At 40.1% G+C, this 576,716-nt stretch overlaps 6 protein-coding genes and 1 pseudogene across 9 annotated transcripts; 2 read left to right on the forward strand and 5 right to left on the reverse strand.

The window, feature by feature from the left end:
- LOC102181098 (disintegrin and metalloproteinase domain-containing protein 5-like) lies at positions 1,942-129,232 on the reverse strand. Its single transcript, XM_018041763.1, has 24 exons — positions 129,156-129,232; positions 126,728-126,969; positions 125,935-126,014; positions 114,608-114,663; positions 111,215-111,293; positions 110,865-110,941; positions 109,371-109,545; positions 107,725-107,790; positions 94,138-94,209; positions 93,495-93,658; positions 92,564-92,645; positions 77,888-78,024; positions 73,024-73,207; positions 64,865-64,960; positions 49,874-50,069; positions 45,511-45,601; positions 44,676-44,895; positions 31,217-31,303; positions 30,445-30,556; positions 17,220-17,270; positions 9,028-9,086; positions 5,731-5,895; positions 3,620-3,713; positions 1,942-2,324 (listed from the first exon to the last, which is right to left on the reverse strand). Exons 1-24 carry the CDS (start codon positions 129,230-129,232, stop codon positions 1,942-1,944), a joined length of 3,045 nt encoding a protein of 1,014 aa, XP_017897252.1.
- LOC102191489 (disintegrin and metalloproteinase domain-containing protein 32) lies at positions 134,573-348,995 on the reverse strand. The gene is made up of 22 exons (XM_005698845.2): positions 348,719-348,995; positions 335,585-335,664; positions 311,404-311,465; positions 305,573-305,648; positions 299,725-299,801; positions 298,215-298,392; positions 279,347-279,418; positions 264,030-264,101; positions 263,653-263,819; positions 253,567-253,648; positions 233,816-233,952; positions 223,898-224,075; positions 208,684-208,776; positions 206,926-207,124; positions 195,953-196,058; positions 194,506-194,686; positions 187,894-187,977; positions 151,479-151,569; positions 150,213-150,372; positions 141,376-141,414; positions 139,472-139,510; positions 134,573-134,691 (listed from the first exon to the last, which is right to left on the reverse strand). Exons 1-22 carry the CDS (start codon positions 348,774-348,776, stop codon positions 134,685-134,687), a joined length of 2,238 nt encoding a protein of 745 aa, XP_005698902.2. The 5' UTR covers positions 348,777-348,995; the 3' UTR covers positions 134,573-134,684.
- Positions 228,962-229,599, forward strand: LOC102191206 (annotated as a pseudogene).
- On the reverse strand, positions 352,482-448,875 carry ADAM9 (ADAM metallopeptidase domain 9). Its single transcript, XM_005698844.3, has 22 exons — positions 448,582-448,875; positions 437,062-437,159; positions 434,213-434,271; positions 425,272-425,350; positions 419,336-419,412; positions 418,156-418,351; positions 416,016-416,081; positions 414,992-415,063; positions 410,911-411,080; positions 408,044-408,125; positions 407,409-407,542; positions 398,835-399,006; positions 391,937-392,029; positions 390,520-390,715; positions 387,232-387,337; positions 380,191-380,374; positions 371,521-371,601; positions 371,162-371,267; positions 365,562-365,703; positions 363,825-363,912; positions 355,534-355,601; positions 352,482-353,965 (listed from the first exon to the last, which is right to left on the reverse strand). Exons 1-22 carry the CDS (start codon positions 448,676-448,678, stop codon positions 353,866-353,868), a joined length of 2,466 nt encoding a protein of 821 aa, XP_005698901.1. The 5' UTR covers positions 448,679-448,875; the 3' UTR covers positions 352,482-353,865.
- Positions 449,062-457,638, forward strand: TM2D2 (TM2 domain containing 2). The gene is made up of 4 exons (XM_005698843.3): positions 449,062-449,506; positions 450,311-450,398; positions 453,551-453,666; positions 455,131-457,638. The coding sequence occupies exons 1-4, from the start codon at positions 449,280-449,282 to the stop codon at positions 455,342-455,344; spliced, it is 645 nt and encodes a 214-aa protein (XP_005698900.1). The 5' UTR covers positions 449,062-449,279; the 3' UTR covers positions 455,345-457,638.
- On the reverse strand, positions 457,836-469,900 carry HTRA4 (HtrA serine peptidase 4). The gene is given in 10 exon segments (XM_018042082.1): positions 457,836-458,034; positions 461,649-461,744; positions 462,293-462,350; positions 464,007-464,121; positions 465,469-465,501; positions 466,140-466,334; positions 467,528-467,732; positions 468,632-468,731; positions 469,362-469,694; positions 469,697-469,900. Coding segments are annotated over 10 exon segments (1,446 nt in total). The 5' UTR covers positions 469,842-469,900; the 3' UTR covers positions 457,836-457,868.
- Positions 470,180-534,781, reverse strand: PLEKHA2 (pleckstrin homology domain containing A2). 4 transcript variants are annotated; one of them, XM_018041994.1, is made up of 12 exons: positions 534,533-534,779; positions 520,993-521,156; positions 502,141-502,197; positions 495,283-495,331; positions 493,823-493,920; positions 486,536-486,676; positions 485,873-486,019; positions 485,473-485,541; positions 485,026-485,096; positions 480,804-480,867; positions 474,473-474,550; positions 470,180-474,035 (listed from the first exon to the last, which is right to left on the reverse strand). In XM_018041994.1, exons 2-12 carry the CDS (start codon positions 521,131-521,133, stop codon positions 473,673-473,675), a joined length of 1,278 nt encoding a protein of 425 aa, XP_017897483.1. In that variant the 5' UTR covers positions 521,134-521,156; positions 534,533-534,779; the 3' UTR covers positions 470,180-473,672. The 4 variants fall into 4 exon arrangements, with proteins under 4 accessions (XP_017897483.1, XP_017897485.1, XP_017897484.1 ...); XM_018041996.1 differs by lacking the exon at positions 534,533-534,779 and adding an exon at positions 534,174-534,272; XM_018041995.1 differs by lacking the exon at positions 534,533-534,779 and adding an exon at positions 534,146-534,267.

Here is a 576,716-nt window from a genome sequence, read left to right on the forward strand (position 1 = left end):
CCTTCCAAGGAGCAAGCGTCTTTTAATTTCATGGCTGTGATCACCATTTGCAGTGATTTTGTAGCCCAGAAAAATAAAGTCAGCCACTGTTTCCACTGTTTCCCCATCTATTTCCCATGAAGTGATGGGACCAGATGCCATGATCTTTGTTTTCTGAATGTTGAGCTTTAAGCCAACTCTTTCACTCTCCTTTTTCACTCTCATCAAGAAGCTCTTTAGCTCCTCTTCACTTTCTGCCATAAGGGTGGTGTCATCCATGTATTCGAGGCTATTGATATTTCTCCCAGCAATCTTGATTTGAGCTTCTGCTTCCTCCAGCCCAGCGTTTCTCATGATGTACTCTGCATATAAGATAAATAAGCAGGGTGACAATATACAGCCTTGACGTACTCCTTTTCCTATTTGGAATCAGTCTGTTGTTCCATGTCCAATTCTAACTGTTGCTTCCTGACCTGCATACAAGTTTCTCAAGAGGCAGGTCAGGTGGTCTGGTATTCCCATCTCTTGCAGAATTTACCACAATTTATTGTGATCCACACAGTCAAAGGCTTTGGCAGAGTCAATAAAACAGAAATAGATGTTTTTCTGGAACTCTCTTGCTTTTTCAATGATTCAGCGGATGTTGGCAATTTGGTCTCTGGTTCCTCTGCCTTTTCTAAATCCAGCTTGAACATCTGGAAGTTCATGGTTCACATATTGCTGAAGCCTGGCTTGGAGAATTTTGAGCATTACTTTACTAGTGTGTGAAATGAGTGCAATTGTGCAGTTGTTTGAGCATTCTTTGGCATTACCTTTCTTTGGGATTGGAATGAATACTGACCTTTTCCAGTCCTGTGGCCACTGCTAAGTTTTCCAAATTTGCTGGCGTATTGAGTGCAGCACTCTCACAGCATCATCTTCATACTAGCTCCTAATTGATTTAGCAAATCTCTCCAGAGAAGAGGGTCAGAGTATTCTGCCATATACAAAAAGAAGTGAGTAATAATAATAGACCTGATTCTGCAGGCAAGGGGAGATGTAAATTGCCTTACCATTGGCCGTCTCTCAGCTACCAATACAGTGCAGTTAGGGTTGGAGAGAGGCCCAGACAGCCAAGCCAGAACAGAGCAAGAGGCTCCAGTGTTAACAAGAATTAATTTCTGCTTCCCGCCATGTCGTGAGTGACCCACAGCTCCTCTGGAGTCATGAGAATGGATCAAGTGGGATGTGGACCTGGAGAGGCACTTGGGCCCCATCAGATGATGTGCAGGAATCTCTCATAGGAGAGATCTGAAAGGAGCTAGAAGGACATCCCTCCTTCCAGTGTCCTCCCTTTCAACAAAAGACAGGCTGCTTTGGGCCCAGACAGCTTCCATTGAGTCAGCCTTCTTGATCCTCCAGGGTCCCCTTGAGTTCATGGGAGAATCAATACAGTCAAACGCGCTTTTTTTTTAAATTAGTCTCATATCCTTTTTGGCCTCTTCTGTGAAGTATTGCTTATTATTGACCTTGAAGTCCTCCTCTACCAAGGTTGACAATGGGGTTCAGGGCCCAGCCTCAAGCTTTTATAATGTTTTCCAGATGTCAGAATGGCCTGGGAGATAAAATGCATGGCCAATAGGAACCTCCCTTCTGCCGACTCAGGGTCTGGGTGAGTGTCCTTCTTGAAGTCCCTGTCACCTGGCTCAGGAAGACAGCTGGGCTTTCATCTTTCTCCTGTGTAATCTCTCAGACCTTATCATAATTTAAAGGCTTTGCTATACGCCTTTTCATGGTTTCCGACAGACAAGTAGCATAATGTCTCCTCCCAGCCTGTCTACATTGTCTTCAGAGTCCTAGCATGGGTCATGTCCGGGGTTCATCCCCACCTGCCTGATAAGTTTGGTGGTGCTGGCTGGCAGCTAGCAGGCTATCTGAGGGCCTCCTGGCATTTCTCAGTGTCTGCTCCTTTTCATCAGGGGTTCAATAGGGGGCCAGAGTAACCACGATGTCCTGCCAGGTGAGAGAGAATGTCAACCCCAGCCTGGTCAGTTCATCCTTAAACTTGTCAGGGTTCTTTAAGAAGGGGACAAGCCCTTGAGTCATCACTCGACTCCCAGCAGAATTAAAAGGCCTTGTGGGGCGGAGGTGGGGGCTGTCTTTGAGCTCGATTGGAGCCTTCCTGGGGAAAGCTCTGGAGGCTCCAGTTTGGGAGGGTTCTGATTTGACAAGGTAAGACAGAAGTCGAGGGGCTGAAGGCAGTGATGAAAGGGAAAAAATGGGGGCCTGAAAAGGGGCTTTGGGGGGCCATTGGCTTGTCGCTGGTTGAAAGACCGGGGTCCCTGAGAAGGTCTGGCTCCGAGTCTCTTGGGGGCAGCACAGGAACAGAAGGTCCTCACTCAACAACAGGAACCTCTCTGCCGGGAGCCAGTGTGGGGATCTCATTCTTGGCAAAGGTCATGAGGAAGGAGGCTCAGCATTACACAAAGGTGAGATCGAGCCTCAGGAGACCCCCTGTTCCTGAGCGTCTACCCCCAAAACCAGAGTGCCTACTTTACTGTTTTATGCTTTCACCTATACCTCTGACTTTACGGGGGGCTGTTCCCCCACCACCTCTCTCGGAGAAGGAGTTAACTTGCAGCTCCAGTTAATAAAAATTCCTGGGCATGACAAGAGTGTTTCAACTTACAAACTGCTATGAAGGTTCTCTAGCCTGCCTGAGCAGGTTCATCCGGCCACATGTGATTGTTTACAGCCTCCCGACTGTGAGAGGCATGAGATGTTTTAAACTTTCTATATACAGACTCTTTTGAGAAGTTAGAAAATTATTAGTATAGTATAGTGGGTTGATTAGAAATTATACTGGTAAAGGGTTTTTCATTTGTTGAGCCAATATTTGCTGCTAAATCTCCATATTTCCTGCCCTTATAATGAATATAACTAGCATATAGGAAAAATAAGTATTAACCTTTAAGATTAATCATGTTAAACCTTAGGCTAAGTAAATTCCTCTCTTGATTGCAACCCACTACACCCTCACCCTATAGGAATGCAACTTTATTTGGAGGGTGGTGCCTGGTTTAAGAAAAAATCACCCCTGGAAAAAATAAGTTTTCTGGTTAACTGACCGTTATCAGAAAGGACCATAAAATGTCAGCAGGCCTCATGGCCAGAAGATGATGTAAAACCCCTAAGGCCTTTGTATAATTTTATATGAAGCACCTGATTTTGACAAGGGTCAGGTCTGCTGACCCCGCGTGACTCTGTATTCATCCCTATGTATAACAAAAAGTATATAAGCAAACCTGAAAATAAAGAAACGGATCAGTTTCTGGAAAGACTGATTCCCCCGTGTCGTTCTTTCTTTCCCCTTCTGGCTGAATTCCTATCTGGAGCATGGGTACTCGATTGGTATTCCACGTAAACCAAGTTATTCGACCTCCTTTTCTCCACTAACATTTCCTACTACACTATCCTTTTCTAATCTCTCTTTATATCTGTAATTAAATAAGTTTTTTTCCTAGGACGCTGATTCCGTCTCCCCTTTGAATTACCCTGGATCCACCAGGGCTGGACCCCAGCACCCCTCAGTCAGGACTCTCAATAAAGTCTCATAAAGAGGGCACATACTCGACCTCCCTCCAATTTTGAGACTTCTTACCAAATTGGTCCAACTGCAAACTGGTGTCCAAGTTTAAAGGATCCCCCATGCTGGGGCCACTTCTCCTGGTCACCTGAGGCATGTTGGTGTCAGGCTGCATTGCAAAAGAAAATCAGGATTTTTTTTTTTTAAACTATCTCCACAATCTTCTACTGTTGAGAATGAAGCCCTGAGAAGAATCTGACCAGGGAGGGATTCCCTGGGCATTTTCTATGTTTCCATATAAGCCTGGAGGCTAACAATGAGAGACCCTGGGAACTCGAGGCCTGGTATAACCACCAAGGGGATCACAGAATTCCCTCCTCAGAGTCAGACACACAGACAAGGGGTTTCCAGGATGAAGGGGATGGGAGTGTAGGCATGAGGTCCAAGGGAGAGGAAAAGAGGGATAAAAACGACTGAAAAGGGGAAAGAGACAGAGAGATGGCCTTTTCCACTCACCCGCTACAGATGTCTATTCAAGCACCCACCCTGGGGCTTCCAGAAAGGGCCAGCGGAGGAGGGAGCACCCCGTCCACTGCCTGCCAGGTCCTCGAGCCCAGAATCCAGCCAGTTGTACCGTTGTGAAAGTGAAAGCGTTAGTCGCTCAGAAGTGTCCCATTCTTTGCGACCCCCATGGACTGCAGTCCGCCAGGCTCCTCTATCCATGGAATCCTCCAGGCAAGAATACTGGAGTGGGTTTGCCATTTCCTTCTCCAGGGGATATTCCCCACCCAGGGACCAAACTCTGGTCTCACGCATCGCAGGCAGATTCTTTATCAACTGAGCCTCCAGGGAAGCTTGTACGTTGTGTGTGGGACTCACGCCTACGCGTACAACACAGAAATCTGCCACTTCAGCCCTTTCTCTCGGAGCTTTTCTCTCCAGCAGGAAAATAAAGATGAGGATATTGGGACGATCGGACTTCTGGCCACGACAGGATACGAAGTCTGATTCCCCTATCACCCTCGCAAATCTCTGGTCAGGAAGAGACCGCAAGGCAGGGAGCTGCGTGCTGTGAGGCAAGCCCCTCCCACCTCTGCTGGTCACCATCTAGATGACCCGCTGCCGGCCAGAGGGAGCTGGTCCCGCAAGCTGAGAGGAGTGATGCAGTAGCCGCCCACGGTCTGACCTCTTGGAAGGACAGGACAAAAGGAGAGGATGGAGAGGGGATAGTAGCAGCTGTCAGGAGAAGGAAGGGGCAAAGGGGAGAAGGAAGTGTTGTCTGAATGAGGGTCCTGAAGCCCCCAGGGGCCAGGAAGGCAGACTTACCAAATGTGAGGGCAGTTAGGATTTTGGTCCTTTTGTGTCTTGTTCATAATTTGCTCCAACTGGGCATGCACTCAATTATTTTTAGTCCATGCTCCATTACTCTGGGAGAAAATTTAACTACCACTGTTTACGTTGATGATACTTTTAGAGTAGCTCATGATTTTGGAATGTTGTGGAAGCAACCTGGTTTCCTTACTTCTAACAGAAATACAATTTTAAACAGCCCCTATATTCACCACGGAGAAGGCAATGGCACCCCAGTCCAGTACTCTTGCCTGGAAAATCCCATGGACGGAGGAGATTTGTGGGCTACAGTCCATGGGATCGCTGAGAGTTGGACACAACTCAGTGACTTCACTTTCAGTTTTCACTTTCATGCATTGGAGAAGGAAATGGCAACCCACTCCAGTGTTCTTGCCTGGAGAATCCCAGGGACGGCGGAGCCTGGTGGGCTGCCGTCTATGGGGTCGCACAGAGTCGGACACGACTGAAGTGACTCAGCAGCAGCTATATTCACCAATTATTAGGTGCAATACTTTAAGCCTGCCACTTCAGCTATTATGGAGACTCTGGGGAATCCTAAACTTGACTCTCTGGGAGTGAAGGGAAATAACTTTGCTGGCATTTCTGCAAGGAATTAAAGGGCAACAGCTGCCAAACTTGTGTCATGGTGCAAAGAGATATTTCTCCAAACGAAAACAGAAAGACTGGCTAGAGAAGCTCAACAATTGGCCTGAAAAGAAAAAATAAAAAAGGAAAATGGAGGTTAAAAGGTAAACAATTGTTCTTGCGATAAACAGAAAAATCCCTGGTGTAGACCAGTTTATTCCTTCTCAGATCCAGATTTCCAGTTTCACTACCTGCTCTGCAATAATGGATTGAACGCTATTTTCTCCGTTAGTGAAGGCAGTGGTAGGTCTAGCCAGCAGAGGGCACCAGAGGTACATTGAAGGAAGAACAGGCTCCACCCGCGTGTAGTGTTTGGCTTTCTCTTTCCTGCTGCACAGGGCGTGAGCAGCGGCGGCCTAAGAAGACATCCAATGATGCTTTATCCCAGGTGCTCACCCTCCCAGAGTATGTCTCCCTTAGGTGATCTCGCTGGCCTCCCTGGGTCCAGTAACCACATTCTTGGATCCTACTGATACCACATCATGGACTTCAGGTCTTGCTCCTGCAGCACCACCTCCACAGACTGCACAACCCCTGCAACAGTTGCGGTTTACCCACACCCACCCCGATTCAGACACTGTACACTCCAGCTCGCACATGAGGTGGCACTGGTTCTCTCAGCAGCACCAGCTGGAGTTATGTTTTCTGCTTTTCCCCATGTCTGTGGACCACTTCTGGCCCAAACCATCAACTAGGCAGAAATGACACCTTCTCCAATGAGGTCTGAACCTCAGCCTTGGGAGGGTGGCCACTCTTCCAAGTGTATCCTTCCTTGGGTAGTTTCCCTCAGACCTAAGATACCTGTTGAGTTCTCAGGATATCTTTAAATAATGGCTCTCCAATGGAGTATATTATTAAAATACCTATTTAAATTACTGTGTAATCCCTGTTCTCCTGATTGGACCCGGACAAATATAAGGCCACAGGCACAAGCTAAAGGAGGAACACCGCTGCTACTGTGCTGAATGACACAGGTGTCTGACTTTACAACTTGGCAAACCACAATGAGCAGTTCAAATGGATGGACACCTGATGTCCCATGGTAAAATACTCCATCTCTACTAGATACCAGTAACACACCATTTCTCAAAAGATACATAAAAATTAGGTTCATAACATTGAAAAGAACCTTTGCAAGTAAGTGGCTCTTATGTTTTTGCTTCCTTGAAAGTATTACTCGCTCAGTTGTGTCTGACTTTTTGCAATCCCGTGGATTGTAGCCCGCCAGGCTCCTCTGTCCATGGGATTCTCCAGGCAAGAATACTGGAGTGGGTTGCCGCACCCTCCTCCAGAGGATCTTCCCGACCAGGGATTAAACCCCAGTCTCCTATATTGCAGGCAGATTCTTTACTGTCTAAGCCACCAGGGAAGCCCTTAGCTTCATGGTACACCTCCTCTTGGTAAACAGGAATCTGAACACACTAAAGCAGGTATACAGCTTTCAAAGAGGAGAATTGTTAACAAGGGAAAGACTGGATTCAAAAACTCCTGAGTAAACGCCACTAGGACAAGTCATAGGCTAGCTGAAGTCTATGAAGGAGGAAGGAGGAAAGTGGGGGAGAGGTTCAGGTCAACTGAAAGAGCAGAAAGGAAAAGGGATACTCTCTCTGCTGGGGTCTTGAGACACAACTGGCAGGCTCTCAGGGCTTTATGGGTCTTTGACTGCTTTTAGCTGACTGAGAGTCTTTTTCAAGTTAGATACAGAGAAACTGAAAATAGAGAAAACACCAGACATAATTAGGATGATTCAGGTGCAGATGATTTATTATTTCATGATTTAAACCCTCAGCAGTGACAACAGAGGGGACATAGAAATATGCTTGTTGTTTTGTTTTTTTTTTTTTCCTTCTTGGTTTAGGCCAGTTTCTGGTGACTTATTTGGTACTATCCTCTCTATAGGGCAAGACCGTCAGTGACTGTTGCTATAAGGGAAAACAAGATAAAGCACAAAATGAAATAACAGTGTTACTATTTTTTTGAGTCCACATATTTCTAATACAAGCAATTTATTTAAAAGGCATGGCAATTGAGAGAGGATCAGGTAAATAATAATCAATTCTAGAAAAAAAAATCATTTGTTAACTCAGCTGCAAATAGTCTTAGTCTTGTGTCTTCCTAAAATATCCTATGTGCTTATTTATCAATTTTTGGTAACTATTTAGGTCAATAAAGCAAAGTGCCTTTAAAATTCCATTCTAAGTATATAAACTGATTTTAGTTTAGAACAAAAAAGAAAGAGATACAATATTTCTAAGTACACATTCTATAAAGGATAAAAACACAAATATACTTGCACACACCTGTCTATACATCTATATATTGAAATAATTTAACAATGATCATCCTGGATGCTAATATCAATGGTTAGTTTTTATTGTTTCGAATAGTTTTAAAGGAATAGTTAGATTTTCATGAAAGGACACACTAAAAAATACCCCACCAATAGTCTTCAACGACAAGGACATCAAAAACAAAAAGGCTAAAAACTAATCAGAGCCAAAAGGAGCCAAAGGAAACATTAAACAAAAAATAATGATGTCTCATGAATGGACTCTGGACCAGAAGAAGGACATCTATTAAAAGCTAAGAAAATATGAATACAGTATGGACCTTAGTTAATAATAATATATTAAATTGCTTTATCAATTGTAACTTATCAACTAATATTAAATGGTAATAATAGAGAAGACTGAGTGTAAAATATATGGAAAATTGTACTCTTTTCTCAATTTTTCTGTAAACTGAAAATGTTTCAATGCAATAAAGCCTCTTTGGAATAAAAAAAATTCATGAATGTTTATTACTTGTTACTACTATAATAAGCAGAATGATTCGCATACTCACAAGCATATAGAATTTACTGAATAAATCAAGAGAGGGGAGTAATGGCAAGATACAGGCATTGCAAGCTCTCTGGACAGAAAAGGATCTTACTCTCATTATAAGGTAATCCTTCAGAATTATGATTAATAGAAATGGTTAAGCATAAAATAAAGTCAAAATGTTTGTTGTAAAACAGAACAAAACTGAAAATGATAAAATATTTTTGGAGCCAAGAAAATAATGTTTAAAAAACAAGAATTAATTAACAGTAGCTTAGATCTAAAATTCAAACTTAACAGAAAAATCAGTGGAGAGAATTAAGAGAAGGTAAAAATACACTCAGCATTTCATAAAATAAATGGAGTCTCAAAAGTGCCTCTAATCCGTTATTACTAATATTATATTACATATTTGTCTTTCTATGCATACTCATTAAAGAGCTCATTACAGAGAACAAGATGGCAGAGAAGTAGGTGGACCATGGAGGACATCTCTCTCCACGGATACATCAGGAATACACCTTCAGACACAGAAGTGCATGCAGGACACCAGCTGCTGAGAGCGGACAGGAGTCCCTGACCAGCAGAAAAGAATAGAACCACGCAAAACTCGGTAGGACAAGGAACTAGGGGGAAAAACAGGAGTGTTAGTAGGACTGGACCTGCCCTCAGTGGGTGGGGGAACTGAACCAGGGGTCCACTCCCCACATCATCGCGGCAACTGTCTGAGTCAGAAGAAAAACATTTAAGGCTGAGAGTAAAACAGCCAATCTGTGGCAGCCTAAATGGAATGAGACTCAGACAGTCCTTGCCGCAGCCATACATACCCTGGACAGGGACACAGGTCCCCCGGAAAGGGCAGCGGCTCGGAGCTGGAGTTTAGGGATTGTGAAGAAGTCCCAGGGCGAGGGCTGCTGCTGACTGCAGAGACGGATCCAGAGGATGTGAGGGAGGAGATTGTGGCGGGAAAAGCCTGTGGAGGACAGCCAGGCAGCCATGGAAGCCAGGCAATACAGCTGAGTCACGTGTAGGGGGTGAAGCCACCACCACAGCCTCTCTCTCCCCACATGCCTGCATCAGCAGCTGAACAATAGAGAGGCTGATCCATCAGACACACTGAACTACAGAGGAGGACCCCAAACAGGTTGCCCCTTTAAGTGACTGATGTACAAGACTACACAGTAGGACCCCAGCCAAAGGGGGCCCTCTGTGTGCCTGACACACGAACAACAGGGAAGGATCCCAAGGAAGAGAGCCTTCTAAATGCCTGAATGGGAGGAGATATGGAGAAAAACTGGCCAAAGAGGCCTTCTGATCCCCAGCTACAAGAGGCTCAAAAAAGACTCTGAGAGGGCCATAACTCCTGCGGCGGAGGCAGTCCATGTCCCTGCAAACTTGGCACCACCAGGGTCCCTGCAAGCCAAGCAGCTGTGCCAACCCTCACTGGGGCAGAGCTGACACAGGCAAAAATGTCCTGCCTTTATGCACCCAGGGTCGCTTTGGTCTGTCCAACTCTTTGCAACCCTGTAGACAGGCCTGTCAGGCTTCCAGGCAAGGACACTAGAGTATTTTGGCCAATACTGGTTGCCATACCCTTCTAGAGCACTATATTTCCTGCTGCCCTAGCTGCCAACTCTCCTGAGTACCTGGTGCTGCCAGAGTCCCTGCAACCCAAGCAGCTGTACCACTTCCACACCTGGCCCTCACTGGGGCAGACCCAAGTCCTCCAGCACAGCCTCAGGAGCAAAGCCCAGTGGACGACCCACATGCAGAGGTGGAAATAAAACCACAGTTGAAACCCAGGGGCAGAGTGACTAAGGAAGAAGACCCGAACCCCTCCCACCAGCTGTACAAGCTGCACATTAAATCCGCATGATCAATTAGGCAGACTCTGTGTCTAGGGAACATATATAAAAGGGCACTGAGAGCTCCCACAAAAAAAAAAAAAAAAACACACTAGTTCTGAGAGCTGTGGACATCGGAGGCAAGAACACACAGGAGTAGGAGCAGATTAGGATCTGAGCTGCCGCCACAGCAGGTCCAGAGACCAGCACAGTGTTGGAGGGCATCCTAGGGAGGTGAGGTGGACTGTGACTCCCAATGAGAAAGGATGCTGACAGCAATGACGCAAGAAAAACATTTATTATTCTCGTGTTCTGACTTGTTCTGTAGACTCTTTTGGATTTTTTTTTTTCATTTTTTTATTTTTCCATTTTTTCCCTTCCCACCACCTCCCCCCATTGTAGTTGTTGATTTTATTGGCACTATGAAATCTAATTAAGCTTTTGAGTTTTATTTTTTCCTTTCTCAGTCACATTTTTTATTGTTCCTATAAACTTCTGCTTCTACACTGGACTTTCGGAAATCTGTGGAGATTTTCTTTTTTCCACATTTATTCCTTTCTTTGTTTTTCCTACTGTTCTTCTCCCCTTGCAGTTAATCTTTAATGTATATAAATCTTCTTTTTCTAGCTCTATTTAACTTTGCATATCTATTCTTTCTTTTATTTCTTTCCATTACTCTCAAAATATTTGTTACTTTTGTTTTCATTGCTTTATTCCCCACTTGGCACCTTGCTTTAGTTTTGTTTTCCAGTTTGTGCTTTAGTCAGTTTCATTTTTAACTGGTAGATACAATTTTTCATTTCCTTTGTTCACTGGGTCAATCTACTGTCTGTTATTTTCGTTGGACTGCTTTGATTTTGCTTATGGGTCTATGTATATGTGTATATGCAGTCACACTTTTTATTGTTATTATAAACCACTGCCTCTATTTTGGATTTTGCAGTTCTGTGGAGTTTTCCTTTTTTTCTTTTTTTTCCTGCTTCTTCCTTTGTTCTCTCTCCTTTTCTTTTATTAAACCGATTATATTTTTCTCCATTTATTCCTTTCTTTGCTTTTCCTACTGTTCTCTTCCCCTTGCAGTTAATCTTTAATGTATATAAATCTTCTTTATCTGCCTCTATTTAACTTTGCATGTCTATTCTTTCTTTCCTTTCCTCTCAGCATGTTTATTAGTTTTGTTTTCATTGCTCTATTCCCCACTTTGTCACCTTGCTTTAGTTTTGTTTCACAGTTTGTGCTTTAGTTAGTTTTATTCTTAACTGGCAGATGTAATTTTGGGGTTTTTTTGTTCGCTGGGTCAATCTACTATACTTTATTTTTGTTGGACTGTCTTGATTTTATGAATGAGTGTATATGTATAGGTATATATTTCATTATCTTAATTATTATTTGCTTGATTTTGTAACTGACATTTGTCTGAGGTTCATCTTTGGTTTCTCATTATGGGTATTTGTTTTAGTCTCACTTAATGCCATAACAAACCACTTGTGGAATCTTTGTTCCTGACCAGAGATCAAGCCCTGAGCCGCTGGAGTGGGAGCACTGACTTCAAGATCCTAGACGACCAGAGCACTAACCATCAGTTCAGTTCAGTCGCTCAGTTGTGTCTGACTCTTTGCGACCCCATGGACTGCAGCACACTAGGCCTCCCTATCCATCACCAACTTCCAGAATTTACTCAAACTCATGTCCATTGACTTGGTGATGCCATTCAACCACCTCATCCTCTGTTGTCCCCTTCTCCCGCCTTTAATCTTTCCCAGCATCAGGGTCTTTTCAAATGAGTCAGTTCTTCACATAATGTGGCCAAAGTGTTGGAGTTTCATTTTCAGCATCAGTCCTTCCAATGAATATTCAGGATTGATTTCCTTTAGGATGGACTGGTTGGATCTCCTTGCATTCCAAGAGACTTTCAAGAGTCTTCTCCAACACCACAGTTCAAAAGCATCAATTCTTCAGTGCTCAGCTTTCTTTATAGTCTAACCCTCACATCCATACATGACTACTGGAAAAACCATAGCTTTGACTAGATGGACCTTTGTTGGCAAAGTAATGTCTCTGCTTTTTAATATGCTGTCTAGGTGGGTCATAACTTTCCTTCCAAGGAACAAGCATCTTCTAATTTCATGGCTGCCATCACCATCTACAGTGACTTTGGAGCACCCCCCCAAAAAAGTCTCACTGTTTTCGCTGTTGGAGCAGTGGCTGCATGGCATCGGGGCGATGCTGAGGAGGTAAACCCAGTCAAAGGGCAAAGGAGAAGAGCCAGCAAGATGGTAGGAGGGGAAAATTATGTTTAGAATCAAACCCAATACCCACCAGAGACGCTCAAGGGCTCAAACAAACCTTGGGTGCATCAGGACCCAGAGACCCCACAGAAACTGAGACAGAACCGTGTTAGAGCATCTCCTGTGGAGGGATGGGTCAGCAGTAGACTGCCAGCAGCACAGGGGCTCTGGCTCCAGCAGACCTGGGTATGGAATAAGCCCTCTTGGAGGAGGTTGCCATTAACCCTACCATAGAGCCACCAGAGCTTACACAAGACTGGGAAAACAGACCCTGGAGGGCACAAACAGAACCTTGTGTGCACCAGGACACAGGCGAAAGGAGCAGAGACCCCACAAGAGACTGACCCAGACTTGTCCATGAGTGTCCAGGAGTCTCCAGCAGAGATGTGGGTTGGTGGTGGTCTGCTGCAGGGTTGGGGGCACTGAGTGTAGCAGCGTGTGCGTGGGACCTTTTGAAGGAGGTCACCATTATCTTCATTACCTCCACCATAGTTTGGGCCAGGTAAATAACAGGGAGGAAACACAGCCCCACCCATCAACAGAAAATTGGATTAAAGATTTACTAAGCATGGCCCCGCCCATCAGAACAAGACCCAGTCTCCCCTTCAGTAGTCTCTCCCATCAGGAAGCTTCCATAAGCCTCTTATGCTTCTCCATAACAGGGCAGACAGAAAATCACAATCACAGAAAACTAGCCAATCTGGTCACATGGACCACAGCCTTGTCTAACTCAATGAAACTATGAGCAATGCCGTGTAGGGCCATCCAAGACAGACAGGTCATGGTGGAGAGTTCTGACAAAACGTGGTCCACTGGAGAAGCGAATGGCAAACTACTTCAGTATTCTTACTTTTAGACCCTGTGAACAGTATGAAAAGGCAAAAAGATGCACTGAAAGATGAACTCCCTAGGTCGGTAGGTGCCTAATATGCTACTGGAGATCAGTGGAGAAATAACTCCAGAAAGAACGAAGAGACGGAGCCAAAGCAAAAACAACACCCAGTTGTGGATGTGACTGCTGCTGGAAGTAAAGTTCGATGCTGTAAAGAGCAACATTGCATAGGAACCTGGAATGTTAGGTTCATGAATCAAGGCAAATTGGAAGTGGTCAAAAAGAAGATGGGAAAAGTGAACATCAACATTTTACGAATCAGTGAACTAAAATGGATGGGAATGAGTGAATTTAACTCATCCATGACTGTTATATCTATGGCTGTGGGCAAGACTCCCTTAGAAGAAATGAAGTAGCCCTCATAGTCAACAAAAGAGTCCAAAGTGCAGTACTTGGGTGCAATCTCAAAAACAACAGAATAATATCTGTTCATTTTCAAGGCAAACCATTCAATATCAGAGTAATCCAAGTCTATGCCCCGACCAGTAATGCTGAAGAAGCTGAAGTTGAACAGTTCTAAGAAGACCTACAAGACCTTCTAGAACTAACACACAAAAAAGATGTCCTTTTCATTATAGAGGACTGGATGCAAAAGTAGGAAGTCAAGAGTTACGTGGAGTAACAGGCAAATTTGGCCTCAGAGTACAGAATGAAGCAGGGTAAAGGCTAATAGAGTTTTGCCAAGAGAACACACTGGTCATAGCAAATACCCTCTTCCAACAACACAAGAGAAAACTCTACACATGGACATCACCAGATGGTCAATACTGAAAACATATTGATTATATTCTTTGCAGCCAAAGATGGAGAAACTCTATATAGTCACCAAAAATAAGACCTGGAGTTGACTATGGCTCAGATCATGACCTCCTTATTGCCAAATTAAGACCTAAATTGAAGAAAATAGGGAAAACCACTAGACCATTCAGGTATGACTTAAATCAAATCCCTTATGATTATACAGTGGAAGTGAGAAATAGATTCAAGGGATTAGATCTGATAGATAGACTGCCTGAAGAACTATGGACAGAGGTTCCTGACATAGTAGAGGAGGCAGGGATCAAGACCAATCTCAAGAAAAAGAAATACAAAAAGGCAAAATGACTGTCTGAGGAGGCCTTATAAATAGCTGTTAAAAGAAGAGGAGTAAAAGGCAAAGGAGAAAAGGAAAGATATACCCATTTGAATGTAGAGTTCCAAAGAATTGCAGGACAGAGGAGAAAGTCTTCCTCAGTGATCAGTGCAAAGAAACAGAGGAAAACAATAGAATGGGAAAGACTAGAGATCTTTTCAAGAAAATTGGAGATACCGGGGAAACATTTCATGCAAAGATGGGCATAATAAAGGACAGAAATGGTCTGGACCTAACAGAAGCATAAGAGATTAAGAAGAGATGGCAACAATACACAGAAGAACTGTACAAAAAAGATCTTCATGACCAAGATAATCACAATGGTGTGATCACTCACCTAGAGCCAGACATCCTGGAATGTGAAGTCAAATGGGCCTTAGAAAGCATCACTACGAACAAAGCTAGTGGAGGTGATGGAATTCCAGCTGAGCTATTTCAAATCCTAAAAGATGATGCTGTGAAGTGCTGCACTAAATATGCCAGCAAATTTGGAAAACTCAGCAGTGGCCACAGGACTGGAAAAGGTCAGTTTTCATTCCAATCTCAAAGAAAAGCAATACTAAAGAATGCTCAAACGACTGCACAATTGCACTCATCTCACACACTAGCAAAGTAATGCTCAAACTTCTCGAAACCAGGCTTCAACAGTACATGAACCATGAACTTCCAGATGTTCAAGCTGGATTTAGAAAGGCAGAGGAACAAGAGATCAAATTGCCATCATCCACTAGATCATAGTAAAAGCAAGAGAGTTCCAGAAAAACATCTATTTCTGCTTTCTTGACTATGCCAAAGCCTTTGACTGTGTGGATCACAACAAACTGTGGGAAATTCTGAAAGAGATGGGAACACCAGACCACCTGACCTGCCTCTTGAGAAAACTGTATGCAGGTCAGGAAGTAACAGTTAGAAATGGACATGGAACAACAGACTGGTTTCAAATCGGGAAAGGATTATGTTAAGGCTATTATTGTCACCCTTCTTATTGAACTTATATGCAGAGTACATCATGAGAAATACTGGGCTGGAAGAAGCACAAGTTGCAATCAAGATTGGCAGGAGAAATCTCAATAACCTCAGATATGCAGATGACACCACCCTTAGGGTAAAAAGCAAAGAACTAAAAAGCCTCTTGATGAAAGTGAAAGAGGAGATGGAAAAAATTGGCTTAAAACTCAACATTCAGAAAACTAAGATCATGGCTTCTGGTCCCATCACTTCATGGCAAATAGAAGGGGAAACAATGGAAACAGCGAGTATAAATTAGCAGTGAGTTTCTCATATATATGGCTTTTACTCTGTTGTACATTCCTTCTGTTCTTAATTGGTTGAAAGGATATATCACAAAAATGTTTTTAATTTGTCAAATCTTTTTCCTATATCTACTGAGACAATCTTGTCGTTTTCATTCTTCATCTGGTTAATGTGGTGGGTGTTATCACATTGATTAATTTTCATATGTTGAACCATCCTTGTACTCCCGTGATATCACTTTGCCATGGTGCATAATCCTTTCCATGTGCAGTTGAATTTGGTTTTGCTAGTATCTGTTGAGAATTTTTGCATTTATATTCATCACAGATACTAACTTGTAGTTTCCTTTTTCTGTGGAGTCCTTACCAATTTTGGTATCAGAGTAATGCTGGCCTCATAAAAAGAGTTTGTGTTTTCACCTTTATACTTTTTGGAACAGTTTTAGAATACTGACTTTAATTCCTATTTAAAAGTTTGGCAGAATTCACTAGTAAAACTAATCTGTCCTGGGCTTTTCTTCGTTGTGAAGCTTTTAATTACTGGCTTACTTTCCTTGCTAGGTTTTAATCTGCTCACTTTCTATTTCTTCATGATTTAATCTTGGCATGTTACATGTTTCCAGGAATGTGTTTATTTCTTTTTGGTTTGTTCAGTTTTTTAGCATACAAGTGTTCATAGTAATCTTTAAGGAACTATAAACTATAAAAAGATTAATTCTGTAGTATTTGTAATGATACTATTTCTGGTTTTATTATATCAGTCTTCTCCCTTTTTGTGCTAGTTAGCCTAGCTAAAGTTTTGTTAATTTCTTTCTTTTTTCAGAAAAACATGCTTACTTCTATTGATTTTTAAAATTGCTTTTCTAGTCTTCCTTTTCTTCATATCTGCTCTAACCTTTATTATTTCCTTCCTCCCACTTAATTTGGGTTTAGTTTATTTTCTTCATTCCTTGATGGTTGTCAAGTTCAGTGGTTACTGGAGATCTTAAGACAGTTAAAATGAATGAAAACTCCAAGACTCTATCTTATTAATAATTTTTTTCTGACATAAAAATATAACTATAAGCACATTTGACATCTTTACAGTATCAGTCTTCATTTCATGTGGCAGTAAAACATCATCAAGTAATTAACCTCCAATTAAAATAAATAAATTTATATTTAAAAAAAAACATCATCAAGATATAAGCTCTCCTTACCAAACTTCAAAATAAAACAAAAATTATGTGGTCATAAATGCTAGTGTGAAATCTCTCCTTTGGTGCAGGTCAGGGAGGGTTGAGACATCATGAAACCAAGTTTTATTATTCAGTACTATAAAATCATCTACAATGGGGACCATATAAGAATATTGTGAACAAACGCTTGGTTTGAAATTAATGATTTTAAGTGTTCCTTGTACAATGATTGAAAGGTACAATGCAGAATGGTTAATCCTGCTATACTCACCTGGCACTGGGGAATGACTTGCTGTTAGTGCTGCTTTCTTCTGACACAGATCTGTAACAGCGATAATGTTTATTTTTAAAAAGTGAGAAAATTTTTAAATCTTAATCAAGTGACTATTTGAATGAAGAATGTTCTTCAGAGCAATAGAGTGATTCACTAAATAAAATGTCTCCTTCTAGGGAAATAAGAGCAATAAAATAACTACCATCTCAATATTAGGAGAAACGCCACCAGCCGTCTCACTATGTCGACCTAATCTTCTCATTCTCATTTCACATTTACTCAAATATTTATGGTATAAGCCCACATAGTTGCGGGCAGGCCCCTTGATTCCTTGGTAATCCTAACTCTCACCCAAATTAAGCCAAAACCATAAAGCAGCAGTCCAAAATTTCAGCTTAGTTTCTGTACATTTCTATAGATTCCTTTCATTCTCTCATAACACATACTCATCTTCTCTTTATATCGATTCCAAGAAGGTAAAACTAGAGATAAATACCTCTGTGGGAAAATATAGTAAATTATGAATAAGGGGTTCAATAATGATGCTTAAATTTTTATGTAATGGATTACAGATAATATGATAATGTCATTTATTAATTCAGTGTACCTAAGAGTTTATGATAAATTGGAAAGCTATTATCTCACCTTTTACACAGTTACAGAGAATAATTTTAAGAACATAAAGATTAAACCCCTTGCTCAAGATATCATAGTTATCAAGATATGCAATATTTAGAAGTTAAAGCCAGGTTTTCTGAGACTAAATATAGTTTTCGCCCCATTTCATGATGCTTCCTCCTGTCTAACCTGATTAACATGAACTACACATGTAATTTCTAGCTGAGAAATGACTTGCCCAATCAGCAATATAAAGAATTAGGAAAATAAATATTATGCAGGCATATTCATAGATCTTATCTCTAGTGGAGTGGGGTATTTTAATGAAGTTATTTACCATTGGTCTGAGGCTCTGTATGTTAAAATTTTATTTTTAAATGCAGTGTTATTATTTATTCTCATGAAGAGAAGTCTCGCGTGTACAATATGACTTGGATTAAGAGCTTGCCCAGTGGCTCAGATGGTAAAGAATCCACCTGCAATGCAGAAGATGCGGGTGAGGAAGACGCCCTGGAGAAGGAAATGATAACCCCATCCAGTCTTCTTGCCTGGAGAATTCCGTGGACAGAGGAGCCTGTGGTCTACAGTCCATGGGGTCGCAGAGTCAGAAACAACTGAGCAGAAACTATCATATTGGATTAAGAGGCTGAATTAATCTCCACCATACCCTTGACACCCATCCTCCTCAAGTAATACTGCTGGTAAAATGTAGTAAAACCAGAAAAAATACGAAGGACACCAAGCCAGTTTGAAGTGTATCTGTGTGCCTCTCCTCATATCGCTTTACCTATATAGTCTTAGCATATTCTAGATGAACCATGAGTACTTTTTTCTTGACTTATTTATTTGATAAGAATAAAACATATATACCTTTCACTTTCAAGTTCTCCTTTGTAGCACAGCTCTCTTATTTTATCCTGCTTTATTATAAGAGCAGCAGCAATGATGAACACAGGTATAGAAATGTAGAAAACGAGTTGAAGTCTGTGTTTTGGATGACCAAGAGATCTTCCCTTCAAAAAACTTTTACCTCGAATGGAAAATATCATTTCAAACTGTGTCAGAGATTTTATTAATCAAATGAGATGGTGCAAAGCTATCATTATCAGCCATATTCCCAAACACTAAACAATTCATTCATATAGACTGTGAATATGATAAAATCCAAAAACCTAAACTAATATATTAAATGAGCTTTACAGATGTTACTGTGTTTTCAAACGTCTACCATATGGTGATTTCCTTGATTGAAGGCATCGTTCCTTCATGGACCACATATTTAACGCCTGCAAGTATTTCTTCAATTCTGTTAAGATACAGGGTTTCTGAGGCTCAAACATATATATCACAACGAGTATTGGGATTTTACTTGTATGTGAGAATTAAATCTGGGGTGTGTGGCATTTCGGCTTCTCTGGTGGCTCAGATGGTAAAGAATTTGCCTGCAATGCAGGAGACTCAGGTTCAACCCTGGGTCAGGAAGATGCTCTGGAGAAAGAAATGACTACCAACTCCAGTATTCTTGCCTAGAGAATTCCACGGATGGAGAAGCCTGGGGAGCTACACTCCATGGGGTCACAAAGAGTTGGACACAACTGAGCACCTAAATTTTTCACACTCTATGCGGCATTTTTCTTATATTACTAGAATTTTTTCTAAAAATTAAAAGTACTCTAAATAACTCATTTAACTAAGTTATTTAATCAAATATGTGGCAACAGGAAATTGTTAAAATGACTCTAGATTTTATAGAATGCATGGCTAAATCTGCCTCAGACCCATTTCTGATTGACTAGTGCTAATATTTACATTTTCCTCATCTGTTCTTATAGATTCTCAGCTGACATCTGTATTCGCCTTCCTGGAGTCCTTACGTATTGAGTCCTGCTTCCTTCATAATTTGTTGGCTTGCTTCCTTTTATTTGATATGAACTCTTTGGCAATGTGGGAGTCCTGGGTTCAATCCCTGCTCAGGAAGATCCCCTAGAGAAGGGAACGGCTATGCACTCCAGTATTCTGGCCTGGAGAATTCCATGGCCTATAGTCCATGGGGTCACAAAGAGTCGGACAAAACTAAGTGACTTTCACTTCACTTCATTCTTGCTCTATCACTTCTTAGCCACATGGGGGAGCTGACAGGCAGAAGAGCAACTCGCCAGCTACAGTGTGGATGATCACAGAGGCTCAAAATTCTCCTCTTAGGCTAGCCTCAATTCTTCTCCTTTTTTCCCATGGTTTTTAAAGAGAGTTCAAGGTATGAGCAGCATTTTATTTTTCAGTCAGCTCTGTGTCTGTGCCTGGGGTTCCTGGTATCTTCAAGATAAAAATTACATGATATTTGTAATTAGACAAAGAATCAGATGAAGAGATCAGCATCTCTAGTTATATCCAGCAGACTGATTCTCAACCTCATGTGTAGTCTTCTGGGTAATCGAGATCACGTGGTTACTTTGAAAATGAATAAGATATGGAAGTGGCCTTGAAAGTCTAAGCAAGATTTCCCAGACCAAAAAAAAAAAAAAGGTCTTTCTTTCCCTTTTACTATCTAGTTTTAATGAGCACTGTGTACTGATACCTGCCAACAAAGACTATTTTCTATAAATTCTTCTTTCAGTTTGAGATCTTCATTTAATTAATTACTCTGAGTCTCCAGTCCCCATAGGTTAAACTAGTCCCCAACAATCTGCCTCAAGGATTCTACCTCCTTTCAAAGATACCTCAGGGCATCCAGTCATTTAACTATTCAGTTCAGTTCAGTCGCTCAGTCCTGTCTGACTCTGCAACCCCCTGCAACACATCAGGCCTCCCTGACCATCACCAACTCCCGGAGTTCACTCAAACTCATGTCCATTGAGTCAGTGATGCCATCCAACCATCTCATCCTCTGTCGTCCCCTTCTCCTCTTGCCTTCAATCTTTCCGAGCATCAGGGTCTTTTCAAATGAGTTCTTCACATCAGGTGGCCAAAGTATTGGAGTTTCAGCTTCAACATCAGTCATTCCAATGAACACTCAGGACTGATCTCCTGTAGGATGGACTGGTTGGATCTCCTTGCAGTCCAAGAGTCTCTCAAGAGTCTTCTCCAACACCACAATTCAAAAGCGTCAATTCTTCAGCACTCAGCTTTCTTTATAGTCCAACTTTCACATCCACACATGACTACTGGAAAAACCATAGCCTTGACTAGATGGACCTTTTTTGGCAAAGTAATGTTCTGCTTTTTAATATGCTGTCTAGGTTGATCATAACTTTTCTTCCAAGAAGTAAACGTTTTTTTATTTCATGGCTGCACGATAAAGTTTGCCACTGTTTCTACTGTTTCTCCATCTATTTGCCATGAAATGATGGGACTGGATGCCATGATCTTTGTTTTCTGAACGCTGAGCTTTAAGCCAACTTTTTCAATCTCCTCTTTCGCTTTAATCAAGAGGCTCTTTAGTTTTTCTTCAATTTCTGCCATAAGGGTGGTATCATCTGCATATCTGAAGTTATTGATATTTCTCCCAGCAATCTTGATTCCAGCTTGTGCTTCATCCAGCCCAGCATTTCTCATGATGTACTCTGCATATAAGTTAAATAAGCACGGTGACAATATACAGCCTTGACTTACTCCTTTTCCTATTTGGAACCAGTCTGTTGTTCCATGTCCAGTTCTAACTGTTGCTTCCTGACCTGCATACAGGTTTTTAAGAGACAGGTCAGGTGGTCTGGTATTCCCATCTCTTTCAGAATTTCCCACAGTTTGTTGTGATCCATACAGTCAAAGGCTTTGGCATAGTCAATAAAGCAGAAATAGATGTTTTTTGGAAACTCTCTTGCCTTTTTTTTTTTCACTGTTTAGTTTTTTATTACAGTACTGGGATGATCCATCAGATGTTGGCAATTTGATCTCTGGTTCCTCTGCCTTTTCTAAAACCAGCTTGAACATCTGGAAGTTCACAGTTCACATATTGTTGAAGCCTGGCTTGGAGAATTTTGAGCATACTAATTCACTGCTTTTCACCTCCTCCCTTTCATTTCCCCCAAATGTCTCAGCCTTTATGACTCAAGGGTTTAATTGTCATATCAAACTCCCCAAAACACAGATGTGACCAGAGAAAACTTCATGGGTAAATATCAGGCATAAAGGGGCCAGCATCCAGCAGCAGCAACTCCCAAAACTTTTCCCCCTTCTCCTCCAACTCCACACTACATTCAGATGGGTGACAGAAAAACAAGATGAGAAGTTCTGTGTAGACACAAGATTGCTCACAAACAGTCATTTCACTTTTGCACTGTTAACTACACAGTTACATGATTGCCTAGTTTCTCCAGGCAACTATTCTACCATGAATAAATTCCAGGTTTAACTTAGAATAATCGATGTATGCTAAAGAGTGTGTGTGCTCTGCCTTTTGCAAGCCTGCCAGGCTCTCCTGTCCATGGAATTCTCCAAGCAAGAATACTGGAGTGGGTTGCCATGCCCTCCTCCAGAGGATCTTCCCATCCCAAGGATTGAATCTACTTCACTGGGCCACAGTGAGCTCAGATCTTGCTCAAGTAATATTCTAGGTGTTTCTGTGGGGTGTTTTCAAATGAAATTAATATTTAAATCAGTATGTGTGTTAGTTTCTCATTTGTTCCAATTCTTTCTGACCCCATGGACTGTAGCCCACCAGGCCCCTTTATCCATGGGATTTCCCAAGCAAGAATATTGGAGTAAGCTCCCATTCCCTTCTCTAGGGGATCTTCCCTACCCAGGGATTGAACCCAGGTCTCCTGCATTGCAGATAGAGTCTTTACCATCTGAGCTACCCAGGAAGCCCAACATTTAGATCAGCAGACTGAGTAATGTAGTAGCTTTCTTTAACGCAGGTGGGCCTCAATCCTGGAGGTCTTAGTTAAACAAAAACACTGATCCTCCAGTGAAGATTCTTCCTGCTTGAGGTGCCCAAACTGAGACATCAACTTTGCCTGACCTTTAAGGCTGCTGCCCTTCATGCAAAAACTGCACCATCAGCTCTCCTAGAGCTGAGTTTACTGCCTCTGTAGATCTTGGAATCTGTCAGCCTCCAGAATCACATGGACCAATCAATTCCTTCTAAAGCTTCTCCTCCTGTGCTATCAATGGTCCCATTTCTCAGGAGAATTCTGACTAATACAGATTTTGTTTCCAAGAAACAAGATGTTGTTATAAAAAATACCTAAATATGTGGAAATGGCTTAGGAACTCATAATAGATACTATCTAGAGGAATTTTGAGGCACATTGTGGAAAACACCTAGATTAATCTGAAGAGAAGGCAGGAAGACAAGGGGACGACAGAGGATGAGATGGTTGGATGGCATCACCGACTCAATGGACACGAGTGTGAGCAAGCTACAGGAGTTGATGATGGACAGGGAAGCCTGGCATGCTGCAGTCCATGGGGTTGCAAAGAGTCAGACAAGACTGAGACTGACCTGAACTGACTGAATCTGAAGAGGTTGTTGGTGGAAATCTGGACGGTAAAGGCAACTCTGGTGAGGATTCAGAGGCAAAAGAGGAAAGGAGAGAAAGCCCGCATCTTTTTTAGATGATACAAAGATAATCATGAATGGAATGCTGGTAGAAATATTTACATGAAAGTTGTTTCTGGTGAGATTTTAGACAGAAAAGAACAATGGGTAAGAAAAGTGACCAAAACTTGGCTAAATTGTAATCTTGTGTTTTATGGAAGATAGAATTTGTGAGTCATGAAACTGGATAATTAGTTGAGAATATTTCTAAGAAAAATGTCAAAGATGTAGCCTGGACACCCCTGACTTATTAGAGTAAAATGTGAGCAGAGGAGACAAAGTGAAGGAGTTAGCGCTGAGCAGAGAGGTGCCAGAATTTAAAGATTTGGAGAATTCTCAGTCTATGAATTTTGCAAAAAAAAAAAAAGAGGGGGGATATGTTCCAAAATGTGGACAGAAAAATCATCTGATAAATAGACTGTGCACGTGAACCATCTCAGGAGACGGCGGGAATAAGGATGAGATGATATCAGCAGAAGCACTGCCAGGTCAGACCAAAGAGAACAGCACAGAGCCACAGAACAGGCTGGCTGCCAACACGCTTTATCCTCCAAGAAAAGAGAAGGATGCAGAGGGTAACTCAGAGATCATCCAGGCTTCCTCTCCCATCACGGGCCAGCAGCTGTCTCTTCCTCACTTTGACCAGCCAAGCTCTGTTGCCCAGTGGCTCAGGGGCAGTTTACTCCAAAGAGCTGTATGGATGGAGCCTCTGTCCAGAGCTGAAGAGGTAGGGTAGAAGCTACTGCAACTGGGTTATGCTCCCACCCCAAAGGCTCTGGAGGACAGAACCTCAAAACTAAGAAGGTTATTCTCCAGCCTGAACATCAAATGTAATTTGCCTTGCTAAGTTTTATTTGTATTTTCTGAGACCTGTCACCCTTTTCTCCTTTCCAATTTCTCCCTTTAGGAACAAGAATGTCTATTGTATGCCTGTCTTTTTTTTTCTTTTTTTTTTCTTGATGGTCCAACTGTCACACCTGTATATGACTACTAGAAAAACCATAGCTTTGACTAGATGGACCTCTGTCAGCAAAGCGATGTCTCTGTTTTGTAATACACTGTCTAGGTTTGTCATAGCTTTCCTCCCAAGGAACAAACATCTTTTAATCTCATGACTGCAGTTACCATCTGCAGTGATTCTGGAGCCAAAATATAAAATCTGTCACTGGTAACACTTTTTTCCCTTTTATTTGCCATGAATTGACTGGACTGAATGCCATGATCTTAGTTTTTTGAATGCTGAGTTTCAAGCCAGCATTGTCACTCTCCTCCTTCACTCTCATCAAGAGGCGCTTTAGTTTCCCTTCACTTTCTCTGATCAGACTGGTATCATCTGCATATCTGAGGTGGCTGATATTTCTCTTGGCAACCTTGATTCCAGCTTGTGATTCATTCTACCCAGGATTTCACATTATATACTCTGCATAGAAGTTAACTAAGCAGGGTGATAATATACATACAGCCTTGTTGTATGCCGTTCACGGTTTTGAACCAATCGGTTGTTTCATGTCTGGTTCTAACACACATACAGGTTTCTCAGGAGGCAGGTAAGTTGGTTTGGTATTTCCATCTCTTTAAGAATTTTCCACAGTTTGTTGTGATCCACACAGTCAAAGGCTTTAGTGTAGTCAATGAAGCAGAAGTAGATGTATTCCTGGCATTGTGCTTTCTCCATGATCCAACGAATCTTGACAATTTGATCTCTGGTTCTTCTGCCTCTTAGAAACCCAGCTTGCACATCTGGAATTTTCTCAATTCACATATGGCTGAAGCCTAGCTTGAAGGATTTTGAGCATAACCTTACTACTTACTACCACTTGAAATGAGCATGATGGTATGATGAGTTTAGGCTCTTATGAGGTCATTGCTTTTTCACTGGGACCTGTTGTGCACAAGAATCTGTGTGTGCCCTCTAGAGTGGAGGTTCTGTTTCCCCCAGCCCTATGGAATTACTGCAATCAAACCCCACTGGCCTTTAAAGCCAGATGTTCAGGGAGTTCCTCCTCCTGATGACAGACCCCTAAGCTGGGGACCCCCATGTAGGTGCTCATAACTTTCACTTCTGTGTAATAAGTTCTGTGATATAATTATTTTCCAGGTTATGGGTCACCCACCCAGTGGGTATGGGATTTTATTTTATCGCTATTGCACCCCTCCAACTGTCTCATTGTGGCTTTTGCTTTGTACTTGGATGTAGGGTATCTATTTGTATGTTCCAAAATTTGTTTTCAATGGCTGTTCAGCAGTTAGTTGTGATTTTGGTGTTTTTGCAAGAGCTTATGACTTTCTACCAAGTCATCTTGTCTCTGCCTCCTGTTTCTTTTTCCTGTGTGCTTAATCTTATTTCACTTGCTCATACAGTGCTGAGGGCAGAGGTCTTACACCCTACACTTCAGACCTAGTGTGAAATTGCTTTGCTGACATCTCTGCTGAGTGTGTAGAAGTATTGAATAACACAGCATTGCTTATTTAAAGGTTGCTAACAGAGCATACCTTAAAAGTTCCCCATACAAGAAAAAAAAAAATCTCTAAGTATGCTGACAGGTGTTAGCTAGACCTACTGTAGTGACAACCTACATTGTTTTACAATGTATAAAATATCAAATCATTATGTTGTACCCCCTGAAACTAATATAATGCTACACATCACTTATATCTTAATAAAAAATATTTTGAATTGGTTATGGTGGAGAAGGAGCTGAAAAAACACAAATGGAGAGGAAATCTCAAATGTCCGAGGTGAGACAAGCAAGTATCTAAATCAATTACACATTTTTGTTTCCTAAATTAAAAAAATATTTGTTTTCCCTAAAGATGGCAGTGTTCAGATAAAAATAACTACTGCTGGATTAGTTCTGGGCCCACTACAAGAACAAACATGTTTTATCTATTCATTCAATTTCTTTTTTTCTTTGTGTTTTTCTTTTTTATTTTTTATATATATTTAATTTTTTAATATAAATTTCTTGATTGCTCTACAAAACTATGAAGTTACATTTCCAGATTCATAGATTGTAACTAAAATGACTAGTGGGAGAAAAAAGTGGAAATTTTGATAACACCTGTTGATCCCTTACAGTGAAGCAATGACTCTGTCACGTTTTAGAAAGTAACTGTGGTAGCACACATTGCCCCAGCTCTTAGGTAATTTAGTTTCCAGAAGAGAATTTCAAATAAGCTTCTGAGTTTCTATGAAAATTTTAATAAAACCATACAAAATAAAGAGATTGTTGCTATCCTGATCAAACACAAACTAGTCTTTGCTCATCTACATGCGTATTTACCAAACAGAGCAAATGTAACTCTTTGCAAGTTCCATTCAGTCTATAAATTTCTTACTGAAGAAAAGAAAAAGATCTCACTTGCCAAATGTGCTGTCCACCTGGTACGCAACACTGAAAGGGGTGTGATTTGTTTTCCTGTGATATGAAGGTTTTCATAATGAAAATTTCAATCACTTTTAGTTTCCTCAAAATGTGCAGAAGCATTTAACAAGAGATTTTTTGTTTGTTTTTTAACTTCACACTGTGGAAAGACATTGCTTCCTTAAACAAGTGTACAAGATGGTTGTACACTTTGCTGGCCATAGAAGATATGTTGAAATATTTGCAGTGCAGTGGGTGTGTGTTCAGTCATGGCTGACTCTTTGCAACCCCATGGATGGTAGCCCACCAGGCTTCTCTGGCCACGTAATTCCTCAAGTGAGAATATTGAAGTGGGTCGCCATTTCCTCCTCCAGGGTATCTTCTTGACCTAGGGGTCAAATCAGGGTCTCCTGCATTGGCAAGCAGATTCTTTTACCGAACCACCTGGGAAGCCCAGTTCAGTTCAGTTCAGTTCAATTCAGTCGCTCAGTCGTGTCTGACTCTTTGCAACCTAATGAATCACATCATGCAGGCCTCCCTGTCCATCACCAACTCCCGGAGTTCACTTAGACTCAAGTCCATCGAGTCCATGATGCCATCCAGCCATCTCATCCTCAGTCGTCCCCTTCTCCTCCTGCCTCCAATCCCTCCCAGCATCAGGGTCTTTTCCAATGAGTCAACTCTTTGCATGAGGTGGCCAAAGTACTGGAGCTTCAGCTTTAGCATCATTCCTTCCAAAGAAATCCCAGGGCTGATCTCCTTCAGAATGGACTGGGTGGATCTCCTTGCAGTCCAAGGGACTCTCAAGAGTCTTCTCCAACACGACAGTTCAAAACCATCAATTCTTCAGCGCTCAGCTTGCTTCACAGTCCAACTCTCACATCCATACATGACCACTGGAAAAACCATAGCCTTGACTAGACGGACCTTAGTTGGCAAAGTAATGTCTCTGCTTTTCAATATGCTCTCTAGGTTGGTCATAACTTTCCTTTCAAGGAGTAAGCATCTTTTAATTTCATGGCTGTAGTCACCATCTTCAGTGCTTTTGGAGCCCCAAAAAATTAAGTCTGACACTGTTTCCACTGTTTCCCCACCTATTTCCCATGAAGTGATGGAACCAGATGCCATGATCTTCGTTTTCTGAATGTTGGGCTTTAAGCCAACTTTTTCACTCTCCTCTTTAGCTTTCATCAAGAGGCTTTTTAGATTCTCTTCACTTTCTGCCATAAGGGTGGTGTCATCTGCATATCTGAGGCTATTGATATTTCTCCCGACAATCTTGATTCCAGCCTGTGTTTCTACCAGTCCAGCGTTTCTCATGATGTACTCTGCATATAAGTTAAATAAGCAGGGTGACAATATACAGCCTTGACATACTCCTTTTCCTATTTGGAACCAGTCTGTTGTTCCATGTCCAGTTCTAACTGTTGCTTCCTGACCTGCATACAGATTTCTCAAGAGGCAGGTCAGGTGGTCTGGTAATCCCATCTCTTTCAGAATTTTCCACAGTTGATTGTGATCCATACAGTCAAAGGCTTTGGCATAGCCACGCTAAAATATTTACCTGATGTAAAATCTTATTTTTTTAAATGCTGGACAAGAAGAAAATACTTCCCTAATGTTGAAATTCATGGAGGATGAGAATAGAGAAAAAAAAGTTCTCAATGAAATGGAAATTTATATGCTGCTTTTCCAAAGCAATCTGATGATCTGTGAAGAGGCCTTCAGAATTCCAGAACAGGATGTATTGACTACACCTTGGTAGTTCTATGATTTGCACAGGTTGTGACAACAATTCATACACTTGAAAAAACGACTCATACCTTTGGAAATAAAGACTGCTTCAGAACTCAAAAAATGCAACCAGCAATGGGGAAGCAAGGAAGGACTTCCTCAGTTCCTTTATTAAAATAGTAATTTATATGGAATTCAAATTAGATTTCACCAACTAAGATTACTTCTATGCTTTAAGCCATGTTCCCTGAAAAAGAAATATTTCACATCCAGTGTGCTTCAGAGTGCATAAAAATAATGGGCATTTGAGACATGGATAGCCTATCTGATGAATTTAAATATGCAAAAGAACTGACTGACAGAGAGGTGGCCTATCATACCAAGCCTGTAGCAACAAAGTGATTGAACATTTTTGGAGAGCTGCAAAATATGAATAGTTTTTCCAAGCCTGAAAACCTGCTTTATCTAGTAAAGAAAACCCTTAGTATCCTATGCTCAACTGCTTTTGTCAAGATACTTAGCATAATGCCATTACAATGAACTCATATCGCAATTCAGTAAACGTGGGGTTGTTAAAACAAAGCTTCAAGTCAAAATGAATTTTACATTTGATTCTACTCCACTTTGCTACCACTTAAAAGAAGGACACCTTAAAGGCTGCAAGCAGTTCAGAAAGGTATAACTAGAGAATAAAACAAAAAATATGTCTGACTCTATTATGGCACTGAAAGAAGCATGACAATGTTATTTTCATTAAATATGAGGGTATCGTTAATTATTCCTATTATATTTTTATTCTTCCTCCTTTCTAAAAATCGTACATTTATGTATTTTGAGAAAAAAGAAGATAGCCATGCAAAACTTAAATATCTAGTACAGGGTTCTTAAAAAGAGGTAAAGTAAATTGCTGTATTATAGAATACATTATACTCATTATAAACTAGTGTTCTTGTTCATATATTGTTACTTTTAATTGGTTTTTCTATAAACTACTATTGATCAGCACTGTTAATTAGTTCTATTGCTGTTTCACTTAAATAATAGCAATTTACGTAACAACCTGGAGAAGGAAATGGCAATCCACCCCGGTACTCTTGCCTGGAAAATCCCATGGTTGGAGAAGCCTGATAAGCTACAGTCCACGGGGTTGCAAAGAGTCAGACACAACTGAGCAGCTTCACTTCACTTATTTAACAAAAGTACACAATATAGAATAATATCAAATTTGAAATAAATACCCATTTTTTCTACATATTTATGTGAAAATAATAATATATATAGTTTCTTGTTACATGTTAAATGATTATATTTCCTTTTTTTAGGTCTACACACAGTCTGATATATCTGTATTTTAATTGTCTAAGAAGGTACTCCCCTATGTATGCCTCCTCTTGTATGTATGTATTCAAGCTGCATATAAGCCTGCCCAGGAGCTCATCATTTATTTGACCCAAAGGAAAAGGGGTAAAGGGGGACAGACATCCTCTTCTGAAATCAGGGCTATTCTCCAGTTGTTCCCAGTCTCATCCAGACCCACTTGATCTCAAAACAATCCTCAGGAACCCTAGGTGTGGGGATATTCTCAAGGTAAAATTTTAAACTTTAGGTCGGAACCCCTACAAAGCAAAAGAAAGGAGTGGCCTGAAAGACGACAATGATGACTTAACATCATTTTAAACCAAGCATATGTGAGACAATCCAAAGTGAACAATCGAAATTAACTGGTCAAATTAGGTACACTGTAATTTCTACTTTTCAAATTTCCTACTACTAGGTACAATTTTTGTTAGTAAACAATATCAACGTTGATACAGGAATACAAACTTAAAACTGTCTTAGTTTTTTAAAATTTTATAAGTAAAATAAAACTCATATTTGTTGACATGAGTTGCTTTGCAATGTGGCTTGGAACCTAAATTTCATTTTCTTACATATTACCTTAGATTAACAAAGTTTTAAAGACACTAACCGGCTTTGTGCTCGTGTCCATCATCGACACTTCCAAACCCTCCTAGAAGGGGCTTGCAGTTAGGAGGCCCAAACCCTTTCAAACAATGGCAATGATTTAAATTGTTGCATACCTAGAATAATTAGAAAATAGAACAATTTTTATGTACAAAGTTGGTTTTCCATAGAGACCAATGAATATTCTATACTTATTGAACAGAGAATTTAACTTAAATAGACAAATTCAACAAATTGTCACAAATTTTACCTTGAAAATTTCCTATACTGTATAAAGTATATCTGGCTTCTGTTGCCATATCATTTTTAAAAATTATTTCAACTTGCCCCATAACCAGACCAAGATATTATCAATCAACAATAACATGCCACTAATTATCATTTACTTCCTAACTTCACAGAAAAGTCTGGACACTAAATTAATGAACAAGACACTTCTAATGACCTCATTTACCAGTTCCTGCCTTTCTCTGTTAAAATAAGATCATTTTGATTAAATGGTAAATACAGTGCCTATAGCATATCCAGCCCACATATTTACCAATCATTTTATATGTCCAGAATCATCTTAAATGTTTCTACATCTTCTCTAATATTAAACAGTTTGGCAAGATTTCTCAAGAAAGTAAGATTGAAGCTGTAAGTTATAGACTGTTAAATCACACCAAGCAGCATGAAGATGATAAAAAATTACTCAGAAGATTTCTTTAAATCTCCAAACTGTTGACTGAATTGTTCAAAGCATGTTACTTAAAATGAAAACTGAAATTACTTACTCCTTTTGAATTACAATCAACATCATTACTGCATTGTGTAGTATTTATTTGGAATCTAACCTCTCTACAGGAAAAGTTCAAACAATACTAAAACAAAGCAAAGAAATTGAAAAACAAATTCAGTCAAACCAACAAATTAGACTGCGCATATAGATAATACATGAGAAAAAATTCAAGGTTTCATATTACCAAGAATTGGCATAAAAACTCAAAACATAAAGTTATAATTGTGACAGCATTGAAATAAATATGAAATAAACTATGTGCCTTCATACTGTAAAAGTATAGTCATGTAAGAAGTTGAAAATTTTATTTTCTTGCCATCTAGCACCAGCAGTCCTCTTAGAAAGAAAAATATCCAGAAAAATAATTTGGTTAGTCCTTTGAGTTCAATCATTATGTGAGGAGCATTTAAAAAATATCCAGGCCTGGGCTGTACCCGACACCATTATATCAAGATATCTGTGGGCAGAGTTTAGATGATTACCAGGATCAGTTAGGGCTGAGAAATATCACATGGGAGGTTGAGATAATAAAATCACGTGTATGAGGAGCAAATGAGGCACGTTACTATTGCATGTGGGGAAAAAAATGAGGAGAAAAGCAAGGATAACAGGAAATTATATGAGGTAATACAATGATGAGAGACTCTCATGAGAGAGATGGCTAAATGGCCTTCTAAGAAAAGGAATGTTTAATGTGTACATTTATATTGCCCTAATTTATGGCGTTAAATTATGTGACCTTTTCCAATTACTCAAAATTTTTCAATAAAGTCAATACTTTACAAAAGATTTTTGTTTTTGGCTGAGTTTTGCTTTTTGATCATAATAACAACAGAGGAGACAGAAAGAGGGGGATCAGAACTCAGAAACAGAGATTGGAGCCAATGTCATTTAGATATCAAGGGGAGAGAGACCTCAGATCTTGTACGTATCTGTATGTTTTCAAATAAGCAAGATGTGACAGATACTATGATATTATCAAAAAGTATTAGGTGAGGGTGGGATGATTTGGGAAAATGGCACTGAAACATGTATAATATCATATAAGAAATGAATCGCCAGTCTAGGTTCGATGCAAGATACAGGATGCTTGGGGCTGGTGCACTGGGATGACCCAGAGGGATGCTTTGGGAAAGAGGTGGGAGGGGGGATCAGGATTGGGGACACGTGTACACCCGAGGCGGATTCATGTTGATGTATGGCAAAACCAATACAATATTGTAAAGTACAAAATAAATAAATAAACAATAATTTTTAAAAAGTAAATTTGAATTTACTAGAGACTAGAGACTCTCTTTCAAAAATATGTACATTAATTTTCTAGTGTAGCTCTTAGAATTAATCATTTCTAAGATAAATCAGAACATTAACTGTTGGATATATTGTTTATAGAATATTAGAACTTTCTGAAAACATTCTATAATTATAGAAGTATATTATTGTTATTATATCTATATATATTATTATATATTATATTATATATCTAAACAATTATATTATTGTTAATGCTGTTTGCTTATTCTTATGTACAACATACATGATAACTATATGTATTGTATTATAGCAGAATATAATATTGAACTAATATTATTCAATTAAAACATTCATCTACCAATCAGAAAAAAAATTGAGTTGATCATAATAAGTTAAAAATCAATATAAATTTATATATTCTACAGAAACAATCGACACAATTTAAGAAAGTTTTTCCAAAAACGATCCATCAGTTCAGTTCAGTTCAGTTCAGTCACTCAGTCATGTCTGACTCTTTGCGACCCCATGAATTGCAGCACGCCAGGCCTCCCTGTCCATCAACAACTCCCAGACTTTACCCAAACTCATGTCCATCGAGTGGGTGATGCCATCCAGCCATCTCAACCTCTGTTGTCACCTTCCCCTCTTGCTCCCAATCCCTCCAGGCATCAGGGTTTTTTTCCAATGAGTCAACTCTTCGCATGAGGTGGCCAAAGTACTGGAATTTCACCTTTAGCATCATTCCTTCAAAAGAACACCCAGGACTGATTTCCTTCAGAATGGACTGGTTGGATCTTCTTGCAATCCAAGGGACTCTCAAAGAGTTCTCAAACACCACAGTTCAAGGGCATCAATTCTTCAGTGCTCAGCTTTCTTCATAGTCCAACTCTCACATCCATACATGACAACTGGAAAAATCATAGCCTTGACTAGATGGACCTTTGTTGGCAAAGTAATGTCTCTGCTTTTGAATATGCTATCTAGGTTGGTCATAACTTTTCTTCCAAGGAGTAAGTGTCTTTTAATTTCATGGCAGCAGTCACCATCTGCAGTGATTCTGGAGCCCAAAAAAATAAAGTCTGACACTGTTTCCACTGATTCCCCACCTATTTCCCATGAAGTGATGGGACCAGATGCCATGATCTTAGTTTTCTGAATGGTGAGCTTTAAGCCAACTTTTTCACTCTCCACTTTCACTTTCATCAAGAGGCTTTTGAGATTCTCTTCACTTTCTGCCAAAAGGGTGGTGTCATCTGCATATCTGAGGTTATTGGCATTTCTCCCAGCAATCTTGATTCCAGCCCAGCACTTCTCATGATGTACTCTGCATATAAGTTAAATAAGCAGGGTGACAGTATACAGCCTTGACATACTCTTTTTCCTATTTGGAAGCAGTCGGTTGTTCCATGTCCAATTCTAACTGTTGCTTCCTGACCTACATATAGGTTTCTCAAGAGGCAGGTCAGGTGGTCTGGTATTCCCATCTCTTTCAGAATTTTCCACAGTTGATTGTGATCCACACAGTCAAAGGCTTTGGCATAGTCAATAAAGCAGAAATAGATGTTTTTCTGGAACTCTCTTGCTTTTTCCATGATCCAGTGGATATTGGCAATTTGATCTCTGGTTCGTCTGCCTTGGAATCCCTTAGAAGAAATGGAGTAGCCATCATGGTCAACAAGAGTCCAAAATGCAGGACTTGGATGCAATCTCAAAAACGACAGAATGATCTGTTTGTCTCCAAGACAAACCATTCAATATCACAGTAATCCAAGTCTATGCCCCAACCAGTAACGCTGAAGAAGCTGAAGTTAAACGATCCTATGAAGACCTACAAGACCTTTTAGAACTAGCACCAAAAAAAGATGTCCTTTTCATTATAGAGGACTGGAATGTAAAAGTAGGAAGTCAGGAAACACCTGGAGTAACAGACAAATTTGGCCTTGGAATACGGAATGAAGCAGGGCAAAAGCTAATAGAGTTTTGCCAAGAGAACGCACTGGTCATAGCAAACACCCTCTTCCAACAACACAAGAGAGGACTCTACACATGGACATCACCAGATGGTCAACACCGAAATCAGACTGATTATATTCTTTGCAGCCAAAGATAGAGAAGCTCTATACAGTCAGCAAAAACAAGACCGGGAGCTGACTGTGGCTCAGATCATGACCTCCTTATTGCCAAATTCAGACTTAAACTGAAGAAAGTAGGAAAAACCACTAGACCATTCAGGCATGACCTAAATCAAATCTCTTATGATTATACAGTGGAAGTAGAAATAGATTTAAGGGTCTAGATCTGATAGATGGAGTGCCTGAAGAACTATGGACAGAGGTTCGTGATATTGTACAGGAGACAGGGATCAAGACCATCCCCATGGAAAAGAAATGCAAAAAAGCAAAATGGCTGTCTGGGGAGGCCTTACAAATAGCTGTGAAAAGAAGAGGAGTGAAAAGCAAAGGAGAAAAGGAAAGATATAAGCATCTGAATGCAGAGTTCCAAAGAATAGCAAGGAGAGATAAGAAAGCCTTCTTCAGCAATCAATGCAAAGAAATAGAGGAAAAGAACAGAATGGGAAAGACTAGAGATCTCTTCAAGAAAATTAGAGATACCAAGGGAACACTTCATGCAAAGATGGGCATAATAAAGGACAGAAATGGTATGGACCCAACAGAAGCATAAGACATTAAGAACAGATGGCAAGAACACACAGAAGAACTGTACAAAAATGATCTTCACAACCCAGATAATAATGATGGTATGTTCACTCACCTAGAGACAGACATCCTGGAATGTGAAGTCAAGTGGGCCTTAGAAAGCATCACTAAAAAAGCATCACAACAAAGCTAGTTGAGGTGATGGAATTCCAGCTGAGTTATTTCAAATACTGGAAGATGATGCTGTGAAAGTGCTGCACTCAATATGCCAACAAATTTGGAAAACTCAGCAGTGATCACAGGACTGGAAAATGTCAGTTTTCATTCCAATCCCAAAGAAAGGCAATGCCAAAGAATGCTCAAACTACTGCACAATCGCACTCATCTCACACGCTAGATAAGTAATGCTCAAAATTCTCCAAGCCAGGCTTCAGCAATACGTGAACAGTGAATTTCCAGATGTTCAAGCTGGTTTTAGAAAAGGCAGAGGAACCAGAGATCAAACAATCCATAGGACAGTAATTTTGATCAAATAATATGTTACTCAATCCAAACTAGTATTTACATGAGATCTTCAAATGCTATTTAAATATTTACTCCCTACAGTGCTTACAAAAACACTTGCTTATACATTGCACAACATAAAAAAATGATCTGTATAAAATTTACTTAAAAGTAATGTTGCTGTTTAAAAGAGGTATGGAGATCATTAAAAACTAATATTGGTGCAATATTGCTTAATAAACCTGTGAAAATTGTCCACAATTTGTAAATAGAGACAATGGGAGAACTACACTCACCCCAATATCATTTTTGAACATTCATTAAAGGAAACACAAAGATTATTTAATTATTTAAGGGAATGCATTTTCCATAACTTGCTAGTCACTACTGAGAAGAGCCTAGATCTTGTTAAGTTACATGATAACAGATTTTGTCTGGCAAATATATTAATGAGTTTTGTCTGACTGAAAAGATAACCCCCAAATTATGGTTTTACTGCTCTATAGGACATTAGCAGATTTTACTTTAAACCTAGCAGTTGTATTTCAACATTCTTTTGCCTAATGGCTCTAAATACGTAGTCCTTTAAACACTCTTTGAACTAGCTTTCACAGTTTGTTCCTTCATTACTGTGTTTGATGGGTGCTCAAATTTATATTTGTATAAAAGCTATGTGTTTACATTTCTGAAAGTCTTCAAGCCCCAAATGAAGTACCTAAGTGGACCTATTTGCCACACTCAAATTTCTTTGCCCAACAAAAGTTCCCTTTAAGCTATTTAAGTATGGACATGTATTTTCTTATATGCACATGCCTTGTAGGGTAATTTACAAGTGGCATCAAAGATTTACTTTGGCTCACTCTCCATTTCTCTTGAGTTTTCTTTTCCTTCTCAGTTTTGTTTTGAGTTGTTTTGATATCATTTCTGATTCTTAACCGGTCAGTAAGTCTGCCCATGATATATGCTGTGCTGTGCTTAGTTGCTCAGTCCCGTCTGACGCTTTGTGATCCCATGGACTGTAGCCCTCCAAGCTCCTCTGTCCATGGGGATTCTCCAGGCAAGAATACTGGAGTGCATTGCCATGCCCTCCTCCAGGGGACCTTCCCATCCCAGGGATCGAACCCAGGTCTCCTGCATTGCAGGCAGATTTTTTACCATCTTAGCCACCAGGGAAGCCAGTGAATACTGGAGTGGGCAGCCTATCCCTCCTCCAGGGGATCTTCCCGACCCAGGAATCAAATCGGGGTCTCCTGCATTGCAGGCGAATTCTTTACCAGCTGAGCTACCAGGGAAGCCCACCCATGATATATACATGTATATATATACTTGTGAATATATAAATATTTGAATATTTGTGAATATATAAATATATGTGAATGTTTGCATATATGCATATACATGTGTATATACATGTGCATACACATACAATTTTGCTTGTTTTACATATTATAGAATGGCTATACCTTTGGGTTGTGTAAATTGTTCATTTTTGCCACTTTAAAAAGAAAATGAGTGTGACTTTAAGGAACCATATAATGTGTGTATAAGTTTTTAGGCTGCTAACTAGCTTCTGTATGAGAGGTAGTAATTAATTATCTACCTCTCATTTCTTTCTGAAATATACCTTAACTGCGTTAAAATTATAATTATACAGTTGGGACATATTAGTATCAATAATGGCAGAAGACAACCATCTCAGGGTAATGGGTTGTGTAATTGCTTTTCAAAAGACAAACTAGCTTTATACTGATGTTATATCTGATTATTTCAGAATATAAAAGAAGACAGTCAAAGTCAAGGTTTAAATGAATACAGAATATTATATTTTGTGCAAAGTAACCTTTATTTTGTTTATAGTATCTGTAATTAAAAAAATAATGAGTCTGAAAAATTTTAGTAATAACTGTTCAGTTTTGGTGAGATCAATCATAAGATAATTTTAGAATGTGCCTGTGAATAATGTAGAGCCTGACAGAGAATGAGATGGTTGGATGGCATCACCAACTCAATCGACATGGGTTTGAGTAGACTCCGGCAGCTGGTGATAGACAGGGAGGCCTGGCGTGCTGCGGTTCATGGGGTCACAAAGACTCGGACACGACTGAGTGACTGAACTGAACTGAACTGAATACTGTATTGATGTAAAATTATAATTTGGATTTTTAAGAATTGTATACCTAGAAGTTGGTTGTGAAGTATTTAATTTGCTCTTAATAGAGGTCATCGTCATCGTGAAGTCACTCAGTCGTGTCCAACTCTCTGTGACCCCGTGGACTGGAGCCCACCAGGCTCCTCCATCCATGGAATTTTCTAGGAATAGAGGTAGTACAAAGCTTTTCTTTACTTTCTATAATTCACCTAGATGAGAGAGATTCAGTAGTTCACCAAAATAATTTTCTGGCTTTGTATCATGTAAATGGTTATTTTTAAAACTTCTCCATAGTTTTGAAAGAGCTAAAGTTCTGTATAATTTTACTACATTCACCTATTAATATGGAAGCTCTTGCATTGTCACTTTGGTTAACAGGGAGCTAAGCAAATTTTACTATATACCAATAATCCTTTTTAATTAAGTGACCATACCACCTTGGGCAACTGTGGTGATTTTTATCTTACCAGTTCTGAGTCTAAAGTCAAAAAAATTGGGGGGTCATTTTTTTAATACCTAAAACTATTTTTAAATTTCTGAGATTGCAAACAGAAAGTAACGGATTTGACCTCTTATCTCATAAATAAAAGAATGCTAAAAATAATTAAATTTGTCTGATATTCTCCATAATTTATTCATTTTTGGAAGATATTAAATTTTTAATGAAAATGCATCACACTGTAAGGGCTTTTTACAAAACAACAAAAACTATTGTTCCTAACTGCAATTGAGAAGAATTTTATATCTTTACTTTTTAATTCATTTTAAAATTTAAGTATAGCTAATTTACAATGTTGCCTTAGCTTCAGGTATACAACAAAGTAATTCAGATGTGTATATATATATATATATATATATATTCTTTTTCCTCTGGTGTAGGAAATGACAACCCACTTCAGTATTCTTGCCTGGAAAATCCCATGAACAGAGGAGCCTGGTGGGATGCAGTCCATGGGGACACAAAGAGTCGAACAAGATTGAGCACACACACAATGATGGTTCTTCTTCAGATTCTTTTCTATTATATGTTATTGCAACACACTGAATATAGACCCCTGCGCTATACAGTAGATTGTTGTCATATACCTATTTTATACATAGTAGTGTATATCTTTGGAGAAGGCAGTGGCACCCAACTCCAGTACTCTTGCCTGGAAAATCCCATGGAAGGAGGAGCCTGGTGGTCGGCAGTCCATGGGGTTGCTAAGAGTTGGACACGATTCAATGACTTCACTTTCACTTTTCACTTTCATGCATTGGAGAAGGAAATGGCAACCCACTCCAATGTTCTTGCCTGGAGAATCCCAGAGATGACGGAGCCTGGTGAGCTGCCGTCTATGGGGCCGCACAGAGTTGGACACGACTGAAGCGACTTAGCAGCAGCAGTGTATATCTTAACTCCAAACTCCTAATTTATGATAGTTTCCATTACTTCTCAGTTAAATAGCAATGTAGGAGCTGCATAGGATGACAGTATGGAGATTCCTTAAAAACTAGGAATAAAATCGCCATATGACCCAACAATCCCACTCCTAGGTATATACCCTGAGGAAACCAAAATTGAAAGAGACACATGTATCCCATTGTTCTTTGCAGCACTATTTACAACCAGCCAGAATATGGAAGCAACCTAGATGTCCATCAACAGATGAATGGATAAAGTAGTTGTGGTATATATATACAATGGAATATTACTCAGCCATAAAAAGGAACACATTTGAGTCAGTTCTAATGAGGTGGATGAACCTAGAACCTATTATACAGAGTGAAGTGAGTCAGAAAGAGAAAAACAAATACCATATTCTAACACATATATGTGGAATCTAGGAAAATGGTACTGAAGAATTTATTTACAGGGCAACAATGAAGAAACAGACATAGAGAATAGACTTATGGTCATGGCAAGAGGGAAGGAGAGGGTGAGATGTACAGAAAGAGTAACATGGAATCTTACATTACCATATGTAAAACAGATAGCCAATGGGAATTTGCTGTATTGCTCATGAAACTCAAACAGGGGCTCTGTATCAACGGAGAGGGGTGGGGTGGGGAGGAAGGTTCATAAGGGAAGATATATATTTAAACCTATGGCTGATTCATATTGAGGTTTGACAGAAAACAGCACAATTCTGTAAAGCAATTATCCTTCAATAAAAAATAAATAAAATTTTAAAAAAGAGGTGCATAGGATGAACTGTCAAAGAAATTCAGCCAGCCTTCCCTAGGTTAATTTTAAATGTTATTAATATAAGCAAAACTATTGGTCTCAGCATATATTGTAAATGTTACAAGAATGAATTGAAAGCTCATAGAAAATCAAGTTCATTTCTTTCCATAATATTCTCTTATCCTCAAGAGAAACTTTGATCAAACTCTTTTTTCCTTGTTTAATTTTATTTTATTATTATATTTATATTAATATTATTATATTAATTTTATTTTATCATTTTTTTTACTTTACAATATTGTATTGGTTTTGTTATCACACCCCTGCACTCCAATAAGAGATTTTGTTTTTCTCCATTTTCATACTATTGGTGACTCTAATAAATTAACCATTCAAACTTTATAAGCTTTTGATCAACTGGTAGTTTGTACTTTCAGATACAGGATAGAACCTAAATCTTCACTGACATGTAGAAAGGATCCTATAAGGTATTCTAAACTATTTGAATTTAAGAATTAGACTCACAGGTATAGGATATGGAACTTATGCTGACACTGATTAGACAATTTCACTATGGTGTGAATTAGATATATCATATGGCTGAATCAGGATTTACTGGAATATATTGGAATATATCCAAAAATAAAATGCCATACAAAAGTAAACTGCTAACTCAAGATCCAGGGAAGTAAAAATTAATTATTCAGGGATAAATTAAACGAGAAAAATTAATTGTGGTTATGCTTTTCTGATGATAAATGAGAAAGCTTTTTTTTTCAGTTTAGTTCAGTTCAGTCACTCAGTCATGTCCGACTCATTGCGACCCCATGAATTGCAGCACGCCAGGCTTCCCTGTCCAACACCAACTCCCGGAGTTCACTCAAACTCACATCCATCAAGTCGGTGAGGCCATCCAGCCATCTCATCCTCTGTCGTCCCCTTCTCCTCCTGTCCCCAATCTCTCCCAGCATCAGAGTCTTTTCCAATTGAGTCAACTCTTTGCATGAGGTGGCCAAAGTACTGGAGTTTCAGCTTTAGCATCATTCCTTCCAAAGAACACCCAGGGCTGATCTCCTTTAGAATGGACTGGCTGGATCTCCTCGCAATCCAAGGGACTCTCAAGAGTCTTCTCCAATACCACAGTTCAAGGGCATCAATTCTTCGGCACTCAGCTTTCTTCACAGTCCAACTCTCACACGCATACGTGACTAATGGAAAAACCATAGCCTTGATGCATTTCTAATCTTCACTTCATTAGCTATATGCTTTTATAAACTGAAATGAAACATTTTAAACTAGTAGCTGGTTCCACATGTCTCCTCAAATTCAAAAATAAAACTTTCACTGTCTCTTCACTTTTAATGGCAATGTAATTATTTATACTCTTGATAATAGTCCAAACTTACAGTCCTGCAATCTTCTCAGGTGGCTCAATGGTTAAAAAAAAAAAAATCCACCTGCCAAGGCAGAAGACACAGGAGATGCAGACTCTATCCCTGAGTGGGGAAGCTCTCCTGAGGGAGGAAATAGAGACCCACTCCAGTATTCTTATCTGGAATACTAACCCATGGACAGAGGAGTCTGTGGGTCGCAAAAGTGCTGGATACAATTGACTGAGTACACACACAATAAATAACTAGAAAACTAGACTTAAGTGTGCTCCTGCAGAAGAACAGAGAAATAGCTGTAGAAAGAATGAAGAGACTGGGTCAAAGTGGGCATGATGGTCAGTTATGAATGTGTCTGGGCATGAAAGTAAACCCTGATGCTGTAAACAGCAATATCACATGGGAACATGGAATATTAGGTCCACGAATCAAGGTAAATTGGATATGGTCAAGCAGGAAATGACAAGAGTACACATCAACACTTTAGAAATCAGTGAACTAAAGCAGATGGGAAAGTGCAAATTTCATTGAGATGATCATTATATCTACTATTGTGGGCAAAAATCCCTTAGAAGAAACGGAGGAGCCCTCATGGTCAACAAAAGAGTCTGAAATGCAGTACTTGAGTGCAATCCCCAAAACAACAGAATGATCTGTTTGTTTCCTAGGAAAAACATTGAACTTCACAGTAATACAAGTCTATGTCCAGCCAATAATGCCAAAGGAAGTTGAACAGTTCTATGAAGATGTACAAGAAGTCTAGAACTAACAGCAAAAAAAAAAAAAAGATGTCCTTTCATTATAGCAGACTGGAATGCAAAAGGAGGAATCAAGAGATACCTTCAGTAACAGGCAAGTTTTGGCCTTGGAGTACAAACCAAAGCCTGGCAAAGGCCAACTCACTGGTCACGGCAAATATCCTCTTCCTACTAGATGAGACAAGTCTACACATGAACATCACTAAATGGTCAATACCAAAATCGGATTAATTATATTCTTTGCAGCCAAAGAGGAGAAGCTCTATACAATCAGGAAAAACAAGACATGGAGCTGATTGTGGCTTGGATCATGACCTCCTTAGTGCAAAATTTAGGCTGAAATTGAAGAAAGAAGGGAAACCTACTAGGCCACTCAGGCATGACCTAAATCAAATCCATTATGATTATACAGTGGAGGTGATAAAACAGATTCAAGGGATTAGGTCTGGTAGATAGAATGCCCGAAGAACTGTGGATGGAGGTTCATAACACTGAATAGGAGGCAGTGACAAAGAACACCCCCAAGAGAAAGAATGCAAGAAGTCAAAGTGGTTGTCTGAGGAGGCCCTACAAATAGCTGAGAAAAGAAAAGAAGCAAAAAGCAAAGAAGAAAAGGAGAGATATACTCAACTGAATGTAGACTTCCAGAGAATAACAAGGAGAGAAAAGAAAGGCTTCTTAAGGGAACAATGCAAAGAAATAGAGGAAAACAGTAGAATGGGAAAGACTAAAGATTCCTTCAAGAACATTGAAAGATATGAAAGAAACATCTCATGCAAAGATCCATGCAATAAAGGACAGAAACAGCAAGGAACTAACAGAAGCAGAAGAAATTATGAAGAAATAGCAAGAATACATAGAAGAACTATACAAAAAAGGTCACAGTAAACTGGACAACCATGATGGTGTGTTCACTCACCTAGAGCCAGACATCCAGGAGCGTGAAGTCAAGTAGGCATTAAGAAGCATTACTACAAACAAAGCTAGTGGAGGTGATGGAATTCCACCTGAGCTATTTCAAATCCTAAAAGATGGTGCTTTTAAAGTGCTGTATTCAATATGCCAGCAAATGTGGACAACTCAGCAGTGGCCACAGGTTTGGAAAAGGTCAATTTTCATTCCAATCCCAAAGGAGGGCAATACTAACGAATGTTCCAACTACCATAAAATTCTTCTCATTTCACATGCTAGCAAGGTAATGCTCAAAATCCTTCAAGCTAGGCTTCAACAGTACGTGAAATGACAACTTTAAGATGTACAAGCTGAATTTAGGAAAGGCAGAAGAACCAGAGATCAAGTTACCAACATCCACTGGATCATAGGAAAAGCAAGAGAGTTCCCAAAAAACATCTAGTTCTTTATTGACCATGCCAAAGCCTTTGACTTGTGGATCATAACAAACTGTGGAAAATTCTTAAAGAAACAGTAATAACAGACATCCTTACCTGCCTCCTGAGAAATCTGTATGCAGGTCAGGAAGCAATAGTTAGAACTGGACATGGAACAACAGACTGGTTCCAAATTGGGAAAGGAGTACATCAAGGCTGTATATTGTCACCCTGCTTATTTAACTTATATGCAGAGTACATCATGTGAAATGCCCGACTGGATGAAGCAGAAGCTGGAACCAAGATTGCTGGGAGAAATATCAGTAACCACAGATATGCAGATGACACCACTGTTATGGCAGAAGGTAAAGAAAAACTAAAGAGCCTCTTGATTAAAGTGGAAGAGGAGAGGGGAAAAGCTGGCTTAAAACTCAACATTCAGCAAACTAGGATCATGGCATCTGGTCCAATCATTTCATGGCAAATAGATGGGGAAACAGTGAAAACAGTGACAGACTTGATTCTTGGCAGCTCCAAAATCACTGCAGATCGTGACTGTAGCCATGAAATTAAAAGACTCTTGCTCCTTGTAAGAAAAGTTATGACCAACCTAGACAGCATATTGAAAAGCAGAGACATTACTTTGCTGACAAAGGTCCGTCTAAGTCAAAGCTATGGTTTTCCCAGTAGTCATGCATGGATGTAGAGTTGAACTATAAAGAAAGCTGAGCACCAAAGAATTTACGCTTTTGAACTGTGTGTTGGAGGAGATTCTTGAGTCCCTTGTACTGCAAGGAGATCCAACCAATCCATCCTAAAGGAAATCAGTCTTGAATACTCATTGGAAGGACTGATCCTGCAGCTGAAGCTACAATCCTTTGGCCACCTGATGCAAAGAACTGACTCACTGGAAAAGACCCTGATGCTGGGAAAGATTGAAGATGGGAGGAGAAGGGGATGACAGAGAATGAAATGGTTGAATGGCATCACTGACTCGATGGACATGAGTAAGCTCTGGGAGTTGGTGATGGACAGGGAAGCTTGGCATGCTGCAGTCTATAGGATCACCAAGAGTGGGACAAGACTGAGTGTCTGAACTGAATGAACTGTGCACTTACAATAAAAAAATTTTATGATAAATGACACCTCTATAAGGCTATTTTAAAATGCATTGGTTGGTATATTATCAAAATCAGCATAAGTATAAAATATAATTGTTAAAACACTTAAAATTTTTACTTCTAATTACCATTCCAGGGCCACATATAGTGCCATCTTCTACAAATGTTTTATCTCTGTCTTCAGGTTTTTCAACTGTGGTAAATGTATCTCTAGGTAACCTCTCAGCATTCAGAAATACTGATGCGCATATTTCATCTCGTACATGCGTATAGATCACAGATAAATTTGCTTGTGATACTAAAGTTTTATGTGGCCAGGCACAAACTAATTTTCCACACAATGTGTGACTAAAAGCATAAAGAAGAAAAAAAAACTATTATTTACAGAAATAAAGTAGATTGCTGATACAGCTAACTTTAAAAAGTATTTTGATAATTTAAATCCAAATTTCAAAAGTTTTCTGTAAGTAAATTTTAGGAGCATATTGATTCATGTATGATGTGGCTCTCTGTGTTTCGTGAGGAAATGTAGCAAGGGAAAAATAAACCATTTTTGAAATCTGACAGCCCTGATCTGTTCTATATTAGCTTCTGAAATTTGAGCAAGTGATTATTGGTGTTCCATTTTTTTTATTAGTAAAATGGGATAAATGATTCTAACTACAAACATTTGATATATATAAATATACATTTAAATACACAGTATAAATATAAGTATATATAAAGGACTTCACACAATGACTACCTCATCCCATCAATAGACATGATTTTATGGTCATTGATATAACATTATAGCTATTGAACACATGTTATCTGTAGGAAGTAGGTAATATTGTTCAGCTCAGATCATAAAACAGAGAAAACCTGTTATAAAATGGCATTTTAGTTTGTACATGTATTCCAGAATCTTAGCAATATACAAGCTATATTCCAAACAAAATTATAATTTCTCTAAATACATACCTAAACGCACAAAAATTTCTGCCACAGTTTCCATATCTATCTCCTCTTGCATTTATTTCATCAAAACAACTATAAGGAGCACCTCTAGCCCCTAAAAGAAAAAAGAAATTGTACAGAAAAGGTTGACTAAATTATTATGACACGAATAACCACGTTGGTATGATCACTCACTTAGAGCCAGATATCCTGTTGTGTGAATTCAAGTGGGCCTTAGGAGGCATTACCACAAACAAAGCTAATGGAGGTGATGGAATTCCAGCTGAACTATTTTAAATCCCAAAAAGATGCTGTGAAAGTGCTACACTCAATATGCCAGCAAATTTAGAAAACTCAGCAGTGGCCACAGGACTGGAAAAGGTCAGTTTTCATTCCAATCCCAAAGAAAGGCAATGCCAAAGAATGTTCAAACTACCACACAATTGTTCTCATTTCACACACCAGCAAGGTAACACTCAAAATCCTTCAAACTAGGATTCAACAGTATGTGAACCGGGAACTTTCAGATGTACAAGCTGAATTTAAAAAAGGCAGAGGAACCAGAGATCAAATCACCAACATCCACTGGATCATAGAAAAAGCAAGAGAATTCCAGAAAAACATCTAGTTCTGCTTCATTGACTATGTTAAAGCCTTTCACTGTGTGGATCACAGCAAACTGTGGAAATTCTTAAAGAGATAGGAATACCAGACCAACTTACCTGCCTCCTGCAAAACCTGTATACAGGTCAAGAAACAATAGTTAGAACTGGACATGGAACAACAGACTGGTTCCAAATTGGGAGAGGAGTACATCCAGGCTATATACTGTCACCCTGCTTATTTTAACTTATATGCAGAGTACATCATGCAAAATGCCAGACTGGATGAAGCAGAAGCTGGAATCAAGATTGAAGGGAGAAACATCAATAACCTCAGATATGCAGATGACACCACTCTAACAGTAGAAAGCAAAGAAGAACTAAAGAGCCTCTTGATGAAGATGAAAGAGGAGAGTGAAAAAGCTGGCTTAAAATTCAACATTCAAGAATCTAAGATTTTGGCATCCAATCCCATCACTTCATGGTAAACAGATGGGGGGAAATTGGCAACAGTGACAGACTATTTTCTTGGGCTCCAAAATCACTGTGGAGAGTGACTGCACTCATGATATTAAAAGACACTTGATCCTTGGAAGAAAAGCTATGACAACTCTATACAACATATTTAAATAAAACAGAGACATCACATTGCCAACAAAGGTCCATATGGTCAAAGCTTTGGTTCTTCTAGTAGTCATGTATGGATGTGAGAGCTGGACCATAAAGAAGGTTGAGCACTGAAGAACTGATGCTTTTGAACTGTTGTGCTGGAGAAGAGTCTTGAGAGTCCCTTGGACAGCTAGATTAAGCCAGTCAATCCTAAAGGAAATCAACCCTGAATATTCATTGGAAGGGCTGATGCTGAAGTTGAAGCTCCAATAGTTTGACCACCTGATGCGATGAGCCGACTCGCTGGAAAAGACTCTGGTGCTGGGAAAGACTAAGGGCAAGAGGAGAAGGGGGCACAGAGTATGAAATGCATCCCTGACTCTATGGACATGAGTTTAAGCTAACTCCGTAATGGGAAACCTGGTGTGCTGCAGTCCATGGGGTTGCAAAGTGTCGGACACGACTGAGCTACGAAGAATAACAAAAACACATACAAGGCAAATCTGAAGGAATTTTCAAGGTAGACGATGGGTGCCCATGGGAGTTTTTAGTACAGTTTACACACCAACCTGAAGAGGGTGAGCTAGGATGAAGAATACATTAAAAAGAGTTGTCATAGGACCACACTATGAATTATCCCATGTAAGGAAGCATTGCTAGCCCATTAGTTTCCTGGGGCTGATGTAACAAAGCATCAAAAACTAGGTGGCATAAAATAACAGAAATTTGTTTTCTCACAGTTCTTGAGACTAAAGTCAGAAGCCAGGATGTGGTCAGGGCTGTCCTCTCTCTGAAGTATCTAGAGGAGAATCCTTCCTTGTCTTTCCTAGCTTCTGGTGTTTACTAGCAATCCCTGGAATTCCTTGGCTTATTGATGTATCACTCCAGTCACCTGGCCATCTTCTCACTTTGTTTTTAGATTGCTTTCCCTCTTGAATGCCCAAATCACCCCTTTTATAAGGGCACCAGTCATACTTTAGTAGCACCCACTCTAATGACCTCACTTTCACTGGATATTCTCTGTACAGACTCCATTTACAAATAAACCCATATTTGAGCTACTGGGGATATTAGGACTTATTGAAATAAATTTCTAGGCCCAAGATGGAGCCATTCCTGGTGGGATGCCAGGTCAGCAAACCAAGACGTAGATAACTTTCATGGTCCTATAATACTCCCCTTGACCAGTATGTCTAGCCAGCCAAACCCAACCGCCAAGAAGCTGTAATGATTTCTTTGTTCTAAATAAGGTCTGATATGCAATTCCAGTCAATTGGTGGAAGCCAAATACTTTTCCCTTATTCCCTGATTGCCTTCTTTTATACAAGCTCACAGTCCTGTTTCCTTGTTTCATAGTTCCCTGGACTCCTGAGAGGGGAGATTGTCTGCTTCATGAAGCAAAAAAGTAAAACTTGCTTAGATCAGTTAAATGGTACTCTTTGAATATTTTAACAGACTTAACATATCATTTTGAGGGGGACACATTTCAACCCATAACAGGAAGATTCTCATCAATCTTATTCCATGTACTTTAAGGTTTCATAGAGTTCATTCCGATATTGTCATCATTTTGTTTACCTCTTTTTTCATTTTATACATTTTGCCTTTTACAGAATTTTCATGACTTGGAAGAGTCATCCTGGAGTTGGTGTCCAGAGATCATTTTGAACCATGTTGTTGCTCTGCTCTCTTGAATGTATTAATATAGTGCATGGTGATTTGGCAGTTTCTCTTCACATTTTTAGGAAAATGTTTAGAGGAAAAATTGAAATCAGCTAAAGTAGAAGTCAAACAATTAGCTGATGAGGTGGATCATAAGCTCAAACTTCTACATAAATCCTACATTCCATGTATCTCCTAGGGGTTCTGCTTCTCTGATCAAACCATGACTGATGCAGTTGACAGAGGAAACAGCAGTTCAAGCTCTGAAAATCATCATGAATTTTTTGTTTTTAGAACCAACCCATCAACAAACTGAATCATGTATGATTCTGAAGGATAATTTGATATATCACAGAAAATAGATAAAGCATCAGAAATGATATGATCCAAAGCTGTGTTCCAGCCAGCTTTTGCTGGGTAGCTGTTTCTCTTCTGTATCTGACTTAACAGTCGATGATCTGCTTCAAATGAGCCATTTGTCATTGACTATAAACCTGTTCTGCTTTTGTTGCAGACACCACATAACAAAATAATGATTAATAAATATCCAAGTAGACAGAAGGACTGAAGAGACATTTTCCCAAAAGGGAAATGTGAATGGCCATCAAATGCTGAAAAGATGTCAAAGAGAGAAATGCAAATAAAACAACAATATCACCTGGCCAGAATGGCTATCATCAAAAAGAACATGAATAACACATACTGGAGAGAATGTGAGTAAAGGAATCCTCATGCACTGTTAGCAGCAATGTAAACTGGTGGAGCCACTCTAGAAAACTGTGAGTGTGTAAGTTGCTTCAGTTATATCCGACTCTGTGACCCCATAGACTGTAGCTCACCATGCTCCTCTGTCCATGGGATTCCCTGGCAAGAATACTGGAGTGGGTTGCCATCTCCTGCTCCAGGGGATCTGAAGATTTTTCTCAGAATCAAGAAAATTTTACTTCCTTTAACACTAATATACACTGGGCCTATACGTAGTATGGGCTTCCCAGGTGGCACTGGTGGTAAAGAACCTGCCTGCCAGTGCATTTAGACATAACAGACATGGGTTCAATCCCTGGGTTGGGAAGATCCCATGGAAGAGGGCACGACAACCCACTGCAGTATTCTTGCCTGGAGAATCCCATGCAAAGAAGAGCCTGGTGGGTTATGGTCTATCAGTTCAGTTCAGTTCAGTTGCTCAGTCAAGCCCGACTCTTTGTGACCCCATGAACTACAGCACGCCAGGCCTCCCTGTCCATCACCAACTCCCAGAGTTTACCCAAACTCATGTCCATTGAGTTGGCGATGCCATCTAACCATCTCATCCTCTGTCGTCCCCTTCTCCTCCTGCCTTCAATCCATATGGTCCATAGGGTCACAAGAAGAGTCAGACTCGACTGAAGCAACTTAGCACATACATACATAGTATACACTTATTTTAAAATCACACTTACATTTTTTATAGCATTAAATAACACCGCTTGGGATAATCAGAATTTAGAAACTACAAGGAAAATTGTGGTCATTACCTTCTCCAATTAATCTGCTACAGTGTTTGTTAATAGACCTACACCGTCCGTTATAACAGTAGGCGTCACCCGACTCACAAGTCTCTCCATTACGTGCGTAAGTGTCAGGCACACAGATTGATTGATTCCCATTACAAAATTCTTCAAAGTCACATTCATCAACTGCTTTCCTACAAGGTGTATTAACTGGTTTTATCTGGAGGAAAAAAGAAACATAAGAAAAAATTATACATCAATGATACCCAAGTTTTCTTTCTCTTCAGGCTTGAAATTTCCACCCATTTTTCCCCCAGTAGCTAAGAGCAACGAGCCAACTGTCTTCCTGTTAACTATGTAAGTGCTGCACAGACATTTAGGTGATTGAATTTACTGTGCATAAAGGAGTGGGTGTTGATGGTGTGAGATACAAGAAACTGAATGGTAAGGAGACTATCATAATTATTAAAAAGTAAGAAAGTAGAGATAAGGAACAATTATAAAAATTGCTTTCAACTCACTAAGAATATACTCAACATGTGCAACCTCCAGCTTCTCCATACGCCATCCATAAGCAGAAAATAAGCAATCATTCACAAAACAATAAATATGCTTCATAAACATTTAGAAAAAAGTTTGAAGGACACACAAGAGAAGGTTTGTTTTACATACCACATTGAAAACAACTATAAAAAATGACTTCCCCAATTATATATCTCTAATCTCTTCAGTGCTTACTATTAGCTCATAGATTCAGGGTGCCCTTTATGTATATCTACTTTTGCAAACAAATATCTAACTATCACCACTGCAAAGCCTTTCACTCAGCCCAAGCCCCAATACCTCATGGCTATCATCAGTATCTTACACAAACTAAGCCAAAATTTTTCCAGCTTCAAGGTTCTAGTTGTTGTTCAGTCACTCAGTCGTGTCCAATTCTTTGGGACTCCATCCATGGACTGAAGACCCAGCTTATATAACATTTACTGCCACACCTCACAAAAATAGTTTCTGGATACTTCTCTTATTGTCAGCGAGTATCCACTACCTGCGGCAAATCTGACACAAGTTCTTCAAGCAATGGGTGGGAAGACACAACACAGTATTTGTGTTGCCTAAGCTTATATAGTTAACATTCAAATCAAAGCCAATAATTAAAATAGTTTCTAAAAGAAAACACATATAAATGTAATGAGAAGGTATTCTATTTGCTTTTTCAGAGTGCAGACTTTTTTCTTTACAAATGTGTATAATTGGCAATCTTCCTTTTATTCTAATTTCTTTTTTTAATCATTAAAACTTTATTGCATAGCTGTTTAAGGATCATGGAAAATATGAGGAGAAAGTACAGAGATTTTCCTTATAACCCCTGCTGCATACAACCAAGCACATGATGCGTTTGTTGCAGTTGACAACCTTACATTGACACATCATAATCACTCAAACTCCATGTATATTAGAGCTCTTTCCTGCTGTTTTACATTTTAGGTGGAGATAAGTGAGCACTTGCAGTGCCCTAAGATGACACCACCCTTATGGCAGAAAGTGAAGAGGAACTAAAAAGCCTCTTGATGAAAGTGAAAGTGGAGAGTGAAAAAGTTGGCTTAAAGCTTAACATTCAGAAAATGAAGATCATGACATCTGGTCCCATCACTTCATGGGAAATAGATGGGGAAACAGTGGAAACAGTGTCACACTTTATTTTGGGGAGGCTCCAAAATCACTGCAGATGGTGACTGCAGCCATGAAATTTAAAGACACTTACTCCTTGGAAGAAAAGTTATGACCAACCTAGATAGCATATTGAAAAGCAGAGACATTACTTTGCCAACAAAGGTCTGTCTAGTCAAGGCTATGGTTTTTCCAGTGGTCATGTATGGATGTGAGAGTTGGACTGTGAAGAAAGCTGAGCACTGAAGAACTGATGCTTTTGAACTGCGGTGCTGGAGAAGACTCCTGAGAGTCCCTAGGACTGCAAGGAGATCCAGCCAGTCCATTCTGAAGGAGATCAGCCCTGGGTGTTCTTTGGAAGGAATGATGCTAAAGCTGAAGCTCCAGTACTTTGGCTACCTCATGTGAAGAATTAATTGACTCATTGGAAAAGACTCTGATGCTGGGAGGGATTGGGGGCAGGAGGAGAAGGGGACGACAGAGGATGAGATGGCTGGATGGCATCACTGACTCGATAGACGTGAGTCTGAGTGAACTCTGGGAGTTGGTGATGGACAGGGAGGTCTGGCGTGCTGCGATTCATGGGGTCGCAAAGAGTTGGACACGACTGAACTAACTGATTCACTGACTGAACGTCCTTCACGCTCTTCCTATTCATCTTCTCCTCCGTGCCTGACAACTACTGATCTTCTCACTGTCTCTAGAATTTTCCTTTTCCAGAATGTCATATAGTTGGAATCATACAGTACATAGCTTTATTAGAGGGGCTTATTTCACCCAACTTTTTCTTCAGTATTTAAATACCCAGTTCCTCAAAAGTTATTTGAATCAAGCTTTATCGTTGTACTTGCTTCCTTCATTATAGTGGGTTTATTTTTCTTTCCATGGCTCTCTTAATTCCCAAATAACCTTAATTTTTTAAACCTTCTGACTCCTTGTTTCACATCATTTTCTCCTAAAATATTTTTGTTTTTTTGTCGTTCTACATATATTTTTATTCTTGCCAAGACTGTCAGTCTGTATATAAAATGTATAATCTGGGTACAGAAGTGTGTCACTTTATACAACTGAACTATGGATGAGTGGGTTAAATTTATTGTTTCTGACAATTACACCAGCCTTAATTGCATAGTAAAAAAAATTACTGTATCAGAAAAATTATAGCCTGGGCTATATCCCTTTCCATAATTGGGCTCAGAGACTAATTAGAATCATAAACACTGCCCCAGTCTCACCAGCAGTTATTCAGGTATCCCTGTGGGCATGTGAATTTGGTTTCTGAGGCAGAAAATGTATTCCCTTCTGGGCACAGTAATGACTCTACATCACTATACTAGCTGTTTTCGACAACTTGATTAATTTTTCAAGTTACCATTAATATGAATAATTAATACTATACTATGATCAATAATGGAAAAGAAGAGGAGAGAGGTATCAGCAGAATGGGAAAATAGGTGATTTTCAGACTGTATATACCATGAATAAGAACACCTTTGTGGGAGCCATAGAATCCCGCCCCCCCAAAAAAAATTTCCAGTCCCCTGGAGAGTAAAAATATCTGCGAGTTGATGCACTGAAGTGGGTAAGAAGAACAGTTGCACTTCACCCACATCACCTCTCACCCAAGGTGGCCTGTGATTTCTCCTGCGGAGGAAAGTGAAAGTGATATGAGAGCCGGGTTTCCCCAGCCTCCTGAGACACTGGCCACGAAGCCCACTTTCATCCTACCCGACCCAGAACACTGAGGGAACTGGCACCAGTTGAATAGTCTGGAGACACCTTATTTCCTGGGTTTCTTGATTTCCCAGGCAAGAATACTGGAGTGAGCTGCCATTTCCTTCTCCAGGGGATCCTCCCAACCCAGGGATCAGAAGCCAGGTCTCCTGTATTAGCATGCAGATTCTTTACCACTGAGCTACCAGGGAAGACCCTGGAGACACTGAGGAATCGGGAAAAGGGATGGGAGCTTACAGCAATAGTGTGTGGAGCACAACAACCAGCATCCTAAGAACTGGCTCACAGGCTCTTGCCAATAGGATGCCTCGCCTGAGGACACACAGCTCAGGCGTTCCACACATCCCATCTACAACCAGAACCCACACTCTCCGGCAGATGGTGCACATGAATCCCCAACAACTTGGTGCACATGGATGTCAGCAGCTGGCTGGAACCTCCTAACTCAGAGAAGGTGCGCAACTTTGAACACTTCAAGGCACTACCTTGGGGAAAATAAATGGGAGGCTTTCCACATTCGTACTGGCTTTGCAAGACTGAGAGAAAGCATATAATCCTAATCTTTCCCACTGTGAGGGAGTGAGACGAATGGAGTAAACACACCCACAGGAAAGGTCTGAGAGACGCTCTGAACTCTAGCTGGGCTAACTTCTTTGTCTCCCAAGGCCAGCTGGTTAACACAGGAGGAGATGGCGACTTCTTCAGATGCAAAGACAGCAATGCCAAGACTCAAGGAACATAGAGAATCAAGGAAACAAGATACCACCAAAGAAACAAAATAAATCTCTGTGGAAGACACCCCAAAATGCAGATGTACAAACTGCCTGACAGAAAAATTAATCATCGTAAGTTCAATGAACTATAGGAGAGAACAGATAGACAAATAAATAAAATCTGGAAAATAATACATGGGCAAAATGAGACATCGAACAAAGAGTTTTGGGTTTGTTTTTTTTTTAAAGGAACAAGATAAATTCTGGATCTTAAGAATAAAGTGAACTGACAATTTTCACACAAAAGCTGCAAGGGCACAGTTGATCAAGCAGAAGAAACAATGAACTCATAGACAATTACTTGAAATTATACAGTTGGAAGAACAAAGAAGAAAAAATACAGAAACTCTATGGTATTTATGGAACGTCATCAAAATAAACACTGTATGCATATGTTAGTCCCAAAAGGAGCAAAGAGAAAGGGCAGGAAACTGACAGAAGAGGAAACAGATGTACCACAAGGGAAGCCACATAAGACTGTAAGACTACTGAACAGAAGCCTTGTAGCACGAAGCGTGGGAGGGTAATCCCAAAGAAAAGCATTTGCCAGCTTAGAAAACTATATCTAGCAAAGCTGTCCTTTACAAACGAAGAAGAGATAAAACTTTACCAGGAAAACAAATGTTGAGGAAGTTCATTGCCACTAGACCTCTCTCTCTCTCTCTCACACACACACACACACACACACACACAATGCCCTCTGAAGAGAGTTCTTTAAGTCAACATGAAAAGATGCCAGTTAGCTTCATGAAACCATATACGAGTATAAAAACCATTGGCAAAAGTAAGTATTCAGTAAAGTACAGATACTCCAATACTATACATAATAGGCACGCATGCTCAGTTGCTTCAGTGTGTCCAACTCTTCATGACCTCATGGACTGTAGCCTGCAAGGCTCCTCTGTCCATGGGATTTTCCAAGCAAGAATGCTGGAATGGGTTGCCATGCTCTCCTCCAGGGGATCCTCCTGACCCAGGGATCGAACCTATGTTTCCTGCACCTCCTGTGTTGAAAGCAGATTCTTTATCCACTGAGATATCTGGGAAGCCCTGTATACATAATGTGGTGCTATGTTAATCACTTATAACTCTGGTATAAAAGTTAAAAAATAAAAGCATTAAAAATAACTAGAACTGCAACAATTTGTTCAAGGATGCACTCTATTAAAAATGTTATAATGGCATTAATAGCATGAGATGTGAGGGGAAAGAAGTAAAAGTGTAGAATTTTATATGAAATTGAAGCTGTTATCCAATAGCCTGTTATCACCATAAAATGTTTTTATAAGTCTTGTGATAATCACAAAGAAAATACTTTTAGTCAAAACACAAAATATAAAGAGAAAAGAAACAAGGCATACCATCACACACAAAAAAAATCATCACAAAGTAAGACAGTAAAAGAGGAAAAATGGGACAAAAGAACTACAAAATGTACAGAAAGCAACACTATGGCAATAGCAAATCCTTCCTAGTCAAACATTACTTTTTTTTTAATGGGCAAGTGTTTCTTTTAATTATTTTTAATATTAATTTATTTATTTTAATTGGAGGCTAATTACTTTACAATATTGTAATGGTTTTGCCATACACTGACATGAATCTGCCATGGATATACATGTGTTCCCCATCCAGAACCCCCTTCCCACCTCCCTCCCCATCTCATCCCTCTGGGTCATCACAGAGCACCAGCCCCAAGCACCCTGTCTCATGCATTGAACCTGGACTGGCAATTCATTTCACATATGATAATATACATGTTTCAATGCCATTCTCCCAAATCATCCCACCCTCGCCCTCTCCCACAGAGTCCAAAAGACTGTTCTATACATCTGTGTCTCTTTTGCTGTTTGAAAGTAACTAAATTATATTCAACAATCAAAAGACACAGTAGGCAGATGGACTAAAAACAAGACAACTATATGCTGCCTACAAGAAACTCATTTAAGCCTTCAGGATACAAATACACAAAAAGCAAAAGGATGGAAATAAGTAGTCCATGAAAATGGCAAAGTGAGCAGGGGGCACACCTCAGTTCAGTTCAGTTGCTCAGTTGTGTCCAACTCTCTGCAACCCCATGAACCGCAGAACGCCAGGCCTCCCTGTCCATCACCAGCTCCTGGAGTTCACCCAAATTCATGTCCATTGAGTCAGTGATGCACACTAATATCTGATAAACTATCAGATAAAATCAGATAAAAATATCGGAGGGCACACTAATATCAGATAAAATAGACTTTAAGTCAAAAACTCTCACAAGAGACACAGAAAGTTATTATATAATGATAAAGAGATAAATTCATCAAGAGGATATAACAATTACAAATACATATGCACCCAACCTTAGAATACCTAAATATGCAAAGCAAATATTAACAGAACTAAAGACAGAAAGTCACAAACAGTAATAATAGGTGACTTCATTACCACACTTTCAATATTGGCTAGATCATCCAAAACAGAAAAATCCATAGCAAAACACTAGATTTGAACAACATTACATATCTAATGGGCCTAAGAAATATACAGAGAACGTTCCATCCAGTAGCACCAGAATACACATTCTCTTCAAGTACATGTAGAACATTCTCCAGGATAGAGCATAGGCCAAAGGCAAGTCTGAAAACATTTAAAAAGACACCTTTAAATAAATAAATAAATAAAATAAATAAAATAAAATAAATAAAAAATAAAAAGACTGAAATCAGATCAAGTATCCTTCCAACTTGAAGAAACAACCAAGCTCAGAGTTAGCAGAAGGGAGGTAATAATATATATTAGAGCAGAAATAAGTAAAATAGAGATTTGAAAAACGATTTAAAAAATACATCAAAGAAAACTAAGAGCTGGTCTTTTTGAGAAGATAGAATTGGCAAACTTTTAGCTAGGCTAACAGAGGGGAAAAAAGACAACTCATGAAATTATAAATGAAAGAGGAGGCATTACAACAGATATCACAGACATACAGGCGCTGATAAGAGACTATAATTATATACCAACAAATTTTATAAACTAAGAGAAACCTAGAAATAACCTTCCAAGATTGAATCATGAAAAATTTGGAAATCTGAACAAACCTATAATGGGCAAAGACACTGAATTAGTTATCAAAGACCTCCCAAGAAAGAAAAGCCTGGGATGATCTGACAGCTTCACGGTTGAATTCTATCAAACAGTTAAAGAAAAATTAAGGCCAATCCTCCCTAATCTCTTAAAAAAAATTGAACACTAGAAAACATTTTCAAACTCATTTTGCAAGACCAGAATTACCCTCAGAACAAAGTCAGGCAAAGACATCTCAAGGAAAAAAAACTTCATGCCAATGAAAACAGATGCAAAAATTCTCAACAAAATACTAGCAAACCAAATTCAATGGCACATTAAAATGTTCATATGCCATCATCAAATGAGATTTAGCCCTGGGATCCAAGTTTGCTTGAACATACATGAATCAATAAATGCAATATACTACATGAACAGAATGAAGGATTTAAATAACGTGATCATCTCAATAGACATAGAAAAAATTAATATAAATTTGTTAATAACTCTGACAAAAGTTAATATATTTTCATAATAATAAAACTATCAACTTAGCTATAGGAAGGAATGCACCTCAACATAATAAAGGCCACATAGGATAATCCCACAGCTAACAAGCCAAGGACTCCCTCTCTCACTACTCCTATTCCACTTAGTACTGAAAGTCCTAGCCAGAGCAGTGAGTCAAGAAAAAGAAATAAATTACATTCAAACAATTTCTGTTTGCAGATGACAACATCCTATATATAGAAAAACATTAAAAAAAAAAGACTTCACCAAAAAACTGTTGAATAAAAATGAATTGTGTAAAGTTGCAAGATACAAAACCAACATACAAAAATCAGTTGTTTCTTTACAGTAAAAATGAACTATCTACAAAAGAAATTAAGAAAAAAATCCTACTTATAATAGCATCAAAAATAATAAAATGCTTAGGAATAATGCTAATTAAGGATATATAAGATCTGCACGCTGAAAATTAGAAGACATTGAAGAAGGAAATCCATGATGAAAAACTGATTTTTCTTTGTGTCTTTTGTAATAAATAAATAATAAAACAATAGTCACAAGTATGCTATATGCTGAGTCCTTTGAGTTCTCTACTGATTCATTAAACCTAGAGACAGTACTGGGGACCTCTAAGAAAGGACAGAATTGTCATCATAACAATTCTGAGTCTTCCAATCCATTCACATGGAGTATTCCGTCACTCACTTAGATTTTTTTTTCTTTCTCTCACAAATGTTTTAAGTGTATTTCTTTTGCATTTCTTTTGTTAAGAGCATTCCTGGGACTTCCCTGGCAGTCCAGTGGTTAAGAATGTGCCCTGAAATGCAGGGGATGAGGGTTCCATCCCTGGTAAGGAAACTAAGATCCCCATGCCAAAGAGTATCTAGAAAGTCTGAGTGCCTTAACAGAAGAGCGAAGATCCTGTGTGCTGCAACTAGAACCCATCACAGCCAAATAAATAAATAAAATGTTTAAAAAGACTCTGCTTTTAAAAAAAAAAAAGGAATATTCCTAAGTATTTTAATGCTGCTGTGAATGGGATTTTAATTTCATTTTCAGATTGTTCATTGCAATTACATAGAAACTCAATTCATTTTTGTACTGTGACTATGTATCTTATGATTTTTTATAAACTCATTTAATTGTTTTAAAGGGTATTTTTGGTGGATTCCTTAGGATTATTATATATATGCCGGAGAAGGCAATGGCACCCCACTCCAGTACTCTTGCCTGGAAAATCCCATGGACAGAGGAGCCTGGTAGGCTGCAGTCCATGGGGTGGCGAACAGTCAGATACGACTGAACGACTTCACTTTCACTTTTCACTTTCATGCATTGGATAAGGAACTGGCAACCCACTCCAGTGTTCTTGCCTGGAGAATCCCAGGGACGGGGGAGCCTAGTGGGCTGCCGTCCATGGGGTCACACAGAGTCGGACATGACTGAAGCGACTTAGCAGCAGCAGCAGCATTATATATATGCAAGATCATGTTATCTGCAAAGAAAGAAAGAGAGTTGCACTTCTTCCCTTCCAAATTGAATGTCTTTTATTTCTTTTTCCTTACCTGACTGTACTGTCTGAAGTCTCTAGTACAGTGTTTAATAGAGGTAATGGAAATCTGTATTCTCGCTTTGTGTTTGATTTTAGGGGGAAAGGACTCAGAATTTTGATATTAGTATGATGTTAGCTGTAGGTATTTCATAGATGCTCTGTGTCAGATTAAGTTCCTTCCTATTTATAACTTGAAGACAATTTTATAAATGAGTGGTTATTACATTTTCTACTTTTAATTAATTTTTATTGGACTATAGTTGTTTTACAATGTTGCATCTTGTTTCTACTGTACAGCATAATGAATCAGCCATATGTATTTGTTGTCATTGTTCAGTCGCTTGGTCATGTCTGTCTCTGCAACCCCATGGACTGCAGCACGCTGGGCTTCCTTGTTCTTCAACATCTCCCAGGGCTTGCTCAAACTCATGTCTGTCAAGTCAGTGATGACATCCAACCATCTCATCCTCTGTCATCCCCTTCTCCTCCTGCCTTCAGTCTTTCCCAGCATCAGGGTCTTCTCTAATGAGTCAGCTCTTTGTATCAGGTGGCCAAATATTGGAGCTTCATCATCAGTCCTTCCAGTGAATATTCAGGATTGATTTCCTTTAGGGACTGACTGGTTTGATCTCCTTGCAGTCCAAGGGACTCTCAAGAGCCAGACATATCTCCTCTCCCTTTCAGAATTCCTTCCCATTCAGGTCGCTACAGTGCATTTAGTACAGTTCCCTGTCCTATACACAGTATGTTCCATTAGTTATATTGCTACATCATTTTTCTGCATATTGTGAAATGATCATGTATTTTATTTTCCTTTATTTAAATAATATGGTGTACTACATTAATTAAATCAATGTGCACTACTGAAATAAATCCCTCTTGGCCATGGTGGCATTCTTTTCATATGTTCCTGGATTCTGTTTGTAATTTTAAAAGGATTTTTGCATCAGTATTTATGAGAAATATTAATCTGTAGTTTTCTTGTGAGGCATTGGTATTAAGGTAACACTGTCATCTAGAATGAGTAGTTTTAAAGTATTCCTCTCTCTTACATATTCCTGGAGAGATTGTGGTGTGTTGTATACTACACAATACACAATACACCATACACCAATACACAATGTTATCAAACATTATTATTTCTTCTTTAAATGTTTGACAATTTTCACCAGTGAAGATATCCGGATCTGGGCTTTACTTTGTGGAAAGATTTTAAGTTCCTAACTCAATTTTACACTTGCCTATTCAGAATTTCTATCTCTTCTTAACTCAGTTTTGGTAATTTGCATCTTATGAATTTTTCCATTTCACATAAATTGTCTAATTTGCTTGAATATACTAGTTTAGTATATTTTCTTATAATTATTTTAAATCATGTAAGATCCGTATGGATTCTCCTCTTTCATTTCTAATTTTGGTGATATGTTACCTCTCTTTTTTTCATGGTCTAGGTAAAAGTTTGTCCATTTTTGCTGATTCCTTTTGAAAGAAGCAACTTTGGTTTCACTGATTTCCTCTCAACCATCATTATTTCTTTCATGATGCTGACTCTGGATTTAATTCTCTCTTTTTTGTACATTTATAAAGTACAACCTTATAGAATAGTTTATTTAAATATTTAGATATTTCAATATATTTAAGTATTTAAAGCTAAAATTTTCCCTCTAAGTACTGCTTTAGCTGTACACCTCTTGATATGTTGCTTTTTATTCAGTTCAAAATGCCTAATGTTTTAATATTATTTTTTCTTTGACACAGTGATTATTGAGAAGTGTGTTTTTTAATTTCTAGTATTTGTGGATTTATTAAATTCCCTTCATTTGTTGATTTCTAATTTAATTTTGCTGTCATCAAAGGGCAATCTTTGTATGATTCCAGCCTTTTGAAGTATACTGAGACTGGTTTTACAGCCTAGCATGTCCATCCTCAAAGATATGTATTATTATAAATAATACATATTCTGCTGTTGCTGGGTGGAGTGTTAAGTAGGTGTCAATTTGGTCCAGTTGCTTGATAGTGTGGTAAATGTTTTCTATATCTTTTCTATTTTCAGCATAGTTGTGGGAGACCCTAAGCCAGCCCTAGCAAAGCTTAATCCAGATTCCTGACCCATAGAAACTGTGAGGATAATTTAAGTTTGGGGATAACTTGTTAAGCAATAATAGATACGTAACATACCATGACCTTATAAAACTTGGCCCTCGTCTACATCTCTGACCCCTTCTGTCTTAGTAGGAGCCCTCCACAAAACAGGATTTGAGGCAAAACTTATAAGCTAATGCTTCATTAAGGTTTGGGAGACTAGATAGACAAAAGCAAAACAAATAAATATAATTGGTACATGACCAAAGCTTAATCAAAAATTGTATGTACTTTTTCTTTCAGGGAGGTTTTCCCTGGAAATAATACATGAAACATGGCATCTGAAGTCAATCTGTCACTAGAACTGAGCAGAAAACCATAGCCAAGCATATTGAGATTATCCCATAGACTCAGTCCAGTGTACCATCTCCTACCACATTGCTATAGCAAATCGAGTGATAAAATAGTCATATTTCAATGAATTCTTACAGAGTTTTATTTCATTGCCTATAAAACAAGAGATAGTTTACAAAATGTCTGACTTGTCAACCACATTTTAGAAACATGTATAACAGTCTTCTTAAATAATCATTATTTGAATCAGCGTTTCCAACAAAAAATCCATATTTTGGAAATCAATATGAATTAGACATTTGTTTTTTAATCAGAAGCACTGAAAAACATGGCTTAACAATTCTGGAGAAGCACATAAACAAGGGCCAATACACTCTTTCCTTATCCATCATTAAACTTGAAGAGCATACCACTTTTATTCCTTTATTGAATTCCCAGTTCAAGATCTTTCTATTGCTTCTTTTTCTTGAATCTTTTACGCAAATTCTTCTCTTTGTCATTTATGTATTAACTCAAATGTCACTCCCTAGAGTGACATTTTCTGTTTAGCTTGGCTAAAATACACTCTCAGTCACTCTATTATATTAGCTTACTTTATTTTTAAATCATTTATCATTATACAAAGCTGTATCTTTAATGTTTGTTTGTTTGAAGATTTATTCTCTGCAATATCCACCAAAAGACCATGTGGAGTAAACTATTTTCTAAATTAGTGAATGAATGAACAATTTCAAGCTGCAAACACACTGTAAATGCGTATCAGCTCATAGCACCACTCTTCTATTTCATCCAAAGTTCACTGACCTTTGATCTGTATATTTTTGTTGTTATTTTTTCTGTTCTTCACTGCTATACATTACTTTTAGGGATATGAGTAAAGTAGAGTGATGTTCAGCTGTCACATTTAACTGGAACCAATTTTTCTTTGATATTGGTTAAGAAATCACTGTGTTTTCAGTCCTATTTATTTTTCTCCACTTTTCCTTCTGCTCTAATCCTTGCATTTAACTCTACCTTCTCTTTTATAAGGCATTTTAAAATTAATTAATTTATCTATTTTCAGCTGCACTGGGTCTTTGTTGTTGTGCATGGGCTTTCTCTAGTTATGGCAAGCAGGGGCTACACTCCAGTTGAGGTGCATTGGCTTCTCATTGTGGTGGCTTCTCTTATTGTAGCACATGAGCTCTAGAGCATGGGGGCTTCCGTAGTTGCAGCGTGAGAGCTCTCGAGTTGCGGCACACAGGCTTAGCTGCCCTGCAGCATGTGAGATCTTAGTTCCCAGACCAGGGATCAAACCCGTGTCCCCTGCATCGGCAGGTGGATTCTTAATCACCAGAGCACCAGAAAAATCCTATCAACTGGTGGGCTACAGTTCGCAGAGCTACAGAGTCAGACACAAATGAAGTAACTTAACACACACACACACACACACACACACACATATCTGTTAAGGGGTTAATATCCAAAATATATAACAGGCTCATATGACTAAATATTTTAAAAAAAAACAAGCAAGGAAGCAAACAACTTGATTTTAAAATGGACAGAGAGCCTGAATAGGCATATTTTCAAAGAAGATATATGGATGGCCAACAGGCACATGTAAAAATGCTCAGCATCACTAATCAGGGAAATGCAAATAAAATTTCACAATAAGGTATCACCTCACACCTGTCAAAATGGCTATCATCAAAAAGACAATAAATTGCAAGTGTTTACAAGGATGTTGGAGAAGGAAATGGCAACCCACTCCAGTGTTCTTGCCTGGAGAATCTCAGGGACGGTGGAGCCTGGTGGGCTGCCATCTATGGGGTCGCACAGAGTCAGACACGACTGAAGCTACGAGGATGTGGAGAAAAGGGAACCCTGGCACCCTGTTGGTGGGAATATAAATTGTTACAGTCACTATGAGAAACTGTATGGAGGTTTCTCAAAAAGTAAAAATAGAACTGCTTTGATCCAGGTTATATATTTGAAGGATACAATACCAGTGTCTTGAAGACATAGGTATACCCCCATATTCACTGCAGCATTACTCACCATAGCCAAGATAAGGCGATGACCTAAGTGTTGAGCAACAGATGAATGTATTCAAAGAAATGGAGTGGAATAATATTCAGCCATAAAAAAGTAAGGAAATCTTGCCATTTGCAGCAACAAGTAGGGACCTTGAGGGCATTATGCTAAGTGAAATAAGTCAGACAAGAGAAAGACAAAGATTGTATGACCTCACATGTGAAAAGTTAAAAAGCCAAACTCCTCATATTGGTGGTTGCCAGAGGATGTGGGATAAAGAAAGTGGGAAGATGTAAGTTAAGGATACAAAATATCAACTATAAAATGGAAACAAAAGAAAAACCGTCTAGGGATCTAATGCACTGCATGGCGACTATAGTTAACAATAATGTTCTTATCTACTTGAAAGTTGCTAAAACTGTAAATCCTAAGTGTTCTCAGTATGTGAAGCGGAGGATGTGTTAACTAACCTTATTGTGCTCATCATTTCACAAATCAAACTTACAGCAATTTGTTACACTGTATACCTTAAATAATGTTACATATAGATTATATCAATAAACATGGGGCAAAAAATCATGTTCCTCCTCCAATCTTAAGAATGCATGCCATTTACCCTGTTCAAGAGTATATTTCTTACTCCTTGGGATGCCAGTAGATTGTTCTGGGTGCTGGGCAATTTTCAGGGATTCATTAAATGCTTTTTTTTTTTATTTTAAAATCTTTAATTCTTACATGCGTTCCCAAACATGAACCCCCCTCCCACCTCCCTCCCCACAACATCTCTCTGGGTCATCCCCATGCACCAGCCCCAAGCAAGCTGCACCCTACGTCAGACATGGTTGTAACAGTATCTGAATGAATTCTGAAGGAACAGGGGTTTTTACCAGAATACAGTAAAGAGAAGTCAGCCAACAAAAAAAAACTAATCTAACCTCCTGCACTCATGTGAAGTAGAGTGATAGAAAACAAGAACTTAATAAGGTTGTCCAAGATGTATGTTGATCACAGAGAAACCCCAATGAGTACAAGAAGGATTTGTAACAAGGTAAACAAATGGAAAGTCAAATCAGGAAAGAAAAAAGTCAGGCATTATGTACAGGAGAGTCCTGGATATGATAGGTTACAAAGTAGATTGAAGGGTGACAGGGCTCCAGTGCTGCTTGGACAAAATATTATAGGAAGGACTAAATATAGTATTGAGATGTTTTCCATCTCCTTGAAACAAGTATCTCAAGAAATTTAATACTTAGATATTATAAAATACAGTTTGCCTCCTACCTTGCAACTCGATGAACAGCATTCCCCCGAACCACATACTGCACCATTTTTCTTTATACATAATTGAGCATCACAGCAGCCTGGATGAGTACACGTCTGTAAACAAATGCTTTGTTACTCAATCATGTATGACTAGGTACACTCCTACAAAAGTGCAATACAAAATTTATTTACAAAGTCTAAGCATGTCCTAAAATCCACAGCTTGAGTAATTCCTTTCTTTATCTGAGACTTACTGAAATCAACATCTCATTCAGTAGTTTGTAAAAGAAATGTGTCATTTCACTATATTCAATATAATTGGAACAATATTAATACACTACTGAGGGGCCAAAACCTTACAGGAAATAGTTATTCTGTATCTTGTTAACTATCATTTTCTTATATTATCACTTTCATAATAAATGTTTACATATGGAATGTCTCTGATGTGAAGCTGTCAAACAAAACCTCAAACCTCTGTCCCCTCAAAAGTGGTCCAGAAGCCAGGCTGGTCTATCCAGACCTCTGATTTCACTGGGAGCTGGCCCCATATGCATTTGCATTTTATATGATTCAGTGTCTTAGATAAATTTTCCCAGTTATTTCAATAACAAGTTTGTTCTAAACTCTGCAATTTACTAACATTAGAAGTTTGAGTTTCCTGCTGAGTTTCCTGTCTTTTTCCTTACTGGTATTTTAGTTGGTATTTTCAATAAACAGCTTTACCACAGGCAGCAATACTATATTTTAAAAAGGTTATTTATTTCATATATTGACTCATGTAATCCTGTACTGACAGTTTAAATATACCTTTCTTAGCTTTATTTTCCCCTTACTGTCTCTTTGAATCAAAAGTTTGGTTATTCTTAGTTTGGGGGGTTTGTCTTCTTCAACACAACTGTATTTGCAAGGGCAGACTTTCTTTTTTAAATTAATTTATTTATTTTAATTGTAGGCTAATTACTTTACAATATTCTAGTGTGTTTTGCCATACATTGACATGAATCAGCCATGGGTGTACATGTGTCCCCCATCCTGAACCTACCTCCCTCCCTATCCTATCCCTCAGGGTTGTCCCAGGGCACCAGCCCTGAGCACCCTGTCTCATGCATCAAACCTGGACTGGCGATCTATCACATATGGTAATATACATGTTTCAATGCTATTCTCTCAAATCATCCCACCTTCTCCTTCTCCCACAGAGCAAAAGTCTGTTCTTTATCTCTGTGTCTCTTTTGCTATCTTGCATATAGGGTCATCATTACCATCTTTCTAAATTCTATATATATGCATTAATATACTATATTGGTGTTTTCCTTTCTGACTTACTTCACTCTGTATAATAGGCTCCAGTTTCATCAACCTCATTAGAACTGATTCAAATGCCTTCTTTTTAACACCTGAGTAATATTCCATTGTATATATGTACCACAGCTTTCTTATCCATCCGTCTGCCAATGGACATGTAGGTTGCTTCCATGTCCTAACTATTGAAAACAGTGCTGCAATGAACATTGGGGTACACGTGTCTCTTTCAATTCTGGTTTCATTGGTGTATATGTCCAGCAGTGGGATTGCTGGGTCATATGGCAGTTCTATTTCCAGTGTTTCAAGGAATCTCCACACTGTTCTCCATAGTGGCTGTACTAGTTTGCATTCCCACCAACAGTGTAAGAGGGTTTCCTCTTCTCTGCACCCTCTCCAGCATTTATTGTTTGTAGACTTTTTGATAGCAGTCATTCTGACCAGCGTGAGATGGTACCTCATTGTGGTTTTGATTTGCATTTCTCTGATAATGAATGATGTTGAGCATCGTTTCATGTGTTTGTTAGCCATCTGTATGTCTTCTTTGGAGAAATGTCTGTTTAGTTCTTTGGCCCATTTTTTTTATTGGATCATTTATTTTTCTGGTATGGAGCTGCATGAGCTGCTTGTATATTTTTTAGGTTAATTCTTTGTCAGTTGCTTCATCTGCTATTATTTTCTCCCATTCTGAAGGCTGTCTTTTCACCTTGCTTCATTTGGCAAAAGCTTTTAAGTTTAATTAGGTCCCATTTGTTTATTTTTGCTTTTATTTCCAATATTCTGGGAGGTGGGTCATAGAGGATCCTGCTGTAATTTATGTCAGAGAGTGTTCTGCCTATTTCTTCTCTAGGAGGTTTATAGTTTCTGGTCTTACATTTAGATCTTTAATCCATTTGAGTTTGCTTTTGTGTATGATGTTATAAAGTGTTCTAGTTTCATTCTTTTACAAGTGGTTGACCAGTTTTCCCAGCACCACTTGTTAAAAGATTATCTTTTCTCCACTGTATATTCTTGCCTCCTTTGTTGAACATAAGGTGCCCATAGGTGCGTGGATTTATCTCTGGGCTTTCTATTTTGTTCCACTGATCTATATTTCTGTCTTTGTGCCAGTACCATACTGTCTTGATGAGTGCAGCTTTGTAGTATAGCCTGAAGTCAGGCAGGTTGATTCCTCCAATTCCATTCTTCTTTTTCCAGATTGCTTTGGCTATTTGAGAGTTTTTGCATTTCCATACAAATTGTGAAGTTATTTGTTCTAGTTCTCTGAAAAATACTGTTGGTAGCTTAATAGGGATTGCATTGAATCTGTAGATTGCTTTGGATAGTATACTCATTTTCACTATATTGATTCTTCCAATCCATGAGCATGGTATATTTCTCCATCTATTTGTGTCATCTTTGATTTCTTTCACCAGTGTTTTACAGTTTTCTATATATAGGTATTTTGTTTCTTTAGGTAGATTTATTCCTAAGTATTGTATCCTTTTCATTGCAATGGTGAATGGAATTGCTTCCTTAACTTCTCTTTCCCTTTCTTAAGCAGAGAATGCTCTGGCTATTTCAAAATGCTTCCTTTTCCTCTCCTTCTGCCAGAAACATAAGACTTTTCTCCAGTATTCACTGTGACAACCAGTTCAAGTTTCTGCAGGTAAAGTGTGAGGGCCTTCCTATGACTCTGTTCCCAAGGAGTTTTAAACTATGAGTTCACATTAAGCCTCCAGAAATTTGTCAATTACAGTTCAGGTTTTCCTATCCAGATGTTGGTTCCCAAAAGGTTTTAGCTTGTGGGTTACTACTCCAGTAGTTGTGATTCTCTGCATTCACCTGTTGGTTTTTCCAGTTTGGGGGGCAGTTGTTTACTCTGTGACCTCATTTCTCTGATGGATGTGAGAGCTTTTTACTTGTTGCAAAGACTAAGAAGTGACTTCTAAGCTTCTCACATGTCAGACTAGAAATCATAATTCTTATCTTTTGATGTAATTGAATAAGAGTCCTTTAATTGGCTTTTGATATACACAGATATATATAGTGTATATATATGTTTGAACATATATGAATTATAAATGTTTTCTTCTATTTCAGACTCTAGCATTTTATTTTTCTTAAAAGAGCCTGAAAGAAAAAGTTTCTTCCAATAAACTTGATGAAGTACAAATTACATTGTTTTTCTTTAAAATCTCATTCTTATTTGCCTTCTCTAAGAATTTTTTGCCTATCACGAAGTCAGAAAGACTGTCTCCTATGTTTTATTCTAAAAGCTTTAGGATTTTTGCTTTTTTATATTTAAAGTATTTGATCCATTTCAGTTAGTTTTTCTGTATGATGAGATATCAACGTTTATTTTATGTACATTGATTTCTAGTTCATGTGTTACTTTTGTTGGAAAGATTTTCACCCATTGAACTGCCTCAATATACTGCAGAAAATCAATTAACCATGTAAATGTTTTATATATGGATTCTCTGTATGGTTTCATTAAGGGATATATTTATGCTTTGGCCAATACCATACTGTTTTACTACAACTTTATAAACAGTTTGGAAATATTCAGAAAATTAGTGTATATGCTCCATTTTTGTTCTTTTGCTTTGAATGTTTTAGGCTCTGCATTTCCAGATACATGTAGTATTAGCTTGTAAATTTCCACAGAAAGATGGTGGAGTTTGGATTGGGATTATGATACAGAGCTGACATCTTAACAATACTGTATCTCCCACTCCATGAAAGTGGGATATGTCTCCATTTCCATCTTTCATTTATCTGAGCAATGAAAGATTTTACTGCACAGCTCTTGAATGTATTCTGTTAAATTTATCTCTGTTTAATGTTTTTAAGACAATGTATATGGAATTGCATGTTTTAGTTTATTTTCCATTTGTTGATAGAAATCTATGGAATTTGGTTCATTTGCATTCATTAATTAGCTTTAGAAGCCTTTGGGAGTAGATTATTTAGGAATCTCTACTCATGTGGCCCAGTATAATTTGACTAAAGACAATTTTAATCTTTCTTTTCATTCATGTGAGTTTCTTTGTCTTGCCTTACTGCAATGGCAGAAGCACCCACTGCAGTGTTAAAAGGAAACAGGAAGAATGAATCTTTTTATCTTGCTCCATATATTAAGGAGAAATAATGAATCTTTCACCAGAAAGTGTGATAATAGTTGCAAGTTTTTAAGAGATGTACTTCATTCGAGTGAGGAGGTTCTCTTCTATTGGTGGAGTGCTGAGAGAGTTTATAATGAATTGCTGCTAAATTTTCTCATTTTTTTTTCTTCATCTATTCTGTGATTGTGGCAAATCGCATTGAATGCCTTTCAATTATCTTGATGAATATCGCAAGTGCACTTAAAAAGAATGTCTAAATCTAGCTGTCTAATACATTGGCCTATGTTAAGTCGCTTTAGTCGTGTCTGACTCTGCAACCCGATGGATTACAGCTTGCCAGGATCTTCTGTCCCAGGGATTCTCCAGGCAAGAATACTGGAATGGAGTTGCCATTTCCTCCTCCTTATATTTATTGGGCTATAAATATCAGTTATATTAAGGTGGTGGATAGTACTGTTCAGGTCTTATACACCCTTACTGATTTTTTTTATCTAGTTCTATAAATTACTGACAGATATGAAATAAGCCTCCAAATATGATCATCTATTTGTCACTGTATCCCTTTAGTTCTATCAGTAATTGCTTCAAGATATCCAAAGATTTAATATATGTGTAAATTATGATATGTTTTTCACATATTTTAAACATATATATATACACGACCATATACACTTATTATTGTTATGTCTTCCTTATATACTTTTTATCTTTTTGAAGCAGTTGTCGATGTTGATGTCACTGTCATTGTTCAGTCACTAAAAGTCATATCCAGCTCTTTGCAACCCCATGGACTGCAGCATGCCAGGCTCCTCTGTCCTACACTATCTCCTGGAGTTTGCTCACATTCATGTCCATTGACTCAGTGATACTATCTAACCATCTCATCCTCTGCTACCCCCTTTTCCTTTTGCCTTCAGTCTTTCCCAGCATCGGGGTCTTTTCCAATGAGTCAGCTCTTCACATCAGTTGGCCAAAGGATTGGAGCTTCAGCTTCAGCATCAGTCCTTCCAGGACTGAATATTCAAGGTTGGTTTTTTTTTTAGGATTTGCTGGTTTGATCTCCTTTCAGTTGAAGGGGCTTTCAAGAGTCTTCTCCAGCACCACAATTCGAAAGCATCAATTCTTCTGCACTCAGACTATTTTATGGTTCAATTTTCAGATCCACACATGACTACTGGAAAAACCATAGCTTTGACTATACAGACATTTGTCAGCAAAGTGATGCCTCTACTTTTTTAGTATGCTGTCTAGGCATTATTATATATTTTTTCATTTTTGTATTTTGTATTTAAAAACTAAATCTATTTGGCTGTCTTATATTTACTGTTTTCCTGTTATATTCTTTTCTGCTATTTTACTTTCTACCTTAGAAGGCATTTGGGCTTAAAATACAATCCTTACAGATAGCATGTAATTTGTTCTTGATTGTTATTTAGCCAGACAGTTTCTGCTTTTATTCAGATTTGGGCCTATTTATGTTAATTATTAATAAGTCTGTATGTCAGTCTGTCATTTTGCTGCTTATTTCTTATTTGTCTCATCTTGGTTTTACTCCATGATTTGCTTTATTTTGTGTTCATGAACTATTAGTATTTTATTTTAATTCTTCTATTGGCTTTTTTATATAAGTTTGCATAATGTTAAAATATTTGCTCTAGGATTTACAGTAAGTATCTTTAAAATACTATAATCCATATAGAGTTAATACTGATTTCTTTCAGATAAATTATAGAAACCTTGAACCAGTTTATTTCAACTCTTCCATCTTTAGTGCTATCATGGTTATTATATAGATGAACATACGTAGAGATCCGTACAGACACATATATATTCACATATATGCAGATACATAAATGTGCATCAGTCAGTTCAGTTCAGTTCAGTTGTTCAGTCATGTCCGACTCTCTGCGACCCCATGAACCACAGCACACCAGGCCTCCCTGTCCATCACCAACTCCCAGAGCTTACTCACACTCATGTCCATTGAGTCGGTGATGCCATCCAGTCATCTCATCCTCTGTCATCCCCTTCTCCTCCTGCCCCTAATCCCTCCCAGCATCAGGGTCTTTTCCAATAAGTCAACTCTTCACATGAGGTGGCCAAAGTATCGGAGTTTCAGCTTTAGCATCATTCCTTCAAAAGAAATCCCAGGTTGATCTCCTTCAGAATGGACTGGTTGGATCTCCTTGCAGTCCAAGGGACTTTCAAGAGTCTTCTCCAACACCACAGTTCAAGGGCATCAATTCTTCAGCGCTCAGCTTTCTTCATAGTCCAACTCTCACATCCATACATGACCACTGGAAAAACCATATCCTTGACTAGACGGACCCTTGTTGGCAAAGTAATGTCTCTGCTTTTGAATATGCTATCTAGGTTGGTCATAACCTTCCTTCCAAGGAGTCAGTTCAGTTCAGTCGCTCAGTCATGTCCAACTCTTTGTGACCCCATGAACTGCAGCATGCCAAGCCTCCCTGTCCATCATCAACTCCCAGAATTCACTCAAACTCACATCCATCGAGTTGGTGATGCCATCCAGCCATCTCATCCTCTGTCGTCCCCTTCTCCTCCTGCCCCCAATCCCTCCCAGCATCAGAGTCTTTTTCAATGAGTCAACTTTTTGCATGAGGTAGCCAAAATATTGGAGTATCAGCTTTAGCATCAGTCCCTCCAAAGAACACCCAGAACTGATCTCCTTTACAATGGACTAGTTGGATCTCCTTGCAGTCCTAGGGACTCTCAAGAGTCTTCTCCAACACCACAGTTCAAAAGCATCAATTCTTCGGCACTCGGCTTTCTTCACAGTCCAACTCTCATATCCATACATGACTACTGGAAAAACCATAGCCTTGACTAGATGGACCTTAGTCGGCAAAGTAATGTCTCTGCTTTTGAATATGCTATCTAGGTTGGTCATAACTTTCCTTCCAAGGAGTAAGTGTCTTTTAATTTCATGGCTGAAGTCACCATCTGCAGTGATTTTGGAGCCCCAAAAATAAAGTCTGACACTGTTTCCACTGTTTCCCCATCTATTTGCCATGAAGTGATGGGACCAGATGCCATGATCTTTGTTTTCTGAATGTTGAGCTTTAAGCCAACTTTTTCACTCTCCTCTTTCACTTTCATCAAGAGGCTTTTTAGTTCCTCTTCACTTTCTGCCATGAGGGTAACATATATATACATAAATACATCCATACCCATATATAGCATGTATATATGTACATAATATAGTGTCAAAAGAACTCTTTTGTTATCTATCTATTGCTCTTCTATCACCTTTCATCTTTGCTTTGGTTTGATCTTAATTCTATGTTTATGTCTTCTACAAGTAATAGATTTCATTTTAAAATATTTTTAATTGGGATAACCTGTCAATACAAACATTTTTCTCCCTATAATAGCAAATAATATATTTTTTATTCCAGTGGTAACAGTCTCATCTTTAGATGTTCTTGACTGGTTTTGCTACTGCTTGTTGTTAAAGGCATATTTATTCACCTCCTTATACACTCTTTGTGGTCACTAATTATAGGATTAGAGCTGATGCACATACCAAAGAATATAAGAGGGCAATATTTGAAGACAAATATTAACTAAAAGATGTTTGCTCTCCACTTCAAAAATGGAAAAATGAGAAAATTTAAAGGCTCCCATCTTCCTCAAAGACTTTTTAAAAATATTCTTCTAAAAACTAAGATATTCTTTACCTTCTTTTCCACCTCTCATTCACAAGTATGGGAAATAAAATTTGAAAAAGTTTCCACTAACCCGTTCATTGCCACAATCACATTGTTCACCCGCTTCCAATATTCCATTGCCACACACCCTCCTCTGTTTGTAAACTGGCTCATCAGGAAGGATTTTATGAAGACATTCAATGCCAGAATATGCAGCAAAATATTTAAAGTCATCCAAGCTACAGGTGCTAAAATCCTTTACACCCCCAGATTGTCTAAAATATAAAAACATCAATATGACAAAAATTATTGCTATATATACACATTTCTCCCAATATATGATGCTTTGAAGAGAGATTTAGAAAGCAATATTCTCATGGAAAATAATAATCACATATAAAATAATATAAAAGCATTTTTAAATTGCTAAGATATCTAACACAGTTTTAAAATTTCGCCAAGAAAATTCTTATAATAAAAAAAAGTCTTTGGCCATTCATCCTGTTTTAAAGAATAACAATTATTTACCTGTCCAATGATCCTTATCAAACATTTAAACACAGAAATCAATATTCTTTATTTAACTTCTAGTGTCAAACAACTGCAGTTAAAATTTTTGGCCTCAATATACTTTATTTATTTATCATTTTTGTATTTTTTATGTAAATGCCAGTATGGACATGTCTGTATTACCTTCAAGAGCATATTCTTTGAGGGCTCTCGCTCTCTGTAATCAAGCATTTTTCAAATAAGAATCTGTTGCTTAATTTATGCCATGGGGGGGACAGTAGGGATATGTCCTGACACAGTGAGAAAGTTGTTACAAGTAGTTTGCTAATATCTTCGCATCCAACTAAAACCAGAAAGAATGTGGTTTAAAAGTAAAGACTATGCCCTAGACAAGTATTTGACAAACGTTTCTGTGAAAGGCCACATAGTAAATATAGGCTTATGTGACATATGCTCTGTTGCAGCTACTCAACCTGCCACTGCAATGCAAAAGCAGCCATAAACAACATGTGAAACAAGAAGCCTAAAAAATTTATTTACAAAACAGTCAGGCAGCAAAATGTGGCCTATGATTCGTTGTTGGTTAACCTCGGCCCTATGCTAAAATCTACTCTCCATCAATTCTAACAGTTAGAGCCTAAACTCAAGCCTTGACAAGATCTCCAGACAAAACAAGTTTGAAAGTTCAGCTCTGACATTTTAGAGGGATTTGGGAATACCTTGAGTTATCTATAGACTCATGTAAATGAGTCATAAAATCAAGTACATAAGAGTTAAAATGGTTACCCAATAATTGAATTGCTTAGTAGGTAAAGAATCAATGGTTTTCCAGAGGAAGGTATGACAACCTAGGCTTTCTATTGTACTATCAACAATATCCAATACGCTATTACTAATAATAATCATACAAAGAAATAAGAAAATGTAATACATAGTCAATTTTTAAAAAGCAGTCAATAATAAGCAACACTGAGATGGCCCAGGTGTTAGATCTGACACAGAAATACTAGAAAGGAGCCATTACAAATATATTCAAATAATTAAAAGAAAAAAATGTTTACATAATTGAGAGTAATTTTAACTTTATAGCGTGAACACTCAAAAGAGAGTACACATCATGCAATTTACATAATATTCTAGAGCCAGTAAAGCTAACTGCATTGATAGAAATCAGATCAGCAGTTGCCTGGAGGAGGGTAGAAGGTAAAAGGACAGCCAAGGTGGCTCAGATGGTAAAGAAGTTGCCTGCAATGTGAGAGACTGGAGTTTGATCCCTCGGTTGGGAAGATCCCCTGGAGGAGGACATGGCACCCACTCCAGTACTCTTTCCTGGAGAATCCCCATAGACAGAGGAGCCTGGTGGGCTACAGTCCATGGGGTCGCAAAGATCGGACACAACTGAGCAACTAAGCACAGCAAAGTTCACAAAATAAATTTCCATGCAGATGGAAATGTGGCATAGCCTGATTAACACTGTGATTCAGAGATTTATTTATTTATATTCACCAAAAGTCATAATTATTATGCCATGTACCTGAAACTAACATAATGTGATAAATAATCTATATTTCAAATTTTAAAAATCTCAAAAGTTTTCATAAGAATTGGAAATCTGACCAAAAAATGTTTAAGAAAATGCAAAGGACCACAATTCTGGAAAGACAAAAAACTTGGGGACTTAAGCTACCTGATTTTAAAAATTGAATATAAAGCTACAGTAATAAACATAGAAAGTTTTTCTATAAGGATAACCATACAGATTAATGACATAAAATAGAGAGTCCAATAAAAATTCACACATTTAAGGTAAATTGGTTTTTTACAAAGTCACCAAGGCAATTAAGTGGACGAAAGGAAGGTCTTTTCAACAAGTGCTACTGGAATGACTGGAAATCGATAGAGCAAAAATTAAAGTAAAGTTAAACACATACACAATAATCAACTTGAAATGTATTACAAAACTGAATAAAAAATTATAAAACCACAATGCATAAAGAAAAAATTGACTAACTGTATTTCACCAAAATTAAAAACTTTATCTTAAAAATGGTACCCTAAGAATAATAGCAAATGAAGCAACTGACAAACAACTAATATCAAAAATATACAAGCAACTCCTACAGCTCAATTCCAAAAAAATAAACTACCCAATCAAAAAATAGGCCAAATAACTAGACAGACATTTCTCCAAAGAAGACATACAGATGGCTAACAAACACATGAAAAGATGCTCAACATCACTCATTATCAGAGAAATGCAAATCAAAACCACAATGAGGTACCATCTCATGCCAGTCAGAATGGCTGCAATCCAAAAGTCTACAAGCAATAAATGCTGGAGAGGGTGTGGAGAAAAGGGAACCCTCTTACACTGTTAGTGGGAATGCAAACTAGTACAGCCACTAGGGAGAAGAGTGTGGAGATTCCTTAAAAAACTGGAAATAGAACTGCCTTATGACCCAGCATTCCCACTGCTAGGCATACACACCAAGGAAACCAGAATTGAAAGAGACACATGTACCCCAATGTTCATCGCAGCACTGTTTATAATAGCCAGGACATGGAAGCAACCTAGATGTCCATCAGCAGATGAATGGATAAGAAAGCTGTGGTACATATACACAATGGAGTATTACTCAGCCGTTAAAAAGAATTCATTTGAATCAGTTCTGATGAGATGGATGAAACTGGAGCCAATTATACAGAGTGAAGTAAGCCAGAAAGAAAAACACCAATACAGTATACTAACACATATATATGGAATTTAGAAAGATGGCAATGACGACCCTGTATGCAAGACAGCAAAAAAGACACAGATGTGTATAACGGACTTTTGGACTCAGAGGGAGAGGGAGAGGGTGGGATGATTTGGGAGAATGGCATTCTAACATGTATACTATCATGTAAGAATTGAATCGCCAGTCTATGTCTGACGCAGGATACAGCATGCTTGGGGCTGGTGCATGGGCATAACCCAGAGAGATGTTATGGGGAGGGAGGTGGGAGGGGGGTTCATGTTTGGGAACGCATGTAAGAATTAAAGATTTTAAAATTTAAAAAATAAAAATATAAAAATTTTAAAAAAAATACATTTGAATCAGTTCTAATGAGGTGGATGTAACTGGAGCCGATTATACAGAGTGAAGTAAGCCAGAAAGAAAAACACCAATACAGTATACTAACGCATATATATGGAATTTTAAAAGATGGTAATGATAACCCTGTATGTGAGAGAACAAAAGAGATACAGATGTATAGAACAGTCTTTTGGACTCTGTGGGAGAGGGAGAGGGTGGGATGATTTGGGAGAATGGCACTGAAACATGTATAATATCATATAAGAAATGAATCGCCAGTCCAGGTTCAATACAGGATACAGGATGCTTAGGGCTGGTGCACTGGGATGAAGCAGAGGGATAGTATGGGGAGGGATGTGAGAGGGGGGTTCAGGATGGGGAACATGTGTACACCCGTGGCAGATTCATGTTGATATATGGCAAAACCAATGCAATATTGTAATTAGCCTCCAATTAAAATAAAATTTAAAAAATTTTTAAATGGTACCCTAAGGATAAAATACTAAAAAATCATTTATCTGGCAAAGAACTAATAGCTAGAACATAGAAAATCTAATTTTTTTAATGGACAGATATTGAAATAGGCTCTTCAAATAAGATATAAAGCAAAAAGCTATAAAGCATGAAAATATGTTCAACATCATTAGCTTCCTCGAAAATTCAGATTAAAATTACTATGAGGTAACTTTACAACCCCAAAATAATTCATATTAAACAAACTGAGCATAACAAGTCTTGGCAGTGATGTGGCTCAACCAGGAGTGGCTACATGATTTGCAGGAACCAATGCAAAATGGAAATGCAGGACCCTTTAAATGATACTCATTTTTTTTAAAAAAAAAAAAAAGCTTTTTTAAAATATAAATTTATTTATTTTAATTGGAGGTTATTTTGGTTTCCCTTTTTCGGCAGTCTCTCTCAGTGGGGCATAGTTATTTATTTGCAACTTAATGTCTTTCTAAAATTAAAAAATAAATTGTTCACATGAATTGCACTATCCGTCCTTACATTGTATAATGCAAATATTAAAGCATTTGATTTCACACAGAATCACTGAAATCACACAATTCACACGTCGTGCCCCAGAGGGTACCTTCAATCTAGCCAGCAGATGAAAACTGAAGTCAGATTCTGGAAGACAGGAAGGAGGAAGAGAAATGTCCTGAGGCATAGAGAGGTGTGGGGATTTGGGACTATTTTGGTGTATGTTCCATCTGAACTTGAAAAGGATGTGTATCCTAAAGTTGGGTATAGTTCTCTATGACTATCAATTAACTCAGTTTGATTAATAGAAACATAAAGTTCCTAACCACCACCCCCCACAAAAATTTAAGTACAGTGTGTATTTAATAAAGAAAATTGTCTTACAAAGCTTCTGGTGACATTGTGCAAACATCCCCTGAACAATGGCAGATCTCAGTATTATCATAATTCACTCCCACATTAAGGCCAAGCAGCTGCACGATACTGACAGCATATGACTCCAACGATAAACCCTCTACATACTAAATATAAGGGAAATAAAAGAAAATTAGTTAGCTAAGGATCATATTCAGTTATAAAAAATTATATACTTAATCAAAAATTAGTATATAAAAAACATTCATAAAATGCAGCCAAGATACTTATGCCGGTACATCTGTAGTAGAGTTATACAAGTATTATTAAACATGAATGGATGAGTAACACAACACTTTAATTTCAAGATACTATTAACTGACAATACCGCCTGTCTTAGCAAATAAAATAGGGCTTAATCATCATAAGGCATTACTTCTTTGAATTATTTTAAACAAAACGCTTTTATAATCTTTTAACAATCAATCCTACATTCTCTTTATAGTAAACAGTCTCTAAAATAGGTCCCAATGATATTTATGTCCCTGTGTATTCCCATTCCAGTGACTGTGGGCTGGACTTCCTGACGATTCTAATTAATTTGATATAGCAGAAGTGACAGGTCATCATTTTCAGTCATTCAGTCAGTCAGTTCAGTCGCTCAGTCGTGTCCAACTCTTTGCGACCCCACGGACTGCAGCACGCCAGGCCTCCCTATCCATCACCAACTCCCGGAGCTTACTCAAACTCATGTCCATTGAGTCAGTGGTGTCATCCAACCATCTCATCTTCTGTCACCCCCTTCTCCTCCTGTCTTCAATCTTTCCCAGCATCAGGGTCTTTACCAATGAGTCAGTTCTTCGCATCAGGTGACCAAAGTATTGGGGTTTCAGCTTCAACATCAGTCCTTCCAGTGAATATTCAGGACTGATTTCCTTTAGGATGGATTGGTTGGATCTCCTTGCAACCCAAGGGACTCTCAAGAGTCTTCTCCAACACTACAGTTCAAAAGCATCAATTCTTTGGTGCTCAGCTTTCTTTGCAGTCCAACTCTCATATCCATACACGACTACTCAAAAAAAACCATAGCTTTGACTAGACATACCTTTGTTGGCAAAGTAATATCTTTTTAATATCTTGTCTAGGTTGGTCATAGCTTTTCTTCCAAGGAGCAAGCATCTTTTAATTTCATGGCTGTAGTCACCATCTGCAGTGATTTTGGAGCTCAAGGAAACAAAGTCTGTCACTGTTTCCATTGTTTCCCCATATCTTTCCTCATGAAGTGATGGGACCAGATGCCATAATTTTAGTTTTCTGAATGTTGAGCTTTAAGGCAACTTTTTCACTCTCCTTTTCCACTTTCATCAAGAGGCTTTTTAGTTCCTCTTCACTTTCTGCCATAAGGGTGGTGTCATCTGCATATCTGAGGTTACTGATATTCCTCCCAGCAATCTTGATTCCAGCTTGTGCTTCATCCAGCCTGGCATTTCACATGATGTAGTCTGCATATAAGTTAAATAAGCAGGGTGACAATATACAGCCTTGATGTACTCCTTTCCCTATTTCAAACCAGTCTGTTATTCCATGTCCAGTCCTAACTGTTGCTTCTTGACCTGCATACATATTTCTCAGGAGATAGGTAAGGTGGTCTGGTATTCCCGTCACTTTCAGAATTTTCCACAGTTTATTGTGATCCACACAGTCAAAGGCTTTGGCATAGTCAATAAAGCAGAAGTCATAAGTAGTCAACAAATCATTTCCAAGAAAAGTAATATAAAAAAAGTGACTTCTTGGATCATATGTCTTTTTCGCTCATTCATCCTGGGGGAAGACAGCTATTATATCATGAAGCAGGCCTGTAGAGAGGCCCTCAGAAGCGAGCTGGGAAATATTTTCTGAGGTCTTCCAACAGCCACATGATAGCAAATTCCCTCTGTGTTGAACCTTAGAGTATCACAACTAGCATCTTAATTTCACCCACTAAACTATTTCTAGATTCCTGATCCACAGAACAGTGTTGTTTCCATGTGATACAGTTTGGTACAACCAGTTACATAATAATAGGAATAGATAACTAATTAGTAATCTATAGTGACAGATAACTAAAACATCCTCAGTAGGCATGGTTGTTTTCTTTAGGGCCATTCCCAATATCTGTATAGATGTTTGCAGCAGCTTTATTCATAACTTCCAAGACTTGTAAGCATTCCTGATGTCCTTTAGTAAGTGAATAGATAAACTGGGGCGTGTTTCAGACAATGGAATATTATTCAGCCCTAAAAAGAAATGAGTTGCAAGGTCATGAAAAGACAAGGAAGAAATTTAAGTGCATAATCCTAAATGAAAAAAGCCAACCTGCAAAGACATATACTGTATGATTCCAACTATATGACATTCTGGGGGGAAAAATAAAAGATGAAAGCTAGTGGAGGTGATGGCATTCCAGTCGAGCCATTTCAAATCCTGAAAGATGATGCTGTCAAAGTGCTGCACTCAATACACCAGCAAATTTGGAAAACTCAGCAGTGGCCGCAGGACTGGAAAAGGTCAGTTTTCATTCCAATCCCAAAGAAAGGCAATGCCAAAGAATGCTCAGACTACCACAAAATTGCACTCATCACACATGCTAGTAAAGTAATGCTCAAAATTCTCCAAGCCAGGCTTCAGCAATACGTGAACCGTCAACTTCCTGATGTTCAAGCTGGTTTTAGAAAAGGCAGAGGAACAAGAGATCAAATTGCCAACATCCGCTGAATCATGGAAAAAGCAAGAGAGTTCCAGAAAAACATCTATTTCTGCTTTCTTGACTATGCCAAAGCCTTTGACTGTGTGGATCACAATCAACTGTGGAAGATTCTGAGAGAGATGGGAATACCAGACCACCTGACCTGTCTCTTCAGAAATCTGTATGCAGGTCAGGAAGCAACAGTTAGAACTGGACATGGAACAACAGACTGGTTCCAAATAGGAAAAGGAGTACGTCAAGGCTGCATGTGACAACCCTGCTTATTTAACTTATTTGCAGAGTACATCATGAGAAACGCTGGGCTGGAAGAAGCACAAGCTGGAATCAAGATTGCTGGGAGAAATATCAATAACCTCAGATATGCAGATGACACCACCCTTATGGCAGAAAGTGAAGAGGAGCTAAAAAGCCTCTTGCTGAAAGTGAAAGAGGAGATTGAAGAAGTTGGCTTAAAGCTCAACATTCAGAAAACGAAGATCATGGCATCTGGTCCCATCACTTCATGGCAAATAGATGGGGAAACAGTGGAAACAGTGTCAGACTTTATTTTGGGGGGGCTCCAAAATCACTGCAGATGGTGACTGCAGCCATGAAATTAACAGAATACTCCTTGGAAGGAAAGTTATGACCAACCTCGATAGCATATTCAAAAGCAGAGACATTACTTTGCTGACTATGGTCCGTCTAGTCAAGGCTATGGTTTTTCCAGTAGTCATGTATCGATGTGAGAGTTGGACTGTGAAGAAGGCTGAGCACCAAAGAATTGATGCTTTTGAACTGTGGTGTTGGAGAAGACTCTTGAGAGTCCCTTGGACTGCAAGGAGATCCAGCCAGTCCATTCTGAAGGAGATCAGCCCCGGGATTTCTTTGGAAGGACTGATGCTAAAGCTGAAACTCCAATACTTTGGCCACCTCATGCGAAGAGTTGACTCATTGGAAAAGACTTTGATGCTGGGAGGGATTGGGGGCAGGAGGAGAAGGGAACGACCGAGGATGAGATGGCTGGGTGGCATCACTGACTCGGTTGATGTGAATCCGAGTGAACTCCGGGAGTTGGTGATGGACAGGGAGGCCTGGCGTGCTGCGATTCGTGGGGTCACAAAGAGTTGGACATGACTGAATGACTGAACTGAACTGATGGTCGCATGTGAGGAGGGGAGAAATTAACTGGCAGAGCATAGAGGATTTTTAAGGCAGTGAAAATACTGTGCATGATACCACAATGATGGATACATGTCATTATTTGACCAAATCCATAGAATGTAGAACGGGATTGAACCCCAAGGCAGAAAAACAAATATATATATATGGCTGATTTTAATGGGTCAGTGTATGTTTACCAATTGTGAGAAGTATACCACCCTGGTGAGTGATGCTGATACCAAAGAAGGCTGTGCATGTGCAGGTGAAAGGAATACATGGACTTCCATCTCAACGGTGCTGTGAACCTAAAACTGCTCTAAAAATAGTATTTGGGTTCTTGATGCATCAAGAGCAAGGTGACATTGTGAGGGAATGGCAAGAACAGTTTAGAGGAAAAGATGTACATGTCCATCCCAAACTCCCTAACTATCCCTTCCTCTCACCCTTCCCCCCAACTCTGTTACCAAAAATTCATTCTCTAAGCCTGTGAGTCTTTTTCTGTTTCGTAAATAAGTTCACTTGTTCATTTCTTTTTAGATTCTCCGTATAAGGGATGCCATGGGATATTTCTCTTTCTCTTATTTCACTCAGTATGACACTCTCGAGGTCCCCAGGTTTTTTGTTTTGTTTTGTTTTTTTGGCTCCCAGGTTTTGATCAAGAGCAGTTCTTAGGACAAAACAGAAGCCCTTGACAGGACACATTTTATTCTTCCTAGTTACAGACATCATTAATGGTAAGAAAAGGGAAAAAAAAAATACTAACTAAGGAACAGACTTTATTTCTCAGAAGACATAATGCTGATCTCTTGGAAAAGGCATTCTACTAAACTTTCATGTCTGCATAGGGTCCAGATCAGTAGTTTAATTGAGAGACATAATGGTTTCTTCAAACAATTCTTTTTCAAACTGTGGTCCAACAAATTAACCCCTAAATGCGTATCTATATTGCTCAAGCTCTTAATCTCTCTTAATTCAAGGATCCTTGTCTGACTCACACCACACAAACTTTAAAACATTTTTCCATTTCCCGTCTCTGTGTTTAAAGGGGGTTATGTCTCGTCTTCATGTATATAAAGACTCACTGGTAAGTCCCTTTAATTATGTCTCCCCTACTGCTGGAAATTTTTTATCGTGCCCCAACCCATAAGGGTTTGAGACCAGATTCAGATACATATTCTTCTGAGTTCTATTAACCACAGATTTCCTCATGGTCTAAGCAGTTGCTAATCTGATATGAGATCCATTTGAGGCTAAAGTTTCATTACCACAAAAACAAACAAATGAAAAACAAAAGCCTCTCAAGTGCAGCTATACAACATTCTGTTGACTGTTCGTCTCATTACTGTTGGTCTCAATATTTTGGAGGCCCAAATCTTTCAAGTAAGCCATTTTTCCAACCAGACATGGCAAATGCTGAGGCCCACATGCCTTCAAGTTTGGCTAATACAAACCTTACAAACCAAAGACTTCGCCAGCTGGCCTCTCATCAATCAAACCAACAACTGAGGAAAAAGGCCCATCCTGACTGGCCAAATTAGGGTGCCTGCCTTCAGCATGATTATGGAGCCCTAAACACAGGTATAAATATTTCAAATGGCAAAGAACCTGACTTTCTCTTAACAACATAAACCAAAATCAGGTCCTATAATTTAAAACGTATTTATAACAGAACTCTTGCCATCATCTAATAGGGCAAAACCTCAGACTGTTGAACACTTTTAGATCAAGCCACACATAACAGGCTGTGCCAGTCAGGCTCTGCAGAGATGCCAACGTCACTTTTGCTTGCTGTATATCCACAAGCCCCTTGAGTTAGCAGATATCTATAAGTCAGAGTCACAGGCCCAACGTTGCCTTCAAATGACACAAGGCCTTTAGCATCATTTTAATACCACAGAGCCACGAAAATAAAACGTGCATTAACTCAAGTCAGTATCACCTTTAAAAGGATATCCTAGTTCTATACCCCCAAACAACACTGGCTGGTCCAGGATCTCACTGCTAGAGATGGTGTCACCTCAAATAATATCACTCCAGCCTAAGACCTGCCTGTTGGAGATGATTCTGCAACCTGCACGGAGACCACTTCTCCTCAAACACTAAAATTACCACCCCAGGCATGCCCAGGGACTGCAGCTCCCAAGGTAAAAATGGCACACAGGTCATGTAATGGTTTTCTTACTTTGATATTAGGGACTCTATTGCATTTCCTGAACTTGCTCTCTTTATAGCCCATGACAAGGGTATACTTATCTGTTTTCTATCAAAGTATATATCCCTACACTCCATGTCTAAATGAAAATCTGTGCTGTTCTAAACACTGGTGGAGGTTATTGCTTTCCCTAGTGAACGCCCTTGACCCTAGGAAGAGGGCCACTCACTCCCCAGTGCCTTCTCCTACTGCTTTCTATAGTTTTCCACCACTGTACAACCTCCCACCCTACATCCCTGATCATGACCACCACCACCACCACTTCCCTTTGAATACATACAAAACCCATGAATCTTCAAATGTGCTTTACCAAACCAATCTACTGACGCTTTCCGACAACATAAATTGCCTGACTGACTTGCCACCTTTACTCCCCAAATACAGCAAGATATTATTGTCCAAAAAACACATATAATTTTTAATACAATTTATAACTGCACAAACACTGCTACAGCCTCTAGAAATTTCAGATATATTTCTTTTGCTAACATCATACAAATGGGAAATTTAGTTACAGGTTGGCTTATAAGAAATCCTTATACTTTTACTTGGGTTTCTCCTTTTAACTCTCAGGGTAAAATGTTTCCTATACTGATGAGCAAAACTTATGCCCTAAGCTCTAAAAGTCTCTTCTTCTGTTATGTCAAAAGTTTGATAATATTTCAAAGCACAAAAGGACTAGGTTTATTAGTATCACATTTTCTGTATTCTGATGCTTTCATATTACCAACTTGGAGGTCTGCCACTCTTAAGAGCTCTCCAATTGCTTCACAGAGTAGACAGTTCGATTCAGCTCAGTTCAGTCGCTCAGTCATGTCCAACTCTTTGCAACCCTATGAATAGAAGCACACCAGGCCTCCCCGTCCATCACCAACTCCCGGATTTCACTCAGACTCACGTCCATAGAGTCAGTAATAACATACAGCGATCTCATCCTCTGTCGTCCCCTTCTCCTTCTATGTCCAATCCCTCCCAGCATCAGAGTCTTTTCCAATGAGTCAACTCTTCGCATGAGGTGGCCAAAGTATTGGAGTTTCAGCTTTAGCATCATTCCTTCAAAGAAATCCCAGGGCTGATCTCCTTCAGAATGGACTGGCTGGATCTCCTTGCAGTCCAAGGGACTCTCAAGAGTTTTCTCCAACACCAAAGTTCTTCGGCGCTCAGCCTTCTTCACAGTTCAGCTCTCACATCCATACATCACCACAGGAAAAACCATAGCCTTGACTAGACGGACCTTAGTCGGCAAAGTAATGTCTGCTTTTGAATATGCTAACTAGGTTGGTCATAACTTTTCTTCCAAGGAGTCAGCGTCCTTTAATTTCATGGCAGCAGTCACCATCTGCAGTGATTTGGGAGCCCAAAAAAATAAAGTCTGACACTGTTTCCACTGTTTCCCCGTCTATTTCCAATGAAGTGATGGGACCGCATGCCATGATCTTCGTTTTCTGAATGTTGAGCTTTAAGTCAACTATTTCACTCTCCTCTTTCACTTTCATCAAGAGGCTTCTTAGATTCTCTTCACTTTCTGCCATAAGGGTGGTGTCATCTGCATATCTGAGGTTATTGATATTTCTCCAGGCAATCTTCATTCCAGCTTGTGCTTCTCGAGCCCAGCGTTTCTCATGATGTACTCTGCATATAGGTTAAATAAGCAGGATGACAACATACAACCTTGACGTACTCCTTTTCCTATTTGGAACCAGTCTGTTGTTCCATGTCCAGTTCTAACTGTTGCTTCCTGACCTGCACACAGATTTCTCAAGAGACAGGTCAGGTCGTCTGGTATTCCCATCTCTCTCAGAATCTTCCACAGTTGATTGTGATCCACACAGTCAAAAGCTTTGGCATAGTCAATAAAGCAGAAATAGATGTTTTTCTGGAACTCTCTTGATTTTTCCATGATCCAGAAGATGTTGCCAATTTGATCTCTGGTTCCTCTGCCTTTTCTAAAACCAGCTTGAACATCTGGAAGTTCACGGTTCATGTATTGCTGAAGCCTGGCTTGGAGAATTTTGAGCATTACTTTACTAGCATGTGAGATGAGTGCAATTGTGCGGTAGTCTGAGCATTCTTTGGCATTGCCTTTCTTTGGGATTGGAATGAAAACTGACCTTTTCCAGTCCTGTGGCCACTGCTGAGTTTTCCAAATTTGCTGGCATATTGAGTGCAGCACTTTCACAGCATCATCTTTCAGGATTTGAAATAACTCAACTGGAATTTCATCATCTCCACTAGCTTTGTTCGTAGTGATGTTTTCTAAGGCCCACTTGACTTCACATTCCAAGATGTCTGGCTCTAGGTGAGTGACCACATCATCGTGATTATCTGGGTCTTGAAGATATTTTTTGTATAGTTCTTCTGCGTATTCTTGCCACCTCTTCTTGATATCTTCTGCTTCTGTTAGGTCCATACCATTTCTGTCTTTTATGGAGCCCATTTTTGCATGAAATGTTCCCCTGGTATCTCCAATTTTCTTGAAGAGATCTCTAGTCTTTCCCATTCTGTTGTTTTCCTCTATTTCTTTGCATTGATTGCTGAAGAAGGCTTTCTTATCTCTTCTTGCTATTCTTTGGAACTCGGCATTCAGATGCTTGTATCTTTCCTTTTCTCCTTTGCTTTTCACCTCTCTTCTTTTCACAGCTATTTGTAAGGCCTCCCCAGATAGCCATTTTGCTTTTTTGCATTTCTTTTCCATAGGGATGGTCTTGATCCTTGTCTCCTGTACACTGTCATGAACCTCATTCCATAGTTCATCAGGCACTCTATCCATCAGATCTAGGCCCTTAAATCTATTTCTCACTTCCACTGTATAATCATAAGGGATTTGATTTAGGTCATGCCTGAATGGTCTAGCGGTTTTCCCTGCTTTCTTCAATTTGAGTCTGAATTTGGTAATAAGGAGTTCATGATCTGAGCCATAGTCAGCTCCTGGTCTTGTTTTTGTTGACTGTATTGAGCTTCTCCATCTTTGGCTGCAAAGAATATAATCAATCTGATTTTGCTGTTGACTATCAGGTGATGTCCATGTGTAGAGTCTTCTCTTGTGTTGTTGGAAGAGGGTGTTTGCTATGACCAGTGCATTTTCTTGGCAAAACTCTATTAGTCTTTGCCCTGCTTCATTCGTATTCCAAGGCCAAATTTGCCTGTTACTCCAGGTGTTTCTTGACTTCCTACTTTTGCATTCCAGTCCCCTGTATTGAAAAGGACATGTTTCTTAGGTGTTAGTTCTAAAACGTCTTGTAAGTCTTCATAGAACCGTTCAACTTCAGCTTCTTCAGCGTTACTGGTTGGGGCATAGATCTGGATTACCGTGATATTGACTGGTTTGCCTTGGAGACGAACAGAGATCATTCTGTCGTTTTTGAGATTGCATCCAAGTACTGCGTTTCGGACTCTTTTGTTAACCATGATGGCTACTCCATTTCTTCTAAGGGATTCCTGCCCACAATAGTAAATGTAATGGTCATCTGAGTTAAATTCACCCATTCCTGTCCATTTTAGTTTGCTGATTCTTAGAATGTCGACATTCACTCTTGCCATGTCTTGTTTGACCACTTCCAATTTGACTTGATTCATGGACCTGACATTCCAAGTTCCTATGCCATATTGATCTTTACAGCATCGGGCCTTGCTTCTATCACCAGTCACATCCACAGCTGGGTATTGTTTTTGCTTTGGCTCCATCCCGTCATTCTTTCTGGAGTTATTTCTCCACTGATCTCCAGTAGCATATTGGGCACCTACTGACCTGGGGAGTTCCTCTTTCAGTATCTTATCATTTTGCCTTTTCATACTGTTCATGGGGTTCTCAAGGCAAGAATACTGAAGTGGTTTGCCATTCCCTTCTCCAGTGGACCATATTCTGTCAGACCTCTCCACCTTGACCCACCAGTCTTGGGTTGCCCTGCGGGCATGGCTTAGTTTCATTGAGTTAGACAAGGCTGTGGTCCTAGTGTGATTAGACTGACTAGTTTCTGTGAGTATGGTTTCAGTGTGTCTGCCCTCTGATGCCCTCTTGCAACACCTACCATCTTACTCGGGTTTCTCTTACCTTGGGTGTGGGGTATCTCTTCACGGCTGCTCCAGCAAAGCACAGCCAACTCACCTACAAATGTACCTTTCACACGCAAACCAGTCAATCCAGAGCCCATATACCTTACCATCCACTTTATCAGACTCACATACACCAGGCTGTTATCCACCTGCCAAGGTCACTCCAGGGCTAGGTACCAGACAACTAAGGACAGCTTCTATGCCTCATGGCCTGTTGAAACTAGCCAACTGGAGACCTGTTTAACCTCTCCCGTTTCTTCCCAACAAAATTGTAAGAGGCTCTTGACCACATTTCCCTCTGCCTCCTATGCTTCTTGATCAAACCTGGTGTTTTTTTATGTGGCCTCTGAATGCTGTAGCATATTTCTTGTTTCTAGGGAACTGTAAGTACAGTAAACTTCTGGATGACAGTCATTCTCATATCTACATGTATTTCCATACCTAATGAAAACATATCCCAGGTAAGCCTGCAAATTTTTCAAAGTAGATTAGCTTGTTCTTTAGTTAAGTTAGTTTAGTGTAGTTAATTCAAACTCCAGTACAATAAAAGTACTTGTAAATGTATATATTATAAATTCTAGGGCGTCTGCTTAAATTTTTTAATTCAATTACTATTCTAGAAAGGAGAGAAAATGAAACAATATAAAATGTGCAGTTAAAACCACAGAAAGCAAAAAGAAAAAAAGGAAAATGGAAGATTTTAAAAACAGTGAACAAGGATAATAAATAGAAAATAGACAAAAGTCAACATCCATTTATGATTTTTAAGAACTCTCAACTAAGTGGGTATGAAGGTAACATATAGCAATAAAGGCCACATCCAACCCCACACCTAACATCACATTCACTGTTAAAAAGATGAAAAGTTTTTTCTCAAAGAACAAGAATAAGCCAAAAATGCCCACTATCACCACTTTCATACAGCATAGTATGGAAGCCCTACCCAAGGCAATGAGACAAGGAAAAAAAAGACATTCAAAATGGGAAAACAACAAGTAAAACTGTCACTATTGCCAAATTACAAGATATTATACAAATAAAATCCTAAAACTACACATACACACACACACACACACACACACACACACACACACACAAATCCTGTTAGAACTAATACATTTAGTAGAGTTTCTAGACACACAGTCAAAATAAGAAAGTCTGTTGTGTTTCTAGACATTAATAATACATTATCAGTAAAATAAATTAAGTAAACACTCCCATTTACAACCGTATTAAAAAGAACAGAATATAATCAAGGATATGGATTATACACTGAAAACTGTTAGACACTGAGGAAAGAAACTGCTGCTGTTGCTGCTGCTGCTAAGTCACTTCAGCCGTGTCCAACTCTGTGCAACCCCATAGACGGCAGCCTACTAGGCTCCCCTGTCCCTGGGATTCTCCAGGCAAGAACACTGGAGTGGGTTGCCGTTTCCTTCTCCAAAGCATGAAAGTGAAAAGTGAAAGTGAAGTTGCTCAGTCCTGTCTGACTCTTAGTGACCCCATGGACTGCAGCCTACTAGGCTCCTTCATCCATGAGACTTCCCAGGCAAGGGTACTGGAGTGGGTTGCCATTGCCTTCTCCAGAAAAAAACTGAGAAAGACACAAATAAATGAAAAGATATTCCATGTTCATGGAATTAATATTGTTAAGAATTATTGTTAAGAATTAATATTGTTAAAATGTCCGTTTTACCCAAGGCCATCTATAGGTTCAGTGCAACCTCTATCAAAATTCTAACAATTTTCACCAAAATAAAACAATCCTAAAATTTGAATGGTAGACAAATGACCCCAAATAGTTGAAGAAATCTTAAGAACAACGAATAAAGTTGGAGGTATCATGTTTCCTGATTTCAAACTATATTACAAAGCTGTAGTGATCAAAACAGTATTAAATTCTGTAAATATTTGTGATGATAGATGTTAACTAGATTCTTGTGGTTATCATTTTGCAATATATACAAATAACAAATCACTATGTTTTACACCCAAAACTAATATTAATGTATGTCAGTTAAGCCTGAATAAGAAATTTATACAATATGGTACGCCCAGTTCAGTTCAGTCGCTCAGTCGTGTCGCTCTTTGCAACCCCATAAATTGCAGCACGCCAGGCATCCCTGTCCATCACCAACTCCCGGAGTTCACCCAAACTTATGTCCATCAAGTCAGTGATGCCATCCAGCCATCTCATCCTCTGTCGTCCCTTTTCCTCCTGCCTCCAATCCCTCCCAGCATCAGAGTCTTTTCCAATGAGTCAACTCTTCACATGAGGTGACCAAAGTATTGGAGCTTCAGCTTTAGCATCATTCCTTCCAAAGAACACCCAGGACTGATGTCCTTTAGAATGGACTGGTTGGATCTCCTTGCAGTCCAAGGGACTCTCAAGAGTCTACTCCAACACCACAGTTCAAAAGCATCAATTCTTCGGCGCTCAGCTTTCTTCACAGTCCAACTTTCACATCCATACATGACCACTGGAAAAACCATAGCCTTGACTAGACAGACCTTTGTTGGCAAAGTAGTGTCTCTGCTTTTCAATATGCTATCTAGGTTGGTCATAACTTTCCTTCCAAGGAGTAAGCATCTTTTAATTTCATGGCTGCAATCACCATCTGCAGTGATTTTGGAGCCCCAAAAAATAAAGTCCGACACTGTCTCCACTGTTTCCCCATCTATTTCCCATGAAGTGATGGGACAAGATGCCATGATCTTCATTTTCTGAATGTTGAGCTTTAAGCCAACTTCTTCACTCTCCTCTTTCACTTTCATCAAGAGGCTTTTTAGTTCCTCTTCACTTTCTGCCATAAGGGTGGTCCAAAGATCAATGGAACAAAGTAAAGAGTCCCTTAGACTGCAAGGAGATCAAATCAGTCAATCTTAAAGGAAATCAATCCTGAATATTCATTGGAAGGACTGATGCTGAAGCTGAAACTCCAATACTCTGGCCACCTGATGCGAAGAGCCAACTCATTAGAAAAGACCTGATGCTGGGCAAGATTGAAGGGAGGAGGAGAAGGGGACAACAGAGGATGAGATGGTTGGATGGATGGCATCACCAAGTCAATGGACATGAGTTTGAGCAAGCTCCAGGAGATGGTGAAGGACAGGGAAGCCTGGCATGTTGCAGTCCATAAGGTCACAAAGAGTTGGACATAACTCAGCCACTGACAACAACAACCACTGCATCAAAAATAATAAAATACTTAGCAATAAATCCACCTAAAGAGACAAAAGACCTGTACTCAGAAAACTAAAAATGCTGAGAAAAGAAATCAAAGATGACATAAACAGATGAAAAGATATAACATGCTGTTAGATTGGAATACTCAATATTGTCAAATGATTATAATACCCAAGGCAGTCTACAGATTTGATACAATTGTTATCAAATTACCAACAGCATTTTCCACAGAACTATAATAATAAATTATACAATTTCCATGGAAGTACATAAGACCCTGAATAGCAATCTTGAGAAAGAAAAAGTGGAGTTGCAGGAATCAGGCTCCCTGACTTCATACTATAGAAAAAAAAAGAAAGCTATAGTAGTCAAAATAGTGAGGCACTGGCACAAAAACAGAAATATTGGCCTTTCCTCAGGCTTTGGGTGAAAGGGGACCAAGAGCAAGGACTGAGAATAAAAACAAACTCCTAGGAAATACCTGATTCTTCTTTAGCTATGGTAATAAATAAGCTCCAGAACTGGCTTTAGATTTATCTAATCAATCAATATGTCTTTTATAATTGTGGTAGCAAGTACCTACCAGTACAGATTTTAAATCTGTTTTGTGGATGGCAGTTTGAATCACTGTACATGCTACTAAAAGTCAACTAAATATATAAGTATAAAAATCACAGTGTAGCCTTACTTTTCTGGAGCAATGTAATTAGCTCCTTTTGCTACTTTTTATATAGCTTGCTGTAAAAGGGATAAAACTCAACAGAAAACAGCAGATTATGAATATCTGATGACTGTTCCCTCCAGCAACAGCCTGCTTCCTCTAAACACATAACAAAGAATTGAATACAGTAATAAAAGTTACCGTGAAATAGAAAAATAATCAATGTCACTTAATTTTAAAAAGCACATGAATGTATACAAAATATTTATTTTGAAGAAAATTATTTCATTTGATATTTTGATATTTATTTTATATTTTTTCTTATTGATATTTCTGGTCATTAATTTTGAGGAAAATATGTTTAATAACATTAAAATAGCATTGATTCTATAATAAATATTGATGCAAGCATATCACTACTCAAAACAAACAGACTTACAAAGGCCAAATGCTTTTTAAAACAATAAATTATAATCTGTTCAGTTTGTAAATATTCTTATTTTTAAGGAAATTATATACAGTTTAATTTTAATTATTTTAATAATTTAATTGTAATTATTTAATTATAATTATTATCCTAATTAGTAATAATAATACTATTAAAGGATGAACAAACTTAGCAGTATATATACTCATGCATTGAAATATTTAGGAAATTTTGGAACATGAGAATAATCAGAGCCAACTTGTTAGTAATTACATACCAGAGCAACTCCTCCAACAGCGAGCTTACCACATATTTCTCCAGGAACTGTGACTCCTATAAAAGTAGGATTTTTCTTGAAGCTAAAAAATAACAATTTTCTTTATAACTACCTTTCAATAGTATTATTAATAATTTTTACAGCATTATTTAACAAATATGATATCCTAAGTACCACACTACACTGAATTTTACTATTTGAATATATTTGTCTTGAACTTTCAATGATAAGAATGTTTCAATACATATCTGCAATCCCTCAATCTGATAACTATCCAGAATAATAAGAAGTATGAAGCATGATAATTTATGCAAAACACCATTGACTAATGCTTATAATTTTATGCAGTTTCCCTCTACATTTATGACCCTAAAAATGCAATTTTCTGTAACTTCTTCGTTTATCTTTTCACTAAACATATTACTAAGTATATTACTATTACTAAGTATAAATAAGTTTTCTCTGCATTAGAATCTAGATATTATGTGATTAGAAAATAAAATCACAAAAATTAATCAGATGAGAGGAAAGAATGTAGAGATAACAGGTAGTAAAAGTTTATAAGCCAAGAGAAGTAAAAAAAAAAAATTATGTCACTCATAATTAACCTCCTTTAGTTATTTCAATACTTTTATGTAACTTTACTTTTTTCAGGTAATTTTATGTTGGATGATACAAGTTTTTAAGTATTATTTCATATTAGCTACTTGAGGACAAAGATTTTAACCTACATTTTCCCCTCATCCTATGAAAGAAAGTGAAGTCGCTCAGTCATGTCCGACTCTTTGCGACCCATGGACTGTAGCCTATGGTGTCTACCAAATTTACAGAACTCAGTATACATTAAGTAAATGTTTATTTTTCATAATTAATATGTAAAATCATTTGAGGTTATTTCTTTTTTTATGGAAATATGAGATACTATACTCACGCAAATAAGTATGCAGTATGATGAGTTTGGGAGGTAAATTCATACTTCCAGTTTAAAAATTGATGTAAAACATTATGAGGAGGTCCTTCAGTAGAAATTTTATTTTTATCTGACCAAATCTCTATGGAAGATATTCTAATAGTAAGTTTTAACTGGATAAACATCTAAATGGAGAAAATAAATGAAAAATTTTATATAAATTTGAACATTGTATTGAATTTTTGTAAAGGTATATTTAAGACATTTAATTCAGTATTTTGAATGTGGAAACTCTTCAAAAGTATGGCAAAATATTACATGCTGCTGCTAAGTGGCTTCAGTCATGTCTAACTCTGTGCCACCCTGTAGACAGCAGCCCACCAGGCTCCCCCGTCCCTGGGATTCTCCAGGCAAGAACTCTGGAGTGGGTTGCCATTTCCTTCTCCAACGTATGAAAGTGAAAAGTGAAAGTCAAGTCGCTCAGTAGTGTCTGACGCTTCACGCCCCCATGGACTGCAGCCTACCAGGCTCCTCCGCCCATGGGATTTTCCAGGCAAGAATACTGGAGCAGGGTGTCATTGCCTTCTCTGAAATATTACATACATCAATTCACATTATCTATATTTTTACAAAATAATATTTAAAAAAAGTTTAAATAACTTACGGCATTAACAAGGCCAATGATCTGAATAATCTTCTGTGTTACAGTGTTTATATCAGAGCCCATGTAATCAAACTGAAAAAGATACATTATCATTTAAAAATAATGGATACTATTAATATACCACACATGTACAATATGCTACATGCTAAAGTAGCCAGGGACTTCCCGAGTGGCTCAGACGGTGAAGCGTCTGTCTACAAGGTGGGAGACCTGGGCTGGATCCCTGGGTCGGGAAGATTCCCTGGAGAAGGAAACGGGAACCCACTCCCGTACTCTTGCCTAGAAAATCCCATGGATGGAGGAGCTTGGTGCAGGCTACTGTCCATGGGGCCGCAGAGCCGGGCAGGACTGAGCGACTTCACTTCAAAGTAGCCGGAAGGTTACATTCCAACTAAAATCCATGAACTACCTATTTACATTTATATATGTAAATGAACCATACTTTGCATATGCATGAACAATACTTTGAATAAATTACTTAAATCTATGTTATTTACAAAATAGATAACTAAAAATATATAATAAAATGATTTTTTAAATTTTAATTGGAGGCTAATTACTTTACAATATTGTAGTGGTTTTTGCCATACATTGACATGAATCAGCCATGGGTTACATGTGTTCCCATGTAAATAATGTTTTAATAATGTTTAAATAATAAGAAATAATGTTTAAAAAATAATAAATAATGTTTAAATAATGTCTAAATAATAATAATAAATAATGTTATTTAACATTATTAATAAATAATGTTATTTAACATTATTAATAAATAATGTTAAAGCGCTTAACTTGTGACATTATTTATTGTTCATGAAAATTGAATCATAAAATTTATTTCATAAAATAATACATATAATCATGAACTAAAAAATGTATGCATAAAGAGGGAAAATCTTTAATAAAAGGTTTACTATTAAAGTGATCATGGACACTATGTTAAGATACATCCTCTGACATCACCATGTAACTTGTATTTTTAATGCTTCTTTATTCCAATCAGCTCTTTCTATGTCTAACTGCTTTAAAATGCCAGGAAAATGTTAAAAAAACAATGGTGAATATCAGAAATGTGAGCTTTGCTCATAATTTTTCACTGGAAATCCTCAAATATTTCATCATTAAATAGTGTCCAGTTTAAGATGGATATTTTAGATTATGTTGAGAAACACTTATAAATATTCTCATTTATAAAACTTATTAAAAATAAAGTTGAATTTTTATAGAAAGCGTTTCTCAAGCATACCAAAATAATAATCATTTTTATCTTCTGACGTATTGATGCTATACACTTCATTATTACTTAATATTAAGCCATTATTATATTCCTTAAATAAAACATTACATTTTGTTAATATACTATCAAAATTAATCAAATATTTTGTTTAGAAGTTTGTAGCTTTCAGAAATATGGCCTTATGGGTCATGTGTGTATGCATGCATACTTTATCAGAATTGAGCAAATAAATGTTGCTTACTATATATTAAAGCACTACCTAAAATTAAGTTGCTTGTTGTTTCTACACTCTAAATTATAATAGCTTATGAATTATATTTTCCTAAAATATTTTTTTAAAACTGTCCTTTAAAATTATCTATATTTAACACTGGAAATTGATCCATTCAAATTCTTTATATTTTCAGTTACTTGAAATATAATTGATATATACATGCATGCGTGATAAGTTGCTTCAGTCATGCCTGACTCTTTGCAGCCCTATGGACTGCAGCCCTCCAGCCTCCTCAGTCCATGGGATTCTTCAAGCAAGGAAACTGGAGTGGGTTGGCAGTGCCCTCCTCTAGATCTTCCCAACCGAGGGGTCAAACATGCATCTCTGATGTCTCTTATATTGGCAGATGGGTTCTTTACCCCTAGTACCACCTGGGTTTGATTGTGTTAAGATGTACAATGAAAATGAAGTGAAAGGGAAAATCGAGTCCAACTCTGCAACTGAGAGTCAATACCAGCCTGATTGATAAGAAGTCTGGGGTGCCTGAAGAGGAGATGGGGTCTGGAATTCTCAAGGAGGAGGAAAGGACAAACGTCTTTTTTATTCTAAATTCCATAGTCTTAGTCACATAAAATATTTTTTTCTTTAAGTCTGATGATTACACAACAAACAACTCAGTTTAAACTTTGTACTAAGGATTATCAGTTCAGTTCAGTCACTCAGTCGTGTCCGACTCTTTGAGATCCCATAAATCGCAGCACGCCAGGCCTCCCTGTCCATCACCACTCCCAGAGTTCACTCAGACTCACGTCCATCGAGTCAGTGATGCCATCCAGCCATCTCATCCTCTGTCGTCCCCTTCTCCTCCTGCCTCCAATCCCTCCCAGCATCAGGGTCTTTTCAAATGAGTCAACTCATCGCATGAGGTAGCCAAAGTACTGGAGCTTCAGCTTTAGCATCATTCCTTCCAAAGAACACCCAGGGCTGATCTCCTTCAGAATAGACTGGCTGGATCTCCTTGCAGTCCAAGGGACTCTCAAGAGTCTTCTCCAACACCACAGTTCAAAAGCATCAATACTTCGGCGCTCAGCCTTCTTCACAGTCCAACTCTCACATCCATACATGACTACTGGAAAAACCATAGCCTGGACTAGACGGACCTTTGTTGGCAAAGTAATGTCTCTGCTTTGAATATGCTGTCTAGGTTGGTCATAACTTTCCTTCCAAGGAGTCAGCATCTTTTAACTTCATGGCTGCAGTCACCTTCTGCAGTGATTTTGGAGCCCCCCAAAATTAAGTCTGACACTGTTTCCACTGTTTCCCCATCTATTTCCCATGAAGTGATGGGACCAGAGGCCATGATCTTCATTTTCTGAATGTTGAGCTTTAAGCCAACTTCTTCAATCTCCTCTGTCACTTTCATCAAGAGTGAAGGCCTTTTAGCTCTTCTTCACTTTCTGCCGTAAGGGTGGTGTCATCTGCATATCTGAGGTTATTGATATTTCTCCAGGCAATCTTGATTCCAGCTTGTGTTCCTTCCAGTCCAGCGTTTCTCATGATGTGCTCTGCATAGAAGTTAAATAAGCAGGGTGACAATATACAGCCTTGACGTACTCCTTTTCCTATTTGGAACCAGTCTATTGTTCCATGTCCAGTTCTAACTGTTGCTTCCTGACCTGCATACAGATTTCTCAAGAGGCAGGTTAGGTGGTCTGGTATTCCCATCTCTCTCAGAATCTTCAACAGTCGATTGTGATCCACACAGTCAAAGGCTTTGGCATAGTTAATAAAGCAGAAATAGATGTTTTTCTGGAACTCTCTTGCTTTTTCCATGATCTAGTGGATGTTGGCAATTTGATCTCTGGTTCCTCTGCCTTTTCTAAAACCAGCTTGAACATCAGGAAGTTCATGGCTCACGAATTGCTGAAGCCTGGCTTGGAGAATTTTGAACATTTCTTTACTAGCATGTGAGATGAGTGCAATTGTGCAGCAGTTTGAGCATTCTTTGGCATTGCCTTCCTTGGGATTGGAATGAAAACTGACCTTTTCCAGTCCTGTGGCCACTGCTGAGTTTTCCAAATTTGCTGGCATATTGAGTGCAGCACTTTCACAGCATCATCTTTCAGGATTTGAAATAGCTCTACTGGAATTCCATCACCTCCACTAGCTTTGTTAGTAATAATGCTTTCTAAGGCCCACTTGACTTCACATTCCAAGATGTCTGGCTCTAGGTGAGTGATCACACCATCATGATTATCCAGGTGGTGAAGATCTTTTTTGTACAGTTCTTCTGTGTATTCTTGCCACCTCTTCTTAATATCTTCTGCTTCTGTTAGGTCCATGCCATTTTGTCCTTTATTGAGCCCATCTTTGCATGAAATGTTCCCTTGGTATCTCTGATTTTCTTGAAGAGATCTCTAGTCTTTCCCATTCTGTTCTTTTCCTCTATTTCTTTGCACTGATTGCTGAAGAAGGCTTTCTTATCTCTCCTTGCTATTCTTTGGAACTCGGCATTCAGATGCTTATATCTTTTCTTTTATCCATTGCTTTTTGCTTCTCTTCTTTTTACAGCTATTTGTAAGGCCTCCCCAGATAGCCATTTTGCTTTTTTGCATTTCTTTTCCATAGGGATGGTCTTGATCCCTGTCTCCTGTACAATGTCCCGAACCTCATTCCATAGTTCATCAGGCATTCTATCTATCAGATCTAGGCCCTTAAATTTATTTCTCACTTCCACTGTATAATCATAAGGGATTTGATTTAGGTCACACCTGAATGGTCTAGTGGTTTTCCCTACTTTCTTCAATTTGAGTCTGAATTTGGTAATAAGGAGTTCATGATCTGAGCCACAATCAGCTCCTGGTCTTGTTTTTGTTGACTGTATTGAGCTTCTGCACCTTTGGCTGCAAAGAATATAATCAATCTGATTTTGGTGTTGACCATCTGGTGAGGTCCATGTGTAGAGTCTTCTCTTGTGTTGTTGGAAGAGGGTGTTTGCTATGACCAGTGCATTTTCTTGGCAATACTCTACTAGTCTTTGCCCTGCTTCATTCTGCATTCCAAGGCCAAATTTACCTGTTACTCCAGGTGTTTCTTGACTTCCTACTTTTGCATTCCAGTCCCCTATAATGAAAAGGACACCTTTTTTGGGTGTTAGTTTTAAGAGGTCTTATAGGTCTTCATAGAACCGTTCAACTTCAGCTTCTTCAGCGTTACTGGTTGGGGCATAGACTTGGATTACCGTGGTATTGAATGGTTTGTCTTGGAGACAAACAGAGATCATTCTGTCGTTTTTGAGATTGCACCCAAGTACTGCATTTCGGACTCTTTTGTTGACCATGATGGCTACTCCATTTCTTCGGAGGGATTCCTGCCCACAGTAGTAGATATAATGGTCATCTGAGTTAAATTCATCCATTCCAGTCCATTTTAGTTCACTGATTCCTAGAATGTTGACATTCACCCTTGCCATCTCTTGTTTGACCACTTCCAATTTGCCTTGATTCATGGACCTGACATTCAAGTTCCTATGCAATATTGATCTTTACAGCATTGGACCTTGCTTCTATCACCAGTCACATCCACAGCTGGGTATTGTTTTTGCTTTGGCTCCATCCTGTCATTCTTTCTGGAGTTATTTCTCCACTGATCTCCAGTAGCATATTGGGCACCTACTGACCTGGGGAGTTCCTCTTTCAGTATCCTATCATTTTGCCTTATCATACTGTTCATGGGGTTCTCAAAGCAAGAATACTGATGTGGTTTGCCATTCCCTTCTCCAGTGGACCACATTCTGTCAGACCTCTCCACCATGACCAGCCCATCTTGGGTTGCCCCGCGGGCATGGCTTAATTTTATTGAGTTAGACAAGGCTGTGGTCCCAGTGTGATTAGATTGACTAGTTTTCTGTGAGTATGGTTTCAGTGTGTCTGCCCTCTGATGCCCTCTTGCAACACCTACCATCTTACTTGGGTTCTCTTACTTTTGCCGTGGGGTGTCTCTTCACAGCTGCTACAGCAAAGCGCAGCTGCTGCTCCTTACCTTGGATGAGGAGTGTCTCCTCACCGTCGCCCTTCTTGACCTTCAACGTGGGATGGCTCCTCTAGGCCCTCTTGCGCCCAAGCAGCCACCGCTCCTTGGACGTGGAGTTGCTCCTCCCAGCCACCGCCCCTGAACTCAGATGCGGGGTGGCTCCTCTCCGCCTCCCTTAGTGCACCAGCTGGTCGCAGCCACCTGCACTTAGTGCGCCAGCTGGTCTCCCATACTGCAGGCAGATGTTTTACCCTCTGAGCCACCAGGGTTAAAAGCATACTAAGGATTATATAACAACAATGTATCCAGCTTGAGGACAGCTTCTCCTTTCTGAAAACCTTCTGACTAATCCTGTTATCTTAAAATGTAAATTGTGGGAGTGGGTCTAGTAAAATTTTTACAACTTTGAGACATTCTTCTGATTTATTGCAATAACTAATTTTAAAAGTATAGAACTCCCTTGCTTAGACTAAGCAAGGGGGGCACTCTCCGTCATCCTTCTGATGTCTGTGTCAGAAGCTTTCTCTGTCCCTTTCTCACTTTAATAAAACTCTGCTAGGCAAAAGCTCTTGAGTGATCAAGCCTGGTCCCTGGTCCTGAAGGTAAATCTTCTTTGGACATCACAAATCCAACATCATTCATCATAAGCTATCACAACCCCATGGACTATACAGTCCATGGAATTCTCCAGGCCAGAATACTGGAGTGGGTAGTCTTTCCCTTCTCCAGAGGATCTTTCCAATCCAGGGATTGAACCCATGTCTCCCACATTGCAGGTCGGTTCTTTATCAGCTGAGCCACAAGGGAAGCCCAAGAATACGGAGCAGGTAGCCTATCCCTTCTCTAGTGGGTCAACCTGGCCCAAGAATTGAAAAGGGGTCTCCTGCATTGCAGGTGGATTCTTTACCATCTGAACTATCAGGATGTACAATATGAAGATTTGAATTCTTATCTCCATTGGAGAATTTGTGAATTTTGCATTTGTTTTTTTTAATATCCCCCAAGGCCACATCTCAGTCCTTTTTAATGCCATAACATGTTTTCTGTCTTTTCGCTTAATTACACTTTCTGCCTATTTATCTTTTCAACAACTTCAAACACCTTTAAAACTTCAAATTGAAAGCTTCATTCAAATTTTTTCATTCTTATGTTTTTAATAGAAACTATTTAAGAATATGAATTTCCTCACTGTTTAGCTTTGATGCTATCTTCTGCAACAGGCATTATCCCTGTTTACCAATAATCAGTTCTCTTTTAACTCAAGCTGTTGTTCAGTCTCCCAGTCATGTCCACCTCTTTGCAACCTCATGGATTGCAGCACACCAGGCTTACCTGTCCCTCATCATCTTCCAAAGTTTGTCCAATTTCATGTTCATTTTGGCTAAGATCAAGTGTAGTATCTAATTCAAGAACCCTTCTTTTAAAGACAAGCACGGCCAGCTGATTCACTTTGGCCAAGACAATGAAGGCAAAAGGGATGCATGTCATTTAAGAGAAGCATTTCCTTAATGTAGCTCACATCTCTCTAATCGGCACTTCTATGGGTTTGTTAGGTAGATAGAATAGGGAAAAGGAGTCCAAAATGGCGGTGGTTAAAAGACAAGGAAGGGAAAAGCCCGTGAAAATAGAACAAAAGAAGGTCAAAGAAAGGTCCGAGGACCGGAGTGAGGACTTCAGATACAACAGCACTCCTTGCTGAGCCCAATTTGCATAGGGCAGGCCCAGGGGGAAGAAAACATATAAAAGGAGGAGCCAAGTGCGTGCTCTCTCTCTCTCTCTCTCTCTCTCTCTCTCTCTCTCTCTCCCTCCGCCCCCTGTGTGCGTACGCTCTCTCTCCCACTTGCCTACACTCTCTCTCTCTCTCTCTCTATCCCCCCACCACCACCACGTACACTGATGCGCTCCTCTTCTTCGAGGATGGATTCTCCTGCTGTCTTTTTTTAAATATAAATTTATTTATATTATTTAATTATAAAATAGAGCTATAACACTGATTTGTCTAAGAGCTATGACACGGTTTGTTAAAGACCTGAGGATGGATTCTCCTGCTATCTTCTAAATAAAATAGAGCTGTAACACTGATTTGTCTAAGAGCTATGAGACAGTTTGTTCTTAGACCTGAGACCTGTGATGCACTGAGGGCTTTAATATCCATTGCTCAAAATCATTGTTGTGATGAGATAAAGAACCAAGGAGCATACACTTGCCTGACAGGTTAGTCAATTGGAAAAGAAACAATCAATCTAGAAATGCCAAAATATCTAAGCATTCTCTAGTTGAGCCAACAGATGGAAAACTGCTTCCCTGGAGAGTCAGCCAGAAGAATGGTTGACACGGATTGAATGAATGAAAATTAAACTATGGTTAGCCATTAAGGTTTGGAGGATATTTTTTACCATAGCACAACTTAGCCTCTTTTGATTAATACATAACCTCCAAATTTTTAAAATACTATATGTATTAAGTTGCTTCAGTCGTGTCCAACTCTGAGACCCCATGGACTGTAGTCTACCAGGTTCATCTGTCCATAAGATTCTGCAGGCAAGAATACTGTAGTGGGTTGCCATTCCTTCTCCAGGAGACAGTCCCAACCTAGGATCAAACTGGCACTAAGCGCCAGCAGCCGTGGCCGGCACACTAAGCGCGACTGAGCAGAGTTACCCCACGTCCAAGGTCAGGGGCAGTGGCCTAGAGTGCCAGGCTGCGATGGCACAGGAACGGCCGAGAGGAGCCACCCTGCGTCCGAGGCCAGGGTCGGTGCCCGAGGCCAGAGGGGGCAGCAGGGAGGAGCAACCCCACATCTGAGGCCAGAGGCGGCGGCCGGGAGGACCAACCCCATGTCAAAGGAGCAGTGGCTGTGTGTGTGCAAGAGGGCCAAGAGGAGCCATCCCATGCTGAAGGTCAGGAAGGGCAGCAGTGAGGAGATACTCCTCATCCAAGGTAAGGAGCAGCGGCTGTGCTTTGCTGGAGCAGCCGTGAAGATGACACCCCACGCCCAAGGTAAGAAACCCAAGTAAGATGGTAGGTGTTGCAAGAGGGCATCAGAGGGCAGACACACTGAAACCACACTCACAGAAAACTAGTCAATCTAATCACACTAGGACCACAGCCTTGTCTAACTCAATAAAATTAAGCCATGCCCGCGGGGCAACCCAAGACGGGTGGGTCATGGTGGAGAAGTCTCACAGAATGTGGTCCACTGGAGAAGGGAATGGCAAACCACTTCAGTATTCTTGCTTGGAGAACCCCATGAACAGTATGATAAGGCAAAATGATAGGATACTGAAAGAGGAACTCCCCAAGTCAGTAGGTGCCCAATTTGCTACTGGAGATCAGTGGAGAAATAACTCCAGAAAGAATGAGGGGATGGAGCCAAAGCAAAAACAATACCCAGCTGTGGATGTGACTGGTGATAGAAGCAAGGTCCAATGCTGTAAAGATCAATATTGCATAGGAACCTGGAATATCAGGTCCATCAGTCAAGGCATTTTGGAAGTGGTCAAACAAGAGATGGCAAGGGTGAATGTCAACATTCTAGGAATCAGTGAACTAAAATGGACTGGAATGGATGAATTTAACTCAGATGACCATTATATCTACTACTGTGGGCAGGAATCCCTCCGAAGAAATGGAGTAGCCATTATGGTCAGCAAAAGAGTCCGAAATGCAGTACTTGGACGCAATCTCAGAAACGACAGAATGATCTCTGTTTGTCTCCAAGACAAACCATTCAATACCACGGTAATCCAAGTCTATGCCCCAACCAGTAATGCTGAAGAAGCTGAAGTTGAACGGTTCTATGAAGACCTACAAGACCTTTTAGAACTAACGCCTAAAAGAGATGTCCTTTTCATTACAGAGGACTGGAATGCAAAAGTAGGAAATCAAGAAACACCTGGAGTAACAGGCAAATTTGGCCTTGGAATACAAATGAAGCAGGGCAAAGACTAATAGAGTTTTGCCAAGAAAATGCACTGGTCATAGCAAACACCCTCTTCCAACAACACAAGAGAAGACTCTACACATGGACCTCACCAGATGGTCAACACCAAAATCAGATTGATTATATTCTTTGCAGCCAAAGGTGAAGAAGCTCAATACAGTCAACAAAAACAAGACCAGGAGCTGATTGTGGCTCAGATCATGAACTCCTTATTATCAAATTCAGACTCAAATTAAAGAAAGTAGGGAAAACCACTAGGCCATTCAGGTATGACCTAAATCAAATCCCTTATGATTATACAGTGGAAGTGAGAAATAGATTTAAGGGCCTAGATCTGATAGATAGAGTGCCTGATGAACGATGGAATGAGGTTCATGACATTGTACAGGAGACAGGGATCAAGACCATCCCTATGGAAAAGAAATGCAAAAAAGCAAAATGGCTATCTGGGGAGGCCTTACAAATAGCTGTAAAAAGAAGAGAAGCAAGAAGCCAAGGAGAAAAGGAAGGATGCAAGCATCTGAATGCCGAGTTCCAAAGAATAGCAAGAAGAAATAAGAAAGCCTTCTTCAGCAATCAGTGCAAAGAAATAGAGGAAAACAACAGAATGGGAAAGACTAGAGATCTCTTCAAGAAAATTGGAGATACCAGGGGAACATTTCATGCAAAGATGGGTTCCATAAAGAAAAGAAATTATATGGACCTAACAGAAGCAGAAGATATTAAGAAGAGGTGGCAAGAATACGCAGAAGAACTATACAAAAAATATCTTCAAGACCCAGATAATCACGATGATGTGGTCACTCACCTAGAGCCAGACATCTTGGAATGTGAAGTCAAGCGGGCCTTAGAAAGCATCACTACGAACAAAGCTAGTGGAGGTGATGGAATTCCAGTAGAGCTATTTCAAATCCTGAATAATGATGCTGTGAAAGTGCTGCACTCAATATGCCAGCAAATTTGGAAAACTCAGCAGTGGCCACAGGACTGGAAAAGGTCAGTTTTCATTCCAATCCCAAAGAAAAGGCAATGCCAAAGAATGCTCAAACTACCGCACAATTGCACTCATCTCACATGCTAGTAAAGTAGTGCTCAAAATTCTCCAAGCCAGACTTCTGCAATACGTGAACCATCAACTTCCTGATGTTCAAGCTGGTTTTAGAAAAGGCAGAGGAACCAGAGATCAAATTGGCAACATCTTCTGGATCATGGAAAAAGCAAGAGAGTTCCAGAAAAACATCTATTTCTGCTTTATTGACTATGCCAAAGCCTTTGACTGTGTGGATCACAATCAACTGTGGAAGATTATGAGAGATGGGAATACCAGACCACCTGACCTGCCTCTTGAGAAATCTGTATGCAGGTCAGGAAGCAACAGTTAGAACTGGACATGGAACAACAGACTGGTTCCAAATAGGAAAAGGAGTATGTCAAGGTTGTATATTGTCACCGTGATTATTTAACTTCTATGCAGAGCACATCATGAGAAACGCTGGACTGGAAGAAGCACAAGCTGGAATCAAGATTGCCTGGAGAAATATCAATACACTCAGATATGCAGATGACACCACCCTTATGGCAGAAAGTGAAGAGAATCTAAAAAGCCTCTTGCTGAAAGTGAAAGAGGAGAGCGAAAAAGTTGGCTTAAAGCTCAACATTCAGAAAACGAAGATCATGGCATCCAGTCCCATCACTTCATGGGAAATGGATGGGGAAACAGTGGAAACAGTGTCAGACTTTATTTTGGGGGGCTCCAAAATAACTGCAGATGGTGACTGCAGCCATGAAATTAAAAGACACTGACTCCTTGGAAGAAAAGTTATGACCAACCTAGATAGCATATTCAAAAGCAGAGACATAACCTTGCCGACTAAGGTCCATCTAGTCAAGGCTATGGTTTTTCCTGTGGTCATGTATGGATGTGACAGTTGGACTGTGAAGAAGGCTGAGTGCCGAAGAATTGATGCTTTTGAACTGTGGTGTTGGAGAAGACTCTTGAGAGTCCCTTGGACTGCAAGAAGATCCAACCAGTCCATTCTGAAGGAGATCAGCCCTGGGTGTTCTTTGGAAGGAATGATGCTAAAGCTGAAACTCCAGTACTTTGGACACCTCAGGCGAAGAGTTGACATATTGGAAAAGACTCTGATGCTGGGAGGGATTGGGGGCAGGAGGAGAAAGGGACGACAGAGGATGAGATGGCTGGATGGCATCACTGACTCGATGGACATGAGTCTGAGTGAACTCCGGGAGATGGTGATGTACAGGGAGGACTGACGTGCTGCGATTCATGGGGTCGCAAAGAGTCAGACACGACTGAGTGACTGAACTGGACTGAGGGATCAAACTTGGGTCTCCTGCTTTATAGGCAGATTTTTTACTGTCTGAACCACCAGAGAAGCCCACAACATTAAATAGCTAATAACTATAGTTTTTCTTTTCTGCCTTGAAAAATTACTCAAAATTGTACTTAATTTTAAGCTGTATTAATTTTCTCTTACCTCTTTTATTCCCTATTGTTTTAATATATTATGATAGAGTTTTTGCAAATTGATTTTTACTTTTACAAAACTATTGGTATTTTCCTTGTGACCAAGAGATGACTACATTTGCATGTATTTTCTATATAATCTATAGACATTTCAGTGTATGTTTTTGGTATCCATTACTTCCCAGGTAGTGCTAGTGGTAAAGAACCTGCCTGTCAATGCAGGAGATGCAAGAGATGCAGGTTTGATCCCCGGGTCGGAAAGATCCCCTGGAGGAGGGCATGGCAGCCCACTCCAGTATTCTTGCCAGGAGAATCCCACAGACAAAGGAACTTGGTGGGCTACAATCCAGGGGTTGTAGCTCCTGCAGCTCAATTCCAGAAAAATAAACTACCCAATCAAAAAAATGGGCCAGAGAACTAAATAGACATTTCTCCAAAAAAGACATACAGATGGCTAACAAACACGAAAAGATGCTCAACATCACTCATTATCAGAGAAATGCAAATCGAAACCACAATGAGGTACCATTTCACACCAGTCAGAATGGCTGTGATCCAAAAGTCTACAAGCAATAAATGCTGGAGAGGGTGTGGAGAAAAGGGAACCCTCTTACACTGTTGGTGGGAATGCAACTAGTACAGCCACTATGGAGAACAGTGTGGAGATTCCTTTAAAAACTGCAAATAGAACTGCCTAATGACCCAGCAATCCCACTGCTGGGCATACACACTGAGGAAACCAGAAGTGAAAGAGACACATGTACCCCAGTGTTCATCACAGCATTGTTTATAATAGCCAGGACAGGGAAGCAACCTAGATGTCCATCAGCAGAAGAATGGATAAGAAAGCTGTGGTACATATACACAAAGGAGTATTATTCAGCCATTAAAAAGAATACATTTGAATCAGTTCTAATGAGGTGGATGAAACTGGAGCCTATTATACAGACTGAAGTCAGCCAGAAAGAAAAACACCAATACAGTATGCTGCTGCTAAGTCACCTCAGTCGTGTCCAACTCTGTGTGACCCCATAGAACACAGCCCATCAGGCTCCACCGTCCCTGGGATTTCCAGGCAAGAACACTGGAGTGTGTTGCCATTTCCTTCTCCAGTGTATGAAACTAAAAAGTGAAAGTGAAGTCACTCAGTCATGTCTGACTCTTAGCGACCCCATGGACTACAGCCTACCAGACTCCTCTGTCTATGGGATTTTCCAGGCAAGAGTACTGGAGTGGGGTGCCATTGCCTTCTCAACCAATACAGTATACTAATGCATATATATGGAATTTAGAAATATGGTAACGATAACCCTGTATGCAAGACAGCAAAAGAGACACAGATGTATAGAACAGTCTTTTGGACTCTGTGGGAGAGGGCAAGGGTGGGATGATTTGGGAGAATGGCATTGAAACAGTATAATGTTATATGTGAAACGAATCGCCAGTCCAGGTTCGATGCATGATGCAGGATGCTCAGGGATGGTGCACTGGGATGACCCAGAGGGATGGTATGTGGAGGGAAATGGGAGAGGGGTTCAGGATGGGGAACACGTGTACACCTGTGGCAGATTCATGTTGATGTATGGCAAAACCAATACAACATTGTAAAGCAATTTGCTTCCCATTAAAATAAGTAAATTTATACTAAAAAAAAAAAAAAAGAAAAAACTTACCAGATTTTTATCGACAACAATATACATATCAATGTATCGGGAGAATAATTTGGTATGGCCAGATCTCTGAAAAACACATAACATGAGTCCTGAGAAATTTCCCAAAGTGTACGTTCTATTGAAATTATGTTCAGAGATAAACTGAGAGACATGTTGCTACTGATTATATATTAAGGTGATTTTTAAATACAAATTTTAGGTACTATTCAGAAAATTTCAGTCCAAAATATGCCTGTGGTTAATAAGAATTTTCAGTGAGAGTCAGTGCTATATATAATACTCAGGCATAATTTGATTTTTACAGTAACTGATATTAGAAATATTAAGTTTGCTGCTAAGTCACTTCAGCCGTGTCCGACTCTGTGCGACCCCATAGACGGCAGCCCAAAAGACTCCCCCGTCCCTGGGATTCTCCAGGCAAGAACACGAGTGGGTTGCCATTTCCTTCTCCAATACATGAAAGTGAAAAGTGAAAGTGAAGTCGCTCAGTCGTGTCCGACCCTCAGCGATAAGTTTATATCATACAATTTTCCTTTCCTTGTGTGCTCATTCAGTATTGTCCAACTCTTTGTGACCTCATGGACTATAGCTTGTCAGACTCCTCTGTCCATAGGATTATCCAAAGAGGAATACTGTAGTGGGTTGCCAATCCTTCTCCAGGGGATCTTCCCAACCCATGGATCAAACCCATGTCTCCTTTGTCTCCTACATTGGCAGGCAGATTCTTTACCACTGGGCCACCAGGGAAGCCTTCCTTCCCTTAGCCTTGTGATCATTTTCATAGTAATCTTTCATGTGGACAGATTTTTTGCTATCAATTATTAGAAACTACTTTTGACAAATCATGGTTTAGAAAAATATTACCTAAGTTTACAATCACTGACTGTTCACTGGAGCCAGGAATGTTATTTATGGCAGCTTACAGGTCGGAATGACGCTAAAGCTGAAACTCCAGTACTTTGGCCACCTCATGTGAAGAGTTGACTCACTGGAAAAGACTCTGATGCTGGGAGGGATTGGGGGCAGGAGGAGAAGGAGACAACAGAGGATGAGATGGCTGGATGGCATCACTGACTCGATGGATGTGAATCTGAGTGAACTCCGGGAGTTGGTGATGGACAGAGAGGCCTGGCGTGCTGCGATTCATGGGGTTGCAAAGAGTCAGACACGACTGAACTGAACTGAACTGAACAGGTTTTTGTGGAGGAAGAATTCATCAGTTTGCTGTACATGTATGTTATGCAAGCCACTAACTATTATTATTCATTCCTGAATTCTCACATAACAAAGACTCATTTAGAAATTCAGATCACATATTCACTCAAACTACCAGAATAATTCAGGAAAAGGAAGAATTTACATTAATTATCCAAATGTCCACATATGAAAATTAGCTTTTTGGTTTATTTAATCTTATATTCACATACCTGTTTCCAAAATCAATTACCTAAGTTTTTGCTAAACTTTCATCTAACAAGAAGCATAACAAAAAATTTCATTCAGCATCCATCTGAAAAGTCATGAAATGCCATCATGAAAAAGTAAAATAAACTTAAAATTTACAAGTCACAAAATTTTGCTCTGAAAGTATTTTTCATTTTATAAAATTACACAGAATATATATATAATAAGGAGTCCACACTTACTTCTGAACTTTTTCTGACTTTATACTGTGATCTCTCATAGCTGTAAGTGTCATTTTCCAGTAACAGAGGGATAGCACTTACATCATTTTTTTCTTCATAAATCATGTGCACAAATCCTGATATAGACTCAACTGGTTCAAGTGCATATGAGATGTTTTTAAACTGCAGTGTTCCCCTGAATGGTAAAATAATCAAAACAAATGTGAAATTATTCTACTGGAACTGTAATTCTAATAGAAATGTTGGCCAAAAAACATTTTTTTTTTTTTACATTTAAAGTCACCTTGGTTTTTCTATTTCTCTCTTTATTCTTTGAGGTATTGTTCTAGAACTGGACAGTAATAACACAGTATATGTCTGGCTTTTATTACAAATATTCCAATAGAAATATTTTTATTATCTTAAAGAAACCAGTTTTAGTGGCATGCATCTGTCAACTTAAAAAAATGCACGAGAGAGCTGCAAGGTAAGTTTTATTTGGGAGTAAAACAAGGACTGCAGCCTGGATGATAGTATTTCAGATAGTTCTAACTGTTCCACAGAGGTAGCAGGGAAGAAGAGTTTATATGTGATTTTTGTGAAGGTGGTGTACATGCAATCAAGCATGTATTTTTTGTAGAAAGTTTCTGCTAGTCTCATGAAGCTTCTGGTAGTCACAGGAAATAGTCATTACCATAAAGGATTTTATTACTTTTCTAGCTATGAAGAAATACAAAAATTGGGCTCATAAAATCAGCTACTGAGAATATCTAACTACCTGAAGACCTGTTCTGCCGGTCTTCACAGAGCACAGAGTGCCGCATTTCTGCTCTCAACCCTAAACTCCACTCCTTCAGGGGATGCAAATTCAGCAGGAGCATGCGATTTAACCCTTGTTGAGGTTGATGGCAAGTGCCCATATGCAGGCACATCTACACGCATCTATGACACACGTGTATGTGCTTGAACAGGTTAACACTTCTACCTAGGGTGTTGATGTCCTAACCAGGACTGTAGCCACAGGCACTCTTTTCCTTAGTTTAGGTTCCTTTCTTCTCTCTGAAATCCCTATATCTCCCCTGACACTTCATGTTCTAAATCATTTGTGTGGCTGAGTTAAAGGTACTATTTGCCTGAGAATGACTGTGAGCAGAGCCAAAGTATCGGTCAGACTCAGGCATTCTGCACTGACAATCATTCTAGAAAATTAAGACACCTGTAAAAACATGAAGAATTTGAGAAAACTAGTATGGAGAGACCCAATCAACACTACTTATACTCAAGATTGCTCAAAGCCTCAAGCAGCATAGCCTGTTAGAATCAACATGCAGGCTCCCATCTGGAATGGACACTGCCAGGGTGACTAACTTTATTTTATCAGTAATTCTGGTTCACTCCATAGGAAATCGAAATAATAAAGGTGACTGTAGAACTAGAAAAAGTACCGGAGGATAAATATTACAGTTTAGCAAGATCTAAAACTGGCAAAAGGAGTATCTCTAAATAGGCTACAACCTGAGTCCTGAACAAATGTTGAGTGATACAAGAGAATTTGGAAAACCTGCAACATATCCATGATAATTGCAATCCATCTGAGGAAAAAAAAAAAAACAGGAAGAAAAATGGTTAACTTCTTTTTTAAACAGACATTCCAGATACCTTATTTGCATTTTTTATTTTCACTACCTTAGTACTTTAATATGAATGGCCATGACCCAGTGAGTTGTGCCAGGCAGAAGTAAGAACTAATCCAGGTTATTTAATTTCACTGAATGTGTGTAATAACATTCTAGTAATTTCATAATATTTATATTTTAAGGAAAATTCAGAATAAGAAATCTATAACAAAGAAACCTAAGTCTTACCTGAGATGACAAAGGCTGATGATGTTGGATGTCATTTTTGTCATAAAAATAAACAACAGAAGCTGAAGATAAAAATGACCTAGGCAGAAATCACAAAAACATGGTCAAGTTGTAAACAGAAAACATAGAAAAATTATTCTTCATAATACAAATTTTCTTTTTAAAGGAGGAATTTAAAGTAGTGCCAATTATCTTGGCATATCCTATTGCCCACATACTGGTCATTTAAGTAAGTTTGGGGCAGAGGGAGGTATTTTAACTACAGTGACATAGTACAAAAATGCATGATAATGAACAACCCAAACTGCTAGAAATATCAAACAGTGAAATAAGACAGGTCTCAATTTTCAGCGTAGAACTTTCAAATCCCTGTCATTATTGCTCATTAATTCTAGATTTTAAACTTGAATCTCAAAATTAAAATGTTGGGTTAGGCTAAAATTTTGAAAGATTTTCTTAGCATCACTATAAAATTCACATTCACTAACCTTCAGTTCAGTTCAGTTCAGTTCAGTCGCTCAGTCATGTCCGACTCTTTGCGACCCCATGAATTGCAGCATTCCAGGCCTCCCTGTCCATCACCAACTCCCAGAGTTCACCCAGACTCACGTCCATCGAGTCAGTGATGCCATCCAGCCGTCTCATCCTCTGTCGTCCCCTTCTCCTCCTACTCCCAATCCCTCCCAGCATCAGTTACAGCATCGGACCTTGCTTCTATCACCAGTCACATCCACAACTGGGTATTGCTTTTGCTTTGGCTCCATCCCATCATTCTTTCTGGAGTTATTTCTCCACTGATCTCCAGTAGCATGTTGGGCACCTACTGACCTGGGGGAGTTCTTCCTTCAGTATTCTATCATTTTGCCTTTTCATACTGTTCATGGGGTTCTCAAGGCAAGAATACTGATGTGGTTTGCCATTCCCTTCTCCAGTGGATCACATTCTGTCAGACCTCTCCACCATGACCCACCTGTCTTGGGTGGCCCCATGGGCATGGCTTAGTTTCATTGAGTTAGACAAGGCTGTGGTCCTAGTGTGATTAGATTGACTAGTTTTCTGTGATTATGGTTTCAGTGTGCCTGCTCTCTGATGCCCTTTTGCAACACCTACCATCTTACTGGGGTTTCTCTTACCTTGGACGTGGGAAATCTCTTCACGGCTGCTCCAGCAAAGTGCAGCCGCTGCTCCTTGCCTTGGAAGAGGGGTATCTCCTCACGTCTGCCCCTCATGACCTTGAATGTAGAATAGCTCCTCTAGGCCCTCCTGCGCCCTCACAGCCACAGCTCCTAACCTTAACTAAACTTAACTGTGGTGTTGGAGAAGATTCTTGAGAGTCCCCTGGACTTCAAGGAGATTAAACCAGTCAGTTCTAAAGGAAATCAGTCCTGACATTGGAAGGACTGATGCTGAAGCTGCACTCCAATACTTTGGTCACCTGATGTGAAGAACTGACTCATTGGAAAAGACCCTGATGCTGGGAAAGACTGAAGGCAGGAGGACAAGGGGATGACAGAGGATGACATGGTTGGATGGCATCACCGACTTGATGGATATGAGTTTGAGCAAGCTCCAGGAGTTGGTGATGGACAGGGAAGGCTGGCATGCTGCAGTCCAGAGGGTCACAGAGTCGGACATGACTGAGCAACTGAACTGAACTGAACTGAACCTTAACTGAGTACCAAGTTCTGAGCAACTGAACTGAACTGAACTGAACCTTAACTGAGTACCAAGTTCTTCTCAATAACCCTGGTCAGAATTTTCTTTCATTCTCCTCAGTAATTATACAAAAACTTGGCATCATTCCTGTCAATCATCTCGGTAACTTCCATGTCACCTCACTGTCAGATCCCCTGTACCCATCCTCACTCCTTATCTTTGAGAATGATTGCTTCTTTTGTTCAAAGCAAACCCTCACACCTATACTATGCATCTTATTCTGTGCCATGTATTGAAGATACGTCACTTTATTAGTACTGTAACTTCAAGCTCTTCCTCGCTACTGTTTTTATCTTAATACTATTGAAAAGTTTACTGTCAAGTCATTGTCGTCCTGAATAACTGTCCCTCAGCCCTGTGTCTTTCTCTCACTATTCCCTACATATTTTCAATTCTCAATAGATTTTATCAAAACAGTAGTCTACACACAGTTTCTTCACTTTGTCAATTGTTACTCACCCTTAACTCCTCTAGAAAAGATCCATAACCACCAGAATGTCAAATCCAAAAGACAATTTTAAAGTAATCATTGCACTGGACTTCTGGTATCATTTTTAAAAATGTGGCCACTTGGTCTATTCACTTAATTTACATCACACATCACTCATGCTTCTCTTCGTACCTCCTTGACTGTTCTAGCTTGATCTCTTTTGGCAGAACCAAAAATAGAAACACTGGTCTTTCCCAAGATTCCATCTTTAGCCACCTGTATATTTGTGAGCACTCTGTAAGTTCTCATTTTTTTTAATTACTGCTAAATTTGTATTGCCAATCTCTCCTTAGAGATTCAAATTCCTATATTTGTATACCTAATGGAAAAAAAGCCGCTTGAATATCTTACAAGCAATGCAAACCAAAGTCACCCCTCAGATAAATATCTCCTTCATTAATACCCCTCATTTTATTACACTATAACCCACCAATTTTCTTAAGCAACAACTAAATTATCCAAAATTCCTCCCTGTTTGCCAATCATCCTACCAAATCTGTCAAGATCTACTGAATTTTTCTTTCCAGTGCAATGACCATTCTTCAAGCTACTATCATCATGCACTTAAACTATTATATAATTAGACATTCCAATTCCATTTTTATCCCCTCAAAAACAGCCTATGAGACTCAATGGACCTATATAAGTATGTGCTTAAAAATATTTATGGCTTTTAATATCCTTACCATGGTATTATAGATCTTCTACAATCTGGCTCCTGCCCACTTTTCCAAAATCTTTTACTTTTATCCTCAAAAAAATATGTCATTCAATCATTCTCACACTGAATTTCTGCACACCACAAAATCTACTCTGTATCAACCTGTAGATGATTTCTTCAAAACAGAATACCCCCAAAAACTACCCCACTTCTTTTAGAACTAAGTATCTTTCTTCAAGACATCTCTTTGCAAAAAGCCTTCCCTGATTTCCAAAGAATACTATCTACACATTTATCACAATATTGCATTATAAAACACTTCTTCACTGACAAATTATTTAATTAAGACTACTTGTTTCATTGCCTTTTGTGTGCTTAGGACTTTACCCAAAAACTGACACACAATAGGTATCGAATGTATACACATATCCAATAAACATTTGAATTAAAATGATTCTATGCATAATTATTTTTTTAATCAATACACCAAAAAATTAAAATTTTAAAAGATAAAATAATTACTTACTGCTTTGTGAGATGGACAAAATATGGATTTCCTCCTATTGTAATGATGTAAGCCACCTGTACATGAGCATCCAAAAAAATCAATAATAACACTCACAAAACTTATGCTAAATAATGTTTTTTCTAAGTTATCCTTTTGAGATTGACAAAATTAATAATAATGCATAATTATTATATGTGCTTCCATTGCCATGTGGATATTAAAGTCTTCAGAATTCTGAATTGAGAACTAGGTGGCAGCATTCCCACATGCCTGCTATTCACCATCACTCACACATCTGAGGAATAGACTTGCTGATAATCATCTCTAGTCTAAGACACACACCACCAACTCACCATGCCCAAGGTCAATGCCAAGATGCCCACCTCACTTGAGAGAAACCATTTCTTGCTCACTCCCAGCCCTCCTAGAAAGTAAATTTTCCTGTTCATTGGAAGAGACAGTTCTAAAAGACAGAACTACAAGAAATGTACCACACCCTTGGCAAGATGACACAATAAGCACCACCGCACTTTGCTTACCGAATGCAAGCAATGAAATTCCTCTGGAAGAGTGCCGGGGTCCAGCCCCGGTGGATCCAGGGAACTCGAAGGGTGGACGGCGTTGGCGTGGAAAGACTTGTTTGTTTATTAATGTAAGATTAGATTAAGAAACTATAGTGTAGTAAGAAGGTTAAGTGGAGGAAGAGGGCTGAATAGCTTGGTTTAAGCGGAAGGCCAATAAAATTCCAGACAAGGAATTTGCACCATCTACGTTGGGCCACCGGCGCCCGCTTGAATATCTAAGGGTGCCTCGCCTTAAGCTCCCTTTCGTGCGGGTCTTAACAGCCGGGGCAAGTAAGTAGACCTGGCGAGCCTCCGCGCCCCAGATGGAGATTCAGCCTGAAGTTAAAGTAAAGAGCAGAGAGGAAGGGGAGAGAAGAAGAGAAAGAGAGAGAGAGAGAGACATGGGGGGAGCCAGAGTCCCAAGAAACCAGGTCGAGAGACCAGTTCGAGAAACTGGTCCGAGAAACTGGCCCCCGGCCCCTGGCCCCCCTCCTTTATTGTTCAGAAGGCCTTTTATACTTTTTATAAAACACGGAGATCAATGGGTAACACAGAATTATGTAGCGTTCGCAGCCCAGACTCTTTCTATACATCATTTTGTATACAAAAGGTCTCAGGTGATTTACATTATCTTTTGGCCAAGAGGCTTGTTAACACTTTTTGGCTCTCTTCCTTAATGAATGTTAATTTTGTTTCCCCTGAAGCGTTTTTTTTTAATCTGCATCTCCTTAAAGCATTAAAGTTACATCTCTATAGAACAAAGGTGCAGTGGGATATAACAAAGAAGGTACTTAACTCAAAGATCTAATGTTGCTAATACCAGGTCTACTACTTGTTTTTCTATATACCAACTATATCTAAAAATAAAGGATATGAAAATTTGGCAGCAAGCATTGACTCAACAAATGAAACCTTTAATCAGTCGTATTCTAAAGATTTTGACTCTTCGGAAGCTCCTACATTCCTAGGATGTTTTAAGCTTCCTGTGCCTCCTGCGGTCAGGAGGCCTCAAACAATCACACGCGCAGAGTCCTGCAGGCAGGCTAGAAAGCCATCAGAGGGGTTTTTGGATTGAAACACTCTTTCAAATGCAGAAGACTAAAGCCCTGAATTGACTTTTTCCAGAAAATGTCAGAAGAGTGGAAAAGCAGAGCACAAAAGCCGGCAGATTTTTGTTGGGGTACATGCTTAGGAATTTCCAGAGGGGTCCCTGAAGTCTGAGCACGCCTTGCGTATGTCAGCTTCCTGCCTCATGACCTTGTCACGGGCGGGATTCCTCACACTGGCTCCCGGCAGAAGAGAATGTAGGAGAGAACAGAGGGAGATCACAGACATGTCTATTTATTAAATAAATATGATGAAAATAAAGGGGAAAAACAACAACAAAATTAGGATGCAATTAACAAGAAATCTACAAAAGGGACAGGAAGAAAAAATTCCAAAAAGACATCATCCAGAGCTTCTACAAACTTTCACACACAAATTCAACTGTTTGGGTTCAGTTGTTTTCTCCCTCCATCCAAATTTACATGTGAATTCCTAACTTTAGAATGTGACCTTATTCAGAGACAAGGCCTTTACAGAGGTAATCAAGTTAAGGAGAGGCCATTAGTGTGGCCCTAAAAGAAGAGAAGCGAAAAGCAGCTAGGAAAAGGAAAGATATAAGCACCTGAATGCAGAGTTCTAAAGTATAGCAAGAAGAGATAAGAAAGCCTTCTTCAGCAATCAGTGCAAAGAAATAGAGGAAAAGAACAGAATGGGAAAGACTAGAGATCGCTTCAAGAAAATCAGAGATACCAAGGGAACATTTCATGCAAAGATGGGCTTGATAAAGGACAGAAATGGCATGGACCTAACAGAAGCAGAAAATATTAAGAAGAGGTGGCAAGAATACACAGAAGAACTGTACAAAAAGGATCTTCATGACCCAGATAATCACAATAGTGTGATCACTCATCTAGAGCCAGACATCCTGGAATGTGAAGTCAAGTGGGCCTTAGAAAGCATCGCTACAAACAAAGCTAGTGGAGGTGATGGCATTCCAGTTGAGCTATTTCAAATCCTGAAAGATGATGCTGTCAAAGTGCTGCACTCAATACGCCAACAAATTTGGAAAACTCAACAGTGGCCACAGGACTGGAAAAGGTCAGTTTTCATTCAAATCCCAAAGAAAGGCAATGCCAAAGAATGCTCAAACTACTGCACAATTGCACTCATCTCACATGCTAGTAAAGTAATGCTCAAAATTCTCCAAGCCAGGCTTCAGCAATACGTGAACCGTCAACTTCCTGATGTTCAAGCTGGATTTAGAAAAGGCAGAGGAACCAGAGATCAAATTGCCAACATCCGCTGGATCATGGAAAAAGCAAGAGAGTTCCAGAAAAACATCTATTTCTGCTTTATTGACTATGCCAAAGCCTTTGACTGTGTGGATCACAATCAACTGTGGAAAACTCTGAAAGAGATAGGAATACCAGACCACCTGACCTGCCTCTTAGGAAATCTGTATGCAGGTCAGGAAGCAACAGTTAGAACTGGACATGGAACAACAGACTGGTTCCAAATAGGAAAAGGAGTATGTCAAGGCTGTATATTGTCACCGTGATTATTTAACTTCTATGCAGAGTACATCATGAGAAACGCTGGACTGGAAGAAACATAAGCTGGAATCAAGATTGCTGGGAGAAATATCAATAACCTCAGATATGCAGATGACACCACCCTTATGGCAGAAAGTGAAGAGAATCTAAAAAGCCTCTTGATGAAAGTGAAAGAGGAGAGTGAAATAGTTGGCTTAAAGCTCAACATTCAGAAAATGAAGATCATGGCATCCAGTCCCATCACTTCTTGGGAAAAAGATGGGGAAACAGTGGAAACAGTGTCAGACTTTATTTTTGGGGGGCTCCAAAATCACTGCAGATGGTGACTGCAGCCATGAAATTAAAGGACGCTTGCTCCTTGGAAGGAAAGTTATGACCAACCTAGATAGCATATTCAAAAGCAGAGACGTTACTTTGCCGCCTAAGGTCCGTCTAGTCAAGGCTATGGTTTTTCCAGTAGTCATATATGGATGTGACAGTTGGACTGTGAAGAAGGCTGAGTGCCGAAGAACTGATGCTTTTGAACTGTGGTGTTGGAGAAAACTCTTGAGAGTCCCTTGGACTGCAAGGAGATACAACCAGTCCATTCTGAAGGAGATCAGCCCTGGGATTTCTTTGGAAAGAATGATGCTAAAGATGAAACTCCAGTACTTTGGCCACCTCATGTGAAGAGTTGACTCATTGGAAAAGACTCTGATACTGGGAGGGATTGGGGGCAGGAGGAGAAGGGGACGACAGAGGATGAGATCGCTGGATGGCATCACGGACTCGATGGACGTGTGTCTGAGTGAACTCTGGGAGATGGTGATGGACAGGGAGGCCTGGTGTGCTGCGATTCATGGGGTTGCAAAGAGTCAGAGACGACTGAGCGACTGAACTGAACTGAACTAATCCAATGTAAGTGGTATGCTTATAAAAAAGGGAAATTTAGACACACCTACACAATGGGAAAATCTCTGGTCTCTATAAGCTAATGGCAGAGGCTGGGAACAGATCTGTCACTCATAGTACTCAAAAAGAACCAATGCTGCCAACATCTTGATCTTGGACTTTTAGCCTCCAAAACTATGAGACAATAAGTTTCTGTCACTTAAGACACATTGTTTGTGTTTCTTTGTTATAGGGGCCTTAGCAAACAAATGCACCAACTTTCCCTTAAAAAAAAAAAAGATAACAAATGCTAAAGAGCATGATCAAATTTAAAATAAATAAATAAAAAATAGAGAATAACAACAAGCCCACAAGTAATACCAGTTAAGTAACTTTGATTAAAATGAGAACACAGAGAATTTCAATAGAAGTGTAGAATCTGTCATAAAGAAACAAATTAAAATTGTACAGCAGAAAAAAACCAATTCTGTATCTGTTACTAAAAATTCAATGAAAGGGTATAAAAGAAGATTAGACTTAGCAGGGGTTAAGATTGGTGACAGGAATACAGGTCAGTTAACAATGTCCATGTTGAAACACAGAGAGAAAAATGCAAAGAAGAAAACAAGAGAAATGTGACCAATTAAAAATGTCTAACGCTCATGTACTTCCCTCGTGGCTCAGACTGTAAAGCGTCTGCCTACAATGAGGGAGACCTGGGTTCGATCCCTGGGTCAGGAAGACCCCCTGGAGAAGAAAACAGCAACCTACTCCAGTACTTTTGCCTGGAAAATCCCATGGATGGAGAAGCCTGGTAGGCTACAGTGCATAGGGTCGCCAAGATTCAGACACGACTGAGGGACTTCAATTCACTTCACTTCAATCCAACACTCATGTAATTATAATCCAAAAAATAAGGAGAAAGGTAAGACTAAGAAATAACATTTGAAAGTGTCACAGTCGACACTTTCAAAGCTTATGAAAGATAACAACTCACAGTGTCAAATTATTATATAATTCCAAAGCAGTATGAACATAAAGAAAGCAAACCTGGGCATGTCATACGCAAAAATTTAAAACAAAAGAAAAAGAGAAAACACTCAAAATCAATAAGAGAAAAATGACACATTATGTTCAGAACAATTCTTAATAAATTGTGTGACTGACAAAAGGCAATGGAATGACCTCTTCAAAGTGTTGAAAGAAAAGTATGAGTACCAGTACTAACCTATATTAAAACTTGTAATAAAGCTACATTAATTAAGGCAGTGGAATATAGGACAATATGAATAACAGTCCAACAGCCCAGATGATAAAGGGATCAAGGCAACAAGTTGATATAATAATTGTAAATATATATGCACCCAACATAGGAGTACCTAAATACATAAAGCAAATATTAACAAACAAAAAAGGAGGAATTGAGAGTAATACAACAACAGTAGGGTTTTTAACCCTTCACTTACATTAATGGACAGATAATAGAGACAGAAAATTAAAATTAATAAGGAAACACTGGCCTTAAATGTCACACTATCAAATAAACTTGAGAGATTCTTACAGAAAATTCCATCCAAAAGAAGAATACATTCTTTTCAAGGGCACTGGAAGCATTTTCAGAATAGACCACATACTATGCCAAAAACAAGTCTCAGTAAAATTGAGAAAACTGAAATCAAATCACTCATTTTTTCAGACCACAGAGGTCTGAGACTAGAAATCAGAACAACAACAACAAAAAAAAACTTCAAAAAAAACTAGCATGTGGAATCTGAACAATATGCTACTAAACAACTGATGTAATACTGCAGAAATCAAAGAGCAAATCAAAAAGTACCTGGAGACAAATGAAAATGGAAACAAACTGATCCAAAATATATGGGATGCGGCAAAAGCAGTTCTAAGAGGGACATTTTTAGTAATACGTCTTATCTCAGGAAACAAGAAAAATCTCAAATAAATAATCTAACCTTACACCAAACGAACTATATAAAAAGAAGAACAAACAATACCCAAATTTAGTAGAAGGCAAGCTATCAAAAAGATCAGAACAGAAATAAATGACATAGAAATTTTAAAATGAATCAATGAAACTAAGAGCTGGTTCTTTGAAAAGATAAATAAAAATCACAAAACTTTTAGTAAGACTCATCAAGAAAAACAAGAACCAAAATAAAATCAGAAATAAAAAAGAAGTTCTAACAAAAGTCCCAGAGCTACAAAAAATCATCAGAGTACTGAGAACAATTATACACCAGTAAAACGGACAGTTCAGAAGAAATGGATAAATTACTAGAAATGTACAATCTCTCAAGACTAAATCTAACAAACACCCCAGAACTACAAAATATCATGAGAGTACTGAGAACAATTATACACCAGTAAAATGGACAATTCAGAAGAAATGGATAAATTACTAGAAATGTACAATCTCTCAAGACTAAATCAATAAGAAATACAAAATATGAATAGATTGTAATGAACTGAATCAGTAATTTAAATAAACTCCAAACAAACAAAAATCCAGGGACCAGATGGCTTTATAGGTGAAGCCTACAAAACATTAAAAGAAGAGTTAACACCTATCCTTCCCAAAGCACTCCCAAATATTAAAGAGAAAGGAACACTCTCTTATTCAATGAGGTATCAGCCTGATACCAAAACCAGACAAAGACACCACAAAAAAGGAAACTATAGAACAATATCACTGATGAACATAGATGCAAAAATCCTCAACAAAATATTATCAAAACAAATTAAACAATATATTTTTTAAAATCCATACACCAAGATAAAGTAGGATTTATTCCAAAGGTGCAAGGATATCTCAATATCTGTAAGTCAAATATTGTGATATATCATAATAACAAATTCAAGAGTTTAAAAATTGTGAAATACAAAAAAAAACTTTTGACATCACTATGACACCTCAACATAATAAAGTCCATGTCTGACAAGCCCATAGCTAAAATACTCAATCATGAAAATCTGAAAGCTTTTCCTCCAAGATCAGGAAGAAAACAAGGATCCTCACTTTCATCACTTTTATTTGACATAGTATTGGAAGTCCTAGTGAAATTGATCAGATGAAAAATTAGTAAAAGGAAATAAAAATGGCAAAAGTACAACTGTCACTGTTGCATGTAACATGATATTACATATAGACTATCCTAAAGAGGCGACTTAGCAGCAGCAGCAGCAAAGAGGCTACCAAAAAACTATTAGAAGTAATAAATGAACTCAGCAAAGTTGCAAGAAAAAAAACTACTATGCAGAAATCTGTTGCATTTCTATACACTGACAAACTATCAGAAATAAAAACTAAGAAAACAATCCAATTTACAACTGCATCAAAAAGAATAAAATACCAAGAAATAAATCTAACCAACCTGGTAATACAACCTCTACTCAGAAAACTATAAGACACTGATGAGAGAAACTAAAGATGATACAAACAGATGGAAAGATGATATAAAAAGATGGAAAGAAACTGTGTACATAGATTATAGGAATTAATAGTTAAAATGACCATATTACCCAAAGCAATCTACAGATTTAATGCAATCCCTTATCAAAATACCAACGGCATTTTCCACAGAACTAAAATAAATAATTCTAAAATGTTCATGTTTGGGAACGCATGTAAGAATTAAAGATTTTAAAATTTAAAAAATAAAAAACTTAAAAAAAATAAATAAATAAAATAAAATAGAATGTTTATGAAACCTCAAAAGAACTGAATAGCCAACAATCTTGGGAAAGAAAAACAAGACAGGTGATATCACACTCCCTGATTTCAAACTATACCACACAACAGTAACCAAAACAGTATGTTACTAGCACAGATACAGACACAGAGATCAAAGAAACAGAACAGCGAGCTTAGTAATAAACCCACACGTACATGGTCAAGTAATGTATGACAAAGAAGGCAGGAATATACAATAGGAAAAAGACAGCCTCTTCAATAAATTGTGGGAAAACTGGACAACCACATGGAAAAGAATCAAACTGGACCTCTTTCTCACGCCATATACAAAAATAAATTGAAAAATCAATTAAAGACTTAAATGTAAGACCTAAAGCCATAAAACTGCCAGAAGAAAACAGAGGCAGTATGCTCACTGACAGTGGTCTTAGCAATATTTTTTAAAATATCTCCTCAGGAAACCAGGGGGGGGACAAAATGAACAAACAGGACTATATCAAACTAAAAAGCTTTTCACGGTGCAGGAAACTACTACTAACACAATGAAAAAGCCTACTGAACAGGAGAAAATATTCACAAAAAATATATATGATAAAGGACCAAGATTCAAAGTAAACAAAGGACTTCTACAATTCAATATCTGAAAAGCAAGCAACACATTTAAAAAATGGGCAGAATATATGAATAGATATTTCTTCAAAGAAGACATACAGATGGCCAACAGGCACATGAAAAAATCCTCAACATTACTAATCATCAGGAAATGCTCATCAAAACCATGAGCTATCACCTCACACTTATGATAAAAAAAGACAAGAGATAACAGTGTGAGAGGATGTGGAGAGAAGAGAACCCTCATACAATGTTGGTTGGAATGTAAACTGGTGTAGCCACTATGTAAAATACTATAGAGGGTCCTCAAAAAATTAAAGACAGAACTACAAGAGGGTCTAGAAATTTCACTTCTGAGTTTTTTCCTGAAGAAAACAAAAACTCTAATTCAAAAAGATACATGCACCCCATGTTCATTGCAATTATTTACAATTGCCAAGATATGGAAGCAATCTAAGTGCCCATCAGTAGATGAATAGATGAAGATATGGTTTTTACACAAAATAGTATTACTCAAAAAGTGAAAACTTGCCATTTACAACACGGATGGACCTACAACACAGTACTAAGCTCTTATACGTGGAATATAAAAAAACAAAACAAATGAACCAACTGATGCTAAAGCTGAAACTGCAATACTTTGGCTACCTCATGCGAAGAGTTGACTCATTGGAAAAGACTCTGATACTGGGAGGGATTGGGGGCAGGAGGAGAAGGGGACGACAGAGGATGAGATGGCCAAATGGCATCACCGACTCGATGGACATGAGTTTGAGTGAACTCCGGGTGTTGGTGATGGACAGGGAGGCCTGGCGTGCTGCGATTCATGGGGTCGCAAAGAGTCAGACACAACTGAGAGACTGGACTGAACTGAACTGAAGCTGAGAGACCCACAGATACAGAGAACAGGTAGCTGCCATAGGGAAGAGGGTTTAGGGGGATGAATGAAATAGGTGACGGAGATAAACAGATACAAACTTTCAGTTACAAAATAAGTGAGTTACTAGGATGAAATAAGGATTATCATTTGGCCAAAATCTCAAGTTGTGTAACTACCATTAGAGATAATTTTTATCACCATGTACAATCAGAAAAATCAGCCAATTAAAAACAGCCACACTCCAATAACTAGCTTCTGAAAGTTTGCAAATCAACGACAACCGCAAGTTTCTAAAAGTAGTGAATTAGTGACAGCCACAGCTTCTAGACAGGAGTCAGTAAGTGCTTCAATCCACTGATGAGGATTCCAAAAGTGAGAAGACCAACAAGTAGTCTACCTCAACTAACTACACCAACACAACTGAAAGCCTGTCTATACCTAAACACTCTCCTTTCTGAAAGCCCATGGGTCCCTGAACACTAGGCTTCCCAAAACCTTATATAAGATTAGCTGGCTCTCTTCAGAAAGACTGGGTTTACAACTGGCCCTTACAAGCAAATTGTAAGGTCCTCATTTGTTTTGAGTAACATATCAAGTTCAGTTTATAGTTTGTTCACAAGTTCACAATCTTTTCAACAGTTCATCTCTTTTATGATTAGTTATGAGTTTAGACTTCTGACGGTTTCACTGACACAGCTGCAAGATTTTCAATTCAATATTTTCAATTCTTTAAATGTTTTTAAACGATTATCTACATTTTTATTTGCATATATTTAAATCCCAAAATGCCAAAACACAAGTGTAAATCTTGTAATGAATATTTTGAACAGTAGAAATTTCTCAACTGAGGAAAAGTTCCTTTTTGAAGTTCTTTGTGTGGTTTGCAATTGTTCACTAAACATGGTGAAAAGTTCACTAAACTTGGTGGAAAGTCAAATATAAACCTGCATATACTAACGGCTAAGCAAAAGAAATAAATGATTTCTTCATACAATACCAGAGAAGGTGATATAACAAATTTGGGGGATTAAGAAAAACTCAGAGGAAGAAGATATAAGAAATTGTAGCAGGCACCATAATAGTTTTTCACACTGTGTATCATCAGTCTTTCTGCCCAAATGACTAAATGCACAACTACCATAAGTTTTTATTTCAAAATTGTAAGCAAATTTTCAAGTGCCAGGTTAAAATCCACTGCAACAATTAAAGAATGAAACAGCTCCCTTTGCAATTACAGAAACATGAAAGATGGGCTTGTGTCACCCTGTTGGAGCACAGCCATTGGTGCAAGTAATCACTATGCAGAAAACAAAATGTTCCCTTTGTTTTTGCATAGTATTTTTCTAGTGAAACAAAAAAGAGCCTTGCTCACAAGGTTTCGCAAGTAAAATCCCTTCCAGATGAGACTTAGACAACAGGAAACTTTTGCAGAGATTCTCTTACTGAGTTAAATTAATAAGTAAAATACGTGGCTTTGGGTGGAGAGAATAGTGATGACATGTTTAAGATCATTTAACAATCAAAGTGCAATAACTATGGTTCAGGCATCCCAAATGGAGTCAGGTGTCCACCAGTGGATGGGGTTTCAGACAAATTCTTGCATCACTGAGAACTGGAATTTTCTGAACTGTATCAAACTCAAGGACACCACCAAACATTTTCAAAACTGTATCTGCTAGCAGCTGCTGGATGCAACCCTGTAGTTTCATAGGCCCCCTCTCTTTTTCCCAGCTATGTAATCATTTCAAACTCTAACCCCAATTCTTGCTTAATGGACACCCTTACTTCTTGCCAGCTCCAATCCTAATTCTTAACAATTTATGGAACCCAGTAGCTTTCTTCCACCATTTTGTAGTCTGGTGGAACATATTTCAAGTGGTTCTTGGATCTGTGTTTCCCAGGCTGCAATCCTAACAAACCCCAAATAAATGTTGTTTTTTTTTTTTTTTGCCTCAACAGTTCTCATCAAAATGTTCCTCCTTGTGAACCTGGTCTGAGCACTCAGCTCCGCCTCCGAGAACTGAATTACTGCCCAACATCAGCAGCTATGGTCTTGATATTAAAAGCAATTTCACACAATTTAAGAAATACAAATATTATTTCCCAATTACATTATTTTCTGGGTCTTTGATTGCCTCAGACGTTGAAATCCTTTCAGGAATTGTGGTCTGCACAAACTTTTTATGAAGATCTAAAAAAAAAACAAGCAAAGTTATTCTGATACTTGTAATCTTACGTTTTCATTTCTAAATCCAATTCTTCATGTGTTTTTCTACATTACCAACTTTTTGGTGTGTAATATATGCATCTGCTTTCCCTTTCTGCTGTCTTTTGGTCCTTCTTACACATACATTTCTTAACTCTTGGTCCTTCTTACACATACATTTCTTAACTCTTTATAATCTTAAGGTTTCATTCTCTCTGTTTTCCTGTTCGCAGGCAGGCAGTTTGACTAAGTAACAGTAACAAATTACACTGAGGTAAGAGATAAGGAAATTTAAAAAGTGGAATGCATCAAGAAACTGGGACCATTTGCAAAGGAAAAAAAGATACAGAATGCTGAAGACAAAGGTGATCTGCAATTTTCCAAGGAGAAGGTGGAAGACTGCAGTTACCAAGGAGGAACTCATTGATAAATGCCTTCTTCCTGGCAGTGCAATTATTTCTAGAAGAGCAGAATTCTGAATGTCAAAAAGACCACATCTTTCATTTTTGTCCGTTTTACAGACAAGGAAATAAATCACCCGGAGAAATGAAAAGATTTTCTGCGCTGACACTGCCTCTGCCTCCTCGGCTGCAGACCTCGAGGCCGAGGGTCAGACGGGGGTGGGAGGGAGGTCTGGGGCCGACTCTGGACGGAAAAGGGCAGCCCTTCAACCGGAAAAGACAAGGTTCTGGACTTACTGGGGCCTCCGTGCAGTCCCCTGAGAACGGTGAGAAAGACCAGAAGAAGGAACATGGCTCCGCTGACCTGGAGCCACACTGGCCCAACAGTGACGGTTGAGGCGTTGCGGTGAACAGCGCGGGTGGGCGACGCCGGCAGCGCGCGAGGAGAAGGCTGGGGGTGGCTGCCTCCCGGAGGGCCAGTGGGCGCGCCTAGCCTGCAGCTGGTGGGCAGCTGCGGCTGAGGAGAGAGCATTCGGTTTCTTGGGAAGGAAGGAAAAGCTGCGCAAATTACAGTTCTCAGATGAGGCTGGTTGGCGGTGCTTGGTTTTGGTTGTATCTTCGACTTGGATTGACGGTTTTTGAAGTAGTTTCCAATTACAGTGAGGAGAAGGTGCAAAGGTAATCTATCATAATGCCATTTACTAAAAATGGCTTTTCCTTACATTACCTGCTGCTGCTGCTGCTAAGTCCCTTCAGTCATGTCCGACTCTGAGCGACCCCATAGATGGCAGCCCACCAGGCTCCACCCTCCCTGGGATTCTCCAGGCAAGAACACTGGAGTGGGTTGCCATTTCCTTCTCCAATGCATGAAAGTGAAAAGTGAAAGTGAAGTCGCTCAGTCCTGTCGGACTCTTCGCGACCCCATGGACTGCAGCCTACCAGGCTCCTCCGTCCATGGGATTTTTCAGGCAAGAGTACTGGAGGGGGTTGCCATTGCCTTCTCTGTTGCATTACCTGGTGACTAATAAATATCGGATAACCTCAGATATGCAGATATCACCACCCTTATGGAAGAAAGTGAAAAAGAACTAAAGAGCCTCTTGATGAAAGTGAAAACCTCTTGATGAGAGTGAAAAAGTTGGCTTACAGCTCAACATTCAGAAAACTAAGATCCTGGCATCCGATCCCATCACTTCATGGCAAATAGATGGGGAAATAGTGGAAAAAGTGTCAGAATTTATTTTGGGGGTCTCCAAAATCACTGCAGATGGTGACTGTAGCCATGAAATTAAAAGACGCTTACTTCTTGGAAGGAAAGTTATGATCAACCTAGACAGCATATTAAAAAGCAGAGACATTACTTTGTCAACAAAGATCCATCTAATCAAGGCTACGATTTTTCCAGTAGTCATGTATGGATGTGAGAGTTGGACTATAAAGAAAGCTGAGCACTGAAGAACTGATGCTTCAGTGCTGTGGTGTTGGAGAAGACTCTTGAGAGTCCCTTGAACGGCAGAAGATCCAACCAGTCCATTCTAAAGGAGATCAGTCCTGGTTGTTCTTTGGAAGGACTGATGCTAAAGCTGAAACTCCAGTACTTTGGCCACTTCATGCGAAAAGTTGACTCATTGGAAAAGACTCTGATGCTGGGGGGGGATTGGGAGCCGGAGGAGAAGGGGACGACAGAGGATGAGATGGTTAGATAGCATTACTGACTCGATGGACATAAGTTTGGGTAAACTCCGGGAGTTGGTGACAGTCAGGGAGGCCTGGCGTGCTGCGGTTCATGGGATCGCAGTGAAACACAACTCACTGACTGAACTGAACTGAATAAATATCAGCACACTTTTTAAATGCTCAGTTCAGTCCCGCAGGCATGTCAGACTCTTTGCGACCCCATGGACTGCAGCACACCAGGCCTCCCTGTCCATCGCCAGCTCCTGGAGTTTACTCAAACTGATGTCCATCAAGTCGGTGATGCCATCTAACCATCTCATCATCATCTGTCGTCCCCTTCTCCTCCTGCTTTCAACCTTTCCCAGCATCAGGGTCTTTTCTAATGAGTCGGCTCTTCGCATCAGGTGGCCAAAGTACCAGAGCATCAGCTTCAGCATCAGTCCTTCCAATGAATTTTCAGGACTGATCTCCTTTATTTTCTTTTAGTTTTGTTTTATATTTTTTAAATTTTTTAATATAAATTTAATAGGAGGTTAATTACTTTACAATATTGTTGATGGACTGGTTGGATCTCCTTGCAGTCCAAGGGACTCTCAAGAGTCTTCTCCAACACCACAGTTCAAAAGCATCAATACTTCAGCGCTCAGCTTTCTTCACAGTCCAACTCTCACATCCATACATGACCACTGGAAAAATTGTAGCCTTGACTAGACGGACCTTTGTTGGCAAAGTAATGTCTCTGCTTTTTCAATATGCTGTCTAGGTTGGTCATAGCCCTTCTTCAAGGAGCAAGCATCCTTTAATTTCATGACTGCAGTCACCATCTGCAGTGATTTGGGAGCCCCCCCAAAAATTAAGTCTGTCACTGTTTCCATTGTTTCCCCATCTCTTTGCCATGAAGTGACTGGACCAGATGCCATGATCTTAGTTTTTTGAATGTTGAATTTTAAGCCAGCTTTTTCACTCTTCTCTTCCACTTTCACCAAGAGGCTTTTCAAATGCTCAAGTTGAGAGCAAGCAAAAGTTTCCTCCTAGTAACAATACTTACCCATCAGCAGGCAAATGTATTTGCAAACACTGGTGCAAACACTGTGACTCTGGTAAATCTCGTGGTTGGATAGCCATTGTGGGTACGTGTGTGTGCTCAGTCTCAGTCCTACAGGACTCTTCGCAACCCCATGGACTGTAGCCGGCCAGGCTCCTCTGTCCATGGAAATTTTTCAGGCAAGAATACTGCAGGGGGTTGCCTTCTACTAGACAGCTATCAATGGCAGAAGTCTCCTCCCCTCCACCCATACAATCTTTGTTTGAATACTTTTCAAAAAATCTTCTTTAATATCACAAGTTATTATTGCCACACTGTGTAATCCTGTAGCCCCTAGTTTTTACTTTGTTAGCCCCTTTTACAGTTCATTCTGCCTCTATTAGGAGCAAGAAGAGTTTGATCTCTTGAGGTCTATAGGCATCCTTCCTTTCGCAGATCCTTTCCCACATCATACTAAATACACTGAAATATAGGCATACTCAATATTGACTATACATTTCCTTTAACAAATGTCAAAATCATGTTTATAAATTCACTTTGAAATTGCTTGGTTTTCCTGAAAAACAAAGAGAAGTTATTAGCAGAATATAACACTTTTGAGGTCCTTTAATGGACCAGAACCTGGTAGTCCAGAGTAGACCAGTAAGAAAGTAAAGGAGAGAGAAAGAGGCTGATATTCCTTGGTTTACGCAGAAAGCCAAAAAAGCCCCTGACACAAGGCTTGCTCTGTTCACAGCGGCCTCAGGCAACCTCTCGATGGGGTGAAGGTGCAGAGTGCCTTCTCGAGAGGGTCTTAGAAGCCCGGGCAAGAAAGTGAACTCAGAGAGCCTCTGCGCTCCAGGGGATCAGCCTGAAAAAGAGAGAGGGAGAGAGAGAGAGAGAGAAAGAAAGACACAGGGACCAAAGCTCTGATGGAGCAAAGGTGTTTTAATCAACATGGTATAGGCATATATACTGTAGTTATTCTCAGCAAAGATAAAGATTAAAATTCCAGACTTACAAAACATAGGTGATCCATATTAAAGGGAGAGAGAGTTGTAATCACTTTTACTGTATGGTTCACAAGAAGGAAGTGGGCACTTATCACCATATAGAAAAACTAACGAAGGAAATGCCTGGATTCCCCAGTCCCCGAGAGAGGCTTGCCTCTCCTCTTAATTCCTGAATATTCAGGAATTAATAAGAAATAGAATTCCTGACAGATCCAAAACAGCACACAGGAAGCCTCCTGTTAAATGCTTCCTGACATAACACTAACAAATATTTCTCTAAAATAACCAAGTGACAAGAAATAAAATCACAAGTGTTAGTATAAGTAGTAGCATAAACACTTATTGCTCCAATTGACAAACTCTCCCAGGAAAGAACAAGAAAGGATTAAAAAAATATAGAAAAGACAAAACTAAAATTAAGAGATAAGGAGTAGAGAAGTGTTAATAATAGTATTTTCCAGAAGGAGAAAAATTAAAATAATTAGAAGGAAATACTTAAAAGGGATAATGGGAAGACTCTTTCTCTTAATTTGAAAAATAAGAGAGTGGCTTTAGAAAGGACACAAGTATTAAAAAGTTAAGAGAAAAGTGAAAGACAAGGAGAGGACATTTGCAAAGTTTAATACCAACCAGGAATTACTATCTAGGATATCCAACATACCTGAGCATACCCCTACACACACACACACACACACACACACACACAAAGGTATGGGAGGAGACAGAAGGAGACAAAAAAAATCCAGTAGCAATATAGGAAAATGTTATACTTTTTTTTCATAAAGCATGATAAGTAAATGCCTAAAAGGATATAAAGAGATCTTTAGCTTAAATAGTAATCACAAATGAACAAATTAAAACAACAATGATGTATCACTTTCTATCCAATAAATTAGCAAAAATTAGGGTGGTGAATTGAAGAAGGCAATGGCACCCCATTCCAGTACTCTTGCCTGGAAAATCCCATGGATGGAGGAGCCTGGTGGGCTGCAGTCCATGGGATTGCTTAGAGTAGGACACAACTGAGCGACTTCACTTTCACTTTTCACTTCCAGGCATTGGAGAAGGCAATGGCAACCCACTCCATTGTCCTTGCCTGGAGAATCCCAGGGATGGGGAGCCTGGTGGGCTGCTGTCTATGGGGTCACACAGAGTCAGACATGACTGAAGCGACTTAGCAGCTTAGCACAGTGGTGAATAGCATTTAGTGCAGGTAAGAATGAAGAGAAACATAAGACTTGGTTTGTAGGCATGTAAGCAGTAATAACCATTCCAGAGAACAATCTGGCAGTTTTCCAAGAAAATTTTTTTTTAATATATTCTGTGATTTGCCAAGTCCACCCCTGGGGATGACTTCTGGTAAAGATTACACTAATATGTAGTCTGATTCTTCACACAGAAAACAATTATAAATGCCTGGCAAAATACCTTTAAAAACCCAAAGGACCTGGAAAATGACCAAAGGCAGACACAAACTTGAATAGAGTTTACTCTTGGAAGATTACCTTTACATCTAGTAAGAACTAAGAGTTTGTGTGGCTTTCTTGCCTGGTCATATTCCACAAGTACAACAGCTCAGGCAGGGAAAAACTGCATGCAGCCTCAATGGGAGCAGATCACACAGCATACAAGAAAATATTAATCTAAAGCAGAAGATGCTGGTTATGGATTCCATCTTGTTAAATTTAAGACTTGTTTTCTGGCCTGTTTGGGGAATGTTCTATATGTAATCAGAATGTGCATTCTTCTGCTTTGGGTGAAAAGTTCTGTACAGGCCTGTTGGGTCCACATGTCTGTAGTGCTGTTCAAGTCTGCTGTTTATTGATTTTCTGTGCATTACCTATTATTTAAAATGGGGTTTCACTGAAATCTCCTACTATTATTGCATTGCTGTCAATTTCTTCTTTCAGATTTGTCAATCCTTGTTTTATACACTAAGGTGCTCTGATTTGGGGTGCATGTATATTTACAATTATTATATCTTTCTATTGAATTTACCCTTTTATCATTGTGTCATGATCTTTTTTTTTTTTTTTTTTTTTGGCTCTAGAGGCAGTTTTTGATGTGAAGTCTGTTTCATCTGATTTAAATATAACCACTCCTTTGTTTTGGTTATCATTTGTGTGAAATATCTTTTTCTTCCTCTTGCTTTCAGCCTATGTATACCTTCAATCTAAAGTGAGTTTCCTATAGATAGCATACAGTGGGAGTTTGCTTTCATTTTTAATCATTCAGACACTGTATCTTTTTATTGAGAAGTTTAACCCACTTTCATTTAAAGTAATTATTGATGGGGAAGGATTTATTATTGCCGTTTTATTAACAGTTTTGCATTTGTCTTGTAGTTCTTTTGTCACTCTCTTCTCTCGTTATAGCAAACTAAAAAGCTCTTCACAGCAAAGGATACAGTTAACAAGTGAAAAAGCAACCTACGGAATGGGAAAAATACTTGCAAATCATATATTTGAGAAGGAGTTAATAACCAAAGTATATTTGGAATTCATGTAACTCAATAGCAAAAAAAAAAAAAATCACAAATATTCCACTTACAAAATGGGCAAAATGACCTGAATAGACATTTTTCTGGAGAAGACATATAATTACCAACAGATACATGAAAAAGTGTTGAACATCACTAATTATCAGGGAAATACGAATAAAAACCACAACAAGACAAAGTCTTACAACTTTTAGAATGGATATTACCCAAAAGATGAAAAGGACAAGTATTATCAAATGTGTGTGTGGAGAAACTGGAACTGCGGTATGCTGTGGAAGAGAGAATATAAACTGGTACAGCCATTAGGGAAAGCAGTATGGCAGTTCCGCAAAAATTAAAAATAGAATACCATATGATCCAGCAGTCTTACCTCTGGGCATATATCAGGAGTAAATGAAGTCAGTATCTCAAAGAAATATATGCATACCTATGTTCTTTGCAGCATAATTCACAATAGCCAAGATATGGAAATAATCTGTGTCCATAACAGACAAATGGATAAAGAAAACAGGATACATTTATTCAGCTGTGAAAAAGGAGGAAATCTCACCCTACTCACTCCTGCCCTTTCTCAATCCTGCCATTGTGACAACATGGACAAACACAAAGGACATTTGCTAAGTTAGTTAAGACACAGAAAGATAAATACTGTATAATCTCATTTATATATGAGATTTCAAAAAGAATGTTAATAAGCTTTACTTGACATTTACATATTTGACAACTACAAAACGTACATTTTTAGTGCACATGGAACATTCACCAAAATAGACCAGAGTGGATCATAGCAAAACAACAGTTTCAGAGTATGAGAATTATGCAACTATGGTCTCTGACCATGACTAAATTAAGAAAGATGAAACTGAAAATATCCAAATATTTAGAAATGAAACAACATACTTCTAAGAAATCCATAATTCTGAGATCAAACTAACACATCAGAACTTGTGAGATGTAGCTAAAGAGACTCATAGAGCAAATATATATCTTTAAATGAATTAGAAAAGATTTAAAAACAATGAGCTAAACTTTCATCTCAAGAATATAGGAAATGAGCAAATTTTAAGACATAAATCAATGAAACAGAAAACAAAGATGCATATAGTATCGCTATAGTTAGGAATGAAAGAAGGGACATAACTTTAGCTCCTATAGACACTGTAAGGGATATTATGAACAACTTTATGTCAAAAGATTGACCATTAAATGAAATGAATAAGCTGCTTTAAAATTACCACTTCTGAAAAAAAATCACAATAAATGGAAAGTCTAAACAGTTCTCTGTTAAAGATATTGAATCCATAATTTAAAATCTTCCCACAAAGAAAGTTCCAGTTTCATTGATGAATTTTGCCAAATATTTATTGAAAAACTGAACAATACATAGTTTCAGAAAAAGGAAAATAAAAGATATTTTTCCTAACTCAATTTATTAATCTTCGTATCAAACTCTGATAAGGTATTAATCTTTGCTCCTGAGACCAAAGCCCAAGCTCTCTGGGTCCTTCTGTCTTCTGGGATTCATCCTGTGAGTGACTCAACCAAGGGGCACAGAAAGGTGGCAAGCCGAATGTGAGGCCTGAGCAAGCACAGTTTCCCTTAGCCCTGATTCTGCAGTTGTGGGGAGGGAGAGGCGGCAAATAGCTGTATTAACTGAGATCTGCATGCAGTCAGCCAAGTCCAGTGAGAAGGACCAGGAGGAGGAACACAGTCTACACACCGATCCTTCCCTGAGTAACAGCAGTTGATGCAGATCCCCAGCCGCTAGGGGCCTAGGCAACAAACCCAAGTGGGTGGTGGGGAGAGCTGTGGAGAAGAGCTCAGGGAGTCAGTGGGAGTTCAGGTTGACTGTCTTCACTCAAGGGCCCTGACATGGCAAAACTGTGCCTCGGAGTGGGAGAGGAAATAAAAACAGACGCTCCTGCAAATTGGTCCATCTTGGTTTATTGTTTTCCATCAGCTGTGACCAGGGGAGAAAAGGTCGAATTTTCATTTCTCAGCGAGACCCCGAGTGATATCCATTGCCTTCTGAAGGAACTGTTAGTTACTGTGGAAGAGAACAAAGACACATGTGCTTCAGTTCAGTCAGTCAGTTCAGTCGCTCAGTTGTGTCCAACTCTTTGTGACCCCATGAATCGCAGCACATCAGCCCTCCCTGTCCATCACCAGCTCCCGGAGTTCACCCAAACTCATGTGCATCGAGTCAGTGATGCCATCCAGCCATCTCATCCTCTGTCATCCCCTTCTCCTGCCCCCAATCCCTCCCAGCATCAGGGTCTTTTCCAATGAATCAACTCTTCGCATGAGTTGGCCAAAGTATTGGAGTTTCAGCCTCCGCATCAGTCCTTCCAATGAACACCCAGGACTGGTCTCCTTTAGGATGGACTGGTTGGATCTCCTCGCAGTTCAAGGGACTCGCAAGAGTCTTCTCTGCTTAGGTATTGATAAACAAGTAAACTACCTTCCACTGAAAAACATGCAGTTGGCATACTGCTAAGTGAAAAATTCATATGGCAAAAAAAAAAAGAACTCTAGGAAGAAATTTTATAATTTTGCTTATGAAATTACTTAACTGTGAGTAGAGAAGGAAATGGCAACCCATTCCAGTGTTCTTACCTGGAGAATCCCAGGGATGGGGAAGCCTGGTGGGCTGCCGTCTATGGGGTCGCACAGAGTCGGACACGACTGAAGTGACTTAGCAGCAGCAGCAGCAGCAGCTTTTTAACTAGCAATTGTGATTTCTGGAGAACCATTGTATTTAATGAGAAGTACTTGCAAATGAGAAAATCTAACATTTTTTCCACATGCATGTTCTTGAATATAACAAGTTAAATCTTTGCATTGTTTTTAGAAATTTAAATACATATCAATTTTACTTTTTCCATATCTTGGAGCCAATCATTTTTTATTTTTTCATATTGTAAACAGTGTTTTGGTTTTGGCACTTGTAAACTCACAGGCCTTAGCATTTTGCCTATAGTACCTAATGGATAAAGTGAGTGGCTTAATCATGAATTCATTTTATAAACTAATTTACATATCATGTATCTTATTAGCTGCTAAGCTGCTAAGTCACTTCAGTCGTGTCCGACTCTGTGTGACCCCATAGACGGCAGCTCACCAGGCTCCCCTGTTCCTGGGATTCTCCAGGCAAGATCCACAAGAGCAAGTTCCCAACAAACTTATAAGAACTTTATTAAACTGAAGAAAAAAGACTAAAAGTCCTTTAAAAATGATTTAAATACTCAGTAATCAAGGTTAGTAAAAATTAATGCGTTATTTTTGGTGAAGTACTTTACCAATTCACCAATAAATATTAAGGAATTAGTTGTGGATTATTAGCTTCATTTTAATTTAAAGCATATTTATTTTAAGAGATAGTTCCTAATATATTTGCCTACTATTAAGTGTTTCACTGCTTTTCTGTGATTTGGGTCTAAATAAATTTAAGCTTGAGACAATACACTCTGAAAAAAATGGATTTTTACGGCAGTTTCTTCTTGTTTCCCTTCAAAATTGTAGTAGAAAAGGAAATATCTGCTACATTTTTTATACTCATTATTATCAAAAGTCAAAACCAAACTCTTGAGCCTCTTTTCTACTTTTACATCCACAGATTTCTTATTTCTGATCCCCCAACCAAAACAATGAAAGAGTAAAAAAATAAGTTGAAAATAAATTAACTGAGTTGAATTAACAGAGAACATAAAATAGGCAGTAAGATTAGCGAGGGATCAGTGATAAGAGTGGCATAAGTTTACCCTTCCTATCCTTTCCTACATCTGCTGCTTTACATCTTCAAAACTTAAAGGAGGTTTTTCTTACTACTCTGACCACGAAACTCCCCTATTTAACAAAGTAGAAAGTGAAGTGTTAGTCATTCATTCATGTCTGACTCTGCGACCCCGTGGACTTACTCCTCCAGGCTCCTCTGTCCATGGGATTCTCCAGGCAAAAAGACTGGAGTAGGTTAATACAGTTAGTTCTCCCTCAAATCAATAAAAGAATTTGTATATCTGGATTTGTCAGACTACTTTATATTTAACCCATCTGATTTCTGGCTTAAAATTTTTTTTTGTCCTGGTAGTGTTTACCTGAGAAGTTGGTTCTATCAACATCTCCCATTGGTTTTCAAACTTTTTAAAATAGTGAAGAAAGGAAAACATGGGTGCTATAACACTGAGGCAGAGCAAATGTGTCTGCTAGCTTATTAAATTTAACAGAAAGAACAACCCAAGAATGCTTTTTGGTTTATGCTAAACACAGGTCTGGATGAAGCACAAGCTGGAATCAAGATTGCTGGGAGAAATACCAATAACCTCAGATATACAGATGATACCACACTTATGGCAGAAAGAGAAGAACTAAAGAGTCTCTTGAAAGAGGAAAGTGAAAAAGTTGGCTTAAAACTCAACATTCAGAAAACCAAGATCATGGCATCTACTCCTATCACTTCATGTCTAATAGATGGGCAAACGATGGAAACAGTGAAACTTTATTTTGGGGGCTCCAGAATCACTGCAGATGGTGACTGCAGCCATGAAATTAAAAGATGTTTGCTCCTTGGAAGAAAAGTCATGACCAACCTAGACAGCATATTGAAAAGCAGAGACATTACTTGGCCAACAAAGGTCCGTCTAGTCAAAGCTATGGTTTTTCCAGTGGTCATATATGGATGTGAGAGTTGGACTACAGAGAAAGCTGAGCGCCGAAGAATTGATGCTTTTGAACTGTGGTGTTGGAGAAGACTCTTGAGAGTCCCTTGGACTGCAAGGAGATCCAACCAGTCAATCCTAAAGGAAATCAGTCCTGAATATTCATTGGAAGGGCTGATGCTGAAGCTGAAACTCCAATACTTTGGCCACCTGATGTGAAGAACTGACTCTCCTGAAAAGACCCTGATGCTGGGAAAGATTGAAGGTGGGAGAAGAAGGGAACGACAGAGGATGAGATGGCTGGATGACCAACTCAATGAACATGAGTTTGAGTAAGCTCTGGGATTTGGTGACAGACAGGGAGGCCTGGCATGTTGCAGTCCATGGGATCACAAAGAGTCAGACATGACTGAGCAACTGAACTGAAACACAAGCTAGACTAATGGGTTAACTCTCCAGACCACACACTTCAAATGTGATATACATTGTCCTAGGATGGTGATTATCCCTCAGTCTTGAATACTACTTCCAGTAGAAGATGACTATGCAAATGACATATTCTATCATGAGAGATAATGTGAGTGGACAGTTGGAGTAGTTATAACGTCGATCATGTGTGTATGTAAAGTTCAAGATGTATGTGATATTCATCCACTACGCAAGTATTTTAGTGAGCATTTACTCTGCTAGGTGCTAACCACAAGTTGGTTAACAAAGTACACACAGTCATTATATTCAAGCAATTTCAGAGCTTATTGGCAAAGTAATGCACTAGAGGAGCATCAGTTTGGAAGTATTAGTGTTTGAGCTGCTGCTGCTGCTACTGCTGCTAAGTTGCTTCAGTCGTGTCCAACTCTGTGCGACTCCATAGATGGCAGCCCACCAGGCTCCACCCTCCGTGGGATTCTCCAGGCAACAACACTAGAGTGGATTGCCATTTCCTTCTCTAATGCATGAAAGTGAAAAGTGAAAGTGAAGTCACTCAGTCATGTCCGACTCGTTGCAACCCCATGGACTGCAGCCTAGCAACCTCCTCCATTCATGGGATTTTCCAGGCAAGAGTACTGGAGTGCGTTGCCATTGCCTTCTTCAAGAAAGTGAAAGTGAAGTCACTCCATCATGCCCGACTCTTTGCAACGCCGTGGGCTATAGCCCACCAGGCTCCTCTGTCCATGGGATTCTCTAGGCAAGAATACTGGAGTGGGTTGCCAGTTTCTTCTCCAGGGAGTGTTTGAGCACTATATTACAAATCCGTTGGTAATGGTGAGAGTAGAGGCAATAAAGAACATCTGCCTTTTTCTTCACACTTAGTTTGTACGAAGCAATGTCTATAAAAGAGTAACTATGTTAGGAGACATTATGAAAAAAAAAAAAAAAGAACAAAATAAAGGAAATAGAAATGTCAACAGCTTCCTGAATGGAGGGAGTGACGTCATCAGGGAGGATAGAAACTATCTAATGTAGTGGTGCAGCCTGAAAACCAACTGTGGATATAAAGTAGATTTTGGAATATCAGTGGATTGAATGTAACTAAAAGAAGACACTTTAAGGGAAATGCCAAGCAGTACAAGTAAATAAAAACTCTATAAGGGAGAAAAGAAGATTAGCAGATCAGTAAATATTCGATGACTTTGGAAGGATCACAAGGCCACATAGGAAACTGAAAACTCATGAGAACTCTGTATTAACACAATTGTGGGCTGTTGGATTGGGGTGGGGAGTATGAAACATGTAGAATTTCAGTTTATAATAACTGTCTCTTAGATAAACTCCTCTTAAGAGTGGTAATAATTTACTCAGTTGTTCATATTGAGTTTGTGGGTATAAATGTGATCTAAAAAAAAAGAAATATTTATCTTTGTGTATTTCATCACAAAACATGCACAAAAAAATGCTCTGATTATGTTAATTTCATAAAATAATTATAAATATCTTGCCTCTCATTAGACTTAACTAGTTTTTCCCTATGTATTAAGAGTAGGCAACCAATAAAAATTTAGTAAACTGAAGAAAAGACTAAGTTCATTAATACTCATTCCCAAAATGGAAAATATTAGTAAGTTGTTTTTACTGCAGTACTTCATCGATTGTAGCTGCTCAAAAATATTAAGCAATTATTTGTTCATTCTCAACTTTGACTTACTTATAAGAAACATTTCCTAAGTCACTTACCTGCTGTGATTTGTTTGGGCACTACTTTCTGACCTCGATCTAAATAAAAATAAAAATGTCTAAAAGTTAATACGAATAAACATGCCTACCTTAAGAATGACAATCAAGCCATTTTATACCCGAACTACTCTAGTTGAAATGTACATATTCCAGTGGGTTATGCTATCATCCCTCACTCAGTGTAGGTGAATTAATATCCTAGAAGAGATGAATTATGTTGACAAGGTTCCAGGATGAGAGATGCTATGAGAGGGAGAAATGGAGGCAGTTAAAGAGTTATATATACATACGTGTGTGTGTGTCTGCGTATTTGTCTTTATACTTTTGTGTTTGTGGATTTTTTTTTTTTTTGGTCTGGCTGCCTGTGTGCATGTCTGTGGAAAAGATTAATTAATTAATTCCTTTATTCAACAAACGTTTATTGAGCACTTACCATAAACCAAGAACTCTGCTACATGCTGGCTATGCAGTGTGGAGCAAGATATATATGGCCTTTATCCTTTATGGTAACAGTGTAATAGGACATACATCCAATGTGAGGAAAAGGTAACTATGTTTAAGGATCATATGACGACTCCCTGACACTCAGAGGATATACTAATGAAAATCAGTTTTTATTTTTAGCTTAATGAGAGTAACTCATGACTCTATAAGTGTCACTGAAAGGAAAAGATCATAATAATGAAAGAGAGATAAAGGATAAAAAAGAATGCATTATAATGGTAGAGGAAGACCTATTCGGAATAAATGAAATTAAATGGCCCTGTTGTACAGCCTAGACATCCTACTCTGTACATTTGGGTGTGTCTGGGACAGCAGTATACTTTGGAGGAAGCTAGGTGGAATCACGGGGGCACAGGAGCGCACTCCAGCATTCTGGCCGGGAGAGTCCCACGGACAGAGGAGCCTGGCAGGCTACAGTCCATAGGGGTGTAACGAGTTGGACACCACTGAAGCAACTGAGCGTACATACACACACACACACACAGGTGGAATAACACCATCCCAAACTGTTGGATGTGGAAAACTAAACAATTATTGTATTATTACTCAGACATATCCACCTTTCAGGAAATGGAGGGAGACTTAATTAAAACTACTTTGTAACTGTATGTATGGCTGAGTCCCTTTGCTGTTCACTTGAAACTGTCACAACTAATTTTTGGTTAATTAGTTATACCCCAATACAAAATAAAAAAGATTTTAAAAAACTACTTTGTAATTCTGAAAGGCTATGTAACACACAGAATTATTATTCCCTTTAAACCTTTTTCTTCAGCAAATTTTTCTCAAGTGACCAGGGTAAGCACTCATTCAGTTGTTAAAGAGCATACATATTGGGTTTCTAGAGTCTCCAAATAAAGAAGTGAACTTCTCCATTTATGAGTTAGCACCATAAACATTTCACCAATCATTTACTCCTTTGCGTCCCCAGAATAAACTCCCAAAATACATTAACAAACTGAAGAAAGCATTTATTTATTTAGACACTCACTCACTGTTATTAGTTAGAAAATACTAAAAGGAATTTGTGTGTGTGTGTGTGCTGTGCTAAGTCGCTTCAGTTGTGTCCAACTCTGCAACCCTATGGACTGTAGCCTCCCAGGCTCCTCTGTCCAAGGAATTCTCCAGGCAAGAATACTGTAGTGGATTGCCATGCTCTCCTCCAGGGGGTCTTCCTGACCCAGGGATCAAATCTGTGTCTTTTATGTCTCTTGCACTGGCAGGCAGGTTCTTTGCTCACTACTAAAAATATTAAGGGGAAAGAGAACCAACCATCTCTTTTAGAAGCTATATGTGTAGTATACCTTATCAATTGTTGCTGTGCAATTAATACTTACCAATGACTTGTTGAATATCAATTTGTTCATCTTATTTTAAGAAATCCTTTCTAATTCACTTACCTTACAGTATCTGATTGGCTGCTACTTTCTGATGTGGACCTAAACGCAAGTGAAAAATAATGCTTCAAAGTTAATACTTTAAAAAAAGTGTGCCTCTGTAACCAATGAATGTCAGGTCATTTTGTAACCTACATTAATTCTTTTATACTACTAATCACCGCTAATGAATCATTTCAAAAGATTACTAAGTTACAGTCTGCAAATTATAGCATTGCTTTTTATCCATATACCATGTCCATAGAGAACATAAATTTCAAATTCCCAAATAGAGGAGCAAGAAAACTGATTTGTTACTTCTCAGTAAAGAATATACGCTTGATTCTGAATACCTGATTCTGGCCTCTAGGTTCTACCCTGATGTGTTACCCACTAGTAAACAAATTACTGCAGGTGGTGATTTAACACCCTCACTGACTTCTAAACAATTAGGCAGATTGTATTGAGAGGGTAATCTCCACCTCCTATTTGACGCATAGAGAAATGGTGTAAAAATAACACAAAATCCTAATGAAAATTTCAGGGAAGGAAGTGATATTTCTAATGATAGTTTGAAAAAGTGGAAATAGAAAGCATAAAAGGTAAATTTGAAAATATTGGGTCAAGTTCCTGATTTTTTACAAAAAATCTCTACCAGAATACATTATAACAAAATAACAACTCTGAGGCCAATGTATAAATGTCGAGGTTGTGATAGGCAGAATTCTAACATGGCCCCCTAAGGTTCCCATTCCTTGGTTATTGAAATACTCTTCAAAGTACTGCTCTGAAAAAATTTTGCAAATGTAATTAAAGCTCCAAATCTGTTGGCCTTAAAATACAGAGATCATTTTGGTGGGGCTGACCCAGTCAGGTCAGCCCTTTACAAGGAGAGTTTTCTCTTGCTGGTAGAAGGGAGAAGTTAAGAGACAGTCAAAGCCTTAGGAAGACTTCTATGCCCTTATTTTTTTAAAGGTGAAGGGAGGTACCTGAGTAGCAATGCAGGTGGCCTCTGAAAGAGAGAGAAGGGCCCCAAGCAGACAGGCAACACAGAAAGATATACCTCAGACCTAAAGCTGCAAGAAACTGGATTTTTCTTACAACTTTTTCCCAGCCTGGCCTTCAGGTCAGCCTTGTGACAACCCAGTCAAATCCACCTGGATTTCCTACTTACAGAACTTCCACACAGAAAATGAATGTGGTTTAAGTTACTAAGTGTGTGGTAAATTGTTACACAGCAACAGAAATACAAAAACTAGGTAAAATTCATATTAGTCTTAAAGGAATAAATGAATCAACACACTAACAAAAGATTTATCATCATCAGTAATAAATGCCACACTATACTTACATACCTTTAAATAGTGGAAACAAAATAACTCTCAACATAGAAGTTCATACTAAGAAACCAACACAACAAGCAATTATCCTCTAATTAAAAATTTAAAAAAATAAAACCCAGATGTCAGCACACACACACAAGAAGTCCATACTACCTAAACTCACATTTGAGAATGAAATAAGCACAATTTTAGGTGGATAAGATAAACAGTTTGCTACACAAAGACTCACTGATGGAAATGTTCAGCAATGTACTTCACCAAAAGGGAGATTGAACATCAAAATATGGAATTAAATTCTAAAAAGGCTGTATAAGGCACTGAACTGTAAAATTAAAAAAATTTCTTTCCTTTTTATAAAAAAATGAGTAAATAAAGTGACAAAATATAGTGAAATCTTAGTATGTTTTGATTAAATATAATAATGATTAAACATAATAATAATGATAACACTGACTTATTTGTATCAGGTTAAAATTTCCGAAGCAACAAAAAACCAAATGACAATACTATGAAAGAGTGAATAAAAGAGTGTAAGGTTTACTGGGCTAATATCCATAAATTGTTAGAAGAAGATTATAAGTACTTTTGTATCTAAAATTATAACTTTATATTTAAATAATTTAATAAAACACAATATAATAACATAATAATTAAAGAATATCACTAAAAGAATACAATTAGAACACATAATGACCAAATTGATAGAAGGAAAGAAAAAAACATTGAAAGCACAATCAGTGTAATGGAACACAAGAAAGAAAAGAAAATATTGAAAAAGCATGAGAAATAGAAAAAACAAAACAAAATGGCAGAATTGATTCTAAACATACCAGCAAACATTATAAGTATATAGACATACTAAATTCAACTACTGAGACACTTGAGGCTACAGATTTTAAAATATCTTTGGCAGGCTATTTTCAAGAGACCAAATTAAATAAAAGGTTGAAAGTAATGCGACTGAAAAGTTATAACAGATAAACTGAAATGTTGGTATGCTGCTTCTGCTCAGTCGTCTCAGTCATGTCTGACTCTGTACAATCCTATGGACCGCAGCCTGCCAGGCTCCTCTGTCCATGGGATTCTCTAGGCAAGAGCACTAGAGTCGGTTGCCATGGCCTCTGCCAGGGGTCTTCCTGACCCAAGGATCGAACCTGCATTGCAGACAGATTCTTTACCGCTGAGCCACCAGGGAAACCCTGGATGTTGGGTTGGTTCAGTTCAGTTGAGTTCAGTCGCTCAGTCGTGTCCAACTCTTTGCATCCCCACGAAGAGCAGCACGCCAGGCCTCCCTGTCCATCACCAACTCCCGGAGTTCACTCAGACACACGTCCATCTAGTCAGTGATGCCATCCAGCCATCTCATCCTCTGTCATCCCCTTCTCCTCCTGCCCCCAATCCCTCCCAGCATCAGGGTCTTTTCCAATGAGTCAACTCTTCACATGAGGTGGCCAAAGTTTTGGAGTTTCAGCTTTAGCATCATTCCTTCCAAAGAACACCCAGGGCTGGATTCCATCCTTTAGAATGGACTGGCTGGATCTCCTTGCAGTCAAAGGGACTCTCAAGAGTCTTCTCCAACACCACAGTTCAAAAACATCAATTCTTCAGCACTCAGCTTTCTTCACAGTCCAACTCTCACATCCATACCTGACTACTGGAAAAACCATAGCCTTGACTAGACGGACCTTTGTTGGCAAAGTAATGTCTCTGCTTTTGAATATGCTATCTAGGTTGGTCATAACTTTCCTTCCAAGGAGTAGGCATCTTTTAATTTCATGTCTGCAATCACCATCTGCAGTGATTTTGGAGCCCCAAAAAATAAATTCTGACACTGTTTCCACTGTTTCCCCATCTATTTCCCATGTTGGTGGACCAGTTATAAATCAGTAAGGACTGAATTTGTTATTTAATAAATATTAATGGGGACAATACACTATCCATCACTGATTTTTAAAAAAAACAACACAGGAAGTAGATATAATTAGTTCTTACCAATCCATAACTACCATAGAAATTTATACATGAGTTCAGTCATGTACAGTCTATCAAATATCAAGCATTTGCTTGCTTATTTACCCAAGCTGTACATGAATATAACCCAAGCTGTGGTTTCTTTGGTAGCTCAGTCAGTAAAGAATCTGCCTGCAACTCAGGAGATCTGGGTTCAATCCCTGGGACAGGAAGATCCCCTGGAGAAGGAAATGGCAACCCACTCCAGTGTTCTTGCCTGGAAAATCTCATGGACAGAGGAGCCTGGAGGGCTAGAGTCAATGATGTTGCAAGGGTCAGACACAACTGACTAAACCCCATGTACATCCTTTTTTCTTTACTAATTATATATATTCTAAATTTTATTAGAGTCAGCCATTTTATTCCTTGTTTCCTCAGAAAAAAAAATAGCATTTATTTAAATGAATAGAAGACTAATTTACTAGAAACCAGATTACTATATATTAGTAGCCTGGTTTTCAGAGGATTACTTTACCAACTGTAGCTAGACATTGTGAATTACTAATTCATTGTTAATTTTCAACATGTGTCTTAAGATGCCTAACAGCTTACCTACCTGGTAACATTTCTGTGAGTGTCACCTTCTGACCTAGACATAAAACAAATGGAAAATAGTGTCCAAAATTAGTCGTAAGAGAGCTTGTCAACTGCGTAAATAAAAATCAGGCCATTTCATAAGCTGTATTATCTGTTTTACAAGATTAGTTACCAAAAAAGAAAACAATGTGCAAGGTCACTAAACAGAGATGCAAATATGTAAACATTCTTATTTACCTGCGTACCTCATCCATAAAAAGCATATTTCAAACCTGCACTGAGGAAATTGTCAAGAAGGCACAGATTTGATTTTCCTTTATCACTTCTGAACACAGAACAGTTTGATCCTGGATGCCTGATTCTGACCTTTATACCCCAACTTTTAACTTTTTATTCATTGATAAAGAAATGTTACATTTTATAAGATAAAATCCATACAGACTTCTAGACAATCTGATATACTGAACTGGTGGGAAAATTTCCCTTTCCATTCCTCATAGAGGAGGTCTGAATAAAACAGCAAGAACAGTTAACATATAACTGAGGTTAACAAGAAAAGAATTCTCTTTAGTAAAAATGAAGAAACAGAGAGTTCAAAGGGTAAATAGGAGCTAAAAGTGAATGACTGCAGGGGTGTCTAAACCAATGATACAACTTTGGGACTAGAGATTCAATAGTCATTCCTTAGAAGGATATAAGTTATGAGGACTTTGCATGTAGGGAAACTAAGTGAGCTCCTTAACTGGAGCCACTTAACCTGGGAGCCATGAATGGTCATACCACCCATTCAATAGGGCTAGTAAAAATCCTGACCAGTGGCCTTTGGAATGCAGCAGGGAAAATGGGGATATGCAACATGCATGGATAGATGGGGGAAAGTGCATCACTGAGGAGTCCCAAGCCTCCAAAAAATGCACTTTCAGGATGCCAGTTCACACTCCTACAAAGGCTTGAACACCATGCAGAGCATTTGCTTTAAATATTTTTGCTTTAAAAGAAGCAAAAAGGAAACCACCCACATGTGTGAGTCTTCAACACAAGGCATGCTGAATTCTCATGGGAAAATCATAGATATTGAAGAGAAAAGAGTCTCTGATTACAAAGCCCTGTAGTTAACATCAGCAGCCATAGCCAAACAGTGAGCTCACACACCAAGAAATACAAATGATTAAAAAAACACTCTGAGAATACTTAGAATCTCCATAGAGATTTTTGCAAGAATAGAATCCATAAGTCTAGAACAGGACTGAGAAGGAAGAAATGGTGATATGAGAGAATGATCTGAGAAAATCAAACAGAATATGAGATGGAGAGATACCTATGAAAGTGCAGTTACAAACCACAAAGATACAGTTCCAATACTGATCAAAATGGAGTAACAGACAGGCTTCACTCTTCTGCCTGAAACAACTGAAAATCTGGACAAAACATGTTAAACACTGGTTTTCAGATACTGAATATTAGACAAGATAGTGATCTATGAGAGAAGGAAATAAAGACCCATGATTGCCCCTTCTTACTGCAGGGAAGACTTTCCATGCTGTAACACAGCAATGGGAAGCCAGGCAGAAAAAGAAGTCTCCCCAAATTGAGGTGATACCATCTGGGGAGACCAAGGCAGCTACAATTCTCTGCTAGCCTTTGCCCTGCTTCATTTTGTACTGCAAGACCAAACTTGCCTACTACTGCTGGTATCTCTTGACTTCCTATTTTTGTATTCCAGTCCTCTGTGATGAAAAGGACACCTTTTTTGGTGTTAGTTCCAGAAGGTCTTTTAGGTATTCATAAAATCAGTCAATTTCAGCTTCTTCAGCATTAGTGGTTGGGGCATAGACTTGTATTACTGTGAAGGTGAATGGTTTGCCTTGGAAACGAACCAAGATCATACTGTCATTTTTGAGATGGCACCCAAGTAGTGCATTTCAGACTCATTCATTGACTACATGAGGGCTACTCCAATTCTTCTAAGGGATTCTGGCCCACAATAGTAGATACAATGGTCATCTGAATTAAATTTGCCCATTAACACCCATTTTGGTTCACTCATTCCTAAGATGTCAATGTTCAACCTTGCCATCTTCTGCTCGACCATGTCCAATTTACCTTGATTCAGGGACCTAACATTCTAGGTTTCTAGGCAATATTGTTCTTTACACCATTGAACTTTACTTTTACCACCAGACACATCCACACTGAGCAACATTTCCATTTTGACCCAGCCACTCCATTCTTTCTGGAGCTATTAATAATTGCCCTCTGCTCTTCCCCAGTGGCATATTGGACACCTTCTGACCAGAGGGGCTCATCTTCCAGTGTCATATATTTTTGCTTTTTCATATTGTTCACAGGGTTCTCGCACTGAGAACACTGAAGTGGGTTGCATTTCCTCCCCCAGTGGACCATAATTTAACAGAACTCTACACTATGACCTATCTGTCTTGTGTGGGCTTGAACAGCATTTCATTGAGTTATACAAGCCCCTTCACTGCAAGGCTGTGATCCATGAGGGAAAAAAATGTATATATACACACACATACATACTCAACAAATAAGTGAGTCTCTCAGTTATGTCTGACTGTTTGTGACCACCCCATGGACTATATATACGTCTGTAAACACTGGTGAATATGAATAAGGTCTATCAGTTCAGTTCAGTTCAGTCGCTCAGTCATGTCTGACTCTTTGCGACCCCATGAACTGCAGCATGCCAGGCTTCCCTGTCCATCACCAAATCCCGGAGCTTACTCAAACTCATGCCCATCGAGTCAGTGATGCCATCCAACCATATCATCCTCTGTCGTCCCCTTCTTCTTCCGCCTTCAATCTTTCCCAGAATCAGGGTCTTTTCCAATGAGTCAGTTCTTCACATCAGGTGGCCAAAGTACTGGAGTTTCAGCTTCAGCATCAGTCCTTCCACTGAATATTCAGGACTGGTTTCCTTTAGGATGGACTGGTTGGATCTCCTTGCAATCCAAGAGACTCTCAAGTCTTCCCCAATACCACAATTCAAAAGCATCAATTCTTTGGCACTCAGTTTTTTTATAGTCCAACTCTCACATCCATACATGACCACAGGAAAACCATAGCCTTGACTAGATGGACCTTTGTTGGCAAAGTAATGTCTCTGCTTTTCAATATGCTATCTAGGTTGGTCATAACTTTCCTTCCAAGAAGTAAGCATCTTTTAATTTCATGGCTGCAATCACCACCTGCAGTGATTTTGGAGCCCAGGAAAATAAAGCCAGCCACTGTTTCCACTGTTTCCCCATCTATTTGCCATGAAGTGATGGGACCAGATGCCATAATCTTAGTTTTCTGAATGCTGAGCTTTAAGGTCTATAGTTTAACTGATAAAACTATACCAATGCCAGTCCCCTAGCTGTGAAAATTCGCTGTTAATGTAAGATGCCATCATTGATAAAACCTAAGTGATAGAGCCAAGAAACTCTATGCCATTTTTGCAACTTTTTATATTTCTTGGTGGTGGTTTAGTCACTAAGTTGTGTCCAACTCTTGTGACCCCATGAACTGTAGCCTGCCAAGCTCCTCTGACAATGGGATTCTCCAGGCAAGAATGTTAGAGTGAGTTGCCATTTCCTTCTCCAGGGGATCTTCCCAACCCAGGGATAGAAGCAGGGTCTCCTGCATTGCAGGCAGATTCTTTACCAACTGAGCTACAAGGGAAGCCTTTTATATTTCTTAAATTATCTCAGAACTAAATTTAAAAGAAAGGAATGGTAAAGCAAAGAATCTGGAAAATGTAACAGGAAATTCTAATAAATGTTAACTAAATATAATAATGATAATTTTTAAAAAACACAAAATTTACTTGGAGGAAACTGAAAAACCAAATGATACACAGATTGAAAAAGATAGATTAGTGTTACAAGGCTAAGATCCTTGTCTTATTCAGAAGACATATAATGATTAAATTAAGACATTGTATATACAACATTTGCTACAAATACAAGTTAACAAAAATCATTAAAACAATCAAAACAGAATTAAAAATGTACAAAATAGTAAAAGAAAACAGAAAAATCATAATAAAAAAATGGAATTGGGGAAAAGGAAATAATGCCAAAAAAGAGGCTAGTAAATAGGAAGAAAATTAGATGGTAAATTTCAACATGAATATCTACGATCATACATTAAGCATATAAATATGAAAACTCTACTACTATATTTTTCATATAAAGCTGATTATAGGATATCAACTAAAATCTAAGAAAGATTGAAAATAAGGGATGAAAAATATGTAACAGGTAAATCTAACTTGCAGAAAGCAAGCTGGGATACAACAATATAAAAGAGTAAAAATAGAATTTAAGATACAATTGTTAATGATGAAAAGAAAATACACCAAGAATATATAACTACACTGAATGTTATATATTTAGTCACTGTCTGGTGGCTCAAATAGTAAAGACTCTGCCTGCAATGTGCAGCAAGACCCAGGTTCGATCCCTGGGTCAAGACTCCCTGGAGAAGGGAATAGCAACCCACTCCAGTATTCCTGCCTGGAGAATCCCATGGACAGAGCAACCTGGCAGGCTACAGTCCACAGGATTGCAAAGAGTAGGACATGACTAAACGACCAACACTTTTCACTTTCAGAGTATATAAAGCAGAAATTTCAACAAAGAGAAAGCCATGATATATCGGAAAAGTTTAGCTTGTATATAGTAGAAATGAGAATCACTGGGCATGTGAAAGCAACAGATGTGGATGCATTTCCATTCTTCCTGTCTCAATTACTGAGGCAATAACATTGGCAAGTTATTAAACCAGATTCTGAAATTTTTGAAACTTTAAAATAAGGATATCCAAAACTATTTCAAACAATTAAATGAGATATTGATGTAGCATTCAAAATTCCTATAAAATGTGAAGTATTGTTGCTGTTCATAATATTGCCTTACCTCTGACTAGATTTAAATGGTTTAACTTGAGAACACAAATTTAATTTACCCACTACTTCGGGATTCCTCTTTCTTGCTAAACCACTTTTTCGAAAGCTTCCATGAAGCAGCTATTATGGTTGCTACAACAAGAACAGGTAAAGCAATGTAGATAGCCAAAAGCCACTGCTTCTTCCCACCCTTCTCAGAAGTTCTTTCCATGGGTAAATCTAAAAATAAAAATACATTAAAAATCAGAGAAAAAAATTAAGCTGTGTACTTTTAAGTTACAGCAAACATCACAATGTTCTTAATTTTCATCATAATTCAAGTATCAATGAAAAATAATAATAGAATCATAATACTTAAGGCTATCTCTATAAACTCTCATTCTAAAAGAACAGACACTAAGTTCCAGGAAGTTCTAATGTATTCTACCTTATACAGCAGCTACAGCAAAATCTTACAGTATAAGTAGAACCCCATAACTTCAGAGACATATAACCAACAAACGTGCGTTATTACAAGGTGCATTATCTCAGAATTCTACTGTATCTGTGCATATCTTGTTTATCTTTATTAGAGTGCTGGCTCTCCAACATTAGGGATCTGTTTTTACCTATGCAGTCACTGCAGTGTTACTAAGATGGCACAGGCATAAAAAAATAGGACACATGATCCCTAACTCTAATTCTGCAACTAATTAGCACTGGGTGTTCTTTAAGTTCCATGAGGAGTGAGGCTTTGTTTTACTGTCTGTACATGCCTAGTGCCATATGATAAGCATCTGGCGTATATATTAGGAATTCAAGAAATATTTGCTTAATCAGTGGATAAATGATAAAAATTAAAGTCATGATAAACAGCATACTGTTTTAGCATCCTTCTGTCATCTCTTTAACAGCAATTAATAGATTTTTATCATTTAAACTGAAAACTCCTTTACACTAAAGGTTTATCTTCTACTTCCCTTATTTCTTCTATAACAGACACATATTAGTGCTAGACACAGGGTGTGTTGCTGATACAGAGCTCAGATCACAGGATCAACCATAAAAGTGGGAAAGGGTTGAAGGATAATTTAAAGGACAAAGTCAGACACAAGTAAATAAAAATTTTAAAAGATACTCAGCTTCAGTCATATTGAAAAGCTAATATTAGGGGGGGAAAAGCAAGATTAAGAAAGCATATTGGTTTCTATTTCTTTTGGAAGCTATTTGTTTACCTTTGAATTACAAATATTGGTTTCTTTCTAAGTGGAAAAAACCTAACTATGTTTTTGTGAAAGCAAGCTTGACAATTCTATTAACTGGATATATAAGAGAAAGATACTTGCCCTGTTCCTCAGGCGATATTCTGGATTTCACCCTGCAATCTGGAGGGCTGTAGCCACCAGTACAATTGCATATCATCTTGGAGGTGCACACCTAGAATCATTTTTTTAATTCAGATAGTCATTTAAAAATATTTTCTCATAGAAAGCAAAATTATCTGATGGATCATCAGGCTTACTCTGGTATTTTCATCTAGTGTAATTTTGTTTCTTTGATTTATTTACAGAGATAATTCTACAAATCAAATACTTGGTTTCTTGGCCTAAAGTATGCACAGATGCACACACATGCTAAAAGGAGCTACAAAGTGAGGCTCACAATATTTGAAATATCTGGAAAACTTAACGCCTTCAAATGTTCACCTGAAAACTTGGTGTGCAATTCCAGAACCATCTACTTAAATTCTATTGAAAATGACACCATTCCAGCAGTGTGTTAGAGCCAGCCAGTATCAGCTCGCAAGGAGGACTGTGTACACTTCTTCCCATCTCCATTTTCAGTAACATCATGTGGTGGTCTGCAGTATCTGTATACATAGATGAGGACTTTACACTTCCTCAAGCTACTTGGTAAGCATTTAACAGCATAGCACTGCCCTTGACCAGGATCGTTTATTCACTTCATTAGTTTTTGTTTGTTTGATTTTTAAGCAAAAGTTTTTTGTATTCCATGAGGGTATCAGATAATTTTTGTAATTAACTAATTAATGATAGAAACAGCTTTATGGTGCTTGCAATGTGTGAGTCTCCATTCTGAGCACTTTACATTGATTTACTCATTAAATCCTCACAACAGGCCTGTAAGGTTGGGACAATTATCATTCCCACTCTAAAGATGAATAACCTGGAGGCATAGATATTTAACTTGCCAAAAGTCACATGGCTAGTAAGTGGTGGAGACAGAATTTAAACCAAAGAAATCTGGCTTCAGTCTCTGCCCTTGACCACTAGGCTATGCTACTCCTCAAAATGATATAAAACACCTCTCAATTTCTAATATCTCAATTTAAGAATGTGATTCTAATTCCTGTATTCCATGGCTCAGATGTACATGGAAAAAAGTGTTCTGTTTGCAGTTTCCACTGCCCTAGCTTCTGTCATATCACTTTCATGTTGTAATGTGTGTGTGTGCGTGTGGCTGTGTGTGTTTACTCTGAAATATTGGGTTGGCCAAAAAGTCCATTCATGCTTTTCTAGAACATCTTACAGAAAAACTAGAATGAACTTTAGGGCCAACCCAATATCTCATTGAAATAATACTGCCTTTCTCAGGAGACACATGTTGTCAGTTCAGTTCAGTCACTCAGTCATGTCTGACTCTGTGTGACCCCGTAGACTGCAGCACGCCAAGCTTCCCTGTCCATTACCAACTCTCAGAGCTTACTCAAACTCATGCCCATCGAGTCGGTGATGCCATCCAATCACCTCATCCTCTGTCGTCCCCTTCCCCTCCCACCTTCAATCTTTCCCAGCATCAGGGTCTTTTCCAATGAGTCAGTTCTTCACATCAGGTGGCCAAAGTATTGGAGTTTCAGCTTTAGCATCAGTCCTTCCAATGAATATTCAGGACTGGTTTCCTTCAGGATGGGCTGGTTGGATCTCCTTGCAGTCCAAGAGATTCTCAAGAGTCTTCCCCAACACAATTCAAAAGCATCAATTCTTCAGCGCTCAGCTTTCTCTATAGTTCAACTCTCACATCCGTACATGACTACTGGAAAAACCATAGCTTTGACTAGGCAGACCTTTGTTGGCAAAGTAACGTCTCTGCTTTTTAATATGCTATCTAGGTTGGTCATAACTTTTGTTCCAAGGAGCAAACATATTTTAATTCCATGGCTGCAGTCACCATCTGCAGTGATTTTGGAACCCTCCCCCTCAAAAATGAAGTCTCTCACTGTTTCCATGGCTTCACCATCTATTTGCCAAAAGTGATGGGACTGGATGCCATGATCTTAGTTTCCTGAATGCTAAGTTTTAAGCCAGGTTTTTCCCTCTCCTCTTTCACTTTCATCGAGGCTCTTTAGTTCTTCTCTTTCTGTCATAAAGGCGGTGTCATCTGCATATCTGATGTTATTGATATTTCTCCTGGCAATCTTGATTCCAATTTGTGTTTCATCCAGCCTGGTATTTCACATGATATATTCTGCATATAAGTTAAATAAGCAGGGTGACAATATACAGCCTGGACATACTCCTTTCCTGATTTGGAACTAGTCTGTTGTTCCATGTCCAGTTCTAACTGTTACTTCCTGACCTGCATACAGATTTCTTAGGAGGCAGGTCAGGTGGTCTGGTATTCCCATCTCTTTAAGAATTTTCAACAGTTTGTTGTGATCCACACAGTCATAGGCTTGGGCATAGTCAATAAAGCAGAAGTACATGTTTTTCTGGAACTCTCTTGCTTTCTCTAGGATCCAACAAATGTTGGCAATTTGATCTCTGGTTCCTCTGCCTTTTCTAAATCCACTTTGAACATCTGGAAGTTCACTGTTCACAAACTGATGAAGCCTGGCTTGGAGGATTTTGAGCATTATTTTGCTAGCTAAACATGTTGTTAGTTTGTCCTAATATTGTGTTGTTACATTTGGATCACTTCGTTTACATGATGTCTTCCAAGTTTTTTCCACTGTAAGTTACTATGCTTCCATTGGAGGAGATAACTTGTGTATGTAATATGGACATATGTAAGTATCTGGATCCTCATAAGAGTTTGACCCACTAGTTTTAGCATCTGTTGATAATGATTTAACTCCATTATTTCTTCTATATTGTTTATACTATTAAAGAGTTTTCCCATATCCACCTTTTTAGAGCACTATATTTCCTGGTACCCTAGCTGCCAACTCTCCTGAGTACCTGGTGCTGCCAGAACCCCTGCAACCCAAGCAGCTGCACCACTTCCACACCTGGCCCTCACTGGGGCAGACCCAAGTCCTCCAGGGCAGCCTCAGGAGCAAACCCCAGTGGACGACCGATATGCAGAGGTAGAAATAAAACCGCAGTTGAAACCCAGGGGCAGTGTGACTGAGGAAGAAGACCCAAAACCCTCCCAACCCGCTGTACAAGCTGCACATTAAATCCGCATGATCAACTAGGCAGACTCTGTGTCTAGGGAACATATATAAAAGGGCATTGAGAGCTCCCACAAAAGAAAACACACTAGTTGTGATAGCTGTGGACACTGGAGGCAAGAACACACAGGAGTAGGAGCAGATTAGGATCTGAGCTGCCGCCACAGCAGGTCCAGAGACCAGCACAGCGTTGGAGGGCATCCTAGGGAGGTGAGGTGGACTGTGACTCCCAGTGAGGGAAAGGATTCTGACAGCAGTGATGCAAGAAAAACATTTATTATTCTTATGTTTTGACTTGTTCTATAGATTATTTTTGGATTTTTCCTCTTTTTTTCCCTCCCCCTGCCTTGTAGTTGTTGATTTTATTGGCACTTGAAATCTAACTGAGCTTTTGAGCTTTATTTTTTTTCCTCTCATTCACATTTTTATTGTTGTTATAAACCTCTGCCTCCTTGTTGGGCTTTTGCAGTACTGGGCAGCTTTTTTCTTTCTTTTCTCTTTTTAATTTTAATTTTTTAAACCTATTATTATTTTTTCTAAATTTATTCCTTTGTTTGCTTTTCCTACTGTTCTTTTCCCCTTGCAGTTAATTTCAATATATATAAATATTCTTTATCTACCTCTATTTAACTCTGCATATCTACTCTTTCTTTCTTTTCTTTCTTTCCTTTAGTCTCAACATATTTGTTAGTTTTATTTTCATTGCTTTATACCCCAGTTGGCACCTTGATTTAGTTTTGTTTTCCAGTTTGTGCTTTAGTTACTTTTGTTCTGGTAGAAATAATTTTTGGTTCCCTTTGTTTGCCAGGTCAAACTCTTGCCCTCTACTTTTGTTGGACTGTTTTTATCTTGCTTATGGGTGTATATATATATTGTATATTCAGCCACACTTTTTACTGTTGTTATTAACCTCTCCCCCTACATCGGGCCTTTGCAGTTCTATGGAGTTTTCCTTTTATTCCATTTTTCTTTCTTCTCCCTTTTTTCCCCTCTTTTTTTTTTATAATTTTAACTTTTAATTTTTTTAACCTATTATATTCTTTCTGCATTTATTCCTTTGTTTGCCTTTTGTACTGCTCTTTTCCCCTTGCAGTTAATCTTTTATACAAATCTTCTTCATCTACCTCTATTTAACTTTGCATTCTATTCTTTCTCTCTTTTCTTTCTTTCCTTTCCTCTCAACACATTTGTTGGTTTTTCTTTTAATTCCTATATTCCCCGCTTGGCGCTTTGCTTTAGTTTTGTTTTCCAGTTTGTGCTTTAGTTAGTTTTGTTCTTAATTAGTAAATATGATTTTTTATTTCTGTTGTTCACCGAGTCAATCTATTGTACTTTATTGTTGTTGGAATGTTTTGACTTTGCTCATGGGTGTATATGTGAATATTCCATTATTTCAATTATTATTTGTCTGATTTTGTAACTGCCATTTGTCTGGGGTCCATCTTTGGTTTCTCATTTTTGGATATTTGTTTTAATCTCACTTAATGCCATAACAAACCACTTGTGGAAACTTTGTTCCTGAGATCAAGACCTGAGCCTTTTGAGTAGGAGCACTGACTCCAAGATGCTAGACTACCAGAGAACTAACCCTAAGGGCTATCAAATAGTGAGAATTCACACAAAGGAAACCACTGGAATACAAGACCCAGCATCACCAAACCACCAATAACACCCTGTGCCGGACTCCTCATCTAAACAACAAACAAAACAAAAATACTAACAAAATCATCAGAAGACAGGATTACAACCTCTCTCAGCCTTTCCCATCAGAGGAAAAACAACAAACAAAAATTCAGCACAAATCTCACCCTATAAGAAGTTTACACAAACCACTGGATCAATCTTACAGGGCAGACACCAAAAGGAAGAATTCAACCTTGAAGCCTAGAAAAGGAGACCTCGAACACAACACGTTAAAAAATGAAAAGGCAGAGAACTACTACACAAATGAAGAAACAAACTAAAAACACAGAAGTCCAAATAAATGAAGAGGAAACAGGCAAGCTACCTGAAAAAGAATTCAGATAACTGATAATAAACCTTGAAAGCAAAATGGAGAAAATTCAAGAATCAATTAACAAAGACCTAAAAGAATTAAAGAATGAGCATGCAGAGACACACAATGACTGAAATTAAAAATGATCTAGAAGGAATCAACAGCAGAATATCTGAAGCAGAAGAATGAATCCGTGAGCTGGAAGATAAAATGCTGGAAGTAACTTCTGAAGAGAAGAATAAAGTAAAAAGAAAGAAAAGAACTGAGGATAGTCTCAGAGACCTGTGGGGCAACATCAAATGCACCAACATTAGAATTATAGGGGTCCCAAAAGAAGAAGAGAAAAAGAAAGTGTATGAGAAAATTTTTGAAGAGATGAAATTTTCCCAAACATGGAAAGGGAAACAGTCAAGTCCAAGAGGCACAAAGAGTCCTATCCAGGATAAACCCAGGGAGAAACATGCCAAGACACATACTAATCAAACTTACAAAGACTAAACACAAAGAAAGAATATTAAAAGCAGCAAGGGAAAAGCAACAAGTAACATACAAGGGAAACCCCACCCGCTTAACAGCTGATCTTTCAGCAGAAACTCTGCAGGCCAGAAGGGAATGGCAGGATATATTTAAAGTACTGAATGGGAAAAATCTACAACCAAGATTACTGTACCCAGCAAGGATCTCTCATTCAAAACTGATGGAGAAATAAAAAGCTTTTCAGACAAGCAAAAGTTAAGAGAATTCAGTGCAACCACACCAGCCTTACAACAAACACTAAGCAGACTCTATAGTCAAGAAATACAAGAGAAGAAAAAAGATCTATAAAATCAACCCCAAGCAATTAAGAAAAGGGCAATAGGAATATATATATCAATAATTACTTTAAATGTAAATGGATTAAATGCTCCAACCAAAAGACACAGACTGGTTGAATGGATACAAAAACAAGACCCATATATAAGCTGTGTACAAGAAAACCACTTCAGACCTCAAGACTTCAGACATATAGACTGAAAGTGAGAGGATAGAAAAATATATTCCACACAAATGTGAAGCAAAAGAAAACAAGAGTAGCAATTCTCACATCAGACAAAACAAACCTCAAAATAAAGATTACAAGAGATAAGGAAGGACACTACATAATGCACCCAACACAGGAGCACATCAATACATAAGACAAACACTGACAGACATAAAAGGAGAAATTGACAGTAACACAGTAACAGTAGGAGACTTTAACACCCCATTCACACCAATGGACAGATCATCAATACAGAAAATTAATAAGGAAACACAAGTATTAAATGATATATTAGATGAGATGGATCTTGTTGACATCTTCAGGACACAGCATCCTAATACAGAAGAATACACATTCTTCTCAAGTGCACATGGAACATTCTCCAAGATAGACATCTTGGGTCACAAATCAAACCTCAGTAAATTTAAGAAAATTGAAATCATATCAAGCATCTTCTCCAACCACAACACTCTGCGACTAGACATTAATTACAAGAAAAAAAACTTTAAGAAACACAAACACATGGAGATGAAACAACACATTTCTAAATAACCAACAGGTTACTGAAGAAATCAAAAGGGAAATTAAAAAAATTCTAGAAACAAATGACAATGAAAAAATGACAACTCAAAACCTATAGGATGCAACAAAAGCAGTCCTAAGAGGGAAGTTTATAGCAACACAATCCTACCTCAAGAAACAAGAAAAACATTGAATAGACAGCCTAACTTTACATCTGAAACAACTGGAAAAAGAAGAACAAAAAGACCCCAAAATTAGTAAAAGAAAAGAAATCACAAAGATCCAAGCACAAATAAATGAAAAAGAAATGAAAGAAACAATATTAAAGACTAATAAAACTAAAAGCTGCTTCTTTGAGAAGATAAAATTGACAAACCTTTAGCCAGACTCATCAAGGAAAAAAGAGAAGAATCAAATCAACAAAATGAAAAATGAAAAAGGAGAGGTTACAACAGACAATGCAGAAATACAAAGGTTTATAAGAGACTATTATGAACAACTATATGGCAATAAAGTGGATAACCTGGAAGAAATTGACAGGTTCTTAGAAAAGTTCGATCTTCCAAGACTGAGCCAGGAAGAAATAAAAATTATGAACAACCCAATAACAAGTGCTAAAATTGAAGCTGTGATCAAAAGTCCCCCAAAAAACAAAATCCCAGGACCAGATGCCTTCACAGGAGCACTCTATCAAACATTTAGAGAAGAGCTAATGCCTATGCTTCTAAAACTCTTTCCAAAAATTGCAGAGGAAGGAACACTTCCAAACTCATTCTATGAGGCCACCATCTCCTTTATACCAAAACCAGACAAAGACAACACAGAAAAAGAAACTACAGGCCAATATCACTAATGAACATAGATGCAAAAATCCTCAACAAAATTTTAACAAACAGAATTCAGCAACACATCAGAAAGCTCATACACCATGATCAAGTTGGGTTTATTCCAGGAATGTAAGGATTCTTCAATATATGCAAATCAATCAATCTGATACACCATGGTAACAAACTGAAAGATAAAACCATATGATTATCTCAATAGATGTAGAAAAAGCCTTTGACAAAATTCAGGACCCGTTTATGATCAAAACTCTTCAAAAAATGGGCATAGAAGGAACCTACCTCAACATAGTAAAGGCCATATATGATAAGCCTACAGCAAACATTATTCTCAATGGTGAAAAATGGAAAGCATTCCCACTAAGATCAGGAATAAGACAAGGATGTCCACTTTTGCCACTATCATTCAACATAGTTCTAGAAGTCCTAGCTACAGCAATCAGAGAAGAAAAAGAAATGAAAGGAATCCATATCGGAAAAGAAGTAAAGCTCTCACTGTTTGCAGATGACATGATACTGTACATAGAAAACCCTAAAGATAGCATCAGAAAATTACTAGGGCTAATCAGTGAATTTAGCAAAGTTAACAAAATCAATACACAGAAATCACTTGCATTTCTATATATCAATGAAAAATCAGAAAGAGAAATTAAGAAATCAACCCCATTCACCATTTCAACAAAAAGAGTTAAATATCTAGGAATAAACTCACCTAAGGAGACAAAAGAACTGTACACAGAAAAGCACTGTTTCAAAGCACTAAGTAAAAATATCCTTAATCTTAAATTAACTGAAGTATAGGACTATTACTTCACCCAAAATAAACCTTTCAAGGACCTTCAGTTTTCTCAAATTCCCTTAATATTTTTGTTCTAGATCATGGTCATTTGTTCAACTACTAGGACAGTCACTCCAGAAGGAATGATAGGAATAAAATGCTTTTCACAGGTAACAGATGAGAAGTTCCGTGTGATAAAAAGTCAATCATTCAGTGCATTTATATGCGTTTCCTGAGATTCTATAAATATTTCAAAAGAAAAGATTTTTTAAGTAAATCATTACAGGCAGGGACATAAATGTTAGTAGGCTCAGGCAACTGTTATGCTAAGAGCTAAACCATATGCAACTCAACCGAAATTTCTTTCTTACAACTCAGAAACAAACATCACAGAGAAAAAGAAATACCTCAGAAAAGATAACTACAAATGAGCAGGCACATATCTAAAGAGCTCTCACACTGAAACCTGTTAAGGTCAGGACTAATTTCCAGCCAGGACTGAAGCTATGGATTTTTTTTTTTTACCAAGATTGTTAGCCAAGAATGAAAATCCAAAAAAGGAATATAAGGCACATCCTTTCCTCCATACATTTTCAACCACAATTCTTGTTTTGGAAAAGAAAGCAAAATTAATCATTTATCTTTTAAAGGCTTTCACAACTACAACACACCAAAAATAACTTCTACACATAAGAGCTATCATTCTGTTACTGACTTCTTGGTTTTAAAATCCAAAGATCCACTTTCTGAGTGCCTTAGGAGTTCGAAACATCATGAGAAATGCACATATTGTTGTTATGTCATTCAAAAACAAATATACACTAGTTGTATGAAAACCCTCCTTCCCATATTTTTTTAACACTCCTTTATCACTAGTCTTGGCTTATTTGTATTCTTTTTCCTGTTCATACCCTGCATAGATATTCCCCAAATTCCTTTTATTCTTTAGTCTTTAATTAGTAGCCCTTTCTCATGGGAATCGAAAGACCAAGTTTCCCATGTCACTGTAAAGGATGTGCATCCACATTATTTGTACTACAAAGCTTCAGCCTCAGCACTTTTGACATTTGGGGCCAGAAAATTCTTTGCTGTGGGTGTTTTTCTGGCCAGACCAGGGTGGTGAGGACCTCTACCCTCTCTATCCAGAAGCTCCACTGGTGTGACAACTAGAAAATATCCTCCAGATGCCTTCTAGGGAGCAAAATCAACCTCCCCCCACAAAAAAAAAAAAAAAAAAAAAAAAAAGAACCCACTGGTAGAATGGCAACCCACTCCAGCATTCTTGCCTGGAGAATCCCAGGGACAGAGGACCCTGGTGGGTTGCTGTCGATGGGGTCACACAGAGTCAGACACGACTGAAGCGACTTAGCAGCAGCAGCAGCAAAGCATGATTTTTCTGGGATCTCTAGTGAATATACCAGGTTTTCAAAGAAATAGCTTCACTCTGATTGACTATAACTCAAATAACTCCAGCCTTCTGTAAACACTGATAATTGCTCAGCGTATGGTTTTGTCATTCTTTGCCTGGCCTTGTATGGCTTGATATTCATCAATAAGCCCATAAGCACCTCTATGCAAACTTCTGAAGCTGTTTCTGCATACCAGTGCCTCTTCCCTGGAACTCTGCCTCCAAAAGTCTACCCACTTTAATCTCTTAACTCCAGTCTCTGTCTCTTCAACCTACTGAGCCCGTGTCTACCGAGGCACAGCAGTCCAAAATCTGACAACAGGAAGAGAACCAGGGAAATCCCATCTCATTTGTTCCCCTTCTCTCATGGAACAAAGCCCTATCCTGCCTACTACCTAGTATCTGAAAACTGCTGTTTCATACATTTCTTCCCAGCTTTCTAGTTGTTTATGGCAAAAGTGTGATTAAAGATCCATGTATTCTTTCATACCATCCAAAATCCATGAGCCTCTGAGAAAAGGATAATTCTGCTTTTAAAAAACAGGAGATTATAGCCTCAGTGTATCTCTAGTATGTCTTAAGTCCTTACATGAAAAAATAAAGTGCGTACTCTTAGGAATCTAATTATGGTCTTGAATATCATTCCCTTTTCAAAAGTACCAAAGCTTTTCAAAACCTCCAATTAAAATAGATAAATTTATATATATTTTTTAAGTGACTGATTACATAAGTGGTACTGAATAACTCAAGGTGTATCTGAGACACACTGTGTCAGAGGGCAAGGATGACTTCCAAGGTACATAGAAAATAACCACTATGATTTTAATTTTTCCTTTAAGATCCCATCAATATAATAAAGCAACATATATAACTAAAAGTACAGCTACTAGAAATAAAAGGGTAATTTTATCGCTATTTTCAAGAGATAATTGTCTACCAGAAACTTCAATAATGTTCTGTAGTTTAGTAAGTTGACTGAATAAAAACGAATAGGCAAATATTCTTAACTTTCCTACATAGTAACTGTAATGAAAAAGACCTCTGATCACACCAGTAACAAAACTATGTGATACAAGTAAATAATTAAAACAAGGAGTGTGTAACATCATGTAAAGAAGACATAAAACTATCCTGAAAATAACAAAGGATTTTGAATAAATAATGGAATTTTTGAATAATGGATTTCGAATTTAAAATGGAATAATTAGAAAATTTGACACATATCAATATAAATCTTTGATTTTTACCAATAGCTATAAAATGTAAAACAATATTATAATGGGATGAGAATAGCTGGATCAATAAAATAAAATAGCCATTATATATATTTTTAAAAAATGAATAATATACATGACACCACAGCTTATATACCACATGGAATTAGAAACCCAATGGGTAAAAGGCAGAAACAGATAATTCTATGATAAACACACAATATTAAACACATGAATATATGTTCAATCTCAGCAACAGACAAAGGAGACTTAATTAAAACCATAATGAAGGGGGATGGAAAAAGATAGTTCATGCAAAAGGAAATCAACAGAAAGCTGGAGTAGCAATCCTCATATCAGACACAATATATTTTAAAATAAAGGCTACTACAAGAGACAAAGAACAGTACATAATGATCAAGGGATCAAAACAAGAAGACATAACAATTATAAATATTTATGTACCCAACAGAGGAGTAACTCAATACAGAGGGCAAATGCTAACAGATGTAAAAGAGGAAGTTGACATTAACAAAATAATAGTGGGGGAGTTTAACATCCCACTTATACCAGATCATCCAGACAGAACATTAATAAGGAAACACAAGCCTTAAATGACACATTAGACCAGATGGACCTAATTGATATTTAGAGAACGTGCATAAGTCATGTTCTACTCTTTGTGACCCTATGGACTGTAGCCCACCAGGCTCCTCTGTCCATGGGGTTCTCCATGTAAGAATACTGGAGTGGCTTGCCCTGCCTTCCTCCAGGGGATCTTCCTGACCCAGGGATCAAACCTGTGTCTTACATCCTCTGCACTGGCAGAAGGGTTCTTAACCACTAGTGCCACCTGGGAAGGACATTCTACCCAAAAACATCAGAATGCACTATTTTCTCAAGTGCACATGGAACTTTCTCCAGGATAGATCACATGCATCACATCATCAGTAAATTTAAGAATACTGAAATTGTATCAAGTATCTTTTTTGACCAAAATGCTAGGAGATTAGATAACAATTATAGGAAATAAACTGTAAAAAACACAAACACTGAGATTAAACAATACAATTCTAAACAACAAAGTGATCATTGATATCAATGAGGAAATTTAAAAATACCCAGAAATGACAACAAAAAACACAATTATCCAAAACCTATGGGATAAAACAAAAGCAGTTCTAAGAGAGTTTTTTAGCAATACAATCCTACCTCAAGAAATGAGATAAACATCAAATAAACAACCTAACCATACACCTAAAAAAAACTAGAAAAAGAACAAAGAACTCCCAAAATTAGTAGAAGAAAATAAATCATAAAGATCAGAGCAGAAATGAAGGGAAAAAATAGCAAAGATCAGTACAACTGAAAGCTGGTTCTTTGAGAAGATAAACAAAACTGACAAACTATTAGCCAGACTCATCAAGCAAAAAGGGAAGACTCAAAACAATAAAATTAGAAATGAAAAAGAAGTTACAATAGAAATGCAGAAATACAAAAAAACAAAACAAAACAAAAACATCATATGTGACTTTGATGAGCAACTATATGCCAATAAAATAGATAACCCCAAAGAAATGGACAAATTTTTAGACCAGTACAACCTCCCAAGACTGAACAAGGGGAAAATAGAATATATGAGCAGACCAATCACAAACTGTGAAATTGTGATCAAAATCTTCCAACAAACAAAAGCTCAGGGCCAGATGGTCTCACAGGTGAATTGTACCAAGCATTTAGAAATGCTCAAACTACCCAAAAAATTGCAGAGGGAAGAACACTTCCAACCTCATTCTATGAGGCCACAATCACCCTTACACCAAAAGCAGAAAAAGATATTGCAAAAAAGGAGAATTGTGGGCAGACCAATATCACAGATAAACATTCTCAAGAAAATACTAGAAAACTGAATCCAACAATACACTATGCTATGCACTATGGATCATACACTATGGATCATCCACTATGGATCATTCACTATGGATCATTCACTATGGATCATATACTATGGATCATTCACTATGGATCATACACTATGGATCATTCACTATGGATCATACACTATGATAAAGGGAGGTTTATCCCAAGGATTCAAGAAATCTTCAATATATGCAAATTGATCAATGATACATCATATTAACAGATTGAAAGATAAAAACCATATGACAATCTCAATACATGCAGTGAAAGGTTTTGACAAAATTCAACACCCGTTTATGATAAAAACTCCAGAAAGTGGGCAAAGAGGGAACCTACCTCAACATAATAGAAGCAATGTAAAACAAACCCACAGCAAACATTATTCTCAATGGTAAAACCCTGAAAGCACTTCTTCTAAGATCAGGAATAAGAGAAGGGTGCCCAGGAAAAGAGGAAAGATGGCGGAGGAAGAGGACGGGAAGACAACTTTCTCCCTCACGAATTCCTCAAAAGAACATTTCAACGCCGAGCAAATTCCACAAAACAACTTCTGTAGGCTGGCAGAGGACATCAGGCAACCAGAAAAGCAGACCATTGTCTTCAAAAACAGGTAGGAAAAAATATAAAAGACGAAAAAGGAGACAAAGGAGGTGGGGAGGGAGCTCCGTCCGGGGAAGGGAAGCCCATCCCGGGAAGGGAATTTTAAGAAGAGAGGTTTCCAAACACCAGGAAACACTCTCCCTGCCGAGTCTGTGGCGAGCCTTGGAAACACAGAGAGCAACATAACAGGAAGGAAAAATAAAGGAATAATTAAAACCAAGAGATTACAAGCCCAACAGTAACTCCCCCAACGGAAAAGCAGCACGGACGCCTGCATCCGCCACTGGGAAGTGGGGGCAGGGCAGGGACGCGCGGGAGGCGCGGGCTGCAGAGCTTTGTAAGAATCGGGCAGGAACGCCCCACGCGCAACCAGAACGATCAAACTTGGGCTAGCAAACCAGACTGTGGGATAGCTACCACGCGAAAAGCTCGAACATAACACACCACCAGGACCGAGCACAGAACAAAGGACGGAACGGGAAAAGCCGGCTGCAGACCATCCCCCGCCGGGGACAGGCAGCCAGAGCCGTAAGGACTGGAAAGGGGCAATTGCAGACCCGGAGAGACTTCACTTACCTAACTACAAGCAGGCTTCTTTGCTAAGACTTCTGGGGGTGCTGGACAGTCACAGTCTGCCTCACGGGGGGCGCCAGCGGTCCACCCAGAAAGCTGAGCAGCAGTGGCAGAAAAGGTGACAAGCCGCGGCGATCACGCTCGCCAAACTCCTGAGCTACTCGGACCTGGGAAGGGCACAAAGCACAGTCCCAGCCGAATCTGTGCCTCTGAGGGCTGCCTGAGCGCCGAACCTGAGCGGCTTGAACTGGGGAAGTGCACACAGCCTAGGGCCGGCCCCAGACGGTTCCCGGCTGAGCATCGTAGAGCCGGAGCGGTTTGTAAGCCGCGAGAAGCGACAGGTCAAGTGGGCTGAGGCACTGTGTGACACGACAGTGCTATTTGTTTGCAGCATCCCCCCTCCCCACAGCGCGACTGAACTAGTGAGCCTAAAAAACCAGCAAACAGAAGTTAAACAGAGGGAACCACCTTGGAAGTGATCCCACACGGCCCACAACATCAGAGAAGAGCTAGAAATATTTTTACTATTTTTAAAATCATTCCCTTTTCTGTTTTGTTTTCTTTTTTCTTTTTCTAACTTTTTTTTAATTGTTAAGTCTTCTATTCCTCCTCTAATTTTTATTTCTATAACCTACTATTACTATTTAAAAAAAATAGTATGCTATTTTTTATTATTTTTTTATTATTTTTTTATTAATTTATTAATTTTATTAAAGCTTTGTTTTTAAAGCAAACACCATATATAGTCTTTGGATGGTTGTTGGTGGGTTTTTTTTGTCTTTTTTTTTTTTAATAATTCTTGTTTTTTTTTCTTTCTTCCTTTTTCCTTCTGCTTCTTTTCTTTAATATTGTATTTTTGAAAATCCAACCTCTACTCTAGATTTTTAATCTTTGCTCTTAGGTTTTTGTTGTCAATTTTGTACATTTAAAAACCCAAACTTCACTACCCAAGTTTACCTGAGAGCGAGATTTCTGGCTTGACCACTCTCTCCTCCTTTCGACTCTCCTTTTTCTCCACCAGGTGGCCTCTGTCTCTTTTCTCCCCCATTTCTTCTCTATCCAACTCTGTGAATCTCTGTGTGTTCCAGATGGTGGAGAACACCTAAGGAACTGGTTACTGGCAGGATTTGTCTCTCTCCTTCTCATTCCTCTCTCTTATCCTCCTGGTCACCTCTGTCTACTTCCTCCCTCTCCTCTTCCCCGTATAACTCCGTAAATACCTCTGAGCGGTCCAGACTATAGAGCGCACATAAGGAAGTGACTACTGGCTAGCTTGCTTTCTCCTCTTTTGATCTCACCGCATCTCATTCCAGTTACCTCTAACTACCCCCTCCATCTTCTCTTCTCCTTGTAACTCAGTGAACTTCTCTGAGTGTTCCTCAATGTGGAGAAACTTTTCATCTTTAACCTAGATGTTTTATCATCGGTCCTGTATAGATGGAGAAGTCTAGAGGCTACTGTAAAAACAAAACTGAAAACCAGAAGCAGGAGGCTTAAATCCAAAGCCTGAAAACATTAGAGAACTCTTGAATTCAGGGAACATCAAGCAATAGGAGCTCATCAAATGCCTCATACCTACACTGAAACCAAGCTCCACCCAAGGGCCAACAAGTTCCAAAACAAGACATACCACTCAAATTCTCCAGCAACACAGGAACACTCCCCTGAGCTTCAATATACAAGCAGCTCAAAATTATTCCAAAACCTTTGATGTCTCATAACCCATTACTGGTCACTCCACTGCACTCCAGAGAGAAGAAACCCAGCTCCACCCACCAGAACTCCAACACAAGCCTCCCTAACCAGGAAACCTTGACAAGCCACTGATAGAACCCCACCCAAAGTGAGGAAGCTCCATAATAAAGAGAACTCCACAAATTACCAGAATATAAAAAGGCCACCCCAAACGCAGCAATATAACCAAGATGAAGAGACAGAGGAATACTCAGCAAGTAAAGGAACAGGAGAAATTCCCACCAAACCAAACAAAAGAGGAAGAGATAGGGAATCTACCTGAGAAGGAATTCCGAATATTGATAGTGAAAATGATCCAAAATCTTGAAATCAAAATGGAATCACAGATAAATAGCCTAGAGACAAGGATTGAGAAGATGCAAGAAAGATTTAACAAGGACCTAGAAGAAAAAAAAAAGAGTCAAAATATAATGAATAACGCAATAAATGAGATCAGAAACACTCTGGAGGCAACAAACAGTAGAATAACGGAGGCAGAAGATAGGATTAGTGAAATAGAAGATAGAATGGTAGAAATAAATGAATCAGAGAGGAAACAAGAAAAACGAATTAAAAGAAACAAGGACAATCTCAGAGACCTCCAGGATGATATGAAACGCTCCAACATTCGAATTATAGGAGTCCCAGAAGAAGAAGACAGAAAGAAAGATCATGAGAAAATCCTTGAGGAGATAATAGTTGAAAACTTCCCTAAAATGGGGAAGGAAATAATCACCCAAGTCCAAGAAACACAGAGAGTTCCAAATAGGATAAACCCAAGGCGAAACACCCCAAGACACATATTAATCAAATTAACAAAGACCAAACACAAAGAACAAATATTAAAAGCAGCAAGGGAAAAACAACAAATAACACACAAGGGGATTCCCATAAGGATAACAGCTGATCTTTCAATAGAAACTCTTCAGGCCAGGAGGGAATGGCAAGACATACTTAAAGTGATGAAAGACAATAACCTACAGCCCAGATTACTGTACCCAGCAACGTTTCTCATTCAAATACGAAGGAGAAATCAAAAGCTTTACAGACAATCAAAAGCTGAGAGAATTCAGCACCACCAAACCAGCTCTCCAACAAATTCTAAAGGATATTCTCTAGACAGGAAACACGAAAAGGGTGTATAAACCCGAACCCAAAACAATAAAGTAAATGGTAACGGGATCATACTTATCAATAATTACCTTAAACGTAAATGGGTTGAACGCCCCAACCAAAAGACAAAGACTGGCTGAATGGATACAAAAACAAGACCCCTCTATATGCTGCCTACAAGAGACCCACCTCAAAACAAGGGACACATACAGACTGAAAGTGAAGGGCTGGAAAAAGATATACCACGCAAATAGAGACCAAAAGAAAGCAGGAGTGGCAATACTCATATCCGATAAAAAAGACTTTAAAACAAAGGCTGTGAAAAGAGACAAAGAAGGCCACTACATAATGATCAAAGGATCAATCCAAGAAGAAGATATAACAATTATAAATATATATGCACCCAATATAGGAGCACCACAATATGTAAGACAAATGCTAACAAGTATGAAAGGGGAAATCAACAATAACACAATAATAGTGGGAGACTTTAATACCCCACTCACACCTATGGACAGATCAACTAAACAGAAAATTAACAAAGAAACGCAAACTTTAAATGATACATTAGATCAGTTAGACCTAATTGATATCTATAGGACATTTCACCCCAAAACAATGAATTTCACCTTTTTTTCAAGTGCTCATGGAACATTCTCCAGGATAGATCACATCCTGGGCCATAAATCTAAACTTGATTAATTCAAAAAAATCGAAATCATTCCAAGCATCTTTTCTGACCATAATGCATTAAGATTAGATCCCAATTACAGGAGAAAAACTATTAAAAATTCCAACATATGGAGGTTGAACAACACGCTTCTGAATAATCAACAAATCACAGAAGAAATCAAAATATGCATAGAAACTAATGAAAATGAAAACACAACAACCCAAAACCTGTGGGACACTCTAAAAGCAGTGCTAAGAGGTTAAGTTCATAGCAATACAGGCATACCTCAAGAAACAAGAAAAAAGTCAAATAAATAACCTAACTCTACAACTAAAGCAACTAGAAAAGGAAGAATTGGAGAACCCCAGAGTTAGTAGAAGGAAAGAAATCTTAAAAATTAGGGCAGAAATAAATGCAAAAGAAACAAAAGAGACCATAGCAAAAATCAACAAAGCCAAAAGCTGGTTCTTTGAAAGGATAAATAAAATTGACAAACCATTAGCCAGACTCATCAAGAAACAAAGAGAGAAAAATCAAATCAATAAAATTAGAAATGAAAATGGAGAGATCACAACAGACAACATAGAAATACAAAGGATCATTAGAGACTACTATCAGCAGTTGTATGCCAATAAAATGGACAATGTGGAAGAAATGGACAAATTCTTAGAAAAGTACAATTTTCCAAAACTGAGCCAGGAAGAAATAGAAAATCTTAACAGACCCATCACAAGCACGGAAATTGAAACTGTAATCAGAAATCTTCCAGCAAACAAAAGCCCAGGTCCGGACAGCTTCACAGCTGAATTCTACCAAAAATTTCGAGAAGAGCTAACACCTATCCTACTCAAACTCTTCCAGAAAATTGCAGAGGAAGGTAAACTTCCAAACTCATTCTATGAGGCCACCATCACCCTAATACCAAAACCTGACAAAGATGTCACAAAAAAAGAAAACTACAGGCCAATATCACTGATGAACATAGATGCAAAAATCCTCAACAAAATTCTAGCAATCAGAATCCAACAACACATTAAAAAGATCATACACCATGACCAAGTGCCTTTATCCCAGGGATGCAAGGATTCTTCAATATCCGCAAATCAATCAATGTAATTCACCACATTAACAAATAGAAAAATAAAAACCATATGATTATCTCAATAGATGCAGAGAAGGCCTTTGACAAAATTCAACATCCATTTATGATAAAAACTCTCCAGAAAGCAGGAATAGAAGGAACATACCTCAACATAATAAAAGCTATATATGACAAACCCACAGCAAACATTATCCTCAGTGGTGAAAAATTGAAAGCATTTCCCCTAAAGTCAGGAACAAGACAAGGGTGTCCACTTTCACAGCTACTATTCAACATAGTTCTGGAAGTTTTGGCCACCGCAATCAGAACAGAAAAAGAAATAGAAAGAATCCAAATTGGAAAAGAAGAAGTAAAACTCTCACTGTTTGCAGATGACATGATCCTCTACATGGAAAACCCTAAAGACTCCACCAGAAAATTACTAGAGCTCATCAATGAATATAGGAAAGTTGCAGGATATAAAATCAACACACAGAAATCCCTTGCATTCCTATACACTAATAATGAGAAAGTAGAAAAAGAAATTAAGGAAACAATTCCATTCACCATTGCAACGAAAAGAATAAAATACTTAGGAATATATCTACCTAAAGAAACTAAAGACCTATATATAGAAAACTATACAACACTGATGAAAGAAATCAAAGAACACAAAGAGATGGAGAGATATACTATGTTTTTGCATTAGAAAAATCAATATTGTGACAATGACTATACTACCAAAGAAATCAAAAATTCAATGTGATTCCTATCAAATTACCAAAGTAATTTTTCAGAGAACTAGAACAAAAAATATTTACAATTTGTATAGAAACACAAAAGACCCTGAATAGTCAAGGCAATTCTGAGAAAGGAAAATGGAGTTGGGGGAATCAATCTTCCTGACTTCAAAGACTATATTACAAAGCTACAGTAATCAAGACAGTATGGCACTGGCATAAAAACAGAAATATAAATCAATGGAATAAGATAGAAAGAAAGCCCAGCAATAAACCCACATACCTATGGGCACCTTATCTTTGAAAAAGGAGGCAATAATATACAATGGGGAAAGGATGATGGCCTCTTCAAAAGGTGGTGCTGGGAAAACTGGACAGCATGTAAAAGAAAGGAATTCGAATGCCTCCAAACACCATACACAAAAATAAACTCAAAATGGATTAAAAACCTAATTGTAAGACCAGACACTATAAAACTCGTAGAGGAAAACATAGAGAACTCTTTGATAAAAATCTCAGCAAGATCCTCTTTGACCCACCTCCTAGAGTAATGGAAATAAAAACAAAATAAACCAATGAGATCTAATAAACTTAGAAGCTTTTATACAGCAAAAGAAACATTAAACAAGATGAAAAGACAATACTCAGAATGGAAGTCATTGCAAATGAAGCAACTGACAAAGGATTAATCTCCAAAATATACAAGCAGCTCACGCAGCTAAATACCAGAAAAACAAACAACCCAATTTAAAAAGTGGGCAGAAGACCTAAACAGACATTTCTCCAAAGAAGACACACAGATGGTCAAAAGACACATGAAAAGATGCTCAACATGCTCATTATTGTTGTTGTTGTTCAGTCGCTTGGTCACATCCAACTCTCTGTGACCCCATCAACTACAACATACCAGGCTTCCCTGTCCTTCACCACCTCCCTGTGTTTGCTCAAATCCGTATTCATTGAGTTGGTGATGCCATCCAACCATCTCATCCTCTGTCATCCCCTTCTCCTTCCACCTTCAATCTTTCCCAGCATCAGGGTCTTTTCCAATGAGCTGGCTCTTTGCATCAGGCGGCCAAAGTACTGGAGCTTCAGCTTCAGCATCAGTCCTTCCAATGAATATTCAGGACTGATTTCCTTTAGCATTGACTAGTTTGATCTCCTTGCTGTCCAAGAGGCTCTCAAGAGTCTTCTCCAATACTACAGTCCAAAACCATAACTTCTTCAACATTCACCCTTCTTCCTGATCCAATTCTCACATCCATACATGACTATGGTAAAAACCACAGCTTTGATTAAATGGACCTTTGTCGGCAAAGTAATCTCTCTGCTTTTCGATTGCTATCTAGGTTTGTCATAGCTTTTCTTCCAAGGAGTAAGCTCTTTATTAGGGAAATGCAAATCAAAACTGCAATGAGGCATCACTGTACACAAGTCTGAATGGCCATCACCAAATAATCTACAAACATAAATGCTGGAGAGGATGTGGGTAAAAGAGAACCCTCTTGCACTGTCATTGGGAATGTAAATTGATACAGCTACTATGGAAAACAGTATGGAGACTCCTTAAAAATCTAGGGAAAAAAACCACCATATGACCTAGCAACTCCACTACTGGGCATATACCCTGAAAACACCATAACTCAAAAAGACACATGTACCCCAAAGTTCACTGCACACTATTTACAGTAGCTAAGATGTGGAACCAACCTAGATAGCCATCAATGGATGAATGGATAAAGAAGTTGTAGTACATATATACAAAGGAATATTACTCAGCCATAACGAGAAACAAATTTGCATCCATAGTAGTGAGGTGGATGAACCTAGAGCCTGTTATACAGAGTGAAGTCAGTCAAAAGAAAAAAATGAATATTGTATATTAATGCATATATATGGAATCTTGAAAATTGGCCCTAATGAACCTGTTTGCAAGGCAGGATAGACACACAGACCGAGAATGAACTTGTAGACACAGTGGGGGAAGAGGAAGGAAGAATTGAGAGAGTAGAATTGACATACATATACTACCATGTGTAAAACAGATTGCTAGTAGGAAGCAGCTGTATAGCACATGGAACTCAACTTAATGCTTTGTGAAGACCTAGAGGAGTGGGATGGAGGAGCGGAGGGAGGCTCAAGAGGGAAGGGACATATGTATAGTTATAGTTGATTCATATTGTTGTATAGCAGAAATGAACACAACATTATAAAGCAAGTATCTTTCAACTTAAATAATTCTTACAAGTGGCAAAAAAAAATGTATAGTGAAGAACCTTCTCTTACGTGTTAAGTTAGCAAATATTAAAAATAGTGCTTATACTTGAGAAGAAATGAAAGAAGCATTTTTATATGCCTGTTCCTATAGAGGAAATTTATGAAACTTATTGGAAAGCACTTAAAAATTTTAGGTTAATATCATAAAAGGAATTACCTCTTTCAGTCTATATTTCTACTTTTGGGGATCTATCCTATAGAAAAAGCAAGAATATTTACAAATATTTATATACAAGTTTGTACATCAAAGCAAATTTTGATAATAACAAAGAATCAAATATCACATGACATTTAACATAAGAGAATGATTTAAAAAATTATAGACCTCCTTCAAAATCCAAGGGGAATTGGTTCTATGACCCCTGCAGATATCAAATTCCTTTGCCTAAAGTGCATAGGAGAGCTGATCCACCATATCTGCAGGTTCCACAGTCAATTGTACATACTTTATACATAATTGTACAAATATTGTTTTTTATAATGATTTTCAGTTTAGTTCAGTTCAGTCGCTCAGTAGTGTCTGACTCTTTGCGACCCCATGAATTGCAGCATGCCAGGCCTCCCTGTCCATCACCACTCTCAGAGTTCACTCAAACTCATGTCCATCGAGTCGGTGATGCCATCCAGCCATCTCATTCTCTGTCGTCCCCTTCTCCTCCTGCCCCCAATCCCTCCCAGCATCAGAGTCTTTTCCAATGAGTCAACTCTTCTCATGAGGTGGCCAAATTATTGGAGTTTCAGCCTCAGCATCAGTCCTTCCAATGAACACCCAGGACTGGTCTCCTTTAGGATGGACTGGTTGGATCTCCTTGTAGTCCAAGGGACTCTCAAGACTCTTCTCCAACACCACAGCTCAAAAGCATCAATTCTTCAGCACTCAGCTTTCTTCACAGTCCAACTCTCACATCCATACATGACCATTGGAAAAACCATAGCCTTTGATTTGGTTGGACCTTTGTTGGCAAAGTAATATCTCTGCTTCTTAATATGCTATCTAGGTTGGTCATAATGTTCCTTCCAAGGAGTAAGTATCTTTTAATTTCATGGCTGCAATCACCATCTGCAGTGATTTTGGAGCCCCAAAAAATAAAGTCTGACACTGTTTCCACTGTTTCCCCATCTATTTCCCATGAAGTGATGGGACCAGATGCCATGATCTTCATTTTCTGAATGTTGAGATTTAAGCCAACTTTTTCACGCTCCTCCTTCACTTTCATCAAGAGGCACTATCTAAAGCATAGAAAAATTTTTAAGAGTGAAAGTATGTGGGATTTAAAAAGCTTGCTAGTTCCCTTTATAGATAGCACCAAGTCTTCTTTGTTGAATCAGTGACTCAATGAATAAATCTGCACATTTACATACATAAACATATTTGAAGAATGAATGAATAAATGAATTTCTAAAAAGCTGGCTTGAAGCTGAACATTGAAAAAACTAAGATCGTGACATCCAGTCCAATTATTTCATGGAAACTGGTGCTGCTGGTGCTGCTGCTGCTAAGTCGCTTCAGTTGTGTCCGACTCTGTGTGACCCCATAGACGGCAGCCCACCAGGCTCCCCCGTCCCTGGGATTCTCCAGGCAAGAACACTGGAGTGGGTTGCCATTTCCTTCTCCAGTGCATGAAAGTGAAAAGCGAAAGTGAAGTCACTCAGTCGTGTCCTGGAGTGGGGTGCGATTGCCTTCTCCTCATGGAAACTAGAAGGGGAAAAAGTGGAAGCAGTGATAGATTTTATTTTCTTGGGCTCCAAAATCACTGTGGACAGTGACTGCAACTGTGAAATAAAAGACACTTGCTCCTTGAAAGAAAAGCTATGACAAACCTGTAAAGTGAATGTATTTAGTCGCTTAGTCGTGTCTGACTCTTTGCAACCACGTGAACTGTAGCCCTCCAGGCTCCTCTGTCCACGGGACTCTCCAGACAAGAATACTAGAGTGGGTTACCATTTCCCTTCTCCAGAGGATGTTCTCAACCCAGGGACTGAACCTGGATCACCTGCATTTCAGGCAGACTCTTTACCATCTGAGCCACCAGGGAAGACAGTGTATTAAAAAGCAGACACATCACTTTGCTGACAGAGGTCCAGTTAGTCAAAACTATGGTTTTTCCAGTAGTCATGTACAGATATGAGAGCTGGACCATAAAACAAGTCTGAGCACTGAAGAACTGATGCTTTTGAACTGTGGTTCTGGAAAAGACTCTTGTGACTCCCCTGGGCTGAAAGAAGATCAAATCAGTCAATCCTAAAGGAATTCAACCCTGAATATTCATTGGAAGGACTGATGGTGAAGCTCAGATTCTTTGGTCAATTAAGGCAAAGAGCCTATTCATTGAAAAGGAAAAGACCCTGATGCTGGAAAAGATTGAAGGCAAGAGGAGAAGGGGATGGCAGAGAATGAGAGGGTTAGAAAGCAACACCAACTCAATGGACAAATTTGCACAAACTCCAGGAGATAGTGAAGGACAGAGGAGCCTAGTGTGCTACAGCCCATGGGGCTACAAAGAGTCAGATACGACTTAGCTTAGCTACTGAACAACAACAACACATGTACATACGTGGACAAAGAAACAAAGCTTGCAGGAGAAGAGTTAAGTCTGTATTGTAAAAAATATGGTTAATTTTTTGCTTTCTACTTTAGATTTCTAAATTTTCAAAGTCTTCAATGACGAAGAAGTATTGCTTATTTAAGCAACGTCCATGAATTTGAAGGAGTAAGATTAGATAGTTAGCAGATCAATAATTGTTCTGTTGGACAAATGTAGGCTCCAGATAAGCTTTATCTGACATGGCCAGAGTGTTCAAAAAAATATTTATAGCATTCATTGTTCAAGAAGATTTGGGGTGAAGGAGAAAATTGAAGCAGAGTAGGTTTGCTGCTGCTGCTGCTAAGTCGCTTCAGTCGTGTCCGACTCTGTGCGACCCCATAGACGGCAGCCCACCACGCTCCCCCGTCCCTGGGATTCTCCAGGCAAGCCATTTCCTTCTCCAATGTATGAAAGTGAAAAGTGAAAGTGAAGTCACTCAGTCGTGTCCGACTCTTCACGACCCCATGGACTGCAGCCTTCCAGGCTCCTCGGTCCATGGGATTTTCCAGGCAAGAGTACTGGAGTGGGGTGCCATTGCCTTCTCCGAGAGTAGGTTTATATATATATATATATATCAAGTAAAAATAAAAATGAGAGTTTGAAGAAACATGATTAAATGAATCCAGAATAAACAAATGAAACACTATAAATTGGTAACAACAGAACAGTCAAAACTAATGTGGTAACACTAGTATAATCATAAAGTTAAACCTATCAGTGAATTTATGTATATATATATAAATATATATATAAATATATATATATATATATACACAAACACACATATGCATGTATACAAACATACATGTGAGTGTGAGACAGTCAATTCCTAGGCAGGTTTATAAGAAGTCTGGGATCCCTGAGGAGGAGAAACAGGGAATCTGGGGCTCTTGAGGAGAAGATAGGGGTCTGGAATTCTCAAGGAGGAGGAAAGGAGAAACATTTTTTTCTACGTTCCTTAGTAAGGATTATATAGCAATAATGTATCCTGCTTGAGGACAGTTTCTCCTTCCTGAAAACCTTCTGACTAATCCTGATATCTTAAAATGTAAATTATGGGAGTGGGTCTAGTAAAATTTTTACAACCTTGAGACATTCTTCTGATCTACTGCAATAACTAATTTAAAAAGTATAGAACTCCCTTCCTTAGACTAAGCAAGGGGGGCACTCTCCATCATCTTTCTGATGTCTGTGTCAGAAGCTTTCTCTGTCCCTTTTTCACTTTAATAAAACTCTGCTAGGCAAAAGCTCTTGAGTGATCAAGCCTGGTCCCTGGTCCTGAAGCTAAATCTTCCCTGGAGATCAAGAATTCAACACTGTTCACCATAAGCTATCACATGCACAGAGATGTTTCAAAAAATAAAATGGCAACCTACTCCAGAATTCTTGCCTGGGAAATCCCTTGGACAGAGGAGCCTGTCTGTAGCTTAAGACCCCAAGCTACAGTCCATGCGGTTCTAAGAGAATCAGATGAAAGACCTTGCAACTAAATATACAAAGCAATACAACTAGGTACGTGTAGCAATGGTAACACAACTAGTTTAATGTCTTTCTTTGAATATCAAATTAACCTCATTCATTGATCCTGTCTGTTGGCATATTTAAATCTGTGACCCCTTAAAGTTATTAACAGAAAGAATATATTTTAATTTGGATAGTGTTTTACATTTGTATTCAAATGTGAGCTTTTTTTAACTTACTGTCTTCATACTGAAATCTGCTTTTTATTATTCTAATACTTATTATTTTAATGTTGTGTGATTTTTGGCTTTAAGCTAATTTTCTGAAAGTCAACCCATAGAAAGCTAATTTGCCTTGCCAATTCACTTAATGTCAAACTACTTAACAGTTAATTCATGAAATAGTTATCTAGTATTTGTGAAATGAAATTATCAATCTTATTATTTACTGTTATTTTTAAGCTCTTAAATTATACAAGATTGAATGGAGTAGCTATCACTGAATTGAAAGATTTCTGTGAAGTTTTAGTAAAGTACTCTTTATTTTGTCTTCAGAAATGTATCTTACTACAATTCCCATTTATATAAGCCCAATTTATATCTCTCTAGGTATACAGGCTGGAGAAGGCAATGGCACCCCACTCCAGTACTCTTGCCTGGAAAATCCCATGGACAGAGGAGCCTGGTAGGCTGCAGTCCATGGGGTCGTGAAGAGTCAGACACGACTGAGTGACTTCACCTTCACTTTTCATTTTCATGCGTTGGAGAAGGAAATGGCAACCCACTCCAGTATTCTTGCCTGGAGAATCCCAGGGACGGGGGAGCCTGGTGGGCTGCCGTCTATGGGGTCGCACAGAGTCGGACATGACTGAAGCCACTTAGCAGCAGCAGCAGCAGCAGTTATACTAGCAGAGACAGTTTTTTTAATTTTTGTGAGAACAAAAACAGAACACTGTTTTATGATCTGGCATGTAAGAAGCTTGGAAGTCACCACTCCATCTTAACAAGTTAAAAAAAGAGAACAAACTGAAAATCAACAATTTTTATGTCCGAGAACTAAAGGTCATGGGACAAACTGCTGCCTCCAAAATGGTTGAGGCAGACAGGCAAACACAGAGAACCACAAATCATCAGAGTGGAAACGCAGGAGCAGAAATCCCCATGAGATTCAGTACCAGAATAGGAAACAGATATACTACCAGAGGCTCAGTTTGGTCAAGTCTGACAGTTAAAAACTCTAAGAGTGCCCAGCACCACCAAACCAGCTCTCCAACAAATGCCAAAGAATACTCTCTAGACAGGAAACACAAAAGGGCGTATAAACCCGAACCCAAAACAATAAAGTAAATGACAACGGGATCATACTTATCAATAATTACCTTAAATGTAAATGGGTTGAATGCCCCAACCAAAAGGCAAAGACTGGCTGAATGGATACAAAAACAAGACCCCTATATATGCTGCCTACAAGAGACCCACCTCAAAGCAATGGACACATACAGACTGAAAGTGAAGGGCTGGAAAAAGATATTCCACGCAAATAGAGACCAAAAGAAAGCAGGAGTAGCAATACTTATATCCAATAAAATAGACTTTAAAACAAAGGCTGTGAAAAGAGACAAAGAAGGCCACTACATAATGATCAAAGGATCAATCCAAGAAGAAGCTATAACAATTATAAATATATATGCACCCAACATAGGAGCACCACAATATGTAAGACAAATGCTAACAAGCATGAAAGGGAAAATTAACAATAACACAATAATAGTGGGAGACTTTAATACCCCACTTACACCTATGGATAGATCAACTAAACAGAAAATTAACAAAGAAATGCAAACTTTAAATGATACAATAGACCAGCTAGACCTAATTGATATCTATAGGACATTTCACCCCAAAACAATGAATTTCACCTTTTTCTCAAGTGCTCACGGAACCTTCTCTAGGACAGATCACATCCAGGGCCATAAATCTAACCTTGATAAATTTTAAAAAATCAAAATCATTCCAAGCATTTTTTCTGACCATAATGCATTATAAGATTAGATCTCAATTACAGGAGAAAAACTATTAAAAATTCCAACATATAGAGGCTGAACAACACGCTTCTGAATAATCAACAAATCACAGAAGAAATCAAAAAAGAAATCAAAATATGCATAGAAACTAATGAAAATGAAAACACAACAACCCAAAACCTGTGGGACACTATAAAAGCAGTGCTAAAAGGAAAGTTCATAGCAATACAGGCATACCTCAAGAAACAATAAAAAAGTCAAGTAACCTAACTCTACACCTAAAGCAACTAGAAAAGGAAGAAATGGAGAACCCCAGAGTTAGTAGAGGGAAAGAAATCTTAAAAATTAGGGCAGAAATAAATGCAAAAGAAACAAAAGAGACCATAGCAAAAATCAACAAAGCAAAAAGCTGGGTCTTTGAAAAGATAAATAAAATCGACAAACCATTAGCCGGACTCATCAAGAAACAAAGGTAGAAAAATCAAATCAATAAAATTAGAAATGAAAATGGAGAGATCACAACAGACAACACAGAAATACAAAGGATCATAAGAGACTACTATCAGCAATTATATGCCAATAAAATGGACAACGTGGAAGAAATGGACAAATTCTTAGAAAAGTACAACTTTCCAAAACTGAACCAGGAAGAAATAGAAAATCTTAACAAACCCATCACAAGCACGGAAACTGAAACTGTAATCAGAAATCTTCCAGCAAACAAAAGCCCAGGTCCAGACGGCTTCACAGCTGAATTCTACCAAACATTTAGAGAAGAGCTAACACCTATCCTACTCAAACTCTTCCAGAAAATTGCAGAGGAAGGTAAACTTCCAAACTCATTCTATGAGGCCACCACCAGCTAATACCAAAACCTGACAAAGATGCCACAAAAGAAGAAAACTACAGGCCAATATCACTGATGAACATGGATGCAAAAATCCTTAACAAAATTCTAGCAATCAGAATCCAACAACACATTAAAAAGATCATACACCATGACCAAGCGGGCTTTATCCCAGGGATGCAAGGATTCTTCAATATCTGCAAATCAATCAATGTAATTCACCACATTAACAAATTGAAAAATAAAAGCCATATGATTATCTCAATAGATGCAGAGAAGGCCTTTGACAAAATTCAACATCCATTTATGATTAAAACTCTCCAGAAAGCAGGAATAGAAGATAACCATGTATGCGAGACAGCAAAAGAGACACAGATGTTTAGAACAGACTTTTGGACTCTGTGGGAGAGGGAGAAGGTGGGATGATTTGGGAGAATGGCATTGAAACATGTATACTATCATGTAAGAAACAAATCGCCAGTCTATGTTCAATACAGGATACAGGATGCTTGGGGCTGGTGCACGGGGATGATCCAAAGAGATGATATGGGGTGGGAGGTGGGAGGGGGGTTCAGGATTGGGAACTCATGTACACCCGCGGCTGATTCATGTCAATGTATGGCAAAACCAATACAGTATTGTAAAGCAAAAAAAAAAAAAAAATCTAAGAGTGTCCAATGGGCCCTACGCTTTTGTGAATTTTACCTCTAGGAGCTGGACCAGATTCTTACAGTAAATATCAGAGAAAAATTCCCTTGCATTTTCAGCAGGGGGAGGGGAAAGGAAGAAGTTTTGAAACATACCAGAATACTCTGTTCTTTTTGACAAAGTTTAACCTTAAGAGAAATTACTATATCAGAGCCTAAATTTATTGAGTTTTCTTTTTTTTCCATGCCTATCTAACATAGGTGAAGGGAAAATTGTAACTCTAGCCTACTTACCAATCATATTCCATCTAAGAAGCGGGGAAAAACTGAGAAACACTCGTAAAGTTCACAGACCAAAAGTATATTAGGTCTAAAAGACAGATCTAATGACAGGACTATAGAATACTTCCACTCTTCTTCCATAGAGCTTACCACATATTATTAAAGGCTTTCACTATGGCAGTTCCTTTTACCCAGTCGTCATGTACAGCTATCAGGAAAAAAATTACAGGGTTTAAAAAACAGCAAAACACACAGTTTGAACAGAGCAAGCATCAGAGCATCCTATAATAAGGATGTTGGAATTATCAGACTAGGAATTTACATTAACTATAATTAATATCTTAAGGACTTTAACAAATAAAATAGACTGCAAACAAGTATAGATAGGTAATAGAAGCAGACAGATGGAAATTCTAAGACAGAATCAAAAAGAAATGCTAGAGATTAAAAACTATAACAGAAATGAAGATGGGGTGAGGAGGAGACTTGTCAGAGCTAAGAATCTCTGAGTTTAAGGATTTCTCAATAGAACTTCCAAAATTAAAAGACAAAGAGGAAAAAAATACTGGAAAAAAATCTCAGAAGTTCCAAAGACTATGAGACAACAACAAAAGGGATAACTCTTTTGAAATGGCAGTGAAAGTGAAAGCCACTCAGTCATGTCTGACTCTTTGTGATCTCATGGACTATACAATCCATGGAATTCTCCAGGCCAGAAGATTGGAGTGGGTAGCCTTTCCCTTCTCCAGGGGATACTAGAAGGCAAAAAAAAGAAAGATATGAAAGACACTGGAAGTGATAATGATTGAAAATTTTACAAAATTAAGGTTAGATACCAAACTAAAGACCCAAGAAACTCAGAATCCAACAAGCAGGATGAATGCCAAAAGTTTACATGTAGGTATCATATTCAAAGTGTAGAAAATCAAAGATAAAGGAAAACCTTGAAAGATGCCAAAGGACACCAAAAAACCCTTATCTAGAGAAAGACAATGACAAAAATTACATTGGACTACTATTCAGAAATTATGCAAGCAAGAAGAGCATGGAGTGAAATATTTATAGTGTTTAAAAGAAAAGAATCATCAAGCTAGAATTTTGTATCCTGCAAAATTAACCTTTCAAAAATGAAAAATAGACTTTCTCAGACAAACTAAAATTAAGAAATTTGTCACCAGTAAACCTATTGTGGTAGAAATGATAAAAGAAGATCAAAGATAAGAAAAGTTATAAAGGTCAGAAAAATCAGATTTACACAAAAGAGTATTAGAGATGGAATAAGTAAACAACAAAAAAATTTTCTGTTGTTCTTCTTAACTGATCTAATAGAAATCAGATTGTTCAAAAAAAATAATAGCAGCTTGGTAATCAATTATGTATGTTTCTGTGTAAGTGAAATGAGTGACAGCATGCTACAAAAGATAGGAGGGAGGACATGGGTTATTTTCTTATTGTAAGATTACTTATACTACAAGCAGTATGGTGTTACTTGAAAGTGGACTTAGGTGAATTGTAAAACGTATACTGCAAACACTAGGGCAACCCATTAAAGAAGTAAACCAAAAAATATAAATGATGTGTTAAGAAAGAAAATGGCATCATATATTACAAAAGGCTCAACTGGAATGACAAAGAGAAGAGTGGAAGCCAAAAGTAAGAACAAGGCAATAAATAAAGAACAGTAACAAATATGATAGCTATTATTCCAACTATATCAATCATCACTTTGGATGTGAGCATTCTAATATGCCAATTAAAAGAAGCTGGAAAAGTACGGCTGAAGATGGTGACATAGGAGGACTTTGAACTCACCTTGTCCCATGGACTCACTGATCTACAACTACTAGTTTCCTCTAAAAGAAAAAAAGTCCAACACAAGCTAATTGACTCCAACATACCAAGCGAATGAGGAAAAACCCACATGGAAGCAACTAGGAGACACTGAGATACCATCTTGCCATAAACCCCACACCCAGAGACCCACGACCAGGAGGGAATTCAAAACCCCTAGCTTCTGGCAGAGCAGCAAAGGATTTCAACCTCACCTCTGGCACCCCAACTTTTCAGACATGCACCTGAGAAATGAGCCCCACAGAATCCAGCTTTGAAAGCCAACAGGGCTTGCATCTATGAGACCCCCAAGGTTAAAGCAAGGGATAATGCCAGCAATAAGGTGAAGTGAAAAGCAACTTTGTTGTTCCCCTTCAATCTACAACCTGTAAAACATCCACATTGCAACACAGTTGTCTCTGCGCGACACACCAGCACACTAGAGAATTCTACATATCTTTAAAGCTAAGAGTGGGTAAACTGGAATAGACAGAGAAGGCAGAAAGGAGAGAAAGCAGAGGCTGTACCTACAAACTTGGACCTCCAGCCATGACAGCTAAGTCTGCAACCACAGAGAACCCAGGAGTAGCAGAGCAGGTGGCACGGATGACCCTGGCCTCCTGGCTACAGCCACACCTGCAGCCACAGGTAACTGAGGAGTAGCAGCAGTGGGACGTGGGACACTGTTCCTCCTGCTGCTGAGCCATGACTCCAGCCCCCTGTCCCCTAACCCACAGCAATGGAGCCCACAAACTCTAAAACATCAGACCTGTTACAAGTGGCGGCATGATCCTGGCGCCTGTATCACTCTTCCCCTCCCACAGTGGTGGTGGAGCCTGAGAATCAGGTGATCCTGGACAGGAGGGAAGAGGCCACCTTCCCAGTGCTCTAGGCAGTGATGCTGACAGAAACCCTAAGGCACAAGAAAAAGGATGATGAGGGCACAGGCAACAACTCTGACAGAGTGCTGGAGGGTGGAATGCGCAGGCTTGAAAGTACAAAATAACCAGAAACAGCGCCTGTAAGAAAACTCCAATACTTATGTTATTCCACCACCTACTGGAAAATAAAAGAAAGCTCTCTAATTTCTAACTCATCTAATCATTAGAATCAAGCAGAAAGGTATTCCTTACTTAAAATGCACCAGAAGAGGAAAGACTCATCAAGAGCCATGAAGAACCAATTAACACAATCTCACAAAAAGAAAATGAATTATCCAGAAACTGAACTTTAAGTAAAAAAAAATACTGCAGCCTAACTGATAAAGAATTCAAAACAGCTATCATGAACAAACTTAAGAAGTTACATGAAAACTCAGAAAGGCAGTTCAATGAGCTCAGGAATAAAATTAATGAACAAAAGGAATACTCTACCCATAAGACTCAGATTCTAAACAAAGAACCAAATAAAAATTCTGGAGCTGAAAAACTCAATAAATGAGATGAAGAATGCATTAGAAATCTCTAAAAATAGAGGAGACCATATGGAAGAGACAGCTAACATGGGCATGAAGATAGAAATCTAGAAATGATACAAGTAGAATAGGAAATAGAAATAAGATATTAAAATGACAAAATTCTGTGAGAGCTATCCAACTCTTTTAGGCAAGGCAATCTGGGTAAAGGGTAGCCCAGAGAAGAAAGGGAGAAAAGAACAGAGAGCATTTTTAAATAAATAATAGTTGAGAACTTCACAAACATGGGGAAGGAACTGGATATACTAGGACATGAAAATAAAAATCTCCTAATAATCTTAATGCAAAAAGACCTTCAACGTACACTAAAATTATCACAGGTCACTGATAAAAGAATTTTAAAGGTAGCCTTAAAAAAAGGGATGGTAACCTACAAAGGAACCCCCATTAGTCTATCAGCAGAAAAATTCTACAGAGATGGCAGGGGGCAGAGAGGTGACATTCCCAAAATACTCAGAGACAGAAACTGTCACCCAAGAATATTCTATGTGGCAAAAAATATCATTCAGATATGAAAGAGAAATAAAGACTTTCCAAAGACAAAAGCTGAGAGTTCATCACCCCTAGACCTGCCTTACAGAAATCTTGAAAGGAGCTCTTCTACCTTAAATGCACATTAAACTTTCAGTAAGGTGATGTATCTGGAGGAGGAAATGGTAACCCACTTTATTATTCTTGCCTGAAAAATCCCACGGACAGAAAAGCCTGATGGGCCACAATGTAAAGGGTTGCAGAGTCGGACATTACTGAGCAACTAAGCAAGGAGATATATAGACAGACCAAACTAAAAAAAAAAAAAAAAAAAAAAAAAACTGCAACTTTGCATCAGAATAGATTTTGTAAAATGTTGTTGTAGCATAAAGATCAAAGGGAAAGAAGTAGAAAAAATAACTAGAGCTATTTCAATTTGGTAATAAATTCACAACATAAAATAATTTGAGAAAACAAAAACACAAAAATGGAAGAGGAAATTGATGGAACTCATATAGGCAAATGACAAGAAGCTATCAGCAGAAAAACAACTATATTATCTATATGAAAGTTTATTTCATTTTTTATTAATTTTTATTAGAGTATAGTTGCTTTACAAGCTTGTGTTAGTTTCTACTGTACAGCAAAGTGAATTAGCTATACTCATACATACCCCTCTGTTTTGGATTTCCTTCCCATTTAAGTCATCACAGAGCATTGAGTAGAGTTCCCTGGGCTATACAGTACATTCTCATTGTTTATCTATTTCATACATATTACCAAATGGTGTGTATACATCAACCCCAATCTCCCAATTCACCCCACCCCCCCTTCCTCCCTGGGTATCCATATGTTTGATCTCTATCTGTGTCTTTATGCTCTGCAAATAAGTTCATCTGTATCATTTTTCTGGATTCCACATATAAGAGACATCTTTCTCTGACTTACTTCAGTCTGTATGACAGTCTCTAAGTCCCTCCACATCTCTGCAAATGACACAGTTTTGCTTCCTTTTACGGCTGGGCCAAACTCCATTGTATACATGTGCTGCGTCTCCTTCATCCAGTCCTCTCTGGATGGACATTTACTTTGTTCCCATGTTCTGCTGTCAATAGTGCTGTAATGAACACTGAAATGAAGGATGCTGCTGAATTTTGGTTTTCTCCAGATATATGCCTGGGAGTGGGATTTCTGGGCCATATGGTAGTTCTGTTTCTAGTTTTTCAGGGAACCTTGATACTATTCTCCCTGTGGCAGTACCAGTGTGCATTCGTGTAGGAGGCTTCCCCATAGCAGTTCTGACCAGTGTGAGGTGATCTCATTTTAGTTTTGATTTTCATTTCTCTAACAATTAGTAACACTGAGCCTTTTTTTCATGTGCTTGTTGGCCATCTGTATGTCTTCTTTGGAGAAATGTCTAACTAGGTCTGCCCACTTCTTCATTTTGTCTTTTTCTTTTTTATATTGAGCTGTATGAGCTATTTGTATATTTTGGAGAGTAATCCTTTATCAGTTACGTCATTTGCAAATATGCATTAAGTAGGTTGTCTTTTCCAGTTGTTTATGGTTTCCTTTGCTATGCAAAAGCATTTAAGTATAATTAAGTCCCATTTGTTTATTTTGTTTTCATTTCCATTGCTCTAGGAAGTAGGTCCAAAAAGATATCACTGCTATTTTCATATCATAGAGTATTCTGACTATGTTTTTCTCTAAGAGTTTTATAGTATCTGGTGTTGTATTTAGGTCTTTAATCCATTTTGAGTTTATTTTTCTGTGTGATATTAGAGACTATTCTAATCTTATTCTTTTACATGTAGCTGTCCAGTTTTTCAGTAAGCATCATTTATTGAAGAGATTGTCTTTTTTCCATGTGTTCTTGCCTCCTTTGTTATAGATTAATTGATCATAGGTTGTGGGTTTATTTCTGGGTTTGCTATCCCATTCCATTGATCTATATTTTTATTTCTGTGCCAGTACCATACTGTTTTGATTACTGTAGCTTCGTAGTATAGTCTGAAGTCAAGGAGCCTGATTCTTCCAGTTTTATTTTTCTTTCAAGATTTCAATTTTTCAAGATTGCTTTGGCTATCTGGGGTCTTTTGCGTTTCCTGTGTTCCATACAAATTTTAAGATCTTTTTTTGTTCTAGATCTGCGAAAAAAGGCATTGGTCCAAAAGTACACATAAACCTCCATGTTCATAGCAGCACTGTTTACAATAGCCAAGACATGGAAGCAAGCTAAATGTCCATTGGCAAAGGGATGGATAAAGAAGGTGCGCTACATGTGTACAATGGAAAAAGAACAAAATAATTCCATTTGAAGCAACATGGATGGACCTACAGATTGTCATACTGAATTAAGTAAGTCAGACAGAATGACAAATGTTATATGATATCACTTACATGTGGAATCTAAAAAAAAAGGCTACAAATGAACTTAGCTACAAACCTGAAATAGAGTTACAGATATAAAAACAACCTTATAGTTACCAAAGGTGAAAGTTGGTGAGGGAAGGATAAATTAGGATCTTGGGATTAACAGGCAAACAATACCATATATAAAACAGAAAACTAATAAGGATTTACTGTATACACAGGTAACACTACTCAATATTCAGTAATAACCTATATGGGGAAAATCTTAAAAGGAATGGCTATGTATACGTATAACTGATTCATTTTGTTGTACACCTGAAGCTAACACAACACTGTGAATCAACTATATGCCAATAAAAATTTTTAAAGAAGAAATAAAATAAAATAGCTGTGTTCCACTATCACTTGAGATTGACAATCTAACCTTCTATCCACTGCACTCTTACTTTCTTGGTATGGGAAATAAATTGACCTCAATGGGGAGAAAAGTCTATTATAAAAAGAGGGATAAAACAAATAGTTTTCCCTCACACTATGTATTCACAGACACACAAATTTTACCATAATTACCTTCCTGCAATGAATAGGTTAATGCATTTGTTGGAATATTTAACACCTCTGAAAAGTACGCAACTATAATAATAAATTTGCTAAAGGCATCAGCAATTTAATGCTGTAAAATGTTCCCTAATGCAAATGGCAACAAATTTAGTAATCGGATTCAGTCCCATATAGCTAGATACAACAGGTCCTAGCACATGGTAGAAACCCAATAAATGTTAAATAAATTAATGACTGATGCTGAAAAGTATCTAAGAGAGATATAATTTGGGGAAATATGAATCATGTGCTTACTTACTCCATTTCCATTGCACTTTGCTGAACACTGATTTAATTTGTCTATAAACGGCCTTACTTCTAAACATTGACGATTTACACAAATCTAAAGACAAACAAACAAATTTTTTTCCAAGTTAGAGGAGTCCAGTTATCTTAACATTACCATCAGTAATTTTATAACACAGGACAACAGGTATTCAGTGCAGTAAATTTCCATTAAGTACCATTTCTGCTGTATCCCACAGATTTTTATGTTACATTCTCACTTTCATTTAATTTAAAGTGTTTTTTCCATTTCTTTTGAGATTTCTCCTTTGGCATAAGTGTTATTTAGAAATGTATAGTTTAAGCTATAAATATCTGGGGATTTTTCAGATAAATTTAATGTAAATTATGGACTTTTGGTGTAGCATTGTGGATAGTGGAGTCTGCATTTATGTATGGGTAAATGGTACATGGAAATTCCCTGCATTTTTGGCAACTTTTGATGTAAACTTAAAATTTTTCTAAAAAATAAAGTATTTTTTAATATAAATTTTTAAGAAATGATTCAGGTTTATGTTATTACTTCCCCATGTAATAAGAAGCTTGGAAGTTGCCACTCCATGCTAAAAACAATGAAAAAGTTGAACAAACTGAAAAAGCAAAAACTCTTTTAGGATTCATATAAGTGATTTGGTGGCAAATCACTGCTCTCAAATTGGAGAGATAGACAAGCAAATACAGGGAATCACAGCTTACCAGAGCAAAGATTAACAAGCAGAAAGCTCAGATACCAGTGCCAGGGAAGGAAAGTGATGAATTGTGGACAAGGAAATGGCAACCCACTCCAGTGTTCTTGCCTGGAGAATCCTAGGGATGGCGGAGCCTGGTGGGCTGCCATCTATGGGTCACACAGAGTTGGACACGACTGAAGCCACTTAGCAGCAGCAGCAGCAGCGATAAGGACAACCCCAAGACTTAAAAACCCCAGAGGCACCCAGTCATGAGGAACCTCCATTGTTTCATGTGATGTATATCCAGGAGCTCAACCAGGTTCTCACAGTAAATATTAGAGAAATTTTTTTCTTGTAATCTTGCAGAAGGAGGGGAAAAGAAACCATTTTGAAGTAGCCAGAGCAGTCTGTTCTTAACAAAGCTGGCCCTCAGGAGAAACGAGTTATTAATAATTATAGCCTAATCTGCATGTGTTCTATCAGAGCCTAATTGATCTGGGAGAAGGGAAATATCCAATATCAGTCTGCTCTTAACCTTCCATATGTGAAAAGAGAAATACCCAACTCCAGTCTGCTCCAGCCATACTGTGCCATATAAGGGAAGGAAAAAAAAAAAAAAAACCTGAAAAACACTTGTGAAGTTCACAATCCAAAGGCACAGGTTCACTGAAAGACAGATCTAATCATAGGACTGAAGAATATTTCCCTGCCACAACACCTCACCACCACATTACTAAAGGTCCATTTACAGCAGGTCCATTTAGTGGGTTGCCATTTACAGCAGTTCTTTTGCCTGGCACATTATGCTCAGCTCTTAAGAAAACAGATAAGGTTATATTAAAAGCCAAAACACAGAATTATCAGAACCAGACATTGTCAGGATACTGAAATTATCAGCCTTGGAGTTTAAAACAATTATGAGAAGAAAATGGCAACCCACTCCAGTATTCTTGCCTAAAGAATCCCATGGACAGAGGAGCCTGGTGGGTACAGTCCATGGGGTTGCAAAGAGTCGGACACAACTTAGCGAAGACTCACTCACTCATGATTAACATCTTAAGGGCTCTAACAGACAAAGCAGATAGCACGCAGGAACAGATAGGCAATGGAAGCAGAGAGACAGTAATCCCAAGGGGAAAGAAATAAATGCTGGAATGAAAAAAAGCACTAACAAAAATGAAGAATGCCTTTAATGGGCTTATTAGTATACTTCACATATCTGAGGAAGGAATCTCTGAACTAGAGGATATATCAAAGGAATCCTTTAAAACAAAAAAGCAAAAAGAACAAAGACAAAAAAAAAAAGAATATTCAAGGGACAACTACAAAAAAGCATAATGTATATGTAATGGAAATGCCAGAAGAAAAAGAAAAAGGAACAGAAGAAATATTTGAAACAATGTACATGCTCAGTCGTTTCAGTCGTATCCTACTCTTTGCGATCCCATGGACTGTAGCCTGCCAACTCCTCTGTCCTTGGGGATTCTCCAGGCAAGAATACTGGAGTGGTTTGCTATGCCCTCCCGCAGCGGATCTTCCCAACCCAGGGATCAAACCCGAGTCTCTTATATCTCCTGCATTGGCAAGTGGGTTCTTACTAATGCCCCCTGGAGAGCCCATTTGAAACAATAATGACTGCGAATTTTCCCCAAATTAATATCAGATACAAAACCACAGTTCTAGGAAATTCAGAAAACAATAAGCAGGATAAAAACAAACAAACAAAAAAAAACCACTACACCTAGGCATATCATGTCCAAACAGAAAATCAAAGAATAAATCTTTTAAAAAGCAAGATTAAAAAAAAAAAAAACTTACCTATAGAGAAACAATGATAAGAATTATATCTCACTTCTCCTCAGAAGCCAGGCAGTCAGAAGAGAGTGGAGTAAAATACTGACGGAAAAAAAATCCCCAATCTAGAATTCTATATACTGTGAAATTTTCCTTCAAAAGTTATGGAGAAATAAAGCCTTTCTCAGACATACAGAAATTGAGAGAAGTTTTTTAATGAAGTTCTTTAGAAAGAGGAAAAAGAAGATAGGCCATAAACTAATAGTATGTACAACACCAAGACTGAAAGCTTATATAAACTATTTCTTTTGTGTAATAAACATGTGTCAATGTAGGCTGATCAGTTGTAACAAATATACCATACTGAATGGAAGAAGTTAATAACATGGTAACATACGCTTATGTGGGGCCAGAGTATATAAGGGAAAGCTTTATATAATTTCCTCTCAATTTTGCTGTGAATCTAAAATTATTAATTGTTAAAAAGACAGTCCAAAAAATGATTCAGGGCAGGAATATGGAAGTAACAAATGAAACAAGACTGAAATAGAAAATCAGAACCAAAAGAAAAACCACTTTTTATTACAATAGGCTGAAGTCTAACAAAACCATCCTTTAGAGCACAGTTTAAATAATATTGTGTATTCCTTCCCTATATAAAAAGTTTACATAGAAAGAAATCAATAAATGGGAGTTTTCGTTAAATATGAGCTATTATTCAGTTCAGTTCAGTTCAGTCGCTCAGTAGTGTTCAACTCTTTGCGACCCCATGAATCGCAGCACGCCAGGCCTCCCTGTCCATCAACAACTCCTGGAGTTAACCCAAACTCATGTGCATCAAGTTGGTGATGCCATCCAGCCATCTCATCCTCTGTTGTCCCCTTCTCCTCCTGCCCCCAATCCCTCCCAGCATCAAAGTCTTTTCCAATGAGTCAACTCTTTGCATGAGGTGGCCAAAGTACTGGAGTTTCAGCTTTAGCATCAGTCCTTCCAAAGAACACCCAGGGCTGATCTTCAGAATGGACTGGTTGGATCTCCTTGCAGTCCAAGGGACTCTCAAGAGTCTTCAACACCACAGTTCAAAAGAATCAATTCTTTGGCACTCAGCTTTCTTCACAGTCCAACTCTCACATCCATACATGACCACTGGAAAAACCATAGCCTTGACTAGACGGACCTTTGTTGGCAAAGTAATGTCTCTGCTTTTGAATATACTATCTAGGTTGGTCATAACTTTTCTTCCAAGGAGTAAGCGTCTTTTAATTTCATGGCTGAAGTCACCATCTGCAGTGATTTTGGAGCCCCCCAAAATAAAGTCTGACACTGTTTCCACTGTTTCCCCATCTATTTCCCATGAAGTGATGGGACCAGATGCCATGATCTTCGTTTTCTGAATGTTGAGCTTTAAGCCAACTTTTTCACTCTCCTCTTTCACTTTCATCAAGAGGCTTTTTAGTTCCTCTTCACTTTCTGCCATAAGGGTGGTGTCATCTGCCTATCTAAGGTTATTGATATTTCTCCTATCTTTTAATTTCATGGCTGCAATCACCATCTACTGTGATTCTGGAGCCCAAAAAAATAAAGTCTGACACTGTTTCCACTGTTTCCCCATCTATTTCCCATGAAGTGATGGGACCAGATGCCATGATCTTCGTTTTCTGAATGTTGAGTTTTAAGCCAACTTTTTCACTCTCCTCTTTCACTTTCATCAAGGGGCTTTTTAGTTCCTCTTCACTTTCTGCCATAAGGGTGGTGTCATCTGCATATCTGAGGTTATTGATATTTCTCCTGGTAATCTTGATTCCAGCTTGTGCTTCTTCCAGCCCAGCGTTTCTCATGATGTACTCTGCATGTAAGTTAAATAAGCAGGGTGACAATATACAGCCTTGACGTACTCCTTTTCCTATTTGGAACCAGTCTGTTGTTCCATGTCCAGTTCTAACTGTTGCTTCCTGATCTGCATATAGGTTTCTCAAGAGGCAGGTCAAGTGGTCTGGTATTCCCATCTCTTTCAGAATTTTCCACAGTTTATTGTGATCCACATAGTCAAAGGCTTTGGCATAGTCAATAAAGCAGAAATAGATGTTTTTCTGGAACTCTCTTGTTTTTTTGATGATCCAGTGGATGTTGACAATTTGATCTCTGGTTCCTCTGCCTTTTCTAAAACCAGCTTGAACATCTGGAAGTTCATGGTTCACGTATTGCTGAAGTCTGGCTTGGAGAATTTTGAGCATTACTTTACTAGCGTGTGAGATGAGTGCAATTGTGCCGTAGTTTGAGCATTCTTTGGCATTATTAGAGTCCCCTAAAAAAGATATTTGAAGTTTTCATCTAAATTTACTACAGATATATAACCTTCTCTTGCAGAATATTTTAATATCCAGATATTAATTCTTTTAACTATAAAGTATAATAATCAGAGGATTAAGGATATATTCCTAACTTCTTTATTTCTAGCAATATCAACTTCCTAATTTGCAGTTTTCTTAAATGAGTACAATAATACTTTTTCTAAAGCATTCAAGATTTATTTCAAGGTTAAAATGAAATGATGTGAAAATGATTTCCTTTTAAACATGAAAGTACAACACTCTTCAAAGAAATGACCTCACAAATACTCTCTAAATCCTGACAACTAAACCTTGTAAGCTTTTAATGTGCTCAGTCTTCTCATTAGTTCTTGGCCCCCACAGTGCATCTAACAACTCTTTTTAGAATGTACTATATTTTTTTGTCTGCCTCAGTTGAAATTGAGATGAAGTCCTGCTACTTAATGACATTACTGACAGAAACAAAGTTCCCAAGAGTGTTTCACCATATATGATTTATAGTATCATTAAAAGCTACCTGGTAAAATTTGTTTTCATAAGGCATCACTGAGAAGAACTGCCCATGTTATAGAAAAGATTATGTTCTTACTATATTTCACATAATTTCAAAGCATCCATTGACTAGGTCTCATTTTTTAATTGCTTTGACTCCATGGCATAAATACATCTACTGAGCTTCCTGGCATATCTGTCCTTCAAGGAGATATTCATGACTTCCAGGCATGAAGAGGAAATCAATATGAAGACTATATACTTTATCTGTGGTAAACGTCATTTAAACTATCAGATCACCAAAAATCACCAAAATACATACATTCATTTTACATATTTAATATTTTATTCAAAATCATCTGTTGGGTAAGGAGGAAGAGTCAAAATTCAGATCTCTGTGCTTCTGTCTTTAAAGGCTACACTGTACACTACATGATAGTTCCTCATGAGCAAATTTCTGGCTAGGAACTAAATGAGATTCTGAAGTAAATTTATTCCATGCTTTCTCCATATTTGGCTGTTTGCTCTCATAGATAACCAATTATAACAACAACCAAGAATAATAGCCAACCTATATTTAGTTCTTACTATGTGTGGAGCATTGTACTACATACTTTATAGTATCATTTCATTTAACCTTTGCAATAACTCCATAGAGTAAGTATCATTATTATCCCCATTTTACACACAGCTGTGATATCTCAAACTGGTTGGGTAACCTGCAAAATGTCAAAACCCAAGAGGTAAAGATTTATTCCTGTGGCACCATCTAAGTTATACTCTTATCTACTGGGTCACAAAGAGACATATATAAGTAAATGGGATTTCTTCTTTCTTCTCCAAGAATAAAAGTGAATTCCCAAGTTATGGAATATTTAACTACAAGTATTCCCAAGACCTCTCTCCTCCATATTACTGTCCCCAAACTCTTAGAGCTTCCTTGCTTACAACACTGAAATTCTAAAAAGGAACAAACACTGCCATTTCCCTCAGAGACCAACTGAAGCTTACTCATTTTCTCCTTATCCAAATATTTGAGGTTATTTGGTCACGTGTGTGCTTAGTCGCTCAGTCATGTCCAACTCTTTGCGGCCCCATGGACTGTAGCCCTCCAGGCTCCTCTGTCCATGGAATTCTCCAGGCAAGAATACTGAAGTGGGTTGCCATGTCCTCCTCGAGGGGATCTTCCCAATCCAGGGATCTAACCCAGGTCTCCCGCATTGCAGGCAGATTCTTCACCAACTGAGCCACAAGGGAAATTAATAGAATAGATTTTTTAATTGATTTTAAGCTATTTACCCTCTCTTTATCACAAATAGAGCCATTATTGACCACGAGTGGATCTTTTGTACCCGCTGTTTCATAGTGCATTGTTATACATACAGTACTTCGCACAAAAGCATAAATCACAGAAGCATTGTCTCGAAGGAAAGGAGTTTCAAGTGGGTAGGTACAGATTAATCTTCCACATATAAGATTCCTACAAACATAATAAAAATATATGATTATTATACATAAGGCATTTATTATGAATGCTTCATATTTTCTTTCTTTGACCAAAAAAATAAAGAATGGTTCTCCACTTATGGCAATATGTCTAAGGAAATGTAACACTTTCCTACTAACAGTTAAAGTAAAATGTAATGCCACTGATATATGCTTATCTTTCAATGATACTAATGATCTTTTTATTCACTGTACAGATTGGTGTATGATTGTCAAATAAACAATTCACTCAAGCGTTTTTTATCTCTCTGTAGAGGGGCAGAAACTAAGTTGTGACCTCTACCCTCAAAGGCCTTACAGTCTAATACTAAATATGACATAAACCTTATTAAATGTGCTGTGAATGAAATAAGCAGATTCTTACAGATATTTAAGATGAAGATATATTCTAACTTAGTAGTCAGGGAAACCTCATACAGAAGATGCCATCTGAGTCCAAGCTTACAAATTAGTAGAATTTCAACAGGCAGAGTAAGGTATTTTGAAACAATCATAGCATAAGCATTACTTATGAAGGAAGTAACATTACAAGAAGCATAAGGTTAGATGATATGTTTGCTGCTGCTGCTGCTGCTGCTAAGTCGCTTCAGTCATGTCCAACTCTGTGCGACCTCATAGACGGCAGCCCACCAGGCTCTTCTGTTCCTGGGATTCTCCAAGCAAGAATACTAGAGTGGGTTGCCATTTCCTTCTTCAGATGATATGTTTACCAGCCTGTAAATTCCATGAGTACAAGGATCATGTATGTTTTGCTAACTTGTATCTAACTAGCTAGTGGCCAGCATATAGTAGGTTCTTTAAAAATATTTGTTAAAAGAAATTCATGACCAAAATATCAAAGAATGGGCTTTTCAGACACAGGAGAAGTTGAACTTCATTTTAGAGACACTGGGCAGTCTTCAGCTTGGGCAAGCATTCAAATGAATGGGGATAGTATTTTCATTTTTAAAATAATGAGTATGTTCAGACAGGAAAGGTGCAATGTTTATCATTAATTTCAATCTTGGATAAGGTCTTGGAGCCTAGTAATCATCTACATATAAATATTTTAAAATGACGTTGAAATTTAATAAGCCTGTAGTACAAGAATGATGTCAGGACTAGAGATTTTGATTTCACATTAACTCCTGAACACACGTGATACCTGAAACCATTCGAATTAATGACATACATAGTGAAAAACTAAAAAGAGAATTTCATAGCATATAAGATAGGAATTTTCACTATGTGCATAGCATACCTCCATGGGCAAAATGTATATCTGAGTCCCACTTGACCACAGTTCCCAAATCTATCACTTTGAGACTGTATTTCTTCATAGCAGGCAAACGGAGCATTTTTTGAACCTGTCAAAGTTAGAAATATATTTAGATTAAAACTTCCTTTAAATTAAAACTTAAATATATTTTTTTTATTTTTTTATACACAGTGGAGTATTACTCAGCCATTAAAACTTAAATATATTTAAATTATAACTTCTTCAATTTCCTCATATGTTTCTTTGCTTTTCTTCTCTATCATTGTCATCTATTGAAAAGTTCCCTAGTGAAGTTTTAAGAAGAGAGAAATGAAGTGAAAACTATTGCTCATGATTATTTCTCCTTTTAATTCATTTTGGCCATTTGTAGCTCAAAAGATACTATGAGGGTAGAGGAGAATTGAAAGTGAAAGTGTTAGTTGCTCAACCACGTCTGACTGTTTGCAGCTCCATGAACTGTAGCTCACTGGGTTTCTCTTTCAAAGAATTCTCCAGGCAAGAAAACTGGAGTGGGTTACCATTCCCTTCTCCATGGGATCTCTCTGATCCAGGGATCAAACCTGGGTCTCCTGCATTGTAGGTGGATTCTTTACCATCCGAGGAACCATACTTTTTTTTTTTTTAACAACCAGAGTTGTAAAAGTATAAATCTTAAGAGAGCTCTGTGAAAGAAGGCAATAGAGAAAGAATACAAGAAAACTATTCTTGTTCTCCTAGATTCTGAGTAGGAATTTATAAAAAGCCAGGTCTATTAAAAAAAAAAAAAAAAAAAACCTCATTAAAGAAAATTCATACCTTCAGAAAGTCTGAAGTGAAGGAACCAAAATTGTCAATCCATACATATTTACCTATTTTTCCTTTGTTATTGTATTAGCTTTCTATCACTGTGTAAAAAATTACCAAAATTTTTTAAAACAACACCCACGTCACAGTTTCTTAAAGTCTGGCAAAGCACATTTAGGTTCTCTGTTCAGGGTCTCAAGGCTGAAATAAAGTTCCTGGCCAGAGTTACAGCCTTATTTGAGTCTAGAGTCCTCTTCCAACCTCATTGGCTGTGAAGAATTCATTTTTTTTGTAGCCGTTGCTTCATTTTGTCACTATCTGCCAGGGGTTGCTCTTGGCCCTAGGAACTCCTGTTCAGGTCCTAGTGACGTGGCCCTCTCACAAAAATGACTGCTTATTTCTCCCAATAAAGTAGAAGTAAATGTTTTTCTAGAACTCTCTTGCTTTTTCTATTATCCAACGGATGTTGGAAATCTGGTCTCTGGTTCCTCTGCCTTTTCTAAATCCAGCTTGAACACCTGGAAGTTCACAGTTCACGTACTGTTGAAGCCTGGTGTGGAGAATTTTGAGCATAACTTTTGTGTGTGAGATGAGTGCAATTGTGTGGTCGTTGAACATTCTTTGGCATTGTCTTTCTTTGGGATTGGAATGAAAACTGACCTTTTCCAGTCCTGTGGCCACTGCTGAATTTTCAAATTTCCTGGCATACTGAGTGCAGCACTTTCCAAGCATCATCTTTTAGGATTTGAAATAGCTCAACTGGAATTCCATCACCTCCACTAGCTTTGTTCGTAGTGAAGCTTCCTAAGGTCCACTTGACCTTGCATTCCAGGATGTCTGGCTCTAGGTGAGTGATCACACCATGGTGGTTATCTGGGTCATGAAGATCTTTTTTATATAGTTCTTCTGTGCATTCTTGCCACCTCTTCTTAATTATCTTCTGCTTCTGTTAGGTCTTCTGCATGAAATATTCCCTAGGAATATATCTCTAATCTTCTTGAAGAGATCTCTAGTCTTTCCCATTCTATTGTTTTTCTCTATTTCTTTGCCAAAGCCTTTGACTGTGTGGATCACAACAAACTGTGGAAAATTCTTAAAGAGATGCCTCACGAGAAATCTGTATGCAGGTCAAGAAGCAACAGTTAGAACTGGATATGGAACAGACTGGTTCCAAATCGGGAAAGGAGTACATCAAGGCTGTATACTGTCACCCTGCTTACTTAACTTATATGAAGAGTACATCCTGAGAAATGCTGGGCTGGATGAAGCACAAGCTGGAATCAAGATTGCCAGGAGAAATATCAATAACCTCAGAAATGCAGATGATATCACCCTTAAAGCAGAAAGCAAGGAAGAACTAAAGAGCCTCTCGATGAAAGTGAAAGAGGAGAGGGAAAAAGTTGGCTTAAAACTTAACACTCAGAAAACTAAGGTCACGGCATCTGGTCCCATCACTTCATGGCAAATAGGTGGGGAAACAATGGAAACAGTAAGAGACTTTAGTTTCTTGGGCTCCAAAATCACTGAAGATAGTGACTGCAGCCATGAAATTTAAAGATGCTTGTTCCTTGGAAGAAAAGTTATGACCAACCTAGGTAGCATATTAAAAAGCAGAGACATTACTTTGCCAACAAAGGTCCACTTAGTCAAAACTATGGTTTTTCCAGTAGTCATGTATGGATGTGAGTTGGACTATAAAGAAAGCTTAGTGCCAAAGAATTGATGCTTTTGAACTGTGGTGTTGGAGAAGACTCTTGAGTACCTTGGACTGCAAGAAGATCCAACCTGTCCATCCTAAAGGAAATCAGTCCTGAATATTTATTGGAATGACTGATACTGAAGCTGAAATTCCAATACTTTGCCCACCTGATACAAAGAACTGACTGTTTGGAAAAGACCCTGATGCTGAGGAAGATTGAAGGCAGGAGGAGAAGGGGACAACAGAGGATGAGATGGTTGGATGGTATCACTGACTTGATGGACATGAGCTTGAGTAAGCTCTGGGAGTTGATGATGCACAGGGAAGCCTGGCATGCTGCAGTCCATGGGATTGCAGAGAGTTAGACACGACTTAGCAACTGAACTGAACTGATTTCTCCCAAGCCAGCCAAAGAATCTTCTGACATTTCTCATCTTTTAAGGGCTCATATTATTAGGTGAGGCTCCACTTAGAATGATCTCCTTTGGATTGATTCAAAGTTGACTAATTATGGACCTTAATTAGGTCTTTAAAATCCCTTCATATTTTCTGTATAAACTAATCATAGGGACGATAGTCCACCATATAGTCACTGGTTCTCACCCAACTCAGAGGGAGGAATCTCCAAGAAAATACCACAGTAATGATGGGGAAAATCTTAAGAGTTCCACCTAGCAAAGTTACTTTCTCCAGAATGAACCATGCTAAGTCTAACTGACCATCAGTAAAATATAAAAGTAGGTAATAATATCTACCTTAGTGGATTATTATTAAAATTAATATGATATTATTTAGTCACTCAATTTTTTGCCTTTTCCTAATTCTATCTCCTTCTACAATTTTTAAACATTAGCCCATCAAAGGTGATTGGGCACATACTGTGAGGGCAGGTAACATTATTCTGAGTATTGACAGTGTTTAATCAGTTCAGTTGTGAATCTGAGACTACCAGGTTAGGAATATTCTTCATCCAACCCTATCTTTACTAATCCAAATATTAGGAAAATATTCCTTCTAAAGGTGCCAATGTGCCCTATTATTAATTTCTCCCTTGAATACCCTCTCTCATGTTAGGGACTTTCTCTCAGCTCAGTCTGGGTTTTGCACAGTAATATGGAAACACCAAAAGGGCAATATGTTGAAAATGTGAAATTGCATGTTAAATATTTCCTTAAGTCCAGTATACTGACCAAGTCTACAAAGTAAGAGAATTTGCCCTTCCATAGTCCAAACGGTGTATTTAGATTCCCTCTACCTTATTATTAAATGCTATGAGGCACAATCCCCTTCATAGGTCACAGCCTTGTTGTGGCAAAGGGGCTTGCTTCACCTTGAATGAAGCTATGAACCATGCTGTGTAGAGCCACCCACGATCGACAGGTTACAGTGAAGAGTTCTGACAAAACATGGTCCACCGGTGGAGGTAATAGCAACGCATTCCAGTATCCTTCCCTGGAAAAAGCCATGAACAGTACGAAAAGGCAAAAAGACATGACACCGGAAGATGAGCCCCCAGGTCAGAAGAGGGGTAGAGCTATTGGGGTAGAGCAGAGGACAGTTATTGATCGCTCCAGTTAGAATGAAGTGGCTGGGCCAAAGCAGAAACAATGCTTAGCTGTGGATAAGCTGGTGGTGAAAATAAAATCTGATCCTGTAAAGAACAATATTGCATCAGTTCAGTTCAGTTCAGCTGTTCAGTCGCGTCCGACTCTTTGCGACCCCATGAGTCGCAGCACGCCAAGCCTCCCTGTCCATCACCAACTCCTGGAGTTCACCCAGACTCACGTCCATCGAGTCTGTGATGCCATCCAGCCATCTCATCCTCTGTCGTCCCCTTCTCCTCCTGCCTCCAATCCCTCCCAGCATCACAGTCTTCTCCAATGAGTCAACTCTTTGCATGAGGTGGCCAAAGTACTGGAGTTTCAGCTTTAGCATCATTCCTTCCAAAGAAATCCCAGGGCTGACCTCCTTCAGAATGGACTGGTTGGATCTCCTTGCAGTCCAAGGGACTCTCAAGAGTCTTCTCCAACACCACAGTTCAAAAGCATCAATTCTTTGGCACTCAGCCTTCTTCACAGTCCAACTCTCACATCCATACATGACCACAGGAAAAACCATAGCCTTGACTAGATGGACCTTAGGCGGCAAAGTAATATCTCTGCTTTTGAATATGTTATCTAGGTTGGTCATAACTTTTCTTCTAAGGAGTAAGCGTCTTTTAATTTCATGGCTGCAGTCACCATCTGCAGTGATTTTGGAGTCCAGAAAAATAAAGTTAGCCACTGTTTCCACTGTTTCCCCATCTATTTCCCATGAAGTGATGGGACCGGATGCCATGATCTTCGTTTTCTGAATGTTGAGCTTTAAGCCAACTTTTTCACTCTCCTCTTTCACTTTCATCAAGAGGCTTTTTAGTTCCTCTTCACTTTCTGCCATAAGGGTGGTGTCATCTGCATATCTGAGGTTATTGATATTTCTCCTGGCAATCTTGATTCCAGCTTGTGTTTCTTCCAGTCCAGCGTTCCTCAATATTGCATAGGAACCTGGAATGTTAGGTCCATGAATCAAGGTAAATTGAACATGGTCAAGCAGGAGACTGCAAGATTGAACATCAACATCTTAGGAATCAGTGAACCAAAATAGATAGGAATAGGCAAATTTAATTAGGATGACCATTATATCTACTACTATTGTCAAGAATCCTTTAGAAGAAATGGAGCAGACCTCACAGTCAACGAAAGTCTGAAATGCAGTACTTGGGTGAAACCTCAAAAAATGACAGAATGACCTCAATTTGTTTCCAAGGCAAACCACTTAACGTCACAGTAAACCAAGTCTATGCCCCAGCAACTGTGCGTAAGAAGCTAAAGTTGACCAGTTCTTTGAAGACATACAACACCTTCTAGAACTAAAACAAAAAAAGAGGTCTTTTTCATCGTAGGAGATTTGAATGCAAAAGTAGGAATTCAAGAGATACTCGGAATAACAGGCAAGTTTGTCTTGGAATACAAAATGAATCAGGACAAAGGCTAACAGAGTTTTATTCAAAAAAATATGCTGGTCATAAAAAATATCCTTTTCCAACAACCCAAGAGAGGACTCTATGCATGAACATCACCAGATGGTCAATACCATAATCAAACTGATTTTATTCTTTTCAGATGAAGATGGAGAAGCTCTACACAATCAGCAAAAAGAAGACCTGGGTTGATTGTGGCTCAGACCAATAGCTCCTTATTGCAAAATTCAGGTTTAAATTGAAGAAAGTAAGGAAAACCACTAGGCCATTCAGGTATGACCCTAATCACATTCCTAATACAGTGTAAGTGATTAATAGATTCAAGGGATTTTATCTGGTAGAGTTCCTAAGAAATGTGGGCAGAGATTTGTAACAAACCATCCCAAAGAAAAAGAAATGCAAGAAGGCAAAGAGGTTGTCTGAGGGGGCTTTACAAATAGATGAGAAAAGAAGAGAAGTGAAAAGCAAAGGAGAAAGGGGAAAATATACCCGATTTAATTCGGAGTTCCAGAGAAGAGCAAGGAGAGATAAGAAGGCCTTCTTAAGTGAACAACACAGAGAAGTGGAGGGAAACAATAGAATGGTATAGACTAGAAATCTCTTCAAGAAAACTGGAGATATCAAAGGAATATTTCATGCAAGGGTGGGCACAATAAAGGACAGAAACAGTAAGGACCTAATAGAAGCAAAAGAGATTAAGAAGATGTGGCAAGGATACACAGAATAATTATACAAAAACGTCTTAATGACCCAGATAACTACAATGGTGTGGTCACTTATCTAAAGCCAGACATCCTCGAGTGTGAAGTCAAGTGCGACTTAGGAAGCACTACTACTAACAAAGCTAATGGTGAAAGAAATCCTGCTGAGCTCCTATTTAATATCATGTATGTGGGGTTCTTATATGTATGAGCTAAAATCTTATTTCTCCAGTTAATCTGTCTTCTGTCATTTTAATTATTTGACCAGGCAAAAGAACCAGAGAAGTTAATGGGGATGGGAAAAAATAAATAAAATAAAGTAGAATCACCTTGGACTTCATCCAAAGCTACAATCAAGCATTTAAAAATAAAAAGAAAGTCAGCATACAGAAATCAATTGAATTTATGCACACTAACAACACCTGAAAAAAAATTTTTTTATTTCATTGCAATAGCATCAAAATCAATTTGATATTTTGGAATAAATTTAACCAAGTAAGAGATGTATAGCCTGAAAATTACAAGATCTTCATGAAGGAACTCTAAGACACAAAAAGAAAGATATTCTATTATCACGGGTCAAAAGAATTTACATCATTAAAATATCCATGTAGGGTCTTCCCTGATGGACTAGTGGTTAAGAATCTGTCTTGCAATGTAGGGTACATGGGTTTGATCCCTGGTCAGGAAGCTAAGATTTCACATGCCACAGAGCAACTAAGTCTGCACATTGCAAGGACTTAGTCTGTGTGCCACAACTAGACAGTCTCTGTATTGTAACAAAGATCCTGTGTGCCACAGCTAAGACCTGAGAAAGTCAAATAAATATTAAAGAAAAAAAGAACTCCATATCACCCAATGCCATCTACAGATTCAATGTAATCCCTAACAAAATTCCAAAAGTATTTTTGATAGAAATATAAAAAACAATTTGAAAATTTGTATGGAACCATAAGAGATCCTGAATAGGCAAAACAATCTTGAGAAAGAACAAAACTAGAGGTACACTTTCCTTATTACAATTACATAACAAAGCTATAGAAATTAAAACACTATATTACTGGTATAAAAATAGACAAAAAACCAACAGAACATGATAGTATACATGTTTCAATGCCATCCTCCCAAATCATCCCACCCTCTCCCTCTCCCTCTGAGTCCAAAAGTCCGCTATACACATCTGTGTCTTTTTTGCTGTCTTGCATACAGGGTCGTCATTGCCATCTTTCTAAATTCCATACATATGTGTTAGTATTGGTGTTTTTCTTTCTGGCTTACTTCACTCTGTATAATCGGCTCCAGTTTCATCCATCTCAACAGAACTGATTCAAATGTATTCTTTTTAACGGCTGAGTAATACTCCATTGTGTATATGTACCACAGCTTTCTTATCCATTCATCTGCTGATGGACATCTAGATTGTTTCCATGTCCTGGCTATTATAAACAGTGCTGCGATGAACATTGGGGTACATGTGTCTCTTTCAATTCTGGTTTCCTCAGTGTGTATGCCCAGCAGTGGGATTGCTGGGTCATATGGCACTTCTATTTGCAATTTTTTAAGGAATCTCCACACTGTTCTCCATAGTGGTTGTACTAGTTTGCATTCCCACCAACAGGGTTCCCTTTTCTCCACACCCTCTCCAGCATTCATTGCTTGCAGATTTTTGGATCGCAGACATTCTGACTGGTGTGAAGTGGAATCGAATCGCCAGTCTATGTCCGATGCAGGATACAGCATGCTTGGGGCTGGTGCACGGGGATGACCCAGAGAGATGCTGTGGTGAGGGAGGTAGGAGGGGGTTCATGTTTGGGATCGCATGTACACCCGTGGTGGATTCATGTCAATGTATGGCAAAACCAATACAATATTGTAAAGTAAAATAAAGTTAAAGTTAAAATTAAAAAAGAAACTATAAAACACTAATGAAAAAATGAAGAAGATACAAAAAAAAAAAAGATTGAGAGCCCAGAAACAAACCCTGACAATATGCTAAACTAAGATTTGACAAGGGAGTCAAGAATACTCAATGAGGAAAGGAGAATCTCTTCAACAAGTTTTGAGAAAGCTGGACAGCCACATGCAAAAGAATGCAATTGATCCCCAACCTCACACAGCTCAAAAAAAAAAAAAAGTATTCATAAAGACTTAAATGCAAAAACAGAAACCTTAAAACACCTAGAAGAAAACACAGTTCAGTTCAGTTCAGTAGCTCAGTCGTGTCCGACTCTTTGCGACCCCATGAATCACAGCACGCCAGGCCTCCCTGTCCATCACCAACTCCCGGAGATCACTCAGACTCACATCCATTGAGTCAGTGATGCTATCCAGGCATCTCATCCTCTGTCATCCCCTTCTGCTCCTGCCCCTAATCCCTCCCAGCATCACAGTCTTTTCCAATGAGTCAACTCTTCGCATGAGGTGGCCAAAGTACTGGAGTTTCAGCTTCAGCATCATTCCTTCCAAAGAAATCCCAGGGCTAATCTCCTTCAGAATGGACTGGTTTGATCTCCTTCACAAGGGGAAACCTATTTAACATGGGTCTTGGTAATGACTTTTTCAATATGACACCAAAAGCATTAGCAACAAAGGCAAAAATAAAAAGTGGGACTTCATCAAGCTAAAAAGTTTTTGCACAGAAAAAGAAACAATTAAAATATGTACCACTTTGGCGTGTGGATTATTTTGAGCTAAAGGCTATCAAAAAGTATATATATATACTACCCTTCCCTTAACTACCCAGAAGAATTTAAATTAGGGACTTTTCCCCCCCAGAAAAAGATTTATTATCAAAAATAAATTCTATCTCATTGGCCTGATCTGGATGACAGGGCAAATATATAATTACCAAACGTCTGCTCTTCTTATCATCCTGTGAATGACCCTCCTATCCTTAAAATCCCCAGGACCCTGTCTCATTCCTTAGTGCAGGCCAGCACATACAACTCATTTTATCTTTCTATCTCTGAACCTCTTCTATGATCTCTGATTCTCTCATGTATGTGGGATTCTCATATGTATGAACTAAAATTTTATTTCTCCAGTTAATCTGTCTTATGTCATTTTAATTATTTGACCAGGCAAAAGAACCAGAGAAGGCAATGAGGATGGGAAATTTCCCCCTTCCTGATAGTGTGAATCAGCAAATAAAACATGAGATATAAATATTCAGTCCTGAGAAAGAAGGAAATCCTGCCATTTGCAGCAACATGGACTCCGAGGGCATTATGCTAAGTGAAAAAAGTCAGAGAAAGACAATACTCTATGATAACACTTATATGTGGAATCTAACTGAATTCAGAGAAACAAAAAGTAGAGCAATAGTTACCACAGGCTGCAAGGTAGGGAAAATGGGGAGGTGTTCAAAGGTTACAAATTTCCAGTTATAACATGAAAAAACTTCTTGGAATCTAACACACAGCATGATGTTTATACTTAGTAATATCAAATTATATACCTGAAAGTTGCTAAGAAAGTAGATCTTAAATGTCCTCACCATGAAAAAGAAATGGTAATTATGTGATATAATGGAAGTTTAGCTAACTTAGTAATCATTCTGAAATATATAAAAGTACCAAATCAATAGTTGCACAACTTAAACTTACTGAATGTTATATGTCAGTTTTGCACCAATAAAGTTGGTGGTTGAAGAGACTTAAGCTTACCTAAAACTATAGATATACTAGAAAAAAAGAGAGAGAGAAAGCTCTTGGATACTAATCTGGGCAATACTTTTTTGGATGACACAAAAGCGCAGGCAACAATAGATAAGTAGGACTGCATCAAAATAAAAAACTTCTCAGCAAAGAAAATAAGCAACAAAGCAAAATTGAAACCTACAGAATGGGAGAAAAAAATAGCAAACCATAGAGCCTATAAGGGATTAATTTCTAAAATATGCTACTCATAATTAAATAAGAAAGATAAAGAGATTTAAAAATAGCAAAGGACCTAAATGGATATTCCTCCAAATAAAAGCCAAACAACCATCAGATACATGAAAAGGGACTCAACATCACTAATCATCAGGGAAATGCAACTCAAAACCACAACTCACACCTTTTAGGATAGTGTGTTATCAAAGAGAAAAAGATAATAAGTATTAGCAAGAATGTGGAGAAAGTGAAACTTTTATATACTGTTGATGGGAGTGGAAATTGGCAGAGTCATTATGGAAAACAGTAGACAGGCTTCTCAAAAATTTAAGTGCACCACCTTAGGATCTAGCAAGCATATTACTGGGTATATACATGCAATATGTTAAGCAGATGACTGTGGCAATTATTTCATATTGTATATGCATATCAAAATATTAAGTCATACACCTTAAACATATATTTAAGAAGTTCAAAAACTAAAAAGAGTTTGTGTGTGTGTGTTAGTTGCTTAGTCGTGTCCAACTCTTTGCAACCCCACAGACCGCAGCCCCACCAGGCCCCTCTGTCCATGGGATTCTCCAGGCAAGAACACTGGAGTGGGTTGCCATTTCCTTCTCCAAAAGGAACTATAGAAAGAAAGAAAGTGAAGTCACTCAGTCGTGTCCGACTCTTTGAGACTCCATGGACTGTAGCCTACCAGGCTCCCCCATCCATGGAATTTTCCAGGCAAGAGTACTGGAGTGGGTTGCCATTTCCTTCTCTAAAAAAGAGACTTTAAACAAAATAAATAATTTAAATATATCTAATTGACCACTGCCTTGGTAATGTTAATGAAAATATTGAGGACCAACTATATAGATGTTACAAAACAATACCTTTTCCAAATATACTCTCACAATGTGCATCAATATCTTGGCAGCCTCCATCATAACAAAAAGCTTTTCCTCCTTCACATTGCCGTCCATTGAGTATAGTTATATCAGCTGGACACCTTCCTGAGCTTCCATTACAAACCTCAGGAATATCACATTCAGGATGTGCAATGGGCCTACATGTAGCACCTGCTGCCATAAACTAGTAGAAATTAAAATATAAAAAGTAAAGCATTATATATGATTATTGTGTTTACCAATATTTAATCTTGCTCTAATTCCATTTATAGCTTGATGAAGTACTTATTCATTAGTGTCTCTCAGGATATTCCTGTTATAAAAATTATAATAATCATATTGGAAAAAACAATGTTATCAACCAAAACAGGAGGTAAGGAATATGCACAAGGAAAAGTGTATTACAAATATGATACAATGAGAGCCCAAGTTTTGGCTAGAAGGCAGGAAAAGTAGCTTTTAGGTTGGGATAATTATTGCTTTAGGGAAAATTGTGAAATTTAGCCTGGAAAATCCCATGGACAGAGCAGCCTGGTGGGCTGCAGTCCATCGGGTCGCAGAGTCGGACACGACTGAGCGACTTCCCTTTCACTTTTCACTTTCACGCATTGGAGAAGGAAATGGCAACCCACTCCAGTGTTCTTGCCTGGAGAATCCCAGGGACGGCAGAGCCTGGTGGGCTGCTGTCTATGGGGTCACACAGAGTCGGTCACGACTAAAGCGTCTTAGCAGCAGCAGGTACTTCCTAAATAAAATATACTTTTTCAAACCATAGTTTTAAAGTATGGAATATCAGTAATTCTATGAAAATGTGAAACCTAAATAACTGAGAATAGAATGCAAAGAATGATTTAAAAGGCAGTTCAACTACTAAACTATTTGGGAAATAAGGAACCCAATAGTAAACTTTCTCCTGACTTATCCTATGAGTCAATAACATTTTCATGTATAGCATTCCTAAAATTTATATAAAGAACATTAATTGGGCATTTATCTCATACTTCTTAGTTGATGGCTTCTAGTTTATACTATAAAGATCACAGAGGAAAGAATTAACCATGGTAAGATTCCAGAGGTGGGTGGGGGGCAGGGGGTACCATATCAGCTAACTAAAGCAAAGAACACAGAACCAGTGGCAGGTCATTCAATAGAGGGGTTCTCATGTGATGAATCTGTCACATATATGTCACACATATATATGAAAAGTAAAACAGGGGACAGGAATGAACATCTTCATCATATAAGCTAAAATATAACCTATAAGTCAAATGGTCTTTGTATAACAAATCCATAGTTTAAATTTGTGCTGACATGCAGCATTTGAAAAATGTTATATCTAGTGAGTTTCATTATTTATGCATTTATGGGAAATTGCTTTATCTTTCAATTACAAACTCACAAATACCCATCACAACCTAAAAGATCATTTTTATAAAGATATAAATATTGGATAAAATAAATGAAAATAGTCCCTTTCAATGAAGATGTTCTACATCAAAGAATTCTGTCATAGCTGTCAATCAAGGCTTAAAACCAATAGCATCATTAGGGAGAATAATGGCATTATAAGGAGGGCTCAACATCCAACTATAATTCGTAAAATTAGACACATCACTCTGAACTTATTTTTGTCTTTATATGAAAAGTCATGTATTTTGAGTTACAGCTAAGTGTCTGTATCCAAAAGTAACCAAGACACATTTCATTTTATACTTAGAAGATGGTAATAAACTAAAATCATACTTTACAGTTGCTGCAGCATAATCCTTTATCGCATTCTGAACCTGGTTTCAGCACACAAGTCCGAGGATTACAACAGTTATCAGGTCCACATTGCTATAAATGAGTGGAATACACAATAAAACTATGTCATGGAAATAATATAAACTTTGGCAAGAGCTATGTTACACAGTTTTTTTAATTTGGGGAGGGAATATGCATGCTGTCGACACTTAAAGATTTTTGCATCTTTAAACAATTAAAATACTATGGTGGAACTTACTCTTAATCAACTAGAAAACTGGGAAGAATATATAAAACAACTTTTTTTTTTTTTCAGAAACTAAATATTATATCAGAGTGGCACCTCTAGTGCCTAAATGGTAAGAGGGAAGGGGAGATACAGATCAAAGGGTACAGACTTTCATTGATAAAATGAGTCTGTTGTCAGCATCTATAGTTGACAACAATGCATTATACAGGTGAAATTTGCTAAGATAGAAATGTTTTTAATAACTGTGTGAGATGATGGACATTTCAACTGGTTTGATCATGGGAACCATTCCACAATGTATACATATATGAAAGCATCACATTGTATATCTGTAAACCTTAAACCATATACAATTTTTATTTGCTAATGATACCTCAATAAATCAGGGCGGGTTAAGAGGTAGGTATGGGACTTCCCTGGAGGAAGTGGTTAAGACTCCATGCTTCCAACACAAGGCATGCGGGTTAGATCCCCCATGGAAATAAGATCCCACATTCTTTGGGACACAGTCAGAAAATAAATAAAGTTTAAAAAAGTTTAAAAGGGGTGAGTAGAGTTTAGACCCACTGCAAAGTTAGAAAGAACAGTCCCCAAGAGTGTCCTCATTTTCACCAATCACAAGCTCAGTGGATTCCCAAAACCACACTCAGGTTTTATAATTTACTGAAAGAACTCATAGAACACACTGAAAGCTGTTAATGCTCACAGTTATGGTTTAGTATATGGAAAGGATACAAATTAAAATCAGTCAAGAGAAAAAGCACTGAGGACAGAATTTAGGAAAAGCACTAAACATGGAGCTTCTACTGCCTTTACCCCATGGAATCACAGACATATTACTCTCCCAGCACTGATATGTGATGCTTCCTAACTAGTTCTATGAGGCCAGTGTGAGCCTAATATCAATAACAAAGACATTTCAAGACATATCAGTAAATCCATAGATCTCATAAATAAATCTAATTCAATCAATAAATAGATCTAATAAACATAGATGCAAAAATCCTCAACAAAGAAAATTAGGAAATTGAATCCAACAACGTATAAAAATAACCAAGTAGGATTCATCACAAGCATGAAAGGATGGCTTATTATGCAAATATCCATTAATACAATCAATAATATTGATAGCCTAAAGAAGAGAAATCAATGACCCTCACAATTGCTGTAGAGAAAGCATTTGACAAATCTAAACTCACTTATAAAAATGTTAGCAAACTAGGAATAAAGGAAACTTCTTCAATTTGGTAACAACATCTAGAAAAAAATCTTATAGGATCTATATGATGAAAACTATAAAACTTGATGAAGAAAATCAAACAAAGTATAAATAAGTGAAGAGAATGTTCATGTTCATGAATTGTTAAAATGTCAGTTCTTCACAACTTGATGTTCAATGCAATTACAATAAAAATCCAGCAATTGTTTTTTGACATTATCAAACTGATTCTAAGGTTTATACGGAAAGGCAAAAGACAGAGTGGACAACATAATGCTGAGGAAGAGAAAGAAGAAGGAGGAGGAGCAATAAAAGGAAGAAAACGGCAGGACTTAAAATACCCAGTTTCAAAACTCAATAAAAACTTTAATTATGGCACTGTACTTCACTTTCACTTTTCACTTTCATGCATTGGAGAAGGAAATGGCAACCCACCCCAGTATTCTTGCCTGGAGAATCCCAGGGACAGGGGAGCCTGATGGGCTGCCATCTATGGGGTCGCACAGAGTCGGACACGACTGAAGCGACTTAGTAGCAGCAGCAGCAGCAGCAGTATGTACAAAGGAAATCAGTCCCGAATATTCATTGGAAGGACTGACGCTGAAGCTGAAACTCCAATATTTTGGCCAGCTGATATGAAGCGTTAACTCATTTGAAAAGACCCTGATGCTGGGAAAGATTGAGGGCAGCAGGAGAAGGGGACGACGGAGGATGAGATGGCTGGACGGCATCACCGACTCAATGGACATGAGTTTGGGTAAACTCCGGGAGTTGGTGATGGACAGGGAGGCCTGGCGTGCTGTGGTTCATGGGGTCGCAGAGAGTCAGACACAACTGAGTGACTGAACTGAACTGAAGACGTACAAAAAAATAGATAAAGAATTTATTAGAACAAAATGGAGACCTCAGAAATTATAAAATCTTTGATAGTGGAACAAATACAAATCAGTGGAGAAAAGCGTTTTCAATAAATGGTGTTGGAACAACAGGACATTCACATGAAAAACTCTAGATATTGACTCTACACATTTCACACACACACACACAATAATTCAAAGGGATCATAAATCTAAAATTAAATTGTAAAACTATAAAACTTCTAGGGGGTTAGATTTAAGAGGGTAAATCTACTGCCAAGTGTTCTTCCACAATAAATAAATAGGAATAATACAAATCTTAAACAAATTATTTCAAAAGGTAGGAGTAGGGAGCATATTTCAACTCTTTTTATGAGCCCATAATTACCCTGATACAAAAACCAAAAGAAAAGATTGTAAAAAAAGAAAAAAACTACAGACCACAATCCCCTTCTAAAAATAAGTTCCATAATCCTGAACAAAATGGTAAATTAAAATGTTATATATATATATAATAACCCAAGTGGGGCTAATCTCAATATTGCATGATAGCTGGGTTAGTACTCAAAAAGCAATGAAGGAAATGCATCATATTAATGGAAGAAAAAAAAAACCAGAAAAATCATATGATCAGCTCAATAGAAACAGAAATATTTAACAATATTCAACACTAATTTTCAACTGAAAATTCTTAGCTAACTAAGATTACACTTAAATGTAGAGAAATTCAAAGCATTTCCCGTAAGATCAAGAACATGGCAATAACACACACTCTCAATATGCCTATTCAGTTTTTGGAATTTTATTTCTGAGGTCTCCATTTTGTTCTAATAAACTCTTTGTCTATTTTTTGTGTGTACTATATTGCCATTATTATAGTTTTTAGTAAGTTTTGAAACTGGGTATTTTCAGTCCTTCAGTTTTCCTGAAGACCTAGCTAGAGTAACTGGGCAAGACAAAAAAAAAAAGGAAAGTTAACCAAATAAAAAGAGAAGTAAAACTGTGGTTATTTGCTGATAATATGATCCTATATACAGAAAATCTGAAAGAACCGTCAAAAAACTAGAGTTACTCAATGATTTCAGTTAAGTGGCAAGATACAAAGTCAGCATACAGAAATCAATCACATTCCTTCACATTAATAATATCAATCACATTCCTTTACATTAATAATGAAGCTTCTAAAACAGAAATTTTAAAAATCCATCCCATTCACAACAGTATTAAAAACAACAAAATACTTAGGAATAATTTTAACCAAGGAAGTGAAAGATCTGCCTAATGAAAATCACAAAACTTTGCTGAAGAAAATTTAAAAAAGACATGAAGACAAGAAGAAATGGAAAGATATCCTATGTTAATAGACGGGAAAAATTAATATTATTCAAATGGCTATATGACACACAACCATCTACAGAGTCAACATAATCCCCATAAAAATACCGTCTATGGGGTCGCACAGAGTCGGACACGACTGAAGCGACTTAGCAACAGCAGCAGCAGCAGCAGTGTCATTTATAAAAAAAATTTTAACATGCATAGATTTTAGCATCCTTCAAGGGTCCTAGAACCAATCTCCTCTAGATATCAAGGGACAACCATTTCCTATAAAGCTACAGTAAGTGAAACAGTATGTTTTGCTTCCTACAAAGTTACCATTGTCAAAACAGAACGGTACTGGCACAAATACAGACTCACAGATCAATGGAACACAATTTAGAGCACAAAAATAAACCCACACATGCACACACAATAAATTTACAACAAAGAATACACTACAGAGAAAGGAGAGTCTCTTCAATAAATGGTGTCGAGAAAACTGAATGGCCACATGCAAAAGAAAGAAACCAGACTACTACCTCACATCATAAAGAAAAATGAGCTCAAAATGGATTGATTTGAATATAAGATATGAATCCATAAAATTCCTAGAAGAAAACGTAGGCAATAATCTCACTGATACCGATCTCATGAGGGTTAGGTTTTTGTCACTCTGAATTGAAAGGCAAGAGAAACAAAAGCAGAATAAACAAACGGGACTACATCACACTAAAATGTTTCCTCACAGCAAAGAAAACCATCTCAAAATGAAAAAGCAACTTACTGAATGAAAATATATTTGCAAATCATATATCTGATACGGAGTTAATATCCAAAATACACAAAACACATATACAACTCAATAACAAACAACTTGACTAAAATAATGGACACAGAACCTGAACAGACATTTCCAAAGAAGACACAGAGATGGCCAACAGGCACATGAAAAGATGATCAACATAATTATTAGCAAAATGCAAATCAAACTACAATAAGATATCACCTCACACATTTTAGAATAACTATTATCAAAAACAAAAAATAACAAATGTTGGAGAGAACACACAGAAAAGGTTGGTAGGACTAAAAATCGGTGCAGCCACAATGGAAAACATTATGGTGATTACTCAAAAAACTAAGCATCAAATTATCATACAATCCGCTATTCCACTTCTGGGTATTTATCCAAATAATACAAACACACTAACTAGAAAAAAATATATGCACTCTGTTTATTGCAGCATTATTTATAACCAAGATGTGGGAACAACTTAAGAGGCTTCCCTGGTGGCTCAGATGGTAAAGAATTCACCTGTAATGCAGGAGATGCAGATTCGATTCCTAGTCAGGAAGATCCCCTGGAGAAGGAAATGGCTACCCACTCCAATATTCTTGCAACATCCTTACATGGGAGGATCCCATGTAAGAAACCTGGCAGGCTTGGGGTCCTTGGGGTCACAAAGAGTCAGACAAGACTGAGCGACTAGACATGTACAAGCATGGAAATAAGCTAAGTGTCCACTGATGGAAGAATGGATAAAGAAGCCCCAGGATACCTAAACAATGGAATACTTCATGCTCCATCCCTCGGTAATGTCCAACTCTTTGCAACTCTGCAGACTGTAGCCAGTCAGACACCTCCTCCTCCTTGCTGGGACTTTCCCAACAAGAATAATGGAGTGAGTTGCCATTTCCTTCTCCAGGGGATCTTCCCAACACAGGGATCAACCAGGGTCTCCTGTATTGCAGGCAGATTCTTTACCACTGAGCCACAGGGGAAGTCAATAGAATACTTATTCATCCATAAAAAGAATGAAACCTTGCTGTCTGCAACAACACGGGTGAACCTTGAAAGTATTACACTAAGAGAAATAACTCAAATGGAGAAAGACACCATATAATTTCATTCATATGTAAAATCTAAAAAACAACAAAGCACTCAAAAAAGCCAACTAAACAAAAGCAAAAAACCTCATAGATACAGAGATCAGATTAGTGGTTATCAGAAGGAAGTGGTTTAGGAAGTAAGAGACATGGGTGAAGGGAGTCAACCCTTTGGCATTAGATGGTAAGCAGACTTGCAGTGCTGATCACTTTGTAATGTGTACAGACGTTTAACTAGAATGCTGTACATCTGAAACTCATATAATAAAACAAACACCAATATGATACTGGGACAAAAATAGACATGTCAATCAGCCAAAGGGAACAGAGAACTCAAAATTAACTCTGGCATATATGGTATACTAATATTCAACAAGGAAGTCAAGAATATCCAATGAGGAAAGTACACTCTTTTCAACAACCAGGAAAACTGGAGAAATGTATGCAAAACAATGACACTGACTACTATCCCACAATTCCCAGAGAAAGTAACTCCAAATGGATCAAAGACTTAAACATAAGGTCTGATACCATGAAACCCCTAGGAGAAAATGTAGGGAAGAACCTCAGATACTGATCTTGGGTATAAATTCTGGAGCATGAGGCCAAACTACAGCATGGACAAACTACAAAAGAAAAAAATCAACAAATGGGACATCAAAGTCAAAAACTTTTGCAACTCAAAAGAAACACCAAAATGGAAAAAAAAAAAAAAACCTACATGATGGGAGAAAAATTCTGCAAAGCATGTATCAGATAAGGGGTCAATATTAAACATATATACAGAACTTATTCAATCTGATAACAAAAAAAAACAGTCCAATTTTAAAATGAACAGAAGAACTAGATGTTTTTCTGAAAAGACATACAGATGGCCAATAGGCACATGAAAAGACACTCAGCATCACCAGTCATCAAGAAATACAAATCAAAACCACAATGAGACATCCCACTTCCCACCTATTAGAATGGTTATCATTAAGAATACAAGAGACAACACATACTGGAAAGGATGCGGAGAAAAGGGAAGCTTTATATATTGTTGGTGCGAATGTAAATTGGTCCAACCAATTGGTCCACTATGCAAAATAATATGGAGGTTGCTCAGAAAAATAAAAATAGACCTAACGTATGGTCCAGCAATTCTACTTCTGAGTATATACCCAAAGAAAATGAAAACTTAATTTCAAAGAGATATATACACTCTATATTTATCACAGTATTATTTATAATACCAAAGATATAGAAACACCCAAAACATCCATCAATGGATCAACAGATAAAAAAGATGTGCTACACACACACAATGGAATGTTTTTCAGCCAAAAAAATGGACATGATCCTCCCATTTTCAACAACATGTACAAACCTTGAGCACATTATGCTAATGAGATAAGTCAAACAGAGAAAAGAATTGTGTGATATCACACATACGTGGAATCTAAAAAATTTAAATCTGTGAAAAACAGAGTAAAATACTCATTACCAGAGGTTGTGGAGACAAAGGAATAAGAGTGATGGTATTTAAGGGTACAAACTTCTAACAAATAATAAATAAGCCATAGAAATCTACTGCACAATATAATGAATATAGGCAATACTACTTTACTATAGTGAAATGCAAAGGAGAAAAGGAAAGATATATCCATCTGGATGCAGAGTTCCAGAGAATAGCAAGGAGAGATAAGAAAGCCTTCCTAAGTGATCAATGCAAAGAAACAGAGAAAAAATATAATGGGAAAGACTAGCGAGCTCTTCAAGGAAATTAGAGATACCGAGGGAACATTTCAAGCAAAGATGAGTACAATAAGAGACAGAAATGTTATCAATCTAACAGAAGCAGAAAATATTAAGAAGAGGTGGCAACAATACACAGAAGAACTATACAAAAAAATATCTTAGTGAGCCAAATAACCACGATGGTGTGATCATTCATGTAGAGCCAGACATCCTGGAGTGTGAAAACAAGTGGGCCTTAGGAAGCATCATTACAAACAAAGCTAGTGGAGGTGATAGAATTCCAGCTAAGTTTTTTCAAATCCTAAAAGATGATGGTGTGAAAGTGCTGCACACAATATGCCAGAAAATTTGGAAAACAGCAGTGGCCACAGGACTAGAAAGGTCAGTTTTATTTCCAATCCCAAAGAAAGGCATAGAGAAGGGAATGGCAACCCGCTCCAGTATTCTCAGCTGGAAAATCCCATGTACAGAGGAGCCTGGCAGGCTACAGCCTATGGGGTCGCAGAGCCAGACATCATTGAGTGACTAAGCACACAAGAAAGGCAATGCCAAAGAATGTTCAAACTACCAAACAACTGCACTCATTTCACACGCTAGCAAAGTAATGCTCAAAATTCTCCAGGATAGGCTTCAACAGTACGTGCACCGAGAACTTTCAGATGTTCAAGCTGGATTTTAAAAAGGCAGCGGAACCAGTGATCAAACTGCCAACATCCATTGGATCATAGAAAAAGCAAGAGAGTTCCAGAAAAACACCTACTTCTGCTTCACTGACAGCACTAAAGATGCTTCAGCTTCATTGACTACGCTTTGACTGTGTGGATCACAACTGGAAAATTCTTCAAGAGATGGGAATACCAGACCACCTTACCTGCCTCCTGAGAAACCTATATGCAGATCAAGAAGCAACAGTTAGAACTGGACATGGAACAACAGACTGGTTCCAAATTGGGAAAGGAGTACATCGAGGTTGTATATTGTCACCTTGCTTATTTAACTTATAGGCAGAGTACATCATGTGAAATGCCAGGCTGGATGAAGCACAAGCTGGAATCAAGATTGCCGGGACAAATATCAATAACCTCAGATATGCAGATGACACCACCTTTATGGCAGAAAGCAAAGAGAAACTAAAAGTGCCCCTTGATGAATGTGAAAGAGGAGAGTGAAAAAGCTGACTTAAAAGTCAACATTCAAAAAACTAAGATCATGGCATCTGGTCCCATTACTTCATGGCAAATAGATGCAGAAACAATGGAAACAGTGATAGACTATATTATCTTGGGCTCCAAAATCACTGCAGCCATGAAATTAAAAAACGCTTGCTCTTTGGAAGAAAAGCTCTGACCAACCTAGATACATGTTGAAAAGCAAAGACATTACTTTGTTGATAAAGGTCCATATAGTCAAAGCTATGGTTTTTCCAGTAGTCAAGTATGGGTGTGAGAATTGGACCATAAAGAAAGCTGAACACCAAAGAACCTATGCTTTTGTTTTTGTTTTGTTTTGTTTTTTTGTAAAGTAATTAACCTTCAATTAAAATAAATATATTTATATTTAAGAAAAAGAACTTATACTTTTGAACTGTAGTGTTGGAGAACTCTTGAGAGTCCCCTGGACTGCAAAGAGATCAAACCAGTCAATCCTAACGGAAACCGTCCTGAATATTCGTTGGAAGGACTGATGCTGAAGCTGAAGCTCCTGTACTTTGGCCACCTGATTCGAAGAGCTGACTCATTAGAAAAGACCCTGATGCTGGGAAAGACTGAAGGCAGGAGGAGAAGAGGATGACAGAGGATGAGATGGTTGGATGGCAACACCAACTCAATGGACATGAGTTCAAGCAATCTCCGAGAGATGGTGAAGGACAGGGAAGCCTGGTGTGCTTCAGTCTATGGGGTCACAAATAGTCGGACATGACAGAGCAATTGAACAACAACAAATGTACTATAATTATGTGTGTGAGTGTGTGTGTGTGTGTGTGTGTGTGTGTGTGTACATGCTCAGTCACATCCAACTCTTTGAGACCCCATGAACTGTAGCCTGCAAGGCTCCTCTGTCCGTGGGATTCTCCAAGCAAGGATACTGGAGTGGGTTGCCATTTCTTCTCCAAGGGATCTTCCTGACCCAGGGATTGAACTTGCATCTCTTTTGTCTCTTGCATTGGCAGGCAAACCCCAACTGGGAATCCCTATAATTATGTAATGTAGTAAACATCACCACATCAGCAATCAGATAGCAATATATAAACATATATAAATATATCACAGTAACACACTATACAACTTGCTGCTGCTGCTGCTAAGTCGCTTCAGTCGTGTCCAACTCTGTGCGACCCCATAGACGGCAGCCCACCAGGCGCCCCCATCCCTAGGATTCTCCAGGCAAGAACACTGGAGTGGGTTGCCATTTCCTTCTCCAATGCATGAAAGTAAAATGTCAAAGTGAAGTCGCTCAGTCATGTCCGACTCTTTGCGACCCCATGGACTGCAGCCTGCCAGGCTCCTCCATCCATGGGATTTTCCAGGCAAGAGTACTATACAACTTAAACTTCCAATATTTTACTTCAATTTTATTCAATTTAAAAAAACGCTCAGAAAGAAATTTCCTCAATATGGTAAAGCACATCTGTTTAAGAAAAGCTTATATCTAATATCATATTTAATGTTAAAAGTCAGAAAACTTTCTCCCTAAAAATAAGAACAAAGGAAAGAAAGCCACTCTCATAACTTCTAATAAAAACTATAATTCAGAAAAGTCCACTGCAATTTTTATACTAGTGATATAATTGCTAAATAAAATTTTTAAATTATCAAAATAAGCAATCTATAGAAGAAATAAATAAAGAAGATCTGAATAAGTTAAGAGATACACAATGTGCACAGATTGGCATAACTAATATTGGTAAGAAGGTAATTCCCCTCAAATTGATATATGAATGCAACACAGTTCAAATCAAAATCCCTACAATTATATGCCAATTCTTCCACTTACATGGAAACAAAGTGGTCCTAGAATAGTAAAAGTATCTTGAAAAAGAAGACCAAAGTTTATTGATTTACGCAAAATGTTTTTAAGACTTACTGTAAAAGTACGCTAGTTAAGACTGTGGAATTGGCATAAGGACAGACAAATACACAGAAAAGAATTAAGGGAAAGATACATATGGTTGTTTATTATCATAGGAACAGGTGTTAAGTGTTCTCTAAATGTTTGGTGAATTCACCTGTGAAGGAAGCCATTGATCCTGGATTTTTGTTGTTAATTTTATTACTATTATTACTGATTCAAAGTCATTACTGGCAATTTGTTCATCTTTCCTATTTCTCCCTGATTCAGTATTAGGAGAGTACAAATTTCTAAGAATTGGTACATTTCTTCCATTTTGCCCATTTTACTGGCATATAATTATTTGAAATAATCTCTTATGACCCTTTGAATTTATGTGGTGTTGGCTGTAGCTTCTCCTTTTACATTTCTGATTTTATTGATTTGGGCTCTCTCTTTTTCTTGATGAGTCTAGCTAAAGGTTTATCAGTTTCCTTCATCCTTCTCAAAGAATCACCTCTTAGTTTCATTAATCTTTTTAATTTTTTAGCCTCTATTTCAATTACTTATACTCTGATCTTTATCATTTCTCTTCTTCTACTAACTTTGGGGTTTATTTCTTCTGTTTTTAGTTCCTTTAGGTATAAACTCAGGTTGCTTGATATTTTTCTTATTTCATAAGGTAAGTTTGTATCATTAAAAAATTCCTTCAGAAATGCTTTTTCTTTGCCCCATGGATTTTGGATTATTGTGTTTTGCTTTCATTTGTCTACAGGTATTTTTAAATTTTCTATTTTATTTCTTCCATGATCCATTAGTTGTTTAGCAGTATATTGTTTAGCCTCAAAATGTTTCCATTTTTCTTGTAGTTTGTTTCTAGTCTCATAGCATTCTAGTCAGAAAAGATGCTGGATATGATTTTAATTTTCTTAAATTCACTGAGACTTGTTTTGTGGCCTACCCTGGAGAATGTTACAAGGCAGCTGAAACAGTCTGTTGCTTTGATGTGGAATACTCTGTATTTATATCTATAAACTCCATCTGGTCTGATGCGTCACTTAAGACCAGTCTTTCCTTAATGATCTTCTGTCTGAATGATCTAAAGATGTCAGTGAGGTGTTAAAGCCCCTTACTAACATCGTGTTTACTGTCAATGTCTCCTCTTATATCTGATGTTTGCTCTATGTAATTAGGTGCACCTGTGTTAGTTCTTGTTGTTTAGTAGCCCAGTCGTGGCCGATTCTTTTGTGACCTGCATCTCTTGCATTGGCAGGCAGATTCTTTACCACTGAACCATTTGTCCTATGTTGGATGCATATACATTTACAAACATTACATCTTCTTGAATTGATCCCTTAATCATTATATAATGTCCTTTGTCTAACAGTCTTTGTTTTGCAGTCTGTTTTATCTTATATAATTAAGTACTGCCACCTCAGCTTTCTTTTGATTTCCATTTGCATGGAATACCTTTTCTGATTCCCTCACTTTCAGTCTATGTGTGTCTTTGCAACTGACCATGGGAAGATCTGAAGTGAGTCTCTTGGAAGCAGTATATGTACATATACAGGTCCTATTTTTTATCCATTCAGTCATTCTGTTTCTTTTGATTGCAGCATTTAGTACAATTACATTTACAGTAAGTATTGATAATATGTACTTATTGCTAGTTTTAAATGCAGGATACTAAAGCAATAGGAATCTGTTTCATTTCTATACACTAATTATGAATTAACAAAAAAGAAATATAAAAACAATCCCATTTAGAATCACATCAAAAAGAATAAAATATCTAAGAACAAATCTAAGGAGGTAAAACACCCATACTTGGAAAACTGTAAGATATAGATGGAAGAAACTGAAGATGATAAAAGCAAATGGAAAGTTATACAGTGTTCATGGACTGGCAGAATTAATATTGTTAAAAAGGCCATAGTACTCAAAGCAATCTACAGATTCAATGCAATTCTATCAAAATATTAATGGCATTGTTCACAGAACTAAAACAAATAATTCTAAAATTTGTATGGAAACATAAGACTCCAAACAGCCAAAGCAATCTGAAGAAAGAAGACCAGAGCTGGAAGTATCATACTCCTTGATTTCAAACTATAGTACAAAGAGACAACATCAAAAAGTATGATATTGGCACAAAAACAGATATACAAATCAATGAAACAGAACAGAGAGCCTAAAAATAAACCCATGCACTTATGATCAATTAATTTTCAACAAAGGAGGCACGAGTATACAATAGAGAAAAGACAATCTCTTTAATAAGCAGTGCTGGGAAATCTGGACAGCTACATTTAAGGAATAAAACTGAAACATTTTTTCACACCATACATTAAAATAAACTCAAAATAGATTAAAAACATAAATGTAAGACCAGAAACCATAAAACTCCAAGAAGAAAACTTAGGCAGAATACTCTGACATTAACTGCAACAACCTTTTTTGGATCTGTCTCTTAAGGCAAAGAAAACAAAAATAAACAAATGAGCTCTAATTAAACTTAAAAGCACAGGAAACTACTGGTTAAAGAAAAAAACAACCTACTGAATGTGAGAAAATGTTTGCAAATAATATGGTTGATAAGGGGTTAATATTGAAAATACATAAACAGGTCATACAACGCAGTATCAAAAAACCAACCTCAGTATCAAAAAAGTGAAAATGAAAGTCATGTCCGACTTTTTGCAACCCCATGGACTCTACAGTACATGTAATTCTCCAGGCCAGAATACTGGAGTGGGCAGCCTTTCCCTTCTCCAGGGATCTTCCTAACCCAAGGATCAAACCAAGGTCTCCCACATTGCAGGCGGATTCTTTACCAGCTGAACCATCAGGGAAACTCAAGAATACTGGAGTGGGTAGCCTATCCCTTTCTCCAGCGGATTTTCCCAACTCAGGAATTGAACCAGGGTCTCCTGCATTGCAGGCAGATTTTTTACCAACTGAGCTATCCAGGAAGCCCTAGTATCAAAAAAAAAACCAACCTGATTTAAAAATAAGCAAGAGATTTGAATACACATTTTTCTAAAGACATGCCAATAGGTACCTGAAAAGATGGCAACATCACTAAACATTAGGGAAATGCAAATCAAAATCATGATTGAGAGATCATCTCATATGTGCCAGAATTACTATCATCAAAAAGACCACAAATAACAAATGCTGGTGAGCATGTGGAGAAAAGAACCACTGTGCACTATGTTTTCCACTACAGAAAACAGTATGGAGATTCCTCAGAAAAACAGAATTAAACTACCATCAGTCAGTTAGTCAGTTCAGTCGCTCAGTCGTGTCTGACTCCCTGTGACCCCATGAATCGCAGCACGCCAGGCCTCCCTGTCCATCACCAACTCCCAGGGTTCACTCAAACTCATGTCCATCAGGTCGGTGACACCATCCAGCCATCTCATCCTCTGTCGTCCCCTTCTCCTCCTGCCCCCAATCCCTCCCAGCATCAGAGTCTTTTCCAATGAGTCAACTCTTCTCATGAGGTGGCCAAAGTACTGGAGTTTCAGCTTTAGCATCAGTCCTTCCAGTGAACAGCCAGGATTGGTCTCCTTTAGGATAGACTCGTTGAATCTCCTTGCAGTCCAAGGGACTCTCAAGATTCTTCTCCAGCACCACACTTCAAAAGCATCAATTCTTCGGTGCTCAGCCTTCTTCACAGTTCAACTCTCACATCCACACATGACTAGTGGAAAAACCATAGCCTATGATCCAGCAATTCCATTTCTGAATATATATCCAAAGAAAACAGCACTAATTTAAAATTACACATACACTCCAGTGTTCATAGAAGCATTATTTATAATTGCCAAGACACAGAAGCAACATAAGTGTCTGTCAACAGGCAAATGCATAAAGAAGATGTGGTGTATATATGTACACACTATATGTCTATACACACATATGTATATAATATATTTATTATTCAGGCATAAAAAAAGAATGAAATTTTGCCATTTATACTACATGAATGGAACCAGAGAGTATTATGTTTAGTGAAGTAAGTCAAACAAAGACAAACACTCTATGTTATCACTTATATGTGGAATATAAATTTTAAAATGCATGAATATGATGAAACAGAAATAGACCCTCAGATATAAAGGCCAAACTAGTGGTTATCAATGGGAAGAGGGAAGAGGATGATATGGGGGAATCAGAATCACCCACTGTTCAGATTATAACATTAACAGTTTTCCCTCCATTGTGATTCCATTGTGAGGCAATACCCTAAAGGATACTTTATGGTCCGCTGCTGCTGCTGCTGCTGCTGCTGCTAAGTCGCTTCAGTCGTGTCCAACTCTGTGCGACCCTAGAGACGGCAGCCTACCAGGCTCCCCCATCCCTGGGATTCTTCAGGCAAGAACACTGCAGTGGGTTGCCATTTCCTTCTCCAGCGCATGAAAGTGAAAAGTCAAAGTGAAGTCACTCAGTCCTGTCTGACTCCTAGTGACCCCATGGACTACAGCCTACCAGGCTCCTCCATCCATGGGATTTTCCAGGCAAGAGTACTGGAGTGGGGTGCCATTGCCTTAATATGGTCTACTCCCATATTAATCTTCAATAAAACACTTATCAAATGTCCAGAGATTAAGCACAGACTTGAAAATACTGGACCTATTTAGTCTGGAACCAAAAACTCATTCTAGACTTCCTTTTCTTATCAGCAATAATTTTAGGGGAATAGTCTTAACATTTGTCCAAAACTCTTCAACCTATTAAATCTAGACAGATATTCTTGTATGCATTTTAACTTTATTTTATTATTGCCAATATTTTGCATGGCACCCAGTCATATTTGAGATATATAGCATTTATTACAAAGGAAAACAGAAACAATAAATTTATCAATTTTCCAATTATTAGACTTACTTCCTCAGTACCACAGTCACAGACTTCATTTCCCTCCACTCTGCCATTGCCACAGATTGGTCCCGGATTTCTCTGCATTTGTGGCTTATTCTGAAGACACTGGGCCCTCATGTTTGAAATGAAATTTTCAAAGTCTCTCAAACTGCAATCGCTAAAAGTCTTCATACCACTGGATTGCCTAAACATGGATCCATATAATGTCATTGGCATTATTCTTCTGAAAACACAATTCTATATTACACAAATCAATTTCAAAACGTTAAATTCAAGAGGTAATGATAAATGTTCATAACAAATGCTTAGAGGCCAGTCATTCCTCAGGAGGACATGTGATTTCATTGACTGAACACATATTCTCTTAAAACAAAATCAAGTTCAACAGGAAAAACTAAACAACCCAATTAGAAAATGGGCATAGGATTTGGATACACATTTCTGCAAAGAAGACACATATAAACAAACAATGGGTATATGAAAAGGTCATCAACATCACTAATCATCAAGGAAGTGCAAATCAAAAGAAAAAACAATGAGCTATCATCACCTCATACCTGTTAAGATAGCTATGATTCTTTTTTTAATTTATTTCTTTAACTGGAGGAAAATTTCTTTACAACGTTGTGTTGGTTTCTGCTATACAACAACATGAATCAGCTATAATTTTATGTATGTACTCTCCCTCTTGATTCCTTTAAAAACAGATGAACATTGTGGGCAAGGACATGGAGAAACTGGAAACTTAGTACATTGTTCATGGAAATGTAAATCCAGTCTCTGCTGAAGACAGTAAAGAGGTTCCTCAAAAAATTACAAATAGAATACCATATGATCCAGAAATCCTGCTTCTAGGTATATATCCAAAACTACTGAAATTAGAATATGTAAGTGATATCTGTACTCCTATGTTTATTGCAGCAATATTCACAATAGTAAAGATATGGCAGCAACCTAAATGTCGTTGAATGATGAGTGGATAAGCAAAATGTGGTACACACTTGCAATGAAATATTATTCAGTCTTTAAAAAAAGAAGCAAGTTCTGCCATATGCAACAACAGTACAAAATCTCAAGGACATTATGCTAAGTGAAATAAGCTAGTCACAGAGTATGAAATACTTCATGATTTCATTTATATGAGATATTTAGAAGATTCACACCCACAGATGCAGAGTTGCCAAGAGGCTAGGAGGAGGGGGTAATGGGGAGCTGTAAAATTGGTATAAAGTTTCAGTTATACAAGATGGATAAATTTTAGTGATCTGCTGTTCAACATAGTACCTAGATCTAAGTAATAACTTTAAAATTGGTTAAGAGAACTCCTGTTGAGTATTTCCACTATATATATATATATATATATATATATATATATATATATATATATATAAAGAATACAATGAGGTACCATTTCATGCCAGTCAGAATGGCTGCTATCCAAAAGTCTACAAGCAATAAATGCTGGAGTGGGTGTGGAGAAAAGAGAACCAACAAACACTGTTGGTGGGAATGCAAACTAGCACAGCCACTATGGAGAACAGTGTGGAGGTTCCTTTAAAAACTGCAAATAGAACTGCCTTATGACCCAGCAATCCCACTGCTGGGCATACACACTGAGGAAACCAGAATTGAAAGAGACACGTGTACCCCAGTGTTCATCGCAGCACTGTTTATAATAGCCAGGACATGGAAACAACCTAGATGTCCATCAGCAGATGAATGGATAAGAAAGCTGTGGTACATATACACAATGGAGTACTACTCAGCCATTAAAAAGAATATATTTGGGTTTGTTTTTTTTTTTTAGTTTTTTATTTTTTAAATTTTAAAATCTTTAATTCTTACATGCATTCCCAAACATGAACCCCCCTCCCACTTCCCTCCCCATAACATCTCTCTGGGTCATCCCCATGCACCAGCCCCAAGCATGCTGTATCCTGCGTCAGACATAGACTGGCGATTCAATTCTTACATGATAGTATACATGTTAGAATGCCATTCTCCCAAATCATCCCACCCTCTCCCTCTCCCTCTGAGTCCAAAAGTCCGTTATACACATCTGTGTCTTTTTTCCTGTCTTGCATACAGGGTCGTCATTGCCATCTTCCTAAATTCCATATTTATGTGTTGGTATACTGTATTGGTGTTTTTCTTTCTGGCTTACTTCACTCTGTATAATCGGCTCCAGTTTCATCCATCTCATCAGAACTGATTCAAATGAATTCTTTTTAACGGCTGAGTAATACTCCATTGTGTATATGTACCACAGCTTTCTTATCCATTCATCTGCTGATGGACATCTAGGTTGTTGGATGAAACTGGAGCTGATTATACAGAGTGAAGTAAGCCAAAAAGAAAAACATCAACACAGTATACTAACGCATATATATGGAATTTAGAAAGATGGTAACAACAACCCTGTATGCAAGACAGCATAAGAGACACAGATGTATAGAACAGTCTTTTGGACTCTGTGGGAGAGGGAGAGGGAGAGGGTGGAATGATTTGGGAGAATGGCATTGAAATGTGTATAATATCATATAAGAAACGAATCACCAGTCTAGGTTCGATGTAGGATACAGGATGTTTGGGGCTGGTGCCCTGGGATGACCCAAAGGGATGGTATGGGGAGGGCGGTGGCAGGGGGGTTCAGGATTGGGAACACGTGTACACCCGTGGTGGATTCATGCTGAAGTATGGCAAAACCAATACAATATTGTAAAGTAAAAATAACAATAATAAATTAAAAAATAATTTTTAAAAAATTTTAATGTAAAAAAAAAAAATACACTAGGGTTTCCCTGTTGGTCCATTGGTTAAGAATCTGCCTGCCAGTGCAGGAGACATGGGTCCAATCACTGGTCCAGAAAGACCCCGCATGCCTTGGAGCAACTAAGCCCTGCCACCACAGCTTCTGAGTCTGCACTTGGGAGCCCTTGAGATGCAACTGCTGAGGCTACATGCAGCAACTGCTGCTGCTGCTAAGTCGCTTCAGTCATGTCCGACTTTGTGCGACCCCATAGACGGCACCCCACTAGGTTCCTCTGTCCCTGGCATTCTCCAGGCAAGAACACTGGAGTGGGTTGCCATTTCCTTCTCCAATGCATGAAAGTGAAAAGTGAAAGTGAAGTTGCTCAGTTGTGTCCAACTCTTAGTGACCCCATGGACTGCAGCCTACGAGACTCTTCCATCCATGGGATTTTCAAGGCAAGAGTACTGGAGTGGATTGCCATTGCCTTCTCCCATGCAGCAACTACTGAAGACCAAATACCCAAGAGCCCAAGCTCCACAACAAGAGAAGCCACCACAATGTGAAGCCCGTGCAACACAACTAGAGAGTAGCCTCCACTCTCCACAACTAGAGAAAGCCCACAGACAACAACTAAGACCCAGGGCAGCCAAAAATAAATAAATACTAAAAAAAAAGAAAAAGAAAGAAAGAAAAGAACTGAGTAATTTTGGAGAATGACAAGATGGCTTCCAAATGACCAAATGACTTCCAAATAGGAAGACTCTAAGCTAACCTCCTCCCATGTGCACATCAAATCTACAATTTACAGAGCAACTACTGATGAGAAAGATTAGAAGAATAGCAGAAAAGATCTTTTACAACTGAAGATATGAAGAAGGAACCATAAGTAGATGAGTGGGAAGGGTGGAGACGTGGTAAAGTCAAGACTCATACTCCTGGATGGGTGACCCACCAGTGAGTTCAGCTCTAGCCTCCTCAAGAGCAGCCTCCCCCACCGTTCAGCTCTGCCCTCACCACCAGCCTCCCCAACAAGGACGTATCTAACCTAACTTTGGTATCTCTTGAACTCTGACCCCACCAACCAGTGAGCAAACACCAACCTCAGTACCACCAGAGCCCCAGAGCCTGCCATGTCAGGACCCAGTTGACCCACCAGTAGGCAAGCAACAGCCCCAGGAGTCGCTGAGCTCCAGACCTACGCGTGAGCAGATTAACAGTATTTTTGAGACACCTTGGGCCCCTTATTCGGCCAACCTGGGATTCAGCCCTGCTCACTAGCAGGCTGTCAACAGCTTTGGGACACACTGGACTGTGCAGCAAGCCATTTCAGGAACTGGTCCCACCTACCAGCAGACAGACACTAGGTCCTTGCAGGACCCCTGGCCCCACAGCCACCCATCTCAATCCCAGTTCCAGCAACCACTGAGCAATGGCGTTCCACAGCCAGTCTCCTTGTGACACAGCTCCATCCACCAGTGGCTGGTGGATCTGAACAAGGGAGAGATTGGCAATCAATTGAAGAGGGGCCAACCCAGCCAAGTCTACCAGACAACCCACAGTAGTTAGTCCACGGCAACAGAAGGATACTCATAGCCCTCTCAGGGGGAACCACTAGAGCATATAGCACTGGTGACCAGAGAGGAATGTGCTGCTGGGAGTCCTTACTCCCTTCACTTCTAAACTCATCTGTTGTACAGACTATGTTAAAAGTTACCTACTTTTAAAAGGCAGAAATAAAATTAAGTCATCAAAATAATGTATTAGGAAGATCACTGAAATAAAGAACAAAGTTTGTACAAATATATTTTAATGTTCTTTTGCTACTTGGTTTAAATTAATTCCAATATATTAACTGTCTTCTATATGAGGCCAACATGAAGTAGAGAAAATAACAAAGATTTGAGTTAGATAAACTTGTTGACTAGTACCAATCTTGCGACTTAACGAGATTTTAAGCAAAGTGATTAAACTCTCTCTCTGTTTTCTTATCTCCAAATAGGGGTAATATCCATCCACTTCACAGGCTTGTTATGAGGATTACATGTTAATAAGTGCCTAATTAAACTCTCTGGCTTATAGTAAGTGACCAATAAATCATTGATGAGATTACTGACATTAGCCACAGCTGTTCACTTATAACCTGCGTGTCTGTTGTAGAGTCATTTATGCTCTGTGTACTGAAGGGCATTTAAAAAAAAACACATGGAGGACAGTGGATGGCGGCCAGGACGCTAGCATGAGGCAGCCGGAGCCAAGTAACCTGGCAGTTCCTTTTGCTACGGACCTGTTACCGTGAACAGTGGTGGCCAGAGGCTTTGCAGGTGAGAAAATGGCATTTGTGAAGAGTGGATGGTTGCTGTGACAGAGTACCATTTTGAAGCACTGGAAGAATTGGTTTGACCTGTGGTCACTTGATCTATTATGATGACCAAACTCGGCAGAGTGTAGGAGACAAGGTCCACATGCCAGAGGACTGCATCAACATCTGCATGGGACATGAATGCCGGGATATTCAGCCGCCAGATGGGAAGCCAGAAGACGGTATGCTGCAGATTGTTGGCTGAGATGGGGAAACCATCAGTCTTTGTGCAGAAAGCACAGGTGATTGTTTGGCCTGGAAGTTTACATTCCAGGATTATGTTGGCTTATGTTGGCTCAGAAGTCATGTATGATGAGACAGCTGTGGCTTCCTCCCCACCTTCTTACACAGACTATGCTGCACCAACCCTTGAGCAGGCATAGGGCTATGGTCCATACAGTGGTGCATACCCACCAGGAACTCAAGTTGTCTATACTGCAAATGCTCAGGCTTATGCTGTACCCTATCGGTACCCGTATGCAGGACTTTATGGACAGCAGCCTGCCAACCAAGGCATCATTTGTGAGTGGTATTGAAACAATGACAGTGACCTGGCGTTGGGCATGCTGGCTGGAGCAGCCACAGTCATGGCCTTAGGGTCTCTGTTCTGGGTCTTCTAGAGTCCTTGGAACCTAGACGTGCATAGCTTCTGATATCCTGCGTGCAATAATATAATTTGCAGGGCATTTCTGTTATAAATGCTTTTAAAAATAGGTTTAATAGTTCTTCTGAAAGTAGTGACAAAATACTTATAAGTATATAGAAGTACTGCAGAGAAAGATTTGGACTGCTGTTTAGCTAAAATGTGGACTATATGAGGCCACTGGCTCATTCGAGGAGTTTCCTTATAAAACTCTCTCAATACTTTATTTGAACACACCTGTTTTGAAAGGCCATTTTCTTTTCAGAGTTAAGCCTTAGTTCTTAAGGGATAATTTATTTTAGTGTTTTGCTGGTAACATGGTGATGTAGGAGTGAGTGAATGACTGTGGCAAGAAAAACTGCAGTGTTTTGGTTTAATGTCAGACTTTGAAACCTCAGACCAAAACTGGCTGTATGTTACTTCAGGAGTTATAGGCTGGAACCTTCCTTAGGCAGTAGTGTAATATCTCACAGCCTCTGGGGCTCCAGCAAAGCAAACTGCTCAGGACAATGGGCAGGATGGCAGTTCCCCCCTTGAAAATGATGCTGTTTCATTTTATTCTTATTTGTTTTTGGTTGTGATACTTGGAAAGCATCCCAAAAAAAGGAGTAGACTTGAGTGTCAGCATTTTAGGGCTTTATCATTTAAAACTTGAAGAAAGTACAGCTCCTCCAAAAAAGTGTATGGGGGTAGATTTATTTTATTCAGAGGCATCATGTTTTTAGCGTTTGCTCTGAGCATTCTTTATTGCCACTTCAGCCTACTTATAGCTTATTTTTCTACTTGTTGAGAAAGTAATATTAAGAGCATGGTGAGGAAAGTGAAATGAGAGCCTTAGTTGCAGTGTTCCTGTTTCAGGGGATTGGGCTGCACTGAGGATGTGCTTCATGTCCTTCTGAAGGCTGTTGAGGAGCTCATCTCCTGTCCTGTGTAGGGCTGGGCACTGTGGCTGTCCCTGAGCTGTGTTGCATGGTGGGGGAAACTCAGGTTATAGATGGGAATTTTGGCCTAGAGACATGAATGACCTGCTCAAGATTCGCTTTTATTTCTGACTTTAGTGAACCACTTAATTTTGAGCCTCAACTTACATGTGAAGCTCTGAAAAACTGAGGGTCCTGCATTTCTCTTATTTCTTATTTCTTTATCTATATAAATTTTAAAACTTCACTTATTCCAGCTTTCTGTCCTGCATGTTTTTAAAAATGTACATTTACAAAGGCACAGTGAAGGTCTCTGCCTCTATACTCCATGAGGCCATGTTTCCATAAATACACTCCTGGTAGCACAAACTCTGTTTATATTTTATGCGGCTAGTTACTGACACAGTTTTTTGTTTCACTTATCAGTCCACTCCACCTCTGAGGCAGACTTAAATAGATCTATCTCTGTATGGAAACTAGACACCAAATGAACGCTGTGGTGACCGCAGGTCTGTTTCCCAGCCAGTTCCACTGTACCTGGTGACACAGAGTCTGCTTCCAGCTGAAAAGAAGGATACTTGGCTGTCATCTCTTTGGATGGGTCATGTGGTGGAAAGTTGCCAGATGTGATGTGTGACAACACTGGTTTTGATGGTGAAAAATGTTATTAATTTTACATCATACGTAATAAGAATAGCTTTGTTCAGATGGTAATCATTATTCAAGCTGTATCCTTTACAAATAAAATACTAAACTCAGTTTTTAATGTTGCACTAGAGTGTTAATTTTGAACTAGGAATTACTGGAACCACAGATACTGAGTTATGTCACTGAAATGCCCTTGAAGCAGATGGTCTCCCTGTGTTCCCCTGGCTTTCCCCTGATAGACTGGGGGGAACTGTGGACTGAAGTCCTGACATACATGTGCCTCCCCATCTCCAGTCCCTATCCCTAGCCAGGCAAGCCACGCTGGGCAACTGTAGTTGAGTCTGGAAGTTCACCGTCCCTAGTGACTTGATCCTGAGAGGAAATGCATGCTCAGCATAAAAACAGGCTGAGACTCTTCATTTCCTTGGCCCCAATTCTCATAGATGCCAATCTTTTGGTCGCCTCACTTAGGTAGTCCTAAGTCAAGAAGTGAGGTGAGTTGGAAGGAAATTGTTCACTTTGACTAAAGTGAAATGCTTAGTCAGCATTTTACTTCCACGTGCACTTTAAATAACTGGCCGTTGATATTGAACACATGCCAGTCTCCTTGTTTCTTAGCTCTGTTCATTTAATTTCTTGAGTTAACTTCAGGGTTAGATTTAAAGAGAAGGGAGAGGTGAGCCACTGTGTTTCGGATCAACATTCATGAAATGGGCCTGACTGGGATGCAAGATCTGGATCAGGGGAGAAGTTCCTGCCATTGATACAGAATTACCCACGTTTGTTTTCTACATTAATTGTGATTCTGTGTGATCTTTTTCTCCTTCCCAAGTTTACAGACACCGGCATGGAATGCGGTTCCATTTTTTCCCCTAGGGTTGATCTTTTCATTTTTCTTCCAATTGCTTGCCTGTCTCTAGTATTCTGTGGTGTCTTCAGAACCAGTTTTTCCCTGTATATGCAAATTGTATGTTCATAAGTGAAAATGTTAATACATTAAATGATTGTAAAAGCGTAAAAAATTTTAAAAACACATGGAAAAAGACAACTGGAAATAATAATATTTCCTTACACGCTTTCTTTGAAAATTACATAATATATGAGAAGTATTGTGGAAATGCAAAAGATACATCTATATACATTTATAGATAGATCTTATATATTCATTTATATACCTTACATATAGATGCACATAAAATTGTTAAATTTCATAAAACTTAAGATAACACTTGCCCTATACACATCAAAAAAGTTTCCTTAAGAAAATGGAGAATATGCATGAAAGCATTTGATATATCATAAAGCAATATACAAATCCAAAGGTTTAGTAACACAGATTCTAAAGCCAGAATGACTGGGTTCAAAACTCTGGACTGCCACAACCAACTATCTGACCACAGATAGTTATCCTTTTTATAATTCAGTTTCTCAACCGTAAAGGTGAGAATATTAGGACCTGCCCTAAGGAGATGACACAACATATGTAAAGTGTTTGAAATAGCCTCTAGCACACAGCAAGTACAATGTAAATATTTGTTATTTTTATTATCATTAATACCAGACTCTGGGTGAGCTACACAAAGCATCTTGTCATAAGCATACTTGAAAACAGTTGGCCAAATGGACAACAGGCCCAAGATGGCAATGCTCATATTGTTTATACAGCTATATAAATGTTATATTTGATTCAATAAACAGTATTATAATTTATATGTTGAAATTTAATAAAATTAAATACTTTATACATATAAATATTATTTTTACATATAACACACGTAGAACTAGTTTATAATGTAATATGGCTGTATATAAAAATATGTATGTGTTTGAGCTATTTTTAGAATGTAAGAACTAACCTTAGGTGGTGCTTAGAACTAAAAAAGAGTATGTTTTCGAAAAGTAATGGCTTGTTTCCACCTTTGACTTTTGGTTGCTCTTCAGTTATGAAGAGGTCATAACTTAGCATAGGCCCTTTTTACAAATGGAAAACTTTAGCATACTAATGACACCTGCTATAGCCCTTGTGTGATAGACCATGTGAGGAACACTGGCAAACTTATCAATCACTGTAACTAATCCATCACACACTTGTGGAATTTTACAATTTAAAAAACACTTTCCCATTTTATTTTCTCATTTCTTTCTTATATCACTCTGGAAAACAAAACAATAGGCATAATCATTTCCATTTTAAAGATGAGAAAAAAAAATCTAAGCAAGGTCTAGTAATTTATCCGAAGTCACATAAATTATGTCATTTAGATTGAAGCTTTCCCAGAATATTAATATACTCTAAAAGCAAAGGTCACTTGTTTTGAGCTACAGCATATTTTTAAAGATCCTAATTGATTTCATAAAATACAGTCTATGGGAAATTCCTTTAGTAATGTATCTTGCAGACTGGATTTGTTATTTTGTTCTTAATACTAACCTTCCACCAAACTACTCTTAGGCTTAAAATTTCATATTTTGATTTTATGGTACTTGTTCCATTTATATAGTTAATTTGTACTGTAAGCAAATACTAAAATTTTTCACTTGAATTATTTAAACAAATTATTGATAAATTCAACAAATAAAATTTATTTTTGGAAAAACTTACAGGGCTTTTGTACTCATTATGCAGATGGCTCCTGAACATCGACATTTCTTTGGGTCATCATATGATATTCCCAGACTGAGTCCCAGCATCTGGGTGACAATAACTGAAAGTGCCTCCAAAGTCATCTCCTTGGGATACTACATCAACAACAAACAAAATTCAAGTAAAAGACAATTCACTGAAGGGTGGTAAAAATGGTATTTTTCTAATTAAAATCATTTTATTGTTTTATCAAATACTTAAGAATATGGAAATACAGTTCCTTAGACAACTAAGAACCTGAAGTTCTTCTTATAAAATTTTATTGAGATATACGCGTATGAACCTATGTCTAGTTTTGCCATGATTTAACAATTGAATGCCTAAGATAATCCTTAAATAATTGTCATAACTACATAAATGTGCTATTTTTACATCAGATTTTTGGCTTTATGAACCATGATCTTCCATTTGCCTAATTTCTTAGACCAGCTATCATGTTCATTCAGGACAGTCCATAAGATACTCCACTTCCCAGCTCACAAAGTGGCCACACAACCAAATTACTCAGTTGTAAGTATGCTATGTGCTTCCAGCCAATATTCTCAAAGATACAGTAACTAGTATCAGGAGAAACCACAGAAAATAGATCCTCAAGAAAGCTTTCTTACGATTGCTGCTGCTAAGTTGCTTCAGTCGTGTCCGACTCTGTGCGACCCCATGGACGGCAGCCCACCAGGCTCCCCCGTCCCTGGGATTCTCCAGGCAAGAATACTGGAGTGGGTTGCCATTTCCTTCTCCAGTGCATTAAAGTGAAATGTGAAAGTGAAGTCGCTCAAGTCGTGCCCAACTCTTAGCGACCCCATGGACTACAGCCTACCAGGCTCCTCCGTCCATGGGGTTTTCCAAGCAAGAGTACTGGAGTGGGTTTCCATTGCCTTCTCCAAGCCAGGCCTAATTCCATGGCCCCAGTCCTTGCCCTTGGCAATGGTTCATACCCTGAAGAGTGGCTTCCCTATGGATCCTAACAAATCCACCTCTTATCCCTTTGTCTCTCAATGAATTTTTGCAATGAGACATCAGGGCCTGAGTTTCATTAGTTTGGGCCGAGTTTGAGTCCTGGGAGAGAGCTGAAGGATTAGGCTGTCACAAATATAACAAATGCACAAATATCTTCCCTGACAAGGAGAAATGGGACAATGGTAATTCACGATATGCAATGACATCATAATTTCTCAAATTATTGCCAAATGTGACATAAGATAAGGTGTAGGTAGAGGCCAAGATGTGAGGCTCATCAACGCACTTCACTCTTACAAAAAGAAGCTATAATAAATATTGTGTGGTCAACTGGCTTTTTATGGAAGTGCTAGAGGAAGCACGTTATGAAACAGAAAGGAAAAACTATAAACGAGCAACTGAGAATGTAAATAGGCAATCATAAAGCCTCTACAGCAGCACAGTAGTGACTCATCATCTCCTCTAGTTATTGATTTGAAGACCAAACTCAGGGCCTATTTATAAGTACTGTAGGGTTATAGCAACAATTTAATTATCAAACTTCCCAGATTTGATGCAGGAGTCAGATTCTGAAACTTGACATGGGAACTAGAGTATCATGGACAAATATCACTGGACTTTTCTTGCCAGTAGAGTAAGCTTCCCTATACACAATGAAAAAGTCCCAACATTTTAAAAATGACACTTTTTAATGACAATATCTGGAACTTTTGTCTCATTACCCTTGCTTATCTCCAGGTCCCTAATCAGAATTAAATTACAACAGAAGTGATATTAACAAGATGACAACATAGGTCTTTCCCAACTTTACTCCCGGTCACAAGAACAACTGCAATTATTCACGGACAAGACACCACTGAGAAAATCCCAGAACATGGAAGTGAACCTGAAGTACCACCGGCACCAGAGATCAAGACAGATCTCATAAGAAGATTAGCAGGAGCAGTTTTGCAAGAATGCATTACCCCTCCCCAACATTGGTGCGGCACAACACTGAGAGGTCTTCCCAGGCTATGGTTCCTCAAGTGGGAAATGAGTACAAAGTGGACATCTAGCTCCCCCAGTACTGTGGGTCCCTTCTGAGAGCCCTACTCTGGTCTTGCCCCGTGAGGATCACAAAGGATGAGTGGGATTTGACCACTGTAAATCTGATCATGACAGAGAAGGTGAGGTAGAGGTGAGGGTTGCAACAATCAATGCTTAGACCTTGACAAGCCAACTTCCCATCCACAGCAACTGTAGGTCCCAAATAGTAGATCTGCAGAGCCAGGACAGTGGAAGTATATGACCAGGGAAGTCAATGAGGTGCAGATCTGCCTGATTTGAGTGCTCAAATGAAAAGCCTTGCTAGCCCTGGACCCTCTACCCAGTCAGCATAGCTGTTTATAGCCTTGCCTAATGACTGGTATAGCCCCTGGCTACCCCTAATCAGAAGCCTCATTAGAATACCTGGTAGCTGCATAGTGCAGCAACACTTGAACAGAGAGTATAGCAGGCAGAGTTGAACGTTCACAGAGCAAAGCCAGTGGCACTGTTTGGCCAGGAAACCTGGAGTAATAGACAGCTTGGGTTGAGCCCACAAAAAGCTAAGCTGACTCTCCAATTCCACCTGGGCAAGGAAACAAATTCATAGCCCTGCCATTGCTAAGTATAGCCTTCAGAAAGCTCAACCAATGAATCTAGCCAGAGCACACAGGAAGCTGTGCCATCTATCCAACAATCCTGCTTACAGTGACACTGAACAGGGAGCACAGCTCATGGTTTTCACCATCTTTAGAGCAAAACCCAGTGGTCCCATGTGGCCAAGGAATTAAGGGTACAGTCCACAAATTATTTGGGTCCACAAATAATGAGGCATGCAAGTCATGGGGCCTATTCTGCTGCCTTGTCAGGGGAGGGAAGCTAATTCATTCCTCAGCTACTGCTGAGTAAAGTTCTCTCTCTTTACCTTTTAGGAAGGCTGATCAGTGAATCTAGACAACCACAGAGTATATCCTACTGCCTCATTTGGGCAGGGAACCATGCCAGCAGTCCTATCTGACAGTTAATACCCCTCATCCTTGACTTCAGAGCTTGGACAGTGGCTCTCGCCCCAAAATAGAACTTGTCTGCCCAAGGACAAGTCCAAAAACCTAAACTGAGCTGGCTAGTGAAGAACTGTCTGCCAAAATAAGCCTGTAAAGTCTGGAAGAGGAGCACAATTACTCAAATGCACAGATACCAAAGTAAGGAATGAAGAAAGTAAGAAAAATCAGGTGAATGTAACATATAAAATTAAACTAAAAATGCTGCAAATAAATGACCCAAAAGGAAAGGAGATCTGTCAGAGAAATAATTCAGAATAAACTTCTTAAAGAATTTTAGCAAACTACAAAAGCAAACAGATAACTAAATGAAATTAGAAAATGGTGAATGAAGAAAATAAGGTCAATGAAGAAATAAAAATTAATTTAAAAAAAAGATGTCGGAGAACTGTAAAGATGGCAGAGGAATAGGACGGGAAGACCACTTTCTCCCACACAAACTCCTCAAAAGAACATTTCAACGCCGAGCAAACTCCACTAAACAACTTCTGTAGGCTGGCAGAGGACATCAGGCAACCAGAAAAGCAGACCATTGTCTTCAAAAACAGGTAGGAAAAAATATAAAAGACGAAAAAGGAGACAAAGGAGGTGGGGAGGGAGCTCCGTCCTGGGAAGGGAAGCCCATTCCGGGAAGGGAAGCCCATTCCGGGAAGGGAATTTTAAGAAGAGAGGTTTCCAAACACCAGGAAACACTCTCCCTGCCGAGTCTGTGGCGAGCCTTGGAAACACAGAGAGCAACATAACAGGAAGGAAAAATAAATAAATAATTAAAACCAAGAGATTACAAGCCCAACAGTAACTCCCCCAGCGGAAAAGCAGCACAGACGCCTGCATCCGCCATTGAGAAGTGGGGGCAGGGCAGGGACGCGTGGGAGGCGCGGGCTGCAGTGCTTTGTAAGAATCGGGCAGGAACGCCCCACGCGCAACCAGAACGATCTAACTTGGGCTAGCAAACCAGACTGTGGGATAGCTACCACGCGAAAAGCTTGAACATAAGACACCGCCAGGACCGAGCACAGAACAAAGGACGGAGCGAAAAAAGCCAGCTGCAGACCATCCCCCGCCGGGGACAGGCAGCCAGAGCCGTAAGGACTGGAAAGGGGCAATTGCAGACCCGGAGAGACTTTACTTACCTAACCGCAAGCAGGCTTCTTTGCTAAGACTTCTGGGGGTGCTGGACAGTCACAATCTACCTCTAGGGGGGCGCCAGTGGTCCACCCAGAAAGCTGAGCAGCAGCGGCAGAAAAGGTGACAAGCCGCGGCGATCACGCTCGCCAAACTCCTGAGCTACTCGGACCTGGGAAGGGCACAAAGCGCAGTCCCAGCCGAATCTGTGCCTCTGAGGGCTGCCTGAGCGCCGAACCTGAGCAGCTTGGACCGGGGAAGTGCACGCAGCCTAGGGCAGACAACAGACGGTTCCCGGCTGAGCATCGTAGAGCCAGAGCGGTTTGTACGCCGCGAGAAGGGACAGGTCAAGCGGGGCTGAGACACTGTGTGCACACGACAGTGCTATTTGTTTGCAGCATCCCCATTCCCCACAGCGCAACTGAGCTAGTGAGCCTAAAAAACCAGCAAACAGAAGTTAAACAGAGGGAACCACCTTGGAAGTGATCCCACACGGCCCACAACATCAGAGAAGAGCTAGAAATATTTTTACTATTTTTAAAATCATTCCTTTTTGTTGTTGTTGTTGTTGTTGTTTTCTTTTTTCTTTTTTTTCTAACTTTTTTTTAATTGTGAAGTCTTTTATTTCTCCTCTAATTTTTATTTCTATAACCTACTATTACTAAAGACTTTTTTTTTTTTTTAAGGCAAGCACCATATATAGTCTTTGGATGGTTGTTGGTGGGTTTTTTTTTTGTTTGTTTTGTTTTGTTTTTTAATAATTCTTGGGGTTTTTTTGTTTTTTTTTTTTTTCTTTCTTTCTTCCTTTTTCCTTCTGCTTCTTTTCTTTAATATTGTATTTTTGAAAATCCAACCTCTACTCTAGATTTTTAATCTTTGCTCTTAGGTTTTTGTTGTCAATTTTGTACATTTAAAAACCCAAACTTCACTACCCAAGTTTACCGGAGAGCGAGATTACTGGCTTGACCACTCTCTCCTCCTTTGGACTCTCCTTTTTCTCCACCAGGTGGCCTCTGTCTCTTTTCTCCCCCATCTCTTCTCTATCCAACTCTATGAATCTCTGTGTGTTCCAGATGGTGGAGAACACCTAAGGAACTGGTTACTGGCAGGATTTGTCTCTCTCCTACTCATTCCTCTCTCTTATCCTCCTGGTCACCTCTGTCTACTTCCTCCCTCTCCTCTTCCCCGTATAACTCCGTAAATACCTCTGAGCGGTCCAGACTATAGAGCGCACATAAGGAAGTGACTACTGGCTAGCTTGCTCTCTCCTCTTTTGATCTCACCGCATCTCATTCCAGTTACCTCTAACTACCCCCTCCATCTTCTCTTCTCCTTGTAACTCAGTGAACCTCTCTGAGTGTCCGTCAATGTGGAGAAACTTTTCATCTTTAACCTAGATGTTTTATCATCGGTGCTGTATAGATGGAGAAGTCTAGAGGCTACTGTAAAAACAAAACTGAAAACCAGAAGCAGGAGGCTTAAATCCAAAGCCTGAAAACATTAGAGAACTCTTGAATTCATGGAACATTAAGCAATAGGAGCTCATCAAATGCCTTCATACCTACACTGAAACTAAGCTCCACCCAAGGGCCAACAAGTTCCAAAACAAGACATACCACTCAAATTCTACAGCAACACAGGAACACTCCCCTGAGCTTCAGTATACAGGCAGCTCAAAATTATTCCAAAACCTTTGATGTCTCATAACCCATTACTGGTCACTCCACTGCACTCCAGAGAGAAGAAACCCAGCTCCACCCACCAGAACTCCAACACAAGCCTCCCTAACCAGGAAACCTTGACAAGCCACTGATAGAACCCCACCCACAGTGAGGAAGCTCCATAATAAAGAGAACTCCACAAATTACCAGAATATAAAAAGGCCACCCCAAACGCAGCAATATAACAAAGATGAAGAGACAGAGGAATACTCAGCAGGTAAAGGAACAGGAGAGTTGCCCACCAAACCAAACAAAAGAGGAAGAAGTAGGGAATCTACCTGAGAAGGAATTCCGAATATTGATAGTGGAAATGATCCAAAATCTTGAAATCAAAATGGAATCACAGATAAATAGCCTAGAGACAAGGATTGAGAAGATGCAAGAAAGGTTTAACAAGGACCTAGAAGAAAAAAAAAAGAGTCAAAATATAATGAATAATGCAATAAATGAGATCAGAAACACTCTGGAGGCAACAAATAGTAGAATAACGGAGGCAGAAGATAGGATTAGTGAAATAGAAGATAGAATGGTAGAAATAAATGAATCAGAGAGGAAACAAGAAAAATGAATTAAAAGAAACGAGGACAATCTCAGAGACCTCCAGGACAATATGAAATGCTCCAACATTCGAATTTTAGGAGTCCCAGAAGAATAAGACAGAAAGAAAGATCGTGAGAAAATCCTTGAGGGGATAATAGTTGAAAACTTCCCTAAAATGGGGAAGGAAATAATCACCCAAGTCAAAGAAACACAGAGAGTTCCAAATAGGATAAACCCAAGCCGAAACACCCCAAGACACATGTTAATCAAATTAACAAAGATCAAACACAAAGAACAAATATTAAAAGCAGCAAGGGAAAAACAACAAATAACACACAAGGGGATTCCCATAAGGATAACAGCTGATCTTTCAATAGAAACTCTTCAGGCCAGGAGGGAATGGCAAGACATACCTAAAGTGATGAAAGACAATAACCTACAGCCCAGATTACTGTACCCAGCAAGGATCTCATTCAAATACGAAGGAGAAATCAAAAGCTTTGCAGACAAGCAAAAGCTGAGAGAATTCAGCACCACCAAACCAGCTCTCCAACAAATTCTAAAGGATATTCTCTAGACAGGAAACATGAAAAGGGTGTATAAACCTGAACCCAAAACAATAAAGTAAATGGTAACGGGATCATACTTATCAATAATTACCTTAAACGTAAATGGGTTGAACGCCCCAACCAAAAGGCAAAGACTGGCCGAATGGATACAAAAACAAGACCCCTCTATATGCTGCCTACAAGAGACCCACCTCAAAACAAGGGATACATACCGACTGAAAGTGAAGGGCTGGAAAAAGATATACCACGCAAATAGAGACCAAAAGAAAGCAGGAGTGGCAATACTCATATCCGATAAAATAGACTTTAAAACAAAGGCTGTGAAAAGAGACAAAGAAGGCCACTACATAATGATCAAAGGATCAATCCAAGAAGAAGATATAACAATTATAAATATATATGCACCCAATATAGGAGCACCGCAATATGTAAGACAAATGCTAACAAGTATGAAAGGGGAAATCAACAATAACACAGTAATAGTGGGAGACTTTAATACCCCACTCACACCTATGGACAGATCAACTAAACAGGAAATTAACAAAGAAACGCAAACTTGAAATGATACATTAGATCAGTTAGACCTAATTGATATCTATAGGACATTTCACCCCAAAACAATGAATTTCACCTTTTTTTCAAGTGCTCATGGAACATTCTCCAGGATAGATCACATCCTGGGCCATAAATCTAAACTTGATAAATTCAAAAAAATCGAAATCATTCCAAGCATCTTTTCTGACCATAATGCATTAAAATTAGATCTCAATTACAGGAGAAAAACTATTAAAAATTCCAACATATGGAGGTTGAACAACACGCTTCTGAATAACCAACAAATCACAGAAGAAATCAAAAAAGAAATCAAAATATGCATAGAAACTAATGAAAATGAAAACACAACAACCCAAAACCTGTGGGACACTATAAAAGCAGTGCTAAGAGGAAAGTTCATAGCAATACAGGCATACCTCAAGAAACAAGAAAAAAGTCAAATAAGTAACCTAACTCTACAACTAAAGCAACTAGAAAAGGAAGAAATGGAGAACCCCAGAGTTAGTAGAAGGAAAGAAATCTTAAAAATTAGGGCAGAAATAAATGCAAAAGAAACAAAAGAGACCATAGCAAAAATCAACAAAGCCAAAAGCTGGTTCTTTGAAAGGATAAATAAAATTGACAAACCATTAGCCAGACTCATCAAGAAACAAAGAGAGAAAAATCAAATCAATAAAATTAGAAATGAAAATGGAGAGATCACAACAGACAACACAGAAATACAAAGGATCATAAGAGACTACTATCAGCAGTTGTATGCCAATAAAATGGACAATGTGGAAGAAATGGACAAATTCTTAGAAAAGTACAATTTTCCAAAACTGAGCCAGGAAGAAACAGAAAATCTTAACAGACCCATCACAAGCACGGAAATTGAAACTGTAATCAGAAATCTTCCAGCAAACAAAAGCCCAGGTCTGGACGGCTTCACAGCTGAATTCTACCAAACATTTAGAGAAGAGCTAACACCTATCCTACTCAAACTCTTCCAGAAAATTGCAGAGGAAGGTAAACTTCCAAAGTCATTCTATGAGGCCACCATCACCCTAATACCAAAACCTGACAAAGATGTCACAAAAAAAAAAACTACAGGCCAATATCACTGATGAACATAGATGCAAAAATCCTCAACAAAATTCTAGCAATCAGAATCCAACAACACATTAAAAAGATCATACACCATGACCAAGTGCCTTTATCCCAGGGATGCAAGGATTCTTCAATATCCGCAAATCAATCAATGTAATTCACCACATTAACAAATAGAAAAATAAAAACCATATGATTATCTCAATAGATGCAGAGAAGGCCTTTGACAAAATTCAACATCCATTTATGATAAAAACTCTCCAGAAAGCAGGAATAGAAGGAACATACCTCAACATAATAAAAGCTATATATGACAAACCCACAGCAAACATTATCCTCAGTGGTGAAAAATTGAAAGCATTTCCCCTAAAGTCAGGAACAAGACAACGGTGTCCACTTTCACCGCTACTATTCAACATAGTTCTGGAAGTTTTGGCCACAGCAATCAGAACAGAAAAAGAAATAAAAGGAATCCAAATTGGAAAAGAAGTAGAACTCTCACTGTTTGCAGATGACATGGTCCTCTACATGGAAAACCCTAAAGACTCCACCAGAAAATTACTAGAGCTCATCAATGAATATAGGAAAGTTGCAGGATATAAAATCAACACACAGAAATCCCTTGCATTCCTATACACGAATAATGAGAAAGTAGAAAAAGAAATTAAGGAAACAATTCCATTCACCATTGCAACGAAAAGAATAAAATACTTAGGAATGTATCTACCTAAAGAAACTAAAGACCTATATATAGAAAACTATACAACACTGATGAAAGAAATCAAAGAGGACACTAATAGATGGAGAAATATACCATGTTCACAGATCGGAAGAATCAATATAGTGAAAATGAGTATACTACCCAAAGCAATTTACAAATTCAATGCAATCCCTATCAAGCTACCAGCCATATTTTTCACAGAACTAGAACAAATAATTTCAACATTTGTATGGAAATACAAAAAACCTCGAATAGCCAAAGCAATCTTGAGAAAGAAGAATGGAACTGGAGGAATCAACTTGCCTGACTTCAGGCTCTACTACAAAGCCACAGTCATCAAGACAGTATGGTACTGGCACAAAGACAGACATATAGATCAATGGAACAAAATAGAAAGCCCAGAGATAAATCCACACACATATGGACACCTTATCTTTGACAAAGGAGGCTAGAATATACAATGGAGTAAAGACAATCTCTTTAACAAGTGGTGCTGGGAAAACTGGTCAACCACTTGTAAAAGAATGAAACTAGATCACTTTCTAACACCCCACACAAAAATAAACTCAAAATGGATTAAAGATCTAAATGTAAGATCAGAAACTATAAAACTCCTAGAGGAGAACATAGGCAAAACACTCTCAGACATAAATCACAGCAGGATCCTCTATGATCCACCTCCCAGAATTCTGGAAATAAAAGCAAAAATAAACAAGTGGGATCTAATTAAAATTAAAAGCTTCTGCACAACAAAGGAAAATATAAGCAAGGTGAAAAGACAGCCTTCTGAATGGGAGAAAATAATAGCAAATGAAGCAACTGACAAACAACTAATCTCAAAAATATACAAGCAACTTCTGCAGCTCAATTCCAGAAAAATAAACGACCCAATAACAAAATGGGCCAAAGAACTAAATAGACATTACTCCAAAGAAGACATATGGATGGCTAACAAACACATGAAAAGATGCTCAACATCACTCATTATTAGAGAAATGCAAATCAAAACCACAATGAGGTACCACTTCACACCAGTCAGAATGGCTGCAATCCAAAAATCTGCAAGCAATAAATGCTGGAGAGGGTGTGGAGAAAAGGGAACCCTCCTACACTGTTGGTGGGAATGCAAACTAGTACAGCCACTATGGAGAACAGTGTGGAGATTCCTTAAAAAATTGCAAATAGAACTACCTTATGACCCAGCAATCCCACTTCTGGGCATACACACCGAGGAAACCAGAATTGAAAGAGACACATGTACCCCAATGTTCATCGCAGCACTGTTTATAATAGCCAGGACATGGAAACAACCTAGATGTCCATCAGCAGATGAATGGATAAGAAAGCTGAGGTACATATACACAATGGAGTATTACTCAGCCGTTAAAAAGAATTCATTTGAATCAGTTCTGATGAGATGGATGAAACTGGAGCCAATTATACAGAGTGAAGTAAGCCAGAAAGAAAAACACCAATACAGTATAATAACACATATATATGGAATTTAGGAAGATGGCAATGACGACCCTGTATGCAAGACAGGAAAAAGGACACAGCTGTGTATAACGGACTTTTGGACTCAGAGGGAGAGGGAGAGGGTGGGATGATTTGGGAGAATGGCATTCTAACATGTACACTATCATGTAAGAATTGAATCGCCAGTCTATGTCTGACGAAGGGTGCAGCATGCTTGGGGCTGGTGCATGCGGATGACCCAGAGGGATGTTGTGGGGGGGGGGAGGTGGGAGGGGGGTTCATGTTTGGGAACGCATGTAAGAATTAAAGATTTTAAAATTTAAAAAATAAAAAAAATTAATAAAAAAAAAAGGAAAACTGAATTACCGCAAAAAAAAAAAAATAAAGAAATCAAAAAAAAAATAATAAAGTCAGGAACAAGACAAGGGTGTCCACTTTCACCGCTACTATTCAACATAATTCTGGAAGTTTTGGCCACAGCAATCAGAGCAGAAAAAGAAATAGAAAGAATCCAAATTGGAAAAGAAGAAGTAAAACTCTCACTGTTTGCAGATGACATGATCCTCTACATGGAAAACCCTAAAGACTCCACCAGAAAATTACTAGAGCTCATCAATGAATATAGGAAAGTTGCAGGATATAAAATCAACACACCGAAATCCCTTGCATTCCTATACACGAATAATGAGAAAGTAGAAAAAGAAATTAAGGAAACAATTCCATTCACCACTGCAACGAAAAGAATAAAATACTTAGGAATATATCTACCTAAAGAAACTAAAGACCTATATATAGAAAACTATACAACACTGATGAAAGAAATCAAAGAGGACACTAATAGATGGAGAAATATACCATGTTCACAGATCGGAAGAATCAATATAGTGAAAATGAGTATACTACCCAAAGCAATTTACAAATTCAATGAATCCCTATCAAGCTACCAGCCATATTTTTCACAGAACTAGAACAAATAATTTCAACATTTGTATGGAAATACAAAAAACCTCGAATTGCAAAAGCAATCTTGAGAAAGAAGAATGGAACTGGAGGAATCAACTTGCCTGACTTCAGGCTCTACTACAAAGCCACAGTCATCAAAACAGTATGGTACTGGCACAAAGACAGACATATAGATCAATGGAACAAAATAGAAAGCCCAGAGATAAATCCACACACATATGGACACCTTATCTTTGACAAAGGAGGCTAGAATATACAATGGAGTAAAGACAATCTCTTTAACAAGTGGAGCTGGGAAAACTGGTCAACCACTTGTAAAAGAATGAAACTAGATCACTTTCTAACACCCCACACAAAAATAAACTCAAAATGGATTAAAGATCTAAATGTAAGACCAGAAACTATAAAACTCCTAGAGGAGAACATAGGCAAAACACTCTCAGACATAAATCACAGCAGGATCCTCTATGATCCACCTCCCAGAATTCTGGAAATAAAAGCAAAAATAAACAAATGGGATCTAATTAAAATTAAAAGCTTCTGCACAACAAAGGAAAATATAAGCAAGGTGAAAAGACAGCCTTCTGAATGGGAGAAAATAATAGTAAATGAAGCAACTGACAAACAACTAATCTCAAAAATATACAAGCAACTCCTGCAGCTCAATTCCAGAAAAATAAACGACCCAATAACAAAATGGGCCAAAGAACTAAATAGACATTTCTCCAAAGAAGACATACGGATGGCTAACAAACACATGAAAAGATGCTCAACATCACTCATTATCAGAGAAATGCAAATCAAAACCACAATGAGGTACCACTTTACACCAGTCAGAATGGCTGCAATCCAAAAATCTGCAAGCAATAAATGCTGGAGAGGGTGTGGAGAAAAGGGAACCCTCCTACACTGTTGGTGGGAATGCAAACTAGTACAACCACTATGGAGAACAGTGTGGAGATTCCTTAAAAAATTGCAAATAGAACTACCTTATGACCCAGCAATCCCACTTCTGGGCATACACACCGACGAAACCAGAATTGAAAGAGACACATGTACCCCAATGTTCATCGCAGCACTGTTTATAATAGCCAGGACATGGAAACAACCTAGATGTCCATCAGCAGATGAATGGATAAGAAAGCTGAGGTACATATACACAATGGAGTATTACTCAGCCATTAAAAAGAATTCATTTGAATCAGTTCTGATGAGATGGATGAAACTGGAGCTGATTATACAGAGTGAAGTAGCCAAAAAGAAAAACACCAATACAGTATACTAACACATATATATGGAATTTAGGAAGATGGCAATGACGACCCTGTATGCAAGACAGGAAAAAAGACACAGATGTGTATAACGGACTTTTGGACTCAGAGGGAGAGGGAGAGGGTGGGATGATTTGGGAGAATGGCATTCTAACATGTATACTATCATGTAAGAATTGAATCGCCAGTCTATGTCTGATGCAGGATACAGCATGCTTGGGGCTGGTGCATGGGGATGACCCACAGAGATGTTATGGGGAGGGAGGTGGGAGGGGGGTTCATGTTTGGGAACACATGTAAGAATTAAAGATTTTAAAATTAAAAAAATTTTAAAAATAAATAAATAAATAAATAAAAATTAAAAAAAGATGTCCTAGGGCTTCAACAGTAGACTTGAACAAGCAGAATAAAGAATCAGTGATCTAGAATGCAAGAATATTTAAAAATTATTCAGTCAGAAGAGCAAAACTTTAAAAAGAATGAAAAAGAGAGGAGAAAGCCTACACAACTATGGGACGAACACACACACACATACACACACACACTCACACATACACACTAATATCCATATCTTAGGAACTTGAAAAGGAAGGGACAGAAAGTATATTTAAAGCAAAATGGCTGAAAACTTTCCAAGACTGGGAAAGAAATGGATTTCCAAGTGCATAACACACAAAGGATCCTGAATAGGTTGAACCCAAATAGGGCTACATGAGGACACATTACAATTAAATTATTAAAATAAAGAAAAAGAAAGAATTTTGAAAGAAAAAGAAGATATCAGATTATATACAAGGGAACTCCCATAAGACTATCAGCATATTTCTCAACAGAAATATTTCAGGTGAGGAGAGAATGGGATTATATATTCAAAATATCAAAAGAAAAAACTGTCAGCTAAGAATTCTATGCCCAGCAAAGCTGTGCTTCATAAATGAAGAAGAGATCATGATTCTAAAACAAATAAAAGCTAAAGGAGTTCATCATCCCTAGAGATGCCTTACAAGAAATACTAAAGGGAGTGAAGTTGAAGTAAAATAATGCTAATTAACATCATTAAAACATGAGAAAATTAGCATAAATGTCACTGTTAATGGCAAGTGTATAGTCAGAATTAGATACTGTGATAGCATAATGATGGTGCATAATTCACTCTAGCTTAAAAGTGGAAAAACAAATATACTAAAACAATTATAGTAAAATACATCATAGGATATATAATATAAAAAGAGATATAAAAGCACATAAACTATAATTAATAACTAAAAAAGAATAAGAACCTGGAGAAGAGAAGTAAAAGTATAAAGTTTAAAAATGCTACTGAGTGGGAGGAGATCAAGATGACAGAATAGAGGCACCTGGAACTCGCCTCCTCCCACAAATACATCAAAAATACATCTACATGCAGAACACATTTCACAGAAAATCTACTGAAAGCAGGCGTTAGATCACATACAACTAAATCTGCAAGAAGGATTCCTAGATAGTGGAGCAGGATGAAGGGACAGGGAAAAGAGGAACTGGAATGGGACCTCTGCCCCTAGGCAGGGAGCTGTGAAAGAAGAAAGGTTCCTTCATTCTAGAAATCTCCTTTACCACCTGGGAGGTCTGGTGGGACAGAGAGGGAGCTTCAGAGACTAAAGGGGAGAATGTGGGAGGTGGATTATGCCCCAGCAGGGCACAGAGAGAGCAGCACAGACTGCCTTTGCACGTCAGCAAGCTTCCCATATGCCTACTGGAGTGTGAAGTGGCCAAGTTCTGAATCTCAAAGCTTCAATGGACAGTCTGGGGAAAGGACTCAGTTTGGCTATAGAGAGATAGCTTGAAGGGCCTGGAGTATGGTCTGGGTCATGACTGGGAGTGTGCACAGAATGATGTGGGAGTCCACCAAAAGAGTCCCATTGTCAACACACAAAACAAGGGTCACAGGTGCACCATAGCAGTTTTCTTGTCAGCATGCTCACAACAAAGCACAGTTTCCACCGCCGAGGGTTTTGCAAACTTCCAGGGTACCCAAACATGGAGGTGGGGGAGCTGAAATTTAAGCTGATTATCCATACTCCCAAATCAGGCACAGGAGTATAACTTTGGAAGGATTCAGACCAGACCAGTGAGTTTTGGGACCAGAACAATGCATTCATGCCTAAGGGACATCTGAGCTAATTATTGGTACTCCCATGACAGAGATGATTCCAGGTGCCACAATCAGAAAACTTTGTGGGCACACACATCAAGTGGCGGGCAACATCACACAATCACACATCTTGGTGGACAGCACCTGGGGAGGAGTTCACAGCAGCTCCTATCCCAGTAGGAGTGCTCCAGTCCCTCCTACCTCATACAACAGTTTAGAAAAGGATCTGGAAACTTCCATTCCAACAACTGAAGAGCAGATTCTGTCCCCAACAGGGCTGTGACAACCACAGAGCAAAGAAGAGGCTCCACTCAACATCCAGTGCAGGCTCCAGTCAGCACACCACAAGCACACCCCCTATCAAGGGGACAAGGGCGAGCACACCCAGAGAAAGACATGTCAAGCATTCATATCAAAACAGCCCTTGAACCAAAACTATTAGACTTACACAATCTTACATACAGGGTCAGTTCAGTTAAGTTCAGTCGCTCAGTTGTGTCCGACTCTTTGCAGCCCCATGAACTGCAGCATACCAGGCCTCTCTGTCCATCACCAACTCCCGGAGTTTACCCAAACTCATGTCCATTGAGTCGGTGATGCCATCTAACCATCTCATCCTCTCATCCCCTTCTCATCCTGCCTTCAATCTTTCCAAACATCAGGGTCCTTTTTAATGAGTCAGCTCTTCACATCAGGTGGCCAAAATATTGGAGTTTCAGCTTCAACATTAGTCCTTCCAATGAACACCCAAAACTGATTTCCTTTAGGATAGACTGGTTGGATCTCCTTGCAGTCCAAGATACTCTCAAGAGTCTTCTCCAACACCACAGTTCAAAAGCATCAATTCTGTGCTCAGCTTTCAGTTCCACATAAAAACAGACCTTCAGACCAGAGTAGATAACGGTTTCTTTTAAATTAATAGAGTCAGAGAACTATAAGGAAAAGGCAGAAGAACTACTCCTAATTAAAAAAAGATAAATCCTCTGGAAAAAAAAAACAATGTAACAGACATCCCAGATCTACCAGAACCCAAGTGCAAAAAGCAATTAATAAAAATGCTGAAGGAATTAAGAAAGATTGTCAATAGAAACACACATTACTGAAATAAGGAACTAGAAACCATAAAATGGAACCAAACAAAATCGCCAAGATAAAAACAAAGCTAGGGGAATAGCTCAGGAAAGAATGAAGAGACGGAGCCAAAGCAAAAACAACTCCCAGTTGTGGATGTGACTGGTGATGGAAGTCAAGTCCAGTGCTATAAAAAACAATATTGCATAGGAATCTGGACTGTTAGGTCCATGAATCAAGGTAAATCAATGAAGTGGTCAAAGAGGAGATGCCAAGAGTGGGCATCAACATTTTAGGAATCAGTAATGGACCAGAAAGGGCTAATTTAATTCAGATGACCATTACATCTACTACTGTGAGAAAGAATCCTTCAGAAGAAACGAAATAGCCGTCATAGTAAACAAAAAAGTCTGAAATGCAGTACTTGTGTGCAGTCTCAAAAACAACAGAATGATCTCTGTTCATTTCCAAGGCAAACCATTCAATATCACAGTAATCCAAGTCTATGCCACCACCACTAATGTCAAAGAAGCTAAAGTTGAACGGTTCTATGAAGACCGATAGGACCTTCTAGAACTAACACCAAAAAGAAGATGTCCTTTTCGTCACATGGGACTGGAATGTAAACGTAGGAAGTCAAGAGATACCTGGAGTAATAGGCAAGTTTGGCTTTGGAGTACAAAATGAAGCAGGGCAAAGGCTAACAGAGTTTTGCCAAGTTTGCTCATACCAAACACCCTCTTCCAACAATACAAGAGATGACTCTACACATGGACATCACCAGATGGTCAATATTAAAATCAGACTGATTTTACTCTTTGCAACAGAAGATGGAGATGTTCTATACAGTCAGAAAAAAACAAGACCACGAGTGACTGTGGCTTAGATCATGAACTCCTTATTGCAAAATTCAGACTTAAACTGAAGAAAGTAGAGAAAACCACTAGACCATTCAGGGATGACCTGAATCAAACCCCTTACAATTATACAGTGGAAGTGAGAAACAGAGTCAGGGGATTACATCTGATAAACAGAGGGCCTGAAGAATTATGGACAGAGGTTTGTGACATTGTACAGGAGGCAGTGATCAAGACCATCCCCAAAAAAAGAAGGGCAAAAAGGCAAAATGGTTGTCTGAGGAGGCCTTACAAATAGCTAAGAAAAGAAGGTAAAGGCAAAAAAGAAAAAAGATATACCCATTCGAATGCAGAGCTCCAAAGAATAGCAAGGAGAGATACAAAAGCCTTCCTCAGTGATCAATGCAAAGAAATAGAGGAAAACAATAGAATGGGACAGACTTGAGATCTCTTCAAGAAAATTAGAGATACCAAGGGAATATTTCATGCAAAGCTGGGAGATGGGCACAATAAAGAACAGAAATGGTATGGACCTAACAGAAGCAGAAGATATTAAGAAGAGGTGGCAAGAATACACAGAAGAATTATACAAAAAAGATCTTCATAACCCAGATAATCACAATGGTGTGATCACTCACCTAGACATCCTGGAGTGCAAAGTCAAGTGAGCCTTAGAAGAATCACTACGAACAAAGCTAGTGAAGGTGATAGAATGCCAGCTGAACTTTTTCAAATCCTGAAAGATGACGCTGTGAAAGTGCTGCACTCAATAGGCCAGCAAATTTGGAAAACTCAGCAGTGGCCACAGGACTGGAAAAGTTCAGTTTTCATTCCAATACCAAAGACAATGCCAAAGAATGTTCAAACTACCACACAATTGCACTCATCTCACAGGCTAGTAAAGTAATGCTCAAAATTCTCCAAGACAGGCTTCAACAGTACGTGAACCGTGAACTTCCAGATGTTCAAGCAGGATTTAGAAAAGGCAAAGGAACCAGAGATCAAATTGCCAACATCTGCTGGATCATAGAAAAGGCAAAGAGAATTCCAGAAAAACATCTACTTCTGCTTCATTGACAACACTTATAGCCTTTGACTGTGTGGATCACAACAAACTGGAAAATTCTTAAAGAGACAGGAATACCGGGCCCCCTGACCGGCCTCCTGAGAAACCTGTATGCAGATCAAGAAGCAACAGTTAGAACCAGACATGGAACAACAGACTGGCTTCAAATTGGGAATGGAGTACATAAAGGCTGTATATTGTTACCCTGCTTATTTAACTTATATGCAGAGTACATCATGAGAAATGCCAAGCTGGGAAAAAGCACAAGCTGGAATTAAGACTGCCAGGAGAAATATCAATAACCTCAGATATGCAGATGACACCACCTTTATGGCAGAAAGTGAAGAGGAACTAAACAGCCTCTTGATGAAGGCAAAAAAGGAGAGTGGAAAAGCTGGCTTAAAACTCAACATTCAAAAAATTGAAGATCATGGCATCTGGTTCCATCACTTCATGGCAAATGATGGGGAAACAACGGAAACAGTGACAGACTTTATTTTTCTGGGAGCCAAAATCACTGCTGATGGTGACTGCAGCCATGAAATTAAAAGATGCTTGCTCCTTGGAAGAAAAGCTATAACAAACCTAGACAGCATGTTAAAAAATAGATGTTACTTTGCCAACAAAGACTCGTCTAGTCAAAGCTATGGTTTTTCCAGTAGTCACATATGGATATGAGAACTGGACGATAAAAAAGGCTGAGCGCCAAAGAACTGATGCTTTCAAATTGTGGTGCTGGAGAAGATTCTTGAAAGTCCCATGGACTGCAAGGAGATCCAACCAGTCAATTGTAAAGGAAATAAACATTGAATATTCATTGGAAGGACTAATGCTGAAGCTCCAATACTTTGGCCACCGGATGCAAAGTGCCAACTCATTGTAAAAGACCCTGATGCTGGGAAAGATAGATGGCAAAAGGAGAAAGGGACAGCAGAGGATGAGATGGTTGGATGGAGTCACTGACTCAAACAACATAAGTCTGAACAAACTCCGGGAGATGGTGAAGGACAGGGAAGCCTGGCATGCTGCAGTCCATGGGGTCACAAAGAGTTGGATATGACTGAGCGACTGAACAATAACATAAAAGTTTGAAACATTTTAAGGAATTTTTATCATATTTTTTGGTTGATCACTTGTTTTGATTTTGAAGTTATTTTATCTGTAAGACTACTTCTCCAATTTTATACCTACAAGAAAAAAAATCTATTTAGGTTATAGGAATATCTTTGCAGATCTTTTCATGATGCACTCTTCAATATCGTAAGGAATACAAGTGTATTTGTGATATTTTATTCCACTTTAACTTCCAAATATCTGTAATAAGATACTTTGCACTTCAGAATTCTATTAATTCTATTAATACTACATATTTCAAAGTTTTAACAGTGATGAAAAATATAAATGCAATATCTAAATGTAAATATAAATGTAAAATGTGTAAAATATATGCTGTAATGCTGGGAAATTTTTTAATGTACTTGTTTTCAAATAAGATTAAGTCATTACATACCAGAGCAATTCCTGCAGAATAACCGGTAACACACATCTTTCCAGGAAATGCTGCTCCCACATAATTTGGATATTCTCTAAAGCTAGATAAATAAGTATTAAATGATAATTAATTTTGACAATTCATATATGATATTTCCTGCTGAGAATTTTCCTATAGTTCATAAAATTCTAGTCTGAATCAAATTGAAGTAAAATCTTTATGTCTTTGTTTCACATTTGTAAAATAGTGTTAATTAAATGAGATTAAGCACTTTGGGTTTCTAAAACATATCCAGTGAATCCAAATTTTTGATGACTTTACTGTTCTTGTGACATTTGGTTAAGGTTATCAAAGCCTCTACAGGCTTCCCTGTAAAGGGACAGTAAAGAATCTGCCTGCAATGCAGGAGACCAGGGTTTGACCCTTTGGTCAGGAAGATTCCCTGGAAGGTAATGGCAACCCACCCCAGTATTCTTGTCTGGGAAATCCCCTGGACAGAGGAGCCTGGTGGGCTACAGTCCATGGGGTCACAAAGAGTTGGACACGACTTAGCAACTGAACACACACACATGCACCAAAGACTTTGATCAAACATGTCAACCAAAAGCATTTTGCTCAATAACAATGAAAAATAGCTTTAATGTATGGATTAAAAGTTTTCACTCAAATATAGGTAAGCTCGCCATTTTCTTACTGTAATGACTATATTGTTCTACAACTTAATTTTTTTCTGCTTTACAATACAGTATTGTAAAGTAAAATAAAGTAAAAAAAAAGAAAAAGACTCCATATAGCCTGCCATATAATAATAGCAAAATTCTCAGAGATTTATATAAATTATCCTATTTAATTCTCAAATCCACCCAGTAAAATAGATATTATTTGTCCCCACTGAACAAATCAAATATCAGATGGAAAGTACAAATAACTTGCTCAGGGCAGCAGACTTAATAAGTACTGCTGAAGGATATGAACTTAAGACAGTTTGAATCCAGGGCCATACTTTCAATTACTAAGATATAGATGCTCCAAACATATTCTGCCATCTTTAGAGCCCCAGCCAAAACAAACATTCCAGGATGTATGTAGAAAAGCTTGATACTCAATTCTCAATTTGAAATGTCCCCTCAGTCTCAAGTACAGTTTACTTCACAACTGCACTGTCCCTCCACTGCTCCCTGATTCTGATACTGTACATTCCTACTCTCCAGCACTTGTATCCAAGTATTTGCCCTTAACACCCAAGATTAGTTTTACAGTCCAATATCGAATTATTGCTTAAATCCTTTCTTCATTCAAGACAGTTCTCCCAATAGATAAGACTTTCCCCCAAACTCTATCCATACTCCTGATGAGCTGGATACAATAATAACTTTTTACTTATCACTGCCCATCCGATCTTCACATCGTATCAGTTATCAAGATTTAATGCTTTACTTCTTCAATGTTTCTTGTTTCCCTCTCCTTCTACAGAGAGAAGAACTATAATTCACAGTTATAACTATGAATTCCATACTCTGAAAACAATTATTCAGTTCAGCTCAGTTGCTCAGTCATGTCTGACTCTTTGCAACCCCATGAATTGCAGCACACCAGGCCTCCCTGTCCATCACCAACTCCTGGAGTTCACTCAAACTCACATCCATCGAGTCAGTGATGCCATCCAGCCATGTCATCCTCTGTTGTCTCCTTCTTCTCCTGCCCCCAATGCCTCCCAGCATCAGAGTCTTTTCCAATGAGTCAACTCTTTGCATGAGGTGGCCAAAGTACTGGAGTTTCAGCTTTAGCATCATTTCTTCCAAATATACTCCTATATCTCTAAGTACACTGCTTCAATAACCTGTAATGCCTTCCACCTTCCTTTGAGTTTAAATATGTCTAAATCTGCCTTCACACTTCTAATTTGATGCATTACTTTGGATCTCTCTCTCACTCTTACTCTTGCTCTCACTCTCCCTCTCATTGTTTCTTCCTCCCTTAAACTATAAACAGATAGACATAATGTACTAACATTTATCTTCTGCAATGACATAGCAAGATGACAGACTTGGAACTTTTAACCCTCATCTCTCTCCAGAGACAATTTTGAGAAACACTCACAGATGAGAGTATTTTTGTGGCCCAAGAGTCCAAGGAAGGGTTCCACACCACATTTGAGCAAAAAAATCCAGGAACATTCACATTCTTAGTTGAAAACAGTTTCACTCTGCCCACGCCACCATTCCCCCAATACAGCACAGCTCAGTGCCAAGAGACATGCCTTCAGCCATGATTTCTCCCACAAGGAAAGGTGAGAACATAGTGAGTGCCTCCAGTCATGCAAGATGATACCCAAGAGGCCCATTTTTTAAATTAAATTCCATATAGAGATGGATGGATAAAGAAAATACGATGTACATACACAGTGGAATATAATTCAGCCTCAAGAAAAGGAGATCCTGCCATTTGCAACATGGATAAACCTGGAGGACATTATGCTAAGTGAAGTAAGCAAAACATGAAAAGTCAAGTACTGTATGATCTTGTTTATATGTGGAATCTAAAAGGGTCAACTTATAAAAGGAAAGAGTTGAATGGTGGTTGCCAGGGGTTGGGAAACGGGGGAAATTGAAAGATGGTCAAAGGTATAAAGTTTCAGTTGCACAGGATGAATATGTCCTAGAGATCTAATGTGCAGTCAGATGACTAAAGTTAATAACACTGTAGTGTATATGAGAAATTTCCTAGAGTAGACTTAAACTTTCTCACCACACACCAAAAAATGGTAACTGTATAAGATGATGGATATGTTAATCAACTTGATTATAATTTTATAATGTATACATATATCAGAACATCACATTGTGGACATCCCTGGTGGTCAGTGGTTAAGAATCCTCCTGCCAGTGCAAGGGACATGGTTCTGGGAAGAGTCCACATGCCTCGGGGCAATTAAACCCATATGCAGCAACTACTGAGCCTGCATTCCAGGGCCCACAGGCCACAACTACTGAGACCATGCACCACAACTACTGAAGCCCTATGAGAAGCCTGCACACTGCACCTAGGGAGTAACCTCCGCTTGTCACAACTGGAGAAATCCCTCACACAGCAACAAAGACCAGTACAGCCAAAATAAATAAATAATAAACAATCTTTAAATGCTATTAAAAACCACACTGTACCCCTTCATATATAAAATTTTTACCTATCAATTATAACTCAATAAAGATGGGAAAGAATAACAATAATAAAAGCAAACATAGGGAAATTGAGGCAGAACACATCAATTGCCCTAGGTGACAGATAGGGCTGAACTCAAATGCAGGCAGTTGGCCTCCAGAGCTTAAATTTGAATCACCATGCTATGTTATCTCAGCAAACATTTGTTGAATAAAGGAAATATTGTAACAAGTTTTGAAAAATTAAGCTTACTATGTTCACTATTCCTCCTTTAGGATTCAGCTCATAAATTTCTGGAGTATGGAGACCACAGGAAATTACTATTACTGATCATAATTTCAAGGTATTTATTCTACTATATTACATTACTCAGGGGCTTCCCAAGTGGCATTAGTTATAAAGAACCCCCTTGCCAATGCAGGAGATGTAAGAGACATGGTTTCAATCCCTGGATCAGAAAGATCCCCTGCAAGAGGAAATGGCAACCCACTCCAGTATTCTTGCCTGAAGAATCCCATGGACAGAAGAGCCTGGCAGGCTACAGAGCATGGGGTCGCAAAGAGTCAGACACAACTGAAGTGAGTTAACATGCAGCACATTACTCATATGAAAAATATATTGGTGCTTTAAAATAACATCAAGATATCAAGAAGGATCATTACTTAAGTTTAAGGATGCTGACTGTACCATAATTTCTACATTTCTAATGGGATAAATTACCTGTAATGCATCAAAGTTCAACATCTTAAAATTGGGAAAGGGTATGTCAAGGCTGCATATTGTCACCCTGCTATTTAACGTATATGCAGAGTACATCATGTGAAATTTTGGGCTGGGTGAAACACAAGCTGAAATCAAGACTGCCAGGAGAAACATCAATAACCTCAGATATGCAGATGACACCACCATTATGGCAGAACTAAACAGCCTCTTGATGAAGGTGAAAAAGGAGAGTGGAAAAGCTGGCTTAAAACTCAACATTCAAAAAACTAAGATCATGGCATATGGTCCCATTACTTCATGGCAAATAGACGGTGAAACAATGGAAACAGTGACAGACTTTATTTTCTTGGGCTCCAAAATCACTGTGAATGGTGATTACAGCCATGAAATTAAAAGATGCTTGCTTCCTGGAAGAAAAGCTATGACAAACCTACACAACATATTAAAAAGAAGAGACATTATTTTGCCTACAAATGTCTGTATAGTTAAAGTTATGGTTTTTCCAGTAGTCATGTATGGATGTGAGAGTTGGACTATAAAGAAAGCTGAGTGCCGAAGAATTGATGCTTTTGAACTGTGGTGTTGGAGAAGACTCTTGCGAGTCCTTTGGACTGCAAGGAGACCCAACCAGTCCATCCTAAAGGAAATCAGTCCTTATTATTCACTGGAAAGACTGATGCTGAAGCTCCAATACTTTGGCCACCTGATGCGAAGAACAGACTCATTGGAAAAGACCCTGATACTGGGGGAAATAGATGGCAAAAGGAGAAAGGGACAACAGAGAAGCAGATGGTTGGATGGAATCACTGACTCAATGGACATGAGTTCGAACAAACTTCGGGGGAGATGGTGAAGGACAGGGTAGCATGGTGCGCTGCAGACCATGGGGATGCAAAGAGTCAGACACTACTGAGCAATTCAGTAACAACAATCTTTGTCAGCAATATGATGTCTGCTTTTTAGCTTTCCTTCCAAGGGACAAGGATCTTTTAATTTCATGGCTACAGTCCACATTGATTTTGGAGTCCAAGAAAATAAAATCTGTCTTTCTAAAGCAACTTTCAAATATACAGCAGTATTGTTACCTATAGTTACCATACTGTACACTACCATCCCCATGGCTTATTTATTTTATAACTGGAAGTTAAACTTTTCGATCACCTTCACCCATTTCACTCAACCTCACTACCACCTCTGGCAATCACCAATCTGTTCTGTATATGTTCAGGTTTGTTTGCTTGTTGTTGATTACACTTATAACTCAGTCTCAGTGTCAGTCACTCAGTCGTGTCAACTCTTTGCAAACCCATGGACTGCAGCATGGCAGCCCTCGCTGTCCCTCACCAACTCCTGGAGTTTACTCAAACTCATGTCCATTGAGTCAGTGATGCCATCCAACCATCTCATCCTCTGTCGTCCGCTCCTCCTCCCGCCTTCAATCTTTCCCAGTATCAGGGTCTTTTCAAATGAGTCAGTTCTTCACATCAGGTGGTCAAAGTATTGGAGTTTCAGCTTCAGCATCAGTCCTTCCAATGAACATTTAGGACTGATCTCCTTTAGGATGGACTGATTGGATCTCCTTGCAGTCCAAGGGACTCTCAAGAGTCTTCTCCAACACCACAGTTCAAAAGCATCAATTCTTCAGCACTCAGGTTTCTTTATAGTCCAACTCTCACATCCATACATAACCACTGGAAAAACCATAGCCTTGACTAGACGGACCTCTGTTGGCATAACAAAGGTTGGTCATAACTTTTCTAGGTTGGTCATAACTTTCCTTCAAAGGAGTAAGTGTCTTTTTATTTCATGGCTGCAGTCACCATCTGCAGTGATTTTAGAGCCCAGAAAAATAAAGTCTGACACTGTTTCCACTGTTTCCCCATCTATTTGCCATGAAGTCATGGGACCGGATGCCATGATCTTAGTTTTCGGAATGTTGAGCTTTAAGCCAACTTTTTCACTCTCCTCTTTCACTTTCATCAAGAGGCTCTTTAGTTCTTTGTCGCTTTCTGCCATAAGAGTGGTGTCATCTGAATATCTGACGTTATTGACATTTGCCCCAGCAATCTTGATTCCAGCTTGTGCTTTATCCAACCCAGCATTTCTCACGATGTACTCTGGATATAAGTTAAATAAGCAGGGTGACAATATACAGCCTTGACGTACTCCTTTCCCAATTTGGAAGCAGTCCATTGTTCCATGTCCAGTTCTAACTGTTGCTTCCTGACCTGTATACAGATTTCTCAAGAGGCAGGTCAGGTGGTCTGGTATTCCCATCTCTTTCAGAATTTCCCACAGTTTATTGTGATGCCGAAGCCTAGTTACTAAAGCAGAAGTAGATGTTTTTCTGGAATTGTCTTGCTTTTTCAATGACCCAACGGATGTTGGCAATTTGATCTCTGGTTCCTCTGCCTTTTCTAAATCCAGCTTGAACATCTGGAAATTTTCCATTCACCTACTGTTGAAGCCTGGCTTGGAAAATTTTGAGCATTACTTTACTAGCGTGTGAGATGAGTGCAACTGTGTGGTAGTTTGTGCATTCTTTAGCATTGCCTTTCTTTGGGATTGGAATGAAAACAGACCTTTTCCAGTCCTGTGACCACGGATGAGTTTTCCAAATCAATGTCATATGCATTAACAAACTGAAGAGTAAAAAAAATAGTCATTTAAACCAACACAAAAAAAGCTTTTGACAACATTTACCATGCATTTATGGCAAAAAATTCTCAACAAAATGGGTATAAATGAACATTTTGTTCAGTTGCTAAGGTACATTTTAGTTAACTATCTTGTGGCCCCATGGCCTGTAGCCCACAAGGCTCCTCTGTCAAGAGGATATCCCAGACAAGAATACTGGAGTGGGTTGCTATTTCCTTTCCAGGGGATCTTCCCAAGGATGGATGGAACGCATGTCCAAAGATGGAACCCATGACCCTGCATTGGCAGGCAGATTCTTTACCACTGAGCCACCAGGGAAGCCCTATAAAAGAATATACTGAACATAACAAAGGTCGTATAAGACAAACCCACAGCACGTAACATCACACCTAGGAACGAAAAACTGGCAGCATTTCCTCTAAGACTAGGAACACATCAAGGATGCCCACTATACTCTCGCCACTATATTCAACATAGTATTGGCAGTCCTAGCCACAGCATTCAAACTGGAAAAAGAAGTAAAAGGAATCCAAACTGGAAAGGATGAAGTAAAACTCACTGTTTGCAGATGACATGATAGTATGTATAGGGAATCCTAAAGATGCCACAAAAAACTGTTAGAACTCATCAATGAATTTTGTTAAGTTGCAGGATACAAAATTAATATAATTAGTTTTGCTTCTATACACTAATAAATTTTACCAGAAAGAGAAGTGAAGAGGACAATTTTGGGCTCCCTGGTGACTCAGTGGTAAAGAATCTAACTGCCAATGTAGTAGGTACAGGCTCGATCCCTAGTCCGGGAATCCCACATGCCACGGAGCAACCAAGCCCATATTCCACAACTATTAAGCCTGTGCTCTAGAGCCGAGGAGCTGAAACTAGTGAAGCTAGTGTGCCCTAGAGGCCATGACACCACAATGCGAAGCCTGTGCACCACAACTAGAGAGGAGTCCCTGCTCGCCACAGTTAGAGAGAAGCACACACAGCAATGAAGAGCCAGCACAGCCAAAAATAAATAAATAAAATCATTTTTAAAAAGAGCAATCATTTAAAAAAATACTTAAACTTCTTTATAAAAACACAATCTTATTTACAATCACATCAAAAAAATTAAAAGACTCAGGAATAAATCTAACCAACATATAAAAGACCTATACTCAGAAAACTAGTGAAACACTGATGAAAGATACTAAAGAGAAGACAAACAGAGGGAAAGACATATGTGTTCACGTATTAGAATTATTATGTTAAAATCTCATACAATCTATAGATTCAATGTAATCCTTTATCAAAATATCAACAGCATTTTTCACCAAATTTGAACAAAGAATACTATAATTTTAATGGATCCTCAAAAGACCCCAAATAGGCTAGGCAATTCTGAGGAAAAGAACAAAGCTGGAAATATTTCATTCTTTGATATCAAACTATACTACAAATCTGTATTAATCAAAACAGTGCTGTACTGGCACAAAAAAATAGACACATAGATCCATGTAACAGAATAGACGGCCCAGAAATAAATCCAAGTTTATTTGGTTAATAATCTATGATAAAAGAAGTATGAACATACAAGGGGTAAAAGAGAGCCTCTTCAATAAATGGTGATGGGAAAACTGGACAGCCACATTCTTAAAACTGGACAATTCTCCGTAACATATTCAAAAAAACCTTAAATGTGATTAAGGAATTAAATTTAAGTCCTAAAACCTTAAAATCTTAGAAGAAAAGATAAGAAGTATAATCTTTGATATCAGTCTTGGCAGTATTTTTTTATAATCTGTCTTCCCAGGCAAAGAAAATAAAAATAAAAAACAAACAAATGGGGCTACATGAAACCAAACTGTTCTGCACAGTGAAGGAAGATATCAACTAAATGAAAAAGCAACCTAACGAGTGGAAGAATATATTTGCAAATGATATATCTGATAACAGATTAATATCTAAAATATATAAAGAACTCATACAACTCAACATTAAAAAATCATATAAGGCATGCATGCTTAGTCATGTCTGACTCTTTGAGACCCCGTGGACTGTAGCTCACCAGGCTCCTCTGTCCATGGAATTTCCCAAGCAAGAATACTGGAGTGGGTTGCCATTTCCTACTCCAGGGAATCATCACACCCCGGAACAAACCCATGTCTCCTGTGTCTGATTTTAAAATGAACGGAAGACCTGAAAAGACATTTTTCCAAAGACATATAGATAGCCAAGAAATACATGAAAAGATGCTCAGTATCACTAATTATCAAGGAAGTGCAAATCAAAAGCACAACGAGATATCACTTCACACTTGTGAGAATGACTAGTATCAAAAAGTCTACAAATAACACATTGATATATAGATTTACTTTTATCTCTAAACATTTCAAGAGGTTGTTTGTGGGACTTGACAAATGTTTGCCAAAAGTAATAATTTAATTCATGGCAAAATTGGCTATTTAACTGGAAGAAAATAAATTTTTACTTATTTTTTTGATACAAATATTAGACTAAAATGCATCAAAAACTCATTTATAAAACACAATAATGTTTATTCTTTAACAAAAGTTTGCAGACTAAAATTTAGGGCTGGAGGAGATCTTAATCAAATAGGAAATCCAGAAGCAAAAATAAGATTAACGAAATTGGCCCTAAAAACATTAAAGATTTTATGGAGCAAAAAAAGTATTTAAATATCTATAGAAAAATTACAGACATGGAAAAAGTATTTTTGATATACATAAACAATGGATTAATATCTAAACATTCAATAAACCCTTACAAATTACAATGAAGTAGTTAAATAACATGAAAAGGCAATTTCAGAAGGACAGATCCAAATGATTAACAAACATGAAAAGATGCTCAAATCTACTAGTCTTTGGAGAAAGGAAATTAAAAAACATTTCAATTTTATATCCATCAGACTGTCAAAAAAATGAAAAGAAAAATAACCCACCATTCACAGACATAGGGAAAAGATTAATCTTACATATACAAAAAGAAATATCACCATGCCAAATTCAAAATATGTACATGCAGATTTATTGAAAGACATGATGATCATAATTGCTAGTAAATTTTATATGGATACAATGATAAAGAATATACTTACAATTGATTGTTAGAAAACTAACATTTAAAATAATGTAGAAAATTCATTAGGATAAAATATTCTATGAAGTACTCTACCAAGCCTTTGATCAAAACGCATTATAATAATATAAACTTCCCAAGACAAATCCCTTCTTTTTATGTAGTGATTAAGATTATTGACTCTGGAGTTACTAAGTGTAGGTCCAAAACCTAGACATGCCACTAGAATCAAAATCCTGAGTTAGTTTTTAGCCTCTTGAAATGTCAATCTCCTCATCAGTAAATGTTGATAAGCATAGAAATAAATTTTAGTAATTTTATTTTATTGTCTGATAACCAGAAAGAGAGTATGAGGGCTGAATGAGTGCATAAAAAATAACCAAAGTGTGAACAGTCAAAAATGAACAATTCCTTAAATTAAGCTACAACTATATCACAAATCTTTGATTTCTAAAAAAACTGAAACATTATTCTTACATGAATAGATATGCAATATCATGAGGCCTCAGGGTAAGATAGGAATTTTTCCATTCTAAAAATCTATACAGTAATTCATCTGCCTCACCAACTGTAGAGATCTTATTTTTATCAGACCACAATTCCAAAGATGACAGCACAATGGAAATTTTTAATTGGGCAAACATCTAAAACGAGAAAGATAAATACATGAAAAATTAATCTTTATGTATTAAATTAATTACATTTATAATAAAATTAATTCAATGTTTGATAAATTCATGCTCAATTTCTATGGACAAATTAATTCTTCAAAAGCGCCACATCAAGTTAATGTGAATTACAATTTCAAACTTAGTATGAATTTTCCTGACTAGTATGAAAAGGAAAACACTTACCGAATTTACAAGGCCAATAATTTCGATGATTTTATTTGTTACTATCATGCTATCAGAGCCCAGGTAATCAAACTGAAAAACAGAATTAATTTAAAATTTAAATTTAATTTATTATATAATATGTTTGATTTTACTCTCCATCTACTTTCTCAAGTTGAAGCTCCTTTGGGGTGAGAACACTTCAAAATAAGACAGCAACAAAAAATGAATAAAAATTGAATCACTCACATACTAATCATGTAGCCACTCTGGTTGATAGTTTGGCAACTTCTTTCAAAGCATGTAATGGACCTAGCAATTGCACTCATGGGCATTTATCCTAAAGAAATAAAAACTGATGCTCACAAAAACCCATGCATATGTGGAAACAACTCATATGTCCTTCACTGGTCAACAGGTTAAACAAACTGGTACATTCTTAACATGCTACTCGGTAAAAATGCTACTTAGTTATAAAAAAAAAAAAAAGACATTACTGAACTGTTGATATATATGGAACATCTTGGGTAAACCTAAAAAAAATTATGCTAAGTAAAACAAATCTCAAAGGATACATACGCCATGATAATATTTATGCAGTATTCCTAAAATCACAGAGGAAGAAGTTGATTAGTGATTACCAAAGGTCAAGAAGTAGGGAAGTGGGGAGAGATGGGAATGACTCCAGAGGGATAACATAAGAAAGCCTTCTGATGATAGTGCTCTTCAGTGTCTCCATCCCAGGCAGTGGTAGTTATGAAAGGCTACATATGTCAAACTAACACACAAAAGCACACATAGGAAAAGGAGTACATCAAGGCTGTATATTGTCACCCTACTTATTTAACTTATATGCAAAGTACATCATGACAAACGCTAGGCTGGAAGAAGCACAAGCTGGAATCAAGATTGCCTGGAGAAATGTCAATAACCTCAGATATGCAGATGACACCACCCTTATGGCAGAAAGTGAAGAGCCACTAAAAAGCTTCTTGATGAAAATGAAAGTGGAGAGTGAAAAAGTTGGCTTAAAGCTCAACATTCAGAAAACGAAGATCATGGCATCTGGTTCCATCACTTCATGGGAAATAGATGGGGAAACAGTGGAAACAGTGGCTGACTTTATTTTGGGGGGCTCCAAAATCACTGCAGATGGTGACTGCAGCCTTGAAATTAAAAGACGCTTACTCCTTTGAAGGAAAGTTGTGACCAACCTAGACAGTATATTCAAAAGCAGAGACATTACTTTGCCTACTAAGGTCCGTCTAGTCAAGGCTATGGTTTTTCCACTGGTCATGTATGGATGTGAGAGTTGGACTGTGAAGAAAGCTGAGCACTGAAGAATTGATGCTTTTGAACTGTGGTGTTGGAGAAGACTCTTGAGAGTCCCTTGGACTACAAGGAAATCCAACTAGTCCATTCTAAAGGAGATCAACCCTGGGTGTTCTTTGAAAGGAATGATGCTAAAGCTGAAACTCCAGTACTTTGGCCACCTCATGCGAAGAGTTGACTCATTGGAAAAGACTCTGATGCTGGGAGGGATTGGAGGCAGGAGGAGAAGGGGACGACAGAGGATGAGATGGCAGGATGGCATCACTGACTCAATGGACGTGAGTTTGAGTGAACTCCACGAGTTGGTGATGGACTTGGAGACCTGGCATGCTGTAATTTATGGGGTCGCAGAGAGCCAGACATGACTGAGTGACTGAACTGTACTGAACTGAAGTCTGAATCAAGCTCTGAAGAATGCACACTATCCTTGGATATTCCACAGGACCCTCAAGATAAACATATTCAAAACTATACTGAGTATCCTCCCTCAAAAATATGCTCCCCCGCAGATTTCCACTTCCTCATTATCTATTCTTCTATTATCATTTATGACCTCCCATGTTTATTATACTACATGTTCTATGACAGCAAAACTTCTTCTGTTTTGTTCTCTACTCTATTCCCAATAAATAAAACAGTTACTGGAGATGTAGGAGATGCTTAATGAAGTTATCCAAAAAATGAATAAATCAAATCAATTTCAGTTCAGTTCAGTTCAGTTCAGTTGCTCAGTCGTGTCCGACTCTTTGCGACCCCATGAATCACAGCACGCCAGGCCTCCCTGTCCATCACCATCTCCCGGAATTCACTCAGACTCACGTCCATTGAGTCCGTGATGCCATCTAGCCATCTCATCCTCGGTCATCCCCTTCTCCTCCTGCCCCCAATCCCTCCCAGCATCACAGTCTTTTTCAATGAGTCAGCTCTTCACATGACGTGGCCAAAGTACTGGAGTTTCAGCTTTAGCATCATTCCTTCCAAAGAAATCCCAGGGTTGATCTCCTTCAGAATGGACGGGTTGGATCTCCTTGCAGTCCAATGGACTCTCAAGAGTCTTCTCCAACACCACAGTTCAAAAGCATCAATTCTTTGGTGCTCAGCCTTCTTCACAGTCCAACTCTCACATCCATACATGACCACTGGAAAAACCATAGCCTTGACTAGACGGACCTTAGTCGGCAAAGTAATGTCTCTGCTTTTGAATATACTGTCTAGGTTGGTCATAACTTTTCTTCCAAGGAGTAAGCATTTTCTAATTTCATGGCTGCAGTCACCATCTGCAGTGATTTTGGAGCCCCCAAAAATAAAGTCTGACACTGTTTCTACTGTTTCCCCATCTATTTCCCATGAAGTGATGGGACCAGATGTTCTTCGTTTTCTGAATGTTGAGCTTTAAGCCAACTTTTTCACTCTCCACTTTCACTTTCATCAAGAGGCTCTTTAGCTCCTCTTCACTTTCTGCCATACGGGTGCTGTCATCTGCATATCTGAGGTTATTGATATTTCTCCCGGCAATTTTGATTCCAGCTTGTGTTTCTTCCAGCCCAGCTTTTCTCATGATGTACTCTGCATATAAGTTAAATAAGCAGGGTGACAATATACAGCCTGGACGTACTCCTTTTCCTATTTGGAACCAGTCTGCTGTTCCATGTCCAGTTCTAACTGTTGCTTCCTGACCTGCATACAGATTTCTCAAGAGGCAGGTCAGGTGGTCTGGTATTCCCATCTCTTTCAGAATTTTCCACAGTTTATTGTGATCCACAGAGTCAAAGGCTTTGGCATAGTCAATAAAGCAGAAGTAGATGTTTTTCTGGAACTCTCTTGCTTTTTCCATGATCCAGTGGATGTTGGCAATTTGATCTCTGGTTCCTCTGCCTTTTCTAAAACCAGCTTGAACATCAAAATTTACAAGTTCTTCTAACTGACCCTCAGTAACTTAAAATTGGCCTTTCCCATCTATTGATTTATAAAAGTTTATCTTGATTACTGCAACAGTCTCTTAAATGCTTTATCTTTCTTCAGTCTTTTCACCAGCATTTCTGCCCCTACACTGTTTACAAACATGATTCTAAAATGAAAATATCAACATGTCATTACTGTGATTAAAATCGTTCATTGACTGTCTACTACCTTTAGGATAAAATCCAAGTATCATGTCAGTTCTTCATTTCTTTCCCTTTCCCCTCTTCAGCCTTGTGTATTAATCATCCTGAACTTCTTTCAGTTATCTGAACAGAACAGTCTTATGTGCCCTTCCAAAGAAAGGTTTCCCAATAGGTCTTCCTTGGCACTATCCTCCTCCTACTGCCAAACTAACCAAATCAGAACACAACCTCCAACAATCTCCTTTATCATGGTTTTTTTGTTGTTGTTGTTGTTCTTTCAGTTTTTCACTTTTACAGGTTAGTGAAAAATGAAAGTATTAGTTGCTCAGTCTTGTCTGACTCTTTGTGACCCCAGGGACTGTAGCCCATCAGGCTTCTCTGTCCATAGGATTCTCCAGGAAAGAATACTGGAGCAGGTAGCCATTCTTCTCCAGAGTATCTTTCAAGCCAGGGATCTATCCCAGGTCTCTTGCATCTCTTGCACTGCAGGCAGATTCTTTACAATCTGAGCCACCAGGTTCTCACGCTCCAATTCCCCTGCCCTAATCATCCAAAGGCAAGGTACAAAATACCTTTAAACAACCTCGATTCTCCAGAACCCACTGCAATGTTCCAAACTAGCCAATCCTAAACCTGTTTACCTTGCCTTGCTACTTCTTCCTATAGGAACCATAATAAAGGTTCCTGCCATGTTTTCCTATGGCTCCTTCTGTCTCTTAACCTACTCTTGGTGATTCCCCACATGGCATGACGTGGTATGCCCTTTCCTGCTGGGAACTGTGAAACAAAGTGTCTTTCCAATAGCAATCATCTCCCCATCTGTTGTCATCAACATGCCTAAATAATAATAAAACCTACATTTTCAAACACCTACTTACATGTTCTTATAGTATCCCAGGTTACAGCTGTGTCTCTATGTCTTTCTCCAGTAATGCACTGTTTTACTTTTATTTTTTAAATTATGAAAGTATGATAACACACTTACAAGAGATTTGGGAAATATAGAACAAGGTTACACATAGTTCCACTATGTATTACAATTATTTTTTAAGTAGGTAAATTAAGATTCTTAGTTGGACTTTCAATATCAGATTCTCAAAAATTAATGGAATGAATATACAGAGAAGTAGAAGGATATAGTAAACCTGAAGAGCACTATGAGCCAATTCAATATAATTAAGATTTATACAATTTTCACACAACAGTAGGATAAAAATTCTATTCAAGTTCCCATAGATGTATGATCTTTTTAATGTGTTGTTGGATTCTGATTGCTAGAATTTTTGTTGCCAAGTGGGCTTTATCCCAGGGATGCAAGGATTCTTCAATATCCACAAATCAATCAATGTAATTCACCACATTAACAAATTGAAAAATAAAAACCATATGATTATCTCAATAGATGCAGAGAAGGCCTTTGACAAAATTCAACATCCATTTATGATAAAAACTCTCCAGAAAGCAGGAATAGAAGGAACATACCTCAACATAATAAAAGCTATATATGACAAACCCACAGCAAACATTATCCTCAATGGTGAAAAATTGAAAGCATTTCCCCTAAAGTCAGGAACAAGACAACGGTGTCCACTTTCACCGCTACTATTCAACATAGTTCTGGAAGTTTTGGCCACAGCAATCAGAGCAGAAAAAGAAATAAAAGGAATCCAAATTGGAAAAGAAGAAGTAAAACTCTCACTGTTTGCAGATGACATGATCCTCTACATGGAAAACCCTAAAGACTCCACCAGAAAATTACTAGAGCTCATCAATGAATATAGGAAAGTTGCAGGATATAAAATCAACACACAGAAATCCCTTGCATTCCTATACACGAATAATGAGAAAGTAGAAAAAGAAATTAAGGAAACAATTCCATTCACCATTGCAACGAAAAGAATAAAATACTTAGGAATATATCTACCTAAAGAAACTAAAGACCTATATATAGAAAACTATAAAACACTGATGAAAGAAATCAAAGAGGACACTAATAGATGGAGAAATATACCATGTTCATGGATCGGAAGAATCAATATAGTGAAAATGAGTATACTACCCAAAGCAATTTACAAATTCAATGCAATCCCTATCAAGCTACCAGCCACATTTTTCACAGAACTAGAACAAATAATTTCAAGATTTGTATGGAAATACAAAAAACCTCGAATAGCCAAAGCAATCTTGAGAAAGAAGAATGGAACTGGAGGAATCAACTTGCCTGACTTCAGGCTCTACTACAAAGCCACAGTCATCAAGACAGTATGGTACTGGCACAAAGACAGACATATAGATCAATGGAACAAAATAGAAAGCCCAGAGATAAGTCCACACACATATGGACACCTTATCTTTGACAAAGGAGGCAAGAATATACAATGGAGTAAAGACAATCTCTTTAACAAGTGGTGCTGGGAAAACTGGTCATCCACTTGTAAAAGAATGAAACTAGATCACTTTCTAACACCCCACACAAAAATAAACTCAAAATGGATTAAAGATCTAAATGTAAGATCAGAAACTATAAAACTCCTAGAGGAGAACATAGGCAAAACACTCTCAGACATAAATCACAGCAGGATCCTCTATGATCCACCTCCCAGAATTCTGGAAATAAAAGCAAAAATAAACAAATGGGATCTAATTAAAATTAAAAGCTTCTGTACAACAAAGGAAAATATAAGCAAGGTGAAAACACAGCCTTCTGAATGGGAGAAAATAATAGCAAATGAAACAACTGACAAACAACTAATCTCAAAAATATACAAGCAACTCCTGCAGCTCAATTCCAGAAAAATAAACGACCCAATCAAAAAATGGGCCAAAGAACTAAATAGACATTTCTCCGAAGAAGACATACGGATGGCTAACAAACACATGAAAAGATGCTCAACATCACTCATTATCAGAGAAATGCAAATCAAAACCACAATGAGGTACCACTTCACACCAGTCAGAATGGCTGCGATCCAAAAATCTGCAAGCAATAAATGCTGGAGAGGGTGTGGAGAAAAGGGAACCCTCCTACACTGTTGGTGGGAATGCAAACTAGTACAGCCACTATGGAGAACAGTGTGGAGATTCCTTAAAAAATTGCAAATAGAACTACCTTATGACCCAGCAATCCCACTTCTGGGCATACACACCGACGAAACCAGAATTGAAAGAGACACATGTACCCCAATGTTCATCGCAGCACTGTTTATAATAGCCAGGACATGGAAACAACCTAGATGTCCATCAGCAGATGAATGGATAAGAAAGCTGTGGTACATATACACAATGGAGTATTACTCAGCCATTAAAAAGAATTCATTTGAATCAGTTCTGATGAGATGGGTGAAACTGGAGCCAATTATACAGAGTGAAGTAAGCCAGAAAGAAAAACACCAATACAGTATACTAACACATATATATGGAATTTAGGAAGATGGCAATGACGACCCTGTATGCAAGACAGGAAAAAAGACACAGATGTGTATACCAGACTTTTGGACTCAGAGGGAGAGGGAGAGGGTGGGATGATTTGGGAGAATGGGAATTCTAACATGTATACTGTCATGAAAGAATTGAATCGCCAGTCCATGTCTGACGTAGGGTGCAGCTTGCTTGGGGCTGGTGCATGGGGATGACCCAGAGAGATGTTGTGGTGAGGGAGGTGGGAGGGGGTTTCATGTTTGGGAACGCATGTAAGAATTAAAGATTTTAAAATTTAAAAAAAAATAAAAAAGAGAAAAAAAAATTAAATTAAATTAAAAAAAAAAAAAGTTCCCATAGATGTAAACTAGGAGACATTGGAATATATCCAGGGACATAAGTGAAGTGGAAGTCATTCAGTCGTGTCCCACTCTTTGCGACACCATGGCCTATACAGTCCATGGAATTCTCCAGGCTAGAATACTAGAATGGGTAGCCTTTCCCTTCTCCAGGGTCCAGGGACATAAAACAAGGTATAAAAATTTCATGGTATAAAGGTGCTGAAATCATACAGTCTGTTCTCTTATCACTCTGGAATTATTTTAGAAATAAATATCAAAAGATATTTGAAAATAACCCACATATTTTCAAGTGCAATGTGGCATTTACCAAAAGTTCTTTGACTTAGCCACTGAAAACCTCAATAAAGTTAGACGACTGAAAAAAACAGAGGGTGACTGCAGAGAAGAAACTATTTTGGTGAGAAATTAATACCCAAATGAGAAATTAATACCCAAGATACTTTTAAAAATCCCATGTATGTGGTAATCCAATTTTCAATGATGAATATATCTAAAATGCCCTAAAGAAGGAAAATCACAAAATATCTGCAATAGAATAAAAATGAAGAGAATTTATCAGAACTTGTTGCATGCAGCTGAAGCTTCTCAGTGCAATTAAATACAATGTGGAGTCTTGAATAATGTGTGAAAACAAATAATGGACACTAGCATAAAATTTTGTGAAATGTGAACAAAATCTGCACTTCAGTTAGTAATACTGTAATCACATGTTAATTTTCTGGCTTTTTTAAAAAACATAATATTTAAAGTCTCAGAACTGGATTAAAAGTTTCAAGCCTGATTTGAACTTTTTTTAAAAAATCATTAAGATAATAAGTTTTCTAGAATTTCAGCAGTAATACTAGATGCCAAAATACATGGAACTATGTCAATGTTTTGAGTGAACATAAATTAAAAATCTAGCATTTTATTCATACTGAGTCAAACAAGTGGAATCAAAATGTCATAAATATTTTAGATAGGCAAAATCCATAAATTTTCCAAAATATATATTATACACACTATTTATACATATATATATACACATATATATACACATACACACACACACACAAAAGGCTTGAGAAAGAACAACAACGTTAAAAAAGAGACAGAGAAATCAGAACACAGAAACTAAATGAAATGAGAAGACTGAATACAAAATAGAAAAAACGTCATCATATAATCCAGTTGTTTTCAGACATGCCTGCTCCTTAGAAACACATCTGGAGCTTTGGAAAACAAAAGCGGTACCTTAGCAATTGTATTTGTTTTTTTTAATTTCAAGAAAATTCTGATATACATTTAATTTTTTTAAGTGATTACAGGATTTTCTATTAAATGGTAGCTTTAGTGATTCTATTATTTTCTGTTGATCAACCATGATACAGTCACATTAAAACAAATCATTATATAATCAAAATAGTAAAATATGTTTATCAGTTTTCACAATCAATAGGCAGACAAACATAAAACATAATTGGAATTTCCAGTCATAATTGAAATATGATGAACCTAACAGTATAAAATAATTACGTACTAATTGGGGGATTAAGTAGAGTGATATGGTAAGTGGAAGAGCATACATGCACATGTTTTCATCCACTCAGCGAGTCTATGTCACTTGGTTCAGTTGAATTCAGTTGAGCCGTTCAGTTGTGTCTGACTCTTTGCGACTTCATGAACCACAGCACTCCAGGCCTCCCTGTCCATCACCAACTCCCGGAATTCACCCAAAACCATATACACTGAGTCAGTGATGCCATCCAACCATCTCATCCTCTGTCGTCCCCTTCTCCTCCTGCCCTCAACCTTTCCCAGCAACAGGGTCTTTTCAAATGAGTCAGCTCTTCACATCAGGTGGCCAAACCATTGGAGTTTCAGCCTCAACATCCGTCCTACCAGTGAACACCCAGGACTGATCTCCTTTAGGATGGACTGGTTGGTTCTCCTTGCAGTCCAAGGGACTCTCAAGAGTCATCTCCGACACCACAGTTCAAAAACATCAATTCTTCGGCACTCAGCTTTCTTTATAGTCCAACTCTCACATCCATACATGACTACTGCAAAAACCATAGCCTTCACTAGATGACCTTTGCTGACAAAGTAATGTCTCTGCTTTTTGACATGCTATCTAGGTTGGTCATAACTTTCCTTCCAAGGAGTAAGTGTCTTTTAATTTCATGGCTGCAGTCACCATCTGCAGTGATTTTGGAGCCCAGAAAAATAAAGTCAGTCACTGTTTCCACTGTTTCCCAAAATTTGCCATGAAGTGATGGGACTGGAGGCCATGATCTTAGTTTTCTGAATGTTCAGCTTAAAGCCAAATTTTTCACTCTCCTCTTTCAATTTCATCAAGAGGCTCTTTATTTCTTCTTCACTTTCTGCCATAAGGATGGTGTCATCTGCATATCTGAGGTTATTGATATTTCTCCAGGCAATCTTGATTCCAGCTTGTGCTTCATCCAGCCCAGCGTTTCTCATGATGTAGTCTGCATATAAGTTAAATAAGCAGGGTGACAATATACAGCCTTGATGTAAGTATTCCTTTTCCTATTTGGAACCAGTCTGTTGTTCCATGTCCAGTTCTAACTGTTGCTTCCTGACCTGCATACAGGTTTCTCAAGAGGCAGGTCAAATGGTCTGGTATTTCCATCTCTTTTAGATTTTTCCACAGTTTATTGTGATCCATACTGTCAAAGGCTTTGGCATAGTCCATAAAACAGAAATGTTTTACTGGAACTCTCTTATGTTTTCCATGATCCAGTGGATGTTGGCAATTTGATCTCTGGTTGCCAGTATTCTTGCCTGGAAAATTCCATGGATGGAGGAACCTGGTAGGTTACAGTCCATGGGGTCGCAAAGAGTCAGACATGACTGAGCAACTGAGCGACTTCACTTTCACTTTCCTCTGCCTTTTCTAAAACCAGCTTGAACATCTTGAAGTTCATGGTTCACATAAGCTGAAGCCTAGCTTGGAGAGTTTTGAGCATTACTTTACTACTGTGTAGATGAGTGCAATTGTGCAGTAGTTTGAGCATTCTTTGGCATTGCCTTTCTTTGGGATTGGAATGAAAACTGACCTTTTCCAGTCCTGTATCCACTGCTGAGTTTTCCAAATTTGCTGGCCTATTGAGTGCAGCACTTTCACAGCATCATCTTTCAGGATTTGAAATAGCTCAACTGGAATTGTATCACCTCCACTAGCTTTGTTTGTAGTGATGCTTTCTAAGGCCCACTTGACTTCACATTCAAGGATGTCTGGCTCTAGGTGAGTGTGAGTGATCACACCATCGTGATTCTCTGGGTCATGAAGATCTTTTTTGCACAGTTCTTCTGTGTATTCTTGCCACCTGTTCTTAATATCTTCTGCTTCTGTTAGGTCCATATTATTTCTGTCCTTTATTGAGCCCATGTTTGCATGAAATATTCCCTTGGTATCTCTAATTTTCTTGAAGAGATCTCTAGTCTTTCCCATTCTATTGTTTTCCTCTATTTCTTTGCATTGATCGCTGAGGAAGGCTTTCTTATCTCTCCTTGCTATTCTTTGGAACTCTGCATTCAAATGGGTATATCTTTCTTTCTCTCCTTTGCTTTTCACTTCTCTTCTTTTCAGAGCTATTTGCAAGGCCTCCTCAGACAGCCATTTTGCTTTTTTGCATTTATTTTTCTTGGGGATGGTCTTGATTCCTGTCTTCTGTACAATGTCACGAACCTCCGTCCATAGTTCATCAGGCACTCTGTCTGTCATATCTAGTCCCTTAAATCTATTTCTCACTTCCACTGTATAATCATAAGGGATTTGATTTAGGTCATACCTGAATGGTCTAGTGGTTTTCCCTACTTTCTTCAATTTCAGTTTGAATTTTGCAATAAGGAGTTCATGATCTGAGCCACAGTCAGCTCCCGGTCTTGTTTTTGCTGACTGTATAGAGCTTCTCCATCTTTGGCTGCAAAGAATATGATCAGTCTGATTTCGGTACTGACCATCTGGTGATGCCCATGCATAGAGTCTTCTCTTGTGTTGTTGGAAGAGGGTGTTTGCTATGACAAGTGCGTTCTCTTGGCAGAACTCTATTAGCCTTTGTCCTGCTTCATCCTGTACTCCAAGGCCAAATTTGCCTGCTACTCCATGTAACTCTTGACTTCCTACTTTTGCATTCCAGTCCCCTATAATGAAAAGGACATCTTTTCCGGGTGTTAGTTCTAGAAGGTCTTGTAGGTCTTTATAAAACCGTTCAACTTCAGCTTCTTTAGCATTACTGGTTGGGGCATAGACTTGGAATATCGTGATAGTGAATGGTTTGCCTTGGAAACGAACAGAGATCATTCTGTCATTTTTGAGATCGCATCCAAGTACTGCATTTGGGACTCTTTTGTTGACCATGAGGGCTACTCCATTTCTTCTGAGGGATTCCTGCCCACAGTAGTAGATATAATGGTCATTTGAATTAAATTCACCCATTCCAGTCCATCTTAGTTCACTGACTCCTAGAATGTCAATGTTCACTTTTGCCATCTCCTGTTTGACCACTTCCAATTTGCCTTGATTCATGGACCTAACATTCCAGGTTCCTATGCAATATTGCTCTTTATAGCATCATTTGGTTCACATTTACATTTAAGATAAATTATCAGTATGTATGATCCTATACTGTTTTCTTAATTATTTTAGGTTTATTTTGTGTAGGTCTTCTCCTTCTCTTGTGTTTCCTGCCTAGAGAAGTTCCTTTAACATTTGTTGTAACGATGGTTTCATGGTGAGGAATCCTATTAAACTTTGCTTGTCTGGAAAGCTTTTGATTTCTCCATCAAATCTGAACAAGAGTCTTGCTGGGTAGAGTATTCTTGGTTGTAGGTTTTTTTCCTTTTATCACTTCAAATTTATTGTGCCACTCCTTCTGGCTTGTAAAAAAAGCCAGATTTCTGTTGAGAAATCAGCTGATAACTTTATGGGAGTTCCCTTGTATGTTATTTGTCCTTTTTCCCTTGTTGCATATTTTATCTTTGTCTTTAATTTTTGTCATTTTGATTACTATGTGTCTCAGTGTGTTCTTCCTTGGGTTTATCTTGCCTGGGACTCTTTGTGCTTCCTGGACTTGGTTGACTATATCCTTTCCCATGTTAGGGAAATTTTCAGCTATTATTCTTCAAATATTTTCTCAGGTCCTTTTTCCCTTCTCCTTCCAGAACCCCTGTAATGTGACTGCTCATGGGTTTAATGTTGTCCCAAGCATCTCATAGGCTGTCTTCACTTTTTTCATTATTTTTTCTGTATTCTTTTCTGCAGCAGTGATTTCCACCATTCTGTTCTCCAGATCACTTATCCGTTCCTCTGCCTCAGTTATTCTGCTACTGATTCTTCGTCTCTAGTGTACTGTTATCTCTGTTCATTTGTTCTTCAGTTCTTCTAGGCGTTTGGTAGACATTTTTTGCATCTTCATTCTTTTTCCAAGACCCTGGATCATCTTCACTATCACCACTCCTAATTCTTTTTTCTGGAAGATTGCCTATCTCCACTTCATTTAGTTGTTTTTCTGGAGTTTTTTCTTGTCCCTTCATCTGAGACATAATGTTCTGCTTTTTCATTCTGAGTAACTTTTGTAATGTGGCTTTTGTTCTAGCCATTGTAGGAGTGTGGTTCTTCTTGCTTTTTCTGTCTTCCTTCTGGTAGATGGGGCTAAGGGCCTTGTGTAAGCTTCCTGATGGGAGGGACTGGCAGTGAGAGAAACTGGGTCTTGTTCTGGTGGGCAGGGCCATGCTCATTAAATCTTTAATCCAATTATTTGCTGATGGGTGGAGTTGTGCTCCCTTTCTATTAGTTGTCTGGCTTGTGGCAACCCAGCCCTGGGGTCTATGAACTCTGTGTGGGGTTAATGGCAACCTCCAGAAGGACTTACGCCAAGAGGCATTTTCCAGGACTGCTGCCAGTGCCATCATCCCTGCAGAAGCCACTGCTGACCCACATCTCCACAGGAGACTCTCCAACACTAGCAGGTAGGTCTGATTCGGTCTCCTGTGGGGTCTCTGCTCCTTTCCCTTGGGTCTTGGTATATGGAAGATTTTGTTTGTGCCTTCCAAGAGTCAAGTCTCTGTTTCCCTCAGTCCTGTGGAAATCCTATAATCAAGTCCTGTTGCCTTCAAAGTCAGGTTCTGTGGGGATTCCCAGTCCCTTTGCCAGATCTCCTAGCTGGGAAGCCTGACGTGAGGCTCAGAATCATCACAACAGGGAAGAAGGAGAACTTCTTTGGTATTATTGTTCTCCAGACTGTGGGTGGCCTAGCTGGCAGGTAGAGGATTTTATCATGTTTGCACCCCTCCTACTGTCTCAATGTGGCTTCTTGTCTTTGGACATGGGGTATCTTTTTTTGGGACATGAGGTTCCATCATCATCCTGTCAATGGCTGTTCAACACCTCATTACGATTTTGGTGCTCTTGCAGGAAGAGATGAGTGCATGTTCTTTTACTCCACCATCTTGAACTGGAAACTTTGCACTGTGTTTTTATTGTACCATAGACTCCCTCAATCTGGCACTGAATTCACTAGGCTACAATTGCGGATTTAAAATTTGTGAAGGGACTGAAGATATCACTATTCTTCTTTACATGCCCAATATCTGGTAACACCGATGTCATATTTAGCTCAATATTTGTCTTATTAAAGAATATATAAATATTTGTAAAAACATAGAAAATAGATGCTTAATCAGCATTTTATAACTGGCAAATCTGGCAATTTGGACAAAAAGCTTTTAAAACAACATAATCCTGAAACAAGAATTGATGCTTTTGAATTGTGGTGTCAGAGAAGACTCTTGAGAGTCCCTTGGAATGTGAGGAGATCCAACCAGTCCATCCTAAAGGAGATCAGTCCTGGGTGTTGAGTGGAAGGACTGATGCTAAAGCTGAAACTCCAGTACTTTGGCCACTTGATGCGAAGAGCTGACTCACTGGAAAAGACCCTGATGCTGGGAAAGATTGAGGGCAGGAGGAGAAGGAGACGACAGAGGATGAGATGGCTGGATGGCATCACCAACTCGATGGACATGGGTTTGGGTGGACTCCGGGAGCTGGTAATGGACAGGGGGTCCTGGTGTGCTGTGGTTCATAGGGTCACAAAGAGTTGGACACAACTGAGTGGCTGAACTGAACTGAATCCTAAAACAAAATAATTTTCATAAACCAAAATATTTCCTGGAAATTTAGTCATCTTTACCAGAAATATCTCAGCTTTCTCCTAATGTTCCTTTTGCTCTTTTCCCTAATACTCATTTAATAAGTATTTTAATATCCTTCCCTTAATCTCTCCCGTCTCAAACTCTCAACTCACTTCCTGATAAGCTCTACAATCCTACGAATAGAATTGGAAATCAGTATGATTCACATTCTCTGTGGTTTTCCACAGATGTGATAGTCAAATATTTCAGAAAAAAATCTATAAAATATGTTTTATCCCTGTTTTCTGAAATCTTTGAAGTATGGGAGAAATAAAGCAACATTTTACTGAAAACAAACTGAGTTATCATCTCAAGAGTCTGAAGTTCAGAGGTCCTCAAATTTTTTATGGGAATAAGTAATCTAGAGGAGCATTTAGACTAGACTCAATCAGCTGCATGAATAAAACCATTAAAAAATCTTGATACTTTAACGTAAGCTGCTGCTGCTGCTGCTGCTAAGTTGCTTCAGTCATGTCCGACTCTGTGTAACCCCATAGACGGCAGCCCACCAGGCTTATCATAAATGGTTATACCATCGTTAACTCTGTGCCAATAAATATCTTATTAGCCAAACATTTTCTAGACTACATGCTGCTCTTCAATACCCTAAAATAAGAATTAATGCTTAAAGAATTTCACTTAAAAATATCACCATTAAAAATTTTATGGATTGAGAGAGACTCTAAAGTTGTGAACTATCAGAAAAATAATAATAAAACCATTTTGTTATGCAGGTTTGTCACAAAGAGATTTCAAATAAAATATTTCTGATAGAACTAGTGCAATTTTGAATATTTGGTTCTTCATTGTTCTCTGGGAGTGACATGGAAGTAAGAAGACTGGAATATTTAAGTTCCTTTCTAGCTAGGGATAATCATACATTCCTATCAAATATTCAAGTGCAAAGAAAAAGTAAAACACATACCAAAGCTTTGTCTACCACGATATGCATTTCTAGATAAAGAGGAATTAAATCAGTTGAAACAGTTGATTCTGGCTAGAAAAAAGAACAACAACATTTAAAGACTTGAAAACTTTCACAACTTGTTTATTCTAAACTTTTAGAATATTTACACCTTTATTTAATCATAGTTGAAATATATACACTTAAATTATAAGACGATGTTTTGATATACTTATGCAATGTGAAATAACTGCCACAATCATGCTAATTAACATATCAACTCTCATATAGTTACCATTTTCTTTTTTCTTGTATGTGCGCATGTGTGTGTGTGGTAAGAGCACATAAGATCAACGCTCTCAGAAAATTTAAATTTTACAATACAGTATTGCTTACTACAGTTATGCTACTGTTTATTAAATTTCCAGAACTTACTTATTTGCATAGATCAAACTTTATACCCTTTAACCAACATTTCCCTGTTCCTATTGGCCTGCAGCCTCTGACAAATACCACTGCACTGTGTCTATGGGTTTGACTATTGTAGATTCCACACAAAAGTGAGATGTAGTATTTGTCTTTCTGTGTCTGGCTTATTTTACTAACATAATGTCCTCAGTTCAGTTCAGTCATTCAGTCTTGTCTGACTCTTTGCTACCCCATGGGTTGCAGCATGCCAGGCTTCCCTGTCCATCACCAACTCCCACAGCTTACTCAAATTCATGTCCATTGCATTGGTGATGCCATCCAACTATCTCATCCTCTGTTGTCCCCTTCTCCTGCCTTCAATCTTTTCCAGCATCAGGGTCTTTTCCAATGAGTCTCCTCTTTGCATCAGGTGGCCAAAGTATTGGAGTTTCAGCTTCAAAATCAGTCCTACCAATGAATGTTCAGGATTGATTGCCTTTTAGGATTGACTGGTTTGATCTCCTTGCTGTCCAAGGGACTCTCAAGAGTCTTCTCCAACACCACGGTTCAAAGCATCTATTCTTCAGCACTCAGCTTTCTTTATGGTCCAACTCTCACAACCAAACAAGACTACTAGAAAAACCATAGCTTTGACTACATGTACTTTGTCGGCAAAGTAATGTCTCTACTTTTTAATATGCTGCCTAGGTTGGTCATAGCTTTTCTTCCAAGGAGGGTCTTTTAATTTCATGGCTGCAGCCACCATCTGCAGTGATTTTGGAGCCCAAGAAAATAAAGTCTTTCACTGTTTCCATTCTTTCCCCATCTATTTGCCATTTAGTGATGGGGCTGGATGCCATGATCTTCGTTTTTTCAGTGTTGAGTTTTAACATCCTCAAGATTCATCCATATTGCCAAAAATGGCAGCACTTTCTTCTTAAGGCTGAATAACATTCCACTATATTGATAAATGTACATAACAATTTATTTAATCATTAATTTATCCAGATACTCAGATTGGTTCATATTTTTGCTACTGCAAATAATGCTTCAGTGAACACAGGCATGCATATATGTTTTCAAGTCAGTGCATTTGTCTTCTACTAAGAAGAATTATGATTTCGGGTCTTATATTCAAGTCTTTAATCCATTTTGAGTTTATTTTGTGTATTGTATAAAACAGTGATCAATTCATTCTTTTGTATGTCACTGTCCGGTTTTCCTAATACCATTTATTGAAAAGTCTGTCCTTTCTCAATCATATATTTTTGGTTCTTCTGTCATAAATTTATTAACCATATATATTTGGGTTTATTTCTGTCTGTTCAGTTTATTTATAGTCTGTTCCACCAATCTGGGTATATCTTTTCATGTCAGTATAATATTATTTTAATGAATATAGTTTTGTAATATACTCTGAAATCAGAGAATCTGAAGACTCCAGCTTTGTTTCCTTTCTCAAGATTGCTTTGTTATTTGGTGATTGTAGTTCCATACAAATTTAAGGATTATTTTCCTGTTTCTTTGAAAAATGCCATGGGAATTTTATAGGGATTGCATTGAATATGTAGATTGCTTTGGGTAGTATGGAAATTTTAACAACCTTGATTCTCCCAATCCATGAGCATGGAATATCTTTCCATTTGTTTGTGTCTTCTTCAATTTCTTTCATCTATATCTTGTAATTTTCAATATAGAGTTCTTTCACTTCCCTGGTTAAATTTATTCCTAGGTATCATATTCTTTTTGATGCATTGTAAATGGGTTGTTTATTTCTACTTTTGACAGTTTACTAGTGGTGTATAGAAACACAACAGATTTCTGTACATTCGTTTTGTATCCTGCAAATTTACTGAATTCGTTTATTAGTTTCAACAGTCTTTCTGTTATGGAGGCCTGTTAGATAATCATCAAGACTGCAGCCTGAGAGGCAGACTTCTAATTACATGCACATATATTGGTTAAATGTAATGTTTCCCAGACACTTCAGAGGGTAAGTGCTATCTTTGAGTACTCCATCTGCCCTAGTTTTTAAAAGTATTACCCCAGTTTTTGAAGCTGCCCTCCAGGGAATGCTCCTTGATTGCCTGGCTCTGGTGGCTAGGGGGCTTGCATTTCTGAGACACAAAGGACTACAACTATTGAAGAGATGGCTCTTGGCAAGCTGCAAATCCCAGAGCACTGTGTAGATAACATACTGAGGAAGGCTTCAGGTTTAGCACACATCCAGTGCAAACGACAGAGCTTCTCTCAAGGAATGCAGTCTGTGGACACCATCTTGGCATACTCCCTTTGCCTCGCTCCAGCTCTCCAATATCTCCCAGAAAAGAGCATATACACTTATTTGGAGCCTCAGGTTTTATGACTGCTGCTGAGGAAACACTGCTAGATATCCTGGAGAACAGTGCATACACTTGCAATCCCACGGGACTATATACATGTGCATACTTTCGAAAGCAGCTGCCTGAAGATCTAGTTTCCAAACAACCAGAATCTATGTACTAAGCATCTCCCCTTCAAGACACTAATATGCTGCTTCGATAAGCACAAAGTTTTGAGAGATGACAAAGAGCTGGAGCAGGGTTGAACAACAAGTTTCACTCTTACTCAAGGACATGCCAAGATTAGGAGAGGTGGTTTTTCATCTACTGTATAAAAACCAACACAGAAAGTCAAGCAAGATGAAAAAACAGAGGACTGTGTTCCAATTGGAAGAACAAGATAGAAAACTCATTAAAAGAAAAAAACTCAATGAAATGGAGACATGTAATTTACCTGATAAAGAGTTTAAAGTACTTGTCTTAAAGATGCTCACTGAACTGGAGAGAAGAGTCAATGAATATAGTGAGAACTTTAACACAGAGAGAGAAAATAAAAGAAACTATCAAAGAGTAGTCACAGAACTGTAGAATACAATAACAAGTGGAAAATACAGTAGAAAGAGTCAACGGTGGAGTAGGTGAAGCAGAAGAAAAAAACTCAGTCAACCCAAAGAAAATGCAGTGGAACTCAATCAGAGAAACAAACAGAAGAAAGTATTTAAAATAGGAAAGATAGCATAAGGGGCTACAAAATAATAAACTAACAAACATTTGCAATTACAGAAGTCCTAGGAGAAGAAGAAGGGGTAGAAATTTTGTCTGTAGAGACAATGATTGAAAACTTCCCTAACATGGGTAAGAAAACAGACATTTGGACTAGGGAAGCCCACTATCTTTTTTAAAAATGCAAAGATCCCCACTCCAAAGCACATTATAATTTTAATGTCAAAAGTTAAGTAGAAGGACAATGCTAAGAGCCGCAAGAGAAAATGTTTTACATACAAGGGAATTGCTATAAGACTATTAGCAATTTTTCAGCAAAAAACTCTGCAGGCCAGAAGAGAACAGCACAATATATTCAGAATGCTAGAAAAAAATTCTATCTCTTCTTCAACTCTGAATAATAAAGCTTCCAAATTTTATAGACAAAGATAAAAGAGTTCATCAATATTAAACCAGTCTGACAAGAAATTTTAAAGGGACTTATTTTAGTTGAAAAGAAAGTGTACTAATTAGTGATAAGAAAATAACTTTGAAACAATGAAGATAAAAAGGTAACATATCAAAACATTTGAGATACAACTAAAACAGAAGAAAACTTGTAATATAAATGCTTAACTTAAATTTATACCTGAAGAAACTAGATAAACAGGAGCAAACTAAAACCAAATCTACCCAAAGGATGAAATATGAAATAGAAATTAGAGAACAGAGTTGTTATCAAGACGGATGAGTAAATAGATCCTGAGCTCAACTCCTCCCACAACCACATCAAAATCACAACTATCTTCAGAATAACCATGCATGAAAAAGACTGGAACTTACCAGAAAGGATCTCCTACAACTAAAGATATCAAGAAGGAACCAAAGAGACAGGCAGGAGGAGCAAACTCACAAAATAATGAAACTTCATAACTCCCAGAATGGCAACCTACAAACTGGAAAATAATTATACTACACAGATTATTCCACGGGAATAAGAGTTCTTGAGCCCCAGGTCAAGCTCGCTAGTCTGGGAAGTAGCACTAGAAGTCCAGCACTGGGAAGATGAGCCCCTTCAATGCATTTTGCTTTGAAGGCCACTGGAGCTTAATTTCAGGATCTTCACAGGACTAGGGGATAAAGAGACGTCAGTCCCAAGAGCACACACAAAATCTTATGTGCACCAGAACCCAGGGCAAAAGAATATGACAGGTGCCTAAGCTAGACCCACCTACTGATTCTGGAGGTACGGCTGCAGCTCACTGTTGGGAGCCAGCGTGAGGAACTCCGCCCATGGCAAAGGTCATAAGGAAGGAAGCTTGGCATACGCAAAGGCGTGATCAAGCCTCAGGAAACCCCCTGTTCCTGAGCATCTACCCCCAAAACCAGAGTACTTTACGGGGAGCTCTCCCCCATAACCATTTCTCTCAGAGAAGGAGTTAACTTGCAGCTCCAAGTTAATAAAAATTCCTGGGCGTGATAAGAGTGTTTCAACTTACGAACTCTGAAGGTTCTCTGGCCTGCCTTATCAGGCTCGTCCGGCCACATGTGATTGTTTACAGCCTCCCAATTGTGAGAGGCACGGGATGTTTTAAAACTTTCTAAATACAGGCTCTTTTGAGAAGTTAGAAGATCATTAGTATAGTATTAGTGGGTTGATTAGGAATTATATTGGTGAAGGGTTTTTTCATTTGTCGTGCCAATAATTACTGCTAATTCCCTGCCCTGGGTGTGACAAGGATGTCTCAGGTCAAACCTCTCTGCTGACAGACTAGCTTGTGTGACAACCTCTCAACCATAAACAGCACAGAGAGTTTGGAGTATTAGCATATGGCTTTTTTCATTGATGAGTCAATGATTGCCATCAGGCCTCCATATCCTTAGGTACCTGGGAATATATTAATCAATGTATTTGGAATATAGAAAAGGAAATATAGTAGTTTTTAGTTAATGAATTTTCTCTTTTGTTATAGATCACTGTACTTTGTTATAAATCACTATAAATCACTGTGTCCTTGCTATGCAAAAATGTAACTTTATCACTATCTTAAGACTAAATAGATCTTAAGGGAAACATTGGTGAAGGGCTTACATTTGTTGAGCCAATATTTGCTGCTAACTCTCCATATTCCTGCCCTTATAATGACTATAACTAGCATATAGGAGAAATAAGTATTAACCTTTAAGATTAATCATGTTAAACTTTAGGTTAAGTAAATTCCTTTCTTGATTGTAACTCACTACACCCTCACCCTATAGGTATGCAACTTTATTTGGAGGGTGGCACCTGATTTAAGAAAAAATCACCCCTGGAAAAATAAGTTTTCTGGTTAACTGACTGGTATCAGAAAGGGCCATAAAATGTCAGCAGACTTCATGACCAGAAGATGATGAAACTCATAAGACCTTTGTATAATTTTATATGAAGCACCTGATTGTGACAAGGGTTAGGTCTGCTGACCCCCGCGTGACTCTGTATTCATCCCTATGCATAACAAAAAGGTATATAAACAAACCTGAAAAATAAAGAAATCGGATCAGTTTCTGGAAAGACTGATACCCCCATGTCGTTCTTTCTTGCTCCTCATTTTTCTGGCTGAATTCCCATCTGGAGCATGGATGCTATTCCACATAATCCAAGTTATTCAGCCTCTTTTTCTCCACTAATCTTCCTACTACACTATCCATTTCTAATCTCTCTATATATCTGTAATTAAATATGTATTTTTCCAAGGACGCCAACTCCACCCCACCTTCGAATTACCCTGCATTCACCGGGGCTGGACCCCGGCAGCTCACATTGGTGATATAACCACTGACAGTAGGCATATTTGGAAACATTCAACCATGTGAACACTGCTACTAGTGGCTGCAATCTTGACACATTAACATCAAGACCTACTTAAGACCTGGAATGCACATGATATCTCCTACAGAAGGCCACTTCTCCAAAGTTGAGAAATCTAACTAACCTACCACATACATAAAAACACAAATAGCAATTTAGATTTTTTTTAATGAATCAAAAAAAAATACATTACAGTAGAAGGAATAAGATAAAATTTCAAAAGAACTAAGTAGAAATAGACAACCCACCCAAGAAAGAGGGCAGAGGAATGACTATAACGTGACCAAAGAACTAAGGAGGACAAGAGATGCACAGAGCAAGAAGTTAGAAGTTCTTAACAAAGAAGTAGAAAAAATAAAGAAAGAAAGAATGACCACAGACGAAGAATAACTGAATGTCCAAGGAGCAGTGGCTCTGCAGGCACAGGAGGGCCAAGAGGAGCCACTCCATGTTCAAGGTCAGGAGGGGCAGCTGTGAGGAGATTCCCCCATCCAAGGTAAGGAGCAGCGGCTGCGCTTTGCTGGAGCAGCCGTGAAGAGATACCCCACGTCCAAGGTAAGAGAAACCCAAGTAAGACGGTAAGTGCTGCAAGAGGGCATCAGAGGGCAGACAAACTGAAACCATAATTACAGAAAACTAGTCAATCTAATCACACGGACCACTGCCTGGTCTAACTCAATGAAACTAAGCAATGCCCTGTGGGGCCACTCAAGACAGGCGGGTCATGGTGGAGAGGTCTGACAGAATATGGTCCACTGGAGAAGGGAATGGCAAACCACTTCAGTATTCTTGCCTTGAGAACCCCATGAAAAGGCAAAATGATAGGATAACTGAAAGAGGAACTCCCCAGGTTGGTAGGTGCCCAATATACTACTGGAGATCAGTGGAGAAATAACCCCAGAAAGAATGAAGGGATGGAGCCAAAGCAAAAGCAATACCCAGCTGTGGATGTGACTGGTGATAGAGTCAAGGTCCAATGCTATAAAGAGCAATATTGCATAGGAACCTGGAATGTTAGGTCCATGAATCAAGGTAAATTGGAAGTGGTCAAACAGGAGATGGCAAGAGTGAACATCAACATCCTAGGAATCAGCGAACTAAAGTGCCCTGAAATAGGTGAATTTAACTCAAATGACCATTATATCTACTACTGTGGGCAGGAATCCCTTAAAAGAAATGGAATAGCCATCATGGTCAACAAAAGAGTCCGAATGCAGTACTTGGATGCAGTTTCGAAAACAACAGAATGATCTCTGTTCATTTCCAAGGCAAATCATTCAATATCACAGTAATTCAAGTATATGCCCAAACCAGTAATGCTAAAGAAGCTGAAGTTGAACAGTTCTATGAAGACTAACCAGACCTTTTAGAAATAATACCAAGGAAAGATGTCCTTTTCATTATAGGGGACTGGAATGCAAAAGTAGGAAGTCAAGAGTTACATGGAGTAGCAGGCAAATTTGGCCTTGGAGTACAGAATGAAGCAGGGCGAAGGCTGATAGAGTTTTGCCAAGAGAATGCACTTGTCATAGCAAACACCCTCTTCCAACAACACAAGAGACGACTCTACACATGTACATCACCAGATGGTCAACACCGAAATCAGATTGATTATGTCTTTTGCAGCCAAAGATGGAGAAGCTCTATACAGTCAACAAAAACAAGACCAGGAGCTGACTGTGGCTCACATCATGAATTCCTTATTGCCAAATTCAGACTTATATTGAAGAAAGTAGGGAAAACCACTAGACCATTCAGGTATGACCTAAATCAAACCCCTTATGACTATACAGTGGAAGTGAGAAATAGATTTAAGGGATTGATCTGATAGAGTGCATGATGAACTATGGACGGAGGTTCGTGACATTGTACAGGAGACAGGGATTAAGACCATCCCCATGGAAAAGAAATGCAAAAAAGCAAAATGGCTGTCTGGGGAGGCCTTACAAATAGCTGTGAAAAGGAGAGAAGCGAAAAGCAAAGGGGAAAAGGAAAGATATACCCATTTGAATGCAGAGTTCCAAAGAACAGCAGGAAGAGATAAGAAAGCCTTCCTCAGTGATCAGTGCAAAGAAATAGAGGAAAACAACAGAATGGGAAAGACTAGAGATCTCTTCAAGAAAATTAGAGATACCAAGGGAACATTTCATGCAAAGATGGGCTTGATAAAGGACAGAAATGATATGGACCTAACAGAAGCAGAAGATATTAAGAAGAGGTGGCAGGAATACACAGAAGAACTGTACAAAAAAGATCTTCACAACCCAGATAATCATGATGATATGATCACTAATCTAGAGCCAGACATCCTGGAATGTGAAGTCAAGTGGGCCTTAGGAAGCATCACTACAAACAAAGCTAGTGGAGGTGATACAATTCCAGTTGAGCTATTTCAAATCCTGGAAGATGATGCTGTAAAAGTGCTCCACTCAATAGGCCAGCAAATTTGGAAAACTCAGCAGTGGCCACAGGACTGGAAAAGGTCAGTTTGCATTCCAATCCCAAAGGAAGGCAATGCCAAAGAATGCTCAAACTACCGCACAATTGCACTCATCTCACATTCTAGTAAAGTAATGCTCAAAATTCTCCAAGCCAGGCTTCAGCAATACATTACCGTGAACTTCCTGATGTTCAAGCTGGTTTTAGAAAAGGCAGAGGAACCAGAGATCAAATTGCCAACATCCACTGGATCATCAAAAAAGCAGGAGAGTTCCTGAAAACATGTATTTCTGCTTTATTGACTGCATCAAAGCCTTTGACTGTGCAGATCACAATAAACTGTGTAAAATTCTGAAAGAGATGGGAATACCAGACCACCTGACCTGCCTCTTGAGAAACCTATATGCAGGTCAGGAAGCAACAGTTAGAATTGGACATGGAACAACAGACTGGTTCCAAATAGGAAAAGGAGTACGTCAGGCTGTATATTGTCACCCTGCTTATTTAACTTATATGAAGAGGACATCATGAGAAACACTGGGCTGGAAGAAGCACAAGTTGGAATCAAGATTGCTGGGAGAAATATCAATAACTGCAGATATGCAGATGACACCACCCTTATGGCAGAAAGTGAAGAACTAAAAAGCCTCTTGATGAAAGTGAAAGAGGAGAGTGATAAAGTTGGCTTAAAGCTCAACATTCAGAAAACGAAGATCATGGCATCTGGTCCCATCACTTCTTGGGAAATAGATGGAAAAACAATGGAAACAGTGTCAGACTTTATTTTTCTGGGCTCCAAAACCACTGCAGATGGTGATTGCAGCCATGAAATTAAAAGACGCTCACTCCTTGGAAGGAAAGTTATGACGAACCTAGATAGCATATTGAAAAGCAGAGACATTACATTTCAACAAATGTCCATCTAGTCAAGGCTATGGTTTCTCCAGTGGTCATGTATGGATGTGAGAGTTGGACTGTGAAGAAAAGTGAGTGCCGAAGAATTGATGCTTTTGAATGTGGTGTCGGAGAAGACTTAAGAGTCCCTTGGACTGCAAGCAGATCCAACCAGTCCATTCTAAAGGACATCAGTCCTGGGTGTTCTTGGGAAGGACTGATGCTAAAGCTGAAACTCCAGTACTTTGGCCACCTCATGCAAAGTGTTGACTCATTGGAAAAGACTCGGATGCTGGGAGGGATTGGGGGCAGGAGGAGAAGGGGACGACAGAGGATGAGATGGCTGGATGGCATCACCAACTCGATGGACATGAGTTTGAGTGAACTCTGGGAGTTGGTGATGGACAGGGAGGCCTGGTGTGCTGCAATTCATGGGGTCGCAAAGAGTCGGACATGACTGAGCGACTGTACTGAACTGAACTGACAGTAGATTAAATGCTACAGAGGAATTGATCAGTGAGCTGGAAGAGAGTAGGGGAACTCACTGGTGATGACCAGAAAGAAAAAAGAATGAAAAGAAATGAGGACAGTTTAAAAGATCTCGGGGCAATACCAAGAGCCCTAATATTCACATTATAGGGGTCCCAGAAGATCACAGAGAGAAAAAGTCTGACAAATATTTGAATAAATAATACCTGGAAACTTCTGAAAGCTGAAGAATGAAACAGTGAAGCACAGAGACTATCATACAGGATTAACCCAAAAAGGAAAAACCAAGATATATTATAATCAAAATGAAAAAAAAAAATTGAACATAAAGAGAAAACAGTAAAGGCAGCAAGAAGAAAAAAATCAACTAATATAAGAGCATTCCCTTAAGGCTATCTGCTGATTTTTCAGCAGAATCTCTTCAGGCCATGAAAAAATTGACACCATATATTTAATGTGATACAAAAGAAAAAGCTAAAACTAAGAGTACGCTACCAAGCAAGACTTTCATTCAGACTTGATGGTGAAATCAAAGGGTTTACAGACAAGTAAAAACAAAAAGAAATCAGCACAATCAAACCAGTTTTACAACAAATGGTAAAGGAACTCTTCTAGACAAAAAAAAATAAAAATAAAAGGCTACAACTAGAAATAAGAAAATTACAAAACTTCATCAGCAAAGGCAAACATACAGTAAGGGTAGGAACTCATACATACACAGAGTAACTGGGAAGGTTAAAAGACAGAAGTAAAATCATCTGCATCAACAATGAGCAGTTAAGAGATACACAAAACAATCAAATGTAAAAATGTGATATTGAAAACAGTAATTGTGAGAAGAGAGTACAAATGCAAGTTTATTTAAATGCATTTAAAATTAAGGTATCAGTAACATGAAATAATCACATATATACACAGACCTCGTGTTACCTCCGGAGAAGGCGATGACACCCCACTCCAGTACTCTTGGCTGGAAAATCCCATGGACAGAGGAGCCTGGTAGGCTGCAGTCCATGGGGTCGGTGAGGGTCAGACACGACTCAGCGACTTCACTTTAACTTTTCACTTTCATGCACTGGAGAAGGAAATGGCAACCCACTCCAGTGTTCTTGCCTGGAGAATCCCAGGGACGGGGCAGCCTGTTGGGCTGCCATCTATGGGGTCACACAGAGTCGGACACGACTGAAGCGACTTAGCAGCAGCAGCAGTAGCATGTAACCTCCAACACTTTGGCCACCTGATGCGAAGAACTGACTCATTAGAAAAGACCCTGATGCTGGGAAAGACTGAAGGCAGGCGGGGAAGGGACAACAGAGGATGAGATGCTTGGATGGCATCACCGATGCGATGGACATGAGATTGAGCAAGCTCTGGGAGTTGGTGATGGACAGGGAAGCCTGGTGTGCTGCAGTCCATGGGGTCGCAAAGAGTCAGACACAACTGAGGAACTGAACTAACTGACCCACAGATAAAAATCTACAATAGATATACATACAAAAGAGAAAACAAATTCTAAACATACAACTAAAAATACTCAACAGTCATCAAAACACAAGCAGAGAGTACAAAAGAGGAAAAACGAACAAAGATTTACAAAACAAATCCAAAAACAATTAACAAAATGGCAACAGGGACTTTAATATTGATAATTATCTTAAATGCAAAGAAATTAAGTGTTCTAACCAAAATACATACAGCAATTGAATAGATACAAACACAAGACCTGTATAAGTGCTGTTTACAAGAGTCTTGCTTCAGATCTAGAGAGACACACAAACTGAAAGTGAGGGGATTGACAAACATATTCCACAAATGGAAATCAAAAGAAAGCTCAAACAGCAATACTTATATCAGATGAAATAGACTTATTTAGAAACAGACTTAGAATAAAAACTGTTATAGGGGACCAAAAAAGGACACTACATAATAATCAAGGGATCAATACAGTACAAAGATATAAAATTATAAATATATATGCACCTAATCAATAACCTCAGATATGCAGATGACACCACCCTTATGGCAGAAAGTGAAGAGGAACTAAAAAGCCTCTTGATGAAAGTGAAAGAGGAGAGTGAAAAAGTTGGTTTAAAGCTCAACATTCAGAAAACTAAGATCATGGCATCTGGTCCCATCACTTCATGGGCAATAGATGAGGAAACAGTGGAAACAGTGTCAGACTTTATTTTAGGGGGGCTCCAAAATCACTGCAGACGGTGACTGCAACCATGAAAGTAAAAGACGCTTACTCCTTGGAAGAAAAGTTATGACCAACCTAGATAGCATATTGAAAAGCAGAGACATTACTTTGCCAACAAAAGTCCGTCTAGTCAAGGCTATGGTTTTTCCAGTGGTCATGTATGGATGTGAGAGTTGGACTGTGAAGACGGCTGAGCGCCTAAGAATTGATGTTTTTGAATTGTGGTGTTAGAGAAGACTCTTGAGAGTCCCTTGGACTGCAAGGAGATCCAACCAGTCCATTCTAAAGGACATCAGCCCTAGGATTTCTTTGGAGGGAATGATGCTGAAGCTGAAACTCCAGTACTTTGGCCACCTCATGCGAAGAGTTGACTCATTAGAAAAGACTCTGATGCTGGGAGGGATTGGGGGCAGGAGGAGAAGGGGACGACAGAGGATGAGATGGCTGGATGGCATCACTGACTCGATGGACGTGAGTCTGAGTGAACTCTGGGAGTTGGTGATGGACAGGGAGGCCTGGTGTGCTGCAATTCATGGGGTCACAAAGAGTCAGACATGACTGAGCAACTGAACTGAACTGAACATAGGAGCACCTCAATATATGACAAATATTAACAGATAGAAAAGGAGAAGTCAACTGTAACACAAGAGTAGTAGGGAACTTCAACACCCCACTTATATCAATAGACAGATCATCCAGACAGAAAATCAATAAGGAAAACATAAGCCTTAAATAACACAACAGACCAAATGAACCTAATTGATATAGAGAGAGCATTCCATCTGAAAGAACAGAATACATGTTCTTTTCAAGTGCATATGGAACATTCTGCAGGATAGATCACATGGTATGCCACAAAACAAACCTCAGTAAATCTAAGTAACAGGCATCTTTTCTGACCACAGTTCAATGAGACTAGAAATCAACTACAAGAAAAACACTACAAAAACAAAAACACATAGACAGTAAACAGTATGCTACTAAACAACCAATGGATCACTGAAGAGATCAAAGAGAAAATCAAAATGTATGTAGAGACAAATGAAAACACAAGGATACAAAAAGAGAAATGAAAATGAAAACATAAGGATCCAAAACCTGTAAATGCAGCAAAAGTAGTTCTAAGAAGCCAGTTTATAGCAATGCATGTTTACCTCAGGAAACAAGAAAAGTCTCAAATAAACAACAGAACATTACACCTAAAGCAATTAGAGAAAGACCACCATATAAAATCCAAAGTTAGTGTAAGGGAAGAATTCATAAAGATCAGAGCAAAATAAATGAAATAGAAAGTGAAACTAAAAGCTGACTCTTTGAAAAGATAAACAAAATTGATAAACCTTTAGCCAAAGTCATCAAGAAAAAAGGGAGAGTATCCAAATGAATAAAATCAGAAATTAAAAAAGAGAAGTTACAATTGACACCAGAGAAATACAAAGGATCATAAGAGACTACTAAGAGCAGTTAAACATCAATAAAATAGAAAGCCTCAAAAAAAAATAGATAAATTATTAGAAAGGCGCAATCTTCCAAGACCAAACCAGGAAGAAACAGAAAATATAAACCAAACAATCAAAAGTATTAAAGTTAAATCAAAAAAAATAAATAAATAAAATATAAAGTTAAATCAGCGATTTTAAAACTCCAAACAAAGCATAAATGTTCATCAGTGATACTGGTCTGTAATTTTCTTTTACTGTATCTCTGCTTGGTTTTAGTATCAGGGTGATGATGGCCTCATAGAATGAGTTTGGAAGTGTTCTTTCCTTCGCAATTTTTTGGAATAGTTTCAGAAGGATATGTGTTAACTCTTCACTAAATGTTTGGTAGAATTGTCCTGTGAAGTCAGCTGATTCTAGACTTCTGTTTTTGGCCACACAGTGCAGCATATGGTATCTTAGTTCCCTGACCAGGAGTTGAACCTGCACTCCCTGCACAGAAAGCAAGGAGTCTTAACCACTAGACCACCGTGGAACACTGATGCAAAAATCCTCAACAAAACAGCAGCAAACCAAATCCAATGATATATTAAAAGAATCATACATCATGATCAAGTGAGATTTACTCCAGGGAGACTAACGAGTTTTCAATATTTGCAAATCAAGCAGTGTGATATACAACGTTAACAAACTGAAGATAAAAACTTATGATCATCTCAATAGATGTAGAAAAGGGTTTTGATAAAATTCAACATTGACTTATCATTTAAAGAAAACTCTCCAGAAATTGAGCATAGAGAATCTTTTCTACCTCAACATAATAAAGACCATATATGACAAATTTGGCTCAGACAGTAAAGCATCTGCCTACAATGTGGGAGACCTGGGTTCAATCTCTGAGTCAGGAATATCTCCTGAAGAAGGAAATGGCAACCCACTCCAGTATTCTTGCCTGAAAAATCCCATGGACAGAGGAGCCTGGTAGGCTACAGCCCATGGGATTGCAAAGAGTTGGACACAACTGAGCAATTTCACTGTGACAAATCCACAGCTAACATATATTCAGTGGTAAAAAGCTGGACACACTCCTTGCAGGATCAGGAATAAGAGAACGATGTCCACTCACACCACTTATATTCAACATGATTTTGGAAGTCTTGGTCACAGCAATCAGAGAATAAAAAGAAATAAAAGTAACCTAACTTTGAAGAGAAGAAGTAAAACTGTCACTGTCCGCAGATGACATGTTACTATTCATAGAAAATCCTAAAGACACTACCAGAAAACTATTTGAGCTCATGAATGAATTTGGTAAAATTATAAGATACAAAATTAATACACATAAATCTGTTGCATTTTATATACTAACAACAAAAGATTAGGAAAGAAATTAAGGCAACAGTCCTATTTACCACCACATGAAAAAGAATAAAATACCTAAGAATAAACCTACATGATAAGTCAAAAGACCTATATTCCAAAATCTTTAAGATGCTAATGAAAGAACTTGAAGACAGAACAAACAGATGGAAAGATATACCATGGTCTTACACTGGGAGAATCAATACTGTCAAAATGAACATATTGCCTGAGGCAATCTACAGATTCAGTGCAATCCCTATGAAATCACCAAGACATTTTATACAGAATTACAACAAAAAAATTTTAATTCATATGGAAATACAAAAGACCCTGAGTAGACAAAACAATCTAGAGAAAGAAAAAAGGAGCTGGAGGAAATCACATTCTGTCTTCAGATTATACTATAAAGTTACATAATCAAAACTGTATGATACTGGCACAAAAATAGACACACAGATTACTGGAACAGAATAGAAAACCCAGAAATACACCCATGCACTTATGGTCAATTAATCTAGGACAATGGAAGCAAGAATATAAGACAGAGAGAAGACAGTCTCTTATTAATAAGTGGTGCCAGGAAAACTGGACAGCTGCATGTAAAACACTGAAATTAGAACATTCTCTAACAACACATACAAAAATAAATTTACAGTGGATTAAAGACCTAAATGTAAGACTGGGTACTGTAACACTTCTAGAGAAAAACACAGGTATGACACTCTTTGACACAAATCAAAGCAATATCTTTTTGGAGCCATTTATTTGAGTCACGGAAATAAAAACAAAAATAAACAATTGGGACGTAATCAAACTTCTAACCTTATAAACTTTTGCACAGCAAAGGAAACAATAAACAAAACAAAAAGACAACCTATGAAATGGGAAAAATATTTGTAAACAATGAAACCAACAAGGGATTAATCTCTAAAATGTACAAATAGCTCACAGAGAGCAATATTAACAAAAACAACTCAATCAAAAAAATGGGAAGAAGACCTAAATAGACCTTTCTCCAAAGAAGACATAAAGATCACCAATAGGCACATGAAAAGATGATCAACATCCTAATTGAAATGCAAATCAAAACTGAAAAGAGGTACTACCTCACACTAGTCAGAATGGCCATCATTAAAAAGTCTACAAATAACAAATTCTGGAGAGCGTATGGAGAAAAGAGAACCCTCTTACATTGTTGCTGGGAATGTAAACTGATACAGCCACTATGGAGAATAAACAGTATGGAGATTCCTTTAAAACGTAAAAACAGAATTACCATATGGTTCAGCAAATTCCACTCCTCAGCATATATCCACAAAAGATAAAAACTCTAATTCAAAAAGATACATGCACCTCAGTGTTCACAGCAGCACTATTTACCATAGCCAAGACATGGAAGCAACCTAAATATCCATAAATAGATAAATGGATAAAGAAGATGTGTTATATGTATATAAAGGAATATTAGTGAGCCCCCAAAAAGAATGAAATAATGTCATCTGCAACAACATGGATGGATGTAGGGATTATCACGTTAAGTGAAGTAAGTCAGAGAAAGACAAATATCACATGATATCATTTCTATGTGGATCTAAAAAAGTGATATAAATGAACAGGGAAGTATATTCAATTCTTCTAATAACCTATAATGGAAAAGAATCTGAAAAAGAATATATACATACATATGTATAACTGAATCATTTTGGCTGTACCCTTGAATCTATTTCAACATTGTAAACGAACTATACTCCAATAAAAATTTTAAAAATTGAAAAAACTACCATTATCCAGCAATTCCACTTCTGGGTCTTTATCCCAAGGAAACAAAAATCACCATCTTGAAGAGATTATCTGCACCCCCATGTTCAATGCAGTATTATTTAGAACAGCCAATACATGAAAATAACCTAAATGTCCATCAATTGATGAATGGATAAAGAAACTTGGTGCATGCATACATACACACACACACACACACATACACACAAAGGAATGCTACTGGCCATTAAAAGAAGGAAACCATGCCATTGCACTAACATGATTAGACCTTGAGAGCATTTTGCTAAAGGAAATGTCAGACAAAGAAAGACAAATACCATATGATCTCACTTATATGTGGAATCTTAAGGAAGAAAACAAATACAAAATACCAGACTCATAGGTACAGCTAAAAGGTTGGTGGTTGCCAGAGGTAGGTACTGTGAAGTGGGATAAATGGGTGAAGGTGATCAAAAAGTACAGATTTCCATTATAAGATAAATAAGTTCTGGAAATAGAATACACATCATGGTAATTATAATTAACAATACTTCAAGGTATATTTGAAAGTTTATTTGAATGTATATTTGAAAGTACACTAAGTGTTGTGATAAATGTTAACTACTTATTGTGGTGATCATTTCACAATAATTTATCAATTTATTATGCTGTATACCTTATACCAACACAATGCCAATTATATCTCAATAAAACTGGAGGAAAATTTTTAAGTAAAAATAGCTTTTAAAATATAGTAACATATTCTAGATATTTAAAAAGCACAACCAAAGACAAAATGTCCCATTACACAAAAATACAGTAAAAAAGGATCTGACAGAATTTGGCCAGAATATCAACAATGTCCACCATACTGGTTAATCTAAGCCATTATAGATTAACTCCTAAATTCTTAGAATGAAAATAAAATTGTTCACATTTAGTAAATAAAATTTCATTTTAAAATATATATGTGTCTGTGTGACAGCATTGAGTACTTTGGCACTCCATGTACACTTCAGCCCTGTATTATTTTAGATATAGGATTAGAAGCTATAACAGAGACACAAGATAATAATGGATTAAACAAGTTGGCATTTATTTCTCTCTTATATTAAAAGACTGAAGAGGCATGGTGATTTAGTCTTATAAATTCCTCAGGAGCAAGGTTCATTCTACCTTACTGCTCTGCTATGTACAGTATCATTGCCATCACTGTGAACTAGGATGTACCAATATGTTCACACTGCAGCCAGCAGAAAAGGGCAAAAGAGAAGAGGATAAGCTTTCTTCCTTTAGAACTCTATCTAGACGTGACATGTTACATCTGTCACATGTCAGTATCTATAACTTTGTCACAAAATTCTACCAAGGTGCAAGAGAGGTTGAGAAACGTAGTCTTAATTTTTACATGTCTGGCTAAATTCTGATGAGTTTGGTCTATTTTTTAAAAAACTGACAGAAGCCAAGGAGAACATATATTATGAACACTACCATATACTTCTTGTATAAACTATGCATATTAATGCCACTTTCACTTGGCAAAAATATTTTTCTCTTTCATAATTACTTTTGTGAGGACCAAAACATGCAGTTATACAGGTGAACAATTTACTTTGGCCATACATGGCAATTCAACTTATGACATTTTAATTATATCTATAATTTAATTAATGCTGATTTCTTGGTTATAAATGCAGATTTCATAAATATTTGATTAATTGATAATTTCCAAAAATAGAGAGATAAAAGCAGAAAGTGAGTTTTTAACATTTATATTGAATATGCAGTAATATGCACAGTTTATTTAGCCTTCAATTAAAATAAACAAATTTAACTTAAAAAAAAAAGTAAATGATCATTGCAAAGAGAAAAAGGTAATGTATGGTTCAAAGTAAATTGTTAAGGCTAAGAAAAGGTGAGAATGTTAAAGAAAAGTAGCTACAGCTATCTAACAGGTTAATAAATTTCTTTTAAAAATAAATAGAAACAATAACTGCCTTGAAAGAGTAATAAAACATACACAACTCACTTTTTCACCTATAAAAATGTAATGGTCCATTGGGTTTTGTTCTGTGTCTTGGTTATTTTCAGTAAGAACTGCAAATTCATTCTTTTCATTCCCTAATTTGTAAAGAAGATGCTGAAATTCAAATGCAGATTCCAGAGGCTCAATTCCGTAAGAAACATTTTCAAACTGCAATATTCCTCTGTAAAATGAAGGACAAAAATTTACTGCTTTTAATTCTATTTTATAATTCTAATTTTAACTAATTCTATAATTAATTCTATATTATAAAACTCTGACAGAATTCCAAAAAGAGGATGAGGAGGAGGAAGGAAAGAGGGGAAGGAGAAGAAAGAAAAGATACAGATGTTTTTGGGCTCTGTATTTTGTCCCACACTCTGTATTTTGGAGATGACTCTGAAGAGACCAAAAATAAAAATTTTCCCAATTCTAAAAACAAACTATCCATCTAATTTTCTTTATAGTCATAAACATAGTTGAAATTATTAAATCAGAAATTACATCATCAGTTTCTAAGGTATGCAACAGTACTGTGTATACAGCATTACTGTGATCAAGTCATTCCCCTGTCCTCCAAGTCAGTGATTTAATGAAAGCAATAGCATATAGAAATCTGTAAAGATTTTGATCTTTTTTTCACTACAATTATTACATTGCTTATATAACAAAAGGATACATAATGAGCAATTTTATCCATAAAATAAAATTTAGCAGTAATTATAAGGCATTTATGAATTTTGTTTATATACATAATCTGAATAAGAAATTTAAAGTAACAAAGAGTAAACAACTTTTATAAGTATTCTTCCCTGAATATAGGTAACTATATAGTGACTATTCTCTAAAAACCAAATTTTAGAATTCCATGTAAAAAGCACCAAGTAAAATTCGTTTGTGAAAACAAGGATCCTACACTACAAAAATGAAGATGAAGAATGTCCTGACAGAATGGAAAGCCCTCCAAGCACTAAGGAGGAAACTTTACAATTCTTAGAGAGTTTAAGACAGTGATATTACTAGAAAAAAATGAGTAAGTACTGTAATAATTATTATTTGTTTATACAGAAGTGATTCCTCTCTCTGCAGATGATTTCCTGTGTGAAAGGGCATGCTTCATTTATGCATTTTTATATCTTCAAACACTAGTCTAGTAACTGGTACAAAAATATTTGCTGAAACAAAAGCTACCCAGAACTTAGCTCCTCCAATTTGTTATAGTCAAACTTGTTCATCTGTCATTTCCCCAATAAAGAAAAAAAGCAAGGACACCAGGAAGTCTAAACTTTCAAGGAAGTTGTGACAAGTCTCTGGTCTGTCTGGAAATTGAGGAGAAATAAGAGAAGAAACATATTCAGAGGAATATATCATTCAGTGATATGATGGGAATATCCACATAGGAATAGTCTCCACATGGAAATCCTCCACCAGCTCCACACTTAGAATAAACTAGCCAGTTCACTGCAGCCAAATATCACAACTATGGTGTTTGCATATCAAGGACAAAATACATAACCTCAGTCCAGAGCACGTGCTCAGTGTGACAAAAGAATTCGGATATCCTTCAATATATCCCTGGTAGTAGCACTGAGCCTAGGAGGGAGAAAGTAAAGTAGTTACCTAGGAGTTGAAGAAACTTTCTAATGACTTCTTAACTTTTTATACTTAGAACTTTCTAAATACTTTTCATAGGCTCTATACTGTTTATATCATTGTGAATAAAAAGACGGTCAGAAAAAAACGTCTCCCCAGGTTCGCCACTTTCACTATATTAATGCTGCTTTTCAGATCAATGCTTGGGATTATTAATTTACACCGTTTCCAAAGTTTTATACCATATTTTAGGTAAAATTATTTTCCAAAATACAAATTTAGGTCATTAACTAAAAGACAAAGATTGTGACTCTGGATATTCTTTAAATTCTGATAGTCTGCTAAAAAGAGATGTCTAAAATTTAAGGTCACAAAAAAAAAAATTGAAGACCTAGAAAAAGATATACCACACCAACACAAACCAAAAGGATAACTCTGAAGCAATACTAATATTGGAAATGTAAACTTTAAGGCAAAAAGCATTACTAGAGATAAAGAGGGACATTTCTTAATGATAAGAGTTTCAATTCACCAGGAAGATATAAATATTCCAGATTTGCATTCACTTAATAACATAAATTCAAAACATAAAAAGTCAAAAATGAAATAATAATAAAAATTAATGCATAATCATACTACCGATTTTCAAGCAGACATTTCTGTCAGTAACAGGTAAGTCTAGCATTCAGAATCTATAGAGGACTTGAATAGAATGTTAACCTCACAGAGATAGAATACTACACTTTAAAACTATATGTAATATACTTTTCTTGCAGAGTTCTTTTTTAACTACATTTTATTGAAGCATATAGTTAATTTACAGTGTAGTAGTAGCTTCAGGTGTACAACAAAGTGATTCAGTTATACATACATACATATAAATGTACTCTTTTTCAGACCCTTTTCCATTATAAGTTATTACAAGACACTGAATATACTGTGCTATACCAGTATAGATCCTTGTCATTTATCTATTTTATAAATAATCACATGTATATATCAATCCCTAAGTCCTAATTTATCTCCCCCTCCATCATCCTTTCTGGTAATCACAAGTTTTATTTTTATATGTCTGTGAGTCTATTTCCATTTTGTAAATAATTTCACTTATATCATTTTTTAGATTTCACATATAAGTAATATCACATGATATTTGCCTTTCTCCATCTTTTTTCACTTAACATATAAGTCCCCAGGTCCATCTTTGTTGCTACAAACGGCATTACATCATTCTTTTTTATGGCTGAGTAACATTACACTTTCTTTTTAAAGAACACATAATATTTACAAAAATGAAACAATATTCTGGGCCATGAAACACAACAAAAAACTTTAAAGGACTGAAATCACAACAAATTCAGTCTCTGACCACAATGCAATTAACATGGAGACACAGCAAACATCATTACAAACAAAAAAGGAAGATTATATAATTTCTACAATTTCATGGTGCTATATATTTTGGTATAAATCAATGTAATTTTTCTTATTAATGTACTCTTCTATGTTAGAAGTAAGGTCAGCAAGAAGGAGCAATATAAGGAAATTAATGGTCCTTTCCAATTAGAAGTAAAGTAATACATATCAATAATATTCAACAAATTTTTATTATATGCTATGTGATAGGCATTTTTTCTAGGCACTAGGGAGGCATCATTGAGTAAAACAGACCAAAAGCTCTGGTCAAATGAAGATTATATTGCACTGAGGGAACAATAAATAAAGTATATGATACATCATATATTCATAACCACTATGGAGAAAAACAAAACAGGAGAGGTAAAAGAGTATGAAGATTAAGAGTGCAATTTAAAATAGGGATTGGACTCCCCTGGTGGTCCAACAGTAAAGAGATCTGCCTGTCAATGAAGGGCACACAGGTCTGATCCCTGGTCCACGTGATTCCAGCAAGATTCCACATGCTGCAGGGCAACTAGGTCCATATGCCACACCCACTGAAGCACCTGCACCCTAGACCCCAAGCTCAGCAACAAGAGGAACCACCACAATGAGAAGCCTACCCACTGCAACTAGAGAGCAGCCCCCACTAGCTGCAACTAGACAAAGCCCACTTGCAGCAGTGAAGACCCACCACGGTTAAAAGTATAAATTTTTTAAAAAAAGTTTTTAAAAGTTTAAATCTGGACTACTCAAGGACTAATTGGATGGTTTTGAGCAAAGAACTGAATAAAATGAGAGAGAAAAACATTGTATCTTGCGAAAGAGCAAATATCTGGATCAGAGGAAATAGAGAAAAGTTCTTGAAAGGAGAACATGTCTGGTATGTTTAAGGAATAACAAGGAAGCCAATGTGACTTGAACAGAATTACCAATGTAAAGAGTAACAGGAAATGAGGTCACAGAGGTAAAGAGGATCAGCCTGTGTAAAGCCTGCAGGATATTAAAACGATTTTCACCATTTCACCCTATTTAAAGGTTTTTATTTTTTTGGGGGGGGGGGGTGCTGTGCTGGGTCTCTGTTGATGCATGTGGGCTTTCTCTTGTTGGTTTTCACTTTGTGGACAATAACTCATCCCATGAAGGCTTCTGAGTAGAGAAGCAACATGATCTGACCAGGTTGGTCTTTTTTCTTTTTTGATCTGAACAGCTTGCCTGGTGGCTCAGAGGTTAAAGCATCTGCCTCCAATGTGGGAGACCCAGGTTTGATCCCTGGGTCAGGAAGATCCCCTGGAGAAGGAAATGGCAACCCACTCAGTATTCTTGCCTGGAGAATCCTATGGACGAAGGAGCCTGGTAGGCTACAGTCCACGGGGTCGGACAGAGGAGCCTGGTAGGCTACAGTCCACAGGATCACAAAGAGTCGACACGACTGAGCGACTTCACTCACTCACTCACTCAGCTTTTATTGATAGGATTCATCTGGTTGTCATCCTGAGACCTGACCCAGGGAATGAGCAGTGTGGTTTGGTTCAGTTGAGTTCAGTCGCTCAGTCGTGTCTGACTCTTTGCGACCCCATGAATCGCAGCACGCCAATCCTCCCTGTCCATCATCATCTCCCAGAGTTCACTCAGACTCACGTCCATCGAGTCCGTGATGCCATCTAGCCATCTCATCCTCGGTCGTCCCCGTCTCTTCCTGCCCCCAATCCCTCCCAGCATCACAGTCTTTTCCAATGAGTCAACTCTTCTCATGAGGTGGCCAAAGTACTGGAGTTTCAGCTTTAGCATCATTCCTTCTAAAGAAATCCAGGGCTGATCTCCCTCAGAAAGGACTGGTTGGATCTCCTTGCAGTCCAAGGGACTCTCAAGAGTCTTCTCCAACACCACAGTTCAAAAGCATCAATTCTTCAGCGCTCAGCCTTCTTCACAGTCCAACTCTCACATCCATACATGACCACTGGAAAAACCATAGCCTTGACTAGACGGACCTTAGTCGGCAAAGTAATGTCTCTGCTTTTGAATATACTATCTAGGTTGGTCATAACTTTTCTTCCAATGAGTAAGTTCTAATTTCATGGCTGCAATCACCATCTGCAGTGATTTTGGAGCCCAAAAACATAAAGTCTGACACTGTTTCTACTGTTTCCCCATCTATTTCCCATGAAGTGATGGGACCATATGCCATGATCTTCGTTTTCTGAATGTTGAGCTTTAAGCCAACTTTTTCACACTCCTCTTTCACTTTCATCAAGAGGCTTTTAAGCTCCTCTTCACTTTCTGCCATAAGGGTGGTGTCATCTGCATATCTGAGGTTATTGATATTTCTCCCGACAGTCTTGATTCCAGCTTGTGTTTCTTCCAGTCCAGAGTTTCTCATGATGTACTCTGCATAGAAGTTAAATAAGCAGGGTGACAATATACAGCCTTGACGTATTCCTTTTCCTATTTGGAACCAGTCTGTTGTTCCATGTCCAGTTCTAACTGTTGCTTCCTGACCTGCATACAGATTTCTCAAGAGGCAGGTCAGGTGGTCTGGTATTCCCATCTCTTTCAGAATTTTACGCAGTTTATTGTGATCCACACAGTCAAAGGCTTTGGCATAGTCAATAAAGCAGAAGTAGATGTTTTTGTGGAACTCTCTTGCTTTTTCCATGATCCAGCGGATGTTGGTAATTTGATCTCTGGTTCCTCTGCCTTTTCTAAAACCAGCTTGAACATCAGGGAGTTCATGGTTCACGTATTGCTGAAGGCTGGCTTGGAGAATTTTGAGTATTCCTTTACTAGCATGTGAGATGAGTGCAATTGTGTGGTAGTTTGAGCATTCTTTGGCGTTGCCTTTCTTTGGGATTGGAATACAAACTGACCTTTTCCAGTCCTGTGGCCACTGCTGAGTTTTCCATATTTTCTGGCATATTGAGTGCAGCACTTTCACAGCATCATCTTTCAGGATTTGAAACAGCTCAACTGGAATTTTATCTCCTCCACTAGCTTTGTTCGTAGTGATGCTTTCTAAGGTCCACTTGACTTCACATTCCAAGATGTCTGGCTCTAGATTAGTGATCACATCATCATGATTATCTGGGTCATGAAGATCTTTTTTGTATAGTTCTTCCTTGTATTCTTGTCACCTCTTCTTAATATCTTCTGCTTCTGTTATGTCCAGGGCAAAGACTAATAGAATTTTGCCAAGAAAATGCACTGGTCATAGCAAACACCCTCTTCCAACAACACAAGAGAAGACTCTACACATGGACATCACCAGATGGTCAACACCTAAATCAGATTGAGTATATTCTCTGCAGCAAAAGATGGAGAAGCTCTATACAGTCAGCAAAAACAAGACCAGGAGCTGACTGTGGCTCAGATCATGAACTCCTTATTACCAAATTCAGACTTAAATTGAAGAAAGTAGGGAAAACCACTAGACCATTCAGGTATGACCTAAATCAAATCCCTTATGATTATACAGTGGAAGTGAGAAATAGATTCAAGGGCCTAGATCTGATAGATAGAGTGCCTGATGAACTATAGAATGAGGTTCGTGACATTGTACAGGAGACAGGGATCAAGACCATCTCCATGGAAAAGAAATGCAAAAAAGCAAAATGGCTGTCTGGAGTGGCCTTACAAATAGCTATGAAAAGAAGAGAGGCGAAAAGCAAAGGAGAAAAGGAAAGATATAACCATCTGAATGCAGAGTTCCAAAGAATAGCAAGAAGAGATAAGAAAGACTTCAACGATCAATGCAAAGAAATAGAGGAAAAGAACAGAATGGGAAAGACCAGAGATCTCTTCAAGAAAATTAGAGATACCAAGGGAACATTTCATGCAAAGATGGGCTCAATAAAGGACAGAAATGGTATGGACCTAACAGAAGCAGAGCAATGTGGAAGCAGGGAGATTATTTAGGAAGTTATCACAATAACCCAAACTAGATATGATCTTTACTTGAAAAACAGTGGTATCAGCAGACAGAGACAGAGGAAGAAGGTAGGTTCTAAGCACATAATTTGAAAGGTTGAATCAACAGGATTCACTGATGGATGAGATGGGGGTAAAACAAAAGAAAAAGATTTCAGTCTATGATTTTGGGTTCAGTAATATTTGTGCTTCTTTTTACTATTATTTAATTTCTATTCATTTATTCAACAAAATATAAACTAATTAAATTGTGCTGCAGAGTAGAATATACTGTCAGGCTAGTTCATCTTTAATTTATCAAGACTTCAAGAAACCCTAACAATGGGTGAAATGAGGCATACATAGGTCACTTTACATATATCCTCTGTGAATAAGGTCTTCTATATTAGGAAAGTATCCGTATAAAAAAGGTTTTTAAAAATCTTTAAAACATAAAATTTAAATCTTACCTGAATATTTGAAGATTGAGAATTCATAGATCCTTGATTATACATATAAACCATGAAATTATTTGCTAAATAAAAGCTGGATATATAAAAGAGTGAGAGAATTTTAAGTTATTCTTTTTGAAAAAAATGTAAAGCAGCGGTCAGCAAACTTAGCACCCTCAAAGCCGAATCTGACCTATCTCTGTGTTTGTAAATAAAATTTATTTGCATATAGCGACACCCATTCACTTACATACGGTTCATGGCAGCTTTCATGATACAACAGCAAAGATGAGTCATTTTGACAGAGCTATCATGCTCTTCAAACCCTAAAATATTTACTATCTGGGTCTTTAAAGAAAAAGACTGCCAATCCCTGACAAAGGTAGTATTTTCTTTTGACCTGTGTGTAATTTTTGTTTAAAGTAATATGCATTTACCCAAAATAATATTTCCCATCTTATTATACTCCTTTAAAAAATAAGGAAAACAAACTATAAGACAAAAGAAAACCATTTTAAAGTTTACAAAGATTAGAAATGGGTGTAGGATTTATAAGAGTTTTTTATTCTTTCATTCTTTCTCAATTTTACTATCATGAATATATATTACTATAATGAAGCAGAAGAGCATTCTGTAACAGTCATAGTTCAGCCTTCTCGGGTATCATTCCTTGCCCCCATTATGCTATTTTACTTATGCTTCCTCACCTGGTGCTCACTTCTCAATCCAATGTAATGTAACTAGACCACCCAGAGTAGCTTCTGCTGAGAATCTGCCATTAAAACTGATGCCATATAATGATCCCCTCATTGTCAAATCCAAAAAGAAAAAGCAGATTGAGTCAAATAAAACCATCTGATGCGCTTCACACTACTGACCATACTCCCCTTCTTCAAACCATCTGCTCTTCAACTTCAATCATACCATTTGCCCCTGATTTTTCCCTCATATCACCTTGTCTCCTTGTGTAAGTCCCTTCATCTGGATCCTTACTTCTTCACTTAAGTGTTTCCCTGGCATTCATTTTCTGGTTGTTTTTCCCTCTCATTAATATTTACCCCCACCTCTTTATCTTGTTCATTTCTGGTGCCTCATTTATACCTAATATATATTTTTAAAAGATGGCTCTGCAACCTACACTTCTCTCCCATGACCTAAAATAAATATAACTGGCTATTCAAGGTCTTCTGTATTTCATACAAATTTTAGGATTATCTATTATACTTCCTGAAAAATGTGTATTTTGATAGAATTGGACTGAAATAGTAGACTACCTTGATTAGTACAATGGACTTATCAATATTAAGTCTTCCAATGTGTAAGCATGGTGTACATTTCCATTTATTTGCATTCTCTTCTATTTCTTTATCAATGTCTTAGAGTTTTAAGAGTACAGGTCTTTCACCTCCATTAAATTTATTCCCAGGTATTTCTTTCTTTCTGATGCAATTGTAACTAGGATTTTTAAATTTATTTTTCTGATATTTCATTATTAGGGCATCAGTTCAGTTCAGTTCAGTAGCTCAGTTGTGTCTGACTCTTTGCGACCCCATGAATAGCAGCACGCCAGGCCTCCCTGTCCATCACCAACTCCCATAGTTCACTCAGACTCACATCCCTCAAGTTAGTGAGGCCATCCAGCCATCTCATCCTCTGTCATCCCCTTCTCCTCCTGCACCTAATCCCTTCCGCATCAGAGTCTTTTCCAATGAGTCAACTCTTTGCATCAGGTGGCCAAAGTACTGGAGTTTCAGCTTTAGCATCATTCCTTCCAAAGAAATCCCAGGGTTGATCTCCTTTAGAATGGACTGGTTGGATCTCCTTGCAGTCCAAGGGACTCTCAAGAGTCTTCTCCAACACCACAGTTCAAAAGCATCAATTCTTCAGCACTCACCTTTCTTCACAGTCCAACTCTCACAACCATACATGACTACTAGAAAAACCATAGCCTTGACTAGACGGACCTCTGATGGCTAAGTAATGTCTCTGCTTTTTAATATGCTGTCTAGGTTGGTCATAACTTTCCTTCCAGGGAGTAAGCATCTTTTAATTTCATGACTGCAATTACCATCTGCAGTGATTTGGAGCCCATAAACATAAAATCTGACACTGTTTCCACTGTTTCCCCATCTATTTCCCATGAAGTGATGGGACCAGATGCCATGATCTTAGTTTTCTGAATGTTGAGCTTTAAGCCAACTTTTTCACACTCCTTTCACTTTCATCAAGAGGCGTTTTAGTTCTTCTTCACTTTCTGCCATAAGGGTGGTGTCATCTGCATATCTGAAGTTATTGATATTTCTCACGGCAATCCTGATTCCAGCATGGGCTTCTTCCAGCCCAGCATTTCTCATGATGTACTCTGCATAGAAGTTAAATAAGCAGGGTGAAAATATACAGCCTTGATGTACTCCTTTTCCTATTTGGAACCAGTCTGTTCTTCCATGTCCAGTTCTAACTGTTGTTTCCTGACCTGCATACTGGTTTCTCAAGGGGCAGGTCAGTTGGTCTGGTATTCCCATCTCTTTCAGAATTTTCCACAGTTTATTGTGATCCACACAGTCAAAGACTTCGGCATAGTCAATAAAGCAGAAGTAGATATTTTTGTGGAACTCTCTTGCTTTTTCCATGATCCAGCGGATGTTGGCAATTTGATCTTTGGTCCCTCTCTGCCTTTTCTAAAACCAGCTTGAATGTCACAAAGTTCACAGTTCACGTATTGCTGAAACCTCTCTTGGAGAATTTTGAGCATTACTTTACTGGCGTCTGAGATAAGTGCAATTGTGCAGTAGTTTGAGCATTCTTTGGCATTGCCTTTCTTTGGGATTGGAATGGATCTTTTCCAGTCCTGTGGCCACTGCTGAGTTTTCCAAATGTGCTGGCCTATTGAGTGCAGTGCTTTCACAGCATCATCTTTCAGGATTTGAAATAGCTCAACTGGAATTCTATCACCCCCACTAGCTTTGCTCATAGTAATGCTTTTTAAGGCCCACTTGACTTCACATTCAAGGATGTCTGGCTCTAGGTGAGTCACACCATTGTGATTCTCTGGGTCATGAAGATCTTTTCTGTACAGTTCTTCTGTATATTCTCTTCTTAATATCTTCTGCTTCTGTTAGGTCCATACAATTGTCCTTTATCAAGCCCATCTTTGCATGAAATGTTCCCTTGGTATCTCTAATTTTCTTGAAGAGATCTCTAGTCTTTCCCATTCTGTTCTTTTCCTCTATTTCTTTGCATTGATCGCTAAGGAAGGCTTTCTTATCTCTTCTTGCTATTCTCTGGAACTCTGCATTCAAATGGGTATATCTTTCCTTTTCTCCTTTGCTTTTCGCTTCTCTCCTTTTTTTGTAAGACCTCCTCAGACAGCCTTTTTGCTTTTTTGCTTTTCTTTTCCATGGGGATGGTCTTGATTCGTGTCTCCTGTACAATGTCACGAACCTCATTCCACAGTTCATCAGGCACTCTATCAGATCTAGTCCCTTAAATCTATTTCTCACTTCCACTGTATAATCATAAGGGATTTGATTTAGGTCATACTTGAATGGTCTAGTGGTTTTCCCCACTTTCTTCAATTTAAGTCTGAGTTTGGCAATAAGGAGTTCATGATCTGAGCCACAGTCAGCTCCTGGTCTTGTTTTTGCTGACTGTATAGAGCTTCTCCATCTTTGGCTGCAAAGAATATAATCAATATGATTTCGGTGTTGACCATCTGTTGATGTCCATGGGTAGAGTCTTCTCTTGTGTTGTTGGAAGAGAGTGTTTGCTATGACCAGTGCGTTCTCTTGGCAAAACTCTATTAGCCTTTGCCCTGCTTCATTCCATATTCCAAGGCCAAATTTGCCTGTTACTCCAGGTGTTTCTTGACTTCCTACTTTTGCATTCCAGTGCATAGTAATAGAATAGATCTATACATTAATTTTGTACCCTGTACTTTTACTGAATTCATTTATTAGTTCTAATAGTTTTTTGGTGGCATCTCTAGGGTTTTCTGTGGTATCATGCCATTTGCAAATAGTGACTATTATAGTTCTTCCCTTCTGATCTGGATGTATATTGTTGTTGTTCTGTTACTAAGTCACGTCCGACTATTTCCATCCCCATGGACTGCAGCATGCCGGACTTCTCTGTCATTCACTATCTCCTGGAGTTTGCTCAAACTCATGTCCATTGAGTTGGTCATGCCACCCAACCATTTCATCTTCTATCACCACCTTCTCTTCCTGCCTTCAATCTTTCCCAGCATCAGGGTCTTTTCCAATGAGTTGGCTTTTTGCATTAGGTGGCTAAAGTACTGGAGCTTCAACTTCAGTATCAGTCCTTCCAATGAATACTCATGGTTGATTTCCTTCAGAAAATTATTTCTTTTTAATTGCTATGGTTAGGACTTCCAATACTATGATGAAGAATAGCAATGAGAGCAGGCATCTTTGTCTTGTAGTCTGAGAGAAAAAAGCTTTTAGCTTTTCATCATTGAGTATGATGTTAGCTGTGGGTTTATAAAAATGGCCTTTAACATATAAGTGAAGGGGATTAAGAGATATGAACTACCAGTTATAATACTATATATATTTTTTAATCTATAAAAATATATAGTCACTACACTGTACACCTGAAACTAATAAGATATTGTAAGACAACTGTACTTCAAACAGTCAATCAATCAGCCTTACTGCCACTGGACACTTATGGATATTCTCTGACACAGACTTGTCCTATTCCTTCACTGCCCCATCAAATCTCTACCATTGTGTCCAGTATCTAATTTTTTTCTGCCACCTCAGTTATATCTCAAAAAAAAAACCTCTTACACATTCAAAATTATGCTTCTTATTATATCTCATATAACTTTTGCAATAGCTTCATAATTGTCATACCATCCTAATTATTACGCAGGTAATTTCTAAAAATAGAGTATCCACATGCTTGATCCATCTCCCAGGCTCCAATTCCTTTATTTCTTACTACTGCTTATAGTTCTGATAATGTATTCAAATGCAATATGCATTCTCTCTTATGTACTTGAAAAGCTCTTTGAGTTGTCATTTACTATTCTTCCCTTCTGTCTAAAGGAGTAGGTTAACTCTTTTACTCAATGCCATTTTTTGGCATCTAATAACACAGCGAATCATTGCTTATATTTCTCTCCTGTCAGCCAAAATATTTCATTTTTTCTTTTCTTTTTTCTCTGCCAAACATTTCTGGAAAAGCCATTTTCACTTAAAACTTTCAGTTTCTCACAATTCAGCTCTCCTTAATACCACATAATCTAGTTCTACACCCAAAATTTAACTGAAATTAACCTCTTGAAAGTTACAAATTGCTTCCAAGCCAGCATTTCTCAACTGGTTTTCCACCAAATAATTAAACCCTATATAAAGTTATTTAAATTATTTTCACAATACTCTTAGGGATGGTATGTAGCTGTCACTTTTTTCCATAAACTATTCATCAGCTCCCACAGTACTGTATGATCTAATTTCTATACTAAATCCCTGACTTCATATTCTTGATGGTGAGCCTGCCTCCCTGATCAAACCTTAACTGATACAGTTACAGACTTACTTCTTTTTATTACCTCCTACCCTGATTATATAGATCCTGCTGGCTCTCCTAACTTAAGATCATACAGATTAATCTTCAGATGAATCCTTATTCTTCCTGTTCCTAGCCTCCCTATTCACTAAAGACTACTTGAGGCATTAGGACCAAAAAATTAATTCACAGGAAGCATTTGTTCATCTGAGACAACTAACCAGTTTAATAACTACATGACTTTTAATATTCTATTTTTATCATAAACAAATAAATTCATATAAGTAAAATTAAGTCTAAAAATAAAACGTTACCTTTGCTTAAGGTGCACAGTATATGGTTTCTCATCGATTGAAATACTATAGGAAACCTGTTCCTAGAGAATCCAGAAAAACTGAGAGTAAAGACAAATGTAACAGAAGAGGTAAAACAACAGTTTTATCTTAACTAATCCTTCCAAATAATGCTTTAAAAGTCTCAGACGATGTGTGATTTAAAATCTGCAATAATACATCAAAACTTTTAACATTTACTACATAATCTATTTCCACAAAACTAGTCCAATAAAAGGAGTCATAAAGCACTAGAAACTTATTTGTAACTGAATTTTAAACTCTTTTAAAAGAATAGACTATGTGCCATGTCATAACATCTATTCAATTGCATCACTGGGATATTAAGGTACTCTATTTCAGTGAAGCTTAATTTACTCCACTAAGCACAAAAGTCATTTATTTTAACCATTTTCCTGAAATGTATGCCCTATTTCCTATCTTTTTAAGCAGAAGATTCTTAAAATTTGGCATAGATTTTTACTCCAACTCTACTATTCTCAAGTTAAAACATGGCAGTGAGTTGCAATATCAGTTAGTCAGTGACTCTAAGAGATGAGACTTTATCTTTCAAAAAGAGAATACGTGAAAAGCAAGAGTTAGAATATCATTAAAAAGAAAACTCAGTAAAAACTAAAAAGACATAAATACCAGAACATAGGATCAGTGAAAATAAGAAACATCCAGAAGAAAATACAAATTTTTTAAAAAATAATAATAAGGCAAGTTGTTAAAAGGTCTAGTAAATGGTCAAAAATGGTTATATAAGATATTAATTTTAGGGGAAACTGAATGAACTTATATGGGAATTCAAGGTAGCATCTTTGCAATTTTTGTAACTCCAAAATCATGCCAAAATTTTGAAACTTTTCTTTTTTAAGTAAGACCAGAGAGAAGCAAAACATGTGTATGTCAGATAAAAGGCAGAAATACCAAAGATAAGATCCTGATACTGAAGCAGCAGCATGTCCTAGCTTTAAAATTTTAGTCCTGGAGGAATCAACCTGCCTGACTTCAGGCTATACTACAAAGCTGCACTCATCAAGACAGTATAGTACTGGCACAAAGACAGAAATATAGATCAATGGAACAAAATAGAAAGCCCAGAGATAAATCCATGCACCTATGGACACCTTATCTTTGACAAAGGAGGCAAGAATATACAATGGAAAAAAGACAATCTCTTTAACAAGTGGTGCTGAGAAAACTGGTCAACCACTTGTAAAAGAATGAAACTAGAACACTTTCTAACACCATACACAAAAACAAACTCAAAATGGATTAAAGATCTAAACATAAGACCTGAAACTATAAAACTCCTAGAGGAAAGCACAGGCAAAACACTTTCTGGCATAAATCACAGCAGGGTCCTCTATGACCCACCTCTCAAAGTAATGGAAAAAAAGCAAAAATAAACAAATGGGACCTAGTTAAACTTAAAAGCTTTTGCAAAGCAAAGGAAACTATAAGCAAGGTGAAAAGACAGCCTTCAGAATGGGAGAAAATAATAGCAAATGAAGTAACTGACAAAGAATTAATTTCAAAAATATACAAGCAACTCCTGCAGCTCAATTCCAGAAAAATAAATGACCCAATCAAAAAATGGGCCCAAGAACTAAACAGACATTTCCCCAAAGAAGACATACAGATGGCTAACAAACATATGAAAAGATGCCCAACATCACTCATTATCCAAGAAATGCAAATCAAAACCACAATGAGGTAGCATTTCACGCCAGTCAGAATGGCTGCAATCCAAAAGTCTACAAACAATAAATGCTGGAGAGGGTGTGGAGAAAAGGGAATGATCTCTGTTCGTCTCCAAGGCAAACCATTCAATATCACAGTTATCCAAGTCTATGCCCCAACCAGTAACACTGAAGAAGCTGAAGCTGAACGATTTTATGAAGACCTACAAGACCTTTTAGAACTAACACCCAAAAAAGATGTCCTTTTCATTATAGGGGACTGGAATGCAAAAGTAGGAAGTCAAGAAACACCTGGAGTAACAGGCAAATTTGGCCTTGGAATGCAGAATGAAGCACGGCAAAGACGAATAGAGTTTTGCCAAGAAAATGCACTGGTCAGAGCAAACACCCTCTTCCAACAACACAAGAGAAGACTCTACACATGGACGTCACCAGATGGTCAACACCAAAATCATATTGATTATATTCTTTGCAGCCAAAGATGGAGAAGCTCTATACAGTCAACAAAAACAAGACCAGGAGCTGACTGTGGCTCAGATCATGAACCCCTTAATGCCAAATTCAGACTTAAATTGAAGAATGTAGGTAAAAGCGCTGGATCCTTCAGGTATGACTTAAATCAAATCCCTTATGATTATACAGAGAAAGTGAGAAATAGATTTAAGGGCCTAGATCTGATAGATAGAGTGCCTGATGAACTATAGAATGAGGTTCGTGACATTGTACAGGAGACAGGGATCAAGACCATACCCATGGGAAAGAAATGCAAAAAAGCAAAATGGCTGTCTGGGGAGGCCTTACAAATGGCTGTGAAAAGAAGAGAGGCGAAAAGCAAAGGAGAAAAGGAAAGATATAAGCATCTGAATGCAGAGTTCCAAAGAATAGCAAGAAGAGATGAGAAAGCCTTCTTCAGTGATCAATGCAAAGAAATAGAGGAAAACAACAGAATGGGAAAGACTAGAGATCTCTTCAAGAAAATTAGAGATACCAAGGGAACATTTCATGCAAAGATGGGCTTGATAAAGGACAGAAATGGCATGGACCTAACAGAAGCAGAAGATATTAAGAAGAGGTGGCAAGAATACATGGAAGAACTGTACAAAAAATATCTTCATGATCCAAATAATCATGATGATGTGATCACTAATCTAGAGCCAGACATCTTGGAATGTGAAGTCAAGTGGGCCTTAGAAAGCATCACTACGAACAAAGCTAGTAGAGGTGATGGAATTCCAGCTGAGCTATTTCAAATCCTGAAAGATGATGCTGTGAAAGTGCTGCACTCAATATGGCAGCAAATTTGGAAAACTCAACAGTGGCCACAGGACTGGAAAAGGTCAGTTTGCATTCCAATTCCACAGAAAAGCAATGCAAAAGAATGCTCAAACTACCGCACAATTGCACTCATCTCACATGCTAGTAAAGTAATGCTCAAAATTCTCCAAGCCAGCCTTCAGCAATACATGAACCGTGAACTCCCTGATGTTCAAGCTGGTTTTAGAAAAGGCAGAGAAACCAGAGATCAAATTGCCAACATCCGCTGGATCATGGAAAAAGCAAGAGAGTTCCACAAAAACATCTACTTCTGCTTTATTGACTATGCCAAAGCCTTTGACTGTGTGGATCACAATAAACTGTGGAAAATTCTGAAAGAGATGGGAATACCAGACTACCTAACCTGCCTCTTGAGAAATCTGTATGCAGGTCAGGAAGCAACAGTTAAAACTGGACATGGAACAACAGACTGGTCCCAAATAGGAAAAGGAATACGTCAAGGCTGTATATTGTCACCCTGCTTATTTAACTTATATGCAGAGTACATCATGAGAAACACTGGGCTGGAAGAAACACAAGCTGGAATCAAGATTGCCGGGAGAAATATCAATAACCTCAGATATGCAGATGACACCACCCTTATGGCAGAAAGTGAAGAGGAACTAAAAAGCCTCTTGATGAAAGTAAAAGAGGAGAGTGAAATAGTTGGCTTAAAGCTCAACATTCAGAAAACGAAGATCATGACATCCGGTCCCATCACTTCATGGGAAATAGATGGGGAAACAGTGGAAACAGTGTCAGACTTTATTTTGGGGGGCTCCAAAATCGCTGCAGATGGTGATTGCAGCCATGAAATTAAGAGACGCTTACTCCTTGGAAGAAAAGTTATGACCAACCTAGATAGTATATTCAATAGCAGAGACATTACTTTGCCTACTAAGGTCCATCTAGTCCAGGCTATGGTTTTTCCTGTGGTCATGTATGGATGTGAGAGTTGGACTGTGAAGAAGGCTGAGCGCTGAAGAATTGATGCTTTTGAACTGTGGTGTTGGAGAAGACTCTTGAGAGTCCCTTGGACTGCAAGGAGATCCAACCAGTCCATTCTGAGGGAGAGCAACCCTGGGATTTCTTTGGAAGGAATGATGCTAAAGCTGAAGCTCCAGTACTTTGGCCACCTCATGAGAAGAGTTGACTCATTGGAAAAGACTGTGATGCTGAGAGGGACTGGGGGCAGGAGGAGAAGGGGACGACCGAGGATGGGATGGCTGGATGGCATCATGGACTCAATGGACGTGAGTCTGAGTGAACTCCGGGAGTTGGTGATGGACAGGGAGGCCTGGTGTGCTGCGATTCATGGGGTCGCAAAGAGTCGGACATGACTGAGTGACTGAACTGAACTGAACTGAACTTACACTGTTGGTGGGAATGCAAACTAGTACAGCCACTATGGAGAACAGTGTGTAGATTCCTTAAAAAACTGGAAATTGAACTGCTTTATGACCCAGCAATCCCACTGCTGGGCCTACACACCAAGGAATCCAGAATTGAAAGAGACACATGTACCCCAATGTTTATTGCAACACTGTTTACAATAGCCAGGACATGGAAGCAACCTAGATGTCCACTGGCAGACGAATGGATAAGTAAGCTGTGGTACATATACACAATGGAATATTACTCAGCCATTAAAAGAATACATCTGAATCAGCTCTAATGAGGCGGATGAAACTGGAGCCTATTATACAGAGTGAAGTAAGTCAGAACGAAAAACACCAATACAGTATAGTAACGCATATATATGGAATTTAGAAAGATGGTAATGAAAACCCTATATACGAGACAGCAAAAGAGACACTGATGTATAAAACAGTCTTTTGGACTCTGTGGGGGAATGGAAGGGTGGAATATCTGAGAAAATAGCACTGAAGCATGTATATTATCACATGTGAAACAGATCGCCAGTCCAGGTTCGATGCGTGAGAGAAGGTGCTCAGGGCAAGGTGCACCTCAGATAAGGTGCACTGGGATGACCCTGAGTGATGCAATGGGGAGACAGGTGGGAAGGGGGTTCAGTATAGGAAACACATGTACACCCATGGCTGATTCATGTCAATGTGTGGCAAAACCCACTACAATATTATGAAGTAATTAGCCTCCAATTAAAATAAATAAATTTTAAAAATAATAATAATAATAAAATTTACATGGGTGAGAAAAAATTCTCAGGGATCTGAATGTAATAACTGAACAGAGATGCGGCAGAATCTTTCTCTCTCTTAAAAGTGGACCTGATGTGCAAGTCTCCCTATGCAGTTCTTAGGTGAATATTTTTCTCAAAACAAAAACATAATAATTATTAAGATGTTGGTATACCAGATATACTTATTTTACTGTACTTTCACTGTGGGAGTTAGCATAAAATGCATTCTATTTACAAATTACATATAGAGAATTAGCTAGGTCTTTTAAAAATGTAGATGGTTTGATTAATGGAGACCAAACAAGAATTTATTGAATAATACCAGCAAATATGTTTTTTAACATTTAATAACAGACTTTCGAAGATTAAGAAATTCAGTCCCTTCTGGTACTTTCCAAATAAGTCTACCATAATGTTATTTGCAAAGGGTTACAACAATTTCAACACTTTCAGAAAACGATTTTCCTGTTCACTTGCTCATATGATTCCAAACTCACTTCTTTTCAACATAACAGGATACAAAGTCTGAAGATAAACCCAGACACTTATGGTCATCTAATCTATGACAAAGCAGCGAATATAAATGGAGAAAAGATGGTCTCTTCAAAAAATGGTGGTGGGAAAACTGGACAGCTACACATAAAAGGAGGAAATTAGAACATTCTCTAACACCATACACAAAAATACACTCAAACTGGATTAAAGACATACATACAAGCTGGACACTGTAAAACTCTTAGAGGAAAACATGCATAAAACACTCTTTGGTATAAATCAAAGCAATATCTTTTTCATTTATCTCCTAGAGTAATGAATAAAAGCAAAAATAAACAAATGGGATCTAATTAAACTTAAAAGTTATGGCATAGCAAGAAACCATAAACAAAATGAAAAGATGGGAGGAAAATATTTGCAAACAAAGTGACCAACAAGGGATTAATCACCAAAATATACAAATAGTTCATGAGGTCTAAATAAAAAAATACAAACAAACAAACCCAATCAAAAAATGGATGGAAGTAAAATAAAGTAAAAATAAAAATTTTTTTAATTAAAAAATAGATAAAAGGAAAAAAATGCATGGAAGATCTAAATAGACCTTCCTCCAAAGAAGACATATAGATGGGCAAGAGGAACATAAAAAGATGCTCAACATCACAAATTATTACAGAATTGCAAATCAAAACTACAATGAGGTATCTTGTCACACTGGTCAGAATGGCCATCATCAAAAAATCTAATAAATAATAAAATTCGTCAAAAAAATCTACAAATAACAAATTCTGTAGAGGGACTGGAGAAAAGGGAAACCTCCCCTACACTGTTGGTGGGAATATAAATTGGTACAGCCACTATGGAGAACAGTATGGAAGTTCACTTAAAAAATAAAACCAGAGCTACCATATAATCCAGCAATCCCACTCCTGGACATATACCTGGAGAAAACTATAATTCAAAAAGATACATGCTTCCCAATGTTCACTGCACCACAATTTACAATAACCAGGACATGAAAGCAACCTAAATGTCCATCAGTGGATAAAGATATAAAGACATGGTACATATTTCTAATGGAGTACCACTCATACATATTAAAAAAAAAAAAAATAAGGCCATTTGCAGCAAAATGGATAGATCTAGAGATTGCCACAGTGAGTAAAGTAAGTCAGACAGAGAAAGACAAATATCATATGATATTGCTTACATGTAGAATCTAAAAAATAATTGGTACATTATTTACTCTATTTATAAAAGAGTCATAGATACAGAAAACAAACTAATGGTTACCAAGGAGGAAAAGGAGACAGTTAAATTGCGTGATTGGGATTGACATTTACAAACTACTATATATAAAATAGGTAACTAGTAAGAACCTACTATATACAGCACAGAGAACTCTTCTCAATACTCTGCAATAACCTATGTGGGAATAGAATCTTAAAAAAAAAAGAAGATATATGTGTAATCAATTCACTTTGCTGTGCAGCAGAACTAACAAATTTTAAATCAACTATACTCTAATAAAAACTAATTTTTTAAAAAAAAATCATAAGATGCCAGAAAAAGAATCACTTCACCTTCACAAAATATATTTAAGTAAAGGTCTAGAAACCATGCAGTTCTTTAAGCATTGGGGGACTTGAAAAAGTACATTCATCTGGATTTACAGTGACCTACATTGAGAATTTATCTTTCTGTTTAATAAAACCTATGGACTAGTAGGATAGTGTCTTAGTTCAGGTTCCCTAAAAACAGGGTCTGAAATGAGGATACTTTTGTCAGTGGTCTATTTAGGAAGCACTCTCTGGAGGAATCTGCAACGAAGACAGAGAAGCAAAACAGGGAGAAAGATAAAGCTAAAGAAAATATGATTACAGGTAAATTCTAGCCTTAGACTGGCTGATTAAGACATTGTGTCTCAAAGTTTCATCCAACCTGAGACAATAAAGCTAGACTTTTAAACCCATGTAACAATTAGTCCCTGGCTGAAGAGTTACCCTGGGAGGATGTGGTCGCAGGCAGCTCAATAACTGAAAGGCAATTCTCCAAAGAAGGTTACAAACTCTTGGAGTAGTATCTCAAGAGTCAGAGAACCAACAACCCAAACTGAAATTATAAAACAATTCTGATCAGGGGCTTGGAGTTAAAAATTATAACTGAAAACTTCCGAAACCTGAAAAGGAAACGGATCTGGGTGCAGAAAGCACAGAAGACCACAAATAAGATGATCACAAAGAGACATACATCAATACATACATGATAATTAAAATGCAATAATAATAATTAAATAAAAGGAAAATCTGAAAGGTAGCAGGAGAAAGATAAAATCACATACAAGAGAACCCCCATAAGACTATCAAATGATTATTCTTCAAAAAACTTGCAGGCCAAAAGGGAATTGTACGATATATTCAAAGTCCTAAAAAGGAAACCCTGCAAACTAGGGTACTCTGGTGAGCAAAGTTATCATTTAGAATTGGGGGAGAGACAAAGACATTTTTAGACAAGCTAAGCTAAAGAGTTAATCAATATTCAGTTCAGTTCAGTTCATTTGCTCAGTCATTTCCAACTCTCGACAACCCCAAGAACCACAGCATGCCAGGCCTCCCTGTCCATCAAGGAGGGAGTTTACCCAAACTCACGTCCATTGAGTCGGTGATGCCATCCAACCATCTCATCCTCTGGGATCCCCTTCTCCTCCTACCTTCAATCTTTCCCAACATCAGGGTCTTTTCCAATGAGTCAGGTCTTCGCATCGGGTGGCCAAAATATTCGAGTTTCAGCTTCAACGTCAAGTCCTTCCAATGAAAATCCAGGACTGGTCCCCTTTAGGATGGAACGGTGGGATTTGCTTGCAGTCCAAGGGACTCTCAAGAGTCTTCTCCAACACGACAGTACAAAAGCATCAATACTTCGGCACTCAGCTTTCTTTATAGTCCAACTCTCACATCCATACATGACTACTGGAAAAACCATAGCCATGACTAGATGGACCTTGGTTGGCAAAGTAATGTCTCTGCTTTTTAATATGCTGTCTAGGTTGGCCTTAAGTTTCCTTCCAAGGAGTAAGCACCTTTTAATTTCATGGTGGCCATCATCATCTGCAGTGATTTTGGAGCCTCCCAAAATAAAGTCAGTCACTGTTTTCACTGTTTCCCCATCTATTTGCCATGAGGTGATGGGACCGGACGCAATGGTCTTAGTTTTCTGAATGTTGAGCTTTAAGCCAACTATTTCACTCTCCTCTTTCACTTTCAACAAGAGGCTTTTTAGTTCTTCTTCACTTTCTGCCATAAGGGTGGTATTATCTGCATACCTGATGTTATTGACATTTCTCCCAGCAATCTTGATTCCAGCTAGTGCTTCCTCCAACCCAGTGTTTCTCATGATGTAGTCTGCATAGAAGTTAAATAAGCAGGGTGACAATATACAGCCTTGACGTACTCTTTTTCCTATTTGGAACCAGTCTGTTGTTCCATGTCCAGTTTTAACTGTTGATTCCTGACTTGCATACAGGTTTCTCAAGAGGCAGGTCAGGTGGTCTGGTATTCCCATCTCTTTCAGAATTTTCCATGGTTTATTGTGATCCACACAGTCAAAGGCTTTGGCATAGTCAATAAGTCAGAAATAGATGTTTTTGTGGAACTCTCTTGCTTTTTCGATGATCCAGCAGATGTTGGCAATTTGATCTCTGCCTTTTCTAAAACCAGCTTGAACATCAGGGAGTTCACGGTTCATGTATTGCTGAAGGCTGGCTTGGAGAATTTTGAGCATTACTTTACTACCGTGTAGATGAGTGCAATTGTGCGGTAGTTTGAGCATTCTTTGGCATTGCCTTTCTTTGAGATTGGAATGAAAACTGACCTCTTCCACTCCTGTATCCACTGCTGAGTTTTCCAAATTTGCTGGCCTACTGAGTGGAGCACTTTCACAGCATCATCTTTCAGGATTTGAAATAGCTCGACTGGAATTCCATCACATCCACTAGCTTTGTTTGTAGTGATGCTTTCTAAGGCCCGCTTGACTTCACATTCAAGGATGTCTGGTTCTAGGTGAGTGTGAGTGATCACACCATCGTGATTCTCTGGGTCATGAAGATCTTTTTTGTACAGTTCTTCTGTGTATTCTTGCTACCTCTTCTTAATATCTTCTGCTTCTGTTAGGTCCATACCATTTGTGTCCTTTATCGAGCTCATCTTTGCATGAAATGTTCCCTTGGTATCTCTAATTTTCTTGAAGAGATCTCTAGTCTTTCCCATTCTGTTCTTTTCCTCTATTTCTTTGCACTGATTGCTGAGGAAGGCTTTCTTGTCTCTCCTTTCTATTCTCTGGAACTCTGCATTCAAATGGGTATATCTTTCCTTTTCTCCTGTGCTTTTCACTTCTCTTCTTTTCAGAGTTATTTGTAAGGCCTCCTCAGGCAGCCATTTTGCTTTTTTGCATTTCTTTTTCTTGGGGATGGTCTCAATCAATGTCTCCTGTACAATATCATGAACCTCCATCCATAGTTCATCAGGCACACAGATGATTGGAGCAGGAGCAGCCAACAGGAGTCACCCCACATCCAAAGTGGAGAGGCACTGCCCCATGACCAATGTAAGGAGCAGCAACTGCACTTTGCTGGAGCAGCCATGAAGAGATACCCCACGTCCAAGGTAAAAGAAACCCAAGTAAGACAGTAGGCGCTGAGAGAGGGCATCAGAGGGCAAACAGACTGAAACCACAATCACAGACAACTAGCCGATCTGATCACACGGACACAGCTTGTCTAACTCAATGAAACTAAGCCATGCCGTGTGGGGCCATCCAAGACAGATGGGTCATGGTGGAGAGGTTTGACAGAATGTGGTCCACTGGAGAAGGGAATGGCAAACCACTTCAGTATTCTTGCCTTGAGAACCCCATGAACAGTATGAAAAGGCAAAAAGATAGGACACTGAAAAATGAACTCCCCAGGTCAGTAGATGTCCAATATGCTACTGGAGATCAGTGGAGAAATAACTCCAGAAAGAAGGAAGTGCTGGAGCCAAAGCAAAAACAACACCCAGTTGTGGATGTGACGGGTGATAGAAGCAAGGTCTGATGCTGCAAAGAGCAATATTGCATAGGAACCTGGAATGTTAGGTCCATGAATCAAGGCAAATTGGAAGTGGTCAAACAGGAGATGGCAAGAGTGAACATCAACATTTTAAGAATCAGCGAACTAAGATGGACTGGAATGGGTGAATTTAACTCAAATGACCATTATATCTACTAGTGTGGGCAGGAATCCCTTAAAAGAAATGGAGTAACCATTATAGTCAACAAGAGTCTGAAATGCAGTACTTGGATGCAATCTCAAAAATGACAGAATGACCTCTGTTCATTCCCAAGGTAAACCATTCAATATCATGGTAATCCAAGTATATGCCCTGACCAGTAATGCTGAAGAAGCTGAAGTTGAACGTTTCTTTGAAGACCTACAAGACCTTTTAGAACTAACACCCAAAAAAGATATCCTTTCCATTATAGGGGACTGGAATGCAAAAGTAGAAAGTCAAGAAATACCTAGAATAACAGGCACATTTGGTCTTGGAGTACAGCATGAAGCAGGGCAAAGGCTAATAGAGTTTTGCCAAGAGAACGCACTGGTCATAGCAAACACCCTCTTCCAACAACACAAGAGAAGACTCTACACAGGGACATCACCAGATGGTCAATACCAAAATCAGATTGATTATATTCTTTGCAGCCAAAGGTGGAGAGGCTGTATACCGTCAGCAAAAACAAGACCGGGAGCTGACTGTGGCTCAGATCATGAACTCCTTATTGCCAAATTCAGACTTAAATTGAAGAAAGTGGGGAAAACCACTAGACCATTCAGGTATGACCTAAATCAAATCCCTTATGATTATCAATATTAAAGATAGTATAACAGGAACATTAAACGGTCTTCTTTAAGAGGAAAACAAAGGTTGTAATAAGAAGTAAGAATCTATAAGAAAGGAAAAGTCCCACTAATAAAGGCAAAAATAAAAGCTGAGGATCAACAACTTAAATAAGTTATCATGAAGATTGAAATTAAGAAACTGCAAAATTAAGTAAAACTAAAATAATCGGTAACAGGATATACATGAAGACATAAAATATGACAACAATAACAAAAAATGTGGGAGAGGCGAGTAAAAATATAGCTCTATAAGAATGTGTTTGAACTAAAGAACTACCTGGTTAAAAACAAGCAGGGTTACAGGTCAACATACATGAACCCCCATGGTCACCACAAATCAGAAACCTACAATAGATACACAAAAACTACAGATAAAGGAACACACAAGACAAGAAAGTCATCAAACCACAAGCAAAGAAACAAAAAGAAGAAACAGAAGAACTACAAAAAGAAGAAGAAAACAAGTAACAAAATGGCAATAAGTACATATCTATCAGTAATTACTTTAAAGGTCAATGTCATTGATTAAATGTCCAATCAAAAGACATATGGTGGCTAACTATATTTAAAAAAAAAAAAGATGAGTCTTTATGCTGCTTAAAGGAGAATCATTCAGAACTAAAGACACACTTTGATTGAAAACGAAGGGATGAAAAAAGATATTTCTTGAAAACAGCAACAACAAAGGGGGGGATAGCAATTCTTATATCTCATATCTCATAAGACAAAATAGACTTTAAAACAAAGTCTATAGCAAAAGACAAAGAATGGCATTGTAAAATAGTAAACAGATCAACAGAGAAGAAGATATACTCATTAACATATATGCACCTTTCATAGAAGCACTTGTATTAGGTGCATATGTGTTTTTAAAATTTCATATATATTATTATTTTATATTTATATAAATATGTAAAGTAAATGTTAACAGACATAAAGAGAAAAATTAACAATAATACAATGGTAGTAGGGAACTTTAACACCTTATATCAATGGACAGATCATCCAGGCAGAAAATGAATGAGAAGAGTAACCTTAAATAGCACAACAACCAGTTGGACTTATTAGATATCTACAGGATATTCTATCCAAAATCATCATAATCCATATTGTTTTCAAGCACAAAAGGATAGATCACACACTAGGTCATAAAACAACTTCTAACAATTTAATGATAAAAACTGTATTAAACATTTTTTTCTGACAACAGTATGAAAATAGAAGTCAAATAGAGGAAGAAAAATGAGGAAAGCAAAACACATAGGGACTAAACAATGAGTGCTACTAAAAAATGAATTGGTCAATGAAGAGATCAAAGATAAATAAAAAGTACCCCAATACAAATGAAAATCACAGCTTTCCCAAACCTATGAGATGCAGCAAAAGCAGTTTTAAAAAGAAGTTTTTTCTTAAAAAAAAAAAAAGAATGAACTCAAAAAATATAAAAAATATCAAGTAAACAACCTAACCTATCGTCTAAAGAAATGAGAAAAAGAACAAGTAAAGCCCAAAGTCATAACTAATAATGATCAAAGAGGGAATAAGCAGAGATCAAAACAAACAACAACAACAAAAAAAAAAGATCAAGGAATCCAAAAGCTGGTTTTTGGAAAAGATATAATAGATGAACTTTTAGTTAGGGTCATCAAGAAAACAAGAGGAGACCCTAATAAACAAAAGCAGAAATGAAAGATGTAAATAGAAAGCAATATCACAGAGACACAAGAAAAATCTGGAGAGATAATACTACAGTTATACACCAACTGGAAAACTAGAAGAAGTACATAAATTTCTAGAAATATACAAGCTTCCAAGATGGAATAAGGAAAATATAGACAATGTGAACAGACAGATGACTGTTGGTGGAACTGCACATGTAATTTTAAAAAACTTACAGCCAGCAAAAGTCAAGGACCAAATGGCTTCATAAAGAAATTCTAACAAACATATAAAGAAGAGATAATCCCTGTCCTTCTCAAACTATTCCAAAATATTGAAGAAGATGGAACATTCACAAATTAATTCTATAAGATCATCACCCTGATACCAAAACAAGATGAAGACACCACAACAAATAAAATTACACTCCAATACTGCTAATGAATATAGTTGCAAAGGTCCTCAATAAAATATAAACAAACCAAACACAATATATAGAAAGGCTCAAACACCATAATCAAGTAGGATTTAGTACAGGAATATAAGGATGCTTCAATATGTGTAAATCAATTTGATACACATGAACAAAAAGAATAAAAATCACATCATTTCAATTAATGTATAAAATTTACCTGACAAAATTCCACATTGACTCATCATAAAACTCTCAGCAACAAAAAGCCCTTCCTCTAAAATCAGGAATAGGACAAGAATGACCACTTTCACCACTTCTATTCAACACAGTATTAGAGGTCCTAGCCACAACAGTCAGACAAGAAAGGCATAAAGGCATCCAAATTGGAAGGGGAAGAAGAAAAGCTGTCACTATTTAGAGATGATATGATACCATACAAAGAAAACTCTTAAGTTTCCATCAAAAACCTATTAGAACTAATAAATGAATCCAGTAAAGCTGCAGGATACAAAATTAGTATACAGAATTCCATAGTCTTTTTTATATACTACTAATAAACTAACATAAAGAGAAAGCAAGAAAATAATTGCTTTCAACTGCATCAAAAGGAATAAAATATCTCAGAATAAACATAAGCAAGGAGGTAAAAGACTTACATTCTGAAAATTATAAAATTTTGATGAAGGAAACTGAAAATGATAAGAAATGGAAAGTTATTCTGTGTTTTTGGATTAGGAAAATTAATATTAAAATGTAAATACGACTCAAAGCAATCCAGAGATTTTATGCAATCTCTTAACAAAATACCCATGACATTTTTCACAGAACTAGAACAAAAAAATCCTAAAATTTATTTGGAACCATAAAACACACCAAATATCAAAAGCAATCTTGAGAAAGAAGAGATGGAAGTGTCATGCTTCCTGACTTCAAATTAATTTGAAGCCACTTAACACCACAAAGCTACATTAATCAAAAAAGCATGGTACTGGCACAAAAACTCACACAGAGGTCAATAGGCAAGAACAGCCCAGAAATAAACCCACAAATTTACAGTTAATTAATTTACAACAAGGGAGACAAGAAAATAATGGAGAAAAGACAGTCTCTTCAATAAATGGTGCTAGGCAAAGTGAACAGTTACATGTAAAAGAATGAAATTAAAATCTTTCTTTACATCATATAAAAAAGTAAACTCAAAATAGATTAAAGACCTTAATGTAAGACTGGAAACCATAAAACATTTAGAAGAGAACACAGGCAAAACACTCTTCGACATAAATTATAGCAATATTTTTAATATCTGACTCCTAAGGCAAAAGAAAAGCAAAAATAAACAAATGGTTCCTGGTGGTGGTTTAGTCACTAAGTCATGTCCAACTTTTGTGACCCCATGGACTACAACCCACCAGGCTCCTCAGTCCACCGGATTCTCCAAACAAGAATACTGGAGTGAGTTGCCATTTCCTTCTCCAGGGGATCTTCCCAACCCAAGGATTGAACTGAGGTCTCCTGCACAGCACGCAGATTCTTAACCAACTGAGCTAAAGCTTCTGCAAAGGCAAGGGAAAACATTACCAAAATGAACGAACTACTAGTAAATGGGAGAAAGTATTTGCCGAAATGTGGTACTTGAATGCAATCTCAAAAATGACAAAATCATCTGTGTTTGTTTCCAAAGCAAACCATTCAATATCATGGTAATCCAAGTATATGCCCCGACCAGTAACGCTGAAGAAGCTGAAGTTCAATGGTTCTATGAAAACCTACAAGACCTTTTAGACTTAACGTCCCCCAAAGATGTCCTTTTCATTATAGGGGACTTAAGTGCAAAAGTAGAAAGTCAAGAAACACCTGGAGTAACAGGCAATTTGGCCTTGGCGTAGAGAATGAAGCAGGGCAAAGGCTAATAGAGTTTTGCCACGAGAACGCACTGGTCACAGCAAACACCCTCTTCCAACAACACAAGAGAAGACTCTACACATGGACATCAACAGATGGTCAACACCGAAATCAAACTGATTATATTCTTTGCAGCCAAAGATGGAGAAGCTCTATACAGTCAGCAAAAACAAGACCAGGAGCTGACTGTGGCTCAGATCATGAACTCCTTATTGGCAAATTCAGACTTAAATTGAAAAAAGTGGGGAAAACCACTAGACCATTCAGGTATGACCTAAATCAAATCCATAACGACTATACACTGGAAGTGAGAAATAGATTTAAGGGCCTAGATCTGATAGACAGAGTGCCTGATGAACTATGGACAGAGGTTCATGACATTGTACAGGAGACAGGGATCAAGTCCATCCGCAAGAAAAAGAAATGCAAAAAACCAAAATACCTGTCTGAGGAGGCCTTACAAATAGCTGTGAAAAGAAGAGAAACAAAATGTGAAAGAGGAAAAGAAAGATATACCCATCTGAATGCAGATTTCCAAAGAATAGCAAGGAGAGACAAGAAAGCCTTCCTCAGTGATCAATGCAAAGAAATAGAGGAAAACATTAGAATGGGAAAGATGAGAGATCTATTTAAGAAAATTAGAGATACCATGGGAACATATCATGCAAAGCTGGGCTCAATAAAGGACAGAAATGGTATGGATCTAACAGAAGCAAAAGATATTAAGACAAGGTGGCAAGAATACACAGAAGAACTATACAAAAAAAGATCTTCACGATCCAGAGAATCACGAGGGTGTGATCACTCACACTCACCTAGAGCCAGACATTCTCGAATGTGAAGTCAAGCGGGCCTTAGGAAGCATCACTACAAACAAAGCTAGTGGAGGTCATGGGAATTCCAGTTGAGCTGTTTCAAATCCTGAAAGATGATGCTGTGAAAGAGCTCCACTCAATAGGCCAGCAAATTTGGAAAATGCAGCAATGGCCACAGGACTGGAAAAGGTCAGTTTGCATTCCAATCTCAAAGAAAGGCAATGCCAAAGAATGCTCAAACTACCACACAATTGCACTCGTCTCACATGCTAGTAAAGTAATGCTCAAAATTCTACAAGCCATCCTAAAGCAATACGTGAACCATGAAGTTCCAGATGTTCAAGCTGGTTTTAGAAAAGGCAGAGAAACCAGAGATCAAATTGCCAACATCTGCTGGATCATTGAAAAAGCAAGAGAGTTCCAGAAAAACATCTATTTCTGCTTTATTGACTATGCCAAAGCCTTTGACTGTGTGGATCACAATAAACTGTGGAAAATTCTGAAAGAGATGGGAATTCCAGACCACCTGACCTGCCTCTTGAGAAACCAATATGCAGGTCAGGAAGCAACAGTTAGAACTGGACATGGAACAGCAGACTGGTTCCAAATAGGAAATGGAATACACTGTGGCTCTATACTATCACCCTGCTTATTTAACTTATGTGCAGAGTACATCATGAGAAACGCTGGGCTGGAGGAAGCACTAGCTGGAATCAAGATTGCCGGGAGAAATATCAATAACCTCAGATATGCAGATGACACCACCCTTATGGCAGAAAGTGAAGAAGAACTAAAGAGCCTCTTGATGAAAGTGAAAGAGGAGAATGAAAAGTTGGCTTAAAGCTCAACACTCAGAAAACTAAGACCATGGCCTCCGATCCCATCACTTCATGGCAAATATATGGGGAAACAGTGGAAACAGTGGCTGACTGTATTTTGCAGGGCTCCAAAATCACTGCAGATGGTGATGGCCACCATGAAATTAAAAGATGCTTACTCCTTGGAAGGAAACTTATGACCAACCTAGACAGCATATTAAAAAGCAGAGATATTACTTTGCCAACAAAGGGCCATCTAGTCAAGGCTATGGTTTTTCCAGTAGTCATGTATGGATGAGAGTTGGACTATAAAGAAAGCTGAGCGCCGAAGTATTGATGCTTTTGAACTGTGGTGTTGGAGAAGACTCTTGAGAGTCCCTTGGACCAACCAGTCCATCCTAAAGGAAATCAATTCTGGATGTTCACTGGAAGGACTGATGTTGAAGCTGAAACTCTAATACTTCGGCCACCTGATGCGAAGAGCTGACTCATTTGAAAGACCTTGATTCTGGGAAACACAGAGGGCAGGAGGAGAAGGGGACGACAGAGGATGAAATGGCTGGATGGCATCACCAACTCAATGGACATGGGTTTGGGTAGACTCTGGCAGCTGGTGATGGATAGGGAGGCCTGGCGTGCTGTGGTTCATGTAGTCACAGAGTCAGACATGACTGAGCGACTGAACTGAACTGAACTGAACTGAACTTGCAAACAATACAAGTGATAAGGGATTAATATCCAACATATATAAACAGCTCATACAATTCAAAAAGCAAAAGAAAAAAGAAACAACCCAGGAAAAAAAAATGCCAGAAGACCTACACAGACATTTTCCAAAAAAGACCTACAGATGGCCAACTGTCACATTGAAAAATATTCAACATATCTAATCATCAGAAAAATTAAAGTAAAATCTCAGTGAGGGAATTCCCTGGTGGTCCACTTGCTAAGACTCCATGCTCTTAATGCAGAGGGCCTGGGTTCGATTCCTAGTCCTGGAACTAGATCCCACATACCACAATTAAAGTATACACGCTGCAATGAAAAGGTAGAACATCACAACTAATGATCCCTCACATCACAAAGAAGATCCCACCAGCTGCAATATCCAACACAGCCAAATAAATAAATAAATATTTTTTAAAAATATATCATTGTTATACATTCAGTGCTATAGACATTCATTCAGTTTTTTATATTCCACATATAAGTGATAACATAGAGAATTTGTCTTTCCCTGATTAATTTCAGTAAGCATAATACCCTCTAAGTCTATCCACTTTGCCGCAAATGTCAGAATTTCATTCTTTTTATGGCTGAGTAATATTCCATCGTAAGTATATGTGTGTCTGTGTGTGTGTTTATGCAATCTTCTGTTAATGGACACAGGTTACTTCCATATCTTGACTACTGTAAATAATGCTGTGAAGAACATTAGGGTGCATGTAAATTTTTGAATTAAGTGTTTTCAGGGGGGATTGGAATATGTACACAGAAGTGGAACTGCTTTATTATACGGTAGTTCTATTTTCAGTTTTCTAAGGACTCTCCTGGAGAAGGCAATGACACCCTACTCCAGTACTCTTGCCTGGAAAATCCCATGGACAGAGGAGCCTGGAAGGCTGCAGTCCATGGGGTCGCTGAGGGTCGGATACAACTGAACGACTTCACTTTCACTTTTCTCTTACATGCATTGGAGAAGGAAATGGCAACCCATTCCAGTGTTCTTGCCTGGAGACTCCCAGGGAAGGGGGAGCCTGGTGGGCTGCCGTCTACGGGGTCGCACAGAGTTGGACACAACTGAAGTGACTTAGCAGCAGCAGCAGCAAGGACTCTCCAACTGTTTTTCATGGTGGCTGTACCATGTAAACACAAAAAGAAACAGACTCACAGATATAGAGAACAAATGAGTGGTTATCTATGGGAGAGAAAACTAGTGGAGGCAAGTTAGAGGTATGGAATTAAAAGGTACAAAGTACTATGTATGAAATAAGTAAGCAACAAGGCTATATTTGACAGCACAGGTGTATGTGTCCATTAGCTTGAAATCACTTTAAATGGAGTAAAATCCACAAAAATATTGAATCACTATGTGGTACATCTGAAACTAACATAAATCAAACATATTGCAGTTTAAAAATCAATCATCCAGGGAATGTAAGGTACACATAGGGAAGACAATCAGTTTAGTTCAGTTCAGTTCAGATGCTCAGTTGTGTCCAACTCTCTGCGAACCCATGAACCGCAGCACAGCAGGCCTCCCTATCCATCACCAACTCCTGGACTCCACTCAAAACCATGTCCATTGAGTCGGTGATGTCATCCAACCATCTTATCCTCTGTCATCCCCTTCTCCTCCTGCCCTCAATTTTTCTCAGCATCAGGGTCTTGCAAATGAGTCAGCTCTTTGCATCAGGGGGCCAAAGTATTGGAGTTTCAGCTTCAACATCAGTCCCTCCAATGAACACCCAGGACTGATCTCCTTTAGGATGGACTGGTTGGATCTCCTTGCAGGCCAAGGGACTCTCAAGAGTCTTCTCCAACACCACAGTTCAAAAGCATCAATTCTTCGGCACTCACCTTCCTTCACAGTTTAACTCTCACAACCATATATGACTACTGGAAAAACCATAGCCTTGACTAGATGGATCTTTGTTGACAAAGTAATGTCTCTGCTTTTTAATATGCTGTCTAGGTTGGTCATAAGTTTCCTTCCAAGGAGTAAGCATCTTTTAATTTCATGGTGGCAATCACAATCTGCAGTGATTTTGGAGCCCCCCAGAATAAAGTCAGCCACTGTTTCCACTGTTTCCCCATCTATTTGCCATGAAATGATGGGACTGGATGCCACAGTCTTAGTTTTCTGAATGTTGAGCTTTAAGCCAACTTTTCACTCTCCTCTTTCACTTTCATCAAGAGGCTCTTTAGTTCTTCTTCACTTTCTGCCATAAGGGTGGTGTCATCTGCATATCTGAGGTTATTGATATTTCTCCTGGCAATCTTGATTCCAGCTAGTGCTTCCTCCAGCCCAGCGTTTCTCATGATGTACTCTGCATAGAAGTTAAATAAGCAGGGTAATAGTATAGAGCCACGGCATATTCCATTTCCTATTTGGAACCAGTCTGCTGTTCCATGTCCAGTTCTAACTTGCTTCCTGACCTGCATACTGGTTTCTCAAGAGGCAGGTCAGGTGGTCTGGAATTCCCATCTCTTTCAGAATTTTCCACAGTTTATTGTGATCCACACAGTCAAAGGCTTTGGCATAGTCAATAAAGCAGAAATAGATGTTTTTCTGGAACCCTCTTGCTTTTTCCATGATCCAGCAGATGTTGGCAATTTGATCTCTGGTTTCTCTGCCTTTTCTAAAACCAGCTTGAACATCTGGAAGTTCACAGTTCCCTTATTGCTGAAGCCTAGCTTGAAGAATTTTGAGCATTACTTTACTAGCATGTGAGATGAGTGCAATTGTGCGGTAGTTTGAGCATTCTTTGGCATTGCCTTTCTTTGAGATTGGAATGCAAACTGACCTTTTCCAGTCCTGTGGCCATTGCTGCATTTTCCAAATTTGCTGGCCTATTGAGTGGAGCTCTTTCACAGCATCATCTTTCAGGATTTGAAATAGCTCAACTGGAATTCCCATGACCTCCACTAGCTTTGTTTGTAGTGATGCTTCCTAAGGCCCACTTGACTTCATATTCCAGGATGTCTGGCTCTAAGTGAGTGATCACACCCTCGTGATTCTCTGGGTCGTGAAGATCTTTTTTGTACAGTTCTTCTGTGTATTCTTGCCACCTCTTCTTAATATCTTCTGTTTCTGTTAGGTCTCCACCATTACTGTCCTTTATTGATCCCATCTTTGCATGAAATGTTCCCTTGATATCTCTAATTTTCTTGAAGAGATCTCTAGTCTTTCCCATTCTATTGTTTTCCTCTATTTCTTTGCATTGATCATGGGAGGAAGTCTTTCTTATCTCTCCTTGTTCTTTGGAACTCTGCATTCAAATGGGTATATCCTTTTATCCTTTGCTTAACAAAAATAAGCTATCATCTCACTCTTGACTATCATCAAAAAGTCTGCAAATAACAATTGTTGGCAAGGATGTGGAATAAAGGGAATCCTTGTTACTGCTGATGGGAAAGTGAATTGGCGCATATACTATGGAACAACAATTGGAGGCTCCTCAAAAAACTAAAAATAAAACTACCATATGATCCAGCAGTTCCACTCTGATGTATATATCTGGGGAAATTAAAAATATTAATTTGAAAGAACACACACACCCCAGTGTTCACAGCAGCAGAATTTACAATAGCCAAGGCATGAAAACAACACAAATACCCATCAAAAGATAACTGGGTTGAGAAGATGTGGTATATCAATACAATGGGATATAACCCATCCATAAAAAAGAAATGAATTTCTGCCATTTGCAGCCATAAGGGTGAACCTGGAGAATACTATGCTTATGAGATGTCAGAAAAAGACAAGTACTTATTATATCACTTATATATGAAATCTTTAAAAATACAAATGGACGTATAGGCAAAACAGAAACAGACTCATAAACAGAATCACAAACTTGTGGTTACCAAAGGTAAAAGGAAACAGGGAGGGAAAATCAGGGATATAGGATTTACAGATAAAACAGATAACAACAGAATAAACTGTACAGCATAGGAAATATAGCCATTGTCTTGTAATAACCTTATAATGGAAGATAATCTGTGAAAATACTGAATCACCATGCAGTACACTTGAAATTATACAATATTGTAAAACAACTATACTTCAATGAATAAAGAAAATACAACTGAAACTAATACAACATTGTAAAACAATGATACTTCAATAAATAAATATATATCAGGATGAATAAAATTTTAAAAATTATAATTGCATACCAACTTTGTATGGTGACAGATGGTAACCAGACTTACTGTGGTAATCATTTAATAATGTATAAAAATACTGGCCTTCCCTGGTGGCTCAGACAGTAAAGCATCTGCCTACAATGCAGGAGACCCAGGTTTGATCCCTGGGTCGGGAAGATCCCCTGGAGAAGGAAATGGCAACCCACTCCAGTATTCTTGCCTGAAAAACCCCATGGATGGAGGAGCTTCGTTGGCTACTGTCCATGGGGTTGCAAAGAGTCAGACACGACTGAGCAACTTCACTATCACTATCACTACAGAGTACACCTAAAACTAATAGAATGCTATATATTAATTATAACCCAATAAACATGCTAAAATAATAGGTTAAAAATTTTAATGGGCAAATAATTTAAAAGACATTTTGCCAAAAATTATTTAGATGGCTAGTAGGTTATGAAACATCATTTTTCATTAGAACAATGCAAATATAAGCTACAATGAGATACCACTACACATCCAATAGAATAACTTTAATCAAAACAGATATCAGGTCCTAACAAGAATGGGGGAAAACTGAAATCCTCATATACTGCTGATGAGAAATGTAAAGTAGTAAGTCATTATGGAAAATAGTTTGTCATATTCTTAAAATGATAACCATAAACTTACCATATGACACAGCAAAGTCACTTTTAAATATCTATTCAAGAGAAAGAAAACTATATGTCCATACAAAAATATTCATGGCAGAATGATTCACAATGGTCAATTTCTAAAAACAGTCTTGAATTAAACAAGTAAATGGATAAACAAATGTATTATAAACATGTATTAATGAGTAAAAAATAAGAAAATATTGATAAATGTTGCAAAATGGATAAACTTAGGTGAAAGAAGCGCAATAGAAAGTCCTATAGTATCATGTTTCATTTTTATGAAATGTTTAGAAAATGCATAACTACAGAAACAGATCAGCAGTTGCCAAGGGCTGGGGATGAAACCAGAGAAGTACGCACAGGCAGGAAGGAACGTAAGGCAACAGACATGTTCTAAAACTGGATTATGGTAATGTTTGCATAATTCATGCACTAATAATCTGAGTTATACACTTACAATGGGTGAACTCTGTGGTGTCTAAATTATACCTCATTAAAACTGTTAAAAATAAAGTGTTATCAAAAGATTGGCCACTGGACTTCTCTGGGGGGTCCAGTGGTTAGGAATCTGCCTGCCAATGCAGGGGACTAAAGTTCGACCCCTGGTCGGGAGGATCCTACATGCCATAGAACAGCATGTTCCACAACTACTGAGCCACACTCTAGAGTCCACAAGCCACAACTACTGAGCCTGAGTACCTCAACTACTGAAGCCTCTGGAGCCTGGGCTCCACAACAAGAAAGGCACTGTGATGAGAAGCCCATGTATCACAACAAAGAGTAGCCCCTGCTTGCCACAACTGGAGAAAGTCCACACACAGCAACAAAGACCCAGCACACTCAAAAATAGTTAACTGATTAAATTTTTTTAAAAAAAGATCAGTCACTTGTAAGCAAGGCATGCTGTTTTATTTTTTTTAATCTCCTAAGGCTCTTAGCATACAGCTATGCACACAAGTCCAGAGAAATATCTGTTAAATAAATCAATAAGTAGGATAGAATATCATCTTTTCAATAAAAATAACAGAATAATCAGTTTATACTCTGAAAACTGGTAAATGCAAGGGTAGAGATTAAGAAAGATTATACTTAAGACAGATTCTCCTTAGCAATTTTGGAGAAAATTATTCTCTTCATCTGAATCATCTAGATACCACTCAGATAAGACTCTTAATTCTTTTACATTATATTCTCTCTTTGAACTTTTAAAAATTATTTTACCATGAGGAAATGATAAATGCTAGAAAAATTAGAACATTCTGATTTATATATTTGCTTTTACCATCAAAACTTTAAATTCCTTATCAGTAGTGATATTGGCTATTTATACTCTAATGGAATTTATGTATTTCACTGCAATAAAAATAAGAAATTTCATATAACAGCATTAACTATGGAAAATCTCTTACATTTCCTACTTCTGAATTATCACTTGTATTTGCTTGGATTTTCTCTGGAAGTATGATTTGTAGAAATGAATTTTGAAAATCTGGAGAAAGAAAAAAACAGTTAATAACTGTGTCCTAAACTCAACTAAATATTTGTGCATGTTCTTTTATATAAGACTTGCTTTTGAAAATATGAGTTATCACCTGTGTACTCCAATAAAAATATTGAAAACAATTTAAAAACAGGTAAGTTGACTCATTGGAAAAGACTCTGATGCTAGGAGGGATTGGAGGCAGAAGGAGAATTGACGACAGAGGATGAGATGGCTGGATGGCATCACTGACTCGACGGACGTGAGTCTGAGTGAACTCGGGGAATTGGTGATGGACAGGGAGGCCTGGTGTGCTGCAATTCATGGGGTTGCAAAGAGTCGGACACGACTGAGAGACTGAACTGAACTGAAGAGGAACTTTCCTGGTAGTCCAGTGGCTAAGACTCCATGCTCCCAATACAGCAGGCCCGAGTCTGGTCCCTGGTCAGGGAACTAGATCCCACATGCCTGAACTAAAGACCCTGCTGCTGCTGCTAAGTCACTTCAGTCATGTCTGACTCTGTGCGACCCCATAGACGGCAGCCTACCATGCTCCTCTGTCCCCGGGATTCTCCAAGCAAGAGTACTGGAGTGGGTTGCCATTGCCTTCTCTGAAAGACCCTGCATGCCACAACAAGATAGAAGACCTCATGTGCTGGAACTAAGACTCAGTGCAGACAAATAAATACATTCTACAAAGAGATAATATTACTACCTAAATAAAATTAAATCTATTATTAAAAACAGATTATAAATATTTTAAATAAAGAGGAAAAAAGAACATTCAAACACAAGGCATCCAGAAAATAAGTGGAAAAAGTCACAGATTTTTACGGTGAAAAACATTTGCCCAAAAAAAGGTGGGAAATTGGTAAAGTGCTATCACCAGCTAAGAGGTCTCAACAATTTTTTAGATAAGCTAAAGATGAAAGTGTGACAGTTGTTGAGAAATTCTAGAAAAACTCTAAAAAATTTCAGAAATCAGATGTGATAGATACAACAGAAAGTACTGTCTCCCATGGATATACTTAGGAACTAACTCTAGACTTAGCTAAGCAACTTACTTTGGCCAATTAGACAATAAGAAATGTAAAACAAACAAACCTGAAAAGAGCTTATGCACTGTGGCTTGCCCTCCTACTGCCTTCGAATCCTGAAATCGCATGTAAACAAGCCTGAGAAAGCCTACAGGAGGGTGAGGGACTATGTGAAAGGCACCCTAGCTGAACACATTCCAACAGAGAGACCAGTGTGTGAGACCATCCTACACCATTCAGCTGCCAACCAACTCAGGAGCTGATAACAGCTGCAGGAAAGAGTGCAAATGACCTTCAGATTAGCTAACCTGGTCCAAACCAGAACAACAGTCCCACTAACCCATAGAATCATGGGTGAATACGTCATAGGTTCATGACAGAATAGCGATTGCTGAAGGTGAGGTTAAACAGGCTCACTGAGGAGATGGCATTTGGACAAAGACCTGAAGAAGGTGAGGAGGGGAACAAGTGAATATCTCGGCAGAACACCCCAGGAAGAAAAATATCAAGGATTTAAGACTCTTGGAAGGAAATGTGTGGTGTGTTTGAAAAGCCATAAGGAAGCAACTGTGGTTACAGCAGCATGAGCAATGAGGAAAAGATTAAGAGATGAGGTCAGAGAGGAGGGAGACAAGCTGTTGAGATCCTACAGGGCAAAACAGGTCAGAGTTAGGGCTTTAATTTTTATTCTTGGAGACATAAGAAACCACTGGAAGATTTTGAGCACAGAGACATGATCTGACCTTCATTTTAACTGAAGGATGATATATTAATTATCTATTACTGCATAACAAATTATCCCCAAATTTAGCAGCTTAAAACAATAAACACTTATAAACCCCTACGGTCCTTGGGTCAGGCACCTGGGAAAAGCTTAACTGAATGCCTCTGGTTCAGTGTCTCTAGCAAAACTGCAATCAAAGTGTTGGCCAGGGCTGCCACCGTTTCAAGGCTTGACTAGCACAGGATCTTCTTCAAAGCTCATGCACTTAGCTGATGACAGGCCTTGGGTCTTTCCAGGCTGTTAACGAGAAATCTCAAAAGACCTTTCTATAAGGATACTCACAATATGACAACTTACTTCCCCCAGAATAAGGGATCAGAAAAAGAGATTGAACGTGAGCACCCAGGAAAAAGACACGGTTGTCCTATATTCTAATCTCAGAAAAGACATCCATTGACCACATTTTATTCACTAGAAACAAATCATAAAACATAGATTACATTTAAGAGGAGGGGATTACACAAGGGCATGAGTCCCAGGATGTGAGAAACATTGGTAATCATCTCATAGGCTGCCTAAAGAGTGCAAGAGAAAAAATATAAATTCGGAATTATCAGTTATCAACATGGTACTAAAAGCCAGGCACTAAATAAAGTGGGGTAGGGAGGAGCCAACTCAATGAGTGTATATTTTGAATGCTGACTCAAGCAATGTGTGGGCATTATTTCTTGGTGATTACAAACTGTAAGGAAAATTATTACACTCATGAAACACTTGAATATTTGGACACAGACTGAAAACCGGATGATATAAGAAACTGTCATTAATTTCTAAGCCATGATCATGATACTGTGGTTATATTTCAAAATTATATTTTGTCATTTAGAAATATATACTTAAATATTTAGATAATAAAATGATATAATATCTATAATTTACTTAATAGAGGAAGTGGTAGGGAACATAAAACGAAAGCAGAATTAGCCAAGAGTTAATAATTGTTGAACCTATTCTTAGATATGACACTAAAATCATAAGCAACAAAAGAAAAAATATATATATACACACATATATTAGATCCTATCATCATGACTTAAAACTTTTGTGAGTCATGGAACACTCACAAGACAGTGAAGACAACCTAAGCATCAGAAAAAAATATCTGCAAATCACTTGACTGAAGGTCTAGTATCAAGAATCTAAGAGGAGCTCCTAACTCGACAGCAAAACAAAAAACCTAATTTTTTAAATGGGCAAAGAACTTGTGAATACTCATTTCTCCAAAAACGATATACAAATGCCCAATACATATTAAAAGATGTTCAACGTCACTAATCATTCAGTTCAGTTCAGTTCAGTCGCTCAGTAGTGTCTAACTCTTTCCAACCCCATAAACTGCAGCACGCCACGCCTCTCTGTCCATCACCAACTCCGGAAGTTCCCCAAACTCATGTCCATCGAGTCGGTGATGCCATCCAGCCATATCATCCTCTGTCGTCCCCTTCTCCTCCTGACTCCAATCCCTCCAAACATCAGAGTCTTTTCCAATGAGTCAACTCTTCGCATTAAGTGGCCAAAGTATTGGAGTTTCAGCTTTAGCATCATTCCTTCCAAAGAACATCCAGGACTGATATCCTTCAGAATGGACTGGTTGGATCTCCTTGCAGGCCAACGGACTCTCAAGAGTCTTCTCCAACACCACAGCATCAATTCTTCAGTGCTCAGCTTTCTTCACAGTCCAACTCACATCCATACATGACCATTGGGAAAACCACAGCCTTGACTAGATGAAATTTTGTTGGCAAAGTAATGTCTCTGCTTTTTAACATGCTGTCTAGGTTGGTCATAAGTTTCCTTCCAAGGAGTAAGCATCTTTTAATTTCATGGCTGTAATCACCATCTACAGTGATTTTGGAGCCCAGAAAAAATAAAGTCTGACACTCTTTCCACTGTTTCCCCATCTATTTGCCATAAAGTGATGGGACCAGATGCCATGATCTTCATTTTCTGAATGCTGAGCTTCAAGCCAACTTTTCACTCTCCACTTTCAATTTCATCAAGAGGCTTTTTAGTTCCTCTTCACTTTCTGCCATAAGGGTAGTGTCATCTGCATATCTGAGGTTATTGATATTTCTCCCAGCAATCTTGATTCTAGCGTGTGCTTCTTCCAGCCCAGTGTTTCTCATGATGTACTATGTATATAAGTTAAATAAGCAGGGTGACAATATACAGCCTTGACGTACACCTTTTCCTATTTGGAACCAGTCTGCTGTTCCATGTCCAGTTCTAACTGTTGCTTCCTGACCTGCATACAGGTTTCTCAAGAGGCAGGTTAGGTGGTCTGGTATTCCCATCTCTTTCAGAATTTTCCACAGTTTATTGTGATCCACACAGTCAAAGGCTTTGGCTTAGTCAATAAAGCAGAAATAGATGTTTTTCTGGAACTCTCTTGCTTTTTCCATGATCCATCGGATGTTGGTAATTTGATCTCTGGTTCCTCTGCCCTTTCTAAAACCACCTTGAACATCTGGAATTTCGCAGTTCACATATTGCTGAAGCCTGGCTTGGAGAATTTTGAGCATTACTTTACTAGCATGTGAGATGAGTACAATTGTGCAGCAGTTTGAGCATTCTTTGGCATTGCCTTTCTTTGGGATTGGAATGAAAACTGACCTTTTCCAGTCCTGTGGCCACTGCTCAGTTTTCCAAATTTGCCGACCTATTGAGTGCAGCACTTTTACAGCATCATCTTTCAGGATTTGAAATAGCTCAACTGGAATTGCATCAACTCCACTAGCTTTGTTCGTAGTGATGTTTTCTAAGGTCCACTTGACTTAACATTCCAGGCTATCTGGCTCTAGGTGAGTGTGAGTGATCACACCATCGTGATTATCTTGGTCGTGAAGATCTTTTTTGTACAGTTCTTCTGTGTATTCTTGCCACTCTTCTTAATATCTTCTGCTTCCTACTTTCTTCTGTCCTTTATCGAGCCCATCTTTGCATGAAATATTCCCTTGGTATCTCTAATTTTCTTGAAGAGATCTCTAGTCTTTCCCATTCTGTTCTTTTCCTCTATTTCTTTGCATTGATCACTTAGGAAGGCTTTCTTATCTCTTCTTGCTATTCTTTGGAACTCTGCATTCAGATGCTTATATCTTTCTTTTTCTCCTTTGCTTTTTGCTTCTCTTCTTTTCACAGCTATGTAAGTCCTCCCCAGACAGCCATTTTGCTTTTTTGCATTTCTTTTCCATGGCGATGGTCTTGATCCCTGTCTCCTGTACAATGTCACAAACCCCCATCCATAGTTCATCAGGCACTCTATCTATCAAATCTAGTCCCTTAAATCTATTTTTCACTTCCACCTTATAATCATAAGGGGTTTGATTTAGGTCATACCTGAATGGTCTAGTGGTTTTCCCTACTTTCTTCACTTTAAGTCTGAATTTGGCAATAAGGAGTTCATAGGGGAATACAAATCAAAGCTATGATGAGATACCATGTCATAACCATTAGGAAGACTATAATCATTAAAAACAAAATAACATGTATCAGGAAGAATGTGGAGAAACTGGAACCCTTGTTCACTACTGGAAGAAATGTAAAACTGTGCAGTCAGTACAGAAAAGAATGTAAATTTCAAGTTAAAAATAGGGCTTCCCTGGTGGGAATCCACATAACAATGCAGGGGACACTGGTTTGATCCCTGATCCAGGAAGATCCCACATGCCAAGGGGCAACCAAGCCCCTGCACTACAATTATTGAGCCAGTACTCTAGAGCCCAGGAGCCACAACTAATGAAGCCCACTTGCCCTAGAGCCATGTTCTGCAACAAGAGAAGCCACTGCCTTAAGAAGCCCATGCACCAAAACGAAGAGTAGCCCCCACTCTCCAAAACTAGAAAAAAAAATCTGCATGCAGCAATGAAGACCCAATGCAGCCAAAAATAAATTAATTAATAATTTTTTTAAGTTAAATATAGAATCACTGCATGATCCAGCAACTCCACTTTTGGATATATAAATCTACATAAAGAATTAAAAGCAGGGACTCAAATGAGTACATAGCACACATGCTCATAATAGCTCTATGCATAATATCCAAAAGGTAGAAGCAACCTAAGTATTCATCAACAGATGAATGGATAAATAAAATAAAATATATTTTTTTCCATATGTATTTCATGCAATGGAACGTTACCCACACTTTCAAAGTAGAAAATTCTGACACATGCAACAAGCTGGATAAACACTGAGGGCATTATACTAAGTGCAATAAGTGAGTCACAAAAAAGAAAAATACTGCATAACTACACTTACATGACGAAATCATAGCAGACAAATCCATAGAGACAGAAAGTAAAATGGTGGTTGCCAAGAGCCAAAGGAAGCAAAAAATGAGGAATTAGTGTTAAATAGGTACTGAGTTGCAGCTTGGGAAGATTAAAAAAATGTTCTGGAAATGGATGATGGTGATGGCACAAACAGAAAACTAAGATCATGGCATCTGGTCCCATCACTTTATGGGAAGATGAGGAAACAATGGAAACAGTGGCTGACTTTCTTCTTCTGGGCTCCAAAATCACTGCAGATGGTGACTGCAGATGGTGAAATTAAAAGACGCTCACTCCTTGGAAGGAAAGTTATGACCAACCTAGACAGCATATTCAAAAGCAGAGACATGATCCTCTATGATCCACCTCCCAGAATTCTGGAAATAAAAGCAAAAATAAACAAATGGGATCTAATTAAAAAGCTTCTGTACAACAAAGGAAAATATAAGCAAGGTGAAAAGACAGCCTTCTGAATGGGAGAAAATAATAGCAAATGAAACAACTGACAAACAACTAATCTCAAAAATATACAAGCAACTTCTGCAGCTCAATTCCAGAAAAATAAACGACCCAATCAAAAAATGGGCCAAAGAACTAAATAGACATTTCTCCAAAGAAGACATACGGATGGCTAACAAACACATGAAAAGATGCTCAACATCACTCATTATTAGAGAAATGCAAATCAAAACCACAATGAGGTACCACTTCACACCAGTCAGAATGGCTGCGATCCAAAAATCTGCAAGCAATAAATGCTGGAGAGGGTGTGGAGAAAAGGGAACCCTCCTACACTGTTGGTGGGAATGCAAACTAGTACAGCCACTATGGAGAACAGTGTGGAGATTCCTTAAAAAATTGCAAATAGAACTACCTTATGACCCAGCAATCCCACTTCTGGGCATACACACCGAGGAAACCAGAATTGAAAGAGACACATGTACCCCAATGTTCATCGCAGCACTGTTTATAATAGCCAGGACATGGAAACAACCTAGATGTCCATCAGCAGATGAATGGATAAGAAAGCTGTGGTACATATACACAATGGAGTATTACTCAGCCGTTAAAAAGAATTCATTTGAATCAGTTCTGATGAGATGGATGAAACTGGAGCCAATTATACAGAGTGAAGTAAGCCAGAAAGAAAAACACCAATACAGTATACTAACACATATATATGGAATTTAGGAAGATGGCAATGACGACCCTGTATGCAAGACAGGAAAAAAGACACAGATGTGTATAACGGACTTTTGGACTCAGAGGGAGAGGGAGAGGGTGGGATGATTTGGGAGAATGGGAATTCTAACTTGTATACTGTCATGTAAGAATTGAATCGCCAGTCCATGTCTGACGTAGGGTGCAGCTTGCTTGAGGCAGGTGCATGGGGATGACCCAGAGAGATGTTGTGGGGAGGGAGGTGGGAGGGGGGTTCATGTTTGGGAACGCATGTAAGAATTAAAGATTTTAAAATTTAAAAAAAAATAAAAAAATTAAAATTAAAAAAAAAAAAAAAAAACAAAAGCAGAGACATTACTTTGCCAACAAAGGTCCGTCTAGTCAAGACTGTGGTTTTTCCAGCAGTCGTGTATGGATGTGAGAGTTGGACTGTCAAGAAAGCTGAGCACTGAAGAATTGATGCTTTTGAACTGTGGTGTTGGAGAAGACTCTTGAGAGTCCCTTGGACTGCAAGGAGTTCCAACCAGTCCATTCTAAAGGACATCAGTCCTCGGTGTTCTTTGGAAGGAATGATGCTAAAGCTGAAACTCCAGTACTTTGGCCACCTCATGCAAAGAGTTGACCCCTTGGAAAAGAGTCTGATGCTGGGAGGGATTGGGGGCAGGAGGAGAAGGGGACGACAGAGGATGAGATGGCTGGATGGTATCACCAACTCGATTGACGTCAGTTTGAGTGAACTCTGGAAGTTGATGATAGACAGGGAGGCCTGGCGTGCTGCAGTTCATGGGGTCGCAAAGATTCGGACACAACTGAGCGACTGAACTGAACTGATGGCACAACAAAGTGAATGTACTTAATGCCACTGGACTGTACACTTAAAAATGATTCAGTTCAGTTCAGTCACTCAGTCATGTCTGACTCTTTGCAACCCCATGAAGTGCAGCACACCAGGCCACCCTGTCCATCACCAACTCCCGGAGTTCACCCAAACTCATGTTCATCAAGTCGGTGATGCCATCCAGCCATCTCATCTTCTGTCATGCCCTTCTCCTCCTGCCCCCAATCCCTCCCAGCATCTGAGTCTTTTCCAATGAGTCAACTCTTCGCATCAAGTGGCCAAAGTATTGGAGTTTCAGCTTTAGCATCATTCCTTCCAAAGAAATCCCAGGGCTGATCTCCTTCAGAACGGACTGGTTGGATCTCCTTGCACTCCAACGGACTCTCAAGAGTCTTCTCCAATACCACAGATCAAAAGCATCAATTCTTTGGTGCTCAGCTTTCTTCACAGTCCAACTCTCACATCCATACATGACCACTGGAAAAACCATAGCCTTGACTAGACGGACCTTTGTTGGCAAAGTAATGTCTCTGCTTTTGAATATGCTGTCTAGGTTGGTCATAACTTTCCTTCCAAGGAGTGAGTGTCTTTTCATTTCACGGCTGCAATCACCATCTGCAGTGATTTTGGAGCCCAAAATAATAAAGTCTGACACCCTTTAGAATGAGTAAAAAATAGAAATCAGAGAGCTGAAGAATACAATAACGGAATTGAAATTTTCAATAGAGGGGTTCAAGAGCAGACTAGATCAAGTGAAAGAAAGGATCAGAAAACCTGTAGACAGATCAAGAGAATTCATCTAATCAGAGGAGCAAATTATTTTTTACAAATGAAAGAAAGAATGAAATGAATGAAAACGAGTGAAGACAGATTCATAAATATATGGGACACAATGAAGCAGAGCAGTATACACATTATAGAAGTCACAGAAGGAAAAGAAATCAAGGTGGAGGGCAGAACTTATTCAAAGAGGTAATGACTGAAAATTTCTCTCACCTGGGGTAAAAAAATTGACCTCCAAATCTAGAAAGCCAAAAGAAAGCCAAAAAAGGAATTCAAAGAGAATTACACTGACATACATTGTAACTGCCCTAAAGTAGAGACAAAGAGAGACTCTCAAAAAAGCAGCAAGAGAAACACAAAATATTATGTACAAGCAGACGCCCATAAGACTATCAGTGGATTTTTCAGTGAAACCTTGCAGACCGGAATGGAGTGGGATAATACATTCAATATATAGTACTGAAAGAAAAAAAATTCCACCTAAGAATACCATGCCCAGCAAAGCTGTCCTTCAGAATTGAAGGAGAGATAAACAATTTCACCAAAGTTAAAGGAGAATGGCCTCACAAGAAATGTTACAGTTCTCTGTCCTGAAACAAAGGCACATTAATTAGTAACAGAAAAATATATAAAAGTATAAAACTTAAGGTAAAGCCAAGAAAAAAGAGAATCTATAAAAATAAAGTGAAAACTGAATACAGATGTTTTAATTAGCTTCTACTTTAAAAAGCAAATATGCAATATCAGTGAAAAAGGGTTACAATGGTAAATTTTATGTTACATATATTTTATCACAATTTTTAATTACTTGTTTAATGGGTATAGGGCTTCAGTTTTGCAAAATGAAAGGCTCCCAGAAAGATGTTATAGAACAATGTGAATATACTCACCACCACTGAACTATACACTTAAAAATGGTTAAGAAAGCAAATTTGCAGCATAAAAGGTTAATATACAAATGTCATTCACTTTCTATATACCAGAAATGAGCACTGGAATTTGACATTTAAAACACAATGTCATGTACATTAGCATCCCCAAAAGTTAAATACTTAGCTATAAATCTAATGAAATACGAGTAAGATCTCTATGAGGAAAACTTCAAAAGTTTGATGACAAATAGCAAACAAAAAGTTCAAAATGTCAATCTTTCCCCAACTTGTTCTATAGATTCAGTACAATCCCAATCAAAATCCCACCACAATATTTTGTGGTTATCAATAAACTGACTCTAAAATTTATGAGGCAAAAGATCCCAAATAACAAACTCAATACTGAAGAAGAAGAAAATCAAACGACTGTCACTATGTGACTTAAAGACGTATAGTAAAGCTCCAGTAATCAAGGTAGTATAATTTTGGCAAGAGAACATACAAAAAGGTCAATCAAACAGAACAGAGATCCCAGAAAAGTACCTATATAAATACAATCAATTGATCTCTGACATAGGAAAAGACAACATAATGGAGCAAAGATAGTCTTTAAAAAATGATACTGTAACAAATGGATTTCAAAATGCAAAACAAATAACCTAGACACAGGCTTTAACACTTCATAGAAATTAACCTAAAGTGGATCATAGATCTAAATGTAAAATGCAAAATTATAAAACTCCTAGAAGTAAGAGTGAACCTAGATGACCATTGGTAAGGCAATGACTTCTTAGATATAATACCAAAGACATGATGCATGAGAAAAAATTGATAAACTGGACTTCATTAAAATTAAAAACTTTTGCTCTGTGAAAGACACTGTCAAGAGAATGAGAAGTTACAAACTAGGAGAAAAACATCTTCAAAAGTCACACCTGATAAAAAACTGTTATCCAAAATATACAAGGATCTCTTAAAGCTCAACAATAATAATAAAAAAAACTTTAAAATGGGCAACATACCTGAACAGACACCTCATCAAAGAAGATATATAGATGGTAAATAAGAAGAGTAATGTTCTACATCATATGTCACTAGAGACTATGACCATTCTATACCTATTAGAATGGCCAAACTGAAGAACACTGACAACACAAAATGCTGGCAAAGATGTGAAGTAACAGAACTCTCATTCACTGCTGATGAGACTATAAAATAGCAAAATAAATTTATATTTAAAAAAAATAGCATAGCCACTTTGGAAGATAGTTTACAAAACTAAATATATTCTTATCATATGATCCAGCAAAAGTACTCCTTAGTATTTACCCAAAAGGAGTTGAAATCTTATGTCCAAACAAAAACTTGTACACAGATATTTATAGTAGCTTCATTCTTAACTACCAAAACTTAAAAGCAACCAAGATGTCTTTTAGTAGGTAAATGGATAAATACACTGGTATATACAGACAATGGAATATCACTCAGTGTTACAAAGAAACAAGCTACAGAGCTCTAGGAAGACATGAAAGAACAATAAATGCATATTACTAAGTGAAAGAAGTCAATCTGAAAGGGCAACATACTGTAAGATTTTGACCATATGACATTCTGGAAAAGGTAAAACTGATGGAAACAGTAAAAAGATCAGTCGTTGTCAGGACTTAAGAGGGAAGGGAGAGATGAATCAGTGAAACACAGGGGATTTTTAGGGCAGAGAAACTACTCTGGTGGATACATGTCATTATATATATGTCAAAATCCATAGAATGTACATCAAAAGTGAACCCTAAGGTAAACTATAGCTATGGGGTGATAATGATGTGTCAGTGTGGGATCATAAATTGTTAACAAATATAGCACTGCGCCCGCAGGATATAGCAGAGACTGTACACATGTGGGGACAGGGAGTATATGGGGACAGGAAATTTCTGTACCTTTCAGTTTTGCTATGGACCTAAAACACTCTAAAAATAAAGTTCATTCATTTTTTTAAATGGTTGAAGATGGCAAATTTTATGTTTTTTATATTTTATTACAATTTAAAATAATTTAAAAACAAAGATAATACATTTTTTTAATGGGTAAAAATATCCACTAAAGTTCAAAATAGACCAATGGATCTTAACATATTACCAAAAGTTCATTCCACGTTGTAACTAACCTTTACCATTTATCAAGTGTGTATTTGGTATAGCAGCCAAAGGGGAATAGTGGTAACTATTTGAAAAGGCTCATAAAATACTTTTCCCTTTCCCAACCACATATACTTCAAATAAAACACTTAGCAACAGATCAAATGCAGAAATAGATCTGAGAATCTAGCTGTCATCTATTAAACCAAACCTTTTAAGCAGATTCACACCACCACTCTAAATTCTTTGTTTTGGAAAACAGAGTTTTCATTTTTAAATGTGTTAACTTACATTAACATATAATAGGTCTATTACTGTAACTGACCAGGACCCTATGGGTCTTCTCAGGACAGACCTCCCCTCCATGTCTTCTGCCTACCTCTCGTCTACAGAAAAACTGTAGCCAAAGAAGAAATTTAATCAGAGAAGGGGCAGAGGAGGGGTGGGGGTTGGAAATACAAAAGCAAAGTAGTCAAGCAAGAAAAAATAATAATAATTCGGCCATTAAAAAAGGTCAAGGACCTTCAGTTCCTCTTCAAGAGCTAGAGATAATATTCTGAGCTGTAGATAATATCCTTTGAGTGGTTTTGTAGCTCCTGAAACTCCGACCAGGTGGGAGAAGTCAATGTGATGACCCGACTGTAGACATGGCATAAGCGGCTCCATCTTGCACAATTCCAAGAACTGACATTTTTTGCCTATGTATACATTTTTTTGTATACATTTTTTGCAGGACAAACTATTATTGTACACAGGGCAAGTTATTTTACTGGAGCAGATGATATCTGAGGAAGATCAGTTTTTTGGAGTCTGAGTTCATGAAGTTTTTGGAGTGCTTTTGAGTGCAAGAAATTTTGAGGTAGTGCATAACAGAACTACAAAAAGAGGAGGCCCCCAATGCAGATTGAGAGTCAGGGCATCAGAGATTTGTCCTGGAGCTTATTAAAATCACCTTCCTCTCTCAGGAGTCCCTTCGCTATGCCTACACAGCGCCTGAAAACGGCTCGGTTCCCTGGTGGGCAAAAGAAACCAAAAGCGAGGAAAGGGACTTGAGTGTCCAGTTGCCGCGCAGTGTGACCCAAGCAGGTTACGCGTGTAAAGAAGGAAAAGAAAAACCTTCTCACTCCCCACACCGGAGTCACAGGGCATCCATGGGCTTACCGGGTCTTGACGTTAGCAAGCCACGGAGACCCGCTAGCAACATCATTAAGCGGAACATAGCGTGACTTCTGGGCTTTTTTTTTTTTTTTGAGAGGACACTAAACGCTACGACCGTTGGCCTTCGGTGAGCTGCGTTCTCGCGAGGCTACCTACGAGAGAGCTGGGTACTCAGCGCCCCGCCCACCAGTCGCCTGAGGAGCGCACCGGCTCTCCAGTCCTTGCGTTCTGGCCTCTGTCGCGCTCTTTTGCGGACAGCCCGCCCTTCTCGACGGCCCGGTGCCCCCAACCCCAACCCCAGTTATCTGAAGGTACCAGACCACCCCAGCCCTCTCCGTCGCGGTCATCGTCCTTCCACAAACCTTTTGCTTATTGTGAATGGACCTAAAAGGACTAACACATTTATTGTCCGCTGTTTTGTTATCAAACACCACTTGCTGGATATAAAGGATAGAAAACTGTGCGCGCACACACACATGAGTTATGCGTTCATATTTACTAAAATCGGGTTTTTTTAATTTTAAAAAGGGCAGATTTTAAAAAAAAGAATTCCAAAAAAGGGGGGAAGTGAGTAGGTTTTGGTATCATCAAAAAGCACCTGCCATGGCACTTTCTATATCCACTGCCCAAATACACCTTGTAACCAGGCTGCGTCTACTTTCCATGTGGTTCGCAGACCATTGGCTACAATTCACTTAATGGCCTGCCCTTGTTCAGTTAACTTCTGGGTACAGTGAATACTCAGGTAATGAATGAGATGGACAAGATTCCTGCCCATAATTACAGTACATATGTTCCAGTAGAAAATTCTAACCACATTCCTCAACTGAGTATTCAAAATTTTCTAAATTTGTAGCTCAGGCTGCTGCCTCTTTTCCTCTCATCCCCTGTGCTAGGACCACTTACGACTTCCAATCTTTCCTGAATGAAAATTGCCTTATTACCTTGGACTGCAAGACCTCCTCCTTCCCAGACTCACTACCCAGTCTTTACCTCTATGCAGTATCTTTTAATTCTTTTCAAATCCCAAAGAACGAGTTGTCTCTCACATCAATTAACAGAATGGCAGGTACACAAACAAAAAGGTCCAGTGGTAACAAAAATTTCACTTGGAGAAGCCCCACATCTAAACTCACAGTGGAGATGAGATTCTATGGACGCAAAGGCTTTCAACAGGGTTATTTAAGCCTGAAAAAGAACAGAATGAGCAGAAACATGGCAATGAAAACAGTTGGCCTCTCTGTATGCACAGGGAGATTGGTTCCAGCATCCCTGGTGGATGCCAAAATGCCCAGATGCTCAAGTCCCAAAATTGGCCCTCTGGTTTCCATCTCTGCAGATTCAACCAACCATGGATACTGAACTGTTTTGCCACTTGCGGTTAGTTGAATCCACTGACGCAAGCCTGCAGATACAGAGTGTCACTGTATTTTTATTGGGAATAAAAAAATCGCTTGTAAGTCAATCTGTGCAGTTCAAACCCACGTGGTTCAAGGGTCAACAGTATACATCTAGCTTGCACCTCAACAGGAAAACCCAATGCTATACTAACACTTATTTTTGGGTGTCAGTTCAGTTCGCTTAGTCATGTCCAACTCTTTGGGACCCCATGAACTGCAGGACGCCAGGCCTCCCTGTCCATCACCAACTCTCAGAGTTCACTCAAACTCACATCCATCAAGTCGGTGATGCCATCCAGCCATCTCATCCTCTGTCGTCCCCTTCTCCTCCTGCCCCCAATCCCTCCCAGCATCACAGTCTTTTCCAATGAGTCAACTCTTCACATGAGGTGGCCAAAGTACTGGAGTTTCAGCTTTAGCATCATTCCTTCCAAAGAACACCCAGGACTGATCTCCTTTAGAATGGACTGGTTGGATCTCCTTGCAGTCCAAGGGACTCTCAAGAGTCTTCTCCAACACCACAGTTCAAAAGCATCAATTCTTCAGTGCTCAGCTTTCTTGACAGTCCAACTCTCACATCCATACATGACCACTGGAAAAACCATAGCCTTGACTAGACCTTTGTTGGCAAAGTACTGTCTCTGCTTTTGAATATGCTGTCTAGGTTGGTCATAACTTTGCTTCCAAGGAGTAAGCATCTTTTAATTTCACGGCTGCAATCACCATCTGCAGTGATTTTGGAGCCCAGAAAAATGAAGTCTGACACTGTTTCCACTGTTTCCCCATCTATTTACCATGAAGTGATGGAACCAGATGCCATGATCTTAGTATTTGGGTGTAGTTGAGCCAAAAGCTGGTTTTACCTCGCTTCACAGTATTAGAACTGTTATACTAAATGCTTTGACTTGCTGCTGCTGCTGCTAAGTCGCTTCAGTTGTGTCCGACTCTGTGCGACCCCATAGACCACAGCCCACCAGGCTCCCCCATCCCTGGGAGTCTCCAAGCAAGAACACTGGAGTGGGTTGCCATTTCCTTCTCCAGTGCATGAAAGTGAAAAGTGAAAGTGAAGTCACTCAGTTGTGTCCGACTCTTCGCGATCCCATGAACTGCAGCCCACCAGGCTCCTCCATCCATGGGATTTTCCAGGCAAGAGTACTGGAGTGGGGTGCCATTGCCTTCTCCCTTTGACTTGTTAATTGGTGCTAAATATTTTGAATGAATTTTCAGTATCCCATTTGTTTTCCCCTCCTTACTCTCTGTTTAAATCTTTTAAAAAGCAGACTTTATATTATTATTTATGTATATAGCTCTCTCTATAATGGAAGGCATGTCCCATCCAGAATTTGTATATCACATGATCTAATATGGTACCTGCAAGATAGTAGTTTCAGTAAACATTTATAGACTTTTATAAAATCTGATCCATGCTTAAGAAAACCTGGATTGTGCTTAACTATATAGTTAGTAAACCCAGGCATTTGTCTGACAGAAAGAGAAAATGTAGTATCTTGAACAATGTAGTAAGCCTGTGAACATAGCCATACAGTGACACCAAACTTACATATAATTTATCCTTGATTATTAAAACATCTTTAGCAGATGGCAAAGAATACCTTTATTATTTTCAAATTTTGAAGTGGCATCTATGACCAAGAAATTTTACAACTTTTAAAATAACAATCCTAGATAAATCAAGGACAAACCTATGTGAAAAAAAAAGCATATAAAATGTCAAAATGCATATAAGAGCAAAGGAAGTTCAGGCTGATCAAATAATCTTTTAGAATAGCTTATTCCCTCAGGGTCCTGCAATTAAGACTGAATGCTTCCACTGCAGGGGGCATGGGTTCGATTCCTGGTCAGAGAGCTAAGATCCTACCTGACCTGTGGTGTAGCCAGAAAAAAAAGGTCCTAAACATCCAAAGATCCAAGGAATTATTTAATCCTGAGAATGTTTTAAATTGCAGAGTTAATATTTACTAACTGTAAAATTTCAGTGATATAAATTACAATTTCAAAATTTGTGGAACTATATCAGTGACAAACACAAAACTTTTTAGTTGTATATTAATTCATTCAGAGATTAAATTGAAGACTATTTGGGGTTGTTTACAATTTTTATTATATAGCTGATTGTTAAAATAATGTACCATCTTCAGAGGACTAAGATATGTGTCTTCTTCAAAACCAATCTGTTTTTCAAGGCTTTTTCAAACAATAAGCCTTTGTTCACAATTTGCCAGAAGTCTTGAAAATTAGTGAGACAGTATCTGTAAACATTTGATTAGTAGTTTTTTCTAAAACTGTGTTTTAATTAATAAGGTAATAAATAGCTGAGTATTTAAGAAATTAATGGACAACACAAATCAGAATTTCAAGTATTTTATTTATTGTAAATCTTATGTTTGTATGTATATATATATATATACACACACACAAACCAAAAATTTTTTAAAAAACTAAAGAAATTCAGTTAATAAACTTATTAATAAACTTTATTATGAAAGGTTGTGAAAAAATTTTAGGTGCTTAAATTTTCATCATTCATACCATTTCTTCCATAGTAAAAATTCACTTTTTATCACAGCTGAGACAATAACTCACAGATACCACTAATTTTCTTGCACTTATCTAAAAAAACATTTTCTTTATTTCTGCAGCCTAATTTCTTGAAAAATATTAGAATCAACAGAGACATAATCAAGCACACCTTAGTAAATGTAAACATTCAAAAGTATATTAATAGCAATCTTTGAAGTTTCAGATTTTGGACTTAAAGTGCTCATGAGATTCTCAAGTGGTTTTATGATAGCTCAACTGATTGAAGATATTATAATTGCTCCTGCTTTTTATTACAGCTATGAATCAACAGCATATCTGATTAGTTCTATTAAATACTTCGTACCTTAAAGTTTATAATTTATTTAAAATGATGCTATTGTAAAAGGATGCTATGTTTTAACATGATTCATAATAGAAATTCTATTTTTAAATTAACTTGGCTAATATTCATTATCCATAGATAGATCCATGGAATCCATTGTCCAGAATCCATAGAAGCATTTATCCATAGAATGTTCATAAAAATGGAAGATAACAACTGTGTGTATGTATACACATACACACTTATAGTGTGTTTTTGCACTTTTTAAATAGTATTATGATATCTTGTGTATTTTGTGCATTCTTCTGAATACAGAGTATTCCTTTATTCATGAAGTGAATGAGATAAACAAAATTCTAATGTATGATGATTATTAGTCTGTGTAAGATTAAAAATATTACATATTAATTGGCAGCTAATTACTTTTCACAGGTATTAGATTATTACATGTTCAACCAGAAACTACACTAATAACAACTAAGGTCAAAATTCAGAGTTACATTTAAGCACATAATGACAAAACTTGAAACAATACAGTTAATTTGAGAATCATTATAATAACATGTTCAAAATAACATAATTCATGTCAGGTGCATTAACCTCACAGATGACTGAATAAAATGTATTCAGTAATGGAAATGAAAATGTTATCCTAAATTCCCTGGCTTTACTGCATTTCTTCTATTTCTCATTTCCCACTACTCAAGTTCTGTTTTTCTGTATTAATAAAGTCTGTTTTGTGGTATTTTGTTTTCATTCATAATTGCAGCAGGAAGAAAGGCTTTTCAAGAAAATATCAGGAAAAAAAAAAAAGTATTAGCTCAGTTCCCTGAAGATGTCTGCAAAATGAAAGGCTAAAAAAATAATCAAGTGAGGGAACTATATAAAGGAGGTGGAGGCGGAGGAGCAGGACGAGCTGGAACTAAATTTCCCTGAAATGATTCTTTGGGCTGTGGTGGAGGTGGCCTGTGAAGAGGTAAAAAAGACAGTTAATCGTATGTCTCAACTGAATGAAATAAAGCTACATTCATGACACCATTCTTAAAACCATCACTGAATTTTGCCTGGTGAGCAGCTGTTTCACAATTTATATATTCTTCTCCTGATGTTCACTTGGATTTCGGTGCATTCTTATTGCATAATAAAGATTATACTGGAGGACACTATTCAGTGTGCAATTCAATCATAATTTGAAGGACTTTTGGGGGGGGTGGGGAGGGGTGTGAAGTATTTTATGCAATGCAAAATATTATAATAAAATCTTCTCCTTTCTTGTTGATGCTAAGCCCATACATTGAGTCCCTCATTTTTCTTGTGCTTTTCAGTTCTAGAATTTCCATTTGATTCTTTTTTTAGGTTTTTAAGTTCAGCACATCTAGTTCTGTGTGAAATTCTCAATCTTGACTATTAATTCTGTGATACAATCATCATAGTTATTTAAAGTCTGTACCTAATAAACTCGACTAACTGGATACCCTCTGAGTGCATTTTCTTGGTTTTAGTCACATTTTCTTTTCTTGTATGTCTAGCTTTTTAAATTGAGATAGTGAAAGTGAACATTGCTCAGTCATATCTGACTCTTTGCAACCCATGGACTATAGAGTCCACAGAATTCTCCAGGCCAGAATCCTGGAGTGGGTAGCCTTTCCCTTCTCCAGGGGATCTTCCCAACCCAGGGATCGAACCCAGGTCTCCTGCATTGCAGGCAGATTCTTTACCAGCTGAGCCACCAGGGAAGCCCAAGAATACTGGAATGGGCGGCCCATCCCTTCTCCAGCGGATCTTCGTGACCCAGGAATCAAACCAGCGTCTCCTGCACTGCAGGATTTTTTTACCAATTAAGCTATTTTAAATTGGGGGCAAACAGTGAAAGAAAACAACCAAACCTGTAGGAAATAAATCGAGGGTCTGAGTCACCCTTGCCCCTGGGTCCCAACACAAAGCCTGGGATATTTGCTAGGGTACCATCTCCCTGGCAGGGCTCCAGGTTTTGTCCCCTCAGCCCCAGTTTGTTGAAAACTCTCCTCAGCTTTCTATCCTCGCCCATGCAGAATAGGTAGACACAATCTAGGACAGAAAAATGGTCCCCAAAGCTGAGGTCATCCCTGGAATACCTTCCTCTCCTGGACCTTAAAAAATAATCCTTCATTTCTTTAGTAGTTTTCTGATGCCTTCATATTTTCTTATATTGTCTAGCTTTTCTAGCTGTTCCTAATGGGAGGTCTGGCCAAACTTATGTGATTTGCCATTGCTGGTGATTATAAAGATCCTTGCTTCAGAATCTTATGGATACCAGAGGCTACAGCAGCTGTTCAGTGTCTTGTTGGGGCCTCTTTAAAATTTCATTCTGACACTTCACTAATATGACAAAACTTAAATAAAACCTCTTAAAAACTTTTCTGCAAACTGTGCTCTATCTATACTGTTGGCAATAAATACCGTGTCCTAAATTAAATTAAAATACAAGGCAACTATTGTGACATTAACCCTTGGTTGTATCCTGATCAAGTAATCTAAGTGAATTCACTTCAGACCTTGATGGGTACTGCTGAGGCTGCCTGGCTCCATAAGTTGGTACTGGAAATCTGTTTGTTTGTATAGGCTAAAAAGAAAAAAAAAAGTTATTACGACAATGCACTCATCAATATATTTTCTATATAGGTTATTTTCCACATAAAAATAATCTATTTAAAAATCAATGAATAGATGACATAATCTTAACATTTAAAATATTTTGCTTATTCAACATATCTTTGCTACTGAGTGTGGAATATTTAATCCTTTTAAACTATAGTTTTTAAATTCAATAATAACAAAGTATTATCTTGGCCTTGATCAACTCCATTAGTTAAAAGGTAACATATTAATATTTCCTAGGTCAATATATTTTAAATAAAACCTTTTAAAAATGTATTGCCAAACGTATACATAGTACCTAACTAGTACTGTAAATACCATCAATTTTCCAATACCCTTGATTCTGATGTGGAAAACAGGGAACTTTTGTGCACTGTTCATATGAATGTAAATTGGTCCAGCTACCACAGAAAACAGTATGGAGGTTCCTCAAAATATTAAAAACATGACTACCATATGATCCAGTAATTCTGAGTATTTATCCAAAGAAAATGGAACACTAACTTCTATAATTATCTGCACCCCATGTTCATTGCAGCATGGATTATGATAGCCAATATATGGAAGAGTCTAAGGGTCCATCCAATATGCTACTGGAGATCATTGGAGAAATAACTCCGGAAAGAATGAAGGGATGAAGCCAAGGCAAAAACAATACCCAGCTGTGGATGTGACTGGTGATAGAACCAAGGTCTGATGCTGTAAAGAGCAATACTGCATAGGAACCTGGAATTGTCAGGTCCATGATCAAGGCAAATTGGAAGTGGTCAAACAAGAGATAGCAAGAGTGAATGTCGACATTCTAGGAATCAGCAAACTAAAATGGACTGGAATAGGTGAATTTACCTCAGATGACCATTATATCTACTACTGTGGGCAGGAATCCCTCAGAAGAAATGGAGTAGCCATCATGGCCAATGAAAGAGTCCGAAATGCAGTACTTGGATGCAATCTCAAAAACGACAGAATGATCTCTGTTCGTCTCCAAGGCAAACCATTCAATATCACAGTTATCCAAGTCTATGTCCCAACCAGTAACGCTGAAGAAACTGAAGTTGAACAGTTTTATGAAGACCTACAAGACCTTTTAGAACTAACACCCAAAAAAGATGTCCTTTTCATTATAGGGGACTGGAATGCAAAAGTAAGAAGTCAAGAAACACCTGGAGTAACAGGCAAACTGGCCTTGGAATACGGAATGAAGCAGGACAAAGACTAATAGAGTTTTGCCAAGAAAATGCACTGGTCATAGCAAACACCCTCTTCCAACAACACAAGAGAAGACTCTACACATGGACCTCACCAGATGGTCAACACCAAAATCAGATTGATTATATTCTTTGCAGCCAAAGATGGAGAAGCTCTATACAGTCAACAAAAACAAGACCAGGAGCTGTCTGTGGCTCAGATCATGAACTCCTTATTACCAAATTCAGACTCAAATTGAAGAAAGTAGGGAAAACTGCTAGACCATTCAGGTATGACCTAAATCAAATCCCTTATGATTATATAGTGGAAGTGAGAAATAGATTTAAGGGCCTAGATCTGATTGATAGAGTGCCTGATGAACTATGGAATGAGGTTTGTGACACTGTACAGGAGACAGGGATCAAGACCATCCCCATGGAAAAGAAATGCAAAAAAGCAAAATGGCTATCTGGGGAGGCCTTACAAAGAGCTGTGAAAAGAAGAGAAGCGAAAAGCAAAGGAGAAAAGGAAAGATATAAGCATCTGAATGCAGAGTTCCAGAGAATAGCAAGAAGAGGTAAGAAAGCCTTCTTCAGTGATCAATGCAAAGAAATAGAGGAAAAGAACAGAATGGGAAAGACTAGAGATCTCTTCAAGAAAATTAGAGATACCAAGGGAACATTTCATGCAAAGATGGGTTCGATAAAGGACAGAAGTGGCCTGGACCTAACAGAAGCAGAAGATATTAAGAAGAGGTGGCAAGAATACACAGAAGAAATGTACAAAAAAGATCTTCACGACCCAGATAATCACGATGGTCTGGTCACTCACCTAGAGCCAGACATTCTGGAATCTGAAGTCAAGTGGGCCTTGGAAAGCATCGCTACGAACAAAGCTAGTGGAGGTGATGGAATTCCAGTTGAGCTTTTTCAAATTCTGAAAGATGATGCTATGAAAGTGCTGCACTCAATAGGCCAGCAAATTTGGAAAACTCAGCAGTGGCCACAGGACTGGAAAAGGTCAGTTTGCCTTCCAACTCCAAAGAAAAGCAATGCCAAAGAATGCTCAAACTATCGCACAATTGCATTCTTCTCACATGCTAGTAAAGTAACGCTCAAAATTCTCCAAGCCAGCCTTCAGCAATACGTGAACCGTGAACTTCCTGATGTTCAAGCTGGTTTTAGAAAAGGCAGAGGAACCAGAGATCAAACTGCCAACATCCGCTGGATCATGGAAAAAGCAAGAGAGTTCCAGAAAAACATCTATTTCTGCTTTATTGACTAAGCCAAAGCCTTTGACTGTGTGGATCACAATCAACTGTGGAAGATTCTGAAAGAGATGGGAATATCAGACCACCTGAACCTGCCTCTTGAGAAATCTGTATGCAGGTCAGGAAGCAACAGTTAGAACTGGACATGGAACAACAGACTGGTTCCAAATAGGAAAAGGAGCATGTCAAGGCTGTATATTGTCACCTTGCTTATTTAACTTCTATGCAGAGTACATCATGAGAAAAGCTGGACTGGAAGAAACACAAGCTGGAATCAAGATTGCCGGGAGAAATATCAATAACCTCAGATATGCAGATGACACCACCCTTATGGCAGAAAGTGAAGAAGAACTAAAAAGCCTCTTGATGAAAGTGAAAGTGGAGAGTGAAAAAGTTGGCTTAAAGCTCAACATTCAGAAAATGAAGATCATGACATCCGGTCCCATCACTTCATGGGAAATAGATGGGGAAACAGTAGAAACAGTGTCAGACTTTATTTTGGGGGGCTCCAAAATCACTGCAGATGGTGACTGCAGCCATGAACTTTAAAGACACTTACTCCTTGGAAGAAAAACTATGATCAACCTAGATAGCATATTCAAAAGCAGAGACATTACTTTGCAGACTAAGGTCCATCTAGTCATGGTTTTTCCAGTGGTCATGTACGGATGTGAGAGTTGGACGGTGAAGGAGGCTGAGCGCTGAAGAATTGATGCTTTTGAACTGTGGTGTTGGAGAAGACTCTTGAGAGCCCCCTGGACTGCAAGGAGATCCAACCAGTCCATTCTGAAGGAGATCAGCCCTGGGATTTCTTTGGAAGGAATGATGCTAAAGCTGAAGCTCCAGTACTTTGGCCACCTCATGTGAAGAGTTGACTCATTGAAAAAGACTCTGATGCTGGGAGGGATTGGGGGCAGGAGGAGAAGGGGACGACAGAGGATGAGATGGCTGGATGGCATCACTGACTCAATGGACGTGAGTCAGAGTGAACTCCGGGAGTTGGTGATGGACAGGGAGGCCTGGCGTGCTGCGATTCATGGGGTCGCAAAGAGTCAGACACGACTGAGCAACTGAACTGAACTGAACTGAAGGGTCCATCTGTGGCAAACACACGTACATATATACGAATATTATTCAACCAACAAACAAAACGATATCTTGCCATTTGTGACAACATGGATGGACTACAGGCATTCAGGCTAAGTGAAATGAGTCAGAAAGAGGACAAATATCGTATGATCTCACTTATATGTGGAATCTAAAAATAAACAAAAAAACACCAAATGGTTAGATACAGAGAACAGATTGGAGACTCACAGAGGGCAGAGAGGCAAATGGATAAAAACAGATGAAGGTGGTTAAAAGATAATAATTTCCAGTTGTAAAATAAATCATAGGGATGTAAGGTACAGCATGGTGCCTTTGGTAATAATACTTCATTGCATATTTGAAAACTGCTAAGCGTGTAAATCTTAAAAGTTCTCATCACAAGGAAAAAAAATGTGTAACTATGTACAACAGTGGATGTTAATGAGACTTACTGTGGTGCTCATTTCATACTGTATACAAATATTGAACCACGTTGTACACCTGAAACTTATATAATGTGATATGTCTGAAAGTAAAAGTGAAAGGCACTCAGTTGTGCTCAGCCCTTTGCAACCCCCTGGACTATACAGTCCATGGAATTCTCCAGGCCAGAATATTAGAGTGGGTAGGGGATGCACAGAGTTGGACACAACTGAAGCGACGCAGCAGCAGCAGCAGCAGCAGCAGCCTTTCCCTTCTCCAGGGGATCTTCCCATCCCAAGGATCAAACCCAGGTCTCCCACATTGCAGGCAGATTCTTTATCAGCTGATCTACAAAGAAAGCCTGTGATGTGTCTATTTTATCTCAGTTTTTAAAAAGTAGAACACCAGAGTCACCAGGGATGGGAAATTACTGCTTCACGGGTTCAGAGTTTCTGTCTGGGGTAAAGAAAAAGTTTTAGAAATAGCAGTGATGATTATACAACACTGTGAATGTAATTAATGCCACTGAATTGTATATTTAAAAATGGTCAAAATGGCAACTTTTATAGCATGTATATTTTACCACAATTGAAAATGAAAAAAAAATGTCAAAGACAAAAAATTATATATTACATAATTTCTAACTTGTATACAGGGACTGTGTGATCATCCTATATATGCAGAAATATGGAAAAATCCCCGAGACTTATGGTTAAGGGAAAAGGGCTTAACAATTTGTTTCTTTTTTATAAAAGGAAAGGGAGAAGAACAGAGAGATTTCATACATATCCTTCCATTTTAGAAGCATATCTAATCATTTAACCTCCTTGTAATTGGAAAGACTTTAAAAGTTTGACAGTACCAAATGCTGCCAAAATTTACTTTGACAGGAATGCTCATACACCACTGACAATGCAATCACCCAATGGCATAATCCTTTTGGAAAACAATTTGACATTTTCAAGTAAACATTCAAATATCTTTCAACCCAGCAATTTAACTTTGGTATATTCCTATATCAGAGTTCTCTAATAGAATTTTCTGTAATGATGGAAACATTCTATGCCTATGGTGCCCCTACAATAGTAGTCACAGGTGATCTATTGAGCATCTAAAATGTCAGTGGGGAATAGAATTCTTAACTTTATTTAATATAACATAAAATTTAAATAGCCACATGTGGATAGTAACCACTGTAGTAGTACCACCCTAGAACTCACACACATGCATGAGTAACATATAGAATGTTCATCTCAGCTTTATTTGTAATAATGAACAATTGGAAACTGGTAAAAGAAAAATGGATTTTTAAACTGTGTGGAATTTATGTAATATAATATCAACAGTGAAAATGAATGCATTAGAGCTACATCTATTGATAGAGATAAACCACAAAGCAATGTTATGGGGAAAAAGCATGATGCAGATACATGTGTAAGACAGCAAACAAAACATTATACAACGTTTAAAAGCAGATCAAGCATTAGTATACTGTATTGGCGTTTTTCTTTCTGGCTTACTTCACTCTGTATAATCAGCTCCAGTTTCATCTGATGCTGGGAGCCAGCGTGAGGAATTGCACCCTTGACAAGGTCATGCAGCAGAGCTCTGATGGCAAGGCTAATCAGACCTCAGGTTTTCCCCCTGGAATTTCCTGAGCATCCACCCCCCCGAAAAAATAAGAATCTGCCTGCTTTTCCACCCTTCTGATATTTTCTGGAAAAAGTCAAATCAGGGCTTTAGTCTTCTGCATTTGAAAGGGATGTTTCAGCTCAAACCCCCTCTGATAGCTCTCTAGCTTGCCTAACAGGTTCCCCGGACCTCTTACAGCTTATGAATTACTTACAGCCCCCCAACTGCAAGAGGCACAAAGCTTAAAGCATCAGAGCCTTTTCTAAAGAGTTAAAAATCATATTGGTAGAGGATTTTCACTGTTGACTCAATGATTGCTGCCAGGCCTCCATATTCTTTATCTTTTAGGCACCTGGGAGGATGTTAATCAATGTAAACTGGATATGGAAAAAGATATATAATAGTTTTGATGTTAGCAACACTAGACTTTTGAGTTAATTACTTTTCTCTTTGTTATATATCACTGCACTCCTCTTGCGTCCTTGCTATGTAAGAATGTAACTTTATTTAGTGCTTTCTGAGAAGGGTACCAGACTTTGGGAAGATCAACACAAATAAGTCTTCTGGTTGACAAACTCTTATCAGAAAAAAGGCTATAAAATGTTAATTGGCCCTTTTGGCAGGAAGATGATGTAAATTACCTAAGACTTGTGTATACAATTAGGTATGCAGAGAGAAAAGCCTGGTTTTGATAAGAGTCTGGACTGCTAACACTGCATAACTTTGTGTTACCCATTGATCTCCATGTTTTATCAAAAGTATAAAAGGCCTTCTGAACAATAGAGGACAGGGCCAGTCTCTGGACTGGTTTCCCCCATGTCTCCTCTTTACTCTAATTTCAGGCTGAATTCCCATCTGGGGTGTGGAGGCTCACCATGTCTACTTACTTGCCCCGGCTTTTAAGATCCACGCAAGGGGGAGCCCAAGGCGGGGCACCCCCCAATATTCAAGAGGACACCAGTGGCCTAAGGACACCAGTGGCCTAACGTAGATGGTGCAAGCTCCTTGTGTGGAACTTTATTGGCTTCCCATGTAAACCAAGTTGTTCAGCCTCTTTCTCCACTTAATTTTCCTACTACACTATTTCTTCCTAATCTAATCTTATATTAATAAATAAATAAGTTTTCCTCGCCAACGCCATCCCCGCTTCGAATTCCCTGGATCCACCGGGGCTGGACCCCGGCAATCTACCTCATTAGAACTGATTCAAATGTATCCTTTTTAATGGCTGAGTAATACTCCATTGTGTATACGGTATACTAACGCATATATACGGAATTTAGAAAGATAGTAATGATAACCCAGTTTGTGAGACAGCAAAAGAGACATAGATGTATGGAACAGTCTTTTGGACTCTGTGGGAGAGGGAGAGGGTGGGATGATTTGGGAGAATGGCACTGAAACATGTATAACATAAGAAACGAATCGCCAGTCCAGGTTCGATGCAGGATATAGGATGCTTGGGGCTGGTGCACTGCGATGAACCAGAGAGATGGTATGGGGAGGGAGGTGGGAGGGGGGTTCAGGATTGGGAACACGTGTACACCTGCAGTAGATTCATGTTGATGTATGGCAAAACCAATACAATATTGTAAAGTAAAAATAAATAAATAAATAATAATAAAAATAGAAAGAAGACATTAACACACAAAATAAATAAATAAATAAAAGCAGATAAAGCAACATTTTGTTATTTCCTAGGGATATATGCATATTAGAAAAAGTGTATTACTATCCCAGTACTCCCTAATATACTCCAAAGGACAGTGATTGCTGGTCCCCTTGCTGAAACAACTATACCTATTACTCCAGGAGCTCAGCACCAGATTTTTAGTTAGATGCCCTGGGGAAGCCAGGTATTAAAAACAGAAAGATAGCAGACATAGGGAAAAAGAGTGACAGCATAAAACCCAGGATATTTTCTAGGCTTGGTTTCAAGGCAAGACATTCTCAGTGTCTTGAGACAATGTTTTCCTCCCATCTCCTCTAAGCCAGGGACCCTAGTGCTATTCCATTAACTAACCCAGAGGCCATCTGCAGACCACACTCCTAAACTCTTTGGAAAATATCTATGTTTATTCCTATGTGTGCATGTTCAGTCGCTCAGTTGTGTCCAACTCCTTGCAATCCCATGAACTGTAACCCTCCAGGCTCTCCAGGCAAGAATACTGAGTGGGCTGCCATCTCCTACTCCAGGAGATCTTCCTGACCCAGGGATCAAACCCAACTCTGCTGTGTCTCCTGCACTGGCAGGCAGATTCTTGACCACTGCACCACCTGGTATATTATGTAATAATTTTTTAAGCTTTAAAAATGTAATGTGCTGCACTCAGTTGCTCAGTCATGTCCAACTCTTTGCAACCCCATGGAATGTAGCCTGCCAGGCTCCTCTATCCATGGAGATTCTCCAGGCAAGAATACTGGAGTGGGTTGCCATGCCCTCCTCAAGGGATCTTCCCAACCCAGGGACTAAACCCAGGTCTCCCACATTGCAGGCAGTTTTTTTACCAGCTGAGCTACCAGGGAAGCCCTAAAAGTGTGGTACCATAGTATAATAAAGGAAAAGAATTTTTCATTTAAACTTACAACGTTTCTGGGAGGAGTAACTGAAGAAGCAGGTCCAGGAACACTCGCTGGCTGTCTAGAATCTTTTGCTTGATTTTTGCCACCTGATCTGAAAGATACAAATACTTTTGAGCTAAATTAAGATTAAGACATTTCTACATGACATAGCATTAATATACAGACTTGTATTTTTCCAAATACAGAAGAATGATACTGGTAGTGGCGGTGGATATGATCATGATGACAGCTAAAATTCATATGGCATTTTTAATAGTTCTCATCCAGTTTTAATCCTCAGAGTACTAGAAAGTTTTCTTAATCTCATTTTACAATTAAATAAACTGAAATACTAAGAAATAATTTAGACAATCAGGCCAGTGTTCTCAAACTCCTCAAGTCTTCCTGAAATCAGAGACTACTAAAATAATATTCTTAGGTCTAAAGTAGTCACTCTGAATATCAGGAAGTCCAAAAGAAGCAAAACAAGCTGGCTGGAAAGATGTCAGCTAAGAGTTAGACATTGCCAAAAGGATAGCAAGTAAGCGATGTACAGGAGACAGCTATTGCTATGAAACTAAAATTTCAGAGATGCAGACTGGGGAATTATCTACATGGATTGGTCAGTGAAGCGTGAAAGAAAGTTAAGAGAAAAAAAGATAGAAAGGTAAATCTAGGGAAGTCCCTGGCAATCCAGTGGTTAGGACTTGGTGCTTTCATTGCCAGGGACCCAGGTTCAATCCCTGCTTAGAGAATCAAGATCCTGCCAAACCACTCAGTGTGGTCAAAAAAAAGGGGGTACAGGCATATGTCTCAATAAACTATATTTTAAAAACAAAAAGAAATCTATATCTGTTTTAGAACACATTAAAAAAATAAAGGTAACATGAGGATTCTCTAGGAAAATATTATGCAGTTTTTAAGTGAGGTAAGTGAGAAATAGGGCAATGAAGTAAAGGTGAGCATTCCAGGCAAGATATGATCATTTTGGAACCATTACCATAATAAAAACTAGCTATTAAGTAACTGCATTGTGCTATGGATTTTATTTGTTAATATTTCCTTATTTAATCCTCACATGAAGCCCTCCAGAGATAGGTAATATTATTATTCTCATTGTAGAGGATGTAAACCAAGGCTCAGATACTTATTATTTCTGTTCATAATTCTAGCAAATGATAGCTTTGCTAGAACTTGAACTTAGGTCTGACTGCAAGGTCCATGCTAACACATGCTACATTCCAATGCCAACGTATTAGAAATGATTGTTGAGAGAGAGCAACACAAGAGTCCAACATGTAGACTAGAAATGTCAGGTGTCTGAATTATGACAACCCTTTCTTTCATCAAAGATTATTTCTTAAAAGCTGATGATACATGAAATCTGTTTTCAAAACAGACTTGAAGAATACTTCTAGGAGAATTGATACTGGAAATAGACAAGGAAGAAAAAATTTTAATGGCATGCAAATCAGAAGTTGTAGCCCCAAATTCTACTTACCCCACTATCAGAAATGAAAGTCAAGTAAAATGAAGCCTAGGGCCATTTTCAGTAGTATACAGGTTGGTGTCATCATAACCCTTTTCCCTCACCATTATAAGAGATGGCTGAGTCACCACTTACCCTTTAATTCCTGCTCATCATGTCAAAAGAATAGAGACACAAACTAGAATGCTAGTTTTAAACTATCTTCTATGATATGATTATCATCATACATAATTAAATTACTTAGTAAGAATTAAAAAAAATAATCTAAGTACTCATTTGTCTGTGATCTCTTCCTTCTGCAGTAGCTTCTCCGTAGCTGGTTTCTCTTAATGAAGACAAAAACAGCCAATACAATAAGAGGAACAATTAGGAAGAAGAATACCAGGAGTCCGTCCCTCAGTGCAGCATTGTTTTCTAGAGAGAAGGAGTTTATATTAATGATAATTAAATTAGAAGTTAACTTGTATTAACTAAAACATACTAAATGATGATATATTTTACATTCATTTTCACATTGTTCAAAAGTCACACTGATATCAACTGAAAAACACTGAGAAGTCTTATTGACTCCTCCTGCTCACCCACTTCATTTCTGCCTTCCTAAAGGTAAAGTGAAAGTGAAGTCACTCAGCCGTGTCCAACTCTTTGTGACCCCATGGACTAGTAGCCTATCAGGCTCCTCCCTCCATGGGATTCTCCAAGAGTACTGGAGTGGGTTGCCATTTCCTTCTCCATCCTAAAGGTAACCACTTTTATTAATTTCTTCTGTAATCTTACACTGTTTCTTCATGCAAAGTTAAGCAAGAACAAAATATGTTTTATTGTGAACCTTTCTTACACAAAAGGTAGCATGGCATAAATGTTATTTTTTCACTTAGCCATACTACATATCTTCCCAAACCATACACAGAGCACCACCTCTTTTTCTGTTTAGCTATACAAAACTCCATTGCAAGGATGCCCTATAGTTTATTCAGTCAGTGAGTACCCACTAATACTTTCATTTTTCCAATCTTCGCTATTACAAAAACATATTACAATGAATAGCCTTGTATACATGTCATATCACATAGATGTACCTATAGAATAATTTCCCAAAAGCAGAACTGACGTATCAGAGGGTAAATGTACTTGTTGTTTTTTAAAGGCATCATCAACTTGTCTACCACAGTGGTAGTTACAAGTTAGCATGCCATATATCCAAACAAAACTATAATTCAAAAAGGTACATGCACCCCTATATTCTTGACAGCTTTATTCACAATAGCCAAGACATGGAAACAACCTAAATGTTCACTGACAGATGAATGGATAAGTAAGATGTGGTACTTAAATACCATGGAATACAACTTAGCTATAAAACAGAATGAAATAATGCCATTTGCAGCAACCTGGATGGACGTAGAGATTATCATACTAACTGAAGTCAGTCAGAAAGAGAAAGTCAAATACCATATGGTATCACTTATACATGGAAACTAAAATATAACAGAAATGAACTTATCTACAAAACAGAAACAGACTCACTCACAGACACAGAGAACACACTTCTGGTTGCCAAGAGGGATAGGAGGAGGGGGAGGAATGGATTGGGAGTTTGGGATTAGCAGATGCCAACTATTATATATACACTGAATAAACAAGGTCCTTCTATATAACACCAATACTTTGGCCACCTGATGCAAAGAGCTGACAATTAGAAAAGACCCTGATGCTGGCAAAGACTGAGGTAGGAGGAGAAGGGGGTGACAGAGGATGAGATGGTTGGGTGGCATCACCAACTCAACAGCCATGAGTTTGAGCAAGCTCCAGGAGCTGGTGATGGACAGGGAAGCCTGGCATGCTGCAGACCATGGGGTTACAACAAGTCGGACACAACTGAGCGACTGAACTGAACTGACTCTTTAACACAGGAAACTATATTCAATATCCTGTGATAAATCACAATGGAAAAGAACATAAAGAGAATGCATATATTTATATATGTATAAGTGAATCACTTTGTTGTATAGCAGAAATCAACACAACATTATAAATCAACTATATTTCAATAAAATAAATTTTCTTAAAAAGTTAGCATGCTAGCCAGCAATGTACAAGAATTCCTCACAATCTCACCCATAGAGTCAAACTACTGCATTTTTGCCAAACTGGCAGGTGAAAATTTATATCTTATATGATTTTAATTTGGATTTCTCTTTTTGTACCATGACTTGAGCAACTTTTCATGTTTAAGAAAATACTGTATTTCTTTTTCTTCTCAGTTTCTAAAAGTCCTTTATCTATTAGGGAGAAAAGTTTTGTCTATGATAAATTGGCAATATTTTTCCCATTTTGTCATGTCTTATGGTACAATCCTTTTCTCCATGCATAATTTTATTATTCCAAGGTAGCTAAATTTATCAATCTTATTTTTTTGTGGCTTATGGACTTTAAGTCTTATAATTTTAAAAATTCATTAGTTAACATTAATTTTGTCTGCTTCATGTTCCTCAGTGAAAGAATATAGCAAATATGAACATAAGTGGTAAACTATGAAATAACCCTAAATTTAAATTTGTAAAAGTACCAAAACTTTGTTTTAAAAGTTATATGAAACTACACAAAATACTCAACACAATTAAAAATAAAAATATGAAAACTTAAAGCCAATTTGATATATCATTTTATACCTAATAAGAAAAGGCCAAAATTTAAAGCAACACTGGCCAGGTTATATTAAAATTGGCACCTTCATACTGTCAGTGGCATTACACAAGCTCATTTGGAATTTTTATCAAGAACCATACAAAGGATTATACCCTTCAATCTAATAATCTCATTATGGCAATTTATGCTTCAGATGGGAAAAATGTTTGAGTATTAAGATGTACACTACAATGTCATCAGTGTATATCAAGAACATAGAGACAAGCTAATGTCAAATAATTAGATAACAGCTAAGTCAAGTTATGACACAATCCATCAATGAATTAAAATGTATAGTTCTGAGTTCCACTTCTAGCCAAAACGGGGTAACAGGGGCCAGATTTATCCTGCTAGCTATAGCAACCAGAAAACCAGACAAAATACTTAAAGCAATGGTTTTCACAACATTGGACATATGGCAATGAAGAGCAGTGATCCCTTAGAGCTTTACAAGGGGAGCTCTACAATTGCCCCAGTTTGCTGCCTAGGGAAAGTTAACAGATTGTGATGAGGGATGTGGGAACCTAAGCGAACTCCAGTGGTTTCCTTGAGGTGAGGAATAGATTCTGGTTGAGGAAGAAGTCAAGATAACTAGAGTTCACAAGCAAAGTACCAGAAGGGAGAAAGCTGCACAGACAAAACTTGAAAGATCTGCAGAGGGTTCCCCTCAGATACTCAGTTGAAAACTGATCAATGCATGCATGTAAGGAAATCACCTGAAGCCAGAGACAGAATCACCTGAAAGGATTAGTGGGAACAAACCCCACACACAACTCACACAGAACTAGAAAGAATGCCTTTTCCTACCACTTTTAGTGGAAAACTCCATAGTTAACTGCATTGAATAGAATAAACAGAAAAGGGTTTGCCTCAGTAATGGGGTAAAATCAATCCGAGGCTAAATGCTGCTCAGGTCCTCCCCAACAGAGCTTTAAAAAAGGTTCTAAAGAACCGTACTACATCCAGGTAAATTAAGCCCACTTAGGCTTACATCCAAAGCTCATCAGCAGAAATCCAAAAATACCTAATATCCAACAGGCAAAATTCACAGTTTTAGGAATTCAGTAAAAAAGATACAAGACATACAAAGAAGCAGAAAAAATATGACCCAAATCAGGAGATTAATTCATAAAAACTAACAAATGATACAGGTGACAGAATTAGTAGACAAAGACATTAGATATTACTATAACTGTATTCTACATGTTCAAGAAGCTAGTGTAAAGATTGAACATGCTACGTAGAGACGAAAAAGGAAGAAAAGAAGAAAGGGAGGAAGGGAGGGTGAGGGAGAAAAGAAAAAAGGAAGGGAAAGAAAGAAAGAGAGCAAGGAAAAGAAAGGGGACGGAGAAATAGAACTTACAGAGATAAAAACTTCAACATCAAAGATAAAGAATACACTGGATGGATTTAATAGCAGATCAGACATCACAGAAGAGTAAACTTGAAGAAAAATAATAGAAACTATCCAAAATTAAACACAAAGAATAACGAATTTTTTTTTTAATCAAGTGCCAACAAAGGTCCATCTAGTCAAGGCTATGGTTTTTCCAGTGGTCATGTATGGTTGTGAGAGTTGGACTGTCACGAAAGCTGAACGCCAAAGAATTGATGCTTTTGAACTGTGTTGTTGGAGAAGACTCTTGAGAGTCCCTTGGACTGAAAGGAGATCCAACCAGTCCATTCTAAAGGACATCAGCCCTGGGTGTTCTTTGGAAGGAATGATGCTAAAGCTGAAACTCCAGTACTTTGGCCACCTCATGTGAAGAGGTGACTCATTGGAAAAGAGTCTGATGCTGGGAGGGATTGGGGGCAGGAGAAGAAGGGGATGACAGAGGATGAGATGGCTGGACGGCATCACCGACTCGATGAACAAGAGTTTGGGTGAACTCCGGGAGTTGGTGATGGACAGGTTGCTGAGAATTGGACACAACTGAGCAACTTCACTTTCACTGTTCATTTTCATGCATTGGAGAAGGAAATGGAAACCCACTCCAGTGTTCTTGCCTGGAGAATCCCAGGGACAGGGGAGCTTGGTGGGCTGCCATCTATGGGGTCACACAGAGTCGGACACGACTGAAGCGATTTAGCAGCAGCAGGGAGGCCTGGTGTGCTGTGATTCATGGGGTCGTAAAGAGTCGGACACGACTGAGTGACTGAAATGACTGACTGAAAACACTGAGAAGTGAAAGAACTGCAAGTAGCCAGATGTACATATAACTGGAGTCCCTGAGGGATGGAGTAAAAAAAGAAAAAATATTTGAAGAAATAATGACCACACTTTTCCCAAATTTAAAGAAAAAAGCACAAATCCAGAAAGTTTAAGAAGCCCCAAGCACACCATAATCAAACACTAAAAATTAGAGATAAAATCTTATTAGCAACCAGAGGGTAAAAGAAAACACACACACACACACACACACACTACAAACAGAAGACAAAAAAAAGACAGATTTCTCAGGAAAAACAATGCAAGTCAGAAGACAATGTAGGAACATCTCTGAAGGAGTAAAAGGAGTATAAACTGTTACCTTAGAATTCTTTACCTAGTTATTATTCAAGAAGGAAGGCAAAATGAAGACCTTTCCAGATATAAGAAAGATAAAGTCAATTTTTCACTGGCAGAAATGTGAAAGAAGTCCTTCAAGTGGAAACTGAATGATACCACATGGAAATCTGACTTAACACAAAAAAAGAAGAGCACCAGAAATGGTAACTATGTGGGTAAACATAAAGATCTTTTCTAGTATCTAAATTTCTTTTAAAAATAATCAACTGTTTAAAGCAAAAGTGATAACAATGTATTATAGGTTTAAAAACATATATAGTATGATAATACAGTACAAAAGCCAGGAGGAGAGAAATGAAAGCATACTGAAATGGCACAATATCATATGAAGGGAGACTGTGATAGAAAAATATCATTATGTTAGATTTAAACCCAAGCATATCAATAATCAAACAAAATATAATTGGCCAAAGCAACTCAATTAAAAGGCAGAAACTGGCCGAGTTAAAAAAAAAAAAGCCAAGACCCAGCTAAATGCTGCCTAAGAGAAACCCACTTTAAATATAAAGACACAAACAGATTAACTGATGTGGGAAGTGAGGGGAAGGTACAAGGATGCCCAGTTTCTGACATGGACCCACAGAGATCACACTCATTTTCCTCTATACTACTTGCCGTTGTACGTAGGTCCACTGTCCACGCTTCCTCCGTATCCTTTAGTCTCACAGTTGGGGGGAGCCCAGCCGTTGTCACAGTGACAATTTTTATTGCTATTACATACCTTCAAAACAATCAAAATACCACTTTCGTTAATTGTGAATGATGTTCTAAATCACGAACGCAAGGATAGAAACCAAGAGAAAAGACTAAATTCATGCAAATCCATAGACATTCTTTTTAAGAATGAAGAATTTATCAGGTATCTAAATTCCCCAATAACTAAAAACCTTAAGAAATCTCACTGAGCATCCCCATGGAGAACTCTCATTATTCAAGCACTACTTTCGTGAACAAACCAAGAGACTATTACCTACCCCATGTCCATGACACTTTTCCTGAATGTCACAGTCATAATTCAGAACAGAAACATTTACACATGCGAAATTTCTACAGATCTGAAAGAAAAAGAAGTAATGAATAAAGAAAACTTGAACACATTAGTAAACTAGCCAGGGGAAAAAAAGACCTGTGTGTAGATGATTTCATTGGTGAATTCTTTCATACTTTTAAGGAATAGTTAATTCCCATACTGCATATTTGATGAAATTAACTAACTGACATAGAACTAACAATCAAAAAGGACAAAGATGACACAAAGGCCTAAAACAAAACTATAATCTATCCTTCTATACAAATATACACGTAAAAATCTAAAGTAAAATATTCACAAATGGATTTTTTCAAATCAGACAGAGATAATCCCACTACTATAGAAAAGGCTCTGAAACGCCACAACTATTCATTCATGTTTTCTTTCTTTAGAGATTTAAATTAGTTGGATTTAAAATCTTTACTTTACCCTTGCAGCCTTTTACTTTTTCTCTCATTTTTCTGTTTCAGTCTTTCTGTTCAGCTTCCTCACAAAATCCTCCAACTTTATATAACAATAAATCTATAGTTCAGTTATATATGCATGAAGATGAACAGTGTACTAGGGTTAGGACAGGGAGACAGACATCTCTTCGGAGGATGACCAACTAATACCAAAAATCTTATCTTCTCATCTCCAACCTGCTCCTAGGGTAACAGGCAACTCGTTGCTTTGTTGACAAGACAGGAGAAGCAGACAGACAGAAGAAGGACTAGCTTCTCCATCAGTCAACTAAATGTAAGTCCATTTTCAATATCATGTTTTCCCCCACCCCTCTCAGCTGTAATCATGGTTTCCAAATCACCAATCTGTTTAGGGTTCTGCCAGGCCAAGATACAGGTTCTTTGTTCACACTCTATCAGTCTGCACTGTGAATTGTAGGTCCTACTACTCTGGCAAACTTTTTTTTTTCCTCTTTCAACTTTTCAAAACTTGTTGAAATTTTTATCTACTGATGCAATCTCATATACTTCACACTTCAGAATCTATTCCCTAATTAGTTCCTTTATATTTTGAGAGAAATTGGCAGACAAACAGGATAAATGAAAATTGCAATCCAGCACCTTTTATAGGTTTTTTTCCAATTCATATTTTCACTCTGAACTTGTAATAACTTATTCTAACTGACTGTAATGATTACTTTTATGTGTCTGCCTGTAAAAGACAGAGGTCCAGGAGTCAAGGCGTGGAAGTGGAGTGGCACCACTCACTATTTCTCTTCATGACCCATTAGCAAAATGTTTGCTCCCTGCTCCCACGACTTTATGCTCTATAGTTAATCTAGAAGTCTTAATTCTAGAGGGAAGAATGCTTCCATCAGGAAACACTTCAGTGATTCCACTGAACTGGAAGTTAAGACTGCCACCCACTCACTTCAGATTTCTCATGCCTCTAAACGAACAGACAAAGAAGGGAGTTACTGTGAGCTGATGTGACTGATCCATTCCCAAGGGAAAACTGGACTGTTACTCCACAATGGAATAAGGAAGAGTATGTGTGGAATATAGGAGATCCCTTAGGGTGTTTCTTAGTATGACCATTATAAAGACCGGTAGAAAACTAAACCACCCAATCCTAACAGGACTACTAACAGTCCAGAGCCTTTAGGAATAAAGGCTTTACAGCATCCTGCCAAGTAAAAAATCCTAATCAGCTGAAGTCCTTGCTGAAAGCAAAGACAATAAAGAATTAGGGAAGAAGACAGTTAAATAATACCAGCTATAAGGACTTTCCTAGTGGTCCAGTGGTAAAGACTGTGCTTCCACTACAGGAAGCATGGGTTCGATCCCTTGGGGAACTAAGATACCATAAGCCACATGGTGCAGTCAAAAATAAGAAAAAAATGAAACATCAGCTATAACTATATTACAGAAATGAAAACTGTAATTATCATGACCATTCCCTCATTTTGTTATAAACATGCTGTGTGTCCGTGTATCAAATACTTTTTTCTTCTCTCTCTTAGTCCCTCAGGTAGCATACAATGTATTACCTTTATATCATAGTATTTAAGTATTGCTAACTTTACATGACAGGATTTAAGTTACAGGCCATCAAGAAAAGTACACAGTAGCCAAAGAATTAATCTCCTCAAGGTAGGATTTAGTGCATTTTTGGTTACACATGAGATACAATGATTGTACACACTTCTACCATGTTATGCAAAATTATGATCATGCTATTGTCTTCAAGATTATCTCAAAGACTGTTATCATGCTGAAGATTATGTATAATTTAAGGAGATGCATAAGGACCCCAAGCTAACAAGATGCGGACCTGGGATGTTAATTTCATGCATCAACTTGACTGGCTCACAGGGTGCCTAGATATTGGATCAAACATTATTCTAGATGTTTCTGTGGGACGTTTTTAGAAGTGATTAACACATAAGTTGATCAAATGTAAAATAAGTTACCCTCCTTATCTTGGTCTTGTCCAATTAGTTAATGGCATGAATAAAATTAAAAGGCTGACCTTCCTCCAAATAAGAGAGAATTTCTCCAGCTGCCTGCCTTCTAACTGGAACACTGTTGTTGTTTTTTTTCCTTGCCTCTGGACTCAGACTGAATCATAACTCTTTCTAGGACTCAAACTCACTAGCCTTTAAACAGGAAGTACACCATCAGGTCTTCTGGGTCTCCAACTTGCCCACTGCAGATCTTGGGATTGTTATCTTTCATAATTGTGTAAGCTAATGCCTTATTTTTTAAAAAAAACCTTATACACACACACATACGTGCACACACACACAACCTAATGGTTCTGTTTCTCTGGAGAACCTTGACCAATTATTTCTCTATTATATTCAAACCAAAAACAACTAAACTGTACACGTGTTGAGGTAAACCAAACTTTAGCACACTGAGCACAATGCACAACTCAACAGCAAAAGCTACATAGGCATGAGACAAGAATGAATATTTTTCTACCTCTATTAACTAAAGTCTATTCTAGTGACTGTCTGTTACACTCAATGTTTGGGTTTGCCTCAAAACACCTATGCTAAAGCCCTAATCCATGTGTGGTGATATCTGAAGGTATGTGATTAGGGTGTGTTGATGTCATGATGGTGAAACCCTGGTGCAATAGGATTAGTTCCCTTGTATGAATAGATATCAGAGAGGAGACAGTCATGTCTGTACTTCATGAGATCCTGAACTGGTCAGGCCATGGTCAGGAAGGAGCCCAGCACATACAAGTACCTCGCTGGGGACATGCATATCCATGCCTCAAGAACCAGATCTACAGACTTCAGTTTTGGCTGCAAAATGTGAAATGGCTCCTAGGATTTCATTCCAGTCCATTTCAATCACAGTCCACAAACCAGTCCTGCCCATCCAGGGACTCAATTAGTGAACAGACAGTAGCCTTCTTAGGTACCTGATAGGAGTTCCACCCATCCATGCAATTGGTAATAGGCCTGCTGTTTCAGGACCCAACTGTAGACCATGTCTTGGGGGCTACCTCCTGAAAAGCGCAGTTCAGTATACCCAGGGACCAGTTAGCACCCATACCCTACCAAGTTCCTGATAAAAAGTTCACCAACCATAGTTCCCTGAATATCTAGAGACAGATTTGAAACCAGCTCCAAACCAAGTAGACTAAGATTCCAGAGATAATCCCATCTGCACACAAAACAGACAGGAGGTCTTTACCAGCTGAAACCTTTCTGTAAAGATTGGAAGAGGTGTTTACCCCCTTCAAATACACAAACACCAATGCAAGGCTACATGGAAAAATCAAGCAAATATGACATTACCAAAGGAAACTAATAAAGTTCCAATAAAAGGAAAAAAAACTTATAGTAGATGCACAAAAGATAAAGAGAAAAGAATTAAAGCATGCACTACAATAAAATATATCAAAAGACAGAAAGGGAAGAACAAAAAAACTACAAAACAGGCAACAAACATTTAACAAAATGACAGTTAAATAAGTCTTTACCTATCAATAGCTACTTTAAACATAAATGAACTAAATTCCTAAAACAAAAGACACAAAGAGATTGAATGTATTAAAAAAAAAGAAAAACGATCTAACAATATGTTGCCCACAAGAGATTCACTTTAACTTTAACCATATGCACCAGTTGAAAGTAGAGATGGAAAAAGATATTCCATGCAAATAGTAACCAAAAGAGAACAGAAGTAGCAACAATTGTATCACATATAATACACTTTCAGACAAAATCAATCACAAGAGACAAAGAAGGTTACTATATACTAATAAAGTGGTCAGTTCATCAAGAGTATATAACAATTACATGCACCCTATATTGGAGCATCTAATATTTAATCCAAATAATAACAGAATTGAAGGGAGAAATAGACAGCAATACAATAACAGTATAGGGGACTTCAGTTTCAATATTGGATGGATGATGCATACAGAAATGTAATAAGGAAACAGACCTGAAGAACACTACAGACCAAAAGATATATACAGAATATGTCATACAACAGCAGCAGAATATATATTTTTCTTAAGCACACACAGAACATTCCATGTCATAAACCATATGCTGGGCCACAAAGCAAGGCTTAAGAAGATCAAAATCCTATCTGGTTTCTTTTTCAACCACAGTAGTATAACTAGTGGAAAACTAGAAAATTCACAAAACTGAAAATTAAACAACACACTCCTGAACAACCAGTCCTGCCATTTGCAACAATATGGATGGATCTTCAGAGCATTCAGATTAAGAGAAATAAGTCTGATGGAGAAAGATTAATTCCATATGATCTCACTTATATATGGATTTTTTTAAAAACTGAACCCAGAGAATGGAAGGGTGGTTGCCAGGAAGTGGGAGAAATGGAGAGATGTCGGTCAAAAGGTATAAACTTTCAATTATAAGATGAATAAGTTCTGGGGACCTAATATTCAGCATGGTGATTACAGTTAGCAATACTGTATTATATTCTCAAAAGTTGGCAAGAGTAAATCTTAAAATGTTCTCACCCAAAAAAAATGTATGCAAGGTGACAGATGTGTTAACTAACTTTACTGTGCTAATTATTTCACAATATATATCAAATCATCACAGTGTACAGCTCAAACTTACAAAATGTTACGTATCAGTTGTATTTTAATAAAGCGGGGCTTGGCTGCAGGGGAGGTGGCGAGGGATGACAACAGTGGAAAACAAAGATGAAAGATACAGTAAAAAAAACCACAGGAACATTATCTGAGATTCTGGGGTTCCAAAGCTCTGTATTTGATTCTGTGATTTGAATCAGTAAATTTCCTGCTATGATTTAATTCAGACTTAGCTGAGTTTCTGTGAAATTTAAGAGTATTGACTAAAATTCACAGAGTAAATTTTCATCAGTTAAAAAAGCATAAGTGGACAGCTTCAGAAATATAGAAGTATATTCAAGAGCACAAAGACTGAGAAATAAATCTACATTACCAGTGTTTGCTCCAGGGTTGTAAAGACAATTTAATGTCAAGGAATTTTTCAACGTAACTCAGTACATGAACAAGTCAAAGGAAAATATGTAGTGATTATTTAAACAGCTATTGGAAAGTACTTATAAAATTTTAAAACTATTTGTTCTTTTCTTCTTACTAATTACAACTAAAAGGATTCTCCATTAAATGAAAAACATTATCTATCCCAAGTCAACAGTCAAAATCACATATAACCCTGAAAGACTGCACATATTCCCAGTCAAGTTAGGGAGAAGATGAAGTACACTATCATGATTATTATTTAAAATTATCCTGCAAGTTTTACCATTGCAATTACACAGGAAAAAAATTCAAATTGTAAGTATCAGAAAGGAAATAAACTTTCTATCATTTACAGATAACAGCTTACCTAAAAAATTCTAATACAATAATATGTAACACTAAGTGTATGGCTGGTGACAAAGTATATACAAATGAATATATTTTTCTGAATATCAATAATAGCCAATAAAAATATAAACAAAATAGCTTTTCTTACCAATAAAAACAAATTAAAAATGTAACATAACAAATTAGAAAACATAATAAATCTGTGTTATTCATAATAGCAGTCAAAATATAAAATACCTAGGAATAACAAAAAAATGAAAAGGAGCTTTATAACTAAAGCTTTAAAATACAACCCCCAAGAAATTGAGAGACATACCATGTTCTTCTATGAGAAGACTGAATAATGTAAAGATGTCACTTTTCCCCATTACAAATTTATAAATCTGATTTGATCCCAACCAAAATTCCAAAGCGCTTTTATTTTTAATTTTTTTTTTTTGGCACCTTGACAAAATGATCTCAAGTTCATCTGTAATAATAAATGAATATTAATAGCGAAGAAAACTATGAAAAAAGAATGAAGGGGCATTTATAAAACCAAATATTAAAAATACATTATAAAACTGATAAAAACTAAAAGAAGTCAATACTGACATATGAGTAGTCAGACCAATCAGTGGACATGATGTGAAAAAGCAGAAACCAAGCCCAAGTATATATAAAAATTTAATAAGCAATTTAAATAAGATTTTAAATTAAAAGAGATTATACTTGAGGTGTAGGCAAATAACAAATCATTCTAAAAAAAGTAACAATAGAAGTCAGCATACAGTCATCATCTCTAAATGAATAAAATGATAAAAAGAAAAAAAGAATGCCAACCTCATACTATACACTCAAACTGGACTAAAGAGATAAGCATTTCAAAAAAATTTAATGTCCTAGAAAATAATCCTCTGATAGTACACTAAGAAAAGTCTTTAAAATTTGAAAGTAAAGTCAGACTTTCTTTACTTTTCCTTTCTTAAAGGAAAGGAATAATAGATTTGTTTATATGAAAAAGTAAACATGGAAAAAAATACTAAAATCAAAAGAAAGAGGCAAGTAACAAACTGGGCAAATAAATTTTTGAAATGTTATTATATTAAGTTTTATATGACATAAGTTATAGCTCTTTAAAAATTGATAAGAAAAACACACCATTTTTTAAATAAGCAAAGAATATTAACAAGCAAATCACAAAAGAAGGAATAAATATATGGAGACTAAAAAATTTAATGTCACTAGCAGTCAAGAAAGAGCAAAATAAAAAGAAAATAACCAATGAAAGTTTAAAAACAATAGTACCTAATCCTGATTACAATATAGAGAACTGAAACACTAACTATTGAAAACTGCTCAGAAAGTAAACAGGGAAAAACTTTTCTAAAGAGAAATTTGGTAAAACTATATATAAAACCTTAAACATATGTACCCCAATAGGTTAGTCTTTAACCTCAGAAAACCACCAGGATGTTGTGAAATTTCTTATAAAGTCCTTTACCTCAACATTGTTTATACTAACCTCAGCAGCTGAGTTAATGGCATGGCAAAGTGAAAGTTGCTCAGTCATGTCCGACTCTTTGCCACCCCATGGCTATAGTCCACAGAATTCTCTAGGCCAGAATACTGGGGTGGGTAGCCTTTCTCTTCTCCAGGGGATCTTCCCAACCCAGGGACACAAGCCAGGTCTCCTGCATTGCAGGTGGATTCTTTACCAGCTGAGCCACAAGGGAAGCCCATGGCAAAGGCAGACACAAAAACACAAGGGTCTTTTTGTAAGAATGAGGGACAAAAGAATGCAAATTGAAAACTTGGTAGAAACTGAGGTAACCTGAAGGTCTCTGTCTTTTTCATGTGTCCCATGGTCCCATAATCAGTCAATTGTGTTCTCTCTTTCCTCCTCTGTTCTCCTATGAGTTGGTTTCTTCAACTTGTTCAACAATCCTGCACCCTTAGATCTATCCTATATAGCTTAAGCTTGCTATCACCCTTCTAGCCCTACTCCTACATTATGGCATCTCTCAGAGACTTCTCAGTTTCAGCTCTACTCTCAACTGCCTTTCTTTACTTATGTATTCCCTGCACAAATGGAATTAGGCCTAGCTCATCTCATCCAGAACCACTGGTAGTAACTCAGCAGCTAACTCTTGGCTTACATCTGATCCAAACAGCTGTCGTCAGAGTAGCAGGAAGCGTGGAGAGGACAAGCATTACAACACTTTTAGTACAGTCACATACACACGTACACATGTACATACACACACACACACACACACACACACACACACACTCCTGAAAATACCCTAAATATCCCAGCAAGTAGTACCCTGGCTAATAAACTACAGCACATTGAAAGGGGGATAGGGGAGGTGCCCAGTATATTACAACATAGAAACAACAGGTTATAATACCTGACTTTAAGGACGAAATCAGAATAACAGAATTATAGCTTCTTTTTATAGATATAGAAGTTTCTTTAATGAAATTGTGGAAACTACCATATTAGGTGCAGATAATGAATATTCCAACTCAGTGACCATTATAAAAACTGATCATTTCCATAAAGAAAGCATTATATGAAACTAACACAACTGTAAATCAACTATATTCCAATAAAAATTTTAAATGAAAAGAAAGCTTTATATGGCTATAAATCATCAGGAGGTATAGCCATTCTTAATTTTATTCTTGGTGGCTTTCTGTTTTTCCAAATCTCCACAATGAGTAGAGATTTCTTTTATAACCAGAAAAGAACCACTCACTTTGTATAATGATTTTATTTTTAATTCTTAAATTTTTTCTTTGTTTTAAAAAACATTTTTATTACCTTTCCAACATCACATCTGGTGCCTTCGTTCACCATGCCAGGATCTGGAACATCGGATCCAAGCTGGAAGTCCACACCCCAGCACTTGGTACCTTTTCCAGGAGTCTGAATGATAGCAGGCACAACTCCAAATACAGGCAATTGTTGTACATTCTCACACTGAAGCTTTCCACACAAAGCATTCCTGGAAAGAAAGAGAAATAATGCAAACTACAATGCATCTGGTGTAGATACAAAAGAAAAATTATATATTTTTGTACAGAGAGTTTATTTCTATTTAGCTGAAGGGAATCTCAACAGAGAAAGTGTGTGACAGCAACAAAGATCAAAGCAGCTCTCTTTAAATATGGCAAAGAGAAGAGGTAAGTGCATGTAAAGACACAAATTCCTAGGGTACTAGGGATGATGATGCCGACACCTAAGAATCCCTCTTCACTATCTGCTTAGGGCTCAAAAAACTCTAACTAATGTGGTTGCTTTTAAATGTGATATAATTTTATAAATGCTTTTACACTGAAAATAACAGAACTATACAGAAATTCAATGGTGTCTTTTTATTGAGTTATAATAAAGAGGAGTCAGATTTTGTAATGTTAAACAAGCTTGAAGGAACTCAATCGCTCTTCGCTTGGCTAACTCTTGCTTACTGAAAGACTCAATTCATTAGTTCATTAATTCACTAATTCAGTATTAGAACTCTACAAAGACCTTATTGACTACAATTCCTATTACCAAGGGTGTGTGAGTTAATGTTCTTCCTATATCTCTTCATGATACATTAAGTATCCCTAATATCAACTCTTAAGATGCTGCACTGAAATTTCCTTTTTAATTGCCTGTCTTTTGATCTAAGCACCTACCCTATTAAATCTCCCCTATGATATCACGACCAAGTCATTGTAGGATATGATTTTTCAATTCCTCTAATTCATCACCTCCTAAATATTCTCACACTATCATAACATTCTTTTACTTCCTGAGTTAACATCTTTCTCTCTGTAACTTTTCCTCATTGGTCTCAGATGGTCGACATGAGACCACACAGACAATATCTTTTCTTTCCTCTACATGGCAAACTTTTAGAACAACTGTCATGCAGTTCCGAATGACTTACTTCACCAGGGAAATATTCTACAATTATTTCTCAAGCAACAAGGAAGCTCCCCGCTTAAGTATGTTCCAGTTTGTCTCATTACCTATCAAGCACAGTGCTTGGAGTGAAACAGGAAACTTCAGTTACAGTTTGATAAACAAAGAACAAGATGAACTGTCATTTACTTCACTGAGATATTATACTTCTATGAAACCCAGGATGACAGTAGCTCTTATGGAAACTACATTATATTACTGATGTCCTTCAATTTATCCTTAGCCAAAACCTCTATTTGCTTTTTGCACATGCTGCTATTAAGCCTGCTCTTCCTTCCATGCTGCACTTAAGAGTTAAGTTCTTCTATCCCAACTTGACATTTATTCTTTTTTTAAATTAATTAATTTATTTATTTGGCTGCACCAGGTCTCAGTTGCAGCACTTGGGATCTTTAATTCTGGTATGCAGTATCTAGTTCCCTGACCAAGGATTGAACCCAGGGCCCCTGCATTGAGAGCAGAGAGTCTTAGCCACTGGACCACCAGGGAAGTCCCTATATTCATTCCTACGTCACCATTTACTTATGAGGCAACCTGAGTGAAATGCTTAAACTTTCTGAATTTCAGTTTCTTCATCTGAAAAACAAGAGCTAAATAATGATGCCTATGTCACATGCAAGCATGCATGCTAAGTTGCTTGAGTCGTGCCCAACTCTTTGCAACCCTATGAACTATGTAGCCTGCCAGGCTTCTCAGACCATGGAAGTATCCAGGCAAGAATACTGGAGTAGGTTGCCATGCCCTTCTTCAGGGGATCTTCCCGACCCAGGGATCAAACCCAGGTCTCCTGCACTGGAGGCATATTCTTCACCATCTGAGCCACCAGGGAAGCCCCAATGTTACATAGTTAGTTGAAATTAGTTATGAAAACCTCCAAAACAAAGCATAGAATAAAACAGATCTCGGTTAGCATCTATTCAGTTCAGTTCAGTTCAATCACTCAGTCGTGTCTGACTCTTTGCAACCCCATGAATCGCAGCACGCCAGGCCTCCCTGTCCATCACCAACTCCCGGAGTTCACTCTGACTCACGTCCATTGAGTCAGTGATGCCATCCAGCCATCTCATCCTCTGTCATCCCCTTCTCCTCCTGCCCCCAATCCCTCCCAGCATCAGAGTCTTTTCCAATGAGTCAACTCTTCGCATGAGGTGGCCAAAGTACTGGAGCTTCAGCTTTAGCATCATTCCTTCCAAAGAAATCCCAAGGCTGATCTCCTTCAGAATGGACTGGTTGGATCTATTGGAACCTACCAAAATTCATTTTTCTATAATGTTCTCAATGTCTCATGTATAGTCTTGGTGACATATTAAAAAGAAAATGGCTGATTAATGTTGAGGTTTAGTAAAAACCAACAAAATTCTGTAAAGCAATTATCCTTCAATAAAAAATAAATGTTTTAAAAAAGAAAAATAAATACTCAATATATTTTTAAAAATTGATCACAAATCATTAAAAGGATAATAACTTCAACAGAAAATAGCAAAGACGCAAATATGCAATTCCCAAAATAAGAAATGCAAACAGCCAATAAAGCTAAGAGATGCTTACTGTTATATTCATTTAAATATTATATCGCAAGCACCAATAGAAAAACTGCTTCAGGCAAATAGTCATATAAACAACAAAAAAATAAAAGTCTCAAGTAGAGATTTTGGTAATAATAAAAGATTCAGTTCCTTCAGAAGACATATAACAATCCTAAATGTGTATGCACCTAATAATATAAGCACCAAAGAACACACTTTAAAACACATACAGGAAGAATATACAGAACTAAAAGAAGTAGACAACTTCATAATCATAGCTGGAGATCTGCACATATCCCACTCAGAAACTGAAGGGGAAACAAATAAATACACACATACACCCAGAATACAGAAGATTTGAATATGACAATTAATTAACTTGACATTTATGGAACAATATATCCAACAGCAGCAGAATACTCTGCTTTTTAATTGACATGGAACATTGACCAAAACAGACCATATGTTGGACAGTAATTCACATCCCAACAAATTGAAAAGAACTGAAATCATACAAAGAATGTTCTCAATGGAAGTAAACTAGAAACCAAAAACAAACAGAAAACCAGAATACTCCCAAATACTTGGAAATTAGCAATACATTTTTAATAACTCATGAGTCAAAGGAGAAATCACAATGTAACTGAGAAAATATTAAGAAGTGAACAATAAGGAAAACACAATATATCAAATTCAATGAAAAAGAAGCATGCGACTTTTTAACCCAGTCACCCTTCGTTTAACTTTCAAATTTTCTCATTTTGATTTAGCCTAATTATGTTAGTCAAGATGGATCAAACTCCCCAAAGTGCAGGAAAGAGTCTTCCTTGGTTTTTCTTAAACATCATAAAAGAATCTTGAAAGTGCTGTACTTATGACTGGTTTTGTATCTGACTTTCCCTTTATCTAGAAAATTACCTATTACAGCATCTATCTTATTCTAAAGCAGTATCATTTTTAAAAGATTGTTCTTGCTAAGGCAATAGTAAGGCAATAAAGCCTTCCCATGCAATTTAAATATACAAAAAAATTCCCTAGAAAAAGCGTGCTACAACTAGCTTTGAGACTACTCAAGATAGTCATATACTTTCTTGTTTTTCTAACTTCTTTCAACCTACTCTGCTTTTCATATCAAGAAAGATATATTGCAAATACTCTATGAAATAGTTTCTATGAATAATTAACTTGTAAAGAATCAGAACAACATAAATTGACTAATTTTTTCTAAAAGCACATGGCAGTAAGCACTTCTATAAGACAGACATCTGACCCTGTGAAGGAAGTTGAGGAAGTCTTAGTTCAGTTCAGTTCAGTTCAGTCGCTCAGTCATGTCCAACTCTTTGCAACCCCATGAATTGCAGCATGCCAGGCCTCTCTGTCCATCACCAACTACCAGAGTCCACCCAAAATCATGTCCGTTGAGTCGGTGATGCCATCCACCATCTCATCCTCTGTCATCCCCTTCTCCTGCCCTCAATCTTTCCCAGCATCAGGGTCTTTTCCAACAAGTCAACTCTTTGCATCAGGTGGTCAAAGTATTGTCATTTCAGCTTCAACATCAGTCCTTCCAATGAACACCCAGGACTGATCTCATTTAGGATGGACTGGTTGGATCTCCTTGCAGTTCAAGGGACTCTCAAGAGTCTTCTCCAACACCACAGTTCAAAAGCATCAATTTTTCGGTGCTCAGCTTTCTTCACAGTCCAACTCACATCCATACATGACCACTGGAAAAGCCATAGCCTTGACTAGACAGACCTTCGTTGGCAAAGTAATGTTGTCTCTGCTTTTTAATATGTTGTCTAGGTTGGTCATAACTTTCCTTCCAAGGAGTAAACGTCTTTTAATTTCATGGCTGCAATCACCATCTACAGTGATTTTGGAGCCCAGGAAAATAAAGTCAGCCACTGTTTCCACTGTTTCCCCATCTATTTCCCATGAAGTGATGGGACCGGATGCCATGGTCTTAGTTTTCTGAATGTTAAGCTTTAAGCCAACATTTTCACTCTCCTCTTTCACATTCATCAAGAGATTCTTTAGTTCTTCACTTTCTGCCATAAGAGTGTGTCATCTGCATATCTGAGGTGATTGATATTTCTCCCGGCAATCTTGATTCCAGCTTGTGCTTCATCCAGCCCAGCGTTTCTCATGATGTACTCTGCATAGAAGTTAAATAAGCAGGGTGACAATATATAGTCTTAACATACTCCTTTTCCTATTTGGAACCAGTCTGTTGTTCCATGTCCAGTTCTAACTGTTGCTTCCTGACCTGCATACAGAATTCTCAAGAGGCAGGTCAGGTGGTCTGGTATTCCCATCGCTTTCAGAATTTTCCACAGTTTATTGTGATCCACATAGTCAAAGGCTTTGGCATAGTCAATAAAGTAGAAATAGATGTTTTTCTGGAACTCTCTTGCTTTTCCGATGATCCAGCGGATGTTGGCAATTTCATTTTTGGTTCCTCTGCCTTTCTAAATCCAGCTTGAATATCTGGAAGTTCACGGTTCATGTATTGCTGAAGCCTGGCTTGGACAATTTTAAGCATTACTTTACTAGCGTGTGAGATGAGTACAATTGTGCAGTAGTTTGAGCATTCTTTGGCATGCCTTTCTTTGGGATTGGAATGAAAACTGATCTTTTCCAGTCCTGTGGCCACTGCTAAGTTTTCCAAATTTGCTGGCATATTAAGTGCAGCACTTTCACAGCACCGTCTTTCAGAATTTTAAACAGCTCAACTGGGATTCTTTGTCCAAGATGTCTGGCTCTAGGTGAGTGATCACACCATCATGATTACGTGTCGTGAAGATCTTTTTTGTACAGTTCTTCTGTGCATTCTTGCTACCTCTTCCTAATATTTTCTGCTTCTATTAGGTCCATACCACTTCTGTCCTTATTGAGCCCATCTTTGCATGAAATGTTCCCTTGGTATCTCTAATTTCTTGAAGAGATCTCTAGTCTTTCCCAATCTATTGTTTGCCTCTATTTCTTTGCACTAATCGCTGAGGAAGGCTTTCTTATCTCTCCTTGCTATTCTTCTATCTTAAAGGAGTTAGTTAAAATGAGACCTGGCAGAGACAGAAGAGCAAACTATGCAGAAGGCACAGCACATGCCCAGGCCCTGTTGCAAAGGGCCAGATCAGCAGAGTGGGAGTATTTCTCAACATTTAATGGCTCAGTAGAGAAAGATGAGCCTACAAATAAATACATTAAAGAAGCATCGAGAAACAGAGAAAAATACTAGAAGAGCATTCCACACAAAAGCCAACGAAAGCGGCTTCTTCAAGGAGAAAATGGTCAACATAGATGAATGCTACTGAAAGGGCCAGAAGCTTGAAGACCTAAAGACACTCTGTTAGATTTAGGAACAAGGAAGTCATGGTTGTTATTTCTTCTTCATCAGCATTGTTTTACCTCAGTGGCTTCACTATTAACTAACAGAGTAGGAGGTGAAGTGGGTAGAAGAGAAGCACAGCATTATGTATTTAATTTTTTTGGCTTTTTATAACCATTTTTAGAATAAAAATATGAATAGTACAAAAAACAAAATAATTGATAGAGAATGTTAGCACTGCAACAGATATAATACAATCTAGTGAGTTTCCAGCTCATTCTCTAGAGCCCCATGGCTTCATGGTCAAAGCCTCTGGGTGAACCTCAGCTGGTAGGAACTTCCTGCCCTCATATCCACCAAAAGAGCTCTATTCAGAATGATTTATATGTTTACATGCCTACACACATCTATCTGTGTATCTGGAAAGCACAGTATTATAGACTAATTGCAATTTTATAAAATCAACGTTAGTGTGTGTGTGTACAGTGCACAGAATCAAAATAAAGGAAGACGTACATACACTGAAATTAGTGGACATACATAGAAAGAGAGATCATGATAACTTTTCTCTTGTTTATAACTTTGCAATATTATTTTTCACAATGTGCAAATGTTATAGAAACAAAAAAGTTTTCTAATTAATCACTTTAAAATTATATAGAGCCAGAAGAAAATTATGAAGTTCTGAATTAATTCTGCAGATACCATTATATATGGGTTTAGCAGCATAATCTTTCAACAAAAGGGAAAAGAGGAAGAATGTTTATTTGAGGTTCTTACTATAGAACAAGGATAAACAAAAGTGACATTATAAAAAACATTACATTTTAGACAGGTAATGTCAAAAGCTATGAATTATTTTACCATTCATATTCAGTCTCTCTGAAGCCATGTTTTACAAAATTGTAAGTCTGAAAAGTTATATATTTAGGGAGGAGAAATCAGTCACAAGGAGCTATAAAACTTCCTACAGATGACTGATATCACATTCTTTCAAGTGCTTTTCTTATTTTTTTTTTTTTTGCCTCCACTTACCCAATGGCACACTTCTTGTATTCATTGCCAGAGAAACCACAATTGCCAAATCTGTCTCCTTTGGAATTCACATCAATGAAACATTCCTTCGGGGCAGCCTTGGCTTCTGTAACATCAAAAAAAAAGAAAAAACATTTTTTTTTTATACCTGAAACTAACACAACATTGTAAATCAACTATACTCCAATAAAATTTTTTAAATTTTTTTAATGTTTTTAAGACTTGGCAATTTAATTCAGAAATAAAAGCATTCACCGCAACAGTCCATATGCCTGGATGAACTGCCTCAACAACTATGAAAAGATTTCAGAACCTACAAGTGAAACATTTTGCTCCACATTTATAATTAACAACAAAATGTAAAAATAAAGCCTGGTTGGTACTTACATGTTAGCATGGACTCGAACACTCAAGTCCTCAAAGAAGTGTCATTAAAGAAGATGAAATTATACATAAGTCAAAAACCATGCACAGTATGGCAGCACTTTCAGTCTACTTATTCTCACTGTTCTCACAGCTCCACTGCACCCCTGGTTAGATCAGGCTGGGGAGGGTTGGTGAAAACACTGCCAGCTATTATTTTTTCACACAGGGATCAAACCTGCATCTCTTGCATTGGCAAGTGGATTCTTTACCACTGAGCTACCAGGGCAGCCCAATTTACCATATATGGAAGCTTAATTTAGGTATTAATTACACTGACAAACAGCCATGACACTGTCAAAGTATCAATCCATTCTTGTTTTCTTGTATTTTATATATGTATCCTTTGATGCTCAACTTTGCTGCTTATATATATTCCTAAAAATATTTTACTTGGAAATATTTTGCAGCCAAAATGGCAGTACTTTCCAAATAATGATGGAAATTCATGTGTCTATCTTACACACCTGGTACAATATTGTTCAGCTTAAAAGAAAATGGACATGCAGTGAAAGAAGATGGAATAAAAAAGAGGCAGAGGATGAAGTAATCTGAAAATGGATGCAGAATACCTGCCCAGGATAAATGTCACATGGCAATAACCCTAGCAAAACACACATGCTCACATTTATATCTGAAAATGCAGCTAAATTAACAACAACCCCCCATCTGTAATTACTTATTTTGGTCTGCAATAACCTGCTCATCAGGGCTTCCCCTGTGACTCAGCAGTAAAGAATTCACCTGCAATTCAGAAGATGCAGAGACACAGGCTCGGTCCATGGGTTGCGAAGATTCCCTGGAGGAGGAAACGGCAACCCACCCCAGTATTCTTGCCTAGAGAATCCCCTGGACAGAGGAGCCCGCTGGACTACCGTCCATGGGGTTGCAAAAGAGTTGGACACAACTGAGTGACTAAACAGCAACAAACCTGCCCATTAGTGCAAAATATTGGTTTGGCCAAAAAGTTTGTTCAGGTTTCTACATAACAGAGAAAAACCAATTAACTTTTTGGACAAACCAATATATCAGAGGGCTTCCCTGGTGTTCAGATGGTAAAGAATCTGCCTGCAATGCAGGAGACCTGGGTTTGATCCCTGAGTTGGGAAGGTCCCCTGGAGGAGGGCATGGAACCCACTCCAGTATTCTTGTCTGGAAAATTCCATGGACAGACGAGCCTGGCGGGCTACAGTCTATAGGGGCACAAAGAGTTGGACACAACTGAGCAGGTCTCTCCTGAGAGGGTCTCTCCTCAGACCCTATCTGGTCAAAGTTCCAATGATCCCCTCCTTGGATTTAATTTGCTAGAGCAGCTCACAGAACTTAGAGAAACTTTTACTCACTAGATTACTGGTTTATTATCAAAGAATGTATCAATAATTCAGGAACAGACAGATGGAAGAGATGCACAGGGCAAGGTATGGAGAAAGGGGCTTGGAAGTTCCAGGCTCTCTTCCTGCCTCTCCACAAGTTTACTAAGTCCCAAGCTCTCCAAACTGTCCTTTCTGGTTTTCACAGAGGCTTCATTATATGGGCAGATTGATTAAACCGCTGGCCACTGGAGAGTAACTCCATCTCCAGTCCCTCTCCCCTACCCAGAGGTAAGGGGACTTAAGTTCCAACCACTAACCACAGGGTTTGTTCTCTGGCAACCAGCCTATCCTTAGGTTACCAAGGGATTTGCCAAAAAGTCACCTGAATGACATAACAAAAGACACTTTCAAGGCTCTTATCATTTGGGAAATTCCAAAGCTTTTAGGAGTTCCTGCCAGGAACTGAACAAAGACCAATTTTTTTATTTGTTTGTTATAAATCACAAGATTACAAGAGTCAACACAGCTCTACCTAAAATTATAATTAATCCATATTAAGAAGATGGAGAATGAAAAATGAACATGAGTAGATAAGAGTTAACAAGTGTTGGGAGAAGAGAAGGGAAGAAATTTAATCCTTATCCTCCATAGTGAAAAATTAACATTTAATACCTAGAATGGAAAAATAAAAAAAGTAGCATGACCAAGAAATTATCTAAAGCCCTAGAGCCAGTACAAAGTAATTAACTAGAAGGGAGGAAGAAAAGGTTAAAGTGGTGGCCTTCAGGGATGAGCTATTAAGTGGGAGTACTTTGACGAGTGCACACTCAGTCGTGCAGCCCCATGGTCTGTAGCCTGCCAGGCTCTTCTGTACATGAAATTTTCCAGGAGAGACTGGAGTGGGTTGCCATTCCTACTCCAGGGGATCTTCCAGACCCAGAGATTGAACCCTCATCTCTTGCATCTCCTGCACTTACAGGTGGGTTCTTTTACCACAGCACCACCTGGGAAGCCTGGAAGCACATTTTACTTTTTCACAAAACCTTGATGAATAATTTGACTCTATAATCTAGTGTATGTGTAACTTTGATAAAAAAAATTTTTTTTAACACACAAAATAAAAAAATATATATATACTACTAGGAAAAGAATGGATTCCGAGTATGTAACACAATGCTCTGTGGTCTAAATACAGCAATACAGACAGAATGCAAAAACTTTTTGAGTGAACAATGAAAACAGAAGACCCATGTGTATATCCCCATACTATTTACATGAGTTTATTAAAGCTAAAATACAATACTGTGCATGTATATATACATATAATGTTAATATACAGGACAGGGCAGTGAGAAAGTAAAAGCAAAAATCACCAAATGAACTTGGATGCATCAAATTCATGACCTTGACTGCCTATGGAGAAGGAAAGATGGAGATGTGATAGGAGACAGGAAAATTTTAGCAATAATGTTCAATTTTCATTTTTAACAAAAACTAAAACAAAAAATATATAAATAAAAGCAAAGCAATCAATATAAAAAAAATATCTTACTTGAGCCAAAGATGACTTGACACTGAGCATCATAATATTGGCACATGCCATTGTAACAATAGGCTTTGTTATTCTGGCAAGGATACCCATTCTGAATAAAAACATCTGGCTGACAGAACTGAGAAGAACCATTGCAATACTCCGGAACATCACATTCATTGGTTTTTCCTCGGCACAAAGTGCCTCCTGGACGGAACTAGGATAACAGGATTGAAATTGAACAGGAATATCAGGAAAATTCCCACAAATTAACCAAATCTGAAACCACAGTATTTATATCTATAAGAAGGTTTAACAAAAACAGAAGATTAAATAACCCAATAGAACAGTGAACAAAGGCCAGTAACAGGCAATTTATAAAAGTCATGAAATATGGAAAATGAAAAAAGCAGAGCATCTTAGATGACCAAAAGAAATGCAAATTAAACGAAGATAAAAAGCACTTTACACCTATCAAACTAACCTGGATTATAACACTGGCTAACAACAAATGTTAATAAGTGAAGTCAAAATGTTAGTCGCCGAATTGTGTCTACCTCTTTGTAACCCCATGGACTGTAGCCCACCAGGCTCCTCTGTCCATGGGATTCTCCAGGCAAGAATACTGGAGAGGGTTGCCATTTCCTTCTCCAGGGGATCTTCCCAACTTTAGGATCGAACCTGGGTCTCCTACATTGCAAGCAGACTCTTTACCGTCTGAGCCACCAAGGAAGACATGTTAGTAAGAGAAAACAAGAATAATGATTATATGGTATAATCAGTACTGTACACTGCACAGTTATCAGTGCATTGATTACACTGGCAAATACAGACTGGCACATCTGTAGACAGTATAGGAACGTGTATCAAAGTGTTCACATGCATACTCCAGCAATTCTACTTATAAGCAAAAATTGGAAGCAATCTAAATGTCCATCATTAGTTGACCAGATAAAGAAATTATGGTACAGCCATATAAAGGAACACTAACTATATAAACCTATAGAACTAAATGAATGGAAGAAATCAATAGTATATTACTGAAAAAAGGACATAGTAAAAATATGTATATCCATGTTTATCCACTTACACACACACACATATTCATATTTACATTGGAAAAAGTGACTAAATTAATAAATTATCAACAATGGCTAAATGAAGGGGGTAAAATGATAGTCTTTCAGGGTCAACTTTCTATTATTGAATTTCTAATGAAAAACATAGGTCACTCATAAATCAGAAAAAAAAATCTCTTTAGACTATTTGCCATAAAAGAAGATGATATAAAACTGCAAACAAGTATCATAAAATTTTCCATCTATTCATGTAATAAAAATAGCGCTCTCTTACAAATCAGAGAAACCCAATTTTGATACAGGCACATTTTTCCTTTTCCTATTTTTTTTTTTTCCCCAAATAGGGAAGAATTCCCTACCCGACAGTCTTGACAACAGGCACCATATGCACATTCAGCAAATGATTTAAGTTTACAGGTCTTTCCTTCACAGCAAGGGTCCGATTCACATTCCTGAGAAGAGAAAATGACTGTCAATAAAGAAAGAAATTATTGCCATCAAGGCTCGTTAACAAAATTCTTCCTTTCAACCTATGCTTCTTTCTAACCTGGCTGTAAGAGGTACTCCCTGGAGACAGTCACTTAGTATCCTTCTGAATTTACCAGAGACTCTTCCGCTATTATCTAGGTCTCAACATATTTCAAAGGACTGAGAGTATGTGTCTTAGTCTGCTGGGATTACCAGAACAAGATACCATAGACTAATGGCTTAAACAAAAGAAATTTATTATGTCACAGCTCTGGAGGCTAGAGACCCAAGATCAAAGTCCTAGCCAATTCAGTTTATGGCACAGACTCTCATCCTGGCTTGCAGACAGATGCCTCCTCGCTGTATGCTCATATGGCCTTTCTTCAGAGCATGTGTCAAGAGACAGGAGCAAGCAAGCTCTTTTTCATAAGAACATTAATCCTATCAGATCAAGACCCACCCTTATGACCTCATTTAATCTTAATTACTTTCCTGGAGGTCCCTTCTCCAAATACAGATATACTTGGGGGTTAGGGTTTCAACACATGGATTTGGGGAACACAAACATTCAGTCTATAACAGTAGTTTAATGATCACAAGAAATTGTGAAAGTCACTCAGTCGTGTCTAACTCTTTGCGACCCCATGGACTATATGGGCCATGGAATTCTCCAGATTAGAATACTGGAGTGGGTAGCCCGTTCCTTCTCCAATTTCCACAGGAAATTAAGCATCCATAAATGCACTTCTCTTCATGCTCAGGGTCTGACTTCTCTGCAGGGTAGGTTTTTACCCATGTCGACATTATACTGCTTGACTTTTCTCACCCCACTTAGGGCCACCATGGCTCTCCATTCCCACCCTCTAACCTCTCACCCAGACACAGCTACTCTCCTGTGCTGAAACTAATGTCTTGAGGTCTGAATTGTTTGTGAAAGGAAGGAGAAAGGAGGAGGAGGACAAGGAGACAAGAAGGAGGTAGGGGAAATAAGCTTTAATTATTGACGAATATTTATTTTCCTATGTTACAGAATTCTAGGATGATGGGTTTTTTTCCTTTCACAACCATAAATCTGCTGTTCTATTGTATTCTGGCCCCAAAATCAGCCACTATTGATCTATTTGTTTCAGATTTTCTTCTGACTTCTTGCCTTATTTTCTGTTTATCTCAGCACTTTGATTATAATGTACCCACAATCATTCTTTGTAATGATTCTGATTTGGCTTTACTTAGTGTTTTGGAATTGTAACTCAATGTTTTCTGTTAAATATGGGAAATTTTCAGCCATTACTTCTTTGAATACTTTTCTTCTCTCCTTCTTCCTCTCCTCTTGAGATTCCACTTATAATTCCATTAAGCTAGCTGATATTGCTTACATGTCCCTGATATTCTGTTCATTTTTTTTTAATCTTTTCTCTTTTTCCTTTAGATGTGGATTATTTCTTTTGTTCTACTTTATGTTCATTGACTCTTTTTCTGCCATCTTACTCTGCTGTTAATTATATCCATGAATCTCACTTATTAAACTTTTTGGTAAGTTCTATAATTTCCATTTGGTTCTCTATTATACATTTCTCTGATGAGATTCATCTCTTTACTCATGAAAACCATATTTTCCTTTAATTCTCTGATGATAAAGAATAGAATATAATTCATGGAAGCTTTATTCATAATAGCAAAATACTAGAAAGAAGCTAGATGTCTTTTAATGGATGAATAGTTTAACAAACTTCAGATAGGCCCTTTGTGCTAGTGGAAATACCAGCCTAAACATCATTCCAAATATCTGAAGTAACATTCATACAATGGACTGTTACTCCCCAATAAAAAGTAATGAAACAACAATATAGACTGACCTCAAAAGCATTATGCTTAGTGAGAAGAGTTGTATGTTGTATGATTCCATTATTACTGCAGTGACAAACATTACTGAAATGGCAAAACCACAGATGGAAGCCAGGGGCAGGGATAAGGGCCAGAGTCAGGGTGGATGTGATTACAGTGAGGTAGCAGGAGGGAGTCCTTTTGTGTTGATGGAATAGTTCTGTATTTTAATTGAGGTGGTGGTTACATAAGTCTCTATATGGCAGGCTGCTGCTGCTAAGTCACTTCAGTCGTGTCTGACTCTGTGCGACCCCATAGATGGTAGCCCACCAGACTCCCCCGTCCCTGGGATTCTCCAGGCAAGAACACTGGAGTGGGTTGCCATTTCCTTCTCGTATGTGTGAAAGTGAAAAGTGAAAGTGAAGTCACTCAGTCGTGTCCGACTCCTAGCGACCCCATGGACCACGGCCCACCAGGCTCCTCCATCCATGGGATTTTCCAGGCAAGAGGACTGGCTCTATCACTACACAATTTGTCATCCTTTGTGGGAAAGTGGGTGAAAAATACATAGGACTCGTCAGACTGTTTTTGCAACATTCTGTCAGTTTGGAATTATTTCATAATAAAAATCTGAAAATTTGGAAAATTATCTAAAACCATGCACCATACAAAGAAAATCAGTCAAAATAGATCATAAACCTAAATAAGTACATAACCTAAAATGATAAAGCTTCCAGGATAAAACATTTGCAATCTTGGATTAGGCAAAGATTTCTTAGATACAACACCAAAAGCACAACCCATTAGGCACAAACTGGCTTCATCAAAATATAAAACTTTTACTCATCAAAAGATACTGTTAAAGTACTTAAAAGAAAAGAATGGGAGAATATACTTGCAAATCATATATCTGATTAAGTATTTGTTATCTAGAATGTAAGAAGTACTCTCAAAATTCAATAATGAGAAAACAACCCAATTTTTAAAGGCAGGAAGGAGTTTATAAGAGACATGTCATCAAAAAAGAGATAGAGATGGCAAATAAGCACATGAAAACATCTTCAACATCACTAGTCATCAGGGAAAAGGAAATTAAAACCTCAATAAGGCACCACTTCACATCTAACAGAAAAGCCAAAATTGAAAAGACTGACCATATGAGGTGGAAGAAATGACTTAAAAAGAACCAGAACTCAGGTACACTGATTGCAAGAATGTGAAATGGGAAAACCACTCTGGAAAACAGTTTGAAAGTTCCTTGGAAAGTCAAATACACACCCACCATATGTCCCAGTCATTTCACTCCAAGGTATTTACCCAAGAGAAGTGAAAACATAAATCCCATATAAAGACTTGACCGTGAATGTTCACAGCAGCTTTTGGTGTGGAAACAACCCAAATACCTATCAACAGTATCTCCATACTACTCAATGATGAGCAACAATAAAAAGGAATGAACCACTGACACAGTAGCATTCAACTAGGATGAATCTCAAAATAACTATGCTGAGTGAATGAACCTAGATAAAAAAGAATCATTCCATTTACATGAAATTCTAGGAAACGCACACTAATGACAGCAATATCAGTAGTACAGTGATAGTAGATCAGTGATGGCATAAGGAGGACTGGGAAATAATAAGGGGTGCCAAGCGTCACAAAGAACTTTCTGAGATGATGATATGTGCATTATCTTGATTGTGGTGACAGTTTCACATATGAAAACAGGTATCAAAGCTTAACTCGTATGCTTTAGTACTTTTAGTTGAGACTTCCCAGGCAGTCCAGTGGTTAAGACTCTGTTTCCACTGCAGGGCGTGTGGGTTTGATCCCTGGTTAAGAAACGAGTCCACATGCCATGCAGTGTGGCAAAAAGAGAAAGAAAAACTTTAACAAATTTAAAAATCAGAACAAATAAAATAATAAAAATAAATAAAAATAACAGCAATAATAAATGTTTTAAGGGAGACTTTCCTGGAGGTCCAGTAGTTAAGACTTTCAACACAGGTAGCATGGGTTCCATCCCTGGTCAGGAAACTGAGATTCCACATGCCATGCAGTATGACAAGAAAATCAAAATAAAGATAAAAAATGATAATAATAATTTTTAAAAAGAACTTCTGTGTTTTAAACAGGTGCAGTTCATTGTTGACAAGTGTTCATAATTGCCTGTTTCTTACTCTTGCTTTGTCTTGACCAAACTTTAGTGAGGCTTCTTTCTTTCCTGTAGACCCTCAAACTCTACTTGTCTGCACAACAAGTACTTGAGGGCAAGTATCCCCACCCCTTATCAGCTTCTCCTGGAAATCACCAGACCACAGGACAACTTCCTATGAGAACTCACTGGGCATTTGCCCCTGCTTATCCACCTTCCCCGTAAAAGATTCTGCTTATCTACATTTGCCCCAGCTTTACCCTGTAAAAGAAAACTCTTTTTGTTTGATTTTGAGATGCTTCCAGATTTCTGAGATCAGCATATTCCTGTTGTTAACAGTCTTTCTTCTGAATAAAGCCTTTTCTTATCTAAGTCCGAATCTGGGGTGTTTTTTTTTTTACCTTGTATTCAATTATACTTCAGTAAAGTTGTTAATTTTTTTTCAAAAATACTATGTAAGACAGACAGATGGCTTCATAAAAGAAAAGAGAATCAGGAAACAGACTATGTATACAGGAATTTTGTTTATGGTGAAAGTACCATTTTAAATGGTTTTGTAGCTCACTCTCCACATGACACCCCCCCACCAATTATAGAGCTTATATAAAAAATTAAATTACAAAAATGCTAGGAAAAAATAATAGAACATAGAGGGGCTATATGATGAAAATCTTGAAATAGGAGTAAAATGTGTACCTTGATCAGTTACAAAATTATGGGGGGGGAGGGCGGGGCACACTAAATGCCATGACATTCTTTTGACAAAAGTACAAACTGACACACCCTTCTTCCAGGAAACTTGATAGTCTCTAATAAAATAAAAAACACATGCTTTTCAATTCAATAATTCTACCTTTATATAATTATCTTAAACTTCTGTGTGTGTGTGTATATATATATATATGAACATACACACACATACACAGGGGATATACAAGGATATACTGTTCACTACAAAAAAACAATACTAACTACAGTGAGTGACTGTCTTTAATAATTGTATGGTAAAATAAATCATAATATATTCCTTATACTGAAATATTAGTCAACAGATCAAAGGATTATGTCCAAATAACAATGACATGGAAAAAAATCTCCAGGATATATTAATAGAAAAAAATTATATATAACATACTAAGTCAGACTTTATTTATGTAAAAAAAATAAAATCCTAAAACAAACCCAACTATGATACAAATATACATACTGTACATAAGACTATAAACACAGAATAAAATCTATAGAGAAACACACTAAACTTATAAGAATAATTACCACAGCAGAAGGAAGTTAAAAAAATATATGGAAGAAATAAAAGTATGAAGGGAATTTTGCTTGTGCTTACTATTTGAAATTTCAATACCAAGAAAAATAACTGTGATATTTGAATGGGAAGAGGTACTTTTTTCTAGAGTAATTTGTAGTACAAAAGTTCAAGAAGCAAATACAGACTATTTCAGTTAGTTTGATAATGAAGTAAACAGGAGAAATCAAAACATATAAAATAATTAAGGAGAATGCCTGGAAAGAAGAGCTTAGTCATCCTAACAGTGTAACATTAATTTAGAAATTAAACATAACCTCGTTAGCCTGTATTTTCCTCACTTGAAAATGAGAGTATAAAGAAATAATGAATCTCCAAAGGTTACTGAGAGGATTGTACCATGTAAAACATAAAGGAGAGGTTGCTAACATGCAGGAATAGTGCAATGACGGCCCATCACAATTTCATCATAAAATACATACTGCCTGGGAATTCCTTGGCAGTCTAGAGGTCAGGACCCTGTGCTTTTACTACCAAGGGCCCAGGTTTGATTCCTGGTCAGGGAACTAAGATCCTGCATGCCATGCAGCATGGCCCCAAAATAAAACAGAACACACAAAGAAAAACATACTGCCTTTCTAGAATGTGAAGTCTTCTGGCAAAAGCCAGGCACTGTGTGATCAGGCAAGGAAAAAGAAATTCCACTTGTGGAAAAAATTGAGAATATAGTAACGTTTACATACAACTGAACCAACTCCTTTAAATTTAAATTTTTTAATTTTTTAAATGTAATTAAAAATTGTTTTCCTCCTAAGCCTTGTCTAGGTGGTGTTAAGTAGGCCATTTTGACAGGAAAATGGTTGAGATGCAGAATGCTAATAATAAAGATGGGTCCAGACTTATGGCTCTAGGTGTGGTTAACAGGTATGAGAAAGCCAGACAGCAGCAGGTGAACTGAAGGTTAATTAACAGAGGGAGAATGCTAACTTGAATAGCAAGAACTCTGTTAACCAAGAATTCTGCAGAATGGGTCAGCTTCAATTTATTATTGAAATGAGGTCAACTAAATAACTTGTTTCTGACAGTGACAGAATAGTGAACACTTACAAGTAAAGAGCCAAGTGAAAAACTGAGCTGTTCTTTAAAATAAATAAATGACTCAATAACCATAACAGAAATGGCAGAAGGTAGCAAAAATAGAAAAATAAACACGGTACTTTCCTGGACACCAGAACAGATGACACCATTGGTTATGTTCTAGGAAGGAAGGGATAATCAACGCCCCAGGAACATAGTCCCACAAGCAAAATACCAATCTTCATTTTGCCACTAAATTTTACTTTACCTCTTATACTCAGTTCAGTTCAGTCGCTCAGTCATGTCTGACTCTTTACAACCCTATGAATCACAGCACGCCAGGCCTCCCTGTCCATCACCAACTCCTGGAGTTTATCCAAACTATGCTAGAGTCATGCAAAGTGAGCTATTTTATGTTTTGCAAATCCCAAGGTAACTCTGCAAAGTGAACATCACATGTTAAACTGACCTTTGGCGTCCCACAGTCACATTCTTCCCCGGGATCCACCAACCTATTACCACAGGAAGGAGCACTGTAGGCTTCATCACGCTTTGGAATATTGAGAAGGCAGTTTCCACCTTTATTTAAAGTTAACTTCTCAAAGTCATCTGCACTGCAAGAACTGAAGTTTTTGGAACCTCTGTAATAAACACAAAGAAAAAGATCTTAAGTCATAGCAATTAAACACTTTGAAAATCTTAAGTCATGTCTTCAACCAACAGGAAGTGAATATTTAAAATGGCAGAGGGGGGCTTCCCTGGTGGCTCTGTGGTAAAGAATCTGTCTGCCGATGCACCGGACACAGGTTCGATCCCTGATCTGAGAAGATCCCACATACTATGGAGCAACTAAGCCTGTGTACCACAACCACTGAGCCTGTGCTCTAGTACCAGGAGGCCGAAACTGCCGAGCCCATGTGCCAGAACTAATGAGGCCCGCAGGCCTTAAAGCTCGTGCTCCACAACAAGAGAAGCCACCTCAATGAGAAGAGTATGCACTGGAACTAGAGAGTAGGCCTTGCTCACTACAACCAGAGAAAATCCCCCACAACAACAAGGACCCAGCGCAGCCAAAAATAAACAAATAAATAAAAATTATAAAAAAGAAAGAAACTGACTACTTGCAAAAATAGAAGTAAATAAAATGGCAGATGAAATTCCCTGAAAGTCCAGTGTTTAGGACTTAACGCTTGCACTTAACACTTTCACTGTCGAGTGCTCAGTTTCAATCCCTGGTGAGGGAACTAAGATCCTGCAAGCTATGTAGTGTGACCAAAATAAATAAATAAAATGGCAGAAGATACAGAAAATACAAAATCATAAATCTCATCAGCAGAAGAGACCTCAAAAATTGTTGTTGTTGTTCAGTCACTAAGTCGTGTCCAGCTCTATTTGACCCCATGAACTGCAGCACTCCAGGGCTTCCCTGTCCTTCACTATCTCCCAGAGTTTGCTCAAAAATTATCTAGTCCTATCTAGAATTAAGTTTATCTTCTACAGTAAAAGTTCCTTCAAAAATGCAAAGCGAGTTCTGTTTCCCCACCCTCTTATCACTCCACTGAATGACATTCCTGCGCACCCCTTGTAACACCAGGAGCTATGTGGCAACAATGTGAGCACCCAGTGAGGAGGCACACACTGTCACAGAGAAGCAGCAGGCGCTGGCGTAGAATGTCAGCCACAGTTTGAGGTTTAATTGCCTCTGATGGTAATTCCTAAGAATTGTAGTTAATACTCTGAAGACTAGACAGGTTTCTAGAAATGGTCCAATTTGAACTATATATTTATTTTGTTGCTGTTTAGTTACTAAGTTGTGTCTTACTCTTTTGCAAGCCCATGGACTCTAGCCCACCAGAATCCTCTGTCCATGGACTTTCCAGGCAAGAATACTGGAGTGGCTTGTTATTTCCTCCTCCAGGGTATCTTCCCGACCCAGGGACTGAACCTGCATCTCCTGCACTGTTTGCAGGCAGATTCTTTCCACTGAGCCACCAGGGAAGCCCCATGTGATATTTATATAAATACAATTTTAATATGTTTCTATGTGTTGCTGGAGTTCTTTTAGTTATTGTTTTATTCAATAACAGTATTTTCAGATAGTCCCATTGGCTATTTTCACTTTGAACACTAGTGGGAAACACACTCATCTATAACAAGAACCTTTGAGAAATCCAAGTCATATTAAAAGTTTATCAGAGGCATTTGGTGCCCTAAAAGAATCTCCTTTTCACTGGTTTGAGCAATGGTGCCAAAAGCAGCCGTGGGGAAGAGAACCGTGTTACATGGTAACGACTGAGAAGGCATTCTATTGATTCCATGTCTTCTGTACATCCAGGGAATCAAAGAAACAGATCCTTTCTTGGGAGACCTTGTCCTCTTGGAAAACTCTTCCCTTGCTAACCAGACCAGAGCCTCCCAGGAAGTATTCAGTCCTGCCTCTTGGCTCTTAGGACTGGAAAGCAGTCACACAGTAAGTAAAGACCTAGCACAAGATTTCCCACAATAATGAAAACACTTGTTTTCCATATTCTTCTTTTTCTTGCTACTCTGCTTAAGAACATTGTCAGGAGGAGGAGTCCTTTTGAACAATATCTGTTCCTTCAACAAATATTTGTGGAACATCTATTATGTACAAGACACTCTTCTTTGTGAAAGGGAGAAAACAGTAAACAAAGCAGACCAAAAATTAAATCCCCACCCCTGTGAAGGTGACATTCTACTGAGTGAGACAGACTATAAACACAATGGATAAATAAATTCAATAATACATTAGAAGATATATGCCGCTGGGGGAAAAGGTGAGGAGGTAAAGGGGGTGACCTTTGTTGGGGGCAGAGTGATCAGAGCAGAGTTTTTCAAAGAGCTGTCAGGACAAGTGCTTCAAACAGTGGGACAACTGAATGAAAACTGGCTTTGGGGGTGAAGAACATTAGAGGGAGAAGAAATAGCAAGTGCAAAAGCCCTAAGGGAGAAGTCTGCCTGCTATGCTCAAGGATCAAATAAGGAAGCCAGTAGAGTTGGTGTGGACTAAGGCAGTGAGGGTACAATCAGAAAGGTGGGACGAGGCCATTGCAGGAATCTGACATTTTACAATGAGTGAAATAAGGCAGGGGAGTGACACAATGAAAAGCATGAAACAAGAAACACATGATCTGATTTATGTCTTAATAAGATCACCAGGTTGGCTATACTAGGCAGGAAAACCTCACAGGAGGCAACAACTAGAAAGAAGGCATTATTACTAACTGACACAGAAAAGATGGGGGTGGAGCAGGTTTTAGAAGCAACAAGATTTTGAGTCTAACGGATGTCAAGCGGAAATGTCTAACTAGAGCATAAGAAAATTATCTGATAAACAAGCAAGACTTCAATTTAAAGTCATTTTTTTATTTCTTATTATTTTTATTTCCTATTATTGTTCTTTATATGGTTAATACAAGTGCCTGCAACAACGTATATTCTTACATTCTTCAATAATGTAAGAATATATTAATTAGCTAATAGTCACAGACGTGTATATTTCCTACACTTGAGTCCCTAATTTTAATCTACAGAGTGCACCACTTCTAAATAGATTATTCTTGAAATAAACTTGTTATTCAGTCCTTGGGACACATTTTCTCATAGAAACAATGTTTTATTTGTGTGATTCTAAAGCAATCTACAAAAGAATCTGTTTCATATACAAGGAAATTGACTATAGTACTGAGAAGGATCACAAAATCTTCACCACTTCTTATGCAGTTTAGTAAATCAAGATAACAACAAACATCTCCATGTTGGCCTTCATAAACACTTTGGATAATAAAACAAAGATATTCTTTTCCCTAGTCATCCTTGGCCATCACCAACAGTAATAAGAAGGATGAGCTTCCTCTTTTCTTGGCTTGAATACCAATTAAAGCATTCCTACTCTCCATCTATCACCTCTGGGTACTAAGATATTAATCTAAAGCATATCTACATCTCTTCCGTCACATCGAGGTGAGTTTTATAAAACTGATGCAAAAGAAGGTAGAAGGGATGGAAGTGGTCTATCAGGATATGACCCACAAAAATCAACTATCATTTAGAATATTCTCTCTATGACTAATCTGGAAAAAACCAGAACACAATTCCACCATTACCGTCCTAATCCTCATAGCCTAGGAACAGGAAGTCCTAAGAAAGAATTCTAAGTGATGGCACTCAGATTTTTTTTTTTCCAGAGCAATCTGGAGACTTCCCTGTCAGTCTAGTGGTTAAGACTTTGCATTTCCAATGCAGGGGACATGGTCTGATCCCTGGTCAGGAAACTAAGATCTCAAATGTCACACAGTGTGGACAGAAAAAAACAAATTTTCTTTAATTTAAAAAAAAAAAGAGCACTCTGATTATGGAGGCTTTCTGATAATACTGAAGGGCAGAGTTAAGAAAGACCTGTCTCTAGGAAAGACACCTCCCAGGAAGATCACCACTCATACAACCAGGCATCTAAGAACAGTGTAAGGAGAATACTACCAGGTCCCTCAAATATCTTAAATATAAAAATTACATTACAAAGTTAGATTATCTACCTTTTAAACAGAGGTGGCTTCAACTGATTATCTGGGAAAATTCTAGCATCAAAAATAAAGCCCTATGTTAGATAACTGTATTCCAACATAAAATAAAAATATATTTTAAAATTTTTTAAATAAAAAAGATTTTTAAGGCCTAACTTCTAACAGTCAACTAATGTTCACTAAATAGCATAGGAAGTAGAAGGTGGGATATCTGTCCTCAAAAAGGAGATTTAATACACTAAGGATAACATAATCTTACTTCTCAAATTATTCTTACAAAAACCTGTTCAAATACAATGTCTAATGCATTATCAAAACATAACATGAAGACACAAGATATTACGAAAACTATTAAAAAAATGAAGACACTATGAGAAAAAAAACAGATAAACTCAATAAAGTCTCCAGATACTAGAATTATCAAACAATAACCACCCAAAAAGAAAATCTCTGCATGCTTTGGTCAGAGACAAAAATGAGAAGCTTGAAAATTTGGGCAGGGAACAAATCCACAGTCATTAACACAGCAAATTTGATGTGTTTTTCTAAAATATATTCTTTAAACATTTAAAACACTCTGAATTCATCTTACAATTTGTATTAATTTAATTGGCATTTTTCATTCTAAGTGGTATGCTGTAAGGGTATCATAATCAATGGCATCTACATTTGCATAATACAGTACATTAGTAATCATATTAAATATAAGCAGATTAAATGATTCAATTAAGAGACAAATATTTCCAGGCTGGTTTATTAAAAAAAAACCTAAATGTAGGTTGTTTAGAAGGATATATCTAAAACATAAGAATAAAGAAAAGTTCAAAGTAAAGGAATAGAAAATATATACTGTTAACCAAAAAAGAACATCTGTGGAAGGTAGATTAGTATCAGGCAAAATTGATAGTCCTGTCTAATGCAATAAAAAAGGAAATGAAAGACATACAAATTAGGAAAGAAACAGAACTGCCTTTGTTTGTGAATCTCTTTCTGTGGTTGGATTGCCACAGCTCATGCCCAGACCCATGCCAAGCGTCCACACCAGCCCCTCTTGCCCAAATACTACTCCCCTCTGGGGAGAGGGTACTGGTACTGAGAGGGGGATACCACACATGTAAAGGGAACAGAGCAGGCTAAGACCCAACCCTCAGAGCTTGTACTCTGGCAACTTGGGACCAAACCCCACCTCCAATAAGGCAATATTGGCCACTGAGCAGAGAGGAAGTGCCATCAAATAAATACCCAGCTCTAGCTCCAGAACCCCCATCTCCAGTCCCATCCCCTACCGAGGTGATAGCTGTCAGCATACCCTGAGGAATACAAATACATGATTTGTATTCATGACAAATCCAGCTCTCCCACAAAAATACAGATGACCCAATTTTTTTAAATGGGTCACACAGCACATTAACAAATTGAAGAATAAAAACCATATGATCATCTCCATAGATGCAGGAAAAGCTTTTGATAAAATTCAATATCCATTTATGACAAAAACTCTTCAGAGAGTGGGCAAAGAGGGAATATATTTCAACATAATAAAGGCCATATTATGATAAGTCCACAGCTAACATCCCAATAGTGAAAAGTTGAAAGCATTTTCTGTAAGCTCAGGAACAAAACAAGGATGACCACTCTCACCACTTTCATTCAACATAGTTTTGGAAATCCTAGCCATAGCAATCAGAGAAGAAAAAGAAGCAAAAGGAATTCAAATTGAAAAAGAAGTAAAACTCTTTGCAGATGACATGATTCTATAAACAGAAAATCCTAAAGACACTACCAGAAAATTACAAGAGCTCATCAATGAATTTGGTAAAGTTGCTAGATACAAAAATCAATGCACATAAATCTGTTGCATTTCTATACACTAACAACAAAATATCAGAAAGTGAAATTAAGTGAACAATCTCACTTACCATCTCATCAAAAACAATAAAATATCTAGGAATAAGTCTACCTAAAAAGGCAAAAGACCTGTACCCTGAAAATAAGACACTGATGAAAGAAATTGAAGATGACACAAACAAATGGAAAGATATAACACGTTCTTGGATTGGAAGAATCAGTATTGTTAAAAATGACCATACTCCCCAAAGCAATCTACAGATTCAATGCAATTCCTATCAAATGATTTTTCACAGAACTGGAACAAAAAAAAAAATTTAATTTGTATGAAAACACAAAGACCCCAAATAGCCAAAACAATCTTGAGAAAGAAGGATAGAGCTGGAGGAATCACACACCCTGGCTTCAGACTATGCTACAAGGCTACAGTCATCAAAACAGTATGGTACTGACAAAAAAACAGACATATAGATCAGTGGAAGAGGATAGAAAGTCACAAAAATAAGCCCACACAGTTATGGTCAATTAATGTATGATAAAGGAGGCAAGAATATACAATGGATAAAAGATAGTCTTTTCAATAAATGGTGCTGGAAAAACTAGACAGCTATATGTAAAAGAATGAAATTAGAACATTCTCTAACACCAAAAATAAAGTCAAAATGGATTAAAAACCTAAATGTAAAACCAGATACTATTACACCAGATACTCTTAGTGGAAAACAGAACAGAACACTTGTTGACATAAATTACAGCAATATTTTTTGGATTCCTCTTCTAGGGTTATGGAATTAAAAACAAAAAATAAACAAAAGTGGGACTTAATAAACTTTAAAGTTTCTGCACAGCAAAGGATTCCATAAACAAAACAAAAAGACAACCTACAGACTGGAAGAAAATATTTGCAAATGATGCAACCAACAAAGGATTACTTTCCAAAACATGCAAAGAGCCCATATAGGTTAACATTTTTAAAAAAACTGCCTAATCAAAAAATGAGCAGAGGACTTAAATAGATATTTCTCCAAAGAAGACACACAGATCACCAACAGGCACATGGAAAGATGCTATATTACTAAATATTAGAGAGATACAAATCAAAACTACAATGAGTCATACCAGTCAGAATGGCAATCATTAAAAAGCCTACAAATAATAAACACTGGAGAGGGTGTGAACAAAAAGAAACTCTCTTATACTGCTGATGGGAATGTAAATTCGTGCAACCATTATGAAAAACAATGTGAGGATTCCTTAAAAACCTAAAAATAGAGCTCCCATATGATCCTGCAATCAATCCCACTCCTGGATGTATATCTGGAAAAAACTCTTAATTCGAAAAGATACTTGCATTCCAATGTTCATAGCAACACTATTTACAACAGCCAAGACATAGAAGCAATCTAAATACTCACCAACAGATAAATGGATAAAGAAGATGTGACGTGTATTTATGTGGTATGTGTATATGTATATTGGAGAAGGCAACGGCACCCCACTCCAGTACTCTTGCCTGGAAAAATCCCATGAACGGAGGAGCCTGGTGGGCTGCAGTCCATGAGATCGCTAAGAGTCAGACATGACTGAGCGACTTCACTTTGACTTTTCACTTTCATGCATTGGAGAAGGAAATGGCAGCACACTCCAGTGTTCTTGCCTGGAGAATCCCAGGGACGGGGGAGCCTGGTGGGCTGCCATCTATGGGGTCGCAGAGTTGGACACGACTGAAGTGACTTAGCAGCATATATGTATATAATAGAATTCCATGAGCCCATAAGAAAAAATGAAATAATGCCATTTGCTGCAACATGGATGGACCTAGAGACTATCACATTCAGTGATGTAAGTTAGACAGAGAGAGACAAATATATCACATCTGTGTGAAATCTAAAAAAATGATACAAATGAACTTATTTATAAAACAGAAACAGATTCACAGACAGAACGCAAATTTATGGTTACCAAAGGGGAAAGGCAGGGGGAGGAATAAATTAGGAATTTGGAATTAACATATACACACTATTATATATAACACAGGTAAACAACAAAGACCTAGTGTATAGCACAGGGAGCTATATTCAGTACCTTGCAATAATTCATAATGGAAAAGAATCAGAAAAAGAATATGTGTGTGTTTATGTGTGTGTATGTACATAGAGCTTCATAGGTGGTTCAGTAGTAAAAGAATTCGCCTGCCAATGCAGGTAAACACAGGAAATGTGGGTTAGATCCCTAACTCAGGAAGATCCCTGAGAAGGAAATGGTAACTCACTCCAGTATTCTTGCCTGGAAATCTCATGGACAGAGGAGCCCAGTGGGCTAAATCCAGGGGGTTGCAGAGTTGGCCACTGCTGAGGGACTGAGCACACACACATATATGCATGTATCTACAAGTGAATCACTCTGCTGTTCTCTTTAAATTAACACATTATAGTAACTATAATAAATTAAATTAATTTAAATGAGATGAATTAATCAATGAAAGAAAATTTATACTGATGCTTTATAGAACATGGCAAATAATTTCCTCCCAGAAATTTGAGTACTGATGAGGGATACATTCATTGTTTATTTTTAGCATTAAACAAATGTTCAATAAATGGTTTTAAAAAAGAAAAAGGAAGAAGAATAAAAAGAATTCAGTTACTCACGATGCTCCCGAATTCATGATGCAGCTCTTTACAGGACAGTGACAACCTCTCCCATCATCATGACTCATTCCAAGGTTATGACCCAACTCATGAGCAACAATGGATGCAAATGTCTCCACTGGGATCTGCCCAAACTGTCCAAACACAGGAAGGTATTAATTAAGTTTCTGAACAAAAAGGATTATTCTTTTTTTCTAAAATTATTTTTTCACAAAAGGAGATTCACCACCACAATGTTGGCAGCTGACATGATAAAGCAAGCAACCAACATCAGATTGTAAACACTGCAGTCTAGTAAGAAACTGGAGTGACTTAACATACTGATGATGGAGGTAGACCATTTAAGCAACAGATCAGGAGCACCAACAGATTATTCACGGTGGTTGATGGGAAAACAAGCTCATGGTTCTAACTTAATTTCCTCAGACGGAGTCTCTGTTTCTTAATTCATAAAAAGTGAGGCATTAATGATCACATAATAAGTATTAGAAAACTTAAATCCAGTCTCTAGGGCAAGAAGAGATCTTCTATGGCCCTTGTAACACTCAAAATATTGTTGTAAGGACTAGGAGAGGAAATAAACGATTGCTGGACATTTCATAATGCAAACATGCAAAGACGTCAAGAAAACATACCACGTTAATCCCACCCGCATGGCTCCTTGAACAGACTGTCCCCACAAACGCCATTCCCGCAGTCCCACCAAACCCTCTTTTCCTAAATGAAGAGAACAGGGAAAAGTTATAAAATGTACTTGAGGAGAAAAAGGTACACGTTGCTCCTATTTCTTTGGGTAATCTTAAACTAATTGGTAAACCTATAAAAACTGGGGGGAAAACGACAAAGATAAATAGCACTTTAAAAATCAGAGTTCAATTAAAGCCTTATCTCTTTTTTATCGTCAGAGGGTGAAAGTTAACATTACAAGTTCATTTTTCAGACAAATGAAGATATACATTAGATATATCAAACCAACTTGTTTTCTACCTTTTAGATGAAAAACCTTCCTAAAATGCATTATATTTATTTATTCAAAAATTCTAGTGAAAAGAGACAGATAACAAACTCAATGGCATATTCATACAGGAGGCTGCGAGCAGGAAGCACAGAGAACAGAAGAATCAGAATGGTCTCCAGGTTGCTCCTTGAACATAAGGAACACACCTGATCTCAGGACCTGGTCCCTGTGTCTTCCCCAGTATACACCCATATCACTCCCTCATCTCCTTCAGGTCTTTACACAAAGGTCATCTCTTCACTGAGGCCTTCCTCATCATGTTATTTAAAATTTCAACCTCACTCCTTCAATATTTCTACCTCTACCCTCTCGGCTTTATTTTTCCTCTTTACCATTTATCATTATTTAGCACACTATAAGCTGTTAGGGTAAAACCCAAACAAAATTTTTGGCTGACCCAATACATATACTTATTTATCTTACAAGATAACTCTCCTTCAACACAGTATGAATTCCATGAGAGTAAGAATTGTCTCTTTTGTTCACTGCCATAACCAAGGACCTAGGCTATACACATAACAAACATCTTTTCAATTAATGAATAAACCATTCTCTGGGACACCTGACCAGCCAGGACAAGAGTCTGCTACTGACATAAGGGGACTGCCATGGAAACATTTTAGCCAGATCACCCCGTAGTGAGCCACTTTTATGTCCTCAATGCTTCAAGAAAGGCTTTTTAGTATCCCATTCTCAACTATAACCGATCAGGGATTATCAGATATCTGAGAAACACCTCTAACATGGCAGTCGAAGACCAAACAGAGAGAGACGGCTTGGTAGGCTGGGCAAAGCACAGGGAGTGCTTGTTGTCCGTTCCTTTTGGTCTTTTGTGAACAAGAAGGCATACTCACTGTCGGGGTATGAGGACACTTCTGGGTACAGTTTTACTAAAAATTCATTGAAATGTCAGGTCAAGCTTTTGTGGTTATGGGGTCATAAAAATCCATGTAGGCATTCTCAGTGCCTTACTCTAAATTAACTCATATGACCAAAAAAAAAAAAAAAATCAAGGGAAATTTCACCTCAGAAAAAATTATTTTAGGTACCATTCAACATTGAAGGAGGGAAAGATTATTACATAAAATATTTTTTGGAGAAAAGTCAGCCTATCAACCAGAAAATTTCTAAGAAGAATAAAATTTTTTTATATTTTAAGTGAGGGTTTTGCTATAAGCTTTTGGAATATATCTGTATTAACTAATCACATAAGCTTAAGTTTTATTATAGTACCATGAAAATGCTATGTAGAAAAAAGAAAAATGTTTAAAATATATCAGAAGGATGGCAAAGAGACTTTAAAAACACTATTGTATCCATGAAATAAGAATTTGACTACATAAAAATTTTGAGGGAAACAAAAACAGCTATTTAACATTAAAAATAAGATAGGTGAAATGAGAAACACAATAAAAACTTTAGAAGGTAAATTTAAGGAAATATCCCAGAAAATAGAACAAAAGACAATGAGAAGAAAGGAAACAAAAGATAAAAAAAATTAGAGGACAACCACAAGAAACTCAACAGCTGAGTAAAAGGAATCCCTGAAGGAATGAAGAATAAAAATAGAGAGGATGAAATCACCTACAAAATAATTTGAGAAAAATTCCTAGAACTACAATTTCAAGACTGAAATTACCCACTAAGAACACAGCACAATGAGTGAGAGAAGACCTACACCAAAGCATATCATCAAGACAATTTAGAGGTCTGGGAACCTCTAGAAAAGATCCTACAAGTTCTCAAAGAAGGAAGGAAAAAAAAAGGCATACACTAAAAAACAGGAAACAGAATGCATTAAAGTTTCTCAGTGAAGCTGTACTGAGATAGAATTTATGTACAAAAAATTTCACCCATTCTAAAGTGAATTTTTTTTTTTTAAATGAATTAAGGCTTCTCAACAGTAATTTGGAAGTCAAAAGACCAATGGCCATGCCTTCAAAATTCTGAAGGAAAAAGATTTCATGCGAAAAATGTTAGACCTGACAAAATAACCTAAAATGTATAAAACAAATGAAAAAGCACAGCCCTGAAACAATGAATTACTTAAGCACTAGGATAATCAGAGGTCAAATTGAGATAATTTTTTTTAATTAAAGTATAGTTGATTTATATTTTGTTTCTGGTGTACTAGAGATAATGTTTAAATTCTGTTTTGAGATTGTAAAGCACACTTTCTGACATGAAAGAGGTCAGAACTTTTTTCTTTCAATATATCCTTTCACAAGAAGAAACTAGAAAACATGCCATAATAAAATAAGGAAGTATACCCGGGAAAGAGGAAGAGGATATGGGATAAAGGTCACAAGAGATCCAACAAAAACAGGTCTTATTAGCACACTGCACTCATTCTACAAATCAAACTTTTTCCTCATTTAAATGAATGCTCAAAAACTTTAAGAGGATACGACTGCAAAAAAAGAAAAAAGCGAAAATTATTATTCTGGCCATATCATAAAGAGTACCTTTAAAAACATCACTTACAGAATTAGCTGTGCACTGTCATGCCTTCGACGTGTTATAAGAAACTTTTCCCGCCACTGTACAAAGTTCGACAACACATCACCAGCACCTCCAGCCATACTGATCAGATTTTCATTTGTCCAAATCTCAAGCCCAACTAGCACAATTCGAATATTTAACATAATGTACATCTGGGAAGAAAACAAAAATATACAAAATTTATTAAAGAATATGAGAACAATTCCTAGGTATATATCTGGGGGAAAAAAAAAAACACTAATTTAAAAGATATGTTTAACCCAATGTTCACAGCAACAGTATTTACAATAGCCAGGATTTGGAAGCAACTTAAGTATCTGTCAGCAGATGACTGGGTTCACACACACACACACACACACACACACAAATGGACTATTACTCAACCATAAAAAATGAAATTTTGTCATTTACAACAGCATAGATGGACTTGGAGGGTATTATGCTTAGTGCAGTAAGTCAGACAGAGAAAGACAAATACAGTATGGTATCACTTATAGGAGGGCTTCCCTGGTGGCTTAGTGATAAAGAATCTCCCTGCCACTGTAGGAGACGTGGGCCAGGGAGATCCCCTGAAGAAGGATACGGCAACCCACTGCAATACTCTTGCCTGGGAAATCCCATGGACAGGGAAGCCAGTTCATGGGGTCACAAAGAGGCGAATACGACTTAGCAACTAAATAACATCATCACTTCTTGGTGGAATCTTAAAAAAATACAACAAACTAGTGAGTGTAACAAAAGAGAAATAGATTCATAGATATAGAGAACAAACTAGTGCTTACCAGTGGGGAGAAGGAAGGGAGGGTGTACAGGATTAAGAAATACAAACTATCAGTTACAAGGATATACAAGCATATACTGTACAACACAGGGAATAATAGCCAATATTTTATTGGGTTGGCCAAAAAGTTCTGTCAGGCATTTCATAAACAGGTATTAAAAAACCCAACTGAACCTTTTGGCCAACTCAATATAATAACTATAAATGGAGTTTAACCTTTAAAAATTGTGAATCACTATATTGTACCCCTATTATATATATAAAACTATATATCAACTACACTTCAATAAAAGTAATATAATGAAATAAAGAATATGAGAATATCTTTGAACTTATAATTAATTAACATAACCACTTAAAAACAGGATTCCTCTTTATCAAAAATGTTTCCTTCAATATAATGGAACTCTAACTTTTCAAGGGTCTGAGTTTCTTCATTCATAAAACAAAAGTAACAAAGGTTTGAAATCCTTTTTATCTTCCATTCCAAAATCTGACAAACTCTGGATATTTAAAGTTTTTGGTATTTTGGTTTCAAACCTTTCCCTAAACTAATGAAAGCCTATTTACTGTTCACCTTTAGTTCACTTAATATAAATATTCATATATAAAGCGCCTGTCTACAATGCAGGAGACCCGGGTTCGATCCCTGGGTCGGGAAGATCCCCTGAAGGAAATGGCAATCCACTCCAGTACTATTGCCTGGAGAATCCCATGGACAGAGGAGCCTGGTAGGCTGCAGTCCATGGGGTCACAGAGAGTCGGACACGACTGAGTGACTTCACTTCACTTTAGTTCACTTAATATAAATATTCATATATTTCACTATAGAAATATCAATGAGTTAGATTACAAGGTGCTACCCCAGGATCCTTTTGGAGGTATAAAGTAAGATCAATACATAGTGAACTACATGTTATACATACACTGTATAGTGAACAATATTACCTTTCTAAACTCTTGTCTAAAATTCTAATGACATGTACCCCAAAGGTTTCAGATAAAGGCTTATAGAACTCATCTCTATTTCACAGAGATACTGTGAGCAATAAATGAGTTATAAATATAAGTCACTTGACTCAGTTTTTAGTACATTATCGGTTCAGTTCAGTTCAGTCGTTCAGTTGCAAGTGGGGAGGGATAAATTAGGAAATTGGGACTGACATATACACTGCATATAAAACTAATGAGGACCTATTGTATAGTATAGGAAACTCTACTTTATACTCTGTAAAGGCCTATATGGGAAAACAATCTGAAAAAGAAAGAGTGGATATATATATAACTGATTTACTTTGCTGTATACCTGAAACTAACACAATATTATAAATCAACTGTATCCCAATAAAAACTTTAAAAAGGAACATGTATCTAATTCTTCAATATCTCCCACTAGATGAATAAACTCTAAAATCTCAAACCAAATCCTTCTCTCTGTCTATCTCTCTCTCACACACAGAGTCATATATGGTTTCAGAGCAGGAGACAGCCTTATTTAAAATAAGTTTCTTTGAGATTAGTTGTTTGTCAGTTGCCTCATTTGCTATTGTTTTCTCCCATTCAGAAGGCAGTCTTTTCACCTTACTTATAGTTTCCTTTGTTGTGCAGAAGCTTTTAATTTTAATTATATCCCATTTGTTTATTTTTGCTTCTATTTCCAGTATTCTGGGAGGTGGATCATAGAGGATCCTGCTGTGATTTATGTCAGAGAGTGTTTTGCCTATGTTTTCCTGTAGGAGTTTTATAGTTTCTGGTCTTACGTTTAGATCTTTAATCCATTTTGAGTTTATTTTTGTCTGTGGTGTTAGAAAGTGATCTAGTTTCATTCTTTTACAAGTGGTTGACCAGTTTTCCCAGCACCACTTGTTAAAGAGATTGTTTTTACTCCATTGTATATTCTTGCCTCAAAGAGACACAAGTACCCCAGTGTTCACTGCAGCACTGTTTATGATAGCCAGGACATGGAAACAACCTAGATGTCCATCAGCAGATGAATGGATAAGAAAGCTGTGGTACATATACACAATGAAGTATTACTCAGCCATTAAAAAGAATACATTTGAATCAGTTCTAATGAGATGGATGAAACTGGAGCCTATTATACAGAGTGAAGTAAGCCAGAAAGAAAAACACCAATACAGTATACTGACACATATATATGGAATTTAGAAAGATGGTAATGATGACCCTGTATGCGAGACAGCAAAAGAGACACAGATGTATAGAATGGACTTTTGGACTGTGAGGGAGAGGGAAAGGGTGGGATGATTTGGGAGAATGGCATTGAAACATGTATACTATCATGTAAGAAACGAAGCGCCAGTCTATGTTCGATACATGATACAGGATGCTTGGGGCTGGTGCACAGGGATGATCCAGAGAGATGATATGAGGTGGGAGGTGGGAGGGGGATTCAGGATTGGGAGCTCATATACACCCATGGCAGATTCATGTCAATGTATGGCAAAACCAATACAGTATTGTAAAGTAAAATAAAGTAAAAATAAAATTAAAAAAAATAAAATAAAATAAGTTTCTCAGCAAAAATTCAAAGATCTCTGCATAAGTGCCAGAGAGCCTCAGTCTATCTACTGTGAAATAAAAGTCATATTTTATGGCAAGACAAGAAAAATTTACACAGAAAAATTTTTCTCTGCCCTTTGGCCTCCTCTCTTACCCCACTGTGCATTTCTATATCTGCATAAGGCATCAACCAAACCTCCCCATCGGCAGAAATACCTGCTCAACCATAAAGAGCAGCATTCTCCTAACATCAAAAAGGCAACTCCTTAAAGATAACATTCCTTCTTAACCTTGCTAGGGCCATGATGATGCTTAGGTCTAGATTGTGTAAACTGTCAATAATACCTCATTGAATGCACATTCCTCTGTCTCAAAAAAACTTACATAACTGTGCCTTGACTTCTAATGGGAAAAACAGTTCTCAGAGCTTTCTGAGATGCTCTTCCTGGGTTATAATCCTCAAATTTGGCTTGAATAAACTTCTCATTTCTTTCTTAGATCAACTGATGAATTTCTCCTCAACACAAAAGATAAAGTAGATGCTAATTTGAAATCTCGTTTGTCTCACTCTCTCTAAAATTATACTTTCCTTATAAACATAGAAAAGTTACAAAACAAATTTGAGAGCAAACCCCAGAAAGACTGATTATTCTATCCTCTAGACTAATCAGAGCTCCAAATCAGACAATTTTAAAATTCTATTCAGAGGCTGTGAGAGGAAAGGACAGAATAATCCCAGCTGATAGAAAATAAACTTACACTATCCAAGTAGTTGGCTAAACTTATCATCTCTTCTCGCACTGCAGTCTGGTTTTTTCCCATGTTATCATACTGAAAAGCAAAGAAGAAAACTCATGATCACCAAAGCAATATAAGAAAAAAAATTCTATAATCTCAAGATAAGAATCCAAATATTTTATTTAAACCATTTTCTACCTATGTGGAGAAAGTAATGAGAAAAAATATTTCAAGTCTCCTTTTTTTATCACTTGGCCATCATATTCTACTGGAACCTTTAATACAATATCTGGGACAGAGTTCATGCTTATTCACATTCCCTTATGCTTCTTTCTACACTTGAGGATAATGAACCTAAAACAAACAAATAAGAATACATTTCTATCTCCTAAAAGTATGGCTTATTATTTTCCAGTCTATATACAATAAGGGTTTTTTTAAAAAACCATAAAGATTCTCAAAACTGACTGCAGATTACAAAAAAGGACTTGTCAGTTGTGTTAAGTTTCTGCAAACAATTTGGTTCACAGCAACAGCAAAGCTGGCAGAAGTCAGATAAAACATTTCAAATAATCTATAGGTTAAAATACATAGCAGTTATATCTAAAATTAATAATCTTGCAAATGCTGAAATAAATACGTAACTTTTCTTAGTTGAGTAAAGCACAATCTTAAGTATAAATAAGGAAAATGTCCTGTGTTATCCTGTATAATGAAATAAATAGTAAATGCTAAGCTGACCCATTCTCCTCTGCTCCCTTCTGAATTTATCATCTAAACTCTGCTCCCTCCTAAGAAGGGAGAAGTTTAACATTTGCAAATTACCCAAAACAAACAGTGGAAAAACATCACCAGTAAAAATAAAGATAGAGGTAACGTTAATGCTACATTCAGTTCTGGATGTATTACGAATATCATGTATAAATATTACAGGGAAAAGTCATTTAACAAAAATCAATACAAATATATTTCATATTTCCTTCATGGGATCCTCACTTCTCATCTTCTTTTCATGAAAAAGGAGAAAAACTGTCACCAATCCTACCTTTTCCTTCTCTACAACAATGAACAACTCTACATAGCGGGTCTGTGGCAAGATGTCTCTTTTTCTCTGTCAAAAAACACACAAACACCATAAAGGAAAGCAAAAAGTTAAAAGACTACATTCTTCAGATTACATATAAGACGACTACATATAAGACTCCTATTTTTAACACACAATGATCTTATCCTAACCTCTAGTCACTTGTTTCATGTCTGCTAAGAATTTCATAAAATGATTTTTAACACATCCTACATCAATAAGGCCAAAAGACATGTGTTTTTAAAAGTGATATATGCCATCTGTAGTGCTCTGAGAAAAATTCTAGTTAAAAATAACATGAGTTATTCAGGTTTCCAAAGGTGAATTATTGATTCTCTAATATCAAAACTATACACACATACACATATTTTAATTAGATGCCCTACTAATCCACTAGAGTGGAAAAAAGAATATCTGCTAATAACCCAAGGAAAAGGAAGGACAAGGTCTGCACTTTATTTGCTTGCTCTTGTCCTTTATTTTTTCCCTTCCAGTCTTATTGAGTTACAATTTGCACTGACATAGAAGGTTGCTACTTTTAAAAAATGACTAGTTTTGTGATTTTCAAAAACTTACATAAACTGTCCATATATGCTCAGCCACTCAATTGTGTCCAACTCTTTGCAACCCCATGGACTGTAGCCCGTCAGGCTCCTCTGCCCATGTGATTCCCCAGGCAATAATACTGGAGTGGGCTGACATGCCCTCCTCCATAGGATGTTCCTGACACAGGGATCAAACCCACGTTCTCCTGCATCTCCTGCATTGGCAGGAAAATTCTTTACCACTGCGCCACCTGGGAAGCCCCCATGTAAAGTACAGAATGAGCTAAAATTTAAGTGTTTTCCAATGACTAAACTTAAAAAGAACCATCCAAGAATCAAAAGAATGAATGGCAGAACAGATGATGAAAACAATGCCATAAATTAGTATGAGTTAATTAAAATACTCTAGAAGAGGCACAAGCCTCTTGTAGAAGCATAGTGACATCATCTCATTATAGAGAAAGCTGCCTTTGTCTGCAACTGAGGTTCCTCTGGTCCCAGAAACAGCTCAGGTTAAGAGACCCCTCTTAAGAGCAAGCCAAGGAATCCTAAAGAAGTCTCAAAACAGGGATACCACGAGTGTCCCAGGAAAACATCTGAGATCATTAAAGTCCTAAAACTCAATCTCTCTCTTTCCCTCTCTGTCTCTCCCTCTCTCTCGCTTTAGAGCTCCAGTCTGTGTAAAGGGTATTCACATTAAAAAGTCCATTGCTCTCTCAAAGTCATGGTAATGGATTATTAGAGGGCAATGACAGAAATATAGTTACTGTTTAAGACTTAAGCCCTCGTTTCCACAACCTAGATGTCCATCAGCAGATGAATGGATAAGAAAGCTGTGGTAGATATACACAATGGAGTATTACTCAGCCGTTAAAAAGAATTCATTTGAATCAGTTCTGATGAGATGGATGAAACTGGAGCCGATTATACAGAGTGAAGTAAGCCAGAAAGAAAAACACCAATACAGTATACTAACACATATATATGGAATTTAGGAAGATGGCAATGACGACCCTGTATGCAAGACAGGAAAAAAGACACAGATGTGTATAACGGACTTTTGGACTCAGAGGGAGAGGGAGAGGGTGGGATGATTTGGGAGAATGGCATTCTAACATGTATACTATCATGTAAGAATTGAATCGCCAGTCTATGTCTGACGCAGGATACAGCATGCTTGGGGCTGGTGCATGGGGATGACCCAGAGAGATGTTGTGGGGAGGGAAGTGGGAGGGGGGTTCATGTTTGGGAATGCATGTAAGAATTAAAGATTTTAAAATTTAAAAAATAAAAAAATAATAATAATAATAATAAAGAACCTTACATCTCAAAAAAAAAAAAGAAAAGCCCTCGTTTCCAAAACACAGAAGTCTGACTGTATTCAACTTTGTGGCAGGAACTACATATTACTCATCTTTTTATCCCCTGGTACCCATCACAATGTCTGGCACAAAGCTGGCAAAGACACAGTAATAATAGGTATTGGTTTAATGCACAAATAGATGATTGTTTTTAAACCTGAGTCAGAGCCATGAAGAAATACATTAGCTCCTTACTCGAAGCAGCTGAGTGATGCTAGGATGCTCCTCTTCTTCATCCTTTGTGGTTTCTTCTTCCATAACTTTGTTGGAAACCCCACATTTCAGAGGCTCTTGGTGGACATCATCCATTCGATAAAAGATGTGCTCAAAATGAGAGCTGTTCTGCAGGGGTTCAATCCCATAACTCACATTTTCTATATGCAGCAAGCCTCTAAGTGTTGTATTACACATATACAGTTTTTTAGGATGGAAAAAAAAAATACACAGGAAAAGGAATTAAGAAACATGAATTCAAGTCCTAGTTCTTAACATATGTAAGAAGGGATAACATGGTGTTGAGAAAAATAGAGAGGTTTTAGAGTTGGGCAGCCCTAAATTAAAAGCTCAAGACAACTATTAACTGGCCTGAAAGTTACTTAACCCCTCTGTGAGATCACTGTATAAAGAAAGGCAATTCAGAATAGTGGCTTAAAGTGTGAAGTCTGGAGGCCAGAGGACCAAAGTTTGAATCCTAAATGTTTCCTACTAGCCGTAGTAGACATTCTCCCTAGAGTTGTCCTGAAAACTATTTAATGAGCACAAACAATACTTAGGACACTGCCTGGTACACAGTAACTGTTCTACAAGTGTCACAGCTTAGATGGAGATAGTACTCATCGCCATCTCATACAGTTTGCTTGAGAATTTAAAGTAATATTTATTAGTTCAATTAATCATGTAACCAATCAACCAGTCCAGTGTGATATTGCCAGGCCCTTCATAAATTTAATATTATTATCACTTCACTTGACACATGGTATGATTTCTCTGAACCTCAGCTTGCTCACCTAAATATGGAAGCAATCAACCCTTTCTCACAGTCATTATGAGACTTAGATGAAAGAACAGAAGTAAAAGTTATATAAACCTAAAAGGTAACAAATTTAAAGTATGCTTTATTTTAAAATAGCAAAATTTATTTAGTGGTCTCAAAAAAATGAAATTTTTTATTTAGGTACTAAAATTCATCACCTGTAATACTGTCCTAAATAAACATGCCAAGAATGACATCTGAAACACAGTTAGGAAGACCTTCAGCAACATCAAAGTAAAATCTAAATTTAAGTACCCTAAAATGACTTGTGCTGGAAACAGAGATAAGTAAAGGGAAAAGAATTAAGGGAATGAAAAACTGCTGATAAAGAAAGTTCCTTACCTGAGTCCGAAACAGTCGCTGAGCGCAATGGATGAATCGTAAGTGCCCTCCACATATCCCCGATAATGACAATGATTCTAAATGATTTTAAAAAAAAGCGTCATCTTCAAAATACTATTACCTTGCTGGAAATCATCATAGAGGGTACAGAACTAAAAGTTATTTAAGGCAAATCAACTAAACTTTTTATTCTATTATTGGTTTAATCACTAAATCATGTCTGACTCTTGACACGCCATGCACTGTAGCCCGCCAGGCTCCTCTGTCTGTGGGATTCTCCAGGCAAGGATACTGGAGTGAGTTGCCATTTCCTTCTCCAATTCTATTATTGGCATCCCATAATTATCACATGGCAGTCTTTGGACTATCTTCAGACTGTCTATCACCCTATGGGTACAAAGAATTTGAATTTCTGCCAAATTTTTAAGGCAGAAGTCCAGAGGATACTAAGTACAAACAACTCTACCCCAATAACCTTTAAACCTAGAAGCGGAACAAGGCAGCATAATGTCATGTTTAACATTTTCAATCACAGGTAAGAAGACACCACAGCAGCCAACTGAAATCCAGTACAGAAGAGGATCTTGTGACAGACTAATGACACCAAGGGGGAAAACAATTCAGTACACGGCAAAAACAGTGACTTGGACTTTCTTTTTCTGCCTAAGCATATTGATTATATTATTATTGTTAGTTATACATTTAACCATCTTGATAAGTTAAAGACCGTTTATTCTTCATTTTGAGCAAGAAATTGACCAGTGGAAATATAAGCATATCACTTATTAATATCAGATTTTTTTAGTACACAAGGAGTTTTTTTTTTCTCTTTAAAACAATTGTAAAGCACTGGGAAAAAAAAAAAAAAAAAACAGCCAAGGGGAATAGGAGAAGGAGGAGGAGGACTAAACTTGCCAGATATTATGACATATCACCAGCCCTTAATAATTAAAATAGTAGGGTCCTCCTATTATACAGAGTGAAGTAAGCCAGAAAGAAAAACACCAATACAGTATACAAATGCATATATATGGAATTTAGAAAGATGGTAACGATAACCCTATATGCGAGACAGCAAAAGAGACACAGATGTATAGAACAGTCTTTTGGACTCTGTGGGAGAGGGCAAGGGTGGGATGATTTGGGAGAATGGCATTGAAACATGTATAATATCATATATGAAATGAGTCTCCAGCCCAGGTTCAATGTGTGATACTGGATGCTTGGGGTTGACGCACTGGGACGACCTAGAGGGATGATACGGGGAGGGAGGAGGAAGGGGGGTTCAGGATGGGGAACACGTGTATACCTGTGGCAGATACATGTTGATGTATGGCAAAACCAATGCAATAATGTAAAGTAATTAGCCTCCAATTAAAATAAATAAATTTGTATTAAAAAAATTAAACAAAACAATAGGGTCATGGTGGTGCATTAACTGAGAGACCAACCAGTGGAGCAGAACATAGTCTCAAAACAGATCAAAATACATGTGGAACCTTATATGATAAAAGCGGTCATCTCAAATCACCGAGGAAAAGATGCACTTGTAATAACTGGTGCTCAGCCCACGGATTAGACATTTGAGATAGGATAAAAGTAGATCCATACTTCACATTATACATAAGAATAAGCTCCAGGATGGGGTGGGGAGGGAGGTTCAGGACGGGGAGATACATGTGAACTCATATGGAAGAAAACAAATTAAAAGAAGAAAAAGCTCCAAATGGATCCAGAATCGAAACACTAAAAAAGATGAACCTATGCAAGAACTAAAAGAAAACGTAGCTGAATTCCTCTTTAACCTGGGGTAGAGAAAGACTTTCTATCACTCAAAATCTTGCTGTAACAGGAGGAAAGACCGATCATTTTTACTGCATTAAAAAAATTAAAAAGATTTTAAAACTTCTACATTAAAAGAAACACCAAGAAAAAGTAAAAAGACAACTCACAGACTAGAGGGAATTATTTGTAACTTTTATCATAGCTAAAACTATACTACAGTATAATACAAAGAACTTTGAAACTTTAAAGTGGAAAGATTAAATCCAACAGAAGATGGTGCAAAACGATACAGGATGCTTGGGGCTGGTGCACTGGGATGACCCAGAGAGATGGTATGGGGAGGGAGGTGGGAGGAGGGTTCAGGATTGGGAACTCATGTATACCAGTGGCGGATTCATGTTGATGTATATGGCAAAACCAACACAGTACTATAAAGTAAAATAAAGTAAAAGTTAAAAAAAAAGAGTTGAACAGACAATTTACAAAAGGTATAAAGATGCCCTTATATAAATGAAAAGACTTCAGTTTCACTCATGATAAAGTAAGAACCCGGGCATCAATGCTGATGTAAACAAATAAGAAGGAAAAACTCTTCTTGACAGGAGAAACAAATACAACAGTGCATACAGAGGCACTGATGAAGTTAGGAAATCACCATTTTAACAACCACCATAACAACTGAGGCAAATATTAAATACTGAAGCCAGTGAGTAAAAATTTGAGACGTAATGGGATAGTTACAAAGCCTCAAAATATCTAGCCAAAAGATTAACTAAAAGAGCAAAAACAGTAACTTCACAGAGAAGAAACTGAGCAGACAACTCCTTAATAATCAACGTTAACACTGTCAGTGATAAACTAATTACAGGACATGCTCATGATACGATACAGGGAACACTTCAGGGTGGATCCCTGCCAAAGGTGCATAACCTGAATCTGATTGTGAGTAAACATCACACAAACTCAAACTGTAGGACATTCTACAAGACGTCAGCCTGTACTTCTCAAAAATGCCCATGTCATGAAATACAAGGGAAGACAAGGATTTCGAGACTAAAAGAGATGGAAGACTGCTCGGTGCAACACATGAACTTGAATTTCCTTTCACTATATAGTACATCATTAGGGTAATGGACTAAAACAAACATCAATAAGGTCTGTAATTGAGTGACAGTATTGCTTCAATGTTAACTTCCTAATTCTGAGAACTATACTATGGTGACTTCTTTTGAAGTTCTTGTTTTTAGGATATTTACACTGAAATATTTAAAGGGTAAAGGGACACCAGGTGTACAACATGCTCTTCAGGGGGAAAAAAATAGAGAGAAAAGGATAAAGTACGTATGATAAATGTACTCAGAATCTGGGTGAAGGGTACACATGACTGTTTTCTATTATTCCTGCAACTAATGTGAGAATTTCTGAAAAAATTAAAAAATTATGCACTAAACAACACAGGCTAAATTTCAACATTTTACAGCTTTTTCCAGTGTGGGGTTATTTACAACCACTGTTTTTCTTTCTAGCACTTTGAAGTTAAAGTCTAGCTTTGAGTTTGTCTTCTCACCAGAGGGAAAGAAATATCTCTTCTATTACAGATGGGGTAGCACTTATGAAATAGTAACACAGTAACTCACAAAATTAAATTTGTGTGTTAAATTTGTTAGAGAAGCTTCTCACTTCAATTACTATAGAAGGGCTCATCATTTGACATGACTGAAATTTAGCACTTGATCACTTAATCTACCAGCTTGCTGGTATTTCTTTAATAACTTGGTTTTATTAAATCTTTAGTTTTTAAAAAAACAACAAATCCTATTTTGCAAGTTTGCAAAACACCTAATTGCATCCGATGATTATAGTAAAGGTAAAATGGCATAAAGCCAGAGAGCTTGAGACAGTCTTTTCAGAGCAAAGAAGGAGCATTCATTAATAGAGAGAGTAAGTTAAAGCACTTTCTAATGCATTTGCAAGGTACCCAAAGGTCTAAGACTAATGCTAATTTGGAGTTTTGACTTCACATACCAACTTATATCAAGTGGTTATTAAAACTGTGTTTCTTTGTAAAAAATGTGGCCTTGCAAAAGACACTGATGATGAAAGCCACATGAGAGATTTACAAATTAATTTAAATAGAAGAATCACAAGGGAAAGCATCTACATTTTTCAGTGTGACTTAACTGTATTTTTTAATTAATTAATTTATTTATTTTACTCTACAATGTTGTATTGGTTTTGCCATACATTGACTTGAATCCACCACGGGTGTACACGTGTTCCCCATCCTGAATCCCCCTCCCACCTCTCTCCCCATCCCATCCCTCTGGGTCATCCCAGTGCACCAGCCCCGAGCACCCTGTATCACGCATCAAACCTGGACTGGCGATTCGTTTCACATACAATATTTTACATGTTTCAATGCCATTCTCCCATATCATCCCACCCTTGCTCTCTCCCACAGAGTCCAACTTAATTGCATTTTCTGAACGTTAAATGTCTATGTCATCATGATATCTCACAATGTTGTCACACACAGAAAAATCCTAGTACCAAAGTTTTAATTGCTAGCTCAGATCCACAGTCACAATTTTATCTGTCTGAATTCAAAATTATTCCATTTTTATCTATCTGAAACTATCTATATTCAATAGCCAATAAGTGAAAGGCTTCATTTGTCTTAGTTTATATTTTTCAAACACCCAAGAAAACATAATTAAATCGTAATACTTTATAAAAGTTGCATAAATTTCCATATAACTAAAATCTATTTTTAGCATATAAACTTTCAATAATAGTAACAAAAAATATTTACTGAGTTCATAGTTGTTGGACTGACTAGTAAATATCTTACCAGTATTAACTCATTTAAACTTCTAATATCCACATGAAGTTATAATTATTATTACCATTTTAGGGTGAGGACACTAAGGCACAAACAGGCTAAAGACACTTGACCAGCAAATAAATAATAGAGACAGGAATCAAGTCCAAGCCTTGTGTGTCACCAAAATCCAGGCCAAGAAACCTCTCCAAGAGAATAAGAATGCCTTTTTAAAAAATCACTGCCTTCATTGAGTGGTATAAATTATGTGGTCTTTGGTCTTATGCTATAGTAATCTTCAGAAGGATGACTGGATGGATGGATCGATGAATGGATGATCTGCAGTCTAGTTAATGCTATCAATACATTTAAACTGCTCTACTATTTTGCTGTTCAACACCAGACAAACAATAAAAGAAATAAAACAACGCACTTTTCAAAAAAATAAAACAAACAAACAGAACACTAAGATAAAAAAATCAGAAAATTGGCCAGAAAAGAATAGGTCTAAGTCAGCATTGCCTTTTTTTAAAAAAGTCTTATAAATAATCTAACATAAAACTTTTGCTTTCTATTTATTTGAAGAGTGCTGCAAAAATACAAAACTAACACAACTCCACCTAGCAAAATGTAACAAAACTCAGGGGAAAAACAATACATGCTTAACAGAGGTAAAGATTTCTCCTGAAAACTATAGCAAAAAATAATAATAATAATAACAGGTAATACCTAACTGCCAAAAGGGACTTTAAGACATTCTTTCCAACTAAAATTAGAAGTGCTTATGCTCTAAATAAATAATACATAAAGCCAAAGTCAACATCTGTCAATTATTTCACATATTCCCCCAGTTCCATCTTCAGGAATACTCTGTTCTCTAATGCAGAGAGGACCACACTTCTTTATAAAACAATTATCAACAAAAAAGTAGAATATCTAATAGCAAACAAGTTCTTGTTCTTTACGTACTAATGGTAAGTCCAGTGGTTTAATAAGAAGTTGAGATGTGCTTTATTCATCAAGTTTCAGCAAAATCAAAAATCAAAATATAAATCAAACTTTTCCCCTTCATGATCAATAGGGGTTATCATTAAGTAGAAGATTTTTTTCCTGGTCTTTCAAAAAAACACTTGACCTTAAAGAACCAGCAGAGCTATAAGGTACAGTTTAATCTATGTCAATGTACCCACCACTCCCACCCCAGGACAGCACCATATATTATCATATCAAAGGATGCCCTCAGGTAATAGTCCAGAGCAGGTGAAGAGAATGCACTTTAAAATTATAATTGTTTTAAATTCTGTATATAGTCAAGAGGAAAATAAATTACCTGTGTATTAGGGTAGTCAGAGATCAGAGCCCCTTTCTTGTTGTAGGTATAAACTACAAAATCTTTGGGTAAAAGGTCTCTGCAAGAAGAATAAAACACACCATATAAGATTATTTTATCTCTTTACAGCTAAGAACACAACTTTTATAAGACATTATTCATAGAAGAGATGAGCAAGAATAAAAACATTCACCTGATAAACTGCTGTTTAAAGAAGGAGCTGCCATAAAACATAAAGCCTATGAATGGACTTGCATCTGAAATCGTGTACATTCCAATCAGAAAGAAATGTTTGAGCTGCTCATCTGTTCTCATGGTCATAAAACACTGGTTGCAAAAAACATTTGTAAAGTCCTTTAAAGTTTTCTGATTTGTCTCATAGGAAAAGTATAAATTTGGTTATATGGTACATCATATTTCCAGAAGAAAATAAATTATTTTACCCTCTTTTAAATGTCCTGCATAAAGAAGCAGCACTCATTGCGTTTAATCTCTAAGTACAGGTCCATTATTTAAAGAAGCAATTATTGCTGATCCTTGAATCTTCCTCCCATGTTAAGGGAGATCTGCAGTGTAAACCACACGTGCAAAGACAGGGTTAGCTTTATTACAAAAAAATAAAAATAAAAATCCAATGACACTTGTTGAAGACAGTAAGGTCGACTTTATTATCAATGTTAAGTATAGAGACCACTGCAAAGAGATTTTACAGAGGGTTGGGGAGAAAGAGCAGGCTCAACTGCAAATACAGCATGGGCAAGTGGGAATTTTTAGCCAAGGAGCACAGTGGGGGTCAGTGGATGGAAAACTCCTAAGAGGAAACATCAGGGATGAGGAGCATTCTGGCTAAACCAACCTAACAGATTCTTGCTGAAGACAGCCAGAGTAAGCAGACATCACTGGGCGGGGAAGTGGGGTGGAGGATAAAGAACTTGATCAGACATCCAGAGTGATCAGATATGGGGGAGAGAGGGGAAATTCTTCCTAAAACTAGATTTTACAACAAACCACACTGATAGGGCTTGGAGAAGGTTCTGGAACTTGACTGAACTTTGGTCAAGCAAAAAACCTTTGTCAATCTCCTCTCTTGTTTAAGGAAAGAAATTATATTCTTCTTTCCTCTGAATAACACAAGCCCATTTCCTCATTCAGTTGTCTTTTGTTCATTACAGACCAGCTGAATCATCTGTTGGAACTTGGTAGAAGGGGATATTTACTGGGTGGAGATAGCAGTCAGGCGGTTAATGAGGGGAGTAGCTATGAAAACAAAAGAAAAACAAAGTCGAATAGTTAGAAACTGAGTTTCGGAGCTCAGTGGGCAGCCATCAAGATTTTTTTTAGACTTGAGCTTAGAGCATCTTCAAGCTTCCCTGGTGGCTCAGAAGGTAAAGCGTCTGCTTGCAATGTGGGAGACCTGGGTTCAATCCCTGGGTTGGGAAGATCTCCTAGAGAAGGAAATGGCAACCCACTCCAGTACTCTTGCCTGGAGAATCCCATGGACGGAGGAGCCTGGTGGGCTACAGTCCATGAGGTCGCAAAGAGTCAGACACAACTGAGCGACTTCACTTTCACTTTTTTTTTTTAATGTGGTGTGTATTTTATTTTTTTTAATTTGTTGTTTTTTTATTTTACTTTATTTTACTTTAAACAATACTGTATTGGTTTTGCCATAGGGCATCTTCAGATGGTACAATGAAAGCAGCACTGGTCACCTGACAAATTTTCCTGGTTTGAATGTCACTAGTGACAGCATCAGGTATTCTGATGAACTTCCTGAGTGGCCCACACCATAGGAGGCATAAAGATTGCCTACATGTGATCTGTTGAAACAGCCTTTTTTTGAAGGCTCCATCAATCTTCCAACTACAGCTTAGAGTTTCAAGAAAAGGGCGATTTTAGTTCTCAATGACTCGAAGTCAGAAAGGATAAAAATTGGAAATGATAAACTTAGACGGTTATAGCCAGATACTGAAGGAAACTAGAAGAATTCAGGATTTGGTAAAGCTGGCAAAATATGCAAGATGAAAGCAGCAATGGTTCACTACAGGTTTCCACTGAAACAAACAAGAAAACCCCACATTCTCTCTATAGTCACCCCCATTTCTGTGAAAGATAAAGTAAGACTAATTTGTTTGCACATAAGTCTGGTCTCATTAAATTTGGCCTAGTTATCACATAAGTACAGTAAAAATAGTGATTGACCGTATAGTATTTCATTTGAATATGCTTCGCTAGAGCATTTCAGAAGGAACCAAAGACGCTTAAGGCTAGGAAGCCAAGTCAAGAACTTGCCACCAGATATGCCTACAATCTATATATTTGGATAAACTCTCTTATTGAGGTCCCCTAAATATCCTGAGGTTCCTGGCCCTACCACAAGTGATCTTCCTTACTCACCTGTAAGGCAAGAAATCCTGTAAGCCAGAACAAGCCAGTTTTTCCAAGGGGAGGTGTATAGACAATTGCCTTCTTAAAGTCAACCTTAGTTCCTTAAAGCTATCTGGTCATATCTGATTCAAAACACATTATTCCCAAATATGACATTACAATCAAAGCCTTGGTAATAAAACCAAGGTTTCCAATTGTTTCCTGTTACTACAAGGGCAGATTTTTAACTGACTTATGCAAATAACTTATACTGCCATGAAAAATAAGATGCGTTAACATATCAAATAACCCTTATTAGTTCAGTATCCCTTTTTGTAAGGAGAGAGACAAATCCTTTGAGATTTTCCAAGATCCATTTGAGAAATCTCAAAGTTAGTTTGAGGTCAAAAAGACTCCAACTAGAACTTGATTTGGGGAAACTGTCAAACATGCCAAAAGGTTTCAACATTTGACTAAACTGGATCACAAGTGTCACTGTGAAACAACAAACACTTAACTGCCCATTTAGCCAAAGTCACAATTAAAAAATTTCAAAGACAAACACAGAAAGCTACATAGTTATTTAAAAAAAACAAAACTCTTAGTTCTCTTAATACTGAGAAGATTTGGTTTTCTCACATGATCAAAGACCTGATAAACACATGTCAAATAGGAAATTATCTTAAAACACATCTTATCTTCTCAAGCTATGTACTTAAACATAAAGAAAAACAACTAAACCAATAATCTAAGGAAACCTTGTTTTAATAGAAAAAGAAAACCAAATTCTGGTTTTGCATCAATGTACTATTAATACTAGGCAAATTAAACAAACAAACCAAAAGGCCTTACAAATAAATCCATCCAACAGTAGCCAATTTTGACCACACAAGGAAAGATTCTTTTTCCAAGGTCCCTTTTCCACAAATTTTTGATATCACTCAGTTTTTGTTCCACATTTTTCTTCTTTTTGATTATGGAACAACCATTTATTCTACTTTGGGACAAAATTATTCTCTTTTTCCCTTAGCAAAACATCTTTTATATCCTTTCTTATCAAAATACACCTTATTTTCCTTGCATATAGTTTTCTTTACCTTTATTACTCCTAAAAGCTTCATTTATGTATATTGATTAGATTTTAGTCATTAGTAATCCTAATTTTCCTAATCCAATTTTTCCTAATTGCCTAAAAAGCAGGCAATTGCAAACTCTCTGCTACATGCTATTATTCTGCAGAAAATTTATGAATACATTATTTCATAACTTCTTGAGATGTATCTTTTTCATACTATAATTTCTCATGCTTATCAAGAGACACAAATATATTCAGCTTCTCTATACCACATAAAAACAAGATGCCAAAGTAAATAAAGTTAAATTTCTCTTCAGCAATTAATATTTCAATATTTTATCTTATTTAGAAATTATCTAGTCAATGATTATCCATCTTTAACTTAGTATAGTTTTTAGGTTTCATGTTAAGAAAAAAATTTTGAAACTATTTTTAAGGAGACATAGAACTTAATTAACATTGAAAAGTTCACTTACTAACTTCTATGCCACTTACATCTATTTATTTTATTTGTTCTGAACAATTATTCTTGAATGAGTCATGAAAATTTCATGAGCCAGTAATTAAACAAAGCTAGCTAGCGATCCATCATCTTAAGTTGTTTTTCTTATTGACAAATCAGGCAAGTATCAAAAAAAAAAAAAAATCACAAAAGCAAAAAAAAAATTATATATTTATGGTTCCTCCCCCTTTGTTTTTAACTGCCATGCTTGACATCAAGCAATTCTTTTTGTATTATATATCTTGTTCTTTGGGTCGATTTATAATTTATAATCTTAAACATCTGACAGAGATAACATAAGCTTATCTGAATAGTAAACAAAGGTAGAAAAAAACTGCATATCTGCATTACATATTGAATACTAACACTCTGAAGTTGTCTGAGTTTATCAACAATTGTATCTACACTATAAAAACCAGCAAAAAGATTATTCAAGATCATGTGAACTTAAAAAAAAACTTGGGTTAGTGTCTGTATTCCCAAGAGTTTTAAGAAAATAATTTATGTAAGTGCTCATTCCACCTCTAAACCTATTTGAACTGGATATTAAGGGATTTTATAAATTAATGTGATTCATTTCCAGCAGGAATAAACTATCTCACATGTATACATACACATAGACATATATAAACATACAGACAGACACAAATAGAAAACACGGTTTTCATTTTAAAATTTTAGCCATGAGTTAGTAAAGCAGCAATGTAATCTCACTGGTTTATCTCCATTTTGTATTTTCAACTGAATTGACTCTGGCAAATAAAACAAGTTAAGGTTACCTGCCTACCAGTATTACTGGAGGAGATTTTTAAGATTTTCTTTCACCATGATATGTAATCGTCCTTTGCTGTGGTCTAACTTTTAGGCAGGTGACTGAGGAGACATCTAACTGCTTTCTGGATGTTTCCAAAACCCACGTGAGTTATACAACCTATTTCCATTTGTTCTTTTCAGACTCAAGTAAAGTTATTTTCAGAGCTACTTGAGTTTTGTGAGAGCCCCTGATGGAGGGCAAGGAACTAAAACTGAAAATGACTGTGGGAAGCTGAGGTGCTGCCGTGGAAGGGGAAAGTCTGAAGTCTGTCAAGGGTAGACAGAGGAATGTAGGAGGTGGGGGTTCAAAGTGGGACATATTGAAGGATCTAGGGAACGGGGTGGCAGGGGAGATTGATGGTAGCAGGAAGAGGAAGGAGGAGCAGAAGCAACAAAGAGGGAGCAGTCAATCTGGGAAGCTCTCAAGTTTCCCAAAGATACCAACAAAGTTCCAAATTATGTTCAGCAAAATATATTAAGAAGAAAGGAAGCAGACAGAGCTGGCATAGCAGAGAGTCAGCAGGATGGGAGAAGAGGTGGTTTAGTTGGCTGAGAAGTTCCAATGGGAGAAGCCAGATACAAGAAAGAGAAAAAAGACACCTCACATAGAGCCAAGAGGAAGGGACTTCCAGCCCAGGGAGCCAGGGAGTAATCCCCAATCAGAACAAGGAACCAAGGAGAACTGCCAGCCCAGGAGGTACCTGTCAAAAGAAGCCTGGCATTCTGACCCAACTTCAGAGTATACACTCAAAACCTTAAGAATCAAGTCTGTCTTCACCAGTTTCAGTGGACATTTGTCCGGAACAAAGGTTCAGGAGTCAGACTCACCAATGGATCCCCAATCAGTCAGGACTGAAGATGAGGGTTTTGAAGGTGTCCAGAGTGAGAGGTCGGGGGTCCAGTGATGAATCTGATCCTACCTGAGTCATGCCACCATGACTGTCAAAGAAAAAAATATTCCACGACACTTGTTAAAGATGGTGAGGCCAATCTTATTTAGGAGCTTGGCAGAAGTTATGGGGACCACTGTAATGGGATTTTATAGTGGGGGAGAGAGGTCACGCTCAACTCCAAGCATAGCATGGGCAGGTGGGAATTTGTACCCAATGAGCAAGGTGGGAGGTCGGTGGGTGCAAAATTACTAAGATGAAACACCAGAGTGAAGGAGACTCTGGCTAAACCAATCAAAAGGATTCTTACTGAAGACAGACCATGGTGATCAGACATCACCTGGGAAGGATGGTGGAAGATGAGGAATTCGATCAGATACTGAGGGTTGGGGGGTTCTTGCTAACCTCACTTAGCAGGGTTCTTGCTAAAACCGGATTCTCCAAAAAAGTGTACAGATGGGGCCCAAGAGAAGGTTCAGTAGCCTGACCAAAGTTAGGTCAAGCAAAGGCTCTGCGTCCTTCACAGAACTGGAGCAGCAATATACTTATCTTCAGGGCTTATGGACAAGTCAGGGATGCAAGGTGCCAGCTAGTGGTTTACAATGCAACTCTTAAGGCTCTAAATCTCCAGGTGTCTAGACTGTTTTAAGAGATGGAGAGATGGATGGTTGGCATGGCGTTTAATCAGTTACACAGCCTGACTTCAGCCACGTGACCAGTGTGGTATAAAACAACCCCCTTGGTAAACACGTGCCTGGGCTACCCTGAAAAGGTGACGATTCACTCATATCTCAGTGATGCGTAATCTGAAGACACATGCACATCTGTACAACTGAGAAAGGGCCCCAGGGGACTCTGCCTGGAAGTTCTTGAACCTTCGATGATTTCCTCTGCTGTCTTCGTCCTGAGTCCTGTCCCCTTTACCTTTATGAAAGTCTCTCTGAGTGAGCACGGGAGGAGCCTGTGGCGTCCTGAGTCGTTTCAGTTATCCAACCGTGTTCAGTCGCTGCCCCATCTCTCCTCTCTCCCCAACATATACACACTCTTTGCTCCCTCTGGTGGTGAATTTAGAAAGAATAAACTGAAGAGGGTACTTGGCCTTGCTCTGCCCTTCTTCCTCCTTAGAAGTCACTGCCTGCCAGTGGGAACGAACTCCCCTATGCTCCTCTAGGACAAGGACTGCCACGGTGCACAGCACTGATGTGAGTGGCTGAATCTGCCTAATCCAGGGTTCAGGACTCGCAGGTCCATTGGGCTCTTGTTCTCTGGTAAATCCCCTAACCCAGCCCTCATCAACTATGAGAGGGATATTTTAACCTTCTATCTAACTCACTCCTTTATTTTATCTTTAAATTTTTTCAGCACAGGGAGAGAAGAGGTGTGCTATCTTTTGCCACACAACACCCGAGTCCCGGCCAAATACCCCAATGTAAGCAATTATGTACATCCCTCTGTAAGGAGGCTTCATTGTTTTCACCAAGAGATTCATGGTCCAAAACAAGTTAGGCCCTGGGAGGAAAAAAGTAAGCACTCAAACATACTCACTTCTTCACTCAGAGCCATAATAGGCTATCTACCCTAACTCTTTCTCACTAGTGATCAATAGCTTTGATGACTGCTTCTCGAAGACATTCAAAGACCTGGCAACTCTCAACAAATGCCTGGAAAAGTACTATTTGCCCCCTCAATTCAAGAAGCATAGGAATGTAGACACAACATCACGCACACACATATACATCACTAGACTTCAGGTCAAATAACTAGAATATGTGCCCCTTTCACAAACTGTGATGCTGAGTAAATCAAGTAAACTTCCTGAACCCTAGCATTCTGAGTATGAAGCAAGGGCCACAAGACTCCTCTATTATCAAATTGATATGATAGTCTAATAAATGACATACAGTTGAGGAAAATGTTTTATAAGCTGAAACTAGGCAAATATAAGAAATGTTATTATGTTGATATCATTTTAACTTGCATTTCCTATAGAAAGAGTAGAAAATATTTATATCTATTAAAAATTCCTGTATACAGTGACATCATTACATTGGAGACAAGCTGGACCTCAGGAGTTCTGAGAAAATTAATAAGTAATACAATTAAAAGTACCGGGTACAGTGCCCAGGACACAAAAAGCCTCTCTGTCTGAAAAAATCTGTCGCAGTGCCTAAAGCCCTGCCAGAGAGATCTCACTCTCTTCAGCTCAGCATTCTCTTCTAAGATAAAAAATGTTATTCAAACTTGAGGGTCGGTAAAAAATCGCCCAGGATGGAAGCTTGTTAAAACACAGATGGCTGTGACACCTCCCCAAATTCTGCTTCATTCCAGGGGTGGACCTGAGAATTTGCATTTCTAGAAACTCCCAGGAGCTGCTGCTACTGGTTCTGGGAGACATCTCTGAGCAGCACTTTACATCCCGTCAATCATACCTCCGTGTAAAGGAGTCTATTAGGCTGCTTTTTTCTGAAATCTCTCACGAAAAGATACTGGAAGTTCGGCTTCATAAGAAAAGGGAGGACAGGGAAGGATGGGCCACAAGACAGTGGTTGGCTCAGCACAGTCAGAAGCATAGAATTTCAAAAAAGCAACAGAAGTACACAGATTACCAAGGCAGGATCAGGTGAAAATATGCCAAAACTAAAAAGGAGGGCAAGAGACCACTCTTATCGACTGAACGCTTGTGTCCCCTCCAAAATTCCTATGCTGAAGCCTTAACCTCCAGTGTGGCTATATTTGGAGATGGGGCCCACTAAGGAAATTATGGTTAAATGAGGTGCTAAGGATGGGGCCCTGAGCCAATGGGATTAGTGTCCTCATAAGAAGAAACACCAGAGAGCTCACTCCTCCATCTACCCCACTTCCCAGCCAGAAGAGCCTGCATCCCAAGAAGAGAGTCCTCACCAGACATTAATGCTGGCAACTTGATCTTAGATTTCCAGTCCTGGGAGAAAATAAGTGTCTGTTGTTTAAGTCTGTAGTATTTCACTGTGGCAGCTCTAGCAGACAGATAAAGCTACTGAAGACTTCTTTACCACCTGCTCAGTGGTTTCTTGGGCCAGTCATGATTTTAAAGTTTTCTTAAGTACAACCTTCTCTTCCTTTAATTTAGATTTATTTTCCTTTGCTCAAGTGTCAGTGGAAATGCAAAATTGTAGGGATTTTTCCATACTTCTACTCTTATTAGTCTCACCTTCTTAACAACCTACTAAGCAATATCTAACTAGAAAAGAAACCCATATAGTATTGAAAAAAGAAAAAAATTACCAAAAAGGCAAAGTAAATTAAATTTCTTACTTATTCCTTTCCAAGTGAATTATATGCTCTTTTCCTTCAGCTTGAATGACATAAGATACCTAAATGCACAAAGGAGAAAAGAACAATAAAACACTATCTTCTAAATAACTTTGCAACAACAGGTATTTAAAGGACACTAGAAATTCCATCCTGAATGAAAATAATTTGGTACTGACTGGAACTCTTTTATGAAACAACCTGAAATATGCCCATAAATTATAAAAATGGACTCTGATCATCCCTATCTTCTTTTAATAACCTATTATGGAAAACGACCTGCATGTTTATCTAAAGTCTTCTTCAATTAATTTACAATTGCAATTGAGCTATAACTTCAGGGATTATTTTTACTAAATCCATTCCTGTATTACCTATAGTGAAAAGTAATTCTTCCTTTTGTTTAAATCTAATGAACCTCTTAGTTTCAAAAGATTATCCCTTGTTCTCGGTATCTGAAAGCTAGATGAAATTAATACACTTTTATAACTTTATATCTTCACAGGACTTAACACATTTCATCAGTTCTAAACCTACTTTTTCCCCCTCACAGCTCTGTGAACATCTCTGAAATTGGGACACATCGTACAGAGGCAAAGTAGTCTAACTGGCAGCAGTCTGTTTCTTTCTTAATTACTGGCACATTAAATAACAGTGTACCTCATGAAGACTGTGTCTTAGAATCAAAGAACTGAGATAAGTCAACTTACATATCCTCTGCTTGTGGGATCCTCTTCTCTACCTTAAACATTAAAATAACTTCCCTGTGACTTACCGTTTCATTAGCCAGAAGCACTTAATGTGATCTCTAGAAACTTAATTCTAATAAAAAAGAGAGTCATGGAGGGACTCAATGAACAATAATATTATCAGAAGTGTCCTTATTATTAGAATTAAGTAATAATTAAAATAATAAGTGCTTATTATTCTCCCTACTGCTTCTGGACTCCAAGTGAACACTTTGCCAAGAAACAGCAGGATCCACTTTCCTCGGGCACTTTAGCATCTGACTCCTAAGGCTGAGACCGGATCCACGTCCTGGGGTTCTACTTCCAAATTCTGCGTGGGGACCTCCATCTCTAGAGGCTACAAAAACACCAATCTCCTTGCACAGTTTTGGCATGTGTCTTTCTATTCCTTTCTGCTCTTGGGCAAATATAGGATATAAAAACACCACTCATCTCCCCTGAGAAGAATTCTGAGAATTCATGACATTACATTCTTCCCCCAAATAGCTGCCTGCGTTGCTCATTCCCTTCCTTCTAGTCTCTGTTCTCCTACAGTCACCTTCTTAGGAAGGTCTTCCCAGGCTGTCCTAGTAAAAAAGACAAACCCTCCTACCCCTCATCCCCAGTTCCAATACTCCCCAATTCCTTGCTGCTTTAATGTTCCCCACAATGATTATTACCATCTCGCGCGTGTGCTAAGTCGCTTCAGTCGTGTCCGACTCCATGCGACCCTATAGACTGCAGCCCGCCAGGCTCCTCTGTCCATGGGATTCTCCAGGCAAGAATACTGGAGTGGGTTGCCATTTCCTCCTCCAGGGGATCTTCCTGAGCCAGGCTCGAACTCACATCTCTCATGTCTAACCTGCACTGGCAGATGGACTCTTTACCATCTTAAGTAATTTCTATTATTAATCTTACAATTATATTTCTTATTTGTCTCTGTCTCTCCTCCCATGAGAATGGAAGCTCCATAGGGACATAATTCTGTCTGTTTTATTCACACTATATCCCTAGGGCTTAAATGGTGCTTCCATCTCTTTCCCGATTATTTATCAGAGTACATGTGAGACATTCACTACAATCTCAAGTATCTATGAGTGCAAAGCTGATGAAGATCATCAGAGACACGATGAAGTAGAAAAACACTGTCCCTATGCTACTAACTGAAGGGGGAAAATAACAATGAAAACACAAATTAATAAAGGCGAAACAAAATTAAAGAGGAGAATGTCCAGTTCAAAACAAAGCAAGGAAAAATTATAAACCATTCCACTGGAAGGAGATCTTAGAGTTATATCCTCCTCATTTATAAAGAAGTAAATGAAGACGAATGATCTACCCAATCCATGGTAATGCCCAGAGGGAGGGTAACTCTGAAAGTTCCTGATGTTAGCTCCAGTGTACTCTTCATTCTGCCTAGTCCCTAAACAATATACAACCTATCTCACAGCTAGAAATACTTTGTCAATTCAGAGGTAATAAGCTAAACTCTTTATCCTCATCACTTGTTACTGGTAAATCATAATAAAGTTAAATTATATTTCAATGAAGTTGAAGGGTTTGCAAAATCAGTTGATATCCAAATACATTATTTCTAAACTTTACAATAAGAGAAAAATAGTATTGAAAAATAATTTTTGTGCATTGTTAGTATAGTATGTTTCTTCTGATATGGCAATAAAACTCACTTTTGCAAACATTCCCAGATATAAAAATACATACATATAACACACATTCTCCAGTGTCAGTGAAGATTCAGCATACAGTACTCTACCTATCATACGCTAAGAGAGAGGTGAACTCTTGTTGTAAGAAGACCACTGTAACCATCACCAGTCAGGTAAGGGTCAGAGGTCTATGTAACCAGCATCCTATACTGGTCACTGACTTTTATTTAACTGACTATTTCACCCACTTATGTTTCAAGCTGATTAATTGTCTTTTAAAAAAAAACAAGCTGCTAAGAATCAATATGTCACTTTTACTAGAATAATGTCCAATGGATATGAGTGCCATAAGCATGGATCAACATTACGCACTGAACCAATCAGTAATGAAATTAACATTATTGTCTCAAAACGAGTGAAACTGAAATACATACATATTTCTCAAGAGATAACTTACCTGCTCTGAGAAGGGCCTAGGGGCTTCTCTTCGTTCTCGAGTTAATCTCCAAGGAGTTATAATTTCATAAGAAGAGAGATGGGAGGTCTGTTGAAAGCCTACAGAATAAGGAACAGCAAACATTACATAACAACTGAACCTGAAAAACTACATTCCCCCCAAAATACAACGGAAATCAAAAGCCAAATGTTCAAAAAAATAGATGAATGTTCAAATCATAGAAAAATCATCTGACATTCTCACATTAAAATACGTAGTTTTAGAACTTCTCTGGTGGTCCAGTGGTTAAGACTCTGTGCTGACAATGCAGGGGGTGTAGGTTTGATCCCTGGTCAGGGAATTAAGATTCCACATGCCATGCAGCACAACCAAAAGGTAACAAAATTAAAAATTAGTAATAAAAAATAAAATATTCTGTTTTATATAAAGTTTTATAGGAAAATAGCAATATACCAGATAGTATAAAGGGGAAGAAATGTATTTCTTAAAAACAAGGATGTCAGCCTTTATCCAAATAGTATATACACAGCAATCATTTTCAAACAATTTTTTAGCTATAAACCCTAACCCTCTGTCTTAAAAGAAATCTTAAGATATAAACACAAAGGAAAAAAAATGCTCCTGTGGGGAAATGGAGCGAAGGCTCTGTTCACTTCTCTCTCATTTCCCACCTTCACCCAACATGAATGACATCCCGAGATGGTATGGGGATGCCTACAAAACGGTCAGGGACAATAAAAGGAAAAAGTTACTTTTAATGCCTGATGTATTAACTCTAATAAGTAAACACCTAACAATGTAGCAATTATCTCCAATGAAATTACTGCTATTAATCTGTTCTAAAAACTTGAATAGTTAAAATGTATAAAAAATGAAGAACTCAGAACCATCATACAAGACTTTCTCCCAATTCCAATCTGTACAGCTCACCACAAAGTGGAATCATGGCTGAACCGGGCCTGGCTTCGAAAACCATCACTTGAAAGGGGAGGGGGTAAACTAGGAGTGTGGAGTTCACAGACACACACCACTGTATGTAAAACAGACAACAACAAGGAACTACTGAAAAGAATCTGAAAAAAAATGAATATACATGCATATATATATATAAAACTGAATCATTCTGCTGTATACCTGAAACACATACAACATTGTAAATCAACCATACTCCAATAAAAGCTAAAGAAATAAAAATAAAATAAAGGACCTTATGTTACTGTATGGCACAAGGAACTAAATTCAATATCTTATAATAATCTATAATAGAAAATAATATGAATATATATAACTGAATCACTTTGCTGTACCCTTGGAAATAACACAGTATTGTAAGTCATCTATACTTCAATTTTTAAAAATAAGATCTACATAAAAGAATAAAAATGAAAATAAGTAAATAAAACAATGAGCACAAAGTCATCTTGTTTCATTGTCACTGAAGTAATCAAGCAGGACTTATGTATAAATACAAAATTTTATTGTTAGGATCCGATTTGGTATTTTTGAAATTACCAAAGGTATTAAATAATCATGTATTATTTGAAAAATAACATAACTATAAAAAAAATAAAGTCATCACTTAAGCAAAATTTGGACATAATTAAAGCAGGCGATATAAATCCCTTAGGAAGACACACCCCCATGCTGGCATCTGATATAGTCTCATTTTAACACTGCATAGATATATGACAGTCTTGAGGAATTAGTGTTAATTTTTTAAAGTGTAATAAGCATACTGTGGGTAAGGTTTTCTTTAAAAGTCCTGATGTCATAGAGATTCATTCTAAATATTCAAGAGCAAGATGACATGATATCCAGGATTTGCATCAAAATAATTCAGTGTGCATTTGAGGGATCAGACACATATGAAATTATATTAAAATCTGGATTATATTTAGTTATATTAAAATCTGGGTACACAGGAGTTTGTTACTTTTTTTTTCCTTTTGGCTGCGGCATGCAGGAATCTTTGTTCCCTGACCAGAAATCAAACCTGCGCCCCCTGCAGTGGAAGTGCAGAGCCTTAACCACTGGACCACCAGGAAAGTCCCTTTTTTTCTTTTTCCTTTTTATTACTCTTCTCTCTACTGTTGTGTATGTTTAAATTTCTTATAGTAAAATAATATTTTTAAAAGTAATAATCTATAGGGAGTGGGAGGAGGGGAGAGACTTTTATTTTTACCTTCACTTCATAAACTCTGTATTATTTATAATCTCTATGAAATGTTAAAAATACAGCATGTATCCTATATATGAGACCACAGTGCATGCTAAGTTGCTTCAGTCATGTCCAATTCTGAGTGACCCTATGAACTGTAGCCCACCAGGCTCCTCTGTCCATGGGATTTCCCAGGCAAGAATACTGGAGAGAGTTGCCATGCCCTCTTGCAGGGGATCTTCCCCATCCAGAGATGGAACCCATGTCTCTTATGTCTCCTATATTGGCAAGCGGGTTGTTTACCACTAGCACCACCTGGGAAGCCCTGAGACCATGGTGCTGGTGGTTTAATTGCTCAGTCGTGTCCAACTCTTGTGACCACATGGACTGCAGCCCTCCAGACTCCTCTGTCCATGGGATTTTCCAGGCAAGAATACCAGAATGGATTGCCATTTCCTTCCCTATGTATGAGACCATAAGGTGTGTCATAAACAAACATGGAGGTATCGTAAGTAAACATGCCAAACTTGTTTAAAGCGATTACCACCATGGAATAGAACTACAGAGTAATGAGATAAGGACTCAGACTTTTATTTCCTGAACTCAAGCCTGACTGTATTGTTTTAATTTGTTTTTATAATGAGTATTCTGAAACCCCAAATTACTGCTGAAATTAAAAGGGGAGGAAAAAAGGTGTTTCTTCAATGTAAACAAAAAAACATAAACTACTTAAAGTACTGATTATCTAGCATCTCATCATCTAATGTCTACCCATCAGTCTCATTTACTCCACATCTAGATTATGACACCTTCTACTCCCACTCACCTCCTTTCCATCCAAACTCTTAACAGTCATTCAGTCCTGAACTGCCTTATGTCCCTCAGAGGTCTCAAATGCAGATTAAAATGAAGTCTAACCTTCCACAAAACACCACTGTGCATTAAAATGTCTATAATCTTCTGGTTTGGAATTTTTAAAGAAACAATGTAAACAGGAAAATATAACTTATTTCATGTTCAATACAACACGTCACACTAACAGTTTTCAAACTCTTTACCCTGTTTGGCATAACAGCAACTAAATGGGGCTCCACATCATTACATAAAAATACCAGAAATGGATTCCAGTACTCACAAAAGCAATCAAGGGCTGGTTGACATAAGGCGTCCTTATGACACACTATGACAAAATATCCCTCAGATATTTGGAGTTGTCAGTTGGGAGCCATCTCAAAAGAAATCCATGGCCTTAACAGATGCAGGTTTCAAAGCACTAAGTAAAAATATCCTTAATCCTAAATTAACTGAGGTATAGGACTATTTCCTCACCCAAAATAAACCTTTCAAGGACCTTCAGTTTTCTCAAATTCCCTTAATATTTTTGTTCTAGATCATGGTCATTTGTTCAACTACTAGGACAGTCACTCCAGAAGGAATGATAGGAATAAAATGCCTTCCATGGGTAACAGATGAGAAGCTCTGTGTGATAAAAAGTCAATCATTCTGTGCATTTATATGCATTTCCTGAGATTCTATAAATATTTCAAAATAAAAGATTTTTTAAGTAAATCATTACAGGCAGGGACATAAATGTTAGTAGGCTCAGGCAACTGTTACACTAGGAGCTAAACCATATGCAACTCAACCGAAATTTCTTTGTTACAACTCAGAAACAAAGATCACAGAGAAAAAGAAATACCTCAGAAAAGATAACTACAAATGAGCAGGCACATATCTAAAGAGCTCTCACGCTGAAACCTGTTAAGGTCAGGACTAATTTCCAGCCAGGACTGAAGCTATGGATTTTTTTTTACCAAGATTGTTAGCCAAGAATGAAAATCCAATAAAGGAATATAAGACACATCCTTTCCTTCCATACATTTTCAACCACAATTCTTGTTTTGGAAAAGAAAGCAAAATTAATCATTTATCTTTTAAAGGCTTTCACAACTACAACACACCAAAATAACTTCTACACATAAGAGCTATTATTCTGTTACTGACTTCTTGGTTTTAAAATCCAAAGATCCACTTTCTGAGTGCCTTAGGAGGGCAAAACATCATGAGAAATGCACATATTACGGTTATGTCATTCAAAAATAAATATACACTAGTTGTATGAAAACCCTCCTTCCCATATTTTTTCAACACTCCTTTATCACTAGTCTTGGCTTATTTGTATTCTTTTTCCTGTTCATACCTTGCACAGATTTTCCCCAAATTCCTTTTATTTTTTAGTCTTTAATTAGTAGCCCTTTCTCATGGGAATCAAAAGACCAAGTTTCCCATGTCACTGTGAAGGACATGCATCCACATTATTTGTACTATAAAGCTTCAGCCTCAGCACTATTGACATTTGGGGCCAGAAAACTCTTTGCTGTGCGTGTTTTTCTGGCCAAAGCAGGGTGGTGAGGACCTCTACCCACCCCATCCAGAAGCTCCACCAGGGTGACAACTAGAAAATATCCTCCAGATGCCTTCTAGGGAGCAAAATCACCCCCCCCCCAAAAAAAAACCACTGGTAGAATGGCAACCCCGGAGAAGTCAATGGCACCCCACTCCAGTGTTCTTGCCTGGAAAATCCGATGGACGGGGGAGCCTGGTGGGCTGCCGTCTATGGGGTCGCAGAGTCAGACACGACTGAAGCGACTTAGCAGCAGCAGCAGCAGCAGAATGGCAACCCACTCCAGCATTCTTGCCTGGAGAATCCCAGGGACAGAGGAGCCTGGTGGGTTGCCGTCTATGGGGTCACACAGAGTCAGACACGACTGAAGCGACTTAGCGGCTGCAGACAGTTCACAATGCAAAGTAAAATCTTAATACAATCAGCTCAAATGTGACAGAATTTGATGCTCATGTGACCTTGTGCATATGTGGCAAACGTCACATTACTAGGAAACGTGGGCTGGAGATAAAAGTAAGAGTGGAAACGGAAACTTAAAATGTCCTATACTTAGTAAAAGAAGAAAAAGGCGTGAGTTAGTAGCACTTTTTCCTTCCGCTAACTCCTTAGGTATTTTTATGTACTGTGTTTTGGAGGAAGTCTGACTACATGTTGTATAACAGTACCTGTGAAACTGAGTCCCCTTACTGAGTTTATGATTAATCTCTCTATTCCAAACTCTGTCCCCTTTCTTGTCGCCTCTGACCTCAGTCCTACACTAACTGTACATATCAACCAGAGTCAGGTGACTAAGACTGCAGTTGCTGATAACACCGTTGAGGTGATGAAACTGCTGTTGTAGACACTATCTATCATTCCTGTATAAACTCAGATCATTTCTCCAGGGCAAGATGAGCTCACTGGCCTCCTGCCATGGACCACCTGGCCAGTGGATCATAAACCAGACACATTCTGACTCCCAGAACCACGATTACAAAATGTCAGAAATGACACAGTATACCAGATGGAACTCCACTCAGTGTTATGTGGCAGCCTGGATGGGAGAGGAGTTTGGGGGAGTATTGTTGTTGTCGTTGCTGTTTAGTCGCTAAGTCATGTTTGACTCTTTTGCAACCCCATGGACTGTAGCCCACCAGGCTCCTCGGTCCATGGCATTCTCCAAGCAAGAATACTGGAATGGATTGCCATTTCCTTCCCCAGGGGATCTTCGAAACCCCGGGGACTGAACCCATGTCTCCTGCATTGGCAGGCAGATTCTTTACCACTGAACCACCCAGGAAGCCCAGGAGGAAAATGGATACATGAATCCATATGGCTGAACCCTTTCACTGCCCGCCTGAAACTGTCAAAACATTGTTAACAGGTTATGCTGCTAAGTTACTTCAGTCGTGTCTGACTCTGTGTGACCCCATAGACGGCAGCCCACTAGGGTTAGCCCCGTCCCTGAGATTCTCCAGGCAAGAACACTGGAGTGGGTTGCCATTTCCTTCTCCAATGCATGAAAGTGAAAAGTGAAAGTGAAGTCACTCAGTTGTGTCCAACTCTTAGTGACCCCATGGACTGGTTATACCCCCAATAAAAAAGTTGAAGTTTTTTTAAAAAGAAATGCCAGAAGATGATGATAATTTCCAGCATCTTTGCTCTTCTCCTTGAAAAAAACTCAAAAGCCAAGCTGAAGTGGATCTGAGACTTGTCTCCCAGTCTGTACAACAAATCCTGACTTGACTGCAAACACCTGCTGTCACAGTTTGGCTATCTGTGCCCCGGGCACTGAAGTCCTTCCTCCGTTATGATTGTAGACAGAAATAAGTTAAAAGAATTCTACCTAAATGCAAAGCAAACAAATGTGAACCCTCAGCCAAGGACTTTTCTCCTTTCCTTCCCAACTACTATGTCAACAAAGAGTCACCCTTAAATACTTTCACTACAGAAAATAAACCTGGATTCAACATACAGACTGAAGATAATTCTGTTGTCTGAATTATTTCTGGAAAAGAAACTAATTAGATTCATAAATCACTGTGATTTTGAGCCATGTATTTCCATTCCATTTACAAGGTCAATGCCAAATGAACATATACATTAATAGCTATCTTCAAACATAATCATAATTTCCATTGCTATGTCCTATATTCTGACATTTTTTGTATTATCACCTTTTGTTTTACATTTACCTATTTTTACATTTAAAAACAAACAGGGCTTTTGTCATTGTTTGTGTGTAAGCAGTCCTTCGGGAAAAAACACCATTTATAAGATTTAATACCACAGAGGATTTAAATTCCTCTACCAAGAAATTTAGGTTTCTGGAAACAAAGGGCGGTACATTATTCATCCTGTTTCCTGTACTAGTGCAAGAGACATTCAATAAATATACTCAGTAAATGACCTCTTTTGATCTTTAGAGCTTATACTTGCAAATTTTCATGCACTACCTAAAATAAGCTTTATTTTTTATGATTAACATCTTTCATAGCAATTTTCCACAAATCCTCATGCCCACATATTTGTCCATGTTAATGCAATGCTATATTTCACTGTACAATAAGCCCCCTACATACGAACCTTGAAGTTGCAAACTTTCAAAGATGCAAATGTGTCCCTGTATGCCAGCTGTTGTACTGCACTACTGTAGTTTTTAAGGTACTGTACTGTAAGATTTCAAATGTTTTTATTTTTGGTTTTTATGTATACTTGTGTGAAAAGTTTTCTAAGCCTATTACAGTACAGTATCATACAGTTGATTGTTAGTTGGGTACCTAGTTTAACTTTGTTGGACTTAGGAAGGCACTCTCAGGACAGAACTTATTTGCATGAAGAGAACTTATTGTACTGATACATCATACACTGCTTATCCTCCCAACTTAAGCAGCTGAGGTGGGAGCTTCTATTCATAACAAGATTCACACCTTATCAAAGGAAGTGAAATGGGCTTTCTAAGGTTCTACTTGTATGAGAGTTCTTAGGAACTACTAAAGGAAAGGGTGGGGAGGATCCTTTCTAAAATAAGTTAAACCATAAAAAAAAATCTCATGAAAAGGAAAAAAAAAAATCAAAGAGAAAGAAGCATTTCCCATGTATGGGAATGGGTTTTGTCCTACAGTATGACAAATGTTTGACAGTAACATCATTTTTACTTACTATAAGCTGATATACTCTAATTCTTAAATCCACATAAACAAATATAAAACAACTGTATATTTTTTAAAAAACTGAATAAAATAGGTGAACTTCTCACATTCCCTAACTCACTCTGGGGAAAACCATTTGACTGAAATGACACATCACAAAATGAAAAATAAACTATTGATACAATAAAATCTTGACATATGAACAAGACTATACAATTCAAAGTACAATTCAACTTTAATTGGGTCCATGTTGGCCCCATTCAAAGGCAGAGTAGTAGGAGGGGTTAGTTACTGTGATACCAAGAGAACCAGGATTTACTTATTAGGCAGTCCCATAGTTCTGACACAAAAGATGGCATAACTCCAAGTCTCTGCTGTATACTAGGCATCAAAGGAAAAAAAAAAAAAAAGAAAAGAAATATCATGAGCCTATCTGTGTCATATATTTGTCATATTCCAAAGAAAAAGCTTCCAGTTACTTTGAGCTTGCATCTTTGGGGGGTTTCTACAATAAAGCAGGATTTAAAAACATATACATAGTCAACTTTGGTAGCGTAAATTTTATTTATTTATTTTTATTTGGCTATGCCACGTGGCTTGTGGGACCTTAGTTCCCCAACTAAGGATCGAACCTATGCTTCCCATGGTGAAATAAGCCAGTTCCTAATCACTGGCCCGCCAGGTAATTCCTGGTAAGGTAAAATTCAAAGTATGTTTGGAAAACAGTCTTGGAACCCAGCAACTTGTTTTGTACACATTTTCATTGTAAATGCTTTTATTTTCTCACATAAGAGTATGAAACAAATTATCTTTATATTTAAAAGACTACATTCTCCTATTTAGCACAAACATACCAAATTCAAACAATTCACAGGCACTTAAAAACAAAATTAGTATGGACCAAGTTCTTACCACCTAGTTCATTTTACAGTGATTCACCATGAGTAAGCTTTAAAACTCATTTCCTCTAGAATTGCAGTCTTGGAAAAAAAGATTTAGGTCTGTACATCATAATCACTACCTTAAAAGAAAAAATAAGAGTGAGGTTTCATACCTGCCTAATTCCCTCAATGATACAAAGTTACCTCTGTCAGCCCTAGTTGTTTTTTGTTTTTTGTTTTTTTTTTAAGTGTACTGTGTCAGCTTTTTGGAATGTATACTGCACTTCCTCATTGACACAATTGTTATAAATAGTAAAAATTAAAAAAAAATCCTACAAAATCTACTTAACTCCTAGAGTAACTGATGTGTGGGTGGTTCTTACTGAGTATTCAAATTCCTGTTTCATTAGTTGAAATGGTTTCAGTGCATGTTTTAAACATCCTGTATTGCAAAAATTTGGTCAGCTGATTTTAGAAGAACATTCCCGTAGGGAAACATGAGTTGATTTCACTGCACACTAGTACAAAGCCTCTTAACCGGTCTCTCCCAGCCTCCAGTCCCTCCCTCCTATAGTCTGTCCTCCCATGTGTAGCCAGTTACAGCAATCGCAAATCTAAGTTATACCACGTGCTAAGTGCATGCTAAGTTGCTTCAGTGGTGTCCAACTCTTTGCAGCCCTCTGTCCATGGGATTCTCCGGGCAAGAATCCTGTAGTGGGCTGCCATTCCCTCCTCCAAGGGATCTTGGATTGAACCCACATCTCTTACATTTGACCTGCACTGGCAGGTGGGTTCTTTACCACTGTAAAACTTTTACCACTTCACCTGAAAAGCCCACATCCCTACTTAAAAACCATCCTGCCCAAAGAACTTCCTCCAGGGTAAAGTCCAAATCCCATAGCTCATCACAGAAGACTCTCCCCAACTGGTATCAACTTAACTTAGTTTTTTCCACGCCTCCCTTTCAGGTGGACCCCCTGGTGACTTCTCACCATTCCTTAACTAGTCCTGTTCTTATCTCTCTGCTGCTGCTACTGCTAAGTCGCTTCAGTCGTGTCCGACTCTATGCGACCCCATAGACGGCAGCCCACCAGGCTCCCCCATCCCTGGGATTCTCCAGGCAAGAACACTGGAGTGGGTTGCCATTTCCTTCTCCAATGCATGAAAGTGAAAAGTGAAAGTGAAGTTGCTCAGTCATGTCCGACTCTTAGCGACCCCATGGACTGCAGCCCACCAGGCTCCTCCGTCCATGGGATTTTCCAGGCAAGAGAACTGGAGTGGGGTGCCATTGCCTTCTCCGTCTTATCTCTCTAGACTCTTGCAAAAACCCTTCAGCTTTGAATTCCTGTCCTTGAATATTCACCCATACCGATCAGTTCAAATATCAGTTTCTCAATAAAACCTTCCTCTACATCCTTCAGATAAACTCAGCACATTTGGTCACTCTGTGCCCCTCCACAAGCACTGAGCTCGGTGTTCATAGGTGTTCTATGAAGGCTGATTAAATTTTGAAAGCATATACGTGCTTAAGTGAGGGACTGTTAAACTATAAACTGTTAAAGCTGTCGTTAAAAAACATAAGGATATTCCATCCACCTATAGGCAGCAATGTAAAAATCAATACATAAACTTTAAAAATCAGTCTTATTTAAAGTATTCCAAACAGAATCATGGATTACTAAAACTCCAGATGTTTAACCTACTTCCCCTTAAACGCTGATAAATGTTAACCATGTATTAATAGAACACCATAGCAAAAACAGTTTCAAATAGAAAAGATTTGGTACCTTCCCAGTCAATAAAGTTTCAGTACTGAGAGCTTTAAAATTCCTGCAATGGTGCAAATTTTCTTAATTGAAAAATAATAAAATAAGGAGGAAAAAAAATCTAAATTTAGTCCTGCACTGAAATCCTCACCTTTGAAAAACTCTCAAGATAAAGATTTAGTAGAAACCCCATTCTCCATCATACTCTGGCTGATAAAGAAAACACAGCCACGCAAACAATAATTTAACACGAGCCAAAACAAAAGTGTTTTCAGAAAGAAGCTAGTGTTGGCGATTTAAAGGTTTCCACTATGTCTGAGCATCTCCAATACAAATACCTTATGTATTTAAGGGAAGCTTCACAAGTCAAAAGCAATTTCACATAAATGATTCAATTCTTACCGTAAGCCTGTGACTTAAGCAGAGTAGGGATTATCTGCCTGGATTTGAGACATTACCAACCCAGTAAAAACGGAGATAAAAGACTGGCTATAAAAATGTAGCACTTCGTTTCCAAAAAAAAAAAAGTATTCTTACTAAAACAACAAAATGGCCCAAAAAAAAAAAAAAAAAAAAAAAACGCAATCACCCCCTCCTCTTATTTCATCGCTAAATTCAGCCCTGTGGTACCTACTGGTGACTCCGCTAATAAAATGATGGTCAAAATTTCAAATCATGAAAACCTCGAGCAAAAAGTTCCATCTCCCGGTCTCTTTCCCAGTGACATTTACCTTGCAAGCAAACCCCAGCTCCATTTCTCAAAAGCACTTCTCAAAGCCTCCGCGCGCATTCAGCCAGCTTCCCAAGCTCTCAGCCGAGTCCCGGAGGTTCGGGGTCGGACCGAGAGTCGCCCCGGGAGGGTCTTGGGGGGTGGGGGGGACCCAGCTTGGCGCGAGACTGGTGGTCGGGCTCACCCTCAAAAGGCTCTGCTAGGCAAGAGACCGAGGGCTGGGAACCAGACCCGAGAACAGTGCCCAAGAGAACTGGGGGCGCCCAGACCCGGAGCCTCGGGTCCGAGCCCTGGTCCACAGGCAGCCCAGCGGCTCCGCCTCCCGACTCGGGTCGGGTTCCAGTGCCCAGGCCAGGCCCCGCCACTCTCAGGCACCGCGGGGTAAAAACTCCGAGCATCCCGGCCCTAGGAAACTGGAATCCCGAGAGGTCCCTGGGGGTGGACACCCACCTGACCGAACCCCGCCGAGGGCCGGGCTCAGCAAGCCCACCAAGAGCAGCCACCGGACGCGGAGAGTCTCAGAGGGCGAACCCACGCCCGACCCCATCTCAGCCCGAGCCCGCAGGTTCTCCTCAGCACTCGGTCGCCCCTGCCTCCGCCCGCTCCACGATTCCCCAGCCCCGCCAGGGGCCCCGGGCTGGCACCGATGCGCGCGCGCTCAGCACTGACGCAACTCGGCTCCGGTCCGAGCTCGCTCCCGACGCGGCGCCCGCTCGCCTGACTGACGTACGAAGCGCTCCGTCCGGGGCGAGTGAGAACGGCCTTTCTCTCCCGTCCCCTCAGACCCTCTTAGGAGCCGACCCCGCCCATCGTCATTCTCCCCGCCCACCTGCTTCAAGGCCCGCCTACTCCGAGGCGGGTCGAAGGAGCCTATTGGAAGAAGCACTCGTCACGGAAAAGAAGGCGGAGCGTGAGCCCCAGAAGCGGAATTGACCCGCAGAAACGAAACGAAGGCCCGCCTCCTGCGCAGCCTTTCCTTATTGGCTGTCTGAGTTGGGCGGGACGTAAAAATCTGAGCTCCCATTGGCTGTTTGGCATCGAGGCGTGGGGCTCCGCGGAAAGGCCTTGACCAGGCAGGGCTTGGGTCCGCGGTTGCCGGCTTGGGACTGGGGGTCTGAGGCCGGGTCTACGCCTCTGGGCCTGGGAAGATGGTCCTGGGGTGTTGCCCGGTGAGTTACTTACTTCTGTGCGGCCAGGCGGCTCTGCTGCTGGGAAATCTACTGCTGCTGCATTGTGTGTCTCGGAGCCACTCGCACAACGCCACCGCCGAGCCCGAGCTCACATCCGCTGGCGCCGCCCACCCGGAGGGCTCCCCCGGCGCTGCGAGCTGGGAGTATGTCGACCCCCACTCTCCAGTCATCCTTTGCTCTTACCTGTAAGCTACGCGGTCCTCGAGGCGGGTGGCGATGGAGATGGGGTCCCTGGGATACACGGGGGTTGTGCGGGGGCACGGGGGGAGGGAGGCTGCTTTCCCCCCGCCCCCCAGTCCCTCTCCACCTGGAGGACCTACCTGATCGTCGACACGCGGGAGAAAAATAACCATGACAGGTTTCTCACTCAACGCACTCCTCCAAGGGAAAACCCCTCTGTGTCGGTGGCTGATCCTTGAACAGTGACATTATATAGCCTGCGGAAGAAGAGTACGAGGTTGTACCTGCTCCCTTTAACCGCAGGAGACACCCTCGTTCGTGCTGGTACTGAGTGGTGCGCAAGTGGAGTAAATCACACGCCTCTACGTGGCACCTCCTTAAAAAAATAAAAGCAGTAATCTTAGCGTTGCAAAACCAAGTCAAAACTTTTAACGTCTCTTTTAAGTCAAATAAGAAAAGGCTTTTGAAAAATGCGAGAGAGCTGGGAATCCTTTGGCCTGGATTTTGCCCCCATAGCCTTGTGGCTGTTTGCCTAGGGAAGAGATGAAGCGTTGGCAGAGGTAGAATCGGTGTAGAAAAAGGACCAGAAACGCCCCTCATCCCCACCCCGCCTTAACCAAAGGGTCATTGGATGGCTGTTTGACCTGCTGTCCTTCAGCCTAATTGATAGAATCTCTTGTTTTGGGGAAGACTCAGAGGGACATTAACCCCCAGAAAATTTGCAGAAATGTCTCTTGCCTACTATGACTATATACCTGTAAACAGCCATTTAGAAAGACCTTAATGATGATCTTCCTGGTGATTTACAGACCCGATGAATTTATTGAATGTGACGACCCAGTGGATCATGTTGGAAACACAACAGCATCCCAGGAACTTGGTTATGGTTGTCTCAAGGTGGGTTTTTGTTTGGTTTTATAAGCAAACTCTTCCATAGAGAAACAATATTGCCTAAATGCTATTACAGTAAAGTATGAGGAGTATGAAATTATTTTTTTGTAAAATTCATTGAAATTATTGTTACTGAAAATTTCCAGCATGATCAGGGTCAGTGGCTGAACAAGACATTTAGCCTTCTCAGAAAGAAGCAGGCTCTGTGCCAAAACTACCCAGGTGCAAAGACCAATCTGTCTTTGGTTCCTTTGGCCATTGTGATTGACGGATTTGAAGCTCAGATATCACCCCTGACTACCCTTCAAGGCACGTACTTTCCTGAAAGAGCAAAAGGAAGGTTTATGCAATTTCTAAAACTGATGCTGGATTGAGCAGTATCTTCGTTACATATGCATTTGGGGCAAAGCTCCTCTTGCCAATGGCCTTTCTTTTCACTAGGCAAGCAGTTTCCACCACGTCCTTAGGAAATAGATCAGACCTATCAGTATACTTCCCTGGTGGCTCAGTGGTAAAGACTCCGCCTGCTAACACAGGAGACCCGGGTTCCATCCCTGGGTTAGGAAGATCTCCTGGAGAAGGAAATGGCAACCCACTCCAGTATTCTTGCCTAGACATCCCCATGGACAGAGGAGTTTGGTGGGCTACACAGGGTCACAAAGAATCAGACACCCTGAGTGACTAACACTTTCACTTTTCATTATTATATGTCTTTGTAGGGGGTTGTAGCATTCAGGAGGAGCCTTGGATAACAATGGCCTCTTAGAATGAAAAGAAGCCCTTCAGTTACATTAATAATATCCCTGAAGCTGGACGCATACTTCCTAGTCAGTCTACCCAGACCCAGTGAGGTTCATATACTTCCTCCCCTCTGTGGACTCACCACTCTGTTATATTACACTGCATAATACAAGTCAAGACACCATCAGCTATAAGAGAATTATGGGAAAATATTCTTTGTTACTAAATCAAACACAGGGAAATAAACCTGAAAGTAACAAGGCCAAAAAGGCAACTCTTGCTGTACTCACAAGTAAAGAAATATTTTCACTACAATGAGATTTTGTTCTATGGGTAATTATTGATAAAAGTTTGAGTGAGCATTGTATGCTCATGTTCAGTCACTAAGTCGTGACCAACTCTTTTGCGACCCCATGGACTAGCCCGCCAGGCTCCTCTGTCCGTGGGAATTCCCAGGCAAGCGTACTGGAGTGGGTTGCCATTTCCTTCTTCAGGGGATCTTCCTGACACAGGGATTGAACCCTCATCTCTTACATTGGCAGAGGTTCTTTACCCAGTCACCAGGGAAGCCCAGAGTATCATATAGAGATCAGTCTGAGCACCTTGACAGGATCAACCCAGGGTTCGATGAAAATAGGCAAAAATAAGTGATCTCTATACAATACTTACTTTTGCCCATTTTCATTACAACACTGGGTTGATCCTGTCAAGGTGCTCAGACTGTCACTTCCCCTGGAAGTCCTGGGGGACTGTCAGCATTCGGGCCCCCAAGTCCCAAGGGAGGGGCAAGAGTAAACATCCTCACGTTCCCCCCACTTCCCTTTGAGGAATGTTCCAGCGAGAACGTAGTGAAGCACTTAATAAGGTGCCAGTGGAGAATGCCCAGCTGCGCTTCCTCTGCTAGAATTCAGTTACACAAAGGGTCGGAGGTCTTCTGAAATTTTTTGCTGGAATTTAAACTTATATATAGATGTGTTACATTACTATGGATATGAGCTGAATATCACAGTTTCGAGACCTGCACAAAGTCCTGAGTCAGTTGACATGCTGAGTTCTTTCCTAACGATGTTCATTTATAATATATGTAAAAGAAGTGAAGTGAAGAAGTGAAGTCGCTCAGTTGTGTCCGACTCTTTGTGACCCCATGGACTGTAGCCTACAACGCTCCTCCGTCCATGGGATTATCCAGTTAAGAGTACTGGAGTGGGTTGCCATTTCCTTCTCCAGAGGATCGAACCTGGATCTCCCACATTGTAGGCAGATGCTTTTCCATCCGGGCCAATAGACCTCAAATACACATTGACTCTTTTTTTTAATTGGAGTATAATTGCTGTGCAGTGTTGTTTTAGTTTCTGCTGTACAACAGCATGAGTCAGCTGTATGTATACGTATGTCCCTTCTCTCCCGAGCCTCCCTCCCACCCACCGCCCATCCCCACCCCCAGGTCATCACAGAGCACCAAGGTGAGCTCCCTGTGCCATTCAGCAGCTTCCCACTAGCTGTTTTATACTTGGCAGCGTATGTGCGTCAGTGCTGCTCTCTCAGTTCCTTCCCTCCTCTCCTTTCCCATCCCCCCCGTCACATCCACATCCATAGCCCATCCTCTGCATCTGTGTCTCTACTTCTGCCCTACAGATACGTTCATCAGTATCACACTTCTAGACTGCACTGCTGCTGCTGCTAAGTCACTTAAGTCGTGTCCGACTCTGTGGGACCCCATAGACAGCAGCCCATGAGGCTCCTCTGTCCCTGGGATTCTCCAGGCAAGAATACTGGAGTGGGTTGCCATTTCCTTCTCCAATGCATGAAAGTAAAAAGTGAAAGTGAAGTCGCTCAGTCGTGCCCGACTCTTAGCGACCCCATGGACTGCAGCCTACCAGGCTCCTCCATCCATGGGATTTTCCAGGCAAGAGTACTGGAGTGGGGTGCCATTGCCTTCTCCGTCTAGACTGCTCATGTATGCGTTAATACATGACATTTTTCTCTTTCTGACTTCACTCTGTATGATAGTCTCTACACATTGACTTTCTGAATACCCATTCCCAACTATGCACTCATGTGCTCTTCTCTTCTGTAAATGTAGGATTAATTAGAGCTCTGTGTCCCGCTAATCCAAAATGGCATTTAGTGAAACTGATTTTAAACTTCTGTACTATATTATCAAAGAAGGTAGTCACAAGGAAAGAAAATGAAAAGGATGAAAAGGAGTTTATTTAAAAACATGTCCATTTAGGATCGTCTCATTGAAAATCGCTTGAAGTATGTCACTAAACTCCTCGCTCTTCAGCACAGCTTTACCCCACCTTTGTTAGAATAGTTACTGTCCTGGGCCAGCTTTTGTTACTTCATATGAAGAGATGATTTGTGTTGTTTGCTCTGGCTAGTTTGGTTGTTCTGTTGTGGTTGTTACCCCGCAGTTCGGAGGTCAGGCCTACAGAGATGTGGAGCACACTCGCGTGCAGTGCCGGGCCCTGGAGGGAATCGAGTGTGCCGGCACGAGGACCTTCCTCCGAGAGAACAAACCTTGTATAAAGTAAGTGCTGTCTGCATGGTGTAGCTGGTACTTAGATGGAGGTAGGGCTGTTGTGTCCTCTTTTGATGTTGACTTTTTTCTTTTACCTTAAGTGTTAAACGGGCAGCATGATTACTGCTGTGCATATTCCACAGACACAAGCGATGGGGTGATAACGTAGGGGACACTAGACAGGAGGCCAGAGGCTGTCTAAATGTCCCTTTCATCAACCAGCTAAAGGACCTCTGGGCACCCAGAGTCTCTGTCCCACCCAGAGTCTCCACAAAATGAAGGAGGTGGAACAGATGATCCAACTTCAGAACTCCTACGATAGGCATACATCCTTTGAAAACAGCTGTAGAATTTCAGGAGGAAAGATTTTATTATGAACAGTGCAGGCCTTTCTCCCTGAAAAGCAGTATTATCTTGAAAAATTAGGGTTATTGAGACTTCCCTGGTGGTCCGGGGGTTAAGAATCCACCTTCCAATGTCAGGGGATGTGGACTCGATCGCTGGTCCAGGAACTAAGCTCCTACTTGCCACAGGGCAGCTAAGCCCACACACCACAATGACGGAACCCACGTGCTAAGAGTGAGAAGCCTGCACACCACAGTGAAGATCCTGAGTGCTGCAACTGAGACTTGACACAGCCAAAAATTAATTAACTTTTAAAAAAACAAATTAGGGTTATTTCTGTAAACTCCACTTGAAGGCACAGAACTTAGGTATACCATTCGCTGATGGAGAGTTGTGCCTGTGTTAGGTGATGCCATTAGAGTATCTGAAATTGAATGTCATCACAGTATGTAAGACAGAAGTCCTTCCAAGAAGTCCCATTTTTCAGGTGCCAGGAGAGGAGCATGGAGATTAATGTTCATTTAAGGGAAGGTCACACCTCATGAGAGAGCTACATTCAGAACTGCAGGCTCCCTCAGGAAAAGAGCCCACGCAGGAAAGGGATGGGCGCCAGCCACCACTCCAACCAGGATACCTATCCTGTAAATGTCCATAATAGTTTCTTATCCAGCCCAACTCTGTATTGGTTCCTCTGGGTCCTCTATACCTTGTGTGCGTGTGTGCTGAGTCGCTCAGTCGTGTCTGACTCTGTGCGACCCTATGGACTGTAGCCTGCCAGGCTTCTCTGTCCATGGGATTCTCCAGGCAAGAACACTGGAGTGGGTTGCCATGCCCTCCTCCAGGGGATCTTCCCAACTCAGGGATTCAACCCACGTCTCTTGTGTCTCCTGCAGTGCAGGCAGGTTCTTTACCACTAGCGCCACCTGGGAAGCCCCCTCCATGCCTTAGCAAGTACCTTTTTGAGAATCTAGACAAACTAGAGATCTTCCTTTGAGGGAGAGGGGGTTGGTAAGAAGTCACAGAGGGACTATCTTCCCATCTTGTCACTTATGTGAAATTCACTAATAAAGCATTAAGTGTTTTCATTTTCATGTGATAAGCATCTTCCTCTTGATTCCCTCTCTCTAGGTATACCGGACACTACTTCATAACCACTTTGCTCTACTCTTTCTTCCTGGGATGTTTTGGAGTAGATCGTTTCTGCCTGGGTCACACTGGCACAGCAGTGGGGAAGCTCTTGACCCTTGGAGGACTTGGGATTTGGTGGTTTGTTGACCTTATTTTGCTGATCACTGGAGGGCTGATGCCCAGTGACGGCAGCAATTGGTGCACCATTTACTAAGAAGAGCTGCTGCTGTGGCCCAGAGAGGCAAGGCTCTTGGACTCATCTCTGCAGGCTCAGAACTCCTCGACGTCAGGCCTGACCAGTATTTTCCCTCGTTGGAGAGAATGGGTTTGGTTAGGAAGGTGGCTTCAGACTGTGGATGTTCGACCCACATTTGACCCTGCAGACTAGAAATGACAAGCAGACAGTATTGTGGCTATCAAGTTTGTACCTTTCCTCGTGTACCAAGAATATAAAGGCTAGTGATTAACTTATAAGCTGCAGAAGTGTCACCTTATTCTTTATTTCTGTGTGCTGCTATGTCATCAACCCTTTGGAGCAGTTGGACCCAACAGGATGTTTTTGGCCTGTGCCTTTGTGACCCTGAGTCTTCATGCAGTGGAGGTCAGAAGCTGAACCAACAAAAATGTCCAGCAGAAGTAGAAACAGCAGTCGATTTTAATACATGCTGAAATTCTGACTTTCTGAGTTTAAATTGCGGAATGAATGTTGCCAACCTGGAATGCTTGTTTGGGTATTTTTCAATAGGTAGAATGAAACTCAATATCTGTTGTGCTTAAAGCTGAGCATCTGAAATGAGGCTATTAATAAACCCTATTGTTTCATCATTATTACTCCTGAGAGGCAATATATCCAGTATAGTAATTCCCTCTAATGTCCAATTATGTTTTGAAAGCCAACAGTTCCAGACATGTCTGGGTTCAGCTATCCTCTTGGCAGAATTTTCCTATTGAAAAGGTATCATTTACCAATTTAGAAAGCCCATGTTATAGACTGATTAAAAAAAAAAAAAATCATACAAGTAACTAAATCTCTTCTTCATGATTACATAATATAAAATGAAGAGCCTCACATCCTTGGAAAGAAAAACAGATTCTTCCTTAAAGGATATTACTGCTGAGTGCTAGATAGAATTAGGATGTGACTTATGGGAAACAAAAAGAAACTGGACACATTTGTCAAAATAAGCATGGTACCAAAGTCTCTCATTGGGCTATAGCAGTCAGTCATAGGGAAAGAGACAGCCAAGCTTTCAAGTTCCCACATCACAGGGGATAAAAAAAAAATGTTCTAAACTTGTGATTTTAAAAACTTAGTTCCCATCCCTTACAATCTGAGTTGAAAAGAACTGTTAAGTGTAAAGTAAAAGGGGGGGGTTACAAAGAGCCTGCTATTTGGGCAACATATAAATTCTAGGAACAATCAAGGTAGAACCGCTCAAAGTTTAGTCTCGTAATAATTGACATGAAAGCCAAGAATCCCAGTTAAAATAACTGGATACTCTCTATCATTATGAAGCAGTTTTCCTGAAAGTTTTAGCTTTATTATCCCTGATTAATATGACCGCTCTTCTTATGGTATTAAATGGAGGCAATTATGTAAAAATGAAAACAGATTATTCTCTTTTGTCTTGAAAGTTCTGTACCACATTGACCTCAACTTCTTCATAACTATAAATTGATAGACTCTTATTTATAATCTCTATAGTCTAAGGCAGTATATTTTAAATTGCTGTGGGTCCTGAAGAAATTGAACCTTCTCCCCAGAAAAATGCACATAAACTTAAAATTTCTGCATAGAACTTAAGAGAGTTCAAGGATGCCCCTTTTTAAAAAGAAAAACTCACTTTTAAGAAAAATCTGGAAAACTAAAATTGAAATCCTGCCCCAAATAAGATACTACTTTAAACCACAAATACTGCTTCATCTCACACTTAAAAAAAAAATCCTTAAAGATATTCACAAACCCCATCAAAAGTTATTTTTAAAAAATAAACTGTGGCAGCTTTCAGACTCCAAATCATTGGTCATGAATGTTTCCAGGAAGAACTTGGGTAAAGAGGTAAAAGTCTGTAAATTATTAAAGTTTCTATTTTATAGAATATTTTATAGAAGCCCTCCTCACAGAAAAGCTGATGGGAACCAGAATTGTTTCCACTGCTAGCTGACAACCTGAGAATCTATATTCCTCTGTGACCATCCAAATTTGTTAGTTTCAGTGTGAATTTTAAGTGACGAGCATCCTCTGTATTTACAGACCCTGGCCAATTGTGATAAACTTGGAGAACTGAGTAAAGGAATAATATTAAAAATGTGATTTCCTTTGCACTCTGGATTCAGTTTCTCAATATCGGTAGATAGGTGTATGTGTGTGTGTGTGTGTGTAGTACTATATCCAGTTTATGGCTATTAAGAAGTTTTATTACTAAAGTGTCCTTCCATCAAGGATAAATTAGAAACTGCCTGTTTTCAGTTGTTTCCTGTCTTTAAATAAAATTTTATCAGCTCCCCAGACTTCCTGGCACCATGTCCTTCTTCTACTTGCCTTAGGCTCCTTATCAGCAGTTGTAATACCCCCAACCTGATGGTTCTGGAATGTGTGTATGTGTGTTTTAAAAGCACACATTTTTCTTCAGAAGAAAGAGATCCTAAAACCCCTTGCCATCACTGGCACATCCTCAATACAAACCAGGTAATGTAGCTTTGGCTTTGTTAGATAATTTATCTTTAAAGCAAGGCTCTTAATTGATTATCTCAGGTGTGACTGTCAGGATCAAAGTTTGACTTTTCCGACGAACCAGGAGGGAAAGTGAATCATTGGCCTTAACAGCTTCAATCACATCGGTTGTCGTGGTGACAGGCAGTCCGTTTATGCTGACAATTACATCGTGGTCTTTCAACCCAGAGCTGGGAGGGGAGAAAAAAGGACCATGAAACTGTAAGAGTTTGACTTAATCCCCATCTAGAATTTAATGTCTGTCTCTCAAGGCACTACTATTGTGCTGACATTAAGCATGCAAACCAGGGAACCAGAAATGGCCTCCATTCTTCCAAATATTCCACTTCCCTGGTGGTTCAGATGGTAAGGAGTCTGCCTGCAATGCAGGAGACCTGGGTTCGATCCCTGGGTTGGGAAGATCCCAAGGAAATGGCAACCCACTCCAGTAATTCTTGCCTGGAAAATCCATTTTTGGAAGAGCCTGGCAGGCAGGCTACAGTCCATAGGGTTGCAAGAGTCAGACACAACTGAGCGGCTTCACTTTCACTTTTCATTTCCAAATATGGGGACTCTTCTACTATATGCTGCAGAATCACTGGAGGACAACAACCCTATTCACCTTTCTAGAATTCATATTCCACCAGAATCATATGTATGAAATTTGCACCTCCCATATGTTAGATTTGGTTTGGAATAGTAAATTGAGCTTTTCTTGTCTGTTAATCCCTGACCTCACTTAACATGAAACATACCCTCAACCTTACCAATAAACATGAAAAGCCCAAGCAATACATATTTTTCTAGACAATTACACTCTGATCAGTGGGGTGTTGACAGCCCACTTACCTACCCCACCTTCACCTATAATTTATGGACCTGGAGGGTATGCTGAGCTGTACTACAGAAGCAGTTTCCAGAAAGTCAAAAACCAGTCACGAAGCTCCAAGCTCTAAATATTTAAGGCTTCTTTTCCTCAAAGTTGTGATTATATTCAGCCTCCAACATATTTGTTTCACATAGAATTTATGTTCTAGAAACAAAACTAGTTCCAGATACAAAACAGTACAGTAAATATATAGCCATGTCGACGATCTATCTTAAAGTCAAAAACAGGCTGGAAGTCAAATGACCACAGGAGATACCACGTGAGGGAAATGGGGGGTGGTGGCGTTGGTGGGATTTCCTGGCAGTCCAGTGGTTAGGACTCTGTGCTTTCACTGCCAGGGGGGCAGGTTATTAGACCCCTGGTCAGGGAACTGAGATCTCACAAGCCGCCAGGTACAGCCAAAAAAGAAAAAAAGAGTGAGGAATAGGAAGCTGAGAAGCCCAGGGAAGAAATGATAATGTGGGAGGATTAACAGGGTATGTGGAGTTTATTAAAAAAAAAGAAGAGAAACCAAATGTAAAGGACGTGCCTATGAAGAGAAGTTCAAGGGTAGAGCTAAAAGCAGAGAAAACCTTGAGAACAAGGGCAGTTGCCGGACGGGGCGGGGCAGGGGGGTGCGTAGGAGGAGGGGTTGGTGCCTGGTGTGGTGCACAAAGAAAGAAGTTAATTCACAATAGTTCTGTAAGTAGAAAAAGAAAAGAAATCTGTAAAGTATTACTGGATGCAAACTATGCGTCAAGTATGGGGAAGTGGGGCTCAGACAAATAAGAGACTTTCCCCCATGACTGTCAGCTTGTAAGAAGCGAAAGCAGGATTTCATCCTGGATGTTTCAGACTTGAAAACCCGTCTTCTTGCCAGTCACTCTGCCTCTCAGAAACAATAACAGCAGCCGCAAGAGTAGGATAATACAGGGGCCAAGCTAGGTCCCACATCCCTGCCTTCTGACTGACACATCACGTAACTTCCAAGGTAATTAACCTCTGCACCCCATTTGCTGCCTCTGTAAAATAACACCTATATCCCCAAATTACTGGGGGCTTGAAACAAGTACATGAAGTGAAGTCGCTCAGTCGTGTCCGACTCTTTGCGACCCCGTGGACTGTAGCCCACCAGGCTCCTCCATCCATGGGGTTCTCCAGGCAAGAATACTGGAGTGGGTTGCCATTTCCTTCTCCAGGGGATCTTCCCAACCCAGGAATCGAACCCATGTCTCCCGCATTGCAGGCAGACGCTTTAACCTCTGAGCCACCAGGGTAGACCCTTTAAATGATTCCTGACACAGTAAGTAGTTGATAAATGCCAGCTGTTATTACCGGAACTGTGATCACTATTATAAGTGGGTAACACCAGGAAGATTTCCAGTTTATCAGAGACTTCAAGCCACCGGCAATTCCCACCGTGTAACGTGCACCTGAATCCCCCGAAGATCTTATTTAAAAAGCAGATTCTGATTCTTTCTAAACTTTTATTTTATATTGGAGTATGTTGTGTTAGGTTTGGTGTACAGCAAAGTGATTCAGTCACACCTATACATATATCTGTTATTTTCCAAATTCTTTTCCAGAGGCACTCCTGTCACTCTGAAAAGCTCTAGCTGATGCCATTGTTGCTGGTCTACAGACCAAATTTTGAGGAGCAAGGACTGAAGAGCTGAAAGAAATAGCTTCAGCCTTGAACCAGAAGTTAAAAATAAGTGGGGGCAGGGACCCAGAAAGTCTAGAAATGCCAATGGCAAGTCAAATATAGTAACTGGAAGCCTAACGCTTAGCTGTTCTGAACAGTTAGTACCCTATAGATTCTTGCCCTATGAAAAGAGTTAACATAATCTAAGCAGACTGTTGAGCTCTTAGAAAAACGAAAACAGTGAGGGAAGGGTATGCAAGAAGCATAAGAGAGAGATCAGGAGAATAACTGTAGGCCGAGTCATCTTTTCTCTCTGTAGTTACTGGAAATCTCTCGAAATGTCTCTAGCCTTTGCTTTATTCACTTTATGTACTTGTTTAGTGCTGGGCTGGCCTCTGATAGTGTCAGAGAATTCTTTAGTGTCATCCAGGATTTTAAAGTACCTAAAATATGTTCCTAAACTCCTAACCCTCCAGATTCTTCTAATTCTTACTAAGTAAGGTATTAAGCAAAAGAGTAGATTTGGAAATTCTAGCAAAATTAATTTAAATTGATGTGAACTGGTAGCCACATTAAAAAAAAAAAGTTTTTCTCTAATTTTTAAACAGATGAAACTAACATTAATATAAAAATGTACTTTGATGTCTTAACTGTATATCTAAAATATCATTTTAACATGTCATATTTTAATAATTATTATACATATTTTACACTCTTTGAAATCTTCTAGAAACAGCATATACCTGATGATAATTTCTTCCACAGTGCAGTTATTAAAATAAAATGCAATCTTCCCAGAACAACAACAACAAAAAAAGATATGCTTCATGGGAAAACATTTTACATTGCTTCTGTTCTGTTTTGTTTTAATTTAATTATCAATTAAAATTAAGTAAAATGCAAAATGGGGTTTCCCAGGTGGCTAGAGGTAAAGAACCTACCCTCCAATGCAGGAGACCTTAAGAGAAGCAGGTTTGATCCCTGGCTTGGGAAGATCTCCTGGAGAAGGAAATGGCAACCTTTATTCTTGCCTGGAGAATCCCATGGACAGAGGGGCCTGGTGGACTGCAGTCCATAGGGTCATAAAGAGCCTGAGAGGACTGAAGCGACTTAGCACGCAAACATGTACAAAATGTAAAATACAGTCGGTCAGTCACACCCCTCAGCTGTTCAGTGGCCTCTGGGGGTGGAGCCCACGGTACGGGACAGGACCCTGGATCCCACACACATTTACCGCGGGACACGTCTAGTGAGAACGGAGGATCCTGGGCCAGGGCCTGCACTGCTCTTACCTCTCAGCAGCTGTTCCTTGAATCACCTCATGTACAAAAACCCCAGAAGCCACGTCAGGGAATTCTGGATCTTGCCTTTTCATTTCTTGAAGCAGGCTAGGAAGAGTGACAAGAGATTCCCCAGGAGGTTAGGAAGCACAGTGAACTAGCCCTGGCCTGCCCCTAGCTCTCAGCGGGGACTCTCTGCTCGGCCCAAGGCTCGCACCAAGGGGACAAAGACGCCATCTAGCTGGTCACAGGGCCACAGTCATTCTTCCCCGATTCTCGGTGCCAAAGCCTAGAACCACTGGACGTTATAAAGTGTGGCCATAGTGTGACTTCCCTGACAGTCCAGTGGTTAAGACTCTGAATTTCCACTGCAAGGGGAGCAGGTGCAATCCCTGGTCGGGGAATGAAGATCGCGTGTGCCCCGTGGTGCAGCCGAAAGAAAAAATAAGTAAATTTAAAAAAATACAGCCACAAGTGAAAGAGTCCCATGGAAAATACAGTGCGTTGGTGCCCGCAGACGCGGTCACTGACTCTGTAACAAGTGGTAGGTGATTCATCCGCTGCTGACCACATCCTCTACCTTCTCCGTTCAGACTCTCTATCTGTAACTTTTTCTTCTAAAATACAACCCAGACATAGTCAAAGCCCGTGCTTACTTCATTGTGAGGGGTAGCATGCGCAGACCCAGATATTTCTTCTGTGAGAGAGCCTTTCCTGGAAAGGAAAATTATAATGTGTTACTGACAACAAGACCTCTCTCCTTTTGGCAGAGCTTAAAAGGCCCGGAGTCACAGAATATTCCTTCCAATTATAAGTGCCCTCTCAGGCTGTCGGCCAAGACAAACGTGCTTCAGAGAACCTTCATCATTAGCGCAGGCTCACCGCCCCACCTCCGGCCCCGGGCTTTCCTTTCCACATCAATTCAATCCGAGTATTTCTGGGCACACCTCATGCCAGGCCTTGCGCCTGGCCCCCGGTATTGCTGCCTGGCCCCACTGTGATCTGAGTCAGGTCTAACATGAAACACGACTCTGTTTTCTGCAGAACTCGAAGGAGTGTCTCCACCACAGGTAAGGCCTTTGAGGGCTCCTGAAAACTACTGGAGGGGAAGAAAAAGGTGAAAGGTGAAAGTGTTAGTCACTCAGTTCAGTTCAGTCGCTCAGTCGTGTCCGACTCTGCGACCTCATGAATCACAGCACGCCAGGCCTCCCTGTCCGTCACCAACTCCCGGAGTTCACTCAAACTCCTGTCCATCGAGTCAGTGATGCCATCCAGCCATCTCATCCTCTGTCGTCCCCTTCTCCTCCTGCCCCCAATCCCTCCCAGCATCAGGGTCTTTTCCAGTGAGTCAACTCTTCGCATGAGGTGGCCAAAGTACTGGAGTTTCAGCTTCAGCATCATTCCTTCCAATGAACACCCAGGACTGAGCTCCTTTAGGATGGACTGGTTGGATCTCCTTGCAGTCCAAGGGACTCTCAAGAGTCTCTCCAGCACCACAGTTCAAAAGCATCAATTCTTCAGCGCTCAGCCTTCTCCACAGTCCAACTCTCACATCCATACATGACCACTGGAAAAACCATAGCCTTGACTAGACAGACCTTTGTTGGCAAGGTAACATCTCTGCTTTTGAATATGCTATCTAGGTTGGTCATAACTTTACTTCCAAGGAGTAAGCATCTTTTAATTTCATGGCTGCAATCACCATCTGCAGTGATTTTGGAGCCCCCAAAAATAAAGTCTGACACTGTTTCCACTCTTTCCCCATCTATTTGCCATGAAGTGATGGGACCATATGCCATGATCTTCGTTTTCTGAATGTTGAGCTTTAAGCCAACTTTTTCACACTCCTCTTTCACTTTCATCAAGAGGCTTTTTAGTTCCTCTTCACTTTCTGCCATAAGGGTGGTGTCATTTGCATATCTGAGGTTATTGATATTTCTCCCGGCAATCTTGATTCCAGCTTGTGCTTCTTCCAGCCCAGCATTTCTCATGATGTACTCTGCATAGAAGTTAAATAAGCAGGGTGACAATATACAGCCTTGACGTACTCCTTTTCCTATTTGGAACCAGTCTGTTGTTCCATGTCCAGTTCTAACTGTTGCTTCCTGACCTGCATACAGGTTTCTCAAGAGCCTTAGTTGCTCAGTCACATCCAATTCTTGTTGACCCTATGGACTGTACCGCCAGACTTCTCTGTCCATGGAATTCTCCAGGTAAGAATACTGGAGTGTGTTGCTATTTCCTCCTCCAGGGGAATCTTCCCTGACCCAGGGATCAAAGCTGGGTTTCTTGCATTGCAGGCATATTCTTTACTATCTGAGTCACCAGGAAGCCTGGAGGGAAAGAAAAGTCCAAACCAGCTCCCCTTACCTTTCAGCTGGCGCTCATGGAATTCAGCCAAGAACTGCCGAATGCGATCCGAGGGAATTGCAAAGGAGATTCCTGCAGTTACCTTCAGTGTGTTTATGCCAATCACATCACCATCCTGCCAAAGGAGGGGACATCACTCAGCTGCCCAGCTGTGCAGATTGAACAGGCAAAGGAAGGAGAGAAGCTTAGGGTGGAGCAGCAGGTGGCATCTTAGGGGACCAGCAGTGTATGGGTTACAGAGGAGACCTACTCCAGTAAAGATTCCTGCTGAGGAGTTTGGGGTTTTAATCCTGAGCTCACTTTTTTTTTTTCTTGCTCAAATTACATTGATTTTTCAGAGTGAACCACAGTTTATATTTCAACACAGATATGAGGATAAGGAATATATGCCTTTCCATTCCTTAAATGAGACTAAAAATAAACATGGAAAAGGCAAAAAGCTGTTGACTTTCAGTCACACTTCAATGAAACTATTCAGAAGATTCGCCAAATTGACCTTAGGAACATAAGGTCAATTTATGTCCCCTAAACATAATTTATGAAGTGGGAAATACTTTTTCTTAATTTCATCATCCCTTAGCTTTTGTTAGGTAATGGGCAGGAGGAAAAAAAAAGAGAGACTTCCCATCACACTGAAATACAGATTATAATTCAATAGGTCTGCAGTGTGACTTTGCAATTCTGCATCTCATCTTCACTCTAGTAAATTCATTGTCTACTGGAAAAAAAGCAGGCCCCAAACCACGTACAACGTTATAAGTAAAAAGTGCTCAGTGATTCCACACACCCAACTCATCCTCCTACAAGCAAGTGTAACATGTAAAGAGGAACCAAAAATGACCCACTCAAAGGGACTCAGAGGCCACGGTCACAGGCTGTGTTTCAGACAGCACTGCCCTCTCAGGTTGTCACATGTATTTGAGCAACTAGAAACCCTGGCGTTGCAGGGTTGCAACCAGGGATGCAGCGTTGCAACCCAGGGATGTTGATTACAACTTAAGAATTAAATACATGACAGAGCAGTGGACTGCTGTTGATGCCTTTATCATCTCTATGCAGGTCAATACTAAATTAGCATTTTGGGGTGAGAGTTAGTTCTTCACATGCAGAAGCAGGAGGTCGTCAAGGATATACATTCCACAGTACCGTGGTCGTTTGACATAATTTGGGTTTAGTACCCAGGACTTTTGTTAAGTACCCAACGAAAGCAGAGAACACGTGGAAGAGATGTAAGTAGGTGTGAAGGAAACTCTGGCACCCTCAACTGGATGAGCTCACACACCAGGATGGCAAACCCATGGTAGATCTGAAATTTTCCTAACTCTTTACTTACGGTGCAATTATAGAAAAGCACCAAACCACACATCGCTACACAGGAGCAACATGGCCATCTGCACCATGAAATGTCAAGTCTCTGAAAGCTAGGAAGAGGCGTGAGGCAACAAAAAAAGTGGCTACTTACCAAGTTCACTAGAGGCCCCCCAGAATTCCCGTGCTGAAGACAGAATTGGAAAACACCATCAGTACTTTTTCCCTGGTCATGTCTACACAATCCCTAAAGAGGTTTATCAAAAGCAGCCTGCTCTAGTGAGCCCGTTCCCCCAGGGCGGGCAAAGGCAGGCCACATCATCATCAATTCCTAAACCAGTGCAGGTAAAGAACAATAGGAAGAGGGGACTTCCCTGGTGGTCCAGAGGCTAAGACTCTGCGCTACCAAGGCAGGAGGCCCGAGTTCCATCCCTGGTCAGGGAACTAGATTCCACATGCCCCAACTAGATCCGAAGTGCCACAACTAAAACTCAGACAGATAAATAAATAAACAGTATTTTTAAAATTTAAAGAAAGGAACAACAGCCCGAGGAAGGACCACCACTTCCTATGGCAGCAGTGACCTCTGTGACAGACCCTAAGAGACCATCCAGTATCGTGGATGCCAGTCATCACATCACATAGGCTGACCTCTAACAGCATGGCACTCCATCCCTCCCACAAGGGTAGACCTGATCTCTAGACATCCCTGAAAGGCCGAAGGGAAACAAAGGTACCCTGAAGCGTTCTTCTCACTGCATTGCCAGTGAGATCTTACTGGCCACTGCATCTTACGGGCTGAGGACAGCCACCCCCGTGACTCACATTAATTATGGCGTCTGTCTGGATATAATCCATGTCTGAATCCTTCAGCCCAAGCTCTTTGCCCCCTCTCTGGGTGGTGCTGACAATTCCTGCCGTCACCGTGTTCTGCAGTGAAAACGGGCTCCCCAAGGCCACCACAAACTCGCCAGCTCGCAGGTCAGATGACTTTCCCAGCAGCAATACAGGGAGGTCAGTCTGTATGTGGGTGAGGAGGGATGAGGTGGATAAATCAAGAATGGACTCAATCAGCATTTGTGTATAACACATATATGACATGGCCACTACCATTTTAGCACCCGGAATCTAAGAATCGACCACACACCTCGGTTCTACAACTGCCTGAGGCTTCTTCCTTATACTCCGACTACACCAGACTCTCACTTGTTAAGATGATCAGACCATCTCTAAAATCTAAAATCACTGCTTGTAGAAATGATGATAAGTAAACAAAGTGAAGTTAATTGATGAAACATAAACCGACGTTAGCAGTTTACTCGGCCCCACTCCAGCTCACGAGTTTGCAAAGTTAATAAGCCATGAACAGAAAGGAGGTCACCCAAAGCAGTCTTTCTCTTTAACTGTGCACATGAACCTCTTGGGAATCATGCTAAGAGGTGGGTTCTCGCAGACGTAGCGAGTGGACACGTGGACACAGGGCGGGAAGGAGAGGGTGGAACGAATCAGGAGAGTAGCTCTGAAACATACACGCTGCCACGTGTGAAACAGAGCTAGTGGGAAGCTGCAGCATAGCTCGTGCTCTGTGATGACCTAGAGGGGTGAGACAGTGGGGGAGTGGCAGGGAGGCTCCTGATGGAGGGGATGTACGTACACAAGTAGCTGATTGACTTTGCTGCACAGTGGAAACTAACACAGCATTGTAAAGCAATCACCCTCCAATGAAAAAATAAAGAGAAAAAAAATTAAAGAGAGCCTAGTACCATAGCATTATAGAGGAGAATAAAATAAAACAAGAAAAGGCAGATTCTGATTCAGTTGATCTGAGTTTTCTAAACACTTCTCAGATGATGTCAGTGCTGCCAAGGTGTGGACCACTTTGCATAGCAAGGAACTCAAAGTACATCTTAGCAGCTTGGAATCCATTACAGTTATGTCTGGTGTTCTAAGACAGCAGAGAAATAAGTTTCCCAGAAGCAGTCTCTGTTGGAGAAGGAACTGAAGGAGAAAAAAAGACAGCTGTGTAGTTAATAGAAATTGCTAGGGACGGACAGACAGGCACGGAAGAAAATTTAAAAAAGATGGAGTGACAAACAGAAAGAAAGAGAACAGGGGTGGGAGACGAAGGAAACATATAGCAAGAAAAGATGTGTGATCGGGTGGGGAAGAAAAGACCAGCACGTTGATGAAAGTCCCCAAACACGCAGACTCACATTTGGCTCAATCTTGATCAGGGCAAGATCCAGTTTATGGTCAATGTCCTTGACGGTGGCTTCATACTGGACCCCACTCTGCAGCTCCACCTGGATCCGCTGCTGGTTAGTGAGGACATGGGCGTTGGTAACAATTAGCCCATCCTCAGACACTATGAACCCAGAGGCACTGGACGCAGGGACATCCTCACTGCCGAGAGGCGACCTGTCTCAGCAAGACAACAGCATAAGCCAAGGGCAAGCAAATCAGGGCATCCGCCGTAGTCTGGAAGCACGAGAAACCTGGCGTTTGTCAAACATTCTCTCACCCTAGCTTCCTCAGACATTTTACTTCTCCCTGTATCCGTTCTCTCCACGTTAACTGGACTGTGTGTTCAGTGCCCTGGCCATCCCTTAGGAACAGGACTGAGAGCTGATTCCAATTCTTTACCAGGAATGCCCCCGTCTTGCTGCTCAAAGTAGCTGTCCTCTGCTTCAAAGAGGACTAACTTAATTGTGGAGAAGGAAATGACAACCCACTTCGGTATTCTTGCCTGAGAAATCCCACAGACAGAGGAGCCTGGAGGGCTACTGTCCATGGGGTCGCAAAAGAGTCAGACACGACTCAGCGACTAAACCTAATCCTGGGGTCAGAAGTGGACCTAGTGCCACTTTATCCAGCACCCAAGCAGGGAGGGAGTCAGAGAAGTCTGGTCCCCACCTCGTTTCCACTACGAACTGGCCTACGAACTGACATATGACAAGTTTCTCTTGCCCTCTGGGTCTGGGATTCTTTTCACGCAGAAGATGCCCAGACAAGATCACCATCGAGATGCCTCCTGGCTCTTGCATTTGACCTCGAATTTGTCTGAGGCAGAGGAATAGCTCAGGTTTGCAAGTCTGAATCCTTATGACTAGGGCTTTTTGGCGAAATGACCAACAGACCATACAAGGTCTTTGAGCCCCTTAATTTTTCTCAGGGCGGTTTTTAAGACTAAGTGATGCTGGGAAAACTGAAGCTGGAAGGGCCGATGCGGTGGGAGTGGGGCGGAGGGAGCGGATGGAGCAGAGAGGCTCTCAGAAACTTAGCCCAGGGGTCTAGCTTCCTCCTCAGACCCCTTTTACCTGCGGAACAGCTGTAAATGAACCACGGACGGGGCCACCTTCTCCACCACCGAGGCGATGAAGTTGAACTTGCTCCTGGGCCAGCCTGCACTTCCGGCCCCTGCGAAGAGATGCTTTATTCTTGGGGCAGGGGTTGGAGGAGTAGGACCCTGGCTGCCTGCTCACATCGAGTATCACCTCTCAAATCTCTCGTCCTCTCTCCCGTCTTTCCCTCCCTTTCCTCTCTACCGTGTCCCTCTGTGTATTCACTGGGGTACCCACGAGGTTACACCTTGAGGAGACCAGACCTGTCATCCTGATTGGGAAATTACTTAAAAGGGAAAACGTGGTCAACAGCTATGGGGAGGAAATTGGGGAGCAGCCACGTGGGAGCCGGGAACCAGACACCAAACCAGGAGCATGTGTGCTCAGTCGTGTCGGACTCTGCGACCCCACGGACGGTAGCCCAGCAGGCCTCCTCTGTCCATGGGATTCTGCAGACAAGAACACTGGAGTGGGTTGCCATGCCCTCCTCCAGGGGATCTTTCCCACCCAGGGATCAAACCCTCATCTCTTGCGTCTCCTGCATCGGCAGGAGGATTCTTTACCCCTGAGCCGCCACACTTAAGGGGGGAAGCACTGACTCCCTTTGGCAAGGCAGCCGGTAGGAGCCGGCGGCAAACCCCGCGATGGGAACTCGCTGCTTAAAGAAGCGAGAAGGGGGCGCCGAGAGCGCGCGCCCGCGGCTCACCTGGGTCCCCACAGCCCCCCTTCTGCACTGGCACTGCGGGGAGCGCGCCACGGAGGCGCGCGGCGCGGTTCTCGGCTCGGAGCGCGCACAGGCTAGGGTAGGTCCGCCCGTCGCTGCCGCACACAGTCCCCCCCGCCGCCGGGCAGCCGCAGGTGCCCAACGGGCGGCCGCCGAGGAGCTGGGGAGCGCGCGGCGCGCGGCACTGCAGTCCCGGGGCGCACGGCCGGCCCAGCGGCCCGCCGCAGGCCTCGCCTTCGGCCGCGGCGCAGACCCGGCAGCACCCGCAGCGGTCGAGCACCGGCGCGGTCCCCGCCGAGCACCGGGGCCGCGGGGGCAGCGCGTGGGTTCGCAGACCGCTGGGCAGGGTGGGACGGGCCAGGCCCGCCCGGCCTGGACCCCGCGCCCACTTGGCGCGGGCAGCAGCAGCCACAGCAGAACGAATGGTCCGAGCCCGGCAGGCTGCCGCAGGGGTCTGGTCATCCTGCTCGCCTCCCACCTTCCCTCTGGACCCACTCAGATGAGCAGCAGTCTCCGGACTGGGGTGTTGCCTTCGCCAGCCCCAGACTTTAAGGGGCAGAGCCTGGCAGCCCTCTCCACACACTCCCCAGTAACCCCCGCTTCAACCCATCCCGACCAGTCCCAGGAGATGGAGACATGTCCTCGGCCCTTCCCCGACACCGCCCCCCCCTCCCCGCACCCCTGCACCCCGCCAGGGACCCACCTCATGAAACCAGTTAACACCCAGAACGGGGGCAGGCTGACAAGACACATTACCCACCCACGGACAGACGGTCAGTGTTAGGAAAACATGTACCATATTTCAGTATTTCACGTGGTTTTATTACAAAACAAGCAACAAAACAGTTTTAGAAAATTATTTTTGCTACATACCAATTAAGAGATCACATAAAATGAGAAGCATAAGAGTTTCCATGCACTCAGCTCAGCCTGCAAGTCAGTGCATTTCAGCTGACACAGACTGGTTCAAAACACAGGATCATACCACACCTTCTGGGACAGCGGGTAAGGGGTCAAACAGTATGGTTTTTGGCCAAATATTCGCTTTACTCAAACTCTACCAGGCATGAGTGACTGTAATTCACTACTGCAGGCAATAACACAGAAAAAGGGAGTAAGGGAAAAGAAAGTGATGGCTGGCAGAAACTATTTCTGACATGTTGGAAGCTCATAAACAAAGCTAATTTGGGAAACTCAATTTCCAAAATGCTAGTTACTACCTCTTTATGTCTATCTGGTTAAGAGTGAAAACAAACATATCAAATCTCACAGTTCAGCTACTGAATCTGCCACTTATGTATTGGATCCTTTTAGTCCATATCAGACCACAATTACATTGTAGGGGAGGGGAGGTAAGAAAAACCAAAAAACTGCCTTCTGCTTCAAGTGAGCTATGAAATTGGACTCTTTGGGAGCCCAGCATTCTATTCAGAAACCGATGTGTGCCTCTTCTGTTTCCATGACATCTTAGTAGGACTGTCATCTCACAATGCAAAAGGCCAAACTACATTCACCAGACATCAGCCATCAGCTCATTTGCTCTGAGCTAGCAAATCCTTAACTTTCAAGAACTTGAAACTGTTAGACACAGTGGGTGAAGACCAAGTCTAAAGTCTTATGCAAAACAGCAACTCAGAAAATGCTTTTATCCCATACACACAAAAAAAATGCAGTATCTTTTTTGGTTCCTTTTTTAAAAAAAACAAGACTTATTCCAGAGCCTATGCACTTAACTACTAATCGATCCTGCATCCCTGCCCTACTTTTCCCGTTTGGTTCCACTTTTCACACTTCAAACCAAACGCTTTGGTCGTATAAGCACCATCCTTGGCTCACACATGTAGTGACGTTAAAAGGTATGATGTGAAATTAACCAGAGGCTAAGAAACAATGGACACAAAAGGAATTTTGAAAGAAGATTTGGCAATGAGCATGCCTCTAGGCTTCACTGAAGATAATTATATTTATCTGGTGTTGGAGCTACATTAACAACATTCTAACTTGGAATTCCCAAGTATCTGCCAACTAGAATCCTTGTTTTCCCTCTATCATGGTAATACAATCTGGATTTATAAGTATGTTTAATACATTCTCAAAACAGCTCTTACTAAGAAACAGATCAGCTTACTGTAATGGCCAATTAATTCAGCAGTAGTAATCTAGCAGAGAGCTTACTGAAAAGAGAGGAAGAAATCGGTAGATTTTCACATCTGACACACCAAGAGATGACATCTTTCCATGAGTCAGGGAATGTATAAGAGATCTCAAAAGTTCCTAATTTATTTTTATAGTTCCGTATCTCTGTGCACTTTCTTTGACCTAGCCAAAGAATTTTCTTGCGGGAACTTTGAAGATGAAACCTGAGACAAAGAACTTGAAGAATTGGGAATGGCTTCTTGAAATCAGGTGACTTGAAATATGTTGTCACCTGATTACTCATAAATAAATAATCCCCAAACAAGGGATTTTTAAGACAAAAGTATACAAGAAGCTGCAGAATAAAGAAAAGAGAAAAAGAGTAAAATTCAGGGTAGATTTCCTTTTTCAAACCAGGACCAGTGGGCCAAACAATTTAAATGAAGCTTATCTCTAAAGCAGGTCAGTCAAGAAAAGTTCACAACCTGAGAAGGAAACTACCCTGCCTGAAAGAAACAGATTTCCCTCAAGCCACTAAGGATTTTCTGACCACATGTTTTTTGCTGCCATTGGATGTGAACATCAGGAGGGGAAGGGACTGACTTAGGTAAAAATGCTTCTCTTAGTCTCCTGATCTATTTGTTAAGTTTTAATTTAAAGACAAAAATTAACTGATCTAGCTGATACAAAGTTATAGACAGAAATGAGTCAAATTCCCTCCCTTTAGGGAACCCTGGTAGCAGTTCACCACATAAGCTGGACAGACAGATTCTTCCAGGGATCTGGAAATAGTATCTCTTGACAAATGGACAAAGGTACATCCTAAAATACAGGATGGGAAATACAATCTATGCTCTTCTACCTGGGAAATCTCTAGCCAGCAATGCAGAGCCTCTAAATCAATGTTTCTATGCACAGTTTCTATTTTTGTTAAAAATATAAATATCTCTTAAGGCTATCTTTGTTATCTCCTCGGTGTTAAGCACACAGAACCTCATCAGACGATGAGGTATCATCATGCAAGTATAGACACAAGGGATCATCCAAAAGGCGACACAAAGAACAGAAAGAAATCAAGTCTGCCAGGTATACCATGTACAACACTGAAAACTAGACCAGTAACACCCCCATGAAAGAAGAGTTGAGAGGCAAGGACCCAAGATAATCTGTCTTTGCTAGAAGAGACTTTTCCCTCTGTCAGGAAAACATGAATCAAAACATTTTAGCTGGGTGAACTAAACTCCGTCTCTTCCTGGCACCTGCTTTACAGCAACTCTCAAACTCTAAGATAGAGATCTGATGGATCACACAAGTGAATTACCATACGCTCATCAACCTTCCACACATTTCAGTTAACACCATATCAAGGGCAATCTCTGTTTCGTTCTCAACACTGAACACTGATAAGCCCATCCTAAGGGTCTGACACAGAAATAGGGCGGGGAGGTCTGTCTTTCATGGTGGCAGTATTCGGGGTCAAAGAACATCTCAAAGAGAACAGAGTAATTCTCAAAACTGGCTGATCCACTCAGGTTGAATTATTTCCCCATACCTTCAAAAGGCCCCTATTTCTTCCCTTATGGCAGTCCCCTGGAGCGGGGGGAGTCTCCCTGGTTAACATTTGGGGCCTCCCACACGCCCCCAGATTTTAACACCATCCCTCAGAATGTATCCTGACCAAGCTGGAGCCTGGATCCCCCGCCCCCCTAACCACCACCACCCCCTCTACCCTTCCAATTGGGTTAGTTACCTCTCTCCCACTTCACAGTCAAACTTCCGCCAATGTATAAGAATAGGATAAGACCAGATGACTGGCCTCAAGGTTCTGTGCCTGGCCTGAAAACAAAGGGAAGAAGCTAAGACAAAGACAAGGAACTAAAAATTGGTTAGGGATGAAACTGGACTTCCAACCTCCGCTCACCAGGTGGACTGTGGAAGAGTCGAGCAAGAGGCACACTGAGCAAGCCTACAGGTCTAACCTAGTGACCTCCCCAAATGAAAAACACTGCATTCATTTTCTTTAAAAAGTCAGCTGGATTCCCACTCCACAGGGATTCGAGTGCCGGGAAGGTGTCTGATTGTCCTGCATCAGATGGAGACACTGAGTCACGGCCCCTTGTCTGAGCCCACCCCCTCCCTCCCAGGCACCGCGCCTCATCACACATCAGAGGTCCGTATATTTTCGTCATCGAGGTTGAACACAAATGGCTTCTCCTTGGGGTGCTGGGGTTCCGATCGGTGTCTTATCCGGGAGCTGGGCAGCACCCCAGACGTACTGCTCTCCCCAAGTCGAGGCGTGAACAAAGAGTCCTCAGCAGTCTCTTCGGTGGGAAGCAGCTTTTCCCCGGCCTGGGGGACGGGTGTCCAGGGCTGCCAAGAGGAGGCCAGGGAGGGGGCTTTGCAGAGGGTCTTTCTCTCCTCCCCGGGCACTCGCCCTCTGCACAAGATAGAGTTGGGCCCCCCTGAGAGGCTGGAGCTTCCGGGGCGGGTCAAAGAAATGGACCGAGAAAAGGACATCTCCTGTGGAAAATAAAAGAGGGAGGGGGAAAAAAAAGAAAAGTAAAGGGTTTCCTGACAATATTCGTCCCAAAGGCCCAAGAAGAGGCCCTCCACCCAGGATCACCTCCTCACAGGCCCAGAGATACATGTCTACAGAGATCAACTATGTCCAGCGGCAGCATTCACTCCGCAGGTGACAAGGACTGCCTGGCAGGGAGATCTGTAGAACACATCAGAAGCCCTGGTTCTCTATCCAACTCTACCTCACCTCCTCCAATGACTGAACAGAAATAAAAATTTGTACCCAGATCAGTGGAAAGAGAAAAACAAACAAGACAGCTTGGAGCTTCTGCTGCATCTGGGCTCCGGGCTGCTTGCCTACATCACCAAAACCCGCCCACTCGGGACAACTCATCGCAAGGCTGACAGTGACTGTGAGCAGGAAGGAAGTGACTTACTCTGGGGTGGCACTTGAGGGCCTGGACAGCTGCCCCAATCTCCTTAATCCAGCTGTGCATGTCTTCCGGACTGTCCGCCTGCAAAACACCCAAGGCACTTACAGAGCCACGAACAGCACTGTGACTTCAGCTTCCATGTCTGTAACTCAATTTTAAGTTCAGAAAACCACACCATTGGAGCGGGAGGGTATCTCAGAGATCATCCAAGTGGCTTTCAGACCTCTGAGGATATCTGTTTTCCCCCAGCAAAGTTGTCTCTGTCACCTTATCAATAAAATGGACAGTGGTCGTGAGAGAGGGAGAGCTTAGAGGTGAAGTCCCTCACCCCCTGTGGAACAAGATCAACCTGGCCTCACCTCCTGTTTCACAGAAAAGTAAAAATGAGGTTCAGAAAACCAGAGCCCAAAGTTTAGGGCTGGTTTTGATTCCACTCCCCAGATACCCAAAGCAGTCATCTTTCTGTTTTACTATAGCTATCAGAACAAACAATCCCACTTCCAGCTCCAATCCCACTGAACCAAATCCTCTGCAAAATCTCCCAGAGAGGCAGCTTCTCTAGGAACAGGGCCTCTCTCAAAAATCAAACGATCTGGGTCTGTCCTGAGTCCCACCCAGGCCTCCACAGTTGCTAGACTTGCAGCACTTGGCTTCACCAATGTGTACCGCACTGCTGAGCCCTTAGAAAGTTCTTGCCCTGGGCATTCCCTGGTGGTCCAGTGGTTAGGACTCCGCACTTCCACTGCTGAGGGTGAGTGTTCAATCCCTGGTTGGGGAATTGAAATCCTGCAAAATGCTCAGTGTAGCCCAAGGACTCCCCCCGAGAAATACCAAGCAACGCCAGAAGGGGGCAGCAGCGGCTCTGTGAAGAAAAGAGTCCCAGGCTGCAACACAGCAGGTTGGAGCCCCAGGAATTCTCAGTGCCTTCCCACTTAACCAGGTTGAGCTCAAGTGATCCTGGCAAACGTTTACTGAAGCCTTATCCAGTGTGGCACGTGGCAAAAGGTATCAGGCACAGAGCTGGGACCAAGACTGAAGGCCTGACATCTCTCTGTCTCCCTGCACTTTCCTCAGGTAGAGTCACCCCAAATTACCAGTGTGCACTTGGGTGCCTGGGCACACGTGAGTGCAATCACAGGCTTGCCCTGCAAAAGTTTCCACATACACCCCTCACTCTCCCCACCCCTAAAAGGTTTCTTTCTCTGCATTACACACCAAGGTAATACACAACTAATTTTTTTTTAAACCCTCAAACTTGCCCGCCTACCCCTTCCTGTCACGCCAAACCAACCCTCCCTGGTTAGATGTGTGCAGGACGTTTACAAGGGGAGCAGTTTCACACCCCAGCGCGCTGGGCCAAAGACAGGCAGCAAGGGCGCCCCAGTGGAAGGACTTTCTCACGCAAATCCACCTGCTCCCTCTTTCCCCGGGACTTTTCCCAGTTACTGGACAACCAGAAAAAGAAACCCTTCCCCAGTCCAAAAAGAGAACCAGGACAGTCTCCGAGATTCTTCCAGAAGGCATTTTACGTACAGCAGGGCTAGCTGACTTGTTTCACAAGTAGAACTACTAGGAAAAATTAGATGAACTCACTTAGCCAAAGCAGTTTGAAAGTGCCTGATACACAGAAAGGGCTTCATATTAGTTATCGCTGTTGTTATTATTATTATATGAGGGACTCAAATGAAGCCCTAAATTCCAATATTATAAATATATTTCGTGGCTTTCTCCCCTACAACTTTTTTTTCATTTTCTTCACATTCAAACTGCATATAATTCTAAAGGGATCAAACTGTTGGGATCAAATAACATACTTTTTCTTAATATGCTCACTTATCAGCTCCATAAAATGGTTTACAGATGGGAAGCTGACCAGGTCTTCACTGCCTACCTGTTTCCTGCGGTATTCTTTCCAGCATTCCTAAGGATTTCTGTACATATTTCTATATTTCTTGAAGTCTCTCAGATTCCTTGGGTTGTTTGAAAAGATATTGATCATTATTTCTAGTATAAATAACGTTATTCATAAATGCTCACCTCTATTTCTATAGTTTGAACATTTAAAGTAAAATTGTCTCATATTTCAACTCACCTTTGAGATATTGCTTTTCTCTGGACAAACATTATCCTAGTGCTTAAAATATTTTTCAAATAAAAAGGCAGATATTGATCCCACATGAGAAGAAATAGGATATTATGCTACTGAGCTCACAGTTAAAATCTCTATTAGTAGTTTTAAGAACTGGACTCCACGGGTGACAGAAATTCAGTGAAACCTCCAAAACTATATGTGAAGATTACAGTATATGTGTATATCTATCTTTTATGGAAAGCCTGTGCTTAGCTTTTATCAGAAACTCAAAAATATCTTAAAACCACATCACAAAGGTAGTTTCATGAACCAGAGGTAAAAACCAGAGCTGAAATCCACCCACCCTACGGTGAATTACTAAGAGACTGAAAAAAAAAGGCTGAAAAAACTCAGCAGAACAAGAAGGGAAGTGCCAAGCTTATACCTTCACCTCTTACAAGTCTGCTTAAGGGTGTGCTACGCTTCTGGTGCTTGGTTCAAAAGAAAAAGTAGGGTTTCTGTCCTTGAGGGAGAGGAACAAAGGGTATTGAATGAATCACTGCAGACTGTGATTTTTATTGCGGTCCAATGAGCTCTGATTGAGGATCTGCTATCAGCGTCATAACAGATACAACAGTTTTAAGCACTGAATTCTAACAGGTCATCAATAAAAGGCTCCTAGAACCTCCTTCGGTGGTCCAGTGGTTTCCACTGCAGGGGGCACAGGTTCAATCCCCAGGTCAGGGACCTAAGGTCCTCATGCCGCAGTCAAAAATAAAAAATAAGAGACTTCCAATATATATTACTGGTTACTTCTGCTGCAACTGCCCAGAATTTTTAGGCAGCCCTTCTTAATTCTATTCCCAACAGCTAATAACCCCTACCCTCTCCCCAGGAGCAAATCCCACCTTCAGATACAGCCCTGCCACGTAGGATCCATTCAAAGGGACAAACTGACCACAATCATCTGAGAGATTAAAATATCCCCTTTTCCCAAATACATGTCTCTGCGGGGCCAGATTTTCTTCACACTCTTCTATCAAAACAACATATGGCCCCAGACTGAATGCAGAGCAGATCTGAGAACCCTGCTGTCTTCCAATAAGCCAGCCATTAAAGAGATTTGCAAAAATACAAAAAAAAAAAAAAAAAAAAAAGCTACTCCTGTTGCTCCTCTGTTTTAGAAACAGAGTTATTTTTCATGAAATGTTACTTGTGATAACATAAATGAGTTTATTCATAAATGAATAAATACATATTCTTAAAGAGTTTTCATCTCTACTCTTCTCCAACTTTCTGAGTGTGCTGCTATACCCAGATTTGCCCAGTCCCTCATTTATTTATTCAGGGCCATGTGAGGGTTCTTTTACCCTAGAAATGCGACAGCAGATGGAAAAGGAGGACAGAAGTGATGATAAGGTTCTGGTTAATTGCAGACACTCTTGCCAATGACGCGGTGTCTTCTGAACACTTTTTGCCTGCGTTCATGTTTCCCAAGTCACTATCTCCACCCAAAGCTCCGTCCTAGACCCTCACCTGGCATCATCGTTCACCTGGCATATGTTTACTCAGCACCACCACCGTGTCAGGCACCATCCATCTGGGGCTGTCCTAACAGGTCACCTTGGACATCTTGCAGGAACCACAACCACCTGAGCAAGGCTTCCCTTTGCCCTTGACAGCCCCTCCTTCCGTGTGTTTGTCCTCTGCAGTGACGGCTGCCATCGTCATCCCGAGGCTCCAGCCAGACATCTGGGCAGGGTCTTCACCTCCCGTCTCTCCCTTCATCCCACATCCAATCAACTTTAAAGTCCTGGAAAGGACTCTTCAAATTTCTCCACTCTTCACCCATCCGATATCAGGCTTCCTTATCCCTCCCTTGTCACTGAAACCATGACAATGAATAGCCTCCCAACTGCTCTGCTGGCTCCTGTCTCACCCTTTTCTTATCTGTCCCCTACACTGCCAAGCCACTACACCGCACCAGCCAGGACATTCATTGCCAGGGTCCAGGGTCCCATCGAAGTGGCCAGGATCAAGGACTACCATCTCCCCTTTACAAATGAGGAAAACAAGGCTCTGAAACTTATGCCATTGTGCAAATGGGATTTTTAAGAGGCGGATCTGATCGGGTCACTGCCCCAGCTTAACCTCCAAGGGCCTAACCCCGAGGATAAAATACAGCTTTTTAACAAAGACCCTCTATATCAGCTTTCCAGCACCTGAGCCTCTTTCACCTCTAGGCATTTTTTTTCAGATGCTGCTTGCTGTTCCCTCTCCCTGGGCCAATACTTTGGCCACCTGATGCGAACAGCCAACTCATTAGAAAAGACCCTGATGCTGGGAAACATTGAGGGCAGGAGGAGAAGGGGACAACAGAGGACGAGATGATTAGATACCTTCACCGACTCAATGGACATGGAACTTGAGCAGACTCTAGGAGATAGTGGAGGACAGGGAAGCCTGGCGTGCTGCAGTCCATGAGGTCACAGAGAGTCAGACGTGACTTAGCAACTGAACAACTCTCTGGGCCACTTTTCCTCCATCTTCCTTCAGGAAACTTCCCTTAACTCCCTGAGACTAGGGGAGGTACACTTCTTAGGAGTTCCCATAGCAACCACTACTTACTCTAAGGGTAGCCCTTCTCACACTTTCTTCCCCCGCCCCGACCCCACCTCCATGAGTGAGGTTGCTTCATACTTTAACACACGTAGGTTCTTTGGTCATATTCTGCATGCCATACTGGGATCACCCAACCATCTAAATTATTTTTTTAATTTGCATATATTAAAAGTTAACACTCTGTGCTGTAAAATTCAATTTCACACATCTTCCTCTACAGTATCATACAGAACCGCTGCCTGCATGCTAAGTCGCTTCAGTCGCGGCCGAATCTTTGTGACCCCTATGGACTACAGCCTGCCAACCTCCTCTGTCCATGGGAATTCTCCAGGCAAGAGTACTGGAGTGGGTTTCCATGCCCTCCTCCAGGGGTTTTACTGACCCAGGGATCAAACCCGTCTCTTATGTCTCCTGCATTGGCAGATGGGTGCTCTTTACCACTAGCACCACCATGGAAGCCCGCGGAATAGTTACACTGCCCTAAAAGGTCACCTGTGTTCATCTCCCCAACACGCTGACCCCCACCTCATCACACTGTTCTAATTGCCAGTTTTCTTGACTGTCTCCCTCTCTGGTTCAGGATCTGTTCTGTTGAACGTCGGGTCCCCAGGATAAGGCAACGCCTGCACTCTGAGAAGAATCTACAAATATCTGTCAAATCCAGGAACTGGAAGTTCTTGTACCTACAGCTCAGACTTTGGCCCCGAACAGCACGGAGGCTGCCCGAAGGCCCCAGCACTTTCCAGGGCTCTTCCCGGGTGTTCATCTGAATGAATGGAACCCACAGATGCCTCCAGCTGCCAACAGGTCTGCTGGGCTCAGCCAGGGGAACCGGCTCAGAGGGCGCGGCTGCTCGTGAAATGGCTGAGAGGCGACCTCTCGAAAGGAAGGGCATTTAGTGGGGAGCATGCAGGGAGCCCTGAGAAACTGTGTGGGGAGGCCCCAAATTTCAACCAATACACCCCACAGCAGCCCTGGCACTAGAAAGGCAGCGTCATCGCAAGGCGGGGGAGTCAGGGGGCGTGCAGTCTGTGGACTGACCACTAGGCGGCCCGGGGTGGGGACTAGGCCTTAAAAGTCTAGGCCGCGCTAGAGGCTGGAAATCTGCCTTTCCAGCTCCCATGATCTGAGGAGGAGCTGGGAGAACTCCAGAGCCGTGGGCGGAGGGGAGACGCTTCTGAGAGCTGAACGGTCGGCGCCCACACAATGGCTTTCTCTGTGCAGCTGGCTATGCACCTGGTCCCCGCACAGGGCCCTCTGTGCTTTGGTCCTTCCGCATGCAGCGCCGTCCACACACAGACGGGGCTTATAAATACCCTCCAAGGGAGAAGTGAAACCACTGACCAGTTCTCCTTTTCTCTGCTTAGCTGGCGCCCGGCAGCTGAGAGCAGCTGGTACAAGCTCACAGTCCCCAGTGAGATGGCTCGGGCCACTCTTATTATTTTATGGTTGGGAAGCTTGGGGCAAACATCCTGTTTAGAATGAAATGGGACCTGGACTGACTATCGGGGGCCTAAATTTACCGCCGAGAAATTTCGAACAAAATAAAAGAGAAAGCAGAGGGAAAGGTAGGCCTGCAAGTATACTTGCCACAGAGAAGGAAAGTCCCCGTCTTCTCGGGGTGGGGGAGGAGCTTTTTACCTGCACGTAGAAGGTCCTGGAGCTGGTTATTATTTCAAACAGGTTGTCCCTCATCAGCAGATCGCTAGACAGAGAGAGGGAAAGAACGTTACCAGGTATGCTGGTCACCCACTGGGAACCTGATTCAAGCTAAGACGGGTACCTGTGCCGCCTACCGTAAAAAGGGGGTTCACAGGCCCTTCCTTCTGCAGCCCTTGCCTCAGAAAGCATTGCCATGTTTCCTTCAGCTTCACTTCCTGGAGGATCTCCAGTGGTTTAACCATCCCCATGGACACCCCCTCCCCAATGCACACCGCCATCAGTTCTCACAAGACACAGCTCCTTTGCTTCTAAGACCTCCTGCCTCATATGCACCACACCCCCACAATGCCTACAGTTGTGTTTCTTTAGTGGCCAAGATGTATCAAGTGCTTTGTGAGAGGTACCATTTTGAGGGGTTTTATTTTAGGGTCAAGTAATGAAAGTCTTATTGGATACAAACACACACATGTAAACACACAAGCTGTTATATATCCATTATATCTACATTAAATATATATATTATATACATATATTTATTTGTATGTATTATAGAGAGATAACAGACATACAACAGTATATTCATAAAAAAAGAGCAGTAAATTTGTTTCCGGTGTACAACATGATTCAATATTTGGATATATTGCAAATGATCACTGTCTAGGCAACACTCACCACACTACATAGTTACAATTTGTTTTCTTGCGATAAGATGATAACTTTTAAGATCAACTCTTTTAGCAACGTTCACATACAGTACCCTTAACCATAGTCACCATGCTATATACTCCATTCCCAGGACTTATTTATAACTGGAGGTTTGTACCACTCAACTCCCTCCATCCATTTGGTTACCCCCAACCATCCACCTCTTGTAACCACCAATCTGTTATTTGTGCTTTTTAAAAAATCTTTTGGCCGAGCCATATGGCATGTGGGACCTTGGTTCCCCAACTAGGATCAAACTCATGCCCCCTGCATTGGCGGGTCAGAGTGTTAACCACTGGCCCACACGGAAATCCCTGTCTTTGTGTTTTGAGATGCGCTATTTCATCCAATCTTCACCACCATTCAATGAGGCAGTAAGACTTTCCCCACTGGGGTAAACTCGGGCTCAAAGAGGTTCTGTGACTGGTCCACAGCACCGAAGTAAATAAATGGCAGAGTCAGGATTTGAATCCAGGTCTGATTCCAGAGTCTACACTCTTAATTACTCCACCACCAGGCCTCTCCTCAGGGACCCAAATCTCTCATTTCCAAAGTCTTTCTCCATCCACACAGCAACCATATCCATTTCACCAAATCCCAGCTCTCAGAAGGGGGCTAGATGCGAAGGAGGAGAAAGGGAAGGAGAGTGTGGACCACTTAAAGGTGCTTCAAACTGGGGTGAGGTTTGTAAGAGGGCTTTGACTTCTGCAAGGAAGAAGGCTAGAAGTAGCTGATGCTTAGCCACAAGCCTCCAAATGGCTGAAATGATTTCCAGGGTGAAACGCCTGCCTGGTGTATCCAGTCTCTGGGGGAACATACAGGAGCAGGAGATCCACCTCCTTCCCCATAAAAGAACATTAAAAAGCAAAACTATAGAGTCAGACGCCGAAGTGTGTGTTACATGCCAAGAGTTAGAATGATTCCAAGAAAGGACTAACTGCAGGTGGACGTCCCTGGTGGTCCAGCGGTTAAGACTGCGCTTCCACTATAGGACATACGGATTCCATCCCCGGTCCAGGAGCTAAGATCCCACATGCCGAGTGGCATGGCCAAAAATATTTTTTTTAATGGAAGAAAGAAAAGACAGGACTGATCACAGACAAGGCTGGCTTCAGGAATCAAGGCTTCGAAGGAAATGGCAGATGCGTGGCCAGTGACAGGGGCATGTGGGCTAAAGAGAAGCATGAGATTAAAGACCCCCAGGGGAGGGTACAGCTATGGGGTGGGGGTGGGGGGGTCAGATAGACTTAGGGCCTGATCCTGACTCCACTGGGAAATGGTATTTCAGGAATATGTTTAAAACTTTGTGAGCCTTTACACTCCAGCTGTACAATGGAAATCAGAAGCCCGTCTGTATCAAGCTTATCACCACAAAGATCAGTTATAAGTTATACACGGCATCTGGTGCAACGAGAAAGCCACACGGTGCTCATCTGAAATGCATGTCATTAGCTATTGTCGTCCCTTTCTGAGTATCTGAGAGGAGATGGCACTTCCTTCTGGCTAAAGTGGTTTAACCTTTCAAACTATTCATGCACGTACATACAGTCATGTAATCAACTGCTGGGGAGGAAAAAGCAAAACCGGGAGGAAATCCCCACTCTTTTTGCATCCATTTCTCAGGCTGCATGAAGCCTTTTGTGCTCAGTTGCTTCAGTCATGTCCGACTCTTTGCAACCCCTTAGACTGTAAAGCCCGCCAGGCTCCTCTGTCCATGGGATTCTCCAGGCAAGTATACTGGAGTTGGTTGCCACTTCCTTCACCTATGAAGCCTTTTAATTCAATTCAATTCAACAAAACATTAACTGACTATCCAGATGCCCAGAATCCCCTTGACTGGGCTGGGGAGAAGCCTAGTCTCACAGGCCTGGAACCTGCAGAGTCTGGGAGCTTCCTTCCCCAGGGATCTGCCTATCTCTCAGTTCTCTTTCCCACAGTTCAGTCTGACTCTGCCGGTGAGTGGCTCAGGTGAAGTGTGAAGCACTCTCAGGACCGAACATTATCTGGGTTCTCTAAGTCACCCCAGCCCGCCTGTTGACCTGCACAGGCCTCCAGGGTTAGGAACAAGTCCCATCTCTCCTCCACCCATGGTCAGCTCCAGAGCTGCGCTTCTGGAACTTCCATCTGTAGCTGCTCTCACAAGTGATAATCTGTCGGTGGGAACTTTCCTTATCTTCTAAACTCTGCAACTGCTGTTTGCAAGGCTCACGACAGTCCCCGCTTCCATGGGCCACAGCGCACCTCGCTTTCATGCAAGACCCTCCCACACCTTCATGTGAGAACAGTCAGCCTGCTGTCAACAGCTCCCCTGGTGACACTGGCTCTGCACGCACAGTCCGTGGGAGGGAGATACAGCAAACTGCCCCTGCAGACTGCTGACGGAGGGCCGAGCGAGGACCGCCAGGTGCCCAGATGCCCCCGGGTCTCTAAAGCTTGGCTCCAAGGGCACCGGTATGGGTGCCGGATATGGGAGAGCCATTGAATGGGCCCCAGGTCCCACATTCGTCCTGCCCTCCGCGGCCCTGGAAAGGTAACCATTTCCTGGTGGAAAGAAGAACATCTTAAAAAATATTTCTTCTTCCTGCCCGACAGCATTGCCATGAATCAGCCCTATGTTACGAAGACATCGGGGGACCTCCCTGATGGCTCAGTGGTAAAGAATCTGCCTGCCCATGCAGGAGACGACCCCTGATCTGGAAAGATCCCACGTGCCGCGGAGCAACTAAGCCCGTGCACCGTAACGAGTGAGCCTGTGCTCTGGAGCCCAGGAACCAGAACTACTGAGCCCACGAGCCTAATCACTGACGCCTGCGTGTGCTACAGCCTGTGCTCCACAACAGCAGAAGCCACCAGAATGAAAAGCCGGTGTGCGCTCCACAACCACAGGGTAGCCCGTGCTGGCCACGACTAGAGAAAAGCCCACACACAGCAACGAAGACCCACGACTAGAGAAAAGCCCACACACAGGAACAAAGACCCAGCACGGCCAAATATATATATATATATATATATATATATATATTTTAAAGAAGGTATCAGGGACTTTGTCAAAAGGAAGAGAGGAGAAAAGGCATAACAATTCAGGTCAGAGGCACTGGCACAAACAAGGCTCTGAGCAAATGTGTTAAAAAGTGAGAGACTAAGGGTACAGTGGCCCCCTCCCCTGAAGGTCAGTCCTGGGCAATGAGCATCCGACACCTGAGAAGGACCTCTCTCTCCTCTGTTCCATATTCTTTCTTTTCCTCCATGAGAACAGTGTTACACAGGCTCATCTGAGGAGTGACAGTAAAGGGCTGGGAAGTGGGCAGGTTGGCCAAGCGCACCGTCTTGCCGCTGTGACCACCTGGATGGAGACAGGCAGCCACAGATGTCAGGGAGACAAAGTCCTCCTGCTCTTAAAGGCAGGCTCTGGAACAGAGCCTCAGACAGGGAGTATCGGGAGAGCTAAGATGGCACACGGGGTTCTGACCACAGAAGAAGAAGCAGAGACAATTACCCAGACTTGACCAGACACTCGTGGGTCTTGAGAACATCCTTGAGGTATATGGTACGAAGTGGTTCTCGGTCCTGGGGGAGGAAACGGGGAGATAGAGTGAATGAGGCCGTCTGCCCAAGGCCACCGCTGGGACCAGCCAGCCATGATCATCAGACATGACTGGCTGAAACCAGGTCGCAAACAAGACAAGGTCCCAAAACAATCAAGAGAGGAGGAAAAAAAAAAATCTAAGATGCTCTGCGGTTCTCAGCACACACAGGGAGGGAGTTCGTCAAGGCCACTTTAATATCATGGCGAAGCTGCCCACACCAGGTGGACGGAGCTAAGACGCCGCACACTCCCAGCACACAGATGAGTCTGTGTGCCCGCGTGTATGCACACACACACACACACACACACATGTGTGAGACCCCTCGGTCTCTTGAGGGCCCCAGAGCCACGACAAACCTGCTCACACTTGAAGTAGCAGATGGTAAAGTCATCCAGCGCAAAGAAGCGCCGCTTCCAGCTCTTGCGCTGCAATAGAGGGTAGAGAGCACAATGTTAGAAGAGGTCCCCGGGGGTGCATTCTGGTCCTAAGCTTCTGGGGACCTCGCCCCGCAAAGGCCAGGCTCCCAGCCTGGGGGACCAGAGTGAGGAGCCAAGGATTTCTTCCTCTGCGGAAACGCCTGGGAGCACCTCGCACAGCAGGGCGCACGTTTCCTTTGAACCCCTCCGGGAATCAGCCGATGTGGGCGTAGCCGGCTCCAACCTCCTCCCAGCAATCTGCCCTCCCCTCGGGCTCGCCCACACCCACTGGCTCCTGGGGTCCCCAGAACCCCCTTCAGCTCCCCTCGCGGACACTCACCACATTCCCTTGCTTCACACAGTAGCCGCTCTTGATGAGGGGCGGCCCGGTGGGACCCCGGCAGCCGGTCGTGGGGATGTAACTCTGAGACCTCCGAAGGATGGCGTGGGAGCCGGGCTCACCCACTTCCTGCCCATCCCCGCCGTTCTACATGGAAACGGGGCGGGGCAGGGTTAGCACCTCCCTGCTCCTGACACGGCCCCACCCGCCCTGGCCAGTCACCTCTTCCTCTTGGCCCACGAGGGCAGTCAAATAAGAAATAAACCAGAAAGTAAACTTTTGTGTTGGGCAGGCACTGTAGAGGGTGCTTTCACAGAGCAAGGCTGGGGAGGGCAGGGAGACCCAGGAGAAAGGGAAGGGCTGCCAAAGCAAACCAGACGAGGCAGAGGCACAGTGAGCTTGCTGCCAGCCACCCTCGGCCCGCTTCCCACGGGCTCCACAGGTGCCAGTCCCCGCGGGTGAAGCAGAGCTGTCCTGGCCAAGCTCCAGATGCAGCGGCCGCAGTCTCTGCACTGTCGGTATTCTCCATCAGCCCACGTACACGGGCTCCCCCACCCCTTCCCTTTCCTTGGTCCTGCCCTCCTGTCATGTCACTGACACACCATGGACACCCCTGGACGCCCCCCCTCCATGCCCCAGCCTGGCAGCCCCAGGCCCCAGTACCTGGTTGATGGGCGTGTGTACCACCACCCCTCCGATGATCTCTGTCTTGTAGGCCACCTGTGGCTTCTTCTCTAAGGCCAGAGGAGTTGCTAGGCTCTTGAGAACTTCGGTCGTCAGGGGCAGGTTCCCAGCTTTGGGTACCTGGGAAGAACGACAACGCAGTTAACCGGGAAAGAAAGCCCAGAAAGAGCAGGGAGGTGACCAAGGACGGCAGGAGGAAGAAGAAAGTTAATGTGCCAAGTTATAGTGAGAAACCCCTTCCCCCCATGTCCTTCATCCATCCAAACCTGGACATGAGGAATTCAGCAAACCACTCCCACCATACAAACACACACACACACAGAGGCACACACTTACTCAACAAATGCCCTGAGCACCTACTCTGAGTGAGTCAGCCCCTGCCTGGCTAGAGACCAAAGATAAACCAGCACACACAGACACATGTCCTGCCCTCACTCCACGTCCATGCTGATCAGGGAGACTGATCACAAGCATACAGCAAGACGAACGACCAGAATAATCACAAATCGTGGTGACTGCCTTGAAGACAATAAACAGGAGCTGAGACTGGCAGCAGAAAATTGTGGGCATGGTTGGTGTAAGTCTCCAGGGGAAAGAGATGCTCAAACAGTGACCTGGAGGATGAAAAGGAGCCAGGAACATAAAGACGGGAGAAAGGATGCTCAGCAGTAGGTGAGACACCTGTGGCATACGGTACAGGATGGGGAGCGTGTCCCAGGGCTTGGGGTGTAACCTCTGACCTGTCACTAAATGAGTGACACCGTCATAGAGTTATCATGGTCATCAAACGATGAGAGGATATAAATTCAAACACTTAAAATATGAATAAAAATACAAAAGTATTTTAATTAAGATATTCTAAGTAAACTTTTTAAAAATTAATTAATGTATGTATTTTTGGCCGTGCTGAGTCTTCGCTGTTGCACAGGCTTTCTCTAGTTGCAGTGAGCCAGCCCTATGCTTCGTTATGGTGCTTGGGCTTCTTATTGCGGTGGCTTCGCTTGTTGCAGAGCTTGGGATCTAGGTGTGTGGGCTTCAGTATATTTGCAACATGCGAGTTCAAAAGCTACAGAGCTTGGGCTCAGTAGTTGTGACGCACTGGCTTAGCTGCCCTGTGGCACATGGGATCTTCCAGGACCAGGGATCAAACCTGTATCTCCTACATTGGCAGGTGGACTCTTAACCACTGGACCACAGGGGAGTCCCTCTAAATAACTTTTTATTAATGGTACTAGCACTTACAAATATCGCCCTTCTGCAAAATGATTTATCTTTGATCCTCTCCAGCTGATCAAAGAGTCACAGAATTTTTAGGGCACGTTTGAGACCACAGGTTGCAAACTGGTGGTCCAAAGGCAGACTTGCCCCAAGTGTGTCTCGTCTGTCCTATCCAGTATGTTTTTCAACCTGCAATTAAAATCTGAAATATTTCATACAAAACAATCTTGTTTTCCAGCAAAGCAGCAGTTCAGTCTTTGGATGGGGAACAGATTCTTCAGTTTGTCCCAGTCCTGACCATCCTCCCAACCTGAGGTCATTTATCCTCATTCATGTTGCCACTTTTCATCCTCCTTGTCCATTTCTCATTTATACTGGAAAATCTTTCATCATCAGAGAGGCCCAGAACAGTCCAATCATATGCCCAAAGCCATGATTAATATTAACACCTAAGCAGAGACCAAGTCCCTGAACTCTGCTGGTTCAGTCCCCACCACACCACAAAGCCTGTCTTTCACAAGGACCCAAGACCCCATGTGAGTCTGCCAGGAAAGTAACTGCAGACCCCAGAAGAAAACCTAACTGAAACAGAAGAACTGTTTCAGTTCTTCTACAGCCTTGGAAGCTAGAAAGACCTAAGAATCCAGATCTTTCAAGAGCTCACAGCTCAAGGATATATTATACAACATGGGAAATATAGCCAATATTTTGTAATCATTTAAATGGAAAGTAACCTTTAAAAACTGTAAAAAAAAAAAAAAGTTTAAAAAAGAAAAACAAAAACACTATTGCAAGACTTCACTGGTGCTCCAATGGCTAAGATTCCACACTCCCAATGCAGGAGGCCTGGATTCGATCCCTGGTCAGGAAACTAGATCCCACATGCTGCAACTAAGATCTCAGTCAGTTCAGTCACTCAGTCATGTACGACTCTTTGTGATCCCATGGACTGCACCATGCCAGGCCTCCCTGTCCATCACCAACTACCAGAGTTTACTAAAATTTATGTCCATTGAGTTGGTGATGCCATCCAACCATCTCATCCTGTCATCCCCTTCTCCTCTTGCCTTCAATCTTTCCCAGCACCAGGGTCTTTTCAAATGAGTCAGTTCTTCGCATCAGGTGGCCAAAGTATTGGAGTTTCAGGTTCATCATCAGTCCTTCTAATGAATACTCAGGACTGATCTCCCTTAGGATGGACTGGTTGGATCTCCTTGCAGTCCAAGGGACTCTCAAGAGTCTTCCCCAACACCACAGTTCAAAAGCATCAATTTTTCAGCACTCAGCTTTCTTTATAGTCCAACTCTCACATCCATACATGACCTGGAGCAGCCTAATTAATTTTTAAAAGCTACTGTAAGCCAGGAAGTGGGGTGGGGGGAGTTCACAGCTCAGGGCCATAGGAGAACTAACTCTGCCTGCTAAGGATGAGAATGAAGGACCACACCCCTATGCATCTAATTCAAAGGAGTAAGGCCATCGTGATCAACACTGGGGCCCCAGAAAGACGACAGGACCCTTCTTCCTGGCCTGTGCACTCAACTTAGATAGTCTAGGGCGACCTCTGCCCCCCACCTCTCCAGATGAGGCCAGAAACCCTCCCTCTCCTTTCCTTATCAGACAACAGTTGCTTTGGGCCTCTGCTCAGTGCCAGGCGGAGGAAGTACTCGTCTCTTCCTGCATTACTACTCATCTCAGGCCACTTTACCAGGCAGGCATCCGTTTCTCTATTTCATAGATTAGGTAAACAAAAGCTCGTTAAAAGTTGGCGCCACTGCTAAACACCACTACCTACCACCTACTGGGACCACCCTTGCCAGTTCCTCTGTGTTTTGCTCCAGTGCGTGGAATCCTTTTGGGATGTGGGTGAGTGCTGGGGTGTCCAGTGATATGTCCAGGGTTGAACAGCACACCTGCCCCCTAGTGACCCAAATAAATTCCTGAAACCCAGCAAAGGAGGAGGGGAGTAGCCTTTCAGAGTTCACGACAGCCGGGAAAGGACCCCTGGCAGCTTGGTTGTCATGTTGCCTCTCGACCCGTCAGCCCACCCAGAGAACTGCTGGTCATCACTGCTCACACCCCTGCATCATCGGCTCCCTCTGACCAATGGCCTGGATCTCCAAACAGCTTATACTTCCTGAGACGGTGAATCAGCCTGCAGAGAACAAACTTACCAATAACCATGCGCCAGGTCTTAAAAACAAGGACATCCTCTTGGCTTGTCCGTCTCCCAAGATCCCAGTGAAACAGGGCCCTCTTCCACCACCCTGTCCCCTCCCTGGTGAAGGGTGCCCTGATGGAGGAGATCCACAGGGTTCCATTTCCAACAGGAAATGAAATTTGCAAGGACTCTCTTGCCACAGGCAGGGCAAGACTATGAGGAATAGTCTAACTGTGATAGGGGAAAGTATGCTATAATTTCACTATCCAATTTTTAACCCTTTCGAAAAAATGTAATGAGTTGAATGATGTCTCCCCAAGATGTCCACCCATAACCTCAGATGTGACTTTATTTGGAAATAGGGTTCTTGCAGAGGTAATTAAATTAAGATGAAGCCATGCTGGTTTAGACTGCAAGGAAATCCAACCAGTGCATCCTAAAGATCAGTCCTGGGTGTTCATTGGAAAGACGGATGTTGAAGCTGAAACTCCAATACTTTGGCCACCTGATGAGAAGAGCTGACTCATTTGAAAAGCCCCTGATGCTGGGAAAGATTGAGGGTGGGAGGAGAAGGGGACAACAGAGGATGAGATGGCTGGATGGCATCACTGACTCAATGGACATGAGTTTGAGTGAACTCTGGGAGTTGGTGATGGACAGGGAGGCCTGGCGTGCTGCAGTCCATGGGGTTGCAGAGTCGGACATGACTGAGCGACTGAACTGAACTGATGCTGGTTTAGGGTGGGCCCTAAGTACAATGGGTCGGGAAGATCCCCTGGAGAAGGAAATGGCAACCCACTCCAGTACTCTTCCCTAGAAAATTCCATGGATGGAAGAGCCTGGTGGGCTACAGTTCTTGGGGTCGCAAAGAGTCGGACACGACTGAGCAACTTCACTTCACTTAAGTGCAATGATTCATGTCTTCCTAAGAGGAGGGGTCATACAGACACACAGGCTGTACAATGACGGAGGCAGAAGTGGAGGGATGCAGGACAAACCAGGGAAGCCTCTGAGAGCTAGAAAGGGCAAGGAAGTATTCTCCCCTTGAGCCTTCAATGGGTACATGGAGGGCCTTGCCGACACTCTGATGTCAGACTTCTCAGGACTGTGGCAGAATGAGTTTCTGTTACTCTAAGCCATCCACCTTTTGCAAAAGCCCTTAGGAAACTAATATAGGAATACTACTACTCTGAGCAAACCCAATTCTTTATTTTTTTAAAAAATGTTTATTGGGGTATATGGCTGCTTTACAATGTTGTGTTAGTTTCTGCTGTACAGCAAAGTGAGTCAGCTATCTGTACACAGATATCTCCTCTTTATTGGATTCCCTCCCCATTTAGGTCCCCGCAGGGCACTGAATAGAGCCCCCTGTGCTATACAGTAGGTTCTCGTTAGCTATCCATTTTATACATGGTAGTGTACATATGTCAATCCCAGGCTCCCAGTTCACCCCACCCCTCTCCCGCTTGGCGTCTGCACTTCTGGCTGAATACCATACGCTCACCATTATCTTCAATCATAAGGACTCAGTGACCCAGCACTCTATGACCAGGGATCTGTGGTTACTGGCTCCTGAACCTGGGCAGGTCACTCTGATCTCCAGGCATTTCCACTGCCTCGTTTATAAACCAGATGATCACTCCCACCCTCCCTAGTTGAGGTTTTCATGAGGCTAACAAGAAGCCATGAAAGTGAAAGTGGTATGTCATCTAACTTATTCTTGTACGTCTGCTGCTTGTTTTTCATATTTTCATAAACCCTTCCAGGTCTCTGAAGTCAGAAGGTCCCAGGCTTGAATCCCAGCTCTGTCATTTAGCAAACTCCAGACTTAGAGCAATGGCACCCCACTCCAGTACTCTTGCCTGGAAAATCCCATGGACGGAGGAGCCTGGTAGGCTGCAGTCCATGGGGTCGCTAAGAGTCGGCCACGACTGAACGACTTCACTTTCACTTTTCACTTCCATGCATTGGAGAAGGCAATGGCAACCCACTCAGGTGTTCTTGCCTGGAGAATCCCAGGGACGGGGGAGCCTGGTGGGCTGCCGTCTATGGGGTCGCACAGAGTCAAACACGACTGAAGTGACTTCGCAGACTTAGGGCAAGACTCTGATTTCCGTTTTCCTCATCATAAAAATGGCAGTGAAAGCACCCGCCTCACAGGAGTGATGCAAAGGGTGAGCAATGTGGCCGGTGAGAAAGCCCACCTGGATACATGGTCTGTATCCTTCATCTCTGCATCCCCTGCCCCCAAGATGCTTCACTTTGCACATAAGGTACACTAAGAGAAATCTGCCCATAATGAGGAAGTCAGGTGCCCCTCTCTTCCTTCTGTCCCACAGGATCTTTGGCAGGAGGAGTAAAGAGACGCATAAATAGAGCAGAGAGAGGAAAGTCAGGGGGACCCTAGAGGTTATGGCGCCCCTGCAGAGGCTGGGACATCCCAGCAGGCAGAAAGAGGGCATGAAACTGGCCGCTTGGAGCAACTCCTCGCTCAAGCCACAAAAGCAGGACAAAGAGGCCCCCGCTGCCTCACAGTCTGTGTAGTCCAGTTCACCAGGCAGGTCCAAGAGAGGACACCCTGGGGTCTTCCCTGGTGGTCCAGTGCTTAAGACCTCATCTTCCAATGCAGAGGGTATGACTGGATCTTAGCTTCCCAAGCTAAGATCCCACAGGCCTTGCACCCAAGCAACCAAAACATAAGACAGGAACATTACTGTAACAAATTCAATAAAGACTTTTAAAAATCATCCACATCAAAAAAACAAAAAAACTTAAAAAAAAAAAAAAGAGATAACACTGAATGAGAAAAAAGTATTCACTGAAAGAAACTCCCCACAGTGTGGAAGACCCAGAAGGGTGAAGACTCCAACATGAACGAAGGAAACCTTTAATAACGTCAGCATTCTGCAGACACACACAAGCATGTGGGTAGCAGACGTGCCTGAGTTAGCAGCTACCCCCCTTCACAGACCCCCACCATTTCCCTCTCTTTTCACTGCCTTACCAAGGTTTATCAGAATAACGAGCCGACAAGCAAAACCACATCGATGTACTCTGCTCAGAGGCAGCATCACAGGTGCTGGATAACTGTACAGGTTTCTTCTATGAAGTTGTTCACGGGAACCCTGAGGTGTTGGGGAGAATAATCTGCCCCAGCACATACTGGTTTTTACTGGAAGTCACTAGAATGTTAGCACTTCTGAAGATATGATACAGAAAATCAAACTTTTCAGCAAAGTGTGGCTTACATGCCAGAAGTCGGCCTATATTATTGGTTAAAGGTCTAGTTTTTTTCCCTGAAACAGTTTTCCCCTCTCCTTATTCATACCCATCTCCCTTTCTTTCTCTGTATTTCTAAGGAGGAAGAAAGGAGTTCTTCGTTAGCCAAGTCAAGGAAAACAAGAGTCCTCATAGAACAGCCAGCAAGCTGGTGCTTATAAATGTTAGGCTTTCCCAGGACAGGTCAGTGGACGGCCTGGACTGGTCCCCAGGTGGCCTCTTAAAGTCAGAAGAGTCTCTCCGCAAGCCAGGAAAAAGTTCCGACTTCCCCCCTCATGTGAGTTTCCTCCACTCTGTTTCTCAGAGTCAGCACTCCATTTTCCAATCCCACCACATTCTGAATCAGCATCCCAGAATGACCCAAACCACGACCGCCTGGGAGCCCTCCCAGGAAGCACAGCGGGACACTCCATAAACTTCCCCTCGAACCTGATTCAGACTCAGACTCTCAGTTCAACTTGCGGCTAGTCAGCCAAGGTATGAAGAGGTAGGGGAGCCGGTCTGGAATGGATCCTGAGAAAGACCCTGTCGCCACCTGGGCCACTCCCCACCCGAAACGCGCCGACTGCAGAGAGACTCTCACCAGAAAGGAGAAAGATCATACGTACAGTGATCTTGCTGGCTTGGTTCAAGGCTTCCACCCAGTCCTTCAGATCTTTCTGGTCATTGGCTTGAAGAAAATACCTCTGCGAGAGGGCGTTGATGACTGCAAAAGGCATGGGATGAAGAGAGAAGAATCCAGGTCAGAACTCACAAGCCAAAACTAAGATGCTTGACATAGCAGGGCAGAGGATTCCCGCCGGGGAGACCAAGATGTTCCCCATGGTGCAAAGTCACCTGGGAATATCTGGGAAGCAGAGCGCTCTCAATCTCAAAAAAAAATGTGGATTATTATTCCATTGGCCACAAGACAACACTAATGGCCTTCGTGTGCTGCTGTGCAGAAAGGCGGCTCATTCACCGTCCACCAGACACACGCCCAGACAGCTTTTCCAAGGCGCCAAACGCTGGACAGTCATGATAATACACATGTAAGTTTGGCCCCCATGCTCCTGGTTTCCACTAGCACAACTGACCCGGGTTAGGGGTCTTGTCTGTGGTTGAGACATGGAACTAAGGTTGCCTGGGTTCAAGTCTGTGACCTTGAGACCCCATTTTCAACCTGGTCCTTCCTCAGCACTCCATGAGGTCAACAATTCACTTCTGGGTTCTTTATTTTTTTTTCTCTCTTTTTAGATCTGTTGACCACAAAATCTGAGAGTCAGATTTTTGAGCTTGGCAATGGTAGTTGAAGGAAGTGGGAGAAAGTGCAAAAGAAGTTTGAACCAACCTGAGTGGGAAAAGAGGACAGTTTAAAGGACCATGTTACTCTCCTGGCAAAAATAAGCTAGAACTGGAGGAGGTGAGCATTGGCAGGTAGACAACCCCTTAGTTCATTCCCTCATTCCTTCAGCGAATATTTACTGAGCAACCGCTTTGTGCCAGGAAGCACACGCTAAGTGCTGGGGATACACCAATGACAAAGCCGGGGAGCATCCCTACCTTTGTGGAGTTTACACCCCAGACATAAAACAGAAGCTATCTGTTAGCATCTGCTCATAGCACTTAGTACAGCACTGAGAAGGCAGTAGAAGCCAGTTCAATACTGATGCTTCAATGACCTGCATCCACTGAGCAGCTCTGCTTCCTGGGGCACCCCCAGCCATCACTCACTGGCAGTAAGACTTTCAGTAGAACATTCCCTAGTTCCCTCAAATCTCCATACCATTCCTCTGCTCTGAGTTAAAGCTTCTTTAAGACTTCCGGTAGATACCTGGCACCCTGCCCTACAGAGCCAGGAGAACTGAGACATCATGGGCGCCTGTGCCTCCGTCTTATGTTATTAACAATCTTCACAGGGAGACCAGGGAAAGGAAGATCATGTGAGACCCAGGGATACGGCTGGGACAGCGGTCCCTCACACACACATGGTACAAGTCACATGTGATCGATCACAGGACCGTCTCCACGCAAAAGAGGAAGCTGCTGTAGGAGTGTTCAGAACACCCACCCTCTGCTCAGGACTTACCGAAGCAAAACGGAGTTTTGGGTTTCTGCTTTGGGGTGGCTATGCTCACCTAAATCAGATGAAAAAAGAAAAGAAACGTGAGTGTGTTTCCCACAGTGTTGTAAAGTTGTGCTTTTTCTTCCTTCAAAACTTTATACATTAGGAGACTTGATACAAAAAGAAGAGTATACAAAAACATGAGAACATTTTAAAAACTAATGACTGAGTGGAAGCCTTGCACGCATCATCCAGATTAAGAAATCATCCACTATCGATCCTATTTCTTAGAAGCCCTCTGTGCCCCTCCCTGGTAGATAGAATCCTGGTCCCACCCCTCGGAGATAACCGCTATCTTGATGTCTGTGTTGAATCTGCAAAAACGCTCACAAGCCACTGAATCCTGAGAAAATTCTCTTTGGACCACAAAGATATGTACCTTTCACATTAGCGAGACCCTACTCCTCTCCCAACCACCAACCTCCTCCGCTAAACAGTTCTGTGAATTAGAGGTGGAATTGTCACAAATACACAGATTTCAAACAGAGCCCACAGAAAGGTGAGTCACTCACTGAGACACACAGATCAATTTCCCTTAGCTTTACCATGACTGCTTCACCATGAAAATAAGCGCTTCCCACCTGCCCAGAGAACAGCTGATGGGATCAGGGCACATCCCATATTGAAGGCAAAGGCATAAGAAAGCAGGACTTTTTCTACGTCCTGCTGTGTCATCCTGCCTTTTCAAGCCTGCCCCCACATGTACGTTCTGATTCTGTGCCTGTTGTGAGCCCCTCTCGTTTGAGTCCAAATACTCTGAACAAGGAAAGGAAAGCATATTCCATCATATGGAATTAGATGACTGCCCTTGAAGGCTGAACGTCCCTGGTGCAGGCCTCCCCCACTGGACCTGGGATTTCTAAGGGGGCAGCCCCTTCCCCCAGGACCGAGGCTGGGAACCACTGTTCACACGTGGCTATCATCCATTCATGCACACCATTCCTGCATTTCTGGTCAGGGGCATTGTCCAACTTGCTCTCGCCCAGGGGCTCCTGGAGTCGTTCTAGCTTTAACAGGAGGCTCATTAGAAGCCAAGAGCTAAAGAAAACTTTGGGGTCAAAATTAAGGTTTCAGGACTTCCCTGGTGATCCAGTAGCTAAGACCCTGTGCTCCTAACACATGGGACCCAGGTTCCATCCCTGGTCGGGGAACTAGATCCCAAATGCCACAACTGAGAGTTCCTATAGTGTATGTGTGCCCAGTCGTGTCCGACTCTTTTCGACCCCTTGGACTGTAGCCCGCCAGGCTCCTCTGTCCATGAGATTTCCCAGGCAAGAATACTGGAGTGGGTTGCCATTTCCTCTTCCAGGGGATCTTCTCAACCCAGGGATCGATCCCATGTCTCCTGTGTCTCCTGCGTTGGCAGGTGGATTCCTGACCACCGAGCCACCTGGAAAAAATCCTGCCCTGCCGCAACTAAAGGACCCAAGTGCAGGTAAATAAAATAAAATAAAATAAAAACAAGAGGGAAAGCTCCAACATTAAAAAGAAAAAAAAATTAAGGTCTCATCATGGCTCACAGTGGCTCAAGATCTGATCATGACTGACACACCAAGCTGACACACCAGGGTGACTGGATTCTCCCTCCTGGCTCTAAGTTCTTTCTACAGACCTGGCCCAGATTTCTCAACAACCCAAATTAATACTGCTCAGAACACTCAAGATGGGCACCGAGGCGGCAGCCTATAAAAGATCAAAGGAAGGAGAGGCGGCACAGCCGGGGCTTTGGTGCCAGAGCGCCAGGCCCCCATCCCAGGCGTCCCAGCTGTCTCACCATTTCCTAGTCCATCAAACAGTAATAATAAATCATGCTCTCACAGGGCCATGGTGAGGATTAAATGTGACTGTGCAAGTGAGCACTTAACCCACCTTATCATGCAGAGGCTGCTCAACCAAGGAGGGGCTGTTTACACCCATTCCACGTACCAATACAAGCCATGCTATGCTGGGCATGAGGGGCTTCCCTAGTAGCTCAGATGGTAAAGAATCCGCCTGCAGTGCAGGAGACCTGGGATTGATCCCTGGGTCGGGAAGATTCCCTGGAGAAGGAAATGGCAACCCACTCCAGTACTCTTGCCTGGAGAATTCCATGGATGGAGGAGCCTGGTGGGCTACAGTCCATGAGACTGCAAAGAGTCAGACATGACTGTGTGACTAACTTTCACTTTTCATGCCTGGCATGACAGACAAAATGCTAAGGGCCTTGTGAGCTTCTCCGGGCCACAAAACATGTATGAGACCTGGCCTCCGACACACAAAATGAATATGGCACACTCAACAGTAATAACTATTCAACTGAACGTCTATATGACATTACACCAACCTCATCGGCAAGTATTTAACTAAATGCCTATAAGATGTTGCATTAAGCTAATTTCATTCACATTCTAATTAAACATTCACAAAAACTGCACAACATTCAAAAACAATTAGCAGGTTTGATTTTCTTGGTTCACGAGAATCCCTGGATGTGCAAGACGATAGCTGAGAAATTAGAGCCAATCATAAATTGAGTTACTCAGAGTCAAATCATTTCAAAAAGAAAAATGATGAAAATCCTTTCCAATATCTCACAGCCAGACAATTACAGTCAATGAGGAAAGTGGAGTCATTCTGATGTTTACCATGATGTGAGGTGTATGCTAGAGGGCCTAAGAAAAATCATCTCCCAGATGATGAAGATTTAGACAAAGGTGAGCCCGCATATCTGCCTTCAAAGAGGATGAAAATCCCATTGCTTCTTTAGCATCTGTGCGCTGGAGCCCTGCGAACAAGCCCTGGCCCCCATGCCATCTTGTTCTCCTGAGATTCAGACCCCAGAATTCAACCTGAGCCACACTGTGTGCGTTCCTCCTGTTTGCATCTGATGTTCTGATCTGTCGGTGACTCATGGGCTTCCTCCCTCAGCACCTGTGTTCCTGCAGGTCCTCAAGCTCAGAGCTCCTGTGCGCCCCGCCCTTGGTTCCTGTATGACCCTGACCGTCGCAGAACTACCTTGGCCGTCCAGGCCTTCCACACACTTTCACCCTGGCTGGGTGACAAACGGTCCACTCTGACCACAACTCATTACCAGCCAGCAGAGGGAAAATGTGCTTATTACCGGAAGTCAAAGCTTTCAAAGAGATCACTTGGCTTTCCAATTGCTTTTACGTGTTTATCCAGTGTTCAGTTGGGAGTACGTGTGATTACACGCCTGCATACCTGTAATCTGCTTCGTGGTGACCACAGAAGGATTACCTGGCCAAGCAGCTCTTGCTGAATTAACAGGACGCCAGTTCTAGGTCAACCCTGATGGGTTGTTTAGCAAGGGTAAGACCCTCAACATCTCTGATCAGCCCCCAGACTGGCAAAGCCAGAGGAGAAGCAACTACACCCCTTCTTACAGTCCTGGAATGATGAAGAAAATAAAGGGACTTCCCTGGTGGTCCAGTGGTTAAGACTCCAGGCTTTCAATACAGGGGCATGGGTTTGATCCCTCATTGGGGAACGAAGATCCCACATACCTTGGTGTGGCCAAAAAAAAACACAACATAGCAAGTCCCATCTATTGGCTGCTATGCCCTCAAAAAGAAAGACCAAGGTGGGGGCTAAGAGGTGGTCTCACTCACTCTGGAGGAGTATAGCTCTGGCCTCCCCCCAGATCCCGTTGATGGGGGGCAGGTTCCCTGCCTCCTGGGAGGGATAGCACCACTGCCCCACTGCACCACCTGCTGCTGACCAGGCCAGCCCAAGCAGCTCCTTCACACGTGGTGAAGGAGCAGAGAGGCTCCTGAAGAAGTGGCGTGGTGGATGGGCTGACTCTGGCCACAAGTAAGTCGCTGCACAGCAGTGGTTGACCGGTGGGTCCTGGGTGAGGAGGCAGGGAGAGGTTGGGGGGCAGGGGAGGTGAGGCAGAGACGGGGCACAGGTCACCCGCAGAGTGACACAGGCGAGGCCGCCCCCTGCCCCTCCCCAGCCCGACAGACTCTCAGGAACTCGCTCTTATCAGATCATGCACAGACCACAGGAGCAGCAAAGCCATGGGGCACCGGGGCACTGCAAGCCCGCCCCACCCTGGCCCCCCTGGGCCGGAAGTGGGGCTGGGGCCCCTCCAGCAGCAGCAGCAGCAGCAGCCCAAGGCCTTGGAACCTCGGTGCTGCCCAGGGAGACCCTGCCCCACGAGGCAGCATCAGGAGCCAGGGAAGAGGCAGTCAGCCACCCAGAGTCATAGCAGGCTTGAAGCCGGAGCCTCTGAACCAGCTTCCAGGGGTCAGTGACCCCTGAAGGCACAGGCAAAATCAGGGTATGTGCATGCACACATGATTTACCCGGAACAGCAATCCACGCTTCTCATCAGAATTTCCTAAGGATCCACGACCCCGCCCACCCCTGCCCGTCAAAAGCCAGGAGTGAGCCCTGTTTCAGGAAGGTCTTTGTTGCAGTTAACAGAGAGCCAGGCCACAAGCTGGAAGTGTAAGCGAACAGGACCCTATGGGGCCTTCCGCAAACAAAGCCTTCTCTGTATCCTCTGCTTGAGCTCCCCTCTGAGGTACCCAGATAATAGTATCTGATGCAAATTTCCTGAGTTGTTTTGCAGATGTGAACCCCACCCCCCCAACAACCAGCAGCAAACGGAGGAAGGACTAGATGACCTTGAGTACATGGTCCCACATCTCCTGGAGCCCGAGGACCGCTAACATGAACTCCCATGACACCGCCCAGCTGTCTCACCATCAGCCCGTCAGAGAAACGTGCACCCTGAGACCCTCAACCCTCTCATCTGCCCTTAAAAATGCTTTGCTGAAACCCTTCAGGGAGCTTAAGACTCCTGAAGGCCGTGAGCCACCTCATCTCCTTGCATGGCCTTGCAGTAAAGCTTTGTCTGCTCCTGACTCCCACATTTCAGTCTGGTTGGCCTCATGGGTCAGGCCAGGATTCGCATTAACAGAGGTGGAGCTGGCTGCGTGGAAGAGGACCCGCAAACAAAGCAGGGAGGTGGGTGGAGTCAAAGGCCAGTATCCATCTTTTTCTGGTTGGCCTGAGAACTGGCCCTGCTGCTGTGACGACATCAATTTCAGAACCTTCCTCTGAAGATGGATGTTCCCAACACCAGCCCACAAGGACGAGCACCCTCAGCGGAGGGCACACGCACCATGGCCGGGCTGCCGCTGCTGATGTAACACATTCCTTGGGGAGGGGACACCTAGGGATTAACAAGAAATAACCTGGAATGCCTAATTTGATACCAGCACAGGCTAAATCTTTTTTTTTTCTGGGAAAACCCCAGCTTTCTGGTACTGGGTCAGGCAGCAAGCAGTTCAAGGCTCTCCTCTCGGTGAAACGTGACCCACTGGCAGCTGTGGGTTTTGCAAAACCCATCCCTGCCTGCCTCTCCCCTCCACGGAAGGTAAAAGGCAGGTCCCTCCTGCTAAAGGAAGCAGCCTCCCAAGCCAAGAATTTGAGAAACCCTCATCCGAGCTGCATTTATAAATCACGATTCTGCGATACTGTACTCCCTCTTCTCCCATCAGGAAGGAGGAAAAAAAAAAAAACCCTCTCAAACGGGAGATGGTTGGAGTTTCATTAATCTTGAGGGTCTCTGCTCCCCACTCTCTGAATTCTCTCTCTTCCAACCTCCTAATGAAATGACCTAATGAGCTCACAGCAAGACAGGACAGGACCGGACAGGAGAGGCAGGGGCCCAGGCCCCTGGCCGGGCGGCCAGGCAGCCACATTCTGACCACAAAGCGTGCAAATGGCCTGCTTTCCTAAGCCCTTCCCCTCTCCCCATCCTTCCCTCCTCGCTCTAAGGCACCCAAACACTGCCCTGCACCCAGTCATCTCTGCTGGACTCCCGCCTGCAACCCCTGCAGCTGCCTTCCCCTCTGGCCCAGCTGAGATGGGAGGGCTGCCCAAGGACCCCCAAAGCTTATTATGAGATGGAGCCAGGAGCCACTCAGATCAGAGTCCCATCCCCTGAGGAGGGGAGAACGTGGACAAGGAAGCTGAGGTCCCCAAGAGGCCTGAGTGAGGGCCTTCCAGAACCTCGGTGCTGGCTCGGGCCACCTGGCTCTCCTCGCTGGATGAACAGTTCCTCTTTCTAGCAAGGCTCTAAATCCCCCGGCCTTCTTTTTTTTTTTTTAATCACTGCTGTATCACAGGTCAGCGCCGGTGCCTGCTCCAGGGAGGAGCCACTACACAAAGCTGAATTCAGCAGCTACGAGTGGGCACCATCCACTTGGAGCCCCCCAGGCCCCACCCAGGTCTCAGCCCAGAAGAGGGGTTGCTCTCGCCTCTTCTGTGCGGACTGGACAAGGGGATGGGCTGTCAGCTCCTGCCAGCTCCTCCAGCTGTCCTCTGGCTGCTGAGTGGTTGGGGCCCTCCCAGGCTCCCCTCCACAGTGATCCGATCCAGCCCATGGATAAGCTTTCAGTGCCGCCCCAACGCTTCCTGAGCCATGCCAGTCAAACCATACACTTTGGGAGAATCCTTTGCAGTCACTGGGTTTTTTGCTGTTGTGTTTGTGTTCCTTTTGGTCCCAGTTTAAAAAAAGATCATGTCCCAGTCTTTGCCTACCCACCTCCCATCCCACCTTTGCAGGAGGTGGCAGTATCACTGACTAATGGGTCCCAGAAGTGAGAGGCTGCAAGACCGCCCTCCAAGAACCTGCTAACCACAGGCCACCCGGCCCTGGTCAGTTACACGCTTCCACAGGCATGTGGGGAGCACATCACAGCCCAGCAACACCCCCAGGAGCCGATGCCCGAGGTGTGTGCTTCCTCTAGTTTAGATACTAAACCTACTTACAGACTATGAAGTCCCAAAGCTCCAGGCCGACATTACCTTCGAGATGTAGGTCAGCTGCAAAGATCCAACAGCTCCTGCCCCAATTGCCAGGTTCTGAAAGACATGGGTTTTGCGTTTGAAGAAGGATGGTATGCGAGGCAGTGGATACAGGACTAAAGAAGGCTGAGAGTCTCATTCTGTTGATGCCACTTTCTGGCTTTGCAATCTTGACTAGTCACTTACTTTTTTTTTTTTTTTTTTTTAGCTTTTGATTTTATTTTGGAGTACAGCTGATGAACAATGTTGTATTAGTTTCAGGTGTACAACAAAGTGATTCCATTACACAGGCATGCATGCTGCCACTTCAGTCGTGTCCAACTCTTTGCAACCCCAAGGGCTGTAGCCTGCCAGGCTCCTCTGACCATGGGATTCTCCAGGCAGGAATACTGGAGTGAGTTGCCATTTCCTACTCCAGGGGATCTTCTCAACCCAGGGATCAAACCCGTATCTCTTACCATCTCCTGCATTGGTAGGCAGGTTCTTTACCACTAGGATCACCTGGGAAGCCCTAAGCCTTTCAATTGTACAAATACATGTATCTATTCTTTTTCAAATTCTTTCAAATTCTTTTCCCAATGAAGTTGTTACAGAATATTGAGCAGAACTTCCTGTGCTATACAGTAGGTCCTTGTTGATTATCCATTTTAAATACAGCAGTGTGTACATGTCCTTCCCAAACTCCCTAACTATTCCTCCCCCACCATCTCCCCATAAGTGTGTTCTCTAGTCACTTACCTTTTTTCACCTCACCACAGTGATCATTCTTGCCACGGTATGTGGACTTAACATTTCCCTTAGCCTCATTTATTTTAGAGAGGTATTCTAGGACAGTGGTTAAAAGTGGGGGATCCACCACTTTGTGAATAAGTTCCTTCATCTCTAAGCCTCAGTTTTCCCTTCTGTAAAAACAGGGATCATAATAGTACCTACCTCACCAGACAGTTCTAAGGATGAGTTAATAGACTTAAGACCACTTGCGGGAACTTCCCTGGTGGCTAAGACTCCATGCTCCCAATGCAGGAGTCTTTCGAGCCCTGGTCAGGAAACTGATCCCACGTGCCACAACTAAAGAAGAAAAAGATCCTGAGTGCCACAACTAAAGATCTCTCGTGCCACAACTAAGACCTGGCACAGCCCAATAAATAAAATAAATAAATACTTTTAAAAAGACACTTAGAATTGTCTCTGTTTAGAGTTATACAGTCATCTATATGACTCTGAACAAGTGTTAGCTAGTTATATATATATATATATATATTAAAATATATATTGTCCTGACTGCTCTGATATCCCTGTTGACTTTATCTTATTTGATGACACTTCAAATTCTCTTCTTAATAAATATGGTACAGAGTAACACAATATGGGGGGGAGGAAAGAAAAACATAGTTCTTCAGTCTATTTCAAAGGGCAGTTTTAAGTACTAAAATGGAATGATATCTGTACAGCATAAAAAAATAAATGCATTATTAAAACATCAAGAAACAGGCACCTTGTCTGGCAACATTCTACCCTGACACAGTCTCTTGGCTCTCTTAACTTCTCCACTGTCAGAAATGAAGGGATGGAAACACAGGGGTGGGAGCGTACCAAAGAAACAGCCATCGTTAGAAATCACAGCTATGGAGTTTCTCACATATAACTTGGCGAATCCACTCGCACGGGACCTCAGCTCCTGGTGACCTCTTAAACTATTGCCATAAGCCTCAAAGAATAACCTGGGAGCCCCCATTTTGAAGACCTGGGGTCATCTCAAAGCAATAAACAAAGGCAAACCTAGGATAATGGTTGCAGATCACTGTTCAGTCACTCAGTCATGTCCAACTCTTTGCAACCCCAAAGACAGCAGCACGCCAGGCTTCCCGGTCCTTCACTATCTAGCAAATTTCCTAAAGGGTCAACAGTGGGATGACTTGTCATTCCGGGAGACTGCCCTTAAGAAATATCTTAGATAGCAGGGAAGAGTCCTTCCAAGTCCAACAACCTAAATTCATAGGTATCACCTGAAGTAAGGCAGTGTGTGAAGCTTCCTATTCATAAGAAAATGGATGGAGATAAAACCGCAATAAAAGGATTCTCAGAGCCCTAGAAATTTAGAGAAAGAGACCCAGAAACGACATCTCTCTTTTGAAAATGAGGCCGTAAGTCTAAAAGCTGCCCTTGAGTATCTGAATCAGCATTTTGAATATGGACGACTGGATTTACACATTTTTTAAACTACATAATGACTGCATTGTTTTGTTGTTGTTGTTGTTGTTTAAAGAAAACTCTCTATTGGGTAACAACAGATAGGCCTAGTACCCCTAAGTGTTAGTCACTCTGTCGTGTCTGACTCTTTGCAACACCATGGACTGTAGCCTCTCCAGGTTCCTCTGTCCATGGGATTCTCCAGGCAAGAACACTGGAGTGGATAGCTGTGCCCTCCTCCAAGGGATCTTCCCCACCCAGGGATCAAACCCAGATCTCCCACATTGCAGGCAGATTCTTTACCATCTGAGCGACCAAGGAAATCTATACCCCCTAAATCTGATTCCAAAAAAGGAACACAGCACCCCAAAAGGCCAGTAAGCAGCTGACAGTGCCTCTGAGAAGGCTGTGAGCCACCCAAGGCAGACAGCTCTGCAGAGAGAGGCCGCCCACAGCTGGCTGCATCTGCACAGCCCTGGGGACACACCCCGCCACCGGCCACTGTGGACACTGGCTGCCTGGCCCACACCCAGCCCCTGCTGTGTACTTGAGGGAAGTGAGTCGTGTGTTGAGGGGATCTGCCCGAGGTCACACACCTGGCTCGGCTTCTCCTGACTTCACCCCAAAGCCCTAGAAGCAGCACACTGCCGTTTCTAACTTAAGTGGCTGGAATTCTAGCTGAGACATCACTGTCCTAGGCCCGCAGGCAAGTTCCTCTACCTAGAAGACGGGGCTCATCAGTCCTGTTTCCTGGGCTGGTTGTGAGAGTTACATAAGGGTAAACAGCGGAGTCCGGCCCAGGGCAGCTTCCATCCCCGACCAGCGGCGCTAATTACCAGACGCAGACGCCAAGTCTCGGAGCCGTTCTTGCCCAACTCAGTCTCCTCACCCCAGACCACAGCTGGAGGCCTCCAGAGCCCTAGCTGGAATTATGAGCGATCAAGTGGGATTTGAGGGAGCCACTCAAGACACAAACCCACACGTCCTGCCAGATATGAACCCATCCCACTGCAACGACTTCATCTCCCTCCGGAGGGAGGGCGGTCCACCCTCAGCCCCGGCTGCCCTCAGCTCTCTGGCTTTGAAGAGGACACAGTCGTTCTCTCAGCCCAGTGAGCCCAGGGTGGAGGTGTCCCCAGCCCCTCACCACGGTCCTCCCTCTGCCTGCCTGCTCCTCGGATCACAGGCACCTCCCTGCACCACCAGAGGCCAGGAAAATCTGACGCATGTCTGAGAACGCAGTTCCCCCCCTGCTCCGCCCCCAACTGTGCTCCTCACCCAGGGGGAAGTGAGTGACGGGGGGAAAACAGGATCACCCAGGATCACCGAGGCTTGATCCAGACTGACGGCGCAGTGTCTGCTCCGATCGCTGGACCTCGGAGATGAACGGTGACAGCTCACTGCCAGAGTGGCAGCTCCAGGCCAGACACTTCCAGGTCCAGGAGGACTGTGCCAGCTGCCTGAGCCGAGCAGCCAGATGTCAGGACAGGAACGCTGGGAGCCTGCACCTGGGGAGGGCCGGGTGTCAGAGCCCACCTGCGGACACACCGTCTCCTCCAGGGGAGGTTCGGGAGGCCCCGCCTTCACGAAGCCACATTGCAGCACATCCCAGCATCATCTGACAGCAGCCTGCCTGCCCCCTCCCTGAACTCATGCACGTCACCCTCTCCTGGGGAGCTTGTTTTAAAAGACCCACCCGAAAAACACTGAATCAAAATCAACTGGAAGGCAGTCAGAACGTGCTAGAGTTGTTTGCCACATGGCTTGTTGGATTTTGGTTCCCCAACCAGGAACTCAACCCCAGGCCCTCAGCAGTGACAGCCCACTAGACCACCAAAGGAATTCCCAGAACATGCACATTTTTTTAAATGTCCCCAAGTGATCCCTCAATGGGCCCAAGTTTGAGAACAATTGGTTTACAGGACAAAATCTAGCCCTGGATTTTTTTTTTTTTTTTTTTTTTTTTTGGCTATGCCTGGTGGCTTGAGGGATCTTAGTTCCTCAATCAGAGATAGAACCTGTGCCCCTGGCAGTGGACGCACTAAATTAACCACCAGCCCACCAGGGAATCCCCCAGCCCTGAGTTTTATACTGGAGGGTATTTTACTATGCCTTTAAATCTCTTCTTGCTAGATTTTAAGCACACTGAGGACAAGAGTAGTATCTTCTTCCTCTACCCAGGAGACTCTTTGATTTTTAAATGAAAACACAATTTGCATGGTGGTTAAGTTCCCAAACCAGCCCTTAAGTTGGGAAGATCCCCTGGAGGAGGAAATGGCACTCCTGTATTCCTGCCTGGAGAATCCCAGGGACAAAGGAGCCTGGTGGGCTACAGTCCATGGGGTCGCAAAGAGTCAGATACAACCGAGCGACTGAGCACGCACGCACACACTCATATGACACTAGATGACCTGAACAGCTTCTCTCCACTGGGAAACACTGTGTCCTTGGGAAGACACATTCAAGTTCGAACTTGGCTGTCACTTGAGTCTACAGTTCCCCTGTTCTGGGCGGGGGGCTGGGGGGGGGCGGTTCCTGCGGATAGGAACTGGGTGCAGGAGGTATGAAAGGAGACAGCCTGGAGTAGGAGGGGGCCAAGGACTTGGGGGAAGGAGCTGAGGAAGGAACTAGGGAGGGGACCAGGGGCCTCTGAGCAGACAGGAGTAAAGACAGAGGCTGATGGGGAGGCTGCCTGCGTGGATCAGCAGGGGAGATTTGTCCATAAGTAATGCCCGTGCTTGTGGCTCAGCTGGCAAAGAATCCGCCTGCCATGTGGGAGACCTGGGTTCAATCCCTGGGTTGGGAAGATCCCCTGGAGAAGGGTAAGGCTACCCACTCTGGTATTCAGGCCTGGAGAATCCCATGGACTACATAGTCCAGGGGGTCACAAAGAATCGGACACGACTAAGCAACTTTCACTTCAATGCCTGTGCTTCCTCCCAGGGTTTTAACATAAAGGGTAGGGGCCCTGGTAGCGACAGGTTTCTAAGCTCGCAGGAGATCCCACCGCAACGCCAGGTCTAAGTACCCCCTCCTCCTCCCCACCCCTACCCCTGCTGCAGACGCCACCCAGCCTGCTGACTCTGCACTGGAGCCCAGGCAGCTGGGGAGAGAGGCCACACCCAGCTGGCCCAGAGAGTCACCCTGTGGCTGCAGCAGCACCAAGGGGGAAGAGGAAGAAGCTGAGGCCGCAGGCAGAGTGGGGTTGGGGGTAGATCTCAGGGCCCCGCTGGATGTCTAGGAGTCAGGAGCAGCTTGTACATTTCTGGGGCTTCTGAATTTTCTGGAACAATGTAGGGCACAGGGCACATTCCTATTGAAGCCAGATGGTTTCATGAAGACTCCGCCAACCTTTGCTCTCTGCTTAAGGGTTCTCCTGCCTCCAAGGTCCCAAAGGGAGCACCCACTACCAAGAGTGGGAAGCGGGAGGCTGAACACCAAGGAAGGAATGGAGGTGCCCACAGAGATGGGGCGTACCTCCCGGGGGAGCCTTTTTTTCTAGAAGCCATGCTGCTTCTCAAAAGAGAAAAATGTCCCCATCCTCTAGTGAGAGTAACGGGAACACAGAAATGACCAGAAGACCCATCTCCAGATTCCTAAATTCAGGGAATGTCAGCGCTAGAAGGTTCTGTGGCTGCCTGGTCATTCACCAGGAGCCCTCCAAGCCTCACCTTGGGGAAATGACTTCCCCAAGGAGTCAAGTGAAGAAAAACAGACAGAGCCCCTTACTCCTGGGGTCAAGCACAGCCAGAGAAAGGAAGGCGAAACTGACAAATATTTTGAGTCTGTTATGCACCAGGCTTGCTGCGCGAGGTCACTTCACATCACCCTGACAATCCCATTTCACAGATGAGGAAACTCAGGATGGAGCAGGTGAAGCAAGTTGCTAACCAGGTCCCACAGAAGTCTCGTGTAGATTCCAACCCAACCCTGCCTGGTTCTCAAACCCCATGCACCATCTTTTATACCAGGTCACCTCCCATAAGACAGTTCTTCACATCGACCAGGACCTGCTCAGCATCTACAAGTTGATTATCACCGAAAGGTAAACACAAGAGCAGGACCAGCAAGGTTACACCAAGAGGCCCTAAACAGCTGCCCAAACTAGGCAGGGCAGGAACTAGTCAAACTGGCTCTTGGATGCCAAACTCCAAAAGACCAGGACTCAGAGAGTGAGCAAAGGGAAGGAGAGATGCTAGCCAGTCTCGCCTTCTCTTCTGTGCTTCCCGGGTGCCTGGCAGACAGGACCAGCTGGCCCAGGGTTACCTAGGGAGGAGGAAGGGGTGGACATGGAATTCCACAGCCTGGGCACGAGCCACCAAGGCCGCCCACGGACTGAAACCACAACTCGAAACACCAGCAGCCAAGGCCAGACACAGACACTCGGAACAGCAAGACTTGCTAAGTAAGCAGGGTGGTGTGATGGGAACAGAGGGAGGGGAGACCCTAATCCCCTCTGTCCACATCCCAGCCTTGGCCTGGCATGAGAATGACCCAAAGGAAAGTAAGCAAGATACTCCCAAGCTCTGGGTGGGTAGGTGGGTGGGCGATGCTTTACCAGATGCTCTACCAGATGCTCTGAGACCAATACATGTCTTCCCCTCACTTGGGAGTTCCAGCTGCTGGTACCAATTTGACTTAGATACGCAGTCCTGTCCGATTCTTTGCAACCGCATGGACTATAGCCCACCAGGCTCCTCTGTCCATGGGATTCTCCAGGCAAGAATACTGGAGTGGGTTGCCACACCCTCCTCCAGGGGATCTTCCCGACCCAGGGATCGAAACTGCATCTCTTGCCTTGCAGGCGGATTCTTTACCATTTGAACCACCAGGGAAGCCCAAACGAGAACGCTGTGAGGAAAGGTGAAAAGCTACTCTCTCCATTCTCCAGATCAAATATGCATTCAATCTGTCCCTTCAATAAAAGACACTCCTGGAACTTCCCCGGTAGTCCAGGGGCTAAGATTGTGAGCTCCCAATGCAGGAGGCCCGGGTTTGATACCTGGTCAGGGAACTAGATCCCACATGTCATAGCTGAGACCCAGTGCAACCAAAAAAGCATTTTTTAAAAAGTCAATCCTAAAGGGAGGGGACATATGCACACCAATGGCTGATTCATGTTGATATATGTCAGAAACCAACACAATCGTAAAGCAATTATCCTCCATTTAAAAATAAGTAGATTTGAATTTTAAAAAATAGTAAAAATAAAAAGTCAATCATGTGTCGTAAATGGCTGCACTGGGGCAAGGCTTTCATGCTCTTATCTGGCTGTCTCTTTCTAGTGGACACAAACCAGCCCCAGTTCAGCCAGGATGGACGTCATGAAGTATCAGTCTCTTGGCCACCACAACCCCCAGCTCCTCACTTCCCTCTTCCAAGGCTGGTCATAGTGACCTCAGACTTGGTCGAAGGCCTGGGCTCTATTTAATCCCCTGGACACGTTCAAGCTCCAAGACGCCGACTGATGGCCACGGACATGGTGCCAAAACCTTCAACTCGACACGCTGTCTCCTTGTCCCTTTGCTCAACTCAGCCTCCAGCCCATTTGCCTCAAACTCCATCATCACATCCCCTCTCCCTCTAAATGGTTCTCTTCCCAACTTCCTCACATCCATCAGCCACTCCGCATTCTCCCCCACTCAACTGGGTAACATACCGCTGAATGTTCTACTTCACCCTTGGGTCAGTCACCAAGCTTGCCACCGACTTGCTTCAGACAGCCTTCAGATCTGACCCCTCCTCTCTGTTCCCCCTACACCACCCCCTTCAGACACCGCGGGAAGGTTTGGGACAAATTCCTCACTGTTATCCTCAATCCCAGGCCCTCCCACTTCCCTGTACATCCTGACGTCACTGGCAGAACAAACTTGAACAAGTAGCATCTCTAAAGTAGTGCTTTAGAGTTTGTCGGAGCACTCTCCTATTCATTTATCTTCACAGCAACAATGTCAGAGCTAGAGGTAACAGAGGCTCAGAAAAGGGGATGTTTTTTTCCTAACACACAGCTTAATGAGTTCATCAAGTTGTCCTGTGCTTGGCTGATGTAACTAACACAATGGATTCTGAAGCAAAATCTGATATGCAGCACTTCTCACAAAGGCGAAATCACCTGCTTTGTGTTAGAGGCATTTTAAAAAATAATAAAAAATATAATTTGTTTGTATATAAATAAACATACTATACAAAACAACAGATGTGTACAACAGATACACTAAACAAATGCTGAATCTAAAGCAATCTAAAGCAAAACCTGACAACAATATAACCAAAAACAAATTTTAAGAAAACTAAGAACAGTCATCACCACGGTTCTACATTAGTAAAACCTCTGTTAAGCTTCATAGCTTCTGTCTCTTCAGTTGCTAAATGCAAACTACTTTGCTAGCATGTGAGATGAGCGCAATTGTGCAGTAGTTTGAACATTCTTTGGAACCAGAGATCAAACTGCCAATATCCGTTGGATCATTGAAAATGCAAGAGAGTTCCAGGAAAACATCTACTTCTGCTTTATTGGCCAGGCCAAAGCCTTTGACTGGGTGGATCACAACAAACTGTGGAAAATTCTTCAAGAGATGGGAATACCAGACCACCTGACCTGCCTCCTGAGAAATCTGTATGCAGGTAAAGAAGCAACAGTTAGAACTGGACATGGAACAACAGACTGGTTCTAAATAGGGAAAGGAATATATTGGCTGTATATTGTCACCCTGCTTATTTAACTTATAGGCAGAGTATATCATGCAAAATGCTGGGCTGGATGAAGCACAAGCTGGAATGAAGATTGCAGGGAGAAATATCAATAACCTCAGATATACAGATCACACCACCCTTATGGCAGAAAGCAAAGAACTAAAGAACCTCTTGATGAAAGTGAAAGAAAAGAGTGAAAAAGTTGGCTTAAAACTCAACATTCAGAAAACTAAGATCATGGCATCCGGTCCCATCACTTCATTGCAAACAGATGGGAAACCATGGAAACAGTGTCAGACTTTATTTTGGGGGGCTCCAAAATCACTGCAGATGGTGGCTGCAGCCACGAAATTAAAAGATGCCTGCTCCTTGGAAGAAAAGCTATGACCAACCTAGACAGCATATTAAAAAGCAAAGACATTACTTTGCCAACAAAGGTCCATCTAGTCAAACCTATGCTTTTTCCAGTAGTCATGTATGGACATGAGAGTTGGACTATAAAGAAAGTTGAGCACTGAAGAATTGATGCTTTTGAACTGTGGTGTTGGAGAAGACTCTTGAGAGTCCCTTGGACAGCAAAGAGATCCAACCAGTCCATCCTAAAGGAAATCAGTCCTGAATATTCATTGGAAGGACTGATGTTGAAGCTGAAACTCCAATACTTTGGCCACCTGATGCAAAAAGCTGACTCTTTCGAAAAGACCCTGATGCTGGGAAAGATTGAGGGCAGGAGGAAAAGGGGATGACAGAGGATGAGATGGTTGGATGGCATCACTGACTGGATGGGCATGAGTTTTAGCTGGCTTCGGGAATTGGTGATGGACAGGGAAGCCTGGTGTGCTATGTCCATGGGGTTGCAAAGAGTTGAACACAACTGAGCGACTGAACTGAATTGAATGCAAACGACTAACACGATTATCCCAAAGTGCTTCTTAGTTTTTACTTCTTTTTAATTTAAACAAAGCACATCTTGTTATAAAAACAAGAAGCTTTCTAAATGACTAACATTAACAAGAAAGCACACAGCGCACTTACAGTATTCTATGCTAAGTCTCAAAAAGTCCCTACACTATTTTAATTCTTAAAACACCAACTTCGTAATAATTTACCCTAAGCAGAATTTGCTTTTTGGTGGGAAAAAAAAAAAAAAGAGAGATCTGTTGCTTGAAATCTTCTTTGGGGAATTTTTTTTTTCCTCCAAAGGAATTCTGCATTCTTACTCTAACCCAGAATGGACAAAAGCATGCCAGAAATTCCACTTAACCCTTGAAATCATGTGTTTACATGGATAGTTAATATACCAATTACATAAAATCCATGCATTAAAAACACTCTGTCCCCCAAATTTCTGCAGATGTGAAAGTTACACCACGAAAGTTATATGCTGAGAATATTTCTAGACAGACACACAAGAATGTGGAAACACTGGCCGCCTCTGGTGAGCGGGACACGTGACTGGGGGCCAGGAGTGGGAGGGAGAAACTGGTCTCATTAAATCAGTTCTCCCAGATTTTGAATTATATACCATGTGTGTGTACTGACCATTTTTAAAAGCAAGTTATCTTCCTGGTTCTTGGCATTATCATAGGTTCAGCATATCGTGCAAAAGTCTTTGGCCAAGCCGCATAAAATCCCTGGAGGGACCCTAGTTCCCCTACGAGGGATCAAACCCGGGCCCACAGCAGTGAAAGCACTGAGTCCTAACCACTGGACAGACAGCAAATTCCCCCAAAATCTTTTAAACATTGTTTGAACTTGTTTGAAATCAGCAACGCTCAGAAGAACGGCTGTTCCCATCTACCATTCCCGGCCTTGAACTGCAACGTTTCCCAGACTCCAGCCACCCCCTCAATCCGAACTGGCATGAACCAATCTGTCCTGTTACTGCTCGTCCTGAATCCAGTGGGATTTGTACCCTGACAGACTCCCTCGGTTTGTGTCAAGTCTGAAGTCAAGGAGAGACTCTGTTAGCAACCAAGAGCCTCTGTTCAGTCTTGAATGGTGGATTTTTCCTCAGATTCCAGGGCTGTTCCCTGTACTTGGGCTCCTAAGTGCATAGTTACAGCACTCCCCTAGATTGCATCCTTGGTGAGTATGCTATGCGGCATTCAGTACACCGCAACCTTAAAGCTGTTGCTCCATTTTACGTTCATTTCAAAAATCTGAACATAAGGTGAGTACATACTTGAACTCTCGGTAAAGAAATTAAATGTTAATAAAATAGTATACTCCCCCAAAATCTTTTTAATATTGTTGGATTTCAGCGAAATTTTGCTCAAGGAGGATTCTGATACAGAAAGCACAAGTTTTTAAACATGGCAATTTTGCCTAGCCTTTAAGACAAAATTATTGTTCATGCCATAGTACATGTTAATATCATTTTCTACCACTCTTTCATATTCTTTCTACTAAAATGCTGCCAAATATCCATCTTTATGTCAATACAGCTAAAGCTCTCCGTCCCTTTCAAAGGAAAGAACTGCTTTCAGCTTCAAAAAAAAAAAAAGCAAAGGGCTTTTATCAGGGTCCAAGAGTTACCAAGAGAGATGTCATCTTTTTGGATACTATGGTGATCCACAATTCACATCATGGCCTTTGGAAAATAAAAGCATCTGCCTATTTTTTGGCAAAAAAGAGAAAACACAATCTATGGAGTAAATCTGACAGGAACAACTGTCTAAGTGCAATAATACTGTTTTCATGCTTCGATTTATCCTTTGTTTGGGGCCATATAATTTAGTCTCCCAATTACTTATCCAAATGGGCATCACAAGAATGTAAGTGTTGCCACGCAACTGAAACAGAGCTGGTTACTCAGTCGGTAACAGAGTAGAGCAGCCTAACGAAGGAACTTCTCCTTTTCTGTCATGATAGGGATCAACGTTAAAGTAAAATACACCTGCCATGACTTCAGTGCAATGTTTGACAGGAAATCCAGCCAATGTCTGTCCCTATTCAGGCATTATCTGTGTCCTTGACGTTGTCAGCAGATTGATTTTTAAATGCATGAACCAAGTCAGGGGCCATAATCAATACTATTGAAACTTTCCATTTATAGGGTCCTTTAGAGCTAATGGGTTTCATCCTCTACCTGTTTGGTGCCACCTCTGTCTGGAGTTAAAAGCAACTTGATTGCATACTTCAGCACACAGATTCTAGACTCTTTATCAGGCACTCAAGGCTGTATCTGGTCTGGCACACATACCCACCGAACACACACCCACGACCAACCCTCCCCAGCAGATGCAGCGATGGCCTCCTATCTCTGTTTTGCATCTGAGGGCTGTCCTCAGATCCAGCTACTGGATCCATTCTGTCCACCTGCAGAGGGCCGGAACCCTGACAGTCCACCCTGGGGGATGCGGAAGCCAACCCCCTTGGGACAACTTCGAGTCCCCCAGAGCATAAGGCTAAGCCCATCGTTTGCCAACTTCTGCGGGAGCGCTGGCCCTATCTGCTCCCTCCCATTCCCTGTCCTGTTGCCAGCTCTCTTCTTAATAAAGAGCTTGCTACGAATCCTAGCTTCGGTGAGTCCTGGTCTTCTGGGGAATTCAGAACCCTGAACACCCTTGAGGCAGGCAAGCTCGCCTTTCCTCCTGGGTGCCACCCCTGCTCTATAGTGGCACTGTTTCCTTGTCCCCTTGTTTCCTTATCCACTTTGGCTCTGCTCCAGACAGGGTGCACAGCAATCAAACGAGATTGTTGCTGTTCAGTCGCTAAGTCGTGTCTGACTCTTTGCGACCCCATGGACTGCAGCGCTCCAGGCTACTGTTAAGTGAAAACACTTCAACCTGCAAAATGCACAACAAATGTGCATCACCTGTAGCAATTACGACTCTAACCTCACTCATCCTTGCAGACCTGGATCTAAGCCACCCCTCCATGAAGGGGGGCCCAGCAGTTTTCTCCCTGCCTCAATTTCATCTAATCCTGTCTCCTCACCTACAGTGCAAGCTGCACAAAAGGCCCAGACTCTGTCTTAGGCACAGTTGCAGCGTCAGCATCTAGGCTGGTGCCTGGCATATGGGGCATATTTAGCAAATATGTGATAAATAATGATGCTGAATTTCAAAGATCCCGCTCTAGTCGCAGTCCCTTAGGAAATGGAAGGGTGAAAGGCCAGGTTAAGGATCACCCAAAGGGCCCACGATGACTTGCCTAACATACAAAACACCTCAGGGCCAGAGTCAGAACCTGATCCTTGATCTCTCGTCTCCCAGGCCCATCCATCCGAGACTCCACCTCCAGGCCCTCCATCTTCCCTGGACCAGCAGCACAGAGGAAAACTGCAGCTCCTTCTCCTGCACCCAAACTAGTGGCATCTGGGCTGTTCAACTTTAACGACATGGTGTGTGTGTGTGTGTGTGCGTGCGTGTGCATGTGTGTGTGTGTGTAACTCAGTTGTGTCCGACTCTTTGCAACTCCATGGACTATATAGCTCGCCAGGCTTCTCTGTCCATGGAATTCTCCAGGCAAGAACATTGGAGTGGGTTGCCATTCCCTTCTCCAGGGGATCTTTCTAACCCAGCGATGGAACCTAGGTCTCTTTCATTGCAGGCAGATTCTTTACCGTCTGAGTCACCAGGGAAGTCTGATGACATGCTACCTTGTTGGAAAGACGGGTTGGCATTTTTACCACTGTAGTTTTATGTATGCTGTTTTCATTTTGCCAACAAAATCTGAAGTTTTCTGGTGGCAAAGACCTCTCTGAATTCCCCTCCACGTCATCGCCTCCACATCAACATGGGGTTGAGCACATGTATCAGGAGGAAAGAGGAGGACAAAGGTGAAGAATACAGGGACCAGTGGTGGTCCTTGGTGGTCCAGTGGTTAAAACTCTGAGCTCCCAACGCAGAAAGCCTGGGCAGGGAACTAGATCCTGCATGCCACAACAAAGAGCCTGCATGCCGCAACTGAAAGATCTCATGCAGCCAAATTAATATTGTTTAAAAAGGTGAAGAGGGTAGACACTGGAGTGAGACAGACCTGGCTCTGTGTTTACCACCTGCATGACCTTGAACAAAGCTGTTGACCATCTCTGCACCTTGAAGAGGAAATGCTAGATTTCCCAGGTCCCAGGATTACTGAGAGGACCTTAACGAGATAACATGCAAAGCATTTTGCACAATGGCTGGTATACCACACCCACTCAGTGAATATACCATACCTGCAGCCAGTGATACTGGTAGCAGCGGTAGTAAAAACAGGCTCCCAGAGACTTCCAAGGGGTTTAAACAGGCATAGATCAGAGACTTGGGTTCAGAAAAAAAAAAAAACCCAGCTTATTAAATACCGAAACCATTATAGTAGGTGTCTCCTTTTCCCTATAAACTTAAGACGTTCAGTGACGACACAGGTTCCCCAGTGTCCCTCTCCACAGGGAAGGACCAACCTTACCCAGGTTTGCTCTTGGGGATCACCTTCCACCCCTCTCTCTGACCCCCTGCTCTCTGCTTCACCTCACTCTGCAGAGCTTTCGCTTGGTACAGGCTCTCGTCCCAGGCCCAGGAGAGCAGTGTTGGACACTCTCCATTTCACAAAGGCATCTCTTTAACAGCCTCGTTCATTCATTCATTCATTCAATGAGCTCACATTTATCAAATACTGGACACTGGGGATCAAAAGCCAGACAAGCACATGCCCTCTAGGACCTCCCAGCCCTGAAAGTGTCCTGGCCTTCTTTATCTCAATCAGAGACTCACGTTTGCAAGCTCTCCTTCCTCCCAAGCAACACTAAGGTGACTGCCTCGGCCATAATAGCAGGGGAGCTGGTGTCAGATAGCCGGGGTTAGGATCCCGGCTCAGCCACTTTCTTATGACATAACCATGGGCAAACTTCCTCCCCTCTCTGCCTCACCCACCCCACCTTTAGAATGAGGACAGTGATGCCTGCCAACTAGACCTGTCAGAATGAAATGAAAACCCAATGACCCTGTATGGAAGAAGAATCTTAAAAAAGAGTGGATACATGTATATATATATATATATAAAACTGACTCGCTTTGCTATATACCTGAAACTAACACAACATTATAAATCAATTATACACCAATAAAATTTAAGAAATAAAAGTATAAGTCTGAGAGTGAGGCAAAGACAATAAAAACATTTTTCTAAATATTACTGTTGGAAAAGGTCCTAGAGTACTTGTATCCAAAATGTCTACAAACTATTATGCAATAAAACCATGTATTTACATGTCGGTTGCTCAGTTGTGTCTGACCCTTTGTGACCCCATGGTCTACATGTAGCCCGCCATGCTCCTTTGTCAATGGAATTCTCCAGGCAAGAATACTGGAGTGGGTAGCCATTCCCTTCTCCAGAGCATCTTCTCAACCCAGGGATCAAACCTAGGTCTCCTGTATTACAGATGGATTCTTTACATCTGAGCCACCAGGGAAGCCGAAGATCATGCATATACTCAAAGGAAAAAAAAAAAAAAAAAACAAAGAAGTCCTTAGAATAGTGCCTGGCACATAGCAATAAATGCTCACTCTACTATTTTATAGCTTACAGAAAGATCTAGCTTTTAGAGAGGATAGCTGTCTGGCCATTAACACAAATGAAGGGCTAAAGCTAACAACTGAAGTACGATGTTCTGAACTATTGCTATGTCACAGCAAGTCTCTCCTTTTTTAGGCATCTGCCAGCCAGCTGAAACCTCTGCTTCCACGGAAAATGTAAAGAATCCCGAGAAGGGACCACAAGCTCTATTTGCAATCCAGACTCGAAGAAGGCTGTATCACAGAGAGCATCCTGACAGTGCAGGGGGTCAGAGAGGCTCAGGAGGCTGCCCTGAGCAGGGTGGGAAGAGCCTCAGAGGTGGACCCCAGAGACCCTGGCAAGGAGGCCCGAGGCATAGCATCCCAGGGAATTGTAGGTTCTAGAACCACAGACAGCCGATCAGAGGGCAGCACAGAGCCAGGGAACTCTTGAGCACTGGCAACAGTCCAGATCTGAGATGGTGACCCGGTGGTCCTGGGTAATCCATCCACTCTCAGGGGAAGAGAGCTGGGCAGGATTCCCTTAGCACCTGAATTTTTTTTTTCATTTGTTTTTAATTGGAGGATAATTGCTTTACAATGGTGTGTTGGTTTCCGCCATACAACAACATGAATCAGCTATAAGCATACATACAGCCCCTCCCTCTTAAGCCTCCCTCCCACCCCACCCAAGCACATGAATTCGGGTTAAAAACAGTCCTAGCAGAAAGCAAGAGCTAATCCCCTGAGCTAATAAGACAGGTGAGCAGAAGGTACACAAAGAGAGAAAAGGGGAAGGATAAGACCCAGAGACCCCAGCCCAGGGCTCAGGCCTGGCCCGTCAGAAGCCAAGTCTACTGGCATCCAAGACTTGATTGCAATCCCTCTCATGGTGGGGAGGCAGCACCTTAAATGCTACTTCCTTTCCCAGCGGACATGTTGCCCCAGCCGTGGGCACCCGTGCAGAGCAATGCTGGGAAAATGGTGCAGAAGAACCCGAAGGCAAACCCAAGACCAACACATCCTAGGAGGCCAGCATTCCTAATCCACCCAGAATGGGAGAGATTGTGTGTGGGTTTCACTCTGCACGCTCAGCATTTTAAGTGAAAGACACCCACAGAAGGGCTACCAGGGATGTGGGTGAACCACGGGGTTCTATTTAAGTCTTTCCCTGAAAGGGGCTTCCCAGGTGGCTCAGCGGTTAAGAATCCGCCTGCCAAGGCCAGAAGACACGGGTTTGATGCCTGGGTCAAGAAGATCCTCTGGAGGAGGAAATGGCAACCCACTCCAGTATTCTTGCCTAGGAAGTCCCATGGGCAGGGGACCCTGGCAGGTTACAGTCCATGGGGCTGCAAAAGAGTCGGACACAACTGAGTGACTGAGCAACAATAACTTTCCGGGAAAAGGCAGCTGGTGGCAGTGACCTGAGTAGGTTGTCCGTATCTATAGCGTTTTCTCTCAGCCATCGGATCCACAGGACACATGCCAAAGGTCTCTAGTGGGTGAGCCCCCGGATATTTTGCACTTTCACATCTTACGGCACAAAGCCTTCCCCTAACACTCAGCCTCTCCTCTTCCCAAATCTCTGAACGAGAGCCGACCCTCAGCCGCATGCCAGCCCCCAACCCCAACACGGCCGTGAGCCATGACCTTGCCGGGTCCAGGGGCCATGCCAGGCTCTGGGGCCCCATCCCATCCAGCGCAGCAGGAAGGAAAGAGCCAAGAGCACTCATGGGGCCAGAAAAAAAAGACCTGAGATCCCCAGTCAGGAGCAGGGCAACTTTTTCCCAGACTAGTGATGACTCGAGGGATTCCGGGCACAGCACTAAAGAGCCTCAGGCGCCGTCTCGGTGCCTGACCCCCACAGAACCCCGAGCCAGGCACCCAGTTCCGCTGTGTGCTTGCCAAAGGCAGTCCCAATGTGAGCCTCCGTTTCTCATCTGTGGCAAACTGGATGGCCCCCAGAGTCACCTCCCACCCAGGATCCAAACAGGTCCAACCTTTGTCCAGTTCAGGGAGCCAGGTCACATTCTCTGCTGGGGCGGGGCCCCAGACTGGAAGAGCGGGAGTGGCCACGAGACTCAGCCTTGCCGAGAGGAAAGAGGAAGCGCTGCCCAGAGCCAGCATCCAGCCCTGCCAGCCTCTACTGGACTTCTGCAAGGGTGAAATTCCTGCATCCTTTCTCTTTTTCAAGTTTTAATTAACTTAATTAAAAAAAATTTTAATCTTTTGGCTGTACTGCATGGCATGCTAGATCCTAGTTCCCCAGCCGGGATTGAACCTGCACCCCCCGGCATTGGTAGCTCGGAGTTTTAACCACTGGACCACAACTTAATGCTCTGTGGTGACCTAAATGGGAAGGAAATCCAAGAAAGAGGGGACACAGGTATACGTACGGCTCATTCACTTTGCTGTACAACAGAAACTGAGAAACGTTGTAAAGCAGCTATACTCTAATAGAGACTAATTTTTTAAAAAGAGCAGATAATCTCTCTGAAGCTCTATCTTCTCATCTGTAAAACAGATGATAACAATACCTACTTCATAGTTGTGACAGAGTCAGTTCACACTGGCTCACGGGAGTCAGCTGTTACATTTCTGGAAATCTGCAAGCCAGTTGTAATGATAGCCATCATTAAAAACTAAACTATATAGAGTTATAATTAAATAAAATGTATTGAAATTTAAAAAAATTACTGATGGTGAGAAAAGACACCAGATCCCCATGGGGCAGGAGAGACGAGCTTCCTTTTCTACAATCTGGGGTGGCTTCTTGTGCATGTATATGTGCGTGCGTGTTGTGTGTGTGGAGTGTGTTGTCTGTGTTGCATATGTATGTTGCGTGTGTTGTGTATGTTGTGTTATGTGTGTTGTATTGTATTTATATGTTTGTGTGGAGTGTGTTGTATGTATGTTGTGTGTTGCATGTGTGTGTTGTGTGTGTGATATATGTGATGTGTGTTGTGTGTGTTGTGTGTGTACATTGTATGTGTTGTGTGTGTGTGTTGCTTGTGTTTTGTGTATACATTGTATGTGTTGTGTGTGTGGTGTGTGGTGTGTTACATATATGTTGTGTGTATTGTGTGGTGTGTGTATTGTGTGGTGTGTGTGGTGTGTTGTATTTGTATGTTGTGTGTGTTGTGTGTATGTTGTGTGTTACATTGTGTGTACTGTATGTATTGTGTGTTATATGTGTATGTTGTATGTTGTGTTTTATTTGTATGTTGTATTTGTATGTTGTGTGTTACATGTGTGTTGTGTTACATGTGTATTGTGTTGTGTGTTGTGTTGTATGTGCGTTGTGTGTGTTATATGTGCATGTTTGTTGTGTGTGTGTGTTGTGTGTGTGTGTTGTGGGTGTGTGTGGTGTGTGTGTGTGTTGTGGGATTTTTTCCCCTCCCTTCCAATCAGTAGGCTACTGCCCAAGAGAGAGGACCCCCCAGTGATGACGGGGCAGCCACCTGTGCCCTCCCATGCCACCTCTCACCTGGGGGTTGTCCATGTACCAGAGCAGGCAGTTGGCCTGCGTGTCCAGAATGAAGTACCTCCGCAGAAACTTGCCGCTGTTCTCATTCTCCTCGATGTCCAGAAACCCACAGATTCGGTTCTGCCGATCCACATAAGGCATTCCTGGGCTCTGCTCACATCACCCTGCATGGCGGGAGGGTGGAAGGGAGAGGCTGTGAGAAGAAGAGCGAAGCGGGTGCCTCGCTCTGGCTGACTCACCTCTGCCCTCTCCCACCGGTATCCTTCTTCCCCAGGGCCCCAGACATCCCACCCCAATCAGACTCCGGAAACGTCCACCAACTCTGTTCCACAAATGGTCACCAAAATCCATTAACGTGTATTTAACTAACTTCCCTGAGGCTCCACTATGTGCCAGGCAGAGTGCAAAGCATCTTCACACTCACGGAGAATGTAAGCCCAGACTCTGGGTCAGGGGCCTGAGTTCTATTCCCAGTTCTGGCCCCTTACTGACTGTGTGGCCACAAACTGTCTAACCTTTCCAGGCCTCAGTTTCTGCCTCTGTAAAATGGGGAGAGTAATGGGACCCTTATGGCAGAAAGTGAGGAGGAACTAAAAAGTCTCTTGATGAAAGTGAAAGAGGAGAGTGAAAAAGTTGGCTTAAAGCTCAACATTCAGAAAACAAAGATCATGGCATCTGGTCCCATCACTTCATGGCAAATAGATGGGGAAACAGTGGAAACAGAGTCAGACTTTATTTTGGGGGGCTCTAAAATCACTGCAGATGGTGACTGCAGCCATGAAATTAAAAGACGCTTACTCCTTGGAAGAAAAGTTATGACCAACCTAGACAGCATATTCAAAAGCAGAGACATTACTTTGCCAACAAAGGTCCGTCTAGTCAAGGCTATGGTTTTTCCAGTGGTCATGTATGGATGTGAGAGTTGGACTGTGAAGAAAGCTGAGTGCCGAAGAATTGATGCTTTTGAACAGTGGTGTTGGAGAAGACTCTTGAGAGTGCCTTGGACTGCAAGGAGATCCAATCAGTCCATTCTAAAGGAGATCAGCCCTGGGCGTTCATTGAAAGGACTAATGTTGAAGCTCCAATAGTTCAGCCACCTGATGCGAAGAACTGACTTATTTGAAAAGACCCTGATGCTGGGAAAGATTGAAGGCAGGAGGAGAAGGGCATGACAGAGGATGAGATGGTTGGATGGCATCACCGACTTGATGAACATGAGTTTGAGTAAGCTCCGGGAGTTGGTGATGGACAGGGAAGCCTGGAGTGCTGCAGTCCATGGTGCTGCAGTCAGACACAGGTGAGAGACTGAACTGAACTGAAATGCTTGGCAGACATGAAGCACTGATAAACACTAAGCATTATTATCATTTTTCAGAAAAGCCTTGTAAAGTAGGTCATAACCCAACTTTATATGTAAAGAAAATATCACAGAAAGAATTACTGCTCAGTCGCTTCAGTTGTGTCCAACTCTTTCCAACCCTGTGGACTGTAGCCCACCAGGCTCCTCTGTCCATGGGATTCTCCAAGCAAGAAAACTGGAGTGGGCTGCCATGCCCTTCTCCAGGGGATCTTCCCGACCCAGGTATCAAACCCATGTCTCCGGCATCTCCTGCAAAGCAGATGGTTTCTTTACCACGGAGCCACCAGGGACGTCCAGAAAGGACTTAAGCTCCAGTACAAATACTTGGATAAACTCTGCTGGGAATTCAGGTGCAGAGAGCAGCCCCCAGAGGCCTCAGCCCCGGCCTCACTTCCTTCACTTCACTATTTCCCAGAAGCCATTTGTCATCGGAAGAGTGAGAGAGCAGAAGAACACCCATCTGCAAACAGCTCCCCTGATTGCAGAACAGGGTCCAGCGATTGGAGACAAGCCACGCCCTGGGCCTCCCCAATTCTGGTTTCCTCCTGTCTGATTAGCCGATGTAAAAGCCCCGTTCTCTTCCCCATGAGGATAAGCGCCCTCCAACAGGCAGGCACGTCCCAGCTGAGAGCACAGTACACTGCAGAAGTGGGATGCAATGCCCGGGGGTTAGAAAACCCCACGCGACTGTCAGACCCTTGGGGACAGACGCCACTCACCCGTGGTCCCACTTGAATAGACACAGGAAACAGACCTGTGGACACAGTGGGGGAAGGAGAGGGTGGGATGAATTGAGAGAATGGCATTGGCTCCAAGAAAGCAAAATTCACAGTGACACAAACCCGCCATGGCCCCAAGCCTATGACTAAGCTCAGAGAGATGGCTGGCTTCGGGCCATGCCCTGCAGACCCTGGGTTAGCCTGTGAGTGGAGATGCCACACCCGCAGGCCTCCAGGCCAGGAGGAAAGTCCCACAGGCAGAGACACGCATTCCCAAAAGGTGAGGCGGATTCTAAGGATGTTGATGATGCTGTGTATTTTGGTCGACTGTGTCATCCGCTGCAGTTTATAAGGGGCCCTGCGGAGCTGAGAGGCTGTCCCAAGGGAAAAAAATACTCTGTTCACACACCAAGATGCCAGGGAAGAGCAAATCCCAGATTCTAGGTAAGGTCAGGCAGAAATTGGGCCGTGGGGCAGACGATTCAGGCAGGAGGCAGACAGGTCAGGGATCTGGTGGTAACTCACTAAGTAATGATGGGGTACAAAAAATATAGTGGGCCAGAGAAACAGGACAAAGATGAAACAGCACAGCTAGAAAGAGAGAGTAAAAGAAGAGATGAGAAAGGGAGAAAAAGTGGAAAGAAGAGGTTTTAGAAGATGGCAGAGGAGAAGGAAATAGCACGGTGGCAGAGGGACCCCAAGAGTGGGGTTGGGGGAGACACCCCGCTTCCCCGCGCACAGTGCATCATGTGGTCTGAGGTCCCTGTGGGCAGCTTCCCAAACTAAGCCTCCATCCCAGCTCTAGTCTCACAACTGGCCCGGCAGTGAGTTCAAGAAAGAGAGATGAGACGGGCTTTTTAAGCCAACGGTTAAGGAGCGAATGCCAAGGGAGGGACTTCGAGTCTTGCAGATGCCAGGTCAAAGATGGGGGGAGAGAGGTCAGAGGCTGGTTGGAGAGGAAGTGGATGGATCCCTGAGAAAGGATGCAGCTTCCGCCAGGGAATCAGGGGAAATCAGGAGTCCTGGGCAGAAAGGCTGGGTCAGCCCTGCAGTAAGTGTACACCCATCCCCCAGGAAAGCTCAGCAAATTCTCATGATGCCAGCCGGGCTACAGCGACAGAGGTTCCAGGGGCTTCGGGGCTGTCATCACTCCTGGGACATCTCTAAGAGGAAGGGTATAAACTGCAGCGGATAACACAGTTGACCAAAATACTGGCATCTGTCTTCACGCTTCCTTTCCAATATCCTCTCTTTAGCCCACAGGATTAATCAGTGTCTTTTACCGAAGTCAGAGGCCAGAGAAGAAACTCTTTCCACCATCAACATTTGTGAACAGGGGGCTGCCTATTTGCATGGATCCAAGGGTGGGCTTTCCAGGTGGCTCAGCTGGTAAAGAATCTGCCTGCAATGCAGGAAACCCAGGTTTGATCCTTAGGTCGGGAAGATCCCCTGGAGAAGGGCATGGCAACTCACTCCAGGATTCTTGCCTGGAGAATCCCCATGCATAGAGGAGCCTGGCAAGCTACAGTCCATGGGGTCGCACAGTCCAGCATCACTGAGCAACTCACTTTCATTTTTTTCAAGGGAGGGAGAGGACTCACAGGGATCAAAAGGCAAGACAATAAAAAGAAGAATTTTGGTTATGTATCTCCTGAGTGTGGTTCTAGCCCAGGGAGGCGGGGCGGGGGAGCGAAAAAAAGCTGCTCAGATGTCCTAAGAAGCAGCTGAGTCACAGAGCTCATCATCCTGTGGGAGGTGGGAGGGGTGGGGGGACGCAGAATGAGCGGCAGGAGAACGAAGCATCACACAGAAATGTGGTTAGATCAACCCACACAGAAGTGACACGCAAACCTGAAGTCCTAAGCCCGGTCTTCTGGCAGCGCATCCTCATCCCAGCAGCTGCTAAGATTTGGTACAGGGCGCCGACCACCCCTGACTCCAAATCCCCTCTACCTACCTCTTCAGCCTTCCTCCATCATCAACCAAGTCTCCGGGGGCTGCTCCCCTTTTTCCCGCAGAGGCTCCTCAAAGACAATTCACTCTGCCTCCAGCCCCCCACGCCCCCGGCCCAGCCCCAACCATCTGGCCTGGAGGGGAGAAAGAGCCCCCAGTCCGTAAAGGGGAAGGACACCTTGATGAAACACGCACATACTCTCACCCCTTCAAAACGTCCTTTCCAGCTCTCATGACACTCCTCAGGTGTAACAGTCTAGCCTGTCCTGTAAACTCTTCATTTTAACCAAGTTCCCCAAAGTAAAAATAAAAGGTAAATGGCAACACTGGGGGATACGTCCCAGGAGTTGCCCCACACACACACTCGGTATCCTGGGACCCTCAACCAGACAATGACTCCGGTCCCATCTCTTGGGACAACATGGCAAGTGTTCTCATTGTTGGGTCAGACGACCAGGCAGCATTCGCTCAGGCCAGCCCCTCCACCTACAATGCCAAGACCACCTAGCAAGGAGCTCAACGCACGGAGGGCAAACTGTGTGCAGGAAGGGCCCTCAGTACACCCCCTTCAGCACCCTCTCCTTCCAAAGCACGCCAACCTCCCTAGTGTTTTCTGTTTGTGCAAAACTCACCATATAACAATGCTGGCATTAAAAAAAATCACTCCAGCCAATCGTTTACACTTTTGCATGCTTTTTCATGCCCCTATCCACATAATCAACCTTCTTAAAACTTTCAATTATGTCATAAACATGTTCCATGTTCCTACCCTGTCTTTATAATCAGTGTTTCTAATGGTTGCATAACATCACTGGACTGGACTTACTATAATTTACTTAAACCATGTCTCCAGGATTAGACAGTTAGATGATATCCAATTTTTCTAATGCTAAAATTCATGTTTTTATACGTTGTTTCTTCTTTTGCACTCGGATACCACATAAATTCTAAGTCATAATAAGACTAGATCATAAGTTATGATCTTTTATAACTCTTGACACCCATTACAAAATTGCTTTCTAAAATTATTTCATCCGTTTACACTGCAGCCAGCAACATATTGTTACACTACATACACTGAATGTTCTTATTTTCAACTGTGGCTAGTTTAAATATATAACGACGCCAGGGAGGCAGAACATTTTCTCATGTTCACTTCCTGCTTCATCTTCCTTCCTAGACTTTGTTTAATGAAAATCAAAATTATGTGTGCACACAATCCATTTCTCTTCCTCTCTCTCCCTTTCACACAGACACACACACACACACACGTCAAACAAAACCAAAACATGGCTTCACATAATCCAAGTAAGAAAATACTGGTTCATAATGAAAAGTAAAAGAGACAAGTTTTACATAATCTAGGTGTCTTGTAAGTTTCCAAGTATGTGCTGCAGGTGAAAATATGTTAAATATTTAATTCATGATAAAAGTGAAACTTTTAGAAAGAAAGGGACTTTGCGTGGAGTTTGCCTACTGATCAGCAGCAGAAAATGAGTTAAATGCCAACCTGGCCTAACCCGAAATTCCTGGCCAACACTTGCCCACTGATGAGATAAAGGTCAGGAGAAGTAGTCAACGGCTGCCCACCTTCCAATGAGATGAGCGCATCGGGCAACACCCCTGTCCCAAACGTCGCTCCACTGCTCCTTCCAGGGCATTGGGCTCTGTCACAGGAGGAGATTCAAGCCAATAAAATCGTCCCCTAGGAACTGAGGCAACTGACATCTTCATCAGGCTCATTAATATCTAACAGATAACTAGGACTTCCCTGGTGGTCCAGACTCCACACTCCCAAAGCAGGAGTCCTGGGTTCGATCCCTAATCAGGAAACCACAGGACAGGCACTGCAACTAAGGCCTGGCACAGCCAAATAAATAAATATTTTTTAATTTAAAATATATATATATAATAGATCCCTGGGACCAAGACCCCAAGAAAGTAGAACATGTCCCAGCAGAAGACTGATGCACCAGTGGGGAAGAAAAGTAAGAAGGCTGAGGCCGGAAACACATGAAATCTACTTGAGGACACCGCCTAGAATTTTCACACACCTAGGACAGGAGGAGCAACCTTTCTGGAAAGAAACTTGGCAATATGAAACAAGAGGGCAATACGAAACAAAAATGCACAGTTTATACCCTCTGACCCAATAATTCTACTTCCAGCATTCCATCCAAGTAAATAAACAAAGATGCAAATACAGATTAAAGATAGCAACTACAACTGAATTTATAGTGACAAAAAGTTGGAAATACCCTGAACATTCCAATGATTAGGTAATAAGAAGTGACAGAATATTCACATAAGGAAATGCTGCACAATCTTTAAAAAACTATGTTTTCACATAATTTTAAATAAATTAGGAAAAAACTCACCATAAGCTTTAAGATATAATAACACAATTTTGAATATGAACCCAAGGCCTCTGAATATTGTTTTTATATTTCTGTATTTGGATAGAAAAAGACTGACATCCAGACACTAAAATATTAGCAGCTATTATCCATAGGTCATGGGCAAATTTTATCTACATCTGTATGTTTTTCATATTTTCCAAATTTTTATACAGGAAGTACATGTTACTTTATTTAGCAGAGAGGAAAGCTATTTAACTCCACACATACCCCCATCCCCAGTGTAGAAGTTTTGAAGCTGAGAAAAAATTTCTCAATTCTCCAGAGTCCATAAAGAAGCAAAACCATGCTTAAATTATAGCTCTCTTGGGACTTCTTGGTGTTTCAAAGTCTTAAATCTAATAAAGCCCTATTCTACCCATCACAACTGCTTAAAAGCTTGGTACCTACCCAGAGGGCTTTGGCGCCCTCCAACCTAGTTGGGTTTCTTACTTCCTATTGCAACCTCCTCTAAGAGAGGCTCTTTCTTTCCCTTGTGGGTTTGGTTCTTTGCTCTCTGGTCTTCATAAAAGGAGCCCCTGTCCTGGGGGTCAGCTGAAGATTCACAGCCAAGTCAGTGCCTCGCTCCTGCTGCTGCTACACCCTCTGCGACACAGCCTCTGTGATACAGCCTCTGTGACCTCTGTGAGACAGCCCACCAAGTGCTCTGGGGAAGGGAAGCAAGGACCCCCAACAAAGACCACCACCCCCACCCCCCCCCGACCCAGTGGAATTTTCCTTCTTGAACTCTGGGAGATGAGACTGACGTGTTTAAGCTAAATGTTTAGACAAATGAATGAAAAGGTGGATAAACAGAGTTTTTAAAGAAAAGCTAAAGAGCTATTAAGTCATGAAAGCTCCGGCTTAGTGTACTGGATGTCTTATTTTTAAGATCATGGGTTTGAAGATACAGAAAAAAAAAAATAGAGGGAAATAAGGGAAAGTCATCTGCCTGATTGGTCTGATACTTCTGAGATAAATACAAACGACAGAAGTGATATCAGAGATAAAGCCTTAAACGGTACTGGTCCCAGGATGAAATAATCCACTGTAATCTCCTGCAGTTCAGAACTGAAAAAAAAAAAAAAAAATACATTCATCCATTTGTACATTTGCAGATTTTTCTTTCACGTGACTTGGTGTTAGCAGGACAGGGAATTCCAAGGATTCTGCTTCAGAAAAAAGTCAGGAAGGTGTTTCTTGTGCTGTCTTGTCACCCTCCAGGATAGAGCTGGGGACGGCAGCATCGGTGGTGAGCGAGAGGGACACCGCAGGAAATTGCTAAACTTCTACAGGAGAAAGTGAATCAGGAAATGACATCAGAGGTCTCAGCAAGGGCTGTAATGAGCAGACAGGAACTGGGCTGTGGAGTTAGAAAACGCTGGGCCAGACGATCAGAGAGGTCGCCTGTGTTTCAATATTCCAGCCTACATTAGGGTGCATTGTGGAGGGCCCAGCAACACTCAGGGACCCAGTAAAAACACAACAGCAATAATAACAACAACACAAGCAACATCTATTTGGCAACCCAGCCCTGAGACTGGGCCAAAGAGTCCAACTTTGAAAGTGTGGGAACATCTATTTCCTATGGCTATAATATCACTGCATTCTGAAACTGTCATAAGAGCACATTCCAAATAGTCTGAGGCTGGAGAATAATGTGTGAGAGAAGGGAATGTCCTGAGAACACGTTCCCAGCGGAAGAACAGGCTGAGGAATGCAGACATCCACAGGAATGGGGAGGGGAGGAAAAGGTGCCCAGTCCCCAGTGGACCCGAGAACCCTGAATGGAGGCAAGAAACACTCAAGGAAAGTTTTCGGGCGAGGGGGGAATGCTGGGGAAAATGCAGAAATGACTGAATACTGATACTGAAAATGACAAAATATTTTACATACTCATGATCTCTCTGAACAGCCTCATCTCTGTTCAGAGAAAATGTGGTTGCTGGATGGAGCTGGCAGGAAGCAAAGGTCTGCCTTTGACTCAAGGTTCCTAACCCCAGGGAATTCACAGCACTGGAAGCAGCCAAGGGGATAGGGGTGGGGGGTGGGGGCGGGGGCTATAAATAACCTGTAGAAACTGAGATTTTCCACTTTCAGAATGTGACAGTCCCTCAATTAGAAGATTCAACAGTTCAGTTTCTCTGTAGGGCTTCCTAATGGTAGCAGCAAAGAGGGCATCCTTATTTGTCCCAGGTACTAGCCTTTTGCAAGGTGCTGGGAGAGTATAAACAGCCTAAGCCTGCTAGTCTAAATGCCTTGGGCTCCATCCCGGGAAGCAGGGAAGGAGGAGGAGCTGGGTGTGGCCCAGAGGATGTGCAGATGACAGCCATCAGTCGGTTAGAGTGCATCTGATGAAACTCTTGCAAGAAGAGGGTGTGCTGACTTCACCGACGTGCTGGGGTAAAGGGAAAGACCGTGGGTCTCAGAGCCAGACAGATGAGACTTAACTTTCCGGGGTCTGTTTCCTCGTGTGTAAAATGGAGAGAACTGCTGTACTGACTTCAAAGGCTGCCATGTGGATTAAACGAAATAATGTGTGAAAAGTGCTTAACAGGAGGTCTGGTAAAGACAAAGCACTGGGTAAATGTGTGTGTGTGTGTGTGTGTGTGTGTGTGTGTGTGTGTGTGTGGTTGGGTAGGTGTGGAGTGCCTAACAAGCAGTATATGACTCCCATCACTAGTTTAAACAGGGCGGACAGCTGCCAGACTGACTCCAGCCCTCCAATATCAGTAAGCAAATCCCACTGAGAAAGCAGTGATGCTGGAATCTTTCACAAGGATTCAAACGAGCTGTCTCATTTGAATGTTCTCCTCGGAGAACCATCATATTTCTCACCTATAAATTTCTCCAAGAAGTTATTGAAAAAAGTGCAAGAGATCCATGGGATCCATGTGGGCCAGGTCACCCAGCAGGTTCACAGACCCAGGCCTGCAATCAGGTGCCAGGAAAGGGACTCTGGAGCCACCTCTTGCTCAGCCCGGGTTTGTGGGGGAGGGTGTGTGGTGGGAGGGTGGGGGTGAGGGTGAGGAGGGAGGTATCATAGATGCTCTCTGCAAGTGGACGGCCAAATGGAGTCCGCAATGATGGGAGAGCAAGCCCTCACCTTTGCCCTTTAACTATCGTGTGTCTCAAGGAGAAGGGGACCTCACTTCCCACTCTCTTTATCTCAGCTGGCCTGCCTCTACTGGCACAAAGGTCCAGACCTGAAAGCCTCCTGCCGCCCTGGGCAATGTTGGAAGCTCCTGTCCCAGCAGGCGTGGATCTCCCCCACCTCCCCGGAAGAAAGAGCCCAATTCAGTCTTTAATCTTCTGCACATCAATTTAATCAATGGGGGTCAAGGATAAAGAAAAGGCTTCCAGGAGAGAGAGAAGTTATAAAGCCCAAAAGGGTGGATGGTTTTACCAGCAGGGACCAGGGGAGGGGAGAGCAGAGCAACCCAAGATTCAGAGGTCAGTGGAGTCTTCCAGTTACTGCCCCACCGCACCAACCACCAGCCTGTGGAGACCCATCCCTCCTACCCCATCGCCCCACCATGGCCAATTCCCTGGCTCAGTGATGAGCTTCTATCAGACAGAGCTAGCAATCTTCTCTTGCTGTTGCACTACAATATTTGCTCTGCTCTCTTCCTTTCCAAAGCCTAACAGATGGGACCACCGGAGTCCTCTCCAGCTCACCAAGATGCACGGAAAACTGAAAGTAAGGCGACCCCAAGTGCTCACTCATGCCGACGCTGAAGCTCCAACACTTTGGCCACCTGATGCAAAGAGCCAACTCACTGGAAAAGACCCTGATGCCAGAAAAGATTGAGGGCAGGAGGTGAAGGGGATGACAGAGGATGAGGTGGTTGGATGACATCACTGACTTGATGAACATGAGTTTGAGCAAACTCTGGGAGACAGTAAAGGACAGGGAAGCCTGGTTTGCTGCAGTCCATGGGGCTGCAAAGAGTCAGACACAACTGAGCAACTGAACAACAACAGCTGCTCGTGGTGGAGGAGGAAAGAGGCAGGGAAAAGCAGCGTCCCAGCACCCAGACCATCTTTTCCAAATGCCAGGACTATGTCAGCCGGAATAAGCAACGCCACAGTTTCAGGGAAACCAAAGAGATATTTACTGCACTGGGGCCACAGTAACATCTAATGTGAGGGGCATCACCCACCTGTCTACCTGCCCCACGAAGAAGACCGGAGATCCACAAAGCGCCAGCTGAATGCACATCCGAAAACCATCCCTGCTGATCTGGACTCCTTAGTGACCCAGCACTTACAGCAAATAACAGGCAAACCAGCAGGCAGGCTGTTCAGAGGGGCTTGGGTGATAGCGCTGAAGCTTCGCCCTTTTCATTTTTTGCAGAATTGCTCCACCAGCACGCACCAACCAAAAGCAGCATATCTCTAGTATTTATTTTAACCTCAGGGGGAAATACTGAGCTGAGAACAGTTCAGCACACTATGATGACATGACGGGATTTGCAGGCCCCACTTCCTTATACAGAAGAGAGAAGCAAGCGCCAATGGCAAAAGAAAAGAAGGGTTGCAGACTCTCCACCAAAGGGCAGGTGGCTTCTTGACCCACACCCAGGTGAACACCCACCCACCTGTGAAGTGAGCGAGTCTCCCAGCAGTAGGAGTGCCACACACACTTGTCAAAAGCGGGGCTTAGGACTTCCCTGGGGGTCCAGAGGCTAAGAATCCACCTGCCAATGCAGGGGACACGGGTTCGATCCCTGGTCCTGGAAGACCCCACAGGCTGTGGGCCAACCGCACACTACAACTACTGAGCCTGGGCTCTAGATGCTCCACAAGAAGGAAAGCCACCACAATGAGAAGCCTGCACCACAACAAAGGGTAACCCCTGCCCCCCGCAACTCGACAAAGCCCACACCCAGCAACCCAGCGCAGCCAAAAATAAATAAATAAAATATTTAAAAAATAAAGTATCAGCTATATATTGTCCATATGAGACTTAATTAAAAAAAACAAAAGCAGGGCTCACAAAGAGGGCAAAGGGCACTTAGGTCCAAAGGCAACATCAGAGATAAATCCTCACAAACCCGCTTGAACCAGTCCGAGGCACTTTCACACTGCGCTCTCCCATTTGGACAGGGCACACAATTCCTGTGCTTGCAGTCACTCATTCATTCAACAAACATTTACTTAGCACCTAGCAGATGTCATACACCACCAGGCTGGCACAGAGTCTAGACGACAAGCTAGGGCCAAAGTCACCTGCATTCAAGTGGGACACAACAGAGAAGGCTAATATCTGAAAAAGGATGAAGTTGGGTTTTTTTTTAAAAAGCCTCTGGCTTCTTGGGCTTCCCTGGTTGCTCAGTAGTAAAGAATCTGCCTGCCAGTACAGGAGACATGGGTTCGATCCCTGGTTGAGGAAGATCCCACATGGCATGGGGCAAGTAAGACCCTGCACCGCAACCACTGATCCTCTGCTCTAGAGCCTGGGAACCACAACTACTGAAGCCCCTGCACCCTAGAGCCAGGACTCCCCAAGGAGAGGGGCCACCGAAAGGGGAAGCCCACTAGAAGAGTAGTCCCCCCGCCAACCTCCCCCATTGCCGCAACTGGAGGAAAGCCCTGGAAGCAAGGAAGATCCAGCACAGGCAAACATTAATTCCAAAAATTAAGTAATTAATTTAAAAAAAATTTAAAGCCTCTGGCTTCTCAAAGCATGCTGGATCTCCATTTTCACAATCTGCACTCTGTTTTAAATACCGGTGGATCTCCTCTGGCCCCCTCAGGTGGTAAGCCCCCTGAAGACAGAGGCTATCTTTTGTTCAGCACCGTCTTCGGTGTCTTAATTACCCAAAAAATACCCATTGAATGTAACTGAAACAGAAAACAAACACTACTCTTCCCAGATCTTTGGCCTTACTGTTTCGGAAGGCTTTGCTCCCCAAGAAAGAAAGATGATGAAGCTTCAGAAAGGAGGAAAGGGGAGGGGGTGGGGTGCGGCGGCGGGGAGGGGTGGCTGACTTAGATACATTGAACACAACAGGAGTACAGTGTTGGAACTTCAGGCCAAGCGCACCCACCCCTCGGCGGCCCGAGGCGCCCCCTCCCCCTTCCGCCAGGAGCCACAGCTGGCGTCCCGGTAGAAGGCCCGTCCCCTCCCCCTGCTCCGCTGTTTGCTCTCCTCCGAAAATCCCCATTTGGAGTCCGAAAGAAAGACAGCGGGGTGGGAGGGGCGCGAGAGGAGTTAGAAGGGGAAGATGCACCAAGTAGGAAGGGAAACCTCCCCGCGAGGGACTGGGGGCAGGGCTGGCCTGGGGAGGAGATGTGACCGCCTCGGGGGAGACGGCCCGGCCGCGCCTCCTCTCTGGACGTGTCTGCACACTTTTCGTTCCTACACTGCCTCTCTTTTCCCTTTCCTCTTTTTTTATTTTTTTAAATCGATGCATTAATAGTCTTTAGAACTGGAGCAGAAGAGGGAAGCGTGTAAGGTGGAGGGGAAGAAGTTGATGAGACAGCCAGCCAGATCCCCTTGCCTGCTTTCCCCAATCTAGCACCCCACCTGCATTTTAGGGCCGTTTCCTCCAAGTCACCCCAGAGCCCGCAGGTCCAGAAGCCCGAGGGCGCTCAGGCTGGGCCCACTGGGCAGGGGCGGGATCTCCCTGGAGAGCGTTCTAGGCCTGCCACGGAATAAGGCTAACAGGGGAAGAGAAAGATGCGTCTCCGAGGCCCCATCCGTGCCCCGGGGGACTTGCCTGGACGTCGTCCGCTTGCCTCCCCTACCTGCAGCCCGGGCAGTCGTTGCAGGGCGGCTACCCCAGCGCCAGAACCCGCCGAGAAGTTTCGCCGCTGCAAACGTGAGAAATCGCAGCTCGGCAGAACACCCGCCCCCACCCAGTCGGCGGCCCCACCCCCGCAGCCCGACCCCTGGCGGCGGCGACCTTGGCCACCCCGGACGCTCCCGAGGGCCGAAGGGGGGGTGCTACACTGCGGGCTCCCCGGGGGCCATCGGAGGCGGCTGGGGGCGGTGGCGACCCGTCCCGGGGTCCTGGATCCCCAGGTGGGCACCCCCTCACCCGCCGCCCGGCCTCCCTGCCGGCCCCGGAGGCGCGCGCCCCGGCCGGCGCGGGCGCCCCACTTACCCCGCCGCGCAGGGCCGGGGCTCGGGCAGGGTGCGCGCGTTACATCCGGCTGGAAGCGCCTCTCGGGCCCTCCGGGCCGTCTCTCTCGGGGGGACGGAGGGGACGGGAGGTGGTCTCTGTCGCCGCCAAACTCTCGGAGGCTTCTGGCTCCTCCTGCTCTTCTGCCCCCGAGCCCTCACTCCCTCCTTCTCTCTTGTCTCTCGGCCCTTTTTTCCGGGTTAATTACGTTTCGCATTAAAGCAAAACCCAGCCCCGGATGTGAGTACAAAGCTCCGCCGAGCCCGCCGGGGGAGGAGAGGGGTGCCGGGGCGGCCGGGGGGCGCGGCCGGGGGCGCGGACCTCGCGGGGGCGGGGAGCCCGGCGGCGGCCCCCAAGGCTGGGTGCCGGGATCACCCCCCAACCCTCGCCCTCGCCCGCGGGGGGCGGCCGCGCAGGTGGGACGCGGGCCGGGAAGCCCGCCTGGCGGAGGGAGGCCCTGCCTCGGACGCCGGGCAGCAGGTGTCCGAGTGGGAAGGGGGCCCCGGGATGAGAGCATCCTTGGGGGAGGGAGGCAAGCCGGAGCGCGGGCTCACTCTTGACTCCATTTCTTCTTCCCCAGCCCCCTCCTCCAGAGACTTCAGGCGGTCCTCCGTCGGACCCCGAGTCTTTAGCCATCTGGGACCGCGGGGCTGAGGTTTAGGGTTAGGGTCGAAGCAAGTTATCTCAGCTCTCCCGGGTTGTCACGAATGAGCCCCAGGAGCCCGGAGAGGGGTCTCACTTTCTAAGGGTGCCTAGGGGCTTTTTTCCGAGCGTGGCGCCAAGACGCCCTCCCAGCCCTCGGAGCTGGAGGAGAAAATGGGAAACCGACAAGCAGGTATGACGTCCTATTGCCGAGAGGGACCGAAGAGAACCCAAGGGTGCCGGCGCAGCCTCTGCCCTTATCTCTTTCGATCCACGCGGCCACCCTATGGATATCAATCCCCTCCACGATGAGGAAACTGAGAGTCAGAGACGTTAGGTAACTTGCCCTGGGTCCCACGGCTACCAATGGCAGGTCTGTCGGGTTCTGACGCCAGCCTCGCAGATAATTGAAATGTACGTGTAGTCAAGCGCCTAACATTCGAAACCCAGAAAGGCAGTGGATTCACCCCAGGATGGAGGACCTGGAGCTGCGATTTCTGGGGATTCGGATGCAGTTGCAGTTGATGAGGTCGGAGTCCTAATTGCAAGGCTTTGACTGAGGGGAGGGCCTAAGAAGACGTCGAGGCTCAAAGTCTGGCTGGGCGGGATTGCAGGAAAGGCTGGTCCGTGACCCAGAGATGCAGGGGAAAGACAGACTGTTAAAAGTCTCTGCGACCTGAGGCAGCAAAGCTTGGAGAAAGGGGGTCCCCAGCGAGATGAGCTGGGAGGCAGGCAGGACCAGGCAGAGCACACGCCCCGAAAACACCGGTGATGAAACCACACACGTTTCCTCTTCCATTTTGATTGCCAAACCAAAAATGAGCCTCCTGGCTCTCTCAGGTGTGAAAAAAGACTGTTTGCTTTAGAACATTTTGCTTTGAATGAGGAAGGAAAGGGGGACACAACAGAAAGAGCATTTCCTTTGAAATAAATACATCAACATTTTTTTTTTTTTTTCCTGCTCATGAAGATTTTTGCTACTCACATACATTTCAGGCAGAGCATATACTCCACAACCAGATGGCCTGGGTTTGAACACCAGCTCTGGAGCTTATTAGCTTTGATCTCAGAACAAAGTGACAACCTTTCCTGGTCTTATTTTCTACATCTGGGTGCTTGCAAAGAATAAATGAATTAACATTTGTAGAATGTTTGGATTACTGCAGAACGTGAGGTAGGTGCTATGAAAATTTTTTTTTTTAATTAGATTATGGTTTTCAGCGTGAAAAGGAACAAAATTCCATCCAACTGCCAGCAAATCCGACTGGAAGGGACAGTTTCCAGTGGGAGCAATGAGGGAAAAGTCTCAGGTTCCATGGTATGGTTCATATTAAAACCCATAAAACTGTAGTCCCCCGGGGAGCTTGCCTGAGTCACTCATTCACAGAGCCGCAAATATTTCCTGAGCACTACTGTATTGGATGCCTGGGAGGCAAAGCTCCCTGAAAGGATGCAAGTGTCACTCAGAGGCAGCCTGTATCACTCCTGGAAGGGTCGTGAAAGTGGCACACGGTGAGAAAGTGCCACCGCATGTGCTGGTTCGTTTGGGAGGGGATCCTTGGAAGGAGGTGGATTTTGAAATAGGCCTAAGAACTGCGATCCAAAAGTCTACAAGCAATGAATGCTGGAGAGGGTGTGAAGAAAAGGGAACCCTCCTACACTGTTGGTGGGAATGCAACTAGTACAGCCACTATGGAGAACAGTGTGGAGATTCCTTAAAAAACTGGAAATAGAACTGCCAGACGACCCAGCAATCCCACTGATGGGTATACACACCGAGGAAACCAGAACTGAAAGAGACACGTGTACCCCAATGTTCATCACAGCACCGTTTGTAATAGCCAGGACATAGAAGCAACCGAGATGTCCATTGGCAGACAAATGGATAAGAAAGCCGTGGTACATATACACAATGGAGTATTACTCAGCCATTAAAAAGAATACATTTGAATTAGTTCTACTGAGGTGGATGAAACTGGAGCTGATTATACAGAGTAAAGTAAGCCAGAAAGAAAAACACCAATACAGTATACTAACGCATATGTATGGAATTTAGAAAGATGGTAACAATAACCCTGTATGCGAGACACAGATGTATAGAACAGTCTTTTGGACTCTGTGGGAGAGGGAGAGGGTGGGATGGTTTGGGAGAATGGCATTGAAACATGTATATTACCATATGTTAAATGAATCGCTAGTCCAGTTTCAATGCATGAGACAGGTTGCTCGGGGCTGGTGCACTGGGATGACCCTGAGGGATGGGATGGGGAGGGAGGTAGGAGGGGGGTTCAGGATGGGAGACACATGTACACCCATGGAGGATTCATGTCAATGTATGGCAAAACCAATACAATATTGTAAAGTAATTAGCCTCCGACTAAAATAAATAAATTTATATTAAAAAAAAAAAGAAATAGGCCTGAGAAGACCGGTGCAGTTCGACTCCGATGTTAGGCTAGGAGAAGGGTCACTGGTACACTTCCAGTGATGCTTATCCTTCACTGGGAAGCCCCATTTACTGCCAGACTTGTCCCTGGCCAGGACCTGGCCCCAGTCCGACTTCTGTATTTCTGGTGCTTCCTCAGATGACCCCCATCACCTTCTACCATAGAGACAAAGATGGTCAATTGAGTCTGGGCCCTGCTGTGGTCCATTGACCATCTCTGACACATTTTGAAAATATTCCCATTGACTGATTTTATGCGGGCTTTTTTTTTTTTTTCAGTGCAATAGACAGCCCAGACGTCTGAAAATGTGACTCTGCCTGTGGGGAAAGGAATGTCAAAAAGGGCCTTTCACAGCAGCTATTTCAGTCCCCTGTTGTGTCAGTGCAAATGAGTTTCAACAGTTTGCTCAAGGTTTTGCAGCTGATTAGTGGCAGAGATGTTTCTGGAACCCAGGGTGGAGAATCTTAGTATTGATGCAGGAACCTTCCCATGACAATGGAGACTAGGCAGAACCTTAGAGTTTAAACAGAGAGTCTTATACTCCAGCCATTTATGCACTTTCTATTCATTTTCAGTGTTCACAGCTGGCTTACCAGGTGCCCTAACAACCTTCGGTGCTGAGCCAGGGCTCCCTCCAGGGAACCGCATTGTTCTCTGTCCTTAGAGACACGCATTATATAAGGTACCAGGTTGCAGCTGGGGCCAGCGAGTTCTGTTGGGGAAAGTGTGGAACTGAAGAGGCCGAGGTCAGTGGTTGATCCTGGTTCAGACCGGTTCATTTTGCACAAAGTTAAATTGTTCCAAAGCCATTGCACTTCTAATGCTAGCTGGTCATTTTGTAGAGTTGCTATTGGTTTCAGTAGCCACATACCATCCATTTCTTGAAAGATTACTCAAACTACCATTGTTCTGTTCAGTCCTATTCACTCAGCGAACAGTTATCTGAACCTATTAACCATGTTTTCCTCCCATATATCTTGTGCTCAGTTACATCCAACACCTTGCGACCCTTTAGGCTGTAGCCCACCAGGTTGCTCTGTCCATGGGATTTCCCAGGCAAGAATACTGGAGTGGGTTGCCGTTTCCTCCTCCAGGGGATCTTCAAGACCCAGGGATCAAACCCATTGTCTCCTGCAGTTCCTGCATTGCAGGCAGGTTCTTTACCCAGTGAGCCATCAGGGAAGCCTCCCATGTATCTTGCACTTACTTATTTTCCAGGTACTTACTAAATGCTAATTGCTTTACATGTATTGTTTTATTTAAGTCTTACAACACAAGGAGTAAGGTACAACTCTTTCCCCATTTTATAGACGAGGTGACTAAAACATAGGGACCAAGCCCAGTCACAAACCTGTCCAGTCGGATGCCAGAGCCAGCCCCCTTAACCACGGAGGTTGTGAAGGATACATACAGGAAGACATAAAACAAGATATTTTCCCTACACATATTCGATAATTATCATCATTTAGAATATCCATTCCATTTTGGCTAGCAATTTCATGTCCAGAAGATTTGTCCTGCAGAAAGTCATCTGTAGATACAGATAACATATATGGAATGTATGTTTCTGTGTATGTAAAGAGTATGTGCTCAGTCGTGGCCGACTCTTTGTGATCCCATGGACTGTAGCCCACCAGGCTTCTCGTCCATGGAATTTTCCAGGCAAGAATACTGGAGTGGGTTGCCATTTCCTCCTTCAGGGGATCTTCCCGACCCTGGGATTGAACCCAAGTCTCCTGTGTCTCCTGCATTGCAGGCAGATTCTTTACCACTGTGCCACCTGGGAAGCCAAGGAGAGATGCAAATCGCTCTCCCTTGGGCTGTCTACCAACTCCTGTCACAGTGTGGTCCACAGATGGAGAGGGGGGCCGGCTGGCCGAGTCAGAGCAGAGCAGGCAGATCCAGTGTCTACAAGAAATTCAGTTTTACCTGCCACATCAAGGGTGACCCAAGGCTCCGCTGGGATAATGAGAGTGGATCAAGTGGGATCCATAGCCAGGCAGGCCCTTGGGCCGCATCGTTCGGTGTGTGGGCTCTCTCATCCAACTTATTCACAAAGAACTGGGGCTGGTCGGGGTTGCCTCTCTGGCATCCCCCAGTAGAGTGCTGAGGACATTCCTGCTTCCAGTGCCCTCCTTTATGACAAGAAGCACATTGGTTCAAGCCCAGGCAGCTTCTTGGTGATCTGTCCAGCTTTCTCAGTCTTTCAAGTTCCCCTCAAAGTGGTGGGTGAATCAGAACAACGAAGAGTATATATATCGAATAATACATTCGCTTCAACATTGCTCATAATAGTGAAATTTGGAAATCACTGTCATATTCCTCAACAAGGGACTGAACAGGTAAGTACTGTTACAGCCACATAATTTTATACTATGTTGTTTTTGTTCAGTCGCTAAGTCATGCCCGACTCTTTGCGACCACATAAACTGCAGCATGCCAGGCTTCTCTGTCCTTCACTATCTCCTGGAGTTAGTTCAAACTCATGCTCACTGACTCAGTGAAACCATCCAACCAACTCATCCTCTGTTGCCCCCATCTCCTACTGCCCTCAATCTTTCCCAGCATTAGGGTCTTTTCCTATGAGTTGGCTCTTTGCATCAGGTGGCCAAAGTATTGGAGCTTCAGCTTCCACACCAGTCCTTCCAGTGAATATTCAGAGTTGATTTCGTTTAGTATTATACTGAGTGGCTGTTAAAAAAAAAAGAGATACCTCTTTATATGAAAAATATTAATTAAGTGGGAGGGAGGTACAAATTTGCCTACATAGTAGAATCCTATCTGTGTACATAAAAATTGTATGCTTATTAAGTGAAAAAAAAGTTTAAAAGACTGCATTGCAAACTGTTAACCACAGTTCTCTTTGGGCGGAAGAGGAAGGGTTCTAATGATAGATCTCAGTTTTTAAGAGATGTATTTCTGTAATGTTTTATTTTTTCCAATAAATCTGCATACATTTGGTTACCAAAAAATAATGATTTAAAATTTTAATGAAAAGTGTTAAAGAGCTCCAAGAAAGCATATTGCAGCCCTCAAGGATCCCATCATTTAGTTGGGAGGGAATATAGCATACAGAAAGAAATATCATAAAAGCCAGAAGCTCATATTAATACATGCAGAGAAGAGAGAGAAAATTCTGTGGGAAAGAAAAATCAGCCAGCTAGGGTTGAGAGGTGCAGGAGAAAATGTAGGAAGAGACTGCATTTTGGAGGGACCTTGAAGATGTGAATGGTGTAAAATATAGAAGGTGGAGACAGGTGTTAGAATAGGTGGATTCAGATAAAGGGATCGGTCCATTTCAGCTGGAGTACACGGGGACCAGGAATAATGAAGGAAGGATTTTCATGGGGAGCAAAACGGGAAAGAAAGGTTGCGGGAGGGTAATTATTGTTAAGCAAATGAGTTGTGCATATTACTTTAGGCTTTGAGAGCCACTGGAGGGACTTCTCTGGCGGGCCAGTGGTTAAGATTTTTGCTTTCCAGTGCAACGGGTGTGGGTTCGATGCCTGGTCAGGGAGCTAAGATCTGACATGCCTCTCAGTAAAAAAAAACAGAAAACAGGAGCAACATTGTAACAAATTCAATATAGACTTTAAAAAATTGTCCACATCAAAAAAAAAAAAAAAAGAGCTAGTGGAGGTTTTTGAACAAGGGAGTCACACAATTAGAAGTGAATAAGCAGCAATTTCATAGTTCGTGGCTTCATGGTAACTGGTCTCTAACACCAAAGCTACCACCAGGGATGTGACTCCTGACTCTCCCTAATGAGCTGTGTAGTCATGCACCAGATACTCTGGTTTCCTGTGTTTCTATAAAATAGAAAAGGTGGTGATAACACATAACCTATCTCATACCACTGTTGTTGAGATTCAGTGAGTTAATGTTCTTAGGGCACATGGTAATTGCTGAGAATGTCAGTTAAATTTTAACAGTTTCATACCTTTGGATGAAAATCTTTGCATTTCATTTTGAAACCTTTACTAAAAAGAGCTCACATTATGCGACAAATTATTACCTGTTCCTTCTTCACACTTTCACAGGATTATAGATTATCAATCCTGTTTTACACAGGTGAAAGAATTTAGGTTTTTAAGGAGAGAGGTACACTCTTGGAATCACAGAGCCAGACATGAATTCTGTCTTGGTTCAGTGGTCCCCGCCCAACACTCAGCTTTATTGCTTAGCTCCAGTCCTCAGCTTTGAGAACAGAAAACGATAGAAGAACACTGGCAATTTCTGTTTATGGATAAGGGAAAGAGTGGTAAGGGATGGTAATAAAGTAAAATCAAAAGAGAGAAAACTTCCATGAAATGCCTGGAAGTGTGTATGTAAAATCAAATTTTATATACACAAGTATATACATATTGATATGTGTATATTATATGGTGAATTATGCTGCCTCTCAAAATAAAACATGTATGTTGAAGACCTAACTCACAATCTGACTGCATTTAGAGATAGAGCCTTTCAAGAAGGAGTTAAGGTTAACTGAGTTCATAAGGGTGAGGTCCTAATCCAACAGAACGATAGCCATATAAGAAGAGGAAGCGATCTCGCCCTGTCTCCAAGGCTGTGTGAACACACAACAAGAGGGCAGCCATCTGCAATCCTAGAAGAGAGCTCTCCCCAGAGCCCAACCTAGCTGGCAACCCCCTCCTGGACTCCAGCCCCTAGAACGCTGAGAAAAGTAATTTCTGTTGTTTAAGCCACCCACTCTATAGTACTTTTTATACTCATACATATAGAGAAAGACAGTGCATACGGATACATGCCAGAATTACTTCCCAGTGACAAAGTTTGGAAAACATTGCCATACTGTTAAATCTGATGCTAATATAAACTTCAAAACGAAGCGCCCGTCCAGTCCCCAGAAATCACAGTCTCCTGGCCAAATGCACCGTTCCTATTGATTCATGCGATGGTATTGTTTTTCCGTCAGTTTGAATAAGGGCAGTGCATGGCTGGGATTCCTGCATTCCCTGTGATTACAGGGAAAGAACTGGGTCTGTGGAATCAGAGAGAGAGAGAATGAACAGACAGACATTAATACCTAAGGTTTGGATCCATGACCATGCTTTGGTACTATAGTTAACATATTTTTTCTTAGACTAGTTTCATAATTCATTTCCTCAGCACAGAGCCTACATGAGGGCTACAATTAGAAAATACTGGGGTGAAGGTGGTCAAAGTTGGTAGCTGGAATAAACTCTGGCTTATTCCAAGAGATGCCTGTGGTGGTCAGTGAACCGGATTGGCTATTACCTCAGTGATTCTCAACACAAGCTGGTGATTACAAAACAAAGAAAATCAAACAGGATATTTGGACAGATGGATTTATGTCCTTCCATTATTTTGTTATTAGGAAATACATGCACACAGTACAAAGTTCAAAAGGTACAAAAGAGGAAGAATGAACAAATACTTTATTCTAAAAAGTCTTTTCTATTTCTGAACTTTCCAAGCTAGGCAAATAACTAGCTTTTAATTTAAAAATACCGCAGACATCTTATAGTTGCTCTGTGACTAAAAAAAAAAAAAAAAAGAACTAATTTTATCTTCAACTTAAAAATACTTGTGAGTCCGTGGATATATTTTTCCAGAAATTTTAGCCAATTTTGTATCCATTCACATTAAAACTCCTGCCACTAGAAAAGATATGTGAAACCTGACTGGCAGTTTGAACCTCGAGACCTGTGAAGTTCAGTGTGAGTCACCGGAGACAGGTAATTTACTAAGGAATCTTCTTTCAAATTTCATCATAATTTGTACAATGACTCCACATCTCTGTCAAACTTTGTTAAAATTAAGTGTAACACTAGGCTGGAGAGTTAAACCCAGTTCAGCTTCATTCCATCATTTAGTAATTAAACAATAACAAGCTAAATTATCCTTACACCTAATACATAATGACGGTTTGGATGTTCTAATTGGATAAGTGGCCAAATGCTCTCTCCAGCATCTGATGTCAGAAGATGTCACAGTCCTGGCTGGCTGCCAGACATATCAGGAACATGGTCTTGACCTGGAGGTCACTTTCTGGCAACTTCAATCTCTGGAAGAGAACTCTGAACCGGAAGATAAGAGAGAAAGAGCCTCTGAGTAGCCAAGTCCCTGTGTCTTCACGGAGATGCTTTTTTAGGTTTGCTTATTGATTCTGGCTGAAGATCTAATTTCAAAAGGTCCAGTTATGTGGTTTCCCAGTCCTCAGTGGACTAGAAACCAAGAAAATAGAAAAGCTTTTGGAGATGGAGAGGGCCAGGGGAGGGAAAAATGACTTTATTCAGTTGATTCCTCTCTGTAAATGGATTAGTTGACAACAACAAAGGAGAGAGAGAAAAGTTAATAAGCATTCCCCGAAGTGATATGTGCCCAAGACAATCTGCATCACTTTCGGTGATGACTTTGGGGTAGGAAAAAGTGGTTGAACTGTGATGGGCGCCTTGATTTTAGGTGAGAAGTTTCATACAGTTTTGCTAGTAAGAGTGGTGAACTCGAGGAGATCATTTCTGAGGTGGTTAAGAAAGGACAGGATTCATTCATGCTCTTATATATTTTTAAAATATTATATCATGTGCATTATATTTCTTTTGCTTAGTAATATACTTTTCTTCAAATTATTTAATGCCCCTACAAAAGACTTTAAAGTAAAAGTACAGAAAAAGAAAATTGTACAAATTAAAATATGGAAGACCCAGAACCATAAAATTCTAGAAGAAAACATAATGGGTAAGCTCCTTGACATTGGTCTTGGAAATTATTCTTGTTGGATTTGACACCAAAAGCCAAAAAAGGCAACAGAAGCAAAAACAAACAAATGGCGCTACACCAAACTAAAATTCTTCTACCCAGGAAGAAAGCAAAGGAAAGAAAACCATCAACAAGATGAAAAGGCACCCTACAGAATGGGAGAAAATGTTGCAAATCATATATCTGATAAGGGGTTAACATCCAAAATATATAAAGAATTCATGTAACTCAGCAACAAGGAAAAACCCAACAATCTGATTTTTTTTAGGCAGAAGAGCTGAATAGAGATTTTTCCAAAGAAGATATACAAATAGCTGACAGGTACATGAAGAGGTGCTCAGCATCATTCACCAGGAGGGAAATGCAAGTCACAACCACAATGAGTATCACTTCACATGAATACGGATGGCTTTTATCAAAAAGACTGCGAAGGACAAGTTGGCAAGGATGTGGAGAAAAGGGAACCCTTGGGCCCTGTTGGAATGCAAATTGGTGTAGCCACTATGGAAAACAGTATGGAGGTTCCTCAAAAAATTAAAAATAGAACGATCGTATGATCCAGAAGTTCCACTTCTGTGTATATATCAGAAAGAAACAAAATCACTATCTCAAAAATGATATCTGCACTCCCAGATTCATTGCAGCATTATTCACCATAGCCAAGACATAGAAACAAACTAGGTGCCCACTGACAAATGAATAGATACGGAAAGCGTGACATATATTCAATGAAATACTATTCAGCCAAAAAGAAGAAGGAAATTCCGCCATTTGCAACAACATGGGTGGATCTTGAAGGCATTATACTAAGTGAAGTAAGACAGAGGAAAAACAGATTCTGTATGATCTCACTCTTATGTGGAATCTAAAAACCCCTGAACTTACAGAAACAGAGAACAGATTGGTGGTCGCCAGAGGCGAGTGGTGGGAGCTAGGGCTGGGGGTCGATGTAGGGGGAGAGAAGGTGGTCAAAAGGTGCAAATTTCCAGTTATAAGATAAATAAGTTCTGGGGGTGGATTGTATAGCATGGTAACTATAGCTAACTGTACCACATTGTATATTTGAAAGTGAATAAAAGAGTAGGTCTCAATGTGCACATCACAGAAAGAACTATCATTTACTTTTCTGTTCTGATGTGAAGAACAGTGCTTCTCAAATTTGAAACTATCACAACATTGTTAAATGACTATGTTGTTGTTCAGTCGCTAAGTCATGTCCGACTCTTTGCAATCCCATGGACTGTGACTCCTCTGTCCTCCACTCTCCCCCAGAGTTTGCTCAAATTCATGTCTATTGAGTCAGTGATGCTATCGAACCATCTCATCCTCTGTAGCCCCTTCTCCTCCCGCCCTCAGGCTTTCCCAGCATCAGGGTCTTTTCCAATGAGTCAGCTCTTTGCATGAGGTGGCCAAAGTATTGGCACTTCAGCTTTAGCAACAGCTCTTCCAATGAATGTTCAGGGTAGATTTGCTTTAGGATTGACTGGTTTGATCTCTTTGCAGTCCAAGGGACTCTCAGGAGTCTTCTCTAGCACCACACTTTGAAAGCATCAATTCTTTGTTGCCCAGCCTTGTTTATGGTCCAACTCTTACATCTGTACATGACTACTGAAGAAACCATAGCTTTGACTAGATGGACCTTTGTCAGCAAAGTGGTGTCTCTGCTTTTTAATACACTGTCTAGGTTTGTCATAGCTTTTCTTCCAAGAGCAGCAACTTTTAATTTCATGGCTGCAGTCACCATCCACGGTGATTTTGGAGCCCAAGAAAAGAAAAGTAACTGCTTCTATATTTTCCCTTTTATTTGCCACGAAGTGATGGAACCAGATGCCATGATCTTAGTTTTTTAGCACTGAGTTTCAAGTCAACTTTTTCAGTCTTCTCTTTCACCCTTATCAAGAGGCTCTTTAGTTCCTTATTTCTCCCCAACTTCAACTGCTACAGTCCCTGTGACCCAGCTTCTCCATGTGGATTTCTTCTGCCATATGGGCATATGGTTGCTTCCATTCTTTTTTTTTTTTTTTTGCCTTCCTTAAAAAGAAAATCCACCAGAACCTCGGCTGGTATTTGAGAAAGCCACTCTCCTATGAGGGGTTCGCATCAGGGTCCATTAGATGACATCGGTTGGTTACTATCCAGGACTGTGGTGGCTCCCCTATACTCAGAAGGTGACAAGCAAGCGTTAGGGTAGAAGTCAAGTCTGTTAGAATGTAGCTTTGTAATTGCATGTTACTGAGTACACCATGAGTCAAACCATGGCCAATGAAAAGTAACTGCGTGTTCTTGAAATAGTTTGGTGGTGAGCTCCAGGGGCTGGTTTATTTTTGGTTTCTCCAATTTAAGCCCTTGTATCATGACCCTGCAACTACCACTCAGTTCAGAGTAGACGGGCAGCGTAATGGGGTACCAAGAACTTGGGACCAGGAATCCTCTGAAATTTTAGTAAAATGACGCTGACATGTTTTATTGTTCAAAGTTATAAAGTGTCTAGAAATGTAAGTATTATGAGCAGAAATGGCAGGGAGACAATGATATAAAACAATGATCTTCAAACTTCTTCACTAACACCCGCTAAAAATTGCTGGAGGACTTCCCTGGTGGGCCAGTGTTTACAAATCCACCTGCCATCGCAGGAGACACAGGTTCAATCTCTGGTCCCAGAGGATGCCACGTGTCAAGGGGCAGCTGGGCCAGGACTCCGCAGCTACTGAGCCCTTGTGCCTATAGCCTGTGCTCCACAGCAACAGAAGCCACGGCAGTGAGAAGCCCTCTCCCAGCAGCTGGAGAGTCGCCCCTGTTCACTGCAACGAGAGAAAACCCGCTTACAGCAAAAAGACCCAGCACAGCCAAAAATAAAGTAAATAAGTTAACATTAATTTTTTAAACGCTGGAAAACTATGTATCTCTACACACATTTTCAAACTGACATTTGTAACTTTTAATCACAAGTTTGAGTGACTGCAAAAAATGTGTTCTGCCAATCGTTAATTAACATAGGATATTTTTAAATGAAACTGTCATATCACTCTTTTTAAAGGTATCCAATAGAAATCAAGTATCATAGTAACTTGACACCACCATTCCTTTTTGGAAATGAACAAGTAGCTCTCTAACAGTCGGAGATGTTAAATTTTTCCTTTTCCTCCTTAAACTCTATTTTCATTCCACTTCCGAGAGAAGCTTGTCCAAATGTCATATATTTTTGACGTCTGTTATTACTTGAACATCTACTATTTGGACATCTCTTACCGATTACCCCATCCCATTTTCTGAAACAAAAATGCCTCTATAAATTGATTTTACAATTTAGAAATTAAAAACTATCCTGCAACCTTCAGGCTCCAAGTGTGAAGACATATTTTTGGAGACTAATTCATCATTGCCATAATTTGTAACAAGATAAATACAAATGTCATTGATCACTAAACATGAAACAATAAAATGTTACTGGAAATTATTCTCTTAATGAGATGGATGAGGATGAATTTTAAAATGTTATTTTTATATATTTACATATATGTGTAATAGTTCAAATATTCATCAATTAATATTACTTAGTGCAAGAATGAGCAGGTATAGCACCAATACGATCCCTATTTCTTATTTTCATGGACTGAGGAAACTTGTTGACCAGAACAAATAGATGGGGCTGTATGGAGTTTTGTTACAGCAGTGTTTAGGGTTAATCAGAAGAAAGGCTTTTCGAGCAGAGTCTGTTATGACTGAGTGAACACAAACCCTGTGCAAAGATTTCTAGCCAGTTCACCTTTGCTAGGGAATTTAAAATCTATTTTTCATGTTCATCACAGCACTGTTCACAATAGCTAAGAGATAGAAGCCACCTAAATGTCCACCAATGGAGGAATGGATAAAGAAGACGTAGTCCATACATACAATGGGATTTTACTGTATGTGTGCACTCAACCATTAAAAATAATGAAATAATGCCGCATGCAACAATATGGATGGATTTAGAGATTGTCATAAGAGTGAAATAAATCAGACAGAGAAGGAGAAATATTGTATGACAAGACTGAGCGACTTCACTCACGTATCTTTTATATGTGGAATCTTAAAAAGACATGATACAAAGCAGAAGACTCACAGACTTAGAGAACAAGCTTATGGGAAGGAGGGGGAGGTGGGAAGGAGAGTCAGGGAGTTTAGAATCGACATGGGCATATTGCTATGTTTAAAATGGAAAACTCACAAGGACCTACTGTATAGCACAGAGAACTCTGCTCAATGTTATGTGGCAGCCTGGATGGGAGGGGAGTTTTGGGGGAGAATACATGTATGTGTATGGCTGAGTCCCTGTGCTGTCCACCTGAAACTATCACAACATTGTTAATAGGCTATAACTCTAGTATAAAATTAAAAGTTTATTAAAAAAAAAAAGAAAGAAATCTGCTTTGCAGCAGAGCTGAATTTGGCAGCGTTGCTCAATTTTTTTTAACTCCTTCTAACTGTAGGTCAGCCATCACTTCAAAAATTACTCTGTGGGGCGGTTGGGGGAAGCATATGGGAACACCCTGTACTGTTTGCTCAGTTCTCCTGCAAACCTGAAACTGCTCTTAAAAATAAAGTCTTCTTTTTTTAAAAATTACTATAATGATCTATCCGTGGTCAACTCAGTTAGGTGTTTTTCTTCCAAGTTTTACAGAAGATCATACACGGGAAGCCACCTACCTTGCAAAGTGATTTGCACCTCAGTTACAAAAGGCTTTTGCTTTCTCAATGCAAACACAGATGTTTATTTTGACCATGGAGAGCGGCATGTGGGATCTTAGTTTCCGAACCAGGAACGGAACCTGTGTCCCCTGCAGTGGAAGCAGGAAGTCTTACCAACTACATCACCAGTGAAGTCCCTTGCCCTATTTTTATTTTAACGTTTTTTCAAAAGTAATTCATTTGTTTATTGGTCATCTGTTTTAAATACAGCAGTGCAAACAGAGATATTTTTATTCACCCCCTGTCTCCACCCTGGAGGTTTTTTACAACAAAGGGCAATGCCTTTGTTTCCTTTTTTAGAAGAGAGAGAAGGCTGATGTGAAAGGGCATGTGGGAGCAGAGACAGATGGGCAGGCGGACGTGAGACCTGGCTGTCTGTCCGTCTCCGGGAGATGGAGAAACTGATTCTCCTGAGTCCTGTGGGGGCCCGTCCTTTAAACACCACCTAGAACACCAGCCAGGGGGGGTGACTTGAGTGTGTTGCTCAGTCATGTCCGACTCTTTGTGACCCCATGGACTGTAGCCCACCAGGCTCCTCCCTCCATGGGATTTTCCAGCCAAGAATACTGGAGTGGGTTGCCATTTCCTTCTTCAGGGGATCTTCCCCATCCAGGGATCAAACCCAGGTCCTCCACATTGCAGGCAGAGTCTTTACCATCTGAGCCACCAAGGTGACTTAAGAACTACCTCGAATACACAGAATTGTAACATCAGACTTTTAGTAACGTATTCGCTGTTTGTCTGAAATTCAAATCGAACTGCATGTCTAGTATCTACGGTCTACCTGGCAACCCTTGCTCATCGTGATCATTCATTTTCAGAGATGAGAGGAACTGTCCTGAAAAGAACAAAGTGCCAAAGATCATTTATTGCTCCCTCCACCGAATTCCCAAATAGAGCTCGTGTTTTCTCGCCTCTCATCACAGGGCCCGTGTTTATCCGTCCCTCCTACAGTGTTCCTGTCCTCCTTAGCCAGAGTAAAAACAACAACAATAACAAAACAGGCTATGATATGCGTAAAAGGACGGAAGCTGTCGGGGGAAACCGAGACCAGGAACTGTCTTGAGAGAAGCAGAGAGTGTGTGGGTACAGTGTGGGCAAAACATCTCTGCCCCGTCACCTCAAAAACAGCAGCTAAAAAAAGGAGAGAGCTTATTAAAAGCCTCTGCTTTCAGGGAAGACACCAAAGCTACATGAAATTTGTAAATATTCCCCATCACAGGCTAACCCATGGATACATAACAGAAAACATCATTCAAGTCCAGCTGCAAGTCTGATCACCTTTGCCACACGTTATCCTGAGCTGCTTCTTAGGAAAGACACCGATCAAGCCTTTCATTTTTCTTTCCCCTTCTGTTCACTATCACTGCCCTCTCTCACTCCCCTCCCATCTCCCAAGCACCAAAAATAATTTGAATTTCAAACCTTTTTTTGGCCTCCCTTGAGAATTGGTCTGGATCTAGGTGGTGGCATCCAGAATTTAGCAGAACCTCTGTCCGTACCTCACTCCCGCCTCCCGTTCTCAACACTTGGGGTGTTCGGGTACCTCCACACCCCCCCTCCACAAACCTTCTCTACCTCATCATTAGTAAGAGGAGCCCCTCAGGAATCCCCGGCCTCCACTTACCTGCCCTGGTTTGGGAAGAACAAGGCTCTTTGCACAAGAAAGCCAGCTTCTCATCAACTATAGGAAGCCACCTCCACGTGGCCAAGGACAAGGTGATAGCGATAAGGAGGAAGACCAGACCTGAGCCCATCGATTCAGGAGACCCAAGCAATTTCCTGTTTCAGAGACATTTTTAAAAATGGAAAAACTGACTAAATTCATAGAGGAGGGGGTGTATGTGTTTCCCTCTCCCCCAGTCACCCCCGTGACCCCTTGATCTTTCTCTGGGGGACAGCTGACCTTCTTTTCTAAAGAACCTCTCTAGGGGCTTCCCTGGTGGCTGAGTAGTTCAGACTTCAGCTTCCACTGCAGGGAGCACGGGTTCGATCCTTGATTGGGGAACTAAGATCCCACACGCTGTGTGGTGTGATCAAAAAAAAAAAATCTCTCTAGATCTAGCCCCAGCCCCTCCCTGGCCCTCTGTGCTCACAGCCGTTCCTTAGCTGGTGTCTCAATACCCTGGTACATTTTTGTTACAAGAATAAGGAAAGGAGGCGAGGCGTGGAATGAGAAAGAGAAAAAGGAATGAGTTTTTTTGTAGTTTGGGACAGTTTTTGGTCAATGTTTCCATGACTTGTTTCTTCTCCCCTGTTTCTTTCCAAGCTGAAGACAGCACTCAGAAACACTGCTAGTTACCTGCGGGATGTTCTTTTCTTTCTCTGGTCCAACCTGAGATGCTCTTGCTGGATTCGGAGTTGGGAGGGAGGAGATGAGAGGGGTGATGTGCAGAGATGAAGAGCAAGTTTCAGGCACCAACCAGAGCCCCTGCTTTCGGTTCTACAGAAAGCAGGGGCTCAGTGGACTCTGAGACTGTAGGCGCTAAGCCCAGGATGGTGGGCACTCGGGTGCCTGGCCAAGGAGGAGAGATGGCTCACCTCTCCCCTAGAGAGAGATGAGAGAGAAGGAGGAAGGGGGGAAATTGGGAAAGGAGGAAAGAAACAAAAGGGAAAAAAAATAAGGAAGAAAGAAAGGAGGAAGAGACAGATGGAGGGCAAACTTGTATATTCCTCTATTTTGACAGCTTCCTTATATTAAAATAGATTATGATAGTGCCCCACACACAGTGTTACTGTAAGGAATAAATAAAATGTAAGTATGGTAGTACAGTGCCAGACGTACAGTAGATGCTAAATTAATTTCATTGAGCATAAAGGACATTTACACTTATGTTGCATTTTCTTAGCTGTTTGTCTTCTCTCACTGGACTCTGAATGTCTTACTCATTTCCTCTATCTGTGACAGGCTTTCCAAGTGGCTCAGTGGTAAAGAATCTGCCTGCCAATGCAGGAGATGAAGGTTCAGTCCCTGGGTGGGGAAGATCCCCTGGAGTAGGAAATGGCAACCCACTCCAGTATTCTTGCCTGGAGAATTCCATGGGCGGAGAAGCCTGGTGGGTTACAGTCCATGAGGTCAAACAGAGTCAGACACGACTGAGTAACTGAGCATGCACATACTCACTCTACCTATGACAGTGCCTGGAATATAGTAGACAATATATATTTTTAAATTAATTCATCAACTAATTAATACCCAGTCCCATCCTCACCTGGCCCTGTTTGCCCTCTCTCCCTATGCTCCCTGGACCACCATTCTGAAACTTAAACTCTGAACGAAGGTCGTCAGACCTGTAGTGGATGAAATGCCAGTACTCCACTTCCTAAAAACACCGAAGAGTTTTCTCAGCAAGCACAGAGAGGCAAGAGATTCAGAAGCGCAGACTGTGGGTTGTTGGTATTTCTAAATCCACTGCAGAACCATGATGTGTCCAAATTAAAGCCAGAGTCCAAGGTGCTGTTTATATTCAAAGTATTATATTTTAAAGAGCAGAGGACATCAGCCTTCCCAACACATTCAAAGAGGGAAGAACAGCATTCTAAGAGAGAGAGAGGGGGGAAGGAATGAGGAAGAAAGAAAAAGGATGGGAGGGAGGGAGGGAAAGAAAGCTGGAACAGTGGATTTTCAAACAGGCACATGGAAATCCCAGTTAAGCATGGTCTACTGGACACGTAATTTTATCTCTGCTCTCTCTTAAGCCTACACTAAAATGATAGCAAAGCAGGAAGGGAACATACGCCCTCAAGGACAAAGAATGTGAAAACAGCAACAACCAACAAAAAATGTTAAACCTTTTAAAAAACACAAAAGCTATCGTCAGTGGAAACTAACCTACTATATCAGAAAAACTTAGACCTGTGAAGACTGGAAGCACCAAGAAACCAGCAGTTCAGCATCTCCAAGCCCCAGACAGGCTCAAGAATTCAAGGAGCAGGAGCCTCTGAACTGGGTGGTGGAGGAGGTGTGGTTAGGGTGGGGCTGGAAACAGGAAGATGGGTTGAAAGCTTGCGTGAGGAGGAAGAAGAGTGCACACGGAAGCCTTGGGGCTTAGGATCTAGGCTCCACCAAGGACAGAAATGAGAGCGGAATGATCACCAGGGGTGGCCACCGAAAGCCCATGTACTGAACAGAGTGCCACCACTTGCCCCGGCCTCCATCTATATTTGGCTGGAAAAAATGCCGAAGAAAGCTTAAATTTTCACAATTTCCACCCCAACCCCTAGCAAGAATGTGGAGGAGTAATCTCACTGGGAAACGGTCCAGCTCAAGAGAAAAATGCTACAAAATCAAGCATTTGTCTCCTGGTTCAATGGCTTTGACACAGCCCACCTGTCTTCAAACCCACAGTTATGCTCAACAGTTTCAAGTAGATTTTAGTGCCTCACCGGTAACTGTGAACCACCATCAAGGACCGTAGAGAAGGGAACTCCCTGGTGGTCCAGTGGCTAAGGCTCTGCCACCCTAATGCAGGCAGCCAGGTTCAATCCCTGGCCAGGGAACTAGACCCCGCAGCTAGGGGTTCACGTGTCACAACTAAAAGATCCTGCATGCTGCAGCTGAATAAAAAAATGAGGACCACCAAACAGGGAACTCCCCAGTGGTCCAGTGGTTAGGACTCCAGGCTAACTGAAGTCTGGAGTAGTTTCACTGATCAGGAAACTACGATCCCAGAAGTTACACATTGCCACAAAAAACAAACAAAAAAAAAAGCATTGAACATTTGGGGGAATCCTCCAATGTAAAAGGTAGACTAAAATAAACGGAGGGGGACAGGGAGCACTTTGAAGAAACAAAGGCAATGCAGGGAGAGGAAAAAATACTATTAATATAACACTGAGGTAAAAAAAAAAAGATATCATTTTCAAAATGATAGTAATTTTCTGAAAATATCAGGATGCCTTTTAATGAAAGAGAGAGCATACAGAAAACAAGAAAGACGTCGCGGAGGTTACAAATATGATAGAGAAAGAATCTTTCGGAGGGTTGAAAGGTAAAGTTGAGGGAATCTACCGAAAGCAAAATAGACAAAAAGTTGGAAAGTAAGAAAGATGGAAAAAAAAAGGATATAAATTCAGGAGACTCAATATCTGCTAAACGAGAGTTATGAAAAGAGAAAACAGAGAAATTAAATGAAGATAGAGTCCCGGAACTGAAGTATGTCAATTGGAGGGATGGGGTGGAGAGGGAGGTGGGAGGGATCCCAGAGGAAAGCGGACACATGAGTGCCTATGGCTGACTTATGTGGATGTATGGCAAAAACCACCACAGTACTGTAATTATCCTCCAATTAAAATAAATAATTTTTTAAAAATGGCCAATGAGTGCCCAGCACAAAGAGTGAAAGCAAACCCACACAAAGACACATCTCACATCACTGGGAGGCTTCAGAAATTCAGGGGTCAAGAGAAGACCCAAAACTTCCAGAAAGAAGTATATCACACTCGGAGAAGTCAAGGAGTCAGAATGGCTTCAGACTTCTGAACAGCAGGACAAAGGGATCAAGGTCTTCCAAAGGCACTGAAAGGAGAAAACGATTTATAACCTAGACTTCTATACCCAACCATAGTGTAGACCAATTATGAAAACAGAATAAAGATATTTTTCAGGCATTTGTTGTCTCAAAAAATTCACTTGCCATTCCCTTATTCTCAAAAAGCTACTGGAAAGATGTACTCCTCCCTACCAAAGGAAGAGACAAACCAAGATCCTTGAAAAATAGGCCAAAGACAGGAGAGAGGTGGAAAGAATTCCCGCAATGAAGATGACGGAAACTTTCCAAATCATAGTTGTGTAGCAAACCCAGGGGGAAAGCAGTCTGTATCTGCTTTCTGGAGGACAGAGAAATCCAAGATTGCTGAATCTCAGAGACATTCAAAGGAAAAAGTAACAGCCTGATATGTTTGACTGTATTAGAAAGAATTTTGTAGTTCTTGTTAGTTATAGAATTATGTTATTTATAATATTGAGAATTTTATAATGCTTAAGTTATAATTTTATAATTTATAGTTAGAAGATGAATTAAAGACACATAGAAAACCAATTAAACAATAGTAACGACAACAAAGAGGCAATTATTAATTCCAGGAAAAACAAAAAGTTATATGGAAAGGAAAAGAGTAATCATCACGTGCTATGTGGCACTTCTCTGAACAATGTTTGCATTGTCAATGTAAACATCACATTATTACATTACTGACGTAAACACAGAATGTTGATTTGATAAAAATTGTTACGTAACTGGAAGGGAGAGTAATAAGGAAGCTAGAATCTCACATTCTGGAGTAAGATAGCCATAGAAGGAAAAATCAAGAACTAGCAGCATAAGCATGACATATAATTCTAGGAAAGTAAACAGCATCGGATATAGCTGAGTTGAAAGTGACTGCCTCCCAGATAAGGATGACAGTTGAAGCAAGGGGCTATTTTTGGTGATGAGCCTTGTAGCGCTATTTCATGTTTTAAAAACTGAGCGCTTCTGTGGCTTCCATATGATTGCTTGAAACTTGACAAACCAGACAATCTGAGTTCAGGTCCTCTTCTTCCTGTCCCCGCTACAGAATTTCAGTTTCTCGTACGTCAGATGAGCTGATGGTGTCAGAAGAGGGGTGTTAATCAGAGCCCTGGAGAGGAGTCTCCCCAGACACTCTTCTCATCCTCTGAGCTCCCAGGACATGGAATTTATCCCTTTCCCATAATAATTAGGTTTATTTAACCTCTAGAGTAAACTGGTCCCATCACTTCATGGGAAATAGATGGGGAAACAGTGGAAACAGTGTCAGACTTTTTTTTTTTGGGCCACAAAATCACTGCAGATGGTGACTGCAGCCATGAAATTTAAAAGACGCTTACTCCTTGGAAGGAAATTTATGACCAACCTAGATAGCATATTCAAAAGCAGAGTCATTACTTTGCCAACAAATTTCCGTCTAGTCAAGGCTATGGTTTTTCCAGTGGTCATGTATGGATGTGAGAGTTGGACTGTGAAGAAAGCTGAGCGCCGAAGAATTGATGCTTTTGAACTGTGGTGTTGGAGAAGACTCTTGAGAGTCCCTTGGACTCCAAGGAGATCCAACCAGTCCATTCTAAAGGAGATCAGTCCTGGGTGTTCTTTGGAAGGACTGATGCTGAGGCTTAAACTCCAATACTTTGGCCACGACAGAGGATGAGATGGCTGGATGGCATCACCGACTCGATGGACGTGAGTTTGAGTGAACTCTGGGAGTTGGTGATGGACAGGGAGGCCTGGTGTGCTGCAATTCATGGGGTCGCAAAGAGTCAGACACGACTGAGCGATTGGACTGAACTGAACTGAGAGTAAACTGGAGAGGTTTGGGGGCATTTTTATGGAGGTTGGAGGAAGTTTTTATTCCATTTTCTTTTGCATGAGATAAAGATAAGAGGCAGAGCTAGGGCAGTATTGGGAACCTGGTCTCCACATGTGTTTGATGACATCACATCCCGATCTCCAAACCCGATCAAATATTTTTGCCCTTTCTCCCCAAACTGGTTGAAAACTTCCTCACGGTTAGTGAAGTCGCTCAGTCATGTCTGACTCTTTGCGACCCCATGGACTGTAGCCTACCAGGCTCCTCAGTCCGTGGGATTTTCCAGGCAAGAGTACTGGAGTGGGTTGCCATTTCCTTCTCCAGAGGATCTTCCCCACCCAGGGATTGAACCCAGGTCTCCCACAGTGGAGGCAGACACTTTACTGTCTGAGCCGCCAGGGAAATCCATGGTTAGGGACCATCACTGATGTGTGTTTTGTTTGCTTGGTTGAGAATTTTGGTTTGATTTTTTTTTTTTTTTCCCATTCCCCACCGATCATGACAGTGGCTTGATTACTATTTGCCCGTCCTGCCTTGGTGAGAGTCTTGGTGCACGTGTCCATAAAGGGGGAAAGGTTCATTTTAAAAGAGAATAAGAAAAGCATGATGGCGGCGGGGGATTTTAGTCACAGGACCCGAGGAACTGCTTGAGTGGTTCCCTGTACCACCTTCTGTTTCTATTTTTGGCTGGTCATTTCATCCAGTTTCCAGCAACATCACTGTGCTAGGTACTAGAAAGCAAGACCTCAGCTATTCTGTGCCCCTGCTGTCCTGAGCAACCTTCAGAAATTCAGATGTATTAGCTTAGCTTCATTTTTCTCCCCGGAGAAGATAAATCATTGGATCGGCTGATTGCTACAGGCCCTTCTCATGTTAAGACTGCACAAGTCTTGACTGTTTACAAGGAAGCAGACACATTGCCAGGGCTGCTGGGGCACTGTGCCCCCACAGTGGGGAAAGGATGGGGTTGTTCAATATGGAAGGAAGAGGGGAAAAATAGTCATACCAGGTGGCAGAGGGCCGAGCCGGGCAACAGATGTGAAAAGGGAAGTAAAATAAAGCGTGAGTCAACTGCAGGTGGAATAATTCATGAGGAAAAGAGCAGCTCCACCCACATCGCTTCAGGTGACTTTGGCAAGAACAGCCTGTGCCGAGCTCGGTCACCCCAGAAAACAGTAACAATACCATTTCCATCAGCGTTTTTGATTCGGAAGAGGACCGCTGCTAACTGTGTGGGGCCAAAAGCCAGTGAGCGTTTGGGGTGAGGGCTGGGAGGGCTTGCGGTGGGAAGGGAGGGAGAGCTGGAAAGCTGGCCCCAGTGTCTACTCACCCAGTGTACTTGGCCACACGTCTCTGCTTTGAGGAAGTCCCCCTCCCCTCCCCACACCTTGGATCTCCTGAAGAATGCCCTTTCTCCAGCCCCAGCTTCTCTGCTTCCTGGGAAGGAGTCTCCGTGTTCTTCCTCAGGTACTGATGGATCCCTGCTTTAATTTGAACCCGTCCCCCTATCCCACCTAGGGTGCTGTTCAGCCGCTCAGTCGTGTCCGACTCTGTGACCCCACGGACTGGACTGCAGCATGCCAGGCTCCTCTGTCCCTCTCCATCTCCTGGACTTCGCTCAAACTCATGTCCCACCTACGCGGCTCAGTTGATTGGTCCATAGATGAGTCTGTGACCCATGTCTGGCCCATTCATCAACTTATTTGGGATGTTTCAAATCAGAGCTGAATTCATTCTTTTTCTTCAGCTACGACAGCAACAGAGATGATTTCTCGTACACGTGTTACACTCAGTCACAGCTGAGACCAGAACTAGTCCAGATGGTCACAGGTCCAGGGCAAAGGCCCGAAGGGGACTGTTTTGATACAAGCAAGGTGGGTCTCTCAAAGGTGTTCGAGGCCATCGGAATGGCCCCAGATGTTCCAGATCTATTGAGACAAGTTCTAGACAGTAGGCGTGCCGTCCATAAACTGGTCCCAGCGTCCCTAGAAACAAGGCTTCCCTGTTTCTGCTCCTGCGGCTGCCATGGGCATACAAGTTCACTTGGACCTCTGCCTTGTCTTTCTTCTTTTGCACTTAAACAGCCTGTGTATTTGCTTCTTTTTCCACTTGGCTCTCATGGCGTGGAGGTTTCTCAGAAGACGGTGCTAAGGCCAAGAGAGTCTAGTGTTAGTCACCAGGTCATGTCCGACTCTTTGGGACCCCGTGGACTGTAGTCCGCCAGGCTCCTCTTTCCATGGAATTCTCCAGGGAAGAATACTGGAGTGGGTAGCCATTCCCTTCGCCAGGGGGTCTTCCAGAGTCAGGGATCGAACATGGGTCTCCCACATTTCAGGCAGATTCTTTACCATCTGAGCCAAAGTCTAGAGCTGAATTTAAAAATCCAGGTCCTCTTGTGTGTGTCAAAGTTGGATGTGAGACTGATTACCAATGGCTGGTAAAGAAAGTTGCTCTGAGAAAAATGAAGCCCCCAGGTTAGAAAAAAACAAAATATTAAGAGCTGTAGGGGCTACTGAACAGCTGGGCCCCTCAATCCTGGGGAAGTAAAAACCCCATGTGAAATTCTAGAGGGCACTCGTCAAATCCTTCCTTTTCCTTAAGCTATATTGGGTTGTTTCTGCTACTTGTAAGCAAAAGTCTCATATAATGCTCAAAATCTAATCGGCTTTTTTAAAAAATCCATATTTTCCCATTTATTGGATAACTAAAAATTTTAATCTCTAGTTGAGTTCCTAGAACTGGCAGAAATCCATGAATTGAAAAGCAATTGCTACCAATTTTGGAGCCAATCAAATAAATTTTGCTTAAAAATAAATTAATGTTTAAGATTTTTGGAACATTCGATTTAGACTATTGAACGGGGAACCTCTTAGCAGTGAAGCAGCCAGGCAGGCAAACGTGTGGAACGTGAAACAAGCAAATTCTCTTGCTGTTAGACATACAGAGTTAAGTTTTTCAAGGTCATTATTCAAAATGAATTTCACTCTCAATGCTCTTGATCTGGCCACGTCTTTGGCCAAGCCAACCAGATTGCTGTTATGGGACACACGAGCTCTTTCTTCCCTCTTGGGTCCATGGTTGACACTCGTTAGTTAACTGACCACAGCATTCTCATGGCCTAAGTCAAAGTCTCTGAGTCTCAATACAGCTTTCTAAGCAGCTGAAACCAGAGCCAGTCCATGAATGAAACCTACTTGCCCCTCCTGAACTAGGCAGCTTTTAATACTACCTTGCATTAAGCTCCTCGACAGGATTCATTCGTGAACTTATTAATGCATTCAGAAAATATGTATGCTGTCTGAAATGCTGCCTTTGGGGTAGGCCCTGTTCTAGGTGCTCAGGAAAACAGTCCCTGGCTCATGGAGCTCATGGAGCAAGGAAACCTACGAGTAAGTGACAGAAGTGTGGGGACGACGGAGTAAGCGGAATGGGAGGAGTGAGGGGAAACGGGGATCCGAGGTGGAGAGGGAAGGTGGAGGGGAGACCCAACAGAGGTGAAGGAGGGAGCCGCGAAAGGACAGGGCAGGAGGGCTGCAGGCGAAGGGAACGCAGGTCAGAGGCCCTTGTGGCCCCGAGATCCGCTTGTTCAAGGAACAGCTGCAGGCCCTTATTGCTGGAGCGAGTGTACAAGGGGGAGTGTAGGAGATGCTTGTTGGGGTCCACATACCCTGGGGACCCGGTAGCTTCGCATCTAACACAGTGAGCCAGCCAAGCCTGGGACAACCCAGTGACTGAACAGTTTGGGTCTTTTGTTTGTTTTATCTTTTTGTGACCGATTTAAAGGTATCCTTGGGTCTCATGGTGACATCACCATTCACACAGGTCACCTCTCCCACCTGTGCCCCCGGCCACCCATTGCCCCTCCCCACGATTATCATTGACGGATACTCATGTGTCTTTCCAGGGATTTTTTGTGCATTGGTAAGAACATCCTAATACATTTTTAGCCTCCTGTTTTACACACATGTTAACATATTATATGCAGTGTTCTCTACTTGATAAGGATTTTCGGAAAGGGGCACTTAGCGTTCATCAGGAATTTATGGCAGAACAAACACATACTTTAGCATCTCGATCGAACCTGCTGAGAAATGTCGGTAATTGGAGATACTATACTACTGGTTTAAAATACGGCCTTAGTTCATGCTTTGTTTCAAAAGCTTTGTGAAATCTAAATTCAATGGGCAGTCGATATCTATTAATATAAACCTGTTAGACTACTTCTTCATGGTTGAGGACATTCTTATTTAAGAAGGGTGGCAAGGGCAAAAAATTGAGGAAACTGGGGTTCATACTCTTCTGGTTAGTCACTAATGTTTTATGTGACCTTCAGCAAGCTGAAAGAAGAGAGGGAGGAAGGGAGGAAAGAAGGAAAGAAAGAAAGACCAGTGTGGGCTTAGTCCTTCCGGAAAGTGGAAGAGTTTGTGTGTGTGTGTGTGTGTGTGTGTGTGTGCGTGTGTGTGTGTGCAGATGCATGCACACGCAAACCATAATGAACAAATGTGTCTTTATGACATTTACTTCCTAGAGGAAGAAAAAGAAAACAAACAATAAAAAAATTAAAATATACATAATAAATAATGGGGGATTCCCTCACAGCTCAATCAGTAAAGAATCTGCCTGCAATACAGGAGACCTGGGTTCAGTTCCTGGGTGGGGAAGATCCCCTGGAGGAGGGCATGGCAACCCACTCCAGTATTCTTGCCTGGAGAATACCCATGGACAGAGGAGCCTGGCAGACTACAGTTAATGGGGTTGCAAGAGTTGAACTTGGCTTAGCGACTAACGCACCACCACACTAAATAACAATAAATGCTAAGAAGCAAAAATGAAACATGGAAGAAAGACTTGGAAACAAAGAGGAAGTGAAGTTTGTATGTACACCCAAATGTGTCGTTGAGAAGATGACACTGGAATAAAAGTCTGAAGCCAGTGAGGCAGCAGCCAGGGGAGATCCAGGGAGGAGAGGCAGAGGGCTCAGGGCAAAGGCCTGAAAGCCACGTCGTGAAGATGGGGAAGGCAGCAGGCAGAAACTCAGACGGGCCAGCCCCCTCGGTGCTGCCTTGAAGCCACTGCACAAATTCTAAACGGCTTCCACGCTGCCCTATAAGTCCCAGAACAAACCCCTGTCAAGTCACTGGAGATGAGTTTCTATTAGACACAACTGAACAGAGTTCTTCATTGATTCATCCACTTTTTATAAAAATATTTTTTAAAGTAGACTGTGACAGTACTGATTGTTATATTCTTTTGGGAAAGCCATTTTCAAAAGCCTTATTTAATTTAATTTTCTTTTTACTTTTTTTGTCTAGGGATCTGTGCTCTAGGAATCAGTCCAGAGGAAATAATCTAAAATGCAGGTGAGAAAAAATTATACCCAATGTGCTCTAAGCTGCATTGCGTCCCCTGACTCCCATTCTGCAAACCCCCACACCGACGTTCTAATACCCTCAGAAGGTGGCTGTGTTTGGGCGTGGGCTCTTTAAAGATCTAGGTTACAATGAAGCCCTTAGCCTGGGGCTTAATCCAGTATGATCAATGTCCTTGTATGAAAAGGAGATTAGGATACACAGGCAGACAGGGAAATGCGTGCGAGGACACAGCAAGGAGGGGCTCGTTTGCAAGGCGAGGAGCGAGCCCTCAGGAGAGCCCAGTCCTGCCCATGCTGGAACCCCGGAGCTCCAGCCTCCAGCACTGTGAGAATATAAATTTCCGAGACTTCCCTGGTCGTCTAGTGGCTAAGACTCTGCACTCCCATTGCATGAGGCTCAGGTTTGATCCTCGGTCAGGGAACTAGATCCCATATGTCACAGTTGAAGGTTCTCACACCACAACTGAAAAAGATCCCTCCTGCCGCAGCTAAAGACTCAGCACGGCCAGATAAATAAGTCAATGTTTTAAAAAATTCCTGTTGGTTAAGACAGTCTATGGTACTTGGCTATGGCCGCTTGAGCAAACTAACATACAGCAAGTTTTAAAACCATTGTGTATTTAAAATAGAGAAAAATTAGAAATCTACCAGCTCGTATCTGCTTATCATGGGCTGGACCTGAATGAGGATGAACCGAAGGACAGTCAGAAAGTGGCTCTGCCACGGGCTCCCCACGGTTTCTCCGCCATTTATTCGAAGTGCTTGCCAGAGTACTGAGAAATGCATCCCAAAAGTCCCCTGCCTTTCCGGCAGCTGCATCTCAGAAGGACGGGAGGAAAACCTGACCTGGAGGAGCTTGGAGGCAGCCAGGTGGCTGAGTCCTGAGAAACAGACACGGGACATGGGATCCGTGCCGTTCGTGGGCTCTGCTGACCGGGGTCAGGAGAACCATGGTCCACGAATAACTTTTCTATGAGTTCTCACTGAAAGAAAAAAAGTCTTGATGGGAAAATATGCTAAAGGCATAATATGCTCTAAAGGCAAATATGCTCCTCATGGGGAAGACCAACGGTCGTAAATCTTCCCGCTCTCCAAACAGCTGCAGCTGCAGCGATTCACCCAGAGGCTTTGCCAAGAACACATCATTGTCTGCACAGACACACACGGAGCCAGGCTGAGCAGAGGGTGGCTGGCCAGAGCTCAGATGAGATGAAACCATTACCGACTCCCGAAGAAAGACTTGAAAACTTTAAATCAAACTACAAATTATGATGGCTCATTCCTTCCATAAATCCTAAGTGTGGTGACTTCACTTGGAATCAAGCAGCAAGCCATGTGTCGCTCCTCGTGAAGTTCAAGTCCGTGTACTCATTTAATGGTACAAGAGTTCAGTTCACTCTTTCTTAGCTTTCTGTACATTTATTTCTTGACTCATCCATCTACGTGATACATGACACAGTGTTTTCAGAGCAGGGGCCCGTGCAGTTCATTGCCCATGACAAACACACTCTAAATATCTGCCACTTGCCTAATATGTTTAGACCACAGCAAGACATTTCATGTTGATTAAATATCACCAAATAGAGTCCACGTTCACCTAGCTCCAAGGGCACACAAAATCCTTTATGATATCGGTCCCCAACGTTTTTGGCACCACAAACCGCTTTCATGGAAGACAATTTTTGTATGGACCAGGAGGAAAGGGGATGGTTTCAAGATGATTCAAGTGCATTACATGTATGCTGTATTTCTATTATTATTTCTATTATTATATCAGCTCCACCTCAGATCATCAACCATTGCATCCCAGAAGTTGAGAACCCCTGTTTTACAGCTATTGATGGCTAGCTTTTAACCTCTGAACCTCTTAAGACAGTTTCTTGTATTCCCAGTTGCTTGGTCACAGTCTCTCTGTGACATCTATTTTTCTGCAGAAGTAGAACCTGTGTCCTTAAAGGCAAAGGAGAAATTGAATTCTCTGGCTCTTCTCTGTGGACCGGAGCTGGCACTGTGCATCAGATCTGTTGTGCACCCAACGCAACGTCCCTTCTCCAACACAGATTCCAAGGGAGGTGTGGGAAGGGCAGGCCGTGTTCCAGACCTTTCCTCTGAACATCAGCTGTAAACACAAATTCACTCTGGAGCTTGGTTTCCAAAGGAAAACAAAGCTATGAATAGCATTTGATATTCATAATGTGTTTCCATGTCCCGGTTAGCTAATTTGTTTTTTGATTAGCTGCTTGAATTAACCACATCACCCGAAGTAACTCGGGCCTTTGCCTTCTGACTGTGAAAGCTTCGTGGTGGTCTGTCTTTAGGTAAGGCATCCCAAGTCACCTTCATCTCAAAGTGGCCAAACGACTCAGTCATTGAAAACAGACATGGCGGGCCCCCAAATTATGTGCCCCAAATCTAGCCTTTGTTAGCAGACATCTCCCCACCCCCCTTCCATATTTAACATTTTTTGAGCATGCGTGTGCCAGATGAGTCATCCAAGCTGCTCGGGAAGCTGTCTCCACTGGTGACAGTGCAGCTGATCCACCCTCTGCCCTCCCCTCGCCCGGTGAAAATGCAGAATATCAGTTCCACGGCACTGTCTCCAGTGCCGCATGGCTTCCTTTATTTAGATAACATGCTCTTAGGCAACTTGCTCCCACATGGAGCTTTTCATCTCTTGATTACATTTCTCCACCATTTCTGTCTGCCTGTACCTCCCAGAGCATGAACCCTAAAGGGGGCGAGGACCCCAGGATCCCAAGGGTCCCCAGAACCCACAGAGCAGCCCCTTCGGCAGTGACCACCTTGCTCCGTGACCCTTGCTTATCCAAGGAGACTGCATGGTAATCTCTTCGCCAGATGTATCAGCCCAGGAGCCCTGCTGTTTCTTCCTGCTTCTCTGAGATTCTGTCCTGGCAAAGGTGCCAAAAATTGTTTCTTTGAACTTTTCAGCAATTTTGATGCTATTACCAGAGATTCTGAAATTTCCAGCGGCATCAGCTCTTGAGTTTCTTTTTCCAACTTCACGGGACAGAACCGTGTTTTGAGGTTCAGGCTAAACCCCTAAAAAAATGAGTACATGGATTTTCACATTCTGGAGGAAAGCCAGGCTTCTTTCTCTCTCTCTCTCTTTTTTTTTTTTTTTTTGCTGTTTTTATAGTTGATTTCTAAGCTGGCTCCAGCGAGCGTCCAGCTCTCCCTCCCGCCTTGGTCTTTCCCCTCCTGGCTCCTGTTCAATGACTAACGCTCTCCAGAAGTATTTATGGACCCAGCTATCTACCGTGACCTTGTGATCACACTAATCCCTGGCATGAGGCTGCTGCAACGGGCCGGTCACAAGGGTGAGGGGATGGGAGAGGGGTGGACAGCGCCTCATCCTGGAGCAGCCCATTTATTTATAGAACTGGGCTTTTCCTCTCCTTCCTAAAGTTGGCTGTTAGGGCAGCAGGTTGCCTTATCCTCAATAACCATGCCGGGAGATAGACAACAGCGCTGGGCAGAACCAGAGATCCCAGGGCGAAGGCCAGAGTTCTCAGGGTCTGGGCACCAAGGGACTGCTCCTGCCGCCTCTGTGGGGCAGACTCAAGAGGCCTGAGCTCCCAGGGCTGGCTGAACACTGAGCATTATTACAACTTGCACACTCACAGCCCCAAAGGAGCAGCCAGTGCTCCTGCCTGGGGACTTGGGGATCAAGGGCTTCGGAGAGTATGAGTCAAGTTCCTGGGAAACTCTGGTAGCATCAGGGGTCTGCTTGACCTGACAATTCCTTTGGGGTCTTGGAAAAGTCGATGAGAAAACTGCTGTTAGAAGAGAGAAGAAAGATGGAAGGAGGCCTGACTTTGCAGGTGGTGGAGAATGAAATTGTCGTTATTTAGATTAAGAAAAAAAGAGGGGGAAAAAACCCAACAACCCAGGACTTTGGGGAAGGAGTGAGAACGGAGGCCACGTGACCAAGGCTGGAGGAGGACTCAAGAAGATGAGGCTTGTTGTCGCCTCATCATAGTTTAGCAAGTGATTATCCAGTGCCTCGGGTGACCGAGACAGCTTCCTGTGTTCAAGTTCCGCGCCAGCTCCACAGTAAACCACCTGAGGGCAGCAACCTTAGGGCACAGCGTGAATCCTGTGAGGTCTCATGTGTGGATTACAAGTGACCGTCATTAGCTTTAAAAAAGGTTTTTAGTAGATGATGATGTTGATGATGATAGCTGGATACTCTGGAAGGCAGGAACCCTGTTCATTTTTACTTATCTTTTTTAATTTTTATTTTTTATTTAGTGAGTGAATGAAGTTGCTCAGTTGTGTCCGACTCTTTGCGACCCCGTGAACTGTAGCCCACCAGGCTCCTCTGTCCTTGAGATTCTCCAGGCAAGAATGCTGGAGTGGGTTGCCATTCCCTTCTCCAGGGGAACTTTCCGACCCAGGGATCGAACCCAGGTCTCCCGCATTGCAGGCAGACGCTTTAACCTCTGAGCCACCAGGGAAGCCCTTTTTTTTTTTTTACTTATTTATTTATTTTTGACCTTGCCGCACAGCATGCAGGATCCTAGTTCCCTGACCAGGGATCAAACCCATGCTCCCCTCCCCCCCACCACATTGGCAGCTCAGAGTCTTAACCACTGGACCACCAGCAAAGTCTTCCTTCTGTCTTTTTAGATCTTTATCTTCTCTCTGCCCAGTGAGTACTGTGCACATAGTCGGCTTTCAAAATCATCTACTAGGTTTGTATTAAATAAATGATGATTATTATAGCTCCATGTCTGCCACGTGGACTTTTATCCTGCTTAGCAGATGCTCTCTCTCTCTCTCTCTCTCTCTCTCTCTCTGTCTTAAACAGCAACAACCAAAAGAGAATCATCTGAGGCTGGTGTTCAGTTTTCCCTTGGAGCCCGTCTCCTGTGTGAGACCACAGGGCAATGGTCCTCAAGCTTTAGCCCAGGGGATGCTTGTGTTTCTGATGAATAGATATGGGGTGAGGCTTAAAAATGTGCTTTTCTAGGGTTCTCATAGTGACTGCTGCTGGTCTGGGGACCACACTTTGAGAACCACTGTCTTAAGGGTGTGTTAGGAATGTCTCAGATTCTCTTCCCTGAAACTTGAGGACTGAAGAAAAAATCCCAGGAAATTGTCCACAGCTACGTGTGGGGAGAGACCTCTGTAGACTGCTTCGCTGGGAATCACTGCCCATCTCTGCACAAGGGTCAGTTTCTTGAGAACTTAGAACTTGCCAAAGTGGGACAAAGGTGGCCGAGAAACCACGCAGGGATCCCAATCTGCTTTGCCTGCAGGCTCACCTCTCCACCTGGGACTTCCCTGGTGGCTCAGACAGTAAAATGTCTGCCTACAATGCGGGAGACCAGAGCTCAATCCCTGGGTTGGGAAGATCTCCTGGAGAAGGAATGGCAACCCACTCCAGTGCTCTTGCCTGGAAAATCCCATGGACGGAGGAGCCTGGCAGGTTGCAGTCCATGGGCTCGCAAAGAGTCGGATATGACTGAGCAACTTCACTTTCACCTCTCCACGAACCAATTTTCCTCACTCCAGCCAATGTGATTCTCCAAATCAGAAATCCGATTGCCTCTGTCTCCTGCTTAAAAACCTTCAATGGTTTGCAAATAAAATCACCGACAACATTTGTTTAGATTCCACACACGTGTTAATGTATGATACTTGTTTTTCTTTCTGACTTACTTCACTCTGTGTAACAGTCTCTAGGTCCATCTAGCAGAAATAGTGACCCAGACATAGAGAACAAACATGAGTACCAAGGAGGAAGGGGGGGTATGTGTGAATGAATTGGGAGATTGGAATTGACATATATACATTACTATGCATAAAATAGATAGCTAATGAGAACCTACTGTATAGCATAGGGACTCAACTCCACGCTCTGCAGTGACCCAGTGACAGCTGCTCAGTCGTGTCCGACTCTTTATGACCCCACGGACTATACAGTCCCTGGAATTCTCCAGGCAAGGATACTGGAGTGGGTAGCCTTTCCTTTTTCCAGGGGATCTTCCCAACCCAGGGATCAAACCCAGGTCTCCCACATTGCAGGCGGATTCTTTCCCAACTCAGCCATAAGGAAAGCCCTAAACGGGAAGGAAATCCAAAAAAGAGATATGTGTATACGTATGGCTGATTCCCTTTGCTGTACGGTAGAAACGAACACAGTACTATAAAGCAAATACACTCCAGTAAAAATTAATGAAAAACAAAAAGTAAAAGAAAAACCTTCAATAGCTCCCCATTTCTTCCAGCATTAAGCCCAGACTGCAACTTGGTGGGCCAGCTCTTCACAGTTTGACCCTTGCCTGCGCCTTCAACTTGGACATGCCTGATTGCCAGCCATGGTCCCCAGAAATGATCTCTTTCACCTCATTCCTCTGCACAAGCTGGGTTCAGAGTGAACTTTCTTTTATTATTATTTTTTTTAATTGAAGTACAGTTGATTTACAATTTGGTGTTAATTACTGCTGTACAGCAAACTGATTCAGTGATACAGCCATCATATTTTTTCCATTATGGCATAATATAGAATATTGAATATAGTTCCCCGTGCTTCACTGTAGGACCTTGTTGCTTATCCATTCTCTCTATAAAAGCTTACATCTGCGATCCCCATCCTTCCCCAGAGTGAACTTTCTGGCCCCCTCTCTCCAGCATCCTACCTGCTGGGCTGTCCCCTGCTAGATTTCCCAACAAAGCTAGCCTCCTGTGTAGCTCCCTCCCCTGGGCAGGGGTCCTTTGTTACAAGATGTCTTTATTTTATTTATTTTTTTTAATTTTCATTTTTTTAATTTTAATTTTTACTTTATTTTACTTTACAATACTGTATTAGTTTTGCCATACATTGACATGAATCCACCACGGGTATACATGCATTCCCAAACATGAACCCCCCTCCCACCTCCCTCCCCACAAGATGTCTTTAATACTTTACTCTCTGACTCACCCTGCTTGGCTATGGACAGACCAAGACTGGATTGTTTGTTTGTTTTTTTGATGTGTGTCATTTTTAAAGTCTTTATTGAAAGTGTTACGATATTGCTTCTGTTTTAGGTGTCAGTTTTTTGGCCGTGAGGCATGTGGGATCTTATCTCTCTGACCAGGGATCGAACAGACGCCCCCAGCACTGGAAGGTGAAGTCTTAACCACTTGGCCACCAAGTAAGTCCCCAGGACTGGCCTTTGAGTCCCTAACACTTAGCATACCACCTGAATCACAGAAGCCCCTTGGTGAAGGTTTGTTGAGTGAATGGAAGTTGCTGCAGCCTCAGGGCAGATCACACACAGACTTCAGTAATTACCTAGGAGACTTTTTGATACAAAACAGTGGAGGGGGAAAAACTTCAACCAAACAAGGGGGAAGTCGGGGAGGGAAGTGCATTTGCAGGTAAAGATGAGGGGAGACCCAGAGAGAGGAAGATGGGAGGACTTATCAGTGTTCCTTTTAAGTCCCCTGCAGTAAAATTAATTCCTCCAGCCGTTGTGGCTCAGACAGCAAAGCATCTGCCTGCAATGCAGGAGACCTGGGTTCGATCCCTGGGTCGGGAAGATCCCCTGGAGAAGAGAATGGCTATGGCCTCCAGGATTCTTGCCTGGAGAGTTCCATGGACAAAGTAGCCTGGTGGGCTACAGTCCATGGGGTCACACACATTCAGACATGACTGAGAGACTTTCACTTGCTTACCTAAAGTACAGCGACAAGTGGGGTGGGGGTTCAGAAGCAAACAAATGAAGCTTTAGGCCCTGGCCTTAGAGGGGGAGGAAGTCAGAGGTTTTGCAGAAGGGGAAGTCGGAGCCTCCTGAAATTACTGCACCGGTAAGAAAGCCTCCCCAGGCCCTTAGCTCACACCTCCCAGCTGTCAGGCTCCTTTTCTCTCAGGCTGGGCAACAGCATCTTCCTGATCCCCTTTTGATGTGATGACCTTAGATGGTGACAAGTTGCTTCCAGGTCTGGATTCTGTGCGGTGTCTGGAGACATCAGGTGTTTCTTTCTGCACTTAGTACACAAAGCAACTTCATTCTGGGAGCTACTTTTATGCTTGCAACCCATGGGGTCACAAAGAGTTGGACACAACTGTGTGATGGAACTGAACTTTAGACTTCTAGGGCTGACTTCTAGGCCGTAGGATGAAGCTTATAAAATAGAGCTAGACTAGGGACTTCCTTGCTGGTCCCTGGTTAAGAATCTGCCTTCCAAAGCTCGGGTTCTCTGTGTTGTGCTCTGTTGCTCAGGCGTGTCCGACTCTTCGTGACCCCGTGGACTGTAGCCCACCAGGCTCCTCTGTCCATGGGATTCTCCAGGCAAGAAGACTGGAGTGGGCTGCCATGCCCTCCTCCAGGGCATCTTCCCCACCCAGGGATCGAACCCACATCTCTTATGTCTCCTGCGTTGGCAGATGGGTTCTTTACTACTAGCGCCACCTGGGAAGCCCCCAAAGCAGGGGACACAGGTTCAATTCCTGGTCTGGGAACTCAGGTCTCACATACAACTAAGCCTGCAGGCCACAACTGGAGAAACCCCTGAGCTGCAGTGAAGACCCAGTGCAGCCAAATAATAATACAATAATAATAAAAGAAAAGAGAACAAGACCAGGAGGCCTGGTTCCCCTCTCTCTTCTGGTGCCCAGCTAGCTGCCTGCATTGGGGCAGCTGTATTTTCAACTTCTGTCCCTGCTCAGGCCACACCTATGGAGAATGCCCACTCTGCTTTCCGTGAGACCCTTTCACACTGACCCCTTCACACTGACCCCATGACTCTTCTCCATTCCTAAGACTGTGCCTTTGCAAACTTGGATCTACTTGGCGAGTTCTCTCTCTGATATCACTCTCTGCGAACTCCAATGGCCAGGAAAGTATGATAAACAAAAGAAGCCCCGGAGGAAGTTTCTCAAGCTCCAAATGTTTGATCTCAAAAATCTGGCTGAATTTATCTGCTGAAACCACCATCGACAGGATGTCTCCGGCTGACCTCTCTGCCTTCAGCACCAGCCACCCTGTTCTGAACACAGAGCTTTTCAGGCCTCCTTTCCACATCTACAGAGATACCTCCCAGGAGACGGGAGGCCTCTGTTCTTCCTGGAACCAATGTAAACCCAGAGGAGCCTTAAAAAAAAATACATTTAATAGTTGGAGAGGCTCCCCCACTCCTTTTAACTTCTGAGCTCATTCCCTCTGGGAACAAGTGACATTTCGATTCTGGTGTGTAAGTTGTTTCTTCTTTAGATTAGTTTTTGTGTAAACATTCCGCGGCAAATTATTTTCACATTTGGAGCTTCTTTCAAGCGGCCAGTCAGACTGATTCCTCTCTGTTCCCTTTGCTACCCGCAGCTCAACTCTCTCTCACGCACCCACTTCCCCATTTCTCAAACTCAGACTAATTCTACTGTTGGTGAGAATATTTCCCCCACTTTCTGGAATTTCCATGTCTCAGGGTTATCTCCCCTGGGCCACAGCCAAAGCTGCACCCACTAGGAGCAGTGATGCCAGCCCAGGTCAGGAAGGAGGGGAGCATCATTGTTCACGCAGATTCGGTCTGCAGAGGCCAGAGCTGCCCTCAGAAGGGGCCTTGGGACCTACAGCACAGGCTTAGTGTGAGAGGGAGGACCAGCCCCAGGACCATGCAACCAGGGAGCAGCTTTCTAATTATGAGACTGCCTGGAGGCTGGCAGTCACAACCAGAAAAGCAGGCAAATCACAACCTGTTCTTCAGTCACCAACACCATTGCTCTTCAAAACAGGCCCACAAGGGCAACATCTCCTCCAGTCTTGTTTCCCAACATCGCCGTTGACTGTTTGGCCTAATTTGGTGAAATTTTCCCTATATAGACTCTACCCCTCAGTTTTAGTTCAGGTCAGTCCTGAACTGACCCCGTGGACTGCAGCATGCCCAGCCTCCCTGTCCATCACCAACTCCAGCAGTTTGCTCAAATTCATGTCCATGGAGTCGGTGATGCCTCTCAGTTTATATATATATATATATGAATATGAAGGCTTCCCTAGTGGCTCAGACAGTAAAAAATCTGCCTGGAATGCAGAAGACCTGAGTTTGATCCCTGGGTTGGGAAGATCCCCTGGAGGAGGGCATGGTAACCCACTCCAGTATTCTTGCCTGGAAAATCCCATGGACGGAGGAGCCTGGTGGGCTACAGTCCATGGGGTCGCAAAGAGTCGGACATGACTGAGTGACACACACACACACATATGTGTGTGTATATATTTATGTGTGTATATATATACACACATATGTGCGTATATGTGTGTGTGTGTGTGTGTGTGTATTTAAAGCTGTACGGAATCCCATTCAAGGCATGTGGAATCTTCGATTTTTCTTCACACCATTCAGGGTCTTTATAGTTGTGGCATTTGGGATCTAGTTCCCTGACTAGGGCTCAAACCCAAACACCCAGCACTGGGCAGAGTTTCAGCCACTGGACCAGCAGGGAAGCCCCATCTACCTCTCAGGGACTGGTCACAACTCCAGAGGTGCCATTCACACAGACTACAATATATAATTATAAAATAGCAAGCCACTTCTCCTAAAATAACACAGTATTATAAATCAACTATTATTTCAATTAGATGAACAACCAACAAAACCCAAGCAACTTCTCTTCAAAACTCAGAGACATCATCTCTCCTTTTTCGTCTATACATTAGGTAAGCTGGTGAGTGGAAAGAATACCAATCATTACCAACAGCCTGTCACAGTCACAGAGTCACCACACGCCTTGGACAAGTCCCCTGGTTGCCCACATCACACATTTGCAAAACGGAGAAGGGACTGGGTCATCGCCAAGCGCTCTACCCTCTGGCAATGATGTCTTCTGATCAGCAGAAAATGAGATGTCTTTGATCAATAAGTTCCATGACGGGGAATTTTTGCTCAGTCATTTTCTTCCAACGTTACACTGGCATCTTAAGTTGTTCAGTACGGTTCCGAATTCAGCACTCTCTTTGCAAGACTGTGGATTTTGAAGTCCAGTGAATCCAGACTCACCAGGTCAGTTTTCTTCCTTGCTTTTCTGAGCCATTAAAACCCGAGGTACTAATTTGAGGAGTTAACTGAGGTGGTCCTTTGACATTCAATAGCAGCAGTGGCCCCTTCGGGTCTCATTTTTGCAAACAAAAGGAGCGAGAAGGTTAACCAGATAACTTTGAAGGTTTAGGAAATAAAGCATCCATTCTAAGTTTGGGCCAGTGAAGGCTGAATCACAGTTCCTCCTGGGTTTTGTTCTCTATCAAATCACAACTTGGCCAACATTTTCCCACCGGGGGTCAGAAGCCAGTATGGAGGACAGAGGAGAAACGCTGGCAATTCCAGAGCTGCTCTGTGATACCAAGCTCCAGGAAAGGGGCTCAGGAGACAAGTCTCTTTAGTTGACTGCATCCAACTGGAGAAGGCAATGGCACCCCACTCCAGTACTCTTGCCTGGAAAATCCCATGCATGGAGGAGCCTGGTAGGCTGCAGTCCATGAGGCTGCGCAGAGTCGGACACGACTGAGCGACTTAGCAGCAACCAGCATTTGTCAGGAGGTCGGGGTGTGAGGAGACAACTTGTAAACAATACTCCTGAACCTTGAGAATGATTATAATCTAACACATGTGCTGAATTAGAAAATTAAAACAGTACTTCTGGAGCAGGGATGGGAGGTGGGGGCATGATATTCTAAGTCAGTTCAGTTCAGTTCAGTCACTCAGTCATGTCCGACTCTTTGCGACCCCATGGACTGCAGCACACCAGGCTTCCCTGTCCATCACCAACTCCTGGAGTTCACTCAAACTCACATCCATCGAGTCGGTGATGCCATCCAGCCATCTCATCCTCTGTCGTTCCCGTCTCCTCCTGCCTTCAATCTTTTCCAGCATCAAGGTCTTTTCCAATGAGTCAGTTCTTCGGATCAAGTGGCCAAAGTATTGGAGCTTCAGCTTCAACATCAGTCCCTCCAATGAACACCCAGGACTGATCTCCTTTAGGATGGACTGGTTGGATCTCCTTGCAGTCCAAGGGACTCTCAAGAGTCTTCTCCAACACCACAGTTCAAAAGCATCAATTCTTTGGTGTTCAGCTTTCTTTTTGGTCCAACTCTCACATCTGTACATGACTACTGGAAAAACCATAGCCTTGACTAGATGGACCTTTGTTGGCAAAGTAATGTCTCTGCTTTTTAATATGCTTTCTAGGTTGGTCATAGCTTTTCTTCCAAGGAGCAAGTGTCTTTTAACTTCATGGCTGCAAACACCATCTGCAGGGGTTTTGGAGCCCCCAAAAATAAAGTCTGCCACTGTTTCCACTGTTTCCCCATCTATTTTCCATGAAGTGATGGGACCAGATGCCATGATCTTAGTTTTCTGAATGTTGAGGTATAAGCCAACTTTATCACTCTCCTCTTTCACTTTTATCAAGAGGCTCTTTAGTTCTTCTTCACTTTCTGCCAAAAGGGTGGTGTCATCTGCATATCTGAGGTTATTGGTATTTGTTCTGGCAATTTTGATTCCAGCTGATGCTTTATCCAGCCCAGCGTTTCTCATGATGTACTCTGCATGTAAGTTAAATAAGCAAGGTGACAATATACAGCCTTGACGCACTCCTTTTTCTATTTGGAACCAGTCTGCTATGGTGATGCTTCCTAGGGCCCACTTGACTTTGCATTCCAGGATGTCTGGCTCTAAGTGAGTGATCACACCATTGTGATTATCTGGGTCAAGAAGATCTTTTTTGTACAGTTCTTCTGGGTATTCTTGCCGCCTCTTCTTAATGTCTTGTGCTTCTGTTATGTCCATACCATTTCTGGCCTTTCTTGTGCCCATCTTTGCATGAAGCAGTGCAGTAGTTTGAGTATTCTTTGGCATTGCCTTTCTTTGGGATTGGAATGAAAACTGACCTTTTCCAAGTAATTTCTTCCTAACGAATACTAAGAACACTAACCTTTGAAAGTGTTTTGAAAATATAGATTATATTTGCGGTCATCTTTCAATATAGAGATTTTTTTTGAAAGTCCTTTGCAGGAATCCCTCTGAAGGAGGGAATTGTTTTTGCTTGGAAAATACTCTGAAGAGACATTTAGGTTTTAAAAGATCGGACAGACCCTGAAAAGACAGATCAATGGAGGAATTATCGAATCATTGTGCATAATAAAGAGGAAGGAATGGGGTGGTTTTGTTTGTTTTTGTTGTTGGAAATAGGTAGAGCAAGAGGTGGAATGGTGGTGTGTGGTCTGTGCAAATGGCTGTAAGTAGGGACTCCAGAGTTCGGTCATTGAGCCTACTGTTTATGAAACTCACAGTGATGTGTTTAGTAATAAAGCAACTTTAATGTAAGAGAATTGGTACTTGGGTTCCATCCTCTACCCAACTCCCATGCTCAACCAGGATTGGGCCAAGATTCTTTCTTTTTAATTGTGGTAAAATATATGTAACATAGCTTTCACTATTTTAACCATTTTTTAAAAAAGATTATTTTGATGGGACTATTTTAAAAATCTTTATTGAATTTGTTACAGCTTTGCTTCTGTTTTGTGTTTTGGTTTTTAGGCCACAAGGCATGTGGGATTTTAGCTCCCCAACCAGGCATTCACACCCCTTCCTTGGAAGGCAAAGTCTTTACTACTGGACCACCTGGGAAGTCCTTATTGTAACCATTTTAAAGTGGGCAGTTCACTAGTGTTGAGTACTTCCACATTGGGCTGGGCTCAGGTTCTTATTTTCTCAGGGGGAAGGTTTGATACAATCTCAGAAGACAGAAGGACACTTTCATCTCCTGGTTCTCCCTGCCTGTCTCCCTGGTATCATCTAACTAGAAAGTTCCTGAAGTTGCTGCTTCCATCCTGGAGAATGAGCTAATCCCAGGATGGGTGATTGACCGCATCCACAGGTAAGCCAGGGTGAATGGATGGTACCCAGTCATCGGATGAAATCAGAGGACACAACTTGACCTTGGGAACCATGGCCAACGGGTGGGACAAGCTCACCCCAGTCATTTCATTGGTTAATGTATTTAGATGTAAGAGAATGGTACTTGGCTTCATCCTCTGCCCAACTCCCATTCTCAACCAGGCTTGGGGTAAGGTTCTCTTTTATAAATTGTGGTACGAGATATGTGGCATAACATTTACTATTTAAGCCATTTCTTAAAAGATGTTTTTGATGGGACCATTTTAAAACTCTTTATTGAATTTGCTACAGCATTGCTTCTGTATTCCTGCATCCTGTATCCAAATCCTGCATTTGAGGGACTGAAAATTTTGGATTCTGTGTATCTCCTATGGAGGGGTTTACTGAGTATATAAATGCATGAGTATACCTAGCATGTAAGCACTCAGTAGGTAGCAGGCACGTCTAACATTCGTATTTAATGTGGTGACCCAAGAACTAAAGAGCAGATAAAACCAAGGAGGGTGTTGGAGTGCAGGAACGGAAAAACCAGACCCTTACTATCCTTCCCTCCCCCATGTTGTTGGATTTCAGGTCCTCCTGAGCAGTATAACCTGTCTCCCCTTCTACCCCACAGGGAGAAGGTATTTGCCTTACTCTTCCCCCCCAGCCTCATCCAATCAGCAAATGACCTGCAAGACCCCATCCCACTCTTTGTACCCTGGGTATAAAAGTGGACTAAGGACCCCTGTTCAACGTTGGTTCTCTCTTGAGCTGGCCTGCTGTCCTAACAGCGTCTCCCACTATAATAAAATTTAATTCCCTCTCATTCTGTCTCACGTCTGGAAGTTCTTTTCCAACCCACACACGGACCACGACATTTCATTCCTGTGATGTGAACTTGTTCTACATCCACAGGATTTCTATGTCATTATTATTGTATCACTATTACTCCTTTGGTGATGATTTCTTTAAAAATATTTTAAAGAGGACTTCCCTGGTGGTCCAGTGGTTAAGACTCCATGCTTCC

This window comes from Capra hircus, chromosome 27 (assembly GCF_001704415.2).
Source record: "Capra hircus breed San Clemente chromosome 27, ASM170441v1, whole genome shotgun sequence".
NCBI classification, from domain to species: Eukaryota; Metazoa; Chordata; class Mammalia; order Artiodactyla; family Bovidae; genus Capra; species Capra hircus.

Bases quoted from the DNA above. Each gene is read 5' to 3' on its own strand.
- LOC102191489 (XM_005698845.2), bottom strand. From the start codon at position 348,776: ATGTTCCGCTTAATGATGTTGCTAGCGGGTCTCCGTGGCTTGCTAACG. The intron at 224,076-233,815 runs GTAAGTTTTTCC...ATCCATGTTTAG, and splicing joins ATAATGAGTACAAAAGCCCT to GCAATCCAGTGGTATGAAGA. The intron at 208,777-223,897 runs GTAAGTCTAATA...ACTCATTTATAG, and splicing joins GTGACTGTGGTACTGAGGAA to CAATGTGGACCTGATAACTG.
- TM2D2 (XM_005698843.3), top strand. From the start codon at position 449,280: ATGGTCCTGGGGTGTTGCCCGGTGAGTTACTTACTTCTGTGCGGCCAG. The intron at 449,507-450,310 runs GTAAGCTACGCG...GGTGATTTACAG, and splicing joins GTCATCCTTTGCTCTTACCT to ACCCGATGAATTTATTGAAT. The intron at 453,667-455,130 runs GTAAGTGCTGTC...CCCTCTCTCTAG, and splicing joins GAGAACAAACCTTGTATAAA to GTATACCGGACACTACTTCA.
- ADAM9 (XM_005698844.3), bottom strand. From the start codon at position 448,678: ATGGGGTCGGGCGTGGGTTCGCCCTCTGAGACTCTCCGCGTCCGGTGG. The intron at 411,081-414,991 runs GTAAGTTTATTT...TTTTCTTCCCAG, and splicing joins TAGCCAACTACTTGGATAGT to ATGTACATTATGTTAAATAT. The intron at 399,007-407,408 runs GTGAGTAACTGA...TGTTTATTACAG, and splicing joins ATCATGAATTCGGGAGCATC to AGGTTCCAAAAACTTCAGTT.
- PLEKHA2 (XM_018041994.1), bottom strand. From the start codon at position 521,133: ATGCCTTATGTGGATCGGCAGAACCGAATCTGTGGGTTTCTGGACATC. The intron at 486,020-486,535 runs GTACTGGGGCCT...GTTTCCATGTAG, and splicing joins TACACACGCCCATCAACCAG to AACGGCGGGGATGGGCAGGA. The intron at 485,542-485,872 runs GTGAGTGTCCGC...CCTCTATTGCAG, and splicing joins GTGTGAAGCAAGGGAATGTG to CGCAAGAGCTGGAAGCGGCG.
- LOC102181098 (XM_018041763.1), bottom strand. From the start codon at position 129,232: ATGGCTATCCAACCACGAGATTTACCAGAGTCACAGTGTTTGCACCAG. The intron at 107,791-109,370 runs GTAAGTGTGGAC...TGTGTTTTTCAG, and splicing joins AAGTCAGAAAAAGTTCAGAA to AGATCTGGCCATACCAAATT. The intron at 3,714-5,730 runs GTAGTGAAACTG...TTTGCAATGCAG, and splicing joins AATCCATTATTGCAGAGCAG to CCTGACACCAACATGCCTCA.